Source organism: Salmo salar, chromosome ssa15, assembly GCF_905237065.1.
Source record: "Salmo salar chromosome ssa15, Ssal_v3.1, whole genome shotgun sequence".
In the NCBI taxonomy this organism is placed as follows: domain Eukaryota; kingdom Metazoa; phylum Chordata; class Actinopteri; order Salmoniformes; family Salmonidae; genus Salmo; species Salmo salar.
This window is the reverse complement of record NC_059456.1, coordinates 45,410,855-45,987,570: the sequence shown is the minus strand read 5'-3', so window position 1 is coordinate 45,987,570 and position 576,716 is coordinate 45,410,855. Positions and strand designations below refer to the sequence as shown.

General features: G+C 42.4%; 11 protein-coding genes, 4 long non-coding RNA genes and 1 other non-coding gene across 31 annotated transcripts; 5 read left to right on the top strand and 11 right to left on the bottom strand.

Moving 5' to 3' along the window:
* Window positions 1-2,799: 2,799 nt before the first annotated feature.
* LOC106571695 (ankyrin repeat and SOCS box protein 2) lies at window positions 2,800-25,050 on the bottom strand. 3 transcript variants are annotated; one of them, XM_014145068.2, is made up of 9 exons: window positions 24,929-25,050; window positions 23,064-23,206; window positions 22,541-22,707; window positions 21,940-22,095; window positions 21,452-21,697; window positions 21,004-21,175; window positions 10,487-11,042; window positions 5,609-5,762; window positions 2,800-5,257 (listed from the first exon to the last, which is right to left on the bottom strand). In XM_014145068.2, the coding sequence occupies exons 2-9, from the start codon at window positions 23,198-23,200 to the stop codon at window positions 5,127-5,129; spliced, it is 1,719 nt and encodes a 572-aa protein (XP_014000543.2). In that variant the 5' UTR covers window positions 23,201-23,206; window positions 24,929-25,050; the 3' UTR covers window positions 2,800-5,126. The 3 variants fall into 3 exon arrangements, with proteins under 3 accessions (XP_014000543.2, XP_045551742.1, XP_045551743.1); XM_045695786.1 differs by lacking the exon at window positions 2,800-5,257 and having other exon boundaries at window positions 5,282-5,762; XM_045695787.1 differs by lacking the exons at window positions 2,800-5,257; window positions 24,929-25,050 and adding an exon at window positions 23,773-23,852 and having other exon boundaries at window positions 5,282-5,762.
* Window positions 25,051-40,704: 15,654 nt separating this feature from the next.
* On the bottom strand, window positions 40,705-41,554 carry LOC106571698 (uncharacterized). Its single transcript, XR_001320980.2, has 2 exons — window positions 41,306-41,554; window positions 40,705-41,017 (listed from the first exon to the last, which is right to left on the bottom strand). It is a non-coding gene; the product is annotated as an uncharacterized lncRNA (long non-coding RNA).
* A 17,288-nt stretch (window positions 41,555-58,842) lies between these two features.
* Window positions 58,843-99,839, bottom strand: LOC106571696 (ankyrin repeat and SOCS box protein 2). 5 transcript variants are annotated; one of them, XM_014145069.2, is made up of 10 exons: window positions 99,075-99,610; window positions 93,666-93,968; window positions 75,567-75,736; window positions 74,603-74,758; window positions 73,856-74,101; window positions 73,525-73,696; window positions 67,262-67,309; window positions 61,612-62,185; window positions 61,105-61,258; window positions 58,843-59,822 (listed from the first exon to the last, which is right to left on the bottom strand). In XM_014145069.2, exons 1-10 carry the CDS (start codon window positions 99,119-99,121, stop codon window positions 59,665-59,667), a joined length of 2,028 nt encoding a protein of 675 aa, XP_014000544.1. In that variant the 5' UTR covers window positions 99,122-99,610; the 3' UTR covers window positions 58,843-59,664. The 5 variants fall into 5 exon arrangements, with proteins under 5 accessions (XP_014000544.1, XP_014000546.1, XP_014000547.2 ...); XM_014145071.2 differs by lacking the exon at window positions 99,075-99,610 and adding an exon at window positions 99,696-99,839 and having other exon boundaries at window positions 58,844-59,822; XM_014145072.2 differs by having other exon boundaries at window positions 58,844-59,822; window positions 93,172-93,968; window positions 99,075-99,604.
* Window positions 99,840-118,211: 18,372 nt separating this feature from the next.
* On the bottom strand, window positions 118,212-127,295 carry LOC106571697 (ankyrin repeat and SOCS box protein 2). The gene is made up of 9 exons (XM_014145074.2): window positions 127,061-127,295; window positions 123,562-123,912; window positions 122,158-122,327; window positions 121,864-122,019; window positions 121,369-121,614; window positions 120,709-120,880; window positions 120,015-120,603; window positions 119,760-119,913; window positions 118,212-119,419 (listed from the first exon to the last, which is right to left on the bottom strand). Exons 2-9 carry the CDS (start codon window positions 123,903-123,905, stop codon window positions 119,280-119,282), a joined length of 1,971 nt encoding a protein of 656 aa, XP_014000549.1. The 5' UTR covers window positions 123,906-123,912; window positions 127,061-127,295; the 3' UTR covers window positions 118,212-119,279.
* Window positions 127,296-170,155: 42,860 nt separating this feature from the next.
* Window positions 170,156-188,236, bottom strand: LOC106571699 (uncharacterized). Its single transcript, XR_001320981.2, has 3 exons — window positions 188,227-188,236; window positions 175,432-175,433; window positions 170,156-170,509 (listed from the first exon to the last, which is right to left on the bottom strand). It is a non-coding gene; the product is annotated as an uncharacterized lncRNA (long non-coding RNA).
* A 1,946-nt stretch (window positions 188,237-190,182) lies between these two features.
* Window positions 190,183-334,146, top strand: ppp4r4 (protein phosphatase 4, regulatory subunit 4). Of its 5 annotated transcripts, none has more exons than XM_014145076.2 (26): window positions 190,183-190,433; window positions 191,383-191,558; window positions 193,512-193,585; window positions 252,800-252,902; window positions 253,136-253,283; window positions 258,249-258,322; window positions 262,086-262,192; window positions 262,862-262,969; window positions 280,960-281,081; window positions 282,504-282,626; window positions 288,663-288,826; window positions 292,331-292,450; window positions 298,966-299,043; window positions 308,233-308,316; window positions 309,233-309,415; window positions 311,357-311,462; window positions 311,802-311,949; window positions 312,710-312,854; window positions 314,198-314,236; window positions 316,505-316,576; window positions 318,020-318,083; window positions 319,806-319,886; window positions 320,296-320,386; window positions 320,672-320,730; window positions 323,810-324,017; window positions 333,357-334,146. In XM_014145076.2, the coding sequence occupies exons 2-26, from the start codon at window positions 191,469-191,471 to the stop codon at window positions 333,400-333,402; spliced, it is 2,637 nt and encodes an 878-aa protein (XP_014000551.2). In that variant the 5' UTR covers window positions 190,183-190,433; window positions 191,383-191,468; the 3' UTR covers window positions 333,403-334,146. The 5 variants fall into 5 exon arrangements, with proteins under 5 accessions (XP_014000551.2, XP_014000552.2, XP_014000554.2 ...); XM_014145077.2 differs by having other exon boundaries at window positions 190,183-190,452; XM_014145078.2 differs by having other exon boundaries at window positions 190,184-191,558; window positions 309,236-309,415.
* Window positions 333,752-347,610, bottom strand: serpina10a (serpin peptidase inhibitor, clade A (alpha-1 antiproteinase, antitrypsin), member 10a). The gene is made up of 6 exons (XM_014145081.2): window positions 347,462-347,610; window positions 344,541-344,852; window positions 343,988-344,269; window positions 343,228-343,501; window positions 339,874-340,021; window positions 333,752-334,866 (listed from the first exon to the last, which is right to left on the bottom strand). Exons 2-6 carry the CDS (start codon window positions 344,827-344,829, stop codon window positions 334,681-334,683), a joined length of 1,179 nt encoding a protein of 392 aa, XP_014000556.1. The 5' UTR covers window positions 344,830-344,852; window positions 347,462-347,610; the 3' UTR covers window positions 333,752-334,680.
* Window positions 347,611-351,101: 3,491 nt separating this feature from the next.
* On the top strand, window positions 351,102-363,666 carry LOC106571705 (zinc finger protein 436). The gene is made up of 3 exons (XM_014145082.2): window positions 351,102-351,436; window positions 360,525-361,423; window positions 361,958-363,666. Exons 2-3 carry the CDS (start codon window positions 361,156-361,158, stop codon window positions 362,839-362,841), a joined length of 1,152 nt encoding a protein of 383 aa, XP_014000557.1. The 5' UTR covers window positions 351,102-351,436; window positions 360,525-361,155; the 3' UTR covers window positions 362,842-363,666.
* Window positions 363,667-373,398: 9,732 nt separating this feature from the next.
* On the bottom strand, window positions 373,399-397,573 carry LOC106571706 (kinesin light chain 1). Of its 3 annotated transcripts, none has more exons than XM_014145086.2 (15): window positions 397,534-397,573; window positions 389,921-389,981; window positions 388,883-389,162; window positions 387,616-387,855; window positions 386,532-386,607; window positions 385,929-386,157; window positions 384,965-385,052; window positions 384,526-384,627; window positions 383,904-384,077; window positions 382,017-382,116; window positions 381,725-381,771; window positions 381,487-381,554; window positions 380,546-380,654; window positions 377,822-377,986; window positions 373,399-375,952 (listed from the first exon to the last, which is right to left on the bottom strand). In XM_014145086.2, exons 1-15 carry the CDS (start codon window positions 397,556-397,558, stop codon window positions 375,839-375,841), a joined length of 1,878 nt encoding a protein of 625 aa, XP_014000561.2. In that variant the 5' UTR covers window positions 397,559-397,573; the 3' UTR covers window positions 373,399-375,838. The 3 variants fall into 3 exon arrangements, with proteins under 3 accessions (XP_014000561.2, XP_014000558.2, XP_014000559.1); XM_014145083.2 differs by lacking the exon at window positions 397,534-397,573 and adding an exon at window positions 397,014-397,400; XM_014145084.2 differs by lacking the exon at window positions 397,534-397,573 and adding an exon at window positions 391,694-391,853.
* A 2,229-nt stretch (window positions 397,574-399,802) lies between these two features.
* On the top strand, window positions 399,803-405,749 carry LOC106571707 (uncharacterized). Its single transcript, XR_001320985.2, has 3 exons — window positions 399,803-400,149; window positions 400,333-400,395; window positions 401,523-405,749. It is a non-coding gene; the product is annotated as an uncharacterized lncRNA (long non-coding RNA).
* A 246-nt stretch (window positions 405,750-405,995) lies between these two features.
* On the bottom strand, window positions 405,996-425,364 carry xrcc3 (X-ray repair complementing defective repair in Chinese hamster cells 3). The gene is made up of 7 exons (XM_014145088.2): window positions 425,183-425,364; window positions 414,527-414,664; window positions 408,354-408,566; window positions 407,926-408,080; window positions 407,367-407,579; window positions 406,928-406,974; window positions 405,996-406,627 (listed from the first exon to the last, which is right to left on the bottom strand). The coding sequence occupies exons 1-7, from the start codon at window positions 425,253-425,255 to the stop codon at window positions 406,333-406,335; spliced, it is 1,134 nt and encodes a 377-aa protein (XP_014000563.2). The 5' UTR covers window positions 425,256-425,364; the 3' UTR covers window positions 405,996-406,332.
* On the top strand, window positions 417,205-418,787 carry LOC123727280 (uncharacterized). The gene is made up of 3 exons (XR_006759190.1): window positions 417,205-417,345; window positions 417,741-417,859; window positions 418,012-418,787. It is a non-coding gene; the product is annotated as an uncharacterized lncRNA (long non-coding RNA).
* A 247-nt stretch (window positions 425,365-425,611) lies between the features above and the next one.
* brf1b (BRF1 general transcription factor IIIB subunit b) lies at window positions 425,612-561,513 on the top strand. Of its 2 annotated transcripts, none has more exons than XM_014145095.2 (19): window positions 425,612-425,881; window positions 426,323-426,531; window positions 444,250-444,330; window positions 453,394-453,567; window positions 458,331-458,362; window positions 460,039-460,111; window positions 480,983-481,132; window positions 484,456-484,549; window positions 484,985-485,111; window positions 485,543-485,582; window positions 485,869-485,964; window positions 486,418-486,720; window positions 515,573-515,634; window positions 516,307-516,388; window positions 516,997-517,049; window positions 519,273-519,556; window positions 535,189-535,240; window positions 558,577-558,772; window positions 559,143-561,513. In XM_014145095.2, exons 2-19 carry the CDS (start codon window positions 426,348-426,350, stop codon window positions 559,178-559,180), a joined length of 2,121 nt encoding a protein of 706 aa, XP_014000570.1. In that variant the 5' UTR covers window positions 425,612-425,881; window positions 426,323-426,347; the 3' UTR covers window positions 559,181-561,513. The 2 variants fall into 2 exon arrangements, with proteins under 2 accessions (XP_014000570.1, XP_014000569.1); XM_014145094.2 differs by having other exon boundaries at window positions 425,613-425,928.
* LOC106571709 (uncharacterized) lies at window positions 429,128-434,821 on the bottom strand. Its single transcript, XM_045695784.1, has 5 exons — window positions 434,317-434,821; window positions 434,068-434,237; window positions 433,713-433,810; window positions 433,366-433,481; window positions 429,128-433,278 (listed from the first exon to the last, which is right to left on the bottom strand). Exons 1-5 carry the CDS (start codon window positions 434,531-434,533, stop codon window positions 429,734-429,736), a joined length of 4,146 nt encoding a protein of 1,381 aa, XP_045551740.1. The 5' UTR covers window positions 434,534-434,821; the 3' UTR covers window positions 429,128-429,733.
* On the bottom strand, window positions 455,692-455,767 carry trnaa-ugc (transfer RNA alanine (anticodon UGC)). The gene has a single exon. It is a non-coding gene; the product is annotated as a tRNA-Ala (tRNA).
* Window positions 463,905-468,422, bottom strand: btbd6b (BTB (POZ) domain containing 6b). 3 transcript variants are annotated; one of them, XM_014145098.2, is made up of 5 exons: window positions 468,265-468,422; window positions 466,541-466,835; window positions 466,291-466,381; window positions 465,862-465,980; window positions 463,905-465,402 (listed from the first exon to the last, which is right to left on the bottom strand). In XM_014145098.2, exons 2-5 carry the CDS (start codon window positions 466,744-466,746, stop codon window positions 464,370-464,372), a joined length of 1,449 nt encoding a protein of 482 aa, XP_014000573.2. In that variant the 5' UTR covers window positions 466,747-466,835; window positions 468,265-468,422; the 3' UTR covers window positions 463,905-464,369. The 3 variants fall into 3 exon arrangements, with proteins under 3 accessions (XP_014000573.2, XP_014000572.2, XP_014000571.2); XM_014145097.2 differs by lacking the exon at window positions 468,265-468,422 and adding an exon at window positions 467,089-468,241; XM_014145096.2 differs by lacking the exon at window positions 468,265-468,422 and having other exon boundaries at window positions 466,541-467,031.
* Window positions 561,514-576,716: the final 15,203 nt, after the last annotated feature.

Below are 576,716 nucleotides of genomic sequence, written 5' to 3'. Positions count from 1 at the left end.
CAGGATTGTGTCGAGGCACAGATCTGGGGAAGGGTAAAACATTTCTGAAGCACGGAATGTCCCCAAGAACACAGTGGCCTCCATAATTCTTAAATGGAAGAAGGTTGGAACCACCAAGAACTGGCTGCCCAGCCAAACTGAGCAATCAGGGGGAGAAGGGCCTTGGTCAGGGAGGTGACCAAGAAACCAATAGTCACGCTGACAGTGCTCCAGAGTTCCTCTGTGGAGATGGGAGAACCTTCTAGAAGGACAACCATCTCTGCAGCACTCTACCAATCAGGCCTTTATGGTAGAATGGCCAGACGGAAGCCACTCCTCAGTAAAAGGCACATGACACCCCTCTTGGAGTTTGCCAAAAGGCAAGATTCTCTGGTCTGATGAAACCAAGATTGAACTCTTTGGCCTGAATGCCAAGTGTCACGTCTGGAGGAAACCTGGCACCATCCCTACGGTGAAGCATGGTGGTGGCAGCATCATGCTGTGGGGATGTTTTTCAGCGGCAGGAACTGGGAGACTAGTCAGGACCGAGGGAAAGATGACGGGAGCAAAGTACAGAGAGATCCTTGATGGAAACCTGCTCCAGAGTGCTCAGGACCTCAGATTGGGGCAGAGGTTCGCCTTCCAACAGGACAACGACCCTAAGCACACAGCCAAGACAACGCAGGACGCAAGTATCTGAATGTTCTTGAGTGGCCCAGCCAGAGCCCGGACTTGAACCCGATCGAACATAGCTGTGCAGCGACGCTCCCAATCCTACCTCACTGGGAGGTTCTGCAGAGAACAATGGGAAAATTTCCCCAAATACCGGTGTGCCAAGCTTGTAGCGTCATATTCAAGAAGACTCGAGGCTGTAATCGCTGCCAAAGTTGCTTCAACAAAGTTCTGAGTGAAGGGTCTGAATACCTATGTAAATGTGATATTTCCTGTTTTTTTAATATACATTTGGAAACATTTCTAAAAACGTGTTTTTGCTTTGTCGTTATGGGGTATTGTGTAGATTGATTAGAATAAGGCTGTAACGTAACCAAATGTGTCTGAATACTTTCTAAATGCACAGTGTTTTTTTATATGGTTGTCTGACCAGATAACAACTGGAATGTTTTATTTAACTTTTGAATTTTATCAGGTTTTATCTTCCTGGGGTCTGGCAAAATGAAGGCAGTTATACAATTTTAAAAACATGACAATACATTCATAACAGATTTCAGGTCCCTACTCCACTACCACATACCTACAACACAAAATCCATGTGTACGCGTGTGTGTATAGCACATTTGTTATCATGTGTGTGTATGCATGTGTCTGTGCCTATGTTTGTGTTGCTTCATTACTTTATTGTAAACCAAAGCTCCTATAATTTTATGTTATTTTGTTCCAAGTGGAAGGGGCAGAGAACTGGAACTTTAATGTCATCATGAAAATACATCTTTAGCTGGTTGCAAAAGAAACCCCCAAAATAGTTTACAACCAGAAAATGACATCATTATGATGTCACGTGACACATTTCCACACAGGGTTTGTATTCAAATTTTAACTCTATAGTATTGAATTTCAATGTTCACATCAGCATGTATGCTTGTGTGTATATATACCCAGTACATACAGTACGTGTTTGTGAGAGAGCCTTGGTAGCTCAAAATACAGTCTTATTTCACCTTCCTGTGATTGACAGCATGGAAGCAGTGGGCCATGGGCTCGGGTCAGTGAATAAGTCAAATGGGTGTCGGGCCACTTTTCAAAGTCTGACAGTCCACACTACCTCACTCTACCACAGAGTAGTCACAACTGACAGCGGGTCCCTTTACGGCCCCCAATACACCACACACCCCAACCAACAGAAGTCGGCATCCATATTTAAACAAAAGACAGCAAAAACAACCAAAAAAACATGCAGAAAGGAGGGGTTTTCCTGATTATAAGAAGAGAGAGCTCGCATTTTGTCAATTCACATGTCATCCGTCGTTCTTTTAAAAGGACGGGTGTGAGAAAGTGAGAAAGATACAGAGGTGCATAATATTCCCGAGCAAGGGTGTTTTGTCCGTCATGTGTTGCTGACGGGCGAAAGAAAGGAGGGGTTTTCCTGAGTGTAAGAAGAGAAAGACCCCATGTTGTCAATTCACGTGTCATCCGTCGTTCTGTTACAAGGACGGGTGTGAAAAAGCAAGAAAGAGACAGGGTGCTGAATGTTCCCTAGCAAGGGTGTTTTTTCCGTCATGTGTGGCTGACGGGGGAATTGTGTGACAGAGGTGGCGAACAGTTGGGGCCGTGAGTTCAATGAGGCCCCCTACAGATAAGATCAGAGGCTCCTCTACCTACATAATTCATGTTCTTTCTTGACCTCTCTGACACAGATCCAACTTCACAAGTGCCACAAATGGCAACTGGGAGTTGGGACTATAGAGCACTATAGAGAGAATAGGGTGTCATTTGGGAGACACCAAGGGACTGCAGCCTACAATTGGAATTGTGAGATGATTGGCCAGTTGAACCGAGTGCCTAAAGGAGTTTCCTCATCTGGCTAATTGAACCAAAACAAGCTGTCTTCTTTCTATGTTTATTATATATTTTTTCTGTCTTTCGCACAATAAAACAGTTTGTCTTGTTTAAAAAAAATATGTGTTACTTTGTTAATTTGAATGTAAAGTGTGTTGATATGTTTAAATGCTCCTTAGGGCTCTATTCAATCTGTATCGCTGAAGCATTACAGATAGGGCGCTAGACATTTAAAGGTCATTTCCTATTGAGCTGACATTTGCAGAATTTTCTGTGAATGTAGTCTCCACTAACATGGGAACCTTTACATCACAATAATGCTGTAACACTGAATTTCTGCAATGCGGATTGAATAGAGACCTAAATAAAGTTGCATTTGATTTGGTTTTATTTGTTCCAGTGCCCTTATGTCATAAAAATAGTTCAAATGAAATTGGCAAAGGCTTAATTAATAGTTAATTTGACGAGGTGCACAGGTTTATATGCCATCCAAGAATGCAATATTTTCAGAATGGTCTAGGCCTATGTACTCTGTCATTCCAAGTGTTAATTTCTAAAACATAGATCAAGATAGCATCAGGAAAAAGGAACAATTTAAATTTCATCACAACTTCCAGATATAAGGCTGAATATTGTTCTGTTTGTTAGCAATTTGAATGCTCCTGCTGTTCTCTGTGCAATGCAGTGGAGCTATATTACCACCTAGTGGTAACTTTAAATCACTGTAAGGTCTACATGTGGTTGTTTTCCCTTGATGTAGCACAGAGCTGTCCAACCCTCTTCTTGGAGAGCTAGCGTCCTGTAGGTTTTCAGTCCAACCCTAACCTAACATACCTGATTCAGCTAGCTAAAGTCTTGGTGAGCAGCTAATATGTAGAATCAGCTGTACTGAAAACCTGTAGGATGGTAGATCACCAGGAAGAGGTTTGGGCAGCCCTATTGTAGGGAATCAGTGGTGTTATATGGTACAGAAACTTTAATCCACAGTGATTTAAAGTTAACACATACTGTATTCCATATTGGGTAACACTTTAATGAAGGGTACCAACATAAGGACTTCATAACACATTCATAATCCATACATAACAATTTAAAAAGCAGTACAAGTCTAACCACAATTATTTTCAGACCCATAACCCTCACCCTAGTTTTATAAGCACTATGCTCCAACCATTCAAGCCGTGACATTTGTGATGAGGTCCCTCCTGGGGTTATACAATGAAGTGGTCCATGTCTACAAATCTGTTTTGCTTTTTAGCCCTAAGAAAAGGTTTTAGTATGAGGGAAGCTGACCACATTCTGCCTGATTTTCCCCATCAGACCTGGGATTTGAACTGGCAATCCCCTTCCATAAACCTGCATACTCATTGGGAACCCAGGACTGTCGTTGACAAACTCTGTTCTTACAAACTTTTTTACTTGTTCTGTTCTAGAGAGAGCTCAGAACTATCCCTCCTGTGCTCCCCAGCAGTACCAAAAACTCACTCGCTCGAGGTAGAAGTCTCCTTTAACCACAGATCTAGGATCAGATTACCAAACCGCAAATCCTCACTTTAACCATCAGGAGGATTAAAGTTCATATCTGACCCTGAACCAGCACCCCGGCCTCTTCTAGCAGGTGGTGGTTATAGTGGCCCATGTATTTTTAGCCGTCCTCATGGGGGAACACAATGATATGCAAAGCCAGCATGTCCGCCGCTGCTTCCATCCACTGTGAGCCTCATAGTCCCTTTGACCTTCTGAGAGACACTGGCTAGGGGAGGCAGGTGCAGGGGACTTGAAAGTGCTGGGGGTCAAAGGGCGCAGGGAGTGTTGTGTTCAAAACACTGGGCTCTGTTGTGAAAATGGAATGGAGAAGGGGCTGTAGAGCTTAAGGGGGATGTATGCGTGTGTTAGTCTGACTTCATGTGGATGTAGTTTACTGGAAGTACAGTTAATTTATTTTCTATGAATATGTAACATCCCAAGGTTGATTACACCAAAAGTCTTAAAGCTGCAAGCCATTCAATAGTAACTTATGAATAACACAACAAAAATCAAATTTATAACGTGACACGGTGTAGGTACATGTAACATGGATAGACAAATAAAGGTGGGAGCTTATTAGGTATGTGAATTCACACAATAAGTATTGAATATAAGTTTCACTCCATACATAAAAACAAAATACTGATATGTACATTTTTCCATTCTACTTTAAGAAATAAAAGCAACAAGGTTAAAAAACTATTTTTCATAAAAGGTGAAATCAAGTAAGTGCACCATTGTAACAAAATGCAAGATTTCCTGTTCAAACAAGTCCGGATGACACGCTCTGCATTGAAATAGAATGCCAAATCTGTCATGCTCCTTCGATTTTCTTTGAATGAAGGGGTTTGTTTGGAACGTTCAGTGGCTTACCACATTGTTTCCTGAATGTTTGTGTGTAAACCAAAATGTAAAAGAATAAGGATTAAATCTGCACTGATTCAGGATGTGGTAAACTCATATGAGCTTTGTCAATCCTTGTATTACAATTAGCTGCATGTAATCTTATAGAATGTACCTTTACCAGACACAATCACATGCATAAACAGAATGTTAACAACTCTACAGTATTGAATTCCATGCCAGTGTCCTTATTGTGCTATGAATCACTCCTCATGGTTCAGAAAGTTGACAAGTCTTCCCGGTAGGGGTAAGGTGCTGATCTGCCTCAGTCTGTGGACTCCCACCCGTTGTCGGATCTTCAGCCTGCACAACTGCAAAAGGCTCCGTGGGGGCACTGTTGAATAAAGGATTGGCATGCACGAGTATAGGTTTTCCATAAGATAATCTTTAGTTACAGTGTTATAAAAGCATATGGAAGAAGGAAAATCCTGTTCTCACTAGGAAATGTCTTAGGGCAACATTGTCCTGTCACAAAGCCACTAAGTCACTTAGTAAACTAAGTGAAATTATAATCTGCAAAGCAATTTATGTTGTGACTTTGCTTGAACAATTTCTGTGAGGGAGAACTTTAGGAAAATGTCACCCTTAAATGTCCTTTTTGACACATTTGAAGGTTGTTGCAAACTTGTGTAAATATACCTAACCTGTTTAGACAGAGTTGGACCCTGATGAAGAAGGTACTCACTCGATTTCTCCTTGATACAGGCCCAGGCCTCGTAGCTGTCCAGATGTTCAGTGAGTCTGGAGCACAGCTGCACATTACCGACGTAATCTAGAAGTGCATCTATGATGGGTCCTGCCCAATGACGTATTGAGGGACTGGAGATAATGTCACAGAACTGACAATAGAGTAGAAAAAGGAATCTGTCACACCCTGATCTATTTCACCTTTCTTTGTGCTTGTCTCCACCTCCCTCCAGGTGTCGCCCATCTTCCTCATTATCCCCAGTGTATTTATACCTGTGTTCTCTGTTTGTCTGTTGCCAGTTTGCTTTATTTCGTCAAGTTTACCAGCGTTTTTTCCCATGCCCCTTTCTGTCTATTGTTCCTGTTTTCTAGCTTTCCTGGTTTTTGACCATTCTGCCTGCCCTGACCCCGCCTTTCGTTCTGTACCTTGTCACACCACCCTGGATTACTGACCTCTGCCTGCCCTGCCCTGACCATGAGCCTGCCTGCCGTTCTGTACCTTTTGGACTCTGCTCTGGACTACTGACCTGTCCTTGACCTGTCGTTTGCCTGTCCCCCTGTTTTTGTAATAAACTATTGATGCTTTGAAACTGTCTGCATCTGGGTCTTCTCCTGAGCCTTGACAGTACAAACTGCCCATGATGGATCCAGCAGACTCGGACCAGCTCCGCAACGCTGTCTTCACCCAAGGAGCCACCATTGGAAGGCATGAGGAGTTGCTTTGTGGTCTTATGGAAGGGTTCTAGACCTTGGCTGAACGCCATGACCGCGCAATGAACACTTTGCTGGAGCAATTCCGCGCGTTGTCTGTCAGGCAGCCTACCACGACGGTAACCTCCCAGACCCTCAGTAACCTGGCTGTTAGCAGTGCGGCCTCCCCGGCTAACCCCGGTTTCCCGAGAGCCCCGCTTACCTCCCTTGGAAAGCTTCGCTGGAGAGTCAAGAACCTGTTGGGCGTTTCTTGTGCAGTGTTCTCTCATCATCGAGCTGCAGCCCTCCTCCTTCCACTCGGACCACTCGAAGATAGTGTACCTCATCACGCTGATGTCCGGGAGGGCTCTCACCTGGGCTACGGCCGTGTGGGAACAACAGTCGGCCATATGCTTCAGTCTGGAGGAATTTGTGGCAGAGGTGAAGAAGGTTTTGATTCTCCATTGTCCGGGAGAGAGGCTTGCCAGAAGTTACTCCAGCTTCGGCAAGACTCCTGCTGTGTGGCAGACTATGTGGTGGATTGGCAGCTGAGAGTGCCTGGAACCCAGAATCGCTGTTCGACACATTCATGCACGGAGTATCGAAGGAGGTTAAAGATGAACTAGCAGCCCGGGAACTACCGACGGATCTCGACTCGCTCATTGCCTTGACCATCCGGATCGATGGGCGGCTACGGGAACGCAGGAAGGAGAGGGGTCCTATTCCACTCGCCCACCTAAGGATTCCACCTCGCCTCCGAGGCATCCCGGAAGTCCCCAACGTCTCCGTTGCCAAGAGGTCTCGAGGCTACCCGAGTACCCCCGAGAGTCTCCGAAGTCTGCCGAATCACCTCTTCCTCAGCCGATGCAACTAGGCAGAGCTAGGCTGTCCCGAGCCGAACGTCTACACCGGCTTCACGACTGGTCATTTCGTGTCCTCCTGTCCACTAAAAAACCAGGCTCACCAGTAGGGGCAATTACTCTGGTGGGCCATACGAATAACTTTTCCTCTCCCCTTACTCACACCTGTTTCCATGTCATCCTGCTGTGGGGGAACCAGTCAAAATCTCTCCGGGTATCATCGACTCTGGGGCCAATGAGAGTTTTTTGGACGCCACCCTGCCTTCCTAGCTGTGCATCCACACTCAGCCCCTCTCCATTTCCATGGACGTTAGAACACTGGATGGATGCTCTATAGGCCGGGTCACCCACAATTGCCAGCAGCATACCACCCTGCATCCCACTGCTGGCTTGCTTCTGAAGCTAAGCAGGGTTGGCCCTGGTCAGTCCCTGGATGGGAGGCACCCTTTCCTCTGGTCAAAAAAGATATCCCAATGCCCCAGGGCAGTGATTGGGGACATTGCCCTGTGTAGGGTGCTGTCTTTCGGATGGGACGTTGAACGGGTGTCCTGACTCTCTGTGGTCACTAAAGATCCCATGGCACTTATTGTAAGAGTAGGGGTGTTAACTCTGGTGTCCTGGCTAAATTCTCAATCTGGTCTTCATACTGTACCATCATGGCCACTTAATCATCCCCAGCTTACAATTGGCTGATTCCTCCCCTCTCCTCTGTAACTATTCCCCAGGTCGTTGCTGTAAATGAGAATGTGTTCTCAGTCAACTTACCTGGTAAAATAAAGGTAAAATAAAAAAAAACACTACCATCAACCTATGAGTGTCAGGGAACCACAGTGAGGCTTTCCAATTCATGCTAATTAACCTGTCTGGGCTAGGGGGCAGTATTTTCACAGCCGGATGAAAAACGTAACCAATTTAAACAGGTTACTACTCTGGCCCAGAAACTAGAATATGCATATTATTAGATTTGGATAGAAAACACTCTGAAGTTTCTAAAACTGTTTGAATGGTGTCTGTGAGTATAACAGAACTCATATGGCAGGCAAAAACCTGAGGAAAAGTCAACCATGAAGTGGAGGATCTGAGAATTGTAGTTCTTCTTTCTAGTCCCTTTCGAAACTACAGTTGCACTTCCTAAGGCTCCCATTGGCTGTCTAAAGCCTTCAGAAAGTGGTTTGAGCATTCTCCTGTCACTGGGCAGATAATAGGAGCTCAGTTTCTGAGTGGACTGCCTGACAACAAAGGGATTGGATATGCGCGGTCACGTGAGCACGCTGTTCCTTCTTTTTCTCCTTGAATGAATACACTATTGTCCGGTTTGAATATTATCGCAAATTTTACGTAAAAAATACCATAAAGATTGATTTTAAACAGTGTTTGACATGCTTCTATGTACGGTAATGGAACATTTTGACTTTTCGTCTGGTACCGCGCTCACACGTTATGCCTTTGGATAGTGCTCTGAACGCACAAACAAAATGGAGGTATTTGGACATAAATGTGGATTATTTGGAACAAAAACAACATTTCTTGTGGAAGTAGCAGTCCTGGGAGTGCATTCTGACGAAGATCAGCAAAGGTAAAATAATATTTCTAATACTAATTCTGAGTTTAGGTTGCCCCGAACTTGGCGGGTGTCTGAATAGCTCTCTGTGATGGCTGAGCTATGTACTCAGAATATTGAAAAATGTGCTTTCTCTGTAAAGCTATTTTAAAATCTGACAAAGCGGTTGCATCCGGGAGTAGCCTATCTATAATTCTTTAAATAATTGTTATATATTTTGTCAATGTTTATGATGAGTATTTTTGTAAATCGATGTGCACATTCACTGGAAATTTTGGTGGGAATACATTTTCTGAACATCACGCGCCAATGTAAAATGCTGTTTTTGGATATAAATATGAACTTTATCGAACAAAACATACATGTATTGTGTAACATAATGTCCTAAGTGTCATCTGATGAAGATCGTCAAAGGTTAGTGCTTCATTTAGCTTTGTTTTGGGTTTTATTGACACATGTCCTTGCTTGGAAAATGGCTGTGTGGTTATTTTTGTCGATGTACTCTCCTAACATAATCTAATGTTTTGCTTTCGCTGTAAAGCCTTTTTGAAATCGGACAATGTGGTTACATCAAGGAGAAGTGTTTCTTTAAAATGGTGTAAAATAGTTGTATGTTTGAGAATGTTGAATTATGACATTTTGTTGTTTTTGAATTTGCCGCCCTGATATTTCACTGGCTGTGTCCCGCAGGTGGGATGCGTCCCACGTAGCCCATAGAAGTTAAGTCTCCTCAGGTTCCTGTGGTATTGGGATTCTCTTGGATCCAGTGACACAATCCCCTTATTGACTGGACTGCTGGTGCCATCATGGGCTGGAGCCCGTTGATCTATGCCCATTGCCTGAACTGACAGTAGAGTTGAAAAAGGACTCTGTCACACCCTGATCTGTTTCACCTGTCTTTGTGCTTGTCTCCACCGCCCTCCAGGTGTCGCCCATCTTCCTCATTATCCCCAGTGTATTTATACCTGTGTTTGTCTGCTGCCAGTTTGTTTTGTTTCGTCAAGCCAACTAACGTTTTTTCCCAATGCTCCTTTGTGTCTCTAGTTCCTGTTTCTTAGCTTTCCTGTTTTTTGACCATTCTGCCTGCCCTGACCCTGAGCCTGAATGTCGTTCTGTACCTTGTCACACCACCCTGGATTACTGACCTCTGCCTGTCCTTGACCTGTCGTTTGCCTGCCCCCCTGTTTATGTAATAAACTTTTGTTACTTCGAAATTGTCTGCATCTGGGTCTTCTCCTGAGCCTTGACAGAACCAAGTAATGCTATACATAATGCATTTAGAAGCATAATGCCACAAGATACCGCAAATGTAACTGCAACTAAGTTATTTGAATTCTGTGGTAAAACTGCTCCCTAGTCTCTGGTTTTGGGGGGCTAGCGCAGTGGTTACCTTTACCATCAAATTTAAATAAACGGGTGGCCAACTTGATCTCACAACAAACACAGAATTCTACGAGCCTGAGAATCGCTCATTCTCTGAATCCCAAAATGACAGAAATGTACATGCAAGGTCAACAGGTTATGTTGAGGCACGCTGGTGAGTGGTTAGGGTAAGGTTCTACTTTGGCATGCAAATAAGTGGTTAAGGTAAGGGTTAGAAAACAAAACAGTAAAAAACGAAATGTGCCTGGATTCAAACTATTGACATTCCCATGTCGACCACCCCCAACCAACCACCTAGCACGTAATTTCCTGTTCTAACTCTTGCCCAAACATATTTTCTCTCAAACCACAAAATAACCATCTTTCTGCTAATCCCACCTACCTGCACACCTGGCTCCTCGTGGCAGAGTCCCAGGTCATCCTTGTATACATTCCTCATCGGTGGGTGTGGTTTGGTGCCATGCTCACACTTGAAACAGGATAGGGCGTCACAGCCATTGTCCATGAGGTACTTGAGCAGAGATAGATACTTCATACAGAACATGACACTTGCCGGGAACGAGGTGGGATGAGTTGGGATTTTAACATTGATGTCTGCCCTGTGCTCCACCAGTAAGCACACCATTTGGACACAACCTTGCTTCACAGCCACCAGTAGCGGGTTGAAGATGTCCAGGTTGGGGTTTGCGCCGGCCTCAAGAAGCATGGCGGCAGCATCAACGTTGCTGTTGGTGACTGCGAAATAGAGTGCAGTGGTTCGTCGATCCTGGTATATGGAAGAGCGGTCGGTGGACAGCTTGGCATTGACGTCGAAGTCTGCCTCGATCAGAACCTCCAGGGTGTTGTCTTTGTTGTGTTCGGCGGCAAGATGGAGGGGACTGATGCCACTGCGTCGCACTCTGGACTTGCTGGTGACTTGGATCAGTCTGGACACGATCCTGAATAGGAAAAGCATAGGGAATAGTCATCGGGATAGGAGATTAGGGAAGAGGTTCAAAGAATCCTAGTGTAGTTAGTGTCACGTCCTGACCATGGTAAGCTGCTATTTTCTATGGTAGAGTAGGTCAGGGCGTGACAGGGGGGTTTTCCAGTAATTTTTTTTGTATGTTGTTATGTTCTAGTTTTGTATTTCTATGTTGGGTCGTTTTAGTTTTTGTATTTCTATGTTGGGCTTTGTTTGAGATGATCTCCAATTAGAGGCAGCTGGTCATCATTGTCTCTAATTGGAGGTCATATTTAAGTTGGTGTTTGTCCCACCTGGGTTTGTGGGAGATTCATTTTGAGTAGTGTATGTTTCACCTCTGCGTCACGGTTTGTTGTTTTGTCATTCAGTTTATTTATGTATTGCATAGTTTCACAGTATAAATAAAATGTGGAACGACACACACGCTGCACTTTGGTCCGCTCATTCCTACGACAGTCGTGACAGTTAGGTGAAGATCTACAGCACATTTTGCTTTGTCTAACAATAACTTTTGGTTCACTACTTTAGGTACAGACCACATCTTCAACATAAATATGTTTGAGATATTTTAATGCAGGAAAAGGTTATAAGGTATGAATGTGGAATGACATCATGCAGGCTTCGAATGAGGTTAGATGATTTTTAGGTGGTTGTAGAATGAAAGCTTCTTGGTAGGCGTCATGAGAGGTGCTGTCGCATGATTGGAGGACGACTCTGGATGACTGAACGAGCATGACAGTTTTGGATGGTTGAAGAAGCTTGATGGTTCAGCATGGTTGAAGGATCTTGATAGACCGGATGGTGGAAGGATCTTGAAGGTTCAGGATTGTTGAAGGAGCTTGATGGTTCAGGATGGTTGATGGAGCTTGATGGTTCAGGATGGTTGATGGAGCTTGATAGATCGGGATGGTGGAAGGAACTTGAAGGTTTAGGATGGTTGAAGGAGCTTGATGGTTCAGGTTGTTGGTTACTTGGCCATTTAAGGATCGGGAGGGAGAGATGAAGACAGTGTTGGGGTGGGAGTCCTGGTGGTCTCTGCTTCTCGGCCCAGAGTTAATCCCCAAAGAGGAAGGGTCAGGACTCCCGAGACGTCCGAGAACGGAGCGGCGTGAACATGTCAGAGGGCTTGATGGTTTGAATGGATGGATGATAGTTCTGATGCCCTGAGTGTCCAGAGGTCAGGGGTAGATGAAATGGATGGTAAACATCTGAGCTGAGATGGGAATCGAGGTGACCCAAAAAGAGGAAGTACAGTCCTCTTACAGCATTTGGTGGTAAAGATTATGGCGTGATCTTGAGCTCGGATCTTGTAGTTAGAAGAATTACTGAGGAAGAATCGGGCTGCGGCCGATTTGGTGGTGGTGGAATGAATATCAGGCAGTGGAGGCAGCAAGGAATGTCATCGCTCGTGAGGGTGGTGTCGTCAGGCAGTGGGGAACATGGTGGAGGTGGATGTACCAACAGCACCACCACTCTTGGCAAGAAGGTGCAAAAGCAACTTCCTAAGGCAGCTGAAGAAATTTGACATGCCACCACGGGTCCTCTCCAAATGCAACCACTGCACCATTGAGATCTTCCAGACAGATTGCATCACGGCCTGGTATGGGAATTGCTCAGTCCCCGACCGCAAGGCCCTCCAGTGGGTGGTGAAGTCTGCCCAGTACATCACTGGGACCGTACTCCCACCCATCTAGGATATCTACTAGAAACGGTTCCTGAGGAAGGCCAACAGCATTGTCAAGGACCCAACACACCCCAGTCACGAGCTGTTTACTCCCTCACCGTTGGGCAGATGGTATCGGAGCATGACGTCTGATCCCAATAGACTCAGAGACAGTTTCTATCTGCAAGCAATCAGACTGCTGAACACTTGAACTGGACTGACCACCTGCTCGGATTCTCCGCACCTTAGCACACATGCACTAACACACACATTCATGCTACACACACACACATCACAACTGCTGCTACAAGACTCTTATTATGATTGCTTAATACTGTGCAATTTAAACTCTTGCCCCCCAATCCCACCTTCTCCAAAACACATGTAAATATTGGACTACAAATTGTGCCTTCCTGTATTACAGTATGTTTATTCTACTGAGCCATTTACTTTATGTTCCTATTCACTTTTTCTTATTTTTTCTTATTTCTTATTATTGTTGCATTGTCGAGAAGGAACCTGAAGGTAAGCATTTTGTTGGATGGTGAATACCATGTGTATCCCTACATACTGTTCGACTAATAACACTTCAAACTTGAAATATGGTTGTCGTCCCAGTAAAGAGGGGCAGCCATAGTCGACTAACCAGAGAGAGGGAGAAGTAGTTTAGTGAAAGATAAATGGGAAAATGGAGAGAGCAAGATAGCAAGAGAGAGAAAAAACAATCATGGTAGGATGGACGCCATGCCATTACATAAAGATGGCATTTCTAGAGTGAGAAGGCCAGTCTGAGTCTATAGTAGTATTGTGGCCAATATTTAGTTGAAATGAGCTTATTGCAACAATTTGATGCAAGCTGATGATATATGTGGCCTGCCCTCACGTGGACTGTGGTAAATGTGACCCTGGACTAATACCTTTAAATTAAATGAATTGCATAATAAAAGTGCCAACAGCAGCACGTTTATCCACAATCGGTGGTGGAAAATGTACCCAATTGTCAAAAAAAGTATTTCGTTTTAAATATACTTAAGTATCAAAAGTCAATGTAATTGCTAAAATATACATATCTATCAAAAGTAAAAATCCTTTTAAATTCCTTATATTAAGCAAGCCTGACGGCACAATTATTATTGTATGTTTTTACATTTACGGATAGCCAGGGGCACACTCCAACACTCAGACATAATTTACAAACAAAGCATTTGTGTTTAGTGAGTCTGCCAGATTAGAGGCAGTAGGGATGCCCTGGGATAATCTCTTGATAAGTACATGAATTGGAACATTTTACTGTCCTGCTAAGCTTTCAAAATTGAACTAGTACTTTTGGGTGTCAGAGAAAATGTAGGTATAAAAAGTATATTATTTTATTTAGGAAAGTTGTGTAGTAAAAGTTAAAGTTGTCAAAAGAATTAATAACAAAGTAAAGTACAGATACCTCCAAAAACTACTTAATTTTAATTATTGTTACTTTTTACTACTTTACACCACTGTCCACAATGACACAACATGAATTAAGGTAAAACGGGATTGAAGGGATAATGCTTAGAATGATGAGATTCTTGCCGTAAACGGCACAATGTGACATCCAGAACATACAATGGTTCTTCTGCTGTCCCTGTAGAATCCTTTTTCTACATGGAACCCAAAAGGGTTCTACATGGAACCCAAATGTTATTTTAAAAGGGTTCTCCCACAGTGACAGTCGAATAACCTTTTTGGAACCCTTTTTCCTGAGAGTGTAGCCTAGCAGCTGTATGGTGATTGAGCTGTATGGTTTTTGATGCCAGCCCATAATATATAAAATAACTATGGAGTTAACACAGAGGAGAATGTGGAACAAGGACTGCTTTGAGATTAGTTACTGTGCGCTTTCCCGAGATGAAAAAAACCTCTCTCATCGTCACTCAATGCCGAGGTCTACCTCAACTGTACTCACATTCTACCATACCCTTGTCTGTACATTATGCCTTGAATCTATTCTTCCGCGACCAGAAATCTGCTCCTTTTACTCTCTGTTCCGAACGCACTAGACAACCAGATTTTATAGCCTTCAGCGATACCCTTATCCTACTCCTCCTCTGTTCCTCTGGTGATGTCATAATTTTTTTACTTCTGTAACCGTAAAAGCCTTGGTTTCATGCATTGGAAGCCTCCTCGCTAAGTTTGTTTTATTTACTGGTTTAGCCGTGTCTGAGTCCTGGCTTAGGAAGGCCACCAAAAATCCAGAAATTTCCATTCCTAACTATAACAAGATAGAACTGCCAAAGGGGGCGGAGTTGCAATCTACTGCAGAGATAGTCTGCAGAGTTCTGTCATACTATCCAGGTCTGTGCCCAAACATTTCGAGCTTCTACTTTTAAAAATCCACCTTTCCAGAAACAAGTCTCTCACCATTGCCGCTTGTTATAGACCCCCTTCAGCCCCCAGCTGTGCCCTGGACACCATATGTGAATTCATCGCCCCCCATTTAACTTCAGAGTTTGTACTGTTAGGTGACCTAAACTGGGACATGCTTAACACCCCGGCCGTCCTACAATCTAAGCTAGATGCCCTCAATCTCACACAAATTATCAAGGAACCTACCAGGTACAACCCTAAATCCGTAACCATGGGCACCCTCTTAGATATCATCCTGACCAACTTGCCCTCTAAATACACCTCTGCTGTCTTCAATCAGGATCTCAGCGATCGCTGCCTCATTGCCTGCATGCGTAATGGGTCCGCGGTCAAACAACCACCCCTCATCACTGTCAAACGCTCCCTAAAACACTTCAGCGAGCATGCCTTTTTAATCGACCTGGCCCGGGTATCCTGGAAGGATATTGACCTCATCCCGTCAGTAGAGGATGCCTGGTTGCTCTTCAAAAGCGCTTTCTTCACCATCTTAAATAAGCATGCTCCACTGAATTAAAAAAATTGAATAAGAACAGATATAGCCCTTGGTTCACAAAAACATCCTGTGTCGTTCTGCATTAGCATCGAATAGCCCCCGCGATATGCAACTTTTCAGGGAAGTCAAAAACCAATATACTCAGTCAGTTAGGAAAGCTAAGGCTAGCTTTTTCAAACAGAAATGTTCATCCTGTAGCACTAATTCCAAAACGTTTTGGGACACCGTAAAGTCCATGAAGAATAAGAGCACCTCCTCCCAGGCTAGGAAACACTGTCACCACCGATAAATCTACGATAATTGATCATTTCAATAAGCATTTTTCTACGGCTGGCTATGCTTTCCACCTGGCTACCCCTACCCCGGCCAACAGCTCTGCACCCCCTGCAGCAACTTGCCGAAGCCCCCCCCCGCCGCTTCTCCTTCACCCAAATCCAGACAGCTGATGTTCTGAAAGAGCTGCAAAATCTGGATCCCTACAAATCAGCTGGGCTAGACAATCTGGACCCTCTCTTTCTAATATTATCCGCCAAAATTGTTGCAACCCCTATTAGCCTATTCAACCTCTCTTTCATATTGTCTGAGATCCCCAAAGATTGGAAAGCTGCCGCGGTCATCCCCCTCTTCAAAGGGGGAGACACTCTAGACCCAAACTGTTATAGACCTATATCCATCCTGCCTTTCTAAAATCTTCGAAAGCCAAGTTAACCTCTCTGGGCTAGGTGGCACCAAATCGTCCCACCTACGTAACAGCCAGTTGAATTCTGTGGCGCGATTTTCAAATACCTTAGAAATGCTATTACTTCAATTTCTCAAACATATGACTATTTTACAGCTATTTAAAGACAAGACTCTCGTTAATCTAACCACACTGTCCGATTTCAAAAAGGCTTTACAACGAAAGCAAAACATTAGATTATGTCAGCAGAGTACCCAGCCAGAAATAATCAGACACCCATTTTTCAAGCTAGCATATAATGTCACCTAAACCCAAACCACAGCTAAATGCAGCACTAACCTTTGATGATCTTCATCAGATGACAACCCTAGGACATTATGTTATACAATACATGCATGTTTTGTTCAATCAAGTTCATATTTATATCAAAAAAAAGCTTTTTACATTAGCATGTGACGTTCAGAACTAGCATACCCCCCGCAAACTTCCGGGGAATTTACTAACAATTTACTAAATTACTCACGATAAACATTCACAAAAAGCATAACAATTATTTTAAGAATTATAGATACAGAACTCCTCTATACACTCGATATGTCCGATTTTAAAATAGCTTTTTGGTGAAAACACATTTTGCAATATTCTAAGTACATAGCCCAGCCATCACGGGCTAGCTATTTAGACACCCAGCAAGTTTAGCCTTCACCAAAATCAGATTTACTATAACAAAAATGTTATTACCTTTGGTGTTCTTCGTCAGAATGCACTCCCAGGACTTCTACTTCAATAACAAATGTTGGTTTGGTCCCAAATAATCCATCGTTATATCCAAACAGCGGCGTTTTGTTCGTCCGTTCTAGACACTATCCGAAATGGTAAATCAGGGTTACGAGCATGGCGCATTTCGTGACCAAAAAATTCTAAATATTCCATTACCGTACTTCGAAGCATGTCAACCGCTGTTTAAAATCAATTTTTATGCAATTTATCTCGTAAAAAAGCGATAATATTCCGACCGGGAATCTGCGTTTCGGTAAATAGAGGAAAAAAAAGATAGACGGGGGCGACCAGTGCACGCGCCTAAGCCCACTGTCCCCTGATCGGCCACTTGAGAAAGGCGATAATGTGTTTCAGCCTGGGGCTGGAATAACGACATTCAGCTTTTTCCCGGGCTCTGAGAGCCTATGGGAGCCGTGGGAAGTGTCACGTTACCGCAGAGATCCTTTGTTTTGGAAAGAGATGTCAAAGAAAGCCAATAAATGGTCAGACAGGCCACTTCCTGTAAAGGAATCTCTCAGGTTTTTGCCTGCCATATGAGTTCTGTTATACTCACAGACACCATTCAAACAGTTTTAGAAACTTTAGGGTGTTTTCTATCCATATCTAATAAGTATATGCATATTCTAGTTACTGGGTAGGAGTAGTAACCAGATTAAATCGGGTACGTTTTTTGGTCCGACCATTTTGAATCCCACCGTACCTTCTCCGCTATGCAATCTGGTATCTGAGCTGGTCATGGGTGCACCTCAACCACGCTCAAGGTCCTAAATTATATCATAACCGCCATCGATGAAAGACAGTACTGTGCAGCCGTCTTCATCGACCTGGCCAAGACTTTCGACTTGTCAATCACCGCATTCTTATCGGCAAACTCAATAGCCTTGGCTTCTCAAATGACTGCCTCGCCTTGTTCACCAACTACTTCTCAGACTGAGTTCAGTGTGTCAAATCGGAGGGCCTGTTGTCCGGACCTCTTGCAGTCTCTATGGGGTGCCACAGGGTTCAATTCTCGGGATGACTCTTTTCTCTGTACATATCAATGTTGTCGCTCTTGCTGCTTGTGATTCTCTGATCCAGCTCTACTCAGAAGACACATTCTGTATACATCTGGCTCTTCTTTGGACACTGTGCTAATAAACCTCCAAACAAGCTTCAATGCCATACAGCACGCCTTCTGTGGCCCCCAACTGCTTTTAAATGCTAGTAAAACTAAGTGCATACTCTTCAACCGATTTTTGCCCGCACCTTCCTGCCCACCTAGCATCACTACTCTTGACGGTTCTGACTTAGAATATGTGGACAACTACAAATACCTAGGTGTCTGGTTAGACTGCAAACTCTCCTTCCAGACTCACATTAAGCATCTCAAATCCAAAATGAAATCTCTAATCTGCATCCTATTTCGCAACAAAGCATCCTTTCCTCATGCTGCCAAACACCCTCGTAAAACTGACTATCCTACTGATCCTTGACTTCGGCGATGTCATTTACAAAATAGCCTCCAATACTCTACTTAGCAAACTGGATGCAGTCTATCACAGTGCCATCCGTTTTGTCATCAAAGCCCCATATACTACCCACCACTTCGACCTGTATTCTCTCGTTGGCTGGCCCTCACTACATATTTGTCGCCAAACCCACTGGCTCCAGGTCATCTATAAGTCTTTGCTAGGTAAAGCCCCGCCTTATCTCAGCTCACTGGTCACCATAGCAACACCCACTCGTAGCACGCGCTCCAGCAGGTATATTTCACTAGTCATCCCCAAAGCCAACACTTCCTTTGGCCACCTTTCCTTCCAGTTCTCTGCTGCCTATGACTGGAACGAATTGCAAAAATCACTGAAGCTGGAGTCATATCTCCCTCTCTAACTTTAAGCATCAGCTGTCAGAGCAGCTTACCGATCACTGTACCTGTACACAGCCAATCTGTAAATAGCACACCTAACTACCTCATCCCCATATTATTACTTACCCTCTTGCTCTTTTGCACCCCAGTATCTCTACTTGCACATCATCATCTGCACATCTATCATTCCAGTGTTAATGCTAAATTCTAATTATTTCGCCTCTGTGGCCTATTTATTATCTTACCTCCCTACATTTGCACACACTGTACATATATTTTTCTATTGTGTTATTGACTGTACGTTTGTTTATGTGTAACTGTGTGTTGTTGTTTTTGTGCCACTGCTTTGCTTTATATTGGCCAGGTCGTAGTTGTAAATAAGAACTTGTTCTCAACTGGCCTACCTGGTTAAATAAAGGTGAAATAAAAATATATATATAAAAATGAATTATAGATGAATTGCCGGGACTTGGATGCTGTTTCAGAAATGTTTCACGGGTCCACCGATGAGTGAGGCTTGCATGATGCCGGGAGATGCTCTTTTGCGTTCGTTGAAGCAGGGCCGTGGAGGTGTCGGTCGGGAGATGTGCTCAGGAAAGCGCGGTCTTGAGAATGGGCCGCAGACACCCCGGGTTGAGGCATGTTGGGGCTGGCCGAAGAGTAAACGTTAGGAAGGCTGGTAGCTTGCTGGTCCGTGAAATGTGAGAATCAAGGGAGATAAAGAGCCTGAAGGTAGCAAACGAACCAAAATAAAACTCTAAAGCACGAATCCAAGAGCCAGCTGATTTTAATCACGAGGTTGTGAGACAAACACACTGAACGAGACTTGACAGGAGCAAGTTCGAAATGCAACGAAAGATTACGATAACAGGAACAGAATAGGGTGAGTATATACAAAGAGGAAGAGGTGAAGCGAGAGGGATAACTCAAAATCTGTCTTCTCCAGTATGATGCGTTTTTTTTCCATTTAAACAAGTTTTTGTATTGATGTCCATGAGAGTGTCGAATTTGGTGAACATAAAATGTAATGGCTTATTTGCTATGTTTGGCTTACCCCCAAGCCATAAGACTGCTGAACAATTAATCAAATGGTCACCGTACTATTACATTTCTTTTGTACACTGCTGCTACTCGCTGTTTATTATTTATGCATAGTCACTTCACCCCTACCTACATGTACAAATTACCTCATGGTACCCCCTGTATATTGCCTCGTTATTGTTATGTTATTGTGTTACTTTTTATTATTTTTTACTTTGTTTATTTAGTAAATATTTTCTTAACTCTTGAACTGCACTGTTGGTTAAGGGCTTGTAAGTAAGCATGTCAGGGTAAGGTCTACACTTGTTGTATTCGGCGCATGTGACAAATAAAGTTTGATTTGATCGAATAGAAGTTTTGTAATGATCAGGTTGTTACTATGTTAAGAAGTGCATTAGCTTACAAGTGTGAGTATACTGATATAAGTAGGAAACGTGACATTGTGGCAACTTTGACAAAAAACACTTTATATCAGAATTGTGCCTGGTCGTCACTAGTCATAAACCTGACCTGATTCTACAATTTATGTGATTTCTAAACCTAACCCTAACTACACTGCAAACCTTATGCCTAACCCTAACCTTAAATTAAAACCAAAAAGCACATTTTTGTTTTAATACATTTTTAGGATACAGTCCATTTTGACTTTGTGGCTGTGGTAACTAGTGGAAACCATTGTGCCTGTTGTTCCCACTTGATCTTGCCTCCTCCAGAACTGCCTTCCATTTTTGAAGAGATTTATTTTCATTGTTAGAGCGGCCACTAGACTATCTGGTCATATAATGGGTAAACTGTGGTATATATATATACAGCCATTGATTGTCGAGAGGGGAGGAGATGTAAATGTTTCAGGTGTGGTCTTTCCTCACAAACTTTAGTGACGTTACACATAACAACAAAGTGAAAATGGAGATGAGAATAGATACCTTTACTCCCACAAAATCTTTGAATGAAGATTTCATTGTCATCAAATCCATTCATATTGTCGTAAAAATGTAGTTATTGTATGAGAATGTATGATATTTCTACCTACTCATCATATCCACGTTGGGCAGCGATATGAATGGGCAGAAGTCCAGCTTTGGTGGGTTTGTTGGCATCTGCTTTCTTAGACAGCAGGAGCTCCACGATCTCCTCATGTCCGTTCTTACAGGCTTCATAGAGCGGCGTGGCCCCATCGTTCGCCTGGCTGTTAACGTCTGCACCTGTATCATCAAAGGGCCCACACAGACATTTTACACGAGACAAATGTCACTAAGAACTTTCTTTAGCATTTAGGATGTACGACTTCAGTGGCATGCCGCTCGGTTTAATTAACACAATCACATTGTCTTGCGGGAAAAAAAACACTTGGAAAAATATTATAAATCCAACCTGGAATGTGATAGGAGTCACATATCTAATAAAACTGATGACAAAAGCTTTGATCTGCACTTAAGCAAATCAACACACTTCCACGCCTAAGCCAGCATACTGGTTACCGTTGGTGATGAGGAAGTTCAGGACTTCAACATTTCCCGTCTGGGCTGCAGCGAACAGGGGAGTGATACCATACATGTTGAGTGGACTGAGCTTGGCCCCAGCCCTCATCAGCAGCTCACATATCTCCATGTTGTTGCGGATCACAGCCTCGTGGAGGGCGGTCCAGCCCTGAATGCAATGCTTGTTCACCCCGGCCCCAAAGCCCAAAAGCATTGCCACCATCTCAACATTCTCTCCCTCGCAAGCTTTGAACGGGACATATGGATGGATTGTTAGTGAGAGGGAGAAAAACAGTGAACACATGTTTTGTTGAATATAGCCCAATCATCCAATGAATTTTAAAAAAACGAAATGAGCTAGATTGATGCTGTCCTAATATGGACACTGTACATTTAGGTTATGTGACTTAATAACTTCACATTACCCAAACTTGCAATCATTGTCTCAAAGAATGGCATGCGGGTGTCCTTTATGCATAGGTATGTACCTTTATATAGAGGGGTTTCCCTGTCCTTGTCGGCGATGATGGGGTTAGCTCCTTTCTCCAGCAGGCACTGGACGCAGGACACATTTTCAGCCACCACCGCTAGGAAGAGAGGAGTCTGGCCCTTCATCGTGCGCCTGTTAATCACCTCAGGATGGGCTGGATTCAATGACAGGACAGGGTTAGCAGTTGTGTAAGCAAGTGTGATCATAATGACAGTTTAAAATGTTGGGTGTTTAAGAATCACATGGCATTTATAGTGAAAAACTCATTTAGACATTTAGATGATGCAGAATTGAGAAGATACTGTGAAATCAGACCGTGTCAAGTCAAAAACCTGGCATGGCACTTGATAAGCACAGTAAACCTTCATACATTATCGCTAGCCTATCCCACATGGGTATACAGCAAGAAGTGGTTTTGAAATGAACGCAGTATTCTGAGTTAAAAGGTCTCTTTCGACACTAGTGCTAATTTATTTACATTCAATGCCTGGTTGAAGCGGGCTCAAAACAGATGCAACAGGAATTCCAAAGATTGTTTTGATATGTCATATGCTGTGATGGTGTGGGGATTGGCACAATCCCAAAATGTTGTGACTCACCTTCCAGTAAGATGTCAAGGCATTCCTTCTTTCCGTGGGTTGCGGCCTCGTGCAGAGGCAGCCACCCCAACTTATTCCTCTCCGTCAGGTTTCTCCCAGTCTTCACCATCTCAGTCAGAGCACCCACAGCACCACCCTTAATGGCTTTGACGACCGGGTCAACCAGCCTCAAAGAGAATAGAGAAAATTAAGCGCAGGTTCTCTACTTGAGTTGTATTCAATAACAGGTGATGCAATGAATAGAAAATAGACATTTACAAACAGACAAACACTTTCACACTCATAGAAGAGATAAATAAGTACCTAATCTGACTAATTTTGTTCAGTTCAGTTTTTTCAGTTCACAGACGATTGACCGTTAACATTGATTTTACAATTGTTACTCCCTTGCTGATGTGGGGCTGGGTATTCAAGAGGAGTTAACTGCTATGGGAGATATGAAACTTTCAGTAAACAGATCCATGGTTAGGTGATTACTCCTTTATGGTGTACTTAAAATACTGTGGAATGGGAACATACTCACTCTTCAGGCTCAGCGGTGAAAAGCATAGACCCATCGTAGCGTCTCCATGCCACACAGCGCTTCCCCTCATTGCTGGTGAAGGTGTAGCTTCTGGTTGCGTCTGATGAAGGCATGTTCTGTAGATAGTCGACTTTCATTCTTTCCTATCGTAATGAAACCAAATTAAAACATCAGTATTAAAACTTCTTTCGGGGGTGATAGGCATTCGCAAAGTGAATGACCAATGACGGAAACCCAACAAATATCAAAGTATTAGCGCCGGCACCCCGTGAGTGGGTTAGAATTGGTTCAGTCCATTAGTACGTCCAACAGTCAATGTCTGATTCAAACCTAGGACAACAGCAAATCTTGTATGCTAACCACCTCACAACATGGTTAGTAGATTGATACCTTTGAAATATTACACCTTGAAGGACATGTACTTGCCAGTCAATTGGGCTGCCACCCTTAGTTAGCATGATCCCAATGACTTACAACACAACCTCGAATAACCCCACAAAGACCCGGCTCGGACTCAAGTGCACTGCACAAAGTAAGCCTAGTTGAGTTAATTAGCAATTAGGCGAAACGCTGATTTTATAATTTTTGAATGGCTGCCAAGAGCCTAATCCTATGCACCTGGTAGATGATCTCTAACACACATATATGCGCGCGTGCACACACACACTTCCTCTCTCCCTCTCTTACACACACACACATGCATCACAACCTTCAGTGAAGACACAAGAGATGCTTGACTCTCCAACCTTCTGGTGATAGAATTAGGACCCAGGCAACAGGAAAACAAAAGAACAAGAACACCGCAACAAGACAGAAGGTCAACAACAACCTCCTCAAGTATCTTAAAGCAGCCTCATCATTAACTCGGTGGAATAATCAAGCCACAGGAGGCATGTATAGTAAAGATAGTAACACACAGGTATGTATATGTAAAGATAGTAACACACAGGTATGTATTGTAAAGATAGTAACACACAGGTATGTATTGTAAAGATAGTAACACACAGCTATGTACTGTAAAGATAGTAACACACAGGTATGTACTGTAAAGATAATAACACACAGCTATGTATTGTAAAGATAGTAACACACAGGCATGTATTGTAAAGACACAGTAAAACATAATCCATGTGACAATTCAGCAATGTATTTTGCCCATCTGGATGTGCGTAATAATTCCTAATTTCAGAATTGTACTAGACAACTATATGCTAACGCTTTACACGACTGATGCTGTGAGTGAAATAAAACCTTGGCTCAACGAAGGAGCATTGTTGTATTATCACCCCTTGAAATTCTACTGTGTGGTAAAAAAAAAATGAGTGTGATTTATCATAAAATCTCCTTCAGGTAATGGTTTCTAAGTAGTTTGAACTTTCATGGTTTCTCAAACTGTTTTTACCTGATCACTTTAAGGAGAATGGGGGAAAAAAGGTGCAGTGCAACAAATAACAAGAATCATACGAGGTATGAAGAAAATATATAACACTCTAATTGAGGCATCATCATACACGTATTATATGATAGTTCAACCACACGTGCAATTATATTATTTATATGTTCAGTGATATGAATGCAATTATAAGAATTATATGATAGTTCGACAACATTTGCAATGAAATTGTTATCTCTACATTCACATTTAGTGCAGCATAATAAAGATTGCACCAAACAATCCAGAATGTGAAATGACATAGATATGTCTTGCACCCAACTCAAGTAAAACCAAACAACAGCAATGTCACATAAATCCACATCTACTGTGTGTTATCATCTGTAAGATTCACTGGAGAGAATCACAGAGGAGCATCTTAAAAACAATATATCAAAATGCATGTATATAAAATGTCTGCTTCCTAACTTACCGTTATGATTTGCTCTTACTTAGTTGAAATGAGCTGTGAGCTAGTAAAGACAGAGTCAGAGGATCCTAATAAATACTAAATTATGTGGCGTTCCTCAATTCGGGCAGAGTAGACCACTGTGCTGGAAGTGGAACAAGACTCCCATATCTTACAGTATATGTACTGGACGGATCACATGTGATGGATTATGCAGAAAAGGTGGGGCTGTGTTTGTCTGTTCATCTGTCAATCAACAGTTGATTATTAGTTTCCTTTACCTTGACAGGTTTATAATGCTGAACAATGTAGTTCTCAGTCATGGATACAGAATGGCTTGCTTCTCAGATGTGTTTCAAGACTAGAACGTCTGCCTCTACCATATTCATTTTTATCTAATCTAATGATTGATCATAATCTAATTTGACAAACATTCCAAGATAAAAGGTAACCCACAATGTAGATGATTATTTATGAAAAAATGTGGGCCATCATAACATGGACGGTACATTGCATGAGTAACGCACTTGATTGAGTTTTGTGGTATAGCCATGCTACAGTCTAACAATATAACTACAGTAAAAAAAGGTGCTGTGAAATGTGTTGTTTTACAGGGTAAGCCATAGTAGTTTGGCGCTCTGTGAAGTTATTTGGCGCCCTCATGAGGAGTTTGTCTGAAGTGAAGTGAAAACACACAATTCTAATCAACAATTATTATTTATCCAGGAATGCTGGACACATAAAAGTGGAAACACATAAACATGGAAACTATGTAATTAGTGCACATTCCAATGAATACAAGCGATTAGTACTTTTTAGACCATTAAATTACTGGACAAATGGACTATTGCATGATTGACGATCACTCATAACCATATTTAAGGAAAACCCATAGAAAAAGTTTATCTCCCCACCTCCCAAAAAATGTTTCATTGTTTCCGTGATCAGAAATACATGGAAGTCACCTTCAAGCGAAATATACCCAATTATTAGAAGAAATACCACACAGGTCATACAAAATACTGCAAATATTGTAATTGGAATCTATTTGGTAAATCAACAACAATTATCAAATGACATCTACTGTTTTGCTCTCACCGTCTGACATGAAAATGTACTAATTTGCATAGGCTGACCCAGCGGAGCCCCATCAGCTTGCAATGAGACAGCATCCCTGTCCTTCAGGAGCAGGTACAGGTAACTGCCCAAATAAAGGAAACGCCAGCATAAAGTGTCTTAATAAGGCGTTGGGCCACCACAATCCAGAACAGCTTCAACGCACCTTGGCATAGATTCTACAAGTGTCTGGAACTCTATTCGAGGGATGCGACACCTTTCTTCCACAATAAATTCCATCGTTTGGTGTTTTGTTGATGGTGATAGAAAATGCCGTCTCAGGCGCTGCTCAAGAATCTCCCATAAATGTTCAATTGCGTTGATCTCTGTTGACTCAGATGGCCATGGCATATAGTTAACATCATTTTCATGCTCATCAAACCATTCAGTGACCACTCGTGCCTTGTGGATAGGGGCATTGCCTTCCTATGGGGCGTAGCAAAAATAATGGCTTGCCCAGCATTTCTATACATAAGCATGATGGGATGTTAATTGCTTAATTAACTCAGGAACCATACCTGTGTGGAAGAACCTGCTTTCAATATACTTTGTATATCTCAGTTACTCAATTGTTCCCATTATTTTGCCCGTTACCTGTACGCCTGCACTTCCTTTCCTCATACTGCTTCCACCAGGACCTGCTGTAAGGGAGCTGCCACTTGCCACACTTCCTGCTCTTGCATCCCCTGTAGGGCCACCTGTACCATCCACTGTAGAGCCCCCTGTAAGGTTCCCTTTAGCACCCTGTGTAGGGCCACCTGTAGCAATCTCACCTGTAGCACTGGCTATAGTGCCCCCTTGAGATCCCTTTGTAGGGCCTTCCATAGTGCCTCCTGTAGGGCCCCCTGTAACCTTTGCCTCTCCTGAGCCAGCCTGCACACATCCCGTAGCTAAGCCACATAGGCCTGGGAGGTTGAGTTCCACAGGAGGGGTCTGTATCAGAAGGGTCAGGGACTGAGTTGAGTCACACCCCAGAGTCTGAAGAGGATCAGGAGGTCCAAGTTCTGGTGCTACTCTGGTTTGCGCTGTTACGCTTTAGACATGAAAGATCAACTAATGTGATGAACTACCCACTGGGCACAGACTTCAGTTCAACGTTTAGTTTTAATATACATTTGGTTGAGTTGTCAACTATCGTGAATTCAACGTGAAATCAACAAAACATTTCACCATGTCATTGGATGTAGGTTAAAAGTTGGGTGAAAAAAAAGACGAAATTCCCTTACGTCATCACATTTAATTTTTGTGTTGAAATGATGTGGAAACAATATTGATTCAAACAGTTTTTGCTCAGTGGGTAATGTGCATAGACTGAGAATGAATGGAACTGATAATCATTTGGTGTGTGTTTTCTGCATATCCCAACTCCCCCTTATACACCCTTGGAGAGTGGGGTCACATCCAATGTCAACCATTATCAACAGTGACCCTGGAGCAATTAGACTTAAGTGCCTTGCTCATGGGCAGATTGACAGATTGTTATACCGTGTCGGCTCGGGGATTTGAACTAGAGACCTTTCAGTTACTGGCCCAATGCTCTAACCACACCCAGGCCTGATTGATCTGACATGAACCGATTAGCAAACGATCACCTACTATGAACTGAGCATAGACTCTTATGAATGATTGAGGTATAGTGCTTGTCACTTGGTGTGCTATTTTTTGGAGAACTTTTCCCCTCTGCAGGTTTCGACACAGAAGTATTCCACCTGGCGTTTCTACATTGGCTGGTTACCTGCATAAAAAAGCAGCGATTCAAAATAGAGACAAGCAACTCCGGGGAGGAGAAACCTGACCGCTTCTCCCAGCCCAGAGATAGAAAACGTCTTTCCACCGCCCAGACACGGGAAGCTCCGCTCGCCACACACGTAGAACATCTTCACCTTGAATCTTCGAACGCCAATACTACCAGTGACTACAGACTTCCAGACAACGTTCTATAGCCGTACTATTTTAAGGGATGATCTTCAGATTACCTAAAATGTTGGCGTGAGTGAGTTACTATTAGTCATCCAGACAATTGCACTCATCCTGTGGTCTTTGCCGCTTCTCCTAGTGTCTAGTTGCAGCAGTGTGGTCTCTCCCTCATGCGCATCCGAGAACAATGGACTGCTAAAGGCCGTGGAATATTGGCAACCTCGGCCCAGCCGGCGGGAGGACGTGTTGGCTTCTAGGCCGGGATCATGGATCAAAGCTATTTTGTAAATGCTTTAGCTTTACTTTGTTTTTGTTTTCGTCTTTGGTGTTGCCTGTAGACTAGCGAGTGGGGCTGCTCGTAGAAAACTGGCCCAGGGCAGACAGTACAGTCTGGTTTCTTGCTGTTATTGTTTCTTTGCCCACTCCATAGAGCACATGTGTATAACTTGATTATTTATTGCATGATTATTAAAGCTTTTATTGACTACATGACAGTTGAGGAGCTTCTATTTATTGCATGATAATTGAATGTGAAGCATTTCTGAGTTTTACTGTAAACTCTATACCAAAGGCTGATATATACTGTTTTCTATGCAGTTTGAACCTATTTGAATTTGAGAATGTTTGTAGTGATTTTTAGATTTTTTTTGTGGACTGGAAAATACGACATGGGTGCCAGTTTGTGTCTAGTTGCCATATTTCCCATATCAGCCTGTATGGTCTATTTAAATCGGTTGCTAAATACATTTTTGGACTTCTACATTAATGATATGTACCCATTGATTCTTAAAGAATATAACTTATAAATGACTCATGAGCTTAGTTAAAATGTCGTACCTGTCACGACTTCTGCCGAAGTCGGTCCCTCTTCTTGTTCGGGCGGCGTTCGCCGGTCGACGTCACCGGCCTTCTAGCCATCGCGATCCACTTTTCATTTTCCATTTGTTTTGTCTTTGTTTTATACACCTGGTTTCAATGCCCCAATTACATGTTCATTATTTAACACTCTGTTTTCCCCATGGTTTCTGTGCGTGTTTGTTTTATGTATTTAGGTCCTTTTGTGTGGGCTTCGTATTACGTCATGTATTTTGGTAATTTGGAGTAAAGTTACTTTTATTACTCATCTCTGCTGTCCTGCGCCTGACTCCTCTGCATCAGCTACACCCAGACCATTACAGAAACACGCACCTTCTAAATAGAGTCAGCAGGAGCAGACAACCCCCCTTATGCGGTCGAGGAAGGCGTCCAGCAGCATGCAACCATGTTGCAACATCTCGGCACCACCATGGATCGCGTGCTGCAGACGATGGACCGATGGGAGAGAGGAGGAGTTCTGCCAGCGCCTCCACCGGCACCACAACAACAGCCACCACCGTTCACCCCTCCTTCAACCGGTCCCAGTGGGATTCGGCTCATGCTCCCGAGGGCGTATGATGCGACAGCTGCCGGATGCCAGGGGTTCCTACTCCAGCTGGAATTCTACCTGGCGACCGTCCACCCGGCTCCTTCGGGACGTGAGAGCGTGTCCACCCTCATCTCCTGTCTCTCAGGGAAAGCCCTGGAGTGGGCCAACGCCGTATGGGGGGAAGGAGAAGTGGTGTTGGACCATTACGCGGAGTTCACCCGTCGCTTTCGGGCAGTTTTCGACCACCCGCCTGAGGGTAGAGTGGCGGGTGAACGTCTGTTCCACTTGAGGCAGGGGACGAGGAGCACACAGGAGTTCGCCTTGGACTTCCGGACCCTGGCCGCCAGCGCGGGATGGAACAACAGGGCCCTGATCGATCACTACCGGTGCAGTCTGCGTGAGGACGTCCGTCGGGAGTTGGCCTGCAGGGATACCACTATGACGTTTGACCAGCTGGTGTACCTGTCCATCCGGCTGGATAACCTGCTGGCTATCCGCGGACTTCTGGATCGGGGCCTGTCAGTTCCATCCCCCAGCACCATCTCTCCGAAGCCCATGGAGCTGGGAGTTGCTGCGTGTAGGGCAACCGGAGGAGGGGCCGTTCCCTGTACCATCTGTGGCCGCAGAGGGCTGCTGGTTGGTGCTGGGGAGGTTCCTCTGGAGTCGAGACAGCAGGCAGGGCACTCTCGTGTCACCCCAGGTGAGTCGGCACCAGGCTCACTCAGAGCCCCCTGTTTCTCACATGTTTTTGTTTATACATTTTCCTGAGTTTCCCCCGCATTCCCAGCATAAGGCGCTCATAGATTCAGGCGCAGCTGGGAATTTCATTGACAGAGCATTTCCCCATAGTTTAGGGATCCCCATTGTTCCTGTGGATATGCCCTTCCCTGTGCACGCCCTAGATAGTCGACCATTAGGGTCAGGGCTAATTAGGGAGGCCACCGCTCCACTGGGCATGGTGACGCAGGAGGGTCACAAGGAGAAAATTTGTTTTTTCCTTATTGATTCTCCTGCGTTTCCAGCGGTGCTGGGCATACCCTGGTTGGCCTGTCATGACCCCACTACTTCGTGGCAAAAGAGGGCTCTCAAGGGGTGGTCACGAAAGTGCTCGGGGAGGTGTTTAGGGGTTTCCGTCGGTGCTACTACGGTGGAAAGTCCAGACCAGGTCTCCACCGTGTGCATCCCCTCTGAATATGTCGGTTTGGCTCTCGCCTTCTGTAAGAAGAAGGCGACTCAATTACCACCCCATCGACGGGGGGATTGTGCGATAAATCTCCTGGTAGACGCAGCACTTCCCAGGAGTCACGTGTATCCCCTATCACAGGAGGAGACGGCGGCTATGGAAACATATGTCTCCGAATCCCTGGGGCAGGGGTACATTCGGCCCTCCACTTCACCTGCCTCCTCAAGATTCTTTTTTGTGAAGAAGGATGGAGGTCTGCGCCCGTGCATTGACTATTGAGGTATCAAACAAATCATTGTGAGGTACAGCTACCCTGCTGCCTCTCATAGCCAGTGCAATAGAGTCAATGCACGGGGCGCGCTTCTTCACAAAATTGGATCTCAGGAGCGCTTACAACCTGGTGCGTATCCGGGAGGGGGACGAATGGAAGATTTAGTACCACCTCAGAGCAATATGAGTACCTCGTCATGCCGTACAGGTTAATGAATGCTCGATCAGTCTTCCAGGCATTTGTAGACAAGATTTTCCGGGACCTGCACAGGCAGGGTGTAGTGGTGTATATCGACAACATTCTGATATACTTCGCTACACGCGCCGAGCATGTGTCTCTGGTGCGCAGGGTGCTTGGTCGATTGTTGGAGCATGACCTGTATGTCATGGCTGAGAAATGTCTGTTCTTCCAACAGTCCGTCTCCTTCCTAGAGTACCGCATTTCCACTTCAGGGGTGGAGATGGAGAGTGACCGCATTTCAGCCGTGCGTAATTGGCCGACTCCCACTACGGTAAAGGAAGTGCAGCGGTTTCTAGGGTTTGCCAACAACTACTGGAAGGTTTATCCGGGGTTTTGGTCAGGTAGCGGCTCCCATTACCTCACTGCTGAAGGGGGGACCGGGGCGACTGCAGTGGTCGGCTAAGGCCGACAGGGCTTTTGGTCACCTGAAGGCTCTGTTTACCTCGGCTCCCGTGCTGGCTCATCCGGAACCCTCTTTGGCATTCATAGTGGAGGTAGACGCGTCCGAGGCTGGGATAGGAGCCGTGCTCTCTCAGCCCTCGGGTATTCCACCAAAGCTCCGCCGCTGTGCTTTCTTTTCAAAGAAGCTCAGCCCGGCGGAGCGAAACTATGACGTGGGGGACTGGGAGCTGTGGCTGTTGTCAAGGTTCTGAAGGCGTGGAGACATTGGCTTGAGGGGGCTAAACACCCTTTTCTCATCTGGACTGACCACCGCAATCTGGAGTACATCCAGGCGGTGAGGAGACTGAACCCTCACTAGGCAAGGTGGGCCATGTTCTTTACCCGTTTTGTTTTCACCCTGTCCTACAGACCAGGTTCCCAGAACGCTAAGGCAGACGCACTGTCCCGGATGTATGACACAGAGGAGCGGTCCATGGATCACACTCCCATACTTCCGGCCTCTTGCCTGGTGGCACCGGTGGTGTGGGAGCTGGACGCGGACATCAAGCGGGTGTTACGTACAGAGCCCCTCTCAATCAGAAAGATTTCTGGCTTCTTGGTGTCTTTTATACAGGTAATGAGCTGAGATTAGGACCACACTCTTAAAGGGAGTACTCTGAGTACTCTGAAATCGGAGCAGATAGCCAGAGCGAATTTACCAGCTACTGTACGTCTATCGACAGTTGTCGCAGTGACATCATGAACATTGTATTGAAATGGTTACTTGCATAAGGGAGTCTTTTGTATAGACATGTAGCTAGCTAGCTAAACAATGAATCATAATCCCAACTCATAATGTTTCTACCCTATATGAATCTGCAGGTAGCTAACCAACCATAACTAGCAATGCAAATGGTTCTGATATACAAATAATATAACTACACAGATCATGCACGTAACGTTAGCTAGCGAGCCAGCCAGCTAACGTTAGCTAGCTAGCTAACAGTACAGTAACTTGAAATGAAAATGACTTTCTGACAAAATTAGAAACGTGTAATATCTAAAAATGTAGCTAGCTCGATTATCTTAACTGTATACGTGGATGGACGCTTCTCCCTCTCTGTCACGGATGCCATGGTTTCCCTTAGCTTGAAGATATAATCCGGAGACAGGTGTTTTATACAACCGTCTTCTGTCTGTTCATTTTCTCCATCTCCTTAGCCGCCATAATTCCACTGATTTCAAAACTCGATCCTCCAGAAAGTGGAGAGCAACACTTATGCAGTTCTACTACGTGATATCTTTTTTTTTTTAAGCCGCGTTAGAAAGGATTACCTACACATAATGACCAGCTCATGTTATTGACAGAAGCGTCCTACATGGCCGACCAATCCGAACTCATCTCTTGGCATGTCTAGCCCACTCATTATCTCAGCCAATCATGGCTAGCGGGAAGGTTGCTGACTTTTTCTGTGGCTAAATCAACTAGGCTCGTAACTTAACAATTTTATTTGTATTTATAGATGTCATACAAGTTTGTTATTAAGGCACATGAAAGTTCACATGTTCCAGAAGGCATTTCTGCCAAAAAACACATTTTGATTTAAAAAAGTTTATGTTCAAATGGCTCTCCTGTGAAGTAGTGATGCGCGACATACGCCTAGTTTCCTGAAACAAGTCACATATTTCATATCATTCTTGAATGGAAGAAGTTTGGAATCACCAAGACTCTCCCTAGAGCTGGCCGCCCGGCCAAACTGGGCCTTGGTCAGGGAGGTGAACAAGAACCTGGTGGTCACTCTGACAGATCTCCAGAGTTCCTCTGTGGAGATGGGAGTACCTTTCAGACGGACAACCATTTTTGCAGCACCCCACCAATCAGGCCTTTTTGGTAGAGTGGCCAGACGGGAGCCACTCCTCAGTAAAAAGCACATGACAGCCCGCTTGGAGTTTGCCAAAAGGCACCTAAAGACTCTCAGACCATGACAAACAAGATTCTTTGGTCTGATGAAACCAAGATTGAAATCTTTAGCCTGAATGCCAAGTGTCATGTCTGGAGGAAACCTGGCACCATCCCTACTGTGAAGCATGGCTGTGGCAGCATCATGCTGTGGGGATGTTTTTCTGAGGCAGGGACTGGGAGACTAGTCAGGATCAAGGGAAAGATGAACGGAGCAAAGTACAGAGAGATCCTTGATGAAAACCTGCTCTAGAGCGCAGACTTCAGACTGGGGCGAAGGTTCACCTTCCAAAAGGACAATGACCCTAAGCACACAGCCAAGACAACGCAGGTGTGACTTCGGGACGAGTCTCTGAATGTCCTTGAGTGGCCCAGCCACACCCCACCCAATCTGACAGAGCTTGAGCGGATCTGCAGAGAAGAATGGGAGAAACTTCACAAATACAGGTGTGCCAAGCTTGTAGCGTCATACCCAAGAAGACTCGAGGATGTAATCACTGCCAAAGGTGCTTCAAGAAAGTTAAAGGGTCTGAATACTTTTCAAATGCACTGTATGTAAGTACATACGTTACCACTAGCCCGATGTTGACAAAACTTGGCTGAATGATGCGTCTTGCCATAGAGATCCGGCATTTGCAATATTACAATGATTGGCCCAAGGAGGGCGCTATAGTAATAATCTGAAATTCCAAACTTTGAACAAGTGTATCTCCTTTCCCTTTTTTAAGCTGCAGTTAATTAAGACATTTTGTAGACACATCTACTAATGAGAAACAAGTTTCCCATAAGGACCTATAAGCTCTGCCCATTATACTTTCTGAAAATGGGACTTTGTCCCCCACCAAACTTTGAAGAAGCTTATCTCCTGCCCCGTTTGAGCTACAGCCATGCTATTTTGTACATACAGTGCCTTCAGAAAGTATTTACACCCCTTGACTTTTTTCTAATTTTTTGTGTTTCAAAGTGGGATTAAAATGGATTTGTCATTGTTTTGTCAACGATCTACACAAAATACTCTAATATCGAAGTTAAAGACAAATTATAACATTTGTTAAAAACGTATGAAAAATAAACACCTATATATCTTCATTAGATTAGTATTCACCCCCCTGAGTCAATACATGTTAGAAACACATTTGGCAGTGATTACAGCCTCTAAGAGCTATGCACACCTGCATTGTACAATATTTGCGCATTATTCTTTAAAAAAAATTCAAGACGATTTAAGTCAAAACTGTAGGCCACTCAGGAACATTCAATGTAATCTCGGTAAGTTTAGCTCTATTCTATTTCTTTTTATCCTAAAAATGCCCCTGTCCTTGCCGATGACAAGCATACCCATAACATGATGCAGCCACCACCATGCTTGAAAATATGAAGAGTGGTACTCAGTATTGGATTTGCCCCAAACGTATAACTTTGTTCATGACAAAAATATAATTTATCTCCCCCAAAAAATTCAGTATTACTTTATTGCAAACAGGATGCAAGTTTTGGAATATTTTTATTCTGTACAGAATTCCTTCTTTTCAGTTAGGTTCACTTACATTAGTATTGTTGTTGATCCATCCTCGTTTTTCTCCCATCACAGCCATTAAATTCTGTCACCTTTAGCCTCATGGTGATATCCCTGATTGTTTTCCTTCCAACTGAGTAAGGAAGGGCGCCTAAATATTTGTAGTGGCTGGGTGTATTGATACACCATCCAAACCCTAATAGCGTCACCATTCTCAAATGGATATTCAGTGTCTTCTATTTTTTTTTACACATCTACCAATCAGTGTCCCTCTTTGCAAAGCATTGGAAAACCTCTCTGATCCTTGTGGTTGAATCTGGGCTTGCCATTCACTAGTTGACTTAGGGACCTTACCGATAATTGTATGCGTGCGGTTCAGAGATAGGATAATCATTAAAAAATCATGTTAACCACTATTATTGCACACAGAATGAGTCCATACCACTTATTTACAGTAGGCTTGCCATGACAAAGGGGTTGAATACTTACAGACTCAAAACATTTCAGCCATTTTTTATACATTTTATTACAGTGAAGAGGCGACTCCGGGATGCCGGCCTTCTAGGCAGAGTTTCTCTGTCCAGTGTCTATGTTCTTTTGCCCATCTGAATCTTTTCTTTTTATTGGCCAGTCTGAGATATGGCTTTTTATTTGCAACTCTGCCTAGAAGGCCACTGGTGTTTTGCAGGTACTATTTAATGAAGCTGCCAGTTGAGGACTTATAAGACGTCTGTTTCTCAAACTAGATACTCTAATGTACTTGTCCTCTTGCTCTGTTGTGCACCGGGGCCTCCCACTCATCTTTCTATTCTGGTTAGAGCCAGTTTGCACTGTTCTGTGAAGGGAGTAGTACACAGCGTTGTACGAGATCTTCTGTTTCTTGGAAATTTCTAGCATGGAATCTCCATTTCACAGAAAAAGAATAGACTGACGAGTTTCAGAAGAAAGTTATTTGTTTCTGGCCATTTTGAGCCTGTAATCGAACCCACAAATGCTGATGCTTCAGATACTCAACTAGTCTAAAGAAGGCCAGTTTTATTGCTTCTTTAATCAGGACAACAGTTGTGCTAACATAATTGTAAAAGGGTTTTCTAATGATCAATTAGCCTTTTAAAATGATAAACTTGGATTAGCTAACACAACGTGCCATTGGAACACAGGAGTGATGGTTGCTGATACGCCTATGTAGATATCCATAAAAAATCATCCGTTTCCAGCTGCAATAGTCATTTACAACATTAACAATGTCTACAATGTATTTCTGATCAATTTGATCTTTCTAATACAAGGACATTTCTAAGTGACCCCAAACTTTTGAATGGTAGTGTATATTACAAAAATATTATTTTAAAAAGCTGCCTGAACTCTTGTCATGAAACTTTGAACAATGATAGGTCACTTCAAGGCCACTCCGATTGACCACATGGTGGCTTAAATATGTCTATAGCGTGCTTGGCCCCTGGAATTGTTGCTTGCAGCAAAAAAATTTGAAAACAGATGTTAAGATTTGGACCCAAAAAGTATAAACACTCTTTCGCTCTGATTACATATCTGCCTCTGAAATAAATACATTTCCCCACACGCCATGAAGTTTGTTGTCTTTGCTTTTCTCCTGTAATGCATCTCCCTATCAAGCAGTGGAGTTGGTTCTCTGACATCGCGTCTATTATGAGCTATCCAGTTTTTTTCTCTCATTAATCCACACAGCATACGTTTGAATAATTGTCACTGAATGGTCCAAGGTGAGGCTCTGCATCATTTGTGGGGGAAGACATGTTTACTATTGCCTTGTTTTAATTTGGTGCCATTGAGTTATGGATATTTGATTAAACGAAATACACACATCCGTTAGGGTTTATGGTTTACGGCCAGATGTGTTGTTAAAACTCCCTTTGTGAAAGGAGATCCTCTGTCTCCGGCATGTACTGAAAGGAGCCATCACTCCTGTGATATGCCAGCATATGCTTTCCATTGCCTGTGACAAAATGAGTCACCACAGCCTTGTCACATTTCTTCATCACATTTCCTTCTCCTGCTACAGGAGCAGTGAGATATATTCAGTTGACTATTGGATTTCCTAATCAATTTTCATTACTGACATGGGTGCTATGGAAAGCTCTGTATCAGTCACCAAAGGAAAATATCTGTCCGCTATCACAATCCTACTTCATATCTCCTCTCTAGTGTTCCTCTGGAAGCTTTTCTAAGGGGTAGGCTTGAGACACACATAGTAAGTTCCCAGCAAACAGGGGCCATCCTAAGGATTTTAGGCAACGTTCCCATTAGGTCCCTTTTAGGGTTTCGGTGAGACATTATCACACTGATGTTCTGAGAATGTTCTAGGAACATTAAAACATGAGGTTAACCTGGGGACCATAAGAGGATATTCAGTACAGGTTCCAGTTTGGTTGCAGTATAATGTTGTAATAAGGTATTTTGATGTCCATTAGGGAACATTAGGAATAGGTTCCTAATTGTTTCTGATAGGAAGTTATCCATGGGACATTCAATGACCACAAGGGGACGTTTCATGACAGTCCCAAGGGAACGTCCCCTGGGGGACCTTCGTGTAGTTCCTTGCAAGTTACCAGGACGTCACTGAGGACCATGTCAATACTTTTTTTAGGATGTTCAGGACTTTTATTTTACTAGTCATTAGGACGTTGCATGATGGTCCCAAGGGAATATACTCTGGAGGACCTTTTTGTAGTTCCCTGTAAGTTACCAGGACGTCACTGAGGACGGGGAAACTTTGTCTAGTTCCCTGTAAGTTACTAGGAAATCGTTGAGGACCATATGAGGACCATATGAGGACATCTTCAAGACGTTCTCAGGACATTTGTTTTATAAGTAAAGTCATCAAATGGGATGGGTGTTTTCAAGATAAGTAGGATGCTGCTCAGCTAAAATAGTGCAAAACTTTAATCAATGACAATATGACAGACTTCGATATGAAGTCTGTCAAGAATTTGAATTCACAACCTCTGGATTTGGATTATACTGATCTTTCTACATACAAAGTGTATAGCATTCTTCATAAGTCCCCTACACATGAATAACCTATAACACATCTCTGTACTTAGCAAAAGAGTCCACTGCTATTTAAGTTATCAGTTAAAATATCTTAAGGATCTGCCCCTTTTTTTCAATTTTCGCCTAAAATCACATATACAAATCTAACTGCCTGTAGCTCAGGCCCTGAAGCAAGAATATGCACACTCTTGGTACCATTTGAAAGGAAACACTTTGACGTTTGTGGAAATGTGAAAAGAATATAGGAGAGTATAACACAACAGCTCTGGTGAAAGACAATACAAAGACAAAACCAACCGCTCTTTTGTATTTTTTTGTATCATCATCTTTGTTTTACAAGAGAAAGGACATAATGTATTATTCTAGCCATTATTCCAGCCCAGGTGAAATTTAGATTTTGGCCACTAGATGGCAGCAATGTATGGGCAAAGTTTTAGACTGATCCAGTGAACCATTGCATTTCTGTTTAAATGTTGTATCAAGACTGCCCAAATGTGCCTAATTTGTTTATTAATAACTTTTCATGTTCAAAATTGTGCACTCTCCTCAAACAATAGCATAGTATTCTTTCACTGTAATAGCTACTGTAAATTGGACAGTGCAGTTAGATGAACAAGAATTTAAGCTTTCTGCCAATATCAGATATGTCTATGTCCAAGGAAATGTTCTTGTTACTTACAAACTCATGCTAATTGCATTAGCCTACGTTAGCTCAACCGTCCTGTGGAAGGGACACCGATCCCGAATAAGTTGTAATCTGACTATTCTCTCATCAGTGATTTGATTGACTTATTTCAGCAATTTGAGGCTTTGCAATGTATTGTATAGTTAGCTATCTAATGTTTTTTAATGTTACTCCTGAATCACTATAAAAATAAACTTGTTTTTCTTGCTTGTATTTTTAACAGATCTGAGATTTACTTCGAAGTGCAAAGTGTAACAGTACAGGTGAAAGCAGGCGTTGACACAGACACGGTGGCGTAACAGGAAGATTGGAAATCTGTGAACCACGAGGTTGTGAGTTTAAATCCCAGGTGAGAACACGTTGAATAATAATTATTGTAAATTAACATGCACAATGCGTGTATTTAAATAATAATTACTGTAAATTAACATGTACAATCATGTATTTAAAATATGTAAGATGAAAACACTGTATATTAAAAGCAGTGTGTGTGGTAGTCACAAATCTTGTCAACAGCCAAAGCTGTGAATGGATCAGTGGTTCACCAATCAGGTCCTTGATGGCTCTGAAACAGTGATGTGTAATGAAACGAGGGTGAGCATGCCCGGGTAGGTGGGTCACATTTTTGGGGGGTTGGAGGAGATCGTTTCTCTTTAACCATAAGACGACGTTCTGACGACTTATACACTGAATGTCCTGCCGATGTCCTAATAATCTCCTGACCCTGTCCTCAATGCCGGGAATTAGACAAAAACCCAGAGGGGACCAGCACAGAACGTTGAAAGAACGTCCTATAAATTCCCTTGGAGACGTCCCCCTAACAAACCGGGAACTAGACAAAAAACCTCCAGGGGACCATGACACAACGTCCTAACGATCATTTCATGACGTTACATGGATGTCCTAACGGCTATTTTTTTTGCAGGGTTCATATCCGACATGTACAGTTGCAGGGCACTAAAGAGAGAGTTTTTAAAAGGCTTGTTACCACGGTACAGGTTTTTGTGATAAACTATCGCTAGGAGATGCTAGAGCGCCACGTTGTACACTTGTAGCAATTGTTCTGCCAATACTGCAACCTGACCTAGCTAACTTTTTTGAGCCTCCAACCATACACCCAACTCAGCACTGAGACTTGTTTTCGTCAGTGCTGTTATTTTCCTCCTTGGTGACATGTGAACTTCAGACCATGTTACTTGGATCTATTCCCAAAATGCCCGTTGGGTAAGAGGCCAGTGCTGTGATATGCTATGGGACAGGTGTTTCTCACGTGGCCAGCCTGTTAACCAAGTGTTGTATATCAAAACCAATACACTGGGCATCTCGGTTTGCCAGCTAGCAGTATTAGTGAGTAAATGTATTATTCACGTTAGCTAAGCAGGTGTAAACTCTGTACAAGTAAAGTCATTAGTTTGCACATGAGACATGAGTCATTCACGTTTCAAAGTAGTATTGTTACGTGCACTGGATACATCAGGTTTAAAACAGTACAATGAAATGCTTAACTTGTGAGCTCTTTCCCAACAATGCAGAATAAAGGTAATAGGTAATCATTCAAACCACAGGTTTTCAATGGGGTTCAAGTCCAGAGACTGAGATGGACAGTGGAAAATTTAGATTTTGTGGTCAATTAACAATTTCTTTGGATTTGTTATACATGTTTGGGGTTATTGTCTTTCTGGAATATCCACTTGCGCCCAAGTTTCAGCCTCCTGACAGAGGTAACCAGGTTTTGGGCTAAAATGTCCTGGTACAGGATAAAGTTCATGATGCCCTCGACCCGGGATCAATGGACTTTAACCCCACTGAAAACCTGTGGTTTGAATTGAAGAGGGCAGACGAAGGATATCAAGGACCTGAAAAGATTCTGTATGGAGGAATGGTTTAAGATCCCTCCCAATGTGTTCTCCAATCTCATAAAACATTTTAGAAAAAGACACTGCCGTTATCGTTGCAATGTAATGTACTGAAAACAGGGGTGCCAATAATTTTCTGAAAAAAGTATTACTTGTTAAACAAAACCACTGTTTCTCTAAGCAATTGTATGATTATAAAATATAATTTCCTCCAAAAAATGTAGCATACAATATAGCTCAGTATTCTTATTATTTATTTTATACAGTCTTTTTTGCTCATCTTTTTCGAGGGTGCCAATCATTTTGGACGTAACTGTATATTTACATTGATGGAGATGTCTGTATAGTGACACATGTTCTTCCTAGAGCCCTATAATAATATTCTCTTGAACATACCGTGACTGGAAATTGTTGCCCATATGTCATATTGGCTATAGCTACTTTGTAATGACTAAATGGAGAGAGACAGATTTACATTTACTATGTAACATCTGAGTCTAGGTTGGTTGTGGAGCCAGGCATGGACATGCTGGCAACTGCCATGTTGGATCTGGAGAGAAAAAGAGAGCATACAGTGTATCAGTTACGCAGTATGTTTTATGCATTATGTCCACCATGTTGGACCATTCCTAAGCACCTACAGTACACCAGGGGTGGCCAAGCCTGGTCCTGGCGGGTGCCACACTATCTTTTGTCTAGAGACCATGATTAAAGCGGTATTTCACCCTAATTATAAAAAGTCATTTTTTTGATTATGCAGCTTACTTTAAAAGGACACATTCCCTCATTCTTCCTCATGCTGTTTCCAAATAACAACGTAAATGAAAATATGTCTTACCTTTCCATCTAGTTCTTAGTTTTCAAAGGCAAAAAAAACGTTTTAAAGTTTTCCTCTCTTGTCAGTCTCGCTCTCCTCCACTAAGTCTTCTCCCCTCCTCTGTCAGTGGAGGTTTCTGAGCATGGGCTTCTGCTCCAGCCATCTAGGATATTTCTGGATGCTTCACATGCTATTCACAGGGTGGTGGGCCAACTTTTTCTCTTCCCCCCTCGTAGCTCAGATTGCTCCTGAGGGGGAGCTGGCCTAGTTTTTTTAACAGGGACAGACAGCACTGAACAACAAAATAAATAGCTGGAGCTCTTGGGAGTAATAACGAGGTATCCCAAAACGTGTGAGTACAGCAGTGGAGGCTCCTCAGAGGAGGAAGGAGAAGATCATCCTCAGTGAAATTTCTTTTTTTGTTTATAGTGAAAAATTAAAGTTATCCTTTTTAAAACTATACTAAATATATGTCACCAAATAATTGGTTAAAATACACTGTTTTACAATGAAGGTCTACTGTAACTTCAACAGCACTGTCTGGGCTAGCACCAAGGTGTAGCCGGAGGACAGCTAGCTTCCGTCCTCCTCTGGCTACATTGACTTCAATACAAAACCTAGGAGGCTAGTAGGCCTCACCCCCTCCATAGACATTCATGGTAATTATGACCACTTCCGGAGGACGTCCTCCAATCAATCAAAGCTTTTGCAGTATGAACTGACATGTTGTCCATCCAATGTAGGATCATCCTAGTGTGTTGTATTGGGATTGTGCCACAGAGCATTATGGGGGTTCTATGTTGAGAAGGTTGGTGACATTGTTGGATAGAGATTAAAAGTGAAGAGTGATAGTTGAGCATTTTTGGGACATTATTCAATTCAAATTAGTTTTTTCAAATTACATGAAGTATATGTATATTAGATGTGTATTATAAATAGTTTTTATGGGTTTAGAACTTTATTTTTGTGTTCAGTTAGTGCAATTTCTAATAATTTGCCTTGTTAACTTCAATAGCTAGCTAGCTACCAGCGCCAGTGTGCAGTTTTCTCCGCCAGAATGGTAGAATGGCCAACGCTGCCGAAAATGTGGTGGAGTTTTTGTTGAAGAACCCCTTTCATTCTCTGGGGTACACGGTGCAAATTAAAAGCAAGGGTCGACCTCTGCCTGAGATCAGTTTCATGAAGAAGGATGAAAAGGTGAGAGCGTTCAATGCCAACTGGTATCAAATCTATAGCTGGTTAACAGGGAGCCTATCATCAAGCCGCCTGTAATTGCATGTTACGATGCTTTACATCCTGAACTTCTTTTCTGCAGTGTTGCCAACTCCTCAGTAAGGAAAGTAGCTATTGGCTGTCCTAAAAGCCGCTAGAAGTCGCTAAATGACGTCATCACCCAATTTGCATAATTGGCCATGTGCATGTAATTGTGATGGACGCTGTAGGAGAGAGGAATAACGTCGTTGGAGAGATAAAAACTGAGTACAAAACACCCTTAATATGTTTAGAACTACAAATGAACTTTCTTCTGATGATTCATGTTTTTTTTATGTCACAATTCCAACCCTCCTCCTTTATCCGGGCTTGGGACCGGCAAAAGTGACCCAAAAGAGACACTCTGGCGGAGTTACTTAGTTTTCTACTTTATTTTTAATTTTTTTAGTTTAGTTTTCTTAATTTGGTTTGGTTTTTAACCTTATGGTCCACACAACAAGTCACAGTAAAACATGAACATTTTTAACCATAACATTTTTTATATTTTTTTGTATACAATCTACATTAACAATCTAAATGGACCAAAAAGAGACAATAGAAAAAACTGTCAATGGCAATGTGAGAAAATTATGGTAACTAGACTAGTCTGGCCCTAATTCAGGTTAATTGTTTTTATTTAATGTAAGCCAGGGCGGAATCCGCCAGCGGCGGCTTCCCGTATGTGCGATTCATTTGCAGTCTGGACACTGAAGGGTAAACATCTCCTTCTCTGACTGCAGCTTGGAGGGACTTCTGCGCGAGGACTGGGCTGCCTGTGAGTGCTTTGGGATGGGGGTGGGGCCCACGGCAGCACCCGCTGCTCGTTGAGAAGAGTAAGAACGATACGTGCTTTCACGTCAGAGTCTCCAAAAGTCTCCAATAACACCAGAAAAAGTCACTAGATTTGTCGCTAGTTGCTTTTTTTGAAAATGTGTCGCTAGAGGGGTCTGAATACTATAGCGACATAGTCGCTAAGTTGGCAACACTGCTTTTCTGGGATGTTGAAATCAATTCTGAATGATTTGATATCTTCCATCACATCATCCATTAAAAGTTAGATTAAAGAGAGAGGTTGACGCAGCACATTTTTCGCGTGCGCTCAAGTAGACTTTGCACTTTCCTCCGGTATTTACATTTACATTTACATTTAAGTCATTTAGCAGACGCTCTTATCCAGAGCGACTTACAAATTGGTGCATTCACCTTATAATATCCAGTGGAACAACCACTTACAATAGTGCATCTAAATCTTTTAAGGGGGGTTAGAAGGATTACTTTATCATATCCCAGGTATTCCTTAAAGAGGTGGGGTTTCAAGTGTCTCCGGAAGGTGCTGATTGACTCCGCTGTCCTGGCGTCGTGAGGGAGCTTGTTCCACCATTGGGGTGCCAGAGCGGCGAACAGTTTTGACTGGGCTGAGCGGGAACTGTGCTTCCTCAGAGGTAGGGAGGCGAGCAGGCCAGAGGTGGATGAACGCAGTGCCCTTGTTTGGGTGTAGGGCCTGATCAGAGCCTGAAGGTACGGAGGTGCCGTTCCCCTCACAGCTCCGTAGGCAAGCACCATGGTCTTGTAGCGGATGCGAGCTTCGACTGGAAGCCAGTGGAGAGAGCGGAGGAGCGGGGTGACGTGAGAGAACTTGGGAAGGTTGAACACCAGGCGGGCTGCGGCGTTCTGGATGAGTTGTAGGGGTTTAATGGCACAGGCAGGGAGCCCAGCCAACAACGAGTTGCAGTAATCCAGACGGGAGATGACAAGTGCCTGGATTAGGACCTGCGCCGCTTCCTGTGTGAGGCAGGGTCGTACTCTGCGAATGTTGTAGAGCATGAACCTACAGGATCGGGTCACCGCCATGATGTTAGTGGAGAACGACAGGGTGTTGTCCAGGGTCACGCCGAGGCTCTTAGCACTCTGGGAGGAGGACACAAGGGAGTTGTCAACCGTGATGGCGAGATCATGGAACGGGCAGTCCTTCCCCGGGAGGAAGAGCAGCTCCGTCTTGCCGAGGTTCAGCTTGAGGTGGTGATCCGTCATCCACACTGATATGTCTGCCAGACATGCAGAGATGCGATTCGCCACCTGGTTGTCAGAAGGGGGAAAGGAGAAGATTAATTGTGTGTCATCTGCATAGCAATGATATGAGAGACCATGTGAGGATATGACAGAGCCAAGTGACTTGGTGTATAGCGAGAATAGGAGAAGGCCTAGAACAGAGCCCTGGGGGACACCAGTGGTGAGAGCACATGGTGCGGAGACAGATTCTCGCCACGCCACCTGGTAGGAGCGACCTGTCAGGTAGTACGCAATCCAGGCGTGGGCCGCGCCGGAGATGCCCAGCTCGGAGAGGGTGGAGAGGAGGATCTGATGGTTCACAGTATCAAAGGCAGCAGATAGGTCTAGAAGGATGAGAGCAGAGGAGAGAGAGTTAGCTTTAGCAGTGCGGAGAGCCTCCGTGACACAGAGAAGAGCAGTCTCAGTTGAATGCCCAGTCTTGAAACCTGACTGATTAGGATCAAGAAGGTCATTCTGAGAGAGATAGCAAGAGAGCTGGCCAAGGACAGCACGTTCAAGAGTTTTGGAGAGAAAGGAAAGAAGGGATACTGGTCTGTAGTTGTTGACATCGGAGGGATCGAGTGTAGGTTTTTTCAGAAGGGGTGCAACTCTCGCTCTCTTGAAGACAGAAGGGACGTAGCCAGCGGTCAAGGATGAGTTGATGAGCGAGGTGAGGTAGGGGAGAAGGTCTCCGGAAATGGTCTGGAGAAGAGAGGAGGGGATAGGGTCAAGTGGGCAGGTTGTTGGGCGGCCGGCCGTCACAAGACGCGAGATTTCATCTGGAGAGAGAGGGGAGAAAGAGGTCAAAGCACAGGGTAGGGCAGTGTGAGCAGGACCAGCGGTGTCGTTTGACTTAGCAAACGAGGATCGGATGTCGTCAACCTTCTTTTCAAAATGGTTGACAAAGTCATCCGCAGAGAGGGAGGAGGGGGGGAGGAGGAGGAGGATTCAGGAGCGAGGAGAAGGTAGCAAAGAGCTTCCTAGGGTTAGAGGCAGATGCTTGGAGTTTAGAGTGGTAGAAAGTGGCTTTAGCAGCAGAGACAGAGGAGGAAAATGTAGAGAGGAGGGAGTGAAAGGATGCCAGGTCCGCAGGGAGGCGAGTTTTCCTCCATTTCCGCTCGGCTGCCCGGAGCCCTGTTCTGTGAGCTCGCAGTGAGTCGTCGAGCCACGGAGCAGAAGGGGAGGACCGAGCCGGCCTGGAGGATAGGGGACAGAGGAAATCAAAGGATGCAGAGAGGGAAGAGAGGAGGGTTGAGGAGGCAGAATCAGGAGATAGGTTGGAGAAGGTTTGAGCAGAGGGAGGAGATGATAGGATGGAAGAGGAGAGAGTAGCGGGAGAGAGAGAGCGAAGGTTGGGACGGCGCAATACCATCCGAGTAGGGGCAGAGTGAGAAGTGTTGGATGAGAGCGAGAGGGAGAAGGATACAAGGTAGTGGTCGGAGACTTGGAGGGGAGTTGCAATGAGATTAGTGGAAGAACAGCATCTAGTAAAGATGAGGTCAAGCGTATTGCCTGCCTTGTGAGTAGGGGGGGAGGGTGAGAGGGTGAGGTCAAAAGAGGAGAGGAGTGGAAAGAAGGAGGCAGAGAGGAATGAGTCAAAGGTAGACGTGGGGAGGTTAAAGTCACCCAGAACTGTGAGAGGTGAGCCATCCTCAGGAAAGGAACTTATCAAGGCGTCAAGCTCATTGATGAACTCTCCAAGGGAACCTGGAGGGCGATAAATGATAAGGATGTTAAACTTGAAAGGGCTGGTAACTGTGACAGCATGGAATTCAAATGAGGAGATAGACAGATGGGTCAGGGGAGAAAGAGAGAATGTCCACTTGGGAGAGATGAGGATTCCAGTGCCACCACCCCGCTGGCTCGATGCTCTAGGGGTATGCGAGAACACGTAGGCAGACGAGGAGAGAGCAGTAGGAGTAGCAGTGTTATCTGTGGTAATCCATGTTTCCGTCAGCGCCAAGAAGTCTAGGGACTGGAGGGTAGCATAGGCTGAGATGAACTCAGCCTTGTTGGCCGCAGACCGGCAGTTCCAGAGGCTGCCGGAGACCTGGAACTCCACGTGGGTCGTGCGCGCTGGTACCACCAGGTTAGAGTGGCAGCGGCCACGCGGTGTGGAGCGTTTGTATGGCCTGTGCAGAGGGGAGAGAACAGGGATAGACAGACACATAGTAGACAAGCTACAGAAGAGGCTCCGCTAATGCAAAGGAGATTGCAATGACAAATGGACTACACGTCTCGAATGTTCAGAAAGTTAAGCTTACGTTGCAAAAATCTTATTGACTAAAATGACGAAAATGATACAGTACTGCTGGCTGGTGGAGTAGGCTAGCTAGCAGTGGCTGCGTTGTAGACTTTGAACGTGTAGCTGGCTAGGTAACCTCGATAGTTTCAGTACTACACCTTGTCATGATACAAAGCAACTTTGTAGCTAGCTAGCTAACATAACACTAATCAAGACGTTCCTAGTAATGTATTTAGTTTCTACAATGCTACTCGTCGGTAAAAATGGCGTCGCGGGGGACGGAAATAGCTGGCTAGCTAACCTCGATGGCTGGCTAGCTAACCTCGGTAATTACTAAACTACACAATTATCAAGCTATGACAAAGACAACTAAGTAGCTAGCTAGCTGACACTGCACTAGTCAAATCGTTCCATTGTAAAGTATTAGTATTAGTATCTACAGCGCTGCTAGTCGGTAACGGTTGGCTAGCTAGCAGTGGGTTAATGATGACTAGGTGTGTTGACTATTTATTTATCAAAGTTGATAACACATAATCACTCCGGACAAACACAAGCAAAAACTCATGACGTACATGTAATGCAGCAGCCAAGGCTACACCTAAACATTAGAAATCTAACATGCTGTATGTGATTAAAGCGAGACTATTTTTCCATCTGATCAACTGTAGACTACTAATAAGAGCAGCTGCATACAGCCTATGCGCCCTGTTCATCTGGTCAGGGTAAACTAGTTGGTAACGTTATGAATTTATAGTCCATTTCTGTGTCAGGAGAAAATGTGAATGTGATCAAATTGAGATTATATTCAAAATTGGGCTGGCTAGGCTGCCTATACATTTTAATCCAAAATGATTACCCACAGAGCTGGGCTTTACGGAAGAGTGGCCAGAAAAAAGCCATTGCTTAAAGAAAGAAATAAGCAAACACGTTTGGTGTTCACCAAAAGGCATGTGGGAGTCTCCCCAAGTATATGGAAGAAGGTACTCTGGTCAGATGAAACACAAATGTAGCTTTTTGGCCATCGAGGAAAATGGTATGTCTGGCACAAACCCAACACCTCCCATCCCCCCGAGAACACCATCCCCACAGTGAAGCATGGTGGTGGCAGCATCATGCTGTGGGGATGTTTTTCATCGGCAGGGACTGGGAAACTGGTCAGAATTGAAGGAATGATGGATGGCGCTAAATACAGGGAAATTCTTGAGGGAAACCTGTTTCAGTCTTCCAAAGATTTGAGACTGGGACGGAGGTTCACCTTCCAGCAGGACAATGACTCTAAGCATACTGCTAAAATAACACTCGATTGGTTTAAGGGGAAACATTTAAATGTCTTGGAATGGCCTAATCAAAGCCCAGACCTCAATCCAATTGAGAATCTGTGGTATGACTTAAAGATTGCTGTACACCAGCGGAACCCATCCAACTTGAAGACGCTGGAGCAGTTTTGCCTTGAAGAATGGGCAAAAATCCCAGTGGCTAGATGTGCCAAGCTTATAGAGACATACCCCAAGAGACTTGCAGCTGTAATTGCTGCAAAAGGTGGCTCTACAAAGTATTGACTTTAGGGGGGTGAAGAGTTATGCCCGCTCAAGTTTTCTGTTTTTTTGTCTTATTTCTTGCTTGTTTCACACCAAAAAATATTTAGCATCTTCAAAGTGGTAGGCATGTTGTGTTAATCAATGATACAACCCTCCCAAAAATCAATTTTAATTCCAGGTTGTAAGGCAACAAAATAGGAAAAATGCCTAAGGGGGTGAATACTTTCACAAGCCACTGTATAGAATAGTAGCCCTATATAGAATCTGTTTTTCAGTCTCTCCGTCCCAGTTTTGATGCACCTGTACTGACTTCTTCTGGATCATAGCTGGATGAACAGGCAGTGGCTCAGGTAGTTGTTGTCCTTGATGATCTTTTTGGCCTTCCTGTGACATCGGGTGCTGTAGGTGTCCTGGAGGGCAGGTAGTTTGCCCCTGGTGATGCGTAGAGCAGACTGGACCACCCTGTGGAGATCCCTGCGGTTGTGGGCGGTGCAGTTGTCATACCAGGTGGTGACACAGCCCAGATGCACTCAATTGTGCATCTGGAAAAGTTTGAGGGTTTTAGGCGCCAAGACAAATTTGTTCAGCCTCCTGAGGTTGAAGAGGCGCTGTTGCACCTTCTTCACCACACTGTCTGTGTGGGTGGACCATTTCAGTTTGTCAGTGATGTGTACGCCGAATGAACTTGAAGCTTTCCACCTTCTCCTCTGCGGTCCTGTCGATGTGGATGGGGGGTGATCCCTCTGCTGTTTCCTGAAGTCCACGATCAACTCATTTTTTAAGTTGATGTTGAATGAGAGGTTATTTTCCTGGCACCACACTCCCAGGGTCCTCACCTCCTCCCTGTAGGCTGTCTCGTTATTGTTGGTAATCAGGCCTACTACTATTGTAGTAGGGCGGCCCGTCAGGAAGTCTAGGATCCAGTTGCACAGGGCGGGGTTCATACCCAGGGCCTCGAGCTTAACCTCTTGGCGTTCCCCTAGGATAGGGGGTGCTAAAGCGATTTTTGAAACAAATTTGTGCCCATTTTAAACGGCCTCCTACTCAAACTCAGAAGCTAGGATATGCATATAATTAATACTTGTGGATAGAAAACACCCTAACGTTTCTAAAACTGTTTGAATGGTGTCTGTGAGTATAACAGAACTCATATGGCAGTCAAAACCCCGAGACAGATGGAAACAGGAAGTGGAATTCTGAATTGCGAACTCAACTTCATCACGTTGCCTATTAATCACACCGTGAGCTATGGTTCATTGAGCACTTCCTATTGCTTCCACTAGATGTCCCCAGTCTTCACAAATTGGTTTGAGCCTTCTACTGTTAAAACTGAATGAATGAGACGCTGTAGAACGTAGTCACACGGAGAGGGCCATCACCATTATGACGCCGGCGAACCTGGTTACCCTCCCCTTTCGAAACGTTTTGAAACACAATGCAATCGTCCCCCTCGAATCTTATTGGCTCTCTTGTTGAAAAACGCCCTGAAGATTTATGTTATACAACGTTTGACATGTTTGAACGAACCTAAATGGGAAAAAAATGCATTTTCTCTAAATGGCTGTCCCGTGGCCGACGAAGCATTTGGATCAGCCTTCAGACGCACTAACAAGAACAAGCTCTTGGAACATAAAGGAGTCATTTTTTCGAACGAAAATACATTTGTTGTGGACCTGGGATTCCTGGAAGTGCTTTCTGATGAAGACAACCAAAGGTAAGGGATTATTGACAATAGTATACAAGACTAGATGTGATATGCGATTGTTCCAAGATGGCTAGCCTATTGCTATTGCTAGCCTATTGTTCTGAGTATCGCATCCCCTTTTATCGCAAAGTGTGATTACCCAGTAAAGTTATTTTTAAATCTGGCATTACAGGTGCTTTCAAGAGATATTCATCTATAAATCTTAGAATGACAATATTACATTTTAAAAATGTTTTCGAATAGTAATTTAGTAAATTGTAGCTCTGTTTCATCGGATGCATTTGAGGGAAAATAGTTAGTCAACGTTACGCACCGATGTAAAATGCTGTTTTTATATATAAATATGAACTTTATCGAACAAAAGAATGCATGTATTGTGTAACATGATGTCCTAGGTGTGTCATCTGATGAAGATTGTCAAAGGTTAGTGCTGCATTTAGCTGTTTTTTGGTTATTTGTGATGCATGTGGTTGGTCGGAAAATGGCTATGTGGCTACTTTTATGATATACTCCTCTAACATAATCTAATGTTTTGCTTTTGCTGTAAAGCCTTTTTGAAATCTGACAACGTGACTCGATTCAGGAGAGGTGTATCTATAAAACGATATAATTTGAAAAAAAAATTGAACAAAAATAATTATTAAATGTTGTTATGCTAATACGGGACGGAGGCCGCACAGGGGTTAATGATGAGCTTGGAGGGTACTATGGTGTTGAATGCTGAGCTATAGACAATGAACAGCATTCTTACATAGGTATTCCTCTTGTCCAGATGGGATAGGGCAGTGTGCAGTGCGATGGCGATTGCATCGTCTGTGGATCTATTCTGGTGGTAAGCAAACTGAAGTGGGTCTAGGGTGTCATGTAAGGTAGAAGTGATATGATCCTTGACTAGTCTATCAAAGCTCTTCATGATGACAGAAGTGAGTGCTACGGGGCGATAGTCATTTAGTTCAGTTAACTTTGATTTCTTGAGTACAGGAACAATGGTGGACATCTTGAAGCATGTCAGAACAGCAGACTGGGATAGGGAGAGATTGAATATGTCCATAAACACTCCAGCCAGCTGGTCTGCGCATGCTCTGAGTACACGGCTTGGGATGCCGTCTGGGCCGGCAGCCTTGTGAGGGTTAACACAATTAAATGTCTTACGTCGGCCACGGAGAATGAGAGCCCACAGTCCTTGGTAGCTGGCTGTGTCGGTGGCACTGTGTTATAGCCCCTGTGACATGCCTGGGGTACACCATTTTTTTGTTGTTGTTTGCCCCACCAAGATTTACATGCTAAAATCACCACTTGTCAGTATAGATCATCTTTGCTATCATGGATTTTTGGAAAGATATAGTTATAGACAACTGCAAAAGTGTTTCTACAGCTCTCAACAACATTGCTGCCCAACTTACCTTGTTCTATCACCAAAGCACAGTGGAAGAAAGTTGTGAGAGACTACTTTCTGGAGGACAATTCCATGCTGACTCGTGTTAACATGTGAATTCTTAAAGAGATGGGGGGGAAGGGGTTGGCGGCGGGGTCAGGCCAGCATCCTGGAGTCGCCTCTTCACTGTTGACATTGAGACTGGTGTTTTGCGGGTACTATTTCATGAAGCTGCCAGTTGAGGACTTGTGAGGCGTCTGTTTCTCAAACTAGACACTCTAATGTACTTGTCCTCTTGCTCAGTTGTGCACTGGGGCCTCCCACTCCTCTTTCTATTCTGGTTAGAGTCAGTTTGCTCTGTTCTGTGAAGGGAGCAGTACACAGCGTTGTACGAGATGTTCAATTTCTTGGCAATTTCTCGCATGGAATATCCTTAATTTCTCAGAACAAGAATAGACTGCCGAGTTTCAGAAGAAAGGTCTTTGTTTCTGGCCATTTTGAGTCCGTAATCGAACCCACAAATGCTGATGCTCCAGATACTCAACTACAAAAAATAAAAATAAAAATAATAATAATAAAAGAAAATAATGCATGAAATGAAATGTATGCATTCACTACTGTAAGTCGCTCTGGATAAGAGCGTCTGCTAAATGACTAAAATGTAAAATGTAGTCTAAAGATGGCCAGTTATATTTCTTCTTTAATCAGGACAACAGTTTTCAGCTGTGCTAACATAATTGCAAAAGGGTTTTCTAATGATCAATTAGCCTTTTAAATTATAAACTTGGATTAGCTAACACAACGTGCCATTGGAACACAGGAGTGATGGTTGCTGATAATGGGCGTCTGTACGCCTATGGAGATATTCCATTAAAAAAAAAAATCTGCCGTTTCCAGCTACAATAGTCATTTACAACATTAACAATGCCAACACTGCATTTCTGATCAATTTGATGTCATTTTAATGGACACATTTTTTTGCTTTTCTTTCAAAAACAAGGGAATTTCTAAGTGACCCCAAACTTTTGAACGGTAGTGTATATTTTTAATCCAGGCCCCCGTCCCCGCAGGCAGCCTTTTGCGGGACGTCATTGTAAATAAGAATTTGTTCCTAACTGACTTGCCTAGTTAAATAAAGGTTAAATAAAACATTTTTTAAAAATGAATGTGGTATAACCATGCTACAGTCTAACAATATAACTACAGCAGTGAAGGCTGCTGAGGGGAGGACAGCTCATAATCCTCTTGAGGATACAATCCCGTTAACGGGATTGGTTGGACAACAACCAGTGAGATAGCACGGCGCGATATTCAAAACAAAATAATCTCAAAATTAAAATTCAAGTATTATATGGCGTTTTAAAGATACTCTACTCGTTAATCCAATCACATTGTCCGATTTCAAAAGGCTTTACGGTGAAAGCAAAACATTAGATTATTTTAGCATAGCACCTCAGCAAAAAAAAAAGCCATTTTCCATGCACGGTAGCCATCACAAAACCAGATATACAGCTAAAATTAAGCACTAACCTTTGACAATCTTCATCAGATGACAATCCTAGGACATCATGTTAGACAATACATGCTTTTCTTGTTCGATTTAGTTTATATTTATATTCAAAAACTCAATTTTTACATTGGCGCGTGACGTTCAGAAAATGTTTTCTCCCCATAACTACCGGTGAATAGGCACATTTAATTTACGGAAGAACTCATAAACGTTGATAAAATGTATAACAATTATTTAAAGAATTAGACATAATCTACTCCTTTATGCCACCACTTTGTCAGATTTCAAAATAACGTTACGGAAAAAGCATATTGTTCAATATTCTGAGTAGAGAACTTAGCCTTCAATGCTAAGCTATACAGTTAGCCTACAACCACGGCGTCGACAAATCTCTAACAATATGTTCGAAATATTTACTTACCTTTGCTGATCTTCGGCGGAATGCACTTGGATGGGCACCCACTTCCACAAGAAATGTTCATTTGTTCTGCAAAGTCCATCATTTATGTCCAAATACGTCCGGTTTTGTTGACCCATCCAGAACACTTTACAATGCCATGTGGCGTGGACGCAAATCCATAGACGAAATGTTCAAAGTTCCATTACCGTTTGTAGAAACACGTCAAACGATGTTTACAATCAATCCTTTAGGGTATTTTTTTACGTAAAATTGCGATAATTTTACAACCCGGGCAATACGTATTCATCCCAGAAGAAAAAATAAAAAACGATGAAGTCACGTGCGCACGCATCATAAGACACCTCTCCTCAGACTGGCCAATGATTGACTGAGCCAAAATGATCTGCCCGGTAACAGCTGACGGTTGAAACCAGTTCCTAAAGTGTCACAGAAGTTGTCGTTTTGTTGAAGGGAGGACCAAGGCGCAGCGGGAATGTGGATACTCATATTTTAATTTAAAAAAAAGAGTAAAGCATCCACCGGACAAAAAACAATACACACGACAGGAACAGTCTTGCAGGCACACTAAACGCAATGCAAGAACAACTACCCACAACCCCAAAGAAAAACACACACTACTATATAGGACTCCCAATCAAAGGCAACTCAACACACCTGCCTTCAATTGGGAGTCCAATCACCAACACAACACTTAACACACACAAAAACCCTGCCACATCCTGACCAAAACTAACACAGTTACGCCCTCTGCTGGTCAGGACGTGACAGTACCCCCCCCTCAAGGTGCAGACCCCGGAATGCACCTAAAAGAAAAAACAAACCCCCAAACAACAAAAAATATCCCCCTAAACAATAAGGGAGGGAAGGGAGGGTGGCTGCCGTCAACGACGGCACTGTGCTACACCCTCCCTCCCCAACCCACCTCTCCTGGAGGTGGCTCAGGTGCAGGACGTGGACCTCGCTCCACCTTCGGCGTCGCCCACTTCGGTGGCGCCGATAGCTGCGCCGGGCAGATGGGCCACTCGGGCTGACCCTGGCAGACGGACCACTCTGGCTGGGCCGGAGGACAGGCGGGCTACTCGGGCTGGGCCGGAGGACAGGCGGGCCACTCGGGCTGGGCCGGAGGACAGACGGCCACTCGGGCTGGGCCGGAGGACAGGCGGGCCACTCGGGCTGGGCCGGAGGGCAGTCGGGCCACCCTGGCAGATCCGGGCAGTCGGGCCACCCTGGCAGACCCGGGCAGTCGGGCCACTCTGGCAGACCCGGGCAGTCGGGCCCCTCTGGCAGACCCGGGCAGTCGGGCCACTCTGGCAGACCCGGGCAGTCGGGCCACTCTGGCTGATCCGGGCAGTCGGGCCACTCTGGCATCTCCGGGCAGACGGGCCACTCTGGCATCTCCGGGCAGACGGGCCGCTCTGGCAGCTCCTGACTGGCGGGCGGCTCTGGCGACTCCTGACTGGCGGGCGGCTCTGGCGACTCCTGACTGGCGGGCGGCTCTGGCGACTCCTGACTGGCGGGCGGCTCTGGCGACTCCTGACTGGCGGGCGGCTCTGGCGACTCCTGACTGGCGGGCGGCTCTGGCGACTCCTGACTGGCGGGCGGCTCTGGCGACTTCTGACTGGCGGGCGGCTCTGGCGACTCTTGACTGGCGGGCAGCTCTAGCGACTCCTGACTGGCGGGCAGCTCTGGCAGCTCCTGACTGGCGAGGCTGGGCTGACACATTAGACGCCTGATGCGTGGGGCTGGTACTGGACGTGCCAGCCTGGAGACACGCACCGCAGGGCTTGTGCGGGGAGCTGGCCTGGGGCTCCATTCCTGCCCCACAACACTGCCCTTGTGCCCCCCCCAAAAAATTATTGGGGCTGCCTCTCGAGTTTACTTAACTCTTCCATAGCCCTGGAAACGCTCATCCTTAACTCCGCCCACGTCCATCCTTCCTCCTCGTTCCTCCGCTGCTTGGTCCTTTGGTGGTGGGTAGTTCTGTCACAGAAGTTGTCGTTTTGTTGAAGGGAGGACCAAGGCGCAGCGGGAATGTGGATACTCATATTTTAATTCAAAAACAGAGTAAAGCATCCACCGGACAAAAAACAATACACACGACAGGAACAGTCTTGCAGGCACACTAAACGCAATGCAAGAACAACTAGCCACAACCCCAAAGAAAAACACACACTACTATATAGGACTCCCAATCAAAGGCAACTCAACATACCTGCCTTCAATTGGGAGTCCAATCACCAACACAACACTTAACACACACAAAAACCCTGCCACATCCTGACCAAAACTAACACAATTACACCCTCTGCTGGTCAGGACGTGACATAAAGATTGTTGACAGCCAATGGAAGAGTTAGGAGGTGCAACGTAAATCCTATGTCACTGTAGTTTTTCAAGGGATTCAAAACAAAAACTACATTTCTAATTTCTCCCACTTCCTGATTCAATTTTTCTCAGGTTTTTTGCCTGCCATATGAGTTTTGTTATACTCACAGACACCATTCAAACAGTTTTAGAAACTTCAGAGTGTTTTCTATTCAAATCTACTAATACTATGCATATTCTATTTTCTGGGCCAGAGTAGTGACCTGTTTAAATTGGGTACGTTTTTCATCCGGCCATGAAAATACTGCCCCCTAGCCCCTAGAGGATAACAATGGCTAGAACGGAGCAAATGGAAGGGCATCAAACCATAGTTTTATAGAACAAAAAACATGTGGACACCCCTTCAAATTAGTTGATTCAGCTATTTCAGCCACACCCATTGATGACAGGTGTATCAAATCGAGCACACAGCCATGCAATCTCCATAGACAAACATTGTCAGTAGAATGGCCTTACTGAAGAGCTGTAACTGTCAACGTGGCACCGTCATAGGATGCCACCTTTCCAACAAGTCATTTCATCAAATTTCTGCCCTACTAGAGCTGCCCCGGTCAACTGTAAGTGATGTTATTGTGAAGTGGAAACGTCTAGGGGCAATAACGGCTCAGCCGCAAGAGGTAGGCCACACAAGCTCACAGAAAATGACCGCCGAGTACTGAAGCGCGTAAAAATCGTCTGTCCTCGGTTGCAACACTCACTACCGAGTTCCAAACTGCCTCTGGGAGCAAGGTCAGCACAATAACTGTTATTTGGGAGCGTAATGAAATGGGTTTCCATGACCGAGCAGCCACACACAAGCCTAAGATCACCATGCGCAATGCCAAGCGTCAGCTGGAGTGGTATAAAGCTGGTCGCCATTGGACTCTGGAGCAGTGGAATCACGATTCTCCATCTGGCAGTCTGACGGACGAATCTGGGTTTGGCGGATGTCAGGAGAATGCTACCTGCCCCAATGCATAGTGCCAACTGTAAAGTTTGGTGGAGGAGGAATAATAGTCTGAGGCTGTTTTTCATGATTAAGGCTAGGCCCCTTAGTTTCATTGAAGGGAAATCTTAACGCTACAGCATACAATAACATTCTATACCATTCTGTGCTTGCAACTTTGTGGGAACAGTTTGGGGAAGGCCCTTTGCTGTTTCAGCGTGACAATGACCCCATGCACAAAGCGAGGTCCATACAGAAATGGCTTGTCGAGATCGCTGTGGAAGAACTTGACTGGCCTGCACAGAGCCTTGACCTCAACCCTATTGAACACCTTTGGGATGAATTGGAACGCTGACTGCAAGTCAAGCCTATCACCCATCATCAGTGCCTGACCTCACTAATGCTTGTAGCTGAATGGAAGCAAGTCCCTGCAGCAATGTTCTAACATCTAGTGGAAAGCCTTCACAGAAGAGTGGAGGTTGTTATAGCAGCAAAGGGGGGACCAACTCCTTATTAATGCCCATGATTTTGGAATGAGATATTCAACGACCAGGTGTCGATATACTTTTGTTCTTGTAGTGTCTTTGATACCATTCAACCAATTCCGCTCCAGCCATTACCACGAGCCCGTCCTCCCTAATTAAGGTGCCACCAACCTGTGATCTACAGTAGTAGTTCTGTCCAACGCTAGAGGGAAAGAGGGATGAAGGTATAAACACAACTTTATCCATAGAGCAATCCTCTGAAGTCATTTGGCTCCATCATGAGGAGTTTGTCTGAAATGAAGTGCGAGCATGCACACACACACAATCAATTCTAATCAACAATCATTATTTATTCAGGAATGCTGGACCCTAAAACTGGAAACACAAACTATGTAATTATTGCATATCCCAATGAATACAATCAGTGAGTATTTGTTTAAAAACTGTTAATGACTGGACTAATGGATTATTTGATGACTAATGATCAATCCATAGAAAATTGATATTCAAATTATGTTTATTTTTTTACACAGACACAAGATTGAATTGTTTCCATGATCAGAAATACAAGTACATGGAAGTCACCTTCTAGAGCAATATATCCAAATATTAGAAAAAGGTGACCCTTACCTCAGAGGGCATACAGAATACTGCAAATGCACAAATTGAAATCTATTTACACATATCAAATTAAATATAGTGTTTTGCTCTCATATTCTCAATCTCTCCTGTGAAATTTACTCTCAGGAAATGCTGTAAACCTTCATGTTCAACTCCTATCTTTGGCATAAGTTAAACTGTAAAAATGTAATATTTACAAAAACACAACATATATATACAGTTGAACTCAGAATTTTACATACACTTAGGTTAGAGTCATTAAAACTTGTTTTTCAACCACTCCACAAATTTCTTGTTAACAAACTATAGTTTTGGCAAGTCGGTTAGGACATCTACTTTGTGCATGACACAAGTAACTTTCCCAACAATTGTTTACAGACAGATTATTTAACTTATAATTCACTGTATCACAATTACAGTGGGTCAGAAGTTTACATACACTAAATTGACTGTGCCTTTAAACAGCTTGGAAAATTCCTGTTTGGCCATAATGACAATCGTATTGTTTAGAGAAAAAGGGGGAGGCTTGCAAGCTGAAGAACACCACCCCAACCGTGAAGCACGAGGGTGGCAGCATCATGTTGTGGGGGTGCTTTGCTGCAGGAGGGACTGGTTCACTTCACAAAATAGATGGCTTCATGAGGAAGGAAAATTATGTGGATATATTGAAGCAACATCTCAAGACATCAGTCAGGAAGTTAAAGCTTGGTCGCAAATGGGTCTTCCAAATGGGCAAGGACCCCAAACGTACTTCCAAAGTTGTGGCAAAATGGCTTAAGGACAACAAAGTCAAGGTATTGGAGTGGCCATCACAAAGCCCTGACCTCAATCCCATAGAACATTTGTGGGCAGAACTGTTAAAGCGTGTGCGAGCAAGGAGGCCTAGAAACCTGATTCAGTTACACCAGCGCTATCAGGAGGAATGGGCCAAAATTCACCCAACTTATTGTGGAAAGCTTGTGGAAGGCTACCCTGAAACGTTTGACCCAAGTTAAACAATTTAAAGGCAATGCTACCATATACTAATTGAGTGTATGTAAACTTCTGACCCACTGGGAATGTGATGAAAGAAATAAAAGTGGTGATCCTAACAGACCTAAGACAGGGAATTTTTACTAGGATTAAATGTCAGGAATTGTGAAAAACTGAGTTCAAATGTATTTGGCTAAGGTGTATATAAACGTACGACTTCAACTGTACATATAAGGTAGCCTAAAAGGGTAAAATGATTCCCCAAAAATGCTGTGCAATCAAATATGCAGCTTTCCAAACCTAGACAAAAATCCATTTGTGCATTTATTTTATATTTATCTTCCATTGAGAATTTGAATAAACTTTTCTCAATAACAAGATTATGAAGTCTCAACTAAGGTTGAACTCATTCAAAAAATATCAAAAATTCATAAAAGCTGGCCTTACAGGGTCCTATAACGCCCCAAAATTACTGTACACTCAAACAGGTCGATTTTCTAAACTTGACAAAAACCCATTTCAATATTTGTTTAAAAATGTTGCTTAAGTTGGTCTCACTGAAACAAACAAGTAATTAATATGTTATTACTGTAATTACCATTTTACCATGTACTTGCGAATTCCTAGTAATTTAAATAAAAGTAATTACTAGAAAGTACCTAGTAATGTCTACAACAGTCAAATAAAATGCTACCAACTTTGTTAAGTGAACCTTTAGTCGGGTGAGCTTATTAAATTACTACATAAGTCTGATCTTAAAGTTTAATTGTGAAATGTAACTGTACTCTACATTACTGCTGAATTATCAGTAAAAATATTCACACCATAAACACTTATGTCAATCGATTTTGTGCGGCATTCCCTCTGTCATCTCTTGTTTTGACTATGATGTCACTATCTAGTATGCACAAAACTCTTCTTGGTTACGCTCTTCGTGGTTAAGGTACTTGATTACTCGTGGTGGGAGGGGCAGTTTGTTGATGCACCTCAGTCTGTGGATTCCAACCTGCTGCCGGATCTTCAGCCTACACAGCTGCATCAGTGGACGCGGTGGCGCTGGAAGACAATGGCAACAGATACGATAATATGTGACGCTTGTACATTATTTAAACAGTATACATATAACATCTGCACAAGTCCCTCAAAATAAGTTCCTGTTTGGGCATTGGTGTGTGTGGCTGTGTGTGCACGCGTGCATGACATCCCCCTCATCACAGAAGTAACCCCAGCAGCTGCTAGACATTAGCTCTGGGATCCAGGTCATGGCACCACTGTAACAGGCTGGTATTGAACCCTGGTTATCACCCATGCATACAGTACCGCTACACCAAAATGCTACTTTCTGTTGTGTAATAAACTCTTAGAACAAAGGGTTATTCGGCTGTAGGGGAACCCTTAAGGGTTCTTTGGCTGTAGCAGAACCCTTAGAATAACCCTTTTTGATTCCATGTAGAACCCTTTTTGATACATTTGAAGTCGGAAGTCTACAGACACCTTAGCCAAACACATTTAAAATCAGTTTTTCACAATTCCTGACATTTAATCCTAGTAAAAATTCCCTGTCTTAGGTCAGTTAGGATCACCACTTATTTTAAGAATGTGAAATATCAGAATAATAGTAGAGTGATTTTATTTCAGCTTTTATTTCTTTCATCACATTCCCAGTGGGTCAGAAGTTTACTTTCACTCAATTAGTATTTTTAGCATTGCCTTTAAATTGTACACCTCCAATTGAATCAAATGATGTCAATTAGCCTATCGGAAGCTTCTAAAGACATGACATCATTTTCTGGAATTTTCCAAGCTGTTTAAAGGCACAGTCAACTTAGCGTATGTAAACCTCTGACCCACTGGAATTGTGATACAGTGAATTATAAGTGAAATAATCTGTCTGTAAACAATTGTTGGAAAAATTACTTGTATCATGCACAAAGTAGATGTCCTAACCAACTTGCCAAAACTATAGTTTGTTAACAAGAAATTTGTGGAGGGATTGAAAAACGAGTTTTAATGACTCCAACCTAAGTGTATGTAAACTTCCGACTTCAACTGTATAACCATTTTAAGTTCCATGTAAAACCCGCTGTAGAAAGGGTTCTACATGGAACCCAAAAGGATTCTACCTGGAACCAAAAATGGTTGTTCTAAGGGTTCTCCTACAGCCGAAGAATCCTTAAAGGTTCTAGATAGCACTTTTCTAAGAGTGAGTGTTTGTGTGTGTGTGTGTGTGTGTGTGTGTGTGTGTGTGTGTGTGTGTGTGTGTGTGTGTGTGTGTGTGTGTGTGTGTACAGTATGGGTATGTGTGTCTGTGCTTGTTTGCAAGTCTGGGGACACTCACTTGCTTTCTCCTTGATGGCTTCCCAGTCCTCAAAGCTATCTAGGTGTTCAGTAAGTCTGGAGCAGAGTTTCACATGGCCAACATAATCCAGGAGTACGTCTATGATGGGTCCTACCCAGCGGTTTATTGCCTGTGTTGAGATTATCTCACAGAACTATTGATGGAAACACAAAAAGCAATGGTAGGCTATGGTATATTGTATTTTTAAGTCCCCGCAAGAAAGTGTTCCAAATACCTGTGCTAACATGACAGCATGACAGTTACATAGGAGATTACAGTTTAGGTAAACATTATTACATAGTACTTACAGCTGGCTGTAGTATAATTAGAACTACTATGTAGTATAATAACTATACCAGCCTATTTAACTCCCATGTACATTTATAATTTATAACACTTTTTGTAGTGGGATCTCAATACTGTATATAGGATTCACCATTATATTTACAGTGCATCTGAATACATTACACATGCACACACTAAATATTTCACTCTTGTTTTGTTTACCTGAACAGCTTTCCCAGTATTCCTGCGTGTATCGTTATTGTAGCGCAAGTCATCCCTCTCAGAGGTCTCTTGAATGGGTGGATGTGGACCACTGCCGTAAGTGCAACTAAAACAGGAGTGGGCATCACAGCCATTGTCCATCAAATACTTCAGCATTAACAGGTACTTCATACTGAACATGACAGTGGCCGGGAATGAGGTGGGGTGAGTGGGGACGTAGGCGTTAACGTTGGCCCCGTGCTCCACCAGCAAAGTGACCAATTCGATACTACCCTGCCGAACGGCCACAAGTAGTGTGTTGAATGTGTCTAGGTTGGGGTTGGCACCGGCTTCTAGAAGCATGGTGGTCGCTTCCACGTTGCCGTTGGCGACGGCAAAGTATAGAGTTGTGCTGCGATGATCCTCATACATCTTGGAGCGGTCCTCTGACAGCATGGCATTGACATCGTAGCCGGCCTCGATTAGGACCTCCAGGATTTCATCCCTGTTGCACTCGGCGGCAAGATGGAGGGGACTGATGCCACTGCGATTCACTCTGGACTTGCTGGTGGCTTTGATCAGCAACGACACGATACTGAAATAGAAAACCACACAGGGGAAATTAGAGGGTGCCCAGAGTTGAGGATCAAGGGGTAGGGTTGCAAAATTCCCCCAAAACGTCCACTTTTTTCAGAAATCCCAGTTGGAGTATTCCCAGATGGAGAATTCCATCCCTGGTTTTTACCATCCTGATTGCGGAATCCTCCAACCGGAATTGTGTGCTCTACGAACTGAATGATTACTGTAGCATTATCATTGGTTGAGAATCCCTTTCTAACTTCTGTTTCTTCCAGTTGATGTGCGGACTCCTGGAGGAATGTGCAAGTGAGAGGGAAGTCGGTAGAGTCGGAAACATAAACTAGGGGGTAGGGTAGTGTAAAGGATAGAGGCAAGGGGGAGAGCACAATCATTATTTAAAAAAATATATATAACATGTGGCTGCAAGCAGCAATGAACAGGGTTCACTGGATCACAGAAAGGTCAAAAGATCAGTTGAATAAGAAAGCAAGCACTCTATCATGTAGAAATGATCTTCCTTTATGTGGAATCAATGAAAGCATTACCATGTTTATCTCGCAATACCACAAGGATGACGCAAGTTAAGTTTAGTCTAGTGCTGTAGGTTGGTTATATTTCTGAAATTCATTAGAGGCTACTTCACTGAATCTATAGGTACAATACTCTCATATTAGAATGTAGCAACAATTTTTTCTCAAACCATTAAAGACTGATGTAATGAGTCTAAATACAAAATCTGGAGTGAATCTGAAGTATGGTTCATGAGAAAAAGATGATTGCAGATGATTTTCAGCATTAGTGTTACATATGCAAATTAGTTTTTTTTTTTTTTTTGAGATATCAAAAAGTCTGGTTAATCTTAGGTCTGTCCGTGATAGCGATGACACGTTTCAAGTTTCAAGCTGCTTTAAAGGGATAGTTCAAGTTTACAAAATTACATATTGGTTTCCTTATCTTGTAAGCAGTCTATGGACAAGGTATGAAAGGTATTCGCATTTGTGGCAAAAATCCAAATTGAAATCATGGGACCGATATTAAAATTTTTTTGTGCATCATGTACAAATCATCTGAAAGTATCGAAAAATGTATTACAATGCTTAACAAAGTCACTTATAGATGATTTGGGTGAGCTGTCACTTTAAGTACCTTAAAATGGTAAAAAAAAGAAACAAAAATATTTTCTTAGCAAATAGCAATTTCTCAAGCAAGAATTTTGCTAGTACTGTCTGTGTGGGGATGGGGAAACTGAAAAGTAGCTGTTATTGGCATAGAGATTTGGAACTATTTTATTAACTAATTTACCACCTGGAGATGTCACCAGGCATGCCAAAACTCCATTCTACCAAAACAGGCTGAAAACAGGCTGAAATTGTTAATAAGTATTCCTTTTAAAATAATGACGTAATGGTGGAAGACTGTATATAAGCAATTTGCTCATCTTGTTCAAGCCCATGATTACATACAGGGCCTTCGGAAAGTATTCAGACCATTTGACTTTTTACACGTTGTTACGTTACAGTCTTATTCTAAAATTGATTAAATAAATCCTCAGCAATCTACACACAATACTGCATAAATGACAAAGCAAAAACTGTTTTTTAGAAACTTTTTCACATTGATTAAAAATAAAGAACAGAAATACCTTATTTACATAAGTATTCAGCCCATTTCATATGAGACTCGAAATTTAGCTCAGGTGCTTCCTGTTTCCATTGATCATCCTTGAGATGTTTCTACAACTTGATTGGAGTCCACCTGTGGTAAACTCGATTGATTGGACGTGATTTGCAAAGGCACACACCTGTCTATACAAAGTCCCACAGTTGACAGTGAATGTCAGAGCAAAAACCAAGACATGAGGTCGAAGGAATTGTCTGTAGAGCTCCGAGACTGGATTGCGTCGAGGCACAGATCTGGGCAAGGGTACCAAAAAGTGTCCCCAAAAACACAGTGGCCTCCATCATTCTTAAATGGAAGACGTTTGAAACCACCAAGACTCTTAATAGAGTTGGCCGCCTGGCCAAACTGAGCAATCGGGGGAGAAGGGCCTTGGTTAGGGAGGTGACCAGGAACCCGATGGTCAGTCTGACAGAGATCTAGAGTTCTTCTGTGGAGATGGGAGAACCTTCCAGAAGGACAACCATCTCTGCAGCACTCCACCATTCAGGCCTTTATGGTAGAGTGGCCAGACGGAAGCCTTTCCTCACTAAAAAGCACGACAGCCAGCTTGGAGTTTGCCAAAAGGCACCTAAAGACTCTCAGACCATGACAAACAAGATTCTCTGGTCTGATAAAACCAAGAATGAACTCTTTGGCCTCAAGGCCAAGCGTCACTTCTGGAGGAAACATTGCACCATGCCTATGGTGAAGCATGGTGGTGGGAGCATCAAGCTGTGGGGATGTTTTTCAGTGGCAGGGACTGGGCGACTAGTCAGGATCGATGCAAAGATGAACGGAGCAAAGTACAGAGAGATCCTTGATGAAAACCTGCTCCAGAGCGCTCAGGACCTCAGACTGGGGCAAAGGTTCACCTTCCAACAGGACAACGACCCTAAGCACACAGCAAAGACAACACAGGAGTGGCTTCGGGACAAGTCTCTGAATGTCCTTGAGTTGCCCAGCTAGAGACCGGACTTGAACATGACCGAACGTCTCTGGAGAGACCTGAAAATAGCTGTGCAACAATGCTCCCCATCCAACCTGACAGAGCTTGAGAGGATCTGCAGAGAAGAATGGGAGAAACTTCCCAAATACAGGAGTGCCAACCTTGGAACGTTATACCCAAGAAGACTTGAGGCTGTAATCGCTGTCGAAGGTGCTTCAACAAAGTATTGAGTAAAGGGTCTGAATACTTTTCGTAAACGTGATAGCAGTTTTTTATAGTTAATAACAAAAAAAAAAAATTAAATAATAAAAAATTATCCTGTTTTTCCTTTGTCATTATGGGGTATTGTGTGTAGATTGATGAGGGGAAAAAAACAATTTAATCAATTTTAGAATAAGGCTGTAACCTAACAAAATGTGGAAAATGTCAAGGGGTCTGAATACTTTCCGAAGGCACTGTAGATGACCATGACATGAGCTCCCACGAATGGAGTCAATAAATCATCAGTATCACCACAAGGGCAACTGCAACATTACCAGCTATTAAGACTATTTATATTATATATCTTAAATTATTTGATCATTAGCTCTTGCTGAAGCAAGCACACTGTTTTTAGTGTTTTAGTATTATATAAAACTAGAAAAGTACATTTCCTGAAGAAAATATGGTGTGCTTGCTAGCTTGTTTTACAGTATTTATGGCTTTGAAAATTTTTGAAAATGTTAATGTTATTTTAATGTTTATAGCTTAAACGGTTAAAGAGCAGTCACATTTAAAATGTCTACCAGTGTGCTCTTATTTTTTACATTGAATCAATACATTTTTTGCTAATAATGCTAATTACCACTGTTTATAGTTTATAAAGGTGTTGTCGAATTTGAAGTTAGGATAGCCTGAACATGTGAAAGTTGGTTTGGTGTCACTAGCTTGAACGGTTCAAGAGTTAACGTCGGTGAGTTATTTTATGCTAATCTATGCAAATATATACAGTACCAGTCATTAATTTACTTCTGCCCAATGCATTCGACAAACATTTAGCATTTTCATTAATTTTTGCACTTGAAGTCTATTCAAAAGAAAGAATGGACACCAGCAGTGGAATCACACCGATGGACCGAGGTTACCTGAACGTATCCTCCTGAACTTGAATTGCGTCATCAGTAACCAATCAGAATGGTTATCTGTGGCAAGTTCACATAATGTAGAATGATTCATTATATTTCTATAGACAAGATGGCATCTTGCATAGCAACAAACTCAAGTTGTTTGCACTTTTAAAACATTATATTTTGCTAAATATATGGAATGTAACGTCTTTCCATATTGCTGGTTTGGAAGTTATAATCCACGTGTCAGCGGAAAAATTTGTCCACTTTAGTGAGGCAAAGGTTTGATGGTAAATTGTTCCCTACAAGCCCCTGATCAAATTTATATCTGATACCCTCTCCAAGAAATGTGCTTTCTATGTTTTCCACACCTTTATATATCTTGTTGTAGGGAGTCTATGCAATAGAATGTTCACAGGCTGATAAAGGAATGTTAAAGGAATTATTAATAAAGGGTAAAGGATTAATTATCATTGTGCACATTCTACCTAAAGTATTATTGAAAGAGTTGTGTCAATGTTAGACCAATCCAATTAAAACCATATTGGAAAATGTGTACAATAGCAAGGCATCAATGTTTAGGCTTTTCCTAGCTTCATGTAAAGTTTGGTGCACTCATTATGATCTGATTACACCAATTATGTAATCAGTTATGGCCATGCAAAATCAATGCAGTTCCTCCCCATTGAAATTAATGGTGGCCATCTTGAAAATAGGCTGCTGGGACTGATCTTGTTCTGTGTGAAATTGTGTGTAGTTATCATCAGGTTACCCTGTGATGATAGAGCACATCCCAATGCTGTCCATTTTGGCTCGATATACCCCAAAATGCATACATGTATGACCTTTGACCCCCATGAAAGATTGCATGTTGAGGTAGCCATTCATGGCCCAAAACATTTTTGGGACCAGATGGTGAATCGATTTATCAGCTTTGGAGCTGTTTTCCAACATCCAACTCACTTTGTGTGAGCAGGTCTCCTCTGATACTGTAAACTGGCAGCTTGCTATAATGCTAAAAGCTTAGATAATTCTGTTGTCATACCACACACATTGAACACATGGGGATGAACATCATGGATATCATGCCACTCAATGGATTGAGTGTGAATGATTACATTTACTGACATTAATGACAAAAAAAACACATTAAAAAGCTAACACAAAGTAAACCTCCATAAACAAAGCAATGGTTACAGAAAACATGAAAATATTAATATACAACAATACTACAGAGGACCAAAAAACATTCCAGAGATAACGTTTTAATAACTCATAAATAAATATTCTATTGAGCAAAGCTTGAGTTAAAGTCCCATGTTAAAGGAGCGCTTATCTACCACAACTTCATTGGCAACTCCAGTCAGACATAGGCACTTACTTCACTGACTTGTCATAATTGTAGAAGTCATAGGTCAGCAGGGTTTTTCTGGAAACAATACAACAATGTATGATAATAATATATATTATAATAATAATAATAAAATGTAGGCCAGGGGTAAGCAACATAATTATAATAATCTGGCTATCCCTGGTGTAGGCTATTTGTAAAATGGAAATTGAGAATAAACATATAGTGCCTTCAGAAAGTATTCATACCCCTTGACTTATTCCTTTGTCGTTACACCCTGAATTCAAAATGGATTAAATCATTTTTTTTTCTCTCATCCAGCTACACACAATACCCCATAATGACAAAGTGAAAACATGTTTGTGGAAATGTTGCAAATGTATTGAAAATAAAGTGCAGAAATATCTAATTTACTTAAGTATTCACACACGTTGCTATGACACTCCAAATTGAGCTCAGGGTCATCCAATTTCCTTTGATCATGCTTGAGATTTCACCACAACTTGATAGGAGTCCACCTGTGGTCAATTCAATTGTTTGGATATGATTTAGAAAGAAAAGAAACAGTCCAAGAAACTGTCCGTAGATCTCCGAGATATAATTGTGATGAAGCATATGAAGGGTAAAGGGTATATGAAGGGTGAAGGGTATAAAACAATTTCTAGTGTTGAAAGTTTCCATGAGCACAGTGGTCTAGGCCAGACTCTGCCTAGACCTGGCCGTCCGACCAAACTGAGCAGCTGGGCTAGAAGGACCTTGGTCAAGGAGAACTACAGAGTTCCTTGGCTGAGATAGGAGAACCTGTAGAAGGACAACAGTCTCTACAGCACATCCCCAATCTTTGCTTTATGGGAGAGTGGCCAGATGGAAGCCACTCCTGAGAAAAAGGCACATGACAGCAAGCCTGGAGTTTGCAAAAAGGCACGTGAAAGACAGAGAGCATAAGGCAAAAATGTAACTCTTTGGCCTGAAATGCTAAGCGCTATGTCTTGTGAAAACCAGGCACAGCTAATCACCTGTCTAACACCATCCCTACTGTGAAGCATGGTGGTGTCAGCATCATGCTATGGGGAAGTTTTCAGTGGCAGGGACTGGGAGACTGAGGATAGAGGGAACAATGAATGGAGCCAAAATACAGGAAAATCCTTGATGAGAACCTGTTTCAGTGAAAATTACCTTCGACTGGGTCAAAGATTTACATTCCAACAGGACAATGACCCCAAGCATACTGCCAAAGAAATGCTGGAATGGCTTCAGAACAAGAATGTGAAAGTCCTTGAGTGTCCCAACCAAATCCCAGACTTGAATCCCATTGAAAATCTATGAAAAGACTTGAAGATTGCTGTTTGTAATGTCCCGCTGTTTAGATTGCTTATGTTTATAAGAACTGAGGTCGGGGGCATTCATATACTTTAGTTTAACTTTACTCAGAAGTATGCTGGCATTACATGGTTCACATGGCATATCCCTCCCGCCGTCTGGCTACTGTAAAACATGGAACTGGAATCCCACGGTACGAATACACAGACTGGATTATGGCATAATGTTCACTACGTTACATCCCTCCCTTATTTTAAAATAAAAATAAACTTAGGTTATCACTACTGGTCAGTATATATTTCACTTGGGATACAACATTAAGGTTAACTATTTCACAGTCTTTGAACTCAATGAATTACATCTCTTCAATTAGATATCTTGGAGGTCTTCTATTGGTTCTCTTAGAGTTTTGAGGGTTTGGATCAGGATCCGGGTCTCGATCTGGTTGTTCAGTGACATGTGGACAAGTGTTCAGGTCATCCTATTCTTCCGACAGCTCGGGGTCAAAGTCAACAGGCATTGACGGTGGGAGCTCTTTGAAGAAGGATGAGTTTCTGGTTTCCAGACATCCAGAGCGTGTCACCGTTATCATCGATCCTTTGATTATCATGACTTTGTAAGGTTTAGGATTGTAGGGAGTCGTGAGTTTTCCTTTGACATGCTGACAGCAGAGTACCGTGTCTCCTGGTTTGAGTGTCGAGTGTCCAAACATCAGCTCTGCTGGGGTTTGTTGAGTAGTTCCGTGAGGGGTTGCGCAGTAGTTTCTCAGAAAACTGTCGTGATTTTGTTTCCAAGGTTTTCCTACAGAGTTTGTGACTGTGACAGATTTCTTGAGTGTTCTCATTAGGCGTTCTGCTTCGGCATTAGCTCTCAGCCAGTAAGGTGTTATCTTTCTATGTTAAATCCAAGGTAGTGGCTGAAATCTGTGAAGGACTGTCCATTGAAGGGAGGTCCATTGTCCGTTTTTACAATCTCAGGTACTCCAAAGGAGGAGAAAACTTTGTCAATGTTTCGACATAGACAGTGGTTCCATATAATTTCCTGCAGTGGCAGCTTGACATTGAATGCAGTGCTGAATTGCTTTTTCCACCATGTCATCCATGCCTGAAAACCAAACCTTCTCTCTCAGTAGCTGTTTTGTTTTCACAATACCTAGATGTCCTGTGTGAGCTAGGTTGATTGCTTTGTTATGGAGAAAGCCTGGAAGAATGAGCCGTGTTCCTCCCAGAATGATGTTTTCTTGTGCATTGACTGTTAGTTCATGTCTCATGCTAAAGAGTGCTTTTAATGTTTGGAAATCAACATCTTGTGTGTCATGTAGTGAATCTTGCCAGGTGCCTGTGGACAATAGGCACATCACCTTTTGTAGAGCTGAGTCTTTGTTTCTTATTGCACCTCTTTTAGAATCAGCTTTGGGAACTGTGTTGTCAATGATAAAGTTCACATATTAGTCTGCCATGCAAGAGGTTCTTTGTGGTGTTCCCCCTGAGATGGGATGTATTGACATGTATTCAGCAGGGTTATCTTTACCGGCTTTGTACTTCACAGTGTAGCTGTAGGGTTGTAGTCTCAGTCTCCATCACTCAAGTCATGCTGGGGGTGTGGCTTTTGGGTTGTTGAAGATAAGCTCTACTCTGTGATGACCGTGAAGTGAGCTCCGTAGAGATACAAGTGAAAGTGTTCACATGCCCAGATGATCTCCAGAGCTTCTCTCTCGGTTTGTGAGTAGCGCTGTTCAATCTCTGAAAGAGCTCCGCTGGCATATGTGATGATCTGGACGTCTTTGTCACTTGTAGGGTTGTGCTGACTTAGTATGGCACCTAAATCAACTTGGCTGGCATCAACTAACAGTGTCGACCTCTTGGCTGGGTCAAAGTAGGATGTCGTCGTGTGCTGCATCAGACGTGTTCTTCATTTTTCCATCGCTTTGGTCTCCAAGACCAGGTGTGACCTTTTCTTGTGAGCTCACAAAGAGGCTGTGCGGTTGTTGCGACGTCTGGGATGAACCGTGAGCAGTATTGTATCATACCCAGTAGACTGCAAACTTCCGGGACATTTTGAGGTTCTGGCAGATTCTGTATGGCTTTGATTTTCTTTGGATCCGCTGAAATGCCCTTCTCAGAGAAAACATAGCCGTAAAACTGAAGTGTTGTTTTGCTGTATTCACATTTTTCTTTGTTCAGCGTGAGATTTTTCTCTCTCAATCTCTGAAACAAAGCTTTGAGACTTGTGTTGTGTTCATCTTGAGGTCTACCTTAGACTAGGGTGTCATCGCTCATGTTTCTCACGTTGGGAATGCCTTGCAGCACTTGCTGTATTGCATTTTGAAACACCTTGGCAGCTGAATTTATGCCAAAGTTTAGTCTGGTGTATCTCCAGAGGCCAGTATGTGTAGTGACGGTTGTGATATATCTTGAGTCTAGATGTAACTCAAGCTGGTGGTATCCAGCATTAAGATCTAGCTTGGAGAACACCACTGCTCCATTCAGATCATGGATGAGATCATCAACCGTTGGTGTGATTTGTCATTCACGTTGTATTGCTGTGTTCAGAAGGCGCATGACGACACAGACTCAAACTTTACCAGGGGTCTTGGGTTTTGGTCTGGGATACCCATGGCTTTGGCTCGCTGTTTTTTTTCAATGATGTCTTGGCTTTGTAGTGTGTCAAGCTCCTGTTGAACTTTTTCTCTCATGTGGAAAGGAATCCTCCTGTGTGGTTGTACTGCTGTTTGAACTATGTCATCAATGTGCAGCTTCACTTGAAGGTCTTTGAGTTATCCAATGCCTTGGAAGAGGTCCTGGTATTCGTTTGTAAACTGGCTTATGAACCATCCGCTGGTTCACTTGGCGTGCACAGAGAGTTTATTATTTTCAGAAGTCCAAGGTCTGTTGCTGTCTGACAGCGAAGTAGTGAACCAGAGTCACCTTTGACTACATAGAAAGTGGTATCCACCATCTTAGTCTTGGAGCGGACTGGTGCTGTGAATTTTCCTCTCAGTGGAAGTGGTTCGGAGCCATAAGCAAATATGTTTGCTTTAGCCTGTTTTAATTCACAGCTGGGCTTTAACTTGTCATATGTGACATCAAATGTTAACGCTTGCTCCCGAATCAACAATAACATCCACAGTTGTGTTCATAATGGTAACTTGGATGTGTGGTGTACACACAACATAAACATAATCATCATCAGAGCTTGGTGAGGTGTCTTGTTTTTGTGTCTTTTTGTCATCTTGTGACTGCACTTTATGCACTTTGTGTTTCGGAAGCTGTTGGGTTAGTTTTTCAGCAACTGGAGGAGTGGACTCGGTGGTCTGTGATCTACAGCATTTATTTAAGTGATTTAACTTTCCACATCCATTCCACACTTTCCACACTTTCCTTTTTTCCCCACTTGCTGGGCAATTTGTTTGTCCTCCATTGTTGTGGGAATTTTTCTCCACAGTTATTGCGTTTTCTGTTTTGACTTTTGTCGCTTTCATTTTTGTAGCCCTGGCTTTTGTTATATTTTTTATTTTGTACAGCGCACACTGAAAGTTATTTTTGTGATTTTGAATGAGCATTCTCCATGCCTGCAGCTTGTTTATCCGACATCTCTTGTGCGTTGCCTGTATCAAGTGGTTGTTGGAGAACCATTGAACCATCTTTTAGCCCCATCCGGTGGATGCTAATTGCTTCAATCTTGTGTGGTAAGCATCCAAGGTTTCATTTTAATTTGTCTTGCTTGTCTGAAAACGTAGGTTTCATAAATATGCATTGAGCTTGGCTACAGCTGTAACATAGTCATCAGCTGCTCCAGTATCTTGCAGTTTGTCAAGTATATCGTACACATCCGACCCTGCATAGTGTAACAGTAATGCCATTTTCTGTGTGTTATCCGCAATGTCTAATGCAACTAGAAAATTCTTGAATCTGTTGATCCATTTTTTTCCACCTCGAGCCGATTGAGTTGGGCTCTAGCTATCGTGGTATTGTACCGTAATGTACGATGTTAGCTGATTATGATGTTAGCTAGGCTGTTGATGCTATCTGTGTTTACTCACATAGGTACGTAGTTTGTCTTGTATATTGCATTCTTCTCTTGTGCGTTTCACGCTGTTTAGATTACTTATGTTTATAAGAACTGAGGTCGGGGCATTAGTATACTTTAGTTTAACTTTGCTCACTAGTATGCTGACATCACATGGCTCACATGGCATATCACTCCCACTGTCTGGCTACTGTAAAACATGGAACTGGAATCCCACAGTACGAATACACATGCTGGATTATGGCATAATGTTCACTACATTACACTGTTCATCTCCTCTCCCCATGTAATTTAACAGCTTGAGAAAATCTGCAAGGGGGAAAATCCCCAAATCCAGATGTACAAAACTGATACCCACATACCCAAGATGACTCAAAGCTGTAATCTCTGCCAAAGGTTTTTCTACATAGTATTGACTCAGAGGTGTGAATAGTTAAGTAAATGAGATATTTCTGTATTTCATTTTCAATAAATATGACAAATTCTAAAAACATGGTTTCGCTTTGTTGTTATGGGGTTTTTGTGTAGATGGGTGAGAGAAAAAAAATGATTTAATCAATTTTGAATTCAGGCTTTAACACACAATGTGGAATAAGACAAAGGGTATGAATACTTTCTGAAGGCACTGTGCCTCTCATATAATGAGACATACATCATCAAAAATCATCTATAAGTAACTTTATTGAGCTGATTTGGACTTGAAGTGCGAAAAATGCTAATCGGTAGCATTGCCTTGGATTTGTGCCACAGCATTTGGAAACAGTGGCCAGGTAAACAAAGCATGGATTGCTGTCATACCTTGTCCACAGACTGCTCTCAGGGTAAAGAAAGCAATATGTAATTTTGTAATTTGGGCGAACTATCCCTTTAAGTGTACTGTGCGGGGATGTCTGTGCGGGGATGTCTTCCCATATTTCAAGGTTATTTAAGCCAATTGCGCCTACCCATCAGTTCCTCGTTGGGCAGCGATATGTAGTGGCAGAAGTCCTTTCTTGCCCGCTTTGTTGGCATCAGCATTCTGAGAAAGAAGAAGCTTCACAATGTCTTCATGGCCATTCTTAGCCGCCTCATACAGAGCTGTGGCCCCATCACTGGCCTCGCTGTTGATATCAGCACCTACAACATATATTCAGTGTAACATACAGCAAGAAACGTCAACCAAAGATCCATGGTTAGAGCTCCATAACAGCTCTATGTGGTCTGTGGACTGTCTCAATTCGGTGTAATGTCATTTGGCCTACAGAATTCACCCGCTTTTCGAGGGGAAAATCGTACCGTGTTTAATGAGAAATCGAAGTGTTTCCACGCATCCACTCTGGGCTGCAGTAAACAGGGGCGTGATACCGTACATGTTGGTTGGGCTGAGCTTAGCCCCGGCCTGGACCAACATCTCACATATCTCCACACTGTTGCGGCTCACAGCCTCCTGGAGAGCCGTCCAGCCCTGGATGCAGTGTTTGTTCACCACAGCACCGTGATTCAGAAGCATGGCCACAATCTCAGCATTCTCCCTTTCACAAGCTGTGGAATACGGTCAAAGATTGACAGACAGGGGAGAAATGGAAGATTTCCCAGCCTTTGTTAGTCATGGTAGGCAGTGTTTCCTAAACAAGGGTTTGAGGTTATTCCCAGGGTACAGTTTGCAGGTACTGGGAGAGCGAATCTGTAATGGCAGATTTTAGGTGTAGTTGTATTGGTCTTCCAATCACCTCTCCTTTCTCCGGAAGTGTGCACTTGTTCACTAGTACTCCCCACAAATGTAAAAGCATTTGATCGGTGTAGGCATGGTCTGGAGAGATTTTCCACCACCATGTTTCTTATACCAGTGATTTTCTTTCAAATCTGCAGCCCAGCCAACCCAAAGGCAAGTTTTATAGCCAGTTTTCTCACAGTGTTGCTGCCCAACAAGTTATTTTACTATCAGTCAAGTAGTCTATGACTTACTACACTTAGAATAAAAGGATAATGACAAAGAGGTTGGAAGATATAGGTCTTAGTAGGTCTCTAAGGCAAATGTGTTACCTTTGTAGAGGGGGGTCTCTCTCTCCTTGGTGGCGAGTTCTGGGTCTGCCCCTTTCTCCAGAAGCGCCTTTACACAGGCCACCCTTTCCCTGCCCACCGCCAAGATAAGAGCAGTCTGGCCTTTCAGGTCGCATTTGTTAATCATTCCAGGTTGAGCTTGAAAAGTGGAAAGAAGAACACAGGAGACAAACATGAGATTAGGTTTTTACTTTATTTTATACCGTTTTTTAAAGTCAGCTATTTAGCTGGCATTTACATGGAAAACTGTAAAATACTTGGTAATTAAATGTTAACCCTAAAAGCGCCCACAGGGGTAAATTTAGAATAACATAATTTCGAAACCCTTTTTTTAATGCTTCTGAATGTTTTTTTTACTTTGTCAACCAACTACTTACAGACAAAAACATATAATTTATCATGATTTCTGTGTTAATATGGAGGAATTAAAAATTATATTTATTTTGTATACCAGTGAGGGGTCGCACGTTGCGTAGTGGTTAAAGCATTGGGCCAGTAACCGAAAGGTTGCTAGTTCAGTATTATTAATAGTGCATGGCTAAGCTGAAAATGTGGGCTCAATAGTAAACTTTGTGGTAAAAGCACAACATTTGGCACAGTTGTAGATGTATGTACCCTGAAAATGTATATCTATTTACTTGTATTACAAAAGGTTAATACATGAAAAGTGTTAATGCTTGACAGACAGTGTTTCTTTGCAATGACTACCAATTTGGGGTCAAAAATTACCCACGTTGGTGCTTTTAAGCAAAACAATATGTTAGCGCTTTTCGGGTTAAAATGGGTGTACTATTTGGTATGGACTACTATGGCGTTCAATTGAAGAAGAAAAAATTGACGTGAGCCCAGAAAATGTCCATTGTTAAACCAAAAAGGACAACAACAATAATCCAATTAATGACTTTGCATCACTATGTACATCTATGGCGTTTTGAATTGCACTTACCCCCAAGAAGAACCCTGACACACTGGTCTTGGCCATAATATGCAGCCTCGTGCAACGGGATCCATCCATACTTGTCAGGCCGCAGTATGTTATTCCCGGTGTCTTTAGCCATAGCTCGTAACGTAGTCACATCACCATTCAGGATGGCTTTCACAATAGTGTCCTCTTCCCTAATAGGCAAACATACCCACCATCACCCACTTACCCTTTTACACCTAGTCCACATACAATGCCTTCAGAAAGTATTCATACCCCTTGACTTATTCCACATTTGGTTGTGTTACAGTCTGAATTCAAAATGGATTCACTTTTTTTACCCATCTACACAATACCCCATAATGACAAAGTGAAAACATGTTTTTAGACATTTTCGTTAATTTATAAAAAATGAAATACAGAAATCTAATTTAAATAAGTATTCACACCCCTGAGTCAAAACATGCTAGAATCACCTTTGGCAGCGTTTAAAGCTGTGCATTTTTCTAGATAAGTCTCTAAGAGCTTTGCACACCTGGATTGTAAAATATTATTATTATTATTTTAAAAAACTCAAGCTCTGTCAAGTTGGTTGTTGATCATTGCTAGACAGCACTGGAGGCTGCTGAGGGGAGAACAGCTAATAATAATGGTTGGAATGGAGTAAATGGAATGGCATCAAACACTTGGAAACCATGTGTTTGATATATTTGATATCATTCCACTGATTCCGCTCCAGTCATTACCACGAGCCCGTTCCCAATTAAGGTGCCACCAACCTCCTGTACTCCAGTGTATATTTGGCCTTGTGTTTTAGGTTATTGTCCTGCTGAAAGGTGAATTTGTCTCCCAGTGTCTGTTGGAAAGCAGACAACCAGGTTTTCCTCTAGGATTTTGCCTGAGCTTAGCTCTATTACGTTTCTTTTTATCCTAAAAAACTCCCTAGTCCTTGCCGATGACAAGCATACCCATGGTACATGATGCGGCCACCACCATGCTTGAAAATTTGAAGAGTGGTACTCAGTGATGTGTTGTTTTGGATTTGCCCCCAAAAAAAGCGGTTTGTATTCAACACATCAAATTCACATTTTTTGCAGTTTTACTTTAGGGCCTTTTGCAAACAGGATGCATGTTTTGGAATATTTTTGATTCTGTAGAAGCTTCCTTCTTTTCACTCTATCATTTAGGTTAGTATTGTGTATTAACTGAGTATGGATCAACAACATTGTAGTTTTCTCCTATCACAGCCATTAAACTGTAAATGTTTTAAAGTCACCAATCCCTGGTTTACATCCTCTCTGGCAACTGAGTTAGGAAGGACCCTTGTATCTTTGTAGTAACTGAGTGTATTGATACACCATGAAAATTGTAATTAATAACTTCACCATGCTAAAAGAGATACTCAATGTCTTTGTTTTATACCCGTCTACCAATAGGTGCCCTTTGTGAGGCATTGGAAAAGCTCCCTGGTCTTAGTGGTTGAATCTGTGTTTGAAATTCACTGCTCGACTGAGGGACCTTACAGATACTGTAATTGTATATGTTGGGTACAGAGATGAGGTAGTCCTAAAAAAACAATGTTAAACACTATTATTGCACACAGAGTGAGTCCTTGCAATGTATTACTTGTTAAGCACCGAGTCCATGCAACTTAGTATGCGACTTGTTAAAACCCTTTTGGGGCTAATGGGCAGTATTGAGAATTTTGTAAAAAATATGTGCCCATTTTTAACTGCCACCTACACCAACTCAGAAGCTAGGATATGCATATTATTACCAGATTTGGATAGAAAACACTCTGTTTGAACTGTTTGAATGGTGTCTGTAAGTATAACAAAACTCATATGGCAGGCAAAAACCTGAGAAAACCTGAGAGAAAAAAAGAATTTTGTGGCTGTACTATTTTTTTTAATCATTGTTTAATAGATACCACAGTGAGAAAGGATTCATTTCGCAACTCCTACGGCTTCCACTAGATGTCAGCGATCTTTATAAAGTTGTTTGAAGCGTCTATGATCAACAGAGACCGGATGACAAGGAAGGGAAGTTGACCTCCCTGGGATGTCGTCACTTCATTATTGGCTGCACCTGCGCAATCATGTGATGCGATACATTTTTCAAATACGTTTTTCAAGACACAGGAGAGGTCGGGTTGAAACATTACTGATGTTTCACGTTAAAAATGGCTCTAAAGATTGATGCTAAACAACGTTTGACATGTTTGAACGAACGTAAATAGATTTTTTTTTTTTACTTTTCGCCGTGACTTCCCCCCCCCCGCGCTACTTTTTAGTAGCCTACCGAAGCGCTAACAACTTGGAGTTATTTGGACATCAATTATGAACTTTGTTGAAAGAAACCACATTTGTTGTGGACATGGGATTCCTGGAAGTGCCAATGGATGAAGATAATCAAAGGTAAGGGATTATTGACAATAGTAATTTTGATATTACATGGTTACAAGATGGTGCTAACCTGTATAGCCTAGCCTATTGTTCTTAGCACAGCACCCGGTTTATTGCAAATTGTGATTTCCCAGTAAAGTTATTTTGAAATCTGGCAATGCAGTAGCATTTACGAAATGTTAAACTATGAATATTTGAATGACAATATTATAATTTACCAATGTTTTCGAATAGTAATTTTGTAATTTGTAACGTTGTTCACCGGAAGCATTTCAGAGAAGAAAAAAATCTGAATTTCACCGCTACTGTAAAATGCTGTTTTTGGATATAAATATGAACTTGATGGAACAAAAAATGCATGTATTGTATAACATAATGTCCTAGGAGTGTCATCTGATGGAGATTGTCAAAGGTTAGTGCATAATTTTAGCTGGTTTCTGCTTTTGGTGACGCCTGACCTTGAATTGAAAATGGATGTTTGTACTTTTGTGGCTATGTACTGTCCTAACATAATCTAACTTTATGCTTTTGCCGTAAAGCCTCTTTGAAAATAGTTGATTGTTTGAGAAATTGAAATTATTAGATTTTTGATGTTTTGAATTTCCAGCCTTGCTAGCAATCCCGTCTCAGGGTTCATTGCTAACCTGTAGCCCCAACAGGTTATTAATCACATTTTTTATAACTTATTTTTATTTGCCATAACAAAATGGTTGAATACTTATTGACTCAAAACATTTCAGCTTTTCATTTTTTATTAATTAGTAAACATTTCTAAAATCATAATCCCACATTGACATAATGGGGTGTAGGCCAGTTACACAAAATCTCAATGTAATACATTTTAAATGTATTGGTTAATTTAAAGGAAAATTCCACTACTTTTCAACCTCATATTGATTATCTCCAGCACCATAGTGTCTATATAAAGTATGTGAAAATAGTGTTGTAGTTTAAATAATAAGATAGAAAATAGTGCCTTTTAAAAAAATATATTATTATCATCATCGTTATTATTTTGAACCCACCTCCCCCATATGTGGGAGGTGGGTTCAAAATAATAACGATGATGATAATAATACTTTTTTTTAACCCCCCAAAGCATAATGTTTCCACCTCCATGTTTGACGGTGGGGATGGTGTTCTTGGGGTCATAGGCAGCATTCCTCCTCCTTCAAACACGGCGAGTTAAGTTGATGCCAAAGAGCTCCATTTGGTCTCATCTGACCACAACACTTTCACCCAGTTGTCCTCTGAATCATTCAGATGTTCATTGGCAAACTTCAGACGGGCATGTATATGTGCTTTCTTGAGCAGAGGGAACTTGTGGACGCTGCAGGATTTCAGTCCTTCACGGCGTAGTGTGTTACCAATTGTTTTCTTGGTGACTATGGTCCAAGCTGCCTTGAGATCATTGACAAGATCCTCCCGTGTAGTTCTGGGCTGATTCCTCACCGTTCGCATGATCATTGCAACTCCACGAGTTGAGATCTTGCATGGAGCCCCAGGCCGAGGGAGATTGACAGTTCTTTTGTGTTTCTTCCATTTGCGAATAATCACACCAACTGTTGTCACCTTCTCACCAAGCTGCTTGGCGATGGTCTTGTAGCCCATTCCAGCCTTGTGTAGGTCTACAATCTTGTCCCTGACATCCTTGGAGAGCTCTTTGGTCTTTGCCATGGTGGAAAGTTTGGAATCTGATTTGATTGATTGCTTCTGTGTCTTTTATACAGGTAACAAACTGAGATTAGGAGCACTCCCTTTAAGAGTGTGCTCCTAATCTCAGCTCGTTACCTGTATAAAAGACACCTGGGAGCCAGAAATCTTTCTGATTGAGAGGGGGTCAAATACTTATTTCCCTCATTAAAAAGCAAATCAATTTATAACATTTTTGACATGCGTTTTTCTGGATTTTTTTGTTGTTATTCTGTCTCTCACTGTTCAAATTAATCTACCATTAAAATTATAGGGATGAAATACTTTTTTCCCTCACTATATATATATATATATTTATTTTTTGGTCTTTATTATTCCAAATATTTAAAGTATACATTTGTTTTGCAAGGAGACATTTTTTTTTACTACATTTTTTGGGGTATTTCTTTCCTTGTCTTCCTTCCAATAACTAACATGTCAGAGCCTGCAGGATGCTCTTTTAATGAAGTTAGATCAAAGCTAAATCAATGTCATGATCACATAATGATTCATTAGTGTCCTGCATAACATAACCGAATATAATAGCATAGTATAACATTACTGTTAAAAGCACCGCCTAATTTCTTATGACATTTATGATGATAGTTTGAATGTTCTCATTTCTCTCTCAGTGCGCACCACCAGGCCTGCTCTAAAAATCACTCACGATGCAACACTACATAATTCAAGAAAATATTAATTAATATTCCCATGAAACTGATTGAGATCAAAAGGTTTAGCAGGCATGTGATGACTGTGAAGAATTATCATTCACGATTGAGAGTTACTAAAGGGAGAGCAGCAGCTAAGGAAATAATGCGTTCGTAAAGTAGGCCTCCAGGGGAGGAACTGGTGGTTTGTTCACACAGCCTTAGCCTTTTAACTACAGAATGTAGAAATGCGTCCAGAGTGTGAATTATACCATGAAATCTGAGGGAGCCTCTATATTGGGCCTTATCGTAAAGCCGTAATTTAAGGGTAAAATGTATTACATTTGGGGCATGAACACAACCAGTCATGATGTTTTCATCTGATTGTTAAACTAATCACTTAAAAAAGTAGGATACCTGCGGCATCAAAATAATTCCAGCATCCAAACTGTGCATGCTCTATTTGATGAATGTAACAGATGTCTCTTTCCAAACACCATAAGTGTAATGACATTCAGCGATTGTCATATGGCCTACTACAGAGGTGTGTATTCATGGATGCCAAGGCAAGCCATGCTCCCCCAAAATGTGAACAATAAAAATAAACTATCATATCATGTTTCATCATTTTCCTTCAATTCGCAAGTAAGTGGCTGAAAGCATCCGAGCGAGCGAAACAGCGCCCCTCTCTCAGTATGTGCAGCCCATGTATCTGATGCCATTTGGCCAAAAAGAGTATGACGTGAGATTGATGCATCTTGCTGTCGGCACGGGTCTCTGTCAAATTCTGTATATTTAGAGACCCCCTAAAGTTGGACATTTGTTGCCTTTAGAGGAGCCATTTTCTCAATCTCTCCCGTAATTCGCACTTGGAATGCGTCATTTTAACATATGTAGACACTGATATGGTGCCTGAGATGAGGTTAAAAGTAGTGGAATTTCCCTTCAACAGATCTTTCCCAGCAGGTTTGTATCCTATAAAGTGGGAAAATAATGTAAAACGTACAACAAATGTCATCACATATTATACAAACATCATTACCTATCCTAAAGTGTTCATGTCTTGGTGTGAAAGCAATATTTGTTGTATTTTGTGAAAGGACACACTTACTCCTTTGCCTCTGGCACGTACTAAATGGAGCCATTGCCTGTGATATGCCAGCATGCGCTTTCCACCAAGTGAGTCACTGCAACGTCGTCATATTTCCTCCTCCTGCTAGATGTGAGATACAGTGCCTATTATAAGTACTCACCCGACTTGAATTTATTAATATTTTAATGAAACAATATATACTAATATATCTTGATTTGATAAGTATGCAATACATGATAGAAACACCCTTCACAGTGATTACAACTGTGAGTCTTTTTTGGTAAGTCTCTAAGAGCTTTGCATACCTGGATTGTGCAATATTTCAAAAGGGTCTGGCTCCAGCAGTTACCTTCTCACGCCACAGATGCTGTGAGACATGCGAGGTCAGGCAGGATGTTGAATGGTGCCAGAGAGTATGGTGTGTTACCACAACCAACAGCACGCGTAGTGAAATTACATTCATGATTTGAAGCTAGGTACTAGCTAGTGTGTACTAGCTAGCTAGCCCAGTTAGTGTGTAATAGCTAGCTAGCATATACTAGCTAGTTAGCTAGCTAGTGTGTACTAGCTAGCTCCACAAGAAACAGTAAGCAACAGTATTGTAACGACCCTGGGTTTATAAGCGTGGATGTTGACTCTGCCGCATGAGCATGCTTTTGCGGCACAGTCGATAGCGCGCTGGACTTCGGGCTAGAAGGTCGAGGGATTGAGACCTGCTCCCTGCTGTTTCATTACATTATTAAAACCTACGCTAACCAGAAACCATGGATAGATGGCGGAATTCAATCAAAACTGAATGCGCAAACCACCGCATTTAACAATGGAACGGTGACTGGGAATATGGCAGAATACAAACATTGTAGTTAATCCCTCCGCAAACAAGCAAAATGTCCGTATAGAGAAAAAGTGGAGTCGCAATTCAACGGCTCAGACACGAGACGTATGTGGCAGGGTCTACAGACAATCATAGACCACTAAAGGAAAACCCGCCACGTCACGGACTCCGACGTCTTTCTTCCAGACAAACTAAACACCTTCTTTGCCCGTTTTGAGGATAATACAGTGCCACTGACACGGCCCGCTACCAAGGACTGTGGTCTCTCCTTCTCTGTGGCCGACGTGAGTAAGACATTTAAACATGTTAACCCTCGCAAGACTGCCGGCCCAGACGGCATCCCTAGCCGCGTACTCAGAGCATGCGCAGACCAGCTGGCTGCTGTGTTTACGGACATATTCAATCTCTCACTATCCCAGTCTGCTGTCCCCACAGCCTTCAAGATGGCCACCATTGTTCCTGTACCCAAGAAAGGAAAGGTAACTGAACTAAATTACTATCGCCCCGTAGCACTCACTTCTGTCATCGTGAAGTGCTTTGAGAGACTAGTCAAGGATCATATCGCCTCCACCTTACCTGTCACCCTAGACCCACTTCAATTTGCTTACCGCCCCAATGGGTCCACAGACGATGCAATCACCATCACACTGCACTGCCCTATCCCATCTCGACAAGAGGAATACCTACAGTTGAAGTCGGAAGTTTACATACACCTTTGCCAAAAACATTTAAACTCAGTTTTCACAATTCCTGACATTTAATCCTTGCAAAAATTCCTTGTCTTACGCCAGTTAGGATCAACACTTTATTTTAAGAATGTGAAATGTCAGAATAATAGTAGGGAGAATGATTTATTCCAGCTTTTATTTCTTTCATCACATTCCCAGTGGGTCAGAAGTTTACATGCACTCAATTAGTATTTGGTAGCATTGCCTTTAAATTGTTTAACTTGGGTCAAACATTTCGGGTAGCCTTCCACAAGCTTCCCACAATAAGTTGGGTGAATTTTGGCCCATTCCTCCTGACAGAGCTGGTGTAACTGAGTCCGGTTTGTTGGCCTCCTTGCTCGCACACACTTTTTACAGTTCTGCCCACAAATTTTCTATAATATTGAGGTCAGGGCTTTGTGATGGCCAATCCAATACCTTGACTTTGTTGTCCTTAAGCCATTTTGCCACAACTTTTGAAGTATGCTTGGGGTCATTGTCCATTTGGAATACCCATTTGCGACCAAGCTTTAACTTCCTGACTGATGTCTTGAGATGTTGCTTCAATATATCCACATAATTTTCCTCCCTCATGAGGCCATCTATTTTGTGAAGTGCACCACTCCTGCAGCAAAGCACCCCCACAACTTGATGCTGCCACCCCCGTGCTTCACGGTTGGGATGGTGTTTTTTGGCTTGCAAGCCTCGCCCTTTTTCCTCCAAACATAACGATGGTCATTATGGCCAAACAGTTCTATTTTTGTTTCATCAGACCAGAGGAAATTTCTCCAAAAAGTACGATCTTTGTCCCCATGAGCAGTTGCAAACCGTAGTCTGGCTTTTTTATGGCGGTTTTGGAGCAGTGGCTTCTTCCTTGCTGAGCGGCCTTTCAGGTTATGCCGATATAGGACTTGTTTTACTGTGGATATAGATACTTTTGTACCGGTTTCCTCCAGCATCTTCACAAGGTCCTTAGCTGTTGTTCTGGGATTGATTTGTACTTTTCGCACCAAAGTACCTTCATCTCTAGGAGACAGAACGCGTCTCCTTCCTGAATGGAATGACGGCTGCGTGGTCCCATGGTCTTTATACTTGCATACTATTGTTTGTACAGATGACCGTGGTACCTTCAGGCGTTTGGAAATTGCTCCCAAGGATGAACCAGACTTGTATAGGGTCTACCATTTTTTTTTCTGAGGTCTTGGCTGATTTCTTTAGATTTTCCCATGATGTCAAGCAAAGAGGCACTGAGTTTGAAGGTAGGCCTAGAAATAAATCCACAGGTACACCTCCAATTGACTCAAATGATGTCAATTAGCCTATCAGACGCTTCTAAAGCCATGACATCATTTTATGGAATTTTCCAAGTTGTCAACTTAGTGGCACAGTCAATTTAGTGTATGTAAACTTCTGATCCACTGGAGTTGTGATGCATTGAATTACAAGTGAAATAATCTGTCTGTAAACAATTTTTGGAAAAAATACTTGTGTCATGCACAAAGTAGATGTCCTAATCGACTTTACAAAACTATAGTTTGTTAACAAGAAATTTGTGGAGTGGTTGAAAAAATAGTTTTAATGACTCCAACCTAAGTGTATGTAAACTTCCGACTTCAACTGTATGTATGAATGCTGTTCATTGACAATAGCTCAGCATTCAACACCGTAGTACCCTCCATGCTTATCATTAAGCTTGAGGCCCTGGTTCTCAACCCCGCCCTGTGCAACTGGGTCCTGGACTTCCTGATGGGCCACCTCTAGGTGGTGAGGGTAGGAAACAACATCTCCACTTCGCTGATCGTCAACACTGGGGCCCCACAAGGGTGCGTGCTCAGCCCCCTCCTGTTCTCCCAGTTCACCCATGACTGTGTGGCCGTGCACGCCTCCAACTCAATCATCAAGTTTGCTGATGACACAATAGTAGTAGGCTTGATTACAAACAATGACGAGACAGCCTACAGGGAGGAGGTGAGGGCTCTCGGAGTATGGTGTCAGGAAAATAACCTCTCACTCAACGTCAACAAAACAAAGGAGATGATCGTGGACTTCAGGAAACAGCAGAGGGAGCACCCCCCTATCCACATCGACGTGACAGCAGTGGAGAAGGTGGAAAGTTTTAAGTTCCTCGGCATACACATCACTGACAAACTGAAATGGTTCACCCACACAGACAGTGTGGTGGAAGAAGGCACAATACCGCCTCTTCAACCTCAGGAGGCTGAAGAAATTTGTCTTGTCACCTAAAACCCACAAACTTTTACAGATGCACAGTTGAGAGCATCCTGACGAGCTGTATCACCGCCTGGTACGGAAACTGCACCGCCCACAACCGCAGGGGTCTCCAGAGGGTGGTGCGGTCTGCACAACGCATCACTGGGGGAAACTACATTCTCTCCTGGACACCTACAGCACCCGATGTCACAGGAAGGCCAAAAAGATCATCAAGGACAACAACCACCCGATCCACTACCTGTTCACCCCGCTACAATCCAGAAGGCGAGGTTGGTGCATCAAAGCTGGGATCGAGAGACTGAAAAACAGCTTCTATCTCAAGGCCATCAGACTGCTAAACAGCCATCACTAGAACAGACTGCCTACGGACTTGAAATCATTGCCCACTTGAATAAATGCAACACTAGTCGCTTTAATAATGCCACTTTAATAGTGTTTACATATCTAGCATTACTCATCTTATATGTATATACTGTTTTCTATATTATCTATTGCATCTTAGCCTATGCTGCTCTGTCATTGCTCATCCATATATTTATATATTCTTCTTCCATTCCTTTAGTTAGATTTGTGTCTTATATGTATTTGTTGTGGAATTGCTAGATATTTCTTCTTAGATATTGCTGCACTGTCGGAACTAGAAGCACAAGCATTTCCCTACACTCGCAATAACATCTGCTAACCATGTGTATGTGAACAATAACATTTTATTTTATTTGGTTAACATAATGCCCTGAACCAGAGCCAGTGCACCGACTGGTATGTGCGTAGCACACGGACACCCTGGAACAAAGCTACTGAACCACACGATACACCAGACCATCAAACGTCTACAGGTTGTGCGCACACATACCATTTTTGAGATGCAAAAATACCATCGGAGGTTCGCAGACCACGCGGCTTCAGCGAGCATAATCTGCAGCTGGATGCTTCTCCAATATTTGCCCATTTATTCTTAAATAAATTATTTAAGCTCTGTAAAGGTGTTGGGGATCATGGCTAGACAGGAATTTACAAGTATTACCATAGATTTTCAAGCAGATTTAAGTCAAAACTGTAACCAGGCCACTCAGGAACGTTCACTGTCTTGGTATGCTTTGAAATATTTGTATTCTGTATATTTTTATGTTAACTACTAAATAGTAGCCTACAGCAAAGTGTGTTTTAAATTATTTCTAACTTGTTAACAATTTCTGCTAGTTAGTTTTGCTACCATGTGGGTTTTAGCTTGCTTGAGCCTGCTAACGGAGTGGTGTTAATTCACATGTTTCCATACATGTTTCATTTTAAAACATTTATCTTACAAAGGAGTTGTTTAATCTAACTGCTTAACTATTTATCTGTACATGGAATTGTGTGTGTGTGTGTGTGTGTGTGTGTGTGTGTGTGTGTGTGTGTGTGTGTGTGTGTGTGTGTGTGTGTGTGTATAAATATATTAATATATTTTTTAAATTAATAATCTTCACAGGACAATGCCACGGGCACTATCTGATGTGTGGAGACATTTCACTGCAGCTAATGTAGAAGGAAAAGCTGTGTACATTTGAAAATACTGTGCCAAATCATATGTGAAGAATACAACAAAGATGCACAATCTTCTGGCCAAGTGCATAAAGTTCACAACAAGCAACCTCTGACAAAAGTCCTTCTACTTCTATTCGAGGTGAAAATGATGAATCAGACACCTTATCGATAGCAACAGCTCATAGTCCTCCTGGAATCATATGTATTTTTGACTCAATGGAGGAATGTTGAGAAATGCTGATAAATGTCTTGCTCAAGCTGTGTATGCAACTGGTTCACCTCTGATGCTCACAGGCAGTGTATATTGGAAAATATTTCTGAGTGTTCTTCGCTCAGCATACACCCCTCCAACCAGACATGCTTTATCTACTCATTTGCTGGATGCAGAGTTCAACAGAGTTCAAGTGAGGGTCATGTAAATCATAGAGAAAGCTGACTGTATTGCAATCATCTCTGATGGGTGGTCGAATGTTCGTGGGCAAGGAATAATAAACTACATCATCTCCACCCCTCAACCAGTATTCTACAAGAGCCCAGACACAAGGGACAACAGACACACCGGTCTCTGTATTGCAGATGAGCTGAAGGCAATCATCAATGCAAGAGCTTTGGGATGGAGATGCAATATGGCAGTCGTACTAGCATATCTCATCAGCCACCTGGTGGAAGGGGTTTGTGGATCTGAGGCTCTTTCCCCTGTTGCCTCCATCATCCTCCAAGTCCCACCAACATCAGTCGCTTCAGAGCGCAACTGGTCCTTGTTTGGGAACACGCACGCAACAGGCTGACCAATACAAGGGTTGAAAAATTGGTGGCAATCCAGGCAAATCTGAGGCTTTTTGAGCCTGATATAATATTCCCTATCTATTCTTGTTCAGTGAAATCATCCCATGTGAAGAGTCAACTCATTAAATTAAAGTTCAATTCGTAACTAAATCGTTTTTTAAATTTCTATTGGAAGGATTTAATCATTTGCAATTATGTCTACTTATGACAAGGTAAAGGTTTATGTTTCTGTCTCCATTTGATATGGTAAATATATCCAATGCAAAAAACATCTACATTTAATTGGTACTAATATTAATTCCCATATATTCCCGTCAATTCCCATATATTCCCATTTTGAATCCCACCGTACCTTCTCCACGACGCAATCTGGTTTCCGAGCTGGTCATGCATATCTACCTCAGCCACGCTCAAGTTCCTAAACGATATCATAACCGCCATCGATAAGAGACAGTACTGTGCAGCAGTCTTCATCGACCTGGCCAAGGCTTTCGACTCTGTCAATCACCGCATTCTCATGACTCAATAGCCTTGGCTTCTCAAATGACTGCCTCGCCTGGTTCACCAACTACTTTTCAGATAGAGTTGAGTGTGTCAAATCAGAGGGCCTGTTGTCCGGACCTCTGGCAATCTCTATGGGGGTACAATACAACACTTCTTCCGTGGCCTCCAACTGCTCTTAAATGCAAGTAAAACTAAGTGCATGCTCTTCAACCGATTGCTGCCTGCACCCTCCTGCCCGACTAGCATCACTACTCTGGACGGTTCTGACTTAGAATATGTGGACAACTACAAATACCTAGGTGTCTGTTTAGACTGCAAACTCTCCTTCCAGACTCGCATTAAGCATCTCCAATCCAAAATTAAATCTAGAATTGGCTTCCTATTTCGCAAACAAGGCCTCCTTCACTCATGCTGCCAAACATACCCTTGTAAAACTGACTATCCTACCGATCCCTGACTTCGGCGATGTCATTTACAAAATAGCCTCCAACACTCTACTCAGCAAACTGGATGCCATCCGTTTTGTCACCAAAGCCCCATATACTACCCACCACTGCGACCTGTATGCTTTCGTTGGCTGGCCCTCACTACATATTCGTCGCCAAACCCATTGGCTCCAGGTCATCTATAAGTCTATGCTAGGTAAAGCCCTGCCTTATCTCAGCTCAGTGGTCACCAAAGCAACACCCACCCGTAGCACGCGCTCCAGCAGGTATATTTCACTGGTCATCCCCATCATTCTCCGCCTTTCCTTCCAGTTCTCTGCTGCCAATGACTGGAATGAATTGCAAAAATCACTGAAGCTGGAGTCATATCTCCCTCTCTAACTTTAAGCATCAGCTGTCATAGCAGCTTACCGATCACTGCACCTGTAGACAGTCAATCTGTAAATAGCACACCCAACTACCTCATCCCCATATTGTTACTTATCCTCTTACTCTTTTGTACCTCAGTATCTCTACTAGCACATCATCATCTGCATATCTATCACTCCAGTGTTAATGCTAAATTATAATTATTTCACCTCTATGGCCTATTTATTGCCTTACCTCCATACTCTTCTACATTTGCACACACTGTACATATATTTTTCTATTGTGTTATTGACTGTACATTTGTTTATGTGTAACTCTGTGTTGTTTTTGTCGCACTGCTTTGCTTTGTCTTGGCTAGGTCGCAGTTGTAAATGAGAACTTGTTCTCAACTGGCCTACCTGGTTAAATAAAGGTGAAATCATATATTTTTTTTTAAATACATTCCCACGGAAAGTTTCCACGTCTGAATATTCCCCAATTATGTGCAACCCTACTTCAGAATGAGGATTTTATTCTCAAACACCCCCCTTGGCCTTCTCGTTACTTAAAGGGCAAAAAGCTTGAATTGGTAAAAACTTTGAGAACCATTACTTTACCAACCATGGGCTTTAGTGATCTAGTCAATTGTTTGCTGACACATAATGGCTGTCTCCGATTACTTGCAGATTGAACTACCGGTTTTTGGGGTCCATTTCGGTAATGAGAACCTTAATTTCAGTAATGATAGTTAGCTAATTCTCATGAAAATTCTTATTTACAATGACAGCCTAGGAACAGTTGTGCTGTGCTGGTAACTTTAATTATTATTATTTTTATTGAAGCTTTATTTAACTAAGCAAGTCAGTTAAGAACAAATTCTTATTTACAATGACAGCCTAGGAACAGTGGGTAACTGCCTTGTTCAGGGGTAGAACAACAGACTTTTACCTTGTCAGCTTGGGGATTCGATCTAGCAATCTTTTGGTTACCGGCCCAACGCTCTAACCACTAGGCTACATGCCACCCCCAAAAAATAACTGGGACCACTGCTTTCACCTATTGTACAGTTATTTTTTATTTTTTAAATTTAAATGTCAGTTTTTAAAAATTTAAATAGGGATTATCATGACAAAATATGGGTGTTTAGCCCCATTTTAATATACTTAAAGCCACAATCTGGAGTTTGTGTTTCAGCAAATAGCAACCCCAGCTCTTAAAGGACGATATCCCCATTTTGACACATGTACCTGTTTTATCACTTACTTATACTGTTGTCTGAACCCAAGACAGCTTTTTGGTCAATATCCCACATATTTAGATACTTTATAGGAAAATCATGTTATGCCATTTTCCCATAAGATCCAATTCAATTTCAAGTTACTTTATGCTTAAGTAATTACAGTACTCATACTTATGCAAAAATAAAATAAGTCAATTGCATTAAGATCAGAGCGCCTGCTAAATAACTAAAATGTAAAAGATTTTAGTATTATACAAGTTATTTGGCATTTACCAAATGACAAAGTTTGATGATGTATTGAGCTACTAAATCTCTAATAGAGCTTGGTACAGTTTTTCCGTGGCAAACTATGCAACACTCATTACTGAAACATTCATTCTCATCTCCGAAACCTGTTTATCATTACCGTAATGCACCAATATTAATTAAATATTAGATGTTAATCTGATATTGTGCCTTTTTGTTCCTTATCCAAATGTCTACATAACAATAACATGCATAAACAAATAATTATGACAAAAAAAACATGATTCAGAAAATGTTATATGTTGCTGGAATGAGATAAATGATGAAATAAATGTTAATTTACTTTTAAATATATTTGTTTTCAGTGTTCTGTTTAACTTGGGCTTTTTCATTAGGTGAACAATATTACAAATATATTAGAAATGGATTTGTTTAACTTTTTGGACTTTTTGCATTGGTAGTTGTGGAAATTGTGGTAAAATGCATAATATCTGATCAATAAACATAACAATAATTATGAAATAGATAAATACAGATCTTAGTCTTAGTGATCTAAAAGGAATTATGGTGGATTATTTTATTGTCAAAATGTTTTTTTGTCAAGTGCAAGTTTCATGAGAATCACCCAAGTACATATAGGTAACTGCCAAAATAATGGAAACACTTGAGTAAATCAGGGATAAACTGGGTATATTGAAAGCAGGTGCTTCCACACAGGTGTGGTTTCTGATTTAATTAAGCAATTAACATCCCATCATGCTTAGGGTCATGTATAAAAATGCTGGTCAGGCCATTATTTTGGCTACCATGGCTATGCCACCGTAGGATGACAATACGCCCATCCAAAGGGCACAAGTGAATGGTTTGATGATCATGAAAAAGATGTAACCCATATGCCATGGCCATCTCATTCAACAGATCTCAATACAATTCAAATCAATATTGACAAAGCGAAAACAGGTTTTTAGAAATATTTACATAAGTATTCAGACCCTTTGCTATGAGACTCAAAATTGACCTCAGGTGCATCCTGTTTCCATTGACCATCCTTGAGATGTTTCTACAACTTGATTAGAGTCCACCTGTGATTGGACATGATTTAGAAAGGCACACACCTGTCTATATAAGGTCCCACAGTTGACAGTGCATCTCAGAGCAAAAACCAAACCATTAGGTCAAAGGAATTGTCCGTAGAACTCCGAGACAGGATTGTGTTGAGGCACAGATCTTGGGAAGGGTACCAAAGCATTTGTGCAGCATTGAAGGTCCCCAAGAACACAGTGGCCTCCATCATTCTTAAATGGAAGAAGTTTGGAACTACCAAGACTCTTCCTAGAGCTGGCCATCTGGCCAAACTGAGCAATTGATGGTCAGTCTGACCGATCTCTTGAGTTCCTCTGTGGAGATGGGAACATGCTAACATAATTGCAAAATGGTTTTCTAATGATCAATTAGCTTTTTAAAATGATAAACTTGGATTTGCTAACACAACGTGCCATTGCAACACAGGAGTGATGGTTGCTGACAATCAGCCTCAGTACGCCTATGTGGATATTCCATAAAACAATCACCAGTTTCCAGCTACAATAGTAATATACAACATTAACAATGTCTACACTGTATTTCTGATCAATTTATGTTATTTTAATGGACAAAAAAATTTGCTTTCTTTCAAAAACAAGGACATTTCTAAGTGACCCTAAACTTTTGAATGGTAGTGTATGTATGGGGAGCAGTCTGGACAGAGGAAGGGGTAGTCATTCAAAAATCATGTTAACCCCTATTATTTCACACAGAGTGAAACCTTCTAACTTATCATGTGATTTGTTAAGCCAAATTTGACTCCTAAACTAATTTAGGCTTGCCAAAAACAAAGCGGGTGAATACTTATACAACTATACTGAACAAAAAATATAAATGCATCATGCAACGATTTCAAAGATTTTCCTGAGTTACAGTTCATATAAGGAAATCAGTCAATTGAAAATAATGTTATTAGGTCCTAATCACAACTGATCAGGGGTTCAGCCATGGGGGAGGGCATAGGCCCACCCACTTGGCAGCCAGGCCCACCCAGCCAGGCCCTGGTGGACATTCCTGCAATCAGCATGCCAATTGCACGCTCCCTCAGCTTGAGACATCTGTGGCATTGTGTTGTGTGACAAAACTGCACATTTTAGAGTTGCCTTTTATTGTCACCAGCACAAGCTGCACCTGTGTAATGATCATGCTGTTTAATCAACTTCTTGATATGCCACACCTGTCGTGTGGATGTATTATTTTGGCAAAGGAGAAATGCTCACTAGCAGGGATATAACAGGGATATAAACAAATTTGGGTACAAAATTTGAGAGAATTAAGCTTTTGGTGCGTATTAAACATTTCTGGGATTTTTTATTTCATGTTATTACATGTTGTGTTCATGTTTTTGTTCAGTGTATATAAAAATGATTTGACATTAGAGTATTGGGTAGATCCAAAAAGAAATCACAATTAAATCCATTTCAACCTACTTTGTAACAAAATGTGCAAAAATCCAAGAGGGGTGAATACTTAGTAATACTGCTGCAAACGTGTACTTTAAATTAACTAAACTAATATGGAGGGATCCTAAACTCAATAGATAATGTGTGTTTCTTCAAAAGTTAATTGTTTGATTCCTTAATCAATTCTCATTGCTCTTATTACATCTAAAATGCCTGTCCACTATCACAATTTTAGTTCATATCTCCCTTCAAGTGTTCCTCTGAATGCTTTTCTAAGGTTTAGACTTTAGACATGTGCATAGTATGTTAACACATGTACAGTTGGAGGGCACAATTATTATACTTTTTTTTACAATTTCCCTAGATGCTAGAACGCCAAATTGCACACACAATACAGAAATTGTCCTGCCAATACTGTAACGTGACATAGCTTACTTTTTAGAGCCTGCAACAGTACGTCCAACTCTACACCAAGACTTGTTTTCGTTAGTGTTGCTATTTCCCTCCATGGTGGCATATGAACTTCAGACTGCTACTTGGATCTATTCCTAAAATGCCCGTTGGGTAAGAATCCAGTGCCATGAGATGCGATAGGACATGTGTTTCTCACGTGGCCCAACGGGAAGCAATGAGGACAGCATGTTAACGAGGTGTCGTATGTCAACAACCGATACTCGGGGCCTCTTGGTTTGCCGGCTAGCAGAATTAGCAGGTAAATATTTTAGTCACGTTAACTAAGTCATTCATTTAAGAAAACAGTCACTCGTGCATACATCTGCAAATAACATGTAATTATGTCAAGAAATTTGAATTGCATGTAACTGTCTGTAGCCTACAACTTAATGTAAAGGGTGTCCCAATGACCAAGTGGATAAGTGGATAATGTGGATAATGAAAAACAATGAAGGATCTTTTCAGCTGGTACATACACGTCAGTTGGTTTGGCAGTAGGCGGCCTATGGCTTGGTTCCTGCCTTGGTGGATTTGGTGGGTTCAGCCTGGTTGGGGGTGGATTTGCCCTATACTGGACTGTTCTTCTTCCTAGAGCTGTGGGGGTGTTGCTGGCTTCACCCGGTGCTGTGGCATCGTGGGTCTCACTGAGGCTGCGTTCGATAGCCAGCTGCATCAGCTCATCATCTGACAGGTTGCTGTAGAGACTGTAGTCATCAAAACCCATCGTGGGGCCCGCTGTGGAGCCAGGCATGGCCATGCTGGCAACTGCCATGTTGGATCTCGAGAGAAAAAGAGGGCATGCAATTACATATTATGCATTATGTCCACCAAGTTGGATCTTGCGAGACCCATTCCTAAGCACAGCAAGCCAAAATATTATTTTACCCAAATTACAAAATTACATATTGGTTTTACTTGTGTAGTTTAATTATGTTAATTTAAGATGACTTGGACATGAAGTGTGAAAATGCTAATATCAGGGATATTGCAAAAAAACTTGGCCAGGTAAATAAAACTAAAGCATGGATTGCTGTCTAACCTATCCATACTCCTTACAGGGTATGGTTATCAATATATAATTTTGTCCTTGGTTCAGTCGCAATTTTAGCATGAAAATCTTGGTGGGGCAAAAAAAACAACACAAAACAATACATTAATTGCACTATAACGGTGACAAACTGCCCACAAACTGTTAAGGCCTACATAAAGCAGTCCCAACACCTTACCACTGCTACACCTGGCTTTCAGCGGAGGCTTGTCTGGCAGCGAAACAGTTCATTCAGCCTCATTTACTGCCTTTTAAAAAAACATAGCTGGTATGGCTGATTTGCTTGAACAAATGTGGTTTCTACTGACAATTGAGATGTACAAACTATGGCATATGGGGATGACAAGCAGATAAGAGGCAATCCGTAATTTCGATTAAGACATTAATGAGCGAGCGACAACAGACGTAGTCAATAACTATTTGTTCAGCACTTTTGAAATGTACAACGACAGAATTCAGAACATGGGCCGTTCTTACAGTGTACTACTATCACTAGCACTGTCAAAGTTATAACAAAAAGTTTGCAAACAAGCACACACCGGCAACGAACGATGTGTTTACAATACTGCATTGGTGAAAATAGACCAAATTATTAGGGTGAGGCACATGGGCTACTAACAGCTTATTACACAACATACACTTAGTAGAGTATTACTTTCTTAGCTACAGTATAGATATCTCTCTGGCATCCTACATAATTTATTAAGCAACATAAGACATTTTTGGACTCAAGTTGCGAACAGGAAAGTGGCGCGGCTGTCCTTCGTGGGTAAATTTTGTCCTCAAAGAGAAAGATGCCGGATTTACAATTCCGAGTTGAATGACCGTTCAAAACGTATTATTCCCGACTTCCCAGTTGCAATACTTGCAGTTAGCCACTGTCACCGATTCCTTACAAACCACTCATTGTTGAATTTGCGATCTCCAAATTGTTGTGTAATGTTTATGTCCAATGGCCGATGAGCACTGATACGTTTTATCTATATTTTCTCTTCATTATTTCTCTTCATATGACAAGGACTAAAAAGGATTTGCTAGTAGACTTGATTCATGATGATGACTGCTAGCTAAGATTGTGAAAGTAAGATGTTGACATGATCAGTCAAAGCTACTGTACATATAACGTGATTTGACGTCATTTCTGTGGCCAAATGACCTTGAGCCTTCTTGGAAGGGCACTTCTAATGTAACTCTATGGCAGCACCTAAAGGGCTCACATTCTTGATGTCTACCCTTACTAAAGGCAGGTGACAGTGTCCCCATGAGTGACAGAACACTGAGCCAATTACGGTGCAATGCTGAGCCAATCGCGGTGCAATGCTCCTGTTTTCTGCTGGCCTGCCCCATCACCACAGAAAGCACCTAGCTAGGCTGAAACACCTGCATTTTGGAGCTGTCTGTTTGTATGCGGCTTTATTAACTCAATAATATATATACATTTTTTGACATTGTTTTCAAACTGATATGTGACACGTATTAATGCCAAAATAACATGCAAAAGAGGCAAGCCCCCCCCCCAAAAAAGTAAAATATATACACTTTTTTTTCTTCTTTGAGCCCCACCTGCCCTGAATGACGGGTTTTGAATTTCCTTTCAAATCAGTGCTGGGGAAGTGAACAAGTGCACACTTGAGGAATGACAAATAATTGGGACGTAGCCAGAGATTATGGGATTGATTCAATTGATACAGCAATGCAGTATTTATGCAGCTCCATGGTCATCAAATTATAGAATGGTTTTGAATACTGTAAAAACCTACTACTACCAGGTAGACTCCCCTCACAGGGAGAAGCCGTTTTAAGAATAAGTCGTATATGTGTGCCAGAAGTAAAGTCACTGCATGAACATTGCAATGGCAGGTATTAATCTACTCCAGACTAAGGAGAGTTCTAGACTAGCATCAGTAAGCATACACCTTGATTGCGCTGCTGTAATTAGAGTACATCAAAACAGATGTTTACCCCTTTAGAAAACATTCACTGCTGTATAAAGAGAAAACACAACCGTTTAACCTTAAGACATAAAACTTAGACTTAAAGTTCAGAACATTTTGGGGACGAAATGAAACTCAATGTTTATTGGCCTTGTTGCTTAAGGTGTTTAGTAGGAAAAGCTGCACAGCAATGTCATTGGCAGAATGAGGCGGTTTAATTAATAACTGATTGAGCACCTGCAGCATAGACTGCACTTTGCTTGTGACACAAGGCTTTTGACCCCAACACAATTCTATGAGTTTCTGTACAATACTGTACAGTGCCTTCGGAAAGTATTTAGACCCCTTGACCTTTTCCACATTTTGTTACGTTATAGACTTATTCTAAAATTGATAAAATAGTTTTTTTCCCCTCAACACACAATACCATATAATGACAATGTAAAAACTGTTTAGACATTTTTGCAAATGTATATAAAAAAAGAACTGATATCACATGTACATAAGTATTCAGACCCTTTCCTCAGTACTTTGTTGAAGCACCTTTGGCAGGGATTACAGCCTCAATTCTTTGTGGGTATGGCGCTACAAGCTTGGCACACCTGTATTTGGGGAGTTTCTCCCATTCTTCTCTGCAGATCCTATCAAGCTCTGTCCGGTTGGTTGGGGAGTGTCGCTGCACAGCTATTTTCAGGTCTCTCCAGAGATGTTCGATTGGGTTCAAGTCCTGGCTCTGGCTGGGTCACTCTAGGACGTTCAGAGACTTTTCCCGAAGCCACTCCTGCGCTGTCTTGGCATTCAGGCCAAAGAGTTCAATCTTGGTTTCGTCAGACCAGATAACCTTGTTTCTTATGGTCTGAGAGTCCTTTTAGGTGCCTTTTGGCAAACACCAAGCGGGCGGTCATGTGCCTTTTACTGTGGAGTTGCTTCCGTCTGGCCACTCTACCATAAAGGCCTGATTGGTGGAGTGCTACAGAGATGGTTGTCCTTCTGGAAGGTTCTCCCATCTCCACAGAGTAACTCTAGAGCTCTGTCAGAGTGACCATCGGTATCTTGTTCACCTCCCTAACCAAGGCCCTTCTCCCCCGATTGCTGAGACTGGCCGAGTGGCCAGCTTTAGGAAGAGTCTTGGTAGTACCAAACTTCTCCCATTTAAGAATGATGGAGGCCACCGTGTTCTTGGGGACCTTCAATGCTGCAAAACACTTTTGTACCCTTTCCCAGATCTGTGCCTCGACACAATCGTGTCTCGGAGCTCTACGGACAATTCCTTCGACCTCATGGCTTGGTTTTTGCTCTGACATGCACTTTCAACTGTGGGACCTTATAAAGAAAAGGTGAATGCCTTTCCAAATCATGTCCAATCAATTTACTTTATCACAGGTTGACTCCAATCAAGTTGTAGAAACATCTCAAGGATGATCAATGGAAACAAGATGCACCTGGGCTCAATTAGCAAAGGGTCTGAATACTTACGTAAATATGGTATCTGGGTTTTTTGTGGGTTTTTTTCATAAATTTTACAAACATTTCTAAAAACCTGTTTTTGCTTTGTCTTTATGGGGTATTGTGTGTAGATTGGTGAGGAAACATTTGTATTTGATCCATTTTAGATTAAGGTTGTAATGTAACAAAGTGTGGAAAATGGAAAGGGTCTGAATACTTTCTGAATATACTGTAGAATCATCATTTTCAAACCTTTACAGTCCTTTGCAAATATTGTATGCTCCCCCAAAAATGGGAAATATGTTTTTACACTTTTACTATTGCTCAGAAAAAGAGATTGATATTACTTGTTAAATATTTTTTCTCAAAATGTAGGGATAAAAATTGACACCTCTAAAGATTCAAAAGCTTAGTATTTGGTCCCATATTCCTAGCACGCAATGACTACTATACATTAAGCTTGTGACTCTACGAACTTGTTGGATGCATTTGCAGTTCGTTTTAGTTGTTTCAGATTATTTTGTGCCCAATACTAATGAATGATAAATAACATATTGTATCACTCTGGAGTCACTTTTATTATAAATAAGAATATGTATATAAACACTTCTCCATTAATGTAATCCTGAATGAATTGTGAATAATAATGAGTAAGAAAGTTACAAAGGGTCAAAGACATGCTAACTTCTCACCATTGCCAATAACAGGGGAGGTTAGCATGTCTTGGGGGAATGATCTTTGACCCTCTAACTTTCTCACTCATCAATATTCACGATTCAGTCTGGATTATCCGTAATCATGGTAGCATTCAGATTAATGTAAAAGTGTTTAGAAACATATTATATTCTTATTTATAATAAAAGTGACTCCAGGATACTATAATACATTATTTACCATTCATTTCTATTGGGCACAAAATAATCTGAAACAACTAAAACGAACTGCAAATGCATCCAACAAGTTTGTAGAGTCACAAGCTTGATATAGTCATTGCGTGCTAGGAATATGGGACCAAATACTAAACTTTCACTACCTCATTCACAAGACTCTTTAGGGGTGTGAATCATTTTTAACCCTACATTTTAGGGAAAAAATATATGATTTGTTTAACAATCTCTTTCTCTGAGCAAGTGAATAAAATAATATAAGTTCCAAATTTTTTTGAGCATACAATATACTGTAGCTCAGCATTTGAAGTATTTATACAGTCATTATTGCTCATCTTTATCAAGGATGTCGGTCATTTCAGACACCACTATTTCTCAAGTAAGGAATTAGGACAAGCACACGACTCAGCATTTGAAGTGAAAAATACTTTGAAAAAAAGAAAAGAAATACTCTGTTCTATAAATTGTTCTGTAACGTACTGTTCATTCATTAATTCATCCATTCATTCAAATAATCAGGCATAGTCTTCAACACACCTTATTGCCAAAAAAGTTGCCCTACATACTTACAAGTGCCCAGTTGAAGGGCAGCGTATCATTTGCTCCATATAAGACATGTTTTGCAAGTCATAAGACAGCTACAGTATCCCATTAGCCCATTCGCAAATATCGCCCTGCATGCAGTGTAGATACAGCTTTATAAATAGACCTGGAAACCAAAATCCCATGGGTCTATTGCACAGGACTGTTTTAGGCTCTCAAGTGCATATGTATTAATGTACTCACTGCTGAACAGTGGCTGGCAGGCAGAAACTGCAAGAGCAAAGTAAAGGAACATATGTACAAGTGGGCTTGTCAATTAAGGCGAACTCCCTTTGAACACAAGCATGTCATTCAAATCGATAGATTTGAAGAAGAACAAAATTGAAGGTTGTATTTAGGTTGGCTAATGCTGGGATTATGTTAGGATTGGACAATGAAATGAGGATATGCTCCCCTTGAAAAAGTGTTAAAATCTTAAATTCTAATAATTTAAGGATTTCTGAAATAACTAATGGAGTGTACTACTTCTAATAATAATTCTAAAATGCTCATTACCATCAGATCCATGTAGAAAAAATGTAAATAACTAACAAAAAAATAAGTGCACCAACGTTGTCAAATAACAATTTAATAGAAAATATGTCTTACCTTTCTCCCAAACTTTTACTGTTTTCCTAAAAAAAAGTGTCAAAGTTTTCCTCTTTGGTTAGTCTCCCCTACTAAGACTTCTCCACTTCTCTGTCAGTGGAGGTTTCTGAAACTGGGCTTCTGATCGAGCAGTCTGGGGTATTTCTTGAGGCATATGATAGGGTGGGGGGGTCAACTTTTCATCTACCTCCTTCATAGCTCAGAATGCCCCTGAGGAGGAGCTGGCCCAGATTTTTTGAAGAGGGACGGATAGTACTGAACAACAAAACAAATAGCTGGAAGTCTTGGCGTAATAAATTAAACACGTTTATTTGTCACGTGCACAGGACACAGTGAGTGTAAATGGTACAGTGAAATCCTTACACACAAAAAATAGCAAGGTTGAGGAGGAGGTAGCAAAACGGCCACCATCCCATCTTATCTAATAATAATGTGGTGAGTATCTTCATCAGGTAATGTGACTCATCCAATTCGTACATATTACAATTGAGTGATATTGTCTGTGTTCAATGTAAACCAACTGGTGTGAGTAGTCCCAAGTACAGTGTTTGGGATTGTAGTCCTCCTGTTCTAGGTCAATCACCTGCTGTGTCTGGGTCAGGTTTTGTTGTGGCGAGTTAGTGTGACTTGTTCCTTATGTTGAGTAGTCTGGTATTGTCTTGTGTTACAATCACTGCAATGCAAAGAGGTGTTAAAATTCATTGCGGATGCCTGTTCCTTATTTTTAGACAACAAAAAAAAGGGTCACGTTTATTGACAAGGTAACCTTCCCGTTGTGTTGGCAGGCCAATCTGCATCATGTGTTAGTTTAAATTCTGAACCTTGTGCACTTTACATGTATTCTCGTATGAGGGAAAGGTCACAGATACCCAACAGGCTCGATTCCAGAATACCAGCCACTAGAGTTACAGTTGTATCATCAGTAAGTCTTTTAATACCCTGTTGAGTGTGGAGCTTGGGGGTTAGTTTAGCACTAACCTCAGTACTAGGGGTTAGTAAAGTACTTGCTTAATTGTTTGTTGTGGTGCAGAACAACAAGTTAAAGGCTGTTGCAGAAAGCCTGGAGTTGACAGAAAACACAATTTATATACATTTTTTCATTTAGCAGACACTCTTATCTAGAGCGACTTATAGGAGCAATTAGAGTTAAGTGCCCTTCGCAAGGGCACATTGACAGATTTTTCATCTAGTCAACTCTGGGATTCGAACCAGTGTCCTTTCGGTTACTAGCCCAACACTCTTAACCAGTAGGCTGGCTACCTGTTTCCCAGTTTTGCATATAGTATCAAAGTGGAAATATAAGTGTGAAAATTACAAAATTACATTGGTTTCCTTACCCTGTAAGCAGTCTATGGACAAGGTATGACAGCAATCCATGCTTTGGCTGAGGTTCCTTCACCTAATGTTATAGTATTTGTGGCACAAATCCCATTCAAGTCATGGTACCATTATTTGCATTTTTCGCACCTCATGTTCAAATCCTCTGTGACTTTTTTGACCTTCAAAATCTGTTTTTAGATACTTTTCTGATGCTATGGGCATAATGCGCTGAAAATGCTAATATCGGTACGTAGTGGCACTCGAGGCGTTGGAGGCAGCATTTCGGTGGTTGTCTTTTCCCTCCAGGAGCAGGCCAAGACTAAAGTTGAAAACAAAATGTTGAATTGTTTAAAAGGTAGCTTGTTAGTCAATCAGGCCCAGGTGTAGCAGACCTAGGCCAACTCCTGTCTCCTTGACTAAACCACTACTAATATCCAACTTCGGCTTGAAAAATGTCTGTTCTTTACTATAAATATTTAGCAAGGTAGCTGTCCATTGCTAGCTGGTTGGATGGGAATCTAGGCAGGTTGGAACTGCATAGCTTGCTAGCTAGTATTAAAGATCACCAAACAAGGCAAACAGTATTATGCAGGCTAGATTAAGCTAGCTTGCAACCTTCGCTAGATGGGTTATGAAACAAATGCCTAATTGGAAAATAGTTAGCTAGCTTGCTGTCTTTGGGTTGCTAGAAAGTTGTCACAATCAAAGTGCTCAACAGCTACCTAGCTAGCTCAGCCGCTTAAAGGGGCAATCAGCAGTTGCTACATGAATTGTTGTTAAGGATATGTACCCATTGATTCTTGAAGAATATCACTTATAAATGCCTTATGAGCATAGTTCATCAGTCGTACCCCATCAGAACCCAAAAATATAAGCTTGTTTTACTCCAATGTTTGTAAACAAAGAAAATGTTAACAGTCAAGTAAATGCTACAGTCAAAAGTATTGCGAAAGTATTCACCCCCTTGGCATTTTTCCTATTTTGTTGCCTTACAACCTGTAATTAAAAATAATTTTGGGGGGTTTGTATCATTTGATTTATTGTGAAACAAGCAAGAAATAAGACAAAAAAACAGAACTTGAGTGTGCATAACTATTCATCCCCCTAAAGTCAATACTTTGTAGAGCCACCTTTTGCGGCAATTACAGCTGCAAGTGTCACGGTCATTGTAAGGAGTGGACCAAAATGCAGCGGGTAAAGTGCTCATCTTCTTATTTATTAAAGGAAAGACACTTAAACAAAACAAACGACGAAAACAGTCCAATAAGGTGCACAGACTATACTGGAAACAACCACCCACAAAACACAAGTGAAACAAACCCCAACTAAATATGGCCTCCAATTAGAGGCAACGACAACCAGCTGTCTCTAATTGGAGGTCCTACCAAAACCCCAAAATAGAAATAGAAAAACTACATGAACACATAGAAATAGAAAATGTAGAACATAAACCTAAAAACCCAAACCACACAAAACAAACACCCCCTGCTACGCCCTGACCAAACTACAATAACAAATAAACCCTTTTACTGGTCAGGACATGACAGCAAGTCTCTTGGGGTATGTCTCTATAAGCTTGGCATATCTAGCCACTGGAATTTTGCCCATTCTTCAAGGCAAAACTGCTCCAGCTCCTTCAAGTTGGATGGGATCCGCTGGTGTACAGCAATCTTTAAGTCATACCACAGACTCTGAATTGGATTGAGGTCTGGGCTTTGACTAGGCCATTCCAAGACATTTTAAATGTTTCCCCTTAAACCACTTGAGTGTTGCTTTAGGTCCTGCTGGAAGGTGAACCTCCATCCCAGTCTCAAATCTTTGGAAGACTGAAACAGGTTTCCCTCAAGAATTTCTCTGTATTTAGCACCATCCATCATTCCTTCAATTCTGAGTCCCTGCCGATGAAAAACATCCCCACATCATGATGCTGCCACCACCATGCTTCAGTGTGGGGATGGTGTTCTCGGGGTGATAAGAGGTGTTGGGTTTGTGCCAGACATAGCGTTTTCCTTGATGGCCAAAAATCTACATTTAAGTTTCATCTGACCAGAGTACCTTCTTCCATATTTTTGGGGAGTATCCCACATGCCTTTTGGCAAACACCAAACGTGTTTCTTATTTTTTTCTTTAAGCAATGGCTTTTTTCTGGCCACTCTTCTGTAAAGCCCAGCCCTGTGGAGTGTATGGCTTAAAGTGGTCCTATGGACAGATATTCCAATCTCCACTGTGGAGCTTTGCTGCTCCTTCAGGGTTATCTTTGGTCTCCTTGTTTCCTCTCTGATTAATGCCCTCCTTGCCTGGTCCGTGAGTTTTGGTGGGCGGCCCTCACTTGGCAGGTTTGTTGTGGTGCCATGTTCTTTCCATTTTTTAATAATGGATTTAATGGTGCTCCATGGGATGTTCAAAGTTTTGGATATTTTTTTATAACCCAACCCTGATCTGTACTTCTCATGTGACAGATCATGTGACACTTAGATTGCACACAGGTAGACTTCATTTAACTAATTATGCCTTCTGAAGGTAAATGGTTGCACCAGATCTTATTTAGGGGCTTCATAGCAAAAGGGGTGAATACATATGCACGCACCACTTCTCCGTTTTTAATGTTTTAGAATTTATTGAAATTCTTATTGAAACACCAGTCCCAACGTCAACTGCGAAGAGGCGACTCCGGGATGCTGGCCTTCTAGGCAGAGTTGCAAAGAATAAGCATTATTTCAGACTGGCCAATAAAAAGAAAAGATTAAGATGGGCAAAAGAACACAGACACTGGACAGAGGAACTCTGCCTAGAAGGCCAGCATACCGGAGTTGCCTCTTCACTGTTGACATTGAGACTGGTGTTTTGCGGGTACTATTTAATGAAGCTGCCAGTTGAGGACTTTTGAGGGGTCTGTTTCTCAAACTAGAAACTCTAATGTACTTGTCCTCTTGCTCAGTTGTGCACCGGGGCCTCCCACTCCTCTTTCTAATCTGGTTAGAGCCAGTTTCCACTGTTCTGTGAAGGGAGTAGTACACAGCGTTGAACGAGATCTTCAGTTTCTTGGCAATTTCTCACATGGAATAGCCTTCATTTCTCAGAACAAGAATAGACTGACGAGTTTCACAGATTCTTTATGAAATATCTACACAGGCGTACAGAGGCCCATTATCAGCAACCATCACTCCTGTGTTCCAATGGCACGTTGTGTTAGCTAATCCAAGTTTATCATTTTAAAAGGCTAATTGATCATTAGAAAACCCTTTTGCAATAATGTTAGAACAGCTGAAAACTGTTGTCCTGATTAAAGAAGCAATACAACTTTCCTTCTTTAGACTAGTTGAGTATCGGAGCATCAGCATTTGTGGGTTCGATTACAGGCTCAAAATGGCCAGAAACAAATAACTTTGTTCTGAAACTCGTCAGTCTATTCTTGTTCTGAGAAATGAAGGCTATTCCATGTGAGAAATTTAAGATCTCGTACCAGAAATAGACTAACCTTTTAAAGTTACCAAATCACCTACCAAACAATGCTGAAAAAATGTGCAGATCGGTTTCAAAATATAGGCCTAAGTTTTTGCCCCACATGTGGGCACTCGCAACACTTAAGTACAGTAACGTAATTCAACTCAAATATGCTATTCTGTTCTTTTAAAAATAATTTTCTTATATTCATAATGTTCCTTAAGACCTTACTAAATGAAGAAACATGGATTTCTTTGTGATGATGGATATTAAATGTAGCCTATTTATTAACACTTGAATTGTGGTGTTTTAGAGGTTTTTCATTTTTACTTTGAATGTTACCTAAGACTTTCGTAAACACAGCCAAATTATAAATTTTGCAATATCATATATGAAATGTATTTATTAGGCTGTTGGAATGTTGAGGTGCGCATCGGCTGAATTGGGATGCCTTGAATTGTATTGGGATGCCGAAACACAAGAGATCAATATCGTTCCCAGTTCTGTTTCCGTTCCTCTGAAAATGTCATCATTTTTCTGTGTTTCGGTTCTGTTCCCTGAACCGGTTCCAACCCCTAGCTCTCATCCAGTTTGTATCCAACCTGTTCAACAAGTCCCTACACACTGTGCAGGTGCCATCACTGTTCAATGTCACTGCCGTCACCCCCTTGCTCAAGAAACCATCCCTTGACCAAGACCTCCTCTCTAACTACAGGCATATTTCCAACCTCCCATTTCTATTTAAAGTCCAGCTTCACTCACACCTCACTGCTAACCAACTTTACCAGTCTGGCTTCAGGCCAGCTAGCTAACATCAGGCCAGTTAGCTAGCTAGCTAACATTAAACCTAGTTGGTTATGAGTTGGAATTATGGTTCATTGTTTAGCTAGCTAGCTTGCAAGTAACCATTTCACTATACAGTTTACACCTTCTGTATCCTGTGCATGTGATGAATAAACTTAGATTGTATTTGATATAGTGTGTGTTTACCAGAGTCGGTAATGTGAAGAAGAACATGACCTGCACCAAAGTCAAATTAGGATATAATGTTAGGCCGACGAGACAATGTCCAAGTTCTAAAATTCTCAGGTAGAATGCCCTGTTTTTATTTCGTCACACTCCCAACCGTAAGTTATTTTCTGTAATTAGCTTTCCATTAACTTGTAAATAAGGATCTTGTGAGTTTAGTTTTCTGTAACAATGAATACAAATGAGTTACAGTTAAGACGTTGTCAGCTATATGATATGGTCATTATTTGAACTGGCTAGCTTAACGTTTTAACAAGCTAGAAACTAACCAAAACATTCTTTAGAACGTTGCCCGGTTTGCTAGATTGACATATAATAAATTCATTTTTAAACGGATTGGTTTATTGGTGGTAAAATACACCACTTATGCTATTTTGGACCACCAAGCTGCTGATGTCATGCAGACAGTCATTTTTGTTTTTATACTTTTTCATAAAGACAATGACAAGTTTGATGCCGAATGGCAATAGAATGTTCAAGATGTCACTGCGACAACTGTCTACAGACATGTCGATAGACGTAGGATAAACCAGCCTTTACGCTTGACATCTTTAGTTGTTTAGTACACTACCATACTCACTCTGTTTACCACATGGCCTCATATGTGAATCCTTAAAGAGATGGGTGGGGATAAGGCTTAAGACGGCGTAAACAATGCTGAATGGGTGTAGACAAAAAAAAAGGTCTCCAGTAAGTGTACCAAAACATTCAAGGGCCATTTTCTCAAAAGTGGGGTTACAAGTTTATCAACTTTCAAAGCTGAATTACTTTCCCATTGTTCCTCAACTGTAATGTATGATCGAGCCGGTCGGTTACAAATGGTTAAGGTTAGGTACAGGGTTCAACCTTCTGATCCAGAGCCACAGGAATCATTCCAAATGGTTAAAGCAAGGGTTAAGGTTTGGGATAGGGTTAAAACCTACATTTAAAAACATGTGTTCACGACTGGGATCGAACACACAACCTTGTGATCCAGAGTCACGGGAATACAACAACTTGCTTGGTGGTTTTGGTGGTGGGGGGGGGGGCAGTGTCCACGACTGGGATCAACTGGGATCAAACACACAACCTTCTGATCCAGAGTCATTGTTGCCTCTAGTGGCTGGATTTAAAGACACTTCCTGACGTCCTCAGGACATTTTATAGACGTCCAATTTTGCCATCATTCTTCAACAACCTTGCTGGTATCTTATGTGTGGTGGGAAGAGTTAGCCAAATAATTTCACCAATTGGAGCTATTGACCTAAAATATTGTCTCATGTAATTTACTGATGGTCTCAAACTTGTCCCATAGGGATATCGCATGTGGAACTAAATTGACCATGGGAATTACGATTGTGTCGCGTGCAGCTGCATTGATGATTACTTGAGTGCTGCCAATTGTGGGCATGAGGGCAGGATTAAAATAAATCCAACCCATGGAAAATTGTTACGGTACCCTTCATCCCACGACAAATACTTCACCTGAAGGCTGCATCTGCACTGTGTTTGCCTGGGTTACGGTTTACAGCAGCCTGAAAGGGTTGCTATGCTTACCCACTGTGGCCCGCTTTGACCGCCTTGTCAGATTGAAAATCTTCTAACACAGCTTTTTTGAAAGATATCACAAAGGACTGCAAAAGTGTTGCTAATGCGCTCCACTTTTTGCAGCATCAAGGCATTCCGTGACAAATATTTGACCTGAAGGCTGTGTCTGCACTGGACTGGCCTGGGTTACTGTTTACAGCAGTCTAAAAGGGTTGCTATGCTTACCCGCTAGGCGGTCAAAGCGGGCCAGAGCGGTTCTTCCTCAGGAGCTTGTTCTACATCTTCAGTCCATCCCCCCAAATCTTCACTTTTGCTCTTCTCTTTCTCCCTATTCCTCACAGACTGGCACTGTACAGGTATATGTAAGCAAACCCCTTCAATGTCCTTCTCTCCTGAAAAGCCTCCTCCCTCCTGAATGCTTTCGGCTACTCACTTCTTCTTCTTGTCTTTTAGGATCGAGCACCTGACAACCACACTGACGCAGTTCAATCAAGTACAGGCTTAACTGAATGAACAACGAAGACAGAATGCAATATGGAATTTTATTAAATAGTTTGGGGCATGGCCTCGTCCCCGAGGAGCCAGATGCTGATGACAGCTAGCCTTTTGCTGGGCAGCTGGAATTGAAGCCCTCCAAAATAGATAACTTACTCACCAGGAAGAAGGGACATAGCAGAGAAACGGTTAATTCTAAAGGTAAGAGAAAACAATGATCATTAGAGGTAAAGGAGATGCATGTGAAGAATAGAACAAAAGTGCAATTATGCTGTTATGGAAAGTATTGTATGAAATGTTTATCAATGCAAGTACGCTGAGAGCAGGATTTAAGCATCGTTATGTATTGGGATAAAATAAGACATCTGCATGTATGTCTACCCAACCACGCCTGCTGTAATGTGATATGTATGATTAACATGAAATGCCAGCTGAGCAAGATACAGACTGTTAGAACTGATAAGGCTCCATGGATTGATGAGGAATTGAAAAACTGTATGGTTGAAAGAGATGGGGCAAAAGGAGTGGCTAATAAGTCTGGCTGCACATCTGACTGGCTGATTTGAGAAATTGAGAAATTGAGAAATTATGTTACTAAACTCAACAAAAAGAAGAAACTGTATTATGAAGCTAAGACAGGGTAGACAACAACACATCTGCCATGCTGATCCTCAACACTGGGGCCCCTCAAGGGTGAATGCTTAGTCCCCTCCTGTACTCCCTGTTCACCCACGACAGCGTGACCAAACACAACTCCAACACCATCATTAAGTTTGCTGATGACACAACAGTGGTAGGCCTGATCACCGACAATGATGAGTCAGCCTATAGGGAGGAGGTCATAGACCTGGCAGTGTGGTGCCAGTACAATAATCTCTCCCTCAATGTGAGCAAGACAAAGGAGCTGATCGAGGACTACAGGAAAAGGCAGGTCAAACAGGCCCCCATTAACTTTGACGGGGCTGTAGTGGAGCGGGTCGAGAGTTTCAAGTTCCTTGGTGTCCACATCACCAACAAACTATCATGGTCCAAACACACCAAGACAGTTGTGAATATGGCATGACAGCACCTTTTCCCCCTCAGGAGACTGAAAAGATTTGGCATGGGTCCCCGGATCCTCAAAAAGTTCTACAGCTGCACCTTCGAGAGCATCCTGACCGGTTGCGTCACTGCCTGGTATGGCAACTGCTTGGCATCTGACCGTAAGGCACTACAGAGGATAGTGTGTACGGCCCAGTACATCACTGGGGCCAAGCTTCCTACCATCTAGGACGTATATTTTTTTTTTTTTTTTATTTCACCTTTATTTAACCAGGTAGGCAAGTTGAGAACAAGTTCTCATTTACAATTGCGACCTGGCCAAGATAAAGAAAAGCAGTTCGACAACATACAAAAACACAGAGTTACACATGGAGTAAAACAACATACAATCAATGATGCAGTAGAAGAAAAAAAATAATAAAATAAGACTATATACAATGTGAGCAAATGATGTGAGATAAGGGAGGTAAAGGCAAAAAAATGCCATGGTGGCAAAGTAAATAAAGTATAGCAAGAAAAACACTGGAATGGTAGATTTGTAGTTTGAAGAAAGTTCAGAGATAAAATATAAATAATATGGTGCAAAGGAGCAAAATAAATAAAATAAATAAATACAGTAGGGGAAGAGGTAGTAGTTTGGGCTAAATTATAGATGGGCTATGTACAGGTGAAGTGATCTGTGAGCTGCTCTGACAGCTGGTGCTTAAAGCTAGTGAGGGAGATAAGTGTTTCCAGTTTCAGAGATTTTTGTAGTTTGTTCCAGTCATTGGCAGCAGAGAACTGGAAGGAGAGACGACCAAAGGAGGAGTTGGCTTTAGGGGTGACCAGAGAGATATACCTGCTGGAGCGCGTGCTACAGGTGGGTGCTGCTATGGTGACCAGTGAGCGGAGATAAGGGGGACTTTACCTAGCAGGGTCTTGTAGATGACCTGGAGCCAATGTGTTTGGCGACGATTATGAAGCCGAAGGCCAGCCAACGAGAGCGTACAGGTCGCAGTGGTGGGTAGTATATGGGGCTTTGGTGACAAAACGGATGGCACTGTGATAGACTGCATCCAGCTTGTTGAGTAGGGTATTGGAAGCTATTTTGTAAATGACATCGCCGAAGTCGAGGATTGGTAGGATGGTCAGTTTTACGAGGGTATGTTTGGCAGCATGAGTGAAGGATGCTTTGTTGCGAAATAGGAAGCCAATTCGAGATTTCACTTTGGATTGGAGATGATTGATGTGAGTCTGGAAGGAGAGTTTACAGTCTAACCAGACACCTAGGTATTTGTAGTTGTCCACAAATTCTAAGTTAGAACCGTCCAGAGAAGTGATGCTGGACAGGCGGGCAGGTGCAGGCAGCGATCGGTTGAAGAGCATGCATTTTGTTTTACTTGTGTTTAGGAGCAGTTGGAGACCACGGAAGGAGAGTTGAATGGCATTGAAGCTCGTCTGGAGGGTTGTTAACACAGTGTCCAAAGAAGGGCCAGAAGTGTACAGAGTGGTGTCGTCTGCGTAGAGGTGGATCAGAGATTCACCAGCAGCAAGAGCGACATCATTTATGTATACAGAGAAAAGAGTTGGCCCAAGAATTGAACCCTGTGGTACCCCCATAGAGACTGCCAGAGGTCCAGACAGTAGGCCCTCCGATTTGACACACTGAACTCTGTCAGAGAAGTAGTTGGTGAACCAGGCGACGCAATCGTTTGAGAAACCAAGGCTACTGAGTCTGCCGCTGAGGATGTGGTGATTAACAGAGTCAAAAGCTTTGGCCAGGTCAATGAATACGGCAGCACAGTATTGTTTCTTATCGATGGCGGTTACGATGTCGTTTAGGACCTTGAGCGTGGCTGAGGTGCACCCATGACCAGCTCTGAAACCAGATTGCATAGCGGAGAGGGTGCGGTGGGATTCGAAATGGTCGGTAATCTGTTTGTTGACTTGGCTTTCGAAGACCTTAGAAAGGCAGGGTAGGATGGATATAGGTCTGTAGCAATTTGGGTCAAGAGTGTCACCTCCTTTGAAGAGGGGGGATGACAGCAGCTGCTTTCCAATCTATGGGAATCTCAGACGACACGAAAGAGAGGTTGAACAGGCTAGTAATAGGGGTTGCAATAATTTCGGCAGATAATTTTAGAAAGAAAGGGTCCAGATTGTCAAGCCCAGCTGATTTGTAGGGGTCCAGATTTTGCAGCTCTTTCAGAACATCAGCTGAATGGATTTGGGAGAAGGAGAAATGGGGGAGGCTTGGGCGAGTAGCTGTGGGGGGTGCAGTGCTGTTGAATGCAGTAGGGGTAGTTAGGTGGAAAGCATGGCCAGCCGTAGAAAAATGCTTATTGAAATTCTCAATTATAGTGGGCTTATCGGTGGTGACAGTGTTTCCTATCCTCAGTGCAGTGGGCAGTTGGGAGGAGGTGTTCTTATTCTCCATGGACTTTACAATGTCCCAGAACTTTTTAGAGTTGGAGTTGCACGAAGCGAATTTCTGTTTGAAAAAGCTAGCCTTGGCGTTTCTAACTGCCTGTGTGTATTGGTTTCTAACTTCCCTAAAAAGTTGCATATCGCGGGGGCAGTTCGATGCTAATGCAGAACGCCACAGGATATTTTTGTGTTGGTTAAGGGCAGTCAGGTCTGGGGAGAACCAAGGGCTATATCTGTTCCTGGTTCTAAATTTCTTGAAAGGGGCATGCTTATTTAAGATGGAGAGGAAGGCATTTAAAAAAAATAACCAGGCATCCTCTACTGACGGGATGAGGTCAATATCCTTCCAGGATACCAGGGCCAGGTCGAATAGAAAATATATATATAAATAATATATACTAGGCGGTATCAGAGGAAGGCACAAAAAATTGTCAAAGACTCCAGTCACCCAAGTCATAGACTGTTCTCTCTGCTATCGCACGGCAAGTGGTACTGGAGCTACAAGTCTAGGACCAAAAGGCTCCTTAACAGCTTCTACCCCAAGTCATAAGCCTGCTGAACAATTAATCAAATGGCCACCCAGACTATTTACATTGACATGCCCCCCCCCCCCTTTGTTTTTACACTGCTGCTACTTGCTGTTTATTACCCCTACCTACATGTACAAAATAATTAGACTAACCTGTACCCCCGCACATTGACTCGGTACCGGTACCCCCCGTAGCCTCATTCTTTTTATTGAGTTGGAGCATGTGACAAATAAAATGTGATTTGATTTGAAGATCAACAATTTAAAGAATTATGGAAAAGAATGTTGGGTCGGCCCCCTTGTTCCAATTTTCGCCTAAAATTACATATCCAAATCTAACTACCTGTAGCTCAGGCCCTGAAGCGAGAATATGCATTATCTTGGTACCATTTGAAAGGAAACACTTTGTGGAACTGTGAAAGGAATGTAGGAGAATATAACACATTAGACCAGGTAAAAGATAATACAAAGAAAAAAACAACCGTTTTTTTGTATTTTTTTTGTGCCATCATCTATGAAATGCAAGAGAAAGGACATAATGTATTATTCCAGCCCATGTGCAATTTAGATTTTGGCCACTAAATGGCAGCAGTGAATGTGCAACGTTTTAGACTGATCCAATGAACCATTGCATTTCTGTTCCAAATTTTGTATCAAGACTGCCCAAATGTGCCTAATTTGTTTAGTAATAACTTTTCATGTTCAAAACTGTGCACTCTCCTCAAACAATAGCATGGTATTCTTTCACTGTAATAGCTACTGTAAATTTGACAGTGCAGTTAGATTAACAATAATTTAAGATTTCTGCCAATATCAGATATGTCTATGTCCTGGGAAATGTTCTTGTTACTTACAACCTCATGCTAATCGCATTAGCCTACATTAGCTCAAACATTGATACAGATGGCTTATTCATCACAAAACCATTTGATGTTGCCAGTTATTTTAATGATTACTTCATTGGCAAAGTGGGCAAACTTAGGCAGGAAATACCAACAACGAACAGTGAGCCATTGTATTCATGCATAAAAAACAAATAATTAAAGAAAAGCATTGCGAGTTTAGATTTTGTAAAGTTAGTGTGGGAGAGGTGGATCAATTATTGTTATCGATCAATAATGACAAACCTCCTGGCATTGACAACTTAGATGGAAAGCTACAGGTCGATGGCACAGTCCCAGGGGCGATGAAGAGGAAGACAGGTGGCGTGGGTCTTGGTGAATACCTCCCGCAGGTCCTGGTATACCTCCGGGATGTTGGGCTGAAGGGCAACCACAGGATGGGGAAGCAGGTCCTCCGTCATTCGGGTGACCAGTCTGATTTTCATCCACGGCCTTGAGATGGTGGGGTTATGGTGTTGAGGCCAAGAATCTTGTGAACTGGTGCAATGGTGATGAAGAAGGGGATGTTCTCCTGATGAATGGACTCCACGGTGAGGGTGAGTGGTTGGGTGATGTGTATGATGGTTCCGGATCTTAGTGGCCCGATTATTGAGGGCTTGAACCAGGAAAGGAGAGGAGAGTGGGTATGAGATGATGTTAAGAGAGGAGGCAAGGGTCTGGTCAATGGCACCGGAATCCATTAACGCTGTAGACACTGTACATGAGGGACAATAGTGTGATGGACACCAAAAGACTTTAGCAGAATGTGATGAAGATGGAATACTCACTCCTGCCCCAGGAGGTGGAAGATCACGTGACCGTCTCTCTGCTCTTGTGGATCCCGGATCAGGAAGTGTCGGACACCACTGAAGCTGGTGCCCTCCTTGACCACAATACAGACAGAGCCCCAGCTGTCTCCATCTGCGTTGCTCCGCCGTGGGGAGGCATGTGACCCCTACCTCCATGGGTTCAGGCTCTGATCCAGAGTGTTCATTGAGGGAGGGAGGGAAGCAATGAGGGTACCGACGCTCCCGAAGTAGTTTATCTAGACGGATGGCCATCGCAATGAGTGAGTCCAAGGAGAAGTTGTCGTCTCGACAGGCCAGTTCCGTCTGGACCTCCTCGCGCAGACCTCTTCTGAATAGTGTACGAAGTGCCGGCTCGTTCCATCCGCTGGATGCTGCTACTGTCTGGAAGGTGAGCACTACTCGGCAGCTGTCTGGTCCCACTGCCTTAATTGGAGTAGGCGCTCACCCCCTTCTCAGACCTCCGGAGGATGATCAAAGTTGCATTTGAACAGAGCCATGAACCCCTCATGAATCTAGCTCCTCTCCTCTCTCCCAGTAATAGTACCAAAAGATTCAAAGGTCATTTTCTCAAAAGTAAGTTTACAAGTTTATCAACTTTCAAAGCAAAATTACTTTCCCATTGTTCCTTAACTGTAGTGTATGATATGCCATTTTGTAACTCTGAATCTCTATTTTTATCCAACGTAAGAAAAGAACACAATTTCAAATGTTTCTACATATGACCAATTTGAGCCAGTCGACTTACACACAGCTCTGACACACACGCTTACCCCACCAGACATGCCAGCAGGGGTCTTTTCACAGGCCCCAAATCCAGAACAAATTCAAGAAAGCGTACAGTATTAAATAGAGTCATTATTGCATGGAACTCAGTTCCATCTCATATTGCTCAAATAAACAGCAAACCTGGTTTAAAAAAACAGATGAAACAACACCTCACGGCACTACGCCTCACCCCTATTTGACCTAGATAGTTTGTGTGTATGTATTGATATGTAAGCTAAGTGTGCTTTTAAAAAAATTAAGAAGTTCTGTCCTTGAGCTTTTCATGTCTATTAAAGTTCTGTATTATGTCATGTTTCATGTTTTGTGTGGACCCCAGGAAGAGTAGCTGGTGCTTTTCAACAGCTAATGGGGATCCTAATAAAATACCAAAACCCAGTAGTGCATGCCGGAAGATATGGGCACCTGCTAAAAGTCCCGGCCCAATGCTGATATGCTGAGTGCCTCACATTGTTACAATATGAGAAGGTGTATTGATGAACCACCGCCACTTCTATAAGCATGAGTGTAAGTTGATAATGTGACATTCCTCAATCAAGCATGGCGCGCTGAGTGCCAGATACAAACATTTGCTGATGTGTTTAGATGAAATAATATGTATGCTTGTATGTAGAACTCAAGCACGCATGCTGTAAAACTACTTAAGTAAAAATACTTTAAAGTACTACTTAAGTACTTTACACCACTGGCTACCTACCTACCAATTAGCCATGATGTAAACCAATGAACAGCAGACTATGAGCCTGAAAATCCCCCAAAAGTACATGGATTGGAAGCATCCATAGTAAAACCTGTCCTCGAGGTTCAACTGGGGTCAACAACCACAGATAATGAGATTTTGAGATCAGGCACTGTTTCAACAACCATAGTAAAAATGTTACGCCTCAATCACACCGACAGTGTCATTGCGCAAAATGGTACGCATTATCATCTGGATATGTGTGCAACCGAAGTTCAACATTCACCTTCTGCTACCATTTCTGTCAAGCATTCTATGCATACAGTTTGATGCATACGTTCGATAAATCCAATGTATGCACCACACAGAACGCACTTCAACTGCCTTTGCAATGCAATGGTGCAAGGCAAACGCAGCGTTCCATTGGAAATGAATGTACTTCTGGGGTACCAAAATGTAAAGACGCTGTCAGTGTGATCAAGGCGTTTTGAAACTGTGTGCTAACCAAGAACACACAGGTGCCAGATTAACCTTGCATACAAGCAGTAAAGGAACCAATGTGGTGAAACCCATTGCTGGGTGGCCTTAATATGCAAAGAGGTAGTGACTGTGGGACCAACTATTGTTTATTGGGTAGGATGTTTGAAGCTTGCATAGAGAAGCATTTCCCAGAATCAATTCAGGCAAGGTGTAACCCGGTTCTTAAAACTGAAACTCCACCTGTAACAATGAACACATTTATTAGAATGATGATATGAAAAACAGGAAATGATGCTACATGCAACATATGTCACAACGTCCACAGAAGGTGGCGCCTCTCCTCGGTCGGGCGGTGCTCGGCGGTTGTCGTCGCCGGCCTACTAGCTGCCACCGATCTGTGTTTCAGTGTCTGTTAGCCTGTTAGGGCTAGGGGGCAGCATTTGCACGTCTGGATAAAAAAAATGTACCCGATTTAATCTGGTTACTAATCCTACCCAGTAACTAGAATATGCATATACTTATTATATATGGATAGAAAACACTCTAAAGTTTCTAAAACTGTTTGAATGGTGTCTGTGAGTATAACAGAACTCATTTGTCAGGCAAAACCCTGAGACATTTTCTGACAGGAAGTGGATACCTGATGTGTTGTATTGACTTTAAACCTATCCCATTGAAAAACACAGGGGCTGAGGAATATTTTGGCACTTCCTATTGCTTCCACTAGATGTCACCAGCCTTTACAAAGTGTTTTGAGTCTTCTGGAGGGAGATCTGACCGAACAAGAGCCATGGAACGATGATGTCCCATTAGACACCTGGCGCGCGAGTTCATGTTGGGTACCCTCGTTCCAATACGTTATAAAAGAGTATGCATTCGTCCACCTTGAATATTATTCATGTTCTGGTTAAAAAGGCCCTAATGATTTATGCTATACAACGTTTGACATGTTTGAACGAACGGAAATATTTTTTTCCCCTCGTTCATGACGAGAAGTCCGGCTGGCTTAGATCATGTGCTAACAAGACGGAGATTTTTGGACATAAATGATGAGCTTTTTTGAACAAAACTACATTCGTTATGGACCTGTGATACCTGGAAGTGACATCTGATGAAGAGAATCAAAGGTAATGGATTATTTACATAGTATTTTCGATTTTAGATCTCCCCAACATGACGTCTAGTCTGTATCGCAACGCCGTATTTTTCTGGGCGCAGTGCTCAGATTATTGCAAAGTGTGATTTCCCAGTAAGGTTATTTTTAAATCTGGCAAGTTGATTGCGTTCAAGAGATGTAAATCTATAATTCTTTAAATGACAATATAATATTTTACCAATGTTTTCTAATTTTAATTATTTAATTTGTGACGCTGACTTGACTGCCGGTTATTGGAGGGAAACGATTTCCTCAACATCAATGCCATAGTAAAACGCTGTTTTTGGATATAAATATGAACTTGATAGAACTAAAAATGCATGCATTGTCTAACATAATGTCCTAGGAGTGTCATCTGATGGAGATTGTAAAAGGTTAGTGCATCATTTTAGCTGGTTTTATGGTTTTGGTGACCCTGTCTTTGACTTGACAAAACATTACACACAACTCTTGTAAATGTACTGTCCTAACATACTCTAAATTTATGCTTTCGCCGTAAAACCTTTTTGAAATCGTAAAACGTGGTTAGATTAAGGAGATGTTTATCTTTCAAATGGTGTAAAATAGTTGTATTTTTGAAAAATTTGAATTTTGACATTTATTTGGATTCAAATTTGCCGCTCTTGAAATGCACCTGCTGTTGATGGAGTGCACCACGGGTGGCACGCTAGCGTCCCACCTAGCCCATAGAGGTTAGTTATGTCTGTTTTTTGATTGCACCTGTTTCGTGTTTGTCATTAGTGGGGGGGTATTTAGTCTGTCTGTGTTTAGTTAGGATTCGTGCGGGATTGTTCTTTGTTACGTGTGGTAGAGGTGGTGTTGGTTTTATGTCGTTGGTTTACTACTTATTGTCTAGGCATTAGGGTTGCCGGGCTGCGCCCCGTCTGCCTTTTTGAGCGGAGCTTCCTTTAGTCGTTTGACTGTTGTGCTCCCAGCCTTATATGGATTTTGCCCTTGGATTTATTAAATCACGTTTGTTCCAACGGACCTCAGTCTCCTGCGCTTGACTCACCCTTAAACTGTTCTATCCGCCCGTGCCAACATAACTGAAGCTAAAAGCCACAGTTCTTATTTTATATATTATTGGCCACCCTGCCACTTGGTTTGCTGCTTGGAGGCTGGAGAATAAATCCATTATTCAAGATGGAACTGACTGCAAGGACTGACTCGACATATCAAGTTATTGCAGAACAGGTTCATAGCAAGTCCTATATTGCACTAATAGTTCCTTAAAACAAACTCACCTTTATACATGCATACATATCAATAATATATTTATAATGCATTACATAACAGGTAACTTAGGAAGTGTTAGCAAACTTGTTTGTGTCTCCCAAGTTGACACGAGACATTCCTGAAATACTTCAAGATGGTATTTCTGTTACGCCTGCTCCCGCTCCCCCTCTCTGGCGCTCGAGGGTGCCAGGCTGCCCTACATTACGCACACCTGTCACCATCATTACGCGCAGCTGAGTAATATTGGACTCACCTGGACTCCATTACTTTGTTGATTGCCCCTCTATAGCTGTCTGTTCTTCAGTTGGTTACCCGTGTCAGCATTATTGTCGTTATGTTGTTTTGTTCCCCTTGTCCAGACGCTGTTCTTGGTTTGGTTTGATGTCCGTTTTCCAGTAAATGTTCACTCCCTGAACTTGCTTCTTGTCTCCAGCGTTGATCCTTACAATTTCGAATAGTGTTTAGTAGAGCTGTGCATTTCTAAGACTTCATCTGAAATATAATAAGGGATAATGGTTGACATCCATGTTTGAAAGTTTACTTCAAAGAAAATATCAATATGATGTACAAGATGAGGTTATGTAAGTTGTTTTGGTGAGTTGGTCAAAGGTCAGCTTGGCCTGAAGGCTTCCCCTCATTCTTGTCCCCACACCTCTTTCACATTATGTCATAAGCACACACAGACACACAAAAGAAACTCATTTTCAGATACTCAACCTTGTTTATTTTTTCCAAATACAAACAGACTGTACATTTTCTACAAGTTCACAATCAACATCAAAACTATAACTTAATTTCATATTACATGGTTTGAACACCAGATATATACAGCCTGATGCACGTCGACTCTGACCTCAACTACTGTAGTAGATCAAATAAAATAATTTACTTTTTAAACAATGTTAAGACTTTGTTTATACAGTGTTTGTTTTAGTTTTTAGACATTGTATGGCTGTGCTTTAAGCAAGCACTGGTGATAGCATTTAGCATTGCATGAGTCATAATAAATCTGTCAAATCTGCAGTATCCATCAATAATTTTACTTCGGTCTATTTGTTAAGTTTAAATAAGACACTGAAATAGCTCCACTCGCCTGTGGCAACCAACCAACCTACAGAATACAAATAACTATATCACAATTATAAAACAGATGGTTCCGTATTGATAATTCCATCTGATTGCCCAAGAAGCGTTCCAAGCTGTGCTTCATTCTCCGATGCGGTCACATCTACGAAGCAATTTCACTTTCTTTTAGTGTAAAAAAGATCTCACTGCACAGGGTAAACATTAATTCAGTAGGCCATAAGAGTCAGTGTGGCTGTTGCTAACCAAACCCAAGGATTCTTTCTACACTCTTAGAAAAAAGGGTTCCAAAATGGTTCTTCGGATGTCCCCATAGGATAATCTCTTTTGGTTCCAGGTAGAACACTTTTGGGTTACAGGTAAAACCCTCTGTAGAAAAGGTTCTACATGGAACCAAAAGGGTTCTTCCTGCAACCAAAAAGGGTTCTTTAAAGGGTTCTGCTATGGGGACAGCCGGGGAACCCTTTAAGGTTTGAGATAGAAAAAAGGTGCTAAGAGTGTACCTCTAAAATATTAAATGTATACATACAATTTACAATAGGTTCATTAAAATGTTACTCTTGCCACTTTGCAACTGGGCAAAGATACATTCCCTCTTCATCTCAGCTGGTTTATACAATATACATTTTATTTTTTTATTGGAGACGATTCATGGAATCAACAAATGAAAAATACATTTTAGACATTCAGTCAATCTCCCTTTTATAGTTAAGGAACTTGATTAGTATTGGTGGGAGGGGCAGGGTGTCGATGTGCCTCAGTCTGGGGATTCCAACCTGCTGACGGATCTTCAGCCTACACAGCTGCATCAGTGAATATGGTGGCACTGAAAGAAAGTGCAAAGAAGTTGCTTATTAAAGGGACTGTGCGATTGGAGAGCAACATATTTATCTGGTTAACACACATGAGAACAGTCAAGGTCACAAGTATGCAACAGTACAAAAATAGGGGCATAACCTTGGAAAATAGATACTCATGTGCAACCTTACATAATGCAGACATATCCCATTGACACCCATGCATAATTTACATGAAACTTTGCGATACATGCTTATTTCTCAAGGTAATTGACCCTAAGTGAACACAGACCCTAATGATTATATAATGGTAAATGAAATACTCCAAGCTCTGTTAATAGTAGAGATCGCTGGCATAAGCTCACTTACTTGCTTTCACCTTGATCCCTGCCCAGTCATGGTTGCTATCCAGGTGCTCGATCAGCCGGGAGCAGAGTTTCACATGGCCAACATAATCCAGGAGCGTGTCTATGATGGGTCCAGCCCAGCAGCTTATTGTCGGATCGTTGATCGTCTCACAGAACTGAAAACAAATTGGATACGGGTATAAGGGTATTGAGCTGAGATGGAATTGGAAACGAATAGACCAGCAAACTGTCTGTATTGCATATTAACCCAACCTACCTGGATGCACATGTTGATTGGAGCTTCGTCCTCATCGTTAGCGTAGCGCAAAGTTTCGGCGAAGTCTCTGCCCCTACTTAAAGTTTGCAGGGGTGGGTGTGGCTTGCTGCCATATGTGCAGTCGAAACAGGAAAGGGCATCGCAGCCATTGTCCATCAGATACTTTAGGATTTGCGAATACTTCATACCGAGCATGACCACTGCCGGGAAGGAGCAGGGGTGTGTGAGGATGGACGCGTTCATGTTAGCTCCATGCTCCACCAGCACTGTGATAATTTCCATGCAACCCCGCCTCACAGCGATAAGAAGAGGGTTGAACATGTCAAGGTTGGGGTTAGCGCCGGCCTCCAGAAGCATTTCGGAGGCCTCTAGGTTGTTGTTGGCGACAGCGAAGTAGAGCGCTGTGCTGCGACGGTCCTCATACATTTTGGATCGGTCTTCTGCCAGCTGGAGATTGACGTCATATCCTCCCTTGATAAGCACTTCTAGAATCCAGTCCCTGTTGTGCTCAGCAGCCAGGTGGAGGGGACTGATGCCACTGCATTGAACTTTGGCCTTACTTGTGGCAGGGATCAGCATGGATACAATGCTACAAAAGGGAAGCAAAGAGATCACTTCTCACACTTAATGATTTTTTTTTTCAAAGAGAAACCAATGCTTTGAATTAACAAATCAATCAATTCACTGCACTCACTCAAAATGTCCTTTCTGGACAGCAACATGAAGAGGCAGGAGGCCAGACTTGGTTGTTCGGTTTGCATCTGCTTTCTGAGATAGAAGCAGTTCCACAACTTCCTTGTGACCATTCTTACTTGCCTCGTACAAGGGTGTTGCCCCATCACATGCCTGGCAGTTCATATCAACCCCTACAATACACAGGAGAATAGTCAAAATGAATACAATGTTGAAATACTGGAAAAGTGGCAACACTGTAACACCACCAGCAAAAGATCGTCTGGATGCTTAATTGTTATTTTTGAATCTATTCATGGCGTTGTAAGGAATGGAATACTTTCTTCAAGATATAGGCATCCGATACTAGGAAACCCAATAGGATTTGGACATAGAAGTCATTTTCAGGTTCAGTTTGGGTTGTAGGATTTCATTGTCATGCCATTGGGACTATTTAATGGATCAACAATTGTATGTGTTCACCACAGACACTGTGCTGTTCAAAGTCATAAAGGGTCATGCATTCCCAAAAGTGTATTCAATAAGGGCTTGTCATGCATGACCTGTTGCATGACTTTGGACATTATTGACATGATTTGAGGATGGATAAAGTGATATTGCTTATTTAATATAATCAATTCAAATAATCTTGAAGTTGGTTGTCAAAATTCAAAAACCTTACCTTTGCTAATCAGGAAAGACAACACCTCCACTCTCCCGTTCTGTGCTGCCGTAAAGAAAGGGTCTATCCCGTAGATATTGGCTGCATTAAGCTTGGCACCGGCATTCAACAACATCTGGCAAATTTCCACGTTATCATGCCCGGCTGCTTCATGGAGAGGTGTCATACCCTGAACGCAAGCCTTGTGCACTGAGGCTCCATACTTTAGGAGGTGGTCTACAATCTCTGCATTGGGCTTCCCACAAGCTGAAAATGGAATGTGAGAAACAACACACATAACTTTGGTTGGATTTTGCTGTTTGTAAAATATAAGCTGATTGTATAACAGTGGTGGACTTCGTCAGTATGACCATTAACCTAGCTTGAGACCTCGAGACTTGTGTTCGCCCCAGAGCTAACACAGAGTTGAGTCATACAGACAACCTGGCTGCGTTTCATATCACACTGTTCACTATTGAACTTCTTGACAGAACAGCTTTGAAATCAGTTATTTACCTTTCAAGAGTGGTGTTTCTCCGTCATTATTGGCAATGTTGGGATTTGCACCTCTGTCTAGAAGGCACTCCACACAATTCACATGGTGAAAGATGGCAGCCAAAAGAAGTGGGGTCTGATTAAATGTACCACATGTGTTCACTATCCCAGGATGGGCTGTGGGAAAGATAACAGTCCCAAGCAAGTTAAAAACAATCAGCATGTACTGATAAAGGGTCTTCCTTAGATTCAGGAGAACTGTGTGTATAAAATAGAAACCATTCTCAATTACACTTTTCTTTGTTTCACCCTCACCTCTTAATATAATCTTGAGGCATTCTTCTTGACCATAATATGCAGCTTCGTGTAGAGAAATCCATCCATCCTCATTTGGTACAAAGAGACTCTTTGGATTGCATTTCACTATTTCTTTTAAGGCCTTTAAATCACCATTCTCAATCACAGGCACCAGGGGTCTCACATCTCTAAGGCATAGACAAAGATTAAGGGGAAAATGGTCATACAATTTGGGCAAGATAAAAAATGAAAGTGCCTTTGAATGGGGTATGGTAGTAGGTGCTAGGAGCACCGGTTTGTGTCAACAACTGCAACGCTGCTGGGTTTTTCATACTCAACAGTTTCCTGTGTGTATCTTAAATGGTCCACCACCCATAGGATATCCAGCCAACTTTTGTGCAAAGCATTGGAGTCAACATGGGCTAGCGTCCCTGTGGAAAGCTTTCGACACTGTGTAGAGTCCATGACGAATTGAGGCTGTTCTGCGGGCAAAAGAGGGGATGCAACTCAATGTTAGAAAGGTGTTCCTAATGTTTGGTATAGTCAGTGTACACTGAGTGTACAAAATATTAGGAACACCTTCCTAATATTGAGTTGCACCCTCTTTTATCAGAACAGCCTCAATTCGTCGGAACATGGACTCTACACTCAAACCGGTGCGCTTGGCACCTACTACCATACCCTGTTCAAAGGCACTTAAATCTTTTGTCTTTCCCATTCACCCTCTGAATGGCACAACATACACAATCCATGTCTCAATTGTCTGAATTTTAGAGCAAAACGGAGAACACCATCGTGTTCGTGAGAGTCTCCCCTTTCCATAGTTTGTAGGTCAAACCGTTCAGACGCTACAGATATTTTTGTGAGAAGACGAATTTTCGTGAATGTCTCATGGTGTGACAAACACCGCTCTAACTCTCCCACCTTTCGCCGCAGATGCGGAAGTGCAACACTGGCGGATGCGGTGGATTGAGACGCATTCCAATGCAAAAACACTGATATCTCTACCTTAAACTGCTGGGATGTTTTTGTTATGTAACTTAGATTGACGCGCCGGTGTGTCAATCGACTCTAGGGGGTTAAAAGGTACACACACAGGAAACTGTTGAGTATGAAAAACATCAAAAAGGGATCATAGCTTTCCCCTGGATTCCCCTGGTCAGGCTATGTCATGGAAAAAGCAGATGTTTCTAAAGTTTTGTACACTCAGTGTATATCATGTCATGTAAACATTAGCCGCATCAGGAGACACACTTGTGGAACCCCTGTGTTACTGCTGTCCCTGTTAGAGAGAGCTGTCACCCACCATCTGATTTCTACTGTATGTTTGGCATTTTGGAATTATAATAAACCTGCTGTATTTATACTCATCCTATCTGGCATACATATTGTCAAAATAAGACAAAGGGTTGACAGACTCACATAATATGGTCTGCTAAAGGTGGGTTTGCACGTGAGGGGTTTGGAGGTGGGTTGGCTGGGTTCGGGTTGGCTCTGGGAAAGTCATACATGTGCCTTGTTGCAGAGGGGAGCCTGACCCCGGTCATAACTTGGTTGGTGGTAAATTGGTTTGGCTGGTAATTGGGTTGCCAATACACAGGTGGGGACGATTGAATGGCGTTAATAGAGTTGTGGTCCTCAGTGAGGCTGCGTTCAACGGCCAGCTGCATCAGCTCCTCATCTGACAAGGCGCTGTAAGGACTGTAGTCATCAAGACCTCTAGGGGTGCCCATCCTTCCAGGCATGGACACGCTGGCCACAGCCATGGTTGATCTATTTGCAAGGAAACAAAAGTCATGACAATGAAATTCACTAAAACTGAACTTCACTTTTAAAACACAATTCAGTATGCAACCAAAACCACTAACAGCACGTGCATGTCAAAGTAAAACTGCTAAAACAAATTTTTTATATTTATATATGAAAGTCAAGACTGTGAGACGTGTACTGCATGTGCTATTGCCAAAGAGGTAATTCAAAACATTTTTGAGTTTAAAGATTGCGGATAAAACCTTTTGCAAAGTTAGTGTTGTGGACATAGTGTGGATACCAACATGTTTCAAGCAGACCACCATAGTCCCTGTGCCCAAGAAAGCGAAGGTAACCTGCCTAAATGACTACCGCCCGTAGCACTCACAACTGTAGCCATGAAGTGCTTTGAAAGGCTGGTCATGGCTCACATCAACACCATTATCCCAGAAACCCTAGACCCACTCCTATTCTGCATACCACCGTAACAGATCCACAGATGATGCAATCTCAATCCCACTCCACACTGCCCTTTCCCACCTGGACAAAAGGAACACCTATGTGATAATTCTGTTCATTGATTACAGCTCAGCGTTCAACACTATAGTGCCCTCAAAGCTCATCAATAAGCTAAGGACCCTGGGAATAAACACCTCCCTCTGCAACTGGATCCTGGACATCCTGACGGGCCGCCCCCAGGTGGTAAGGGTAGGTAACAACACATCCGCGACGCTGATCCTCATCACAGGGGCCCCTCAGGGGTGCGTGCTCAGTCCCCTCCTGTACTCCCTGTTCACTCATGACTGCACGGTCAGGCACGACTCCAACACCATTATTAAGTTTGCAGATAACACAACAGTGGTAGGCCTGATCACCAACAATGACGAGACAGCCTTTTGGGAGGAGGTCAGAGACCTGGCCATGTGGTTCCAGGACAACAACCTCTCCCTCAATGTGATCAAGACAAAGGAGATGATTGTGGACTACAGGGAAAAGAGGACCGAGCACACCTCCATTCTTATTGATGGGGCTGTAGTGTAGCAGGCTGAGAGTTTCAAATTCCTTAGTGTCCACATCACTAACAAACTAACATGGTCCAAGCACACCAAGACAGTCATGAAGAGGGCACGACCAAACCTATTCCCCCTCAGGAGACTGAAAAGATTTGGCATGGTCCTCAGATCCTCAGAGGTTTCTACAGCTGCACCATTGAGGGCATCCTGACTGGTTGCATCACTGCCTGGTATGGCAACTGGTATGGCAACTACCCTACAGAGGGTAGTGCGTACGGCCCAAGCTTCCTGCCATCCAGAACCTCTATACCAGGCGGTGTCAGAGGAAGGCCCTAAAAATTGTCAGACTCCAGCCACCCTAGTCATAAACTGTTCTCTCTACTACCGCATGGCAAGCGGTACCGGAGCGCCAAGTCTAAGTCCAAGAGGCTTCTAAACAGTTTCTACCCCCAAGCCATAAGACTCTACAGGTTGGAAGAATTGCCCCCCCTCTCTTTTACACCGCTGCTACTCTCTGTTGTTATCATCTATGCATAGTCACTTTAATAACTCTACCTACATGTGCATATTACCTCAACTAACCGGTGCCCCCACAAATTGACTCTGTACTGGTAGCCCCCTGTATATAGTCTCGCTATGTTATTTTACTGCTGCTCTTTAATTACTTGTTACTTTTCTTTGTAAAAGTAACTTTTCTTTTTTAAATGTAAGAATTTTACGGTCTACACCAAATGTATTCGGCGCATGTGACAAATAAGATTTTATTTAACTAGCTGTTAAAAAGCAGCCAATGACTGGAACAAACTGCTGTCACGTCCTGACCAGTAAAGGGGTTATTTGTTATTATAGTTTGGTCAGGACGTGGCAGGGGGTATTTGTTTTATATGGTTTTGAGTGTGTGTTTATGTAGAGGGGTGTTTGATTGATGTATTCCGGGGTTTTGGTCATTGTTCTATGTTTGTATATTTCTATGTCTATTCTAGGGTGTTTAGATCTTTGTTTAAGTAATTGTGATTGGGGCCTTCAATTGGAGGCAGCTGTGTATCGTTGCCTCTGATTGAAGGTCCTATAATTAGGAGTATGTTTGTTTTGGGGATTGTGGGAGGTTGTTCTATGCACTGCTGTATTTAGCCTGCAAGACTGTTAGTTTGTTCGGTTCTTGTTTTGCTTTTTAAGTGTTCACAAATAAAGTTAAGATGAGCACTTGACCCGCTGCGCCTTGGTCCATTCACTACGACAAACGTGACACTAGCACTAACACAATTTTACAGAAGAGTATTAGGGCCAGGTGAAGAGAAAAAATTAACTTTATTCACAAAATTAAATATTGGCTTAATTTAAAAAAATATATTTCAACTTTGTTCTCAATTTCAACTATTTCAAGCATTTTGAGTTTTTGAAAGTACTATCTGTGCAATAAATAAAATCACATCACTGCTTATTTATCTCTTCACTTGGCCCTAATATTCTTCCGTACATTTAACTTACCACCAAGCTCTTGATAAGTGTTAGTGCTGGGATTTACCAAAAATCATCACATCATACAATAGTAATCCTATATCAAACCGACGGGAGGGTAATTTAGCCAAAAGAGTAATTGAGAAGAAAGATTTGATTTTAAGCTGTACATCATTTCTCTACTTAGTCTCCTATGACAACAAAAACATAACTAATGGAGAAGAATGTCCTTAGTTTTTGGTTATGATAGAGTAAGACAGCTGTACCAATCGCATTACATCATATTCCTCCAAATTAGTTAATAATTTCATAAATTAAAATGAGAGAATCTTAGACTGCATACCACATGCTTAGGTTGATTCATGGCATGTCTTGATGTGATTTCTCTACAGTAACTATGCTAGTATACAATTATAAACAGTAATTTAACCATTAATTTCCACAAAGTCATTGTTTTGTGTACCATTGTTTTTTGGATCTGCAATTACAGCTTAATAATGACATTTTAGCTGGTGACCAAAGTAAACACAATCATGTGGCTAAAGGCAACTTAGTGTAAAGTGCAATTAATGAAAGCATGCATGCTGTCCCTATAAAGCTGAGTAATAACATGGCTGTTAGCATAAGCATAAAGTAAGGTGGCTGAAGGCAACTTGAGTAAGGTTAAAGGAATACAAACCCTACTGGCAAGCTATACCTACTTTGTAGCGTCTGCAGTGTGCAGTCAAAACACTTTAACAGTAGACTAGCAGTTATCAGATTGCAGTCCTCGTGAAGGGATGAGGATTTGAAAATGTCTTGCACTCTGTGTTGTCCTCCAGGCGAATGAAGAAAAAGCAGCAGCTCAATGTTAATGACATATTCCAAAGGGGGTCTTGATTTCATTCTTTGAAAAGCTGACCCTTGATGGCAAACTTTGCTTCCATGTATAGCTCAGAATAGGAATGCCCTACTTCAGATATGGCACGGTTGATGCTGACACTTAAAGTGCCTAGAGAACGGGGGAAACCAAACATAAACTTGTCCCAGGTTACTCCCAAGGCTGTAAATTTTAATTTTTTTATATATTTTTATTTCACATTTACAACAACACAGAGTTACACATGGAATAAACAAACATACAGTCAATAATACAATAGAAAAATAATACAATAAATAGGCCAAAGTGGCGAGATAATTACAATATAGCAATTAAACACTGGAGTGATAGATGTGCAAGTAGAGATACTGGGGTGCAAAGGAGCAAAATAAATAACAGTATGGGGATGAGGTAGTTGGATGGGCTATTTACAGATGAGTTATGTACAGGTGCAGTGATCTGTGAGCTGCTCTGACAGCTGGTGCTTAAAGCTAGTGAGGGAGATATGAGTCTCCAGCTTCAGTGAGTTTTGCAGTTGTCACGGTTGTCGTAAGGATCAGACCAAAACGCAGCGGGAATATGTATACTCATCTTCTTTTTATTTTGAAGAAGGAGGATGTCACGTCCTGACCAGTATAGGGGTTATTTGTATTTGTAGGTTAGTCAGGTTGTGGCAGAGGGTATTTGTTTCATGTGGTTCGGGGGTTATGTGTATTGTGTAGGGGTGTTTGATTTATTATTTCCGGGTTTTGGTTTATGTTCTATGTTTTGTATTTCTAGGTTCATTCTAGTTCTTTGTATTTCTATGTCTAGGTAATTGGGTGTTGGACTCTCAATTGGAGGCAGGTGTTTTCTGTTGCCTCTGATTGAGAGTCCTATATATAGGTATGTGTTTTGTTTGTAGTTTGTGGGTAGTTGTATTTCGCACTGCTGTGAGTATTAGCCTGTGAAACTGTCGGTCTGGCGTTCTTTGTTTTCCTGTTATTTAATAAATTATAATGATGAACATGCAACCCGCTGCGCCTTGGTCCTCTCTACCCAACGACAGCCATTACAGAGGAACAAAAAAATACATATACAAAAAAACAGTCCTGTCAGGTGCACAAACACTAAACAACTACCCACAAAATCCCATAGAAAACCACCCCTCTTAAATAGGACCTTCAATTAGAAGCAACGAGGAGCAGCTGCTTCCAATTGAAGGTCAACCCCATTAACTAAACATAGAAAGACTACAACAAACAGAACATTAACCCCGAAACACATAAAACAAACACCCCTCTTACATAAGAACATAGCCCAACAAACCCCAAAACACTCTAAACAAACACGTCCTGACCAAACTACAATAACAAATAACCCCTTTACTGGGCAGGACGTGACAGCAGTTCGTTCCAGTCATTGGCAGCAGAGAATTGGAAGGAAAGGCGGCCGAAGGAGGAATTGGCTTTGGGGTGACCAGTGAAATATACCTGCTGGAGCGCGTGCTACGGGTGGATGCTGCTATGGTGACCAGTGAGCTAAGGCAGGACTTTACTTAGCAAAGACTTATAGATGACCTGGAGCCAGTGGGTTTGGCGATGAATAGGAAGCGAGGGCCAGCCAACGAGAGCAGACACATCGCAGTGGTGGGTAGTATACAGTGAGGGTAAAAAGTATTTGATCCCCTGCTGATTTTGTACGTTTGCCCACTGACAAAAAAATGATCAGTCTATAATTTTAATGGTAGGTTTATTTGAACAGTGAGAGACATAATAACAACAACAAAACATCCAGAAAAACGCATGTCAAAAATGTTATAAATTGATTTGCATTTTAATGAGGGAAATAAGTATTTGACCCCCTCTCAATCAGATTTCTGGCTCCCAGGTGTTTTTTATACAGGTAACGAGCTGAGATTAGGAGCACACTCTTAAAGGGAGTGCTCCTAATCTCAGTTTGTTACCTGTATAAAAGATACCTGTCCACAGAAGCAATCAATCAATCAGATTCCAAACTCTCCACCGTGGCCAAGACCAAGAGCTCTCCAAGGATGTCAGGGACAAGATTGTAGACCTACACAAGGCTGGAATGGGCTACAAGACCGTTGCCAAGCAGCTTGATGAGAAGGTGACAACAGTTGGTGTGATTATTCGCAAATGGAAGAAACACAAAAGAACTGTCACTCTCCCTCGGCCTGGGGCTCCATGCAAGATCTCACCTCGTGGAGTTGCAATGATCATGAGAACGGTGAGGAATCAGCCCAGAACTACACGGGAGGATCTTGTCAATGATCTCAAGGCAGCTGGGACCATAGTCACCAAGAAAACAATTGGTAACACACTACGCCATGAAGGACTGAAATCCTGCAGCGCCCGCAAGGTCCCCCTGCTCAAGAAAGCACATATACATGCCCGTCTGAAGTTTGCCAATGAACATCTGAATGATTCAGAGGACAACTGGGTGAAAGTGTTGTGGTCAGATGAGACCAAAATGGAGCGCTTTGGCATCAACTCAACTCGCCGTGTTTGGAGGAGGAGGAATGCTGCCTATGACCCCAAGAACATCATCCCCACCGTCAAACATGGAGGTGGAAACATTATGCTTTGGGGGTGTTTTTCTGCTAAGGGGACAGGATAACTTCACCGCATCAAAGGGACGATGGATGGGTCCATGTACCGTCAAATCTTGGGTGAGAACCTCCTTCCCTCAGCCAGGGCATTGAAAATGTGTCGTGGATGGGTATTCCAGCATGACAATGACCCAAAACACACGGCCAAGGCAACAAAGGAGTGGCTCAAGAAGAAGCACATTAAGGTCCTGGAGTGGCCTAGCCAGTCTCCAGAGCTTAATCCCATAGAAAATCTGTGGAGGGAGCTGAAGGTTTGAGTTGCCAAACGTCAGCCTCGAAACCTTAATGACTTGGAGAAGATCTGCAAAGAGGAGTGGGACAAAATCCCTCCTGAGATGTGTGCAAACCTGGTGGCCAACTACAAGAAACGTCTGACCTCTGTGATTGCCAACAAGGGTTTTGCCACCAAGTACTAAGTCATGTTTTGCAGAGGGGTCAAATACTTATTTCCCTCATTAAAATGCAAATCAATTTATAACATTTTTGACATGCGTTTTTCTGGATTTTTTCGTTGTTATTCTGTCTCTCACTGTTCAAATAAACCTATCATTAAAATTATAGACTGATCATTTCTTTGTCAGTGGGCAAATGTACAAAATCAGCTGGGGATCAAATACTTTTTTCCCCCACTGTATGGGGCTTTGGTGACAAAACGGATGGCAGTGTCATCGCCGAAGTCAAGGATCGGTAGGATAGTGAGTTTTACGGGGGTATGTTTGGCAGCATGAGTGAAGGAGGCCGATTCTAGATTTAATTTTGGATTGGAGATGCTTAATGTGAGTCTGAAAGGAGAGTTTACAGGCTAACCAGACACCTAGGTATTTGTAGTTGTCCACATATTCTAAGTCAGAACCGTCCAGAGTAGTGATGCTGGACGGGCGGACAGGTGCAGGCAGCGATCGGTTGAAGAGCATGCATTTAGTTTTACTTGCATTTAAGAGCAGTTTGAGGCCACGGAAGGAGAGTTGTATGGCATTGAAGCTCGTCTGGAGGTTAGATAACACAGTGTCCAAAGAAGGGCCAGAAGTATACAGAATGGTGTCGTCTGCGTAGAGGTGGATCAGAGAATCACCAGCAGCAAGAGCAACATCAATAATGTATGCAGAGAAAAGAGTCGGCCCGAAGATTGAACCCTGTGGCACCCCCATAGAGACTGCCTGAGTCCCTCCGATTTGACACACTGAACTCTGTCTGAGAAGTAGTTGGTGATCCAGGCGAGGCAGTCATTTGAAAAACCAAGGCTGTTGAGTCTGCCGATAAGAATGTGGTGATTGACAGAGTCGAAAGCCTTGGCCAGGTCGATGAATACAGCTGCACAGTATAGTCTCTTATCGATGGCGGTTATGATATTGTTTAGGACCTTGAGCGTGGCTGAGGTGCACCCATGACCAGCTCGGAAACCAGATTGCATAGCGGAGAAGGTACGGTGGGATTCGAAACAGTCGGTGATCTGTTTGTTAACTTAGCTTTCGAAGACCTTAGAAAGGCAGGGTAGGATACATATAGGTCTGTTGCAGTTTGGGTCTAGAATGTTTCCCCCTTTGAAGAGGGGGATGACCGCGGCAGATTTCCAATCTTTGGGGATCTCAGACGATATGAAAGAGAGGTCAAATAGGCTAGTAATAGGGGTTGCAACAATTTTGGTGGATCATTTTAGAAAGAGAGGGTCCAGATTGTCTAGCCCGGCTGATTTGTAGGGGTCCAGATTTTGCAGCTCTTTCAGAACATCAGCTATCTGGATTTGGGTGAAGGAGAAATGGGGGAGGCTTGGGCAAGTTGCTGTGGGGGGCGCAGGGCTGTTGACCGGGGTAGGGGTAGCCAGGTGAAAAGGATGGCCAGCCGTAGAAAAATGCTTATTGAAATTCTCAATTATCGCGGATTTATCGGTGGTGACAGTGTTTCCTAGCCTCAGTGCAGTGGGCAGCCGGGAGGAGGTGCTCTTATTCTCCATGGACTTTACAGTGTCCCAGATCTTTTTGGAGTTTGTGCTACAGGATGCAAATTTCTGTTTGAAAAAGCTAGCCTTTGCTTTCCTAACTGCCTGTGTATATTGGTTCCTAACTCCCCTGAAAAGTTGCATATTGCGGGGTACTATTCGATGCTAATGCAGTACGCCACAGGATGTTCTTGTGCTGGTCAAGGGCAGTCAGGTCTGGAGTGAACCAAGGGCTATATCTGTTCCTGGTTCTACATTTTTTGAATATGGTGTGCTTATTTAAGATGGTGAGGAAAGCACTTTTAAAGAATAACCAGGCATCCTCTACAGATCGCTGAGATCCTGGTTGAAGACAGCAGAGGTGTATTTGGAGGGCAGGTTGGTTAGGATGATATCTATGACGGATTTGGGGTTGTACCTGGTAGGTTCATTGATCATTTGTGTGAGATTGAGGGCCTCAAGCTTAGATTGTAGGATGGCCGGGGTGTTAAGCATGTCCCAGTTTAGGTCACCTAACAGCACAAGCTCTGAAAATAGATGCTGCTGTATTGTACTGTACATCTTGAGTACCAGCAGATTTCCCAACCTTACAATGTCTCAGTTTAACGGCACTATGAAATGTCGACCTGTTGGTCTTCCACACACAAACACTAATCAATAGCTGTTGAAATGTTGTCTATTTGGATTAAAAAATCATCAGTTCAATCGAACAGGTGTGCTGAAACTTTTCTTCCCATACTGTGTTCTGTTTCCACACTTCCAAGTCTTGTTCATCACTCAACTAAATGGAAATTAAGTTTCACTTTGACTAGACACTTACCTCAGTTGTACAATACCACTATATGCTATAATATTTTGTCCTGCTTGAAAATCAGAGACATGGTTTGAATATTGCCGTCCATCAACGATTCCCAACCAAATCATTTGGTTTAATTTAGTGAGCTTGAGCAATTTTGACAAAAATAATAGATACATGTTGCCCTTAGATTCGTGCAAGGTTGGTAGAATCTTATCCAAAATGATTCACAGCAGTAACAGCTAACAAAGGTGCTTCCACCAAGTATTAACTCTGGGGTGTGAAGACATATGCTATGCCATCAATATATCTTAATGTTTTATTTTTTGTTAATTAAATGTTAAAATACAGTATCAAAATAACAAGGTGATAGTTTATTGTATTTAATGCAACATTACTATCAACTGCTCTGAAATACAGTACCAATAAAAAGTTTGGACACACCTACTTATTTCATTTTTTTTTTTTTTACTATTTTCTACATTGTAGAATAATAGTGAAGACATCAAAACTATGAAATAACACATATGGAATCATGTAGTAGCCAAAAAATGTTAACAAATAAAAAATATATTTTATATTTATCATGACTCAGAGTGAGACCCAGATTTAGACACGTGAGGCAGATGGTTCACGTCTCAGAGATTTATTGAGTACACAGGGGTAGACGAACTGGCAACAGACACACAGAAAACACAGGTAAATGCACAGTGGATAATGGAGGAAATGGGAGTTACCTGGTGGGGGCTGCAGACCAGTTGCAGAGGATAAATTCATTTTAGTTACCAGCCTCAGAAATTGCAGCCCAAATAAATTATTCACAGAGTTCAAGTAACAGACACATCTCAACATCAACTGTTCTGAGGAGACTGCGTGAATCAGGCCTTCATGGTCGAATTGCTGCAAAGAAACCGCTACTAAAGGACACCAAAAAGAAAGAGACTTTCTTGGGCCAATAAACATGAGAAATGGACATTAGACTGGTGGAAATCTGTCCTTTGGTCTGATGAGTCCAACTTTGAGATTTTCGGCTCCAACCGCTGAGGCTTTGTGAGACAAAGAGTAGGTGAATGGATGATCTCTGCATGTGTGGTTCCCACCATGAAGCATGGAGGAGGAGGTGTGATAGTGTGGGGGTGCTTTGCTGGTGACACTGTCGGTGATTTATTTAGAATTCAAGGCACACTTAACCAGCATGGCTACCACACAATTCTGATGCGATACGCCATCCTATCTTGTTTTCGCTTACTGGGACTATCATTTATTTTTTCAACAGGACAATGACCCAACACACCTCCAGGCTGTGTAATGGCTATTTGACCAAGAAGGAGAGTGATGGAGTGCTGCATCAGATGACCTGACCTCCACAATCACCCGACCTCAACCCAATTGAGATGGTTTAGGATGAGTTGGACCGCAGAGTGAAAAAAAGCAGCAAACAAGTGCTTAGCATATGTGGGAACTCCTTCAAGACTGTTGGAAAAACATTCCAGGTGAAGCTGGTTGAGAGAATGCCAAGCGTGTGCAAAGCTGTCATCAAGGCAAAGGGTGGCTACTTTGAAGAATCTCAAATATAAAATAAATGTTGATTTGTTTAACACTTTTTTGGTTACTACATCATTCCATATGTGTTATGTCATAGTTTTTATGTTTTCATTATTATTCTATAATGTTGAAAATAGTCCAAATAAAGAAAAACCCTTGAATGAGTTGGTGTATCCAAACGTTTGACTGGTACTGTATATTAGAATCAATATAATATTATAAGCACTGCAAAGTTGAGGTGGATTGGTGGACTGCAAGAAATATGTATACAGTAGTCATAATAATTAAGGAAGACCACTGCACAAGTGTAACGGCTGTTGAATGGAGTAGACCAAGGCGCAGTGTGGTTAGTGCTCATCTTTGTAATTTAATGGAAACAGAGAACACTTTACAAATAAACAAAAAACAACAGCCAAACAGTTCTGTCAGGTAACAAATGACTAAACAGAAAATAACCACCCACAAAACCCAAAGGAAAATAGGCTGCCTAAGTATGGCTCCCAATCAGCAACAACGATAAACAGCTGTCCCTGATTGAGAGCCATACCCGGCCGAAACAATGAAATACCAAACATAGAAAAAAGGACATAGAATGCACACCCCAACTCACGCCCTGACCAACCAAAATAGAGACATAAAAGGATCTCTAAGGTCAGGGCGTGACAACAAGTGATGAAAAGTTTTTCACATTTATTAGTTTGATGTGTTATTGTTGTTTTGTTGTTGTTGTTGTTGGCTAGAAGATGAACACAAAATTGGAAACATGATGCTGCTTCTTTAGAGTATGACACCCTCAGCTGGACTATTGAAGGGTGGAGGCCAACATGTACAGTCAGGTCCATAATTATTGGCACCCTTGATAAAGATTAGCAAAAATGACTGTATAAAATGAATCAAACAAATACTGAACTACATTGTATGCTCAAAAAAATTGGGAAATTATATTATTTTATACTAATGCAATTGCTAAGAGAAAGAGATTTTGTTTAGCAAGTAATTGAAAAGAAAGCGGTCAAAATGATTGGCACCAGTTTTCAATATTTATTTATTTTACCTTTATTTTACTGAGACCATCTCTTTTACAGATGAGCCCTGAATTACATAAATTACAGAAAATACACACATCAATATCAATACAAATGCAAACAGAAAGAAAAACACGGTCATAAAAAACAAACACATTAATTGGTAAAAAGGTCCTCTTTCAGCATTCTGAATTGCCCTACAGGCACCAAAACTTCAAATTTCTGAACATTTTGAAGATTGTTCCACAAATAAGGTGCAAAAAAAGTAAAAACTGATTTTCCTAACTCGGTAGAGACCAATTGAATTTCCAGAGTTAGCCATCCCTGAAACCGGATGTGGTAACTGTTACGTCTAAAGTTGAGTAATTATGTTAGGTACAGTGGGAGTTTTGGTAAAAGGGCTTTACAATTGAAAACATAGCAAAGTATCAACCTACGTGACATCAAAGAGGGCCAACCAACTTTCTGGTAGAGAATGCAGTGATGAGTGCTAAAATTGTCACCTGTAATAAAGTGCAGTGCGCTATGATAAACTGCATCTAACGGCTTTAATGAAGTAGCAGCTGCGTTCATATAGATGTCTCCATAGTCTAGGACCGATAGGAACGTTGACTGAATAATCTGCTTTCTACCATTTATCGAGAGGCAGGACCTATTTCTATAAAAGAAGCCAAGTTTTATTCTCAGCTTCTTAACTAACTTGTTAATATGCTTTTTAAAGGACAGCTTTTCATCTATCCAGATACCCAAATACTTGTATGCAGGGATACGATCAATATGGACACCATCCAAAGTACATATGCTTAAATCATCAGAGTTATTTTTATGCGCTCTAGAGAATAACATATACTTCGTTTTTCCTGCACTAAATACTAATTTCAGGTCAATAAAGTTTTTCTTTAATACAATGAAGGCAGACTGTAGTTCAGGTAGAGCCTGGTCAACCGTGGGGGCAATAACATACACAACAGTATCATCGGCATACAAGTGCAGGTTACAATTTTTTACAGACAAGTCGATACCGTTCATGTAAACAGTAAAAAGTACAGGACCCAAAACCGACCCCTGCATGACAACTTTCGTAATATCGAGGAAACCTAATTTAACACCATCAGTAGATGCGCATTGAGTTCTAGTATATTTACATTTTAGTCATTTAGCAGACGCTCTTATCCAGAGCGACTTACAGTAGTGAATGCATACATTTCATGCATTTAAAAAAAAAAAATTTGGAGTGGCCCCCCGTGGGAATCGAACCCACAACCCTGGCGTTGCATACACCCTGCTGGCATTGCAAACACCATGCTCTAACCAACTAAGCCACAGGGAAGACGTAGTAGATGCACATTGAGCAAGTTCAGACAGAACTTGCTTAAGCCGGGAAGAAGAGGAATTTGTACGCTTTAGTGCATCTACTGTTCCCAAACTTAGAAGGATTACCAGTCAGATATAGAGCTTAAAAGTAGCTTGATTTAGCTTTCTTAATCGAGATTGTACATGTTTTTCAATTGTCCGAAAAATTGCCAGTCACCTACAGAGTCAGATGTCCTTGTCTGATTTCTCCTCTGAATGAGCTCAGATAGATCAAACCCTTGGTTTCTTCTGAGCTATCTTTCACTCTGAATTGTTTGAAAGAGGCGTGTTTATCTGCCAGAGTGATTTTCTAGAGCCAAGGTCAGGAATACAGGAGACAGTGGCTAAATCAGAGTAGAACATGTCATGTAAATTAAACGAGGATTAGTATTTTGCTGTTTCATATCTCTAATACATAATATGGGACAATGATCACTGAGATCATATCCAAATGCTCCATTTGACAAATATTTATGGGGGTTATTAGTAAGAATAAAATCAATCAATGAGGAGGTAGAGTTTTTCACATTTAGCTGTATGGGTTTTGAGATCAATTGAGTCAGATTAAAATCAATGCATATACTCTTACACTGATCTGAGACCGGGGATAGCCAATCCAGATTCAAATCGCCTAAAATGACCAACCCCGAGGACAGAAAAGGTGTTTAACACACAGATATAGCACCAATAGCATCCGCCATGGCAGCAGGGGGGCGGTAAATCCCAGCAACAAATAAATGTGTATTCTGGTTAGTGTACAAATCTTCAACCAGGAGCTTACATTTCTTGGGAACAGAAATATTTAAAGATTGTGATGCCATGAAATTTGATTTGACTTAAATGGCCGTTCCTCCCATTTCTGCAATATGTCACATCTAAATACATTATAATAATTTACTTCAATGACTTTATCAGAGACATAACCATTTAACCATGTTTCCAAGAGAACCAGAATGTCAGGACATGAGTCCTGTACCCAAATGTAAATTGTGTCCATTTTGTTTTATCATACTTCACACATTTAGGAGCATTAGCCCAAACCCCCTACGAGATTTAAAGTCAGAGGGAGTATTCAGATCATTCCCATCAGAACTAACAGGAATAGGGTCATTGCAGCTATTTGTTGAGTGGGCTGAGACTTTGCCAAGGTCTCTCTCCAACCACGTGACAGCAGAGCAGACTAAGCTAATTTTGACAGAACTCCCTCAAGTCACTGGATGTGAGAGCAGAGTTGGCAGAGCTCAGTCCACCCAGATGAAGCTCCCACCAAAGGAGTGGAGCTGCTGCAGGGGACCGGAGTGGCTGCCAATGCTCCGTTCTGGGTGTACACAGGAGGCCTTGGTGTGGTTCCTGTTGCAGGGTTGGGGCTGCCATTGTGGGCAGGAGTGTCCCAGGCCTGTCCTGGAGATGGAAGTAGGGTGGGTAACCAAAACTAGCCTGGGAGGGAGGTTGTGGGGGGAATTGAGGAGGGTGGTTTGGAGGGCAGTGTGGTTAGTGAAACTCCAAACTCTCCGCATATGAAGGCTGATGATGTGAATGATACATGGTGTGGACTGCATCATGTGGTGCACTACCCTCAACAGAGTTTTGCCAGACCCCAGGGTAGTGGTCAGTGCTGTGTAGAGCTGGGCTGAGTTGAGGTGGGCCTGGTCTAGTAGAGCTGTGCTATGATGTACCAGGTCTGACAGAGCTCTGTTGAGGTATGGTTTGGGCTAGGGTACCCACCAGTTGGCCACCATTTGTCCTACCCCATGAGTACAGTCCAGTGCTGTGAAGGGTTGTGTTGGGCTGAGCTGATCTGTGTCCAGCACCGCTGGGTTGAGCTGGGCTGCTTCTGGTACCGCTGGGCTCAGCTGGGTTGGTTCCGGCACTGCCGGGCTGAGCTGGTCTGAATCTAGCGTTGTTGGGCTCAGACATTTTGGTAGGGGTTGGAGATGTCTGTGTCTGGCTCAGCTGAGATGAGATTGGCCTCCTCTCTCTCCTTGGATATCAGGGAGGTGGTGGGGGGGGGGCTCTGTTGCTGGCCTGGTATGATTGTGGAACTTTACCTAACGTGGCATCCTTCAGGTCCTTGGCAAAGATTCTGACTTCCTCATAGTCCAGGTGTACATGGTCATACAACTGCTCACATGTCAGGGTGTGGTGATGAGAGATGCTGACATTTGGTAGTGAGGAGCAGTCCATGGTGAATTTTTGGTTGACATTTTGGATAATTTGCCAGGGGAGATCTTTCCTGGATGGATATAATAATGTTTGTCCTTGGGTCAAGGTGTGTGCTTTCTCTGCCACCTCAGCCACTCTTTCTCCTTTTGTGCGCAGGTCATTTGTCCCTTATGTATGACAAGGTTGTCAGGATTTTCCAGCTTGACTTGATAGAGCAGTTTTAGTGAACTGTCAGTAATTGGACAACAGACTTTAGCCGTCTGGTGTCTGGGGAATACTCCTATCTTCCAGATACTTCCCATTAGAGTCTATCAGAACTGAAGTTTTGGGAGGTATCCTGGGTTGAACTAGATCCTGTCCCCTGTCCTCTGGAGGTGTGTTCAGCTGAACATTGTCAGACTGCTGGGATGTTGGCGAGGCAGGGTAGACTGTGGCAGGCTGCAAGGTTGGCAGGTCAGGGTGGACCCTAAGAGGCTGAGGGGCTTGTGAGGCAGACGGGGTGAAGGCTGCACTGGGCTCAGAGGTATCTGGGCTTCTACCAGGCTGATGGGGCTGCTCTGTTGGTGGCATGGTAGGTCAGAAGCTGCTGACGGAGTGCATCGATGCCCCTCTCTTTCTGCTGCAGCTCCACCTTTACCACCCACAGCTCCTCTTGGAACATCATTGTACTGTGTCATTTGTTCAGTGTTATGTCTTAAGACAGAAGTTAACTGTTCCATTGAAGCACAGCGCTCATCCCGGAAATGCCTCAACTCTTACATCAGCATCACTTTAATTGTAAATTACCTCAATAAGAAACAATATTGTTGCTTTGATCACATCAGAAGATATCCTCCTCGCAATCTCCAAAGTATAACAGCCACACGACAACTTTGTTTGGACATTGTAAAGGACCATTTGCCGAAACTGAAGAGATATAGCTAGCTAACAACCTCCTTTTGCAAGTGAAAAAAAGAACGGTGCATAGAGATTTGCAAGATACGTTAGCAGGCTAGCTGGGATTTTCTACAAGGAATCTGCCTCCTGAAAAAAGCTTCTCCCAAGCGCGTGTGACAGCTACTCACGTTGCCTGCCGCACTGCTGCTTGGATACCACCTGGCAATCTGTTTCACAGTCTGCCCTGGTCTGTCTCCCCCTGTCTGGTACAGGTACACCCGCCACACTCCCCCCTCTTTCCCAAGCTTTTGCTCATCTGCAGCACACACGCACTTACACACACGCCGCAGGCTTTGGACTGATTATAATTTTAGGTAGGCTAATTAACTAACTAACTTATTATGTGAGCTTACTCAGAAAGGCTTAAATGAACTAGTATAGGCCTACTATTTATTTATTTTATCTCATTCTTTTATAGCCTACTGTACTTATAGAGAGCTACTCTCTCAAGTTATCTTGTTGGAGCGAGTGACTCTTTGAACTTACAATGGCTAGCCTCAAGTCATTATATTTTTTCCTTGTGCTTTATGCTATTTGCCTCTTCACTCCTGCGTGCTTTGTTGACTATGAATTTCCTTGTTAACCCAACCATGGGACAAACTACGTTCCCACACTCGGGACTCTGACTCTCCATTGGTGACACGGACTCTTGGCCTCCCATCCTATTCTATTGTATTAAATGCTAGGTGTATGTCGCCGGTCACGACTTCACAGGAGAGCTGTTTGAACGTAAAAAATATTTTTAGCAAAATGCATTTTTTGGCAGAAATGTTTACGGACATATTCAATCAATCCCTATCCCAGTCAAATCAAATCAAATCAAATGTATTTATATAGCCCTTCGTACATCAGCTGATATCTCAAAGTGCTGTACAGAAACCCAGCCTAAAACCCCAAACAGCAAGCAATGCATGTGAAAGAAGCACGGTGGCTAGGAAAAACTCCCTAGGAAAAACTCCCTAGAAAGGCCAAAAACCTAGGAAGAAACCTAGAGAGGAACCAGGCTATGAGGGGTGGCCAGTCCTCTTCTGGCTGTGCAGGGTGGATATTATAACAGAACATGGTCAAGATGTTAAAATGTTCATAAATGACCAGCATGGTCAAATAATAATAATCATAGTAGTTGTCGAGGGTGCAACAAGCACGTCCGGTGAACAGGTCAGGGTTCCATAGCCGCAGGCAGAACAGTTGAAACTGGAGCAGCAGCACGGCCAGGTGGACTGGGGACAGCAAGGAGTCATCATACCAGGTAGTCCTGAGGCATGGTCCTAGGGCTCAGGTCCTCCGAGAGAAAGACAGAAAGAGAGAAAGAGAGAATTAGAGAGCATATTTAAATTCACACAGGACACCGGATAAGTCAAGAGAAATACTCCAGATGTAACAGACTGACCCTAGCCCCCCGACACATAAACTACTGCAGCATAAATACTGGAGGCTGAGACAGGAGGGATCAGAAGACACTGTGGCCCCATCCGATGATACCCCCGGACAGGGCCAAACAGGCAGGATATAACCCCACCCACTTTGCCAAAGCACAGCCCCCACACCACTAGAGGGATGTCTCCAACCACCAACTTACCGTCCTAAGACAAGGCCGAGTATAGCCCACAACGATCTCCGCCATGGCACAACCCAAGGGGGGGCGCCAACCCAGACAGGAAGACCACGTCAGTGACTCAACCCACTCAAGTGACGCACCCCTCCCGTGGACGGCATGGAAGAACACCAGTAAGCCAGTGACTCAGCCCCTGTAAAAGGGTTAGAGGCAGAGAATCCCAGTGGAAAGAGGGGAACCGGCAAGGCAGAGACAGCAAGGGTGGTTCGTTGCTCCAGCCTTTCCGTTCACCTTCACACTCCTGGGCCAGACTATACTTAATCATAGGACCTACTGAAGAGATAAGTCTTCAGTAAAGACTTAAAGGTTGAGACTGAGTCTGCGTCTCTCACATTGGTAGGCAGACCATTCCATAAAAATGGAGCTCTATAGGAGAAAGCCCTACCTCCAGCCGTTTGCTTAGAAATTCTAGGGACAATTAGGAGGCCTGCGTCTTGTGACCGTAGCGTACGTGTAGGTATGTACGGCAGGACCAAATCGGAAAGATAGGTAGGAGCAAGCCCATGTAATGCTTTGTGGGTTAGCAGTAAAACCTTGAAATCAGCCCTTGCTTTAACAGGAAGCCAGTGTAGGGAGGCTAGCACTGGAGTAATATGATCACATTTTTTGGTTCTAGTCAGGATTCTAGCAGCCGTATTTAGCACTAACTGAAGTTTGTTTAGTGCTTTATCCGGGTAGCCGGAAAGTAGAGCATTGCAGTAGTCCAGCCTAGAAGTAACAAAAGCATGGATTAATTTTTCTGCGTCATTTTTGGACAGAAAGTTTCTGATTTTTTCAATGTTACGTAGATGGAAAAAAGCTGTCCTTGAAACAGTCTTGATATGTTCTTCAAAAGAGAGATCAGGGTCCAGAGTAACGCCGAGGTCCTTCACAGTTTTATTTGAGACGACTGTACAACCATCCAGATTAATTGTCAGATTCAACAGAAGATCTCTTTGTTTCTTGGGACCTAGAACAAGCATCTCTGTTTTGTCCGAGTTTAAAAGTAGAAAGTTTGCAGCCATCCACTTCTTTATGTCTGAAACACAGGCTTCTAGCGAGGGCAATTTTGGGGCTTCACCATGTTTCATTGAAATGTACAGCTGTGTGTCGTCCGCATAGCAGTGAAATTTAACATTATGTTTTCGAATGACATCCCCAAGTTGTAAAATATATAGTGAAAACAATAGTGGTCCTAAAATGGAACCTTGAGGAACACCGAAATTTACAATTGATTTGTCAGAGGACAAACCATTCGCAGAGACAAACTGATATCTTTCCGACAGATAAGATCTAAACCAGGCCAGAACTTGTCCATGTAGACCAATTTGGGTTTCCAATCTCTCCAAAAGAATGTGGTGATCGATGGTATCAAAAGCGGCACTAAGATCTAGGAGCACGAGGACAGATGCAGAGCCTCGGTCTGACGTCATTAAAAGGTAATTTACCACCTTCACAAGTGCAGTCTCAGTGCTATGATGGGGTCTAAAACCAGACTGAAGCGTTTCGTATACATTGTTTGTCTTCAGGAAGGCAGTGAGTTGCTGTGCAACAGCTTTTTCAAAATTTTTTGAGAGGAATGGAAGATTCGATATAGGCCGATAGTTTTTTATAATTTCTGGGTCAAGATTCGGCTTTTTCAAGAGAGGCTTTATTACTGCCACTTTTAGTGAGCTTGGTACACATCCGGTGGATAGAGAGCCGTTTATTATGTTCAACATAGGAGGGCCAAGCACAGGAAGCAGCTCTTTCAGTAGTTTAGTTGGAATAGGGTCCAGTATGCAGCTTGAGGGTTTGGAGGCCATGATTATTTTCATCATTGTGTCAAGAGATATAGTACTAAAACACTTCAGTATCTCCCTTGATCCTAGGTCCTGGCAGAGTTGTGTAGACTCAGGACAATGGAGCTTTGGAGGAATACCCAGATTTAAAGAGGAGTCCGTAATTTGCTTTCTAATGATCATGATCTTTTCCTCAAAGAAGTTCATAAATGTATTACTGCTGAAGTGAAAGCCATCCTCCATTTGCGAAGGCTGCTTTTTAGTTAGCTTTGCGACAGTATCAAAAAGAAATTTCGGATTGTTCTTATTTTCCTCAATTAAGTTGGAAAAATAGGATGATCGAGCAGCAGTGAGGGCTCTTCGATACTGCACGATACACCAGTCTGCTGTCCCCACATGCTTCAAGATGGCCACCATTGTTCCTGTTCCCAAGAAAGCTATGGTAACTGAACTAAATGACTATCACCCCGTAGCACTCACTTGTCATCATGAAGTGCTTTGAGAGACTAGTCAAGGATCATATCACCTCCATGCTACCTGATATCCTAGACCCACTCCAATTTGCTTACCACCCCAATAGGTCCACAGACGACGCTATCGCCATCACACTGCATACTGCCCTATCCCATCTGGACAAGAGGAATACCTATGTAAGAATGCTATTCATTGACTACAGCTCAGCATTTAACACCATAGTACCATCCAAACTCGTCATTAAGTTCAAGACCCTGGGTCTCGACCCCGCCCTGTCCAACTGGGTCCTGGACTTTCTGATGGGCCGCCCCCAGGTGGTGAAGGTAGGAAACAGAATCTCCACCCTGCTGATCCTCAACACTGGGGCCCCACAAGGGTGCGTTTTCAGCCCTCTCCTGTACTCCCTGTTCACCTATGACTGTGTGGCCATGCCAACTCCAACTCAATCATCAGGTTTGCAGATGACACTGCAGTGGTAGGCTTGATTACCAACAACGATGAGCCTACAGGGAGAAGGTGAGGGCCCTCGGAGTGTGGTGTCAGGAAAATAACCTCACACTCAACGTCAACAAAACAAAGGAGATGATCGTGGACTTCAGGAAACAGCAGAGGGAGCACCCCCCCTCCCCATCCACATCGACGAGACAGTAGTGGAGAAGGTGAAAAGTTCCTCGGCGTACACATCACGGACAAACTGAAATGGTCCACCCACACAGATAGCATGGTGAAAAAGACGCAACAGCGCCTCTTCAACCTCAGGAGGCTGAGAAATTTGGCTCGTCACCTAAAACACTCAAACTTTTCCAGATGCACAATCGAGAGCATCCTGTCGGGCTGTATCACCGCCTGGTATGGCAACTGCACCGCTCTCAACCGTAAGACTCTCCAGAGGGTAGTGCGGTCTGCACAACGCATCACCGGGGGAAAACTACCTGCCTTCCAGGACACCTACACCACCCGATGTCACAGGAAGGCCAAAAAGATCATCAAGGACAGAAATCACCCGAGCCACTGCCTGTTCACCCCGCTAACACCCAGAAGGTGAGGTCAGTACAGGTGCATCAAAGCTGGGACCGAGAGACTGAAAAACTGCTTCTATCTCAAGGCCATCAGACTGTTAAACAGCCATCACTAACATAGAGAGGCTGCTGCATACAGACTCAATCTCTGGCCACTTTAAAATAAATGTATTTAATAAAGGTATCACTAGTCACTTTAAATAACGCCACTTTAATAATGTTTATGTAACCCTCTCACCAGGCTCGAATTTGACTTTCACGATATTAACTAACGTAGAATATCTCAACAGCATGGGATGTTAGGTGAGAAGGACATCTCCAATAAGAATCCCTATTGTAAACTATCTAGGGTGATGACAAATAGGGTATTAACTTCAGATGAAATGATTATAGATTTTTGTTAATGTATAAGGATATACTTTCCCATGCATTAAATTAAATTGAAACAGTAAATGACTCCACCAAGGCAACATACATAAGGTTCAATATGTGTATTATTACATTTCCAAAGCACCACATCAAAAGAAATAAAAATAATAAACCACAACCCATGCCCAAATTATTTCAATCTTGCTTAATAATAACCCGTTGGCGCACGTTGGAGCTCCAAAAAAATTATGACACACATAAAGCCCCGAATCACCCCACCGGTGTGGTTACTCACTACTCGGAAATATTTCCTCAGCGAAGTATGGCAGTTCTGTGCAGGTTTCCTCACAAGATCCACAGCAAGCACAGCTATCAATGCAGACAGTACTCTTTAGCATTAACCGATATCCCATGGGAACATGAACTCGTTAATCTTTCCCAAGCAATTCTCTCTCGATGTCACACGATGCTATGCTAACCTCAAGGCTGTCCAATACCTCCACGATGAGACGGTAGCTTCAGTCTTTACTAAGTCTTTCTTTACAATTTTATAACAACTCTCTTATAAAATAAAATCTGTATTTCCCTTCAAAACTTGGTAGGTATGGGCTTTGTTCTAATTTATCGTCTTCTTTTATAATTTTTCTTCAGCAACGGTCATAATGTAACGTCCATCCTTTTCTCAACGTCTCTCACCCTCTTTTTCCCCCAGGCCTCCCGTTAACCAGGTCAACTCTCCCATTGGCCACAGCTTAACAAGCGACCTTATTGGTCAAAACTTAAACTTAAAAGTCAACCAACCTATTCACTTACACATTAAAGAAATATTTCTTCAAAAGAAATGCATTAACAACATTACAATTAGGGAGCAATTCAATCACCTTTTAAACATAATACCAATTAATTATAACAAATAAACTAAATACTTGGTTCTACCAAGGGTATTACATTTACATATCCTACATTACTCATCTCATGTGTATATACTGTATTCTATACCATCTACTGCATCTTGCCTATGCTGCACGGCCATCACTAATCCATATATTTATATGTACATATTCTTATTCATCCCTTTACATTTGTGTGTATAAGGTAGTCATTGTGAATTTGTTTGATTACTTGTTAGATATTACTGCACTGTTGGAACTAGAAGCATAAGCATTTCGCTACACTCACATTAACTAAACATGTGTATGTGGCCAATAAAATTTGATTTGAAGTGTACTGTTAGCTAGCTAACGTTAGCTGGCTGGCTCGCTCGCTAACGTTATGTGTCTGCTCTCCACTTTCTGGAGGACCGAGTTTTGAAATCAGTGGAATTCAAGTATGATAGCTAAGGAGATGGAGCAAACACCAGTCTGGATTACATCATCAAACTAAGGGAACCATGCATGGCATCAGACAGGAGACGTGTAGTAGGGTAGTAACGTCATGAGTTGTGATTATGATCCATTGTTTAGCTTGCTAGATTCATGTCTTAACAAAAGACTCCACTCTAATTTTGACAAAGTATTTTCATTTCAAGTTAAAGTGTACTGTTAGCTAGCTAGCTAACGTTAGCTGGCTGGCTCGCTAACTAATGTTACGTAATGCGTTGGGATTCATTGTTTACCTAGCTAGCTATCTAGCTACATTTCTTAAAAAAAGACTCTCGTCTTAGTGTGCCAGAGTGCAGAATAACTGATGCATTTTTGAACGCTCAACACCCGTTGAATATGTCCGGTGTCAGTAAACGTCAGCAACAAAGAGTAATTCAATTGTTACCAGCAGCACAGTTACAGTCACCAACGATTTGGATAACATGATAACAACTCTCTGCTAGGGCGAGTAAAATGGTCAGAGTGGGGTGTTCTCTCATTATGTGTCTGGAAATAGCTAGCCAATGTTAACCAGTTAGCTTGGGTGCTTGACTGTAGTTGTAAGGTCAGAGCTTTCGAAGCATGACCGGGCCTGTGTAAATTGGTATAGAATCAGCTTGATCCCCTCTGTCGAAGAAGCTTGGACCTTCTTTTTTGATATTTTCAGTGGTATTGTTAACAAACACGTCCCCATAAAAATAATGAGAATTAAAAACAGGTTCAGCACCTGGTTCGACCGTGATCTGGCAGAGATATTCTTTCTTAGTATTCCACCTCAAGAATTCCATTTAGCGAAAGGCTCGGCACATGCATACTCAGGCTGACTGAGTCTGGTTCAAGCAAATTAGAAATAAGTGCACTCAGGCTATCCAGAAGGCCACAATGAGTTACTTTAAGGAGCAGTTCTCTCTCTGTGGGTCTAACCCCAAGAAGTTCTGGAAAACGGTTAAAGACCTGGAGAATAAACCCTTCTCCTCACAGCTGCCAGTGTCCCTTAATGTTGATGATGTGGTTGTTACTGACAAGGAGCTCATAGCTGAGCTCTTTAACCACCACTTCATTAAGTCAGGATTCCTATTTGACTCAGCCATGCCTTATTGCCGTCCAACATTTCCTCATCTCCCACCCCTTCTAATACGACTAGCCCGATGCTCCTCCCTCTTTTTCCCCTGCCCGCAACAAAGTTTGTTCCTGCAGGCAGTCAGTGAAACGGAGGTGCTAAAGGAGCTCCTTAAACTTGACCCCAAAAAACAATCTGGGTCAGATGGTTTAGATTATTTATTCTTTAAGGTTGCAGCCCCTATCATTGCCAAGCCTATCTCTGACCTTTTTAACACGTCTCTCCTCTCTGGGGAGGTTCCCATTGCTTGGAAGGCAGCCACGGTGCGTCTTTTATTTAAAGGAGAGGTCAAGCTGATCCTAACTGTTATAGGCCAATTTCTGTTTTGGCCTGCTTATTATCAAAAGTGTTGGAAAAACGTGTCAATAATCAACAGACTGGCTTTCTTGATGTCTATAGTATTCTCTTTGGTATGCAATCTGGTTTCTGCTCAGGTTATGGATGTGTCACTGCAACCTTTAAGGTCCTAAATGATGACACCATTGCCCTTGATTCTAAGCAATGCTGTGCTGCTATTTTTATTGACTTGGCCAAAGCTTTTGATACGGTAGAACATTCCATTCTTGTGGGCCGGCTAAGGAGTATGGGTGTCTCTGAGGGGTCTTTGCCCTGGTTTGCTAACTACCTCTCTCAAAGAGTGCAGTGTATAAAGTCAGAACATTTGCTGTCTCAGCCACTGCCTGTCACCAACGGAGCACCCCAAGGCTCGATCCTAGGCCCCTCGCTCTTCTTAATTTACATCAACAACATAGCTCAGGCAGTAGGAAGCTGTCTCATCCATTAATATGCAGATGATACAGTTTTATACTCAGCTGGCCCCTCCCTGGATTTTGTGTTAAACACTCTACAACAAAGCTTTCTTAGTGTCCAAAACGCTTTCTCTGCCCTTAACCTTGTTCTGAACACCTCCAAAACAAAGGTCATATGGTTTGGTAAGAAGAATGCCCCTCTCCCCACCAGTGTGATCACTGCCTCTGAGAGCTTGATGTAGTCACCTTATAGAAGTACTTAGGAGTATGGCTAGATGGTACACTGTCGTTCTCTCAGCACATATCAAGCTGCAAGCTAAGGTTGAATCTAGACTTGGTTTCCTCTATCATAATCGCTCCTCTTTCACCCCAGCTGCCAAACTAACGCTGATTCAGATGACCATCCTACCCATGCTAGATTACGGAGACATAATTTATAGATCGGCAGGTAAGGGTGCGCTCGAGCGGCTAGATGTTCTTTACCATTTGGCCATCAGATTTGCCACCAATGTGCCTTATAGGACACATCACTGCACTCTATACTCCTCTGTAAACTGGTAATCTTTGTATACCAGTCGCAAGACCCACTGGTTGATACTTATTTATAAAATCCTCTTAGGCCTCACTCCCCCCTATCTGAGATACCTACTGTAGCCATCATCCTCCACATACAACACCCGTTATGCCAGTTGCATTCTGTTAAAGGTCCCCGAAGCACACACAACCCTGGGTCTCTCCTCTTTTCAGTTTCCTGCAGCTTGCGACTTGAAAGAGCTGCAAAAAACGCTCCACCTGGACAGTTTTGTCTCCATCTCTTCATTCAAAGGCTCAATCATGGACACTCTTACTGACAGTTGTGGCTGCTTCGCGTCATGTATTGTTGTCTCTACCATCTTGCCTTTGTGCTGTTGTCTGTGCCCAATCATGTGCTGTTGTCATGTTGTGCTGCTACCATACTGTGTTGTCATGTGTTGCTGCCATTCTATGTTGTTGTCTTAGGTCTCTCTTTATGTAGTGTTGTGGTGTCTCTCTTGTCGTGATGTGTGTTTTGTCCTATATTTTTCTTTTTAATCCCAGCCCCCGTCCCCGCAGGAGGCCTTTTGCCTTTTGGTAGGCCGTCATTGTAAATAAGAATTTGTTCTTAACTGACTTGCCTAGTTAAAAAAAAGGTTAAATAAAAATAAAATTATGGACAGTGTCACATTCTTCTTGTTTGCTTTCCCTGAATTCTGTAATCTCCACTTCAAGTAGGGAAAGGCAGTTTTGGATTTGTTTCACCGATGTTGTTTTTGATGTGTACACTGCTACTACAGATGAGGGAGGGAGTGATGTACTGTGGGCCTCCTGTTTTGATGCCCAGGTTTTGAGAGTTGCAGAAATTGTTAGTGGAGACATGCCCATTTTTAGTTCATCATCCACTAGAGGTATTATCATGTCGAACTCTTCTTCAAACAGCTCTAGACTGGCCTCAGCCTTGGCTCATTACTGTTCTATTATTCTATATACAGTTGAAGTCGGAAGTTTACATACACTTAGGTTGGAGTCATTAAAACTTGTTTTTCAATCACGTCGCAAACCACTTGTTGACAAACTATAGTTTTGCCAAGTCGGTTAGGACATCTACTTTGTGCACGACACAAGTCATTTTTCCAACAATTGTTTGCAGAGAGATTATTTCACTTATAATTCGCTGTATCACAATTCCAGTGGGTCAGAAGTTTACATACACTAAGTTGACTGTGCCTTTAAACAGCTTGGAAAATCCCAGAAAATGATTTCATGGCTTTAGAAGCGTCTGATAGGCTAATTGACATAATTTGAGTCAATTTTGGAGGTGTACCTGTGGATGTATTTCAAGGCCTACCTTCAAACTCAGTGCCTCTTTGCTTGACATCATGGGAAAATCTAAAGAAATCAGCCTAGACCTCAGAAAAAAAACTGTAGACCTCCACAAGTCTGGTTCATCCTTGGGAGCAATTTACAAACGCATGAAGGTACCACGTTCATCTGCACAAAACAATAGTACGCAAGTATAAACACCATGGGACCACGCAGCCGTCATACCGCTCAGGAAGGAGACGCGTTCTGTGTCCTAGAGATGAATGTACTTTGGTGCGATAAGTGCAAACCAATCCCGGAACAGCAGCAAAGGACCTTGTGAAGATGCTGGAGGAAACAGGTAAAACGAGTCCTATATCGACATAACCTGAAAGGCCGCTCAGCAAGGAAGAAGCCACTGCTCCAAAACCACCATAAAAAAAGCCAGACTACGGTTTGAAACTGCACAGGGGGACAAAGATTGTACTTTTTGGAGAAATGTCCTCTGGTCTGATGAAACAAAAATAGAACTGTTTGGCCATACATCATTATGTTTGGAGGAAAAAGGGGGAGACTTGCAAGCCGAAGAACACCATTCCAACCGTGAAGCACGGTGGTGGCAGCATCATGTTGTGGGGTTGCATTGCTGCAGGAGGGACTGGTGCACTTCACAATATAGATGGCATCATGAGGCAGGAAAATTATGTGGATATACTGAAGATATACTGAACATCTCAAGACATCAGTCAGGATGTGTTGCAAATTGGTCTTCCAAATGGACAATGACCCCAAGCATACTTCCAAAGTTGTGGAAAAATGACTTATGGACAACAAAGTCAAAGTATTGGAGTGGCCATCACAAAGACCTGACCTCAATCCTATAGAAAATTTGTGGGCAGAACTGAAAAAGCGTGTGCGAGCAAGGAGGCCTACAAACCTGACTCAGTTACACCAGCTCTGTCAGGATGAATGGGCCAAAGTTCACCCAACTTATTGTGAGAAGATTGTGGAAGGCTATCTGAAACGTTTGACCCAAGTTAAACAATTTAAAGGCAATGCTACCAAATACTAATTGAGTGTATGTAAACTTCTGACCCACTGGGAATGTGAAAGAATTAAAGCTGAAAAAAAATCATTCTCTCTCCTATTATTCTGACATTTCACATTCTTAAAATAAAGTGTTGATCCTAACTGACCTAAGACAGGGAATTTTTACTAGAATTAAATGTCAGGAATTGTGAAAAACTGAGTTTAAATGTATTTGGCTAAGGTGTATGTAAACTTCCCACTTCAACTGTAGCTCAGTATTTTTATTATTTATTTCATACAGTCTTTTTTGATCATCTTTATCAAGGGTGCTAATAATTATGGACCTGACTCTATATTTAAAACAGGTGGGGGGGGTTCTACCTACTAAGCTAACATATGGAATTGTTTTAAGATGGTCATGCCATGGATCATTTAGTGATTTGATTGAACATTTTGGCCTGCCGGGATTTCCTTGGTGCCTGCAAGCAGACTTCAGTCGTCAGTTGGACGGTTTTTCCTCTAACACATTGGTGCAGCTGGCTTCCGGGTCAAGCGAGTTGTGTATCAAGAAGCAGTGCGGCTTGACAGGGTTGTGTTTCGGAGGACACATGGCTCTCGACCTTCGCCTCTCCCGAGTCCGTAGGGGAGTTGCAGCGATGAGACAGGACTGTAACTACCAAATGGGTGCCACAAAATTGTGGAAAATAACAAAAATTCAAAAGAATTTGGCCTTTACTGCTGTAGCCCATAGATAATTTAAAATGTTAAATGCCATAACTTATGTATGTATCATAAGGAGTAAGGTTTCGAAGTGCCTGTCCTATATCTAGGTGATATAAGAAATCTCAAGAAATATAATATTTGTATGCATATTTATGCCCTTTTTTTTGGGGGGGGGGGTCAAAACTACTACTACTTCCATACTTCCATTCATTTTTTTCAACAGGGTTACCTTCAGACGAGTCCCGTGGCACTTGTGGGGGTCGTGGAACAAAACAGAGAACACCGTCGTGTTCATGATTCTTCCCTTTCCATATTGGGGTCATATTAGTTTGTAGCCCAAATGGTTCGGACACTACAGACAGAAGTTGGCACATTGGCGGTATTGACTTCAGACGAGTCCCGTGGGGGTTGTTGAGAACACCGTCATTAGTTTGTAGGCCAAACCATTCTGACGCTACAGACGATTTGTGAGAAGACCTATTTTCGGGACGTCTCTTGGTCTGACATACAGCACTGTAGCTCTGCCACTTCCCACCACAGATGCAGAAGTATGACAAACTGTAAGTGGATGTGGTGGATTGAGACGCTGCCCATGCAAAAAAAACATATCTACTTTAAACAAACAGATTGTGATGGAAAATGTTAATTAGATTGACACACGGGTGCATCAATCAACTCTAAAGGGGCTGGAGATCATCTCACATAAAAATTGTTAAAGGAAAGGAAGATGAGAAAACTATTAAAAAGTTATTTTATGTTTTCCTTGCAACTGCTTGACCCTGTAAATGCAATCAAATGTCCTAACTTCAATATAGTTTTGTGCACTGTACTCAATTTTAGTAATCTGTTGACAGGACTTGATTTGGCTATGTCCACTGCACTTTAACGGCAAACATATTATCAACTCAATGTAATTAGTTCATAACAGTGTTACCATTTCAACACATGATCTTTCAGATGTTGACCATTTTATCCAGCAGTAGTTGCCGTCAGAAGCAAAAGGTGGGTGTGAAAAACGAATGGCCTTTATGGCATGTTATTTACAGTGCCTTCAGAAAGTATTCAAACCCCTTGACCTTTTCTGCATTTTGTTCTGGTACAGCCTGAATTCAAAATGTATTACATTGAATGTTTTTGGCCTACACATAATACCCCATAATGTCAAAGTGAAATTATGTTTTTAGAAATGTTTACAAATTAATAAAAAATGAAAAGCTGAAATGTCTTGAGTAAATAAATATTCAACCCCTTTGCTATGACAAGCCTAAATAACTTCAGGAGTAAAAATGTGCTTAATAAGTCACATAGAAAGTTGCATGGACTCACTCTGTGCAATACTAGTGTTTAACATGATTTTTGAATGACTACTTCATCTCTGTACCACACATATGCAATTATCTGTAAGGTCCCTCAGTCGAGCACTGAATTTCAAACACAGGTTTTCCAATGCCTCGCAAAGAAGGCCACCTATTGTTAGATGGTTAAAAATAAAATATCCCTTTAAGCATGGTGAAGTTATTAGTTACACTTTGGACGATGTATCAATACACCCAGTCACATCAAAGATACAGTCGCCCTACCTAACTCAGTTGTCGGAGAGGAAGGAAACCGCTCAGGGATTTCACCATGAAGCCAATGGTGACTTTAAAACAGTTACAGAGTTTAATGGCTGTGATAGGAGAAAACTGAGGATGGATCAACAACATTGTAGTTACTCCACAATACTAACCTAATTAACAGAGTGAAAAGAAGGAAGCCTGTAAAGAATACAAATATTCCAAAACATTCATTCTATTTGCAATAAGGCACTAAAGTAATACTGCAAAAACTGTGGCAAAGCAATTAACTTTTTGTCCTGAAAACAAAGTGTTATGTTAGGGTTAAATCCAATGCAACACATTACTGAGTACCACTCTCCATATTTCCAAGCATAGTGGTGACTGCATCATGTTATGGGTATGCTTGTAATTATTAAGGACTGGGGACTTTTTCAAGATAAAAAAAAACAACAAAATGGAGCTAAGCACAGGCAAAATCCCAGAGGAAAACCTGGTTCAGTCTGCTTTCCACCAAACACTGGGAGATTAATTCACCTTTCAGCAGGACAATAACTATAAACACAAGGCCAAATCTACGCTGGAGTTGCTTACCAAGAAGACAGTGAATGTTCCTGTGTGGCCGAGTTACAGTGTTGACTTAAATATACTTGAAAATGTATGGCAAGACCTGAAAATTATCGTCTAGCAATGATCAACAACCAATTTGACAGATCTTGAAAATAATAATGGGAAAATGTTGCGCAATTCAGGTGTGGAAAGCTCTAAAAGACCAACCCCAAAAAGACTTACAGCTGTAATCCCTGCCAAAGGTGCTTCTACAAAGTATTGACTCTGTGGTGTGAATACTTACAGTATGTAAATTAGATATGTCTGTATTTCATTTTCAATAAATGTGCAACATTTTTAAAAACTAGTTTTCACTTTGTCGTCATGGGGTATTGTGTGTATGCACAGTAGATGGGTGAGATGTAAAAGTTTTTTTTTAATCCATTTTCAATTCAGCCTGTAACACAACAAAATGTATAATAAGTCAAGGGGCATGAATACTTTCTAAAGCACTGTATAAAGGCATTATATTGAGCCAGTTAAAATAAACTATTATTTATGTTAAACCAGTTGAAGTAGTGTTATCTTTTTTGGCCTGTTTGAATAAAACATTGGGAAACATCACCCACAACCCTTATTCTTTATGGTCTATGCCCACAATATTGAAGCTACCTGCAAACAGGAGCCCATGTACACTTGAGGCCTCTATCGCAGATCAACAAAAGTAAAAGTCCTCGACCAGTGGGTGTGGTCTGCAGCCATACTTGCACTGAAAACAGGAAGCGGCATCACAGCCATTGTCCATGAGGTTTTTCAGCAGAGACAGACATCTTATACAGATCATAACAGTGGCAGGGAACATAGTAGGGTAGTATGGGATGCAGGCGTTAACGTTGTCCCGGTGCTAAACCAATAGGGTGACCATGTCGATACTACCCCGCCTCCTGGGTGCTAATAATTTGGAGTACTTTTTCAATACTTGCACTTTATTGGCCCCTCTCCTCCTCAAACATTAATAATATATCATAAACTATTTAATCTGTAGAACTTTGCCACCACTGTTGCTTCAAATGTTTTTGCTGAGCACGAATCTCTGAATTGTGTCTGAGCTACAGTAGGAATCTGACCTAGTCTAATGAAATATTTTGTTTTCCCCTTACTGGCATGTGATATTCAGAGCCAAGGCCACCCACTTGGACTGATGCCCAAATATGGCGACTCAGTCCTTAAACCTTGACTGTGTAATAACAGTTGTCACAGGGGGTACGGCCTTGTGTACAGCATGCCAAGGGAAAATCCCATGCGGTGTACATAGTGGTCCATGTTCCCATGCCAGCAAGTAAATAAATAAATGCTGCAAGCATGCACTGGCAATCTAGGGCAAGCTTTCCATTTGTAAGCAATAAATATGGTCAACTGATATTCGTTTTCGTATGCCAAATTCATGTCACTTCATGACTAAGAATACATTTGATCTCATAGGCCCTCTGAGAGATGTTTTTTAGTAATACCTCTTTAATGAATTATATTATATTTATATTATTACGTATTTTTCTGTCAATTTTTAACCTTTGCTCAACTAGGAAAGTTTCCATTAAACAGACTTGAATATTGAATATTACTGTATTTGTTATTGTTACTACTTATCAGAAGTAACTGCACAATTACCTTAACCACAGAAACGTTTGAAATGTTATGTTTCTAAAAGGTTATAGAAAAGTAATCAATTTACCTGCAGTTGAAATTTCATGCAGGCTCACCTGTGTGAATTAGGAGGGCCGGAGTTGGCAAGAGGGGGCACATTGTTAGGGAATGCCCAGATGGTTTGGGGGAGAGATGAGTCCTGCCAGATACAGCTGATGTGGAGGATCTCATCAGGCCCCCAGTTCTCTGGGCATCAGCCAAGATCCTCTCCACAGCCAGCTGTAGCAGCTCCTCATCCAACAAGCTACTGTAAAAGCTGTAATCGTCAATGCCCAGAGTCCTGTACCCTGCTGACTCTGGCATGTACAAACTGCCAGTGGCCATGATGTAACTGTGGGAAGAATTAATGAGTCACTAATATCAACTATACGTATTATAACTATACCTATTTGTGTTCATATATAATACAATATAATAATAATAATAATAATAATAATAATAATAATAATAATAATATACTGAATATTATATACAGGGTAACACTTTATTTGGAGTGTAGCTACATAAGGACTTCATAAAACATTCATAACCCATACATAACACAGTCACTATAATCACAGAAAGGGTTTCAAGGTTTGGTCTATTTCAAGCTGAATGCACATTTGTTGACAGCTCAATCAATTATTAACCAAAATTGGATGTTGGTCAGATGTCTTTGCTCGGTAGGACATTTGATTTATAGTACAAGCAAATACAGTAGGCTATGTTAGTGCCAGACAAACGAAAAATACAATCTTCTGACAACTGACCCTTCCATTTTGGCACTATTGTGTCATGCCATAGTAAAACAAGAATAAGTAATTTGTCCAGATCTAGAGGTTATGCATACTGGAAACACATGCAATGCAGTATGAATAAATAGATGTAACATATTTGCGATTTGATAATACTACATTTGAAATCACTGTAAACAATATTATCCACACACAAAAAGTTATTCAAACGTATTCAACAGCATGTTTGTGTCTGAAACAATTCATACAAACTGATGAAGGACATTTAGAGGCCCAGTACAGTCAACAATGTCATTTTCCTATCTTTTATATATATTTCCACACTATGAGGGTGGAATAATACTTTGAAATCGTGAAAATGTGGATTATGTACTTTAATGTAAGAGCTGTTTGAAAATGCTGCATGAAATTTCAGCCTGTTTTGGTGGGATGGAGTTTTGGCCTGCCTGGTGACATCATAATAGACCAATAAGAGAGTTCCAAACCCCTCTGCCTATAACAGCTAGTTTTCTGTTTTCCCCTCTTCACTCAGACCACCCCCAGACAGTCCTAGCAAAAGTATTGCTTGAGAAATTGCTCTTCGATAAGAAGGAATTTTGGTTTCTTTTTGACAATTTTAATTGAAAACAATCCCTGTAAGGTACATAATTGTTATACAGAAATTATTTGATATTGAAACAAAATCGTCTGCATTTGGAACTTTAAGACCCATCCAAGATTAAACAATCAAGGTCACTTACCTCTTTCCCAAAAAAACATTATTCAAATATTTGCTATTTACTATGCTCTCTGATAACAATAACATAAAGTAGTATCCCCTTTTCTAATACCCTACTTGTCTGATATCTGGTTATTAACTGGTAAAACTAGTGTTTGTGTGACAAATATTGTGTGACCTCAGTGTCACAAAAATGATGACCCCACTTGTTTCCACTTCACTTGGGTTGCAAGGCAATTGAGGTGGGGTGGGGTGAGTGGCCAACGCAGCCTACTATTTATGTGGCCCAATAGGCAAATACTGTTTGAAGCACTATAAACCATGGGTATTTGTATCTATTATGGATCCCCATTAGCTGGTGCCAAAGCAGCAGCTACTCTTCCTGATGTCCAGCAAAATTAAGGCAGTTTATGGAATTTTAAAAACATTACAATACATTCACAGATTTCACAACACACTGTGTGTCCTTAGGCCCCTACTCCACCACTACCACATATCTACAGTATTAAATCCATGTGTATGTATAGTGCATATGTTATCGTGTGTGTGTGTGTGTGTGTGTGTGTGTGTGTGTGTGTGTCAATGTTTGTGTTGCTTCACAGTCCCCGCTGTTCCATAAGGTGGTTTTTAATCTGTTTTTTTTTTATCTAATTTTACTGCTTGCGTCAGTTACTTGATGTGGAATACAGTTCCATGTAGTCATGGCTCTATGTAGTACTGTGTGCCTCCCATAGTCTGTTCTGGACTTGGGGACTGTGAAGAGACCTCTTGTGGCATGTCTTGTGGGGTATGCATGGGTGTCCGAGCTGTGTGCCAGTAGTTTAGATAGACAGCTCGGTGCATTCAACATGTCAATACCTCTCATAAATAAAAGTAGTGATGAAGTCAATCTCTCCTCCACTTTCAGCCAGGGGAGATTGACATGCATATTATTAATATTAGCTCTCTGTGTACGTCCAAGAGCCAGCCGTGCTGCCCTGTTCTGAGCCAATTGCAATTTTCCTAATTCCTTTTTTGTGGCACCTGACCACACGACTGAACAGTAGTCAAGGTGCAACAAAACTAGGGCCTGTAGGACCTGCCTTGTTACATTTACATTTACATTTACATTTAAGTCATTTAGCAGACGCTCTTATCCAGAGCGACTTACAAATTGGTGCATTCACCTTATGATATCCAGTGGAACAACCACTTTACAATAGTGCATCTAAATCTTTTAAGGGGGGGGGTGTAGAAGGATTACTTTATCCTATCCTAGGTATTCCTTAAAGAGGTGGGGTTTCAGGTGTCTCCGGAAGGTGGTGATTGACTCCGCTGTCCTGGCGTCGTGAGGGAGCTTGTTCCACCATTGGGGTGCCAGAGCAGCGAACAGTTTTGACTGGGCTGAGCGGGAACTGTGCTTCCTCAGAGGTAGGGGGGCCAGCAGGCCAGAGGTGGATGAACGCAGTGCCCTTGTTTGGGTGTAGGGCCTGATCAGAGCCTGAAGGTATGGAGGTGCCGTTCCCTTCACAGCTCCGTAGGCAATCACCATGGTCTTGTAGCGGATGCGAGCTTCAACTGGAAGCCAGTGGAGAGAGCGGAGGAGCGGGGTGACGTGAGAGAACTTGGGAAGGTTGAACACCAGACGGGCTGCGGCGTTCTGGATGAGTTGTAGGGGTTTAATGGCACAGGCAGGGAGCCCAGCCAACAGCGAGTTGCAGTAATCCAGACGGGAGATGACAAGTGCCTGGATTAGGACCTGCGCCGCTTCCTGTGTGAGGCAGGGTCGTACTCTGCGAATGTTGTAGAGCATGAACCTACAGGATCGGGTCACCGCCTTGATGTTAGTGGAGAACGACAGGGTGTTGTCCAGGATCACGCCAAGGTTCTTAGCACTCTGGGAGGAGGACACAAGGGAGTTGTCAACCGTGATGGCGAGATCATGGAACGGGCAGTCCTTCCCCGGGAGGAAGAGCAGCTCCGTCTTGCCGAGGTTCAGCTTGAGGTGGTGATCCGTCATCCACACTGATATGTCTGACAGACATGCAGAGATGCGATTCGCCGCCTGGTTATCAGAAGGGGAAAGGAGAAGATTAATTGTGTGTCATCTGCATAGCAATGATAGGAGAGACCATGTGAGGATATGACAGAGCCAAGTGACTTGGTGTATAGCGAGAATAGGAGAGGGCCTAGAACAGAGCCCTGGGGGACACCAGTGGTGAGAGCGCATGGTGCGGAGACAGATTCTCGCCACGCCACCTGGTAGGAGCGACCTGTCAGGTAGGACACAATCCAAGCGTGGGCCGCGCCGGAGATGCCCAACTCGGAGAGGGTGGAGAGGAGGATCTGATGGTTCACAGTATCAAAGGCAGCAGATAGGTCTAGAAGGATGAGAGCAGAGGAGAGAGAGTTAGCTTTAGCAGTGCGGAGAGCCTCCGTGACACAGAGAAGAGCAGTCTCAGTTGAATGCCCAGTCTTGAAACCTGACTGATTAGGATCAAGAAGGTCATTCTGAGAGAGATAGCAGGAGAGCTGGCCAAGGACGGCACGTTCAAGAGTTTTGGAGAGAAAAGAAAGAAGGGATACTGGTCTGTAGTTGTTGACATCGGAGGGATCGAGTGTAGGTTGTTGATAGTGTTGTTAAGAAGGCAGTGCATCACTTTATTATAGACATACTTTTCCCCATCTTAGCTACTACTAGGGTTACTCCAAGCAGTTTAGTCATCTCAACTTGCTCAATTTCCATTATTTATTACAAGATTTAGTTGAGGTTAATGGTTTAGTGAGTATTTTGTTCCAAATACAATGCTTTTAGTTAAAAAAATATTTAGTGCTAACTTATTCCTTGCCACCCACTCTGAAACTAACTGCAACTTTTTGTTGAGTGTTGCAGTCATTTCATTTGATGTAGAAGCTGAAGTGTATAGTTGTTGAGTCATCCGCATACATAGACACTCTGGCTTTACTCAAAGTCATGTCATTAGTAAAAATGTAAAAAAGCAAGGGGCCTAAACAGCTACCCTGGGGAATTCCTGAATCTAACTGGATTATATTTGAAAGGTTTCCATTAAAGGACACCCTCTGTGTTCTGTTAGACAAGAAACTCTTTATCTACATTATAGCAGGGGGTGTAAAGCCATAACACATATGTTTTTCCAGCAGCAGACAATGATTGATAATGTCAAAAGCTGCACTGAAGTCTAACAAGACAGCCCCCACAATAATTGTATAATCAATTTCTCTCAGCCAATCATCAGTCATTTGTGTAAGTGCTGTGCTTGTTGAGTGTCCTTCCCACATACAGTGCCTTTGGAAAGTATTCAGAAACCCTTGACTTTTTCCATATTCTTTTATGTTACAGCCTTATTCTAAAATGTATAAAATATTTTTTTTCCATCAATCTACACACAATACCCTATAATGACAAAACAAAAATAGGTTTTTAGAAATGTTGCTAATTTATAAAAATACCAAAATATTTATCATATTTATAATCAGACCCTTTACTCAGTACTTTGTTGAAGCACCTTTAGCAGCGATTACAGACTCGAGTCTTCTTGGGAATGCCGCTACAAGTTTGGCACATCTGTATAAAAAAATGTATAATAATAATATGGGGAGTTTCTCCCATTCTTCTCTGCAGATCCTCTCAAGCTCTGTCAGGTTGGATGGGGAGCGTTGCTCCACAGCTATTTTCAGGTCTCTCCAGAGATGCTCGATCGGGTTCAAATCCAGGCTCTGGCTGGACCACTCAAGGACATTCAGAGACTTGTCATTAAGCCACTCGTCAGATGTGGCAGGGCCTGAAAACTATTATGGATTACAAAGGGAAACCCAGACGCAAGCTGCCCAGAGATGCGAGCCTACCAGGTGAGCTAAATGCCTTTTATGCTCGCTTCGAGGCAAGCAACACTGAAGCATGCACAAGATCACCAGCTGTTCTGGATGACTGTGTGATAATGCTCTCGGTAGCCGATGTGAACACAGCCTTTAACCTGTTGGGGGTAGGGGGCAGTATTGACACGGCCGGATAAAAAACGTACCCGATTTAATCTGGTTACTACTCCTGCCCAGTAACTAGAATATGCATATATATATATGCATAACAGAACTCATATGGCATGCAAAAACCTGAGAGGATTCTATATGGGAAGTGGCCTGTCTGACAAGTTGTTCTTCATATTGGCTCTTTTTATTGAAGACTGAGGATCTTTGCTCTAACGTGACACTTCCTACGGCTCCCATAGGCTCTCAGAGCCCGGGAAAAAGCTGAACGATATCGAGGCAGCCTCTGGCTGAAACACATTATCGCTTTTGGCAAGTGGTCGATCAGAGTACTATGGGCTTAGGTGCGTGCCCGAGTCGACCCCATGCTTTATTTTCTTTCGTCTGTTTACCTAAATGCAGATTCCCGGTCGGAATATTATCGCTTTTTTACGAGAAAAATGGCATAAAAATGGATTTTAAACAGCGGTTGACATGCTTCGAAGTACGGTAATGGAATATTTAGAATTTTTTTGTCACGAAATGCGCCATGCTTGTAACCCTTATTTACCCTTTCGGATAGTGTCTTGAACACACAAACAAAACGCCGCTATTTGGATATAACTATGGATTATTTGGGACCAAACCAACATTTGTTATTGAAGTAGAAGTCCTGGGAGTGCATTCTGACGAAGAACACCAAAGGTAATAAAATTTTTCTTATAGTAAATCTGACTTTGGTGAGTGCTAAACTTGCTGGGTGTCTAAATAGCTAGCCCTGTGATGCCGGGCTATCTACTTAGAATATTGCCAAATGTGCTTTCACCGAAAAGCTATTTTAAAATCGGACATATCGAGTGCATAGAGGAGTTCTGTATCTATAATTCTTAAAATAATTGTTATGCTTTTTGTGAACGTTTATCGTGAGTAATTTAGTAAATTCACCGGAAGTTTGCGGGGGGTATGCTAGTTCTGAACGTCACATGCTAATGTAAAAAGCTGGTTTTTGATATAAATATGAACTTGATTGAACAAAACATGCATGTATTGTATAACATAATGTCCTAGGTGTGTCATCTGATGAAGATCATAAAAGGTTAGTGCTGCATTTAGCTGTCTTCTGGGTTTTTGTGACATTATATGCTAGCTTGAAAAATGGGTGTCTGATTATTTCTGGCTGGGTACTCTGCTGACATAATCTAATGTTTTGCTTTCGTTGTAAAGCCTTTTTGAAATCGGACAGTGTGGTTAGATTAACGAGAGTCTTGTCTTTAAAATGGTGTAAAATAGTAATATGTTTGAGAAATTGAAGTAATAGCATTTCTAAGGTATTTGAATAACGCGCCACAGGATTCCACTGGCTGTTACATAGGTGGGACGATTTCATCCCTCCGGCCCTAGAGAAGTTAAACAGGTCAACATTCACAAAGTCGCTGGACCAGACGGATTACCAGAATGTGTACTCAAAGCATGTGTCTTCACTTACATTTTCAACCTCTCCCTGACCGACTCTGTAATACCTACATGTTTCAAGCAGACCACCATAGTCCCTGTGCCCAAGGAAGCGAAGGTAACCTACCTAAATGATTACTGCCCCATGGCACTCATGTCGGTAGCCATGAAGTGCTTTGAAAGGCTGGTCATGGCTGACATCAACAGCATCCTCCCGGACACCCTAGACCCACTCCAATTCACATACCGCCCCAACAGATCCCTTTCTCACCTGGACATAAGGAACACCTATGTGAGAATGCTTTTCATTGACTACAGCTCAGCGTTCAACACCATAGTGCCCACGAAGCTCATCACTAAACAAAGGACTCTGGGACTAAACACCTCCCTCTGCAACTGGATCCTGGACTTCCTGACGGGCCGCCCCCAGGTGGTGAGAGTAGGCAACAACACGTCTGCCACGCTGTTCCTTAACACTGGGGCCCCTCAGGGGTGTGTACTTAGTCCTCTCCTGTATTCTCTGTTCACCCACGACTGCGTGGCCAAACATGACTCCAACACCATCATTAAGTTTGCTGATGACACAACAGTGGTAGGCCTGATCACCAACAACGGTGAGACAGCCTATAGGGAGGAGGTCAGAGAACTGGCAGTGTGGTGCCAGGACAACAACATCACCATCAATGTGAGCAAGACAAAGGAGCTGATCATGGACTATAGGAAAAGGCGGGCTGAACAAGCCCCCATTAACATCGACTGGACTGTAGTGGAACGGGTCGAGAGTTTCAAGTTCCTTGGTGTCCACATCACCAACGAACTATCATGGTCCAAACATAGCAAGACAGTCGTGAAGAGGGCACGACAAAACATTTTCCTCCTCAGGAGACCGAAAAGATTTGGCATGGGTCCCCAGATCCTCAAAAGGTTCTACAGCTGCACAAATCGAGAGCATCCTGACCGGTTGCATCACCGCCTGGTATGGCAACTGCTCGGCATCTGACCATAAGGCACTACAGAGGGTAGTGCGAAGGCCCAATATATCACTGGGGCCACGCTTCCTGCCATCCAGGACCAATACAATAGACGATGTCAGAGGAAAGCCCATAAAATTGTCAGAGACTCCAGTCAGCCAAGTTATAGACTGTTTTCTCTGCTACCGCACAGCAAGCGGTACCGGAGCGCCAAGTCTAGGACCAAAAGGCTCCTCAACAGACCAGCTGGATTCAGTCCTGTGTACCAAATTGGAAATGGTGTTTTTTACATTGGATAAAAGTAGAAACTCAGAGCTAGAAAATTGTATATCATACACTGCAGTTGAGGAACAATGGTCAAATAATTCTGATTTGAAAGTTGATAAACTTGTAACCCCACTTTTGAGAAAATGGGAGGTGAATTTCTTGGTACCCATACTGGACTGCGCTTCTTTGTCTGCACCCATTCAGCATTGTTCACACCCTCTTAAGCCTTAGCCCCGCCCATCTCTTTAAGGATTCATGTGTGGCCATGTGCTAAACAGAGTGAATACGGTGGTGTAGTAAACAACCAAAGATTTCAAGTCTAAAAGTGGTGAAAGTAGTAGCAAAAAAGTAGTAGTCAAAACAGACTTTGTGTAGTCCTTGGCCTATATCCTAATCTGATTGTGGTGCAGGTCATGTTCTTCACATTACCATCTCTGGTAAACACACACTATATCAAATAACCTCAGCAAAAAAATAAATGTCCTCTCACTGTCAACTGCGTTTATTTTCAGCAAACTTAACATGTGTAAATATTTGTATGAACATAACAAGATTCAACAACTGAGACATAAACTGAACAAGTCACAGACATGTGACTAACAGAAATGGAATAATGTGTCCCTTAACAAAGAGGGGTCAAAATCAAAAGTAACAGTCAGTGTCTGGTATGACCACCAGCTGCATTAAGTACTGCAGTGCATCTCCTCCTCGTGGACTGCACCAGATTTGCCAGTTCTTGCTGTGAGATGCTACCCTACTCTTCCACCAAGGCATCTGCAAGTTCCCGGACATTTCTGGGGGGAATGGCCCTTGCCCTCGCCCTCCGTTTCAACAGGTCCCAGACGTGCTCAATGGGATTGAGATCCGGGCCCTTCGCTGGCCATGGCAGAACACTGACATTCTTATCTTGCAGGAAATTATGCACAGAACAAGCAGTATGGCTGGTGGCATTGTCATGCTGAAGGGTCATGTCAGGATGAACCTGCAGGAAGGGTACCACATGAGGGAGGAGGATGTCTTCCCTGTAACGCACAGCATTGAGATTGCCTGCAATGACAACAAGCTCAGACCGATGATGCTGTGACACTCCACCCCAGACCATGACAGACCCTCCACCTCCAAATCGATCCCGCTCCAGAGTACAGGCCTCGGTGTAACACTCATTCCTTCGACGATAAACGCAAATCTGACCATCACCCCTGGTGAGACAAAACCGCGACTCGGAGTACTTTTTGTCAGTCCTGTCTGGTCCAGCGACAGTGGGTTTGTGCCCATAGGCAACATTTTTGCCGGTGATGTCTGGTGAGGACCTGCCATACAACAGGCCTACAAGCCCTCAGTTCAGCCTCTCTCAGCCTATTGCGGACAGTCGGAGCATTGATGGAGGCATTGTGCGTTCCTGGTGTAACTTGTTGTTGTTATCCTGTACCTGTCCAGCAAGTGTGATGTTCAGGTGTACCAATCCTGTGCAGGTGTTGTTACACATGGTCTGCCACTGCGAGGACAATCAGCTGTCCATCCTGTCTCCCTGTAGCTCTGTCTTAGGCGTCTCACAGTACGGACATTGAAATGTATTGCCCTATCCACATCTGCTGTCCCCATGTCTCCTTGCAGCATGCCTTAGGCACGTTCACGCAGATGAGCAGGGACCCTGGGCATCTTTCTTTTGGTGTTTTTCAGAGTCAGTAGAAAGGCCTCTTTAGTGTCCTACGTTTTCATAACTGTGACCTTAATTGTCTGTAAGCTGTTAGCGTCTTAATAACCGTTCCACAGGTGAATGTTCATTCATTGTTTATGGTTCATTGAACAAGCATGGGAAACAGTGTTTAAACCCTTTACAATGAAGATCTGTGAAGTTATTTAGATTTTTACAAATTATCTTTGAAAGACAGGGTCCTGAAAAAGGGACGCTTATTTTTTTGCTGAGTTTAGAATCTAAGTTTATTTGACACATGCAAAGGATACAGCTAACATTAGGCTATAACTAGCAATGCAAATGGCTTTCTGAGATACAAATAATATTACTATACAGATCATACACGTAACGTTATCTAGCGAGCCAGCCAGCTAACATTAGCTGGCTAGCAGAACGCTTTAACTTGCAATGAAAACAACTTTCTAACAAAGTTAAAAATGTATTGTAATGGACATTTTAATGTCGGTGCTTTTCTTAAAACTAATGTCTGTGTTCTATTTATGTGCTGTTCTGCAAACCAATTTCTGTGTTCATGCAAGTGGCTGACTGAACGAATCCTCACTATCAGAAGCTGCAATTTGGCAGTACGCCCAAACCTTGTTTTGAGAACGAGAACGAAAGATATCTCAGTTTCCAGTTCTCAGCTTAGAGAGAAGAAGCCTGGTCTGTCACCTGTCACATGTTATGAACCAGTATTGGTCGGTTACATGAATTAAACAAAACGGTAATGATTAATTAATTTAGCTAAATCATGCAAATATAACTTGTTTGTGTATAGCCGTATATAAGACAACTGCTGGGACTGCCCAGGCGGAGCTCCTGATTGACATGTGTACTATGGTGCATTGAGTTGGTTGGAACCTCTCCAGCGCCCTGACAAATAAAGAATGATTCATTTAAGATTGACTTTGAGTGTCCCTGTGTAAGAATTTCCATGACAGTATAATACCTGAAATTGTAGCTAGAATCTTACTCATATACATGGATGAACACTTCTCTCTCTGTCATGGATGCCATGGTTGCCCTTAGTTTGAAAATGTAATCCGGAGACAGGTGTTTTATACAACAGCCTCTTGTGTTCTCTTTTCAACTCTCTCCGCATTTGGCAATCATCTCCCTGCTTCCACCAAGCATTCCATTGATTTCAAAACTCGGTCAGCTTCTTCCGTAACAATAACACTGTTGATCGCCGTTTCATATGATGACAGTGATGGGGGAAGACTCTACAATGTCTGGTTCAATGAAAATGTTTTTACTAAATCAGGGATTTCCTCAAAGTCTGATTCATTTTCAGAGTCAGTGAGAGTCAACAAGGCACGATCGTCCTCCAGAAAGTAGTCCATCACAACTTTTTCCCACTGATATTTGTCGATAGCACTATTAACTTCAAGGCAGCAATGCAACACTAGTTCTTCATGATATCTTTATAAAAAGCCTCGGTAGACAGGATTAACTACACATACTGAGCAGCTCATGTTATAGACAGAAGCATGCTACATGCCAGATCAATCCGAACTAATCTCTCGGCATGTCCAGCCCATCCATTATCTCAGCCAATCATGGCTGGTGGGAATGTTCCTGTATTTTTCCATAGCTAAACCAACTAGGCTTGTAATTTAATAATTGTATTCATATTTACAGATGGCATACACGTTTGTTATTAAGGCAAATGAAAGTTCACATGTTCCAGAAGGCATTTCTGCACATTTGTAACATATAATACGAAATGTAATTCGTAACATATCTGTCACGATTGTCGTCTGGAATGGAGGACCAAAACGCAGCAGGAATGTGGATGCTCATCTTGATATTTATTTGAACCAAGAAAACACCAAAATAACAAACGAAGAACGAACGATCAACAAAACAGTCTTGTAAGGCTCAGACACGCAAAACAAGAAACAATCTCCCACCATACAAAACAAACATCCCTCTGCCACATCCTGACCAAAATACTAAACAACTACTCCCTCTGCTGGTCAGGACGTGACAGTACCCCCCTCTAAAGGTGCAGACCCCGGATGCACCTCATAACTAAACAGAACCCCCCCCAAAAAAAAAAAATCCACCTAAACTAAAGGGAGGGAAGGGAGGGTGGCTGCCGTCACCGACGGCACTTGTGCTACACCCCCCCTCCCCAACCCACCTATACAGGTGGTGGTTCAGGCTCCGGCCTACTGTCCTCCAGAATGCAGACAGACTTGATCAGTTTCGGGCCGTAGGCAGACTCCCCTCGTTCCGGATCGTAGGCAGACCTCTTCCGTTCCACACTGTAGGCAGACTCATTTGAAACACAGTTACTTATATTTAGTTCTGGATCGTCGATAGACTTACTCAGTTCCGGGTTGCTGATAGACTCCCTTGGTTCCGGGTCATACGCCGACTCACCCGGTTCTGGGTCACAGGCAGACCCCTCCGGGTCATAGGCAGACTCACCCGGTTCTGGGTCACAGGCAGACCCCTTCGGTTCCGGGTCGCAGGCAGACTCCCTTGGTTCCGGGTCGCAGGCAGACTCCCTCGGTTCCGGGTCGCAGGCAGACTCCCTCAGTTCCGGGTCGCAGGCAGACTCCCTTGGTTCCGGACTAGACACTGCTGCCGGATACTCTGGACTGCACACTGGTGCCGGATACTCTGGACTGCACACTGGTGCCGGATACTCTGGACTGCACACTGGTGCCGGATACTCTGGACTGCACACTGTTTGCCGGATACTCTGGACTGCACACTGTTGCCGGATACTCTGGACTGCACACTGTTGCCGGATACTCTGGACTGCACGCTGTTGCCGGATACTCTGGACTGCACACTGTTGCCGGATACTCTGGACTGCACACTGTTGCCGGATACTCTGGACCTCACACTGTTGCCGGATACTCTGGACCGCACACTGTTGCCGGATACTCTGGACTGCATACTGTTGCCGGATACTCTGGACTGCACACTGTTGCCGGATACTCTGGACCGCACACTGTTGCCAGATACTCTGGACTGCACACTGTTGCCGGATACTCTGGACCGCACACTGTTGCCGGATACTCTGGACTGCATACTGTTGCCGGATACTCTGGACTGCACACTATTGCCGAACTCTCGAGGCTGGGCTGACACACTGGAAGCCTGATGCGTGGTGCTGGTACTGGAGGTATCAGCCTGGGGACACGCACCTCAGGGCTAGTGCGGGGAGCGGGAACAGGCCGAGTCGGACTGGGCTGACGCACTGGAAGCTTGATGCGTGGTGCTGGTACTGGAGGTATCAGCCTGGGGACACGCACCTCAGGGCTAGTGCGGGGAGCGGGAACAGGCCGAGTCGGACTGGGCTGACGCACTGGAAGCCTGATGCGTGGTGCTGGTACTGGAGGTATCAGACTGGGAACACGCACCTCAGGGCTAGTGCGGGGAGCGGGCACAGGACGAGTCGGACTGGGCTGACGCACTGGAAGCCTGATGCGTGGTGCTGGTACTGGAGGTATCAGCCTGTGAACACGCACCTCAGGGCTAGTGCGGGGAGCGGGAACAGGACGAGTCGGACTGGGCTGACGCACTGGAAGCCTGATGCGTGGTGCTGGTACTGGAGGTATCAGACTAGGGTTTCGCACTTCAGGGCTAGTGCGGGGAGCGGGAACAGGACGAGTTGGACTGGGCTGACGAACTGGAGGCCTGGTGCGTGGTGCTGGTACTATCTTCACCAGACAGCTAGCACGCACCTCAGGACTAGTAATAAACGCTACACCAACACAGTAGCTCTCTCATCCTTTTCTCCTCCAATTTTCCCATCAACTCCTTTAATAGTCTCTGTTTCTCTCACCTCCAATTTTACCCCGACTAGCTCTGGTTCCATCCTCGGCTCCGCCGATCTGTCCGTGTGCCCCCCCAAAAAAATATTGGGGCTGCCTCTCCGGTTTCCTCTCCAGTCGTGTACCCCGGTAGCGTTCCCGGTCCTCACCGAATTCCCCTTGCTCCTTACTCCGCTGCTTGGTCCATTTGTGGTGGGAGATTCTGTCACGATTGTCGTCTGGAATGGAGGACCAAAACGCAGCAGGAATGTGGATGCTCATCTTGATATTTATTTGAACCAAGAAAACACCAAAATAACAAACGAAGAACGAACGATCAACAAAACAGTCTTGTAAGGCTCAGACACGCAAAACAAGAAACAATCTCCCACCATACAAAACAAACATCCCTCTGCCACATCCTGACCAAAATACTAAACAACTGCTGGTCAGGACATGACTGCTGGTCAGGACATGACAATATCATACGAAATGGGTGAGGGACATCCACAAATTAATACATACCATATGAAACATAACATATCATACTAAATGGAGTGTCTCGGATTTACATACAGAATAATACGAAATACTCTGAGACCAAGTTGCAGCACATGTACAGTACCTATGGGGGAAGGATGGCCAACCACACAGGAGGGTGATTTTCACTAAGGAGGAGAAGGAGGCTGTGCTGACCAAGATGCATGCTGGCCATTTCGGAGTGAAGTGCATGATTGCCAAAATCAACCTACGCTTCTTCTGGCATGGGATTGTCAAGGTTGTGGACAGCTGGCCAAGTGAAATAACCTTTTGTTTATCAATCAAATTCTATTATATCTGAAATGAGTAGACTTTCAATGAATGTCATATCAGAGAGAACACAATGTTTCAACCTGTCTAGCCTGCCAGAAATTTGAGAGGGTGAAGACCGTGGCGTCGGAGTTGAAGCCATCAAAGTTTTTTCACCATGTCATATGAAGTAAGTGTGTCACAATGAAAGTTTTGCACTGATAAGTTGTTTTTGTAATGGTTGCTTTATTTGACCACAGCAGAGTTCAATATTATATCATGTGTGCGTGTGTGTTGGTGCTGACATCTTCAGGACAGGAATACCGGTTTACTTAACGGAGGAATAAACACACATGTTCATCATTGGTGTTTTAACCAGAACGGGGGAAAATGCACTTTATTTATTTTCGCACATGCGCAGTCATACATCTCTCATAGGGCATGACTGTACCAGTGTAAGAACACAACTCAACAACATATTAGTCCACATGCCAACACCCCCACTTGCTCTTATACTGTACAAGTCGTATTCAACCTAACTTTATCAACACATTTAGCTTACAGTTATTCATCTCACAAATGTCGGTTTATATTCCAAACATGTAACCCAAGAATCTTTCATTTTTGAACTTCGTTACAGGTTTAGTCAAAACATCTGCAGCCATGTCTGCCGTTGGACAATATTCAATACTTATTTTACCATCACTGAGTGCAGATCTGATGTCGACATGTTTACATCTCTGACATACCAAACCTTTCCAGTATCTTGGTTATGTACCTTTATCTTCCCTTCACTTTGTGTAAAATCAATGCCTAGGAAATGTCCAAGCCTCCCAAGATCTTTCATCTTAAATTTTTCACTTAACATTTCTTTTACACTTGTGAGTGAGTCACTATCACTAGCAGCGATAATTAGATCATCGACCCAAATTATCAAAATTATCCTTTCTGTTGCAGTTTGTTTGTTATAAACACAGTGATCAGCTGGGTTCTGTGTAAAACCATTTTCACTAAGGTGATCATGCAACATTTTGTTCCAGTTCCTTCCTGACTGTTTCAGGCCGTACAGTGACTTGTTCAGTTTGCAGACTAGTTGCTCATCTGTATCTGACCTGACTTCTGTGGGAGAAAGGTAGACTTGCTGAGGGAAAGAAAAATAGAAATACATTAGCTAGCGAAAGAGGAGACTGGCAGCAGGCCCTGAGTGGAAATAACAGATGGCTATACATCCCCAAGCAGGAACCACGCAAAGGCCAGGCAAGCTGTATGTATGGCCATGACTAAATATATGCCAAGCGTAAGCATGCAATGCAGGCATTATTTTCATATCCATATGAGGAGAGTCTAGCCATCAATATGCTAGAGCTAAAAGCAGATATGGGCGTTATCCATTGGGTTGAAAGAAAAAGGTGGCAGAACGCATAGGGGGTTTTACTTCATTTACATAAAGGATGGACCTATGTATTGTATATGCATAAAAGCAGAGCCGGGGCCCAAGGAAGGGAGTTGTTGTCCGCGGACCAGCTCGGCTTTATTACTCTGTATTAAAGTCTATATTGAATTTACAAGTTCTTGTAAGAAGTGTTATTCTTAAGACAATTTTCCACGACACTTCAAAACCCTCTGGTTGCTCCATGTACACTTCACAGTCAATAGGAGCATGTAGATATGCTGTTTTGACATCCATCTGATGTAACTCTAAGTCATACTGAGCTGCTAGCTGCATCAAACAGCGTACTGATGTCATATTTGCAGTTGGAGAAAAAGTCTCCTTATAGTCTATTCCTGCCACTTGACTATACCCCTTTGCAACATATCTTGCCCTGTATGTCTCAGTCTCATCTGAATTGTTTTTGACCGCATAGACCCACCTGCCCCCCACTGCATTTTTACCCTCTGGCAGTGTGGTTAATGTGAATGTATCATTTTCCCTAAGGGAATCCATCTCCTCCTTCATAGCAGTAGCCAAATCTCTGATTTTGGTGAAATCATTGCTTCTTTGAAGGTTTGTGGTGCATTGCACATTACTCTGTAGCAGTAATCAACACTAGGTGGTATCTGGTCATCACATTTCACTTTACACTCATAGTCTTTTAAGTACTGGGGTTTCTTCCTCGCTCTGTCTGGATAGCGTGGACTCTGACCATCTGAAGTCTCAATTTGCACATCTTGTGACTCTTCTGAGTTTTGATCTGCCATCTTGGCTTTCGGCATGGGGTTTTCAAATCTCTCCCCATGAAGATCATCACTGATTTCCAAATCTGTCTGAGTTTGGTGTTCGACTACACCTTTTGTAACACACTTGACTAATCTGTTTTTAAGAACTTTCCCAGTGTCTGGGTAGTAGACTAGGTATGCTGGACTATTTTTATCATACCCGACAAAAATACCCTTTTCACATCTTGAGTCTAACTTTTTCTTGTTCTGTCTATATGCATAGCAAACAGATCCAAATTCTTTCATCTTTGAAAGATCAGGCTTTCTCCCAGTAAACATGTAGTGTGGAGTCTGTCCTACATGCTTATTGTAACACCTATTGCGAATTACTGCAGCAGTCATTACAGCATATGTCCACAAGTTCTTTGGTAGGTTGCTTTCAAGTAGCATGCATCTTGCCATTTCGAACAGTGTTCTCCAATTTCTCTCAGCGGTCCCATTTTGATGGGGTGAGTAAGGGGCTGAAGTTTCATGTCTTATGGCGTTCTTACTGAGCAGTGACTGGAACTCTTTGGCTGTGAACTCTGTGCCATTATCTGACCTGACACACTTTATTTTCCCATAAGGGGCCACATCAGCAATAAACTTCTCAGTAGCTTTTACAGTATCACTCTTTGCTTTTAGGAAATACACAAAAACTGCCCCTGAATAATCATCCGTAAATGCTAGAGTATATCTGAACCCATCTTTCGCCTCTGGCTCAATAGGGCCAGCCAAATCAGTGTGCACAAGCTCAAGAGCCGCTTTTGCCTTTTCATCAGGCTCTCTGTTTCTGCTCTGAACAAATTTTCCCTGAGTGCAGATTTCACAGTTGAGGGTAGATTTGTCAATCTTACCTGTGATTTTCATTCCCTCTGTCACATTTTCTAACTTTGACACATCCTCAAAATTACAGTGGCCAAGAATTTTGTGCCATGTGTGAATATCATAGCACCCATGACATCCATCATCATTTTCATCACTTACAGTGTTAAGATAGTAAAGTCTATCGTACTCCTCGATGTCAAAAGTGGTACCGTTCTTGTGGATGAGCTTGTTACACCCCTGTCGAAAGTTGACTGAAGCTCCGTTGGCTGTCGCTGCTTTAACAGAGAAAATGTCCTGTGGAAACGACGGCACGTACAGCGCCTTCGTCAGCGTTGTTTTTACCCAACGACCCGTGTTGTCTCTCAGGTAAACCTCCGCTGCACCTCTCCTCTCCGCGACACCATTCGTTCTTGTTCCGTCAGCCAGCTCCACGGAATGTTTTTACGGTTTGAAAGTCTCGTCAAACTCCTTAAACTTCCCGATGTCCGTGACTATATGTGACGTTGCTCCCGTATCAACCATCAGCCCTTTCTGTTTCAGTCCACTAACCTGACAGTCACTTATTCTGAATGCAAATGTGTGGCATTCAGCATCTGTTGCTTGTTTCACATTGTCTCTTCTTTTTCGTCTGCAATTTGCGTCAGTATGAGTGGAGCTCTTGCAAAAACTACACCACTGTCTCCGTTCTTTGCGCTCTCCACTAACGGTACATTCCCGGGCCTTGTGCCCTTTCTGGCCACAGTTGAAGCAGGTTATCTCGGTCCCTTTATCTCTCCCTCTTGGCCAGCTAACTTTAATGTTACTTGCCTTCATCACGTTGTCGTCAGTGGAAATGGCGCTAAACTTCTCAGTGCTTTCATAGCTCCTCAACTTGGTTTTGAACTTGCCAAAAGTTGTCGGCTCGTCACTCTGCGTTATGTGGATGGCAAACGGCTTAAATGATTCGGGAAAACCTTTCAGAATCATTGCAAACAACAGCCCGTCACTTAAAGTCTCTTCAGCATTTCTCAGTGCTGTAATAGCCGTCTCAGCACGAATGATATAGTCCGTAATACTTTCGTCAGCGGCTTTCTGAAGAGAAGTTAGTTCAGTGTAGAGGCTAATCACACGTGGCTTCCCTTTACCTGCATAATGTTCCCTCAATATCTTCAACGCTTTTCTCCCATCATCTGCTGCTTCTCTCATTATCAGGGAAAGACTTTTATCATCCAAAACCTGTATCAATTCGGCGTAGGCTTCTTCATTTTTCTCTCTGTCTTCTTCATCTTCATCCACGCTCAATATGGCGGCCTTTAGCCCAAGCAAACGCAAGTGCCTCAAAAACTTTGTCTCCCATAACTCGTAGTTTTTTTCATCTCCGTCGAAATATAATCTATTCCATCGGCTTCCATGTTCCCTCCTGGGCCCATAACCTTTTGGTGCTGACATCTTCAGGACAGGAATACCGGTTAACTTAACGGAGGAATAAACACACATGTTCATCATTGGTGTTTTAACCAGAACGGGGGAAAATGCACTTTATTTATTTTCGCACATGCGCAGTCATACATCTCTCATAGGGCATGACTGTACCAGTGTAAGAACACAACTCAACAACATATTAGTCCACATGCCAACAGTGTGTCAGTATCCTTACATACATGAAAATATGCATACTGTATGACACAGATACGGGTAAGAACAAAGTCATCTTCTCTCTAACACTTTAAATGTTAGGGGTTGACCTTATCGGACCCTTCACGAAATTCAGGAATGGCAACCGCAGGTGTCTGACGGCGACTGATTACTTCACCAATACCCGTTAACGTCAGTAAAGAAAGAGAACATGCTTAACTCTAAATTCCTTTCTGTAACGCATTAAATAGGGTGCTTGGAAGCAAAATTTATTTGCATGCTGTATAATACCTATCAAGGACAAGACTGGCGAGGCCACCTCCAAGGCAATGATTGACATCTTCAACACCCACGGTGCTCCTGAGGTCATCTTGAGTGATCGAGGTCATGAACTCTGGAGCAAGGTAAGGATATTATAGGCTATACTCTGTCACCAACTATACTGAACAAAAATATAAAAGCAATATAAATGTAAAGTGTTGGTCCCATGTTTCATGAGCTGAAATGAGCTTATTTCTCTCAAATGTTTTGCACAAATTTGTTTACATCCCAGTTAGTGAGCATTTTTCCTTTGCCAAGATAATCTTGACAGGTGTGGCATATCAAGAAGCTGATTAAACAGCATGATCATTACACAGATGTACCTTGTGCTGAGGAGAATAAAAGGCCACTCTAAAATGTGCAATCCATAGATTATTGACTGATTTCCTTATTTGAACTGTAACCCAGTAAATTCATTGAAATTGTTGCATGTTGCATTTATATTTTTGTTCAGTATATATAAATAGCCAAGTCTAGACCAACAATGCCTTGTTCGAGGACTGGGGGGTGAAGGAACAGGTCTCCGCTGCATATCATCCACAGAACAATGGTTTGTTTATGTTTTTTGACATTTTTTTTTTCTTCTTCCTATAATCAGACATATTTCAATATCCTACATTGTCAATCGATATCCCTTTCCTACCCCCTCCTCCAGGTTTGGATGAACGGACCAACCAGACCGCTAAGACTGCCATGGGCAAGTCGCTTGACGGGTACCAGGAACGGTGGGAGGACAACCTGAAGGTAATTCCCTTTGCACACAACAACAGTGTCCAGGCCTCCACCAAGTACCCACCCTATTGCCTGCTGTACGGACGGGAGCCGCTGTTGACTGAAGTAAACAAAACAATTGTAAATACAATTAAAGCAAATTATTGCATATACTGTAGTCATTCAAATTTGTGATTGACTTAATGTGTTGTTGTTTGTCTATACCTATTTTTGTATAACTTACTTTCAGATCACTGAAACTCCACCTGATGTGGTGGAAGTTGTCAAACCAGATCAGAACGCCTTCGAGGACCACCTTCAGGTACGGGCAAAGAAGGACGTGGAGGTTTTTGACCAGTAAAAAATGATTGTCTGTTGTTAATTTATTTTCTGGCCCTCTAAGAGATATGTAAGAGATGGCTTTGTAATAATATAAAATATATTTTTTATTTCTGTTATCAAACATAGTGAGACTGAACATCGACAAGGCACAGGAGAAGCAGAAGGAGAGCTACCGGAGGAGGATCAAGAATGGGACCAAGTGCTTCAACATCCGGGAGAATGACTTGGTTTGGAAGAAGGACGAAAGGTAGGCAAGACCTGGGAAATCTTGCTGCTCTTTCGCTCCTAGCTTAGGGTCACCATCCGTTAAGGTGAATATTAAAATCTCATGTAATAACTATTTGCATTTGCACACAAAATAACCTGAAGCTAGTTTTAGATTTTCCTAACACTGATATTTTTCTCTTTATGTCTTCCTAGGGTTACCTCGTGGAAACAAACAACCTCCAGTTGGAGCAGTTGGACGGTCGACCACTGAAAGCTGGACACAACTGTTTGGCTCAAAAGCATTAAGAAGTAAAGAAATTCCACAAATTAACTTTTAACAAGGCACACCTGTTAATTGAAATGCATTCCAGGTGACTACCTCATGAAGCTGGTTGAGAGAATGCCAAGAGTGTGCAAAGCTGTCATCAAGGAAAAGGGTGGCTTCTTTGAAGAATCTCAAATATATTTTTGTTTAACACTTTTTTGGTTACTACATGATTCCATATGTGTTATTTCAAAGTTTTGTTGTCTTCATTATTATTCTATAATGTCGAAAATAGTAAAAATAAAGAAAAACCCTTGAATGAGTAGGTGTGTCCAAACTTCTGACTGTTGCTGTATATATAAAGAAAACGTATCTTGGCCTATACCTTGACGTGGAGAGAGAGCTTTCAACTAAACCAGGCCCGTTATTGAAAATTACATAACCTTTGAGTTTGCTTTTTCATCCCGCCAGCCCTGGCTCCTCCTCTTCCCTTTACTCTGCTTTTGATCTCCAAGGGTTCTACCATATTCCGAGACTGAGGCGACTGGACAAGACAACAACCAGCTTGAGAAAACTTCAAACCCCCTTCTGAGACTGGCTACCTGTCGAGGACAAGTGACAGGAAGAATTAGCCCCTGCACTTCCTGTCTCTTGATTCTGCCTCTTCCCCCTCTCCTCATCCTTTAACTCTTTCTCTCCTCTCCCTCCAGACGAAATTCTGCATCTAGTGACATCTGATTGACCAAAGATCTGCCCACTCATCCCATTCCCTCCTCTCTTCTTCATCTCTGGAGAGCTCCTCCCATTCCTTACTGCCCTCATCAACTCCTCTGATGTAAAAAATAACAGACATATATCCTTTCTTTTATTTTCTATGTCTACCATTAACATTATTGCATGTCTAATCGAACATTTAATTTAAATTCAAGAAATAACTAAATTTTGACATACCTGATCTACCTGAAACCTGTGTGTTTGCTTGTTTACGTCTCTGTCTCATCCCCTGTTCCCTTTAACTGCTCCTGTTCTCCAGGACCTAGGGGTTCTGCCTAACACCCAGACGTGGCTCCACCTGATGTCCTCCATTACCAACCACCCTCCAACTTTTCATCATCTACAATTACTCTTATTGTCATGTTGTCATTATCTGCTAAAAAAAGTTTGCTTGCTGTATCATACTGGGCACATAATATGTGAGATACACAGATGGACTAAAAACACTAGCAATGCAAACACACAAAGAGAGCAGCAGTGCCTGGACTTCGCGTCTCCTTCTTCAAGTCCCCCATTTGAGACTGGCTGCCTGTTGACAACAAGTGACAGGCAGAACTACCCACCCACACAGCATCCATCTCCTCTCTATTTCACACATCAGAATGGAGTATTTCAGTCTATGATTGCCATGTGAGTGTATACAAAATCTGTGAAAATAAATGAGTGACACACCTGTACCACTAAAAGATCAAAATGTATATATTTAAATCTTAAATATTGCCAGGTTGGTTTTCATATCTGTTTCACAAGGTGTTCATTGTTGTAAATTGTAACGTATCCCTTGATGCTATTTGTTAGTTCAACATTATTCATTTCCTAGGACCTACACTATGTACATATACAGTATATTCAACCACAAGGGTGTACTAATGAGCTATGCAAGATGGGAAAAACTGTATCATAATGGAGGACTACTGAAATAATATTATTTCAGTGTAGACAAGACAAGGGAAGGGAAGCTAAAAAAAAAAAACATGTCAACAAGACAAGCCAGTGTATGAATCAAATTGATTTGCATATGAATGGAGTGGAAATTCGATGACTTTGTGATCTGTAAGTCACATTAATGTGTCAAACAGATTACACGTTTTCTTTGCTATTTCCGAAACGTAGCAACGTTCATATTGTTGAAATGTTAACAAGGTACCCAAAAGTAGTTTGAAGTAATGTTTTCATCTTATTAGCTGAACAAAACTAGTTTAAATCAGCTTTTTTTACATAGCGGGATGAAAAGAAAGTCATTTTGGCTGTAATGATCTCCAATATTCAACGCATTAGGTCATCACACAGTGGTGATTTTAGCATGTCAATCTTGGTGGGGCAAAAAAGAAATCTGGGATGCATGCCAGCAAAGCCACAACACAACACACCACTAAACAATATTAATTGCACTATACCACTGCTACACCTGGCTATCAGCGGAGCCTTGTCTGGCTGCGAAACAGTTCATTCAGCCTCATTTACTGCCTTTAAAAGAAAAATGCTGATATGGCTGACTTGCTTAAAACAAATGTGGTTTCTACTGACAATTGAAATGTACAAACTATGGCATAAGGGGACGACAAGCGGACAAGAGGCTATCCGTAATTTCGATTAAGACATTAATGAGCGAGCTAGGATGGACGTAGTCAAAATAACTATTTGTTAAGCACTTTTTAAATGTACAGTGACAGAATTCAGAACATGGGCCGTTCTTACAGTGTTCTCCCTGTACACCAAGTCAGAACCAATAAATAATGGGGGCATATAAGCAGACAAGCAGACAATGAAAGCGAAATTAGAGGTGAAAAGGGACCAAATTATTAGGGCGAGGCACATGGGCTACTAACAACTTACTACACAACATACACCTAGTGTTACTTCCTTAGTTACAGTATACATATCTCCCTGGCATATTACATCATTTATGCAGCAGCGTACAAGACATTTTTAGACTCACTTTGTTGTGCTCTGCTCACTTGAACAGGAAGGTGGCACAGCGGTCCTGCGCGGGCAAATGTTGTCATCAACTGTCATCAAAGTCTGGCATTTATGGTGCTTTATGGTCCCAGACAATTGGGAACTCCAGAAAAAAAAGTTGAATCATGATGACGTCAGTGATCTACAGGTCGTAGCTCTAGAAAGAGGCCTGAGTTCCTGATTTACAATTTCGAGTCGGATGAAAGTTCAAAACGTATTTTCCCAGTCGTAGCTCGTTTTTCCCGAGTTCACAGTTGTCTTGAACTCACTAAAGATTTTGCAGTTCCAAGTTAACAGTTGTTTTGAGCACGGCACACATCATGCTTCATTGACAGCATGGCCAATGTTGAATGTTTATAATTTTAAACAAGGAAAAAAATATAATAATCTTAGACTTGGGACCACACAGCCACAGCCATTCCACTGAATAGCAGGCTAATGATTGCTTTGCAATGCTTGCAGTTAGCCACTGATTCCTTCCAAACCACTCATTGTTGAATTTGCGATTTCCAACTTGTTGTGTAATGTCCAATGGCCGATGAGCACCGATACATTTTATCTCTAATTTCTCTTAATTATTTATCTTCATATGACAAGGATTAAAAAGGATTTGCCAGTAGATTGTCGACTTGATTCATGATGATGACTGCTAGCTAAGATTTTGAAAGTAGAATGTTGACAGGATCAGTCCAAACAACGCTACTGTAGATATAGCGTGATTTGACGTAATTGTATCTTGAGCCGTCTTGGATGGGCACATCTAATGTAACTCTATGGCAGCACCCAAGAGGCTAGAATTTTCGAGGTCTACCCTTAGACTTTGCGGTAACATAGTGTCCCCATGAGTGACAGAACACTGAGCCAATCACGATGCAACGCTCCGTATTTTCTGCTGGCTTGCCCCACCATCACAGAAAGCACTGTGTTAGACTGAAACACCTACATTTTGGAGCTGCCTTACTCAAGAAAACAAAAAAGAGACCATGTTTGTATGCGGCTTTATTAACTCAATGATATATTTTTTTTACCGTTCTGTAATCTGGTCCTGCACACATCCCATGCATTTCTGTTTGGATAGCATGTTTATCTCATGATCACATATCTCTTAAATCATGTTACGAGGCCTGTTTGATGACTTATGTATTTGAGGAAGCACTGATTATTTTTCACTCCTTAAAGTTTAATCTAAAAAGGGAATCAATTGAATGTTTTTCCTTCCAATCTACACATTCTGCTCTTATACGTACTGTGGTGGCAGCATCATGTTATGGGTATGCTTGTCACCGGCAGGGACTGGGGAGTTTGTCAGGACCAAAAGAAATTTGAAAGGCGTAAAGCCCAGATAAAAGTTAGAGGAAAACCTGCCTCAGTCTTCTGATTACCTAACCCTGGTAATTGTAATGCCAAAGACACACCAGAACGGCTTTCCAAAAGGTGTTTAGTGTTCCTGACTTAAATCTGCTTGAAAATTGCTGTCCATCAATGTGGACAACATGGATATATGTCTCAGTCCTGACTTAAATCTGCTTGAAAATTGCTGTCAATCAATGTGAACAACATGGATATATGTTGCCCTAAGCATTGTGCAAAGTTAGTAGAATCTTATTCAAAATGATTCACAGCTGTAATGGCTGGCAAAGTTGCTTCCACTAAGTATTAACTCTGTGGTGTGAAGACATGGGCAATCAAGACATCCTAGTTTTCTATTTTGAATAATTTTGAACATTTTCTATCATTTTTCTTCACACAGACAGTAGGCTGTGAACATCATTAGGGAAAAAATGTAGTTGAATTTTAAGGCAGCAAAATGTGAAGACTGTGCAAGGGGTGTGTAGACTTTCACTATGCACTGTAATTCCTAGTTGTTTTAATGCTATTATTTAATCTGATGCTTTCAGGCAGTTATGAACAAATCCCAGAAATGGACAATAGGCTATATAGCAATCCCCCATCTTACTGAATGATAACACAACCAAAACAACCAACGCATGGCACCCAGTAGGTTGGTTGGATTATCTTAGTTTAGAATGCTACTGAAGCCAAGAGGACGATGGGTTTCGAGTAGTAAGATTTTTATTTAAAAAATTGTCCTGAGTAATAAGAATGAATTATAAAGCACAAGCTGCAATTCACTATCATAAAAGCAAGCCAACTACCAAATTCTTATTGGAAATGTAGACCTATGGAGCTTGTCCTTACCTTTTTATCCACGTACTGAGTACAGTAATCTATCCATACACCAGGTGGCGGTATAGTCAAATAAAAACCTTCAAGAGAATGTACAGTGCATTCAGAAAGTATTCACACCCCTTGACCTTTTACACATTTTGTTGTGTTACAGCCTGAATTTAAAATGTATTACATTGAGATGTTGTGCCACTGGCCTACACACAATACCCCATAATGTCAAAGTGAAATTATGTTTTTATAAATTTTTACTAATTAATAAAAAGTTCAGAAGTAAAAATGTGCTTAATAACAAGTCACATAATAAGTTGCATGGACTCACTCTGAGCGCAATAATAGTGTTTAACATGATTTTTGAATGACTATCTCATCTCTGTACCCCACACATACAATTATCTGTAAGGTCCCTCAGTCGAGCAGTGAATTCCAAACACAGAATCAACCAAAAAGACCAGTGAGTTTTTCCAATGTCTCGCAAAGAAGGGCACATATTGGTAGATGGGTAAAAGAAAAAAGGGCAGACATTGAATATCCCTTTGAGCATGGTGAAGTTATTAATTACACTTTGGCTGCTGTATCAATACACCAAGTCACTTCAAAGATACAGGCGTCCTTCCTAACCAATTTGCAGGAGAGGAAGGAAATAGCTTAGGGATTTCACCACGAGGCAAAGGGTGACTTTAAAACAGTTACAGAGTTGAATGGCTGTGATAGGAAAAAACTGAAGATGGATCAACAACATTGTAGTTACTCCACAATACTGAAAAGAAGGAAGCCTGTACAGAGTAGCATTCATCGTGTTTACAAGGCACTAAAGTAACACAGCAAAAAAATTGGCAAAGCACTTCGCTTTTTGTCCTGAATGCAAAGTGTTATTTTTGGGCCAAATCCAATACAACACATTACTTAGTACCACTCTCCATATTTTCAAGACTGGTGGGGGCTGCATTATGTGATGAGCAATGTTCCCTGTAATTGTTTTCGACAAATTTCAGGTCTGCTGAGCAACTTGAACATTGTGAACACTGAGGCTGTACCTGCTTTAAGTTACAGTTTTAACAGTGGCCAGGTAGGGTACTGTGGCTATTTGATCATAATGGAGCCCTACCAGAATGGCCTACCATCAAACACAATGGAGAAAATGCATCCCTTAACATTTTAACATGGAAATAGCTGTTCTATCATTCAGCCTACAGTAGCAGCCAATGTGTGGTGTTGCATATAGGCCTACTGCAGCTCTGATTGTTTAACACTGGTCTGTGTAGAGTACAGGCTGTGGTGCGTGTCAACGCAATAGAATCCTACATTTAAATAGTTTGCTTTTTATTTGTGTTTTACTGGGCTGATGGTGCCTGAATCTGATGGTCAGTCTCAGCGGAGGGAGAGAGCAGCAGACTGAGGGTCTGTCTCTCAACATCCATCCACTCTCTCTTTCCTCCACTGACACTCCACTGACACTGTCTTCCAGCTGATGGGTAAATTTGAGTCGCACTGCATTATTTCTGCCTCATGCACAAATTCATGTTGCTTCTATGAACAGAAAAAGTGAAATATTCCTTGATATTAAAAAAGACCAAAGCTGCTAATAATAACAACGCAAGACTATATATACATTTTCCTACTCATTCACTACTTGCTTGTTGTAGTGCTGAGAGGAAATAGGAAGAAAGTGCATTTTATGGCTTATAAAAGTATTGAATACAAAGTGCTGACAGTGCTGAGTAATAACTTAAACATGAACTCGCTCATTAAAACAACAGCTTTTTGCTGTATTACTTGACAGTCTCTCTCTAGTCGTGGTTTCAAACATATCAACTTTGCTGTAGCTTTCTTTTACTCCTGCTACATTATTGCAGACACAATCATCTGAGCCATCCGATTGGCCAGCGGTAGGCTTCTAGTGCATTTGATTTGCTCTCTGGGCCACCAGGAAGGCAGAGTTTGTACCTTTAGACACATGAAATGGTTAAAAATGGCAGTTTCACCTGTTTTTTATGATTATAAATTTGCAAACATTTCTAAAAACCTGTTTTGCTTTGTCATTATGGGGTATTGTGTGTAGATTTATGAGGGGAAAAAAACTATTTTAGCAATTTTAGAATAATTCTTTAACGTAACAAAACGTGGAAAAAGTCAAGGGGTCTGAATACTTTCCAAATGCACTGCATTAATTTAAATGTCCAAAAATGGATGTACCAACTGCAGATGACCCCTTTAAGACATCACGTTTCAGCCCCTGCGTAGTGATAACTAAATGTTCAGTGATACTTGTAGATAACATGTTCCAAAACTGTTTTTCATATTAAGCAATATGTTAAGAATGGTTTATCACAGATGTATCCCTCTTGATTTAAATTAAGACAACACTTACAATATTGCTTAATATGAAAGCCCTATTTTGGGATGCATTACATATCATTCTCATCCACAGATATAATTCAACATTTTGAGATCACTATAGCCATGTTCCTATTGGCAGTTTGAAGTCCCATTTATTTGCATATCCGATTCAAATCTATATTTTTCCTGCAGTCTGAACAGTCTCTGGTCCCGTGTGGCTCAGATGGTTGAGCATGGCACTTGCAACACCAGGGTTGTGGGTTCAATTCCCACGGGGTACCAGTATGAACAATTTAAAAAAATATTATCTGGATAAGAGAGTCTGCTAAATGACTCAAATGTAAATAGCACATGGAATTTGATATTTCAAGCCACCTTTTGCATCTGAATGGTAAAATCTGATTTATTTGCTCTCTAGTGGTTTTTAGACTGTTATTCGGCATATCTTGTCACTTGCTAGCTGCTCTGTTGACAGTTTGACAAGAACATGTGGTAGATAACTAGCTTGTTAATTGTTTACAAACAAACTAGTGAATGCGCTGGAAAACCAAACAGCTACCTAACTACTGTAGCTAGTTAGCTGACTAATGTGGCTAGCCAAAAACAATTTGTTTTGAAAGTTGGATCATCTTATCCTTTGAGGCTTTATAAGTGTTCTTACCCTATGATTTTGAACATTCAATGCAACTGGGAAATGTCTATGGCAGGCATTGTTGTCACATTAGCTGGCGGCATAACTTCTGAGTGATAGGAAAAACCAGCACCACCACCAATCAGCCCACACCACTGCACACATGCCTGTCGTTACTATGACAACTAGCTTAGCCTTGTCAGCAAATTACTGCTGTCTGAACACGCACACATCCGATTTGGTCACTTGCAACCTTCTGTTTGGACAGTCAGTAGTCACATAACTGATTTGAGCGTTAAGGCCTGCAGTGTGAACAAGGCTTTAGAGGGGGCTGAAATGTGAGGGGTCAAAATAAAAAAAATCTGCTGCTGAGGGGAGGACGGCTCATAATAATGTCTGGAACAGTGCAAATGGAATAATTTGCCTAAGTATTCACAACCCTGGGTCAATACTTTGTAGAAGCACCTTTGGTGGCGATTACAGCTTTGAGTCTTGGGTATGTCTGTATCAGCTTTGCACATCTGTATTTGGGGATTTTCTCCCATTCTTCCTTGCAGATTTTCTCAAGCTGTTAAATTAGATGCGTAGCGGAGGTGAACAGCAATCTTCAAGTCTTTCCACAGATTTTCAATGGTATTCAAGTCTGGGCTTTGGCTGGGCCACTCAAGCATCGCTTTGGCTGTATGTTTGTGGTCATTGTCCTGTTAGAACTTAAATCTTCGACCCAGTCTAAGCTTGTTTGCACTCTGAAGCAGGTTCTCATCGAGGATTTGCCTGTACTTGGCTCCATTCATTGTTCCCTCTATCCTTACCAGTCTCTCAGTCCATGCCGCTGAAAAGTAACCCCATAGCAGATGCTGCCACCACCATGCTTTTTTTCTCTCCAGACATAGCACTTTGCATTCAGGCCAAATAGTTACATTTTTGTCTCATCAGACCACATAATCTTTTGCCTTATTCTCTCAGATTTTTCATGTGCCTTTTTGCAAACTCCATGTGTGCTGTCATGTGCTTTTTTTCTCAGGAGTGGCTTCCCTTTGGCCACTCTCCCATAAAGCTCAGGTTGGTGAAGTGCTGTAGAGACTGTTATCCCTCTGGCAGGTTCTCCCATCTCAGCCAAGGAACTCTGTAGTTCTGTCAGAGTGGTCATTGCGTTCTTGGTCACATCCCTGACCAAGGTCCTTCTTGCCTGGTTGCTCAGTTTGGTCAGATGGCCAGCTCTAGGCAGAGTCTGGGTTGTTCCATATTTTTTCAATTTCCCAATGATGGAGACTACTGTGCTCTTGGAAACCTTCAACACTCTAGAAATAGTTTTATACCCTTCCCCAGATATGCCTCCTCACAATTCTATCTCTGCGATCTACTGACAGTTACTTGGACTTCATGGTATAGTTTCTGCTCTAACATGCACTTCTTCTTCTTTAGAATCGGGTTGGCAGATCTCATCCAACTTTTAGGTGCATACACTGCTACCTACTGTACTGGAGTGTGAGGCCTAAATACATTACATTCCGGTAAATCAATATTGGGGAAAAGGAAAATCACCCTGCCAACTATTAGTCCTCACTAAAAAAATACACCTTCCCATTCCACCCTTCAACCCTATCAAATCCTACTCCAGGCCAACGGTCTGCAGTAAACTGCAGTAAACTTTGCAATCCCAAGTACCTCTCTGCAGCTGCCACCACAACCTCTATTTTCTGTGACTTACTTTCCATTTGGCTATGAATGCTAAGAAACCCACCTTACTGAAGCACATATTATGCCCATCTGTCTCTATTGGTCTCTGCCTACTCCTCTCAGGATCCCTCACCCTGTACCCATTATACTCTACCACTCTCTAAACTGCTTCACCATACAACACTTTCTGTACTACTCTGACCCTGGCAACCTCAACCTGCCTTTCTCTCACCGGACATCTCCGATTTCCAGCCCAATGGGACCCCCACAGCTAACACGCAACTTTCTCCACCGATACTACACATTCCTTCGTCTCATGCCCTCCTGCACACTTTTCGCACCTAGGAATCTCCCTCTTACACACTGCTGCAACATGACCATAAGCTTGGCACTTAAAAAAAACATAGTATTTTCGGAACAAAAGCTCTCACGGGATAACTGATACATCCTAACTTGACCTTGTCGGGCAAAGACTCTGCATCAAAACTCAGTAGGACAGACAATGTCTTCTTCGTTTCACCACTCTTTCCACCGGGTCTGTGTCGCACCAAATGTCGGGCGTCACAGACACCGGGAATCTTCCATTTCAGCTGATCCTCCTCAACACTTAATTTCACTCCCGTTATCATGCCTTTCAATGCTCCAGAGAGCAAAGCAAGTCACAGTTCTTGTCACTAGTCAGGTGGTCCGGGGCGCCCGCTCCCTCAAGACAGAAGAAACACAATAAACCATACACTTCGTGTTACTTACACCGACTCAAAAGTCCCCAACCTTTTCTCCACCCAACCTGACACCACATATAGATGTCAGAATACAAGGATCCATTCTTTCCACAAATCTCAATCCCACTGGGCCAGAATCATCCTTGTCATCATCAGGATGAGGCTCGAACTCGGCGGTCCTCACTAGGTATCTCATCCTCTCTCGTCATGTTCCATCTCTGAACTACTGGAGCACGTCTCCCTCTTTTGCACTTGATGCCAACATTCCTCACCACACCACTTCCCTCTACACTCATCGCCTTCTAAGCGGTCATCACTGAACCTACACCGCATTTAATTAATCCTCACTCTCATCACATTAAATTTCCTTCTCTAGCTCTTCCGAAAATGTTGTGCGATCCTCCATTCCTTATTCACTCAAAACATATTCCACTTTTTTTCTTGTCTGCCATCTTCTCCTTTATCAGGCTTGTGCAAACCCATACTCCATATTTACTCATAATATGTTCCACTTTCATCCTTTTTTTCCCTTGTCCGCCATCTTCCCGCCTCGCCCTGACATGCACTGTCAACAGTGGGACCTTATATAGAGAAGTGTGTTTCTTTCTAAATTATGTCCAAACAATTGAAATGGCCACAGGTGGACTCCAATCAAGTTGTACTGACATCTCAAGGATGATCAAAGGAAATTGGATGCACCTGAGCTCAATTTGGAGTGTCATAGCAAATGGGTGTGAATACTTATGTAAATTATGTATTTTTGTATTTCATTTTCAATACATTTTCTAGCATTTCTAAAAACATTGAAATTATGGGGTATTGTGTGGAGATGGGTGAGAAAAAAATATATTTAATCTATTTTGAAGTCAAGCTGTAACATAAAAAATGTGGAATAAGTCAAGGGGTATGAATACTTTCTGAATGCACTGTATGTATATATGGCATATTTAAGCCATTTCATTGTGTTCTCCACATCTCAACATTTTAGGCCATCATTGGGCGTTATTTATGTAAATACAGCTTTGTGAAACCTGTCCTATTTGGCCCCATGGAGCTGGTTGGCGGCCATATTGGAAAAAGCTGCCTTACAGTGTAATAGGTTAAATGTGCAATGACACTATAAGTAAACATCTTTAGTTAGACACATCCTGGCTTTCTGTAAAAGTGTTGTTGTTTCATCATAAAAGCATTTTGTTCAAATAGGTTACTAACCTTCCTGCTGGACATAATGCATTCCTATGATTTTGCCTAGAGTGACGTGTACAGGATGTGTTTCCTGTCACATTTCCTAAAAGTGACACAGTATATAATATCATAGTATGTGTCATTGTAACCAGTTGACTTCAGGGAGGATATGGTAACTTTGTATTTAATACACCACTTTGAAAGTGTGAATATCACAATTGTACTGCAATTTCGGATGGTTTTTCATCATTGTTGCATTCATCATGGTAGGAACAAAGTCCTATACAAACATTTTAAACTATTTTGGGGCCATCTAGACCAGGGGTTCTTAAACTTTTTCAGCCTGGGACACAAATTAGAAATTGTGTTTTCCTGGGACCCGCTTATGAAAATATGCAACTATGCGTAAATATTGGTACATTTCATTACCCTTATGCCTTAAACAAATGCAACATAGACAAAAACAAATAACAATGAAATGAAATACTCATATAAATAGCTATTCATGTTTATTTTTCCCCATTAAAAACACCCTTACATATCTGTCTAGACTGGAACTGCTGTTAAAATACAATAAAAAAATGTAATTCTGAACTGGAATAAACTGATTGATTACATCACACAGATGTACTGTATAACAGAACACACACACAGTATAACACACACACACACACACACACACACACACAGGCTCAGTTTTAACAGTACAGATGAAAAATTATCAGGCCTACTGTACATCTTACTGTAGAAAGTATTGTTGAAAAAAAAGTCTAGGTTGGAACTGGTGCTGTTAAAATATCATAACTATTTGTTTATTCTGAACTGGAATAAACTGATTGATCAAATCACACAGGTTGAAGTTTTCAACAAGCATGTCTATTCTGGGTTTTGACAGTGTTGGAGGTCATGCTCAGCACTGAGTCTGTTTCTGTACTTGTTTTTTAAGTATGCCAGAGTTGAGAACCCTGGCTCGCATAGGTATGAGGTGCCAAACTGGATCAGAACATCTACTGCTTTTGCAGTCAGGCAGGAGACCACTTCCTGCTGTAGATAAGCAACACAGAACTGTGTGAGTGTGTTTGCCTCAAAAAGCATCTTGCTTCAATCAGTTTTATTCCAGTTCATAATAAAAACGATTACTTGTATTTTAACAGCAACAGTTCCAATCTAGATTTGTTTCCAACAATAATGTCCACAGTAAGATGTACAGTAGGCCTGATCATTTTTCATCTTCATCTGTATTTACTGTTACTTACGGTTACAGTAGCTTCCTAGCTTGTTTTGGCTAACGTTAGCTATTAGCTGTGTAAAAGGCCAGGGGATTGTTGAAAGAGAAACTCACATCTACTAGTATGAAAGACAGTACTCCCTTATTTCTGGTTATTGTCACCTGTTATAAAATGACAACAATACCTTGCTAACTGACTTTCTTTTCCACTGTCGAAGCACTGTTTCCTGAAGCATTCGGCCCTGTTCTGAAATAACTCCCTGGGTTTACCGTCATGCTGTGGATGTTTGGACAGGACGTGTCGTTTTATTTGTTTGTTTGTTTTGAGAGACTCATTACCAGTGGCGATTTTAGCATGTAAATCTTGATGGGGCAAACAAACCAAAAAAAAATTGATCCATGCCAGCAGACACTACACAACACAACATTAAACAATACATTAATTGCACTATAACGGCGAAAAGCGGTGCCCACAAACTGTTAGGGCCTACATAAAGTTGTACCAACAGCAGAGCTTTCCGGCACAATGGAGTGAATCCTTACCACTGCTACGCCTGGCTATCAGTGGAGCCTTGTCTGTCAGGGAAACAATTAATTCAGCCTTGTTTAGTGTCTTTTAAAAAAACATAGCTGATATGGCTGACTTGCTTAAACAAATGTGAGAGAAATTCATCGCTGTATTTGCGTTTCATGACGATTGAGCTCAGTCAGAACTTGTGGCTATCTTGAGTCCATTTGATGACAGTGGTGAGTGATGGCGAGTGGGAATGATAAATCAGTGGCTGACAGCGCATTATCTGCTGCTGAACGACAGCGCTGCAGCGTGTGGGTCGCGGAGGGATCTTCAAGAAAACGGCAAAAAAAAAAAAAAGATCTGGTATAACGCGAGGCACACGGGCATCTCCCACTTACGTAGCTGCCAAACTTAGCAGAGACCGCTGCTAAACATAGAACGCACTGAACAGTGAGTGAGTGCAGTTGCACTTGGCCAAATCAATTCCAGTAATCAATAAAATAATTATACATGTACTCTGACACGTTGCGACCCACCATTGACAGGTCCGCGACCCATTACTTTAAGAAAGGCTGATCTAGACCCAAAACGTAAAAGCAGGTAACTGCATTTTCACATTGACGTATAGATGACGCTAAAGGCCGACCAGAGGATTTGCTGAAATTGCATTATATCTGGGGTTTTTCAGCGCGAAAAAGTATACAAGTGTGGCCATTTTCACCCTTCTATACCAAATCGAACTATTTTCAATCTTATCTAGCTAGTACTGGACTAGAATTTGATGCGAGGTGCATTACATTCTTTCAGCCTGACACTGTAGCATGTCGTCGCCATGGAAACCTCTTTAGTCGCTGCAGTGCGTTTCCGTGGTGTAAACAGTATGTGCGTGTGCGTGGATTATGTTGAAAATTACAGGGCCGAGAGAGATATTTTCAAGGTGTCTGGCAAATGAACACGTAAACTATAACATTGTTTTTTGTTAGCTTGGAGTAGAGATATATTTTTCTGTTGTTGATAGTAATGTTTTTAGCACAGCAAAAAGGGCATAATCTGCTACTCACTTCACTTCAGTTAAACTCCAACCTGGCTAGCTAGCTACAGTATTAACGTTTTAGCTAGCTAACGTTACATTTGTAGGCTAACTTGAATCTTGATAGGTAGCAACTGTGGGTAGATGGATTTCAAAGCTTTGCTTTGGTAGTTATGTTGTTGTAAGATTGCTAGCTAACGTTAGCTATTTTGGCAAACTATTTTTCGGTTTACATGTAGAATTTTGCTTTGGCTAAGTCTGTCTCATCTGTTTATTAGTCAGCAGCAATGAATCACTTTCATCCATCGAAAAGGACTTCATCATTCTGTCACTTGGAACAGGTCGAAACTACTCTAATATAGGAAGTGAACTTGGGAACATTTACTTCTACTATGAAGTACTGTAGCTAGCTAGTTATTTCAAGATAATAAACGACGTATCTAAGTGCACCAGGGAACGTTAGCAAGCACGTAGGTCGTGTTATTCTAAAAAGCTAGCTAGGTAGCCAAACCAAACCAGTTGACGATGAGAGCTTTTCGTGGGAATTGAGTGCATCACTGTTTGCGATAGCAGGTGACAAGATGGGTGGGATATTAGGTGACATCTCACCTTGTGAGATTTAAGCATAGCTACAGTATTTTTTTCATTATTTAAACATAGATAGAAAGCTGTCAAATCAGAGGGAGATGATCATGCTTTTCGGATGTGCTTGGAACTAACGTTACTCAGCATCATCATCTATCACCACTGCTACCCATCAAGTTCCAAGGCAGTAACGTTAGCTAACATCAAATAAGCTTTCTCGTGGGTGGATCAGCTTTCCCCAAATCAAAGAATTCATCTTACACATTCACAGTTTGGAGCCATGACCATGACAAGGCTTTAACACTTGCGACAGCTGTTCCAAAAAGGAGACTAAAAACACAGATCTTCGTCAGCAAAATGACTTTGAACCAGTCCAGCCTGTTTGGTCAGGTAGACGATCTGCAAGACTTAACATTCATCGAAAGACCTATACGCAGGAGTCTAAAGGTATTTGACAAGAAAGTGCATAACTAACATTATGTTTGAAATATTGCTCTTCTACTATTTGTTCACTATATTCCGCGTGATGTTTTGTATGCCTTTTTCTCAGAAAATTGTCTTTGTAGAAATGCATTTGAAATGATTTCATACATCACTAAAAACAGGATTATAGGCTATGATTAGATATTCTGATATCAAAGCCTAGGTTTGTTAATGTTACGAATAGCCTATATGTATATGAAAATGTATATGTAGCTATGTCACCTTCATCTGTCATTTTTATTTTCCTTTTCTTTTTAGTTATGGTTCTGCTTTATTACAGCAAAACATAGGCACCTGCCTACACTTAGCCATTGTCATGACTTAGCCTATATCAAAACTTTTAGTTCCTCGCACAAATAGTCAGTGGAACATGCTATCGCACTGTAGCCTGGCGACACGGCAGCGACAGTTATCATTTCAGCATCAGTGTAGGCTACCCCTGTTAAATCGCTACTTGCACGAACCAAAGCCGCGTTCAAAACAACTGGGAACTCGGAAATCGCCGACTTCCGACGTCAATGCGTTCAAGACAATTGGGAACTGTTGGGGGGGGGGAAGCTCCGACTGGGAAAATCGTTTTGAACGGTCATCCGACTTGGAATTTCAAGTCAGGAACTCTGGCCTCTTTCTAGAGGTCCGACTTTCCGACCTGAAGATCACTGACTTTATGATTTGACCTAGTTTTTTCACAAGGTCCCAGTTGTCTTGAATGGTGCTTTCCGAATTCCCAGTTGCTTTGAATGCAGCAGAAATCACAACAAGAACTGACTATGTAATGGGGTTGCCCACACGCTTTCTCCTGTGACGCAGCTTCTGTCAGCTGTTTGCATCACTGGCTCACTTTCTCCCCCTCACTTGCCCGCTCCTCCACTGCGGACAGTATCTGCAGAACAGTCGAGGATTTCCTCTCCATCAAAAATAGTCACCCTCCTCTATGCTGTAGTTCAGGGGTTGGCAAGAGGCAGCCCACAAGCATTTTTTTAATTCTCCCTGCTGTAGTTTGTGGATCCTCTTGGTGCAAATGTGATATTAAACCATGGACAACCTTAGGGAATACATAAAGGGTTAGAGTCCCATCTTTCTCCTCTTCCTCTCTTTAAATACTTGTTAGGCTGACAGTGGGGTAGTGAGGAAAGGGTTAGGCTACTTTAACTATCTTATTCTGTATGCATGGCTGCTGCTTCCGAGGTGGGCGTGTATTTTCTGTGCTCCGCTTTCTTTTTTTCTGTGTCGAGGAGGATCCAGAGTGAGGCGGCTCAGATAATGAGAGAAGCTTCAACGTAAGAGACTACGCACACACACACCCACACTCCCCCTGGTCCCCCACGCACACTCTCCCACGCAAGCAAACAGGGACGGAGAGAAATAACTGCAGTCAGTCTGTCGTGCCTCACTGCAACCCCCTTACTTATGACTCGCTGAGTCAATTTAGAACGTGATCAGAATCCTGTCCAGCCCTCACCACATCAACCCAGAATTTGCCCTCCTCCTCCCCCTCCACCCCCACTCAAGTCTGGGTAAACAGGTCATTACTAGTGCAATAGGATGCCCAGTCACAGTGGTAGAGCCAGTGAAGCGACAGACGGGGCCAGAATGGAGTTAACCTTCCCTCCCACACACACACACACACACACACACATTCACATAATGGAGTCCCACTGCACACAATGGTTGAATCAACATTGTTTCCACGTCATTTCAATGAAATTACATTGAACCAATGTGGAATAAAGGTTGAATTGACGTTCGTGACTAATGGGTGAGCATCCTCATAAGTTACTTAGTTATCGATTTGATCCGCAGCACAGTGGATTTGTAGATGGCGATGTGTCCATGATAAAGTTGTCCAATGTCTGTTTTTATTTGGCTTGAACTGATTAATCTCTCATTATCTTCTGTCTACTGTTCTACTTTCAGACTGCTGAAGAGATAGAGAAGCTGACCGTGGACGAGGATTTGAATGACATTGAGCGGGCGGTCTACCTCCTGAGGTAAAGGGGAATGGAGGGCTATTGTAAGACACCACAGTCATTTTTAATCACAAACAATCTCTAGACCCATATGAAAACGTCTTGAAATGATTCAATAGGTGTAGCCTAAGTAATGCGGTCAGAGGGCAAGGTGGAGCTATTATCTGATGTCTCCAATAAACATTATCTCAGGGTTTCGTTCAATTTAGCTTCCGACTAACTGACCCTCATTAACCGGTCAACAAATGGTTAAATGTTTTCCAAGCAGTAAAATGACAATACCAACAGAAAATACTCTGTAGGTGTACAAAGAACGGACATTTTTCATTAAGAGATTCATCAAAACAAGCGTCTATAGCAAGCCTATTGCCTTAGTCAAAAGGCTATAGCCTATAATTGAACATGCAACTGCTGTAATGAAGCAGCTAATAAAAAGTAATTTTCAAACATTTGCCAAAATGCAATTTGCGTGAAAACACAGTTCTAAACAGTATGGTTGGTGGGTATCCAGATTTTCATATCGTCATACCGTCCTTGTCTCATCCCAGGATTTACAGTATTACTGGCTTGGTACACAAGGGGGAGCCCATTGGACTTCTATTACCAGAATGCTAACAAAATTAGCACAAGTAATAGTGAATTTCCATGGACAAGGCAAGAACAGAGGATAAAAAAAAATGTAAGGAAATCAAAAGATAGCTGTGGCAGCTGTACAGATAACTCATCCAAAGTGCTTTGACTTTTCAAACGCGGCAGAAAGCTAACACATTAGGATGCCCCTTCACTAGTATTAATTCAGCCACTTACTTAGATAACACGACCCCTAAGTTAAACTTGCTAGTTAACGCAGAATTCTTTGTTTTTGACGCAGGGAAAAATATAAAATGCCTAAGAAATATCTTGCTGCTTTTTGTTAACACAGATCTAAAATGCTTCTTATTGTAATTTCTGCTCGGCATCAGACTTATTTTGTGCTTCAGTTGCACTTCTCCACTCAGATGAGAATTTACGAATGGGCATTCTATCAACACCACTCTGACTTTTCTCCTGTACTTTTCTCGGTGTAGCCAGTCTACTTTTCTCCGGTAAGATGCAAAATTAACTTTAATCGAAACATTAGGAAATGTAGCTGGCTACATTCTTTCTATGATAAACATTAGAAATATGATAGCCATGCATCGTTTTTGCGAAAAATACCTTTCTTTTTCTTTGTAAGATAATTTACTTGTGTGGCTGCCAGCCAAATAGCGTTGCACTTCTGTTGTTATCTGATGAAAATTAAACTATTTTTTGCCAAATGTGTTGCACTAATGTATAGTTGCATGTCCCTGGTCACTCTATTGAAGCAAAAAAACACTGTTCACTTTCAATATAAAATGTGACCCCTGTCAATACACAGCTGGACTCACCTTCTCCCTCTCTCCCGTTGTGCTATTTACAAACAAACACTTGACTGGCTTAACTGTTCTGGGGAACTATGGTTAGCTTCATAATGTAAAATAATGTGACAGGTGAAATGAAGAACACGCTCAGCTTTATCTCCCAACATATCGCACAAGTCGACTGCAGGTATGTACTGTAAAAGTAGCCACAAATAGGAAAATTTATTGAAGAAATTCAAATAAATAGTTTCAATGGTATTGAAATACGATCCTGTGGCTATTTCCAAATACCACAGTATATGGTATATAGGGTACACCGCCCAAGCCTACTAAACAGCACACCTTAAGCATGCATTTCCTTAAGTGAATGAGATGAAAATCTCTGTTAGACTCTTAGAAAGAGGCGGATTCTAAAAGCAACAACTATGATGGGTTGCTAATATGACTAGGATTGTGCCTTTGGCTTCTGGACAATGAAAGAAAGTTAATATGAAAACCAATAGAACAGGAGAGAAATGCTGGTTAATGGCAAGAGGATGTCTCTATAAAAGAATTGCCTCCACGTTTCTATGGTTGGATTTTGGCTAGGCTACTTTGAAGCAAGGTTAGACATTCATCATTATGTGAAGTAAAGTAAAACGTGCAGGTTTCAAACAATTATACTGCCTCAAGCTCACATTGCAAAGTGGTGGGTGACTCGCTGATAGCATGCCTACCGTTGACTATATAGCCTATGCGCTCAAATGGCGAATGGGAGTAGCACTTTAATTACGAGTTGAGATTGAGAAATACAAATACTAGCTCTTTTTAATCGTGGCCATCAAAACAGTTTTTAACACGCCATTGCATTTGTAATTGTTATGTTTTGCTCAATGACTGGGCATATAAAAGCATGTTTCACTCTAGTACCAGCTTTTTGAGGAGCTGCTCTCACGCTGTCTGACAAGTGATCGGCCATTCCACTCCTCAAACTAGGCTCTGTATGCTGTGCATATGTGATAAGATACATGACGACTAACAAAAATACACACATGCCAACTTACTTCCTCTAAATTATGCAAATTATTCTACAGATCAATAGCAGGACAGGTCAAATGTATTTTTGGCAACTACAGTGAGGGGAAAAAAGTATTTGATCCCCTGCTGATTTGATCCCCAGTACGTTTGCCCACTGACAAAGAAATGATCAGTCTATACTTTTAATGGTAGGTGTATTTGAACAGTGAGAGACAGAATAACAACAAAAAAATTCAGAAACGCATGTCAAAAATGTTATAAATTGATTTGTATTTTAATGAGGGAAATAAGTATTTGACCCCCTCTCAATCAGAAAGATTTCTGGCTCCCAGGTGTCTTTTATACAGGTAACAAGCTGAGATTAGGAGCACACTCTTAAAGGGAGTGCTCCTAATCTCAGTTTGTTACCTGTATAAAAGACACCTGTCCACAGAAGCAATCAATCAATCAGATTCCAAACTCTCCACCATGGCCAAGACCAAAGAGCTCTCCAAGGATGTCAGGGACAAGATTGTAGACCTACACAAGGCTGGATATGGGCTACAAGACCATCGCCAAGCAGCTTGGTGAGAAGGTGACAACAGTTGGTGCGATTATTCGCAAATGGAAGAAACACAAAATAACTGTCAATCTCCCTCGGCCTGGGTCTCCATGCAAGATCTCACCTCGTGGAGTTGCAATGATCATGAGAACGGTGAGGAATCAGCCCAGAACTACACGGGAGGATCTTGTCAATGATCTCAAGGCAGCTGGGACCATAGTCACCAAGAAAACAATTGGTAACACACTACGCCGAGAAGGACTGAAATCCTGCAGCGCCCGCAAGGTCCCCCTGCTCAAGAAAGCACATATACATGCCCGTCTGAAGTTTGCTAATGAACATCTGAATGATTCAGAGGACAACTGGGTGAAAGTGTTGTGGTCAGATGAGACCAAAATGGAGCTCTTTGGCATCAACTGAACTCGCCCTGTTTGGAGGAGGAGGAATGCTGCCTATAACCCCAAGAACATCATCCCCACCGTCAAACATGGAGGTGGAAACATTATGCTTTGGGGGTTTTTTTCTGCTAAGGGGACAGGACAACTTCACCGCATCAAAGGGATGATGGACGGGTGAGAACCTCCTTCCCTCAGCCAGGGCATTGAAAATAGGTCGTGGATGGGTATTCCAGCATGACAATGACCCAAAACACACGGCCAAGGCAGCAAAGGAGTGGCTCAAGAAGAAGCACATTAAGGTCCTGGAGTGGCCTAGCCAGTTTCCAGAGCTTAATCCCATAGAAAATCTGTGGAGGGAGCTGAAGGTTCGAGTTGCCAAACGTCAGCCTCGAAACCTTAATGACTTGGAGAAGATCTGCAAAGAGGAGTGGGACAAAATCCCTCCTGAGATGTGTGCAAATCTGGTGGCCAACTACAAGAAACGTCTGACCTCTGTGATTGCCAACAAGGGTTTTGCCACCAAGTACTAAGTCATGTTTTGAAGAGGGGTCAAATACTTATTTCCCTCATTAAAATGCAAATCATTTTATAACATTTTTGACGTGCATTTTTCTGGTTTATTTTGTTGTTATTCTGTCTCTCGCTGTTCAAATAAACCTACCATTTAAAATTATAGACTGATAATTTCTTTGTCAGTGGGCAAACGTACAAAATCAGCAGGGGATCAAATACTTTTTTCCCTCACTGTAACCAGTTAATGGTTAACCGTTAACATCCCTACCATGACCCCATTTTTATATACTTTTTCAGAGTTCCTCCCGCGACCCCATTTTCTAATCAGGTCTCAACACCTACAGTTGAAGTCAGAAGTTTACGTACACCTTAGCCAAATACATTTAAACTCAGTTTTTCACAATTCCTGACATTTTAATCCTAGTAAAAATTCCCTGACTTAGGTCAGTTAGGATCACCACTTTATTTTAAGAACGTGAAACGTCAGAATAATTGTAGAGAGAATGATTTATTTCAGCTTTTATTTCTTTCATCACATTCCCAGTGGGTCAGAAGTTTACATACACTCAATTAGTATTTGGTAGCATTGCCTTTAAATTGTTTAACTTGGGTCAAATGTTTTGGGTAGCCTTCCTCAAGCTTCCCACAATAACTTGGGTGAATCTTGGCCCATTCCTCCTGACAGAGCTGGTGTAACTGAGTCAGGTTTGTAGGCCTCCATGCTCGCACATGCTTTTTCAGTTCTGCCCACAAATTTTCTATGGGATTGAGGTCAGGGCTTTGTGATGGCCATTCCAATACCTTGACTTTGTTGTCCTTAAGCCATTTTGCAGCAACTTTGGAAGTATGGTTGAGGTCATTGTCCATTTGGAAGACCCATTTGCGACCAAGCTTTAACTTCCTGATTGATGTCTTGAGATGTTGCTTCAATATATCGACATAATTTTCCTCCCTCATGATGCCATCTATTTTGTGAAGTGCACCAGTCCCTCTTGCAGCAAAGCACCCCCACAACATGATGTTGCCTCCCCCGTGCTTCACGGTTGGGATGGTGTTCTTCGGCTTGCAAGCCTCCCCTTTTTCCTCCAAACATATGGCCAAACAGTTCTATTTTTGTTTCATCAGACCAGAGGACATTTCTCCAAAAAGGTGGATCTTTGTCCCCATGTGCAGATGCAAACCGTAGTCTGGCTTTTTTATGGCGGTTTTGGAGCAGTGGCTTTTTCCTTGATGAGCGGCCTTTCAGGTTATGTTGATATAGGACTCGCTTTACTGTGGATATAGATACTTTTGTACCTGTTTCCTCCAGCATCTTCACAAGGTCCTTTGCTGTTGTTCTGGGATTGATTTGCACTTTTCGCACCAAAGTACGTTCATCTCTAGGAGACAGAACACGTCTACTTCCTGAGCGGTATGACGGCTGTGTGGTCCCATGGTGTTTATACTTGCATACTATTGTTTGTACAGATGAACGTGATACCTTCAGACGTTTGGAAATTGCTCTCAAAGATGAACCAGACTTGTGGAGGTCTCCAATTCTTTTTCTGAGGTTGATTTCCCCATGATGTCAAGCAAAGAGGCAATGAGTTTGAAGGTTGGCCTTGAAATACATCCATAGGTACACCTCCAATTGACTCAAATTATGTCAATTAGCCTATCAGAAGCTTCTAAAGCCATTACATTATTTTCTGGAATTTTCCAAGCTGTTAAAGGCACAGTCAACTTAGTATATGTAATCATCTGACCCACTAGAATTGTGACACAGTGAATTATAAGTGAAATAATCTGTCTGTAAACAATTGTTGGGAAAATGACTTGTGTCATGCACGAAGTAGATGTCCTAACCAACTTGCCAAAACTATTGTTTGTTAACAACACATTTTTGGAGTGGTTAAAAAACAAGTTTTAATGGCTCCAACCTAAGTGTATGTAAACGTCCAACTTCAACTGTAATTTGGAAAACGCTGCTGTAGCTAATGAACATCGGAAAATCCCTGTCTGGACATCAAGGCTTCAAGTTGCCAAATGAAAATGCCTGACTGGACATCTTGGCTATAACTTAGTCGCCAAATTAGTCACATGGAGAAGTCTTGCTGTGTTTCGAAAATGTGGGAATTTACAAACCATTGAACATTGACTGTTATTACATATTGATTGTGTGTAGAGGGTCCATCTCTGCCACTGCAGACCCAACATTTGAATCTGCATTCTCCTAACAACACACTTGAGTCAACCGTGGAAACTTCTGGAGCAAGAAGCTAGCTTGTCACTTCTTGAGTTCCCAGGGAATGTGTGGAGATCACTGTGCGATGCTAACTTAGCTGTCTGCTAGGCCTGCATGTGTCCCATTCCAGTGACCTTGATTTATTTGGAGTTCTGAGTAAGATATTGGATTGATAGGGGATCAAGCAGCAAAGCTGCAAGAAATCCTATTGTATTTGTTGCCATTGGTTATTATTATTGTTCTTCCGTAAGGGGAAATTCAATGGTAAGGTCAATCTGAGCATGAAAGAACGAAATAGCTAATTTCCTAATTAAACTACTTTCATATTTAATTGAATGTGTGTGTTTTGATGTACAGACTATAGTTGGCCTTTATGTTTTCCAAATGTTGTGTTATTGTTAATACAAGGTTGGATACAAACTCTCAAAATAAGGCTTTTCAGTCAACCAGATTTCATAGCTTTTAGCAATGGCACACAGAACTTGTTTTGGTACTCACATCTGTCCTCCTGTGTTTCTGACGAAGTCAGAAGGTTCATGAAACAATATCAAACACATTTTAGTCCATTGAGTGCTAGTATAGAATTTTACAATCTAGTAAAGATATAACACTGATTTGGACAGGCTGTGTCACATCCCTAACATTTAAAAAAAAAGTTATTGTCGACGCATTTCGAGTGAGAATGTATTCAAATTTTCTATGCAAAGCTAACTTTCATCAAGGGCTTAGGGGATGTGTAATTGGTTGCCTTTCTATCTTTGTCAGTACACGGTTCTAAGCGTAACGGATGTGACTGTTACATACGCTTCATAAAATGATTATGGACTCACTAGTCAGCATCACTGCATAACGCGATCATGATAAAATGTTCATGCACTCCCTACTGCTTCCGAAGTGTGTTTATGTTAGTAAGCTAGCTGGCTATCTGTGAGTGATCCATTACGGATGTACGCACGTTCTCTTATGAACTGCAATGATGCGTTCTGATATCATCACATGGCATAATAAAGGTCTTAAATTCATAAACATAATTAAGGTCTTAAACTTTCACCTGTTATGCTGAGTTTGTTTACTTCCTGAGTAAGCACGGGTATGCCCCAGTGACAATATTGTTCAGTGTCTGTGTGGCACTTGAGAACTGCAGCTGTCAAGCCTGAGGTGATTTACGATCTGACAAGAAATTGACGAAAGTGCGAACCCTGTGCCATTGGTAGGTTATAAAACTTTTTTTTTACCCTTTCACATAATGACAATGAAAAATAGTTTAACCCTTCATAGGAAAGACATCAACATAATGAAATATGTCAAGATATAGTAGAGATGAATGAGGAATATGTGCAGCTAGCTCAAATAAACATGGAAATGAAAGTATCAATCGCGGAGTCTAGGGTTAGGAGTATATCACAGAAACATGTGTTTGATGTATTTAATACCGTTCCACTTATTCCGCTCCTGTGGAGTATATACTGTACAGTGTTTTCGGAAAGTATTCAGACCTCTTCCCCTTTTCCACATTTTGTTACGTTACAACCTTATTCTAAAATAGATTAAAACAAGAATACATCCTCATCAATCTACACACAATACTCCATAATGACAAAGCAAAAACAGGTTTTTAGAAATGTTTGCAAATGTATGATTTTTTTTTTAAACAGATGCCTTATTTACATAAGTATTCAAAACCTTTTGTTATGAGACTCGATATTAAGCTCAGGTGCATCCTGTTTCCATTGATCATCCTTGATATGTTGATTGGAGTCCACCAGTGGTAAATTCAATTGATTGGACATGATTTGGAAAGGCACATGCTTGTATATATTTGTGACTCGTTTCAGGAAACTAGGTGTATGTCGCATGTTTTTTGGCAGAAATGCCTTCTGGAACATTCCACTAACGGTTCCCAAACGTAGCTGCTGCTCATTACATCTGCTCGAAAATGGATAAATGGTTAAAAGTAAGGCCCACGTAACAGCTCTACTGGTAGTACTGCTACTACCAGCAGTACTATACCTGCACCTGTCAATGACACAGGTTGTTCTGCTTCCACGAGCACATCCACTGCTAGCGTCAGTAATTCTACATTTGTTGTTAGCCTAGCCTACATGGACACTGACAGTTGTGAATCTGATGCAGCCGAAGAGCTACTGCCCCCTTACCCGGGAAAGCACCGAACAACAGACAGGGACGTTGGACCATTGAAGAGGCGCAAATATGATGAGAACTACATTGATTTGGGGTTCACTTATATTTGGAGTAGTGACTTTCCTCAGCCACAGTGTGTTATATGTGCAAAAGTACTATCTCACAACTTCACTCTTTCGCAGACATTTAAAAAACGAAACATGACAATTTAGAAAAATAAGCCACTGGAGTTTTTGAGTGAGAATAAAGACGACTTTCGAGTAGTAAGACATGTATAAAAGCAACAGATACCATTAATAAGAAGGGGCTAGAAGCGTCTTATATGGTGAGCTACCGAGTGGCGAGGACAGGAAAGCCCCATACCATTGTAGAGGACTTAATTCTTCCTGCTGCCGTGGATATGGCAGGGACAATGCTGGGGTAAAAGGCAAAAAAAAAACTATACAGACAATGACTTCATCAAACAACACTGTTTCACAACTCATCATTGACATGGCAGGAGATGTTTTGAAGCAATTAATGCTTCTCATACAAGCCAGGGAATCATATGCGTTACAGCTGGATGAGTCAACAGACGTGTCGGGCCTGGCACAGCTCCTGGTATATATCCGTTATGTTTATGGGGGGCCAATTAAGGAAGACATCCTCTTCTGCAAAACACTGGAAACCAGGACAACATGAGATAATATTTTAAAATACTGTGATGTTCTTCCACCATCCCCACACTCAGTTTGTGTGTTTGACATTTCTATTTAAACAAAAGCTTTGATTTGGGAATTCTAAATTCCAACAGAACAAAGTGTATAAATCAATATCAAATATTTCAATGCCCTTGGACACGGGAAAAATGGGTCACCTTTTTTTAACACAAATGCTACCTGATTCAAAGTATGGAATGGACTTTGGTGGTCAAGATGTGTTGGTATCTGTACTGATGGCGCAAAGCCATGACAGGGAGACATAGTGGAATGGTAACGCGCGTGCAAGCAGTTGCTCCCGATGGCACTTGGGTACATTGCAGCATCCACCGAGAGGCTCTTGCTGCCAAGGGAATGCCTGACAGCTTGAAATATGTTTTGGACACAACAGTAAAAATGGTTAACTTTGTTAAAGCAAGGCCCATGAACTCTTGTGTATTTTGTGTATTTTGTGCATTATCTAATGATATGGGCAGCGACCATGTAACGCTTTTACAACATACAGAAGTGTGCTGGTTATCAAGGGACAAAGTATTGAATTGAGTATTTTTTTAATTGAGAGACAAGCTTAAAGTTTTCTTTACTGACCATCATTTTCACTTGTCTGACCGCTTGCATGATGACGAGTTTCTCACACGACTGGCCTATCTGGGTGATGTTTTTTCTCGCCTGAATGATCTGAATCTAGGATTACAGGGACTCTGCAACTATATTCAATGTGCGGGAAAAAATTGAGCCTATAATTAAGAAGTTGGAGCTATTTTCTGTCTGCATTAGCAAGGACAAGACACGGGTCTTTCCATCATTATATGAGTTTTTTTGTATGCAAATGAACTCAAGCTTACGGACAATGTCAAATGTGATATAGCGAAGCACCTGAGTGAGCTGGGTGCGCAATTACGCAGGTGCTTTCCTGAAACGGACGACACAAACAACTGGATTCGTGATCCCTTTCATGCCCTGCCTCCAGTCCACTTACCGATATCTGAACAAGAGAGCCTCATCGAAATTGCAACAAGCGGTTCTGTGAAAATTGAATTTAATCAGATTTCTGGATAGGGCTGCTCTCAGAGTTTCTTGCCTTGGCAAATCGTGCTGTTAAGACACTGATGCCTTTTGCAACCACGTACACACCATTCAAAAGTTTGGGGGCACTTAGAAATGTCCTTGTTTTTTGTCCATTTTTGTCCATATTTTATCCATTAAAATAACATCAAATTGATCAGAAATACAGTGTAGACATTGTTAATGTCGTAAATGACTATTCTAGCTGGAAACGGCTGAATTTTTATGGAATATCTACATAGGCGTACAGGGGCTATTGCCCCCACGGTTGATCAGGCTCTTTCTGAACTGCAGTCTCCCTTCATGCTTTACAGAAAACCTTTATTGAACTGAAATTAGTATTGAATGCAGGTTAAACCAAGTTGTTTTCCAGAATACATAAAAATGTCTCTGATAATTTAATTATATTTGACCGACCGGCTCGATTCAGTCTTATGTAGCAAAATGTATAATTGTGTTTTTTTACATTGGATAAAAGTGGAGCTCAGAGCTAGAAAATGGTATATCATACACTACAGTTGAGGAACAATGGGAAATTCATTCTGCTTTAAAAGTTGATGAACTTGTAACCCCACTTTTGAGAAAATGGCCATTGAATGTTTTGGTACACCTACTGGAAAGCTCTTCTTTGTCTACACTCATTCAGTATTGGTCACACCCTCTTAAGCATTAGCCTCACCCATCTCTTTAAGGATTCACATGAGAGGCCATGTGCTAAACAGAGTGAGTATGGTAGTGTACTACACAACCAAAGATTTCAAGCCTAAAGGCTGGTTTATCCTACGTCTATCGACATGTCTGTAGAGGGTTGTCGCAGTGACATCATGAACATTCTATTGTCATCTGACATCAAACGTGTCATTATGAAAAAGTATAAACACAAAAAAGCAGCCTGGTGGTCCAAAATAGCATAACTGGTGTATTTTAACACCAATAAACCCATCCGTTTAAACATGAATTTAGTATATGTCAATCTAGCAAACCAGACAACTAAAAGCAACTTTCTAAACAATGTTTTGGTTCGTTTCTAGCTTGTTAGTTAGCTAGCTAATGTTAAGTTATCTGGCTAGCCAGTTCAAATAATGACCATATCATAGCTGACAACGTCTTAACTTAATTTGTATGAATTATTATTTATTTACATTTTTATTTAATCTTTATTTAACTAGGCAAGTCAGTTAAGAACAAATTCTTATTTACAATGAAGGCCTACCCTGGCCAAACCCTAACCCGGACGATGCTTGGCCAATTGTGTGCCACCCTATTGGACTCCCAATCACAGCCGGTTGTGATACAGCCTGGAATCGAACCAGGGTCTGTAGTGATGCCTCAAGCACTGAGATTTACATTTTTTACATTTAACCTCTATGGGCTAGGTGGGACGCTTACTCAACAGCCAGTGTAATCCCGTGGCGCGATATTCAAAAACCTCAAATGCAAAAACTTCAATTTTTCAAACATATGACTATTTTACACCGTTTTAAAGACAAGACTCTCGTTAATCTAACCACACTGTCCGATTTTAAAAAGGCTTTACAACGAAAGCAAAACATTAGATTATGTCAGCAGAGTACCCAGCCAGAAATAATCAGACACCCATTTTTCAAGCTAGCATATAATGTCACATAAACCCAAACCACAGCTAAATGCAGCACTAACCTTTGATGATCTTCATCAGATGACAACCCTAGGACATTATGTTATACAATACATGCATGTTTTGTTCAATCAAGTTCATATTTATATCAAAAACCAGCTTTTTACATTAGCATGTGACTAGCATGTGACTAGCATTCCCACCGAACACTGCCAGTGAATTTACTAAATTACTCACGATAAACGTTCACAAAAAACATAACAATTATTTTAAGAATTATAGATACAGAACTCCTCTATGCACTCGCTATGTCCGATTTTAAAATAGCTTTTCGGTGAAAGCACATTTTGCAATATTCTCAGTAGATAGCCCGGCATCACAGGGCTAGCTATTTAGACACCCAGCAAGTTTAGCACTCAAAGTCAGATTTACTATAAGAAAAATGTTATTACCTTTGGTGTTCTTCGTCAGAATGCACTCCCAGGACTTCTACTTCAATAACAAATGTTGGTTTGGTCCCAAATAATCCATTGTTATATCCAAATAGCGGCGTTTTGTTCGTGCGTTCAAGACACTATCCGAAAGGGTAAAGAAGGGTTACGAGCACGGCGCTTTTCGTGACAAAACAATTGTAAATATTCCATTACCGTACTTCGAAGCATGTCAACCGCTGTTTAAAATCAATTTTTATGCAATTTTTCTCGTAAAAAAGCGATAATATTCCAACCGGGAAATCGTTTTTTATTACAAAGAGAGTGAAAGTAAAAGCATGCTATCCCCTCATGCACGAGCCTCAGTCTAATGGCCCTCTGATAGAGCACTTGCCAAACGCGCTAATGTGTTTCAGCCTGGGGATGGAATTACATCGTTCAGCTTTTTCCCACCTTCTGAGAGCCCATGGGAGCCGTAGGAAGTGTCACGTCATGCCAGAGATCCCTGTATTTGTTAGAGATGATCAAGGAGGGCAAGAAATTGTCAGACAGGCCACTTCCTGTAAGGAATCTTCTCAGGTTTTGGCCTGCCAAATGAGTTCTGTTATACTCACAGACACCATTCAAACAGTTTTAGAAACTTTAGGGAGTTTTCTATCCAAAGCCAATAATTATACGCATATTCTAGTTACTGGGCAGGAGTAGTAACCAGATTAAATTGGGTACGTTTTTTATCCGGCCGTGCAAATACTGCCCCCTAGCCCCAACAGGTTAAGTCATTTAGCAGACGCTCTTATCCAGAGCGACTTACAAATTGGTGCATTCACCTTATGATATCCAGTGGAACAACCACTTTACAATAGTGATGCAGTGCCTTAGACCGCTGCGCCACTCAGGAGGAAAATAAACTCCCAACAAGATCATTATTTACAAGTTAATGGCAAGCTAATTACAGAAAATAGCTTACGGTTGTGAGTGTGAGGAGATAAAAGCTGGGCATTCTACCAGAGTATTTTAAAACTTGGACACTGTCTGTCTCGTTGGCCTAAGGTTATATCCTAATTTGACTTTGGTGCAGGTCATGTTGTTCCTCACATTACCGTCTCTGCTAAACACACACTATATCAAATAAAATCTATGTTTATTTGTCACATGCACAGGATACAGAAGGTGTAAACGGTACAATGAAATGGTTACTTGCATAGTGGAGTCTATTGTTTAGCATGTAGCTAACTAAACAATGAACCTTAATCCCAACACATAATGTTACTAACCCGCATGAATCTGAATGTAGCTAAAGCTAACCAACTAGGTTCAGTGTTAACTAGCTAGCTAACCTTGAGCTGTAACTAGCGATGCAAATGGCTCTGAGATATGAATAATATTACTACACAAATCATACACTTAATATTAGCTAGCGAGCCAGCCAGCTAATGTTAGCTAGCTAGCTAACAGTACGCTTTAACTTGCAATGAAAATGACCAATCCAAACTCATCTCTTGGCATGTCCAGCCCATCCATTATCTCAGCCAATCATGGCTAGCGGGAAGGTTCCTGACTTTTTCCTTGGCTTAACCAACTATGCTCGTAATTTAACAATTATATTCGTATTTACAGATGTCATACAAGTTTTTTTATTAAGTCACATGAAAGTTCACATGTTCCATTTTGATAAAAAAAATTGTTTATGGGCAATTGCCTCTCCTGTGACGTACTGACGTGTGACATGTGCCTAGTTTCCTGAAACGAGTCACATATGTACTTTGGATGGTGCCCACATTGATCATCTCCCTGTTTTACAAATATCTTGGCATCTAGATAGACAACCTGTCTTTTAAAAGTATATTGAAGAGTTAGTTAAGAAGCTGAGAAAAGAAATGCTACTTCTATATAAATAGGTCATACCTCTCACTAAATAGTGGAAAGCAGATCATTTAGTCGACGTTCCTACCGTTCTTCAACTATGGCGACATCATCAATATGAATACAGCTGACACTTCATTAAAGCTGCTGGATGCAGTTTATCATAGCGCACTGTGCTTTATTACAGATGACAGGTTTACTACACATCACTGCATTCTCTAACAGTACGTTTTTTAGCCCTCTTTGATGTCACGTAGGTCGATATATTAATCTCTTTTAATTTAAAAAGCTATTTTACAAAAACTCGCTGTACCTAACATCCTCTTAGACGTGCAAGCTACCATACCTGGTCTCAGGGATGGCTAATGCTAGGAATTCCTTCGGGCTCTGCAGAGTTAGGTAAAACAGCCTTTAGTTTTTTTGCACCTTATTTGTGGAATAATCTCAAATTCTGTATAAATGTCCCTTCGCTAAGCTCCGCCCCCCATGATTCGTGTTGCAACCTCGGACAGCATTTTCCCAGGAAGCCCAATTCCCCATTCAACTACTGGCTAAATCCCCTCACAATGATCTCAAACTGTTTCTAATAGACAATTAAATTTAACACAGACTAGCCCTTGCTAATCAGGAAACTCTTGGGTATGTTGTGGTGGACTGCCATTACAATTGCTTCACGGGAACCTGGTAAAATTGTTTTTATTGTAACTAATCACTGAATGACTCTGAATTCACTGTCAATATGCAGTCAAAGCTATAACCACTAACCAGCTGAGCTAGCAAACAATGTAACAAAAGTATAATTTCAGTTTAGAAAAAAATATTCTATCAATACGCTCTGCATTTCAGGAATCACATTAGTACTCCTGGTTCAGTGTTAAATTATTTAGCTCTCATGCTAGAAATGGTTGGAGATCCCTGTATTAGTGCCTCTAGGACAATTCATACTGCTCATTCAATACCTTTTTACCAAAGAATGTGGTTTTTTTCTTAACATTTTTTTTGTAATTCTGTTGCGTTTTGTATAGTTTGTATTTATTGTGTGTATCTTTGTTACATGGCTACTTTGTAAAATAAACCTTAGTCTCAACATGACTCCCTGTCAAAATAAAGGTAAAATAAATAAATAAAATACCCATTAGATTGTAAGGCGTAGCAGTATGCAACCTTGCATGATGGTAAAGGGCCATGGGCCACACCTTCTTATACATGCCAATTGGCCACATGGTGGCGCTATAACATATGATTGAACATGGAAACTTGGAAAGCTCACGCCCCTTTCCCCTTGAAACGTACAGTCAAGAAATTCAGTACACACTGTAGGTCCCTCTCCTCACAAGGAACAACATTGCCTCAAAGACCCATAAGGGCTTCCATAATGGACACACATAACACATAAAAATGCTACTCCTCTGGCTCCAAATGACTAATCTACACAAAACTTGATATATAACATCTATGGACCAAGGTCTCAACTCAAAATTGTACAGGCTAGTATGTCAAACAACATGGCCCCTATGGACCAACGAACATTCACATGGGCCTGGTTTGACAAGTAAAATCAGACACGGTTATTCGTATTGTAGCCTTGGCTTCCAGGCCTCGCTCACGTTGTTAACGAGAGCCTGGATCATATTGGAAAAGTAAGTATGAGTGGAGTGCTGATTGCCAGCAGCTGCTGGCTGATTGGCTGTGAGTAGACATAGATTTTTTTTAAAACAACCACCCCTCCCCTTCCTCTTCAGAAACGCATAATATCCAAAATAAGCTCATTTACAGTGCTAGCATTGCTAGTATAATATATACAGTGCATTTCGGAAAGTATTCAGACCCCTTCCCTTTTTCCACATTTTGTTACTTTACAGCCTTATTCTAAAATAGATTAAATAGATGTTTTTCCTCATCAATCTACACACAATACCCCACAAAGCGAAAAATGAAACAGAAATGACTTATTTACGTAAGTATTCAGACCTTTTGCTATGAGACTCGAAATTTAACTCCGGTGCATCCTGTTTTCATTGATCATCCTTGAGATGTTTCTACAACTTGATTGGAGTCCACCTGGGGTAAATTTAATTGATTGGACATGATTTGGAAAGGCACACACCTGTCTATATAAGGTCTCAAAGTTGACAGTGCGTGTCAGAGCAAAAACCAAGCCATGAGGTCAAAGGAATTGTCCGTAGAGCTCCGAGACAGAATTTTGTCGAAGGCACAGATCTGGGGAAGGATACTAAAAAAATCTCTGCAGCATTGAAGATCCCCAAGAACACAGTGGCCTCCATCATTCTTAAATGGAAGAAGTTGGGAACCTTCAAGACTTTTCTGAGAGCTGGCTGCCCGGCCAAACTGAGCAATCGGGGAGAAGGGCCTTGGTCAGGGAGGTGACCAAGAACGCGATGGTCACTCTGACTGAGCTCCAGAGTTCCTCTGTGGAGATGGGAGAACCTTCTAGAAGGACAACCATCTCAGCAGTACTCCACCAATCAGGCCTTTATGGTAGAGTAAAAGCCACATGACAGCCTGGTTGGAGTTTGCCAAAAGGCACCTAACGCACTGTCAGACCATAAGAAACAATATTCTCTGATGAAACCAAGATTGAACTCTTTGTCCTGAATGCCAAGCGTCACATCTGGAGGAAACCTGGCACCATCTCTACAGTGAAGCATGGTGGTGACAGCATCATGCTGTGTGGGGATGTTTTTCAGAGGCAGGGACTGGAAGACTAGTCAGGATCGAGGTAAAGATGAATGGAGCAAAGTATTGAGAGCTCCTTGATCAAAACCTGCTCCAGAGCGCTTAGGACCTCCGACTGGGGCAAAGGTCCTGTTGGAAGGTGAACAACGACCCTAAGCACACAGCCAAGACAACGCAGGAGTGGCTTCGGGACAAGTCTCTGAATGTCCTTGAGTGGCCCAGTCAGAGCCCGGACTTGAACCCGATCAAACATCTCTGGAGAGACCTGAAAAGAGCTGTGCAGCAACGCTTCCCATCCAACCTGTCAGAGTTTGAGAGTATCTGCGGAGAAGAATGGGAGAAACTCCCCAAATACAGCTGTGCCAAGCTTGTAGCGTCATATCCAAGAAGATTCGAGGCTTGCAATCGCAGCCAAAGGTGCCTCAACAAAATACAGAGTAAAAGTTCTGAATACTTATTTAAATGTGACATTTCAGTGTTTTATTTTGAATACATTTGCAAAAATTTCAAAAAATCAGTTTTTGCTTTGTTGTTATAAGGCATTAAAAAAAACAAATGTAATCTGTTTTAGAATAAAGCTGTAACATAACAAAATGTGGAAAAAGTCAAGGGTTCTAAATACTTTCCGAATGCACTGTATCAGCACCAGATGCAGGTAGGTTATAACTGGCCCTGTGATGCGTACTGACCCATCCTTAACTTCTCCATCTTTATCTGCTGATAAGATTAATCTCAACGTATCGCCGTCTCTTTCCATCTTCTCTTCGCCACCTCGGCAATGTCCCACGGGGCCATGCATATTGCATTCTGGGAGTGATGGCGTTTGATTGAACCCATATGTCCCCGACAGAGTCAGCCGGCCGTGTCCCGCATTGGGGACGTCAGAGTGTGAGGAGTCACCTGTTCCTCGCCTTGACTTGTCTTCTTCCTGTCTAGACCCATCACTCAAAAGAACAAGATCCTGGTCAAACTGTGGCCACACTGTTGCTAGTATGTAATGGATGTTTTTAGGTCCATCAAAGTTTTATGGGCTGGGCTCTAATTACAGGAGCGATAGAGTAAGGTTTGATCATATTCCCCAACGAGTCATCCCAACATCCTATCGTCCAGTCCATTTGTCTAACAATTAACTCCCCATACCATTCACAGTTAAAGGGAGGGAGATACTGTGCTTACTTTCATCAGTTTGTGAGCAGGGTAATTAAAGGCTATTAGGTGGCTAGTTTACTGTACATATAAGCAAAGTCCCTGTCCCCAAACCCACGTGCTGCTCCTAGGCACAAGTGTAGATCTAAAAGGATTGAATGAGTATAAGCAATATGGGGAAAATTCGACCTAGTCTAAGTTGCAGCTACAACCAAAATATACTTTATACTTGTCCAGTTCTTTCAGATATCCATGAAGTGCTAGGTGTTAGGTGTGATTTATGTAGCCTGCATTTGACATTTATTAATAATTTAGTTGGTATTTCCTGTTCAAGAGAGATTAGATGCGGTGAGAAAGAAACAGATTGAGTTGTATCTCTCATCTATGTTTCATGAGGACAAGAGTGGGTTGACATGTTAACTATGAGTTATGAAACTGGAAGCCTGACCTTAAGCTTACTACGGTATTTATGAGTGTCTATTGACTCTACCTGGATTGGACATTGTCTTAACAAAGTTAAACTGTGGCTAGAAAGCACCTAGGGTAAGTATTTCATCTTGTTTTTATACCCTATGAAAGTGACGTGTCAATTTTACTTCCATAGTCAAATCAAATTTATTTATATAGCCCTTCTTACATCAGCTGATATCTCAAAGTGCTGTACAGTTTTGTTTGCTTACAATGGGCTGCAAATTTGCATCGTCAAATTCATTAAAGTGCAGTCATTTTAAGATATACAGTGCCTTCAAAAAGTATGATGTTGTGTTACAAAGTGAGATTAAAATGGATTTAATTGTAATTTCTTGTCAACGATATTCACAAAATACTCTACTGTCAAAGTGGAAGAAAAATTCTAGCAGTTGTAAAAAATATATGGGGGAAAAAACACCAATATATCGTATTTGATAAGTATTCAACCCCCTGAGTCAATACATGTTAGCACATATACATCACATTTGGCAGCAATTACAGCTGTGAGCCTTTCTTGGTAAGTCCCTTAAGAGCTTTCCACACCTGGATTGTTTCAACATTTGGCCATTATTCTTTAAAAAAAATATTCATTGCTAGGTCTTGCCATAGATTTTTCAAGCCGATTTAAGTCAAAACTGTAACTCGGCCACTCAGGAAAATTCACTGTCTTCTTGGTAAAGAACTCCTGTGTAGATTTTGCCTTGTGTTTTTGGTTATTGTCCTGCTGAAAGGTGAATTCATCTCCCAGTGTCTGGTGAAAAGCAAACTGAACCAGGTTTTCCTCTAGGATTTTGCCTGTGCTTAGCTACATTCCGTTTCTTTTTTATCCTGAAAAAAGATAATTAAAAAAGATAATTGCTTTGCCAAATCTTTGGCAGTATTACTTTAGTACCTTATTGCAAACATGATGCATGTTTTAGAATACTTTTATTCTTTACAGGCTTCCTTCTTTTCACTCTGTCAGTTAGGTTGGTATTGTGAAGTAACTACAATGTTGTTGATCCATCCATAGCCACGGGAAGGTGTAAAGGCCCCAAACTGCTAGCAAAGACTCGGTGCACTACTTTTGTGAAAATATTTAAACTAAATGTATTTGAGTGTTTACCAGCATTTGTAACTTGAGTCTCATAATGTTCTGTACAAAACAGTTAATCTAATAATATTTGCGGAATATAAAAATACTTGCATGATATGTTTTATTTATTTGCACCAAAGAAAACAACTGATAGACAACAATACAGATAAAATTATATAAAAACGTTGTGCAGGTGTGGTTGGAAGCCCAAGGGCTTATATGAAACGTGGCACCGTCACAGGATGCCAGCTTTCCAGCAAGTCAGTTCGTCAAATTTCTGTCCTGCTAGAAATGCCCCGGTCAACTGTAAGTGCTGTTATTGTGAAGTGGAAACCATTTGTAACACTCACTACCGAGTTCCATACTGCCTCTGAAAGCAACGTCAGCACAAAAACTGTTCGTTGGGAGCTTCATGACATGGGTTTCCATGGCCGAGCAGCCACACACAAGCCTAAGATCATCATGCACAATGCCAAGCGTCGGCTGGAGTGGTGTAAAGCTCACCGCCATTGGACTCTGGAGCAGTGGAAACGCGTTCTCTGGAGTGATGAATCACGCTTCACCATCTGGCAGTCCGACGGACAAATCTGGGTTTGACGGATGCCAGGAGAACGCAACCTGCCTGAATGCATAGTGCCAAAAGGGAAATCTTAATGCTACAGCATACAATGACATTCTTGACGATTCTGTGCTTCGAACTTTGTGGCAACAGTTTGGGGAAGGCCCTTTTCTAGATGACCAGCCTATGTACCATACAGTGATGTACAGGATGGTAAATTAAAAGTGTTTGTTTTCCATGTTTTTTGATCAAGAAAAACATTTGATGTGGATGTTTTGTGTTTTTGCTGGATTCCATTAGAATGACAATCGCAGAGAAAGGGAAAGGTCAACATCTCTTACAATTCCAACTATTGAATCCTGTAAGATACTGTTCTTAATTTTCAACTACCTTTTTTGCCAAAGCGGAGATGCTGATTTTTTTAATTTGTATTAATATTATTATTTTCTTTTTGCTTGTGCTACAGAAGTCTATATCTTTCTGATATTAATTTTGGCATTCTTGGGTAAGATGTCTATTTCACAGGTGGTCAGGGCTCTACAGTGCAAGCATTTCACTCGCATTTGCAAATACAAATAGAAGTCGAGTATGACTGCATTTAGACCTGTTGTCCCATACCTGCTGGAACCCTGACCTATTCACCGGACGTGCTACCTGTCCCAGACCTGCTGTTTTCAACTCTCTAGAGACAGCAGGAGCGGTAGAGATACTCTCAAAGATCGGCTATGAAAAAGCCAACTGACACTTACTCTTGTGTTACTGACTTGTTGCACCCTCGACAACTACTATGATTATTATTATTTGACAATGCTGGTAATTTATGAACATTTGAACATCTAGGCCATGTGCTGTTATAATCTCCACCCGGCACAGCCAGAAGAGGACTGGCCACCCCTCATAGCCTGGTTCCTCTCTAGGTTTCTTCCTAGGTTTTGGCCTTTCTAGGGAGTTTTTCCTAGCCACCGTGCTTCTACACCTGCATTGCTTGCTGTTTGGGGTTTTAGGCTGGGTTTCTGTACAGCACTTTGAGATATCAGCTGATGTAAGAAGGGCTATATAAATACATTTGATTTGATAGCAAAATGAAAGGTGCAGTAGCTGTTTTCAAAGTGTTTGTCATTTTGTTTCATAACTGGTAGCTAACCACACAAAGAACTACGAATCCAGTAATACCCGACCTTGCGCACAACAACACTGTCTGGTTGGAGAGCTGTGAGCACTGTGATTGAAGTAAGATACATTTTTAGAAGCGCTGCGCACAGGCATAAAAGTTGGTCTAATTTACTTGAAAGTCTACTAAAGTGAGACTCTGTTCTTCTGTTTCTTGTCAATTCATATACATTGTTTTGTTCACTACAAGGTTATTTTTCAATGTTTAAGTTTGCTTCAACTATTAGCGAAGACACATTGTTTACTAGTCAGATTATCTATCTCACAGGGACACTATCACTGTTGACTCAGCAGCTCGAGTGCCCTTGTTGCCATGGTAACCTCCCACCCTTAAAAGGGCAGCTGAACATTTTTGATGAAATAACATTGAGCAATATACCACATCACTTCTAGTAGTACATTAAAAAAAAATTGAAACATTATTAAGCATGCTCATCTGTTTTTTTTTGGTGTGTAATTGTCTGGTAAAAAATCTGAGTGGCTGGTAGATTTTAAAATCTACCTGCCACAGTGGCTGGTGGACCAAAAAGTTAGTTTCAGTCCCTGCCAACAATACATTGTGGCTTTGATGTCAAGAAGGGAGTGGCCTGATGGTAGGCTAGGTGGAAAAAGTATATTTAAAAAAATAATAATAATAATACACCCTGGTGCTTGCGGCAGTGCACTTTTTACCGGTATGCATGTTTGGCCGAAATGCGTCAAGATTGGAAGAAAGTGGGATTGCTTTGGGAGGATGCGGCAGGCAGACTGGGTCAGGGGAACCCCTGGCGCAACTACGATGGCTATCAACAGTGGAAGAGTGGATTCACCATGAAGCCGAGGCTAAAAACCGGCCCTGTGTCCATAGTCAATGTAGGCTCCAAGTCCACTGACACCACCGGTGTTACTACAGCATGACAGCGGGTGGCTTCGGTGATGGAGGTGAATCGGGTAAGTAGAAACTAAAGCGCCCAGAGAGTTTTAACATGTTATGTTGCTAGTAGATGATAAAAAACTAAGATTGTCAGCAATCTAAGTGCACCGGGTATTGCAAGCGAATTGGCCCACTCACACGGATCAAGCGTAGTGTTTGTGAATGGAATAACCTAGCTAGCTAGCAAGCAAGTTACAACAACTCCATCAACAAAATACTGCACATTTTTCAGAAATAAATGGTTAAATACCAATCGGGTTAATGTCATTGTTTATTTCAAGGTACGCGAACATCTAATTCCAAAATCATAGGCATTAATATGGAGTTGGTACCCCCTCTGCTGATTATAAAAGCCTCCACTCTTCGGGGAAAGCTTTCCACTACATGTTGGAACATTGCTGCGGGGACTTGCTTCCATTCAGCCACAAGAGCATTAGTGAGGTCGGCACTGATGTTGGGCAATTAGGCCTGGCTCGTAGTTGGCGTTCCAATTCATCCCAAAGGTGTTTGATGAGGTTGAGGTCAGGGCTCTGTACAGGCCAGTCAAGTTCTTCCACACTGATCTCGACAAACCATTTCTGTATGGACCTCGCTTTGTGCATAGGGGCATTGTCATGCTGAGACAGGAAAGGCTCTTCCCAAACTGCTGCCACAAAGTTGGAAGCACAGAATCGTCTAGAATGTCATTTTATGCTATATAGTTAAAATGTCCCTTCACTAGATCTAAGGGGTCTAGCCTGAACCATGAGAAACAGCCAAAGGACCATTATTCCTCCTCCACCAAACTTTACAGTTGGCACTATGCATTGGGGCAGGTAACGTTCCACTGTGGCTCCTAATGATGAGTTATTTTTTTGTTGTGGCCCCCACACCCATCAAAGTTGCACATCCCTGATCTACACTTATTGAAGTGGATTTAACAGGGAGTTACAGGGATCATAACTTTCACCTGGTCAGTCTATGATTTGGAAAGAGCAGGTGTTCTTAATGTTTTATGTACTCAGTGTATTACGCTAACATCCCTATAGTGGACAAAATGTGTTACTACATTACACAAGAACATTTTCACCACATAACATTTTGTGGAATTACACATCCTTTTTTACCTCCGATTGGATATATTATTAGAAAAGTGTATTGTCATCACGCTGAGACTAAATCGATTGCTTAAATCAGATTTATATATTTCATTTGGTACTCATTTTCAAACTCGAATGGCACAGACAATTTGCAGCTTTCTCTGTATAGAAGTCGCTGGCCACAAGCTAATACACACATTTTACTGTCAAGCTATTACTCAAACGAAAGGCAACCCCTGTCAATATTTAGAGAGATGATTCATTTAAATTATCCTATTAAAAAAGTGTTGTGTTTCCTATTTCGTATTGGCCATCTACTGTAAACATCTGCCCATATCGAGACAAGTTGATAAAAGCCTACCACAGGTTCTCATCTAACAACAGTTAAATGTAGTATACCCAAGTTTGTTGGGGTTTGTCTTTTAGAAGAGCGCAAATGGTACTTGTCGCCGCAGTTATTGTCCCAGTTCCATTGATTACAATATCGATGTGAGTGATTTAATTTGCACCCGCTATTGATTACAGTCTGGAGTTGACTGCTTGGTAAATTTTGGTGCATGAGCAGTTAAGGTACTAATTTAGCAAAATACAAGTAATCTGAACACAAGTGTGACACGTGTGTGTGTGTGTGTGGAGAGTATTTTTTATGTCTCGGTCTTCAACATATCATGACTTTTTTCAGCATATTGACTATGAAATTTAGACATTTTAAAACCTGTGTTTTGACATTCGGCTATAATTCAAAAAGACATGACAACAGTAAGCAGCAGCAATATTTTGTATTTTTGGGGGGGTATTTTATTAGGATCCCCATTAGCTGTTGCGAAAGCAGCTATTAATAGACAAGAACAGTTGAAGGACAGAACTACATCCATTTATAAACAGCACACATATCCTGCATATCAATATAATCACACAAAGAATCTAGGTAAAATAGGGGAGAGGCGTTGTGCCGGTGTAGCTTTATCTGTTCTTTTAAACTAGGTTTGCTGTTCATTTTAACTGTATGAGATGGAAGGGATTCCATACAATAATGGCTCTATTTAATACTGTACATCTTCTTGAATTTGTTCTGGATTTTGTGGACTGTGAAAAGACCACTGGTGGCGTGTCGGGTGTGTGTCAGAGCTGTGTGTAAGATGACTATGCAAACAATTTGTAATTTTCAACGCATTAATGTCTCTTATAAATAATAAGAAGTGATGCAGTCAGTGTCTCTTCAACTTTTAGCCAAGAGAAACTGGTATTCATTATATTTATATTAGTCCTCTGATTACAATGAAGAGCAAGATGTGCCACTCTGTTCTAAGTCAGCTGCAGCTTAACTAGGTCTTTCTGTGCATCAGTTGACCACTTGACTGGACAATAATCAAGATAAGACAAAACTAGAGCCTGCAGGACTTGCTTTTTGGAGTGTGGTGTCAAAAAAGCAGAGCATCTCTTAATTGTGGACAGACCTCTCCCCATCTTTACAACCATTGAATCTATATGTTTCCTCAACTTTTTCAACAGCCACACCATTCATTACCAGATTCAGCTGAGTAGATAGCTCTGAATCCACTATATGGCAGAGGCTGAAAAGCCATAAACGTGTTTTCTCAACAATAGGTTATGGTCAATAATATCAAAGGTTGCACTGAAATCTAACAGTACAGCTCCCACAATCTTCTTAGTATACATTTATTTCAATCAATCATCAGTCATTTGTGTCAGTGTAGTACATGTTGAGTGCCGTTTTCTGTAAGCATGCTGAAAGTCTGTTGTCAATTTGTTTACAGAGTCATAGCATTGTATTTTTTTGTATCATTGTATCATCATTATATAATTTTCAACTTATGTTTTAGTAATATACATTTTTCAACAGGATTCTACTTCATCAGGTAGGAACTACTAAATGAGCCCAAACACATGCTATGATTTGGTAATAGTGAAATGGTGGAAATGAGTTTGTCTTGCCTATTGAAGGACAATAGGACACACACGCAAGTATAAATTAGTTAACAGTTGAGTCATCTACTTTATGAAATAACAACCTGATGTGCCCGCATCGGTGTATTCACTTTAAGCAGTGGACTGGCTAGCCTACTCGGCTGCAAGACATTTTGACTGCACCATGATACAGCAATGCTGCAGTCAACCGCACCAGTGATCATGCAGAATTCTACCATTTTTAAACATGTTTTAAGTTTAAATGTTACAACAACCTACTTATGTTTTTGTTATTTAGAGTTTTTTAAATTATTATCTTGGATTAAGTTAGCAGCATATTATGCACATCTGCTAACAGCAGCAACGGATTGACAAATATTATTTATCTCTGGAGTCTTTTGTTTTATATATGTTAAAATGCTATATACAGCATCCTATGTGCATTTATACATAGGATTATAAAGAGGCATAAAAACACTGGCCAGTTTTTTTCTAGTACTGGGTTGTACCCTCAGCCTGAATTCTTTCCAGGCATTGTTCAGTTGGTATCAAGGGACCTAACGTGTGCCAGGAAAACATTCCCCACACCATTAGACCACCAGCCTGTACCGTTGACACCAGGCAGGATGGGGCCATAGACTCATGCTGCTTACGCCAAATCCTGACTGCCATCAGCATGATGCAACAGGAACTGGGATTTGTCGGACCAGGCAATATTTTTCCACTCCTCAATTGTCCAGTGTTGGTCATCATGTACCCACTGGAGCCGCTTCTTCTTGTTTTTAGCTGATAGGAGTGGAACCCGGTGTGGTCATCTGCTGCAATAGCTCATCCATGACAAGGACTGACGAATTGTACGTTCCGTGATGCTGTTCTGCACACCACTGTTGTACTGTGCCGTTATATGCCTGTTTGTGGCCCAATTCTTGCCATTCTTCTTCAACCTCTCATCAACAAGCTGTTTTTGGTTTGTTGATGTTTTTTGGTTTGTCGCACCATTCTCGGTAAACTCTAGACACTGTCGTGTGTGAAAAGCCCAGAAAAACCCTTTTCTGAGATACTGGAACCGGCGTGCCTGGCAATCATACCACGCTCAACATTACTTAGAATGGGCTAAACGAGTGACCTAACATTCAATTAAACAGTGCCTGTCTGCCTGCTTTATATAGCAAACCACGGCCACGTGTCTCACTGTCTGTATGAGCGAACCATTTTAGTGAACGGCGTGGTGTACCTAATAAAGTGTACATAATAATGGTCCGTTTGTGTTGCATTTGTATGCGCACTGTATAGAATTGCAGTGACAGTCAGTGTTTGTTTAAAAAAAATTATAATCTGACTGGGTACAAGGCTAATGGCAACAGCCACGCTTTGGTCATTGGGGGAACCCATCCCGCCATACAATCAACGGTATAGGGGAAACACTGGTCTATCTATTGCACTGCCTATGCCTAGGATGTGGTGGAGAGCTGACCCTCTCATTATCTCCTCCCCTCCCTCTCTTTAATCTACAAAACGAAGGGTTCCTCCATCGCTGAGCTAATTAAGGGAGCAGATTGGTGCGGCACCCTCCACTCCCACGGGAAGCAAACTAGTTCTTTCAGAACAGTTTAATTGCTCCTGTTGGCTCGTTACACTTCAGAAGTTGAAGTTGAAGCAGACCAGGATACCAGACTAGAGATTTGTATGTCGACAGACAGGGTTGTGTGTGTGTCCTTGTTCTGGTGTGGGCAGAGGGCTTAAAGGGGAAGGTCAGGATTTAAACAACTACAACAAATTTTCATTGATTGTTCACTAGTAGTGGCTAAATTTAGCCGTTGTAGTTCTTTAACGCTTAAAATGTCGGGCCCCGATACCCCCATACCTAAGCCAATGACGTGTCTTAATGACATTGTTACAAATAAATGTCATATGTTATCGCAAAAATCATTGTTTGGTTATTTTTTATGAATGAACACAATGGCATTTTAATTTGTTTATGTACAGTTGAAGTCGGAAGTTTACATACACTTAGGTTGGAGTCATTAAAACTTGTTTTTCAACCACTCCGCAAATTTATTTTTAAACTGTAGTTTTAGCAAGTCAGTTAGGACATCTACTTTGTGCATGACACAAATCATTTTTCCAACAATTGTTTACAGATTATTTCACTTATAATTCACTGTATCACAATTCTAGTTGGTCAGAAGTTTACATACACTAAGTTGACTGTGCCTTTAAACAGCTTGGAAAATTCCAGAAAATGGCTTTAGAAAGCTTCTGATAGTCTAATTGACATCATTTGAGTCACTTGGAGGTGTACCTGTGGATGTATATCAAGGCCTACGTTCAAACTCAGTGCCTCTTTGCTTGACATCATGGGAAAAGCAAAAGAAGTTAGCCAAGACCTCAGAAAAACAATTGTAGACCTCCACAAGTCTGGTTCATCCTTGGGAGAAATTTACAAACGCCTGAAGGTACGACGGTCATCTGTACAAACAATAGTACGCAAGTATAAACACCATGGGACCACGTAGCCGCCATACTGCTCAGGAAGGAAACGCGTTCTGTGTCCTAGAGATGAACATACTTTGGTGCGAAAAGTGCAAATCAATCCCAGAACAACAGCAAAAGGACCTTGTGGAGATGCTGGAGGAAACAGGTACAAAAGTATCTATATCCACAGTAAAGTCCTATATTGACATAACCTGAAAGGCCGCTCAGCAAGGAAGAAGCCACTGCTCCAAAACTGCCACAAAAAAAGCTATACTACAGTTTGCAGCTGCACATGGGGACAAAGATCGTACTTTCCTCTGGTCTGATGAAACAAAAATAGAACTGTTTGGCCATAATGACCATCGTTATGTTTGGAGGAAAAAGGGGGAGGCTTGCGAACCGAAGAACACCATCCCAACTGTGAAGCACGGGGGTGGCAGCATCATGTTGTGGGGTTGCTTTGCTGCAGGAGGGACTGGTGCACTTCACAAAATAGATGGCATCATGAGGATGAAAAATTATTTACATTACATTTACATTTTAGTAATTTAGCAGACGCTCTTATCCAGAGCGACTTACAGTAGTGAATGCATACATTTCATGCATTTTCTTTATTTTATTTTTTTGTACTGGCCCCCTGTGGGAAACGAACCCACAACCCTGGTGTTGCACACACCATGCTCTACCAACTGAGCCACAGGGAAGACTGACAATGAAATGAGTATAAAAAGATAAGTTAAATAAATGAAATACATTGACATAAACAATTATTCAGTCATGAGCGTATTTACAGTATACTGTGAGCAGATTAAGCGATACTGCCATTCTTCTTCATGGTCACCAAGGCTGTGTGTAATGTAGTCCCCAGGAGTAGGGCTTGGTTCTTCTTCCATTGTGGAGAACTCACCAGCGCAGTGTCTTCAGACTCTATGTTAACCCGGGTGGGCAGGCGTTGTGTGTGTGGTCAGCATACTGCAGTGTACACAGTGTAGCCTCGGCCTTCTCTCCTGGTATAGTGAACATCAGCACCAGTATAGTGCAGAGAGCATTACTTTCCGCCACCTGAACAGAGCTATGGATCTCCTTGTGTTATTATGTTAATTATGTGGATATATTGAAGCAACATCTCAAGACATCAGTCAGAAAGTTAAAGCTTGGTCGCAAATGGGTCTTCCAAATGGACAATGACCCCAAGCATACTTCCAAAGTTGTGGCAAAATGGCTTAAGGACAACAAAGTCAAGGTATTGGAGTGGCCATCACAAAGCCCTGACCTCAATCCTATAGAACAATAGTGGACAGAACGCGTCTCCTTTCTTTTCGGTATGACGGCTGCGTGGTGACTTGTGGAGGTCTACAATTGCTTTTCTGACGTCTTAGCTGATTTCTTTTGATTTTCCCATGATGTCAAGCAAAGAGGCACTGAGTTTGAAGGTAGGCCTTGAAATACATCCAAAGATACACCTCCAATTGACTGAAATTATGTCAATTAGCCTATCAGAAGCTTCTAAAGCCATAATATAATTTTCTGGAATTTTCCAAGCTGTTTAAAGGCACAGTCAACTTAGTGTATGTAAACTGGATTTGTGATACAGTGAAATAATCTGTCTGTAAACAATTGTTGGAAAAATTACTTGTGTCATGCACAAAGTAGATGTCCTAACCGACTTGCCAAAACTATAGTTTGTTAACAAGAAATTTGTGGAGTGGTTGAAAAACGAGTTTTAATGACTCCAACCTAAGTGTATGTAAACTTCCAACTTCAACTGTACAAAGAGTACCAGTACCAGATCAATGTGCAGAGGTACAAGGTATTTGAGGTAGATATGTACATGAAGGCAGTGACAGTACTGTCACTGCCTTCATGGGCTATATGTACTGTCCCACAAAATTGCTAAACATAGCAATTCATTCGCTGAGGGCGAATTCATTTAATTATTTTTTATTGACTCTGCAGCAATACTTTGCCCCGACAAGAAAGAGCTGTTTGAAAATGTTTCCTTGTCAATTCGAACCGTGACATGGCGTGTTGAGGACATCGCAGAGAATATGGAATAACAGTTGAAACACAAGGTAAAGGATTTCACCTATTTCTCCTTGGTCCTGGTTGATAGCATTGATGCACGTGACACCGGCGGAGTTGTTGATTTTCTTACGAGGCAGAGGAGCTTGCTTCAGTGCAGCCAATGAAGAGCACAACCACAGAGAAATATTTATTGGAGGAGGTTAATACATTTGTGGCAAAGCTGGGACTGAGTTTTGAAAAGTTTTCTAGTGTGACCACTGACGGGTGCCCAAATTTGACAGGAAAAAACGTTGGCCTTTTGAAAAGGATACAAGATCAAGTAGCTGAGCTGAACCCAGATCAGAAAACGTATTTCCTGCATTGCATTATTCATCAGGAGGTGCTCTGTAAATGTGTTCTGAAAATTAGCCATGTTGTGGATACAGTCACTAAACTATGGTAAACTACAGGCAGTTTGTCTTACTGTTGGAAGTGACAGAGTCGGGTCATGCAGTTCTCCCCTACCACACAAACGTGAGATGGCTGAGTTTGGGGAAGGTGCTTAAAAGGGTGTGGGACCTGAAGTCGGAGATTGCTGAGTTTTTGCAAATGAAAGGAAAAATATGTGGATTTCCCTCAACTGCAAGATAAAGAATGGTTAGCTGATTTTGCGTTCACCGTGGACATCATGGCCCTCATGAATGAACTGAATTCCAAACTACAAGGGAAGGGCCTTTTTGCACATCAGATGTACAGCCTTGTCAAAGCCTTCAAGGGAAAATGAATCCTCCTGACCCGCCAAGTAGAAGCCAAGAATCTCACCCACCTTCCGACACTACTAGTCTGTTCCCTATCAGATGACCAATGGGAGAAGTATATATCGCTGCTGTGTGCTTTGAACGGTGAGTTCGCTCATCGTTTTGAGAATTTCAAAGTGTTGGAAAATGACATGGTGTTGGTTTCCTCTCCTTTCACCTTCAATGTGGATAACGCTCCCACTGACCTGCAACTTGAACTTATCTTCAGTCTGATGCAGTCATTGGAGAACTATTCAAAACAATGTCACTGACAAGGTTCTATGCATCTCTCGATGAACAGGAGTCATGTTTAGAAGATGTTTGTACTGTTTGGGTCAACCTATGTATGTGAACAGACATTTTCAGTGATGAATATAACAAGTCAAGGCACAGATCATCTCTTACTGACTCTCACCTCTCAGCAATCCTGCGCATAGCGACATCAGAAACTATACCTGACTTCACTGCTCTAGTCAATGCCCATCAGAGACTTTACTCCTCACACTGATTGAGTAGTTTAAATGTAATGTTGAGCTCTCTCTCTTTCTTGTGTTTTTGTGCATACCCATTAACAAGAGATCTGTCCATGGTGCTGAATGCACAGGGTACTTTTCCCTCTGTAGTTCATTGCATGTTTAATAATTAAAATACCTACCAAAAGGAGAACATGGATGTGGTTTATTTCTGTGCATGTTAAAAAAGTAAATAAGTAGCATATCTGGATGTGATTTACAGTAGATATCTGTCAACACAGTCGTACACATTATGTATAATCCTGTAATATGATTCTGACCCGCGATGGCAAAAATATATTCTAATGTGGCCCTCCATGGAAAATAATTGCCCAGGCCTGGTCTATAGCATAGTTTTGTCATTTTGAATAGATCACATCTAGCCTACTTTTTAATTCCAGTAGGCATATTCGGTAAAATGCTTAAATATATACATGACAAATTGAACCTACTATACTGAACAAAAATATAAACGCAACATGCAACAACGATTTTACTGAATTACAGTTCATATAAGGAAATCAGTCAATTGAAATAAAGTCATTAGGCCCTAATCTGTGGATTTCACATGACTGGGCAGGGGTGCAGCCATGGGTGGGCCTGGGAGAGCATAGGCCCACCCACTTGGCAGCCAGGCCCACCCACTGGGGAGTCAGGCCCTGACAATCAGAATTAGTTTTTCCACACAAAAGGGCTTTATTACAGACAGAAATACTCCTCAGTTTCATCAACTGTCCAGGTCGCTGGTCTCAGACAATCCCGCAGGTGAAAAAGCCGGATGTGGATCAAATCAAATGTATTTATATAGCCCTTCGTACATCAGCTGATATCTCAAAGTGCTGTACAGAAACCCAGCCTAAAACCCCAAACAGCAAGCAATGCATGTGAAAGAAGCACGGTGGCTAGGAAAAACTCCCTAGAAAGGCCAAAAACCTAGGAAGAAACCTAGAGAGGAACCAGGCTATGAGGGGTGGCCAGTCCTCTTCTGGCTGTGCAGGGTTGATATTATAACAGAACATGGTCAAGATGTTAAAATGTTCATAAATGACCAGCATGGTCAAATAATAATAATAATAATCATAGTAGTTGTCGAGGGTGCAACAAGCACGTCCGGTGAACAGGTCAGGGTTCCATAGCCGCAGGCAGAACAGTTGTCCTGGGCTGGCATGGTTAGAGGTCGTTTGCGGTTGTGAGGCCGGTTGGATGTACTGCCAAATTCTCTTAAATGACCTTGGAGGCAGCTTATGGTAGAGAAATTCACATTACATTCTCTGGCAACAGCTCTGGTGGACATTCCTGCAATCAGCATGCCAATTGCACGCTCCCTAAAAACTTGAGACATCTGTGGCATTGTGTGACAAAACTGCACATTTTAGAGTGGCCTTTTATTTTCCCCAGCACAAGGTGCACCTGTGTAACGATCATGCTGTTTAATCAGCTTCTTGATATGCCACACCTGTCAGGTGGATGGATTATCTTGGCAAAGCAGAAATGTTCACTAGCAGGGATGTAAACAAGTATGTGCACAAAATTTGTGAGAAATATGATTTTTGTGCGAATGGAACAATTCTGGGATCTTTTATTTCAGCTCATGAAAAATGGGACCAGCGTGATTCTCGTATGGATTTGTGAATAAATAAGCACACTTACCGGTGCACTGGAGAAAAGATAAGTGATTTTGAAAAAGTTTGCTTTCGCGTGCCTATCATGCGACTCTATCTGCACGCATTGATGTGTGCATAGAGTGGGTTCGGTTTTTATACCTTAGCACAGGGTTCCCTACCTGGTGGCCCGCAGTTGATTTTATTTGTCCCCCTGTGCAGGGAGGGGGACAAAAGACTGCAGCAAATAAGCAAGGTTTGAAATTGTTTTAGTCAAATGTTATATCTGTTTGGGTTTCTTGCGGTCAATTTTCAATCTACAAATGATTTGTAGTTATGTTCTGGCCCCCTGACCATCCGCTCAAGTAAAAATCAGCCCGCTGCTGAATCTAGTTGGTGCCACCATGAAGGAAGTGTCACACACCAGTGTGTCTACTATTGCTCCAGGGAGTATGCACAGAGACTAAGATACACTATTGCATTAATTGGTCTTTTGACCAATCACATCAGATCTTTTTCAGATCTGATTGGACAAAATACAAATTAGTGAAAAAAAGATCCAAATTGGGCTGCCCGTCTAAATGGAGCCTATTAGCGGCAAGATGTGTGAAGCGTTTACGCTGTTATTTACGGTAAGGAAAACTGGAAGCATCTACTTAATTGAAGTCTGTTTACCCCAAAACCATTATACATTTTGATATGACCACCGGGAAAAATATATATATTTTGAGTGTATGCTACTACTCAATAATACTTCACAGGTTTGATTGAATGGAGCCCTTAGACTTATTAGCCTAATTAGAGAAATTCCACAAAGTCTCTGGTGTAAGAGAGAAGTGGGAGATTCTCCCCGCTATAGCTACGGCTGCCTGAGACACCACCTGTCCATGGGCGTCCTATGGGAAAGGCTATAGAAAGCTGGTCTGGCTCCCAAATGGCACCCTATTCCCTACATAGTGCACAACTTTTTACCAGGGTTCACACGGCTCTTGTCAAAAATAGTGCACTATATAAGGAATAGTGTGCCATTTGGAGCACATCTCTGGAGCCTGCCAGATACAAAGCTGTGGCCAGTAATGCATAACAGACTGCTGCCTGGAGAGAGTGAAGCTTCAGCCGGGTCACAAGTCAGATTCGCTGCAGTGCTTGGCATCTCTCCCCAACTTGCCCTCTCCCTCTGTACTGTCAGGAATTGACCTAACTAAAGCAGTAGAGAATTAGATTTACTTTATCACTGATAGTAAAGGCTGTGCAGTGCATGAAAAATGCAGTTATATTGGAGAACAGTGGAAGTTAACTGCTTCTTTATTATAAAACAACAGTCAGCAATACTTTTATTTAGCCCTCCACCCTCCCCAGCTCACCCCATTCATAAGTCTGCCTTTACCATAGGCCTAAATTATATCACAGTATCATAACAGTAGTTTAGAACAGAATAATGGGCAGGGCTCGACATTAACCCTTGTCCGCATCCCTAGCCAAGTAAAAAAGTCTGACAAGCAGAATATCAAATTATTACTCCGAATTGGATCAGTGTCCTCTGGAAGCTGTATTGCTGTTCTCCTAATTTCTGTAGAGCGCATCATAGTATAATTGTATGGCATTGATAGGCAGGAGCGGTCTTTCAAATCATTCGCAGTTGCGAGATATGCTTTGGAGATCAAAGCATAGAGCTGCATTTATGTTGATATTCTTTGCAAATTAGTGAGTTATTTGCAAAGTTATAGCTGATTTCTTCTCAGCAAACAGGGTTTGTACGGTCATGAAAATCCGTCAAATGTCATGATGTATGCAAAAATATATAAATCCATATTGCGATAAATTGCCTGAATTGATGCGATAACGATAAATAGAATGATAGAAACTTATCATTAATGTGAAGCGGTTTTTGTTGTTTATCCTTTAAACTACTACTACTACTAGTTTAATGGTTGTAGCCGTCAATTGTCCCATATTTTTTTTATTCTCTAGTATAGGCTGCTTACCATAATGAATATCATTAAATTGCCTGCAATAAGTGTCCTTTATGGTCGGTGTCAATCATTTTTGTTTCATCGTCCCAGCTCTCGTGTGTATTATCTATCCTGATGCCTAGTCACTTTACTCTGCCTTCATGTACATATCTACCTCAAATACCTTGTACCTCTGCACATTGATCTGGTACTGGTACTCTTTGTACAGTTGAAGTCGGAAGTTTACATACACTTAGGTTGGAGTCATTAAAACTCGTTTTTCAACCTTTTCACAAATTTCTTGTTAACAAACTATAGTTCTGGCAAGTCGGTTAGGACATCTACTTTGTGCATGACACAAGTCATTTTTCCAACAATTGTTTACAGACAGATTATTTCACTTATAATTCACAAAATCACAATTCCAGTGGGTCATAAGTTTACATACACTCAGTTGACTGTGCCTTTAAACAGCTTGGAAAATTCCAGAAAATTATATCATGGCTTTAGAAGCTTCTGATAGGCTAATTAACATAATTTGAGTCAATTGGAGGTGTACCTGTGGATGCATTTCAAGGCCTACCTTCAAACGCAGTGCCTCTTTGCTTGACATCATGGGAAAATCAAAAGAAATCAGCCAAGACCTCAAAAAAATTGTAGACTTCCGCAAGTCTGGTTCATCCTTGGGAGCAATTTCCAAACGCCTGAAGGTACCACGTGCATCTGTACAAACAATAGTATGCAAGTATAAACACCATGGGACCACGCAGCCGTCATCCCGCTCAGGAAGGAGACGCGTTCTCTCTCCTAGAGATGAACGTACTTTGGTGCGAAAAGTGCAAATCAATCCCAGAACAGCAGCAAAGGACCTTGTGAAGATGCTGGAGGAAACCGGTACAAAAGTATCTATATCCACAGTAAAACGAGTCCTATATCGACATAACCTGAAAGGCCGCTCAGCAAGGAAGAAGCCACTGCTCCAAAACCACCATAAAAAAGCCAGACTACGGTTTGCAGCTGCACATGGGGACAAAGATCGTACTTTTTGGAGAAATGTCCTCTGGTCTAATGAAACAAAAATAGAACTGTTTGGCCATAATGACCATCGTTATGTTTGGAGGAAAAAGGGGGAGGCTTGCAAGCCGAAGAACACTATCCCAACCGTGAAGCACGGGGGTGGGAGCATCATGTTGTGGGGTTGCTTTGCTGCAGGAGGGACTTGTGCACTTCACAAATAGATGGCATCATGAGTAAGGACAATTATGTGGATATATTGAAGCAACATCTCAAGACATCAGTCAGGAAGTTAAAGCTTGGTCGCAAATGGATCTTCCAAATAGACAATGACCCCAAGCATACTTCCAAAGTTGTGGCAAAACGGCTTAAGGACATCAAAGTCAAGGTATTGTAGTGGCCATCACAAAGCCCTGACCTCAATCCTATAGAACATTTGTGGGCAGAACTGAAAAAGCGTGTGCGCTCAAGAAGGCCTAGAAACCTGACTCAGTTACACCAGCTCTGTCATGTGGAATGGGCCAAAATTCACCCAACTTATTGTGGGAAGCGTGTGGAAGGCTACCCAAAACAAGTTAAACATTTTAAAAGCAATGCTACCAAATAATAATTGAGTGTATGTAAACTTCTGACCCACTAGGAATGTGATGAAAGAAATAAAAGCTGAAATAAATCACTGTACTATTATTCTGACATTTCACATTCTTAAAATAGTGGTGATCCTAACTGACCTAAGACAGGGAATTTTTACTAGGATTAAATGTCAGGAATTGTAAAAAAAAAAAAAAAACGGAGTTTAAATGTATTTGGCTAAGGTGTATGTAACCTTTCGACTTCTTCAACTGTATATAGCTCCATTCTTGTGTATTTTATTCCTCGTGTTACTGTTCCATGTTTTAAATCTGTATTGTTGTATTCAATGCATGTGACAAATATTTCTTTCCCCACAGAGTGTGTCCAGTGCGAATCAGCCCAAGGGGAGAGAGAGAAACATAAACCTAACTAGATAGCCAATTTAACACATTGTGTAGCCTGGCTAGTTATCGCAGTATTTAACTATGCATGTATTATCAAGCTGTAACTCAAGCTGAACCTCGGCAAGACGGAGCTGCTCTTCCTCCCGGGGAGGACTGCCCGTTCCATGATCTCGCCATCACGGTTGACAACTCCCTTGTGTCCTCCTCCCAGAGTGCTAAGAGCCTCGGCGTGACCCTGGACAACACCCTGTCGTTCTCCACTAACATCAAGGCGGTGACCCGATCCTGTAGGTTCATGCTCTACAACATTCGCAGAGTACGACCCTGCCTCACACAGGAAGCGGCGCAGGTCCTAATCCAGGCACTTGTCATCTCCCGTCTGGATTACTGCAACTCGTTGTTGGCTGGGCTCCCTGCCTGTGCCATTAAACCCCTACAACTCATCCAGAACGCCGCAGCCCGTCTGGTGTTCAACCTTCCCAAGTTCTCTCACGTCACCCCGCTCCTCCGCTCTCTCCACTGGCTTCCAGTCGAAGCTCGCATCCGCTACAAGACCATGGTGCTTGCCTACGGAGCTGTGAGGGGAACGGCACCTCCGTACCTTCAGGCTCTGATCAGGCCCTACACCCAAACAAGGGCACTGCGTTCATCCACCTCTGGCCTGCTCGCCTCCCTACCTCTGAGGAAGCACAGTTCCCGCTCAGCCCAGTCAAAACTGCTCGCTGCTCTGGCACCCCAATGGTGGAACAAGCTCCCTCACGACGCCAGGACAGCGGAGTCAATCACCACCTTCCAGAGACACCTGAAACCCCACCTCTTTAAGGAATACCTGGGATAGGATAAAGTAATCCTTCTAACCCCCCCTTAAAAGATTTAGATGCACTATTGTAAAGTGGTTGTTCCACTGGATATTATAAGGTGACTGCACCAATTTGTAAGTCGCTCTGGATAAGAGCGTCTGCTAAATGACTTAAATGTAAATGTTAAATGTTGTCATGTCCGATGTCCTAAAAACTTTCCACCGGCACTCTTGAATAACCCCAAGTTGCCGACATGCAGTTGATGAACAGGTCCTTTCACTGTAAGACTGTAGATTGCACAGTAAAATACCTTTAATGTGTTTTACAGAATAAATGCTGCGGATTGTATTGCATTATGGGTAAAATGCAGAAAAACTGTTATTAACTGTAATTGGAAGCCTCCTGTAAAATTACTCTCCTACTGGATTTATTTACAGTAATAGCTTATGCCTACTGTAGATTCAAATTCAGTTTCAGGGGCCAACCTCATTTACATTTGTCATTTAGCAGACGCTCTTATCCAGAGTGACTTACAAATTGGTGCATTCACCTTATGATATCCAGTGGAACAACCACTTTACAATAGTACATCTATTTATTTTTTTTTGGGGGGGGGGGGTGGGTTAGAAGGATTACTTTATCCTATCCCCTGTATTCCTCATGCTGTCGGGTGAGACGTATGAAGCTCGGACAATCCCTCTGGGTGATTTTAAGCGTACCTGGTAAATTATACCATAAATTCCAATGAAACGTTGGTTAAACAATATACATATTTCTGTAAACCAGTTTTATTTTTATTTCACCTTTATTTAACCAGGTAGGCTAGTTGAGAACAAGTTCTCATTTGCAACTGCGACCTGGCCAAGATAAGGCATAGCAATTCGACACATACAACACAGAGTTACACATGGAATAAACAAAACAGTCAATAATACAGTAGAACAAAGAAAACAAAAAGTCTGTATACAGTGAGTGCAAATGAGGTAAGGCAATAAATAGGCCATGGTGGCGAAGTAATTACAATATAGCAATTAAACACTGGAATGGTAGATGTGCAGAAGATGAATGTGGAAGTAGAGATACTGGGGTGCAAAGGAGCAAGAAATAAATAAATACAGTATGTGGATGAGGAAGGTAGATAGATGGGCTATTTACAGATGGGCTATGTACAGGTGCAGTGATCTGTGAGCTGCTCTGACAGCTGGTGCTTAAAGCTAGTGAGGGAGATATGAGTCTCCAGCTTCAGAGATTTTTGCAGTTCGTTCCAGTCATTGGCAGAAGAGAACTGGAAGGAAAGACGACCAAAGGAGGAATTGGCTTTGGGGGTGACCAGTGAGATAGACCTGCTGGAGCTCGTGCTGCTATGGTGACCAGTGAGCTGAGATATTGAACCCTGTGGCACACACACAGACACACAGAGGTCCGGACAACAGGCCCTCCGATTTGACACACTGAACTCTATCAGAGAAGTAGTTGGTGAACCAGGCGAGGCAATCATTTGAGAAACCAAGGCTGTCGAGTCTGCCAATAAGAATGTGGTGATTGACAGAGTCGAAAGCCTTGGCCAGGTCGATGAATACAGCTGCACAGTAATGTGTCTTATTGATGGCGGTTATGATGTCGTTTAGGACCTTGAGCGTGGCTGAGGTGCACCCATGACCAGCTCTGAATCCAGATTGCATAGCAGAGAAGGTACGGTGGGATTCGAAATGGTTGGTAATCTGTTAACTTGGCTTTCAAATACCTTAGAAAGACAGGATAGGATAGATATAGGTCTGTAGCAGTTTGGGTCAAGAGTGTCACCCCCTTTGAAGAGTGGGATGACTGCGGCAGCTTTCCAATCTTTGGGAATCTCAGACGTTACGGAAGAGAGGTTGAACAGGCTAGTAATAGGGGTTGCAACAATTTCGGCAGATAATTTTATAAAGAGAGGGTCCAGATTGTCTAGCCCGGCTGATTTGTATGGGTCCAGATTTTGCAGCTCTTTCAGAACATCAGCTATCTGGATTTGGGTGAAGGAGAAATGGTGGGGGCTTTGGCGGGTTGCTGTGGAGGGTGCCGGGCATTTGACCGGGATGGGGTAGCCAGGTGGAAAGCATGGCCAGCCGTAGAGAAATGCTTATTGAAATTCTCATTTATAGTGGATTTATCAGTGGTAACAGTGTTTCCTAGCCTCAGAGCAGTGGGCAGCTGGGAGGAGGTGCTCTTATTCTCCATGGACTTTACAGTGTCCCAGAACTTTTTTGAATTAGTACTACAGGATGCAAATTTGTTTGAAAAAGCTAGCCTTAGCTTTACTAACTGCCTGTCTATATTTGTTCCTAACTTCCCTGAAAAGTTGCATATCACAGGGGCTATTCGATGCTAATGCAGAACGCCACAGGATGTTTTTGTGCTGGTCAAGGGCAGACAGTCATTGGTTCACTCCAGACCTATATCTATTCCTAGTTCAACATTTTTTGAATGGGTCATGCTTATTTAAGATGGTGAGGAAGGCACTTTTAAAGAATAGCCAGGCATCATCTACTGACTGGATGAGGTCAGTGTCATTCCAGGATACCCCGGCCAGGTCGATTAGAAAGGCCTGCTCGCAGAAATGTTTTAGGGAGCGTTTGACAGTGATGAGGGGTGGTCGTTTGGTCGCAGACCCATTACGGATGCAGGCAATGAGGCAGTGATAGCTGAGATCTCGATTGAAAACTGCAGAGGTGTATTTGGAGGGCGAGTTAGTTAGGATGACATCTGAGGGTGCCCGTGTTTACGGATTTGGGGTTGTACCTGGTAGGTTCATTGATAATTTGTGTGAGATTGAGGGCATCAAGCTTAGATTGTAGGATGGCCGGGGTGTTAAGCATGTCCCAGTTTAGGTAACCTAGTAGCACGAGCTCAGGAGATAGATGGGGGGCAATCAATTCACATATGGTATCGAGGGCACAGCTGGGGGCAGAGGGAGGTCTATTGCAAGCGGCAACAGTGAGAGACTTGTTTTTGGAAAGGTGAATTTTTAGAAGTAGAAGCTCGAATTGTTTGGGTACAGACTTGGATAGTAATACAGAACTCTGCAGGCTATCTTTGCAGTAGATTGCAACACCGCCCCCTTTGGCAGTTCTATCTTGGCGGAAAATGTTATAGTTAGCGATGGCAATTTCAGGGTTTTTGGTGGTTTTCCTAAGCCAGGATTCAGACACGGCTAAGACATCTGGGTTGGCAGAGTGTGCTAAAGCAGTGAGTAGGCTGCTAATGTTAACATGCATGAAAGCAAGGCTTTTACGGTTACAGAAGTCAACAAATGAGAGCACCTGGTGAGTGGGAGTGGAGCTAGGCACTGCAGGACCTGGATTAACCTCCACATCAACAGAGGAGAAATAGGATAAGGGTACGGCTAAAGGCTATACGAACTGGCCGTCTACCACGTTCAGAACAGAGAGTAAAAGGAGCAGGTTTCTGGGCATGATAGCATAGATTCAAGGCATAGTGTACAGACAAAGGTAAGGTAGGATGTGAGTACATTGGAGGTAAACCTAGGCATTGAGTAATGATGAGAGAGATATAGTCTCTAGAGACGTTTAAACCAGGTGATGTCATCGCATATGTAGGAGGTGGAACAACATGGTTGGTTAAGGCATATTGAGCAGGGCTAGAGGCTCTACAGTGAAATAACACAGTAATCACTAACCAGGACAGTAATGGATGAGGCATATTGATTTTAGAGAGAGGGATGCGTAGCCAAGTGAACATATGGGTCCAGTGAGTGGTTGGGCTGACTGGGGACATGGCGATTCAGACAGTTAGCAGGCCGATGCTAACAGTTAGTAGGCCGGGGCTAAACAAGCTAGCAGTTAGCGGACCGGGGCTGGCAAGCTATCAGATAGCAGATCGGGTTAGCAAGCAAGCAGTTGGCAGACCGGGGCTAGCAGTTAGTAGACAGGGGCAGGCAAGCTAGCAGTTAGCAGACCGTGGCAGGCAAGCTAGCCTTTGGGGGACTTTGATGGGAGTAAGTCTGTTTTTGCCTCTTCGTGCATTGACATCGATAGACCAGTCGTGGAATTAGTAGGGTTCCAAGTAGCTCTAGGTAGCTAGCAGGCCGCGGTTAGCAGAATGGGCCTTCAGCGGACGTAGCGCCTGAGAGGCCTGTTGAAATCCTCGGGCAGATTATGTCGGTATTCCAGTTGTAGAGGATCGGCGGGGTTCCGTGCCCCGTACCGGCAGTAGAAGGGGTCCGGATATTGTAGCCCAGGAGTGGGCTTCGGTGGTAGCACAGGAGTCCTGGCCGGGCTAGCTTCAGGCTAATTGGTGCTTGCTCCGGGATGGAAACGCTAGCCAGGAGTAGTCACCCGGGATTGCGGTTAGCTAGTTGCGAAGATCCAGATGAAAATGTTCAGAGTTTGCGGTAGGAATCCAGGGATATGGGGGAAAAAAAATAATAATAATAATAATAATAATAATAATAATAATAGGTCCGTTATGCTCTGGTTTGAGTCACGTTGTTCGAACTGGCCAGAGCTTTCCGAGCTCAAGGTTAGCTGATGACCGCTTGCAATGGTTTGCTGACCGAAAGCTGGTAGGTAGTTAGCTGGCTAGCTTCAGTTGAGGGATTCCAGATCCGAAGTAAATAGAAATACTTTAGAAAAAAAAAGCAGATCCACGCCACATTGGGTGAGGCGGGTTGCAGGAGAGTATTTAGAAGTTGAGGTTTAGGAAACTATTTTAAAAAGATATGCGAAGAAAAAGATACACAAGGGAATCGACAGGACAAAGACGTCTGACTGCTACGCCATCTTGGATTCTAGTAGTACTGTAGTTCAAATGGTACTGTAATTCCACCCCACAGAATACAGTACCCAACAATATTTTGAGTGCCAAAACCTTGTGACAACTAGTGGGTGCATGGTATTGTTGTTTCTGTCTCATTAACATATTGAGGCGTGCCTTGAGGCTACATTTGTTGCACCTGTGAGTGAGTGTGCTCTTCCAATTGAACTGATATGTGGTAGTAATGTCCAAACAATTACATTTGTATAAAGGACATATTGGAGTGGAAGCAAGCCTCAAACTTTTAATGGCTAAGTATTTGCAATGTCCTTGGTCTGTTTTGCCCTGTAGTCTCTGGAAGCCTTTTTAAGGCCTCTAAAAGTGCAAATTGTATTAAAATCCTTAAATCTGTCACGTTTAATCTAGAGATAAGTTTGTTGTTTTGAAAGTGTATTGGAAGGTTTTTAGTAGCTAGATAACTTGAGTTCGGATCCCGCGACGCAGTTGGCATCAATTGCTGCTACTGCTACTCTCTGTCCAGTGATCCTGCCGACCAAGGCCGAGGAGCTATTTGGCATTGCAGCTAGCCTAGCTGCTAGCTAGCTGCCTATCAAGCTTGCAGGGTTTTCTTGAGGGCTTGAACGCAGCCCGCGACGCAGTTAACCATTTGTGGCTGGGACCGCGGAATGTCTCGGGTTTGTGGCTGTCTAGATCCCTGTTGTTTTCAATCTTCCATGTGACCTCCCTTTTCTGGAACTGCGAGGAGTAACAGCGTAACCTACATTGCTAGCTACCATGACAAAGACCAAATCCGGCGGGAGTACCATTGAGGACAGTGGTGTCTCTCTATCACAGGAGAACGATCTATTAAACGAACAGAAAGAGTTCTACAAGCAGTTGTTACAACAACAAGAAAATAGCTTCAAGTGTTTTGTCCAAATACTGGTGGATTCAACTAATAAAGAATGGACCAGGACCTGAAGAACAGTTTGCAGTTCTCCCAGAGTCAGCTCGATGAGTTGAAACAGGAGAACGGCAAGATGACAGCAATATGTAGGTCATTGAGAGAGGACATCAGTTCTGTTTGTGAATCCTTGCTAAAAATTGAGATATCTCAAGGGACAATCAAGGCACATGGTTGTGGATGGAATTGAAGAATCTCCACATGAGACCTGGACGGAGTCTGAGGACAAAGTGAGGGAAATGATCTTGGAGAAATTGAAGATGGACCACAGGAAGATTGAGGTGGAGCACGCCCACAGGACTGGAAAACCAACCACCGGCCCAGGTGACAGGCCCAGGCCGGTTACTGGTCAAGTTCCTGAGTTTCAATGACAAGGTAGCTGTTCTGGAAAGAGCCAAGGACTTGAGAGGAACTTATCTTCTTCAACGAGAACTATCCTAAAGCTGTGCGCCAGAAGAGGAAAGAACTTATCCCAGAGCTCGTGGGGACAGGCCTATTGTCCACCCTCCCTCCCAGAAGCCTGGAAGGGATGAGAGAACCAAGCCTATGTGTTCGTAGCTTCAACCCCATAGCACACACACACACACCAATTGATTAATAGACTGAATGTATATTTTTTTTCTCTTGCTTTGTTTGCTCTTTTCCATATGTCTTTGATAATCTACCCAGGAAAGGGCTGAAAATAGCCCATATTAATATATGTAGCCTTAGAAATAAGGTTAATGAAATCAACAACTTGCTAACATCAGAACATTTGTATTTTAGCAATTTTGAGACTCAGATAATTATTTTGATTATACAGCAGTAGCAATACAAGGGTATAACATCTATAGAAGAGACATACATGCTTATGGGGAGGTGTTGCAGTATATATATATATATATATTCAGAGCCATATCCCTGTAATGCTTAGAGAAGATCTTATGTCAAGTGTTGTGGTTGCAGGTTCACTTGGCACATCTAAAGCCTTTTCTTTTGGGGTGTTGCTATAAGCCAAGTGCTAACAGTCAGTATCTAAATAATGTGTGTGAAATGCTTGATAGTGTATGTGATGTAAATAGAGTGGTCTACTTTCTTGGGGACCTGAATATTGACTGGTTTTCATCAAGCTGTCCACTCAAGAGGAAACTTCTCACTGTAACCAGTGCCTGTAATCTGGTTCAGGTTATTAATCAAACACTACAGGAACAAGATCAGCCACATGTATCAATCACATTTTTACTAATACTGTATCCGTACTCATTGGATGCAGTGATCAAAATATAGTGTCTATATCCAGGGCCTAAAATAGTGTATAAGAGATCATACAAAATTCTTTACTGTGCCTCTTATGTGGAGGATGTAAAAAATGTGTTGGTCAGATATGATTAATAAGAAGCATCCAGACGCTGCCCTTGATGAATTTGCTTCTTCCAATTATTGATAAACATGCACCTGTTAAGAAACTGACTGTTAAGGCGCCATGAATTGAAAAACTATGGTTGAAAGAGATGGGGCTAATAAGTTTTGGCTACACATCTGACTGGCTGACTTGCTGCAAATTTGAGAAATGATGTGACTAAACTGAACATAAAAAAACTATTATGAAGCCAAGATCAATGATATAAAGAATTGATGAAAAAAAAAAACACTTGAGTACTTTAAATTATGGGCAGAAAGACGAATTCAACTCCATCTTTCATCGAATCAGATGGCTTATTCATCACAAAACCATTTTATGTTGCCAATTATTTTAATGATTGCTTCATTGACATGCTGGCAAACTTATGCAGGAAATACCAACAGTGAGCCGTCGTATTCATGCATAAAAAATAAAAAAAAATGAAAGAAAAGCATCGCAAGTTAGAATTGTGTAAAGTCAGTGTGGGTGAGGTGGAAAAATTATCGTTCAATTATGACAAACCTCCTGGCATTGACAACTTGGATGGAAAGCTGCTGATGTTAGCTGACTCTATAGCCACTCCTGTCATATCTTTAATCTGAGCCTAGAGGAAAGTCTTTGTCCTGAAGTCTGGAGGGAAGCCAAAATAATTCCACTACCCAAGAGTGGTAAAGCAGCCTTTACTGTATCTAACAGCAGATCTATCAGCTTGCTGCCAGCTCTTAGCAAACAGCATTAAACTGGCAGCAGAGTTGCCAGCCAATTACTGTAATTGTATAATTTCTTATTGTAAAACATTATACAACATCCCTGCTGTAAAGCAACATTACAGTATTTACCTGGCAACTCTGCTGCCAGTATAATGCTGTACATTTACAGGGAAGTTTGTTAATAAACCAATTGCATATACTCCTGTTGTAAAACCACCTCTCAAGCACTCAATATTGGGAGTTGAGAAATAAGTCTGTCAAAGCGACAACTTTGAACGTCAATGTAAAAACATTCTTAGAGTAGCCTAATTGACAAATAACTCCCATGCTGTCAACAGATCTTCCCTGAAACCTGCATATTTTAGCCTTACAAGTTTATAGATAAGCATGTCTTGGTTTCCTTGAATGAGGAATTTTATGTATTTGGTTTTAATTGTAATGTTGAAATATTTTATAGGTTAAGAAGGGTGGCCAACCATTCTCCAGGCGAGCCATAATGGAACAGTGCATCATTCTTGTTCAAGTGGCTAAAAAGTTAAATGTCAAGCCCTGAATGGTATATCCTCACTATATGCAAAAAACAACCTTATGGTCAACCTTAGTCCCAGCTACACTAGTAAACAAAACTAGTAGATAATCTGTCTACAATAGCATGTAACCGTTTACAATGATTGATTGTATATGGCCCTTGTACTTCTGCTTCATTGCTAGTTTACCTTGGTTTGTTAACTGTTACGTACAACTCTTGGAGGGAACGCAACCCCCTGCTACACTTAGAGTCCCCTCTCTAACCTACCCACTACTTACCTCTTAACGCCACCCGGCACGCTAACCAAAATACAGGGGGTGGTCCACCCAGGTCTTACCTAGTGTGCATAGACAGAGTATATATATTACAGGTATATGTATGCCCACAGGCCTCTTGCCTAAATGCTCCCAAGGTGCCTTCCCTCCTGGGAACAAATGAAACAGAATAAGTCAAACGCAGTGAACAATTTGAATAAACCAAAAACACCAGGTACTATAGCAAATGCATACCTCTGCAGGACCAGCTACAAAATACTTTACAACAAATTTACCAAGCCAATACAAAGAAGCTCTCCCTCTTTTTGATAAAGGAACACTGGCTTTTATCCAGCTGGAGAAGGAATTGGTCATTGAAAACAGCTGTTTCCCCTGACGAGAGGGAGGGTTTAGAGCTCCAATCATCGATGGGGCCGACCAATCAGCTGCTTAGAATCCAGGAAGCCATTTCCTGAAATACACACATACAAACACATACATACCCAAAACATAGAAACTGGGGAACGTAACACTAACAATAGATGGAATGCAATTTACTCCACTGGGGTAATAACTTTTTGACCCTCGCAACCTCTGCAGATGAGCTTTGTGCCTCTTATCTGACTCATGCTCTCTCTCTCTCTCTCTCACTCACACACACACACACTCTCTTTCTCCCTCTCTGCTCTTTTTCCCCTGCTGGAGGATTAGGCGATGCCTAGGCATGAAAGGAATAGTCATGCTTTCTATCCCTGCCCAAGAGTTTAGAGAAGAATGGATTTGCCTGGTCACTAGAACTGTGTCAACAAACGTGTGTGGTTGATGTCAAGGATGGCACAGTGAGCGCATTGTTGCCTTTTAGTGCACAGCTTCCTCTTCATCACATTCAGACAGCGCTTTGAAAAGTGACAGCTCCCAAGAGTTAGCGCGAGCCTGTGAGGCAGCAATAGACTGACACGAAGAGAGCGCGCCATCTCACGCTAACCTCAGCCAGACCTGAGGTGTCAATCTCACACACACACACACACACACACACACACACACACACCAGCATGCCATAAAAGGGCCTAGCCGTTCAACCTCCCCTCTCTGTGTCATGTGCATTCCAATCAGCTTTTAGCACTTATGCTCAATATGCACAGCCTACTAATGGCCAAGAAACAACAGGGGTTGTGTCCACCACTCCTCTGAAACTATTTAACTGTTCAAACTCCATTGAACTCCAACTATCCATTCCACAGTCTCAGTTCCTTAATATGAAGCTTTGTGAAGTGGGGGTTAACGATAGGTCAGTAAAGTACATAAAAGTGCCATAGTTCTAACAGATCCTGCAAGAAATCAACCGTTTATCGACTCCCAAAAAGTGGACTCTAGTAGCCTAAACTTTGGTGTGTTGACTGTAACAGGACTGCTACACTGCAAGTGTAACTTGTACAGAGTGTGAGACGCTCCAATTCATTTAAATTAAACTTGGGCGTAAGCAGCTTGGCTCTGCGAGAGGCTCGCGCTGCTCAGGGTAAAATATTGCTCAGGTTTCATTTTCAAGAATTCAATGCACACGGCTCACGCCAAGTACACTTGATCAAGTGGCGCTTACGCTCTGCTCACTCTGGAAAAAGTGACAAGCCCGCTGGAAGTCAGTTGTCAGTTTGATAACATGGTTTTGTCATATGAAGACATGTCAGTATTGTTGATGTTTTTAAGAATTAGGTGTGTATGATAATGTCATATGGGTGCCTATGCTGTTGCCAATAGGCTACGTGCCGTTAACCATAGGCTCGATGCTGTAGCCAAATTACTTGAGACACGAGCCTATTTAGGCAGTCTTCCATAGCCATCTTTCACATCCACCTAAAGCGACACTGATCTGGTTTATCCAAAGTTTGGCTCTTATCTGAAGTTGTTTCATCTTCCTTCTCTGGGGTTGGGTTTCTTTTGGATATCTGGACCCACTCCTGTTCATACGTGATGGGCAAGTTGTTGACCTGGTTTTTGTTTCAATTCCACTGTGTCAAATTAGGAGCCTGCCCTTGGTCTGTAGCACTTTGTTGCTTTATTGAATAGGTCAATCACAGGTAATATGTTTTGTTTTGTTGTGCATGTCTGTATATTCCTCTGTGTTTGTATGGGTCCATCATGTCAGTAAATGACTGGTTTGTGCAATACTTTATGTAGGGTAGATTTGTTCCCTTCAAAGCTATCAAACTACTAATTTACCAAAGGTCATGCATTGATTTACTCTATTAAAATACTACAACAACTAGGTGCAAGTTGGTTCGATTCCAGACTGTATCACAACCGGCTGTGATTGGGAGTCCCATAGGGCGGCGTACAATTGGCCCAGCGCCGTCCGGGTTTGGCCGGTGTAGGCCGTCATTGTAAATAAGAATTTGTTCTTAACTAACTTGCCTAGTTAAATAAAAATAAATAAATACATTTACCTACTAACCCCTTGTTGACATTGGACTACATTTGAATTTACATGCATAAATCATGTTGTCTGTATCTGTGGATCATTAGATGATACAGTAGATCAAGTTATTCAAACAAAGTGTTTGGCTTGTTAGCATGTTTATTGTAGTGCTTATGTTGACTCTTCATGTAGATGGATGTTGGCAATACTTTCCCTTTGTTTTTCCAGTTTTAATATTTTCATGGCCTGTGGACTGCGTCATAGTAACCTGTGGGGAGACAATGACTAAGAAGCTCTGTGAATTCTCTCTCTTGCTCTCTCTCGCTTTCAATTCAAGGGATTTATTGGCATGGGAAACATGTTTATATTGCCAAAGCAAGTGGAAATGATACTAAACAAAAGTGAAATAAATCAGAAATTAACAGTAAACATTACACTCACAAAAGTTTTAAAATAATATTTCAAATGTTGTATTATGGTTATGTATAGTATTGTAACAATGTGTAAATAGTTGAAGTACGAAAGGGAAAATAAATCTCTCTCTCCTCCGCCTCCCTTTTTTTTCTCCATGCAGGGCCAGTATTAGTATTGTATTATTAGTATTGTAGGATCTCAGGGTGGACACTCTAACCACAAAGCCACTAGAAAAACCAAGCCACACTCTATTGATCCCTTTAGCTGGACTGAGGAATTTCATGGGGGGCTGGCAAAAAAGGTGTGACAGATATTAGCGACGCACAATATATCGACCTTCATATTGCTATATTTCTATGCTGATATTGTGGGACAATATTTTTTAGGCCTATATTGTTGCCTAAACCAAATGTGATGTCCACTCATGTCCCAAAATAAAAACGTCCCACAAATGTTCTGCCCCCATTGTGTAACTTTTACAAAGTGTCAAAAAATTACAGTAATAATTGTAGCTTCGATCATGATCATCATGGCCAAGAAAAGCTGCCCAGAATTTTCATATTGGTGCATCCTTATGCCTACTAGTCCGAAAAGAGGTGTCTTTGTTTTAGCGATGATGCACCACTTACTGTAGGCTTACATGGTTAACACAACCCAAAACGGGTCTTCCATTTTACAGTCTTTCCCCCTTCTGTTAAAATAGCTGCAAGAATGGAAAGTTCACCCAGGGCAGGGCCCGAAGCCTACCTCCATTTGTCAAATGTAACCCAAGTCCACCTTGCATAACTCATTCATCAGTCAAGCCTAATTACAAATGTGGGTGTGTCTTTTTACTTTCTGAAGGGCTTCCAGGTGTATCGTTATAGGGCCCCAGAGCACACTGAAGAGATCAAAGCGCTGCCCTACGGGCGTCAGCTCCTGTTACCCCATGCGCTCAGCTCCTGCCCTTTAATTGATTAAGTCATTCTCAAGCCGATACCCCACCCCAGATCGCATATGGTACCGCAAAGTGCTCTCTTGCCTCCACCTTTTGAAACACTACATAAACAGCACTAAATCTCCAGACTCTGGACAATACAGTCCCCACAATCAACAACCTCAACAGCCGTTACCACATTTCTCTGTCCCAAATGGCACCCTATTCCCTATATAGTGCACTACTTTTTACCAGGGCGCATAAGCGTGCCAATCCTGGACACAGCCACTATTTCATATTGCTAGTGTAGCTTCGGGACAGCAGGCAAGACTGTTCCCTGTTCCCGCCTCGTTATTAACTACCCCTCTGCCAACAAGGCCACTGGACGAAAGTCTATTCTTGAAGGTAATGAATACTTGTCTAGAGTATATTATTTAGAGCGACACAGCAAAGAAGAGAGGCTGACGCACAGAGAGAGGAAATCTCCTGCGGTTGGCTGGTGAAAAGATATTTCGGCTCCCCAGGGGTGAAATGGACAGATGGGGTTTGGGCAAAAGTAGTGTTGGGAAAAGTAACCAATATCCCCTGTAAGGCTTCAATGACTTGCAAGTTCCATTCCTTGCAAGGTAGAGAGACGGTTAGGGCCATGGTCAACTAACCACGTAGCCTTGCAGACTTATTGGCTCAGTCGTCTCTTTAGGAACCTGCTGGCATAAACGAACATGAATTGGGGTGTGTCTGTGTGTGTGTGTACGCGTGTATACGTGCATGCAGTGTTTTCCCTAAGCGTCGGTGAAATAGCCAGGTACAGACTCATTTTCTGCAAGATTTTTTCAAAATTCACACTATCTTGTAAAATATTGGTGTGCCTGACTAGTGCAGCCTGGGTGTCGTAGATTAATAACCGAGCACAAAAATGCTAATCTCTGTTATTGTTATGGTGAGAGGTTAGCATGTTTTGGGGGTATGATATTTGTGCATCTGTAATTTTGTCACTCATCATTATTCATGATTCATTCAGGACTATTCATAATCATGGTAGCATCCACATTAATGTAGATGTGTTTAGAAACATATTATATTCTTATTTACAATAAAAGTGACTCCAAAATGACACAATACATTATTTACCATTCATTTCTATTGGGCACAAAATCATCTGAAACACAACCAAAACAAACAGCAAATGCATCCAACAAGTTTGTAGAGTCACAAGCTTGGTGTAATGATTGCATGCTCGGAATATGGGACAAAATACTAAACTTTTGATTACTTTAATACAAATATAAGTTAATTTATTCCAATAATTTTGGTCACCTAAAATGGGGGGACTATGTACAGAAAGTGCTGTAATTTCTAAACGGTTCACCCGATATGGATGAAAATACCTTCAAATTAAAGGTGACAGTCTGCACTTTAACATCATAGTCATTGTATCATTTCAAATCCAAAGTGCTAGAGTACAGAGACAAAAAAAGTAATAGAAAATGGTCACAATCCCAATACTTTTTGAGTTCATCCTAGACTAGAGGAAAACCTGCTTCAGTCTGCTTTACACTGGGAGAGGAATTTACCTTTCAGCATAACCTGTAACACAAGGCCTAATCTAAACTAGTTGGTAAAAAAAAAAAGACAGTTAATGTTCTTGAGTGGCCAAGTCACAGTTTTGACACAAATCTTCTTGAAAATCTATGGCAAGACTGTCTAGCCATGATCCCCAACACCTTGACTGAGCTTGAATAATTTTGAAAAGAATAATGGGCAAATATCGCACAATCCAGGTGTGCAGAGACTTGCCTAATAATACTTTAAGCTGTAATCGTTGCCAAAGGTGTTTCTAACATATATTGACTCGGGGGTGAGTACTAATATAATCGAGGTATATTTGTGTTTTATTTTTCGTATATTTAAAAAATATATATAATTTTTCTTCCACTTTGTCATTACAGAGTAATTTGTGTAGATCAATGACAAAAATATCTTTTAAATTCATTCAATACCACTTCGTAAAATGTGAAATACAAGGTGGGTGAATAATTATGGTACCCATTGTTGGTTATTTAGTTTGCTTGTCAGCAAGAACAGTAGTATTTTTTCGGTTAGTCGTTTAGGACATCTACTTTGTGCATGACACAAGTGATTTTTCCAACAATTGTTTACAGACAGATTATTTCACTGTATCACAAATCCAGTGGGTCAGTAGTTTACATACACGAAGTTGACTGTGCCTTTAAACAGCTTGAAAAATTCCATAAAATGATGTCATGGCTTTAGAAGCTTCTGATAGGCTAATTTACATAATTTGAGTTAATTGGAGGTGTACCTGTGGATTTATTTCAAAGCCTACCTTCAAACTCAGTGCCTCTTTGCTTGACATCATGGGAAAATCAAAAGAAATCAGCCAAGACATGGGGACAAAGATCGTACTTTTTCTAGAAATGTCCTCTGGTCTGATGAGACAAAAATAGAACTGTTTGGCCATAATGACCATCGTTATGTTTGGAGGAAAAAGGGGGAGGCTTGCAAGCCGAAGGACAACATCCCAACCATGAAGCATGGGGGTGGCAGCATAATGTTGTGGGGGTGCTTTGCTGCAGGAGGGACTGGTGCACTTCACAAAATAGATGGCATCATGAGGATTATTATGTGGATATATTAGGAAATTATAATAGGAAATGATGTGGATATATTGGAGCAGCATGTCAAGACATCAGTCAGGAAGTTAAAGCTCGGTCGTAAATGGGTCTTCCAAATGAACAATGACCCCAAGCATACTTCCAAAGTTGTGGCAAAATGGCTTAAGTACAACAAAGTCAAGGTATTGGAGTGGCCATCACAAAGCCCTGACCTCAATCCTATGGAAAATGTGTGGGCAGAACTGAAAAAACGTGTGCGAGCAAGGAGGCCTACAAATCTGACCCAGTTACACTGTTACACCAGCTTTGTCAGGATGAATGGGCCCAAATTCACCCAACCTATTGTGGGAAGCTTGTGGAAGGCTACCCGAAATGTTTGGCCCAAGTTAAACAATTTAAAGGCAATGCTACCAAATACTAATTGAGTGCATGTAAACTTCTGACCCACTGGGAAATGGTATAAAAGAAAAGCTGAAATAAATCATTCTCTCTACTATTATTCTGACATTTCACATTCTTAAAATAAAGTGGTGATCCTAACTGACCTAAGACAGGGAATGTTTACGAAAATTAAATGTCAGGAATTGTGAAAACTGAGTTTAAATGTATTTGGATAAGGTGTATGTAAACTTCCGAATTCAACTGTACATTGAAACTTTTGTTTTTATCCCCTGGATTTCTAACCCCTTGATGTTCTTGTTGGATCTTATTTTAATAGCTATTATTGAAATAATAGCCATAATAAATACATATGGAGACAACGGACAGCCTTGTTGTACTCCTCTTAAAAGCGCAATACTTTCTGAGAAGTAACCATTATTTACTATTTTACATCTGGGGTTGCTGTACATAACTTTAACCTAGTGTATAAGAGATTCACCAAAATTAAAGTAATCCAGGTATTTATATATACATTTTTGGCGTACTTCATCAAACGCCTTTTCAAAATCTGCTATGAAGACCAGGCCTGGTATCTTCAAAGTTTCATAATATTCAATTGTGTCAATTGTCGTATATTATCTCTATTTAAAAAAACCTGTCTGATCAGGATGAATAATATCTGGTAAAACCTTTATTCTAAGTGCTATGCATTTCGCCAGGATTTTCACATCGCAACATTGAAGTGTTAGAGGCCTCCAGTTTTTTTAAATGGACTGGATCTTTATATACTTTCCACCTGTGTCCTCTTTTAGTAGTAATGAAATCAGACCTTCTTGTTGAGTACCTGAAAGTCTACCATTTGTATAAGAGTATGTCACGAATCCCACCGAAGGTGGCTCCCCTGCCTGTTCGAGCAGCGCTCGGCGGTCGTCGTCACCGGCCTACTAGCCACCGCTGATCCCTTTTTCCTTTTCAGTTTGTATGGTCTTATTGGTTGCACCTGTTCCCTATTGTGTTTCTTGATTTGTGTTTATTTAAGCCTGTTTAGCCCGCCCAGGTTTGTGCAGGATTAATTTTGCTGTCGTGTATTTTGGATGTGCTGGCTGACGCCTTATTTCTCTCTCCGGACTGTTTGCCCGTTGTTTTGGGTTGGTCATTTGTTTTACGCGCCCGTCTGTTTTGGCGTGACCGGTTTGGGCCGGAAGAAATAAAGACGTTGTACTATTACCTCTGCTCTCTGCGCCTGACTCCAACCACCACTCCTAGTATCCCGTGACAGAGTAATTAAAACATGATAATAATGGATCTTTGAGTACATCAAAAAAGGTCTGATATACCTCTACTGGTATGCCGTCAAGCCCTGGTGTTTTTCCAGAATGAAAAGATTTAATTGCCTCATAATTTCCTTTCTGTAAGTTGGCCTTCACACAGGTCTTTCTGTAAATGTGTTATTTTTACATTATTACTAGGAAAAAAATCCTTACAGTTAACATCATTCAGTGGAAATGGAGGAGACTGAAAACAAAACATATGCTTAAAATATTTTGCTTCCTGGGTAACTCCATCATTTGTAACGAGTTTCTGTAAATTCTTTTTGGTAGAATTTCTATGTTGAAGATTCAAGAAAAATGTGCATTTTTCACAATTTTCCATCCAATTCCCTTTATTTTTGTAATACATTACACTTGATCATTTTTGAATAAGTACCTTCAATTTGTTTTTCCTCTAACCTATTTTGTGCTTCTATAGTACAGTTTCTATTACCATCTGCCTGCGCTGTAGCTTCCTCCATTTCCTTTATTATTCTAATCTCTTTTGACCTAAACTGCTTTTGTTTTAATGATGAGTATTGTATTGAATGGCCTCTAAAAGTATATTTGAAAGTGTCCCATACAATAAGGGGATCTGCTGTACCTATGTTGTACAAAAAAAGTAATTTATGAATTATTTTGTCTTAGTTAAGAACAAATTGTCATCCAATAGGCTTTGATTAAATGTCCAATATCCCCGTCCACATGGAAATTCTGTAAGAGTTATATGGAGGCCAATTAGATGGTGGTCCGATCACATTCGGTCTCCTATTAATACTTGTTTTACTTTTGATGCCAGCAAGAACGAGACTAGGAAGTAATCAAGACGGCTAGCTTGATCAAGCCTCCTCCATGTATATCTCACTAGGTCAGGGTTTTTCAAACTCCATATATCCACTAGTTTTAATGTATCCATGATCTTTGTGATCTCCTTAAGTGCTTGAGGGTGATAGTTTGTAGAGTGATTTCCTTTACGGTCCATTGAGTTACTTAAAATCGTATTATAATCTCCCACCATAATAATAGATTCTTCCATTGCTTGTGAGCTCAATAGATTATTATATATAGTTTCGAACAAGTGTGGATCATCATTATTTGGTCCATATAGATTAATTAGCCAAATCTGTTTTTGGTCCAATAGCATATTTAAAATAATCCACCTTCCTTGCGGATCTGTTTGCACAGTTTGCACAATTGGATCAAAATTTGTATTAATTAGTATAATCACCCCTTTTGAGTTTCTTTGCCCATGACAAAAATATATTTTTCCCTCCCAGTCCTTTTTCCACCCAACCTCATCTATATTTGTAGAATGAGTTTCCTGTAAACAATAGATATCATATTCTTTCTCTTTTAGCCATGTAAAAATGTATCGTCTTTTTTTTATCTGTAAAGCCATTACAATTATAACTTGCTTTACTTATTTTTCCACTTACCATAATGATACCCAAGTTTCAATTAAACTAAAATAAGTCCAACCTTGTTTTAAGTCCACATAGTCCACGGTTCCATACGGCATGAATATAAAAATGTAATAATCTTTTCAAACATTTTTTTATTGTTCATGCAAAAAAAATACAAATAAAATGTTTTTGTAAAAAATGAATGAATCCATATTTGTACGGTGTAATGCGGTACAAATATGTATCCTCAACAGGAGGTAGCTATCACTCACAGCCACGTTGTAATCTTCGAGTCCTTGAACATTTGGTTGTTTACATATAATTTATCCACCACTAGACAAACAGTCTGCTTCTCTGCTCAGAGCCTTTTGAAAGTGGGGTACAGGGCACGTCGTCTCCTCACTATTTCATGAGGAAATTGTTCATTAATAGAGAATGGGGTGTTCTTCAAATCCCTACCCTGTTGTAACAAGGCAATTTTCATTTTGTAGTGGGTTAGCATAGCTACGATCGGGCGGGTCTTCCCACTGCTCTGCCACCGAAACGGTGAGCTCTTTGAAAATCAATTGTTTCCACCTGTTTGTCCGTCATCTTGATTACGTTTCATGAACACTTTTACTTTTTCCTCCGTTGACTGATAGTTTCGTCCTCCTTTATTCCCATTATAACAATATTATTTTTCATACTTCTGCACTTTAGATCAAGTAATTAGGATTTCATTGTTTTATTATAATACCGTAGCCTCTCTGTAGTGTCTTTAAGGGAGTTCATGGTAGTTTTCAATATCTTATTTTCCGCTCGTATTTCTTCCATCATTTTATTACTGTAATCCATTCTTGTTTTTAAGGCCTCAACCTCCCCCAGTAGCCCAGGCAATATATCCAGTTTTTTTTAACTGCTCGCTCATGCTTGTAAGCAATGCTCTGTCTTCTGGAGACATAGTTATAAAAACGTCCCCCTCCAATGTTAAATTAGGAATTTTAAATGCGGCTTTCCTCCTGTTTCCCTCACAGAACTCAAGGAAAAGTCTTCTCTTGTTCGCTTCGATGTATCTGTTTCTTTTCCGAGCATATCAAAATGCTGATCAATAAATAGTTCCAGATTCTTTATATTATCGAGAACGTTTGTTTCGTAGTTATCAGTTAATCCTCAATTTTTGTGGTTAATTCATGGGACAAGCTGTGCCTACCATGCTGCCACCTGCCACATCATGACGTTAGTAACTGTCGATCTGATGTCAAAAAGTGTTTGGTGGTCATAGGAGATAATAGCGTAAACTTTCTGTATAAAACAAGTACGAATAAACACGAAAAATATGAATAAATAGCAAAGTTGATTTGGAGCTCGTAAGACGGCAACCTTCTGCGTCTGCGCCATCTTGAATGACCCCTCTCTCCTGTAACTTCTCCCTGGCTAATACCCAAGACTAGCTAGCATGATACTTGAAACCTATGCTGTCATTTAGTCACAAGATGGGTTTAGAAAATGACATGTTTGTAACCATGAATAACTCAACACAACTGAAAAACACTTCCGTATCCGTTTTTCTACTTATGTCGCTCAAAAAACACTTTTTGTTGATAACTCGGCGAAACACTGTCAGACTGTGCTGTGCTTTTTTGCAGGGAGGTTGTCCTCCGTATTAGGAATGTGCTGGCTTCACTACAACATTTTAGCTTCTGAGCTTGTTACTTTCGCCCCGTGTTACTTTCATCCCGGTTCTCCCCGAGCTAACAGGATCAATGAGCTTGAAATCGATCAGCTCACTGGTGGTGTGTGAGATGAATCCAATCTCTTGTAGCCTCATGGTCTCATTAGCCTGATCCAAGATCTATATTTGTAGTGGATAGACGATATGGTTAATCAGAAAATAGCCTAATTAGTGGGAAGAAAGCATTGTTGTTTAGATGTTATCACATCAAAGCAACTCTACAACTGTTCACCTATTGACTTTGAAGAACATTTGAACATTTACAGCAAATATACGGTGCCTAGTGAGTCTACACACCCCTTGCACTGTTCTTCACATTTTTGCTGCCTTAAAAGTAAATCTAAAACAAGATTCAATTACATTTTCTTTCTACAGATCTACACAACCTACCCCACATCTTCAGAGTGAAATAAAATTATAGAACATTTTTCTAAATGCATCACAAGTGTATCTTGTTATGGGTATGTTTGTCATTGGCAAAGACTACGGAGTGTTTTAGAATAAAAATAAACGAAACCGAGCTAAGCACCGCAAATACTAGAGGAAAACCTGGTTCAGTCGGCTTTCCAACAGACACTGGGAGACAGATTCACCTTTCAGTAGGACAATAACCTAAAACACAAGGCCAAATCTACACTGGAGTTGATTACCAAGACCACATTGAATATTCCTGAGTGGCCTAGTTACAGTTTTGACTTAAATCAGCTTGCAAATCTATGGCAAGACTTGAAAATGGCTTTCTAGCAATGATCAACAACCAACTTGACAGAGCTTGAAGAATTAAAAAAATAATAATGATGTGCAAATATTGTACAGTTCAGGTGTGCAAAGCTCTTAGAGACTCACAGCTGTAATCGCTGCCAAAGGTGATTGTATGTCATTTTCAATAAATTTGCACAAATTTCTAAAATCAAGTTTTCACTTTGTTATTATGAGGTATTGTATGTAGATGGATGTATATATATATATATATTTTTTTTTTATCCATTTTGAATTCAGGCTGTAACAACAGTGTGAAATAAATCAAGGGGTATGAATACTTTCTGAAGGCATTGTTTTTGTCAAAATTGCTCAAGCTCAGTAAATGTGTTTGGGAATCATTGATGGACAGCAATATTCAAAGCTTGTGCCTAATCTTCAAGCAAATTTAAGTTGGGACAGGGACTGGACCACACAGGAACACTCAACACCTTGGTGTGTCTTTGGCATTAACATTTGTGTAATTGTGCCACTGAAAAATAAAACTCTACGTATGATATAAATGGTCAGCAGTGTGTCGCTATCTTCCACACCTAACAAGAGTCCCAAGTTTAGCTCTGATTGAGAAAAATAAACTCAGCTAATAATATATATTAAAATAATACTAACAAACTAATAACTTATCAATAGAATTGTTTTCTAGGTGGACAGCATCAAAGCTAGAGTTGCAAATCCCGAAAGTTCCCAGGTTTCCCAAAAAGTGACCGGAATTTGGGGAAAGTGGACGGAATGTTGCAACTAATTTAAGCTTTTTTATTGATTACTATTTGAATTTCAGTTCACTTCCTGTATTGACTGGACATGAAATGAATTGACTGCAAATGAAATCAAATTGTATTAATCACGTGCCCAATACAACAGGTGTAGACCTTACAATGAAATGCTTACTTACAAGCTCTTTCCCAACGATGCAGCGTTAGATAAGAAAAAAAACACATGAGAAATAAAAACACAAGAATGAAGCTATATACAAGGATTACCAATACCATATCAATGTGCAGGGTTATGTGGTAGATATGAACTTGTTTATTTAATTCTTATTTTACCTGGAAATTTGACTGAGAACAAATTCTCATTTACAGCAACAACCTGGGGAATAGTTACAGGGGAGATTAATGAGCCATTTGGATGCTGGGGCTGATTAGGTGGCCATGAGGGCCAGATCAGGAATTTAACCTGGACTGCAGGGTTAACACCCCTACTCTTAAGATCAGTACCATGGGATCTTTAGTGACCATAGAGAGTCAGGACATCCTACTGCCCTGGGATATTTTTGTTCTTTCACCAGAGGAAAGAGTGCCTTCTACTGGCTCTCCAACACCACTTCCAGCAGCATCTGGTCTCCCATCCAGGGATCAACCAGCAGTGGGCTGCAGGGTGGTATGCTGCTGGCTGCAGGGTTGTATGCTGCTGGCATACCTACATGTAGGCAGGGGTTAAGTGTCTAGGCATCAGGATAGATAATAATAAGAGTACAAAGTAGCAGCATTGTATATGGTGGGTGTATGTATGTGTCAGTGTGTGTGTGTATATGTGTGTTAGCAAAGTATTAATTGATAAACACTGTTTGTGTATTGTATGGTTGCATTCACCCCCAATTCTTACAAGAAATGTAACATGCTTGCTATAGCTGTGCTCTGTTCTTTGGTTCTTTCCCCAGCTCAGGTCAGGATGTCCAGAGAGCTAGTGTAATCATTAACCTGCCAAACCTGGTGCGTCAGAATCCAGCAGAGACCTTCCGACGGGTAGTGCCAAAAGTTCGGGTGGGCCAATTAATCTGTTCTACTCTAAAGCCTAATATTCATATTAACCACTGTACTGTGGTAAAACCAAAATTTTGACTGAATAGAAACATTAACTAATGACAAATGTCCATTAAATTAAAATTATTCCTTTTTGGTGTGTCTTGTGACATGTCCATAGTAACAAATGTTCAATAAACATCTTCACTCCTAACCCTTCCCCACTTTTAACCCCCCCTCGCCCTCTGACACAGGAAGTACTACACGTAGCCGGGGCAGACATGCAGCTAGCGGCGGCAGGCTCCTTCCTGACCTTGCTCCAGGATGACATTGTCCTCATCCAGACGCACACCCACTCCATCCTACAGATCGTTCTACTTAACCTGGACCACCGGGACACAGGTCAGCATGGTTCTTATAAGCATAACATAAGAGATGTCATAAGCAGTCGTGATGATAATAACTTATTACAGGCTACCACAACTGATTCGACAAGACCATGGCAGGAAGTTAAAGTTGTCTTCACCGTGTCATTAGCATGGTATTAGTAAGCCAATAACTTATGCCAAACCAGACTAATTTGACAAAAACCAAGGCGGTAAGGTTTGGCGATGTCAACCTTTGTCCTATCGTGATTATATACCCATGAAACATTGTGATATACAATGGTATAACCCCTATTTGCAAACCCCCCCAAAAAATACAAACCGCAACAACAACAAAAAATCCGCTATAGCGTGAAGTCGAATGATACAACCAATGGTCCCTCTAAGCTGCGCACGTGCGTGGGCGCGCAGCTCACATCTGACTGCCACACAGAAGAAATAGCAGCCCGCGCAGAGATCCACGAGATTGTACTTCCCTCAACTTTCTAGAGTTTTCCCCTTTAGTTAACACTATCAACGTTTTGTTCTACTGTGGGAATTGTGATCTAATCAACGCAATATTATCCACTTTCAATGTAACATTCTGAAACAAAATTAACTATGCAAGACTTGGTATGCAAAACTGACTGTGCAAGAGATTTTCTTGTAGGCAGAGGGCATTGGAGTGGGACTCTATTGCATTGACAGGCACGCTCAGACCTGACTGGTGCACCATAACCAATCAGAGCTGCAGTAGGCCTATATGCAAATAGCCATTGCCATATTTGGATCTGTGCCATTCACTTTGAACTGGACTGGGTTTACTGTAGGCTATTGATATTGTTTGTTCTCATTATTAGTCCCCTGGCTACCTTACGTTTTTAAGCTATTCAAACAACTTTTTGAGATTGAAATCATTGTTTGATTGGGAGAAAGCCATGCATAAGATGAGAAAAGGATAGCATATATGCCAATTTCTCAACCTATCGGATGGAGAGAAAAGGGAATATAGGCTCAGTTTTTTTACACAGCTAGACACAGGATAGTTAAGGAGTGTCTGTTATTTAAAAAATGAATAGGATTGGCTATAGCTAAAAGGGAAATTTAAAAAATGTTCAACTTCATATTCGTCATCTCCAGCACCACCCAACATCAACATAAGTGAAAATGGCACGTTTCTATGTTTTATAGTAGAGGAAGATAAGTGTTTCCAATAACATAATCATCCAATTAGTAGGCAATACCTACAGTTGAAGTTGTAAGTTTACATACCCTTAGGTTGGAGTCATTAAAACTCATTTTTCAACCACTCCACAAATTTCTTGTTAACAACTCCACAAATTTCTTCTTAACAAACTATAGTTTTGACAGGTCGGTTAGGACATCTACTTTGTGCATGACACAAGTAATTTTTCCAACAATTGTTTACAGACAGATTATTTCACTTATAATTCACTGCATCACAATTCCAGTGTGTCAGAAGTTTACATACACTAAGTTGACTGTGCCTTTAAACAGCTTGCAAAATTCCATAAAATGATGTCATGGCTTTAGAAGCTTCTGATAGGCTAATTTACATAATTTGAGTTAATTGGAGGTGTACCTGTGGATGTATTTCAAGGCCTACCTTCAAACTCAGTGCCTCTTTGCTTGACATCATGGGAAAATCAAAAGAAATCAGCCAAGACCTCAGAAAAAAAATTGTAGACTTCCACAAGTCTGGTTCATTCTTGGCTGCAATATCCAAACGCCTGAAGGTACCATGTTCATCTGTACAAACAATAGTATGCAAGTATAAACACAATGGGACCACGCAGTCGTCATACCGCTCAGAAGAGAGATACGTTCTCTCTCCTAGAGATGAACATACTTTGGTGCAAAAAGTGCAAACCAGTCCCAGAACAAAAGCAAAGGACTTTGTGAAGATACTGGAGGAAACAGGTTCAAAAGTATCTATATCCACAGTAAAACGAGTAATATATCGACATAACCTGAAAGGCCGCTCAGCAAGGAAAAAGCCACTGCTACAAAACCGCCATAAAAAAAGCCAGACTACGGATTGCAACTGCACATGGGGACAAAGATTGTACTTTTTTGAGAAATGTCCTCTGTTCTGATGAAACAAAAATAGAACTGTTTGGCCTTAATGATCATCGTTATGTTTGGAGGAAAAAGGGGGAGGCTTGCAAGCCGAAGAACACCATCTCAACCGTGAAGCACGGGGGTGGGAGCATCATGTTTTGGGGTTGCTTTGCTGCAGGAGGGACTTGTGCACTTCACAGACTAGATGGCATCATGAGGATGGAAAATTATGTGGATATATTGAAGCAACATCTCAAGACATCAGTCAGGATGTTCAAAGCTTGGTCACAAATGGGTCTTCCATATGGACAATAACCCCATAATGGCTTAAGGACAACAAAGTCAAGGTGTTGGAGTGGCCATTACAACGCCCTAATCTTATAGAACATTTGTGGGCAGAACTGAAAAAGTGTGTGTGAGCAAGGAGGCCTACAAACCTGACTCAGTTACACCAGCTCTGTCAGGAGGAATGGGCCAAAATTTACCCAACTTATTGTGGGAAGCTTGTGGAAGGCTACCCGAAACGTTTGACCCAAGTTAAACAATTTAAAGACAATGCTACAAATATAATTGAGTGTATGTAAACTTCTGACCCACTGGGAATGTGATGAAAGACATTAAAGCTGAAATAAATAATTATCTCTACTATTATTCTGACATTTCACATTCTTAAAATAAAGTGGTGATCCTAATTGACCTAAGACAGGGAATTTTTACTAGGATTAAATGTCAGGAAATGTGAAAAACTGAGTTTAAATGTATTTGGATAAGGTGTATGTAAACTTCCGACTTCAACTGTATGCATAATTGGTTAAAATAACACGATGCACAGGCCTCCCGAGTGGCGCAGCAGTCTAAGGCACTGCATCACAGTGCTAGCTGTGTCACTACAGATCCTGGTTCGATTCCAGGCTGTGTCGCAGCTGGCCGCGACCGGGAGACCCATGAGGCGGTGCGCAATTGGTCCAGCGTCGTCCGGGTTAGGGGAGGGTTTGGCTGCCGAGGATGTACTTGTCTCATCGCGCTCTAGCGACTCCTGTGGTGGGCCAGGCGCATGCACGCTGACATGGTCACCAGGTGTACGCAGTTTCTTCTGACACATTGGTGCAGCTGGCTTCCGGGTCAAGAAGCAGTGCCGCTTGGTGGGGTCATGTTTCGGAGGACGCACGGCTCTCGACCTTTGCCTCTCCTGAGTCCGTATGGGAGTTGCAGTGATGGAACATGACTGTAACTACCAATTGGGATACCTCGAAATTGGGGTACAAAAATAAATAATAATAATTTCAAATAGAAACATTAAAAAAAATACAATAACAAAAAATATCAGATGATGCATGGATTTCCACCTAAATAGACATACCCAAACGTAAACATTTTTCATGAGGTGGCCATAAACAATAACTGCTACATTTGCATAGTTTTAGAAAGGTCTGGAACTCACATTTCTTGTAAAAATATATGTATATAAATATTAGGAAAATGTGAAGAATCATACATTTTTTTCCTATTGAAGAAAAGTCTTGAAATTACTGAAATCCTTTCTAAATGTAGTAACAATGAAATTATAAATGACTTATAAGAAATGTGATATCTTATACTACGTGTAAAATAAATGTGGTCATACTTAGTACAATATTGGCACTATTTAATATAACTGCAGACGGAGAATTTTCTCCGTCTGCAGTTTTGTCCATCTGTGACCAAGAGAAAGTGGTCTTGTTCAGTTCTATTACTTTATTTACTTATGTTGAGAGCTCTAATTCCTGCTGAGAATATCACAGCGAGATTAAACTAGTATTGTTGCATCCGCTAGATTCTCCCGTTTATTATGCACTATTGCAAGCGAAGCTGTAAGTTTCACAGACACAGGAAATCGTTCCTTTATCTGGATAGGCCCGGAAATGTGACACGTCCCTATGCAAATGTGGGGTCTGATACCTGACACTTCAAGTCAGCCCCGCTGGGAGAGTGGGAGCAGAGAGACGGGGCTTTCTTGTACTATAAGACACATGACCCTACAATGTTCACATAGCGCTTTGTACACCAAAACCGGTCCAGAACCACTCAAAGCCCCCTAAATAGGGGACTTAACATCTAAGCGGTATCATAATAACCAAATGTAGCATTTTAATTGCTGAATATAGAAAGAAGCATGCCAATCTATAGGTCCTGCATAACACCAATTCATTTAAAACTACACCATGTCCAGGCCCGTTGAAATTCTGTTCGGGACAGTCGTTTTTGGCCAACTGGCTCAATTGGCCCAGTAAGAAAAAAGTTAATGTTGCACCCTGAATGTAAACAATGTCATGTTTTGGCAGGACATAAAGCTGGGTATTTTTTATTTGTGTAATGTCTTCCAGTGGCAAATTAAGCCTGTCCAAAATGACATTGCAGAGACTTGTGGGTTGTATAGCTTTGCAGTTTTCCTCTCTTAGCTCAAGATTTAACTTTAGGTTGAACGTTAAGTAACATCCCTTCAAAAGTCTCAAATAGCATGCTTTAAGCTTGTGTACAATTCATGTGGCACCTTACTCGGCAGGAATCAATCTTTACCATTTATTGGCACGAGAGCAACAAGCCTGTTGCTCACTCAGGTTTTCAATTCAGCATCCTACTGTTCCAGGATTACAGTCGATGAAAGCTTCTTCTCACAGATCTGTTCAATGTAGCTGGTGTCTGCCTGGCATTTCGCCCACAGTGTGAGCGAGGGAGTGAATGCAGCAGTTTGAATTCGTGACAGAGCTTAACCGTTGTGACTTACCGTCACTGGTGGGCTGTAGGTTGGCAGGGCATCATACTCTCTGGCACAGGGATGTTCCATTTTGAAACTTCAAAGGCCCTGGCATCATTATTAAACATTGGTAGCAGTTTCTCAGTGTTTTTAAAATGTCAGTTTTTCTCTGTTTCTCTTCGACAGTGGTAAGCAACGCATGGCTGGAAACTTTGCTGTCTGCAATCGATGCTTTACCAAAGGAAACCATCAGACAGGAGGTAACAACAACCTGAAATGTACACTAGCTAACACATTAACGTAACACATACAAGCTCCTGTCTCCTTCCGTGGCCTCCAACTGCTTTTAAATGCTAGTAAAACGAAATGCATGATCTTCAACCGATTGTTGCCCGCACCCGCCCGCCTGACTAGCATCACTACTCTGAACGCTTCTGACTTAGAATATGTGGACAACTACAAATACCTAGGTGTCTGGTTAGACTGTAAACTCTCTTTCCAGATTCACATTAAGCATCTCCAATTCAAAATTAAATCTAGAATCAGCTTCCTATTTCGCAACAAAGCCTCCTTCACTCATGCTGCCAAACATACCCTTGTAAAACTGACTATCCTACTGATCCTTGACATCGGCAATGTCATTTACAAAATATCCTCCAATACTCTACTCAGCAAACTGGATGTAGTCTATCACAGTGGCATCCATTTTGTCACCAAAGCCCCATATACTACCCACCACTGCGACCTGTATGCTCTCGTTGTCTGGCCCTCACTATATATTCGTCGCCAAACCCACTGGCTCCTGGTCATCTATAAGTCTTTTCTAGGTAAAGCCCCGCCTTATCTCAGCTCACTGGTCACCATAGCGCGCTCCAGCAGGTATATTTCACTGGTCATCCCCAAAGCCAACACTTCCTTTGGCCGCCTTTCCTTCCAGTTCTCTGCTGCCAATGACTGGAACGCATTGCAAAAATCACTGAAGCTGGAGTGTTATATCTCCCTCTCTAACTTTAAGCATCAGCTGTCAGATCAGTTTACCGATCACTGTACCTGTACACAGCCAATCTGTAAATAGCACACCCAACTACCTCATCCCCATATTGTTATTTATCCTCTTGCTCTTTTGCACCCCAGTATCTCTACTTGCACATCATCTATCACTCCAGTGTTAATGCTAAATTGTAATTATTTCACCTCTATGGCCTATTTATTGCCTTACCTCCCTACTCTTCTACATTTGCACACACTGTACATAGATTTTTCTATTGTGTTATTGACTGTACGTTTGTTTATGTGTAACTCTGTGTTGTTTTTGTCGCACTGCTTTGCTTTATCTTGGCCAGGTCGCAGTTGTAAATGAGAACTTGTTCTCAACTGGCCTACCTGGTTAAATAAAGGTGAAATAAAATAAAAAATAAATAAAATAATACAGGTAATTATAAAATGAACCAAAGCATATAACAAGCCTTGGCAACCACCTAGGGATGTTAACAGTTAACAATAAATCAGTTCGCCATCTGAAATAAATTTGACCAGTCATGCTTACCGGTCTATACGTTAATTAGCATAATTTGGGGAATTAAATTGGCACATGTGTATTTTCGTTAGTTCGTCATGTATCTATTTATCAGTCGTGCACAGTGCCTAGTTTGAGCGGAATATCACCTGTCGGACAGCGAGAGCGGCATCTTCTCAAACAGCTGGTTGCTACTGGAGTGAAACGTGTTCTTATAAGCCCAGTCATTGCGCAAAAGTTCTAAATGCAATCGCGTGTTAAAAACAGTGTTTTGATGGCAACAATTAAAAAGAGATACAGTTTTTATTTTGAACCGTGTGCTCCATTCACCATTTGTGTGCATAGGCAACACGGTAGGCAGGCTACCTTGCAATCTGAGCTGGAGACCGTATGCATTTTGAAAAAATATACTTAATTGTTTGAAACCTGTATGTTTTACTTCATATTATGAGGTATGTCTTACCTTGCTTCAAAGTAACGTAGCCAAAATCTGACTATGCGCATTTGTGTAGGATAGATTATTGCGCAAGCCCAAACATTATTGTCACGGCTGTCGTCGTCGTCAGACGATATAGCGAAATCATCGTCGGAAAAGGAGGACCAATATGCAGCAGGATCGAGATTGTTCACCTTGAACATTTAATAAACTCAAAATGAACATACAAAAATAACAAAACGAACTCACGATTTACAGACAGTCTTCTCAGGCTCATACACGCTAGACAAGAAACAATCTCCCACAAAAACCTACACCAAACAATTACCCATATATAGGACTCTCAATCAGAGGCAACGAGGAAGCACCTGCCTCCAATCGAGAGTCCCAAACCCCAATCAACCTAACATAGAAATACATTAACCAGACTACACATAGAAATACATAAACATAGACCATAAACCAAAAACCCGGAAATAATAAATCAAACGCCCTTTTACCAAAACACCACCCCGAACCACATAAAACAAATACCCTCTGCCACGTCCTGACCAAACTACAATAACAATTAACCCTTATACTGGCCAGGATTTGACAATTATATTCAGATTAGACTCAGGTTTGTAATGGTGGTTAATTGTCACACTTACTTTTGAATGCTAAAAGTATCTTATATAAAATATATTAATAACCCCAAGCACACATCAAAATCCATAAAGAAATGGTTAATTGACCACAAAATCACAATTCTGAAATGGCCATCTTAGTCTCTGGACTTGAACCCCATTGAAAACCTTATGGTTTGAATTAAAGAGAGCAGTCCATAAGCGCAGACAAAGGATATCAATGATCTGGAAAGATTCTGTATGGAGGAATGAGCCAAGATCCCTCCCAATGTGTTCTTCAGTCTCATAAAACATTTTAGAAAAAGTGCCGTTATCCTCCCAAGTTGAGGTATTGAAAACAGGGATGCCAATAATTTCTGTTTTTGAGAAGATTACTTTTTAACCCTCCCCCCTAAATAATTGTATTTGTATTATTTATTTAATGCAGTATTTTTTGCTCATCTTTATCAAGGGTACCAATCATTTTGTACCTGACTGAATAGTCCTAGGTATATGTTGTTGTTAGGGGGACTTATGGGTCAATTTGTCATATATTTGCTTTTATTACTGTGCAATTTTCCCATTTTGATCCTAATGTCACACATTGGATCAAAATGGATCACACTTTATAGAAATTTTATAGAAAGAACCGTATATGGCATATATAGGGCCGATTTGCATTCAGTTGGTCAACTGACTACTTCCATTTTTGCATCAACTCCCTGGCATTTAGATTTTTTTGTATTTTGTTGCATCTCATTTTATTAATTTAAATGTGTTTCTTGTATGTGTTACTGTAATTCTCCATTCAGCTTGCTTTTTAGTCCGAAACTAGGCTTACTCTGTGTCTGGGAAACCGTCCCATAGTATCTTACCTGAGAATTATGCCAGGCTTCTAAGGAATTTCTGGGCATATTTCTGGGCATTAAAACAGTGCTTTTTCAAAATGCCTTGCTGTGCAAGGTCCATTTGTAAATATGACAAACTCTCTCACAGGGAGATGCCAAGCACCATGTTCATTAGCAATCATTTAACAATAACCCATGTTATGAAATACATTTCTGAAATAAGCCCCTAACGATGCAGATACATCCAGTTTGAGGCAATTGTTTTATACTACCCTGCAGTACAGGTTAGCTTTTTAATGCCCGTGACTGTATAACCATTAGTATATCTTATATGGGGAATTAAGATTGCTTCTAATGGAACAGCGCCATTGGAAGAAACTAAGTTGGCTATCATTTCTCAGTATGACAATACTGTGCCCGACAACTCAAGTCAGCCACAATTACTTGTAAAGAACTAAACTTGGCAACATAATTTAGCATGGTCCCAATGGAGCCCTGGTAAAAAAGTGCACTATAAATGGAATAGGATGTCATTTGGGATGCAACCCATGGCGTCCTTAAACAGGCTGTTCCTTCCCTAACACCCTAATAGCCTGTACCCATTGGTTGATCATGCAGATCCTCAGCCCGCTTGTGTCCAAAGCTCAGCTGTCTCAGTCCCTGCAGGCCCGTTTAGCCAGCTGTCGTATCCTGGGGAAGGTGGCCTGCAAGTTTGAGTCTCCCATGTGAGTTTGTATCCCAGGAGTTTGTATCTTGCTCAATCACCAAACAGAAGGTCTGATGCTTGTTTTTCTACAAGGGAATGTCTTGATTAAATGCTTATTTTTCTGTAAGAAAATGTCTTCATTAAATTAGTAAATAGATGTAGGGGCCATAGATGCTACAGTAGGATTAATTAGTTAATGATAGAAAGTCTAGACCAGGGGTGGGCAAACTTTTTGGCTCTAGGGCCACATCGGGATTTAAAAATTCAGCGAAGAGCCACACATTTGTTCGTCAAAATCAATTTGCTGGCCAAAAAAAGGCCAATTATTTGAAAATATATGTCTACATACTTTCTATCTAGTTTTAGACTTTCAAGTGTGGCCTGTAGTGTTTTTTCAACCCAAAATAATAATTTCTCCTAACAACAATAAAAATATCCCCCACAGGCCACATTTAATTGGCTGGCGAGCCCACCCCTGGCCTGGACGATAGATGTAGGACCCATAGATTCTAGGCTAAATTAGTTACAGTCATTTCACAGCTCATCTGAATTAGTTTCAATTCAATTTGTCTTTTTTAATATCTCGTAGAAAAATCTCTATTGTGCCCTTTGGGACACCTTTCCAATAATCAATCATAATTTGATTTCTCTTGATATGCCCCAAAATTGTGTGAACCCCTTTTGGCAGAGTGAAGAAGGACCTCTTGCCCCTGGTGAGGTCCCTGTGCCAGGACGTGGAGTACGAGGTGCGCTCCTGCATGTGTCGCCAGCTGGAGAACATCGCCAGAGGAATCGGGTAAAAGAAAAGAACAGAGAAGAAAAAAGGAGGAGAATAATCCTTTCAAATAATCTAGAAAACAGCTCTGTGTGGTGTCACATTAAAATCGGAGGAGAGCTCATTGTAATGGTTCGAATGAAATAAATGGAATGGTTTCCATGTGTTTTGTGTTTGATACCTTTCCATTTATTCCATTCCAGCCATTACATTGATCCCCTCCTCTGATTTTTCCACCCACAGACTCCACTGGTAGAAACAGTAAAATTATTCAAACCGAAAGGCATAACGGTTAAATTGAACGGTGTCTTTGAAAAGGCTAAACACACCTTGTTGACCTGAGGAAATAGACCAGTGTCGTGTCTTTGGCATCATTAAAACTGAAGACATGTTTATCAAATAACTCTCTGTAATTATTATTACGCGATTAAACTGATTAATCGTGTAACGGTAATTAACTAGGAAGTTGGGGCATCAAGGAAAATATTCAGATTACAAAGTTATAATTTTCCTAATATAACTTTCAGATATCATAATATCTGATCTATGAGTCTTTTGATTTAATGATGTATTCGTTTACCTCGTCAGTCTCATTCCAAACGTCGTAAATTGTTGGTTATCTGCACGAACCCAGTCTTCACTAAGTCATCCATACTTCAATTGTCTTAAAATCATTTATTTACTAAACTAAGTAATTCACAGAAAGGCATACAAAACAGTAGGATATCGTTACAAAGAAATGGTAGAGGCATGTGCCCTAGTGGGCTAAACCGGCATGGCGGCTTGTTAAACAAAAGGGGAGTGTTGGTCAGCTGAGAAGACACTACAGAGTTGATAAATATTAATAATTGAAATGCTATCCTTTGCACATGAACGCTCACTCATTCGGAAACAATTGCAATCAATATATATATTTACGCTCAGTGTGTCGTCGGGATCTTTGTTGGAAAGGTCGTTCTGTTGGAGAGTTCTCTCTCTCTCTCTCTCTCTCTCTCTTGGTTAGAATGGATCTTTCAAAGCGACATTCGTTCATGTCGTTATAGAATGGATGTTTCCTCAGTCTTCGCGTTCAATGATACCGAATTCCTAGCTGCAGACTACATTTTTTACATTTTAGTCATTTAGCAGACGCTCTTATCCAGAGCGACTTACAGTAGTGAATGCATACATTTCTTATTTTTTTGTGCTGGCCCCCCGTGGGAATCGAACCCACAGCCCTGGCGTTGCACACACCATGCTCTACCAACTGAGTTACAGGGAAGGCTGTAATTAATATCAAAGACTTGTTCTTATTCTGTATCGATAGTCTAATAGTTTAACCACGTGGTATGGTCAAAGTTCAGTAGAGGGATGCATGGTCAAACCTATTAGCCAACTCGTAATGGAGTGGAGGCCTGGTCTAAGGAAAGAAACCCTGGGTGGGTTTATATACTGAACGTAGAAAAGGCTGTCACATGACGCCTTGTCCTGTCTGTGTCCCTGGGGGCGTGCCAAGGACTTGGTGAAACTTCAAACAGAAAATACAATTCTCTCACATTAACATCTTACAAGCATCCCAACATATTCCAAATAGCTTTATCCTTATTAATGCATTTCTCACAACTGAGGCTACTATATAAACAGGTAATGTGACCGTATTGTCTCTCATGAGTTTCACAAAATTGTACCAAACGGACCAGTTCGTAGCTGGATTCTTCACCGATCTTTTATACCTTTTATACCTACGACCGCTCTCACTGAGCCTGGTGCCAGAAGTATAGAGGTTGGGGGATGGTGCATAGAAAAGGCCTGGTACAGAGGGAGGGGGGTCAACTGTGCTCGCTGTACCCAAAGAGAGCAACGTCATGACACCAGTATGCGAGACTAAATACTCCTGAACTTTAGTTTGAATACAAAAACAATTCTTAGAAGCTTTGCTTTCAGTTGAAGCTTATGTGTTGGGTGTGGGGGTCTTTTTTCCTATCATGAACCTCCAACAGATGACTGTAAACGCAGGCTTATCGCAGCCCCCCCTTCCCCGTTGCCCACCCTAAGCTGAGCAGAATGTCAATGATAGAAGGCACACTGCAGAGGGTCTGCAATCCATTCCTCTCTGTGGTAGAGGATCAGTCAGGGTCGTGTTAATTAGGGCAATCAACAGAAAACATTGGACAAAACCAGATCGTCCCTCCATGTTTCATTCAGTTTTCTTCTGTTTGGCGCCTAATAAACATGGCCCAGTTGCCCAGAGCTCCCGCAGATTCAGTTTGCCTCTCTCCATGGAACGCAGCAGAAACACTGTGTCCCAAATGGCACCCTATTCCCTATATAGCGCACTACTTTTGAGCAGAGCACTATGGGCCCCCACTATGGGCACTTTATAGGGAATAGGGTGTCATTTGACAATCACACACTATCAACCCTGATAGACTGCAGCAGCCCCCTGGGAACAACCGGCCCATTCAAGAAAAAAGATTTATTAACCTCTATGGGCTAGGTGGGACGCTTGCGTCCCACCTACTCAACAGCCAGTGTAATCCCGTGGCGCGTTATTCAAATTCCTCAAAAATGCAAAAACTTCAATTTTTCAAACATATGACTATTTTACACCATTTTAAAGATAAGACTCTCGTTAATCTAACCACACTGTCCAATTTCAAAAAGGCTTTACAACGCAAGCAAAACATTAGATTATGTCAGCAGAGTACCCAGCCAGAAATAATCAGACACCCATTTTTCAAGCTAGCATATAATGTCACATAAACCCAAACCACAGCTAAATGTAGCACTAACCTTTGATGATCTTCATCAGATGACAACCCTAGGACATTATGTTATACAATACATGCATGTTTTGTTCAATCAAGTTCATATTTATATCAAAAACCAGCTTTTTACATTAGCATGTGACTAGCATGTGACTAGCATTCCCACCGAACACTGCCGGTGAATTTACTAAATTACTCACGATAAACGTTCACAAAAAGCATAACAATTATTTTAAGAATTATAGATACAGAACTCCTCTATGCACTCGATATGTCCGATTTTAAAATAGCTTTTCGGTGAAAGCACATTTTGCAATATTCTCAGTAGATAGCCCGGCATCACAGGGCTAGCTATTTAGACACCCAGCAAGTTTAGCACTCATCAAAGTCAGATTTACTATAAGAAAAATGTTATTACCTTTGCTGTCTTCGTCAGAATGCACTCCCAGGACTTCTACTTCAATAACAAATGTTGGTTTGGTTCAAAATAATCCATAGTTATATCCAAACAGCGGCGTTTTGTTCGTGCGTTCAAGACACTATCCGAAAGGGTAAATAAGGGTGACGAGCATGGCGCAATTCGTGACAAAAAAATTCTAAATATTCCATTACCGTACTTCGAAGCATGTCAACCGCTGTTTAAAATAAATTTTTATGCAATTTTTCTCATAAAAAAGCGATAATATTCCGACCGGGAATCTGCGTTTAGGTAAACAGATGAAAGAAAACAAAGCATTCGGTCGACTCGGGCACGCGCCTAAGCCCATAGTACTCTGATCGGCCACTTGCCAAAAGCGATAATGTGTTTCAGCCAGAGGCTGCCTCGATATCGTTCAGCTTTTTCCACTCTGAGAGCCTATGGGAGCCGTAGGAAGTGTCACGTTATTGCAAAGATCCTCAGTCTTCAATAAAAAGAGCCAAGATGAAACACAACTTGTCAGACAGGCCACTTCCTGCATGGAATCTTCTCAGGTTTTGGCCTGCCATATGAGTTCTGTTATGCTCACAGACACCATTCAAACAGTTTTAGAAACTTTAGGGTGTTTTCTATCCAAAGCCAATAATTATATGCATATTGTAGTTACTGGGCAGGAGTAGTAACCAGATTAAATCGGGTACGTTTTTTATCCGGCCGTGTCAATACTGCCCCCTAGCCCTAACAGGTTAAATGTTGCCCAGTTACCCGTGTAGTAAATGCTTTATTTTGCAATCAGGAAAGTGGCAGGGGGAAGGTAGTGCTTACTTTGGTATTAATGCTTAGTGGCACTACAACTAATGGATACATATTGAACAAATCGAGAAATTCACAGGACGGCACACTACTGGGAATCCTAAGTGTGCAGTATACTCTTTGGGCCGGTTTCTCAGACACAGATTAAGCCTAGTCCTGGACAAAAAGCACTTTCAATGGAGAATCTTCATTGAACATACTTTTAAGTAGAGGTCGACCGATTAATCGGAATGGCCGATTAATTAGGGCCGATTTCAAGTTTTCATAACAATCGGTAATTGGTATTTTTGGCCACCGATTTGCCTTTTTTTTATATATATATATATAAATAATTACAACTTTATTTAATTAGGCAAGTCAGATTAAGAACACATTCTTATTTTCAATGACGTCCTAGGAACGGGGGTTAATTGCCTTGTTCAGGGGGGATTCGGGCATTAGTTTTTGCAACCTTCTGGTTACTAGTCAAACGCTCTAACCACCTGCCTTACATTGCACTCCACGAGGAGCCTGCATGGCAGGCTGACTACCTGTTACGCGAGGGCAGCAAGAAGCCAAGGTAAGTTGCTAGCTAGCATTAAACTTATCTTATAAAAAACTATCAATCTTAACATAATCACTAGTTAACTACACATGGTTGATGATATTACTAGTTTATCTAACGTGTCCTGCGTTGCATATAATCGATGCGGTGCCTGTTAATTTCTCATCGAATCACAGCCTACTTTGACAAACGGGTGATGATTTAGCAAGCGCATTTGCGAAAAAAGCACTGTCGTTGCACCAATGTACCTAACCATAAACATCAATGCCTTTCTTTAAAATCAATACACAAGTATATATTTTTAAACCTGCATATTTAGTTACTATTGCCTGCTAACATGAAATTGTTTCACTGCTCTTGCGTTCATTGCCTGGCGCGTTGCAAACTAATTTGCCAGAATTTTACGTAATTATGACATAACATTGAAGGTTGTGCAATGTAACAGGAATATTTAGACTTAGGGATGCCACCCGTTTGGTAAAATACAGATCGGTTCCGTATTTCACTGAAAGAAAAAAAAAACGTTTTGTTTTCGAGATGATAGTTTCCGGATTCGACCATATTAATGACCTAAGGCTTGTATTTCTGTGTGTTTATTATATTATAATTACGTCTATGATTTGATAGAGCAGTCTGACTGAGCGGTGGTAGGCACCAGCAGGCTCGTAAGCATTCATTCAAACAGCACTTTCGTGCGTTTTGCCAGCAGCTTTTGCAATGCATTGCGCTATTTATGACTTCAAGCCTGTCAACTCCCAAGATTAGGCTGGTGTAACCGATGTGAAATGGCTAGCTAGTTAGCCGGGTGCGCGCTAATAGCGTTTCAAACGTCACTCGCTCTGAGACTTGGAGTAGTTGTTCCCCTTGCTCTGCATGGGTAACGCTGCTTCAAGGGTGGCTGTTGTCGATGTGTTCCTGGTTCGAGCCCAGGTAGGAGCGAGGAGAGGGACGGAAGCTAAACTTTTACACTGGCAATACTAAAGTGCCTATATGAACATCCAATAGTCAAAGGTATATGAAATACAAATCGTATAGAGAGAAATAGTCCTATAATTCCTGTAATAGCTACAACCTAAAACTTCTTACTTGGAAATATTGAAGACTCATGTTAAAAGGAACCACCAGCTTTCATATGTTCCCATGTTCTGAGCAAGGCACTTAAACGTTAACTTTCTTACATGGCACATATTGCACTTTTACTTTCTTCTCCAACACTTTGTTTTTGCATTATTTAAACCAAATTGAACATGTTTCATTATTTATTTGAGGCTAAATTGATTTTATTGATGTATTATATTAAGTTAAAATAAGTGTTCATTCAGTATTGTTGTAATTGTCATTATTACAAATAAATAAAACAAATCGGCCGATTAATTGGTATCAGATTTTTTTGGTCCTCCAATAATCGGCATCGGCGTTGAAAAATCATAATCGGTCGACCTCTACTTTTAAGTCCAGGACTATGCTTAATCCGATGTCTAGGAAACCGGCCCCTAGAGTGCATCTCAGTATCATTTGTCTTATCGTCTCCCCTTTCCTGTTATTTTATTATGTCCTATTTCTTATCCCCATCATCATAGAGATGTTCTCCTTCGATAACATATATAGATATTGGTCCATTAGTTGAATAGAAAATCTTTGAGCTACTGACAGGTGCAATGGATTGAAACACCAACACTAATTGGTGCACAGAAACAAATTACCTGATGCTTTGAATGGATCTTTTCGTGTTTTGTTCATTAGTCCATCAAACTTTAACAAAATACTAAAATATTATTTTTGTGTGAACTATCCCTTTAACAGTGCTACATTAATACAGTATGTGCTAGGGTTATTTACTGTCAAACCCACTGTTGAATATTGGTATTGGGAGTATTGCAGGCAACCAACTGTGCAACAGTGAGTTATCAGAATATGTATTTTGTCAGAGGGTGAGTGACTTATTAAGGAGAAGGTGTATTATGTGTCAGTCACCAACACAACCCTGTAACCTTTTTTAATATATTTTTTTATTTATTTCACCTTTATTTAACCAGGTAGGCAAGTTGAGAACAAGTTCTCATTTACAATTGCGACCTGGCCAAGATAAAGCAAAGCAGTTCGACAACACAGAGTTACACATGGAGTAAAACAAACATACAGTCAATAATACAGTAGAAAAAAATATGTCTATATACAATGTGAGCAAATGAGGTGAGATAAGGGAGGTAAAGGCAAAAAAAGGCCATGGTGGCAAAGTAAATACAATATAGCAAGTAAAACACTGGAATGGTAGATTTGTAGTAGAAGAAAGTGCAAAGTAGAAATAGAAATAATGGGTTGCAAAGGAGCAAAATAAATAAAATAAATTAATACAGTAGGGGAAGAGGTAGTTGTTTGGGCTAAATTATAGATGGGCTATGTACAGGTGCAGTGATCTGTGAGCTGCTCTGACAGCTGGTGCTTAAAGCTAGTGAGGGAGATAAGCGTTTCCAGTTTCAGAGATTTTTGTAGTTCGTTCCAATCATTGGCAGCAGAGAACTGGAAGGAGAGACGGCCAAAGGAGGAATTGGCTTTGGGGGTGACCAGTGAGATATACCTGCTGGAGCGCGTGCTACAGGTGGGTGCTGCTATGGTGACCAGTGAGCGGAGATAAGGGGGGACTTTACCTAGCAGGGTCTTGTAGATGACCTGGAGCCAGTGGGTTTGGTGACGATTATGAAGCGAAGGCCAGCCAGCGAGAGCATACAGGTCGCAGTGGTGGGTAGTATATGGGGCTTTGGTGACAAAACGGATGGCACTGTGATAGACTGCATCCAGTTTGTTGAGTAGGGTATTGGAGGCTATTTTGTAAATGACATCGCCGAAGTCGAGGATCGGTAGGATGGTCAGTTTTATGAGGGTATGTTTGGCAGCATGAGTGAAGGATGCTTTGTTGCGAAATAGGAAGCCAATTCTAGATTTAACTTTGGATTGGAGATGTTTGATGTGAGTCTGGAAGGAGAGTTTATGATACTTGATACATGATACTTTGTGTAACTTGACTCTCTTGTCATCCTTCATTGATCTTTTGGATGCAGTTATTGAAATGTTCTGTTTTACATTGCCAATGTTGGGGGAGGGAGATTTTATTCTTCTTAGCTCCTACACTTCGGGATAGCCTAGTTCACAATGAAATAGTATCATGTTTCCATACATCAGCAGTGGTCTTAAACTAAAGTCAAGTCCATTTCCTTTTTTTGACTTGTTGGATAACAGGCATATATAAACACAGCAAATAGGCAGTGACTCATGTTCGTAGCATTCATAGTGATAGTATTGTTTTTACAAAAGAGATGCAGCAAAAAATGACAGCTCTGCACGCTAAAATAAATTAAATTGGCATACAGACTCGGTATCTCAATGTGAATGGCATCAGCATGCTTGTATTTGGAATTGTATTTTTGTCAACCTTATTTTTTATATACATTTATTATCTATTGACAGTTAAGTATATGAATATGAAAAAAGGGGAGAAAACAACTAAAGAAAGATAAATAATAATTAAAGAATTAGGTTGCGTTAAATTGAGAGCACAGGGAAGATCATCTTCCAGAATGATTTTACCCCCGGGCTTTCCCACATCATATGGATTAAGGTACCTTGGGTGTCATTAGAGCATAGAGTACAATTGGGTGATGGTTTGGCTTTAATGTAATAGAATTTCCGGGGAGTAAAGTACATTCTGTGAACAAAATTAAAGTGAATAATTTGGTGATTTGGATTTCTGGAAGATAGAGATATATTGTGCCATATTGTTTGCCAATTAAGAACATTGTTGGATGTTTGTAGATCTTTTTTCCACAATTTGTCAATTGAAAGCGGCTTGGATGAGGACTTTACTAGACGGGAATTCATTTCAGAGACGAGACCTCTTTTTCCAAGCAGTACCTTATGAAAGGGATGAAGGTGAGGCTTTGTTTTCCAAGATACCCCATGAGCGTGCATAGCAAAACGTAATTGTAAGTAGAAAAGTAATGAGGTGCCAGGCAGGTTGTACTTTTGTTGAATATCTTGGAATGCACAGAGACTGTCATGCCACATGGGAAATAAGATGGGGCACCCTCCAAATTTGGAGACCAAGATTATGGAAAATTGGTGATTGGAGGTACCAGTTCAGTGTGATTCCACATATTTTTTCAGTTAGACGCCAGAAATGAAGTGAGAAATAATAGAGCCGAATCTTAATTTAGATTGTTTCAGAGCTATGTTGGAATAGATAAGGTTTTGTAATCTGTGTTGGTGAACACATTTTTATTGTATTGGATGCCATGACAAGCAAGTTTCTGGATTTAGCCAAGTAGTGAGAATGCAGAGAAAATGACCAAGAGTACCATTGGAAGTTTGGGAGGCTTTTGTCTCTGTAATATGGAGAGTTTAATTCTTGTTTCATTGTTCGTCCAGATACATTTTGAGATTAGGGGGTGCATTTTCTTCCAGTGGCCATCAGGTGGTGCTACAAGGAGCATTGGACTTTTTTATGACAAAATGGTAGAACCTGCCCCAGGCCTGTTGGATTGCTCAGAGGGGTATACTACAAAGCAGGTGTGAGGAGTTGGTGAGGTAACTTTGATCAACTCTGAGTTCAACTCGGGATAACCGGTCATACGAAAGTGGCTCACCTTTTAGCCAGGTAAATTTCTATGGTAATTCATTATTCAGAACTAACCTGCTCTGGGGGAGGCTAACTCACAGGTAACTCCACTGAAATGACTGAGCCAATATGTTGAGGACTAATGAAATAATATTCCCTCCCTCTTGCAAAGATTGCGTCATCATCCCCTTCATTTGAGGAGACAATTGATTAAAAAATGTTTAAGAAATGTATAATGTTAAAATATATGACATATACAGTTGAAGTCGGATGTTTACATACACCTTAGCCAAATACATTTAAGCTCAGTTTTTCACAATTCCTGACATTTAATCCTAGTAAAAATACCCTGTCTTAGGTCAGTTAGGATCACCACTTTATTTTAAGAACGAAATGTCAGAATAATAGTAGAGAGAATGATTTATTTCAGCTTTTATTTCTTTCATCACATTCCCAGTGGGTCAGAAGTTTACATACCCTCAATTAGTATTTGGTTGCATTGCCTTTAAATTGTTTAACTTGGGTCAAACGTTTCAGGGTAGCCTTCCACAAGCTTCCCACAATAAGTTGGGTAAATTCCTCCTGACAGAGCTGGTGTAACTGAGTCAGGTTTGTAGGCTTCCTTGCTCGCACACGCTTTTTCAGTTCTGCCCACAAACTTTCTGTGGGATTGAGGTCAGGGCTTTGTGATGGCCACTCCAATACCTTGACTTTGTTGTCCTTAAGCCATTTTGCCACAACTTTGGAAGTATGCTTGGGGTCATTGTCCATATGGAAGACCCATTTGCGATCAAGCTTTAACTTCCTGACTGATGTCTTGAGATGTTGCTTGAATATATCCACACAATTGTCATTCCTCATGAAGCCATCTATTTTGTGAAGTGCACCAGTCCCTCCTGCAGCAAAGCACCCCCACAACATGATGCTGCCACCCCCGAGCTTCACGGTTGGGGTGGTGTTCTTCGGCTTGCAAGCCTCCCTCTTTTTCCTCCAAATATAACGATGGTCATTATGGCCAAACAGTTCTATTTTTGTTTCTTCAGTCCAGAGGACATTTCTCCAAAAAGTATGATCTTTGTCCCCATGTGCAGTTGCAAACCGTAGTCTGGTTTTTTTATGGCGGTTTTGGAGCAGTGGCTTCTTCCTTGCTGAGTGGCCTTTCAGGTTATGTCGATATATAACTCGTTCTACTGTGGATATAGATACTTTTGTACCCGTTTCCTCCAGCATCTTCACAAGGTTCTTTGCTGTAGTTCTGGGATTGGTTTGCACTTTTCGCACCAAAGTACGTTCATCTCTAGGAGACAGAATGCGTCTCCTTCCTGAGCGGTGTGACGGCTGCGTGGTCCCATGGTGTTTATCCTTGCGTACTATTGTTTGTACAGATGAACGTGGTACCTTCAGGCATTTGGAAATTGCTCCCAAGGATGAACCAGACTTGTGGGGGTCTACAATTTGTTTTCTGAGGTCTTGGCTGATTGCATTTGATTTTCCCATATTGTCAAGCAAAGAGGCACTGAGTTTGAAGGTAGGCCTTGAAATACATCCACAGGTACACCTCCAATTGACTCAAATTATGTCAATTAGCCTATCAGAAGCTTCTAAAGCCATGACATCATTTTCTGTAATTTTGCAAGCTGTTTAAAGTTACAGTAAACTTCTGACACACTGGAATTGTGATACAGGGTATTATAAGTGAAATGATCTCTCTGTAAACAATTGTTGGAAAAATTACTTGTGTCATGCACAAAGTAGATGTCCTAACCGACTTGGCAAAACTCTAGTTTGTTGACAAGAAATTTGTGGAGTGCTTGAAAAACGAGTTTTAATGACTCCAACCTAAGTGTGTGTAAACTTCCGACTTCAACTGTAGTAATGACAGAATGCATTTTAAACTTCACACATGACTGTGTGGCCACGCATGCCTCCAATTCATCAAGTTTGCAGATGACACAACAGTAGTAGGCCTGATTACCAACAATGACGAGACAGACTACAGGGAGGAGGTGAGGGACCTGGGAGTGTGGTGCCTGGAAAGTAACCTCTCACCCAAAGTCAACAAAACAAAGGAGCTGATTGTGGACTTCAGGAAACAGCAGACAGCAGAGGGAGCGCCCCCCTATCCACATCGACGGGCCTGCAGTGGAGAAGGTGGAAAAGCTTCAAGTTCCCCAGCGTACACATCCCTGACAAACTGAAATGGTCCGCCCACACAGACATTGTGGTGAAGGAGGCTGAAGGAGGCTGAAGAAATTTGGCTTGTGACCTAAAACACTCAAACTTTTACAGATGCACAATTGAAGCATCCTGTCAGGTTGTATCACCGCCTGGTACGGCAACTGCACCGCCCGCAACTGCAGGGCTCTCCAGAGGGTGGTGCGGTGTGCCCAACGCATCATCAGGGGCAAACTACCTGCCCTCCAGGACACTTACAGCACCCGATGTCACAGGAAGACCAAAAAGATTATCAAAGACAACAACCGCCCGAGCCACTGTCTGTTCACCCCGTTATCATCCAGAAGGCGTGGTCAGTACAGGTGCATCAAAACTGGGACCGATAGACTGAAAAACAGCTACTATCTCAAGGCCATCAGACTGTTAAATAGCCATCACTTGTCACGTTCCTCGTATTCTCCCTCATCGGAAGATATGTCGAAATCACTCGATGACCAATACGCAGCAGGTTGACTGTTCCACATCATATTTATTTTAGATGGAAACGACAAAACAAAATAAACACTCAGAGGAGAAAGGTGACAGTTTCACAGGTGAAACGAAACACAGTGCAAAATTACAATTACCCACAAAAATCAAACACAAACACACCCCACTATATGGGACTCTCAATCAAAGGCAGATAGACAACACCTGCCTTCAACTGAGAGTCCCAACCCCAATTAACCCAACAGACATACACTCACCAAACTCCACATAGAAATACCTAACCTAGAACCTACCCCAACACTCACAACCCCACTATACCATAACCAAACATAACTGCCACGTCCTGACCAAATATAATACAAAAAACCCTAAGTATATGGTCAGGACGTGACATTACCCCCCCCTAAAGGTGCATACACTGAATGCACAAAACCAACAGAAAAAAACAAAACAAAAAAAACAACACACAATTAACCTCCTAACTAAAGGGAGGGAAGGGAGGGTGGCTGCCGTCAACGACGGCACAGTGCTACACCCCCTCCCCAACCCCCTATATTGGAGGTGGCTCCGGTTCTGGCCTACTGTCCAACAGACCGTAGACAGACCTGTTGGGCTTAGGACAGTAGGCAGACTTCTTTGGTTCTGGTTCGTGGGCCGACTCCGTCGGTCCCAGGCTGTAAGCAGACTCCTTCGGTTCTGGGTTGTAGGCAGAATCATCACAGTCATAGTTAATCAACTTTATTTTAGAATTGTGACCAGACTCACCCGGTTCTGGGTCACAGGCAGCTCCCCTCAGTCCCGGGTCGCAAGAGGTTGTCGGATACTCTGGTCCGCACCCGGTGTCGGATCCTCTGGGCCGCACCCCGGTGTCGGATCCTCCGACGGCCCTGACCCAGGATTCACCAGGCTGGGGAGACATGATGGATGCCTGGCCCTGGGCACAGGCACAGGACTCACCAGGCTGGGGAGACCCACTGAAGGCCTGGTCCTGGGAGGTGGCACAGGATGAACCAGGATGGGGAGACCCACTGGAGGCCTGGTCCGAGGAGGTGGCACAGGACGGACCAGGATGGGGAGACCCACTGGAGGCCTGGTCCTGGGAGGTGGCACAGGATGAACCAGGATGGGGAGACCCACTGAAGGCCTGGTCCTGGGAGGTGGCACAGGACTCACCAGGCTGGGGAGACCCACTGAAGGCCTGGTCCTGGGAGGTGGCACAGGATGAACCAGGATGGGGAGACCCACTGGAGGCCTGGTCCGAGGAGGTGGCACAGGATGAACCAGGATGGGGAGACCCACTGAAGGCCTGGTCCTGGGAGGTGGCACAGGATGAACCAGGATGGGGAGACCCACTGGAGGCCTGGTCCGAGGAGGAGGCACAGGACTCACCAGGCTGGGGAGACCCACTGAAGGCCTGGTCCTGGGAGGTGGCACAGGACGGACCAGGATGGGGAGACCCACTGGAGGCCTGGTCCTGGGAGGTGGCACAGGATGAACCAGGATGGGGAGACCCACTGAAGGCCTGGTCCTGGGAGGTGGCACAGGATGAACCAGGATGGGGAGACCCACTGGAGGCCTGGTCCGAGGAGGAGGCACAGGATAAACCGGGCTGTGGGGGAGCACTGGAGTTCTGGTACGGACACTCTTTACCCACACTCCAGGCTGAATGCCCACTTTGGCCCGGCACGGGCGGAGAGCAGGCATTGGGCGAACTGGACCCTCCCAGCGCTCTGGAGACACAGTGCGCAACGCCGGCGCAGGATAACCTGGACCGAGGAGGCGCACTGGAGACCAGACGCGCTGAGCTGGCACCATCCGCCCTGGCTCGATGCCTGCACTCGCATGGCACTTGCGGGGGGCTGGTATGTAGCGCACCGGGCTTTGAACGCGCACTGGGGACACCGTGCGCTCCACAGCATAACACGGTGTCTTACCAGTACCACGCTGCTTCCGGTAAGCACGGGGAGTTGGCTTAGGTCTACCACCTGACTCCGCCAATCTCCCCGTGTGCCCCCCCCAAAAAAATTGTGGGGCTGCCTCCCGTGTCCGTTGCGCTCCCTCTCCTCATACCAGCGCCTCTCAGCTCTCGCCGCCTCGATCTCCCACTGTGGGCGGCGATAATCGCCAGCTTGAGTCCATGGTCCTTTCCCGTCCAGGATTTCCTCCCAAGTCCATGACTCCAGATAGCTTTTCTCCTGGTGCCTCTCCTTGTGCTGCTCCTTCCTCTGCTGCTTGGTCCGTTGTTGGTGGGTAATTCTGTCACGTTCCTCGTATTCTCCCTCATCGGAAGATATGTCGAAATCACTCGATGACCAATACGCAGCAGGTTGACTGTTCCACATCATATTTATTTTAGATGGAAACGACAAAACAAAATAAACACTCAGAGGAGAAAGGTGACAGTTTCACAGGTGAAACGAAACACAGTGCAAAATTACAATTACCCACAAAAATCAAACACAAACACACCCCACTATATGGGACTCTCAATCAAAGGCAGATAGACAACACCTGCCTTCAACTGAGAGTCCCAACCCCAATTAACCCAACAGACATACACTCACCAAACTCCACATAGAAATACCTAACCTAGAACCTACCCCAACACTCACAACCCCACTATACCATAACCAAACATAACTGCCACGTCCTGACCAAATATAATACAAAAAAACCTAAGTATATGGTCAGGACGTGACATCACTAGCACATTAGAGGCTGCTGCCCTATATACTACCGTTCAAAAGTTTGGGGTCACTTAGAAATGTCCTTGTTTTTGAAAGAAAAGAAAATTCTGTCCATTAAAATAACATCAAATTGATCAGAAATACAGTGTAGACATTGTTAATGTTGTAAATTACTATTGTTGCTGTAAACAGCTGTTTTTTAATGGGATGTCTACATAGGCATACAGAGGCCCATTATCAGCAACCATCACGCCTGTGTTCCAATGGCACGTTGTGTTAGCTAATCCAAGTTTATAATTTTGAAAGGCAAATTTATCATTAGAAAACCCTTTTGCAATTATGTTAGCACAGCTGAAAAGTGTTTTGCTGATTAAAGAAGCAATAAAACTGGCCTTCTTTAGACTAGTTGAGTATCTGGAGCATCAGCATTTGTGGGTTCGACTACAGGCTCAAAATGGCCAGAAACAAAGAACTTTCTTCTGAAACTTGTCAATCTATTTTTGTTCTGAGAAATGAAGGCTCTTCCATGCGAGAAATTGCCAAGAAACTGAAGATCTCGTACAACAGTGTGTACTACTCCCTTCACAGAACAGCGCAAACTGGCTCTAACCAGAATAGAAAGAGCGGTGGGAGGCCCCGGTGCACAACTGAGCAAGAGGACAAGTACATTAGAGTGTCTAGTTTGAGAAACAGATGCCTCACAAGTCCTCAATTGGCAGCTTCATTAAATATTACCCGCAAAAAAACAGTCTCAACGTCAACAGTGAAGAGGCGACTCCGGGATGCTGGCCTTCTAGGCAGAGTTGCAAAGAAAAAGCCATATCTCAGACTGGCCAATAAAAGAAAAGATTAAGATGGGCAAAAGAACACAGACACTGGACAGAGGAACTCTGCCTGTTCATTGACTATTGCATAAAACATTTTTTATGATGGTAGTGGTTGTATTAATTTGGGATCTACCGCATCCCACAACTATTTGGAATATTTATTTCCCTCACAGAATAGGTCGACTTTTGTACTATGGGGGATAGTAGATTGACATAGGCTAGTGCTTTAACTGTTTGTTAGACCTACTCATCTTGTTGGCTGATGAAAAGTAAATGTGGACAGTTCTTCCAATATCTTCAATATTCACCTTGGATGTGTCTGTCTTAACTTGTATTCTGTGAGAAAGACCCGATCACGTGATGGAGAGCTGTGTGAGTGTGTACAGAGTGTGTATAGCCTGCGCAAAAAAATGTAGCAGAGCTCATGCCTTTCAAGAAACTTTTTTCAAATCTTCCTCATAACGCACGCCAAGGATAGGGGGCGCGACAGCGAATTTTGAAAAAAATACGTGCCCATTTTAAACGGCCTCCTACTCAAACTCAGAAGCTAGGATATGCATATAATTAGTAGATGTGGATAGAAAACACCCTAAAGTTTCTAAAACTGTTTGAATGGTGTCTGTGAGTATAACAGAACTCATATGGCAGTCAAAACCCCGAGACAGATCCTAACAGTGAGTGGAAATCTGATTTGCGGACTCACCTTCAGCACTTTGCCTATAAAACAAACCGTGAGTTAGGATTCATTGAGCACTTCCTATTGCTTCCACTAGATGTCCCCAGTCTTTACAAAGTGGTTTGAGTCTTCTACAGTACAAACTGACCGAAAGAGAGGCTGTTGATCTTGGTCACAGGGGGAGGGCCATTACCATTATGACGCGGGTGCCCCTGGCTACCCTCCCCTTTCGAAACGTTTAGAAAGACAATGCAACCGTCCCCCTTGAATATTATTGAAGCTCTGGTTGAAAAAGGCCCTAAAGATTTATGTTATACAACATTTGACATGTTTGAACGAACTTAAATATATATTTTTTTGCACATTCGTGACGACAAGTCCAGCGCGCCTCGTACATTATGAGTAGCCTTCGGAACGCGCTAACAAGAAGAAGCTATTGGGACATAAATTATTAACTTTTTCGAACAAAACTACATTTGTTGTGGACCTGGGATTCCTGGAAGTGCCTTCTGATGAAGATAATCAAAGGTAAGGGAATATTTACAATAGTATACAAGAGTAGATTTGATATTAGATTGTTCCAAGATGGCGCCAACCTGTCGCCTAGCCTATTTTTCTGAGCATTAGCATCCCCTTTTATTGCAAAGTGTGATTTCCCAGTAAAGTTATTTTAAAATCTGGCAATGCGGGTGCATTCACGAGATGCTAATCTATAATTCTTTGAATGACAATATTACATTTTAAAAATGTTTTCGAATAGTAATTTAGTAAATTGTAGCGCTGATTCACAGGATGCATTTGAGGGAAAATAGTTTCTCAACGTCACGCGCCGATGTAAAATGCTGTTTTTATATATAAATATGAACTTTATCGAACAAAAGAATGCATGTATTGTGTAACATGATGACCTAGGAGTGTCATCTGATGAAGATTGTCAAAGGTTAGTGCTGCATTTAGCTGTTTTTTGGTTATTTGTGACGCATGTGGTTGGTCGGAAAATGGCTATGTGGCTACTTTGACGATACACTCCTCTAACATAATCTAATGTTTTGCTTTTGCTGTAAAGCCTTTTTGAAATCGGACAACGTGTTTCGATTCAGGAGAGGTGTATCTATAAAACGGTATAAAATAGTCCTATGTTTGAAAAAAAAAATGTTGTTATGGTTCGGTTATGAATATGGCGATATGATTTTTCGCTGGATGTTGATCCCGCCTGCGGGACGAACGCTTCAAGAGTTAATAACTCTAAATTAAGCATATAGGAATACCTATTTCTTTGTTAACCGCTTAACACAGAATATGCGCACTGCCTCAAATCATTTGTAGAAAATATTTATATTTTATTCAGCTTTGTTCAATTGTATTCTTCATACTATAAAATAATAGCATGGAATTATAAGCAAATCTTGTCTGCTAAATGAACTAGTGTAGCCCACAGCCATTTGGCATAGCCACATCAGGGCCTAACATAAGGACAACTCAGAGTATGCTATTCTTTTCTTCTGAAATAGACTGCATTTTCTTCATATCATGCTTCTTTAGACCTGTCTAAAATAAATTATGGATTTATTGGGAAGATGTAGGCTATATTACATGGATTTATTAGACTTAGGCTATGTGTGGACGCCAGGAGATGCAAAATGTGTTTATGTTAATTAGCAGTCAATTACTGTGAGACCGACAGTTATTTGCTTGACAATCACCGGCTGTGACTTCCTGGTTGTTTCTGAGCAGTCGGTTGTCTATTTTTTATGTGTTATTTTAGAAGCCACGTTCAAGTTTGTAGTTTGTAGAAGCGGAAGTTTGCCTAAAGTTTGGTCAAACAAAGGGAGGTTGGTGAACAGAACTCTGTTGCCATCTTACTCATGCCACAATTTGTTTCTTGCCACACAAGTCCATTTTCCATGCATTCTGAGGAATGAAATGATTGAACTTTGATTTTGGGGAAACTCAAACGATCCCTTTAATGGGAATGTGTGTTTGTTATATAACTGTGTCTCCTCTTTCTCCTCTGGTGTCTCAGACTGGACCACACCAAGGCGGCAGTGCTGCCTGAGCTCGTAGAGTTGGCTCGGGACGAGGGGAGCACGGTGCGCCTGGCCGCCTTCGACACCATCATTAACCTGCTGGAGATGTTCGACAGTGGTGAGAAACCTCATACAATGACACCACATCACCTATGTCATGCACCCTCATCACCTCATATAAAACTCATACAACCTTATCACTTCAAACAGTCTCACCTCTCACACAAAAAACCTTCTACAATCTCACCACCTCATACAAACGTCATACAAACTTTATGTGATTACCCTGCACCCTCACACAGCCGGCCCACATGGCTTTGCCACTGCTGGCACGGTAACGTCATTCAGCCCACATACTTCTGTCTGCGTGGCAGGCCATGCTACACCCTCGTACAGCCTACATAGCCGTCTCTGTGGCCATGTTGCTCTCACATTCAACTTGCACTTCTGTCTTCTTACTACAGCGTGCCTCGCAAGCAGCCCACACTACTCCCGATCTGGCGGCTCTTGTTCGCTGGCAATTTTCTACTCATTGATGTTCCAAGAGAGGACAGACGCCCACACGTTCATATTGTTCCGGAAAAGTCTTTAAGCCAAAGCAGTATTTTGACTGGAAAAGCTTTATAAAAGCACTTACAGAAAATACGGTTATAATGTTCCTATTCAATGGTTTTGATGTTCCTATTGATCCGTTTTTTTTTACTTAACGTATATCTTAGGGTTGCATATTTTTTGTTCTAGCTCTGCAGAAGCACAACTGATTTCACTACTCAACTAATACTCAAACCCTTGATTAGCTGTATATGGTGTGCTTGTGCTCTGCAAAAAAATAGGCAACCCTTGGGATTCCCAAGAACCAGAGTCTACTACAGACATAAACCTGGCTCATTAAAACCAATGCACTTCACAACCTTGTCTCTACATTGTCTGTGCGAAACACTTACTTGTCTGGCTTAGTGACACTCTTCCAAGACACCCCTGCACCCGCAGAGTTTCTTTGATATGCAAATACTATACTCGTTACAGTAGTTGGCAAACTGGCTCCAACTAAGCTGTCAGTCTTCTATCTCTTCACAAGGCTTTTGCACGCGTGTCGGGCCATCAAGGACATGGGCCGTATTCCATTCTGAAAACTGGCTACCTTCCACTTTATACTAGACGACTCACCATTGCAGATCCAAAATGGAGTGATTAGTGTATAATCAATCAGATTCGGTTCCACCTAACCATTCAATTCGCTACGTGGTGTCCCGGACCTATTGTGTTCATCTTTCAGATGTCCTTTCAGATCTGTCCAGGCAAGTTGACAGGGCAGAGAAAAGGTACCAAGATAGCTCTTATACACTCCATGGCCGCATGATGAGTGATAACGTCATATTGAGTTGAAAATAATTGCTTTGTTTTGGAATGGAATGCGGCCACTGTGTGTATGAGGGCTGACAATTCCGATTGTCCTCTCTCTGCCAGATGCCCGTTGCATTGGGAGGCAGCCCCGTCATGTCAAACTGTCTTTCTCTCTTCTCTCCCCCTCACTTTTTAGACGACAGGACGCGTGTTATCTTTCCGCTGGTGAAGACGTTCTGTGAAAAGTGCTTTAAAGCTGACGAGGCGGTGCTGGCTTCGCTGTCATTTCAGTATGGCAAGCTCTGTCACGGACTCTCAGGTGGGTTTCAGACCTCTTAAACTGGCTGCTCTGTCAGAGACTTTCAGGTGGGTTTCAGACCTCTTAAGGCCAGGCACCACACCCTAATAGGGTATTTTTTCCCCTTATTCATATCACAATTAACTTTTACCACTTGAATGGGTCAATGTCCTCATTGTGGTTTTACAGACGGGCTCATTACGTTTATGTACAGTGGGGGAAAAAAGTATTTGATCCCCTGCTGATTTTGTACGTTTGCCCACTTACAAAGAAATGATCAGTCTATAATTTTAATAGTAGGATTATTTGAACAGTGAGAGACAGAATAACAACAAAAAAATCCAGAAAAACACATGTCAAAAATGTTATAAAATGATTTGCATTGTAATGAAGGAAATAAGTATTTGGGAATACTTTCCCAAAGCGGATCCTCTGTTTGAACCATCACCCAGGACAATGGATCGGATCCCAGTAGGCGACCCAAAACAACGGCGCCGCAGAAGCGGCAGACGGAGCGGTCTTCTGGTCAGGCTCCGTAGGCAGGCTCACCGCTCCCGAGTATACTACTCGCCAATGTCCTGTCTCTTGACAACAAGGTAGACGAAATTCGAGCAAAGGTTGCCTTCCAGAGAGACATCAGAGATTGTAACATTCTCTGTTTCACGGAAACATGACTCACTCGGGGTATGTTATCAGAGTCGGTATAGCCACCCGGTTTCTTCATGCATCACGCCAACAGAAACAAACATCTCTCTGGTAAGAAGAAGGGCGGGGGTGTATGCCTTATGATTAACGAGTCGTGGTGTGATCATAACAACATACAGAAACTGAAGTCCTTTTGTTCACCTGAACTAGAATTCCTTACAATCAAATGCCGACCGCATTATCTACCAAGAGAATTCTCTTAGATTATAATCACAGCCGTGTATATCCCCCCCACCCAAGCAGACACCTCGACGGCCCTGAAAGAACTTCATTGGACTCTATGTAAACTGAAAACCATATATCCAGAGTCTGCATGTAATGTAGCTGGGGATTTTAACAAAGCTAATCTGAAAACAAGGCTCCCTAAATTTTATCAGCATATCAAATGCGCGACCCGGGCTGACAGCATTCAGGATCATTGCTACTCTAACTTCCGCACGCATACAAAGCCCTCTCTCGCCCTTCTTTCGCCAAATCTGACCACGACTCCATTTTGTTGCTCCCAGCCTATAGACAGAAACTAAAACAGGAAACGCCCGTGCTCAGGTCTGTTCAACGCTGGTCCGACCAATCGGATTCCACGCTTCACAATCTTCGATCACGTGGACTGGGATATGTTCCGGATAGCCTCAGACAACAACATTGATGTATATGCTTATCCGCTGAGCAAGTTTATTAGCAAGTGCATCGGTGATGTTGTACCCACAGTGACTATTAAAACCTTCCTCAACCAGAAACCGTGGATTGATGGCAGCATTCGCACAAAATTGAAAGCGCGAACCACTGCTTTTAATCATGGCAAGGTGACCGGAAACATGACCGAATACAAACAGTGTAGATATTCCCTCTGCAAGGCGATCAAATAAGCTAAGCGTCAGTATAGAGTCAAAGTAGAATCGCAATTCAACGGCTCAGACATGAGATGTATGTGGCAGGGTCTACAGTCAATCACGGATTACAAAAAGAAAACCAGCCCTGTCGCGGACACTGACGTCTTGCTCCAAGACAAATTAAACAACTTCTTTGCTAGCTTTGAGGACAATACAGTGCCACTGACACGGCCCGCTACCAAAACCTGCAGTCTCTCCTTCACCGCGGCCAACGTGAGTAAAACATTTAAACATGTTAACCCTCGCAAGGCTGCCGGCCCAGGCGGCATCCTTAGCCGCATCTTTAGAGCATGCGCAGACCAGCTGGCTGGTGTGTTTACGGACATATTCAATCAATCCCTATCCCAGTCTGCTGTTCCCACATGCTTCAAGAGAGCCACCATTGTCCCTGTTCCCAAGAAAGCTAAGGTAACTGAGCTAAACAACTATCGCCCCGTAGCACTCACTACTGTCATCATGAAGTGCTTTGAGAGACTAGCCCTACCTGACACCCTATTTCTTACCGCCCCAATAGGTCCACAGACGACGCAATCGCAATCACACTGCATACTGCCCTAACCCATCTGGACAAGAGGAATACCTATGTAAGAATGCTGTTAATCGATTACAGCTCAGCATTTAACACCATAGTACTCTCCAAACTCGTCATTAAGCTTGTGACCCTGGATCTCGACCCCGCCCTGTGCAACTGGGTCCTGGACATTCTGACGAGCCGCCCCCAGGTGGTGAGGGTAGGAAAACAACATCTCCACCCTGCTGATCCTCAACACTGGGGCCCCACAAGGGTGCATTCTCAGCCCTCTCCTGTACTCCCTGTTCACCCTTGACTGCGTGGCCATGCACACCTACAACTCAATCGTCAAGTTTGTAGACTACAATACGGTCGTAGGCTTGATTACCAACAACGACGAGACAGCCTACAGAGAGGAGGTGAGGGCCCTTGGAGTGTGGTGTCAGGAAAATAACCTCACACTCAACGTCAACAAAACGAAGGAGATGATCGTGGACTTCAGGAAACAGCAGAGGGAGCACCCCCCTATCCACATTGACGGGACAGTAGTGGAGAAGGTGGAACATTTTAAGTTCCTCGGCATACACATCACGGACAAACTGAAATGGTTCACACACACAGACAGCGTGGTGAAGAAGGCGCAACAATGCCTCTTCAACCTCAGGAGGCTGAAGAAATTTGGCTTGTCACCGAAAACACTGACAATCTTTTACAGGTGCACAATCGAGAGCATCCTGTCAGACTGTATCAACGCGTGGTACGGCAACTGCTCCGCCCACAACCGTAAGTCTCTTCAGAGGGTAATGAGGTCAGCACAACGCATCACCGGGGGCAAACTACCTGCCTTCCAGGACACCTACACCACCCGATGTCACAGGAAGGCCAAAAAGATCATCAAGGACAACAACCAACCGAGCCACTGCCTGTTCACCCCGCTATCATCCAGAAGGCGTGGTCAGTACAGGTGCATCAAAGCTGGGAACGAGAGACTGGAAGTCGGAAGTTTACATACACCTTAACCAAATACATTTAAACTCAGTTTTTCACAATTCCTGACATTTAATCCTAGTAAAAATTCCTTGTCTTAGGTCAGTTAGGATCACCACTTTATTTTAAGAATGCGAAATATCAGAATAATAGTAGAGAGAATGATTTATTTCAGCTTTAATTTTTTTCATCACTTTCCCAGTGGGTCAGAAGTTTACATACACTCAATTAGTATTTGGTAGCATTGCTTTTAAATTGTTTAACTTGGGTCAAACGTTTGGGTAGACTTCCACAAGCTTTCCACAATAAGTTGGGTGAATTTTGGCCCATTCCTCCTGACAGAGCTGGTGTAACTGGGTCAGGTTTGTAGGCCTCCTTGCTCACACACGCTTTTTCAGTTCTGCCATCTAATTTTCTATGTTATTGAGGTCAGGGCTTTGTGATGGCCACTCCAATACCTTGACTTTGTTGCCCTTAAGCCATTTTGCCACAACTTTGGAAGTATGATTGGGGTCATTGCCCATTTGGAAGACCCATTTGCGACCAAGCTTTAACTTCCTGACTGAAATCTTGAGATGTTGCTTCAATATATACACATAATTTTCAACCTTATGATGACATCTATTTTGTGAAGTGCACCAGTCCCTCCTGCAGCAAAAAGCACCCCCACAACATGATGGTGGATGATGTTCTTCGGCTTGCAAGCATCCCCCTTTTTCCTTCAAACATAACGATGGTCATTAAGGCCAACAGTTCTATTTATGTTTCATCAGACCAGAGGACATTTCTCCATAAAGTACGATCTTTGTCCCCATGTGCAGTTGCAAACCGTAGTCTGGCTTTTTTATGGCGGTTTTGGAGCAGTGGCTTCATCCTTGCTGAGTGGCCTTTCAGTTCATGTCGATATAGGACTCGTTTTACTGTGGATATAGATACTTTTGTACCTGTTTCCTCCAGCATCTTCCCAAGGTCTTCCTTTGCTGTTATTCTGGGATTGATTTGCACTTTTCGCACCAAAGTACGTTCATCTCTAGGAGACAGAACGTGTCTCCTTCCTGAGCAGTATGATGGCTGCGTGGTCCCATGGTGTTTTTACTTGCGTGCTATTGTTCGTACAGATGAATGCGGTACCTTCAGGCGTTTGGAAATTGCTCCCAAGAAAGAACCAGACTTGTGGAGGTCTTAGCTGATTTCTTTTGATTTTCCCATGATGTCAAGCAAAGAGGCACTGAGGTTGAAGGTAGGCCTTGAAATACATCCACAGGTACACCTCCAATTGACTCAAATTATGTCAATTAGCCTATCAGAAGCTTCTAAATCCATGACATCATTTTCTGGAATTTTCCAAGCTGTTTAAAGGCTCGGTCAACTTAGTGTATGTAAACTTCTGACCCATTGGAATTGTGATACAGTGATTTAATAGATGAAATAATCTGTTTGTAAACAATTGTTGGGAAAATTACTTGTGTCATGCACAAAGCAGATGTCCTAACCGACCTGCCAAACTATAGTTTGTTAACAAGAAATTTGTGGAGTGGTTGAAAAATGAGTTTTAATGACTCCAACCTAAGTGTATGTAAACTTCCGACTTCCGACATCTGTATATACTGTACTCTATACAATCTACTGCATCCTGCCAATGCCGCACGGCCATCGCTCATCCATATATGTATATGTACATATTCTTATTCATTCCTTTACACTTGTGTGTATAAGGTAGTGGTTGTGAAATTGTTAGATTACTTGTTAGATATTACTGCAAGCTCGAAGCACAAGAATTTCGCTACACTCACATTAACATCTGCTAACCATGTGTATGTGACCAATAAAGTTTGATTTGATTTGGAACGGATGTGGGTTGAGCTATGTCTACATAAGGATGCAATTTCTTTCTTTTTTTATCACAAAGCTCTGACCAAGGCCTCAAGAGCAATGTGCGGGCTTCTTCTTTTTTCTCATGTTATTGAACTGTTACCATGCACCTGCAAAAAAGATAGCTCAGATGTGCGAGTGCCTTTTGAATTTTGAACCACTTGAATGTAGACATAAATACAATACTTTTTTTAATTAAATACAGTCCTTTTTGTATTAAAATTCGCAAATGAGGTAATACACATGGCCAAACGTATGTGGACACCCCTTCAAATTAGTGGATTCGGCTATTTCAGCCACACCCGTTGCTGACAGGTGTATAAAATCAAGCACACAGCCATGCAATCTCTTTACTGAAGAGCTCAGTGACTTTCAACCTGGCACCGTCATAGGACGCCACCTTTCCATCTAGTCAGTTTTACTTGAGTTAAAGTATAGATACCTTAATAGAAAATTACTCAAGTAAAAGTGAAAGTCACCCAGTAAAATACTACTTGAGTAAAAGTATAAAGTATTTGGTTTTAAACATTAAGTATTAAAAGTCAAAGTACAAGTATAAATAATTTCAAATTCCTTATATTAATCAAACCAGACAGCACAATTGTCTTTTTCTTTTTTTGTTTACGGATAGCTCGGGGTACAGTCCAACACTCAGACATCATTTACAAATGAAGAATTTGTGTTTAGTGAGTCCGCCAGATAAGAGGCAGTAGGAATGACCAGGAATGTTCTCTTAAGTGTGTGAATTGAATCATTTTCTTGTCTTGCTAAGCATTCAAAATGTAACAAGTACTGTTGGGTGTCATGGAAAATGTATGGAGTAAAAAGTACATCATTTTCTTTCAGAATGTAGTGAAGTAAAAGTTGTCAAAAATATAAATATTAGTGACGTAGCGGTCTAAGGCACTTCATCGCACTGCTAGAGGCGTCACTACAGACCCGGGTTCGATCCCAGGCTGTGTCACAGGAGACCCATGACCGGGAGGTGACCGGGAGGCCAGGCTACATAAACACACACAGGTCCCTTTGTGTGATTCTGATTCCTGGCTGCTAGATTTGGTCCTATCTGGTTCTAATTCTTCTCTCCTGCAGCATCTTTCACAGAGGAGCAGCACCTGTGGTTCCTGGAGTTCTATAAGAAGCTGTGTGTACTGGGCCTGCAGCATGAAAACGGCCACTCGGACAACCAGGTCTACCCGCTGGAGCTGGAGAGCAAGTACGCCCTGGTGCGACGCAATTGCGCCTACAACTTCCCCGTGAGTGACTGCTGACCAACACACGCACACATATACGCATGTAAACACACACACAAGTTTCCTACCAACCCTCCCTCCCACTCTTGAACAGTCTCTGAAGTCTAGCAGCGTGTTTGAAGGAATCAAGTCTGTAACTGTACCATCTGTCTTTCTGCCTCTGTTTGAAAATGCTCCTGGTCAACTCTTGGTGATTGTTGCCATATGGGTGGCTTAGTTTTTTATAAAAATGTCTTAAGTTTTGCGGCTACATGTTGCAAACACCTTACAAGTTTGAAAAGCTTTATAAAGCTTGCACTTTTTGAGTCTATAGAGGGGAATAGTGTGCCTTATAGTCAGTTATTTAAATCACCTACAATAGTGTATGAACTGAAATAGTCTTGCCAATAGTGGCGTGCATGTGTTGTGGACGTTGTTATAGTAGGGTCGGAACGAAACCAGTATCGCAATACTCCTTTGTATCGTGTGGCAAGGAAACAAACCATGAAGCAGAATTAACTTCTTTAGGAGAACAGCCCTAATGTTGGAAACAAACATCATTATGTTGTCATCCAGAGTCACATGTATTTATTTATAGCACACAAGTTATAGCACACAACCTTTTACAAACAGCAGGTTTTTAAAGGACAAAAGAGTTTGGTCTGCTTCGTGTTTTCATTTTTGGCATGAAAAAAATATAGCGAAACTGGAATCGTCTCAGCCGTAGTGTACAGTAATGTTTACAGTGCATTCGGAAAGTATTCAGAACCCTCAACTTTTTCCACTTTGTTACGTTACAGCCTTATTCTAAAATGGATTAAATATTTTTCCCCCATCAATCTACACACAATACCCCATAATGACGAAACAAAAACAGATTAACATTTTTGCAAATGTATGAAAAATTTTTAAAAAATGATATCACATTTACATAAGTATTCAGACCTTTTACTCAGTACTTTGTTGAAGCACCTTTGGCAGCGATTACAGCCTTGAGTCTTCTTGGGTATGATGCTACAAGCTTGGCACACCTGTATTTGGAGAGTTTCTCCCATTCTTCTCTGCATATTCTCTCAAGCTCTGTCAGGTTGGATGCGGAGGGTCGCTGCGGAGCTTTTTTGAGGTCTCTACAGAGATGTTCAATCATGTTCAAGTACGGGCTTTGGATGGGCCACTGAAGGACATTCAGAAACTTGTCCCAAAGCCACTCCTGCATTGTCTTGGCTGTGTGCTTAGGATCGTTGGCCTGTTGGAAGGTGAACCTTCACCCCAGTCTGAGGTGCTGAGCGCTCTGGAGCAGGTTGTCATCAAGGATCTCTCTGTACTTTGCTCCGGTCATCTTTCCCTTGATCCTGACTAGTCTCCCAGTCCCTGCCTCTGAAAAACATCCCCACAGCATTATGCTGCCACCACCATGCTTCACTGTAGGGATGGTGCCAGGTTTCCTCCAGACGTGATGCTTGGCAATCTTGTTTGTCATGGTCTGAGAGTCTTTAGGTGCCTTTTGGCAAACTACAAGCTGCAGGGACTGGGAGACATTTGCCTTTTACTAAGGAGAGGCTTCCGTTTGGCCACTCTACCATAAAGGCCTGATTGGTGGAGTGCTGCAGAGATTGTTGTTTCTCCCACCTTCACAGGGGAACTCTGTAGCTCTGTCAGAGTGACCATCGGGTTCTTGGTCACCTCCCTGACCAAGGCCCTTCTCCCGATTGCTCAGTTTGGCTGGGCGGGCAGCTCTAGGAAGAGTCTTGGTGGTTCCAAACTTCTTCCATTGTAAGAATGATGGAGGCCACTTTGTTCTTGGGGACCTTCAATGGTGCAGAAATGTTTTGGTACCCTTCCCCAGAGCTGTGTCTCAACACAATCCTGTCTCGGAGCTCTACAGACCATTCCTTCGACCTAATGGTTTGGTTTTTGCTCTGACATGCACTGCCAACTATGCGACCTTTTAAAGAAAAAGTGTAAGCCTTTCCAAATCATGTCCAATCAATTGAATTTACCACAGGTGGACTCCAATCAAGTTGTAGAAACATCTGAAAGATGTTCAATGGAAACAGGATGCAGCTGAGCTCAATTGAGTCTCATAGCAAACATTTCTAAAAACCTGTTTTCGCTTTGTCATTATGGGGTGTGTAGATCAATGAGGATTTACATTTTTATTTAACCCATTTTAGAATAAGGCTGCAACGTAACAAAATGTGGAAAAAGGGGGGTCTGAATACTTTCCGAATGCACTATACCTGCACGTGTTTTCATGAGTCAGGCACGTGTGTATTTTTAGCACATGGATCCACCCCCTGACCTGCTGAATGATAGTGTCTCTGCCATACTCTGTCAGCACGAAGTTAAAATTGTTGTCCCATGGTCATGGGACTTTAGAGAGTTACACACACACACACACACACACACACACATCATGTAATGGGGTCAGGAGGGTAGAGGAGCCGCCTGTAACAATAGGCCTGATGAGAGGCCTTGTCCACAGCTCTTTTGTTCCCACAGGCAGGGAGGTTCTCCTCCCCAGGTCCAGCTAGGTGTCTCTGCTTCACAAATAGCACCCTATTCCCTACATAGTGCACTACTTTTGACCAGGGCCTATAGCTCTGGTCAAAAGTAGTGCACGACGTTGGGAATAGGGTGCCAATTGGTATGTAGCCTAGGTGTGCCCGCTTCGCTCAAGCCCTCATTAATGTATCATTTGGGACTAACTGTGGTGGCAGTTCAAGGTCGTGGTTATTCGGGCACACCGTAGCAAAACGTTTTGCAACAGAATATGAAAACGAAGGCCTCCCATGCTGTGTCATTACTGGTCGTGACCGGGGGAGGGGGGGGGGCTTGGCTTGGCTCACCGCGCTCAAGCGACTCATTGTGGTGGGCCGGGCGCTTGCAGGCTGAGTTCGGTCGTCAGTGGAACGGTGTTTCATCCGACACATTAGTGCAGCTTGCTTCCGGGTTAAGCGAGCGGATGTTAAGAAGCGCGGTTTGGCGGGTCATGTTTTGGAGGATGCATGACTCGACCTTCGCCTCTCCCGAGTCACGAAACTGGGGAGAAAAAGGGGGTACAAATTTGTAAGTACCTTCCTGTTTCATTCCGTTTGGTGGCCGATGAAGTCGACCCAGCTGTCTGCAGAGATAAACCTCGTCAACTGTCTCAAGAGAAGGCAAGCATCAGGGAAACTGTCAAAGTTAATTGCATTTTAGTGTCTGGTCACCATTTTAGTATGGAATTGTTTTAATTCAAAAGAGTGTTGTTCACACACTATACAAGACTTACTGCTCCTAGTACTTGTAGATAAGAACTTTTTATTCAAAATAGAAACTCCAGCACAATGGCATTATTGTGTATGTTCTACAAAGTTTCTGAATCTTAGTAAATAAAAGGATGCTTGCATTATGTGGTTATACTAGCCTTGCGGGGTAGAAGATTCCATTTTGATTATGGCAAAAAATGTATCTCAGGTTTCCACAAGTGCATAGGGATTAATTTTGAACAAGTTATCACTCCCTGTGATATCACTTTTTCTTCAGGCCATGGTGTTATTCGCTGACCCTAACCACTTCCTGACGGAGCTTTACCCCACCTTCTCCAGTCTGTGTCATGACCCCGAGATCACGGTGCGACGCACAATGGCCGAGGGCTTCCACGAGGTAAGGTGGCTGCTGTTTGGACACTGGCTTATTCTGTTCTGTCAAAAAAAAATACATAAAGGATGTCCATAACTCAGATTGGCAGTCTGTGATTTGTGTCATTACTTAATTTTGTCAAAAAAATTATTTAAGTGACAGGGTTGACTCTTAAATCAGCCATAACTCCCCTTGTGACAGGGGGAATGGAAGTGTGTTGTGTGCAACAGAGAGGGGCTATTGAATGTACAGTGGGTATCATATGTACCCCCCCTTGGATTTTTTCAGAATTTGTTGCGTTAAAGTGGGATTGAAATAGATTTAATTGTGATTATTTTTTTGTCATTGATCTACACAAAATACTTCATAATGTCAAAGTAAAATACAATAATCTAATTAATAACAATTTAGTAACTAAAATATATATGTCACTTAAGTATCCAACCTTTTTCTTTAGGCTTAACAAATCACAGTAAGTTACATGGACTCACACTTTGTGAAATAATAGGAATTTCCTTTTTTGAATGACTAATCCTTCCTCTGTCCCCCCATAGTTACATCAGTAAGGTCCCTCAGTCAAGTATTGAATTTGAAGCACCGTTTCAACTACAAAGACCAGGTAGCTTATCGAAACCCTAATTAAAGGCAGTGATTAGTAGATGGGTAACAATAATGAATCAGACATTGAATATCTCTTTAACCTCTGGGCGGGCTCGGACATCCAGCGAAAAATCCTATCGCCATTAGCATAACAAAATGTATTTTTTTTATTTTTTTTTCAAATATAGGACTATGTTATATCGTTTTATAGATACACATCTCCTGAATCGAACCACGTTGTCCGATTTCAAAAAGGCTTTACAGAAAAGGCAAAACATTAGATTATGTTAGAGGAGTATATCGTAAAAGTAGCCACATAGACATTTTCCGACCAACCACATGCATCACAAATAACCAAAAAACAGCTAAATGCAGCACTAACCTTTGACAATCTTCATCAGATGACACTCCTAGGACATCTTACACAATACATGCATTCTTTTGTTCGATAAAGTTCATATTTATATATAAAAACAGCATTTTACATCGGCGCGTGACGTTGACTAACTATTTTCCCTCAAATGCGTCCGGTGAAACAGCGCTACAATTTACTAAATTACTATTCGAAAACATTTTTAAAATGTAATATTGTCAATCTAAGATTGATAGATTAGCATCTCTTGAAAGCACCTGCAATGCCAGATTTCAAAATAACTTTACTGGGTAATCACACTTTGCGATAAAAGGGGATGCGATACTCAGAAAAATAGGCTAGCAATACAGGTCAGCGCCATCTTGGAACAATCGCATATCAAATCTAGTCTTGTATACTATTGTCAATAATCCCTTACCTTTGATTATCTTCATCAGAAAGCACTTCCAGGAGTCCCAGGTCCACAACAAATGTATTTTAGTTCGAAAAAGTTAATCCTTTATGTCCCAATAGCTTGTTTTTGTTAGCGCGTTCTGAAGGCTGCTCCAAAAGTACCGACGGCCGCGGGACTTCTCGCTCAACAAAATGCATTTTTTTATTTAGGTTCGTTCAAACATGTCAAACGTTGTATAACATAAATCTTTAGGGCCTTTTTCAACCAGAGCTCCAATAACATTCAAGGGGGACGATTGCATTGTCTTTCAAAACGTTTCGAAAGGGGTTGGGTAGCCAGGGGCGCCGGCGTCATAATGGTGATGGCCCTCATGTGACCACGTTCCACAGACTCATTGTGTCAGTTTTCACAGTAGAAGGCTCAAACCACTTTGTAAAGACTGGGGACATCTAGTGGAAGCAATAGGAAGTGCTCAATGAACCATTGCTCACGGTGTGATTTATAGGCAAAGTGATGAAGTTTGTCCGCAATTCAGAATTCCACTTACGATCTGTCTCGGGGTTTTGACTGCCATATGAGTTCTGTTATACTCACAGACACCATTCAAACAGTTTTAGAAACTTTAGGGTGTTTTCTATCCACAAGTATTAATTATGTGCATATCCTAGCTTCTGAGTTTGAGTAGGAGGCCGTTTAAAATGGGCACCATTTTTTTTCAAAAATCGCTGTAGCGCCCCCTATCCTAGGCGACCGTCAAGAGGTTAAGCATGGTTAAGTTAAGACACAAAGATACAGTTGACCTTCTGAGCTGCAGGACAGGAAGGAAACTGCTCAGGGTCCCACGGTTGACAGTGCATGTCAGAGCAAAAACCAAGCCATGAGGTCAAAGGAATTGTCCGTTGAGCTCCAAGACAGGATTGTGTCGAGGCACAGAACTGGGGGAGGGTACCAAAAAATGTCTGCACCATTGAAGGTCCAAGAAAACAGCTGGCCGCCCGGCCAAACTGAGCAATTGTGGGGAGAAGGGCCTTGGTCAGGGAGGTGACCAAGAACCCGACAGAGCTCTAGAGCTCTTCTGTGGAGATGAGAGAACCTTCAAGAAAGACAACCGTCTCTGCAACACTCCACAGTGTGGAGTGTTTGCCCCTGAACAGGCAATTAACCCACTGTTCCTAGGCTGTCATTGAAGATAAGAATTTGTTCTTAACTGACTTGCCTAGTTAAATAAATGCTGTGGGAATGTTTTTAGAGGCAGAGACTGGGAGACTAGTCAGGATCAAGGGAAAGATGAACGGATCAAAGTACAGAGAGAGCCTTGATGAAAACATGCTCCAGAGTGCTCAGGACCTCAGACTGTGACGAAGGTTCCCCTTTCCAACAGGACAACGACCCTAAGCACACAGCCAAGACAAGCAGGAGTGGCTTCGGGACAGGTTTCTGAATGTCCTTGAGTGGCCCAGCCAGAGCCCGGACTTGAGCCCAATCGAACATCTCTGAAGAGACCTGAAAATAGCTTTGAAGTGACGCTCCCATCCAACTTGACAGAGCTTGAGAGTATCTGCAGAGAAGAATGGGAGACACTCCTAATACAGGTGTGCCAAGCTTGTAGCGTTATACCCAAGAAGAATCACGGCTGTAATCGCAACAAATTACTGAGTAAAGGGTCTGAATACTTAGGTAAATGTAGTATTTCAGTTTAATAATTTTTTTTGCTTTGTCATTATTGGGTATTGCGTAGATTTAAATCAATTTCAGAAATAAGGCTGTAATGTAACAAAATGTGTAAAATCTCAATGGTCTGAATACTTTCCCCGAATACACCGGAATTACCTAAATGACAGTGAAAAGAATACAAATATACGGGATAAAATATTCCAAAACATGCAACGAAGCACTATACTGCAGAAAGAAACACAGCACTGCTCAGACCCAGATGCAGACACAGGAGGCGAATAGTACGAGTCTCACAATTTATTTCAGTAAAACGGGCAGGCAATCGGAAGTTAAGGCAGGCAAAGAGTCATAATCCAAATCAAAGTCAGGCAGGTTTGGGATGGCAGGCAGGGTCAGGACAGGCAGAAAGGCCAGAACCGGGAAGACTAGAAAAAGCTAAATCTAGAGCACAGGAAACACGGGAGCACGCTGGTAGGACTTGACGGGACAAGACAAACTGGCAACAGACAAACAGGAGACAAAGGGCTGTGAGACAGGGGTTTAATTCTAGATACATGGAAAGTGGGATGTATACGGAGGGTGCGGGGCAACAGAATGCGAACAGTAGAGGGGCTAAGGACCTTAGAGATGGGGAAAGGGCCGATAGAATGGGGGGGGAAGTTTGTGGGAATCCACCCGGAGGGGCAGATCCCGAGTGGAAAGCCATACCTTCTGCCCAAGACCGTAGCGGGGAGCAGGGTCTGGTGGCGGTCCGCCTGTCATCGATACCTGGAGGCGGTCTTGAGAAGGTGGCCTGGGCTCTCTCAGGTACGGTGACAGCGACGGACGAACATCTAGGCAGAAGGTATGCTGACCTCTTCCTCCGGGACAACCAGGAGCTGATATCCCTGGGAACACTCTAAAGGTGAGAGACCAGTAGCAGAACAGGAAAGGGTGTTGCGGGCATATTCCATCTACATAAGTTGCTGGCACCAATGGTGGGATTGGTGGAGATGAGGCAACGAAGAGTCATCTTCAGGTCCTGATTGGCTCGCTCTGACAACGTTTTTGGTTGCCCACCATGGTTCCTGACGTCTCCACGTTCATTACCGCCTGCACTGTGTGTGCGCAGAACAAGACTCCGCAGCAAGCTCCGGCTGGCCTCCTTCAACCACTCCCTGTTCCTCACAGGAACCTGGTCCCATATATCCTTGGACTTCGTCACGGGTCTCCCTCCGTCAGAGGGCAACACCACCATCCTTACGGTGGTGGATAGGTTTTCCAAATCCACCAATTTTATCCCCCTTCCTAAGTTGCCCTCAGCTAAGGAGACGGTCCAGCTCATGTTGCAGCACGTCTTCCGGATCCATTGACTTCCGGTCGTCATGGTTTCCGATCGCTGTCCTCAGTTCTCATCCCGGTTCTGGAAGGCGTTATGCATCCTCATTGGGTCGTCGGCCAGCCTGTCCTGTGGTTTTCATCCCCAGTCTAACGGCCAGTTCGTATTATCACAGCTCAGGCTAAGACCCAGATGCAGACAATGGAGGCGGATAGTACGAGTCTCTGAGTGTATTTCCGTACAAGGGGCAGGCAATCGGTAGGTTAAGACAGGTAAAGAGTCGTTATCCAAATCAGAGTCAGGCAGGTCCAGGAAGGCAGGCAGGATCAGGACAGGCAGAAAGGTCAGAACTGGGAAGACTAGAAAAAGCAAAAACTAGCGCACAGGAAACACGGTACCACGCTGGTAGGACTGGCAACAAGACGAACTGGCAACAGACAAACAGAAAAGGCAGGTATAAATACACATGAGGTAATGGGAGACACCTGGTGGGGGTTGGAGACAATCACAAGACAGGTGAAACAGATCAGGGTGTGACAACATCAAAGCAATACACATTTTGGCTTGAAGTTAAAGCCTTACAGTACCAGTCAAAAGTTTGGACACACCTACTCATTCCAGGGTTTTTCTTTATTTTTACTATTTTCTACATTGTAGAATAATAGTGAAGACATCAAAACTATGACATAACGCATATGGAATCATGTAGTAACCAAAAAAGTGTTAAACAAATCAAAATACATTTTATATGTAAGATTCTTCTTCCACCCTTTCCCTTGATGACAGCTTTGTGTACTCTTGGCATTCTCTCAACCAGCTTCATCAGGTAATCACGTAGAAGGCATTTCAATTAACAGGTGTTCCTTGTTAAAAGTTTTCTACAATTTAGGTATGTCCAAACTTTTGACTGGTACTCTATGTTAGGGGCAAATCCAACATAACACATCACTGAGTTAACTGCCTCCTTATTCTCAAGCATGGTGGTGGCTGCATCATGGTATGGATATGCTTGACATTGGATAAAAAGAAACAGGCTGGAACTAAGCACAGGCAGGGTCAAAGACGAAAACCAGCTTCAGTCTGCTTTAGACCAGACACTGTGAGAGGAATTCACCTTTCAGCAGGACAATAACCTACAAAACAAGACCAAATCTACACTGTTGCTTACCAAGAAGACAGAGACAGAGTGGCTAAGTTACAGTTTTTACTTAAATCTGATTGAAAATCTATGGCATGACTTGAAAATTGCTGTCTATCGATGATCCCCAACAACCTGACAAAGCTTGAAGAATTCTCAAAAGACTAATAGGTAAATGTTGCACAATCCATGTGTGCAAAGCTATTACCTAATAAGACTCACAGCTGTAATCGCTGCAAAAGGTGTTTCTGACATGTATTGACTCAGCGTGGTGAATACTTATCTAATCAAGGTACTGCATATCAGTGTTTTCTTTAATATTTGTCTGTAAAAAAGTATATTTTCTTCCACTTTGACATTACAAAATATTTTCTGTAGATTGCTGAATGCTTTTTTTTTTTAATCAATTTTAATACCACTTTGTAACACCATAAAATGTGAAACATTCCAAGGGGATGAATACTTATAATACCCACTGTAAGCTTAAAAAAAAAAAAAAAATAGTTATCTACCTTATATATCTATGGGTAACAGGGTTGACGTGTTATGCTCAACATTCTCAGTTTTCCAACACAAAATACCTGAAAATGGCTAAAAAGAGTAGGACCAGCTCACCTGCTTGTACACCATGATTTGACTATAAGATGGTCAATGCAGTGAAAATTGTTTTAAAAAGCCTTTGTGTCTTAGCCAATCCATGGCAAGGACAAAAAGACCCACCAATACCTTGCGCCTGAACAAACATACCCAATTTGATAACATGTTTCTTGAGTTATATTATCTACAAATGTTGTGTATGTCCCAGATCCTCATACAAAAGCAATTTCTGTGTGCTACATTTCAGAACAATTCAAAACGTGATAGATCACACTGACACAACCCGATGGAGTTTGACAGCCTGAATTCCAATTCGATGTAGTCTGAATCGATTAGTCTAATTCCCTGAAATAGAAATGGATTTGACCTCAAAATCTGGTTGCGTATGCCAACACATAACGTCACAATTTCTCTTCTCCCCCTCTTCTTCCCTATGATCGCTCAGATTGTCAAGCTGTTGGGCCCCAATGTCCACTTCATTCACAAGGAGCTGGTTGTGTTACTGCAGGACGACTCACTTGAGGTGAGACACGCAGAAGACTCACTTTGTTAAAAGTATGTTTGAAATATGTAGTAAACTAGAAAAGTGCTGACTAGCTTGTCTTAACTTATTTCACAACCATAAATACTTTATGGTATTGGTAGTGACTTCAGTAGTAATGGTAGTGACTGGTTATAGTGGAAAAAGTAGGTACATGGACAGATTGATTGATAGAAGGATGGATAGGATAGCAAGAACATGTGAAATTTGATGTTGTGTCTAGATTGAACGGTTCAAGAGATACTGTTATTGTTGGTGAGTTATTATATGCTAATTTATGATCAAGTTACGTAATGTACACTAGAGTGTTTTTTTTATATGCATTTTTTTTATTTGTTATTTTATTATTATTTTGTATAAAAAATGTTTACCCCTTTCTCTCCCCGATTTCGTGGTATCCAATTGGTAGTTTACAGTCTTGTCCCATTGCTGCAACTCCCGTACGGACTCGGGAGAGGCGAAGGTTGTGAGCCATGCGTCCCCCGAAACACAACCCAGCCAAGCCGCGCTGCTTCTTGACACAATGCTGCTTAACCCGGAAGCCATGTCGGAGGAAACACAGTACACCTGGCGACCGTGTCAGCGTGCATTGCGCCAGGCCCGCCACAGGAGTCGCTAGTAAGCTATGGAACAAGAACATCCCTGCCGGCCAAACCCTCATTACCCAGACGACGCTGGGCCAATTGTGCACCGCCCCATATGTCTCCTGGTCGTGGCTGGCTGCGACAGAGCCTGGACTCGAACCAGGATCTCTAGTGGCACAGCTAGCACTGCGATGCCGTGCCTTAGACCACTGCTCCGTACTGCACTAGCATCGCATAGTCCCCGCGATATGCAACTTTTCAGGGTCAGGAACAAATATACACAGGCAGTTAGGAAAGCAAAGGCTAGCTTTTTCAAACAGAAATTTGCATCCTGTTGCTCTAACTCCAAAACGTTTTGAGACACTGTAAAGTCCATGGAGAATGAGAGCACCTCCTCCCAGCTGCCCACTGCACTGAGGCTAGGAAACACTGTCACCACCGATAAATCCACGATAATCGAGAATTTCAATAAGCATTTCTCTAAGGCTGGCCATGCTTTCCACCTGGCTACCCTAACCCCGGCCAACAACTCTGCACCCCCAGCAGCAACTGGCCCAAGCCCCCCCACTTCTCCTTCACCCAAATCCAGACAGCTGATGTTCTGATAGAGCTGCAAAATCTGAATCCCTACAAATCAGCTGGGCTAGACAATCTGGACCCTCTCTTCCTAAAATTATCCTCCGCCATTGTTGCAACCCCTATTACTAGTCTGTTCCATCTCTCTTTCGTATCGTTTGAGATTACTAAACATTGGAAAGCGGACGCGGTCATCCCCCTCTTCAAAGGGGGAGACACTCCAGACCCAAACTGTTAGAGCTATATCCATCCTGCCCTGCCTTTCTAAAGTCTTCGAAAGCCAAGTGAACAAACAGATCACCGACCATTTCGAATACCACTGTACCTTCTCGCTATGCAATCCGGTTTCCGAGCTGGTCACGGGTGCATCTCAGCCACGCTCAAGGTCCTAAACGATATCATAACCGCCATCGATAAAGACAGTACTGTGTAGCCATCTTCATTGACCTGGCTTTCGACTCTGTCAATCATCGTATTCTTAACGGCAGACTCGACAGCCTTGGTTTCTCAAATGACTGCCTCGTCTGGTTCACTAACTACTTCTCAGATAGAGTTCAATGTGTCAAATCGAAGGGCCTGTTGTCCGGACTACTGGCAGTCTCTATGGGGGTGCCACAGGGTTCAATTCTCGGGCCAAATCTTTTCTCTGAATATATCAATGATGTCGCTCTTGCTGTGGGTGATTGTTTGATCCACCTCTACGCAGACGACACCATTCTGTATACATCTGGCCCTTCTTTGGAAACTGTGTTAACAAACCTCCAAACGAGCTTCAATGCCATACAACACTCCTTCCGTGGCCTCCAACTGCTTTTAAATGCTAGTAAAACGAAATGCATGCTCTTCAACCGATCGCTGCCCGCCCGACTAGCATCACTACTCTGGACGGTTCTGACTTAGAATATGTGGACAACTATAAATACCTAGGTGTCTGGCTAGACTGTAAACTCTCCTTCCAGACTCGCATTAAGCTTCTCCAATCCAAAATTAAATCTAGAAATGGCTTCCTATTTCACAACAAAGCCTCCTTCACTCATGCTGCCAAACATACCCTCGTAAAACTGACTATCCTACCGATCCTTGACTTCGGCGATGTAATTTACAAAATATCCTCCAACACTCTACTCAGCAAATTGGATGCAATCTATCACAGTACCACTCATTTTGTCACCAAAGCCCCATATACTACCCACCACTGCGACCTGTATGCTCTCTTTGGCTGGTCCTCGCTTCATATTCATCGCCAAACCCACTGGCTCCAGGTCATCTATAAGTCTTTGCTAGGTAAAGCTCCACCTTATCTCAGCTCAATGGTCACCATAGCAACACCCACCCGTAGCACGCGCTCCAGCACGTATATTTTACTGGTCATCCCCAAAGCCAACACCTCCTTTGGCCACCTTTCCTTCTAGTTCTCAGCTGCCAATGACTGGAACGAATTGCAAAAATCACTGAAGATGGAGACATATCTCCCCCACTAACTTTAAACATCAGCTGTCAGAGCAGCTTACCGATAGCTGCAGCTTTACACAGCCCATCTGTAAATAGCCCATCCAACCATCTACCTACCTCATTCCATATTTGTTTTTGATTTTCTTTTATTTTGCACACCAGTATCTCTACTTGCACATCGTCTATCACTCCAGTGTTCATTTCTAAATTGTAATTACTTTACCACTATGGCCTATTTATTGCTTACTTCATTTCCATACACTGTATACAGATTTTTCTATTGTGTTATTGACTGTACGTTTGTTTATCCCATGTGTAACTCTGTGTTGTTGTTTATGTGGCAGTGCTTTTGCTTTATCTTGGCCAGGTCGCAGTTGTAAATGAGAACTTGTTCTCAACTGGCCTATCTGGTTAAATAAAGGTAAAATAAAAAAACTCTGGAGGCTACACTAGAGTGGATTTGAAGTTGGTTCCATGTTTGTAGCTCAAAGTGTCGAGAAACCCATTGAAAGTAATTGGAACCCAAGTTAATTTATCCAAATGTATGCAAACCTAAATATCACTTTAAGTTAATAGTTATGAAACTTTAAAGTGTTTATATCATCCTGAAGTTAGTTTGGTGTTTCTATCTTAAATGGTTAGAAAGCAGTATTTTGAACATCTACCTCTCATGGTCGCCATTGATTCCGATGTTAATTATGCACATTTAAAACCAATATCAAATCAAATTTCATTGGTCACACACACATATTTAACAGATCTTATTGCGGGTGTAGAAAAATACTTGTGTTCCTAGCTCCAACAGTGCAGTAGTATCTAACAATTCACAACAATACACACAAATCTGAAAGTAAAATAATGGAATTAAGAAATATATAAATATTAAGACGAGCAATGTCGGAGTGGCATTGACTAAAATACAGTAGAATAGAATATAGCATATAAATATGAAATTAGTAAAGCAGTATGTAAACATTATTAAAGTGACTAGTGTTTCATAATTAAGACCAGTGATCCCATGTCTATGTACAGTTGAAGTCGGAAGTTTACATACACCTTAGCCAAATGCATTTAAACTCAGTTTTCCACAATTCCTGACATTTAATCCTAGTAAAAATTCCCTGTGTTAGGTTAAGATCACCACTTTATTTTAAGAATGTGAAATGTCAGAATAATAGTAGAGAATTATTTATTTCAGCTATTATTTCTTTCATCACATTCCCAGTGGGTCAGAAGTTCACATACACTCAATTAGTATTTGGTAGCATTGCCTTTAAATTGTTTAACTTTGGTTAAACGTTTCGGGTAGCCTTCCACAAGTTTACCACAATAAGTTGGGTGAATTTTGGCCCATTCCTCCTGACAGAGCTGGTGTAGGTGTAATTGAATCAGGTTTGTAGGCCTCCATGCTCACACATGCTTTTTCAGTTCTGCCCACAAATTTTCTATAGGATTGAGGTCAGGGCTTTGTGATGGCCTCTCCAATACCTTGACTTTGTTGTCCTTAAGCCATTTTGCCACGACTTTGAAAGTATGCTTGGGGTCATTGTCCATTTGGAAGACCCATTTGCGACCAAGCTTTAACTTCCTGACTGATGTCTTGAGATGTTGCTTCAATATATCCACATAATTGTCATTCCTCATGATGCCGACTATTTTGTGAAGTGTACCAGCCTCTCCTGCAGCAAAGCACCCCCACAACATGATGCTGCCACCCCTATGCTTCACAGTTGGGATGGTGTTCTTCAGCTTGCAAGCTTACCCCTTTTTCCTCCAAATATAACGATGGGCATTATGGCCAAACAGTTCTATTTTTGTTTCATCAGACCAGAGGACATTTTTCCAAAAAGTACGATCTTTGTCCCCATGTGCAGTTGCAAACCGTAGTCTGGCTTTTTTATGTCCATTTTGGAGCAGTGGCTTCTTCCTTGCTGAACAGCCTTTCAGGTTACGTCGATATAGGACTCGTTTTACTGTGGATATAGATACTTTTGTACCTGTTTCCTCCATCTTCACAAGGTCCTTTGCCGTTGTTCTGGGATTGATTCGCACTTTTCGCATACCAAAGGTCGTTCATCTCTAGGAGACAGAACGCGTCCCCTTCCTGAGCGGTATGATGGCTGCGTGGTGTTTAGACTTGCATACTATTGTTTGTACAGATGAACGTGGTACTTTCAGGCGTTTGGAAACTTCTCCCAAGGATTAACCAGACTTGTGGAGGTCTAAAAAAATTCTGAGGTCTTGGCTGACTTCTTTTGATTTTCCCATGATGTTAAGCAAAGAGGCACTGAGTTTGAAGGTAGGCCTTGAAATACATCCACAGGTATACCTCCAATTGACTCTAATGATGTCAATTAGCCTATCAGAAGCTTCTAAAGCCATGACATAATTTTCTGGAATTTTCCAAGCTGTTTAAAGGCACAGTCAACTTAGTGTATGTAAACTTCTGACACACTGGAATTGTGATACAGTGAATTATAAGTAACATTTTCTGTATGTAAACAATTGTTGGAAAAATTACTTGTGTCATGCACAAAGTAGATGTCCTAACCGACCTGCCAAAACTATAGTTTGTTAACAAGAAATTTGTGGAGCGGTTGAAAAATTAGTTTTAATGACTCCAACCTAAGTGTATGTAAACTTCTGACTTCAACTGTATATAGGGCAGCAGCCTCTAACCTCTTACATCTAGACGTTCCGCTAGCGGAACACCTGCTCCAATATCCAATGATAGGCGTGGCGCGAATTACAAATTCCTCAAAAATACAAAAACTTCCATTTTTCAAACATATGACTATTTCACAGCATTTTAAAGACAAGACTCTCCTTTATCTAACCACACTGTCCGATTTCAAAAAGGCTTTACAGCGAAAGCAAAACATTAGATTATGTCAGCAGAGTACCAAGCCAGAAATAATCAGACACCCATTTTTCAAGCTAGCATATAATGTCACAAAAACCCAGAAGACAGCTAAATGCAGCACTAACCTTTGATGATCTTCATCAGATGACACACCTAGGACATTATGTTATACAATACATGCATGTTTTGTTCAATCAAGTTCATATTTATATCAAAAAACAGCTTTTTACATTAGCATGTGACGTTCAGAACTAGCATACCCCCCGCAAACTTCCGGAGGAATTTGCTAAGAATTTACTAAATTACTCACGATAAACGTTCACAAAAAGCATAACAATTATTTTAAGAATTATAGATACAGAACTCCTCTATGCACTCGATATGTCCGATTTTAAAATAGCTTTTTGGTGAAAGCACATTTTGCAATATTCTAAGTACATAGCCCAGCCATCACGGGCTAGCTATTTAGACACCCGGCAAGTTTAGCACTCACCAATATCAGATTTACTATTATAAAAGTTTGATTACCTTTTGTTGTCTTCGTCAGAATGCACTCCCAGGACTGCCACTTCAATAACAAATGTTGGTTTGATCCAAAATAATCCATCGTTATATCCGAATAGCGGCGTTTTGTTTCGTGCGTCCCAGACACTATCCGAAATGGTAAATAAGGGTGGCGCGCATGGCGCAATTCGTGACAAAAAAAATCTAAATATTCCATTACCGTACTTCGAAGCATGTCAACCGCTGTTTAAAATCAATTTTTATGCCATTTTTCTCGTAGAAAAGCGATAATATTCCGACCGGGAATCTCCTTTTCAGCAAACAGAGGAAAAAATCACAAAGACGGGGGCGGCCAGGTCACTTGATCAGCCACTTGAGAAAGGCGATAATGTGTTTCAGCCTGGGGCTGGGATGACGACATTCAGGTTTTTCCCGGGCTCTGAGCGCCCATGGACGACGTAGGAAGTGTCACGTTAGAGCAGAGATCCTTAGTAAAAGATAGAGATGGCAAAGAAGTTCCAGAAATGGTCAGACATGCCACTTCCTGTAAAGGAATCTCTCAGGTTTTGACCTGCCATTTGAGTTCTGTTATACTCACAGACACCATTCAAACAGTTTTAGAAACTTTAGGGTGTTTTCTATACATATATAATAAGTATATGCATATTCTAGTTACTGGGTAGGATTAGTAACCAGATTAAATCGGGTACGTTTTTTATCCAGCCGTGAAAATACTGCCCCCTAGCCATAAGAGGTTAAGGTGCAGGGTTGAATAACCAGGTGGTAGCCGGCTAGTGATGGCCGTTTAACAGTCTGATGGCCTTGAGATCGAGAGACTGAAAAACAGCTTCTATCTCAGCTTTGATGGACCTGTACTGATCACGCCTTCAGGATGGCAGCGGGGTGAGCAGGCCGTGGCTCGGGTGATTGACAGCCTTGATGATCTTTTTGGCCTTTCTGTGACATCGGGGGCTGTAGGTTTTCCTGGAGGGCAGGCAGAGTGCCCACTGTGATGCATTGGGCAGACCGCACCACCCTCTGGAGAGCCCTGCTGTTGCGGGCTGTGCAGTTGCTGTACCAGGCTTTGATACAGCCCGACAGGACGCTGTCAATTGCGCATTTGTAAAAGTTTGTGAGGATCTTCGGGGCCAAGCCAAATCTCTTCAGCCTCCTGAGGTTGAAGAGGCACTGTTGCGTCTTCTTCACCACACTGTATGTGTGGGTGGACCATTTCAGATTGTCAGTGATGTGTATGCTGAGGAGCTTTTCATCTTCTCCACTGTGGTCCTGTCCATGTGGATAGGGGTGTGCTCCCTCTGCTGTTTCCTGAAGTTCATGATCAGTTCCTTCGTTTTGTTGACGTTGGGTGAGAGGTTATTTTCCTGGCACCACTCCGCCAGGGCCCTCACCTCCTCCCTGTAGGCTGTCTCGTTATTGTTGGTAATTAGGCCTACTACTTTTGTTATGTCTGCAGACTTGATGATTGAGTTGAAGGCGTGCTTGGCCACACAGTCATGGGTGAACAGGGAGTACAGGAGAGGGCTGAGCACGCACCCTTGTGGGGCCCCTGTGTTGAGGATCAGCGACGTGGAGGTGCTATTTCCTTCCTTCACCACCTGGGGGCCGGCCCATCAGGAAGTCCCGGACCCAGTTGCACAGGGCAGGGTTCAGACCCAAGGCCCCAAGCTTAATGATGAGCTTGGAGAGTACTATGGTGTTGAATGCTGAGCTATAGTCAAATGAACAGCATTCTTACATAGGTATTCCTCTTGTCCAGATGGGATAGGGCAGTGTGCAGTGCGATGGCGGTTGCATCGTCTGTGGATCTATTGCGGCAGTATGCAAATTGAAGTGGGTCTAGGGTGTCAAGTAAGGTAGAGGTGATATGATCCTTAACTAGCCTCTCAAAGCACTTCATGATGACAGAAGTGAGTGCTACGGGGCGATAGCCATTTAGTTCAGTTACCTTTGCTTTCTTGGGTACATGAACAATGGTGGACATCTTGAAGCAAGTGGGGACAGCAGACTGGGATAGGGAGAGATTGAATATGTCCGTAAACACTCGTCAGCCAACTGGTCTGCACATGCTCTGAGGACGCGGCTAGGGATGCCGTCAGGGCTGGCAGCCTTGCGAGGGTTAATAAGCTTAAATGTTTTAGTCAAGTCGGCCACGGAGAACGAGACCCTACAGTCCTTGGGAGCGGGCCACATCGGTGGCACTGTGTTATCCTCAAAGCGGGCGTAGAAGGAGTTTAGCTTTTCCGGGAGCAAGACTTTAGTGTCCGTGACGTGGCTGGTTTTCCCTTTGTAATCCGTGATTGTCTGTAGCCTCTGCCACATACGTCTTGTGTCTGAGCCGTTGAATTGCGACTCCACTGTCTCTGTACTGCCGTTTTGCCTGTTTGATTGTCTTACGGAGGGTATAACTACACTGTTTGTATTAACCATATTCCCAATCACCTTGCCATGGTTAAATGCGGTGAGTCGCTCTTTCAGTTTTGCACAAATGCTGCAATCTATCCACGGTTTCTGGTTTGGGTAGGTTTTAATAGTCACAGTGGTAACAACACCCCCTATACATTTCCTGATGAACTCAGTCACCCTGCCCGTGTATACATCAATGTTATTCTCAGAGGCTACCCGGAACATATCCCAGTCCGCGTGATGAAAACATTCTTGAAGCATGGATTCCGATTGGTCAGACAAGTGTTGAATAGACCTTAGCACGGGTACTTCCTGTTTGAGTTTCTCCCTATAGGAAGGGAGGAGCAAAATGTAGTCTTGAGCTGATTTGCCCATGGGAGGGTAGGGGAGGGCCTTGTAGGCATCCCGGAAGGGGGAGTAACAGTGGTTGAGCGTTTTTGCAGCACGAGTACTACAGTCAATGTGTTGATAGAACTTCGGTAGCATTTGCTTCTTTTAAACCTCCAGCTACAATTAATGCCGCCTCAGGGTATATGGTTTCCAGTTTGCACAAAGTTCAGTGTAGTTCAGTCATGGAATTGGCTTGAGGGGGAATATACATGGCTGTAACTATAACCGAAGAGAATTCTCTTGGAAGGTAATACGGTCGGCATTTGATTATGACAATTATGAAGGCCATGATGTTAACGATGATGATGCTGATGACGTTGTTTATGAAGATGACAACGACAATCATGATAGTGATGATGATGTTTTTATTCTGTGCAGGTATTAGATGCATTGCTAAGCCACCTTCAGGAGACTCTGGAGTTGGCCACATCGAGAGGAGAAGGGCCAGGACCCGAGAGCAAGGTACGTACCCCCGTCTATGGTCTACTGCTCTGGGCCTGTATCCACAAAATATCTCAGAGTAGGAATGCTGATCTTGGATCTGTCCATATAATCTTATCATGATTTAAACTGATCCTAGATCAGCACTCCCACTCTGAGCAGCTTTGTGGATACTTACCCAGGTCTAGTTGTCTTTGTGAATGAGCTAACCCCCTCTACTGGTTGATTCTGTGTGGTGCAGCTATCATATATAAAGATATATACATGCACACTATTGAATGCTCCCAGTCTTATTCAACGTGTGTGTGGGTACCTATGTTTCAGACTTTTTGTACCCTGAACCTACTAGTTGTGCATACACTACTGTTTATCTTGTAAAATCAGTTTTTGCACGACTTTTTTTATTTTTATAACCTATGTCCCACTCCTCTCATACTCTCTTCATCACTCTCTTCATCACTCTCTTCATCACTCTCTCTAATGTTTCACTCTGTGTTGTTTCGTTCATTTTATCTTTCCTCTCTTTGTCATCTTCTCACTCTGGCGATGTTTCTGTATCTCAATCTTTTTTTGTTATTCTTATCTCTGTGCTCCCTCTCTCTCCCCTTGCCCCCTCTATCTTCCCTTGCCCCCTCTCTCCCCCTGCCCCCTCTCCCCCCCCTCTCCCCCCTCCCTACTCATTATTGTATTTCTCCACCCTCTGTCTCTGTCTGTACCTCTCTCACCATATTATTTTTTAACTCTTATCTACACACTTCCATTTCTTTCTCTCCCTCCTTCTCCCTTTGTCTACCCCACCTCCTCACTGCCTTTTTTCTCTCCTTCCCCTCTCAACCTCACCCCTCTTTCTTATACTCTTTGTGCCTCCCCCTTCCTCCATGCCCTTCTACATTTCTCTCTCGCACCTGTCTCCCCTCCCTCCCAATGGTGGGTCCAGCAGCTGATTGTCCCCGAGCTGGTCCCGGCGCTGGCGGCGGCCGAGCAGAAGGCTGCCTTGTCGCTCCGCTGGCGGGTGCATGAGAGACTGCTGCAACGCTATGCCTGCCTGCCCCGTGTTGTTTCTGCCGACCAGATCTACTTCCGCTTCCTGCAGAGGATGTTCGCCATCGTCACCACCAACGTGAGACTAGTATACATAGGGAGAATCTAATGGGACAAACTCACTTTGAATGACGTAATTGATTATAGTTAGGGATTGGTTTAAGCTCAGGGTTAGGGTTAGAGTTATGGCTGGCATGCCAGTCACATATTTTATACATATTGTAGCTACACACATACGTTGATGAACTAGCTTGAGATCTAAGTAACCTTGCCTAAGACTTGTGTTAGCTCCCTGAGCCAATGCCTAATCTTCAGCTCAATGACCTTACACATTCTTGCATTGTACAGTGTACGACCCGGGTACTTTCGCTTCTGACATCAATTCCCAATGAAAAACACAATGTTACATTGTAACCTGTCTGGGCTAGGGGGCAGTATTTTCACGGCCGGATGAAAAACGTACCCAGTTTAAACAGGTTACTACTCTGGCCCAGAAACTAGAATATGCATATTCATAGATTCATAGAATATGCATATTAGTAGATTTGGGTAGAAAACACTCTGAAGTTTCTAAAACTGTTTGAATGGTGTCTGTGAGTATAACAGAACACATATGGCAGGCAAAAACCTGAGAAAATTCCAAGCAGGAAGTGGAAAGTCTGAGAATTGTAGTTTTTCTTTTGATTCTCTATCGAAGCTACAGTGTCTGTGGGGGACGTTGCACTTCCTAAGGCTTCCATTGGCTGTCTAAAGCCTTCAGAAAGTGGTTTGAGCATTTTCCTGTCACTGGGCAGATAATAGGAGCTCATTCACTGAGTGGTCTGCCTGGCAACAAAGGGATTGGATATGCGCAGTCACGCGAGCACGCCGTTCCTTCTTTTTCTTCTTGAATGAATATGCTATTGTCCGGTTGGAATATTATCACAATTCTACGTTAAAAATACCATAAAGATTGATTTTAAACAGCGTTTGACATGCTTCTAAGTACGGAAATGGAACATTTTGACTTTTCGTCTCTCGTTCCGCGCTCGCGCGTTATGCCTTTGGATAAGTGATCTGTACGCACGAACAAAACTGAGATATTTGTACATAAATATGGATTATTTGGAACAAAAACAACATTTATTGTGGAAGTAGCAGTCCTGGGAGTGCATTCTGACGAAGATCAGCAAAGGTAAGAGAATATTTCTAATACTAATTCTGAGTTTAGGTTTCCCCGAACTTGGCGGGTGTCTGAATAGCTCACCGTGATGGCTAAGCTATGTACTCAGAATATTGAAAAATGTGCTTTCTCCGTAAAACTATTTTAAAATCTGACACAGCGGTTGCATCCAGGGGTAGTCTATCTATAATTCTTAAAATAATTGTTATATATTTTGTCAACGTTTATGATGAGTATTTTTGTAAATTGATGTGCACATTCAACGGACGTTTTGGTGGGAATACATTTTCTGAACATCACGCGCCAATGTAAAATGCTGTTTTTGGATATAAATATGAACTTTATCGAACAAAATCGACTTTATCGAGCAAAACATACATGTATTGTGTAACAATGTCCTAGGACTGTCATCTGATGAAGATCGTCAAAGGTTAGTGCTTCAATTAGCTGTGTTTTGGGTTTTATTGACACATGTCCTTGCTTGGAAAAGGGCTGTGTGATTATTTTTGTCTATGTACTCTCCTAACATAATCTAATGTTTTGCTTTCGCTGTAAAGCCTTTTTGAAATCGGACAATGTGGTTAGCGTCCCACCTAGCCCATGGAAGTTAAACGATGTGTTCTGGTATTAGATGAGTTGATGTAGGATAGAGCTTTATTCAACTATCCCACAAGTGATAGAAAAGATAGAAACTATAAAATGGAAATCCTACATTGTGTTAACAGCAGGCTGAGGATATATCTCAAGTGGCACCCTATTCCCTTCATAGTGCACTGCACTATCAAAGGAATTGGCTGCCATTTGGGACAAACACTCTGTCTCTGCTCACTAAGTGTGTCTACTACGTGTTGTTGCCAGAACGTTCTCCCAGTCCAGAGAGAGGCGGCCAGGACGCTGTGTATGTTCCTACGCTACAACCGCAAGCAGGAGCAGCGGCAAGAGATCATCGGCAAAGTGCTGCAAGGTCTGTCTGTCTGTCTGTCTGTCTGTCTGTCTGTCTGTCTGTCTGTCTGTCTGTCTGTCTGTCTGTCTGTCTGTACATCTATCTATTTTGTTTGTCGACAAGGTTGACAAAAATAAACAATACAATGCAGACATCTATATGGAAAAAGTGTTGTCACAGGTGCCACTACAACCTGTGCCATGAAAGATTTGCTAAGCAAATGGCTCCTAATTCCCCAACGGTTTTACCTAGAATAAAAGAGAAGACTCTTAATGTTTCGCGCAAACGTGGCAGTTTGTGTGACTTTTGTAATGTAATGTATATCCTGCCTTCTCCCCCTTCCGTCCCCCTCGTTTCCAGAGCTTGCTCAGGGCAGAAGTTACTGGAACAGGCTTCGCTACCTGGACCTGTGTGAGATTGCCATGGAGCTCTTCTCAAAGGCCTACTTCTGCAAATACTTCCTCATCCAGGCTCTGGAGCTGGTCAATGACCCTGTAGCCAATGTCAGGTACTGGATTCAGTAATTAATAAGTTACTTAAAGGGACAAACAGGGATTCAAACGACAAACGTCTGTCCCGACACTTTTTTTGGTGAACATCTGAGGGATGGGCATGGAGAAATGTAACACTCTCAAATTCATATACAGAGTTATGGATTCATGGACGCCATCCATTTAACCATGTTTTGAGGCTATACTGGATATGTTTAGAATTAAATTGTTCACAAATAATGGAGTGAAACAAGCTTATATTTTGGCTTCCGTTGGTGTACGACAGTTGAACTAAGCCCATGAGTCATTTATAAGTTACTGTATATTCTTCAAGAGTAAATGGCTATATATAATTAATTTAAAAGTCAAAACCAATCCCCGATTGCTACTTTAATTACTTAATTAGATTTTTCAAGTGCTTTTCTAGATGCTTTGCTTCATATGGGGACACCTCACCTCATCCATCATCAATGGCATCCATTTCTTGGCAGCCATTTCCACACATCCGCTTGTACGTTTGCTCCCGTGGTGGGACATCTAACGTAGCGTGCTGTTGTAGGCAATGGATGAAAGATGATCTTAGTACTATGAAGCTTTAGAGAAATTTATCCTCTGAGTATGCCATGTATATTGACCATGGTCATGTTCAGTAAGCACTCCCTTGCAAAATGTTTTGCAACAGAAAATGAAAATCTGCATTCTTATTGGACACACTCAGGTTGTGCCCTCCCTGTTAGAATAGTTTTTCCTGTTTTGTGCCGAATAAACATGACCCAGGTATAAGCTGTGCCACATGCTGCCCCGGCTGAGGTCCACCATCAGGCTGCCTGCAGACAAACACCTCCTGCAACAACTGGAGTTCTGCGTCCGCAAGCTACTCTGTCGGGAGAAGGACAAGGATGTGGTGGCCACCGTCCGCAAGGTGAGGGAGGGAGGGGTGGATGACATTACTGAGTACTATTTCAATCGGGGTCACTTAGAAATGTCCTTGTTTTGTAAAGAAAAGCACTTTTTTTTTGTCCATTAAAATAACATAAAATTGATCAGAAATACAGTGTAGACATTGTTTATGTTGTAAATTACTATTGTAGCTGGAAACGGCTGATTTTCTATGGAATATCTACATAGGCGTACAGAGGCACATTATCAGCAACCATCACTCCTGTGTTCCAATAGGCACGTTGTGTTAGCTAATCCAAGTTTATCATTTAAGTACATTAGAGTGTCTAGTTTGAGAAATAGACGCCTCACAAGTCTTCAACTGGCAGCTTCATTAGATAGTACCGTCAAAACACCAGTCTCAACGTTAACAGTGAAGAGGCGACTCCGGGATGCTGGCCTTCTAGGCAGAGATCCTCTGTCCAGTGTCTATGTTCTTTTGCCCATCTTAATCTTTTATTTTTATTGGCCAGTCTGAGATATGGCTTTTTCTTTGCAACTCTGCCTAGAAGGCCAGCATCCCGGAATCGCCTCTTCACTGTTGACGTTGAGACTGGTGTTTTGCGGGTACTATTTAATGAAGCTGCCAGTTGAGGACTTGTGAGGCGTCTGTTTCTCAAACTAGACACTCTAATGTACTCTAATGTACTTGTCCTCTTGCTCAGTTATGCACCAGGGCCTCCCACTCCACTTCAGTTTCTTGGCAATTTCTCGAATGGAATAGCCATCATTTCTGAGAACAAGAATAGACTGACGAGTTATTTGTTCCTGGCCATTTTGAGCCTGTAATCAAATCCACAAATGCTGATGCTCCAGATACTCAACTAGTCTAAAGAAGGCCAGTTTAATTGCTTCTTTAATCAGGACAACAGTTTTCAGCTGTGCTAACATAATTGCAAAAGGGTTTTCTAATGATCAATTCGCCTTTTAAAATGATAAACTTGGAGTAGCTAACACAACGTGCCTATTGGAACACAGGAGTGATGGTTGCTGATAATGTGCCTCTGTACGCCTATGTAGATATTCCATTAAAAATCAGCCGTTTCAGCTACAATAGTCATTTACAACATTGACAATGTCGGCACTGTATTTCTGATTAATTTGATGTTATTTTAATGGACAAAAATATTGCTTTTCTTCCATAAACAAGGACATTTCTAAGTGACCCCAAACTTTTGAACTGTAGTATATATGTGTGTGTGTGTGTGTGTGTGTGTGTGTGTGTGTGTGTGTGTGTGTGTGTGTGTGTGTGTGTGTGTGTGTGTGTGTGTGTGTGTGTGTGTGTATATATATATATATGTATATAATTTTTTGTATTTTTTTTAGACAGTGCTGGAATTGGACAAAATGGACATCACAGAACCTGTAAGTAATCCCTTACTTTCTTCACTCTTTTTAGAATACTTGGAAGAATGGTTATGTAGCAGATAGCAATGTCCTATAAGCATGAGTGAATTGTTTCGCCCCACAGCTAAGATGTTTAGCTAGCCAGCTAAAGTTGCTTACAGTTAGTTAGCAACCGTTTCTACACTCTTGCAAGCTACCATAATGCTGTCGTTTCAAAAACCTCTCCAAAAAATGACGAGGTGTCACCAGTTGTATTTACATTTTAATTTATTATATTTATTTTACATGTATTGATATGGTGGGCAGCAGGTAGCCTAGCGGTTAGCAGATTGGGCAGTAACCGAAAGTTCGCTGGTTCGAATACCCAAGCCCACAAGGTGAAAAATCTGTCAACATGCCTTTGAGCAAGGCATTTAACCCTAATTTGCTCCAGGCTCATTCGGAAAGTATTCAGACACCTTCCCTTTTTCCACATTTTGTTTTGTTACAGACTTACTCTAAAATTAATTAAATAAAATATTTTCCTCATCAATCTACACACAATACCCGATAATGACAAAACGAAAACAAGTTTTTAGAAATGTTTGCAAATGTACTAAAAATAAACAGATACCTTATTTACATCAGTATTCAAAACCTTTGCTATGAGAAATTTACCTCGGGTGCATCCTGTTTCCATTGATCATCCTTCAGATGTTTCTTCAACTTGAATGGAGTCCCAGGTTGGTAAATTCAATTGATTTGACATGATTGGCGCCGGAGGGGATGGCTGCTGTTTTATGGGCTCCTAACCAACTGTGCTATTTTGTTAGTTTTTTTCACGTTGTTTGTAACTTATTTTTGTACTTATTTTGTACATAATGTTGCTGCTACCGTCTCATATGACAGAAATGTGTTTCTGGACGTCAGAACAGCGATTACTCACCTTGAACTGCACAAAGATTTTTTTCTTTAATGAGTATCCCATTTGCGTGAAGAAAAGACGGAGAAAAAGGGGGCGGGAGTTGGGCTGCCTTCTGATAATTCGTAGGCGAGTGAGTAATCCTCCACTACAACCGTTCTATTGGCCAACGTGCAATCACTGGAAAACAAAATGGATGCTATACAATCAAGACTATCCTACCAACGGGACATTAAAAACTGTAATATCTTATGTTTAACCGAGTTTTGGCTGAACGACGACACGGATAATATAGAGCTGGCGGGATTTTACATGCATCGACAGGACAGAGAAGAGAAGCTACGTCTGGTATTGCTTGCCTGAGGTAGAGTAGCTTATGATAAGCTGTAGACCACACTATCTACCAAGAGAGTTCATCTATATTATTCGTAGCCATCTATTTACCACCACAAACCGATGCTAGGACTAAGACCGCACTCAACCAGCTGGATAAGGCCATAAGAAAACAAGAAAATGCTCATCCAGAAGCGCCGCTCCTAGTGATCAGCAGCGGCGCTCCTAGTTAATGCAGGCAAACTTAAATCCTATTTTACCTCATTTCTACCAGTATGTCACTTGTGCAACCAGAGGAAAAAAACTCTGGACCGCCTTTACTCCACACACAGAGACGCATACAAAGCGCTCCCTCGCCCTCCATTTGGCAAATGTGACCATAAATCTATCCTCCAGAAGGACAACCCGTCAGCACTCCACCAATCAGGCCTTTATTGTAGGGTGGCCAGACTGAAGCCACTCCTCAGTAAAATTCACATGACAGCCCGCTTGGAGTTTGCCAAAAGGCACCTAAAGACTCTCAGACCATGACAAACAAGATTCTCTGGTCTGATGAAACCAAGATTGAACTCTTTGGCCTGAATGCCAAGCATTTCATCTTGAGGAAACCTGCTACCATCCCTACAGTGAAGCAAGGTGGTGGCAGCATCTTGCTGTGGGGAGTAAAAAGCACATGACAGCCCGGTTGGTGTTTGCCAGAAGGCACAAAAAGACTCTTTCAGACCATGAGAAATAAGATTCTCTGGTCTGATGAAACCAAGATTGAACTCTTTGGCCTGAATGATGGAGGCCACTGTGTTCTTGGGGACTTTCAATGCTGCAGAAAACCTGTTTTGACTTTGTCATTATGGGGTATTGTGTGTAGATTGCTGAGGATATTTTTTTATTTACCTTATTTTAGAATAAGGCTGTAACATTATAAAATGTGAAAAAAGTCAAGTGGTCTGTGTACAGCTCTGTTATCCCTAAATGTTGCCTTCTATTGTTACAACATGGAAGTGCTACCACAGGTCTGATTTGAATACAGTCTAATATGTACTTTTCCATTTTAGTACCATAAGAGACACGAGAGAGATCTACTAGACCAGAAGAAGGAGAAGGAAGAGACACTACTGCTGGAGATGGTGAGGGACTTGTATAAAAATAACTCCTGCACACAGGATTTTGCCAATCGTGTGCCAGGAGTTATTTTTATACAATGTAGATTTTGGGGCAGTAACTCGTAGCACCACACACACAAGTTAAGCTTGTTAGTGTACGTACTATTAACCCTCTTCTAAAGATGGTGAGGGATTTTACACCATCCTGTCAATACCGAGCACTGTCATCAAACATCGCCTTGTTTTTGTTATTTGTAGAACCAATATTTTATAAGCCCCCTTTATGCGTACAGCACTGTCAGTTTATTATTAGTGGAAAATAAAACAAGCAAACATGCGTCTTTGTTCAGAACATTATTGGTATTTTTAACATTCCATACTTGTGCATATATTTGCATGAATTAACCTTTTCAAATAATCTATTTTCATTTCTTTCTTCAGAAAGCTTTTTTGACTCTCTTTATTTATAAAGAGATGGATTGATGTTCTGTTATTCAGTTCCTCTAGCACCCTGCTTTAGTCCAGTGGTATTCAAACTTTTTCAGCGCGGGCCCTATTCTTTTCAGCTAGAATTTCTGGGGACCCCATTTCTTTGGCAAGAATTTCTCACGAAGCCACCCCAAATCTTATGACACAACCTTAAAATCAGTAAATAAACAAATAACCTTCAATTATTACATTTTCAAAATAGAAGCAAACCAATAAATAAATGTATTCAATACAATTTCATATTGTCCCATACAGTAATCTGTACTCTTATATTTTGGTTCACCAAAAATACAATACTTTTGAATATCACTGCTTTAGTGTATAGCCTATTCCTTTGTCTTCTGAGGCACTGTAGCAGTTGTCATTTTCTTTGGCATCTAGTCAATGAAAGAATACACTAACTTTATTATGACTTCAAAACTAGGTCAAAAGTCTATAGTGTGTGTGTATCCTTGGTATCTATTCCTGGTTGTTGTGATAGTTTATTTTGTCACAATTCCTAGTTGTAAATATAGCTGCAAGCAGCAAGGAATGGGTATTTTGAAGGGGATATATGGGCTTGGTTGTACAAGGCACAATATGTTTGGAAAGAAGAAACGTCACAAACGTCAACATGTAAAACTATTTTAATCTATAACCTAAGGTTATTAGTAACCTATAATTGTATTAGCATTGTGTTAGCTAGTAAAGAGTCGTGCAGTATCTAGCTAGTGAACTATAAATAAATATGATATTACAGTATAATAAATAGTTGGCCCCACCGTTAGCCAAGTTAGTTTGATAGCTAGCTAAAGCTATTTACAGTTAGTTAGCAACTGCATCAACACTATTTTGCTAGCTACCATAATGTTATTGTGTCAAAACATGCCCTCTAAGATGACAAATATGTCACAGTTGTTTTTACATTTTACAGATTGTAATAACTGCCTTTGTTTCTTTTTTTTTAACCCTTTGAGTCGCTTCTCTCGTCCACCACAGGAACAGCTAGAGCGACAGCAGAGCGAAGCCAAGCTTACCAGTGAAAAACACACGGAAAAGAAACGTACGTTCCCACACACATCACACATCTGCTTTGAGATTTTTACTATATACAGTTGAAGTCGGAAGTTTACATACACTTAGGTTGGATTCATTAAAACTCATTTTTTTCAAACACTCCACAAATTTCTTGTTAACAAACTATAGTTTTGGCAAGTCGGTTAGGACATCTACTTTGTGCATGACACAAGTCATTTTCCCAAAAAATTATTTACAGACAGATTATTTCACTTATAATTCGCTGTATCACAATTCCAGTGTGTCAAGAACTTTACATACACTAGTTGACTGTGCCTTTAAACAGCTTGGAAAATTCCATAAAATGATGTCATGGCTTTAGAAGCTTCTGATAGGCTAATTGACATCCTTTGAGTCAATTGGAGGTGTACCTGTGGATGTATTTCAAGGCCTACCTTCAAACTCAGTGCCTCTTTGCTTGACATCATGGGAAAATAAAAATAAATCAGCCAAGACCTCAGAAAAGAAACTGTAGACCTCCACAAGTCTGGTTCATGCTTGGGAGCAATTTCCAAACGCCTGAAGGTACCACGTTCATCTGTACAAACAATAGTACGCTAGTATAAACACCATGGGACCACTCAGCCGTCATACCGCTCAGGAAGGAGACGCGTTCTGTCTCCTAGAGATACGTACTTTGGTGCAAAAGGTGCAAATCAATCCCAGAACAACAGCAAAGGACCTTGTGAAGATGCTGGAGGAAACGGGTACAAAAGCATCTATATCCACAGTAAAACGAGTCCTATATCGACATAACCTGAAAGGCCGCTCAGCAAGGAAGAAGCCACTGCTCCAAAACCGGCATAAAAAAGCCAGACTATGGTTTGCAACTGCAAATGGAGACAAAGATCGTACTTTTTGGAGAAATGTCCTCTGGTCTGATGAAACAAAAATAGAACTGTTTGGCCATAATGACCATCGTTATGTTTGGAGGAAAAAGAAGGAGGCTTGCAAGCCGAAGATCACCATCCCAACTGTGAAGCACGGGGGTGGCAGCATCATGTTGTGGGGGTGCTTTTCTGCAGGAGGGACTGGTGCACTTCACAAAATTGATGGCACATGAGCTTGAAAAATGAAGCAGCATCTCAAGACATCAGTTAGCTTGGTCCCAAATGGGTCTTCCAAATGGACAATGACCCCAAGCATACTTCCAAAGTTGTGGCAAAATGGCTTAAGGACATCAAAGTCAATGTATTGGAGTGGCCATCACAAAGCCCTGACCTCAATCCCATAGAAAATGTGTGGACAGAACTGAAAATGCGTGTGCGAGCAAGGAGACCTACAAACCTGACTCAGTTACACCAGCTCTGTCAGGAGGAATGGGCCAAAATTCACCCAACTTATTGTGGAAGTCTACCCAAACGTTTGACCCAAGTTAAACAATTTAAAGACAATGCTACCAAATACTAATTGAGTGTATGTGAACTTCTGACCCACTGGGAATGTGATGAAAGAAATAAAAGCTGAAATAAATCATTCTCTTTACTATTATTCTAACATTTCACATTCTTAAAATAAAGTGGTGATCCTAACTGACCTAAGACATGATTAAATGTCAGAAATGTTGAAACTGAGTTGAAATGTATTTGGCTAAGGTGTATGTAAACTTCCGACTTCAACTGTATTATAGTTAATACACTAATCTCAAATTCATTGAGACATGGTGCCCTGTGACATGTTGTGACTGTGTGGGTGGCTGTGTTGGCAGGGAGGGACAGTAAGACAGGGTTGTCAGGGACCAAGGGCCTGTCTGGATCCACGTCCGGGGCCACTTTGTCCACCTCCTCCGGTAAGACTGGGAATCAATCAATATCTTTATTTTTCCAATTGGGAAATTTGTCAACGTGGGAGAGAGAAACACTGGCAATACCTTATACTAATAAGCATTCATTAACTCTTTATGAACAATTAATACATTTGTATTTTATTATTTGTAAACACACATTTATGAAGATTTAATTTATTGTAAAGTGTTACCAAACCACTTCCTTGACCATGGATAGAAATGTATATGCCATTCTAGCATAAGCGTAAGGGGTTTTGATAACTCTGTTCCTACAGCAACAGTAGCAGATTGTTGCACACGACAAAGCGCTTTCAACTCACAGTGAATCAAGACAAAAAACATATGACCCAAAAAGCTATCCTGTTCAACTTGGTGGAGATAGTGTTTGATCATGGTGATGGTGAATCTACAGGTAAAGAGTTGAGGAAGGCCAAACTGGCACGGAGTCGGTCGCTTAGCAGCCACCCTACTACACCCAAGATGGCTAATCCAGACAAAACTCTGTAAGTAGTACCCTGTCCAACCATATCCCTAACCCAAAACATCACTATATAATTTTGCTGAAATATATTTTGATATAATGTATTTCATCAAACATAAATGTATGGATATATTTTAAAGAAATACTCTTTATAGGAACAGCTTTGCTTTTCGATTGTTATTTTAAGAAAATAAATCTCGCACGCACACACACATTCCAGGAACATTTATATTTATGGGACCACATATACGTTTTAGCCACTTGTTATTGTCTTGACACGTTATTCCATCTTGCTTTTCCTCCCCAGAAAGGTCAAGGATTCAGGAAGCTGTCCTGGAAAAGGGAAGAACTTGCTTCCTATGAATGGTAATCAAGTATTCCTATTTTAGTGCAGCGCTCATCCTATTTTAGTGCAAATCATCCTATTTTAGTGTAGCTTCCCAGCTAGTTCCTTGGAAGTTGTGGGAACCAACCTGTGTTGTTGGTTTCAAATTAGTTCTGGGAACGAAGCACTAAATTTCTTAACCGGTAAAACAAAAACCAAAAAAGTACATTCTGAGAACAAAAGCGACCAAAAAACAACAGTTTGTTTTTAGTTTGCAGGGAGGTTCTGAGAATGTTTTACTCTAGTTACTTTAACGTTTTTCCTGGGAGGTTTTATTGACGCTCTGAGAACGGAAATGATAGGTTATTTGAAATAACATTCTGAGAACATTCTCTACATGTTATAAAGGTTTTATGGTTATTATTCAACATTTTCTTAACACTAAGAACTAAATTTAAAGTTTTTTTTTTTTTATAACTTCCTTTAATTAAACTTTCACTGAATAAGACTTATTTTGGGTTAATGTTTTTAAACTCTAAACACACAAATTAATTTTCTTTGGCATTAATCATACAAACACATACATTTTTCATCAGTGGTGGAAAAAGTACCCAATAATCATACTTGAGTCAAAGTAAAGATACCTTTAATAGGAAATGACTCAAGTAAAAGTGAAAGTCACCCAGTAAAATACTACTTTAGTAAAAGTATTTAGTTTTAGTTCTAAAAGTATTTGGTTTTAAATATACTACAGTAACAAAAGTAAATGTAATTGCAAAAATTTACTTTAGTATCAAAAGTAAAAGTATAAATAATTTCAAATTCCATATATTAAGCAAACCAGATGGGACAATTGTTCGTGTTTTTCTAATTTATAGATAGCCAGGGGCACACTCCAACCCTCAGACATCATTCAGAAACAAAGCATTTGTGTTTAGTGAGTCCGCCAGATCAGAGGTAGTAGAGATGACCAGGGATGTTCTCTTCAAAATGTAACGAGTATTTTTGGGTGTCAGGGAAAATGTAAGGAGTAAAAAGTACATCATTTTCTTTAGGAATGTAGTGAAGTAAAAGTTGTCAAAAATATAAATAGTAAAGTACAGATACCTTAAAGAGTAGTTTAAAGTATTTTTACTTAACATTTTACATTTATCTTCTCTATCCATGGAATTAGTCCACTGCGCCACCAGGTTGGCACCAGCATGCCATGTTTTGTTACGCATACAAAGCTGTTCATTTTTGTTTATTCACTCATTAATATCAGGTGTGGCCAATTAGTGGGCGGGGCCAACGCACCTGAACACACTTAACAAAATATACTGAAGGATAGAGTTTTGTTGAAGCTGAGAAAGGGAATGGTTTTGTTTTTAAATAACATTCTTATAACATTCTGTGAAAGTTACAAAAGTATTCTTGTGGTTTTTATGGAAAGTTTTCCTGTTCTGAGAACAAAATCTAAAAGGCCCAGTGCAGTCAAAAATGTGATTTCCTGTGCTTTATATATATTTCCACAATATGAGGTTAGAATAGTATTGTGAAAATTGATAATGCCCTTTTAGTGTAAGACCTGTTTGAATAGACTGCCTGATATTTCAGGCTGTTTTGGTGGGATGGAGTTTTGGCCTGCCTGGTGACATCACCAGGAAGAAAGAATTCCAAACCTCTTCCAATAACAGCTAGTTTTCAGTTTTCCCCTCGCATCGAAGACCACTCCCAGACAGTCCTAGCAAAAGTTTATTTTTGACCATTTCAATTGAAAACAATCACAGTAAGGTTACCCAAAAATGATTTTATATTGAGTGCAAGGGGTGCATAACTGGTGGCAGGGAAGTCAGATGCAGGAGAGCAGAACTAGGTAATAGCCGGAGCAGTTTAATTCCTAAACCAACGGCATCAAGAAAATAACAACTTGGGTACAAAACCCGACGCGCACCGGTCAACATGTGCACAAGCACTTACAAACAAACAATACCACACAAAGACATGGGGGGAACCGAGGGTTAAATACACAACACGTAATGAGGGAATGAAAAACCAGGTGTGTGGGAAAACAAGACAAAACAAATGGAAAATGAAAAATGGATCGGCGATGGCTAGAAGACCGGTGACGGCTAGAAGAACGGTGACGTCGACCGCCGAACACCGCCCGAACAAGGAGAGGAACCGACTTCGGTAGAAGTCGTGACATTGAGATAAAAACAGCTGCATTGGACCTTTAAAGTTTGATGTTAATGTGTAGAATTTCATTTTTTAGAACATTCCCAGAATATTGGTAAGAACTGACATGAAATATACATTCTCTGAACGTTCTGAGAACATCGCTTAAGTCACACAATTTTTTGGAATGTTCCCAGAATGTAGTAAAAATATTACATTAAACATGGGAACTTTTAGTGGAATGTTCTGTGGTAGTAATGAAATTCCCACAGAAGAATGTTGTTTCTTAAAGTTCTCTGAACAATTTGAGAACATGACTTCAAAAAGAACCATGTTGGAAACGTTATCTTGAAAGTACTGACATTTCCACAGAAACAGTCCCTCAGAAGAACATTGTTTCTTAAAGTTCTCTGAACTTTTTGAGAACATTCCCAATGTCAAACCATTCGTAGAACCTTCCTAGAATATTACAATAAATTAAATGTAACCATGTGTGAACCTTCTGTTAAAGTAATGCAACACCCCAAAAAGCTGGGTCATTCTTGTAAGTGCAACTCCTATTTTAGTGCAACTCTCATCTTATTTTAGTGCAACTCATCTGATTTTAGTGCCAATATTAAATAAATAAATACAGAAATTTGAACACAATTCCTTGATAACCATTTGAAAACCTCAATCGGTATGGTGTCCACATTCCAGCCCATCAGATTATAAGCATGAGGAGAAATGTACAGATCTAAATGCCAAATGACAGAAAAGATCAGCCCTATCTAATTTTTGGAGTGAACTATCCCTACATACATACAGACTCAGGTGACCTTCCAAACCCCTGATTTTGAGAGCCCTGGAGCATGTGCTCTCTCCCTGTCAACTAAATTAGCATAAATAAACAATTATTTTAAATCCAAATTTTCCACTCTGTCACATCATCAGTCACCTCATCACTTCCTGTGTGTGTTGCAGCGGACGAGGCTCTGCGGTCGCACCACTTCAGCGTGGCAGCAGCGTCGTCAGTGCTGTCTCCAACTCCCTCGGCTTCCTCCATGCCCGTCCTTATCCGCAGCAACACCCCCAACACCCTGGTGGACCACCCGCACCAGCACCGCAGCAGCACCCTGGACCACCGCACCACCAACGGGAGCAAGGACACCCAGTCCAGAAAACTCTCCATGTAGGTCCTCTCTCAGCACTCATCGTCCTCCGTCCAATTCCAATAACCCTATTTTACTATGGCATCACCGTTTGAAAAACTGTGTGCCAGCCAGGGATGTGTTCACTAGGAACCAAACAGACTGAAACAGGGAGGGTGCTACCTGAACTTGTCCAATATGAAACTCTGGTTTTCGTTGAAAAACATTTTTCTACGGTGTGAACTAATGCATACACCCCAGGTTCAATAGGAGATGTTAGTTTATCAAGTTTAGATATCTGCACTCACACCTATAGCTTGTTGGCTCCTTCATGATTTACACTATGAGTGAATCCACAACCATACCAAATCCAAACCAAATTAAATGGATTTTGGAAATTGCAATAGACACCATCCCACACCGATGCATTATTTTACCTCTGAGTACACAAATTATGTCAGTGATTTTTGCATTGACACAATCAAAACCAACTTGAACGGCATATCTTTCAGCGTGACTTCTTTGATATTAGTCTTAAGTGACTTTTTGGAACTGCAGTGAAGGAAATACACCCCAGGTTCCAAATAGTAGAGAGTTGTTACTATTTAGCAAGTGAGACATTCCTGTGAACAACTTAATTCCGAGGAAAGAGATAAAACATTAAATGAATGCATTTTAGAGCGACAGAGTTGGGACAAACCAATTAACTTTTAGTATTTTATGCTGCTAAAAATGTAACTTGCAACTGTTTACCCTGCTTATACAGTCGTTGTTTACATAGTGATGTAGCAGTGAAATAGGGTTACTCAAAGTCCACCCCTTACAGCCTCTGGTCAAGTCAACCCTCTAGGCCAGTGGTCACTAAGCCTGGTCCAAGGAGAGACCCATATGGATTACAGGCTTTTGTTCTCGCCCAACACTAACAAACCTGATTTGCCTAATAAAGTGGTTGGCTTTGGAGATAAGTTAAAGCAGGTGTGTAGGTGCTGGAGAAAAAGCCTACGAAGTACACTGTGGGTCCCCAGGACCAGCATAGGAGAGCACTGCCCTAGAGAGCTACAAGGTGGACAGGCTTTTGTTCCAGCACTGAGACGCCTGATTTACCTTGGATAAGCAGTTGGTTAGTAGAATCAGGTGTGCCAGTGCTGGACCCTTTAGCGCTCCAGGACCACGTTGGTGACCACTGCCCCTTGGCGCTTGTGTAGATCTGAAAGGATGGGATAGGTGTAAGAAATATGGCGATAATTTCAACTTTAGTCAGTCACAGGGCAAGATTAATCTGTTTTCATATTGTTAATGCTAACACCCAATTTATCAATTTAGATATACATGAAAGGGTAGGGGGGGCTAAGCATTGACGATCATCTTCCACCAAGTCCACTATACAGATTCATCATAAAACAAGGCAACACAAACCTTTACATTACATGGGCATTATTTCAGGTTTAGTTGTATAAGTTTATTAAGAATAACTTTAACTTATGTGATTAGAAGTACAGGCAGGTAACAGCACTTACCACCCCCAATTCTGTTTTCCAAGGCAAAAAGTGAGGGCAAACGGGGTAAGTACTAGAGGTCGACCGATTATGATTTTTCAACGCCGATGCCGATTATTGGCGGACCCAAAAAAAAAGCCGCTGCCGATTAATCGGCCAATTTTTTTATTTTATTTCTTTATTTGTAATAATGACAATTACAACAATACTGAATGAACACTTATTTTAACTTAATATAATACATAAATACTATCAATTTAGCCTCAAATAAATAATGAAACATGTTCAATTTGGTTTAAATAATGCAAAAACAAAGTGTTGGAGAAGAAAGTAAAAGTGCAATATGTGCCATGTAAAAAAGCTAACGTTTAAGTTCCTTGCTCAGAACATGAGAACATATGAAAGCTGGTGGTTCCTTTTAACATGAGTCTTCAATATTCCCAGGTAAGAAGTTTTAGGTTGTAGTTATTATAGGAATTATAGGACTATTTCTCTCTATACGATTTGTATTTCATATACCTTTGACTATTGGATGTTCTTATAGGCACTTTAGTATTGCCAGTGTATCAGTATAGCTTCCGTCCCTCTCCTCGCTCCTACCTGGGCTCGAACCAGGAACACATTGACAACATCCACCCTCGAAGCAGCGTTACCCATGTAGAGCAAGGGGAACAACTACTCCAAGTCTCAAAGCGAGTGACGTTTGAAACGCTATTAGCGCGCACCCACTTACTAGCTAGCCATTAAACATTGGTTACACCAGCCTAAAGAATTGCGAAGAGCTGCTGGCAAAATGCACGAAGGTGCTGTTTGAATGAATGCTTACGAGCCTGCTGCTGCCTACCATCGCTCAGTCAGACTGCTCTATCAAATATCAAATCATAGACTTAATTATAACATAATAACACACAAATACGAGCCTTTGGTCATTAATATGGTCGAATCTAGAAACTATCATTTCGAAAACGAAACGTTTATTTCAGTGAAATACGGAACCGGTCCATATTTTATCTAATGGGTGGCATCCCTAAGTCTAAATATTCCTGTTACATTGCACAACCTTCAATGTTATGTCATAATTATGTACAATTCTGGCCAATTAATTACGGCCTTTGTTAGGAAAAAATGGACTTCACACAGTCCGCAATGAGCCAGGCGGCCCAAACTGCTGTATATACCCTGACTGCTTGCACGGAACGCTAGAGAAGTGACACAAATTCATGGTAGCAGGCAATATTAACTAAATTTGCAGGTTTATATATATATATACTTCTGTATTGATTAAAAAGAAAGGCATTGATGTTTATGGTTAGGTACATTGGTGCAACGACAGTGCTTTTTTCGCAAATGCGATTGTTAAATCATCACCCGTTTGTCGAAGTAGGCTGTGATTCGATGAGAAATTAACAGGCACCACATTGATTTATATGCAACGCAGGACACGTTAGATAAACTAGTAATATCATCAACCATGTGTAGTTAACTAGTGATTATGTTAAGATTGATAGTTTTTTATAAGATAAGTTTAATGCTAGCTAGCAACTTACCTTGGCTTCTTGCTGCCCTCACATAACAGGTAGTCAGCCTGCCATGCAGGCTCCTCGTGGAGTGCAACGTAAGGCAGGTGGTTAGAGCGTTGGACTAGTAACCGGAAGGTTGCAAAAACGAATCCCCGAATCCCTGAACAAGGCAGTTAACCCCCGTTCCTAGGCCGTCATTGAAAATAAGAATGTGTTTTTAATCTGACTTGCCTAGTTAAATAAAAGGTGTGCCTAATGAACACAACCCTGGTAATAACTGACTAACTGCAGTAAGGCAGGACATTATTTTTGGCCACACTTTACATTACATAGGCTTTAGACCAGAGGAACTACAGTACAGGTGGAATAACCGATATATTTATGCTGCCTTCTAAGAACATGCTGATGTGCAGTACTTACTAGAGGTATTGGGGGAAAATCAGACTGAAACAGGGATGGTTTATGTGGACTTTTTGTTTATGTTGAAAAACATTTTTGAAAGATTTCCCATGCGTGCCCTAATGAACATGACTCTGTTGAACTGTTGTCTTTTTGGATGATTGCACAATCCCCACAATTCTGTCAATGCATGTTCAGATATCTGCACTCGCACCTACAGTTTGTTGGCTTCTTTATGTTATACACTTTATAATACACTTTGTGAGTCAATCCACACAAATACCAAATCCAAACCAAAATGGTAAATGCATTTTGGAAATTGCAATAGACACCATCCAACACATGCATTATTTAACTTATGATGAGTACACAAATTGTCAGTGACTTTTTGGAACTGCATTTAAACAATCAAAACAAACTTCAACGGCATATCTTTCAACGTGACCTTTGATATCAGTCTAAGTGACTTTTAGGAACTGCAGTGAAGCAAACTTTCCAATCCCAAATCGACCCATGCCCAGTACCCTCAGTACTTGTGTAGATACTTTTGTATATAAACTCAGCAAAAAAAGAAACGTCCTCTCACTATCAACTGTGTTTATTTTCAGCAAACTTAACGTGTAAATATTTGTATGAACATAACCAGATTCAACAACTGAACAAGTTCCACAGACATGTGACTAACAGAAATTGAATAATGTGTCCCTGAACAAAGGGGGGGTCAAAATCAAAACTAACAGTCAGTATCTGGTGTGAACACCAGCTGCATTAAGTACTGCAGTGCATCTCCTCCTCGTGGACTGCATCAGATTTGCCAGTTCTTGCCGTGACATGTTACCCGACTCTCTGCGAGTTCCCGGACATTTCTGGTGGGAATGGCCCTAGCCCTCACCCTCTGATCCAACAGGTCCCAGACGTGCTCAATGGGATTGAGATCTGGGCTCTTCGCTGGCCATGGCAGAACACTGACATTCCTGTCACTGACATTTCTGCAGGAAATCACGCACAGAACGAGCAGTATGGCTGGTGGCATTGTCATGCTGGAGGGTCATGTCAGGATGAGCCTGCAGGAAGGGTACCACATGAGGGAGGAGGATGTCTTCCCTGTAATGCACAGCATTGAGATTGCCTGCAATGACAACAAGCTCAGTCCGATGATGCTGTGACACACCGCCCCAGACCATGACGGACCCTCCACCTCCAAATCGATCCTGCTCCAGAGTACAGGCCTCGGTGTAATGCTCATTCCTTCGTCGGTAAATGTGAATCCAATCATCACCCCTGGTGAGACAAAACCGCGACTCGTCAGTGAAGAGCACTTTTTGCCAGTCCTGTCTGGTCCGGCGACAGTGGGTTTGTGTCCATAGGCGACATTGTTGCCTGTGATGTCTGGTGAGGACCTGCCTTAAAACAGGCCTACAAACCCTCAGTCCATCCTCTCTCAGTCTATTGTGGACAGTCTGAGCACTGATGGAGGGATTGTGCGTTCCTGGTGTAACTCGGACTGTTGTTGTTGCCATCCTGTACCTGTCCTGCAGGTGTGATGTTCAGATGTACCGATCCTGTGCAGGTGTTGTTACACGTGGTCTGCCACTGCGAGGACGATCAGCTGTCCGTCCTGTCTCCCGGTAGTGCTGTCTTAGGCGTCTCACAGTATGGACATTGCAATTTATTGCCCTGGCCACATCTGCCTCCTTGCAGCATGCCTAAGGCACGTTCACGCAGATGAGCAGGGACCCTGGGCATCTTTCTTTTGGTGTTTTTCAGAGTCAGTAGAAAGGCCTCTTTAGTGTCCTAAGTTTTTATAACTGTGACCTTAATTGCCTACCGTTTGTAACCTGTTAGTGTCGTAACGACAGTTCCACAGGTGCATGTTCATTAATTGTTTATGGTTCATTGAACAAGCATGGGAAACAGTGTTTAAACTATTTACAATGAAGATCTGTGAAGTTATTTGGATTTTTACGAATTTTCTTTGAAAGACAGGATCCTGAAAAAGGGGCGTTTCTTTTTTTGCTGAGTTAATAATGTATGTGGACACCCCTTCAAATTAGTGAATTCGGCTATTTCAGCCACATCCATTGATGACAGGTGTATACAATCGAGCACACAGCCATGCAATCTCCATAGACAAACATTTGCAGTAGAATGGCCTTAATGAAGAGCTCAGTGACTTTCAACGTGGCAGCGTCATAGGATGCCACTTTTCCAACAAGTCAGTTCATCAAATTTCTGCCCTACTAGAGCTACCCTGGTCAACTGTAAGTGCTGTTATTGTGAAGTGGAAATATCTAGGAGCAACAACAGCTCAGGCACGAGGTGGTAGGCCCGCAAGCTCACAGAACAGAACCGGCAAGTGCTGAAGCACATAAAAATCATCTGTCCTCAGTTGCAACACTCACTAGCGAGTTCCAAAGTGCCTCTGGAAGCAATGTCAGCACAATAACTGTTCGTCGGCAGCTTCATGAAATGGGTTTCCATGGCCAAGCAGCCACACACAAGCCTAAGATCACCATGCGCAATGCCAAGCGTCAACTGGAGGGGTGTAAAGCTCACCGCCATTGAACTCTGGTGCAGTGAAAACACATTCTCTGGAGTGATGAATCACGCTTCACCATCTGGCAGACCGACGGACAAATCTGGGTTTGGCAGATACCAGGAGAACGCTACCTGCCCCAATGCATAGCGCCAAATCTAAAGTTTGGTGGAGGATGAATAATGGTCTGTTTTTCATGGTTTGGGGTTGGCCCCTTAGTTCCATTGAAGGGAAATCTTAATGCTACAGCATACAATTAATGACATTCTATACGATTCTGTGCTTCCAATTTTGTGGCAAAAGTTTCAGGAAGGCCCTTTCCTGTTTCAGCATGACAATGTCCCCGTGCACAAAGCGAGGTTCATACAGAAATGGTTTGACTAAATATTTTTTTTAAATTAGGGGGTAGATCAGCTTTAATATTGCAGATAGATTGTGTCTTCCATCAATGTAATTGTCTGCACCCTTTCCAATCCCCCCTATTATTTATATATTTATATATATTATTTTCCCCTAACCCAACTACCCCTCCCCTAATTGGAGTAAACTAATGGACAACAGCAAAAAATTGTTTAAAAAAATTCTACCATTTTTTTTGTAAAAACCTATTTTTGGTTTGTCATTATAGGGTATTGTGTGTTGAGGGGAAAAATGTATTTAATCACTTTTGGAATAACGCTGTAATGTAACAAAATATGGAAAAAGTCAATGGTTCTGAATACTTTACAAATGCAGTGTATTTTACAATAGTTATGTTGTTTGTTTTTAATCCCATTCTTCAGCTACCCTCAATCCCTTCCTTCTATCTCTGAAGACCATTGAGTTTTGATTTATATTTGCCATATATTTTTAACTGCTGTTTCACAAAGCTCTGAATCTATATACATTTTACGGACACAGTATATTTTACATTAGTTATCTTGTTTTTAGTCCCACCCTTCAGCTCCACTCAACCCCGCCGATCTATCTCTGAACACCATCCAGTTTAGATTTCTAGTTGCCATATATTTTACAATGTTGCTGATATTTCACAACAGTTCTGAACCTTTCTATTCTCATAGTTTCTACAGATTGTAAATTAAATATACATTTTTTTTGCTAAAAGTGTTATATTATTGATAAATTGACTGACTTTTCAAATCACAGAGCAGTGCTATTTGCAGAGTTAGCTCCAGGTAAATGTTGCAATTCTTCAGCCATTCCTGAACCTGTGACCAAAAACAAGCTACCAAAACAATTGGTTGCAAGGATTTTGTATAATTTAAATTGAGAAATTCTAAGTTTTGAATCCGGCAGTATTTTGTGTATCAGTTCATAAACCATGTGCCATGGACTTATTACATTAAAAATCTCTTCCCAACTATTTTGCAATCTACAGTCGTGGCCAAAAGTTTTGAGAATGACACAAATAAACCATTTCACAAAGTCTGCTGCCTCAGTTTGTATGATGGCAATTTGCATATACTCCAGAATGTTATGAAGAGTGATCAGATGAATTGCAATTAATTGCAAAGTCCCTCTTTGCCATGCAAATGAACTGAATCCCCCCCAAAAAACATTTCCACTGCATTTCAGCCATGCCACAAAAGGACCAGCTGACATCATGTCAGTGATTCTCTCGTTAACACAGGTGTGAGTGTTGACGAGGACAAGGCTGGAGATCAATCTGTCATGCTTGAGTTCGAATAACAGACTGGAAGCTTCAAAAGGAGGGTTGGAGTCATTGTTCTTCCTCTCTCAACCATGGTTACATGCAATGGACACACGTGCCGTCATCATTGCTTTGCACAAAAAGGGCTTCACAGGCAAGGATTGCACCTAAATCAACCATTTATCGGATCATCAAGAACTTCAAGGAGAGCGGTTCAGTTGTTGTGAAGAAGGCTTCAGGGCGCCCAAGAAAGTCCAGCAAGTGCCAGGACCGTCTCCTAAAGTTGATTCAGCTGCAGGATCGGGGCACTACCAGTACAGAGCTTGCTCAGGAATGGCAGCAGGCAGGTGTGAGTGCATCTGCACGCACAGTGAGGCGAAGACTTTTGGAGGATGGCCTGGTGTCAAGAAGGGCAGCAAAGAAGCCACTTCTCTCCAGGAAAAACATCAGGGTCAGACTGATATTCTGCAAAAGGTACAGGGATTGGACTGCTGAGGACTGGGGTAAAGTCATTTTCTCTGATGAATCCCCTTTCTGATTGTTTGGGGCATCCGGAAAAAAGCTTGTCCGGAGAAGATAAGGTGAGCGCTACCATCAGTCCTGTGTCATGCCAACAGTAAAGCATCCTGAGACCATTCATGTGTGGGGTTGCTTCTCAGCCAAGGGAGTGGGCTCACTCACAATTTTGCCTAAGAACACAGCCATGAATAAAGAATGGTACCAACACATCCTCCGAGAGCAACTTCTCCCAACCATCCAGGAACAGTTTGGTGACGAACAATGCCTTTTCCAGCATGATGGAGCACCTTGCCATAAGGCAAAAAGTGATAACTAAGTGGCTCGGGGAACAAAACATCGATATTTTGGGTCCATGGCCAGGAAACTCCCCAGACCTTAATCCCATTGAGAACTTGTGATCAATCCTCAAGAGGCGGGTGGACAAACAAAAACCCACAAATTCTGACAAACTCCAAGCATTGATTATGCAAGAATGGGCTGCCATCAGTCAGGATGTGGCCCAGAAGTTAATTGACAGCATACCAGGGCTGATTGCAAAGGTCTTGAAAAAGAAGGGTCAACACTGCAAATATTGACTCTTTGCATCAAATTCATGTAATTGTCAATAAAAGCCTTTGAGACTTATGAAATGCTTGTAATTATACTTCAGTATTCCATAGTAACATCTGACAAAAATATCTAAAGACACTGAAGCAGATAATGTTGTGGAAATAAATGTTTGTGTCATTCTCAAAACTTTTGGCCACGACTGTATATGGTGTGGAAGAACTTGAGTGGCCTGCACAGAGCCTCGATCTCACCCGCATCAAACACTATTGGAATGAATTGGAGCGCCGACTGTGAGCCAGGCCTAATCACCCAACATCACTGCCCAACCTTACTAATGCTTGTGGCTGAATGGAAGCAAGTCCCCGCAGCAATGTTCCAAATTCTAGTGGAAAGCCTTCCCAGAAGTGTGGAGCTTGTTATAGCAGCAGAGGGTGGACCAACTCCATATTAATGCCCATGATTTTGGAATGAGATTGGCCAGGTGGAATTTCTACCATATCGCATACACCTCATCCTCAGATTTAACACCCCCGATTCAAATAATCAGAACCTGCACTCATACCAGCCTTTGCCAGGAGAAATTGCCCAACTCGTATGTAAGGGTGGGAGCTAGGGGTCGATTTGGCATAGGTCACTCCTTGTTTACTACTTATTAACTTGTTTACCCAATGCTTACCTGCACCTCCTGTATTCTGTTCTCTGTTTTCCAGACAAAGGAAGTCCAACTCTTTCGGTATGCAGTCGGGGAGGGAGTAAAGCTGGCTATATGGGGCGATGACAGACCCCTTAGTCCCCGGCGATGACCTTGAGGTCAAGGCATTGTGAAGAACTGGGTGGCCACGACCACTACACCCCTGCTCCGATGGTCATCCTTCTTCATCTATCTCAAGTTGTCAAAAGTGTGCATCTGTCCTCCACCTGCTTCAGGTTCCAAATGACAAACAAACCCTAATAAACACTTCAACATTGGCTCGCGGGGGAAAGACGTCCGGAGTCTTAATTACGCCAATGGGAAACAGAACAGACATCGAACCCATCTCTGCCTTATTCCACAAATACTCGTAACTCGTTCCATTTAACAAAAAATAAGTCATTACAAACAAAATATGTAACAGTATGCATTTTATTTGTACTTTTATTTATTGGCAATTTTTTTCTGTATTATAGCATGCTTTGAAAAGTCTCTTCTCTTATGTTTTATATTTTCCCAAATGGCTATTGAAGAAAAAAAAAAGCAGTTTTTATGACTATATGATCCAACACTTGTGATTGGTACCGGAATTTCTCCATCCCACCAATGAGATTGTGCCTGGTGCCTCTGAAGCGCCTGAGTGATCCACCCATGCCAACCCTCACCACCCAATCAATAAACCTGTGTTGAATATGTGACATGATAATGAGCTCAACTTACTTACTTTCTTATTCTAATATAAAGCATAAGTCAGTGAATGACTTTTTGGGGCTGGTTCTCTCGGACACAGATTAAACCTAGTCCTGGACTAAAAAGCATGTTCAATGGAGAATCTCCTAAAGTCGTTTTTAGTCCAGGACTAGGCTTAATCTGTGTCCGGGAAAACACCACAGAGTTTGTTAGTACTTTGTTCTGTTTTAAACACAATTGGTCCCTATAGGTTACATAGTGCAAATGTTATTATTTTAGAGTACAGCAGGCAAAACATGTTCAGCGCCTTTAAAATGACAAATTAAGCCTCAAAGGGAGGGAGCAAAAAAGAGAGGGAGAGTAGTACTTAAGATGAAGGCAATTGCATAACTGCTCAACATATTGGTATGCAAATAGTGAAAACTATACATTTTGTCCAATTGCATTCTGACCTCAAGTGTCACTATATCTGAATATGACCTATAGTTCACCAAGTAAATCACCATAAGGATGCATTAATACTATCTACAGACACCTATGGTGCCCTGCAACTTGAGTGTTTATAAGAGGACAATACAGGCAGACAAGACCATTAGTTACAGTGTTATTACTCAACCACAAACACCTATATGACACAATGGTTACGGTTGCAGTTACTTCTTGGTGGGGTCGATCACCCTGCCCATGAAGAGAATGCTGCTAGTGGCCTGGTGGTAAATTAGGAAGAGGAAAGGCCGGTTCACGGTGAGCCGAGGAGGTAGACTAGCGAAGATGTTCGGGGCATGAGCATTCCCGGTGCTGCTTGTCTCGTCCACGATGATGGCCGCCTTGTGCACAACCTGAAACCACAGAATAAAGCTAAGAAAGGATTGTATGGTTAAGACGTCAGGAAAGTGAATAATGCTGCCAACTGGCCCCAGATCTGTTTGTGCTCTTGCCTACTCCATTGCTGTCCAGTATCCTGGTCAAGCCAATTGCCATTGTCATGACATTGACAAAGAGTGGCGAGTTGGCATGATAGTGCTAATAGACAACTGGCAGCACGAAGCTGATGGAAGCCTAATGATGCCTTTCGAAAATGCAGCTTCCTTAGATCCCCCATTAGCTTTTGGGTCCACAAAAAAACACAACATGACAAGTAACAAAACACTGATAGACAAGGAAAGTCACACAAATGTAAAATACAACAATATACAGTGCATTTGGAGAGTATTCAGACCCCTTGACTTTTTCCACATTTTTGTTACGTTACAGCCTTATTTTAAAATTGACATTTTTTGTAATTTTTTTGGTCAATCTACACACAATACCCCATAATGACAAAGCGAAAACAGGTTTTTAGAAATTTTGGCAAATGTATTAGAAATACCTTATTTACATAAGTATTCAGACCCTTTGCTATGAGACTCAAAATTGAGCTCAGGTGCATCCTGTTTCCATTGACCATCCTTGATGTTTATACAACTTCATTAGAGTCCACCTGTGGTAAATTCAATTGATTGGACATGATTTCGAAAGCACACACCTGTCTATATAAGGTCCCACAGTTGACAGTGCGTGTCAGAGCAAAAACCAAGTCATGAGGTCGGAAGGCACTCCTCAGTAAAAGGCACATGACAGCCCGCTTGGAGTTTGCCAAAAGGCATCTAAAGACTCTCAGACCATGAACAAGATTATCTGGTCTGATGAAACCCAGATTGAACTCTTTGGCCTGAATGCCAAGCGTCACATCTGGAGGAAACCTAGTACCATCCCTACGTTGAAGCATGGTAATGGCAGCGTCATGCTGTGGGGATGTTTTTCAGCAGCAGGGACTGGGAGACCCGTCAGGATCAAGGGAAAGATGAACAGAGCAAAGTACAGAGAGAGATCCTTGATGAAAACCTGCTCCAGAGCGCTCAGGACCTCAGACTGGGGCGAAGGTTCACCATCCAACAGGACAACAACCCTAAACACACAGCCAAGACAATGCAGGAGTGGCTTCGGGACAAGTCTGAATGTCCTTGAGAGGCCCAGCCAGAGCCCGGACTTGAACCCGATCGAACATCTCTGAAGAGAACTGTTAATAGTTGTGCAGCGACGTTCCCCATCCAACCTGACTGAGCTTGAGAGCATCTGCAGAAAAGAATGAGAGAAACTCCCCAAATACAGGTGTGCCAAGTTTGTAGCGTCAGACCCAAGAAGACTCGAGGCTGTAATCGCTGCCAAAGGTGCTTCAACAAAGTACTGAGTAAAGGGTCAGAATACTTATGTAAATGTTTTTTATTTATTTATTCATTCATTATGAGGTATTGCTTGTAGATTGATCAGGAATAAAACAATGTAAATCAATTTTTGAATAAGGTTGTAACGTAACAAAATAAGGGAAGTCCAGGGGTCTTAATACATTCCGAATGTACAAACAATGCAAAAAATAAATACAATTTTTGTGTGTCCCCGCCGTTCCATGAGTTGTTTTTTATTCCGTTTTTTTACAGGTAATTTTACTGTTTGCTTGAGTAATTGGAGATTTTCAATGCAATTATGGCTCTGTATAAAACTGCATTGCCGTGAATTAGTTTTGGACTTGGGAAGAGACCCCTGGTGGCATGTCTTGTGGGGTTTGTATGGATGTTTGAGCTGAATTTTATTTGATTATGCAGACAATCTGGAATTTGTCAGTACTATTTTTTAGGCAGTGGAATTACTTTAGCTTCCTTCCACACCTGTGGACACATACACAGTCTTGTATAACTAACCTTGTGGGGACACACAATTCAGTTCCATTCAAAATCCTATTTTCCCTTACCCTAACCTTAACCCCAAAACCTAATCCTAAACCTAACTGTATCTCCTAACCCTAAAACTAACCCTATCTAAACCTAATTCTAAACCTAACAGTAAAATCGAACCTTAACCTCCTAGAAATAGCATTTGACCTTGTGGGGACTAACAAAATGTCCCCAGTTGGTCAATTTGTTTTTGGTTTACTATACTTGTGGGGTCTTCTGGTCCCCACAAGTAAAGTTAAACACACACACACACTCCTTTATGCGTTGGTTAAAGATATAGAAAATAGCGGTGGCAATACAGTCTGCTACCGTTCTCAATAGTTTCCCATCAAGGTTGTCTATACTTGGTGGCTTATTATTGATAACTATAGTTTTTCCACCTCTCCCACACTAACTTGACCAAATTCAAAACAGCAATCTTTCTCTTTCATTATTAGATATTTTGTACAAAAATACTGTATGATGGTTTAATGTTGTCATTTCACTACTGAGTTTTACTAGTGAAATAGTCATTGAAATAACTGGCAATATCGAAAGGTTTTGTTATAAATTAACCATCAACTTCAATGAACGATGAAGATGAATTGGGTTTTCCACCCATGATATTATTTAAGGTACATCAAAGTTTTTTTCCATTGTGTTTTATGTCATTTATCTGTGTTTGATAATATAATGTATTCTTCTTTTTGTTAAGTTTAGTCACATTTCTCAATTTACAGTATGTCAACCAATCAGCTGAGCAGCCCGACGTGTTTGCCACCTCTTTTGCATAATTTCTTTGAACCATACAATTTTGCAATTCATCATCAATCCAGGGGGCTATAATAGTTCTCACAGTTAGTTACTTAACAGGTGCATGCTTATAAACAATTACTTTTTACAAATACTTTTACAAATACTTGCAGTGCTGCATCTGGATTCACTTCCTCACACACATCAAACCAACATACATTGTCTTCAACAAACAAATCCTGAGGAAACATTTTGTATTATCTCTTATAAATTAATTTAGGCCCAACATTTGGCACTTTTGATTTCCTTGTTATTGCCACAATGTTATGGTCACTACAGCCGGGAATGGAAACTGATATTGCTTTGGAGCAAAGCTCTGCAGCATTAGTGAATATATGATCAATACAAGTGGATGTTCAACAGTCACTACAAAGATACAGAGCTCCTTCCAAACTGAGTTGCCGGGAGAAAAAGACAACCACTCAGGGATTTCACCATGAGGCCAATGGTGATTTTTAAATAGTTAATGGCTATGATAGGAGAAAACTGAGGATGGAACAACAATATTATAGTTACTACAAAACACTAACCTTAATGACAAGAGTGAAAAGGAACAATTAAAAAAAAATATCACAAAAGACACATCCTCTTGACAACAGGACACTAAAGTAATACTGTAAAAAATGTGGCAAAGGAATTAACTTTTTGTCCTAAATACAAAGTGTTATATTTGGGGCAAATCCAGCACAACACATCACTGTGTACCACTCTCCATAATTTAAAGCATGGTGGTGGCTGCATCATGTTATGGGTATGCTTGCCATCGGCAAGAACTGGGGAGTTTTTCAGGATGACAAGAAACGGAATGTAGCTAAGCACAGGCAAAATCCTAGAGGAAAACCTGGTTTAGTCAGATTTCCAACAGACACAGTGACAAATTCACCTTTCAGTAGGACAATAACCCTAAAACACACAGCCAAATCTACACTAGAGTTGCTTACCAAGACGACATTGAATGTTCCTGAGTTGCCTAATTACAGTTTTTACTTAAATCTATTTGAAAATCTATGGCAAGACTTTAATGACTGTCTAGCAATGATCAACAACCAACTTGATAGAGCTTGAAGGATTGTAAAAATAATGGGCAAATATTGCACAATCCAGGTGTGAAAATCACTTAAGAGACTCACCCAAAAAGAAAATAATTGCTCTGCCAAATATGTTGCTATAGTTTGTAAAATCAATGACATTTTTCCTTTCACTTTGACTTTAGACTATTTGTGTAGATTGTTGACAAAAAAGACAATTAAATCCATTTTAACCCCACTTTGTAACACAACAAAATGTGGAAAAAGTATAGGGGAGTAAATACTTTAACTACGGCTAAACGCATCACACGATTCAAATTCAAAAAGGTAGTTAGTAACCACATTTTTTTTTTTACTTTCAAAACGTTCAATACAACAAACCGAGCTCTCCCTCGTGTCATACCGGATGTTCACACGCTTACCGGATGTGAACGTACAAACCTTTTTAAATGTACTAACCTTTTTAAATGTACTAACCTTTTTAAATGTACTAAAAGGTTAGTACATTTAAAAAGGTTAGTACGTTTTAAAAAAAACATTTAAAAAGGTTTTTAAATGTACTAAAAAAAACGTTTTAAATGTACTAACCTTGACTTGTCTTACTCTGGAAGACTTTGTCTTTACTGTGAATGAATGCATGACATTCTGAGAATAACGTTACCAAAGAAATCGGTTTGCCAATTTAACTTTGGGAAAGCACTGATATATATTATCACATAATATATTATTATTTTAAATCACTTTATTATGATTTTGTAGCAACTCACTTGTATTCACTTGGGGCTCTGATGAGACACATTGCTTTGGGAATATTATGAAGCTTTTCATTTTCTGTTAGTAAAAAGTCGTTTTCAGTGGCCACAAGTTACCAAGAGCCCTTGGCCTTCAGCAAGATGCCTATTCCTGTCTTCCCTTTCACAGAGACAATTAACCCAAACAGTATAAAGTAACCACAGGTGGGCATTCAAGACACCGCTGGAAGTGGGATGCATCTAAAATTATTTTTAGTCCCCCACCCACCCCACAGTGGGTATCTATCACTCCTCCATTATCTTAGTCTAACACTTGAGCAAGAGGCCGTCAAGTGACATACAAACACACAGTGGTAGACACACTTATGGAGACACTGTGACAGACACGTACATGAGGGAGAAATACATTCACACTGATGAACAACACACAGATATGCACACTCAATGACGGATACACACACACACTAATGGAGAAACACCAGCTCACACACACACACACTGACCTCAGAGAGCCTCAGGCCCGTTTCCCCACCGATGCCAGAGAAGTCAGCGCTGTCCTGGAAGACCTCGCTGATCCCCAGGCCTGGCAGGACCTTCTGCAGGGAGTATGACTGCTCCAGTATAAATCTAGGCAGCTGCACCTCTAGCCTTCTGCAAATCACAGGAAGTGACATCATAATCATTAGGAATGGGTCACATGGCCAATGGTTGAGTGTTTGAAGTTCTAAAAAAGCAAATTAGTAAATTATTAGAATATATACTCCAGCATTTACTCTATCAGCATTGTCTTTATTCTCCAGCATTTTGGATTTGAGATCAAATGTTTTATATGAGGCGACTGACATCTTTTATTTGAGGGTATTTTCATGTCCCCAAAACATGCTAACCTCGCACCATTACCAATAACGGGAGGTTAGCATTTTTGTTGGGGTATGATATTTATGCCTAACTTTTTCATCAACTCCAATTCGGCTGGCGGCACAGAATATTCTCATCCTAGTCCATTGTTGATTCATACTACAGTTTACTAAATAGCATAAATTACAGTAACAAAACCCATTTGGCTTCAACGAGTATAGGCCTTTACGCATTGCACTTCTCAAATAAAAAATACTATAAGCTCCCGTAAATTGTATTGTATGTGTGAGGCACGTTCTCAATAAGCAAAATATAGCCTAGGCCTACCGTTCTTATGGCGTTATAGGATTGAAATAATCTGAATAGCCTATGCTTGAAGGAGCACTCCTCTGGTAACCGGACAAGAGGCACTCATGAAATGGTGACGGATACACGCCAAATGGAGTATGCATGAGTAGACCATTTAGAAACCTTTCATGGATAGGCTACTTAGCTAATGCATGGCCAGGATAAGAAAGACACCAGATGCTTTGGTGTTGAACCAACTTTCGTTATAGTAAGGTAAGGGTGGCCAACTACGGCTTGTTTTTTTCCACATTTTGTTACGTTACAGCCTTATTCTAAAATTGATTAAATAAAAATATCTAATCTACACACAATATCCCATAATGACAAAGCGAAAATAGGTTTTTCTAAATGTTTGCAAATGTATAAAAAAAAAACAATAAAACAGAAATACCTTATTTACATAATAATTCAGACCCTTTGCTATATGAGACTCGAAATTGAGCTCAGGTGTATTCTGTTTCCATTGATCATCCTTGAGATGTTTCTACAACTTGATTGGAGTCCACCTGTGGTAAATTCAATTGATTGGACATTGATTTGTAAAAGCACACACCTGTCTATATAAGGTCCCACAGTTGACAGTGCATGTCAGTGCAAAAGACCAAGCCACGAGATCGAAGGAATTGTCAGTAGAGCTCTGAGACAGGATTGTGTTGAGACACAGATCTGGGGAAGGGTACCAAAAAATGTCTGCAGCATTGAAAGTCCCCAAGAACACAGTGGCCTCCATCATTCTTAAATAAAAGAAATTTGAGCTGGCAGACCCGGCCAAACTGCATAATCGGTGGGGAGAAGGCCCTTGGTCATGGAGGTGACTAAGAACCTGATGGTCACTCTGACAGACGTCCAGAGTTCCTCTGTGGAAATGATAGAACCTTCCAGAAGGACAACCATCTCTGCTGCACTCCACCAATCAGGCCTTTATGGTAGAGTGGCCAGACTGAAGCCACTCCTCAGTAAAAGACACATGACAGCCCACTTGGAGTTTGTCAAAAGGCACCTAAAGGACTTTAAGACCATGAGATACAAGATTCTCTGTTCTGATGAAACCAATATTGAACTCTATGGCCTGAATGCCAAGCATTACTTCTGGAGGAAACCTGGCACCATGCCTATGGCGAAGCACTGCGGTGGCAGCATCATGCTGTGGGGATGTTTTTCAGCGGCAGGGACTGGGAGACTAGTCAGAATCAAAGGAAAGATGAACAGTGCAATGTCCAGAGAGATCCTTGATGAAAACCTGCTCTAGAGTGCTCAGGACCTCCGACTGGGGCAAAGGTTCACCTTCCAATAGGACAACGACCCTAAGCACACAGCCAAGACAACGTAGAAGTGGCTTCAGGACAAGTCTCTGAATGTCCTTGACTGGCCCAGCTAGTGCCCGGACTTGAACCGGAATGAACATCTCTGGAGATACCTGAAAATAGCTGTGCAGCGACGCTCCCCATCCAACCTGACAGAGTTTGAGGATCTGCAGTGAAGAATTGGATAAACTCCCCAAATACCGGTGTGCCAAGCTTCATACCGAAGAAGACTGGAGGCTGTAATCTCTGCCAAAGGTGCTTCAACAAAGTACTGAGTAAAGGGTCTGAATACTTATGTAAATGTGATATTTCAGTTTTTTTTTTTATCTGTTTTTGCTTCATCATTATGGGGTATTGTGTGTAGATTGAGGACCAAAAAACAATTTCATCCATTTCAGAATAAGGCTGTATCGTAACAAAATGTGGAAAAAGTCTAAATACTTTCCGAATGAACTGTATAGCCTACATGGAGGGGTTTTTACACACATCCAAAATAATAACAGGAGCTAGCTAAATAGCCTGCATAGATAAAAAGGAGGATGTCCAATCACTGTTTTGCTGCTGACAATCTACATATTTTATTAAAGCTTAGGTGATTAAGATTAATTTTAAAGCGGTCTCACATATTGATAGACTTGACTACTTGGTGAATGCATTGGGCATAATTTTCTGTTTCTAAATACGAGGTTTACGGGCACAAAGAGCACATCTTTCTTGTTCCATGTGCATATGGGCACTGTGTATCACAGCTGGATAGGCTGAGCTTCTGTAGTCAAAATCCATGGCATAACTAACCACGTTGCCGCTAAGACCAGCTTTCGTTTGGTCTTAAACATCCCCACCAGCGCATACTGAAATTGGTACCTTGGCGCACGTTTTTAAGGACACACTTCAGATATTGCCACCCCTCCCACATCAGCCACCCCTCATATAAGACAGGTAAATGACCAATCCTGGCACTAGGGTTAGGAAATTGAAGAGCGCTGGCTTTATCAGGTCGAAATCACAAACTAGCGTGCCTTTGAAAATTGCGCTGACTTAACACCAGACGAAAATAGAGCTCTACCAAAGTTAGGAAGAATTTTGGTCCAAATCGGAAGTTAGGTACTATATTTATTGAAAATTATATGAATCCTAGAAACTAAAATGGCAAAATTAGGTGCAATCAATTAGCTTAATTTCTCCGATCAAATTATATTTCAACAAAATAATGTTTCAGGAATGCTAATCTTATTCGTTTTTAACTACAGAAACGATTTCAGCACAATCTGATGCATTTTTAGGTTGAACGACCCATGAACTACATATAAGCAACCCATTCCATTGTTGTAGTCCAATCCAACCTACGTCCTCTTGAGTTGTTTGAGCCAGCCTTGGAAGCGTTCTCCCGTGATCTCCTCATCGATGGAGGTGTAGTCCACGTCATCGTCGGGCAGAAGCACCAGCATGGCGGCGCCACCCGTCATGGGCAGCTTCAGGACACCCAGTTTGAGAGAGCGGTCGTACGCCAGGTAGTACTTGTCGGAGCGGAACATCATGGGAACCATGGCAATTTTGTACTTGTTCACGTAGAAGCGCTCGTCCTGGGTGAAGCTGGTATTGAAGGTGAGGGCAAACTGGCCTGGTGAGAGAAACAGAAAAGGGAATCAAATAGAAAAGATACATGTTGCTGTCACAATTGATATACATGTTGACGTCACAATACCCAACCTCACTTCCACACGAACAAGGCTGGGAGCAGCATCATCCACAAAGCAGTGCTAATAGAGCATTTGCAGATGTTAGGTGCCTTGTTCAATGCATCAACGGCAGTGAATGGCACCTGGAAAGATATGTTTATAAACAGACTGTGCTTACAATAATCTCATTCCCAGACACTTCTGCCCTTTGTGCTTCAGCCTGGGGGCATGGTTATGTTTACAAAAGGTCATAAAATACAGGTGTAAAATACTGTATAATATAATAATAATAACAACAACATTTGCCATTTAGCAGACGCTTTTATCCAAAGCAACTTTTTTTGCGTATGGGTGTTCCAGGTAATCAAACCCATTATCCTGGAGTTGCAAGCACCATGTTCTACTGAACCCCTGTGCCTACTCCTCACCTTGAAAGAAGACGGCAGTGATTAGCATCATCTGGGTCTGGGGGTCGATGGCGCTGACCACCTCCTTCACCTGCTCCCTGGTGTAGGTGGAGAAAAACTGGTTGATGGTGTCCTTGGCTGCCCCGTCGCTATAGTCCAGCCCCTGGACATTTCCTCCATACTTGGTCTGCACAATGTCTCGGTAGGTCGAGTCCACTTTGAACTGCTGGCGGGGAAGGATGCCGATACCCTGGTTCACAAACCCGCTCTGGGCCATGCTATCCCGGACACTCTGGAACAGTTCTGGCATAGAAAACAATTGAAAATGTACATTTGAAAAAAAAAATCTGACAAACACAAACAAACAGAAAAATTATGGAAACAATACAGGGTCAGCCGCAGAGCAATGTAACTTTTTTGAGGTGAAGTGCCTTGCTCAAGGGCACAACGGCAAAATAATCTGATACCAGGAACTCTTCGGTTACTGATTCGTTTCCTCCTCTAGCCTGGGATTTCAATCCACCACCACCCTCCCACTTACTGGTCGGCATCTCTATTCTCTAGGGATAAATACCTGGGATCCTTAGGTAATCGAGAGCATTCAGACTCAGGCCCTGAAGGAGTTGCTCGCGTGTAGAGCCGTCAGCGCCACTCATCAATGCAGCTAAACCCAGAGATACGGTGAATGGGGAGAGAAGGACGTTGTCATCAGTGGTGCTAGCAATGGCACGGTACAGCCGGGCGGCGAAGTCAGCATTTCTGGTGCTCAGGTCCTGGATTTCCGCAGCGCTGGGCTCCTGTGCCAGGAGGGGCATGGCGAGAAGTGGGATGCACGCCAGGAGGGGGAGGAGTCTGGATGTCATGGTTCTTCCTCCGCTTTTCTCAGCTCGCAATGGAAACAAAATATACATGTTTTAAGCAAAGTCTCCTAAGCAAGTTAAGTTCAACACTAACACATAAACATTGAATTAGTCTAGCGTTAAAGGTATAGTACACTCCAAAATCAAAGGTTGTCTGACATTTTCATACAAAACAAATGGTCTAAAATCAATAATATTGGAAAAAAATTGATTTTGGGGTCCACTATCTTTTTAATATTTATATAATTATGTACAATATGTAATAGGCTATTAAAATTATAATATTCTATTAGGACAGTAAAGAACCTACATATTACAAATGATACATTTGATGGGCAATGCAGACAGTGCTACAGTAGCTTCGGGACCACAACTAGGATCCTGTATATAGTATGGGATCCTAGTTGCGCATCATTCAGGTGCCTGTCGTCCGAAATTCATTACAGCCCTAAAGTGTTCTGTTAAAAAAAACTGATTCCACAAAATAGGATCACTAATCTAAAAAACTGTCAGTGTCCAGAGTAGCTGAGTAAACTCCACTTCATAAATCTCAATGGAGTTGACTTGCGAAGAGTGTCAGCGGAGTGTACCTCCGACTACATCGAGTCGGTATCAGTTGATACTTTTTTAATGCGTACCTTCTACCTAAGTCTGTCCTGTGTATTGCATTATTTTCTTTGGGTGCTGCAATCCGTCATTTTTGTTCAAAGGTCTGTGGCACCGTGAAAGTCATGGGCAGAGGCGTGGCTGAAGGACTCCCAGTGCAGCACTATGGACAGCGGCACTGGCTGCAGCACAGTGGACAGTGGCACTCAGTTTAGCAATGTGGAAGGCTGCACTACCTTCAGCACCAGGCCAGCCGAAGACCGCGCCACAGCTCTGTTCACCCAACACACCTGTGCAGGATTACTAAATCAGCACACCTGCAAAGCATTCCCTAATCAACTGACTGGTACAAGACTGCAGGCTGGACCTCGCTCAAGTGGAGCAGTTAGGAAGACAGCCAGAGCGTGCCTACGCTCCCACTTCTGTAGTCGGTCACACCTCACTCTTCCCGACAAGGTCCAATTCCGGCTTTTTTTTTTTTTAAAGAATATCCAGTCACTTCTGGGTAACAATTAAGTGATTCTTTTCAATTAAAATGGTAAAAAAATATATTTTTAAAACTGCTTCTTCGCAAAGAGGATTTTCTCAATTATGAATTTTGCTAGGAATGTCTGAGAGTGGTCTGAGTGGGAAAGGGAAAACTGAAAACTAGCTGTTATTGGCAGAGAGATTTGGAACTCTTTCTTATTCGTCTATTAACTAAATTTACCACCTGCTGATGTTACCAGGCAGGCCAAAATAAATGTATCTTACACTTAAAGGGCATTATCATTTTCACAATTTGACAGTATTATTCCAACCTCCATACAAAATATTAGGAACAACTTCCTAATATTGAGTTGCACTCTTTTTAACAGCCTCAATTCGTTGGCGCATGAACTCTACAAGGTGTCAAAAGCATTCCACATGGATGCTGGCCCATGTTGACTCTAATGCTTCCCACAGTTGTGTCAAGACTATTTTCTCTATGCAGATTTTAGAATATTTGTATGAAAATGTATCTCCAATCAGATGGAAACCAATTATGTATATAAACCCTGGATTGCTGATGCTATGTATTGGACATTAATATAATAATAATAATAATATATGCCATTTAGCAGACGCTTTTATCAAAAGCAACTTGCAGTCATGCGTGCATACATTTTATGTATGGGTGGTGCTGGGAATTAAACCCCTTACCCTGGCTTTACATGTGCCATGCTCTACCAACTGAGCTACAAAGGACTACCATCGAGAGGCTTTGAAGTCACCAGTTAGTCAGCCATATTGGCACTCCCCAGTAGGAAAAGTCCTCCATAGGAATGAATGGAATTCTACATTATTTCAATGAAATGTTTTAAGGACAAAATGACATATACCATTAGTCATCTCAAATATATAGACTTTAAGGAAATTATCTTTATATTGTTTTGTATGTTTAGCAACACATAACATAATTTAAAAGTATGCATTAAGGTGTCTGTAATATAATACATGTGGCAACAACGAATGAAGACATTAGTAAATGCATTTATAGAGCTTCCAAAAAGTGCCAAGATGGAGGCGTGGTGACTTCAACACAGCGCCCCCTATCAGTCATCTAGTGTATATACAAATCATTGATGGAAACCCAGCTACTGAGACATAAATAGGATGGGCTGGTAGGTTGTATCAGGCTCGTTGACCTTTATTAAAGTACCTTTTTGAATTGATTTTGGGGGGAGGTTTAACAGATTATGGCCCTGATCTTGGGAGATGGGGTGCTATTTATGTGCACATTCCAAAACCATTTAAACCATTCATGAATAGACAAATAGCAAGAGTGCATCAAAACACCGTGATATCGTTGTATAAAATAAAATGGAACCCTAATCTAGCTTTAAAATGTACATCAATTTGAGTTATGGCAAGAGACATGGCAATAATATTATTATGCGTAGGCAATTTCAATAGCATGGGTGTAACGAACGGGGTTTCTTCACCGAAGATGCTGCGACACTGAATAGCAACTCATATTTTAAAATAGAAAGGACGATAGAATACTTACTTTTGCACTAAAAAGCCTGGCTGGAAATTGATCAGGATAACGTCACAGATAACAAAAAATACGTCTGTGAAGACCTCCGTTCCGCAGGCAGGAATAAACAAGACCGAGCAAGAATAAGGCCATGAACTCGGCGATTTTCCTTCAAAGTAAAAGTCATGCAAAGAAGAATACAAAGAGTAGAAATTCGAACAAATTTATGAGGAAATGTTAGCAGTTTAACAATATGAAAACAGGAATAAAGTGAATCGCCTTTATAACACAAATAATATTATACTATTGACATTATTTTAACAGCATTATAAGTGATGATTACTAGATAGTTATCAAGGTAACAACAGTAATACAAATAAAACATTATTTATAATGCTACTATTAATAATAACAGTAATAACAATATTAGAAATAACATTATAATTATAATAATCAACTTTAGAAAACACTTTAAATCTCATTGTTAATTAGCCCATTCATTTTGGACGTAGTAAAATGGACACTCCTTTTATAGAGACACAACATACACATAATTGTGTATGGTGCAATATATATTTTCAGTATGAAAAAATTATTGGATTTAAGCTGATTGGCCACTCTTTATGGGGCGCCAAATGAGCAGCGACACTCATCTTGGTGTAAACTCTGTGGATTTGGAAACTAGAAGTGCTCCTGAGTAGAATGGACACCCATTTTACTGTGACACAAGCTACAGATAATTTTGTACGGCGCAATAAATGATAGGAGTACACACACACACAACAAATAATGTTGACCATTTAGGCAAAAAATATATATAAAAAAAATATCTTATAGAAATACTTGTAATTATTCTTTGTATGATAACTAGTATGAAATACATAAATAATTGTGCAAATTTTTCAGCATTTTTCGCACTAATTATTAATTTACAAAGTAAACAGGACGAGACATTTATTCTGGAGGATTCCAAATATCCATAACCCGGAAGTACATAGTTATTCTTGCCTGCTTCACAGTGGTATCAAAGATTTTTATAACAACGCCAGGATAGACCAGACCCTGTCGTTTAATGGGGAGCAAATTAATCCTAGTGCGCAGGACTAGCATTTTTGTTTTCAACTTTGGAAAAGTGTAAAGTCTATAAAATGCAGTCCACTCTGTTTGGTACAGATTTTAGTTTGGAAACAGAAAACTGTATGGAGATGAAATGTTTTATCGATGAGAAAATGTGCAGAATGTCTGCCAAAGTCCATCTCGCTCCATCTTCTCCCACTTCCGGGCACTGGGCTTCCTCTCATAAACATATTTGCTAATGAATGGAAACGCCAACCGGATGCTTCACATTTATACATCCGGTGAAATATCTGGCTCATTGGTTGCAGTCCAAAGTCAAAGTAGACAGCCCTTAGCCATAGAATGACGTTTTACGTCCGAGTGTACCTTAAAAGTCCCTTGCCCAAGCGAGGGGAGTGATGATCGGTGAGGCAACGTCCTTGGTGGAAATCTTGAAGTTGAGCTTAAAAACAACCAACCTAAAGCTATGAATGTACCTAGCTAGCTACAGTTACCCATAGCTGGCTAGATAGTTTTATAATTTTAGTAATTTAGCAGACGCTCTTATCCAGAGCAACTTACGGTAGTGAATGCATACACTTCATACATTCTTTTCTCCGTACTGGTCCCCCGCGAGAATCGAATCCACAACCCTGGCGTTGAAAACACCATGCTCTACCAACTGAGCCACACGGCACAGTTTGGTAATTTATTCAAATACATTTCAGAATTTATAAAAATATGTTTGAAGCGAGCTAAGTGTTATAGGCTCATCACTATGAGACTATGCCAATTTTCCATCATATATATAGTGCGCATATATATATATTAGCAAGCTAACGTCATAATTTTGTCTGACGCCCAAAATGCAGTTAGACACGTGACGACAGTTTGCGTTGAATTGTGAGTCATATCAACCTCACAAGTGGAGGGCCGAGGCTGCAACGTTTGTGAATTGGACTTCCACATAAGATGGCAATCAAACTGCATCGGGTTTGACTGGGATTCCCGGGAGGGAAAGTGGCTAGGAAGAGGGCTGAGGGGTAAACATAACGTGTTAGGACTGCAGCAATCAGGGCGGGGTTTTAGAAATCAACCACTTTAGATGTTCATTTTCTCGAAATCTAAAGGCACAACCTAGATTCGAGCCAATGTCTTAAGCTGTTGAACATATTATCACTCCAACCTCATGAAAGTGACAAACTGACAAGTTTACATTTTTGTCAAAAACGAGTTTATATTGAAGGAGTGCCTTTGATTCGACGGCCTGCACATGCGTAGTTCGGCCCGAGACGAACGTTAGACGCGAAGACTTGTTCATGTGCATGAGCTTAGCTAGACAACACCGCTTACAAGTGTGATTGGGGATTTAGATTGGAGAATCAGTTTTAGCCTATCTTCATACTGTACTGTCTTTGGTGGTACCTTCACCTATTGAGTTTTCAAACCTGTCTTTTATACTGGATAGCTAGTAGCCAATAGCTAGCTTTTGGGAAAGAAAATTCCACAGGCTTTTGGAACGAAAGAACAGTTTAATAGTATTGTTTTTATTTATCACCACCGAACATGGAAATAGAGTGCTGAGGAGTGGAAGTAATTTAGCTATTCATTGTATCTGTAGAGTTGCTATTTTCTAGAGTATTCTTGTGTCAATTAACTCGTGACATTACTGGATTACTCATTATATTAGTAAAGTCTAATTTAATCAACAAATACTATAGTCAGTTTTAAAAGGTTTAAGAGTACAAGACTAAGATATGTAAATCACCATGAATCCAATGTTTACCACTGCATTTTAAACAAATAGGAGAATGATTAAATTAGCATTATTTTGGGTTCTGGAGGAGCTGCAGCACCCCTGATAAATTGAATACATTTGCCAAAGTTATATAATTACTGCTGACTGTTCAGAAAGAAATGTAATAATTCAGAATAGCCTACTACACCATGAGAAGGCCTATAATTTAGCCACAGAGGATCATTAGCTTAAAAAATTGCCTAGTTGTGGATTGCATAGCCTACAGTTGGGAATGAGCGGCAAATCTTTAAGTGAACAGTATGCAGACATTCAAGACGAGGTCGTTTTTATTGATCTCAGTTTGTCAGTGTCAGAGTAGCCTGTTATTTCAATCATTTGTGCGGTATTAAAGATTCTGCCAAAGTCTCCAATCATGTAAAATGAAGCAACATTGTATAAAAGGCCACATTTTTCCCTGACCGTAGGCTACTGAAAATGTTTCCCCGTGTGTACAACTTCTGTTAAGTCCTAATGCACTATGCACTTACAATGAGCTCTTCTTCTTATAATTTTGGGGGTTTATTGGCAGACTACACTCGGTCTATTGCCGCCACCTACTGTACGGGGTTAGTAAAATATCCCCAAAAACTAAATATATTTTGGATGAACAAAATCATACTAAACTACCAAAACAAAAAATACATACCAAAATTCACGGTACTTCTGTTAAAATCACAAAGTCTACACAGGCTCAAATGCGATGCTATGCATACAATGCTTTGTTATTGAGCTGATTTTATTTCTCTCGTGCGTTATGTTACCTCAGAGCTTCCTCGCGCGTGCACACTTTTTGTTCTGGCACAACTCCCCGCTTGGCATATGTAGGGGATGTTGCAACACAGCCATATATGTGCACAGTCATGTATCCTTAACCTTTTTTTCAACTGACTATCTTATTTGTTTATTAAATCGACCTTTATTCATATAATGCGTATTCCAGGAATGTCACGACTTAATTGACACGAGAAAACAGCAACTCCACAAATCGCAATGACTACAATGAATGGCTAAATTACTTCCGGACACTAAGGTTCCGCGGAGCTCCTCCTCACAATTCTTTATATTAGCGACACCCATTCAGTAGATATTTGAGCATTTTTAGTTATCATCTGTTCATGTACCAGATTGGAATGCAAAGTTTGTTTGCTCAAGTAAGTAACGTTTCCTTTATTTGTGTAGTTTTACTTGTGTAACATTAACAAGTTAGCAAGCTAACGTTACTTGGCTAGCTTGCTAACGTCAGTTAGCTAGAAACATGAACTGTTGCTAGCTAACTCAACGGTAAATGCGGTTAAGTTGGATAGTTAACTATCTGATTGTGTCCTTGCTAGATGAGTTATTTAGCTAACTAACTGGCTAACGGTAGGTTTGTTAGCTTGATATCGGTGTTTTATTCGTTTTGGAAATCAATATAGGCCCGGTGTAGTGGTAAATAACCAATAGGCGGTAAACTCTGATTTGTCGGTCGCGATAAAACAGCAACACTTGCTGTACTTTTAATGCATTTTTCCGCAAAGGTGTGTAAACTGTAGCGCAAAATAAAAAGGTGAGTAAAGTGCTTTTACCCTCCACTACCACTCCATAGGCCAAGTATTATATTTGCTGTTTTTCTTCTTCGCGATTGGGTTGGTGGATCGTATCCATCTTCATGGTGCATACACCGCCACCTACTGTACTGAAGTGTGAGGCCAGTTACGGCCTACCTACATAACATTTTCTTCATTATTCCTGTTCCTAAAAGGAGAAGAGAAAAAAAATGCACCACCAACTAATCTTACACCTACACTATATATACAAAAGTATGTGGTCACCCTTTCAAATTAGTGGATTCGGCTATTTCAGCCACACTCGTTGCTGACAGGTGTATAAAATCGAGCACACCGCCATGCAATCTCCATAGACAAACATTGGCAGTAGAATGGCCTTACTGAAGAGCTCAGTGACTTTCAACGTGGCATCGTCATAGGATGCCACCTTTCCAACAAGTCAGTTCATCAAATTTCTGCCCTGCTAGAGCTGCCTCGTTCAGCTGTAACTGCTGTTATTGTGGAGTGGAAACGTCTAGGTGCAACAACGGCTCAGCCGCGACGTGGTAGGCCACACAAGCGCACTGAACGGGACTGCCAAGTGTTGAAGCGCATAGTGCATAAAAATCAGTCCTCTGTTGTAGCACTCACTACTGAGTTCCAAACTGCCTCTGGAATCAACGTCGGCACAATAACTGTTCATCGGGAGCTTCATGAAATGGGTTTCCATGGCTGAGCAGCCGCACACAAGCGTAAAACCGCCATTAGCCATGCCAAGCATCAGCTGGAATGGTGTAATGCTCGCCGCCATTTGACTCTGGAGCAGTGGAAATGCTTTCTCTGGAGTAAATTAATCACGCTTCACCATCTGGCAGTCCGACAGACGAATCTGGGTTTGGCAGATGCCAGGAGAACACTACCTGCCTGAATGCGTAGTGGCAACTGTAAAGTTGGGTGGAGGAGGAATAATGGTCTGGGGCTGTTTTTCATGGTGTGGGCTAGGACCTTTAGTTCTAGTGAAGGGAAATCTTAATGGTACAGCATACAAGGAAATTCTAGACGATTCTGTGCTTCCAACTTTGTGGCAACAGTTTGGGGAAGGTCCTTTCCTGTTTCGGCATGACAATGCCCCGTACACAAAGCGAGGTCCGTACAGAAATGGTTTATCGAGATCGGTGTGGAAGAACTTGACTGGCCTTCACAGAGCCCTGACCTCATTTACATTTTAGTCATTTAGCAGACACTCTTATCCAGAGCGACTTACAGTAGTGAATGCACACATTTCATACATTTTTTTTTTTTTTTTTTTTTCTTCGTACTGGTCCCCCGTGGGAATCAAACCCACAATCCTGGCGTTGCAAACACCATGCTCTACCAATTGAGCCACACGGGACCTCAGCCAGGCCTATTTGCCCAACATTAGTCCCCGACCTCACTAATGGTCTTGTGGCTGACTGGAAGCAAGTCCCCGCAGTAATGTTCCAACATCTAGTGGAACGCCTTCCCAGAAGAGTAGAGGCTGTTATAGCAGCAAAGGGGGGACCAACTCCATATTAATGCCCATGATTTTGGAGTGAGATGTTTGACGAGCAGGTGTACACCTATTTTTGGTCATGTAGTGTGTTAACCACTATTTCGTTAAAATATAAATCACCACCCCATTAACTCTTTTGCAGTAAAATCTCATACACCCAGGTACTTCTCTGAGGTTGCCACCTACACTCATTAAAAACCCAATACCCCATCTGCTCCTGCCCATGCCAACAGCCTGGGAGGATGGGACACCACCCCTCAACACACCCCGTAACACTTCTGAAGTCAAATCTCATATACCCAAGTACTTCTCTGCAGCTGCCACCACATCTATTTTCTGTGATTTATGCTCCATTTCTGCAGTACAGTTAATAACCATTGCTATGACATCTAAGAAGCCAACCTTACTGAATGAAGCATAACTCACTCCTTACCCTATCCCTCTGTACTGGCACAGATCTACTACTCACAGGGATCCTCTCAGAAGCCCTCACCCTTGATCCAGCCTCAGCATGCGACACCCTCTGCACTACTTTGACTCTGTCCACTTAAATCTGCCTGTCTTGCACTGGACACTTCCGATCCCCAGCAACATGAGCACCCCTACAATTGACACAACTTTATCCACCTAAACTACACAATCCTCTATCCTATGCCCTCCAGCACACTTCCCACATCTCCCTCCTACACACTGCTGCAAGATGGCCATAAACGTTGCACCTGAAACACCTCAGTGGATTTGGCACAAAAGCTCTAACAGTATAACTGATATATCCTAACATGACTTTGTCTGGTAGACTCAACTCAAAAGGACTGACAATGACTGTTTTACCACGGTCCCCCCCCCCGGGTCTGCGTCGTACCAAACAGCGGGCATCACAAACAACAAGAATTTTTCACTTCAATTGTACCACCTCCACACTTTACGCTACCCCATAAATCACTCCTTTCAATGGTGCCCTGTTCATAAGAGCAAAGCAAGAAACAGATCTTGACCCAAGTTGTGTGACACGGAGTGCCTTTGCCCTCTAGTCAGAAGAAACACCAACAAATATCACAAGTCCACTACAGGTTACCTTCACGGATTCAACTTTTCTCAAATCCTTTCTCACCCACCATGAAACCACAAATGGATCCGCCAAAAGGCAAGGGATCCACTTCCTCCCAAAATTCCACTCCTACTGGTCCAGATTCTTCTTTATCATGTCTGACACCATTCTTCCTCAACACACATCTTCCCACTACACTCGGCTCTTCTTCCTCACTGTCCATAACCATGTCTATCCGTTCACCTCGCCCTTGCCACGCCTTCATCCTCTACATTGCTTGCAAAGCACGCACTGATGGCGTTTCTCCTAAACACAACTTCTGTTCCTTAGCCCACTTTACAATTCTGGCTATCTCTGACTTCTCCATGTCTCTTTCACGTCTACTCTCTCCTTCAACAATTTTCACTGCCTCCGCATAGGAGACCTGCTCAACAGCCCTGAACCTCACTACTTTGACCTCCTTCATCCTTCTCTGGAACATGATTCTCATCGCAATTGCAGCATTGTGCATCCTCAGACTCAAACTGATATTCTGTCTGCAAATACTTGACACATGGCCAAACTTTAAAAATGATATTGTATTGGTTTTTGTACGTATACAACTTCATATACAGTACAGAAAGCCTTTCCTCATTTCCATTCACAGTACGTGTTAATCAACGTGCCCCAACTATTCCCGGCATGTTATCCCTAAACCATGAAGCCTCGCTCCAGTGAGACACCAGATATGACACCTTTCTTTGGTGCCTTACTCTGAAAATCATAACTCTCCACCTCGTACATTGAAAGTTTTTATAGAGCCACAGAGCTTTCTCCTTTTGCTTATTCAATACACATGAAACACCAACATACTGCTCCTGGTCAATCTGACCGACTCCACCTTTCACAATTCTTCCTTCACTGTCTTCGTAACTGTAAACGGGTCTCCCAAATAAAAATCCTTATTAATGAAAAGTACTCCAACCAGAAACTGCGATTCAATTCCAACTTCAGTTTTTTTTTTTAGCTCCATTCTTATTTATTACCATTGTTCAGTTATTCTTACCAACTTAACTCGCGCCAACAGAATCAAACATTGCATCCCCTTCCACCATTACACGACCTGCCAAATTCAAGCTCATCAGAGATTTGGATATAATGATGATACCTACAGTACCAGTCAAAAGTTTGGACACACCTAGTCATTCAAGGGTTTTTCTTTATTTTTACTATTTTCTACATCGTAGAGGAATAGTGAAGACCTCAACACTATGAAAAAACACACTGGAATCATGTAGTAACCCAAAAAGTGTTAATCAAATCAAAATATATTTCTATTTGAGATTCTTCAATGTAGCCACCTTATTGCCTTGACGGCTTTGCACACTCTTGGCATTCTCTCAACCAGCTTCATTAGGTATTCACCTGGAATGCATTTCGATTAACAGGTGTGACTTGTTAATTTGTGGAATTTCTTCCCTTCTAAATGCGGTTGAGCCAATCAGTTGTTGTGACAAGGTTTTGGGTTGTATACAGAAGATAACCTTATTTGATAAAAGACCAAGTCCATATTGTGACAAGAACAGCTCCAAATAAGCAAAGAAACAACAGTCTATCATTACTTTAAGACATGAAGGTCAGTCAATCCGGAAAATGTCAAGAACTTTGAAAGTTTCTTCAAGTGCAGTCGCAAAAAACATCAAGCGCTATAATGAAACTGGTTCTCATGAGGACCGCCACAGGAAAGGAAGACCCAGAGTTACCTCTCCTGCAGAGGATAAGTTCATTAGAGTTACCAGCCTCAGAAATTGTAGCCCAAATAAATGCTTCAGAGTTCAAGTAACAGACACGTCTCAGAGGAGACTGTGTGAATCAGGCCTTCCTGGTCGTATTGCTGCAAAGAAACCACTACTAAAAGGGCACCAATAATAAGAGACTTGCTTGGGCCAAGAAACATGAGCAATGGACTTTAGACTAGTGGAAATCTGTCCTTGGGTCTGATGAGTCCAAATTTGAGATTTTTGGTTTCAACCACCGTGTCTTTGTGAGATGCAGAGTAGGTGAACAGATGATCTGTGTATGTGTGGTTCCCACCATGAAGCATGGAGGAGGAGGTGTGGGGGTGCTTTTGCTGGTGACATTGTCAGTGATTTATTAAGAATTCAAGGCACACTTAACCAGCATGGCTTCCACAGCATTCTGCAGCGATACGCCATCCCATCTGGTTTGTGCTTAGTGGGACTATCATTTGTTTTTCAACAGAACAATGACCCAACACACCTCCAGGCTGTGTAAGGGCTATTTGACCAAGAAGGAGAGTGATGGAGTGCTGCATCAGATGACCTGGCCTCCATAATCACCCGACCTCAACCCAATTGAGATGGTTTAGGATGAGTTGGACCACAGAGTGAAGGAAAAGCAGCCAACAAGTGCTCAGCATATGTGGGAACTCCTTCAAGACTGTTGGAAAAGTATTCCTGGTGAATCTGGTTGAGAGAATGCCAAGAGTGTGCAAAGCTGTCATCAAGGCAAAGGGTGGCTACTTTGAAGAATGTAAAATATATTTGGATTTGTTTAACACTTTTTTTGGTTACTACATGATTACATATGTGTTATTTCATCATTTTGATGTCTTCACTATTCTACGACGTAGAAAATAGTAAAAATAAAGAATGAGTAGATGTGTCCAAACCTTTGACTGGTACTGTATGTCTTCACTCTAACAATGGGATTCGTTGTCCACAGAGCGGAATGGTGGGCTGTCAAGCTCCTGCCTCTTCCTCTTTGGATTGGTGGATACATTTCGTTATTTTAATATTTTTTAGAATATTCGATGAGGGGTGTTTACATCAACCACCTGTATTCAATGGAAAGATGCTATGCTATTAGCCTCGTCATGAATATGCATAGCCATCTCAAGGCAAATCCGATATAGTACTTTTTTCTCAAAGTTGTCGGGATGTCACGTGTCCTACTTATATCAGTACAATCGTCAGCTGGTCCTCCTCAACACTTAACGCCACTCCAGTTATCATTTATTTCAACGGCGCCCTGTTCCGGAGAGCAAAGCATGTCTCGTCTTGTCCCGAGGCACGTGGTGTGGAGTGCCCGGCTCCCTCTGGATGGAAGACACACAAAAAATAATCACAAGTCGGCCTCCCGAATGGCGCAGTGGTCTAAGGCACTGCATCGCAGTGCTAGCTGTGACACTAGAGATTCTGGGTGTGAGTCCAAGCTCAGTCGCAGCCGGGAGACCCATGGGGCGGTGCACAATTGGCCCAGCGTCATCTGGATTCGGTTGGGGGTTTGGCCAGCAGGGATGCCCTTGTCCCATCGCGCACTAGTGACTCCTGTGGCTGGCCGGGCGCAGTGCACTCTGACACGGTCGCCAGGTGTACTGTGTCTCCTCCACACATTGGTGCGGCTGGCTTCCGGGTTTAAGTATGCATTGTTTCAACAAGCAGTGCGGCTTGGTTGGGTTGTGTTTCAGAGGACGCATGGCTCTCGACATTCACCTATCCCGAGTCCGTACGGGAGTTGCAGCGATGAGACAAGACTGTAACTACCAATTGGTACCACGAAATTGGAGAGAAAAAGGGGTAGAAAAAAATATAATAACAAAAATAATAATAATCACAAGTCCACTTCGAGTTACTTTCACCGACTCAACATTCCCCAACCTCTTCTCCACCCACCCTGACACCACATGGATCAGCCAGAAGGCAAGGATCCAAAATCTCACTCCCACTGAGCCAGAATCAGAATCATCCTAGTCATTATCCTGATGAGGCCTGAACTCGGCGGTCTTCCCCGCATATGCCACCGCAGGTAATTCCTCCTCACTCTCACCAGGTTTGTTTTCTGAGCTACCGAAAGCATGTTTTAAAAAATATATATTATTATTTTTGTACTTTGACGCCAATCTTTCTCACCACACCGTTTCCCTCTACACTCAGCTCCTTTCCTTCTCCACGCTCTTTCCGCTCTTTCATCTGCTGTAATAGCAAATGGTTCTTGTATTTTGAATATGACCATATTCTTCCACTCCGGAAACCTTTTATGCTTTTCATCCTCTCGTTGTAGCTAGCTAGCTAGCTAGCTGCTCCTTCTTTATGGTATATTAGTGTTCACACTTTAGTGTGCATGCCTGCACCTACTGTCCGGGATGGAAACAGGATTCACCAAAAAACTGAACCAATGTGGGTTCATATATGCATACAAACTACCAAAATAGATTTTTATTTCACTACACAAGTCAGTTAAGAACAAATTCTTATTTTCAATGACGGCCTAGGAACAGTGAGTTAACTGCCTTGTTCAGGGGCAGAATGACAGATTTGTACCTTGTCAGCTCAGGGATTTGAACTTGCAATCTTTTGGTTACTAGTCCAACGCTCTAACCACTAGGCTACCCTGCCGCCCCAAATAAACAAAACTAAATCAAACTACTTTTCTGTTAAAAATAAAACGGATAATTAGGTCTCCATTCCATTCGACATTGTTTCAACTTCTGTGTTCTAGTCCTTATAATCACTCTGTCTTCTTCTATAGTATAGAGTACCACAGTATGAGTCATAATACTGAGTTTTCAACTCTCTAGAGACAGCAGGAGCGGTAGAGATACTCTCAATGATTGGTTATGAAAAGCCAACTGACATTTACCCCTGAGGTGCTGACCTGTTGCACCCTCGACAACTACTGTGATTATTATTATTTGACCATGCTGGTCATTTATGAACATTTGAACATCTTGGCCATGTTCTGTTATAATCTCCACCTGGCACAGCCAGAAGAGGACTGGCCACCCCTCATAGCCTGGTTCCTCTCTAGGTTTCTTCCTAGGTTTTGGCCTTTCTAGGGAGTTTTTCCTAGCCACCGTGCTTCTACACCTGCATTGCTTGCTGTTTGGGGTTTTAGGCTGGGTTTCTGTACAGCACTTTGAGATATCAGCTGATGTAAGAAGGGCTATATAAATAAATTTGATTTGAAATTTGATTAATACCCATAAAACCTAGCGGTAAAACATGGAAATGGTTCCAATAGTTTTTCCGCCGTTCATTTTTCCCCAGAATGTTTTTTAGAAACACTTAAAATAAGGGCTGTGTTCCGTGTAGACTTACCCTCGCGTGACGTTTAGATAACTGTGTAAATTTCTCTAGGACAAGGTGACTTTCATTAACGTATTTAACACCCAAAAAGGAAATGATATTTAGCTGCTAATGTAGCTATCATAAACAACTTCAAGTGGCATGATGATCTAGATGAGACTGCCGAATCAGGGCAAAGGTAAGAATCTCTGGATTATCTATCTAATGTTAGCTAAATGTAGTAATGAATAGATTAGCTACATTTCTTTGAATTGACAATTCTGTGAACTGTCTTACGCAAGTTTTAAATTGACACAATACCTGTTAACAAAGTTGTCAGAGATGACTTACAGGAGCTTGCAGGGATTTGTAGTCTTGCATGATGTCTACTTTGATGCTAATTAGCATTTTTGAATTTGGAGTAAATAGAGCGGAATAAAATGTACCTTGTCTGAGAGAGATTTACATGGTTATCAAAACATCATGCCAGGGTAAGCCTACACTAAACAGTCCTTATTTTAAGTGTTTCTAAAATCCCCTATGGAAAAAATGAATGGTGGAAAAATGATTGGAACCATTTCCCTGTTTTGACCGCTAGGTTTTGTGGGTATTATGACAACTTCACTGTGAGGCTCTATTATGGCGGTCCCCAAACGCAGGTTTTGGGTACATGCCAGCAGCTACTGTATGGGGTGAAAACTGGGGAACTTTAACTCAGAAAAACACAGGGAAAGTGTGAACATTTTATTTCTTCATATTATTGCAACAGTGCTTGATAATGTAGCCTAGCTTGTGAGCTTTGCCATGCCTGGAAGTTAAACTAGGGGGAACAAAGGGTTGTCACTAGTTACCACAGCCACTATATTAACCCAACCCCTCTGAATCAGAGACCATAAGCTTGGCACCTAAGATTAGGGTTAGGTTTCAAATCAGATTTTAAGAAGATCAATTGTAGAAATAGGTGGGGTTTAGCCATTTGTGGCTGTGGTAAAGAGTGAAATGTATATCTTGAAATGTCTTTGCTTACACTGATTAACAATGCCAACTGTTATGTCTTCTGCCTAGGTGGTGTCCACTGTCCAGTGCATCAGGGAGAGTTTTAATTGCTGGTACAACCTATATAGTGGTCTGATGCATTGCCGAAATGTCCAGACTGGAACCAAACAATGCACAGAGTAGGCTGCCCTGCACGGGTGTCACACCAGTCCTTGAGGGTAGCTGCAGTGTCTGTGGGTTTTCCTTTCTCCATTGCACTTAACTGATCAGCCAATGTTATTGATTTGAGGCCAATGTACACCAGTGATGTACTATATTAGTTAATGTGCAACATCCTGAACTTTACAGATAGAAATGGAATGAATAGACGATTCCCATTTCTAGATGACAGACAAAATGTATTCTGCATAAAACATTTCTATCTGAGCATACGGTAATGTTGCAGCTGAACGGGGCCCTGTTCTAAATTAGACACTGACTAAAAGGGAAAAAGGAATTACCTGAATCGTGTTCATTAGCGCATACTGTAGAAAAACATTTTAAAATAGGAAACACAAACAAGCTTATTGAACAACATTTCACTCCATTTCGGGTCACTGTCTTCCATTGCGTGCCTACTGAACATGACCCAGCAGACACTGCGGCAGCCCTCCAGGTATTGAGCCCAGCTGTACAGGCATAAGCCCTGCAGGGTTTTAGTATGGCTTCAGAGAAGATGGATGATTGCAGTGGGACACTGGGGCTGAATGTTTACGTCAAAGAGGAGGAGGAAGAGGTGCAGGTGGAGGATTTCGCAATGAAGGACAAGGAGGAGGAAGCATTCACAGTGAAGGAGGAAGAGGAGGAGGAAGCTTTCACAGTGAAGGAAGAGGTGTTGACTTTCACATTTAAAAAAGAAGAGGAAGAGGTTTCAACAGTGAAAGAAGAAGAGGAGGAGGTTATCACAGTGAAAATTGAGGAGGGTGGAGGTAAGAATTGCACAAGTAGTCCTAAGCGATGGCTTGAAAGCGACATTAACTCTTCAGTGGGACTGGAAGTGTTGTTTAAAAAGGCATTATGACGTTCATTTAAGTTCTTAAGGGGATGTTCCACTCAATTTAGAATGATTCTAAACACATAACTTGGTTGTTGATTCCCCAAGACAGACTTCATTTTGTTTTTAGTTCTCTTATATTGACATGATTTTGTTGAGTCAGTATTGCCAGAGAGCACCATTCAATTTAATTCAGAACATTTGTCAACGCCAAACACTCCTATCCAACTCCTATTATGGCCAGTATCCCTTTCTGAAGAACCTGTCTGCATTAGATTTGAAAAAAGTAACTTTATTGCTAGAAAAATAATGTACTTGCTTCAGCTGCTAAAAATGCTAACTGGAAAAGGGAGAAGTGGTAGGGAGCTGACAACGGTTGTTATAACGCCTTCTAGCAAATATGTTATTTATTATTTTATGCTGATGCTACATTTTTTACTTATTTCCCAAATGATTCTCATCCTCACAGGAGAGAGGCCTAGCCCCAGCACCGAGACTAAATGGGGCTCGAAGAGTGGAAAAAGTTCGATACAGGAACTGGACTGGCGAGCTCCTGTGGAGAAACCTCACTGCTGTTCCCAGTGTGGCAAAACATTCTCAGAGTCCGGAAACCTGAAGCAGCACATGCGGACACACAGCGGAGAGAGACCTTACCACTGCTCCAAATGTGGGAAACGCTTCATACAATTGGGACACTTCAACAGCCACCAGCGCACGCACACGCAGGAGAAACCTTTCAGTTGCGGTGAGTGCGGGAAGAGTTTCTCTCAGAGAATCAATTTGAAGAAGCACCAGCTCACACACTCCGGTGAGAGGCCTTTCCTGTGCTCTGACTGCGGGAAGAGTTTCTCTTCATCTACCAACCTGAAAAGACACCAGAGCACGCACAGCAATGAAAAGCCTTTCCAGTGCACCAACTGTGAGAAAAGTTTCACTCATATACACCACTTGACACGTCATCAGACCGTACACACGGGGGAGAAACCTTACACTTGCTCTGACTGTGGGAGGAGTTTCTCCCTCCAGGGGACTTTAAAGAAACACCAGCGCACACACACCGGAGAGAAACCGTACCAGTGCTTGCTCTGCGGGAAGAATTTCTCTCTTTCGGTGGCACTGAAGAGACACCAGCTCATGCACACTGGAGAGAAACCGTACCAATGCTCTCAGTGCGGGAAGAGTTTCACCCAAAAGGGACAATTAACTCAACACCAGGGCACACATGAACTAGAAAAGCCTTACCCCTGCTCCCAGTGTGGGAAAAGTTACTCCTCAGCCCCCTCATTAAAAGCACATCAGAGGACTCACAAAGAGTCAACGTCACTCGTAATGACGGCACATTTCAGAAAGTAAATTATTGAACTGGTTGTCTCTGATTGGGATTGATAGCCTACATTTGAAACTATAGATTGTGCCTTAAATGCTTTGTCATGTTCAAACAAAACTCTTAGTCCCAATTTCGTTTTCTCCCTGAAATGTTCATTTGCACACCCCTTACAGATTTAAAAGGAATGGACTGGTTTGCATTCAGTACCACAGAACGGTGAGCAACCTTGAATTCAATGGAAACGGCACTTAAAAACTTTGGGCCAATTGCAACCATCGATGGCCACCAGATTATCGACAGCTGATCATTAGTTAAACCAGTTATAGGTGCTAAAATCACCTACACAGCTGATCTCAATTGCAACCATTATTGGACACCAATTACCTCTCCCTAAAGTGGATGTTGGGCTTTACTCTAAGTTCTGATTTTAAGACTATTTTGCCCTCTGTTAGGTATTATCATCAGAACAATTTAATCCAGTTTTTTTTTAGCAGATTCAAGGCGATTTTCATCAATTTGACAATCATTCCATACAACTCAAATAAAGTATTTAATTTCCTTGTTTTCCACTGCAAATCTTCTATGGCAGTGTAGCCTACCCTACACAATTTATGAATGGAAAAATCATGGTGTAGGATACATTTATTTCCAATTTATGTAATCCATTAATGATTTAACTTGTCTAAATAAAATATGGCATTTTTTTTCCCATCGAGAGGTGAAGAACATTTTCCTGAACTGTAGGATACACGTTTTGAAACAGTACTGTAGGCAATTGTTTCTAAAATTATTGTATTGTATTTGGAAGTCGTTATCTTAATTTAATTAAAGTGCTTCGTTTTATATTGATATTTAAATTGTCTATCATGTGTTGCCACAATCCATATCACTTTAATTTACAATATGGTAATGAAGTAAGTTGGTCTTCAATAACTTTATTTTCTTAGAAGAGTAGCCTCAATGGAGGCATAATTTGGCTTAAATGTGTTTTGACCGGCTAAATTCCCATAGGTGGGAATTTCCCACTTTTGCAGTCGTAAATAGTAAATACCAGTTGGATGCATTCGCATGCTTTGAACTCGTTGAGCCAACAAGCTGGGTAAACCATAAACTAACAGTACAGCTATCATGCTTGTTAACAAATTAGTGTTCAAAAACCATATTAGTAGATGTGTTTTTATAAATAATGTGTTGTTGCATTTAAAGGTCCAATGCAGATGTTTTTATCTAAATATTACATTTCTGGTTAGAAATTAAGTACCTTACTGTCTATAAACAAAAATAACTTCTTAGCAAAGAGCAATTTCTCAAGCAATGAATGTTGCTAGGACTATCTAGGAGGGGAAAACTAGCTGTTATTGGTAGAGGTTTGGAACTCTCTTTCTTATTGGTCTATTAACTAATTTACCGCCTGTTGATGTCACCAGGCAGGCCAAAACTCCATCCCACCAAAACAGGCTGATATTTTAGGCTGTCTTTTCAAACAGCTCTTACACTAAAATGGCATAATCACAATTTCACAGTATTATTCCAACCTCATAGTGTAGAAATGTGTGTGTGTGTGTGTATATATATATATGTATATGTATATATATATGTATATAACACAGGAAAATAACGTTTTGCGCTGCCCATGCTGTCAGTTAAGAACAAATTGTTGTTTAGGGCCTACACTGGCAAAACCCAGACGACGCTGGGCCAATTGTGCGCTGCCCTATGGGACTCCCAATCACGGCCAGTTGTGATACAGCCTGGATTCGAACCAGGGTGTCTGTAGTGACGCCTCTAGCACTGAGATGTAGTGCCTTAGACCGCTGCCCCACCCAGTTGCTACAATAGCACAGATACAAAGATGAGTCCTCTATATATCTATGATTTTCCCCAGTGGTATGTGGTAAATTCCCACCTGCCACTTGGTTACAAACGCAGCATAAGGAATGTGTTGGGAACTCCCTCAAGCCAGTGCATACACCAATCCAATGGAACTAAATCTTTGAGGGGGGGAGTGAACAAGTGCACAACTTGGGGAAGAAACTAAATTGGGGGTGCACCCCTTCACTAATCCCACTTCTCTGATATTGGACTGCACTAAGTAAGCAGACTGAAATTCAATGCTCGCTGCATGTAATTGCTTATTGATGATGATATACTGTATTTTATTCATATGATCTTACTAATATGGTTGTATATATTTTTTATTCCAGCCTTGGAAAACCAAGCAAATTCTTGTCAACATTGTTATTGTAAAATGTAATCACCTCAACAGATAGATCAGAACTTCAAGCAACATTGTCCAACATACAAGTTAGGCATTATCGCACAAATGAATAAATATATCACTGTAATCAGCACAGATGTTACTGATCTGGTTCTCTTATTGATTCTATTCATTAAAAACATGCTTGAAAAGTTATTTATTGAAAATGATAAAAGGGGGGAAGAAAGGAGATTGGAAGTTGTAGGGAAGTATTAGGGCTCTATTTTCAGCTGGCCTTAAACCAGCGCAATTGTGAAACACATGCTCATTTGCAATTTCAACCTGTTAAAGCCGGTGCTCTTCTACACTGAACAAAAATATAAACACAGAATGCAACGGTTTCAAAGATTTTACTGAGTTAAAGTTCCTATAAGGAAATCCGTCAATTGAAATAAATAAATTTGACCCTAATCAATGTATTTCACATGACTGGGAATACAAGGTAGGGGCGTAGATCAGAAAACCAGTCAGTATGTGGTATATTTTATTAGGATCCCCATTAGCTGTTGCAAAAGCAGCAGCTACTCTTCCTGGGGTCCACATGAAACATGACATAAGACGGAACATTAATAGACAAGAACAGCTCAAGGACAGAACTACATCAATTTTATTTTTAAAGGCACATGTAGCCTACATATCAATACATACACACAAACTATCTAGGTCAAATAGGGGAGAGGCGTGCTGTGAGGTGTAGCTTTATTTTATTTTGTAATCTTTTTTTTAAAACCAGTTTTGTTTATCTGAGCAATACAAGATGGAATGGCGTTCCATGCAATAATGTCTCTATATAATACTGTACGCTTTCTTGAATTTGTTCTGTATTTGAGGACTGTGAAAAGACCCCTGGTGGCATGTCTGGTGGGGTAAATGTGTGTGTCAGAGCTGTGTGTAAGTTGACTATGCAAACAATTTGGGATTTTCAACACAATGTTTCTTTATAAAAATAAGAAGTGATGCAGTCAGTCTCTCCTCAACTCTTAGCCAAGAGAGATTGGCATGCATAGTATTTATATCAGCCCTCTGATTACAATGAAGAGCAAAACGTGCTGCTCTGTTCTGGGCCAGCTGCAGTTTAACTAGGTCTTTCCTTGCAGCACTCGACCACACAACTGGACAATAATCAAGATAAGACAAAACTAGAGCCTGCAGAACTTTCTTTTTGGAGTGTGGTGTCAAAAAAGCAGAGCATATCTTTATTACGGACAGACCTTTCTCCATCTTTACAACCATTGAATCTATGTTTTGACCATGACAGTTTACAATCTAAGGTAATGCCAATTAATTTAGTTTCCTCAACTTGTTGAAAGCCACACCATTCATTACCTTATTCAGCTAAGGTCGAAAACTTAGGGAATGATTTGTACCAAATACAATGCTTTTAGTTTTAGAGATGTTCAGGACCAGTTTATTACTGGCCACCCATTCCAAAACAGACTGTGACTTCATCAGCTGTGGTTGCTGATGCGTATATGGTTGAATCATCAGCGTACATGAACACACATACTTTGTTTAATGCCAGTGACAGGTCATTGGTAAAAATAGAAAAGAGGAGAGGGCCTACAGAGCTGCCTTGCGGTACATCACACTTTACATGTTTGACATTAGAGAAGCTTCCATTAAAGAAAACCCTTTGATTTCAGTTATGGCAGAGGTTGAAAAACCATAACACAAGTTTTTTCCACAACAGGTTATGGCCAATAATATCAAAGGCTGCACTGAAATCTAACAGTTCAGCTCCCACAGTCTTATTATAAATGTATTTCAACCAATCATTAGTCATTTGTGTCAGTGCAGTACATATTGAGTGCCCTTCTCATGAAAGTCTGTTAATTTGTTTACAGAGAAATAGCATTGTATTTGGTCAAACACAATTTTTTCCAACAGTTTGCTAAGAGCTGGCAGCAAGCTTATAGGTCTGCTGTTAGAACCAGTAAAGGCAGCTTTACCACTCTTGGGTAGCGGAATGACTTTGGCTTCCCTCCAGGCCTGAGGACAAAGACTTTCATCTAGGCTCAGATTAAAGATATGACAGATAGGAATGTCTGTAGAGTCAGCTACCATCCTCAGTTGATTTCCATCTAAGTTGTCAATGCCAGGAGGTTTGTCATTATTGATCGATAATGATCTTTTTTTTTTTAAATTCCAAACTTGCAATGCTTTTCTTTCATTATTTGTTTTTTTTTATGCATGAATACAATGGCTCACTGTTGTTGGCATTTCCTGCCTAAGTTTGCCCACTTTACCAAAGAAGTAATCATTAAAATAATTGGCAACATCAAATGGTTTTGTGATGAATAAGCCATCTAATTCTATGAAAGATGGAGTTGACTTTGTCTTTCTGCCCATCATTTAATTTAAAGTACTCGTGTTTTTTCCATCAATTCTTTATATCATTGATCTTGGTTTCATATAACAGTTTCTTCTTCTTTTTGTTGAGTTTAGTCACATAATTTCTCAATTTGCACTAAGTCAGCCAGTCAGATGTGCAGCCAAAACTTATTAGCCACTCCTTTTGCCCCATCTCTTTCAACCATACAGTTTTTCAATTCCTCATTAATCCATGGAGCCTTAACAGTTCTAACAGTCAGTTTCTTAACAGGTGCATGTTTATCAATATTTGGAAGAAACAATTTAATAAGTTCATCAAGTGCAGCATCTGGATGCTCCTTATTAAACACATCAGACCAACATATATTTTTAACATCATCCACATGAGTCACAGCAAAATCTTTTGTATGATCTCTTATACACTATTTTTAGGCCCAGTTTTTGGAACTTTGGCTTTCCTGGATAAAGCCACTATATTTTGATCACGGCACCCAAGGGGTACGGATACAGCTTTAGAACAAAGTTCTACAGTATTAGTAAAAATGTAATCGATACATGTGGATGATCTTGTTCCTGTAGTGTTTGTAAACACCTTAGGCACTGGTTACAGTGAGAAGCTTCCTCTTGAGTGGACAGCTTGATGAAAACCAGTCAATATTCAGGTCCCCAAGGAAGTAGACCTCTGTTTACATCACATACGCTATCAAGCATTTCACACACATTATTTAGATGCTGACTGTTAGCACTTGGTGGTCTATAGCAACATCCCAAAAGAAAATGCTTTAAATGTGCCAAGTGAACCTGCAACCACAACACTTCAATAACACTTGACATAAAATCTTCTCCAAGCATTACAGGGATATGGCTCTGAATATATACAGCAACACCTCCCCCATAAGCATTTCTCTCTCTTCTATAGATGTTATATCCTTGTATTGCTACTGCTGTATCATCAAATGAATTATCTAAGTCAGTCTTAGAAATGGCTAATATATGAATGTTATCTGATGTTAGCAAGTTATTGATTTCATTAACCTTATTTCTAAGGCTACATATATTAAAATGGGCTATTTTCAGCACTTTCCTGGGTAGCTTATCAGAAATCGACATAATACTGAAAAGAGCAAACAAAGCAAGATAAAAAACCAATATACATTCAGCAGTCCATTAATAAATTGGTGTGTGTGTGTGTGTGCTTTGGGGTTGAAGCTACGAACCCAGGCTTATGGGAGGGAGGGTGGACAATGAGAATGTCATAGCGGATGTAAGCAATGTCCCCACGTTCTCTGGTAGCTTACATGATTGGGATAAGTTACTTCCTCTTCTGGCGCACAGCTTCAGGACTGTCCTCGTTGAGGAAGATATACGTTCCTCTCAGGTTCTTGGCTCTTTCCATAACAGCTACCTTGTCCTTGAACCTCAGGAACTTGACCATTATCAGTCTGGGCCTGTCACCTGGGTGGTGGGTTTTCCAGTCCTGTGGGCGTGCTCCACCTCAATCTTCCTGTGGTCTATCTTCAGTTTCTCAGAGATCATTTCCCTCACTTTGTCCTCAGACTCCGTCCAGGTCTCTTGTGGAGATTCTGCAACTACGTCCACAACCATGTTGTTCTGCCTTTGATTGTCCCTCGAGATAATCTGATTTCTCCATCATTGTTATCATGGATTCACAAAAAGAACTGATGTCCTCTCTCAATGACTTCCAGATTGCTGTCATCTTGCTTTCCTCCTGTTTCAACTCCTCGAACTGCAAACTGTTCTTCAGGTCCTGGACCTATCTGGTCAGGTCTTCCATTCTTGTATTAGTTGAATCCACCAGTATTTGGACAAAACACTTGAAGCTATATTCTTGTTGTTGTAACAACTGCTTGTAGAAATATTTTTGTTTGTTTAAAAGATCCTTCACACGTGAGCGAAATCACTGTCCTCAACGGTACTCCCACCAGCTTTTGTCATGGTTGCTAGCAACATATGTTACGCTGTTACTCCTCACAGTTCCGGACAGGGCAAGTTAAAGGGAAGATTGAAAACAACAAACAGCAGGATCTACACAGACACAAGCCCGGGACAATCCGCAGTCCCAGCCACAATGGCTAACCGCAACACGTGCTGCGTTCAAGCCTTCAAGAAAACCCAGCTAGCTTGATAGGCTAGCTGCTACGCCAAATAGCTATTCAGACCTGGCCTTGGTCAGCAGGATCACTGGACAGAGACTAGCAGTCCCATCAACTGATGCCGAATGCATCACAGGATCCAAACTAAAAAGTTAGCTAGCCACTAAGAAATGTTCCAATATACATTCAAAACAGCTCTCCCTCATTCCCACCATTTGCCTCATGCAGCGCGGCACATCTTTGCATAGATCAAACTGTTGATTGTGGCCTGTGGAATGTTGTCCCACTCTTCTTCAATGGCTGTGCAAAGTTGCATTATATTGGCGGGAACTGGAGCACGTTGTTGTACACGTCGATCCAGAGCATCCCAAACATGCTCAATGGGTGACATGGCTGGTGAGTATGCAGGCCATGGAAGAACTGGGACATTTTTAGCTTCCAGGAATTATGTACAGATCCTTGCGACATGGGGCCATGCATTATCATGCTGGAACATGAGGTGGTGGTGGTGGTGGCGGATGAATGGCACTACAATGGGCCTCAGGATCTTGTCACGATATCTCTGTGCATTCAAATTGGCATTGATAAAATGCAATTGTGTTCGTTGTCCGTAGGTTATGCCTGCCCATACCATAACCCCAACTCAACCATGTGGCACTCTGTTCACAACAATGACATTAGCAAACCGCTCACCCACACCATGCCATACTGTTGAAGTCGGAAGTTTACATACAATTAGATTGGAGTCATTAAAACTCATTTTTCAACCACTCCACAAATTTCTTGTTAATAAACTCTAGTTTTGGAAAGTCGGTTAGGACATCTTCTTTGTGCAAGACACAAGTGATTTTTCCAACAATTATTTACAGACAGATTATTTAACTTATAATTCACTGTATCACAATTCCAGTGGATCAGAAGTTTACATACATTAAGTTGACTGTGCCTTTAAACAGCTTGGGAAATTCCAGAAAATGATGTCATGGCTTTAGAAGATTCTGATAGGCTAATTGACATCATTTGAGTCAATTGGGGGTGTACCTGTGGATGTATTTCAAGGCCTACCTTCAAACTCAGTGCCTCTTTGCTTGACATCATGGAAAAATCTAAAGAAATTAGCCAAGACATCAGAAAAAAAGTGTAGACCTCCACAAGTCTGGTTCATCCTTGGGAGCAATTTCCAAACACCTGAAGGTACCACGTTCATCTGTACAAACAATAGTACGCAAGTATAAACACCATGGGACCACGCAGCCACCATACCACTCAGGAGGGAGACGTGTTCTGTCTCCTAGAGATGAACGTACTTTGGTACGAAAAGTGCAAATCAATCCCAGAACAAAAGCAAAGGACCTTGTGAAGATGCTGGAGGAAACAGTAAAAATATCTATATTCATAGTAAGACGAGTCTTATATCGACATAACCTGAAAGGCCACTCAGCAAGGAAGAAGCCACTGCTCCAAAACCGCCATAAAAAGCCAGACTACGGTTTGCAACTGCAAATGGGGACAAAGATCATACTTTTTGGAGAAATGTCCTCTGTTCTGATGAAACAAAAATAGAACTGTTTGGCCATAATGACCATCGTTATGTTTGAAGGAACAAGGGGGAGGCTTGCAAGCCGAAGAACACCATCCCAACCATGAAGCACGGGGGTGGCAGCATCATGTTGTGGGGGTGTTTTGCTGCAGGAGGAACTGGTGCACTTCACAAAATAGATAGCATCATGAGAATTAAAAATTATGTCGATATATTGAAGCAACATCTCAAGACATCAGTCAGAAAGTTAAAGCTTGGTCGTAAATGGGTCTTCCAAATGGACAAGGACCCCAAGCACACTTCCAAAGTTGTAGCAAAATGGCTTAAGGACAACAAAGTCAAGTTATTAGTGGCCATCACAAATCCCTGACCTCAATCCTATAGAAAATGTGTGGGCAGAACTGAAAATGCATGTGCGATCAAGGAGGCCTACAACCTTGACTAAGTTACACCAACTCTGTCAGGAGGAATGGGCCAAAATTCACCCAACTTATTGTGGGAAGCTTGTGGAAGGCTACCCGAAACGTTTGACCAAGTTAAACAATTTAAAGACAATGCTACCAAATACTAATTGAGTGTATGTAAACTTCTGACCCACTGGGAATGTGATGAAATAAATAAAAGCTGAAAAAATATTATCTCAACTATGACGTTTCACATTCTTATAATAAAGTGATGATCCTAATTGACCGAAGACAGGGATTTTTTACTAGAATTAAATGTCAGGAATTGTGAAAAACTGAGTTTAAATGTATTTGGCTAAGGTGTATGTAAACTTCTGACTTCAACTGTGCATGCTGTCTGTTATCTGCCTGGTAAAGTTTAAACCGGGATCAATCCGTGAAGTGTCTGCAGTTGTGAGGCCAGTTGGACGTACTGCCAAATGTTCTAAAACTACGTTGATGCGGCATGATGGTAGAGAAATTAACATTCAATTCTCGCAACACTTCTGGTGGACATTTCAGCAGTCAGCATGCCAATTACACGCTCTCTCAAAACTTGAGAAATATGTGGCATTGTGTTGTGTGACAAAACGGCACATTTTAGTGGCCTTTTATTGTCCCCAGCACATGGTGCACCTGTGCAATGATCATGCTGTTTAATCTGCTTCTTAATGGGAGAAAGGAGAAATGCTCACTAACATGGATGTAAACAAATGTGTGCACAAAATTTGAGAGATATACGATTTTTGTGCATATGGAACATTTCTGTGATCATTTATTTCAGCTCGTGAAACATGGGACCAACACTTTACATGTTGCGTTTATATTTTTGTTTAGTATTTTCAAACCCTAGAGCCAAGATTGGTAATTTGACTGTATTATATGAGCTCGTTTGCGCTGAGGTGGGAGAGGTGGTAATATCTGAAGTGTGTCCTTAAAAGTGCGCCAAAGTGCCAATTTCCAGTATGCGCCTGGTGGGGATATTTAAGAGCAACTGAAAGCTGGTCCTAGTGGTAACACGCTTGGTTATGGGATGGATTTTGACAGCGGACGCGCAGCCAGCCGTGACGCACGTTAACCCATATGCACATGGAACAAGAGCTCCAGTATGTGCTTTTTGTGCCTTAAACCTCGAATTTTGAATCATACAAAACAAGTGTTTTTTTCCCCCAATTTTGTTTCATTTGATTAAAAACCAAGCGTAGCCTCCCCTCTCAATGAAGGCTGTTTTGTTTTGTCATACCCAATGCATTCGCCAAGTAGTCAAGACTATCGATGAAGGGTTTGGCTTGTGTGACCGCTTTCAAATAAATCTTAATCACCAGAACTTTGTTAAAATATCACATTTGTCAGCAGCAAAACAGTGAATACATCCTGTGCAACGTCACACCTACAGTATGTAGGGTATTACAGCGCCTTTTATTATTTTGGATGTGCGTTAAAACTCCATACATGTAGGCTATATAGGACTACCCATCATGGAACGAGAGCTGAGATAATCCGGTGAAACTCATATTTAGAAACATTTGAAGTTATTTTCCTGTAACAATGGCTTCGTTTCCGTTTCATTTAATAAAAAACAAGGCCTTATATTAGGCTACCCTTACCCTACTATAACGAAAGCTGTTTCAACAGCAATGTGTCGACTGAATTTTTCTTATCCCGGCCATGTATTAGCCAAAGAGCCTATCCATAAAAAAAATCTAAAATGTCTACTTGTGACTTTTGTCAATATTCACAATTCACATAGGCCTACCTGCAGTGCATAGCATACTCCATACGGCTTGTATCCATTCCCATTTCCAAAGACCAGCTCTTGTCCAGTTACCAAAGACGCGCTCCTCCAAACACAGGCTATTCAACATTTTCAGTACTATAACACTGTATCAACAGTAGGCCAAGGCTATATCTTGTTTATTGAGAACATGCCTCACACATACAATACAATTTAGCCTAGTATTTTTTATTTGAGGATAAGTGCGATGCATAAAGGCCTATACTCATTGAAGCAAATTACAACAATGTTGACTGTCAACACTCCAAAGATATTGAGCAAACAGTGGATTTTTTTGTACTGTTGCTATCACTAGTTACTGTTGCCTATTCTATTTAATAAACTGTAGTATCAATCCACAATGGAATAGGAGAGAATATTCTGTGCTCCTAGCCGAATTGGAGTTGATGACAACGCAATAATATACAGAATTTGAGAAAAATGCATGAGGTATTAAGCCATGGAAGGCCTTGATTGGCCAGTGAGCGGCCAAGCCCTCATCACACCTAAAACTTGTTTATTCATCAAAACCCAGCCTTTTCGCACTTCTGCCAACTATTGTGTTCATAATAACTGCTGTGAAAATAGCAAAAATATTTCTGACACAGCCCTGGACCTATAGAACTATGCCAGCACTTAGATTTACCATTTGCATTAGGTTTGTTAACATAAAACCCTTAGTGTTGTCTCAAACATGAACTAGTCTTGTGATTGGGCACACCTCTTTGACCTGTGTGCCCTGAGTTAGTCCAAAAAACTTGACTGCTGACATGCAAAACATTTTGGGACTGGATTGTGGATTTTTTTCAGTGGATTTTTCCTTTAAGGCCAGGTTTCAATCTTAAGCATTACAGCCTGCTTGACGTTTAAATGACTATTCCAATTGAGCTCACATCTGCAGCGTTTACCTTGAATGAGATATCTGTGAATGTGATTAATTTGATCTTTCCATGACAGACTGACCAGGTAAATCCAGGTGAAAGCTATGATCCCTTATTGATGTCACTTGTTAAATCCACTTCAATCAGTGTAGACGAAGGGGAGGAGACCAGTTAAAGAAGGATTTTAAGCCTTGAGACAATAGAGACATGGATTGTGTATGTGTGCCATTCAGAGGGTGAATGGGCAAGACAAAAGATTTAAATGTATTTGAACAGGGTATGGTAGTAGGTGCCAGGTGTACCGGTTTGTGTCAAGAACTGCAACGCTGCTGGGTTTTTCATGCTCAACAGTTTCCCGTATGTATCAAGAATGGTCCATCACCCAAAGGACATCCAGCCAACTTGACACAACTGTGTGAAGCATTGGAGTCAACATTGGCTAGCATCCCTGTGGAACGCTTTCGACATCTTATAGAGTCCATGCCCAGACAAACTGAGTCTGTTCTGAGGGCAAAAGGGGGGGGCGCAACTCAATATTAGGAAGGTGTTCCTAATGTTTGGTATACTCTGTGTATATTTAAATGCAACTACGTGTGAAATTCTCCACTTTTTTCATCCAGCAGGTGTTTAAAAATCACACATGAAAATGTGCACAAACTGGCTCTTAAACATTTCTATCATTTCAACAGTTTTTACAGAGAAATGTTCACATATAAACAAGACATTAAATGAAATGTAAATGAAGGGGTTGAGAATGTCAATAGCTTGAGCCAAGTCATGTCTACTACATATATAAAGGATGTCACGCTGCTTGCTTAGCGAGTACCGCTTGCCCTTGATCGACTCATATCGAGACTTCCAACTCAGGACCTCTGACCCGCAAACACACGTGACCTCCCTCCTGAAGTGTTCTAACCCGTCGCACTATTGAAAAGGTCTTTTCCAATGGCGCAAGGAGTGACACTTCAGGTTAAGCAGTGAGTTTTACAGTTCTCCCATTTGCTACACATAGACAGATAATCAAAGGGTGCATCTCAATAGTTTGAAGCCATCCCTACTATAGCTTGGGTACTTTATGATAGGGAAGGACTAGAAAAGCAAACAAGCTTGAGCTACCATTACATTACCAATACACAGGTGGTGCAAATATGGCTGGCATAGAATAAGGCGATGGTACTGTATCAGAGTCTCACAATGCTTGAGGGTTGGGACGGTACTGGCCAAGCGTTCCATCTACAGCTTTGTTCAGTCCAGTCATGTTGAAAGGGAATCAAAAGAGTACCAACAAATGGTAGCTAAGGGCTAGGATTCAGTCATTGTCTTTCAACAGGTGGCGCCACTCCTACTTCTTCGACTGTTAGTCCCTCTACCGATCAGTGCAAACAAAAGTTACGCTATCTGATGTAAGACAATGGGGTTCCGTTTGAAACAACCACAGCCTAGGCGCATAATCACTGTATTTCAGAAAGTATTGAATTTAGCAATATGTCCCTGCTTTTTCCACCACTAGGTTGTATATTGTTTATACCTATCCAATGCTTTCAGATCTACAAGTGCCTGGGGGTTAGGGGTTAGGCATTGTTAAATTGAAGCCTGGGCCTTGGTGCACCATACATGCCCACTGCCCCGCCCTCTGTTGTGGCAAGGGTGTGAACTATGAAGCCTAGTCAGACTTGCGACTGGTTAGCCAGGGTTTTTGTCCCCCTTCAGTCGGCGGACGAGCTTCTCGCTGCTCCGTCGGATGGAGGCGCGCAGCTTACTGAAGGAGCTGCTTCTCTTCAGGGAGCCACGGTCATCCTACGGGGAGAGAGAGCAAGGGAGGGTTACACACACATCCTCACCCACATGTACGCATGCAACTGCTCATACACATGTATGTATGCACATGCTCACACACAACACACGCACATGCTCGTACAGACACAAACACACACACACACCAGTGGGGGCTGCTGAGGGGAGGACGGCTCATAGTAATGGCTGAAACGGAGTGAATGGAATGGCATCAAACCACGAGCCCGTCCTCCCCAATTAAGGTGCCACCAACCTCCTGTGGCACATACTTACACACACAAACACACATATACACACACACAGGCCCAATTGTCTGTATACATGTACATATACACTCATGCATACTCTGGGTAGGGCTATACAGTCACACTGTAGGCAATCAACTGCAGCACATACTTTTATAGACTAAGTGTTTACACAGGCTGCCCAATTCTTATATTTTTTCCAATAATTGGTCTTTTGACCAATCACATCAGATCTTTTTCACAGCTGATCAAAAGACCAATTAGTGAAAAACAGATCAGAATTTCCCTGCCTTTGTAAACACAGCTTAAGCAGGACGATCTGGATTTAAACCAAATAGCAAAATTAGAGCAGTTGAAGGGAGAGCAGCTCATAGTAGAGCTGGAATGGAATGAACGAAATGAATGTCTTTGATACCGTTATTAATTCTGTTCCAGCCATTACAATGAGCCCAACAAGCCACCGCTGTCTTCACTGACATTTTCGACTTCTCCCTGACTGAGTCTGTAATACCTACACTACCGTTCAAAAGTTTGGGGTCACTTAGAAATGTCCTTGTTTTTGAAAGAAAAGCACATTTTTTGTCCATTAAAATAACATCAAATTGATCAGAAATACAGTGTAGACATTGTTAATGTTGTAAATGAGTATTGTAGCTGGAAACGGCTGATTTTCAATGAAATATCTACATAGGCGTACAGAGGCCCATTATCAGCAACCATCACTCCTGTGTTTCAATGGCACGTTGTGTTAGCTAATCCAAGTTTATTAATTTAAAAGGCTAATTGAGCATTAGAAAGGCCTTTGCAATTATGTTAGCACAGCTGAAAACTGTTGTGCTGATTAAAGAAGCAATAAAACTGGCCTTCTTTAAACTAGTTGAGTATCTGGCGCATCAGCATTTATGGGTTCGATTACAGGTTCAAAATGGCCAGAAACAAAGAACTTTATTCTGAAACTAGTCAGTCAATTCTTGTTCTGAGAAATGAAGGCTATTCCATGCAAGAAATTGCCAAGAAACTGAAGATCTCGTACAACACTGTGTACTACTCCCTTCACAGAACAGCGCAAACTGGCTCTAACCAGAATAGAAAGAGGAGTGGGAGGCCCCGGTGTACAACTGAGCAAGAGGACAAGTACATTAGAGTGTCTAGTTTGAGAAACAGACGCTTCACAAGTCCTCAACTGGCAGCTTCATTAAATAGTACCCGCAAAACACCAGTCTCAACGTCAACAGTGAAGAGGCGACTCCGGGATGCTGGACTTCTAGGCAGAGTTGCATAAAAAAGCCATATCTCAGACTGGCATATAAAAATAAAAGATTAAGATGGGCAAAAGCACACAGACACTGGACAGAGGAACTCTGCCTAGAAGGCCAGCACAGCTCATAGTAATAAATGGCTGGAATAGATTGAATGGAATGGTATCAAACATGTGTTTGATGTGTTTGACACCAATCCATTTATTCCATTCCAGCCATTACTATAAGCTGCCTTTCCTCACCACGAAGTTGAACTTTTGACGGACAAAAACGGACAATTGATGATGAATGCATATATCCGATTCCATCCTTGCTCATGAGTCTCTGTAGCCGTAGCCTGAGCGGAAGAGAGCTGTGCTCTTCCTCACCCCATTCCATTCCAGACTGAGGCGGACCTCCTCTCCCCCGTGTAGGCCACTGTCGTACTTCACTGTGATCACCTCAGAGGTCAGGCTCTCACTACTGCTGCATTGGATCTCCATGGCCGTACTGTTGCTGGAAGCCTCGGCAGCTAGAACACTCCACTTCTGGCCCTATACACACACACACACACAGATGAACCCATGATTGCATGAGCAGGCCTAAACGCAAAAGCATGCATACACACGAATGCACAAACACACACACATCACATGAACACATACAACATGGAAACACACAGCAATACTACTAAGTGTGGGAGGATAAACACATCCTGGCCATTCTCTGGCCAGGTATTTGCTAAACCTTCACATTTCATTGGTATTAATAAGTCACTTGCGGGTGAACTCGTTTCCTACTTGTAAGTGGTTACGGTTGTATGTATATGATCATTCCTCACAATCAAATGCCGACCGCATTATCTCCCAAAAGAACTCTCCTCCGTTATTGTCACAGCCGTGTATATCGCCTCGTAAGCGGATACCAAGATGGCCATCAAGGAACTTCACTGGACTTTAAGCAAACTGGAAACCATATATCCTGAGGCAGCATTTATTGTAGCTGGGGATTTTAACAAAGGTTATTTGAGAACAAGGCTACCTAAATTCGATCAGCATATCTATTGCAGTCCATGAGCGAGTAACGCTCGACCCTTGCTACTCTAACTTCCGTGATGCATACAAGACCCTGCCCCACCCTCTTTTGGCAAATCTAACCATGATTCCATCTTGTTTCTCCCCTCCTATAGGCAGAAACTAAAACAGGAAGCGCCCGTGCTTAGGTCAATCCAATGCTGGTCTGACCAATCGGATTCCATGCTTCAAGATTGCTTTGGTCACGTGGACTGGGATATGTTCCGGGTAGCCTCAGAAAACAACACTGACGTATACGCTAACTCGTGAGCGAGTTTATAAGGAAGGGTATAGGAGATGTTGTACCCACTGTGACTATTAAAACCTTCCGTAACCAGAAACCGTGGATTGATGGCAGCATTCGCGCAAAACTGAAAGCACGTACCACCGCATTTAACCATGGCAAGGCAACACAGAATATGGCCGAATACAAACAGTGTAGTTATTCCCTCCGGATTACAAAAAGAAAACCAGCCCCGTCGCGGACATCGATGTCTTGCTTCCAGACAAATTAAACAACTTCTTTGCGTGCTTTGAGGACAATACAGTGCCACCGACGCGAACCGCTACCAAAGACTGTGGGCTCTCCTTCTTCGTGGCCGACGTGATTAAAACATTTAAACGTGTTAACCCTCGCAAGGCTGCCGCGTCCTCAGAGCATGCGCAGACCAGCTGGCTGGTGTGTTTACGGACATATTCAATCATTCCCTATCCCAGTCTGCTGTCCCCACATGCTTCAAGATGGCTTTCTTGGGAACAGGAACAATGGAGGCCAAGGTAACTGAACTAAATGACCATCGCCCCGTCGCACTCACTTCTGTCATCATGAAGTGCTTTGAAAGACTAGTCAAGGATCATATCACCTCATCTGTCACCCTAGACGCACTTAAATTTGCTCACCACCCCAATAGGTACACAGACGATGCAATCACCATCACACTACACACTGCCATAACCCATCTGGACAAGAGGAATACCTATGTAAGATTGCTGTCCATTGACTACAGCTCAGCATTCAACAAACCCTCCAAACTCATCATCAAGCTTGAGTCCCTGGGTCTTGACCCCTGCCTGTGCAACTGGATCCTGGACTTCCTGACGGGCCGCCCCCAGGTGGTGAAGGTAGGAAAACAACATCTCCACTCCGCTGATCCTCAACACTGGGGCCCCACAAGGGTGCGTTCTCAGCCCCCTCCTGTACTCCATGTTCACCCATGACTGCATGGCCATGCACGCCTCCAACTCAATCATAAAGTTTGCAGACAACACAACAGTGGTAGGCATGATTACCAACAACGATGAGACAGGAAGGCAAAAAGATCCTCAAGGACAATAACCAAGCGAGCCACTGCCTGTTCATCCCACTTCCATCCAAAAGGCGAGGTCAGTACAGGTGCATCAAAGCTGGGACAGAGAGATTTAAAAACAGCTCCTATCTCAAGGCCATCAGATTGTTAAACAGCCATCACTAACACAGAGAGGCGGCTGCCTACCTACAGACTTGATATCATTGGCCACTTTAATAAATGGAACACTAGTCACTTTAATAATGCCACTTTAAGAATGTTTACATATCTCGCATTACTTATCTCATAGTGTAGTATACAGTATACAGTATATACATATCTTTCTATACTATCTATTGCATCTTAGCCGCTCTGTCACTGCTCATTCATGTATTTTATACTTATATATTCTTATCCCATTCCTTTACTAGATTGTGTGTATTAGGTTTTGTTGTGGAATTTGTTAGATATTAGGTTTTGTTGTGGAATTGTTAGATATTACCTGTTAGATACTGCTGCACTGTTGGATCTAGACGCATAAGCATTTTGCTACACTCGCAATAACATCTGCTAACCATGTGTATGTGACCAATAAAATTTGATTTGATCTATATAGGAATTTTATACAATACATACTGTACTGAACACTTGCCTTTTTTAAATCAAAACTGTAAAAATTAATAATACAAGTTAAATAAAACAATTATATTAAGTTAATAAAATATATATATTTTAAAATGCAGACTGGACCCACTTGGTTAGGGGTGTGAATGGCCGCCGCCTCCACTGTCTCTGCTGCCTTCAGTTTGCCCTGCCGCCTGTAGAGGGCTCCCAAGTTCCTCAGGGTGCTGGTAATGGTGGCACTGCACAGGGTCAAAGGTCAGGGGTTGTGTAAGCCAGGTAATATTCATTAGTGTACACCGTAGCAAAACTTTTTGCAACAGAAAACTAAAACAAGTCCTTCTTGTTGGACAATTTCAGGTATTCCTTCCCCGTTTCAGCCTGTTTTCTTTCATTTCATGCCTAATATGACCCTAATGGAGTAGGACGAATTTGCCCGGATTTAGGCACAGATCTAGGATCAGCATTTCCGCCCCAAATCCTTACCTTAACCATAAGGAGGGAGAATGAGAAACTGACCTTACATCAGTGACTCAAGGGGCAAATTCAGCATACTCAGTCAGAAATCTACTGGATCTTTTTTTTCTTCTTTTTTTTACTAGGCAAGTCAGTTAAGAACAAATTCTTATTTACAATGACGACCTACCAAAAGGCAAAAGGCCTCCTGCGGGGACGGGGGCTGGGATTAAAAATAAAAATAAATAAAATAAAAATATAGGACAAAACACACATCACGACAAGAGAGACAACACAACACTACATAAAGAGAGACCTAAGACAACAACATAGCATGGCAGCAACACATGACAACAACATGGTACCAACACAACATGGCAAAAGCACAACATGGTAGCAGCACAAAACAAGGTACAAACATTCTTGGGCACAGACAACAACACAAAGACAAAAATACGATCTAGGATCGGCGTTCTTGGTAAAGTTGCCTCTAGATGCTGACCTTGAGTCAGTTTAGTATTTTCCCCACTAATGGTTAAGGTTGATATTAGGGGAGGGGAAGCTGATCCTAGAGCTGTACCTAGTGGAAACGTAACCCGGAGCATGGAGATGACTGACCTGTCCACTTTGCGAGTTCTGTCCCAGCTGCCTTGATCTCCTATAGACAGGCCTTCTCTCTGTCTGCCCTGAAGAGCACACATTTAAAGATTGTCAACAGGAGAATGGTGAACAATGGCTCAGTTGGTTGGAGCATTGGTTGCTGTGCAGGTTATAGTCCAGTATGGGCAGATTTTTTACTATGGTTGTAGTAGGTGAAATGAGATTTGATCAAATTTGTGGGGCTGAGGTTGCTCACCTGTTCCTCCCTCTCCTCTGCCTGCATCCAGATGGACTTGACCTCCCCTGTATCGACAGATAAATACACAGACAGACAGACAAGTTAACTGGTGTAATGGAACCAATAGAATAGCCCCAAAAGTGCAAACCCACCCATCCAGCATGCAGGTTAAGCGAAACACAGCACACCTCAAGGATTTGAAAGAGTTAAAGTACTATTTCAACCCAGGTATGGCTGGGAACTAGAGGAAATTTCCAGACTGTTTTCACAATAAAAACTTGAACGGAAGATGTAAATGATGGGTCCTTACCATTTGTATAGCCACTTGCCTTCTTGTGGGCATGGGTTAGGATCTCTTTGTACAGCACCTCTGCTTGTTTAAACTTCCCCTGCTTTAGGTAACAGGAGGCCTAAGAGAGGAAGGGAGATACTTTTGTATATATAGTGTATGTGGACATCCCTTTAAATTAGTGGATTCGGCTATTTCAGCCACACCTGTTGCTGACAGGTGTATAAAATCGAGCACACAGCCATGAAATCTCCATAGACAAACATTGGCAGTAGAATGGCCCCACTGACGAGCTCAGTGACTTTCAACGTGGCATCGTCATAGGATGCCACCTTTCCAACAAGTCAGTTCGTCAAATTTCTTCTCTGCTAGAGCTGCCCTGGTCAACTGTAAGTGCTGTTATTGTGAATTGGAAATGTGAGGAGCAACAACGGCTCAGCCTTGAAGTGGTAGGCCACACAAACTCACAGAATGGGACCGCCAAGTTCTGAAGAGCGCAGCGCATAGAAATCGTCTGTCCTCAGTTGCAACACTCATTAATGAGTTCCAAATTTGCTTCTGGAAGCAATGTCACCACAATAACTGTTTCTTCAGGAGCTTCATGAAGTGGGTTTCCATGGCCGGGCAGCTGCATAGAAGCTTAAGATCACCATGCGCAATGCCAAGCGTCAGCTGGAGTGGTGTAGAGCTCGTCGCCATTGGACTCTGGAGCAGTGGAAAAGCGTTTTCTGGTTTGGGCTAGGCCCCTTAGTTCCAGTGAAGGGAAATCTTAACGCTACAGCATACAATGACATTCTAGATGATTCTGTGCTTCCAACTTTGTGGCAACAGTTTGGGGAAGGCCCTTTTCTGTTTCAGCATGACAATGCCCCCATGCACAAATTGAGGTCCATGCAGAAATGGTTTGTCAAGATCAGTGAGGAAGAACTTCACTGTCCTGCACAGAGCCCTGACCTTAACCCCATCGAATACCTTTGGGATGAATTGGAATGCCGACTGCGAGCCAGGCCTAATCGCCCAACATCAGTGCCCGACCTCACTAATGGTATTGTGGCTAAATGGAAGCAAGTCCCCGTAGTAATGTTCCAACATCTAGTGGAAAACCTTCCCAGAAGAGTGCAGGCTGTTATAGCAGCAAAAGGGGGACCAACTCCATCTAAATGCCCATGATTTTGGAATGAGATGTTCGATGAGCAGGTGTCCACATACTTTTGGTCATGTAGTGTATCATTAAGACATCATGAGTGGAAATAACGACATTCCAAACATATGACAAGGAAACCAATTCTATACAAATACTTCATTTTTTATGTCAATCCAATCAATCAATCAAATGTATTTTATACGGCCCTTTTTACATCGGCAATTGTCACAAAGTGCTTTACAGATACCCAATTGTTATGTTCCTGTGCATTTATCAACAGACTATTGACTTGACAGTGATGTACCAGTCAATGAGAGGCTCTATGAAATACAGGTCAGTTGAATTACTAGAACCTTCATTTAGGCACAATCCATAAAACACCCATTAGCCCCTACCCTCTAGGCACATCTATAGATCTGAAAGGGATGGATACTGTAGATGTAAGCAATACGGCTGATCTCTGATTGGCTACGTGGACATCCACCATATGGCTTATTATACTAATCCAATCTTTTCACATCTGTACAATGTCCAAGAGGGTAGAGGCTAGGGGTTGTTTGGAAACGGCCATGGTCTTTCAAAATGGAGTACTAGCCCAGGCACCAGGCAGATTCAGTGAGCTGCTCTGTTTGGGACTAGATGCTAGTGTCCCGGTATTTTCCTTTCATCATTCCAGCACACTTCTATCAACTGTGGCGGATGCTTAACCAAGCCAGACCATTAAAACTCAGCTCAATAGTCTGAAAAGGATACCAGTCTCTCACCAGCTTGTTCTTGGTTTTAGCCATGTTGGGGTCATCGGGGCTAAGCCTGGTCTGGTAGATGTCCAGGGCCCGTTGGTAGTGCTGCTCCACCTCTCCATACTTCCCCTGGTTCTGGCACAGCAAGGCCAGGTTGTTCAGCTGCTTGGCCACGTCAGGATGCTCCTTACCCAGTATCTAAATCAACAGGGGTTAGGAGTTTAGTTTAGGGTAGGATGAGCTATTTAGATAAACGCAGACACACAGGCACACACACCGTTTACATTGAAATTTTTGTCATTTAGGAGACACTCTTATCCAGAGCGACTTACAGTTACTGCATTCATCTTAAGATTGCTAGGTGGTAAAACCAAATATTTAAGTCATAGTAAGTACATAAAGTACATTACATTTCCTCAATAAATTTGAGAGCAGGTCAGTGCTAGCAGAAAAAATTATACATTGAGTGTACAAAACATTAGGAACTGCTCTTTTCATGACATAGACTGACCAGGTGAATCCAGGTGAACGCTATGATCCCTTATTGATGTCACCTGTTAAATCCATGTTTTATTATAATTTTACGCCGCACGCACGCACGCACGCACACACACACACAAACACACACACACACACAGTGACCCACCTTCTCCCTAATCTCCAGCGCTCGTTTACACAGTTGCTCGGCGTCTTTGTACCTCCCACTCTTCCCATAAAGCACAGCCAGGTTGTTGAGTGTAGCGGCCACCTGAGAGGAGGGTAGGGGACATTAGCCACAGGGTCAGTGACACTCACACAGCCGCTAGGTCAATGACAGCTACACTGACTAGTAGCTGTCAGCCTTAGGATTGGAAGGGGAAGCAGGTATGGAAGCAACACAACAGTGGGGTCAGGGACAAACAAGCACAAACACAAAGTGATGGTCATACACTCACATAGACACAAAATGATGGTCATACACACATATAGACACAAAGTGATGGTCGTACACTCACATAGACACAAAGTGATGGTCGTACACTCACATAGACACAAAGTGATGGTCGTACACTCACATAGACACAAAGTGATGGTCATACACTCACCGCCGGGTGGTCCCTGCCAAGGGTCCTCTCCCGTACCGCCAGCGAGTCGTTGAGAAGGTTTGCTGCCTCTTTGCACTTATTCTGGTCCCTGGAAGGAGAGGGGTGGAGGGCCTGGTTACTAGGGTATCGCCACGGCAACCTCAGGGTAAAACCAGGGTTAGGGTTGCCAGAGCTTGGCTGTTTTCAACAACAACAATGGTCCCCATCATGTGAGAAGAGTAACTGACTATTTATCATGTTAAACCCGAATGCTTTCACTGTCAAACATTAGGCTGGGATTGGGCTGCAGAGTTGGTGGATCGTGCTTTGAATTAAATGGTGTGGCTGGCAGGTAGGATTTCCACACTAAATCATACAGACAGAAGAAAAAAACTAACATTTGGGCCTGGCAGCTATTCCAAAAAGGCGGAGCCCATGTCCTTATAAACTTCCTGCATCATAATGTGCTTCAACACTGACATTTGACACCTGATCTTTTTACTCTATTGGCAGCCACTGCTTCTTTGAAGTTTAGAACCTGCTAGCCCATTGCCAACTGTGGGAAAGCCAGGTGCCCCCTACATGAGGAATGCATAAAACTGGATCAATTACTTAGCTCATGTCAACTGTTGTCTATTCTAAAGTAACATAATCCTAAATTGATGGTACCATAACGTTGACCAATTGGTTTTGGAAAAAATAAGAAAATATTCATATTTATATTTAGTCATATATGATTGGAAGACCATAAGAGCACTCATTGAAAGGATACATAACTTCAATGTAGTAAAGACAATAGGCCTATGCTGTCATCACTATGATATGTTTTATGTTCTCTGATCAGATTATTTTCATTACAAACACTATCCCGTCTTACTCTTATCAAACTGGTGGAACAATATCTGATCGGAGAACATAACTGAATATAACGCAGGATCGTTCCTGTGGTCCGTCATCATCTTCTCCGACATCCCGCGGGGCTCACCTGTAGACCAGGGCCAGAATGTTAAGCATGGTGGCCACGTCTGGGTGCTCGTGTCCGGAGGTCTTCTCCAGGTCCTCCAGGGCCTGTTTGCAGAGAGGCACGGCCACCTCGTAGCGGCCCTGCGAGGCGTACTGGATCACCAGGTTGTGGAGCGTACGCAGACGGTCTGGAATCTCGTAGCCACCCTGGTTGGCGGCAGCCATCGCCACATTGCTACTGTGCTGCTGAACTGAAGGGAATATGGAGTCTACCTTATTTAATGACATAGAAACTGTAACCATTATCGCCACGGCTAGTTTACTAGCTAGTAATACTAGCTTGCTAGCTGCTAGCTTCTAATACATGCAACAAATAATTTGCGCCACTGACAAAATAATACCACCAACACCATTACAACAATTAGTAATTGTACTGTTGTCGTTAGGGGAATAAAAGTTTATTTTGTTTTTATTTTGTGACTATCATTGCCGTTACTGTTAGTGTTTCACTGTGCCAGAGAATGTTTGAAAGCTACATAGTAGGCCATTCTGATACTGCAGATGATTCTAGATTAGATTACGGTAATAATCCCGGTCTCTAATCCCCTGCCCACCCAGTGCTTACTGCCATGGCCCTGGTTCTCCTCTTCGTCATTGTGGAAGAGGTCATCCAGTGTCTCCTTGCTGGAATCCATCTCTTCCTGGTGAGTAAAGCTAGGGTTGTATTATCCCTATCATTAGCACACACACAGCTAACAATAATTGTTCCTAGAACATGAGGTAAAGTTCCCACTCCTGTCTGACTTGAGAAGAAAGCCCAACAAAACTTTATGAGAACATATCAGGTGATTCATGTTCTGGATACATTGACAATGTGGAAGAAAAACGTCCCTATTCATGTCATCACCCTGCAATTTTTGGACTGTCCTGGAATGGTTTTGGGAGAAAATAAATTGTTAGAGATGCTAAAATGCTATCTGTAACATTGATTAATTGTTCTGGGAACCAAAAGTTGTTGGCTTGGCAGGCATTCACACATTCTGTGGCACTGTTGAACCCATGCTTGTCTCCAAAAGTCTCCTCTTTAGTACCTTGACAGAAACTCTGGCTTCTTCTGTACCTTCTGTTATAGCGTGGATCCCATTGCTGCCACCAAAAACCATTAATCATATTGTCTGACCTACATTTGAGTATAAAGTTCTCAAACATGATCTAGGAAATGTTGCCCTGCTTGCAGGGACTTAAATCCCAATGGCTCCCGAGTGGTGCAGCGGTCTAAGGCACAGCATCTCAGTGCAAGAGGTGTCAGTGCAATCCCTGGTTCAAATCCAGGCTGTATCACATCTGGCTGTGATTGGGAGTCCCAGAGGTGTGTTATCTGGGTTTGGCCTGGGTGGGTTTGGCCTGGGTAGGCTGTCATTGTAAATAAGAATTTGTTCTTAACTGACTTGCCAAGTTAAATAAAGTTTTTTTGTATTTTTTTAAATTAATGCTGAGAGAGCAAGTTTATACTAGTCTAGCAATATATACGTATTTCTTTTTTACAATTCCTGATGGCTAAATGGGGTGTATTAATGCCTGTAAGTTTGTTTTTGATCTGATAAAATGTATTTATGTTTTACTTGAAACCACTTGAAAATCTCTAAATAAACTATGATGAAAAAAAAGAGAATCCTAATGTGGTGCTGTGGCGGTGACTATTGACTCACGGGGGATGAAAGGTCATCGCCGTCGTCGTCATATCGCCGGAGGCAGCTCATGAACTCCAGGTGCTTCCTCTCCTCCTCCAGCTGCGCCACACTCTGCTCGCTCTCCTGCAGCCTCCACTGTGCCCCTGCCAGCTCGTCCCGCAGCCACTGGTTCTCCTGGCACAGCTGCCTCACCTGAGCACGCAGCTTCTGCTTCTCCGCCTCCACCATGCTAAGGTGGGCCGACAGGGCCAGCAAGACCTGGGGAAGGGGAGGTAGGAAAATAATTATTGGAAAAGACAATATGGCCGCCAGTCCACCCATCACACTTGCATGGGAATGTCCGTTCTCGTAATTCTATTTCTATGGGGGAAAACTCAGATAGGCCTTTAACCTGAAACTGCATAGGTTTTTCTTAGGGTGCCATGTCTTGCCTTATGGTTTATTCAAGACAACTGGGAACTCAGAAAAAAAGAGGTCAAATCATGACATCGGGGATCTTTAGGTCGGAAAGTCGGTGCTCTAGAAAGAGCCCCGAGTTCCTGAGTTGAAATTCAGAGTTGGAAGACCGTTCAAAACTATTTTTCCCACTTGGAGCTAGTTTTTTTAGAGTTCCTAGTTGTCTTGAACGCACTGAAGTCGGAAGTCAGAGATTTTTGAGTTCCGAGTTCCCAGTAGTTTGTGAATGCTGCATTACTGTGGCTGATAGCAAGCAAGTGTCATTTGACCTCCCATGACATGACCTCAACCCCAACTTGATACATACTGACAAGACTATGCTAATTGCTCTAAGCTAAAGAAAGCTTACTCCAGCTGCCACAAGCAGTACCCTTAACCTCTGACCTTGGTCAGGTCCATCAGGCAAAACAGAAGTGAAACAGGAAACATAGTGGCTAGCTACAAATTGAAAAACTCTTTCTCCTCCTCACAAATGTTAAGCTAGACAAAGAATGAGAAACAGATATTCTTGATCCAAAATCTGAGCGCAGTCTCACACGTGATTTTGACTAAGAGACTGAAACATGAACTTAAGAGTTTTGGCATATAATGTACCATAGACATCTGACCTGCACATCACCCACATAGGCTGCTACAGCCACAATGTGTTTGTGCATTTTTTATTCCTGCCACATGTATAACCATAACAATCGAATAAAGAGTTTTACTTTTCTACACAAGAGATTGCCTTCGAATGTCAAGAAAGTTTCTGTCCTGCAGATATTTATTACATCAGCAGCATCTGTTCTTCATCTGCAAATTGCAATGATTACAATTCAATGTATCTGACCTGCGCTTCGCCCAGCCCAAGCTCTAGGGTGTCCAGCGAGTGGCGGATGGCCCTGGCCTTCTCCTGGGCAGGACTGGGCTCCTCGTGGTTCTGGCTCCCCTCCACCTCCAGGCAGTGCAGGCTCCCCAGTAGGCCCTCCAGGAGAGAGTGGTGCTCTAGTCTCAGGGCCTCCATCCCCTGGATCACCTGCCTGGTCTGGCCCAGCATCTCCTCCTGGGTTGTCTTACGATCGCCCAAGACCCTCTGCGGTGCCACCAAGGCGGGTGCGTTTTCATACATCCTGGGGAGGGATGGAGGGTGGGGAAGAGAGGACATGGAGAAAAAAAGAGGGATTAGGTCCTAATTCAATTAAATTAGAAATAGATTGTGTAGTAGAAGAACCCCATTTTCTCTGGGCTTCGAGGGCTGCAGCACTGCTGGTTTTCATCCTTCCCCTCTTATCTGGGACTAATCCTGACCTGGGACACCAGGTAAGTGGAATCTGTGGGAAATCCATGTCATTTATCAATTAATTACCTACAGATGCAGTATTTTATGCACACTGCACAGCATGTTGCACTCACCTGGGTAAAAATCTGTGAGAGAAAGGCAGACACAAAATCATTTCATTTCCTGGTGATGAGGAGGATGTGTGGCATTTGTTATTTCAATGTAATGCAGTCAAATATTTTTCCCAATGTGATTTGGACCCAGGAGAGTGCAGCATGCTATACTGTGACGCGCCCCCCCAAAAAGACCGCATCGCTGAGAGAAAAGAAAGTAGTAGTGCTCTGGACCTTGAGGTTTGGATTTGAATACCCCTGATGTAAAACAGTTGGCTGTTAGTGCTGTACATGATCAATCCAGGAAGCAACGTTATCACACACCAAGTGTAATGTGCAGTGGTTATTCTACTGTCTTCTTTATGTTCCCCTTGCGTTGTCAATCAATAAAATTATATTCTCTTGGCTGCGAGAACACACAAATTAATCCTAAACGTGTTAACAAGAGCAGGGTATTTAGTTGAACTTGAAAACAGCAATATTTTGTTAAACCTACCTTAAGCTGAGAATTGGGAGACAGAGAGACGCTGATCCTAATCCTGTGTTGATGTGAGGCACTGTAAGCACAATGAAGTAGTGTGATGAAAGATTTGTCCACAGCTTAGCCACACCCTATGAGTAAGACAGCAAACTAAAATGGCACTAACACACACCCAATTAAATACAGTATTTGGATCGGCAATGAAACATTGTGCATATACTAATACAACACACAGACACACACATTCAGGCACAAGCAGACAAACACACACACACACTCTCTCTCTCTCTCTCTCTCTCTCTCTGTCTCTCTCTCAATCTTAGAGCCATGGACTCTCACTCACAAACTCCCACAGAGTCCCAAACTCGTCATCTCAAGCTCACCCCGGTCTCGTTCTCAGCTAAAATTAGATATTCCCATAGTACCCTGACCCCCTGCAGAGGGGTCGCTGGCTAAACCCAAGGAATGCTTTTGTGAATGGGCACCGTGGACGGGCCACAACAATGGCCTGACCCAGCCATTATACAACCCCTCCCAGTATGATTTAGGGGCAGAGGTTTGAGTCCATCATAATAGGGGGGTGCTGCTACAGACCTTTCATAAGAGGAGGGATGTGCAGTCTGCAAATGAAATGTTGTCCTATTTGATTACCGTGGATGGAATATATTGTTATTCATTGTCCTATAAGATCAGTGGAATATAGTGAAAGACATACCTGAGACATTATTGATTAATATACACCCTGTATGACTTATGGGACCAATGGAAGTAAATATGAGATAACACATATTGAAGCCAATCCATACACATCATTAAAAAAAATTATGCATGTGAATATCCTAATGTGGATATCTGTGATATAAATACACATAGAGCTATCATAATTTATAGATGTTGTGACATCCCACAGCCACAGTATCCTGGTGCTGCTCTGTGCCAGAATGTTAGCGGAAGTCCATTGTAAGAGTCATGGTGGCTAATAGATAACATTGTCTTCTCTGTTTCTAGGCTATAGCCTATTAGTCACCAAAACAAAGAGTGCCATGCCAACTGTTACTAGGACAGCTGGACACCGCCTTTTGAATGAGTGGGAGTGCTCCTGGGCTTGAGGCACAGTGGAGGGCCCGAGCTACCTACCGTGTGACGTTCAAGGCAACTGCCTTCGAGAGAAAAGCTCTGTGCATACTCAGACTATACAGCTGATGTACAACGCATTTGACACAATGGTTGCGATATAACGGATACAGTATGTTAGTTACACAACATAACGTTTGTCAGTCTTGAACTAAGGCATGAGAATAGCATGCTATTCACCCGCTATTCGTTTTGGGTGGGGATGGAATCAATGCGGAGCTGTGTCTACAGAATAAGGTCTAGCGAACATACCGGTTCAAAGTGGAAAAATAATCTACTTCCGATAGAAATTACACCATTCTCCATGCACTGTCATTTACAAGTTGATACGAGCTAGGTAATAAATGAGTAATCCGTTTGGATAAGGGAATGTGAAACCAGTCATATGGCAGCAAACTGAAGCAGTAAAGTTTATGAAATCCTGTGCCATTATGCAGAATTTAAATTGTATGGCCTTTTAACTTGCAGGGATGGGCATTCTCGAATGTCTTTATTATAGGCTACCCTGACTTTCTCTCTCTCCTATTTATATCATGTTAAATGTCAGTATTGACAATCAGTAGGCTAATAACCAAACACATTAAACTGCCAATTTACTGTTAGTTCCCTTCAGTTGGTATAGCCTACATCATTATTCCATATTGTTTCATTTACCTTCATTTGCTTCCTCTGTAAACGCCGTCATGGCCATGTGCTTGTTGCTGAGGATCATTAGTAACAGTTGATAATATATAAAAAATAAATGTAGGCTAATTAAATCGTAATGGAGTGGAGCGCAGACCAAGCCGTAACAGTTTGAAACCGACCCATGGCGCAATACTAGGCCGAGTCATCAGACAGTTTCATAGATAGTGCAGGCAATAGACCAGGGAATAGGCTACTATTGTACACTATTCCCCCTATTATAATTATGTGTACAATAATCTTCCAACCTTAACATAGGTTGAAGAACTGAATGTGTCAATTTCTTTCATGAGTAAAAGCTCTCCAAACAGGTTTTTATGATTCATAAATACCTTCCTAAACCTAAATAATCTACATCATTTCTTCTCTACCAATTGGTGCTATAACAGAGACGAACATGCATATATTTAGACGGTTTTCTTTAATTGATCCCTAATATTCTGAACCTGTACTCTCAATATATTCTAGTGTGTCGACAAAATTCAAACTAAAAGGTGCACCGCATTAAAAGGGATGGTTTAAGCTAAATATACTGAAAACCCCATTGAATTAATCATCTGTTGGCCAGGAAGTGGGAGGGTTTTCAGAGGTTGAATGAAATGTATTCAGAACGCTCTGCAGAAACACCTGCAGAGCCAAATAAGGTAAGTCTGAATACCAAATACTGAGAAGTGCGTAGGAAAGGCATACATTCTTAAATCGGGATTGGGCCCTTATACATTTCATACGAGCTACAAAATACTTTAAACTGGAGGAGAGATTGTCGCTGCCTGAGTCTAAAGCTCTGATAGAAGAACATGTCATTGACCATTGTAATTGTTTTTAATGTATTGTATTGTGCTCTTGTGTTATGTGTACACGCTTACTACTTGCTGCTAACATCTCGCCAGGTGATCCTCACAAAACCTCAAGGGTATTTTCCTGGTTAAATAAAGATTAAATAAAATAAGAAAATATACATATGCCCATCAGGGGCACACTTAGTGTCTTGTCTCACATCTTTGTACTGGTTTCATTCTGTACGCCTCGAATGAACAATGAAGGTCAATTGTTTATATTAATTCGCTCATTTGGTGAAACAGCACAAATATAATTTAGGTTAGTACAATCATAGTGTGGCACTTAGATCACTACTATGTGTTGGCCTGAAGACAGTTATTCGACTCATACAAAAGGGTACACCAATTGTATTTGAGGTGGTTGAATGAATGGAGTGACAGGGATTGAATCAGACCTGCTACATTACTAAACACACAAATATTCACCAACCTCGTTTCGAGGAGATAGCTTTCCCACAAATCATTCCTTATTCACTGTGCACTTTTTAGTAACCTTGTTCAATATTGAACAAAGATTCTGATTTCTGGTTCTCAACCCACTCTTTCTCCCCAATGGTACAGAATAAATGGAACTCACAAGTAGATGCATGCATTACACAGGAAGTCACAGCAAGTTATTATGAAAAGTCATGTGAATATATTTTTTTATGTTGGGGAGGGGGTTCATTTTTTTATGACACTTCAAGTCTTTACTACTGTCAAACAAATTATATTATATATATTATATGTCCAGGTTCCAATGTGAATAATATAAACTGTACACAGGTGCCTTGACACCTTACCTAACCAATAATGTTCCTAACTCAATGAACATGCAAAGAAAACAGTGGTGAAAGAGATCTTTACCACTGTTGTTCACTGTAAGCATCTCCTAAAAAGGTACTTCTGCCAGGAAGCTACTAGAATGTAGAGAAGAGCTCTCCAATCCTGTTCCTGCAGAGATACCATCCAGTAGGTTTTCACTCCAACCCCAATCTAGCTCACCTGATTCTAATAATTAGCTAGTTGATAAGCTGAACCAGGTTTGTTACAACTGGGGTCGGAGTGAAAACATACAGGAGGGTAGCTCTCAGGAACAGGGTTGGAAACCCCTGATGTAGGCTATGTGCTGTATACTATATAGTCTATTTGCAATGTCAATGAAATACTTGTAATATAATGGTGGCAAATAGAAAGGCACATTTTGGCCTTCATCTCTGCATATAAAACAGGGATGAAGACTTTTTTAACTGAATTGAAAAATACTTGGTTATTTGAATTGTAATGTGGTCTGTGTGTAGCTTGTGTAGGAGTCAGGTGCAGGACAGCAGATATGAGTAAATAAACGTAATTTACTCAAAAATAGACAAATATAATACAATAAAGCGAGCCCACATAACGGACCGTCTTACATACAATTACTCACAAACAAACATGGGGGAACAGAGGGTAAATAATGAACAAGTAATTGGGGGATTGAAACCAGGTGTGTAAGACAAAGACAAAACAAATGGAAAATGAAAAGTGGATCGGCGATGGCTAGAAGGCCGGTGACGTTGACCGCCGAACGCTGCCCGAACAAGGAGAGGGACCGACTTCGGCGGAAGTCGTGACATGAATAGATCTATATGTATCTTTCTATTTGTATATTATTGTCAGAATAATATTTCCTGTATCAGATATTGATACTTTTAAAATATGGTAATACTTTATCCAGGTATAATGGTTTATAACTTGTTACACAGTTGAAGTCGGAGGTTTACATACACCTTAGCCAAATACATTTAAACTCAGTTTTTCATAATTCCTGACATTTAATCCGAGTAAGAATTCCCTGTCTTAGGTCAGTTAGGATCACTACTTTATTTTAAGAATGTGAAATGTCAGAATAATAGTAGAGAATGATTTATTTAAGCTTTAATGTCTTTCATCACATTCCCAGTGGGTCAGAAGTTTACATACACTCAATTAGTATTTGGTAGCATTGCCTTAAAATTGTTTAACTTGGGTCAAACTTTTCAGGTAGCCTTCCACAAGCTTCCCACAATTAGTTGGGTCAATTTTGGCCCATTCCTCCTGACAGAGCTGGTGTAACTGGGTCAGGTTTGTAGGCCTCCTTGCTTGCACACACTTTTTCAGTTCTGCCCACATATTTTCTATAGGATTGAGGTCAGGGCATTGTGATGGCCACTCCAATACCTTGACTTTGTTGTCCTTAAACCATTTTGTCACAACTTCGGAAGTATGCTTGGGGTTCACTGTCCATGTGGAAGACCCATTTGCAACCAAGCTTTAACTTCCTGACTGATGTCTTGAGATGTTTCTTCAGTATATCCACATCATTTTTCATCCTCATGATGCCATCTATTTTGTGAAGTGCACCAGTCCCTCCTGCTGTCACGTCCTGACCATAGTAAGAGGTTATTTTCTATGGTAGAGTAGGTCAGGGCGTGACAGGGGGTGTTTTGTGTATTTCTATGTTTTGTATTTCTAAGTTCTAGTTTTTCTATTTCTATGTTGTTGTTTTTTGGGTTGATCTCCAATTGGAGGCAGCTGGTCCTCGTTGTCTCTAATTGGAGATCATATTTAAGTAGGGGTTTTTCTTCCTGGGTTTTGTGCGTTATTATATTTTGATTAGTGTTTGTTTCTCTCTGCGTCACGGTTTGTTGTTTTGTCAATTCAGTTATATTTATGTATTGCAAAGTTTCACGGATTAAATAAAAATGTGGAACTACAACCACGCTGCACTTTGGTCTGCTCCTTTCGACAGCCGTGACACCTGCAGCAAAGCACCCCCACAACATGATGATGCCACCCCCATCCTTCACGGTTGGGATGGTGTTTTTCGGCTTGCAAGCCTCCCCCTGTTTCCTCCAAACATAACGATGGTCATTATGGCCAAAAGGTTCTATTTTTGTTTCATCAGAACAGAGGACATTTCTCCAAAAAGTATGATCTTTGTCCCCATGTGCAGTTGCAAACTGTTGTCTGGCTTTTTTAAGGCAGTTTTGGAGCAGTGGCTTCTTCCTTGCTGAGCGGCCTTTCAGGTTATGTCGATATAGAACTCGTTTTACTGTGGATATGGATACTTTTGTACCTGTTTCCTCCAGCATCTTCACAAGGTCCTTTGCTGTTGTTCTGGGATTGATTTGCACTTTTCGCACCAAATTCATCTCTAGGAGACAGAACGCATCTCCTTCCTGAGCGGTATTGTAGCGGGGTGCGTAATTGGCGGCAGAGAAGTCAGGCGCAAGAGAGCAGAACTGGGTAATAACCGGAGATTTATTAAGCAAAACCAACGGCATCCAGAACAACAAGATAAATGGGCACAAAATAACCCGTTGTGCTCTAACGAGGAACGTGCACAAGCACTACAATAAACAATCCCACACAAAGACATGGGGGGGAACAGAGGGTTAAATACACAACAAGTAAATGAGGGAATTGAAACCAGGTGTGGAAACACAAGACAAAACAAATGAAAAGTGGATCGACGATGGCTAGAATACCGGCGACGCCGAGCGCCACCCAAACAAGGAGAGGACCCGACTTCGGCGGAAGTAGTGACAGGTATGACGGCTGCGTGCTCCCATGGTGTTTATACTTGCGTACTATTGTTTGTACAGATGAACATGGTGCCTTCAGGCGTTTGAAAATTGCTCCCAAAGATGAACCAGACTTGTGGAGGTCTACAATTTTTTTCTGAGGTCTTGGCTGATTTCTTTTTATTTTCCCATGATGTCAAGCAAAGAGGCACTGAGTTTGAAGGTAGGCCTTGAAATACATGCACTGGTACACCTCCAATTGACTCAAATGATGTCAATTCGCCTATCAGAAGCTTCTAAAGACATTACATAATTTTCTGGAATTTTCCAAGCTGTTTAAAGGCACAGTCAACTTAGTGTATGTAAACTTCTTACCCACTGGAATTGTGATTCAGTGAATTATAAGTGAAATAATCTGTCTGTAAACAATTGTTGGAAAAATGACTTGTGTCATGCACAAAGTAGATGTCCTAACCAGCTTGCCAAAACTATAGTTTGTTAACAAGAAATTTGTGGTGGTTGAAAAATATTGAGTTTTATGACTCCAACCTAAGTGTATGTAAACGTCCGACTTCAAATGTAATGTCTTATAACAAGGCTTGCGTTGTGTCTCTCTATGAATACATTTCTCATCCAAACTGGCTGTTACTTAGCAGATCATTATGAGATTGATTATAAGTCATTATAAAGTGGTCATATATGTTGCTCCTGAGAAGTAGGCATTATAATGCATTATTATGCATTATACCTGAATGCTTACTGAAAATATTTGTGTCATTTTATTTCTAGGGAATTTCATGCACATCATAAAATAATGAGCGGACGAACGTCTAGCTTCATCGAGACCACTACAAACTGTATAGGCGCAAACACATTCACATAACGACGTGAGTTACCGGTACGCCAAAGTAGCCTACATTCACTTACTTCTAAATGTGGAGTGGATTCCTTTCGACTGAAGACACGGAGTATCGTCGGTTTTGTCTCTTTGACATCGATTTAGTTCTGTGGAAAACATCCAATCGATAGCGTATATCGCCCGGCAAACTCCGGCTACGTGCTCAAATTTGCCCTGGATTCAAAGTGCACACAAACTCAGCCCTGTATTTTCCCCCCCCCCTCTGCCCTCTTGGCCAGATCTCACTCATAAAAGAGGTATTCTCTTTTATGATGGGACTTCCTGGATAAATAGGGGTAAAAACAAAATAGATATATATTTTTTAAACGCACTCCTTGTTATTCCATACCACATTCAAGTAGGTTAAAAAAGAGCAATGTTCCATCTGCCTATTTGCTGTTCATTGTTGCATTAAACATGAATTGTCCCTGTGGCATAATCTTGTGGGTGATAGAAGTATCTGTGTTCCTTATGGAGATTCCTTCTTCACTCAAAGCTCCACTCCTCAAACACCTATATTAAAAAAAACTCAGGAAATACAGCACTCACCTGATCTGTACAGGGTAAAGTACATCACAGCACAGGAAAACACAGCTGACTCACATACTGGTTCATTTACTCGGTTCTCTCAGAACTCCATTGCTATTGTATGTCTAACACTGCTAAGATCCTCCAATCATACACAGGTAATACAGAGTCAGATAGTCCTATTACAGGAAGTAAAACTCATTTAGCTCTGTGCTACCGGTGTCTATTTGCCCGATGTGTTCAACAAAGGACTTATGTACTGTATATACACTGAGTTTAAAAAAACATTAGGAACACCTTCCTAATTGAGTTGCCCCCCTTTTGCCCTCAGAACAGCTTCAATTCGTCAGGACATGGACTCTACAAGGTGTCGAAAGGGTTCCACAAGGATGCTGGCCCATGTTGACTCCAATGCTTCCCACAGTTGTGTCAGGTTGGCCATTCTTGATACACACATTGAGTGAAAAACCCAGCAGTGTTGCAATTTTTGACACACTCAAACCTCTGCACCTGGCACCTAATACCATACTTTTAATTGTTTTTATTTCACCTTTATTTAACCAGGTAGGCTAGTTGAGAACAAGTTCTCATTTGCAACTGCGACCTGGCCAAGATAAAGCAAAGCAGTTCGACACATACAACAACACAAAGTTACACATGGAATAAACAAACATACAATCAATAATACAGTAGAAAAATCTATATACAGCATGTGCAAATGAGGTAGGATAAGAGATGTAAGGCAATGAATAGACCATGTTGGCAAAGTAATTACAATATAGCAATTAAACACTGGAATGGTAGGATGTGAAGAAGATGAATGTGCAAGTTGAGATACTGGGGTGCAAAGGAGCAAGATAAATAAATAAATATACAGTATGGGGATGAGGTAGCTTGGATGGGCTATTTACAGATGAGCTATGTACAGGTGCAGTGATCTGTTCGTTCCAGTCATTGGCAGCAGAGAACTGGAAGGAGAGGCGGCCAAATTAAGAATTGGTTTTGGGGGTGACCAGTGAGATATACCTGCTGGAACACGTGCTACGGGTGGGTGTTGCTATGGTGACCAGCGAGCTGACATAAGGCGGGGCTTTACCTAGCAGAGACTTGTAGATGACCTGGAGCCAGTGGGTTTGGCGACGAGTATGAAGCGAGGGCCAGCCAACGAGATCATACAGGTCGGAGTGGTGGGTAGTATATGGGGCTTTGGTGACAAAACGGATGGCACTGTGATAGACTGCATCCAATTTGTTGAGTAGAGTGTTGGAGGCTATTTTGTAAATGACATCGCCGAAGTCGAGGATCGGTAGAATGTTCAGTTTTACGAGGGTATGTTTGGCAGCATGAGTGAAGGATGCTTTGTTGCGAAATAGGAAGCCAATTCTAGATTTAATTTTGGATTGGAGATGTTTAATGTGAGTCTGGAGAGTTTACAGTCTAACCAGACACCTAGGTATTTGATACCCCGTTCAAAGGCACTTAAATATTTTGTCTTGCCCATTCACCCTCTGAATGGCACATACACAATCCGTCTCAATTATCTCAAGGCTTAAAAATCCTTATTTAACCTGTCTCCTGCCCTTCATCTACACTGATTAAACTGGATTTAACAGGTGACATCAATAAGGGATCATAGACTGTCACCTGGTCAGCTCTGTCATGGATAGAGCAGGTGTTCCTAATGTTTTATACACTCACTGTATATATGATAGGTGCAGTGAAATGTGTTGTTTTACAGGGTCAGCCATAGTAGTACGGCACCCTGGTGCAAATTAGGGTTAAGTGCCTTGATCAAGGGCACATCGACATTTTCCTCACCTTGTCAGCTCGGGTATTCAAACCAGCAACCTTTCGGTTATTGGCCCAGCGCACTAACCGCTAGGCTACCTGACACCAGATCTATGACTCATTAATGTCAACCTTTCAGAGTAGTTACAGGAGGAGAAATCACAAACTGTCAATATAGCTCTGCTACTAAACAAAGGTGAGTCTTTAAAACAGTGGCGGTTCTAGACCATTTTAACTGGGGGGGGGGCCAAGATGGGGCCAATTGTACTGTTAGAGGGGCCAGTTACATTAGACATTATTGTTGTCATATCGTTTTCTTCACTGCATTGCAGGCATTAGCAGGCAAAAGACCATGTTCATAATCATCATCGTTGTCACTGTCTAATAACGGATGTAAAAAAAGAATAATTTTTGCTATCAGTTATGTAAAAATGATTTCATACTCCACATTTAGGGGGTCCAAAATTGTTGTCACAGGGGCACTGCCCCCCCACCCCCCCAGAACCGCTAGTGCTTTAAAAGTGAAAGTAACCTCTTTTCTTAGGGCATTACTGACGCAAGAGGCAAGTGTGACAGTGATAAAATGGCTTCCAGACCTCCCAGAGGATCTCTCCTGTCCTGTGTGCTGTGACATCTTCAAGGATTCTGTCCTGTCGTGTAGCCACAGCTTCTGTAAAATCTGTCTGCAGGAATACTGGAAAGGGAATGAGTGTAAAGAGTGTCCAGTTTGCAGGAGTGGATCGTCAAGACACGAACATCCATGTAACCTGGTTTTAAAAAACCTGTGTGAGGCCTGCTTACAGGAGGGAAGTCAGAGAGCTTCAGAAGAGTTGCTCGACATTCTGCACAGTAAGAAACTCAACACACTGGTCACACAATGGTTGAATCAACATTGTTTCCACATAATTTCAATGAAATTACATCATGGAATAGACATTGCCCTCTTGGCCAGATCTCACTCATAAAAGACATCTGTGCCCAGTGGGAAGATCTTCTGTCTGGAGGATAAACAGCCTGTCTGTTTTGTGTCAGACTTCCAGAAAACACACAAACCACAAGTTCTGTTCCATAGACGAAGCTGCACAGGATAAGAAGGTAATAAGCAAACTATAAATATGGGACTCGGGTCCTCAAGGGTTATGTATTCTGGCCTTTGCCTTTTTATCAGCGCAGGTTAATCATGTTTGTGGACTTGTTCTCTATAGCCTTTTAACAACATTAATAAATCAATTGGAGAAATCAGAAATTAGAATCCTTAAGAGTCTGACGGACGGGTGCGTCAATATAAGTAACATAATAAAAAAAAATCCCCATCAAAATCTGTCAGTTTAAGCTAGAGCTATTTTGCAGTAGACAGATGCAGACCATGCATCTGCCTATCCTTCCGCATCTGCGGTGGAAGGTGGCCGAGCTACAGCTGAGCCGAGCTATAATGCCCTTTTAGTGTAAGAGCTGTTTGAAAAGAACACCTGAAATTTCAGCCTGTTTCGGTGGGATGGAGTTTCGGCTTTCATGGTGACCTCACCATGCAGTAAATTAGTTAATAGAATAAATAGACGAATAAAAATAAAGAGCTCCAAAACTCTGCCAATAATAGCACATTGTGTTCCCCTCCCCACTCAGACCACTCCCTGAGAGTCGTAGCAAAAGTCTTGCTTGAAAAATTGCCCTTTGCTAAGAAGCTATTTGTTTCTTTTAGGCCATTATAATATCATTTCACTGCAGAGCAGCTAAATCAGGGTCACACAGTGTTTCTTGGTAGTCTTAAACAAATCTACTTTGAAACAAAAAGCATACACCTCACACACATGGTTATGGGCTTAAAAAAAAAGGAAGACACGTGTACCATGTCAGATATAGTTGAAATGTACTACATTTTGAGGTTATATCCCAGTATTACACTTTATATACATCACAGAAAACTGAAATATAGCAAAACCATTGACATACAAACACCAGATTTTCTGCAGATTTAAAAAAATAAACAATTATTAAATTCAGAAAAATATTAACATTACACCCATGAGGCCAGTAGGTAATTTAACTGAAGGACAGGCTACTTGAAAAACAATCACAGTAAGGTATTTCATTGTTACACAGAAATTATTTGATAGAGAAAACAGCTGAATTTACCCTTTAATATATTACATAGTTAAACTGTTTGCCTCTACTTTGCTCAACCGAGATCCAAACAACCTGTTACATTTTCCACCTTTTGACAGGTCCAGCACACTGAGAAGCTGATGAAGGACGAGTTTTAGAAAACGCCACCAGTTTCTACGAGATGAAAAAAGCAAGCAGGATAGCTGCTCTGAGGGAGGAAGAGGAACAGAAGAGTCAGATGACGGAGATGGGAGAGGTATGACTTTGACACAATCAATCAGAACCATAGATGGGGAGATGAGAGCTGAAGACATTTCATTCCTGAGGTAAGAACCAACATCTTTGTCCTTAGTAGACATTCTTTAGATTTGTTTGATAACTATGTTGATAATATTGATTAACTGCTATGTTGTTCCTCTACAGAACTACAAAGGCCACCTTGGAAAGGTAAGCTGCCCCGTGTCTCTCTGCTTTCTGCAGTTCTGAACCCAACCCCACAGGAACACTGACTCCTGAATGTTTTTCCAGAGCACACTGCCAGATCCAGAGGGTTTCAGGAACACTGACAGACATGATCAAACACCTAGAGGCTGAAGTTCAGAGAAGATACAGGCGATAGTTCAGTACAGTAAGTGTTGTTTTGTGATTACATAATGGAAATTACATTTTGAAATAAAAAGGAGATGCACTCGCGAGCACACACACACACACCTCTGCTGGAAATTACAGTATACCATTTCGTACAAATTGGGACACCATATATATATTTTAAAAAAACATGTATGACCTTGTAAAACAAGACAAACTACAGTGCTCTGTTTAGCTCCCGTGAATTTGGGTCCCAACACTGCTCACCCACATCTCATCCTCTCTAAAGATCTCACCACTGTGAGATCCAGTAGAGAAACGGTTAGAGCAATCCGAGAGAGATTTGATTAAATTATCCTGAGCTCAGAGGGCTGTGACTCAGAGACACACAGTTGTGACATTGCGGTTGGAGACAGTACAGACTTGATTGTCAGTGTGATGCCAGAGTCTGTCCTCAGGAAGGGAATCAGCCCTGGGATGAAATCTTGGGAATAAAGCGCTGGTATGATGCATACACAACCCTAAGGGACAGACTCCTCACAGTGAGACAGAAACCCCAGAAGATCAGAGTGCTGTTGGATTGGGACAGAGGTAAGCTGTTATTCTCTGATCCTGACAATACTGAGGACAAAAGGGGGTGCAACTCGGGGTGGCAGGTAGCCTAGTGGTTAGAGCATTGGGCCAGTAACTGAAAGGTAGCTGGATCAAATCCCTGAGCTGACAAGGTAAAAATGTAATTCTGCCCCTGAACAAGGCAGTTAACCCACTGTTCCCCGGGAGGCCGTCATTGTAAATAAGAATTTGTTCTTAACTGACTTGCCTAATCAAATGAAGGTTAAAGAAAATCATAAAATCAATATTAGGAGCATGTTCATAATGTTTTGTCCACTCAAGGTATGTATAAGAACAGAACAGCAGCTAGAGCTGATAGCAACTGCCAAAATAATGGAAACACTTGAATAAATGAGGGATACAAAGTATATTTAAAGTAGGTGCTTCCACACAGGTGTGGTTCCTCAGTTAATTAAGCAATTAACATCGCATCATGCTTTGGGTCATGTATAAAAATGCTGGGCAGGCCATTATTTTGGCTACCATGGTTATGCCCCCATAGGATGACAGTGCCTCCATCCACAGGGCACACGAGTGGTCACTGAATGGTTTGATGAGCATGAAAACTAATGTAAACCATATGCCATGGCCATCTCCGTCACCAGATCTCAACCCAATTGAACACTTAAGGGAGATTCTGGAGCGGCGCCTGAGACAGCGGCGAATAACCACACTAGCGTCCTAAATAGTAGGCCTTTTGAGTATGCAAACAATAGCATGTGACATTTCGAAAATGTAGTATGCTTTAAAAGCCAGGATGTCATACTCATTTCGGCTTCTCATGTAGTATGAATGAATTGTAAACTTTTCGGGAGTGTCTCACACACACACACACACACACACAATGCATTCAAACCAGATAGGAGGGCTTCAAAATGTGATAGTTCTCTGAAGGTAAACAAAAAAAGAAATTGAAGATAGCTAAGAAAACGAGCAAAGAGTCTCCTGTTCAGATGCAAGTAATTTTTTTTGTCCTTAAAAGGATCATGACCATTTAATCGTATCTTTGAAAACAGATTGTTATTTGCAGCATGCCGTGCCTTTTACTTTAGCTAAATACGTTAACTATGTGCTTTAGTAGGACTTGAAGTTGAATGAATACCCGATAAGCTTGCTGTTATTGAGCAACAACTTCATATTTAACCTAGCTAGCCAGTTATATATGCGAAGCTGTAGCAAAGTAGTAACACTACCCCCGTGGCATACTGTATACTTTTTACTAAACATTATACATCACAAATAGTATGCGAAGATGAGTACATACTATGCAGTTTAAGTACATTGTACGCTAGTATGGGTATTTGGACACGGCCAGCGTTTTTCACCACCATCAACAAAACACCAAATGATGGAATTTCTTGTTGAAGAAGGGTATCCCTCCAATAGAGTTCCGGACAGATTGTAGAATCTATGCCAAGGTGCATTGAAGCAGTTCTGGCCCGTGGTGGCCCATTGCCCTATTAAAGATGCATTATGTTTGCGTTTCCTTTATTTTGGCAGTTACCTGTATGTGTAAGTGGAACAGTACAGTTAAGCCTAATTTATCAGAGAATCAGACCCAAAATGTACATATCTATATACTAGATTGATAGTCTTAAATCTGTATTAAGCTTAAAAATGAATTACCCAGGCAAGGAAGTACTGAATAAAATATGATTTATTTGTCAAAGTAGAGAGATCACAGGAGAGATCCCCTAGGATTTTTTCCCCCAGTGGTGGTAAGGGTAAGGGGGGGGGGCGGGCGGCGGCTCTATTGCTGCTAGTGCTCGCACAATGATATGCTAGCTGTTCCCATAGACTTCCAGTTATTGAGCCAATGACTATCCATTTAAAAGTGCGTCTGCAGAAATAAATAAAAATGATTTTTTTTTTTGCAGGACACACACAGTGACATACAAAGGCACACAGCCGTACACACACACATTGTGGATAAAGAGTTACCTGACTAACCGAACACAGACGGTGTTCTTTAATGGAAGCCTCTCCAACATAATCCAGGTAGAATCAGGATTTCCCCAGGGCAGCTGTCTAGGCCCATTACTTTTTTCAATCTTTACTAATGAATTGCCACTGGCTTTGAGGAAAGCCAGAGTGTTTATGTATGCGGAGGACTCAACACTATACATGTCATCTACTACAGCGACTGAAATGACTGCAACACCTGAAGAGTTGCAGTTAGTTTCAGAGTGGGTGGCAAGGACTATGCTAGTCCTAAATATTTCTAAAACTAAAAGCATTGTATTTGGGACAAATCATTCACCAAACCCTAAAACCTCAACTAAATCTTGTAATAAATAATATGGAAATTGAGCAAGTTGAGGTGACTTAACTACTTGGAGTTACCCTGGATTGTAAAAACTGTCATGGTCAAACATATTTGATACAACAGTAGCTAAGATGGGGAGAAGCATGTCCATGATAAGGCGCTGCTCTACCTTCTTGACAGCACTGTCAGTAGGGCAGGTCCTACAGGCCCTGGTTTTGTCGCACCTGGACTACTGTTCAGTAGTGTGGTCAGGTGCCACAAAAAAGTACTTAGGAAAATTGCAATTGGTTCAGAACAGGGCAGCAGGGCTGGCCCTTGGATGTACACAGAGCTGATATTACGAATATGCGTGTCAATCTCTCCTGTCTCAAAGTGGAGGAGAGATTGACTTCATCACTGCTTGTATTTAAGAGATGTATTGACATGTTGAACGCCCCGAGCTGTCTGTAAAGTAAATGCACGTTACTCTTTTTGTGCGAGTGTTTACCCAGCTATCAGGGAAAAATGCACTGAAAGTATAAAAAGTGTTACTTCATTCACCACCAATGGCAATTAGCTTTTACCCACCAATTTTATTTACCACTACATCACTGGATAGAACGTCCTGTAACGTGAAACAACTGAAACTCTTTGGCCAGAATTCAATATTTGCAGATAGTTTTCTGCACTGTTTTCAGAAGTGCATTTGACTTGCAGAGCAGCATGTCCTGGTTGGAGTGAAATTACACTATTTAGAAACCGTCAGTGCTGTTGCTAGGATGTGCTGCTGTCTGTACTGATTGGGATAAACCACAGGACTGCCGATTTCTAAATCAAGTGTCGGCTCCCTCCAACAGGCACACACTGCTGTGCAAATGAAACTTCAGAAGTGTAGTGAAAATAATAATATTTTTAAAACAACAAAATAAAATATAAAAAACAAATAGGAAAAAAATTAAATAAAAAACAATAAATTGAAAAATGAATATAAAAAATACAAAAAAATATAAAATATAAAAAGAAAAAATAATAATAATAAAATTGAAAGATTTTTTTTTTTAAAGAAATAAAGATATAGATATATATATATATGCAATAGCCTATATTACATTCGGTTGTGAAAAGAAAATCAGAAAATGTCTGCTGCTAAAAATGTATTTAGATTTATTTTTAAAGGTATAGACATGGTTTGTCAGGATTTTCTTATCATTTGGCTCATAATACTTTTTCTACCATCCCTCTCCTTTTAAATGCATATAGGCTTCACTATGGAATGTCGAAGCACAAAGTAAGGCAACAGTCCTGCCATCCTGCAGTGTCCACACTCCAGTGTGCATTCCTTGCTGGAATCACCCTTGAATCACCTGATACAAAATCCCTTTGTGGTTACAATATTGCCAGGAAAACTAGAGCATCTAAAGTGTGCGGGTCCCTATCATTTTCCCATTTGGCACTTTTCTGTATCCTGTAAATGTTTGTCGGATTTAGGTACCATCGTTCAGGCCCAATTCGCCTGTGGTTTCAAGTCTCTTGGTAACGCTGTTGGTGACGGACCGGGGTCTGTTTGGCAGCCCTCTCACTCCTTCCTCCCACACCCCACACAGGCAGCTGGCTCTGGGGAGGTGGGGGGCGAACACCACCTCCAGCCTGCGAGGGGCGCTGGTACCTCCCTGCTCCCCGGTGCCCACACAGCCCGGGAGGCGGCGCAGCATCAGCCTCACCATCACCTGGTTGGCCCAGGCCATGCCCAGGGCGGGCAGCACCTTATTGTCCACCAACCTGGGAAAGAAGCGTGCGTGAGGACGGACACACACACACACACACACACACACACACACACACAACACACGTCTGATCCCTGGCCGTGACCCCACTCTCCGAGGGTGTCTCAGGGGGAGTGGGGTATGCAAACACCACTTTTTCCAATTCACACTCTACATGTGTGAAATAGGACAAATGTAAGCACCCACCTAATTATTACTACTACTACTACTACTAACGAAGACACAAAGCCATACACACACCTATACTCGTATCGCTCTATGCTAGTAAATATATCAGGAGACTCAAACAACTTACCCAAAGTTACAGTGTGCTGGATCAGGCCCATCCATTACATCTGTCACCTGAAGAGGTACGGTGCAATAACTCATTACATTATTCTGAACATACCGCTAGCTTTTGTTTATCTATAGGGTCAGGCTACTATAACATAATTACATTATACAATATCAATAGAACACATCCAACATTATTCATTTTATTGATCCTTTATTTAAACAGCAAAGTCACATTGAGATTAGCACGTCCTTTTCAAGTGAGCCAAGAATAATAATACATCATCTGACATGCATGTGTAGCAGCAGACCTGGGTGAAATACTCATAAGTTTACGTATATACTCGAGTTTGCACTTTTGGAACTATTCCAGTGTTTCCCTACTAGTACCAGGAAATCCTAAATAGTCTGATATAGTGCATTTGACCCAGGTCTGCTGAGCAGTTAAGGCTCTTCCCTACCTGGTTGATGCACAGCACCGGGGTACTGTAGTTGTGACTCAGGTGGTGGAGAGTGGCAGCAAAGGCCAGCATGTGGCGGGCTCTCTCGATGCCCTCGTCCGCCTGGAACTCGCTGCGGAACAGGGCCGCCACTGAGTCCACCACCACCAGCCGAACAAGGCCCCGGGAGAGCAGAATGGGCACCCGCTGGGACACGCAGGCCTGCAGCGCACCCTGTTGGGACAGCACAGAAACACTGGTCACATGTATATTAGGAAGCACAGGTGACCAGAAAGTATTAGCACAGGTGACCAGAAAGTATTAGCACAGGCGAGAGGAGAGAGCATATGGTTCTTACAGTCTCACTAGAACAGCTTATGGAATGCTCCTCATCATGTTTGAACCAAAATATTTTGTATATCTTTTATTTCTGCAATAAATGGGAACATAACCCAACTACATATCTACGGCTGGAAAGCCAATTCCATGTGGACACGTCATGAACTGCTCTCAACCTGTGCCAGTGGCGTTTTATAGGAATTCTCCACTAAAGTGGGTGTCTATTGCACCGCTGTCTTACCAGATCGGCAGCATGCTCTATATAGATGTTGTCGCTGAAACGGATGCTCCGTATCAGGGCCTGGGGAAGCTCTGGCCGCAGCCGAGCCTGCTGGGTAATGAGCTGCCGCAGACGCTTGATGGGAAATGAGTCTTCTGTGCAAATATACACAGCTCCTGCAGGTGTAAAGACACATGCACATACAAAATATCATGTCGTAAGCCTCACTGTCTGCCAATAATTAAAAAGTTACAATATTTAGAAAATACGGTTTACAGGCAGAACATCAGGACAAAACACTGGCAACAAAGAGCTGGGGCGCATTTCTTAAGGCATGCAATGGAAAACGCTTTAAAATGTTTGCAACAAATTAAAATTAGTGTTCCTTATTGGACAGGCTAATCCAGTTCGTCCCTCCCCGATTCAGTCCATTTTATCCATTAGATCACCTGAATTGAGCCCTCCATACGCCAGTGGGTACTGCACAGAAAGACACAGCTGCAAGCCAAACTGTGTCTTTCCTGCACTGCTCTCCCCTGCCAGTTCTGTGATGCCGCTCAACGGTACACCACCTCGCAGTAGAGCATCCAGAACGGGGCAAGCCAAACTTAGCTTGTGTCCAGGTTCCAAAGAGGGACACTCTCCACGGTGCACTTGTAAGGCTGTGTGAAAACAAACAATCCGTTAGTTGAATAATAGACTATAACACGTTTGAGCCTAGGATTGTAAAGCTTAGGCTACAATCACTTCTGGGTGACTGGATACAGTGGTAGAGTGCATCTCCAACTCTGGTTCTGGTGAGTTACTGGGTGTGCAGGCTTTTGTTAATTAATGCAATGCTGCAAAGGACTGAAAACAGCTCGGTTACTTTTTAAACCTCAAGTGTAACTTTTTCCATTTAAATTAAACTAGGCTACTTTTCCATTCGCTAGTCAGAAGAAAAAAAAGTCTGCCCTGCCGTCTCTCACTAGAATGAACGATATGCATCTTCTAGCAATCTATTGATTGAACAGGCACCTGTCAGTCGCAAGGTGAGCGATGACAGAGAAACACTGCTGGTTTGACAGTCTGCTATTTGTCCCACCTCTCGGTACCTGTGGGCAGTGTGATTTGTGCGCAGTGGTTGGCTGCAGTCAAATCTCTTTACATGGAGGAGAGCATGATGCTCCTTCATCGTCTCTTTGTGTGAATTTCAGGGCTACACAGTGCGACCATTTAACTCGCCTAAACCTAAAAATAGATGTGTGTGTGAACTGAAAAAGTATGACCACGTGCGAGTTGTGATTTATAGCAAACAAAAATCCTGCCGTAGCCATTCTCAAAGTATTTCTGCCGTTTTATTTCATAACTGGTAGCCAATCACACAAAAGAACCATAGAAATAAGAATCATTTATTTGCAAAGAACTACGTAGTCCCATATATCCTACCTTGTGCGCACCATTTTACTTAGAGAAGAGAAAGAGCAGGCGAGACAGCTTGGGAGGGAGGGGCAGGCAGACAGCCAGAACCGTGCGCATAGGCTATATCTTCGTAATCTTTATCGCAATGTCTTGTAAATGACAAGTAAATTCACCAAAATATATTAAAGTACAGATTAGACTATTACTGAGTATGGGCTAATATATTTGACATAATGCCAGTGAATTGAAGCTGAAAATTGCCAAATGCGACACTTTAATTAGGCCTACATTTTCACCCATGACTCCAAGAAGCATAGTACAGTTCTTAATGTCCAATTGATAGGATAGTCTCGAACCTACTTCGTCCAGTTTATTCTCCAGGGATTCCACATTTGTCGATAGAACAAAGGGTAGAGGCGGTTTATTCACTCGCCGCCGTAGTTTCACCAGGGTTACTGCACGTCGGCCCCCATAGCGCCATCTTTTTAGCTTCCGAGTGACGGGGATTAGGGCCTGGTCCGGAATTAGCAATATGTCCTGTGCCGAAGACTCATTGAAGGATCCTTTCAGACCACTGCAATTTGGCTGGTACATCATTGAAATTGAAATATATTTAAAAAAAAATGCAATTTACAAGTTTAGATAATTGACAATAAAAAGGTACAACAAATAAAATAGTTGACAAATAATTTAAAAGCTTACATTGTCAAACTATGTCAAACAACCATTCATCTTAAAAAAAGATCCTCAATCTACACACAATACCCCCCATAAAGACAAAGCAAAAACAGGTTTAGAAATGTTTGCGAATTTATTTTAAAAAACAACCTGAAATATCACATTGGCATAAGTATTCAGACCTTTTACTCAGTACTTTGTTGAAGTATCTTTGGCAGCGATTACAGCCTTGAGTCTTCTTGGGTATGACGCTACAAGCTTGGCACACCTGTATTTGGGGAGTTTCTCCCATTCTTCTCCAAAGATCCTCTCAAGCTCTGTCAGGTTGGATGGGGAGCGTCGCTGCACAGCTATTTTCAGGTCTCTCCAGAGATGTTTGATCAGGTTCAAGTCTGGGCTCTGGCTAGGCCACTCAAGGACATTGAGACTTGTCCTTAAGCCACACCTGTTTTGTCTTGGCTGTGTGCTTGGGTCGTTGTCCCGTTGGAAGATGAACCTTCACTCCAGTCGGAGGTCCTGTATGCTCTGGAGCAGGTTCTCATCAAGGATCTCAGTACTTTCCTCATCTTTCCCTCGATCCCGACTAGTCTCCCAGTCCCTGCTGCTGAAAAACATCCCCAATACATTATGTTGCCACCACCATTGCTTCACCGTAGGGATGGTGACAAGTTTCCTGCAGACGTGACGCTTGGCATTCAGGCCAAAGAGTTCAATCTTGGTTTCATCAGACCAGAGAATCTTGTTTCTCATGGTCTGAGAGTCCTTTAAAAGTGCCTTTTGGCACACTCCAAGTGGGCTGTCATGTGCCTTTTACTTAGGAGTGGCTTCCATCTGGCCACTCTACAATAAAGGCCTGATTGGTGGAGTGCTGCAAAGATGGTTGTCCTTCTGGAAGGTTCTCCAGTCTCCACATATGAACTCTGCCAGAGTTACCATCTGGTTCTTGGTCACCTCCCTGACCAAGGCCCTTCTGCCCCGATTGCTCCGTTTGGCTGGGCTACCAGCTCTAGGAAGAGTGTTGGTGGTTCTAAACTTCTTCCATTTAAGAACGATGGAGGCCCCTGTGTTCATGGGGACCTTCCATGCTGAAGAAATGTTTTGGTACCCTTCCACAGATCTGTGCCAACACAATCCTGTCTCGGAGTTCTACGGACAATTCCGTCGACCTCATGGCTTGGTTTTTGCTCCGACATGCACTGTTAATTGTGGGACCTTATATTAGACAGGTGTGCGCCTTTCCAAATCATGTCCAATCAATTGAAATTACCACAGGTGGACTCCAATCAAGTTGTAGAAACAGCTCAAGGATGATCAATGGAAACAGGACGCACCTGAGCTCAATTTTGAATCTCATAACAAAAAGGGTATGAATACATATGCAAATAAGGTTGTTGTTTTGTATTTCTAAAAACCTGTTTTCGCATTGTTATTATGGGGTTATTGTGTATAGATTGATGAGTAAATTTTTTTTATTGTCAATTATAGAATAAGGCTGTAACGTAAGAAAATGTTGAAAAAGTAAAGGGGTCTGAATACTTTCCGAATGCATGTTGACATAATTTTGCTGTACAAAAAAAATCTATGCAAATGTATGGTTTGCATCACTTAATGCCGGTCACCTTTAAAGTGACTATGCATAGGAATTTCAAAACCTAGCTTTTTGACGTCATACGAGACCATTCAGACGAGCAGAGTTTTAAGCACAAAGTCAGCATTAACAATAGGCCTGCGTAATAAAATAAAGACAGTACTTCGAAAAAATCTCACACCATAGTTCTGAATTTGCAAGGTATCTTTATATTTTATTTCCGCACAACTTAAAATGTGGCACTGACTCGCCCATGGATTGATGTTCCACCTTTGTCTCAATGAAGAGTTTGGCGTTCGACTAGCCATGTGAGACACGTACGCACAGTTACAAGCCTGATAGTTATGCCCCATTTATATTGTGATGCATTTCATTACACTTGCTCCGCTACTGAATAAGACAAGTGTAGTGTTTGTAACGCAAAATGGAAGAGAGCCTGTCTCTCAGAGATCGCATTTATTTTGGGAGATTGCAAAAATGACCTTTTCATTCAAGACAAATATTTCGTTACAGGTGATAAAACATGTTTTGTTTAGTTACTTTTTCCTCAACTTGTTTCTCTAACTTTAGCTTGCACTGCAGAGCAGATATCTAGCTAGCTAAAAGCTAGGTTGACGATCACTGTAGCTAGAGACCGCGACCTAATAATTATCATTAAAAACAAACGTCATTGCCATTACATAAACTCAGCAAAAAAAGAAACGTCCCTTTTTCAGGACCCTGTCTTTCAAAGAGAATTTGTAAAAATCCAAAGAACTTCACAGATCTTCATTGTAAAGGGTTTAAACACTGTTTCCCATGCTTGTTCAATGAACCATAAACAATTAACGAACATGCACCTGTGGAACGGTCGTTAAGACCCTAACAGCTTACAGACCGTAGGCAATTAAGGTCACAGTTATGAAAACGTAGGACACTAAAGAGGCATTTCTACTGACTCTGAAAAACACCAAAAGAAAGATGCCCAGGGTCCCTGCTCATCTGCGTGAACGTACCTTAGGCATGCTGCAAGGAGGCATGAGGACTGCAGATGTGGCCAGGGCAATAAATTGCAATGTCCATACCGTGAGACGCCTAACACAGCGCTACAGGGAGACAGGACGGACAGCTGATCATCCTCGCAGTGGCAGACCACGTGTAACAACACCTGCACAGGATCGGTACATCCGAACATCACAACTGAGGGACAGGTACAGGATGGCAACAACAACTGCCCGAGTTACACCAGGAATGCACTATCCCTCCATCAGTGCCCAGACTGTCCTCAATATGCTGAGAGAGGCTGGAGTGAGGGCTTATAGGCATGTTGTAAGGCAGGTCCTCACCAGACATCACCGGCAACAATGTCGCCTATGGGCACAAGCCCACCGTCGCTGGACCAGACAGGACTGGCAAAAAGTGCTCGTCGCTGATGAGTCGTGGTTTTGTCTCACCAGAGGTGATGGTCGGATTCGCGTTTATCGTCGAAGGAATGAGCGTTACACCGAGGCTTGTACTCTGGAGTGGGATCGATTTGGAGGTGGAGGGTCCGTCATGGTCTGGGGCGGTGTGACACAGCATCATCGGACTGAGCCTGTTGTCATTGCAGGCAATCTTAATGCTGTGCGTTACAGGGAAGACATCCTCTTCCCTCATGTGGTACCCTTCCTGCATGCTCATCCTGACATGACCCTCCAGCATGACAATGCCACCAGCCATACTGCTCGTCCTGTGCGTGATTTCCTACACGACAGGAATGTCAGTGTTCTGCCATGGCCAGCGAAGAGCCCGGATCTAAATCCCATTGAATACGTCTGGGACCTGTTGGATCGGAGGGCGAGAGCTAGGGCCATTCCCCCTATAAATGTCCGGGAACTTGCATGTGCCTTGGTGGAAGAGTGGGCTAATATCTCACAGCAAGAATTGGCAAATCTGGTGCAGTCCATGAGGAGGAGATGCACTGCAGTACTTAATGCAGCTGGTGGCCACACCAGATACTGACTGTTACTTTTGACCCCCACTTTGTTCAGGGACACATTCATCCATTTATGTTAGTCACATGTCTGTGGAAATTGTTCAGTGTATGTCTCAGTTGTTGAATCTTATGTTCATACAAATATTTACACATGCTAAGTTTGCTGAAAATAAACGCAGTTGACAGTGAGATGTTTCTTTTTTTGCTGAGTTTATTTAAAACGGGAGGCAACAGTCATAATATAACTGGCTTAACAGCCAATGTGTATTATTTAACATTACCATTAAAAATAGTACTCACTTATAGGAATGGGTAATTGTTCACAAGTTGCTAGCTATCCTATAAAGCCATCACTGTGGTTTGGTAACTTCCTGTTCTTCGAGTTTGAAAGAATGCAGTGTCTATCTCACAATGAAGTCTTCAACAGCAAGTTAGTGTTGCGATTCCATTCCGTTGTGAACGTCCCCATTGAAATGCATGACATCCGGCGCAACGTAACTGAGTGCTTATGTGTAATGTGAATGAGGCTTTAGCGGGCGAGCAATATCCACCGTTGTAGTACAGATTAAGCCTGAGATGGAATGTGAAGCTGAACCTGGTTAGCTTTAGAAAACCCAGAGTAGATCTAGCTTGCTTTGTAGGATACCCCTCAGGTGTCGTGACATACCTTACATTTACATTTGAGTTATTTAGCAGACGCTCTTATCCAGAGCGACATACAGTAGAGTGCATACCTTCCCATATTTTGTTTGTACTGGTCCCCCATGGGGATCGAACCCACAACCCTGGCATTGCAAGTGCCATGCTCCACCAACTGAGCCACACGGGAGTCTGTGTATATGAGACATCGGGCTTTAAAGGGTTAGTCTAGCCAGCACTAAAACACCCGTCTAAACGTAGCTAGCTAGTTGGTGTGTTAGTGCTGGAATCAAAATCTGCACACCCAGTAGTTCTCCATGTTTGGAGTTGGAGAACCCTGCAATAGAATAGAGCACGCCTACCTGTTACAGGTGAATGTCTGCGGTAAGAGACAGCAACAGCTGCGTGCAGGTGTTGCACGTCTGACTTTGACAGGTGGGTGAGTCGTTGTAGATCCGGACCCGAGAGACTGAGAATCTCTCTCGCTGATTTCACATTAGCTAAGATCAACATAAATGAATAATGAGCAGATGCACCTACAGCATACATTTTAACACCACAACATTGACTAGCAAAGCAAAATGTTGTAGATACAGTGCCTTCAGATGGTATACACACCTATTGACTTTTTCCAGATGTTTTGTATTACAGCCTGAATTTAAAATGGATTACATTTAAGATTTTTTTTGTCATTGGCCTACACACTATAACCCGTATATTAATAAAAAATGAAAAGCTAAAATGTTTTGAGTCCAGTATTCAACCCCTTTGTTCTGGCAAGCCTAAATAAGTTCAGGAGTAAACATGTGCTTAACAAGTCACATAATAAGTTGCATGGACTCACTGTTTGCAATAATAGTGTTTAACAGTGTTTAACATTCTTTTTTTAATGACTAGCTCATCTCTGTACCCCACACATACAATTATCTGTAAGGTCCCTCAGTGGAGCAGTGAATTTCAACACACAATTTCAACACACAAGACAAGGGAGGTTTTCCATTGCCTCGCAAAGAAGGACACCTATTGGTAAATGGGAGACATTGAATGACATTGAATGAACATTGAATATCCATTTGAGCACGGTGAAGTTATTAATTACACTTTGGATGGTGTATCAATATACCCACTCACTACAAAGATACAGGTGTCCTTCCTAACTCAGTTGCTGCAGAAGGAAACAGCTCAGGGATTTCACAATGAGGCCAATTGTGACTTTAAAACTGTGAGTTGAATGTGATAGTATTGTAACTACAGTTTTCTCCTAACCTAATTGAGAGTGAAAAGGAAGCCTGTACAGAACAAAAATATTCCTAAACCTACATTCTGTTTGTAACAAGGCACTAAAGTAATACTGCCAAAAATGTGGCAAAGCAATTCACTTTTTGGCCTGAATACAAAGTGTTTTACTGGATATGCTCCAAACATATTACTGAGTACCACTCTCCATATTTTCAAGCATAGTGATGGCTGCATTATGTTATGGGATGCTTGTAATCATTAAGAACTGGTGAGTTTGAGATTTAAAAAAACAAACAGAATGGAGCTAAGCACAGGCAAAATCCTAGAAGAAAACCTGGTTCAGTCTGATTGCCACCAGACACTGGGAGATTAATTCACCTTTAAGCAGGACAATAACCTAAAACACAAGGACAAATCTACACTACAGTTGCTTACCAAGAAGACAGTGAATGTTCCTGAGTGGCCGAGTTACAGTTGTGACTTAAATCTATTTGAAAATCTGTCAAGACCTGAAAATGGTTGTCTAGCAATGATCAACAACCAATTTGAATTTTGAAAAGAATAAAATCGCAAATGTTGCACAATCCAGGAGTGGAAAGCTCTTTGAGACCTATCCAGAAATACTCACAGCTATAATTTCTGCCAAAGGTGCCTCTACAAAATATTGACTCAGAGTTGTGAATACTTATGTAAATAAGCTATTTCTACATTTAATTTTCAATAAATTTGAGAAAAAAAATCCCAAAACATGGTTTTCACTTTGTCATTATGGGGTATTGTTTGTAGATGCGTGATAGATAGATAGATAGATAGATATAAAAACTATTTCATAAATTTTGAATTCAGTCTAATACAACAAAATGTGGAATAAGTCAAGGGGTATAACATTAGCTAAGTTTCCATGTCATATGGCAATACAACACAGGAGGTTGGTGGGACCTTAATTGGAGAGGATGGGCTCATGGTAATAGCCTATCACAGTATGAGTCATAACACCCATAAGACTTAACGGTCAAACACGGAAATGGTTCCAATCGTTTTCCCACCACTCGTTTTATCCATTGTGAATTTTAGAAACACTTCAAATAATGGCTGTGTATCGTGTAGGCTTACCCTGGCGTGATGTTTTCATAACCGTGTACATCTCTCTCAGACAAGGTGACTTATCAATATATTCGCCTGTATTTACCCCCCTGAAATGAAATACTAATTTGCTGCTATCATACAGCACTACAAATGCCTGTCTCAAGCTTCACGTCACCTCACCAGGGTCATGATGACCTGGACAAGACAGTCGAATCGTCGCAAAGGTAAGAATCTCTGGATTAACTATCTAAATGTTAACTAAATGTATTAATAAATTAGCTAAAGTTTTTAAAAATGGACAATTCAATTAAATATGCCTGTAATCTAGCTAGCTAGCTCACGGTCAGATAATTAGCACTAGGGTACATTAGCCATCTACTTGTCTAGTCATTTAAATGCATGAGAACCTTCTTTGGCTTTTATAAACCAACAATCTAGCTTGCTAGTTAACTTAAATGGTGAAGCTAGGGCTAGGCGTTCTTGATAATGTTGGTTTGTGTCTGGGACGTACTACTTGACTTGTAACTACCCTAGCTAGCTATATTATTTTAGTCTGGCTTTGATAGGTTTCAGCATCCTCACAAGTCAACAGTGTGCTTACTTTCCTGCAGGAAAACATTGATATGTTTGCTGTAACGCTCTGGTCAGCAGATCATTACTATAGCTAGTAGGCAAAGTTATGCAACCTTGTTTAGTCCTACCTGCTATAGTGGGTTTTTAATTAATTGGTACACAAAACGTTTGCTTTTTAGGTAGAATTACTGTCATGTTATTGATGCCAAATTGGAAACCTTATTTGCACCTTCTCTATTCCAGAACCAGTGGGTGTGCCTGAGTCTTGCCACCTCTCAACTAGGTAAGCGGTTTCAACCTGGAACACTATTCTCCTGCTCTAGTCTGTTTCAGTCATTGCAGGAAGTCCTGAAGACCAGATGTGTGTGAGGAATTTTGTCCCAGCTCGAACACCGGACTTAAATAATCAACATACTGAATCATGGCAATAGGCTATTTGTAATCAGGTATGGGCTGGGCTGGAACAAAAGCTTATACACACTCCTGCCATTCAGATCTGGATTGGGGAAGGGGGGTATTGATATATAATGCATGCTCCACTCTCAAGTTGAACTTGTTGACTGATGCCATGAAAGCCAACCACCCCTCAAGCTACCTCTTATTCCACACTGTGCCTTTTATGGCCCATGGTCCCTCAACTTTGGGCACTTTGGAGTACTCCATCTGATCTCTTTATAGATGCAGACCCAAAGACATTCAAACAGCATTTTGAGAGCAAGCGTTCCAAGTCGCCAATGGTCCCAATACTGGTTGATGTGCAGGCCTAAATGACCACAAACAATTGACCTACAGCTGGGGTAAGATTCTTCCATCATTCACACACAGTAGACATAAATGTAAACCACCATGTCTACAAAATGCTGTCATCAATAATTAAGTTGTATTGTCTTAAGGCTCAATTTGTGGAAATGCTGCGATCACTCATCGTATTTAATGTTGCGATTCACAGACACACGATGACCACAATTTGAATGCTGCAACTGAAACAATGCCGTTGAGGGACACACGCTGAGAGCCCGAATATGACTGGACATGGACCAGATATTTGTGACAACGACCTAAGAGGTGCAGGAGCACAGCAGCACCCTAATTTATGTTTATTCCATGGCCAAACATCTCTCCAGCTACCCCATATTACACACCATGCCTTTTATGCCCTCCTCAACTTCGGACATTTTAGAACTCTCAATCTTATCTCTATAAACCCACCCTACCTTCACCCATTTTCCCTATGCTGCTTCCTTCACTTGTTCTTCTCCTGATTTGATAACATCTAGACTCAGTAACATGTTTAAAGTGTTGTGGTGTACTTTTTTTCCCCACCTGTGTAATGCTGTCCTGCTAATTCTGGGGTTCAGACTAGGGTTGCAAAGGGTGGGAAACCTTCCAGGAAACTTCCAGAATTTTTCCATGGGAATCCTTCTTAAATTCTTCAAAAAAAATTAGCTTGTAACAGTTAACTTCTTTTGTGGGATACACAAGGCAATTCTAGGTCTTGTGGCATATTTTGGTTAAACTATCCCCAATTCAATGGAATTGCAACCCTCTGCATGCACATTGCATTCTTCCATAGCATGTACAGCTGATCCTCAAGATCTTGCACACTAATGAGATGCTATTGAGCCCACACTACTACACTGTCTGAGCAAAGGACTACATGCTTTCTGGTAAGTTTTCATTACAATACTGGGTGGGGTGAATATATATTTTACATGACATACATTATTTTTTGTTACTAGTAAATAGTAGCCTACAGTAAAGTGTGTTTAAATTATTTCTAACTTGTTAACCTGTTAGGGCTAGGGGGCAGTATTGACACGGCTGGATAAAAAACGTACCCGATTTAATCTGGTTACTACTCCTGCCCAGTAACTAGAATATTCATATAATTATTGGCTTTGGATAGAAAACACCCTAAAGTTTCTAAAACTGTTTGAATGGTGTCTGTGAGTATAACAGAACTCATATGGCTGGCCAAAACCTGAGAAGATTCCATGCAGGAAGTGGCCTGTCTGACAATTTCTTGCCCTTCTTGATTATCTCTATCCATTACAGAGGATCTCTGCTGTTACGTGACACTTCCTACGGCTCCCATGGGCTCTCAGAAGGCGGCAAAAAGCTGAATCGTGGCTTTGCAGGCTCTGGCTGAAAAAAAGTAGCGCGTTTGGGTAGTGGCTGGTTACAGTACTGTGAGACTCAGGCGCGTGCCCGCGTCGACCGAATGCTTTGTTTTCTTTTGTCTGTTTACCTAAACGCAGATTCCCGGTCGGAATATTATCGCTGTTTAAAGGCCATTTTTCCCGTTAAAGGGAAAAATGGCCTTTAAACAGCGGTTGACATGCTTCGAAGTACGGTAATGGAATATTTAGAATGTCACGAATTGCGCCATGCTCGTGACCCTTATTTACACTTCGGATAGTGTCTTGAACGCACGAACAAAACGGCGCTATTTGGATACAACGATGGATTATTTTGGACCAAACCAACATTTGTTATTGAAGTAGCAGTCCTGGGAGTGCATTCTGACGAAGAACATCAAAGGTAATCAAACTTTTGTAATAGTAAATCGGAGTTTGGTCAGGGCTAAACTTGGTGGGTGTCTAAATAGCTAGCCGTGATGGCTGGGCTATGTACTCAGAATATTGCAAAATGTGCTTTCACCGAAAAGCTGACACCTCGATTGCACAAAGGAGTTCTGTATCTATAATTCTTAAAATAATTGTTTTTTGTGAACGTTTATTGTGAGTAATTTTGTAAATTCACCGGAGGTTTGCGGGGGGTATGCTAGTTCTGAACGTCACATGCTAATGTAAAAAGCTGTTTTTTGATATAAATATGAACTTGATTGAACAAAACATGCATGTATTGTGTAACATAATGTCCTAGGTGTGTCATCTGATGAAGATCATCAAAGGTTAGTGCTGCATTTAGCTGTGGTTTTGGTTTTTGTGACATTATATGCTAGCTTGAAAAATGGGTGTCTGATTATTTCTGGCTGGGTACTCTGCTGACATAATCTGTTTTGCTTTCGTTGTAAAGCCTTTTTGAAATTGGACAGTGTGGTTAGATTAACAAGAGTCTTGTCTTTAAAATGGTGTAAAATAGTCATGTTTGAGAAATTGAAGTAATAGCATTTCTAAGGTATTTGAAAATTGCGCCACGGGATTCCACTGGCTGTTGAGTAGTCCCACCTAGCCCATAGAGGTTAAAAAAAAGAGATATCTGTGACCGACAGATGGAATACAGATATGCCAGTGATGTAAAATCCATAGATTAGGGCCTAATGAATTTATTTCAATTGACTGATTTCCTTTATATAACTGTAACTCAGTAAAATCTTTGAAATTGTTCCATGTTGCATTATAAATTGTGTTATTTGTCTTATGCATTTGGTCTTGTACAGCATACTATGCCAGTAGGTCAGATACATTTCTTTATATCATGTATGTGGACCCCCCTTCAAATTTGTGGATTCAGCTATTTCAGCCACACCCGTTGCTGACAGGTATATACAATCGAGCACGCAGCCATGCAATCTTCATAGTCAAACATTGGCAGTAGAATGGCCTTACATAAGAGCTCAATGACTTTCAACGTGGCATCCAATGACTTTCCAACAAGTCAGTTGGGCAAATTTCTGCCCTCTTTAGTGCTTCCCCGGTCAACTGTAAGTGCGGTTATTGTGAAGTGGAAACGTCTAGGAGCAACAACGTCTCAGCTGCGAAGTGGTAGGCCACACGAGCTTACAGAACGGGACTGCTGTGTGCTGAAGCACGTAAAAATCATCTCTCCTCAGTTGCAACACTCACTACCGAGTTCCAAACTGCCTCTGGAAGCAACGTCAGCACAATAACTGTTCGTCGGGAGCTTCGTGAAATGGGTTTCCATGCTCAAGCACCCGCACACAAGCCTAAGATCAGAATGTGCAATGCCATGTGTCGGCTGGAGTGGTGTAAAGCTCCCTGTCATTGGACTCTGGAGCAGTGGAAATGTGTTCTCTGGAGTGATGAATCACGCTTCACCATCTGGCAGTCCAATGGACAAATCTGAGTTTGGCAGATGCAAGGCGAACGCTACCTTCCTGAATGCATAGTTCAACTAAAGTTTGTTGGAGGAGGAATAATGGTCTGGTTCGGGCTAGGCCCCTTACTTCCAGTGAAGGGGAATCTTAACGCTACAGAATAGTGACATTATAGATTCTGTGCTTCCAACTTTGGCAACAGTTTGGGGAAAGCCCTTTCCTGTTTCAGCATGACAATGCCCCGTGCACAAAGCGCGGCCCATACAGAAATGGTTTGTCGAGATCTGTGTGGAGGAACTTGACTGGCCTGCACAGAGCCCTGACCTCAACCCCATTAAACACCTTTGGGATGAATTGGAACGCCAACTGTGAGCCAGGCCTAATCGCTCAACATCAGTGCTCGACCTCACTAATGCTCGTGACTGAATGGAAGCAACTCTTGTGACTGAATGGAAGCAAGTCCTCACAGCAATGTTCCAACATCTAGTGGAAAGCCTTCCCAGAAGAGTGGAGGCTTTTATAGCGGCAAAGGAGGGACAAACTCCATGTTAATACCCATGATTTTGGAATGAGATGTTCTACGAGCAGGTGTCCATATACCTTTGGTCATGTAGTGTATAATATTCAATGAATACGAGGCCAGATTTAGCAAAGAAGCTATATAGCTAGCAACATACCGTTATTTTACCAGATCCTCTTCTCCTTCACCCGGTGCAGGTCTTTATTTAATCGCTTATCATTTCTGCCAACTATATGAACAAGGTGATCTATTTCAATTCATGGTGTCAGAATGCACTGCTGTATTAAAGCTGCAATATGTAACCCTTTGGGCGACCTGAACAATTCACAGTGAAATGTGAGTTTTATAAATTTGTCATTATCATTGAAAGCAAGTTTAAGAAGCTGTAGAGCTGTTCTATGTGCGTTCTGGCGCCTTCTGAGAGCCTATGGGAGCGTTAGAAAATGTCACATTATGCCAGAGATCCCCTGTTTTGGTTAGAGATGATCAAGAAGGCCATGAAATGGTCAGAGAGAGCGCTTCCTGTTTGGAATCTTCTCAGGTTTTGGCCTGCCAAATGAGTTCTGTTATACTCACAGACACCAATCAAACAGTTTTAGAAACTTTAGGATGTTTTCTATCCAAATCAAACAATTATATGCATATTCTAGTTACTGGGCAGGAGTAGTAAGCAGATTAAATCGGGTACGTTTTTTATCCGGCCGTGCAAATACTGCCCCCTATCCCCAACAGGTTAACCTACATTTAGCTGTGGTTTGGGTTTATGTGACATTATATGCTAGCTTGAAAAATGGGTGTCTGATTATTTCTGGCTCGGTACTCTGCTGACATAATCGAATGTTTTGCTTTCGTTGTAAAGCCTTTTTGAAATCGGACAGTGTGGTTAGATTAACGAGAGTCTTATCTTCAAAATGGTGTAAAATAGTCATATTTTTAAAAAATTGAAGTAATAGCATACCTAAGGATTTGAATAATGCGCCACAGGATTCAACTGGCTGTTGAGTAGGTGGGACGCAAGCGTCCCACCTAGCCCAGAGAGGTTAAGTAAGGGCGTGGATCAGAAAACCAGTCAGTATCTGATGTGACCACAATTTGCCTCATGCAGCACAACATATCGCCTTCGCATAGAGTTGATCAGGCTGTCGATTGTTGTCTGTGGAATGTTGTCCAACTCTTCAATGGCTGGATATTGGTGGGAACTGGAACATGCTGTCGTACACGTCCCATCCAGAGCATCCCAAATATGCTCAATGGTTAATATTGCCTGCTAACCTGGATTTCTTTTAGCTAAATATGCAGGTTTAAAAATATATAGTTCTGTGTACTGATTTTAAGAAAGGCATTGATGTTTATGGTTAGGTAGTCGTGCAACGATTGTGCTTTTTTCGCAAATGCGCTTTTGTTAAATCATCCCCCGTTTGGCGAAGTTGGCTGTCTTTGTTAGGAAGAAATAGTCTTCACAGTTCGCAACGAGCCAGGCGGCCCAAACTGCTGCATATACCCTGACTCTGTTGCAGAGGTGACACATTTTCCCTAGTTAAAAGAAAATCATGTTAGCAGGCAATATTAACTAAATATGCAGGTTTAAAAATATATACTTGTGTATTGATTTTAAGAAAGACATTGATGTTTATGGTTAGGTACAAGTTGGAGCAACGACCGTCCTTTTTCGCGAATGCGCACCGCATCGATTATATGCAACGCAGGACAGGCTAGATAAACTAGTAATATCATCAACCATGTGTAGTTAACTAGTGATTATGATTGATTGATTGTTTTTTTATAAGACAAGTTTAATGCTAGCTAGCAATTTACATTGGCTTCTTACCGCATTCGCGTAACAGGCAGGCTCCTCGTGGAGTGCAATGTAAAGCAGGTGGTTAGAGCGTTGGACTAGTTAACCGTAAGGTTGCAAGATTGAATCCCCAAGCTGACAAGGTAAAAATCTGTCGTTCTGCCCCTGAACAAGGCAGTTAACCCACCGTTCCTAGGCCGTCATTGAAAATAAGAATGTGTTCTTAACTGACTTACCTAGTTAAAAAAATATATATATATATATATAAATAAAAATTGGTGACCAAAAATACTGATTACCGATTGTTATGAAAACTTGAAATCGGCCCTAATTAATCGGCCATTCCGATTAATCGGTCAACCTCTAATGTGGAGGTCCTGGGCTGGCGTGGATACACGTGTCTGCGGTTGTGAGGCCGGTTGGACGTACCGACAAATTCTCTGAAACGACGTTGGAGGCAGCTTATGATTGAGAAATTAGCATTTAGTTATCTGGCAACAGCTCTGGTGGACATTCCTGCAGTCAGCATGCCAATTGCACACTCCCTCAAAACTTGAGACATCTGTGGCATTATGTTGTGACAAAACATTTTACAGTGGCCTTTTATTGTCCCAATCACAAGGTGCACCTGTGTAATGATCATGCTGTTTAATCAGCAAACCGTGCCAATATATCCTTCAAACACCAGCTTCAAGGGCATTATTCCTTTCATACAATGGGTTACCAACACAATGAAAATATGTCAATCATTATTTGACAGTCATGTCAAACAGTGCCGCCAGAATAACAGCAAAGTAGCTGCATTTGCGTTTGTTTAAGCTGTTTTCTAGTGACATTAATTTGGATACACGCACAACAATGAGCTAATGATGCACGATTTTGTCTGGCATAGAAAATGTGCTTTCTCGTCAGGACCCTTGTTCAGAGGAGCTAGCCAACAACACAGCTAACGCAATCACTTCAAACTGAAGCTGGAAAGACAAACTAGGCTGCATTTCATTTCACCTGTTTTCTATTAACATTTCTATGTATACATCCATAAAAATGCTGCCAGCTGATTCATGACTTCGACTGGCTGACTAGATGCCTGACCGTCTAGTCATGTTCATTACTATGGGACAGCTGGATATCAAATTTCAATATTGAAACAATGTTGCAAATATCAGAGACAGACAGCAAGGTTTATACAAATCTCTGCAAATCTCTGAAAATCAAATGTTAGCCTAAACTAAACGGGAGATAACATCTAGATGCTTTTTATAGTGGAAATAAAATGTATAAATTGGCTGGCTGGCCTGATTACAGTGGATTGCACAGTGAGATGGAACAGAGTAAATAGGCATTTCAACATCATAGCTTTAGCCCGTGGTAACTTGTGGAATATACAACTGGGTGGTTCGAGCCCTGAAGGCTGATAGCTGTGGTATATCAGACTGTATACCACGGGTATGAAAAAACATTTCATTTTACAGCTCTAATTACGTTGATAACCAGTTTATAATAGCAATAAGGCCCCTCTGGAGTTTGTGGTATATGGCCAATATACCACAGCTAAGGGCTGTATCCAGGCACTCCGCGCATAGCGTCGCAATTACAAACAGCCCTTAGCCGTGGTATATTAGCAATATAACACACCGCTCGGGCCTTACTGCTTAATTAGACACGGGCAGGAATGCGGTTTTAACCAATCAGCATCCAAGATTAGTCCCACCTGTTATATAAAGTTAGCTAATGAACGTCTAGTCGAACTATGGCTAGCTAGCGAACGTCCGTTTATTTTTTACCTTTCTTTACGGCTGCTATAATCCTTGGGTTGAGCTCCAATTGTTCCCAATCCATATTTCCCATACATATCATTTAGTCTGGGATACATTTCGCCATTCTGTGAGGCATCAGCAGGCAAATGTGAACAGCTTACTGGCTAACTATTGTGGTAACAGAAAGACTGGAGGACTGGCGCGCGAAATATCCGCCCACAAATCGTCATCACAGAGCGCGTCGCACCCGGATTCGTGATGGAAGGAACTAAATACAAATTTAGGGGTGTACATTTAAAAACTGTTTTTGAAAGCAATAGCTACTAACTGTAAAGTTATTTCATTCTATTTCGGTGTACATAGTAATTGGGATACATAAATAACAATACTGTGTACATAGTTTCAATAAATGCAATGAAATACTCATCCTGAAGTTGTCATCCTTACCCTGAAAATAAAATATTTGGTCTAGCTTAGATTTTGCGAAAGTCAAAACACCAAAACATAAGCTACCTCGTCGAATGGGATATGACATTTGCTAACAATTACCTTTTTAAATGGCATATCGTTGTATCACGTGAACATGTTTTGAGAACAAGCTTTAAGCATACGCACAGTCTTTTTACTATGAGAAAAGAGTTAACCAAGTATCCATAGCGTCTGAAGTGTTTCCTCCTGTACTGGATTTCTTTGTCGCCATTACAAGAACTAGCTAACACCGCGCTGGTATTAAACTTTGAATAACGTCAGGTAGCTAGCTAAATATAAAGATAGTAAGTACTTTGAAACTTAAATGAAAACATATTTTGCCATGCATGTCTCCCCTTCTGCACTAACATTACAGTAGTGGGTGTGTGATATCTAGTTGCTAATGTAGCTAGCTACACATTAAATGGGTTAGCTAGCTGGTTATCTTGACTTTGGTACTGTTGTGACAATGAGCGCAAACCATGTCCCACGTTACTGTGATCTCATGTCTTTCATGTGTTGTCCGAACTATTTCAGTAATTGCTTGCAAAATCTTCTCTAAAGCAAAGTTTAGCAATGCACAAATGTATTGATGGCTTGTCAATGGTGGCCTACTGGTGTAATCAACACATTGTATGGGGAATGTGTAAATACGATTATGTAGCCAACGTTACACAGAATTATCCTCTTTTGATACAGGTTTATTTGGGCGGACACCACAGACATGACTTCCCGCATATGCAAGAACTGTGGTTGTTCCGAGATCGACCTCGATCAGGCTCGGGGCAATGCAGTATGCACGAGCTGTGGGTCTGTGCTGGAGGACAACATCATCGTGTCCGAGGTGCAATTCGTGGAGGGCAGTGGTGGGATTTCGTCAGCTGTGGGGCAATTCGTCTCAGCAGATGGTGAGACCTGCACATTGCATAAGACTTCATCATCACAAAAAAAGAGAGATCTAAATGACTAAAATGTCAAATGTTAGCAGATGTTATTGCAAGTGTAGTGAAATGCTTGTGCTTCTAGTTCTGACAGTGCAGCAAAATCTAACAATTCCACAACAACTACACACAAATCTAAGGAATGGAATAAGAATATAAATAGATGGATGAGCAATGACAGAGGAAAGATGCAATAGATGGTATAAAATACAGTATATGCACATTAGATGAGTAACGCAAGATATGTAAACATTATTGAGGTGGCATTAAAGTGACTAGTGATCCATTTTTTAAAGTGGAAAATAAGGGAAAGCCGCACACTCTAAGAGCTCAGATGCAAAAATGTAATAACCTAATAACCAACGTTTCGACAGCAAAGCTGTCTTCATCAGGGTATCAAAGTGGCCAAAGATTTCACATTTGTATGTAGGCAGCAGCCTCTCTGTGTTAGTGATGGCTGTTTAACAATCTGATGGCCTTAAGATTGAAAAACAGATTCTGTCTCTTGGTCCCAGCTTTGATGGACCTGTACTGACCTTGCCTTCTGGATGGTATTGGGGTGAACAGGCAGTGGCTCGGGTGGTTGTTGTCCTTGATCATTTTGGCCTTCCTGTGACATTGGGTGCTCTATGTGTCCTGGAGGGAAGGTAGTTTGCCCCCGGTGATGCGTTGTGCAGACCGCACCACCCTCTAGAGAACCCTGCGATTGTGGGCGGTGCAGTTACTGTACCAGGCCGTGATACAGCCTGACAGGATGCTCTCAATTGTGCATCTAAAAGTTTGTGAGGATTTTAGGTGACAAGCCAAATTTCTTAAGCCTCCTGAGGATGAAGAGGCGCTGTTGCACCTTACCATACTGTCTGTGTGGGTGGACCATTTCACTTTGTCTGTGATGTGCTCAAGCCTACTACTGTTGTGTCGTCTGCAAACTTGACGATTGAGTTGGAGGCATGCATGGACATGCAGTCATGGGTGAACAGGGAGTACAGGAGGGGGCTGAACACACCCTTGTGGGGCCCCAGTGTTGAGGCTCAGCGAAGATGTTTTTTTCCTACCTTCACCACCTGGGGGGGCAGCCCATCAGGAAGTCAATTGCACAGGGAGGGGTTGAGACGGAGGGCCTCAAGCTTAATGATGAGCTTGGAGGGTACTATGGTGTTGATTGCGGAGCTATAGTCAATGAACAGCATTCTCACATAGGTATTCCTCTTGTCCAGATGGGATAGGGCAGTGTGATGGTGATTGCATTGTCTGTGGACCTAATGGGGCGGTAAGCATATTGAAGTAGGTCTAGGGTGACAGGTAAGGTTGATCCTTGACTAGTCTCTCAAAGCACTTCATGATGACAGAAGTGAGTGCTACGGGCGATAGTCTTAGTTAATTTACCTTTGCATTCTTGGGTACAGGAACAATGGTGGCCCTCTTGAAGCATGTGGGGACAGGAGAGCCCACAGTCCTTGGTAGAGGGCCGCGTCGGTGGCACTGTATTATCCTCAAAGCGAGCAAAAAAATGTGTTTGTCTGGAAGCAAGACGGTGTCTGACGTGGCTGGTTTTCCTTTTGTAGTCAGTGATTGTCTGTAGACCCTACCACATACGTTTCATGTGAGCCGTTGAATTGCAACTCCACTTACTCTATACTGACATTTATCTTGTTTGATTGCCTTGGAGGGAATAACTTTGTATTTGGCCATATTCCCAGTCACCTTTCCATGGTTAAATGCAGAGGTTCTCACTTTGTTTTGCGTGAATTCCACAATCTATCCACGGATTCTGGTTAGTGTAGGTTAATAGTCACAGTGGGTACAACATCGCCTATACACTTTCTTATAAACTCACTGAGTCAGCGTATACGTCGATATTGAGGCTACCCGGAACATATACCAGTCCGCGTGATCAAAACAATCTTGAAGCGTGGATTCCGATTGGTCAGACCAGCGTAGCACAGGTACTTCCTTTGAGTTTCTGCCTATAGGAAGGGAGGAGCAAAATGGAGTAGTGGTCAGATTTTCCGAAAGGAGGGCCTTGTATGCATCGCAGAAGTTAGAGTAGCAGTGATCCAGTCTTTGTGGCTCTAATTTGCCTTGTTAAAATCCCAGCTACAATAAATGCAGTTGTTTTGGGTCAGCAAAAAAAAAAATGGTTTTATAGTTATGTTCACTGCGCAGTGATGCAAATGGCGATTCTCCAATCAGAACCATCTACCTCTTATGGATGTCACTTCGGATTCAGAACACATGCTGCTAGTAGGTAGTCATACCACAGTCGCTATGGAATGCCTTTAGAACTTGTCTAATTAATCAGATCTAATATTGGGCTACCCTGCCACTTCGTTTGCTATACAGATGGCTAGGGCTGGAAAAATGTAACTACTCAAATGCAGAGATGACGCTATAGCTGCAAGGACTAACAGTCCATGAAGTCAACATGATTGTTAAACAATGTATAGCTTCAAAATATGGTTAAAGATCATTTACAAATGGTGTAAAACCTTATTTTGGGTTATAAACCATTTTAATTTAAGTGCATGAGGCATTTAAAAATGTGACATTGAATCAACGGGCATACATTTTTATTTGAGATGGCTGTAATGTTACACACACGTACATTCACAGAGTGAGCCTTTAAACAAGTCTGATCCAGAAGTTCATTAAAATGTTTTTTTCATCTTAAATTACCAACTTATTTATATTCTTTGTATGATGCTTATTTTTGACTGAATAGTAAGAATTAGCTCATTACTTTACCGATAATATAGTAAAAATTTGTCCTAGAACCATGCAGCTTATGAACCCAGTCAGTGGGCTACAGTTAACGTTCCAATCGAAAACAGCACTTGAATAGACAAGGTTAAATTTAAAGGTTAGACTAAAATCACTCCAACACCGTAATATCTGAAATAGAAATATATTGCAATAGGTCTTGATAGGCATGGAAGATTCCCCAGTTAGCAACATTATCCTAGAGGAACAATTGACAAGTTACATGAGTGATGTTCCAAGGTGCTCAGCTCACATTGGCTTTTTAATTTCTTTGGCCACGCTTACCTGAGGAAATAAAAATTACATGTTAAAGCATCTACATTTTCTATTATCCAGAAATTATGGCTACACAGGCACATTGTCAAAGCAAACTACTTGAGAAAATAAGATAAGCAATCACCGCTCTAGTCTAGGGTTTCATTATGATAATTATAGGACAGGATTGCCTACCTCTCAAGATGCCTTCATGCACACTACCACCATAGCGGCCTGGGTCACTGCTCCTGGGGTTTAGAGGGTTATTTGAACTTGGCCCAGAGTTGTCAGGACTGTTTTCATGTGATCCTTCAGCATCAATATAGTTACCACTGATGACTTTGAGCAGGTATGTAGCTTTTCCTTTTTCTGCAGAGATGTAGTTCAAGTTGTTGGGATTATTCTCAGCTCCACCTTGGGTGCCTTTGAGGCTAGATAAGTACCCATGGTGATCTGAAAGAGTTTGTCCACAACCAAGACAGTTTGCTCCATACTGACTAGGAGCGTTGGGGTTTCTGTCTCGTTGGATATTGCCTGTTTGTACAACCCCGTATGTTGGGGATTGAACACTGGTCATTGATAAAGGTTTCTTAGCACTAACTTGAACAGCTCTATAGAAGCTTAAAGGTGACCCATGTTGTCTACGATTAGGTTGGCCATTGCTGCCCTGGGTGATCTCATAGGCACCATTGGCTGGTTGGACAGCTCCATAAGCATTCTTGCTGAAACCATCTTGGTATTTACGATAATGGCTGGAAGCTGGTTTTACTTGGCTGGGTGACAGCTGGGCACTGGTAAGCTGTGCAGACCCATGGTGGCCTAGTGTAGTTTCACCTCTGTTTAATGCTTGAAGATGACCACCATGCTGCACAGGCTGATGGAATTTAGAAGTGGTACCATGAATGGGGTCAGGTTGGCCATTTATTTTCCCACCCTGAGATGTTGGTTGGAAATGGCTGGGTGGATCCTGGACAATGTGGCTCTGGGCAAAGTTCTGTTGCTTTTCCACTGATTGGGCAATACCATTTTGGGCTGACCCTTGGTTGAACAAACGATAAATAGGACTGACACAGCTGGGATTGTCTTGGGCACCAGTGTCTTGAGAAACCATAGGCTGGCCTCCACTGCTAACTTTTATGAAGTTTGAATTTCTTCCCGAGTTGCCCAGGGAACATTCCTCACAAGGATCCGATCCGTCAGTATCAACATTGCTACCACTTATGACTGCAAACGGATTTCGCTCTTGTCCTTTTGCTGCATACTGAACAGTAGAAGCACCATACTTGCTAGGAGCTGGAGTTCTTCTGTGGCTTTGTGAACCTCCATACACGCTTGGAGCTTGTTGGTCAATGTTTAGACGAGAAGCAGACTGACCGGGAGAGGTTTCCCTTATGCCACTGGTGGCAGGTTGGATCCTGATCTGTTGTGGTGGTGCTGGCTCAACTCTGTAGCTTTGTGAACCTCCATACTGGCTAGTAGCTTGTTGGTTGACATTACTTTGAGTAGGAGCAGGTTTAACTCTGACACTTTGTGGACCCCTGTCCTGGTTAGAAGTATGATGTATGATGTTCTGGTGAAAAAGAATAGTCCCAATAGGGGCTTGGGCAACTCTGCTGCTTTGAGAACCATCATACTGGCTAGGCACCGAATGAGATGTGCTTGTGGCAGGTTTAGCACTACTGCTTTGAGAAACATCCTGGCCAGGAACTTGGATGCTGTGGTGTTGAAGGGTTACATACTTGCTAGTAGCATGTTTAACTCTATCACTTTGTGAAACTTGATGTTGGCTAAGGGCAGGTTTGATTGCAATGTGTTGAGTAGCACCATACCGGCTAGTAGTGGGTTGGACATTATGTGGTTGAGAGGCAGCATGCAGGCTAGTAGCTAGTTTCTGCAGAGTTCCACTGTACGGACCAGGTGTAACAATGCTGGTTTGCGTTCCCACATACTGGTTAGAAGCTGGTTGGACATGATTGCTTTTGGAAGCGTCATACTTGCTAGCCACAGGGACATCATTTTTGTCCTGGCTGGTTCCATAGAAGCTAGAGGCTGCACTATTATGAAGTTTGTGGCTTTGGCATATACCAGAGTGAACAGGTTTTGTATTGCTGGGGTTAGGTTGAGTGATAGCCTTCACAAATGGGAACTGATAGCAATGAGGGGTAGACTGGACATTGTCTGAAGCTTGGTAGACTGTGCCCTGTGCTGTGTTGTAATAGTCCGTGTTAGGTTTTGCACCACTGTAGACAATTTCAGTCCTGCCAACTGAGGATCCATAATGGCCAGAAGCTGGCTTGGTGTATTGTCCCTTGCTAGGTCCATAGTTGTTTACAGAAAGTTGCCTAGGTACAAGCATCTTAATTGGTGCCAATTGAGCTTTGGTGGGCTTCACTTCTCCAAAGGAGGTTTCATCATGGCCGAGACCATCATGACCAGGAACTTGAGATAAACCACTTTGGCTATCCCCATACGTGCTGTATTCAGGGACTTTGCTGGTGGTAGGTTGACGATCTACACATTGGACAACAAAGTTGTCTCCGGAAGCAGGTTTCACATAACTTGAGGTACCTTGGGCACGGTCACCTAGTGGGACCTTGTGACTGAGGACTTGCTGGAAGCTGTTACTTACTTGAGAAGAACCATACACATTAGCAGGAAGGACTTGTTTCACACCAAAACGCTGGGCATCTGTGTTGTAGTTGGAACCAGGTTGTACTTTAGTATTCTGGTAAATATAGGAATCAAGGAAAGGGTTTACCTTGCTTGGAGTGTCATAGTGTCTTGGGGTCTTAACAGTGTCAGGAGTATATTGTTCACTGGCTGGCTTGACATATTGCTGGGGGATAGATATGCCATCAGAACTTTGCAAAACACCATATTGGCTATAGCGTCTTAAGCCAGAGAGGACATTACCTCCAGAATGCTGCGGTGTGCTGCCACTTTGTGCAGTGGGGTCACTTAAAGTGGGCTTATTATTCACCGTTTGCACAGTTGCATGATGGCTTGTGGCTGGTTTGCGCAACTTTGCTGATTGTACAGCATTGTACGTCTCATGTTGGGCAGAGTTGCTTGGTCTCTTACTCTCATAGATAGGTTGAGGTCTCAAATGTTGCTGTGCATTTTGAGTGCTGCCACCAGGAGTACTGTTTAAGTGGCTGGGAACAGGATTGAGAACACTAGATTGGACCTTGATCGTCTTTGCAGATGTAGGCTTATAGTGGCCTGGGATATCTTTGATCCCGTCACCCTGGACAGGGCTGTGGATGGGAAATTGCCCATATCCACCGAGCCTGCTGCCTCTATCAGTTTCAGGCCTGATTCCCATACCCTTTCGATGTGGAGTATTAACATTCTGGGTGGATTCATAGACGTTTATGGCTGGGGTGTCATTATCACTTAATTTGTGTTGGCCAGTACCATAAGCACCTCCACCTTGTACAAGTCCATAGTGATTCAGAACACTTTGTACATTGCCTGATGATTGTGGGGCACCACTTCTTTGGAGACCGCTGTATTGGCTGAGAGAAGGATCCAGGGTGTTGTCAGCTGTTAAAGATCCATAGTTGGTACTATAATGCCCTCCTGTCTGTGACACCTCATGATTGCTTGGACAAGGTTGTGTGCCCATAACCTGGACACTTTCAGTGTTGGTGGGAACTTGCTGTAGACAGTCAGGCACTGGTTTATTTGCTGCGCCATCTAAAACATTTTGTTTTTTTTGTTATACGTTCCTCAAAACAACTGTGCTCAAAGTAGACTACATGTAGTTATGTAAAAGAATCTTACCTTTGGTGCTCCCTGTCAATTTGATTGAGCCAACTCCAGGCATTTCAGATCTAAAAGTTCTGTCCACAAACAGCCTACTGACTGAGCTAAGTGGGTAGATGCATCGCACTGTGAGTCTAAAAAAGAAAGGTCATTAGAGATGTGCCATATGCAGCCACAGTTAGTCCCAAATCTGATTTAAAAAATGTGGATTATGATTATTCACACCAAGGTCACCAACTGTATTCTTAAGTAGCTTATTGCACAAATAAGTTATCATGTTCAGACCAGGGCATTGTATAATGAAAATGACAGCATTGAAATGCTAAGATCGATCGTGTTCCCAAATAACCATGACTGATCTTTACCTGAATTTAGAATCCCTGGAGATGAGAGAAGCGCTGTCAAGTATGAGCTCCCTATAAGACAGGATCTCGTTTTCATACACTACAGAAGAGTCTTCAACCTATAAGACAAGTGGAAACTTGTTACTTTGTAATGTGTAGCTCAAGTCAGTCAAAAGCTCATGACAATTTTCCCACCATCTAGCCTATAGCATTATTGTATACGTTTCTTCTGTGGGATTGTCATATTTAGACCTAGATAATGTTAAAATCAAAACTTCCCCCTCCTAATAAATGTAAATCAATTAGGCTGACCTTTCAAATTCTGCAAAAACTAAACTCCACAGGCTCCAAGCTTATATTTTAAATGAGATCATACCATAACCGTGGTATTGCATGTGTTCAAGCCAAACTCAAATAGAACTCTTGAGTCGTCAGTTAATTTTGGTTTACAGGTTCTGTCCAAGAGGGTAGTACTGCGTGGATTCACTGGAGGCCAGGTCATTTTTGTACTGGTCACCACAGTCATGATCCCATCAGGTGAACAGACTGGAAAGACAAAAGGTCAAAGCTGCAGATGACAGCCCAATACAAAAACAAAGCATGCGTGTTATGGATGGATACTCACTTATAAGCTGATCACGTCTGAAAAGACAGCGCGTTGCTGTTGCTGTCTGGATCTCCAAAGTCCTTGAATCTCTTGAGTGTATTTCAAATATGCCATAAAAATGCCTCAAGTTGATATCCTGAAAACGAAAAAAGTGTTTGGCCCATAGCAGTGAAGTAGGCCTATAAGCAACTATTAAAGTGAGGGCAATGTCCTGCCAAATTTGGTTGATAGTCATGCCTTAGATCAGTGGTTCCCAAACTGCGGTATCAGCACAGACAGGTAGGGGGAGATTAACAAGTGGCATAATTTTCTTTTAGCTAGTCATTTTACCTTGAGCCTCTAGGGGGTGGCATAGTTTCAACGCCAATGTAGTAGTGGGCGTAATCAATATTTTTTAACTGGTCGACCACCTCCCCAAATATTCTAACTACACTGAACAAAAATATAAACGCAACATTTAAAGTGTTGGTCCCATGTTTGCTGAGCTAAAATAAACAATCCCAGAAATGTTCCATACAGACAAAACTTCTCAAACTGTGCACAAATGAATTTACTTTCCTGTTAGTGAGCGTTTCTCCTTTGCTAAAAATAATCCATCCACCTGACGGGTGTGGCATATAAAGAAGCTGATTAAACAGCATGATCATGACACAAGTGCCCCTTGAGCTGGGGATGATAAGGCCACTAAAATGTGCAGTTGTGTCACAACAATGCCACGTCTCAAGTTGAGGGCGTGCAATTGGCATGGCGACTGCAGGATTGTATGCCAGAGCTGTTGCCAGAGAATTTAGTCATTTTGCTACCATAAGCCACCCACGTCATTTTAGAGGATTTGGCAGTACGTCCAACCAGCCTCACAACCGTAGACCACATGTATGGTCTCATGTTGGCAAGCAGTTTGCTGATGTCAAGAGAGTGTCCCACGGTGGCGGTGGGGTTATGGTATGGGCAGGCATAAGCCACTCACAAACAATTGCATTTTATTGGTGGCAATTTGAATGCACAGAAGTACTGTGATTCAATCCTTTTTTTTTTTTTTTTAAGGCATCTGACCCGATTCATATCTGTATACCCAGTCATGTGAACTCCATAGAATAGTGCCTAATTAATTTATTTCAATTGACTGATTTCCTCATATGAACCAGTGGCTGATTTACATAAATAAAGACAATGCAACCATTAGTGAGGGTGAATCTACAACAGATGAACCGCCATCTGATAGGCCGAACGAGGCGCCCGGTGGGTGAGACCCTAGTACCAGTGGGAAAGGAGTGCAAGGGTGAGCTGGCATTCAATCAGCAAAGAGAAAGGCGATTACATTCAGTATGGTTTCACATGTCTCATGGTTGATTGGGGATCCACATCCAATGTGTTGCATGTGCTAAAAAAAAAGAAGTTTGAAGCCAGTGAAACTGAAGAGACATTTACACAAACACGCAACGCTGATAAACCGGTGGATTTTGGCCGTGGCTAAGAGCAAGATTTGCGTGGCCAAAAGCATGCATTGACCACAGACTACAACCACTGCCCAAGCTTTTATTAAGTGTCATATCTCAAATACGAGAAATCTAAAAAGCCACATACTATTGGTGAGACTCAATCTCCTTTCAGCAATAGGCATGTGAGAAAATAGCGAATCAGCTCAAGCAGATAACACTGTTGCCCAGCAAATATATGAAGTGGCAAAAGAAAGCGTCAGCAATTGAGCGAACAAAAGAAGTGGTAAATTTGCTCTACAACTAGATGAGTCAACTGATGTCACATGCAGCTCACCTTCTCGTATTCGTCAAATACTGCTATCAGGGGAAACTACATGAAGAGGTGTTATTTTGCAGTGTGCTTGAGGGGACATTCAACAAATTTGATGAAGATGAGGGATGAGGGGCTGTGTTGGGAGAACTGTATGGGCATGTGTACAGATGGGTAAACAAGGGTCTGATTCAGTTGAGGAGAATGAACTGCATCTGGATGTTACAAAAAGCAACAATCACTCATCACCTCCAAAACTTAATGGACATTTCAGGAGGTACTTTCAAGAGGCCACGAAAACCACGACTGGAGCCAGCAACCGTTCATTGCCACCACCGCTGTCATCGGAGCTACAGTATTCCTGGAACTGTCCAGTGACAGGACTTTGAGTGCAGCCTTTGCCACAACCCCGCTGGTTGAATTCTGTCAATCGCAGAATAACCGGGATTATCTGAAATCGCATTGATAAACTGATTGCTTTTTCATCTGTGAAACTACTTTTCCCGCACTTAAATACATTAAATGGTTACGACTCACGAGAGTGGAACATTAACTACTTTTATCTGTGTCAAGCATAAAGCTCTGAATACAAATGCTGTGTTCCCAGCATCAGGCTCATCCATCTCATTAGAGTATAGATTAAAAATAGGTTTATGGTAATTACCCATGTAAATGACCAAATAAAAGTATGAAGTGAAATGCAAACAAATGTATATGTGTGTACATCATTGTACAGCAATAGGGCTTTCAAAAATATAAATGCATGAGTGTTGGGTATGGGGAACACAAGCTGTGACCCAAATGTATAAGGGGGGTGAGCCAAAAAGTTTGGGAACCACTGCCTAAGAATAGATTGAGACACTGATGTTTTTTTGTTCTAGACCAGCATCAACACAACTGATTCAGCTATTTTCCAAGCCTGTGATTAGCTGTATCAGTTGTGTTTTAGTGCTGGGCTAGACCAAAAATGTGCACCCTTTGGGTTTCCCCTAGGAATGGATTGAGAAACACTGCTTTAGAATTGACAACATACTGTACCTCATAAGTGTAGCCAACAGTGAACAGTGGCACCTCCAAGGTCAAAATATGACTTTCGTTTCGCAGGTTGTACCCTCTTTCAGCCACCAGCTCAGGTGTTAGCGGGTCATGACCGACCCCGATCTCCCACAGGTATCCCAGTCTTGGCTGGGTCATGTCAAAGACAATGCCCCCTCTTGTGCAAACCCCTTTGAGCTCAGGAGGGACTGGGGGTGAGAATGCAGATTTTTGTAAGCAAGTTACTTTAGCAAGGTCTTCAAAGTAAAATATAAAGAGGTCTTCAAATCAAGTATTTACATGCATTGCTGAGCTGTTCCATAACAGAGGCTAGATGGTAGTAAGCCTCTTCCTGGGGCATGATGCTTAACGTGTAGTTCATGTCCATCGAGTACTGGAAGAGCCCCTCACCTAAGTACTATTAAGAAAAAAAAAAAAAAAAAAATCTAGTATTATTTCAAAAGTTGCAATTCATGACTATAAGCTCCATTTATGGAAATGTGTTTGATCCAAAATGTACTCACCATCCTATGCACAGCCTTGTCGTCAAAAGGAACCCTGATAGTATAGGCATGGGTGCCATTGGCATGGATGATCTTACTGATGGCGTAGCCATGTTCTGCAGCGTCTGACACAGAGAACTGCTTTTCATTCAACTTCACTCCCATCAGAGCCACATCGTGAGGAATGTTCCCCAAGTACACGTTGAATGTATGCTCTTCAAAGCTGGTCTCTGGAGGAGTAATGGAGGAAATAGTTAAGTAGCCAAATAACCAGGATTAACAAGAAATCAGCAATGCCACAAAGCACATTGGAAATAACACCTTGGTTATTGTAACCACATGTTCGTTATGTGCAAAAAGGATGAACATACTGTGGTATGGAGGAAGGGCGTCGACGTCAACAGTGAAGGGGTGCCGGCACAGCAATGGAGTGTCCACTACCCTGAGCAGCCGGTGTCTCGTTTCAACAGTGCTACCATCAGTGTAGACATGAGAGAACACATGCTCATAGAACAGGAAAGCCACGTACATCTCTCGGTAGATATTGTTTGTCACCAAACTCTAAAAATACAGTTTACTGTGTTAATTTGCACTTCAAGCTGTCGAGAATAAGCAACACTAGTTTTAGAATGAATTTAAGTTTAAAAGCACACTAGGTAAACATCTATGAATATATTATACTGAACAAAAATATACCAAAAATAAAAAGATCCCGATATTGTCCATATGCACAAAGCATATTTCTCATTGTGTACACAAATTTGATTACATCCCTGTTAATGAGCATTTCTCTTCTGCCAACATAATCCATCCACCTGACAGGTGTGGCATATCAAGAAGCTGATTAAACGTTATGATAATTACACAGGTGCACCTTGTGCTGGGCACAATAAAATGCCAGATGTCTACATTTTGAGGGAGCTTGCAATTGTCATGCTGACTGCAGGAACGTCCACCAGAGCTGTTGCCAGAGAGTTTCTCTACTAGTTTCTTATTTTTCTCTACCATAAGCTGCTGCCAAAGTCATTTTAGAGAATTTAGCAGTACTTAGAACCACCCTCAACCGCAGACCACGTGTAACCACAGTCTAGGACTTTAACATACAGGATTAGCTGAGACCAGACACCTTGTAAGCTGATGAAACTGAGGAGTATGTCTAATAAAGCCCTTGTGGAAAAAAAATAATAATAATCTTATTGGCTGGGCCTGGCTCCCCAGTGGGGGGCCTATGCCCTCCCAGGCCCACCCATGGCAGCACCCCAGTCCAGTCATGTGAAATCCATAAATTAGGGCCTAATGAATGCATTTCATATAACGAAATCAGTCAATTGAACTGTAATTTGGTTAAAAAAAAAAAAAATCATTGAAATTGTTGCGTTTATTTTTGTTCACTATAGATCAGGTCTTCCAACTCCAGTCCCAGAGAGCTACTTGGTGCAGGCTTTTGTTTCAGCCTAGCACAAAAATACTTGCTCAATTGTGGTCCAGATGAAAGATTAGGCCTGAAGTCACTAAATGACTTAATAAACCAATTAAAAAAAAGTTTCAAACTGCAAATGACAGCTAATTTTCTGATTTTCCCCTCCCCACTCAGACCACTCCCACAGTCCTAGCAAGATATTTTCTTGAAAAATTGCCCTTGGTTAAGAAGTCATTTGTTTCTTTAATCACAAAAATTTACTTAATTGTTACCCAGAAATTATTTGACATTGTGATATAAAACAGCTGTATTGGACCTTTAAACAAGCATCATCTTAGTGCTGGGCTGGGGGGAAAAAAATAGCCTTTACACCCAGCAGCTCTCCTGGGCCGCAGTTTGAAAACCTGGCACCAGTTGAACCTAGGCTAGATCGGTATTCGCTTTTGCCTACTCCATTGTCAAACTATGTTTGGCATGACAATTCCATAAGGAATTTGTAGTTGAGCAGAAACAGACTGCCACCCAGGCTGTCTGAACCCAGATTGTAGCTAAAGTTCAGTGGCCTTTACCTTCCTATATCCTCCTTCGGCACCAAAGGGGACACCCATCTGTACCATGAGCCCTTTGACTTCTAGAGTGTAGCCCCTGGCCCTCGCCGTGCCCTCATCTAGCAGTTGGCTCTCCACGCCCACGTTGATCTGCTTGCTCTCAAAGCCAAAGCCGCTGTGAACCAACGGTGTCATGATCCTGGGGGTCTCCCAGAGTAGCCTGACCCCGTCAAAGTATCCTGGGTCTGAGATCGAGAAAGCAATGCAAGTCTTTAGAATGGTAGACACGTCGCCAGTCAGCGACATATTTAGACCGTCATTATCAGGTAGAACATTAAACCATCAGTAGGGCTACTCCGAACATCCAGGCTCAGATTTGAATAACTCTGGATAACAGTGTAGGGATGAGCACAAGTACTCGATTGAAGGATTGTACATGATCACTAAATGAGTACTCCATTTTCAAATTCCACTATGTGCACACAGTATGTACATCTTAAACAAGTACTCAATTTGAAATAAATTCTGTTGTAATCGCTGAACTATTTCAAATGCCAATACCTTTCAAGAGGTGGATGAGTGATTGTATTTACATTTCCATCAAATTGGCGACATATTTTCATGCGAATATTCTTTAGTCTGGATAAAACCGGCATTTCAGAGATGTTTCCATCAAATTGTTACAGATGACAGTGGACTTAATTCCCATGTTCTGAATAAAAAAAACGAATTAAATGGGTTTCAATTGCATTTTCAACTAATAGTTCAAAAATGTTAAGAGCGTACCCACTGTTAGTGGCATGTTCGCGCTAGCCAAAAACACGCAGATGGCGCTGCTGCCTAGAGCCCACTTATAGCCTACATGAGAAAATTTATCAAAAGAGCGAGTATTTATTTGTCAAACAGAAGCCAAGCACCGATCATCATGTCACCAGAATAAGACCGATATTTATTGGAAAGTAGCATCAAGCGCACCGCCTTGTACTTTCACCACCCAGTGAAGTTCATTCATTTCATCAGTAGCCTAGTAAACTGCATGCTTGCCGGACCAGTCGTAGTGGGAGAACCACACATGCCATCGCGTCACAAGTTCTCGATATGGTTATTATATCAATATTTGCGCGATAGAGTTTCCGACAGTTCTCAATTTACTGACAAAATGATCCCATCTTATGCATTTTGTTTTGTCAACATTTGGAAAGTTTAACAGAATGTTCAGTTTTCATCAGGCCTGTCATTTATCCTACATGTACTTCACTGGAAACCTGGTCATAGAAGCACAATTTCATGGTTTATCTGAAGAACTATTAATCCACAGTTGTCCTGGATTATTATGTGCATTATATTTGAATATAAAATAACTCATTTGCATGGAGTTATCAAAAAAATCTGCTGCAGCTAATGGTAGTGGCATTGTTAAAGATCATTCTTTAGCGATATAGGGGAATACAAATAAATATACTTATGGTGCAGGCCACAGATATGTCAATCATGACCACCATCATTTTCTGACTGAAGAACACTGTCCCGTGAATGACCTCCACCGCAACACCGTCAACCTGAGAGTAGAAAGAATGTGGTTGGGAAAAGGTTCTGCCAGTTTTAGGCCTTATAATTTATTATATTTTAGAAGTTCAACGTTTCTTGCCTTTCCTCATCTGCACTGATTGGGAATACACCGCTATAAGAGCAAGCGTCTTGAGGGCGCCCACCATGTTTCAGATCAACACAGAGTACTGAAACGCATAGCATTTCTTGAAATACTCACCATTACGATTTCCGAGTGATTTTGTCTGTAGGGAGAGCGGAAGACAACCCTTTTCGGAGTGGCACTCAGTTCGTAACCCAGTCGATGGGCTTCGGTGATGGGCATGGTGGCCATTTCATCCTCATTCTTTAGGAAAATTACCTGCCATGCAGAATTGGCTATATTTTGGGCCTAAGAGAGGATTCAGTATTGAGTCAACATCAAACATATTTCAATGCAAAGATTATACTTAAGAAATGTTGAATGCTTCTAAAGGATGTGGCTCACAACAGAATGGGCAGCCCTCCATGCTTCCTTTGAGGTTCCTTCAGATGTAGTACAAGGCACATCTCTCCCCACAGTTACCTAAGGGACATATTTAAGAGGGGTCATCTAACTTTGTGTCGAAGAAAAACAATTTGATGGATTTTCCAATTCTGGTTCTGGAGGCCCACTATATGCCAGCAGAAGTTCTAATCAAGCAATTAGTTTGAATCTTAAATAATGGTCAAAAACATACTAATTTGAGTGGGTATTTATCAGAGTTCATTTGACAAAGCAAATTGTTTCTACTCAGTGTGAAACCCAGTATGCCACTGGGCTAGGCCCCCAGGACCGGAATAGGCAGCCTTACTGTACCTCCATGTAGTCCTCTTCACATATAACCTCCCGTTGGGACCAGGGCAGTAGCAGGGAGCAGGTCTGAGACAAAGGGTAGCGCGACTGTCGGTCTTTGGCATCCATGACAATGATATTGAGCTGGAAGGTGAATATCTCATCGTTCTGAAACAGCAAATATTTGTTAGTCATCAGGTTTGATCAGCTCAGCAAGATGACAGTTCAGTATGGGAAGACAGGAGTTCTGAGTCCGGGTCCTCAGCCTGCACCTTTTTGTTCCATCCCTTATACCAACACACCCTATTTACCACCTCATTCAAATCATCAAACCACCCTTGATTCATTGAGTCAGGTTGGGCTAAGACTTTAGAACTCTACTGTCCTAGAGTGAGACATAGGGTATATCCCAATTATCCCCCCCCCCCCCTAAAGTGTTCACTTGTTATCATGAAAACTCCCACTAGCCCATGCCTCCACCAATCCAATGCTTTTACATTGCGGGAAGTAGTGAACACTTCAGGAGGAATGGGATATTGGGATGCACCAATAGGCTACCTGGTTGTCAGTGTGACAGGAGAAGTAGGAAGCCCTGAGAGTGGTGTAGCCATCCATCTTGAAGGTGCTGATGGTGTAACCACACCGGGATGCATTCTTTTCATCTATGGGATGCACACCAGCCGCATCTGCAAAGAGGACGCTACATTTCACTCTGCGCATCAATTACATTAAACAAATATACTCCACCCTACTATAGGATACTTATTGCCTACTATGTTCATTAATGCCAATATTGGAGGACCCACTATCTAAGACTGAGGGCACCAAATCTTTCACTCAACCGTTTAAATGAAATTGAGCCATACTTTAAGCAAGGTCTAAAGTAATACAACTAAATACTAAAACCTTGTCATCACCCACCTACAGCCTCAAACTGAGGGGCGTTGCCAGACGAACCAACATGCACCCACAGGTATCGATCCCGACATGCTGACTGTATAGCCACTCCTACGAGAGAATACAGGTTAGGGTACATTAGAAGACTCATGCAGACCTCGATCAATGAAAAGAACTCTGCATACCTTCTGGAATACTGTAACCTTTGGGACTTCCAAGAAACCCCAAATAAAGCAATGATAGTCTGGGAGAAAGTTAAATTAGTATCTGCCATTTCTCACAGGTAAAATCATGGAGAACTACAACACATCAAAATTCTTTAGCATTTTTCCAAGTGACTTCAAACTCAGAATTTAAGAAAAATCAAACTTACCCAATACTTATACCAAGGCTTGCAGCCATCATTTCGCTATACAAATCCCCAGCAAACAATACTAGTACTGGTCAGATAGTAGCAGAAAATAAAGACAGCAAGAAAATCAAAACTAGTTGCTTTGAAACTCCCTTGCTACGAACCAAAGGGACAAAAAAATAATTCAGTCACAGGTAGACCAATCACCACCAGAAGAAGGAGGCCGAATGGAAACCAGGTGCAACTGATTGAACTTGATTGCTTTGTTAAAATTTTGATGACTTCCATTGGCACTGTTTCTTACGAAAGGAGTGAAGCTTATTTGGGTATACATAGCCAACTGCACAAAATGATATATTTGGTGGTTGAATATGAAATTGATTTAGCCTAGCACTACACAGCTGATTAAAATAATTAAAGCTTGATGATGAGTTCATTATTTGAATCAGCTGTGTAGTGCTAGGGCAACAATCAAAACGTGCACCCCTTTGGGTCCCAGGACCGAGTTTGGGAAACGTTGGTCTTGTAGAAGCAAAATCTTATGTTTATCACAGTAAAAAGCCAGCAGAGGGAGGTAAATTGTCTTAAGCCTGCGTTTTATCTAGTCTCTTGCTGAGCTGTGCTGTCTAGCTATCACAAACCACCAGATGGCAATATTCATTGGTTTTATACTCTGAGATTTAGAACGCAAACAAACTTCTTCTGTAAATTAACATTGTTTTGCATATGCTGATTAAAAATAAACTCATTCAAAATAGACTAAATGTTTGGTAAAATATATGGTCTCTCTTCAAATATGCTGAGTGGTTAGCAATTATGTAGTTATAATTTGCAATAATGACTTTTTAATTTGACAGAACATTTTTGTCAGCTCTTTTGTGTTTGACATCAGAAAGGCGAATGGCTTCAGTGGCATTAGCCAGGTAGGTGCTTCTACACATTGGTAGTGGATGATTATATTCTCCCCAAGACAATGAAAAGTGCTTTGAGTACCTGAAAAAAATCTATTGTTGTGATTGTTATTATTATTTTATTTTCTAATATTAATATTATTATCCATTATTAATATATTGATCTCCTTCCAGGTCCAGTGAAAGCCCCAGTCCTGGGTACTGGGTTCCACACCAGCCTTGGAAAAGAGTCCCGTGCTCAGACACTGCAGAACGGTGAGTCCTGAACTAAACCCACCATGCCCTCTCTCCTTCTCAAAACAGCTAAGGCTTGTTCAGCATATTGGAGATAGAAGTGCAACACATAGAGTGGACATGATTCACTATTCCAACTAATATACATTCTTGGGCGAATCCTGCCAATTAAGACCTATTTTCACTTAATGCATTGATGTCAATGGGAGATTTAAGTGAAAATGTGACTTAAATGGAATTTGGGATTCACCCCTGTATGCATAACTCTTTATCTGGGGACCAAACAAAACCTGTTCAAGCAGGAAACTGAATGATTGGTTGTGAGATAGTGAGTGAAATTAACCAGGATGTTTTTGGTCTCATTTGGTCTGTTATCATATAAAATCTGAGATTACATTTTGGGGAAGTTGGTTTACTTGACAGTTTCATATCCAATCATTGTATAGAAGACAGTTTTATGGAGAGGCTAGTTTGGTGCATGTCTCAAATTGGTGTGTGTGTGAGAGAGAGAGAGAGAGAGAGAGTAGCCAATAAAGCCCTTGAGAGAGAGGTTTGATGAGAAATTTTCCCGGCCTTGAGGATTTATAGTTTGTGGCGATCACTGTGAACAAGTACATACCTGTGAGAGAACACACACACACACACACACACACACACACACACACACACACACACACACACACACACACACACACACACACACACACACACACACACACTGTCCCTCTCTCTCTCTCTCTCTCTCTCACATGCACACACACAAACCTCACATTCACTTATTCACATGCACGCACCACACACACGCACACACGATCCACATCTAATCCGACACTCTCTGCCATCCAAACACACAGGATGAAACTCTCCTGAGACTGAGGGGAGCTAGTGGGGCGGGGGAGGAGGGGTTACACACACAGAAACACATACACATGCACGAGTAGTTGCGTAAACACGCATGGGTAGTTGCATACGCATATGTACGCATATACACATACACACATAGAGGTTCCAGAATAGAACGATTAATGCTCTTAAAAGCTTTTGGGGTTATTTCTGGTGATGGGTTGAATGGTTCGCTGACACTGGTGACCGGCCTTCACTCCACTCTGCATTCCAGACTAACCTGCCTGACACACAAATACACACATCCTGTGCGCATGCACATCCAACTCACATACCAGTATGCGTGAACACATTTAAATCACATTTTATTTGTCGCATACACATATTTAGCAGATGTTATTGCGGGTGCAGCTAAATTCTTGTGTTCCTAGCTCCAACAGTGCAGTAGTATCTAACAATTCACACAAATCTAAAAGTAAAAGAATGGAATTAAGAAATAGTAGGACAAGCAATGTTGGAATCCGGAGTATATATATATGTGTATATGTACAGTACCAGTCAAAAGTTTGGACACACCTACTCATTCAAGGGTTTTTCTTTATTTTTATTATTTTCTACATTGTAGAATACTAGTGAAGACATCAAAACTATGAAATAACACATATGGAATCATGTAGTAACCAAAAAAAGTGTTTAACAAATCAAAATATATTTTAGATTTTAGATTCTTCAAAGTAGCCACTCTTTGCCTTGATGACAGCTTTGTACACTCTTGGCATTCTCTCAACCAGCTTCATGAGGTAGTCACCTGGAATGCATTTCAATTAACCTCTCTAGGGTATGTGGGACGAAATCGTCCCACCTACTCAACAGCCAGTGGAATCCCGTGGCGCGATATTCAAATACCTTAGAAATGCTATTACTTCAATTTCTCAAACATATGACTATTTTACACCATTTTAAAGACAAGACTCTCGTTAATCTAACCACACTGTCCGATTTCAAAAAGGCTTTCCAACGAAAGCAAAACATTAGATTATGTCAGCAGAGTACCCAGCCAGAAATAATCAGACACCCATTTTTCAAGCTAGCATATAATGTCACATAAACCCAAACCACAGCTAAATGCAGCACTAACCTTTGATCTTCATCAGATGACACTCCTAGGACATTATGTTATACAATACATGCATGTTTTGTTCAATCAAGTTCATATTTATATCAAAAACCAGCTTTTTACATTAGCTTGTGACGTTCAGAACTAGCATACCCACCGCAAATTTCCGGTGAATTTACTAAATTACTCACGATAAACGTTCACAAAAAACATAACAATTATTTTAAGAATTATAGATACAGAACTCCTTTATGAAATCGCTGTGTCCGATTTTAAAATAGCTTTTCGGCAAAAGCACATTTTGCAATATTCTGAGTAGATAGCTCGCCATCACAGGCTAGCTATTTTGACACCCACCAAGTTTGGCCCTCACCAAACTCATATTTACTATAAGAAAAATTGGATTACCTTTGCTGTTCTTCGTCAGAATGCACTCCCAGGACTTCTACTTCAATAACAAATGTTGGTTTGGTTCAAAATAATCCATAGTTATGTTCAAATATCCTCTGTTTTGTTCGTGCGTTCAAGACACTATCCGAAGGGTGACGCGCCCGACGCGTTTCGTGACAAAATAAATTCTAAATATTCCATTACCGTACTTCGAAGCATGTCAACCGCTGTTTAAAATCAATTTTTATGCGATTTTTCTCGTAAAAAAGCGATAATATTCCGACCGGGAAACCCTGTTTTCGTTCAAAGACAAAAAATAAAAACATGGTGTCGGCTCGTGCAGGCGCCCCCAGTCTCATTGTTCTCTGATCGACCACTATCCAAATGCGCTACTGTTTTTCAGCCATGGCCTGCAAAGTCATCATTCAACGTTTTGCCGCCTTCTGAGAGCCTATGGGAGCCGTAGGAAGTGTCACGTTACAGCAGAGATCCTCAGTTTTCAATAAAGAGAGTGTAGAAGGCCAAGAAATGGTCAGAGAGGCCACTTCCTGTAAGGAATCTTCTCAGGTTTTGCCTGCCATATGAGTTCTGTTATACTCACAGACACCATTCAAACAGTTTTAGAAACGTTAGGGTGTTTTCTATCCAAATCAAACAATTATATGCATATTCTAGTTTCTGGGCAGTAGTAATAACCAGATTAAATCGGGTACGTTTTTTATCCGGCCGTGCAAATACTGCCCCCTACCCTAGAGAGGTTATCAGAGCAAAAGCAGCTTTATCACATTTACATAAGTATTCAGACCCTTTACTCAGTTGAAGCACATTTGGCAGCGATTACAGCCTCGAGTCTTCTTGGGTATGACGCTACAAGCTTGGCACATCTGTATTTGGGGAGTTTTTCCCATTCTTCTCTGCAGGTCCTCTCAAGCTCTGTCAGGTTGGATTGTGAGTGTTGCTGCACAGCTATTTTCATGTCTCTCCAGAGATGTTCAAGTCCAGACTCTGGCTGGGACATTCAGAGACTTCTCCCGAAGCCACTCCTGCGTTGTCTTGGCTGTGTGCTTAGGATTGCTGTCTTGTTGGAAGGTGAACCTTCGTCCCAGTCTGACGTTCTAAGCGTTCTAGAGCAGGTTTTCATCAAGGATCTCTCTCTGTACTTTGCTCCGTTCATCTTTGCCTCACTCCAGACTAGTCTCCCAGTCCCTGCCGCTGAGAAACATCCCCACAGCATGCTGCCACCACCATGCTTCACCGTAGGGATGGTGCCAGGTTTCCTCCAGACGTGACACTTGGTATTCAGTCCAAAGAGTTCAATCTTGGTTTCATCAGACCAGAGAATATTGTTTCTCATGGTCTGAGAGTCTTTAGGTGCCTTTTGGCAAACTCCAAGCGGGCTGTCATGTGCCTTTTACTGAGGAGTGGCTTCCTTCTGGTCACTTTACCATAAAGGTCTGATTGGTGGAGTGCTGCAGAGATGGTTGTCCTTCTGGAAGGTTCTCCCATCTCCACAGAGGAACTCCGTCAGAGTGACCATTGGGTTCTTGGTCACCTTCCTGACCAAGACCCTTCTCCCCCAATTGCTCAGTTTGGCCTGGCAGCCAGCTCTCGGAAGGGTCTTGGTGGTTCCAAACTTCTTCCATTTAAGAATGATGGAGGCCACTGTGTTCAATGCTGCAGAATGTTTTGGCACCCTTCCCCAGATCTGTGCCTCGACACAATCCTGTCTCGGCGCTCTACGGACAATTCCTTCAACCACATGGCTTGGTTTTTGCTCTGACGTTCACTGTCAACTGTGGGACCTTATATAGACAGGTGTGTGCCTTTTCAAATCATATCCAATCAATTGAATTTACCACAGGTGGACTACAGTCAAGTTGTAAAAACATCTCAAGGATGATCAATGGAAACAGGATGCACCTGAGCTCAATTTCGAGTCTCATAGCAAAAGGTCTGAATACTTACTGTAAGGTATTTCTGTTTTTATTTTTAATACATTTGCAAAAATTTCTAAAAACCTGTTTTCGCATTGTCATCATGGGGTATTGTGTGTAGATTGATGAGGAAACATTTTTATTTAATCAATTTTAGAATAAGGCTGTAACGTAACAAAATGTGGAAAGGGGTCTGAATACTTTCTGAAGGCACTGTATGTACAGCAATAGTTGAATAGGATGGCCATGACTAAAATGTACAGTATATACATATGAAGTGGGTCAAATAGTATGTAAACATTATTAAAGTGACCAGTATTCCATTATTAACGTGACCAGTGTTCCATGTCTACGTACATAGGGCAGCAGCCTCTAAGGTGCAGGTTTGAGTAACCGGGTGTTTGCCAGCTAGTGACAGTGACTAAGTGCAGGGCAGGGTACTGGGTGGAGGCCAGCTAGTGATGTCTATTTAACAGTCTGATGGCCTTGAGATAAAAGCTGTTTTTCAGTCTTTCGGTCACAGCTTTGATGCACCTGTACTGACCTTGCCTTCTGGATGATAGTGGGGTGAACAGACCGTGGCTCGGGTGGCTGAGGTCCTTGATGATCTTCTTGGCCTTCCTGTAACACCGGGTGTCCTGAAGGGCAGACAGTGTGCTCCCGGTGATGCGTTGGGCTGACTGCACCACCCTCTGGAGAGCCCTGTAGTTGCCTTACCAGGCGTTGATACAGCCCGACAGGATGCTCACAATGGTGTATCTATAAAAGTTTGCGAGGGTCTTAGGGGCCAAGCCAAATTTCTACAGTCTGAGGTTGAGTGTGTGTGTTTGTGTGTGTGTATGTTTGTGTACAGTCATACTCACACACTTGCTCATAAACAGTCATTAGTAACCATAACTGAGTTTGTTACCGTCAATAGTTGAGTGTATCTTTGATTGCCACACTAAACATTACTTATACAGCTCTCATACTTTTTTTTTTGTCTTGTCGCTCCAATTTGTTTTAAGTTGTATTTGTCACATTCAAAAATACAGGGAAATGCTGAACTTGCAAGCCCTACCCAACAGTGCAGTTTTCAATATCAAATAGAATAAGTAATAAAAAAAACCCACAAGAAATAAGAATGGAAGGTATAGGGTCCATGATTGTACCAATTGTATAATGTGCAGGGATACTGGAGTATTTGAGGTAAATATTTACATGTAGGCAGAGATTACGAGAAAGTTACTGGTAGCAGGATAAATAATAATAACACTAGTAAACAGTATGGCAGCAGCATAAGAGGTGGGTGGGTGGGTGGGTGGGTGGGTGGGTGTGTGTGTGTGTGTGTGTGTGTGTGTGTGTGTGTGTGTGTGTATGCAAGTGTTAGTGTGAGTGTCAGAGTGTCAGTGTAGGCATGAAAGGCGGATATACATGTAAACACGGCTGAGAAGTGACTGGTAGCAGGAATATATAAATACTTATGGTAATATAATAATGGTAATACATGTAAACAGGAGTAATAGTGACCAGTAGCAGGATATATAGATAGATAAATGGTAATGGCAGTCAATAATCAATGAACAGCAGTGAAGCGGTAATAATGAATCTAATCAATAATAATTTTAGCAGCAGCGTTGGTGTGAAGGAGAGCAGTAGTTGTTATCCATTTAGCAGTCTTATGGCCAAAGGATAGAAGCTGTTTAGGAGTCTGTTGTTCTGATCCTTGATGCACCGGTACCGCCTGCCAGATAGAAGCATGGAGATTAAGAACAGTCCATGTCTCTGGTGGCTGGAGTCTTTGGCAATTTTTCAGGCCTTTCTCAGACACTGCCTGGCATGTATGTCCTAGATGGGCCGTCCGCACCACCTTCTGTAGGGCCTTCCGGTCGAGGGTGGAGCAGTTGCCATACCAAATGGTGATACAACCAGTCAGGATGCTCTCGATGGTGCAGCTGTAAAAGTTGTTAAGGATCTGAGGGGTGAGAAGACCATGTTAAGTCCACAGGGATATGGACACAGAGGAATTTGAAGCACTTGATCCTCCCCGCTCTGCCCCGTCAATGTGGATCAAATCAAATCAAATGTTATTAGTCACATGCGCTGAATACAACAGGTGTAGACCTTACAGTGAAATGCTTACTTACAAGCCCTTATAACCGACAGTGCAGTTAAAAAAAATACAGATAAGAATAAGAGATAAAAGTAACAAGTAATTAAAGAGCAGCAGTAAAAAATAACAATATATACAGGGGGGTGCCGGTACAGAGTCAATGTGCGGGGGCACCGGTTAGTTGAGGTAGTATGTACATATAGGTAGAGTTAATTAAAGTGACTATGCATAGATACATTTACATTTACATTTAAGTCATTTAGCAGACGCTCTTATCCAGAGCGACTTACAAATTGGTGCATTCACCTTATGATATCCAGTGGAACAACCACTTTACAATAGTGCATCTAAATATTTTAAGGGGGGTCCAGTAGGTGTTTCCACCATTGGGGCCAGAGCAGCGAACAGTTTTGACTGGGCTGAGCGGGAACTGTGCTTCCTCAGAGGTAGGGGGGCCAGCAGGCCAGAGGTGGATGAACGCAGTGCCCTTGTTTGGGTGTAGGGCCTGATCAGAGCCTGAAGGTATGGAGGTGCCGTTCCCTTCACAGCTCCGTAGGCAATCACCATGGTCTTAAAGTGACTATGCATAGATGACAACAGAGAGTGGCAGTTGTGTGTGTGGGGGGGGGCAGGGCAATGTGAATAGTCTGGGTAGCCATTTGACTAGATGTTCAGGAGTCTAATGGATTGGGGGTAGAAGCTGTTTAGAAGCCTCTTGGACCTAGACTTGGCACTCCGGTACCGCTTGCCGTGTGGTAGCAGAGAGAGCAGTCTATGACTAGGGTGGCTGGAGTCTTTGACAATTTTTAGGGCCTTCCTCTGACACCGCCTGGTATAGAGGTCCTGGATGGCAGGAAGCTTGGCCCCAGTGATGTACTGGGCCATTCGCACTACCCTCTGTAGTGCCTTGCGGTCGGAGGCCGAGCAGTTGCCATACCAGGCAGTGATGCCACCAGTCAGGATGCTCTCGATGGTGCAGCTGTACAAACCTTTTGAGGATCTGAGGACCCATGCCAAATCTTTTCTGTCTCCTGAGGGGGAATAGGTTTTGTTGTGCCCGCTTCACAACTGTCATTGTGTGCTTGGATCATGTTAGTTTGTTGGTGATGTGGACACCAAGGAACTTGAAGCTCTCAACCTGCTCCACTGCAGCGCTGTCGATGAGAATGTGGGCGTGCTCGGTCCTCTTTTTCCTGTATTCCACAATCAGCTCCTTTGTCTTGATCACGTTGAGGGAGAGGTTGTTGTCCTGGAACCACATGGCCAGGTCTCTGACCTCCTCTCTATAGGCTGTCTCGTTGTTGTCGGTGATCAGGCCTACCACTGTTGTGCCATCTGCAAACTTAATAATGGTGTTGGAGTGATGCCTGGCATGCAGTCATGAGTGAACAGGGAGTACAGGAGGGGGCTGAGCACGCACCCCTGAGGGGCCCCTGTGTTGAGGGTCAGTGTGGCGGATGTGTTGTTACCTACCGTTACCACCTGGGGGCGGCCTGTCAGGAAGTCCAGGATCCAGTTGCAGAGGGAGGTGTTTAGTTCCAGGGTCCTTAGCTTATTGATGAGCTTTGAGGGCACTATGGTGTTGAATGCTGAGATGTAGTCAATGAAAAGCATTCTCACATAGTTGTTCCTTTTGTCTAGGTGGGAAAGGGTAGTGTGGAGTGCAGTAGAGACCTCATCATCTGTGGATCTGTTGGGTCGGTATGCAAATTGGAGGGGTCTAGGATGATGGTGTTGATGTGAGCCATGACCAGCCTTTCAAACCACTTCATGGCTACAGACGTGAGTGCTATGGGCCGGTAGTCATTTAGGCAGGTTACCTTCGTGTTCTTGGGCACTATGGTGGTCTGCTTAAAACATATTGGTATTACAGACTTGAACAGGGAGAGGTTCTAAATGTCTGTGAAGACACATGCTAGTTGGTCAGCGCATGCTCAGAGTACACGTCCAGGTAATCTGTCTGGCCCTGCGGCCTTGTGAATGTTGGGGGTGTTCACCCGTCCCTGTTTCCTGTAGTCCACAATCAGCACCTTGGTCTTGCTGACGTCGAGGGAGATGTTAATGTCAATTGAGACGGGTTTATTGACAGCCTAACACAAATATATCCTACTACAGGGAATGGAACTGAACATGCATATGTTTTATAGTAAAGGCCTATGTTTGTGTTTGGACTAGAGTTGCTGTATACAGTATGTGTGTTCTGTATTACCATCTGTGTGTTCATGGATTTTGCTTATTTGCGCGCGCGTGTGTGTGTGTGTGTCTGTGTGTGTCTGTGAGTGTGTATGTGTTTGCAAGCATATGTGTGTGTGTGTGTGTGTGTGTGTGTGTGTGTGTGTGTGTGTGTGTGTGTGTGTGTGTGTGTGTGTGTGTGTGTGTGTGTGTGTGTGTGTGTGTGTGTGTGTGTGTGAGGCTGTGCTGCAGATGGCTTCTCTCTGGTAAGTACACAGCTGTCTCTCTCTCTGCCTGGGAGAAGCACAGGGGTGGTTTGTCAGGCCCTATTAACAGGGCCTGTCTGCCCCGCTCTCACGCTCATGACATCACCGCTGCTGGCAACCCAAAACACTAGTAGTCTAGTGTGTGTGGGTGTACTATTTATCCGTGTCTGTGTTTGTGTGTGTGTGTAAGTTACACCTACCCATGTGTGTGTAAATATTTACCCTAACGTGTGTGTGTGCGTGCGTGCGTGCGTGCGTTTCGGTCCACAGGCAAGCGGCAGATCCACAACCTGGGCAGCCAGCTGCAGCTCAACCAGCACTGCCTGGACACGGCCTTCAACTTCTTTAAGATGGTGGTGAGCAAGCACCTGACGCGCGGACGCAAGATGGCGCACGTCATCGCCGCCTGCCTCTACTTGGTCTGCCGGACTGAGGGCACGCCCCGTATCCTTTGGACTGGGACCACACCCCCTGCTGCCCTAAAAGGGGCCAAAGGGGGGAGATTGTCTTTTACCATAGGGGGTTGGGGTGACGGTGTTTCCAAGGCATATCAATGGTTACAGATTAACGTGTGTGTGTGTGTTTTTGAGCACTGTATGTGTGAAAGAAAGGGTAATCTCTGTTAACCCAGAAATGTGTTCATATGTGTTAGAAATTCTGACAAAAACAAAGTTTCCACCCTCGCTAAAGAAATCTGTGTGGGTACATGCGCGAAGCACTCAAGGTGAAGCACCGCCTTCGCCCCAATCCAGATACATCAGAATAACCAGTGACAAAAAACAGAACTAAGGCTGTTCATTATCTCTCGCATCTCATTCAGTCCCGGCAGATTCTTCGGTCTACACGCAGAATCTGCCCACGGGAGATTAGAGAAAGAGAGAATGATTGTATTTGTGACGTATTGTCTGTGTGTGTTATTGTGGATGTGTGTATTTGTGAATGTGTTTGTACATGCATGTGTGTAATAGAGAGGTTGTGTTTGTGAGTTATTGTGGATGGATGCTCAGCACGTGCTTCTACACAACCATCTCTCAGAGACCCATTATTTTCTGATCAGGTCCAACGACACACCTCCCAATTCCAAGGCCGCAGAAGACCTGGATTGTTTACCGCAGCGTCCTGATCGAACCGCTCAGTGATCAGAATGCATTATAAGCTTCCCCTCTCCCAATTATAACCTTAACCATTAGTGGAGGAAATGCTAAACTGACCCAAGATCAGTGTCTACTAGGGGCAACATCACCCTAATCCAGATTAGAAATCACATAGGCTGCGTTTACACAGGCAGCCCCCATTCAGATATTTTTTCACTAATTGGTCTTTTGAGGAAGCTCATCTGCTTTCTGTTGGTGTCGCGTTGAGGAAGCGTCACTCCTGCCCTCCCATCTCATCCCGTAAGAGCCATTTCAGGTATAGTTCCACAACCTTGAGGATGTCATCAGCGTTTTAGTTATTGCTGTTAAACGGTGGAGAGTGGAACAACAAATGTTTTTCTCAGGTGCGACAGTGTGGGCGAGTGTAAAGCAAACAAAGGTGTAAGTTTGGTGAAACGGTTGTCGTAGAGGGAGGCCATCTTGTCTGTGTGAGGAATAATATATGCCATTTGGCAGACATTTTTATCCAAAGCGACTTAGTCATGTGTGGATGCATTTTGAGTTGTGGCCCCAGCGGAATTGGACCCATTATCCTTGGCGATGCAAGCGCCACACGACCACCATAAGTAATTCTACATCAGAGGAGGCTGGTGAGGGGAGGACGGCTCATATTAATGAATGGAGTGAATGGAATGGAATCAAACACATGGCAACCAGGTGTTTGATGTGTTTGAGACCATTCCATTAACTCCGTTCCAGCCATTACTATGAGCCTGTCCTTCCCATTTAAAGTGTCACCAGCCTCGACTGATCTACATCAAGGATATTCAAATATAAGCCTGAAGGTCTGGAGTACCGCTGTTTGTCTTCCTCCCGTGGAAGTGAATTGATTAAGGTCACACTGATTGGGCAGAGATTCTACTCACCCTGGTCGTGCTCAGTAGTACCTTTTGCAAAGTAACATGAAAGTCTTCTTATTGACCAGCATTTTCTTCATATGTGTTTTTATTTAACTAGGCAAGTCAGTTAAGAACAAATTCTTATTTTCAATGACAGCCTAGGAACAGTGGGTTAACTGCCTGTTCAGGGGCAAAACGACAGATTTGTACCTTGTCAGCTCAGGGATTTGAACTTGCAACCTTTTGGTTACTAGTCCAACACTCTAACCACTAGGCTACCCTGTTTGCATTGACTCTTTTAGAATAACAATAATGATATACGTTGTAGATTCTATTCTATTTACAGTCGAGGTAACCACATATGGTTAAATGATGGGGAGAAAGGAATTACTGTACCTTACAGTGACTTGATGATGCCTGTATCTGGCCTACCTCTAGCCATCCCTCTCAGGTCGCTGTGTCCTGCTTCAGGGTATAGCACCACCATTTACATTTTAGTCATTTAGCAGACGCTCTTATCCAGAGCGACTTACAGTAGTAAATGCATACATTTCATACATTTTTTTTCTCCGTACTGGTCCCCCGTGGGAATCGAACCCACAACCTTGGCGTTGCAAACACCATGCTCTACCAACTGAGCCACACGGGACCACCACCACGTCACTATTGGTGTTAGGTTCACAGTGTAGTGATACTAAGTCTTCATTTGTCACTTCAGCAGTCCAACCCGGGTTCTGTACCACTGTAACGTTCAAGGCCTGTACTAAAGAGCAACGTGTTTGTGTAACACCAGAGAATCTCATTAGTTGTCTGTGTATTGTGGTGTTGCTGGGTGAAGGTTGCACCTCTCTTTCCTTGGGGGTTAGGCCGGGTTTGGGTTGGGCTCCTCCGGTTAGTCACAGGGGACTCAGATAGAAAGATACAGGTCCTCAGGGGCTTCATTCAATCCTATTAATTTGCACACAACCACACCCTTTTACTAGACTGCAGTACACACAGGCAACCGTTGAAGGGAACTGTCTAGCCTTATCTACATGGATTCATCCAGTAACATTGACACCACTCGCCCAAAGGCGAATGCGTTATACAGGATTGTCTAACCTATCACTCTCCTTGATATTGTTATTCAAATCCTCAGTGGATTCGAACTACCCAAAGAGTCCATTGGAGAAGAACTATCAATACAACAATACAAGGTACAATTCCTAGGTGTTTTTCTCGTGCACCACTTCGGAAATAAGCATTTTCGTTAGTGCTTTCTGGGAACAAATACACATCTCGTCGCTGTCCTATTATTTGTAACGCCAAAACTATTTTATCACTAACCCAAAGTGTAAAAATATTGCCCCATGCCTGTCCGACCCTCTTTGAAAGCGAGCTATGGGCAACTGACAGTACTATGATACCGGCAGGGCAACCCCCTACTTGTGAGTGATTGGCTGCATCTCAAATGGCACCCTATTCCCTATATACATGTTGGTAATTTAGCAGACACTATTATCCATCGTAACTTACATTAGTGCAGGTGTGTCAAACAGTTTCTTCTGTCCAGCTCGCTAATAATCACTATGCACAGTCAATGGACCTACATTCATAAAGTTTATTGAAATCACTCGACAGTCAGGGAGCATAAAAAAATACCATAAATGACGGAAAGAGGAAAAGATTTCTGCAAATTTTGACAGCAAAGAAATATAGCACATTTTCAGTGCAACCCTCTGGAACTCATTGAAGACCGAATTTAGTTAAATTAGTTAAACACCCCTACAATAGTGCATTCATTTTAAGATAGCTAGGTGTGACAAAATATCACAATCGTAGCAAGTACATTTTCCGTCAACAAAGTAGTTATCAGTGCTACTAGTGCCTGCACTACTTTTGACCAAGGCCCATAGGGCTATCTAGGGAATAGGGTGCCCTGGTCAGAAGTAGTGCACTATGTAGGGATAGGGTGCCATTTGGAACACATCCCTAGTGTGTGAGGTTTAGCGACGGTCCTGCATTATCTGTCGGATGGCAGCGGAACTATCAGATTATCCTTTCCCTTTCTGTGGCGCTAATCTAATCTCACCCCGCTGAGATTAATGGACCCTGTAATCTCTCCGCCGGCCACCCGTGCTACGTGTGTGTGTTGCTCAGGTACGAGCGTGTGTGTAGGTCAGAGGGTGGAAGGGAAGTGTGTATTTTCAACTGGCAGTTGATTGTTTTCATGTAGCCTATCCAGTGTGTGTTGGTTAGTGTGTGTGTGCGCACGTTTTTCGGCTGTTTGTAATGGTAAATAAGAGGTTGGTCAGGTGTGTGTATGGCTGTGAAGTTTGCAATGTGTATAGTAGTCGTGTACACTAGGTATGTAGTAATTTATAATATGTGTTTGTGTTCCAGGTGTGTGTTTGTGTTCCAATTAGGAATGTATGTTCCAGTCTGTGTGTGTGTGTCTGTGTGTGCTTGCACACTTCCGTCCATTCACGACGTTGTGAGGTGAGCGTCAGCCGACAGTCTTCCCGAGTCAATCCACTTCGCTCCCTCTGTCCCGTCTCTAGGTGAACTCGTCTGCAGGTTGCTAGGGCGGAGCTGAGGCACTGCGGGACCAGTTCTATATTTAGCCGCGCATCGGCAGCCGAAGGGGCCAAGCATCAAGGGAGTTTGAGTCACCTGATGCTTGACTGCAGAAAGACCCCGGCATCAACGTATGCACCGTCTCACTCACCGTAGTAATTGGCAAAAAACAAACCTAGTGCACAATTCTAAGGCCCTAGACTTACTTACTTGTCTTGAACACCAGATTTCACGTTTATTATTATTATTTTCAGTTTGAAAGGATGGCGTTCCCTTTTTAGAATTTGTTTTCTCAGTTTTGTTGATGGAAAATTACATTGCACCTCTTACTTATTAGCATTATTAAGCATACATTTTTTAGGTCATTCTTAGAATGTTATTGACAGGTCGATTTGGGCCATTTCGGCAAAAAACATAAATAATTAAAATAGCCTTTGGCTTGTAATAATGTTGTATACTTTGCTCTGAACAGTATTTGTAAGTGCTGAACCCATTGAGAAATGGGTCATGCTACTTAGTTCATATAGTACCCCGCAGTTTCAGACCATTTATTTTCTTTTTAGTGCCTACTGTACACAACCATGGTGTATCTCTGTTCTTTGCGGTAAAGCCCTTGTTGCTGTCACCTTTCCTTCCTTAACGCTCCTTCCCTCTTCAGACATGCTTCTGGACCTGAGTGATCTCCTACAGGTACGTTTAGTCTCTGTCTTCGTCCATTACGATTCTCTACCCTTTTCCAGATGTGTGCACTTCACTCCTCATTCATTTAAAAGCATCGGATTGGTGAAAGCATGGCTGGTCCTAGATCAGCACTCCTAGCCTGAGATGCTTAAAACATACGGCTCCAGGTGATATGTGATATCCACATACTAATGCCATTGGGTATAGCCTCATCACAATGAATGATGTGGTCTGCAAGGAGTGTGACACAAGCAAGTCAGCTGACCACCAAATTAAACAACTGAACTGCCTACCAAAAATGAAAAACCAAATGATAGGCAGATTAAGGACATTTTAAATCTCAGATCCGTCATAACCAAACCATTTTCATTTGCACATATAATAAAACCTCCCAAAACATCATTAAATGTATGAAGAACAAAGTCCTAATCTCCCTTGGGGTATCCAGCCACTAGAGGACAGAAGGAGTATGTCAATTCAATGCAGAGAATTTAATGTTCAGTTGTTGGGTCCCTGGGGGAAGCGTTTCTGTCCGACACAGCTGGCGCAGTGCAATATTTTTACCCCCAGTCCAGGCCAGCTGTCCTGGGAGCACGGCCCCCACCCTAGACTCACCCCTGTCTGGTATTGGAAGGCCGTGTTCAGGCAAGGGTTGAGCCTCTCCAGAAATATGCCACCAATGCACTGACTCCTTAGCCTGGTCCCTTATCTGTTTGTGCTTTATAGCCCACTCCCATAGTGGCTGTCATGCCATTGATGCCAAACAACGACCATATGACTTTACAAGAAAGCACAAACAGATTTAAGACCAGGCTACGGAATCCTCAGTGCTATGTGGCCCTGGTCCACCGAGTGGGTCCTAAGTCGCCCATAGACACTGATCTGGGAACAGCTGATACACCCCATAGCCTAACCTTAACCATTAGCCGGGGAATACAAAATTGACCTTAGATCAGTGTGTTCAGAGTGGGGGCAACTTCTCATGACACAGGGTGGAAGGGTTTTGAGTAATGTGCTCTTCACCCCCCTACACACTTTACGTCTATGAACATAATATAAACATACTTTCTCTACCTACTCCAGTTCCATATACAATTCCTCAATTGTGCTGCTTTGAAATTGAATTCACTTTCATATGACTACAACTATTAAGCTTTAAATGATAATTAGCCGACATCAAAGCAATCTTCCTTCCTTGTAGAAATCACTGATCTGCCAAGGGTTGATTGGACAAAGTAATTGGAAAAATTACCTTCACATATCCACCCATGTAGGTAGAGATAATTTATTACCTCAAGGAAGGAAGGATGTGTTTCAAAATTATTGGAACAGGGGCCAAGGCCCCGTTTGAATACTTTAAAAACAACCTTCCTTCCTCCGTTTCTTGACATAATCACTGATCTAACACAAATCAATAGGTCTAAGCAACGGTTCTAACACATAACTTTCACCAATCCAGCCACGTCAAATCAGGGAAGGGAGGGAGGCGGGAAGGGAGGGAGGCGGGAAGGATGTGCATTCTTTCATTGATGTAATCACAGATCTAACACAAATTGATATGTGTGGGCAACAGTTAAATAACATGGCTTTCACCAATCTGATCAGGAATTTCTTCAAGGTAGGCAGGCAGGAAGGATGTGTTCTTAAAGTTTTGGAACAGAGCCCAACTCTCCTCCACTTTACAGGTGAACGTGTACATCCTAGGGAAGACCTTCCTCCTGCTGGCTCGAGAGCTCTGCATCAACTCCCCAGCAATAGGTAAGATCTAGGATCAGCTTCCACTTCCACTATCCTAGCCTTAACCATTAGTGGGGAAAATGTAAAACTGACCCAAGATCATTGTCTAGGGGCAACGTCACCTTACTCCTTATTTTAGCTCAAGGGCTGAATTCCAAAATCGATCCATAGCCCTCCAACCTGGCCAGTGAGTACTTGGTCAGATCTGAAAGGGATTGGATAGGTATAAGCAATATGGTACTTGCTTCACTGCTGATAGGCTGGGTGGAACTTTGCCTTGTTTGTTACAGCTATCCAATCCTTTCCGATTGTAAACGTATCTCACTCATTGTTTTCTTTCTTTAACAAACCAACTGAAAGCTAAAAGGCTATTTTATGTCCCTACACTTTAAATGACCAAAAATACCTTCCATATCTAGTTCATTTCAATTATGGCCACTGAAGGAAGACTGGATAACCGATAGATATTCTGGATAGATGAGTCATCTTCTAGAAAGGGAAAGAAACTATTGAAGGATGGGACACATCACAGTGAATCACCACAGAGTTTCTAAACCCCGAGGCCCAACATCAAGAGACTTCCGGGAACGCAAGAAGACCAGGCTGGGGTTTGTGGTATGAGAAGTCAAGGAGAGAAGTGAAAAATTCTTCCATAGCTGTTTCTCAAAATCTAAAGGCACAACCTAGATTCAAGTAGGTTGAACATGTTATTACCGTAATTTCCGGACTATTAAGCGCAGCTGAATATAAGCCGCACCCACTGAATTAATTTTTTTTTTTATTTTGAACATAAATAAGCTGCACATGTCTTTAAGCCGCAGGTGCCTACCGGTACGTTGAAACAAATGAACTTTACACAGGCTTTAACGAAACACGGCTTGTAACAAAAATAAATAGGCTTTAACGAAACACGGCTTGTAACAAAAAATAAAAATTAGCAGTAAGCTTTAGTTGTCTTTTTGCACTGAGTCAATTCCTCACCCTGCTGTTTCCAACGTCTTATCATCGACTCATTAAGACCAAGCTCCCGTGCAGCAGCTCTATTTCCTTTTCCAACAGCCAGATCAATCGCCTTCAACTTGAAAGCTGCATCATATGCATTTTTCCGTGTCTTCGCCATGATGAGGGTGACAAAATGACTACCGTAATCAGAATAATGGGAAGTTTGAGAGCGCTCGATTTAATCTAAACAGTAAACAAAAAAGTTGTTTGACCTTAACCCGTTCGGCAATTTCATTGGTCTAATGAAAGCTTCATGCCACCAAAAAAACTGAGCACGTCACAGAATGTTTTTTTTTAAATTTAAAAAAATTGAAAGCGGGAAAAATCCATATATTAGCTGCGTCATTGTTTATGCCGCGAGGTTCAAAGCTGGGAAAAAAGTTGTGGCTTATAGTCCGGAATTTACGGTACTCTAACCTCATTGTGACAAACTTTTTATTCAAAAACAACTTTATATAGAATGAGTGTGTTCGATTTGCCGGTCTGCACATGCGCAGTTCGGCGTGAGACGACCGTTTTACCTGATGAAGTGTTTCTGCGCATGAGCTTAGCTCGCCAATGTCAAGTGTGATCGGGGATTTCTATTGGAGAAGCAGCTTCTGCATATCTTCATACTGTACCGTCTTTGGAATCACCCTGCCAAGAAATATGCAGACCATGAGTGTTTGCACTTTTACATATGCCAGCAGCCGTTGGACCCTTGGGACGTCCCTACTCTGAACCCTAACCATTTTAAATGTCAACTTCAATGGGGTGAAGTCAAGAGTTGGACGTCCCAAGGATCTCCCTTAAGACTTTTCTATTTGAATAGCATACACATTGTGAAGACAAGTGCAATACCTCATTTTACAATTTTACCAGTGGGGGCACTGTGTCCCTATGCCTTTCAAGTGGACAACTTGCTATGCAGTCATTTTATGCCTGCCTCCCATCCCCTCCCGTAAAAGATCAACATCTCTGCTTCGTTCTCATCTGACTAATGTAATGAGAGGGGTACAGAGAGTAAACAAGGTAATCATCCAAGTACACAACCTGGGGTTAATAGACTTAAAATCCCTCCAAGAAGGGCCCCCCGAGTGGCGCAGCAGTCTAAAGCGCTGCATCGCAGTGCTAGCGGTGTCACTACAGATCCGGGTTCGATACCGAGCTGTGTCGCAGCCGGCCGCGACCGGGAGACCCATGAGGCGGCGCATAAATGGCCCAGTGTCGTCCAGGTTAGGCGAGGGTTTGGCTGGCCGGGATGTCCTTGTCCCATCGCTCTTTAGTGACTCCTGTAGAAGGCCGGGCGCATGAAAGCTGACATGGTCGCTAGTGGTACGGTGTTTCCTCCGACACATTGGTGTGGCCGGGTTAAGCGAGCAGTGTGTCAAGAAGCACTGCGGCTTGGCAGGGTCGTGTTTGGCTCTCGACCTTCGCCTCTTCCGAGTCCGTACGGCGGTTGCAGCGATGGGACAAGTCTGTAACTACAAATTGGATATCACGAAATTGGTTAGAAAAAAGGGTTTAAAAAAGGAACAAAAAACTAAAATAAATCCCTCCAAGAATTATAACCCCCCCCATATAATCTTATTCATTATGGTCTAAAAGGAAAAACTGATCCTATATCAGCAGAACTCCGACTCTGATATGCTCTTTGAAATCAGACCCAGAGGAGTGCTGATCTATAATAATAATAATACATTTGGTGGATGCTTATATTTGTCCTATTTCACACATGTATTATATGCATGAATTGGAAATGTGTTTTTTGCATATCCCAACTCCTGAGACAACCTCGGAGAGAGGGTTCACGGCCAGGGTCAGCCATTATCAATGGCGAACCTGGAAAAATGTGTACCTTGCTCAAGGGCACACCTAAAGACTTTTCACCGTGTCGGCTCGGAGATTCGAATAAACGGCCTTTCGGTTACTGGCCCAACGCTCTAACCGCTAGGCTACCCTAATATGTTCCCCCTGTCCATAAATTCATGTTGGCGAAAATGAAAAACTGATCCTAGGTCAGCAGCACTCTGAGACTGTGAATATGGGCCATGATGAGCAGGCCACCTTTCTTCCCTGCTAGGTAATTCCTATCCAGCTGCCTGTCAGAAGAAAGTCTGCCATTCTACCATCTCCAACTTGCTCTAGTGTTTACCCCTCATTAGAATGATGCAAGCACATTTCAATGGGTTGAATTCAAATCCATCTCCTAATTTCACTTAACAACTTTGAGAGGTGGCACCCAACCAGAAAGATGAGCCAGACAGTACCCTGAATATGTTGGAGATGTGAGTAAAAAGCGTTGGTTGAAACAGGAAAAAAGGGCACTGCGAGTCGCTTCGTCGCCTCCGCAATTTATGCAAATTATTCTGTTTTGATTACAGAGCGATTATGTTGTCCTGTGGAACACTTGAAATCACAGCGTGAGAGAAACGTATGAATCCGTTGCGATTTGTCAGGGTTGTGTGAAGGTCGTTTGCCTTTCAAGTTTAAATTGGTGATCAAACCCTCCTAAAAAGGCACAAGTGGCAAGCCGAAACATGATTTTACTGTTAAAGCAATAACATGTCACTATAGGAGGTTGTCGGCCTATTTGAAATTGAGTATGCTGCCGCATAATAAAGAGTCAATTCCATTACGCCTCATTTTGTGTCAAAAAAATACATGACTGAGTATTTCAAACTCCACACTACATGGTATGCGTCATTTTGCTACTGGAAGAGGTGGAGATGATGTTATGTCAGAAAATGGTTCCCTGGTGACCAGGGAACAGCATACTCTGTCATGTAATCTCAGGGCGTGTTACCAAAGAACAAGTATCAACACCTTTGAGTTTGAGTCACAAAAACGTTTTCTTTATGTTCTGCAGTTCCATTAAGCTGCGCACTAAATACAAGACATGTCATTTGTCAGCCAACCTCAAGCTGTAAACAAATTAGCCTCAAGTTATTTACAAAAAACAACACGCTAACAGGGAGTAGCCCAATAGGAGTGCAAGAATACAACTTCTGTCATATTTACACCAGGCTGCATGCCACAGCGCTCAATAGTTAAAATCATAGGTTGTATCTTTATCTCAATAAATAAAAATGGAAAGAGCATTCCATCACTCAAACATTTTGTCAAAGGACTAACAGGCATGTTTGCATTTACATCATTTCTCACTGCTGCTACATTGTTGAAGAAGGCAAAGAAACTATTTTGCTTTTGGACCCTCTCCCAGCATGTTCAACGAATCCAGTGGTAGAATGCACTTCCACGCAGGGGGAGGGGATGTGTTACAAACAAACCCCAGGGTTCATGCATAGAAGACCAGTTCGGGGATCTGCCCCCCCTGCACACCCGTCCCATTGGTACTGTCTGAGGAGCACTGGTACTGGAATGTCACTTTTCCACACTGCACCTCAGTCATGCCCTCCTGCCCAAAGTAGCTCAGCTCGTTGCCGTCCAGCACGACGCTGACCGTGTAGAAGGTATCCTGTTCCACTTGGACCGGGTGCTCGAACCACACTGAGAATGTGCTGCTGGAGCCGTCCGACACGAACATGGTGAGGTTCTGCGCCAGCGTGGCACCCTGCCGCTTCAGTTCAATCTTGACACTGTACTCAGCCTTGCCGCCGCTTGAGCCATACAGGCCCAGGCCGGCAATGAAGATGCGCTTGTCTACGGCAAACTGGATGCTGTCGCAGCGGCCCCGGTATCGCCACTGGTTGCTCCGGTAGGCCGATGACTGGAAGCGATGGCACCGCTGCGGTGTCAGGCCCGTCCGCTGAGCCAGCGGGAACTCCAGCTTGGGCTTGTTGGCCGCCGTGTACCACAGGAAGATGTCGTGCGTCTCCTCCAGGGTGAGCACGTCCGACTGTGCCGCGCCGTCAGCAAACTCCTCCAGAGTCATGGTGGGGTGGCGCACCAGGTACAGTACCTTGCCCAGCACCGCCCGCTTGTTCCGTGCCGTGGCGCCCAGGCCCTGGCGCCGGCACTCAGCCACCGCCCACTCCAGCACTGCCTCGAAGACCACTGCCTCGCGCGTGTTCAGCGTCTCACGGCGCAGGATGATCTCCAGGGTCTGCAGGTCGATCTCACAGAAGCCCTCGGAGCGGAGGGCTAGCTCAGCCTGGGCGTCGATCACCTCCCAGCAGCGCTGTGTCAGCTCTGGCTCCTCGAAGAGGCGGCTCTGAGAGAGCAGCACACAGGCGTTCTTGGCCTCCAGGCTGGTCTCCAGGAAAGTGACGCAGGCCTTGGCCAAGGCAGGCACAATGTACTTCTTGGCGGCGTACAGAGTGGCCAGCACCGTGTCCGCCTCCAGTTCAATCTCGTCGCTGTACATATACCTGGAAGGGGGGAGTGAGGATTTTAGCCATTATAACCACATCCACCATCACAATGTATGATAGAACAATTGCTGATCATCCAATCGATCAGGGTTGGGGACCAAATCCATTTTAACGAGCCAATTCAATTAATATCCTGAATTTAAATTACATTGACCCCAACCACAGCAATACATGAAAAAATACTTTATTGTCCAACCCAACCCCCTGAAAAACAAACAATCACACCAAGGGGTTTAAAGGAAATTAAAGGGTTACGTTCCTTGCTGATGGGCACTAAATAGGAAACTTTGGATTCAAACCAGCGACCCTCAGATTGCAGGCCTGCCTCTCAAACCTCTAGGCTACTCGCCAACCCTATATATTGGCTATATGACAAAAGCATGGCAACATTGCTGACAAAAAGGACTGAAATGCATAAGCAAGCCTTACACAGAGATGATGTAATGTGTTACTCACTTTAACAGAATTAAAAAAGCAGCAGGCTCCACGTCTGGGATGTGAATCTCAGACTCCCCTTCTGCCAGGTCTCCATAAAACATGGCACCAAAAACGGAGCTGCCCACCGCCAATACATACTGTAAACACAAGAGGGAAAGTGGGTTATTTCAATATGGCTATGCATATTGTTTGTCAAAATGGGATACATTCTTAATAAAGCATGTGCATATTACACAGTTGTTGTGCTTATATTTACTTAAATGTAAATTATATGACAGTGTAATGTAATTCATAAAACAAATAGAAAATCCAGTGTCCAATGGGCCACAATGGCAGGAAAAGCATGGTAGGCTAATACTATACATATGCCTGCATGACTGCTTCAGACTTCTAATCTACACAGAGCCAACACGCTGAGACTTTGGCACAGAAGAAAAGCGCACTTACTTTATGCGCTGGAACTTTCTGTGATTCACCAGGGGGACCCACAATGAAATGAACATCGGCCATATGTTCTTTATTGAACATCAAGGCATTCCTGAAAGATGCGAAATAAGATAAATTATATCATTCGGCGTCGTACACGCCACGTTAAATCGATGGCATTTTTAATCACCGAGGGGCAATCACTACGCACGTTTTTGCATAATATAATATTTGCATTATACAATAGAACGAGAACTGAAGCTTGACATACCTTTCTCGCAATGTCGGGTGAGTGGACTGCCAACTGGTAGTCTCGACGTTGTTGTTGTTGATATTTTGCTGAGTGGCAGTCGTAGTCGGCACGGTCACAGCTTGGGTGACCTGAACGATGTTTTTCTTGCTGGCTGCAGTCACTACCGCGCCGTTGCTGTTAGGGAGGTTGGTGTTTAAGCTGGCAGGGTACAGTTCTGCAGCCATCTTCTTCTTCACGGACAAAGTCACAATTTCATAGCATACTGGCAGCTTGCCGGACTGCTTCCCACTCTTTTTAGTCCTTTTTAAGGTTTCTGGAAGCAAAAGCAAAAATGTAAAAAACTTCATGATTCGGCCATACAGGCAATCTGGGGGTTCTGGCATCAGAAAACAAATCCACCTATCAACCTTTGGAAAAGGCGACGTGCATTTAAAGTGCAAATAAGTATGTATAACAGTTCAGAATTTAACAAAAAATTAATTCCACATAATGTAACACGTTTATAAACCGATACCCTCTGTCATCGGGCGTAGGTCTATGTACAATCAAACAAAACCCCTACGCACCCTGAAAATATTTGCACAGCAACATCAAGGTGTCCGTCCAGCGGAATTACATCCGAAGCGGTTACAATTTCATCTATCTCATAGCGTCCTCCTTTTAAGCGACAATGTATCCCCTCTAAAATAATCACATCCACGTTGCACCCAGGGCGAACTGTTACAAAGTGTTACAATGTTGCATAACTCCACTGCGGCGACGAGTTGTCACAATTATTAGATATCCAGGCGGACGCGAGTTCATATCATTATCCAAATGGTACGTGATCCATCCCTGTGCCAACAATCATTCTACTCTTATGACTGTAGGTACTGTAGTTTTGTGTATCGAGGGCGGGCGCGCAGTTCGAGTTTGACAAATCAGATTCACTGATGCCTTTCCATGTCAGTATTCCTGTAGGCGCCTCCCACAGCTGATCTGTACAATATTACATGGCGAAGATCCGAGCAAGAGAGTTAACCCTTACCGTAACGTTCACGTCACTACTTAAATTGCCCCCATAAATGGGAGCAATATGGTTCATTTCAGGCATATTTATATCAGAAGAGGCCCCAGTTGTGATTTTGGTTTATAGATAACGTATGATATATTCTACATTGTATCCTATCTATGAAATCCATCTGGTTTGTACGCCACAGGAATAGTTTACTGCACAAAGTTACTTCAAAACTACGAATTATGAACCAAAACACGCTCCACGAAAGCTGGATTGAACAGCCATATATATCCTGTGTCTTTTATAGAGCACATTGCTGAGCATATCGAGATATAGCATATTCAAGATGCAAAAGCCTACTTGAGAAACAATTAATTTGCTGACAGTGCGGGACATCGCTCGCCAAACGGACGCCGTTTTTAATTGCGTTCCATGTAACAAATGAAGCGAAGTGCTTGCACAATTATGTAAATTATATTGAAATATTTGGATACAATTGTGAGATGCAATCGCCAGTCTTTCAGTTAGACACAATGTACACAATTTCAAGTTATATGAGCCCAAAATGTTGCTCTCGAATCGGTGCATTTTTAAGACGAAGTAGGCTACCCAGAAAATATCTGCTGAAATGTCTTCCCCTAATCGCGCAGGCTGTACAGTCGAAGTGATGCCAACCATAGCGTTCGATTCAGCAACATTTCCATTCGTGGGAAACCCCACGACCGAACAGTTAATAAATCTTTACCTGATTTAAATGCGGGACGGTCGATTGACAGAGAAAAACGTTCAGGTTCGGTTACTGGACGCTTGTTCGCAGCCAGGAGCCATGTTAAAATCCGGAGGACTGGTAAACGGTAGGGAGAGAGGGGGGTTGGGCTTCAACTGTTTGTCCTGTTCCCAGGCCAGTTTCCCCGGTTTTCCAACAGAGGGCCACGGAGCTACAAAATGGAATCGTTTGGAAGGGGTTTAAAAACGGACAAGGCCAGAAGTAAGCGGCTTATACTTAATACAATTTCAGACAATGGTATTTTGCCTGGCAGATCTAGTGGTCTTGTTATTGTCTATTCTAAATTCTAAACAGTGGCATGCAGTGGAAGCTAAATCAAGAATAGGCTACATCAATGCCACTGATAGTAGGCTATCCATAATCGTTTAATGGTTGGCAATTGATACCCAGTGAGCACAGTTCGACGCCGACGTCCATGGACGTTGGAAAATATACTGCTCAAAAAAATAAAGGGAACACTAAAATAACACATCCTAGATCTGAATGAATGAAATAATCTTATTAAATACCTTTTTCTTTACATAGTTGAATGTGCTGACAACAAAATCACACAAAAATAATCAATGGAAATCCAATTTATCAACCCATGGAGGTCTGGATTTGGAGTCACACTCAAAATTAAAGTGGAAAACCACACTACAGGCTGGTCCAACTTTGATGTAATGTCCTTAAAACAAGTCAAAATGAGGCTCAGTAGTGTGTGTGGCCTCCACGTGCCTGTATGACCTCCCTACAACGCCTGGGCATGCTCCTGATGAGGTGGCGGATGGTCTCCTGAGGGATCTCCTCCCAGACCTGGACTAAAGCATCCGCCAACTCCTGGACAGTCTGTGGTGCAACGTGGCGTTGGTGGATGGAGCGAGACATGATGTGCCAGATGTGCTCAATTGGATTCAGGTCTGGGGAACGGGCGGGCCAGTCCATAGCATCAATGCCTTCCTCTTGCAGGAACTGCTGACACACTCCAGCCACATGAGGTCTAGCATTGTCTTGCATTAGGAGGAACCCAGGGCTAACCGCACCAGCATATGGTCTCACAAGGGGTCTGAGGATCTCATCTCGATACCTAATGGCAGTCAGGCTACCTCTGGCTAGCACATGGAGGGCTGTGCGGCCCCCCAAAGAAATGCCACCCCACACCATGACTGACCCACCGCCAAACCGGTCATGCTGGAGGATGTTGCAGGCAGCAGAACGTTCTCCACGGCGTCTCCAGACTCTGTCACGTCTGTCACATGTGCTCAGTGTGAACCTGCTTCATCTGTGAAGAGCACAGGGCGCCAGTGGCGAATTTGCCAATCTTGGTGTTCTCTGGCAAATGCCAAACGTCCTGCACGGTGTTGGGCTGTAAGCACAACCCCCACCTGTGGACGTCGGGCCCTCATACCACCCTCATGGAGTCTGTTTCTGACCGTTTGAGCAGACACATGCACATTTGTGGCCTGCTGGAGGTCATTTTGCATAGCTCTGGCAGTGCTCCTCCTGCTCCTCCTTGCACAAAGGCGGAGGTAGCGGTCCTGCTGCTGGGTTGTTGCCCTCCTACGGCCTCCTCCACGTCTCCTGATGTACTGGCCTGTCTCCTGGTAGCACCTCCACGCTCTGGACACTACGCTGACAGACACAGCAAACCTTGCCACAGCTCGCATTGATGTGCCATCCTGGATGAGCTGCACTACCTGAGCCGCGTGTGTGGGTTGTAGACTCCGTCTCATGCTACCACTAGAGTGAAAGCACCGCCAGCATTCAAAAGTGACCAAAACATCAGCCAGGAAGCATAATAACTGAGAAGTGGTCTGTGGGCACCACCTGCCGAACCACTCCTTTATTGGGGGTGTCTTGCTAATTGCCTATAATTTCCACCTGTTGTCTATTCCATTTGCACAACAGCATGTGAAATTTATTGTCAATCAGTGTTGCTTCCTAAGTGGACAGTTTGATTTCACAGAAGTGTGATTGACTTGGAGTTACATTGTGTTGTTTAAGTGTTCCCTTTATTTTTTTGAGCAGTGTACATTAACATTTGGTCCGTCTGCCCTGGCCTTGATTTCAACTTCTACAGACTTTGTTTTTTGGTCCGGACTTGATATGGTCAAAACATATACGACAAGTCCATGATTGGACAGTACAATACAGTAGAGCACAGCATAGTAGAGTAAAGTAGAGTATAGTTCAGTACAGTAGAGTCCTGTATCTGGTTAGATATCTGCGTTTCCTCCCGATTGACCTACAGAAAAAATTTTTTTTATAATAATAATTTTAAAGATACACTTCTCGTTAATCCAACCACATTGTCCGATTTCGAAAAGGCTTTACGGCAAAAGCATAACATTAGATTATGTTAGGACAGCGCCGAGACAAGAAAAACCACACAGCCATTTTCCAAGCAAGGAGAGGCATCACAAAAACCAGAAACACAGCTAAAATGAATCACAAACCTTTGATGATCTTCATCAGATGGCACTCATAGGACTTCATGTTACACAATACATGTATGTTTTGCTCGATAAAGTTCATATTTATATCCAAAAACCCTATTTTACATTGGCGTGTAATGTTCAGAAATGTTTTGCCTCCCAAAACTTCCGGGGGAATGAGCACATCAATTTACAGAAATACTCATCATAAACGTTGATAAAATATTCAACAGTTATTCAAAGAATTATAGATCCACTTCTCCATAATGCAACCGCTGTGTCAGATTTCAAAAAAGCTTTACGGCGAAAGCAAATTTTGCAATAATCTGAGTACAGCGCTCAGATATCAAAACAAGCCATACAGATACCCGCCATTTTGGAGTCAACAGAAATGACAAAAATTCGATTATAAATATTCACTTACCTTTGATGATCTTCATCAGAATGCACTCCAAAGAATCCCAGTTCCACAATAAATGTTTGTTTTGTTCGATAAAGTCCATCATTTATGTCCAAATACCTCCTTTTTGTTCGTGCGTTTAGTCCACTACTCCAAATGCAGGAAGCGTGCACAAAATGTCACGACGAAAAGTCATAAAAAGTTCTATTTACGTTGGTAGAAACATGTCAAATGATGTATAGAATCAATCTTTAGGATGTTTTTATTATAAATCTTCCATAATATTCCAACCGGACGATTCCTTTGTCTTCAAAAAAGAAAAGGAACACAGCTAACTCTCACGGGAGAGCGCGCCACTGAGCTCATGTCATTTTCTCACTCATCTACTTCCAGGAGCTCTTATTCTCTCCCTATTCACAGTAGAAGCATGAAACAATGTTCTAAAGACTGTTGACAACTACTGGAAGCCTTAGGAAGTGCAAAATGAACCCTAACTCACTGTATACTGTATAGGCAATAACTTGAAAAACTACAAACTTCAGATTTCCACACATCCTGGTTGTATTTTTCTCAGGTTTTTGTCTGCCATATGAGTTCTTATACTCTCAGACATCATTCAAACTGTTTTAGAAACTTCAGAGTGTTTTCTATCCAAATCTACTAATAATATGCATATCCTACCTTCTGAGCCTGAGTAGCAGGCAGTTTACTACGGGCCGCCTTTCATCCGGACGTCAAAATACTGCCCCCTACCCTAGAGAAGTTAACACGAGGGGTGTCAGTTACATTTTTATTTTCGATGCTCCTTTACTGTCTATCTAGCTTTAATTTCAGTGATTATTAGCGATCTGGACACAGTCAAGAAACTGTATGAATGAAGGTCCATTATCATTTCTATACAGTTTCGATTTGGTTTTAGTGATTTTAAAGTACACTGCTCAAAAAAATAAAGGGAACACTTAAACAACACAATGTAACTCCAAGTCAATCACACTTCTTGAAATCAAACTGTCCACTTAGGAAGCAACACTGATTGACAATAAATTTCACATGCTGTTGTGCAAATGGAATAGACAACAGGTGGAAATTATAGGCAATTAGCAAGACACCCCCAATAAAGGAGTGGTTTTGCAGGTGGGGACCACAGACCACTTCTCAGTTCCTATGCTTCCTGGCTGATGTTTTGGTCACTTTTGAATGCTGGCGGTGCTTTCACTCTAGTGGTAGCATGAGACGGAGTCTACAACCCACACAAGTGGCTCAGGTAGTGCAGCTCATCCAGGATGGCACATCAATGCGAGCTGTGGCAAGAAGGTTTGCTGTGTCTGTCAACGTAGTGTCCAGAGCATGGAGGCGCTACCAGGAGACAGGCCAGTACATCAGGAGACGTGGAGGAGGCCGTAGGAGGGCAACAACCCAGCAGCAGGACCGCTACCTCCGCCTTTGTGCAAGGAGGAGCAGGAGAAGCACTGCCAGAGCCCTGCAAAATGACCTCCAGCAGGCCACAAATGTGCATGTGTCTGCTTAAACGGTCAGAAACAGACTCCATGAGGGTGGTATGAGGGCCCGACGTCCACAGGTGGGGGTTGTGCTTACAGCCCAACACCGTGCAGGACGTTTGGCATTTGCCAGAGAACACCAAGATTGGCAAATTCGCCACTGGCGCCCTGTGCTCTTCACAGATGAAAGCAGGTTCACACTGAGCACGTGACAGACGTGACAGAGTCTGGAGACGCCGTGGAGAACGTTCTGCTGCCTGCAACATCCTCCAGCATGACCGGTTTGGCGGTGGGTCAGTCATGGTGTGGGGTGGCATTTCTTTGGGGGGCCGCACAGCCCTCCGTGTGCTCGCCAGAGGTAGCCTGACTGCCATTAGGTACCGAGATGAGATCATCAGACCCCTTGTGAGACCATATGCTGGTGCGGTTGGCCCTGGGTTCCTCCTAATGCAAGACAATGCTAGACCTCATGTGGCTGGAGTGATTCAGCAGTTCCTGCAAGAGGAAGGCATTGATGCTATGGACTGGCCCGCCCGTTCCCCAGACCTGAATCCAATTGAGCACATCTGGCACATCATGTCTCGCTCCATCCACCAACGCCATGTTGCACCACAGACTGTCCAGGAGTTGGCGGATGCTTTAGTCCAGGTCTGGGAGGAGATCCCTCAGGAGACCATCCGCCACCTCATCAGGAGCATGCCCAGGCGTTGTAGGGAGGTCATACAGGCACGTGGAGGCCACACACACTACTGAGCCTCATTTTGACTTGTTTTAAGGACATTACATCAAAGTTGGACCAGCCTGTAGTGTGGTTTTCCACTTTAATTTTGAGTGTGACTCCAAATCCAGACCTCCATGGGTTGATAAATTGGATTTCCATTGATTATTTTTGTGTGATTTTGTTGTCAGCACATTCAACTATGTAAAGAAAAAAGTATTTAATAAGATTATTTATTTCATTCAGATCGAGGATGTGTTGTTTAAGTGTTCCCTTTATTTTTTTGAGCAGTATATATTGAGTTTGTCCCCCCCCCAAAAAAAAACATTACAAAAGAAAACATTTAAAAAAGATTTTTTTTTTAAAAGATGTTTTTACTCAAACCATTAATTAGACAATAGGCTATGCAGGCCGTATCATGTTTAAACCGGTGCAGCTTTTAAAAGCCTACTAAATAAATGTATTTTTGTAGCCTATATTCGATTCTGGAAATTGTTTATTTAAGTTTCAATTAAACTATTTGATTATCTAAACAATTTTGAATGTAAAGGTCTTGTTTTGTTATGTCGGCGTTTAGCTGTCAATAGGTAAGAAGGCTAATTAGAAAGGCCTTTTTTATTTTTTGAGCGATTTGAGTTGTCAATCCATAGGGGTCAAAATCAGTGCACTATATCGGAAATAGGATGTCATTTGGGAGACAACTCAGGCCATCCAGTCCAGAGTTGGCACTCAGCCGCCCAGTAGACTTACACTACTCTGCTATTGTTTGAAGATCCTTCTCAACCCATTACCATTCATCACACTCTCTAATCAAAGTTTGACACACACACACATTATATTATCCATGCAGTTACAATGAAATAGTGACTTCCAGATCAATTTCAATTCCAGTGTAATATGGAGCATATCCTGGGGTTCATTCTTCATTGAAACTGCATTATTCTTTGTTGTGAATGGCTTCCTTGAAATGTCTGCTTTGGTGCTAATGTTGCTTGGAGCAAAATGTATATGATATGTATGATATGATATGTACACTGGGTGTACCAAACATTAGGAACACCTTCATAATATTGAGTTGCACCCCCCCACCCCCCCAACCTTTTGCCCTCAGAACAGCCTCAATTCATTGGGGTATGAAATCTACAAGGTGTCGAAAGCGTTCCACTGGGACGCTGGCCCATGTTGACTTGAATGCTTTCCACAGTTGTGTCAAGTTGGTTGGATGTCCTTTGGGTGGTGGACCATTCTTGATGCATATGAGAAACTGTTGAGCCTGAAAAACCCAGCAGTGTTGCAGTTCTTGACACAAACCGGTGCACCTGGCACCTATTGTACTACCATACCCCGTTCAAATGCACTTAAATATTTTCTTGCCCATTCACCCTCTGAATGGCACACATACACAATCCATGTCTCAAGGCTTAAAAATCATTTTTTTAGCCTGTTTCCTCCCCTTCATCTACACTGATTTGAAGTGGATTTAAAAAGTGGAATCAATAAGGGATCATAGCTTTCACCTGGATTCACCTGGTCATTCTTTGTCATGGAAAGAGCAGGTGCTCTTAATGTTTTGTATACTTAGTGTATATCACATCAATAATTACAATCATGTCTATTGTGATAAAACATAGCACAGTAGAAAACCGCAGTAGGTTAATCCGATGATATCAATAAACCACTGTGGAAATTGTTATCATAGGCTAGTATTTATCTAGCCTGAGTGCTGTCTGTTTGTGCTATCATGCCAAGTCCTTGTTACTCACGTTTGGCTTGACAATGACAGATTAGGGACCAGGCTAGTATTTATCTCTGTTGGGCTGTTATTAGAGAAGCTTTCAAATTGAGCTACTGTTCTTATTTCTGTATCATCAAGTGGTAACACTTTACATTAAGTTGCTCTTAAACCTGTGTAGCAACACTGTAATTACATTAGTAACAACATTGTATAACATGTTTTTACATAGTATTTAAAGCTATAGTTTAAGATTTTAGTAATAAAGCCCTTTATCGACTTCCCCAGAGTCAGATGTTTTTTGTCTCTGTATGTAGTTTGAAGGAAGTTGCTATCTATCATTAGTGCAATTGCTAACTAGCGTTACCGCAATGACTGGAAGTCTACAGGAACCACTAGCCAGCGATTTAGACTTCCAGTCATTGTGCTAACGCTAGTTAGCATCGCAAAACTACCTCTAACTTCCTTCCTACTGGATGCAGAGACATAAAAATGTATCCGCAAGTTCATCTGACTCTGGGGAAGTAGACAAAGGGCTTGATTGCCAAAACCTCAAACTATCCCCTGGAAACTAGATAAAAAAATACCATAATTTGTTTAATCCATAGAACTGTTCTTTGGAGGAAGGATTGTTGAGATATACAGTATTTGACATTGTATCTTATTTCAAAATAATTTGGCTAATTTGAGTTATTTGTGACAATTTGCCCTTACCCAGGCCTCCTTTAAAATGCCATAATGTTTTATCTGTATGTACTACAAAGTGAAAATTGTTGTTATATAAAGCTTTACCACTTGCTTTGTAATATAAGTAGTATTTTGATCTCAATAACAATTTTCTAACATTAAAGACATGCTCCGGTACTTTGGCGACTAGTAAGTATTTTGTAAACCTCCCACTTTAGGCTGGATGTGTCAATATGTAGTTCATACATGCATAATTCATCAGCAGAATTACTATATTACCTCAATTAGCCACAAAATCCCTACATTTACCCCCATGTGGGCCAGTCCTTTAGCAATTCGAGTTTTAGCCAATGAGCTTCAGCCCCTCGCCATGGATGGATGGAAACTGTGGATGGATGGCGGTATTCGCGCAAAACTGAAAGCGCCATCCACCGCATTTAACCATGGAAAGAGGTCTGGAAATATGGCTCAATATAAACAGTGTAGTTATTCCCCCCGCAAGGGCAATCGAACAAGCGAAATGCCGGTACAGGAACAAGGTGGAGTCGCAATTCAACGGCTCAGACATGAGACGTATGGACTACAAAAATGGCAACGTCACGGACACAACGTCACGCTTCTAGACAAACTAAACACCATCTTTGCCCGCTTTGAGGATAATACAGTGCCACCGTTGCGGCTCGCTAACAAAGACTGCACCCCCCCCCTTATCCGTGGCTGACTGCGTAAAACATTTAAACTTGTTAACCCTCGTAAGGCTGCTGGCCCATATGGCATCCCTAGCCGCGTCTTCAGAGCATGCGCAGACCAGCTGGCTGGTGTGTTTACGGACATATTTAATCGCTCTCTATCCCAGTCTGTTGTCTCCCCACATGCTTCAAGATGGCTACCATTGTTCATGTGCCCAAGAAGGCAAAGATAACTGAAATAAATGACTACCGCCCCGTAGCACTCACTTCTGTCATCATGAAGTGCTTTGAGAGGCTAGTCAAGGATCATATCACCGCCAACTTATCGGCCACCCTAGACCCACTTCAGTTTGCATACCGCCCCAACAGGTCCACAGATGACGCAATCACCATCACACTGCACACTGCCTTATCCCATCTGGACAAAAATAATACCTATGTAAGAAATCTGTTCATTGACTACAGCTCAGCATTCAACACCATAGTGCCCTCCAAGCTCATCATCAAGCTGGAGGCCCTGGGTCTCAACCCCACCCTGTGCAACTGGGTCCTGGACTTTCTGACGGTCCGCCCCCAGGTGGTGAAGGTAGGAAACAACATCTCCACTTCGCTGACCCTGAACACTGGGGGGGGGGGGGGTTGCTCAGCCCTCTCCTGTACTCCCTGATCACCAACGACTGCTTGGGCATGCACGCCTCCAACTCAATCATCAAGTTTGCAGAGGACACAACAGTAGTAGGCTTGATCACCAACAACAACGAGACAGCCTACAAGGAGGAGGTGAGGGCACTCGGAGTCTGGTGTCAGGAAAACAACATCTCACTCAACGTCAACAAAACAAAGGAGATGATAGTGGACTTCAGGAAACAGCAGAGGGAGCACCCTCCTATCCACATCGAAGGGACAGCAGTGGAGAAGGTGGAAAGTTAAGTTCCTGGGTGTACACATCACAGGCAAACTGAAATGGTCCACCCACACAGACAGTGTGGTGAGAAGGCGCAACAGCACCTCTTCAACCTGAGGAGGCAGAAGAAATTTGGCTTGTCACCCAAAACACTGACAAACTTTTACAGATGCACAATCAAGAGCATATTGTCGGGCTGTATCACAGCTTGGTACGGCAACTGCACCACCCACAACCGCAAGGCTCTCTAGAGGGTGGTGCGGTCTGCACAATGCATCACCGGGGGCAAACTACCTGCCCTCCATGATATCTACAGCACCCGATGTCACAGGAAGGCCAAAAAGATCATCAAGGACAACAACCACCCGAGCCACTGCTTGTTCACACCGCTATCATCCAGAAGGCGAGGTCAGTACAGGTACATCAAAGCTGGGACCGAGACATTGAAAAACAGCTTCTATCTCAAGGCCATCAGACTGCTAAACAGCAATCACTAACTCAGAGAGGCTTCTGCCTACATTGAGACCCAATCACTGGACACTTTAACAAATGGATCACTAGTCACTTTAAACAATGCCACTTTTTAAATAATTCCACTTTAATAATGTTTACATACCTTACATTACTCATATCAGATGTATATACTGTATTTTATACCATCTACTGCACTTTGCCTATACCGCTCGGCTATCGCTCGTCCATATACTTATATGTACATATTCTCATTCACCCCTTTAGATTTGTGTGTATTAGGTAGTTGTTGGGGAATTGTTAGATTACTTGTTAGATATTACTGCACTGTTGGAACTAGAAGCACAAGCATTTCGCTGCATCCGCATTAACATCTGCTAACCATGTGTATGTGACCAATACAATTTGATTTGATTTGATTTTAGTGGCAGCTCGCAAGACGCACACACATTGGAGCGAGGACAGATAGAGCAATGATGTGGTGCACATATATGCACATTTGTGACGTAGTACGCAATTTTCGGGGGCCACTTATGGCTCGTGGGTGCTACTTTCAGAACTACAGGCAAAAAAACATATATAAAAGTTCCTGAGAAGATCATAAATCTATGATTATTGAAAAATGTAAACATGATATTGAATTATATTATATTGATATTTTTTATCTTGCAATTTTTTATCTATATATTGTTGAACATAAACTCTATAGGCTTATCAAAGTTCCAGAGTAGCCACTTTTATAATTATGATCCAATTTCTAAACATTACCAACAGAGTGAACATGAAAATAGATTCAAAATGGTCGCCCTCAGGATGTGCAACGATTCAAATAAAAGGAGGTCTCTGATTGGTTATATTGCCTAGTATGCCAGTTGCTCTGTATAAAGTGGGCCATAGCTTGGAATAGGCACTGGAATAGGGACTGCAGGGAAATATTAAGCCTTGGTGGGACAGCTACACAGTTTGCCAAGGACTTAGCTAGATCTAGGTGACACTATCTCTCACTCACTTTATATAAGATACTGGGCATATATCCTTGGTGTGACACCACACCCACAGAGAACAACAGTCCCCACAGAGCAGCACTGCTCTACAAAACAGACCCAGATTTGCCCTGAAGCCGATGATGAGGACTCAAAACTGTGCTTTTCAACACCTTTTATTAATTCCCTGACATTTGTCGAAACGCATTGGTTTTAACAAAAAAATACATATTTTTCAGCCAATCTGCCATTGTACTACCAAGAGTTGCTGAATGTCTTTTCATCTTCTTCAAGCTCCTTTTATACAGTAGAAAGGACATCAGTGAAAGGTACTGATGAAAATTCAAATTGAAGTCTGTTCTTTTATGGTATATAGGGGGTAGGAGTTCACCACCAGATCCAGTTTCCTATTTAAACTCGGCTTCTTTAGCCACACTGTACTTTAAAAAAAGGCCCTTATGGAATCATATTTCTTGACATAACACTACCTCAAGCCCTTAAGCAAAATCCTGTCTCACCTTATTGCTTTATAACCGTCACTCACCCCTTCAGTAACCTTGGCTTCAGTGGCGAGTTTAGAGTAAGCTGCCAAGCATTTGTTATGTTGCAAATGGAATTGTATGTAAATGAGAGTTGAGGTTCATTTCATATAAATTCTGAAAGTTAATTGAAATGTTGATTTAAGAATTTAAAATGTCACTTTCTGATTCATCTCTTGAATTAACTGAATTCAAATGGAATTGACTCCAACCCCACGCCATAGTTGAGGTAAAATGTATTTACTCTAATTTCCTGCCTACGTGGGAAGTAGAATAAAATGTTCATTATGTGTAAGACCAGTGTCCAGACATTGAATGTCCCTTCGAGCATTGTGAAGTTAGTAATTACACTTTGTATGGTGTATCAATACACCAAGTCACTACAAAGATACAGGCGCCCTTCCTCACCCAGTTGCCGGAGAAGAAGGAAAACGCTCAGGGATTTCACCATGAGAGTAATGGTGATTTTAAAACAGTTACAGTTTAATGGAAGTGATAGGATATAACTGACAATGGATCAACAACATTGTAGTTACTCCACAATACTAACCTAAATGACAGAGTAAAAAGAAGGAAAAGCATGCATCCTTGCAATAAGGCACTAAAGTAATACTGCAAAAAATGTACTTTTGTCCTGAATACAAAGCGTTATGTTTGGGGAAAATCCAAGATAACACATCACTGAGGACCGCTCTTCATATTTTCAAGCATGGTGCTGGCTGCATCATGTTATGGGTATGCTTGTCATCGGCAAGAACTAGGGAGTTTTTTTGAATTAAAAGAAACAGAATAGAGCTAAGCACAAGCAAAATCCTAGAGGAAAACTTGGTTCAGTCTGCTTTCAAAAAGGCACTGGGAGACAAATTCAACTTTCAGCAGGACAATTACCTAACACACGAGGCCAAATATACACTGAGTTGCTTACCAAGATGACATTGAATGTTCCTGAGTGGTCGAGTTACAGTTTGTACTTAAATTGGCTTGAAAATCTATGGCACGATTTGAAAATTGCTGTCTAGCAATAATCAACAACCAACTTGACAGAGCTTCAAGAATTTTGAAAATAATAATGTGCAAATATTGTACAATCCAGGTGTGCAAAGCTTTTAAAGACTTACTCAGAAATACAAAGACGGGGGGTTGAATACTTATTTAATAGAGATACTGTATATTAGTGTTTTATTGTCCAATGTTAGAATTTTTCTTCCACTTTGACATTACAGAGTATTTTGTGTAGATCGTTGACAAAAAATGACAATAGAGCCCCACAGTGGAGGTGTCATAATACACATAAAACCTAGCGATCAAACAGGGAGATGGTTCCAATAGTTTTTTCCACTATTCATTTGAAAAACTACTGGAACCATTTCCTTGTTTGACTGCTAGGTTTTATGGGTATTATGACTCATACTGTGGTACTCTATTAAATCTTTTTAGTCAAGGGGTGTGAATACTTGCTGAAGGCACTGTACTTAGGTATTATTATATTTACAATCACGAGTATCATCCGATCAACTGTCAATTTACAGATATGAGTATGGCCAGGTCGGCACACCCCTAATGAAGAGTGCATTCGTCCTCCTTGTATTTTTATGACGTTACATATTTGTATTGTTAACTTCCTCTCTTCCTTCCCCAAGACCCTTGCCTGTACATCCCTCGTTTCGCCCACATGCTGGAATTTGGGGAGAAGACCCATGAGGTGTCCATGACGGCACTGCGCCTACTACAGAGGATGAAGAGGGACTGGATGCACACGGGACGCAGGCCCTCTGGGCTATGTGGGGCAGGTACGTTGGTTGCCACGGGGATGAACTTTAGGACGCGGCCTGACCTTTGGAGTGACCAGTCTCTCCAGCTGAAGGTCTTGATTGGCGCAATTGTCCTTATGCAAGACTTCCTGTCCAAAAGTTCCACCATAACACTTTTAAAAAAAGACAGGATGCTAGAACCATAGATTCAACTGTCTTTGTGACTGAAACATTGGTCTTAACTTTGGGCTCCCAATTGGCGCAGCGGTCTAAGGCACTGCATCTCTGTGCAAGAGGTGTCACTAGAGTCCCTGGTTCGAATCCAGGCTGTATCACATCCGGCCGTCCCATAGGGCGGTGCACAATTGGCCTAGTGTCGTCCGGGTTTGGCTGGGGTAGGCCGTCATTGTAAATAAGAATTTGTTCTTAACTGACTTGCCTAGTTAAATAAAGGTAAAAAAATGTATTTAAAAAATAATGTGCTGTGGGTTATGAATGTGCTGTGGGTTGCAGAGAAGCAACAGTCATGAAAAGCTGTAAAGCCTACTCAGTACCTAGCCTGGAGTCTAAGAACACAGTGTTCAAAACTTAACAGCTTGAGACCCTTCTGCCCTCAAACCCCTAAAGCAGTGCATTTAAGCTTCTATTCTATTCTGCGCTGTGGAGTCAGCAAGATCCCATGGTTTAGGAATAAATAGCACAACAAGCTTCCTCCTCAACTGTAAGGTTCAGCTCTTCAAACCCCCCAACCGCTACTGCCACCCGCCTTCCCTCCCAAATATTTGCTACCTGCTGCGATATCTAAATAATTCATAATTGATTCATTAATCATTCAAAGTATTTGGAGCAAAGGAGGGGAAGTTTAGACTAGAACACGTGGCTTTAAATGGCTTCTGTCCTATGTCGGTGGAAGATGAGGTGTAAACAAAAAAGCCTTCTCTATCCGTGAGGTCTGTTCAGATATAGAACGACACAAGTGCGCGCAAGTACAACGTGGTGATGGCACAACAGCCTCTTTTTTCTCTTCATATCCTAATGCTCTTCACGCAAGTGTTTGGGTCTAGCCTACTTATTGCAGTCCCAACCAGTGTGCACAGAGCATTAGGATATAGATACCGATTCACTGGTCAAAAGTACTAAGCATGTACAGTTGAAGTCGGAAGTTTACATACACCTTAGCCGAATACATTTAAAGTCATGTTTTCACAATTCCTGACATTTAATCCTAGTAAAAATGTTCTGTCTTAGGTCAGTCAGGATCACCACTTTATTTTAAGAATGTGAAATGTCAGAATAATAGCAGAGAGAATGATTTATGTCAGCTTTTATTTCTTTCATCACATTCCCAGTGGGTAGCATTGCCTTTAAATTGTTTAACTTGGGTCAAATGTTTTGGGTAGCCTTCCACGAGCTTCCCACAATAAGTTGGGTGAATTTTGACCCATTCCTCCTGACAAAGCTGGTGTAACTGAGTCAGGTTTGTAGGCCTCCTGGCTCGCACACACTTGTTTCAGTTCTGCCCACAAATGTTCTATGGGATTGAGGTCAGGGCTTTGTGATGGCCACTCCAATACCTTGACTTTGTTATCCTTAAGCCATTTTGCCACAACTTTGGAAGTATGCTTGTGGTCATTGTCCATTTGGAATACCCATTTGTGACCAAGCTTTAACTTCCTGACTGATGTCTTGAGATGTTGCTTCAATATATCCACATAATTTTCCTGCCTCATGATGCCATCTATTTTGTAAAGTGCACCAGTCCCTCCTGCAGCAAAGCACCCCCACAACATGATGCTGCCACCCCCGTGCTTCACGGTTGGAATGGTGTTCTTCGGCTTGCAAGTCTCCCCCTTTTTCCTCCAAACATAACGATGGTCATTATGGCCAAACAGTTATATTTTTGTATAATCAGACCAGAGGACATTTCTCCAAAAAGTACGATCTTTGTCCCCATGTGCAGTTGCAAACCGTAGTCTGTTTTTTTTATGTCGGTTTTGGAGCAGTGGCTTCTTCCTTGCTGAGCGGCCTTTCAGGTTATGTCGATTTAGGACTCATTTTACTGTGGATATAGATACTTTTGTACCTGTTTCCTCTTGCATCTTTACAAGGTCCTTTGCTGTTGTTCTGGGATTGATTTGCACTTTTTGCACCAAAGTACGTTCATCTCTAGGAGACAGAACGCTGTCTCCTTCCTGAGCGGTATGACGGCTACCTGGTCCCATGGTGTTTGTACTTGCGTACTATTGTTTATACAGATGAATGTGGTACCTTCAGGCATTTGGAAATTTCTCCCAAGGATGAACCAGACTTGTGGAGGTCTTGGCTGACTTTTGATTTTCCCATGATGTCAAGCAAAGAGGCACTGAGTTTGAAGGTAGGCCATGAAATGCATCCACAGGTGCACCTCCAATTGACTCAAATGATGTCAATTGGAGGTTGAAAAACGAGTTTTAATGACTCCAACCTAAGTGTATGTAAACTTCCGACTTCAACTGTATACCAAGTGAAAACACTCTGCATGAAAAACAAAAGCTAAAACATGACACTGTCCCTATTGACAATTATGTTAATACTCATCCCTCAAGCCTTCCTTTGCCCTTTTTAGCTTTCAATTGTATTCCCTCAGGATTTTTTTTTGTTGGGAGCAAACATTTCACTTAGTCAAAGTTTACACTTAAAGTCCTAAATCAATCTAACGAAGTGAGTCTAGCGCACAGCAGAAAAAGGAGGGTCACACTTCATGTGAAGAGTACTGTGCCTACACAAGGACTTCATAACACATTCATAACCCATGCATACAGCATTTATAAGCAGTACATAAAGATTTTGTCATGTGTTATGGACAACCTCTGCTGCGACACGCTAAAGACTGGGCCGTTGTGTAACTCCTACACCTCTCAAAGGAGCATATTGATCAAGACAAGCATTCATTTTATTAATGCTGGCTAAACATAGCGCAGGCGGCGGACAGGGAAGACAAAACATGTACTTGAAGAACAGGTAAAAGCGATGAGGGGTATGCCAGTGTAGAACTTCACTGGTGCAGAAACTATTGAGTCATGTTGAGACCCATTTCCAATACCAATAGTACCTTTGGAAGTTACACAACTCAGAAATATGGTTTATACAGTGTGTGTGTTTATTTGATTGTGTTTTAGGTAGTATACACTGTTTTCTAAATAGCTAATAAAAGTGTGTGTGCGTGTGTGTGGACGTATGCACGTGTGTCCTTCTGTGGGTGAAAAAAAGAGGTGTGTGTGTGTGTGTGTGTGTGTGTGTGTGTGTGTGTGTGTCCTTCTGTGGGTGAAGAAGAGGTGTGTGTGTGTTGGTTGATCACCGTGTAATCCCCTCTTCTTCCCCAGCCCTGCTGGTGGCTGCCCGGATGCACGAGTTCCGCCGCACCGTCAAGGATGTGATCGGAGTGGTGAAAGTGTGCGAGGCCACACTGAGGAAAAGGTATGAGCTAAGGAGGGGAGCAGATGAGGGCATGTCTCTGTCATGGCTGGAACCCTATTCTGGACAGGGCTCATATCCTCTCGCTATCCACCAAACCTTCACTGCTTAGTAGATCCCATCATGTTGGCAAATGCAGTTTGGTCCATTGAAGACTGTTGGTATACACTGTTGGTAAAGGCCTATGGTTTCCCTAACCCCACACCCTAACACATACACTGCTAGATGACCACGCAAGCTCTGGGGTTATGGTTAAATTAAGGATTTGAAGTTGGTGGTAAGGTTGGTGGTAAGTTGGTGGTAAGGTTATTTGAATGCGACAAGAGCAAAATACAAATATTTCAGCTGTTAGGCCATCATCAGTGTTTATAGAGAAAATGTCTACATCCGTCCTTTGTAACTTGACCAGATAGTGACGCCTCTCCTTCTGTTGTCAAGATTGACAGAGTTCGAGGACACTCCCACCAGTCAGCTGACCATCGATGAGTTCATGCGGGTGGACCTGGAGCAGGAGTGTGACCCACCCTCTTTCACTGCTGGACAGAGGAAGGTCAAGATGCAGGCGGTACGTTATCTGACTCTTTCCAGGCATTGGCTTGCTTGCCCTATCAATCACCTGTCAGTGTGTTTGATTGGCACATCAGCATGTCTCAGATGGAATTGATGGCCAGGCATTGGCTGGCTTGCCCTGTCAATCATATCTCAGTGCATTTGATTTGCACAGAAGCGTGGCCCGGATGGAAGGAGTTGACACTTGATTTAGAAACTTTTAGTTGCATGGCGTGACTGGTTCAGTTCTTACCACAAACGTGGATGAGAAGTAATCTGGTATGTGTGACCAGACTGCCAGTTTCCATATCAAGTGTCAACTCATCCATCCAGAACATGCTACTGTGCAATTCCAATACACTTCTGAAAGCCCTATCTGTAAATCTGCAATTGACAGAATCCCGTCAATAGTTTTTTTCACTTTGACTCTCCCTTACCCCATTTTAGCTTGAACAGGAGTTAGCCAAAAAGCTGGATGAAGTTCAAGGTATGTTTGGTTTATATTGTGGTAATAGGTAGCCTCAGCGCAGGCGTTCTACAACCACAAAGTTTTGGAACTTTGTCTGTGAGTGTTTTTGATTAGATCTTTGAGCATCTTGTAAGTAAATAAAACTCAAACATCTCATCAAAATAATTGTGATATAAAATGTAATGTAAAATGTCATAAAATGCATGTGATCAACTAGGTCACTGTAGGATTGAGAGAATTGTAAATGTGAAAACAATGTAATGTGAAGGGTCATCTCAGTTTCACCGTCTCTCTACCCCTGCAGGTGAAATCAGTTTGTATCGAGACGAGATCGAGACGGAGCTGGAAAACAGCAGGCCAAAGCTCAGAGGGATCTACGCTGCCTATGCCAAAGAAATAGGTGTGTGTGTGTGAATGTGTGTTTGCGTGCGTACGTGTGTGTGTGCCCACTGCCTTTAGTGTGTTTTTTTTACTAACTCAACAAGAAGCACGTCTCTGTGGTTTCTGTCGTTTTTTTAATCAAGGCGACGCTGTAGGTCAGTTCTGACAAGGTGCTTCATCAGTGTCATGAGGTCACACTTTTGCCCTTTGAAAATGACAGGCGGAGAACTGCGGATGATTGTCATTTTTAGTTCTCTGAAAAGAGCAGCGTGTGTGTGTGTGTGTGTGTGTGTGTGTGTGTGTGTGTGTGTGTGTGTGTGTGTGTGTGTGTGTGTGTGTGTGTGTGTGTGTGTGTGTGTGTGTGTGTGTCTAAAGTACAGCTACGCACATAACACCTATGTGACTCAATCCCTGAATATGTGTATGTACTGTATATATCCCCAAGACCCATCCTCTGCTCTCTGACCCTCAGACCCGCTGGACGAGGTGCTTTCTCAGGCCTCGTGCTCCAGCCCCAGGGAGGTGGACCCCGAGGAAGACGAGGAGCTGGAGGCAGTCGCCCAACACCTGAACCAGGACTTCCTCTGCCAGGTCATTCAGGGGGAGCAGCAAGGGGACGAAAGAGGGGGAGAAGGAGTGACAGAGGCACCCCCTCCACATCCACCACCCAGAGGAGGCCCCTCCCTGGCTTCCATCCTGGGTCCCTTGCCTAGCGCGGCTAGCCTGGGGCTCAGTGAGTCCATCCATGAGTGCATCGCAGAGGACAAGGACAGTGGTGAGTCCAGATTACATTGTCAAATCAACTTCATAGTGTTTTGGTAAATGCACAATCACTTCCATTGATTGTTTGCTAGAAGTGGCTTATGTTAGCTGGAGTTTGTGGTGGCTGTTTAAAGAGATACTTCAGGATTTGGCAATTTTCTTTATCTACTTCACCAGAGTCGGATGAACTAGTGGATACCATTTTTATATCTATGTGCAGTATGAAGGAAGTTAGAGGTAGTTTTACCCATAGGAGATACCCATAGACTTCCAGTCATTACTTTAATGCTACTTACCTAGTGCGCTGGCGCTAGTTAGCAACTTCCTTCAAATTGCACGAAGAGACATAAAAATGGTATCCACGAGTTCATCTGACTCTGGGGAAGTAGATAAAGGACCTCATTGCCAAAATCCCAAAGTATCCCTTTACGAAAACTGAACCATGGATTTTAGTTTCTCCAGGCCCGTAGACTACTTTCAGGGTAAGGAACCATCTAACATCAAATTGAATTCCTAAACTTCCCTTTTAACCGTGTAATAACCCAAGATTACAGTGCGTGTCGTTACCCCTAACCATAATCGTCCGGGAAAAACCTTGAGCTGTGCTTGAGTGATATTGTGAGTCCACCCCCAAACTGGTACGTAAGCTAGTAATGCCAGTGGGCAAAACTGGTCGCAATAACGCCAGGGTGACGTCTTTTGTGTTGTCACAGTCAGGTTGTATACTGGTTGTGAAAGGACTTAATTTAGATGTATTTTTTGTGTGTCTATCAGCATGACGTTTTGGTCAGAATCTCCTATTGAGCTCTTGTCAGTCAAGCAATCCCCAAATCTCTCTCTTTTTCTCTCTCCCTCTCTCTCACTCCTCTTTGAAGAGGTCTCTCACCCCTTTTAATAACTGCCATTTTGGCCTGAGAGTTCTCCCCACACCCCACTCACATCAGTCGCGGGTTGAGGGGTCATTCAAACACAACTTAAAACACTCTCTACCCACCATACCCACTGACTCCCCTATAGCCCTGACCGCATTTGACCACATGCCTTAATTTGGCTTAAGTGGATTCTATATTTTATTTAACATACCGGATCAATGATGTGAGCAAGTGTGTGCCGAGCGAAAGGCTCTCTGGCTCTCTGCTCCCGGCTGGATGGATAAAAGTATTAACTCCAGCGCATGCCCTAGCCTCACTTAACCAATCAATACGCCCACCACCTCTCTCTATAGCTGCTTCCGAAATGGCACCCTATACCCTATGAAGAGAATTGATGGGGTTAAGTGTGGATTTCTTGAGGTACAAAAAGGTGTACCACAGGGGTCGATTTTGGGACCTCTTCTCTTCACTATGTATACTTCACAATTTATATATACTGAACAAAAATATAAATGTAACATGTAAAGTGTTGGTCCCATGTTTCATGAGCTGAAATGAAAGATCCCAGAAATGTTCCATACACACTAAAAGCTTATTTCTCAAAATGTTGTGCACAAATTTGTTTACATCCCTGTTAGTGCCCATTTCTCCTTTGCTAAGATAACCCATCCACCAGACAGGTGTGGCATATCAAGCAGCTGATTAACATCATGATCATTACACAGGTTCACCTTGTGCTGGGGGACAATAAAAGGCCACTCTAAAATGTGCAGTTTTTTCACACAACACAATGCCACAGATGTCTCTAGTTTTGAGGGAGCATGCAATTGGCATGCTGAATGCAAGTAATGTCCACTAGACATTATCTGTTGCCAGATAATTGAATTTTAATTTCTCTACCATAAGCCGCCTTCAACGTCGTTTTAGAGAATTTGGCAGTATGTCCAACCGGCCTCACAACTACAGACCACTTGTAGCCATGCCAGCCAATGTTCTCCATATCTGGCTTCTTCACCTGCGGCATCATCTGAGACCAGCCAACCGGACAGCTGATGAAACTGAGGAGTATTTCTGTCCCTAATAAAGCCCTTTTGTGGGGAAAAACTCATTCCGATTGGCTGGGCCTGGCTCCCCAGTGGGTGGGCCTATACCCTCACAGGCCCACCCATGGCTGCTCTCCTGCCCAGTCATATGAAATCCATAGATTAAGACCTAATACATTTATTTAAATTGACTGATTTCCTTATATGAACTGTAACTCAGTAAAATCGTTGAAATTGTTGTATGTTGCGTTTATATTTTTATTCAGTATATTTATATAAATAACATTGGTCAATCTGTTAAAATGTACTTTATTGTGTGTGTGTACATACAGTACCAGTCAAAAGTTTGGATACACCCACTCATTCCAGGGTTTATCTTTATTTTTACTATTTTCTACATTGTATAATAATAGTGAAGACATCAACACTATGAAATAACACAAGTGGAATCATGTTGTAACCAAAAAAGTGTTAAACAAATCAAAATCTATTTTATATTTAAGATTCTTCAAGTAGCCACCCTTTGCCTTAATGACAGCTTTGCATACTCTTGACATTCTCTCAACCAGCTTCATGAGGTAGTCATCTCGATTGCATTCTAATTTGCAGGTGTGCCTTGTTAAAAGTTAATTTGTGGAATTTATTTCTTCTTGTGTTTGAGCAAATTAGTTGTGTTTTGAGGTAGGGGTGGTATACAGAAGATAGCCCTATTTGGTAAAAGACCAAGTCCATATTATGGCAAGAACAGCTCAAATAAGCAAAGAGAAACGACAGTCCATCATTAATTTAAGACATGAAGGTCAGTCAATCCGGAACAGTTCAAGAACTTTGAAAGTTTCTTCAAGTGCAGTCGCAAAAACCATCAAGCGATATGATGAAACTGGCTCTCATGAATGGAATGGAAGACCCAGAGTTACCTCTGCTGCAGAGGATAAGTTCATTAGAGTTACCAGCCTGAGAAATTGCAGCCCAAATAAATGCTTCACAGAGTTCAAGTAACAGACACATCTCAACATCAACTGTTCAGAGGAGACTGTGTGAATCAGGGCTTCATGGTCGAATTGCTGCAAAGAAACCACTACTAAAGGACACCAATAATAAGAAGAGACTTTGCTTGGGCCAAGAAACACAAGCAATGGACATTAGACCGGTGTAAATCTGTCCTTTGGTCTGATGAACCCAAATTTGAGATTTTCAGTTCCAACCGCCGTGTCTTTGTGAGACGCAGAGAAGGTGAACGAATGATCTCTGCATGTATGGCTCCCACCGTGAAGCATGGAGGAGGAGGTGTGATGGTGTGGGGGTGCTTTGCTGGTGACACTGTCAGTGATTTATTTAGAATTCAAGACACACTTAACCAGCATGGCTACGACAGCATTCTACAGCGATACGCCATCCCATGTGGTTTGCCCTTAGTGGGACTATCATTTGTTTTTTAACAGGACAATGACCCAACACACCTCCAGGCTGTGTAAGGGCTATTAGACCAAGTATGAAAGTGAAGGAGTGCTGCATCAGATGATCTGGCCTCCACAATCACCCGACCTCAACCCAATTGAGATGGTTTGGGATGAGTTGGACCACAGAGTCATGGAAAAACAGCCAACAACTGCTCAGCATATGTGGGAAGACTTTTGGAAAAGCATTCCACGTGAAGCTCATTGAGAGAATGCCAAGAGTGTGCAAAGCTGTCATTAAGGCAAAGGGTGGTTACTTTGAGGAATCTAAAATATAAATATTTTTAGATTTGTTTAACACTTTTTTTGGTTACTACATTATTCCATATGTGTTATTTTATATTATATATACACTACTGTTCAAAAGTTTGGGGTCACTTAGAAATGTCCATGTTTTTGAAAGAAAAGCAATTTTTTTTGTCCATTAAAATAACATCAAATTTATCAGAAATGCAGTGTAGACATTGTTAATGTTGTAAATGACTATTGCAGCTGGAAACGTCAGAATTTTTTATGGAATATCTACATAGGCGTACAGAGGCCCATTATCAGAAACCATCACTCCTGTGTTACAATGGCACATTGTGTTAGCTAATCCAAGTTTGTCATTTTGAAAGGCTAGTTGATCATTAGAAAAGCGTTTTGCAATTATGTTAGCATAGCTGAAAACTGTTTCGCTGATTAAAGAAGCAATAAAACTGGCCTTCTTTAGACTAGTTGAGTATCTGGAGCATCAGTATTTCTGGGTTCGATTACAGGCTCAAAATGGCCAGAAACAAAGAACTTTCTTCTGAACCTCATCAGTCTATTCTTGTTCTCAGAAATTAAGGCTATTCCATGTGAGAAATTGCCAAGAAATTCAAGATCTCGTACAATGCTGTGTACTACTCCCTTCACAGAACAGCGCAACCTGTCTCTAACCAGAATAGAAAGAGGAGTGGGAGGCCCTGGTGCACACTTGAGCAAGAGGACAAGTACATTAGTGTCTTGTTTGAGAAACAGACGCCTCACAAGTCCTCAACTGGCAGCTTCATTAAATAGTACACACAAAACACCAGTCTCAACGTCAACAGTGAAGAGGCAACTCCGGGATGCTGGTCTTTTAGGCAGAGGTCCTCTGTCCAGTGTCTGTGTTCTTTTGCCAATCTTTTATTGGCCAGTCTGAGATATGGCTTTTTCTTTGCATCCCTTAGCCAGCATCCCAGAGTCACCTCTTCACTGTCTTCACACATAATTTTCCATCCTCATGATGCCATCTATTTTGTGAAGTGCACCAGTCCCTCCTGCAGCAAAGCACCCCCACAACATGATGCTGCCACCCCCGTGCTTCACGGTTGGGATGGTGTTCTTCGGCTTGCATGCCGCCCCCTTTTTCCTCCAAACATAACGATGGTCATTATGGCCAAACAGTTCTATTTTTGTTTCATCAGACCAGAGGACATTTCTCCAAAAAGTACTATCTTTGTCATCATGTGCAGTTGCAAACCGTAGTCTGGCTTTTTTATGGTGGTTTTGGAGCAGTGGCTTCTACCTTGCTGAGCAGCCTTTCAAGTTATGTCGATATAGGACTCATTTTACTGTGGATATAGGACTTGTTTTACTGTGGATATAGATACTTTTGTACCTGTTTCCTCCAGCATCTTCACAAGGTCCTTTACTGTTGTTCTGGGATTGATTTGCACTTTTCGCACCAAAGTACGTTCATCTCTAGGAGACAGAACGCGTCTCCTTCCTGAGCGGTATGACGGCTGCGTGGTCCCATGGTGTTTATACTTGCATACTATTGTTTGTACAGATGATCGTGCGCCCAAGGATGAACCAGGCTTGTGGTGCTCTACACATTTTTTCTGAGGTCTTGGCTGATTTCTTTTGATTTTCCCATGATGTCAAGCAAAGAGGCACTGAGTTTGAAGGTAGGCCTTGAAATACATCCACAGGTACACCTCCAATTGACTCAAATGATGTCAATTAGCCTATCAGAAACTTCTAAAGCCATGACATCATTTTCTGGAATTTTCCAAGCTGTTTAAAGGCAGAGTCAACTTAGTGTTTGTAAACTTCTGATTCCCAGGAATTGTTATACAGTGAATTATAAGTGAAATAATCTGTATGTAAACAATTGTTGGAAAAATGACTTGTGTCATGCACAAAGTAGATGTCCTAACCGACTTACCAAAACTATAGTTTGTTAACAAGAAATGTGTGGTTGAAAAACGAGTTTTAATTACTCCAACGTAAGTGTATGTTAACTTCCGACTTCAACTGTATATTGTTTTATTCAGGGCGAATTTGGAAAAGGTTTCAATGTCTTCCCTGTTAAAATTAAAATAAATAAAACATTTAAAAGTGAACTACTTTTAACAAGAGCCCTATGGCTCCTATTACTCCCTTGTCAAAAGTGTTGCACTACAAGTGCAGTACATAGGAAATAGAGTGCCATTTGGTACAAAGCCACTCTCTGCCTCAGTTTCAGCAGCTCAGTGAGGCTGGGCTGATATTATCCTGACCAGTGGTCACACTGTTGTCATAAGTCTTCATTAATCTGCAGGGAACTATCCCAAACAGAGTCACTGGAAGTTCAGGTTGAATTTAAAAGGCCTGTCTCATAGGGTTTAAATAACAGTAGAGTTTACCCTATGTTTCTATTATGGAACAAAATCAAGTGTAGAGTATTATTTAAACATTTCGAAATGATATGAAGGATTCCCATTATACAAAATTATTTAGATACCAAAGCATTGATCGTGTACAATATCCAAGTTCGACAGATATTACAAGTAAGCATTTCAGTGTAAGGCACAATGTGACTAATAACATTTGATTTGATTCATGGATGGTTGTTTGCCAACCCTTGTTCTGACAACCTTATTTTGAAGCCCTAGTATTTCTCCCTGATCTGTGCTCCATAAAATGCTTTTATTGGAGCCTTATAGTCAGTGTTCTTTGAGATTTGGTAGGGGGATTATGTTGGGAAACATTGACAGAACGTTTAATCGGTGCCCTTGCCTTAATCCCTTGAAGAGGGGAATGAAGTGCCACAGATATTTATATTTAGGAGTTCAGCGAGCCAATCCTAACTAGTGTTAGCGCAATGACTGGAAGTCTACCAGAAACACTAGCATTCATTCCCAAAATATGTTGGATACTGAGAGCCAGCGTTTTGACACTTCATAGGAGAAAATTCCATTGGTTATTAGTGAGGATGATTCATAGTAGACTATAAATAATGAAATACACAGACACCTTAGATATTTAAGGCATATGGGCCGAATTCCAAATGTGACGCTGCCTCACCCATTGGCCAATGTTGACCACATAAATGGACCGCATTAATCATAGGTTGCATTGTCATGTCATAGGTTGCATTCCAAATGGCACCCGATTCCCTATATACAGTTGCGGCCAAAAGTTTTGAGAATGACACAAATATTAATTTTCACAAAGTCTGCTGCCTCAGTTTGTATGATGGCAATTTGCATATACTCCAGAATGTTATGAAGAGTGATCAGATGAATTGCAATTAATTGCAAAGTCCCTCATTGCCATGCAAATGAACTGAATCCCCCAAAAACATTTCCACTGCATTTCAGCCCTGCCACAAAAGGACCAGCTGACATCATGTCAGTGATTCTCTTGTTAACACAGGTGTGAGTGTTGACGACTACAAGGCTGGAGATCAATCTGTCATGCTGATTGAGTTCGAATAACAGACTGGAAGCTTCAAAAGGAGGGTGGTGCTTGGAATCATTGTTCTTCCTCTGTCAGCCATGGTTACCTGCAAGGAAACATGTGCCGTCATCATTGCTTTGCACAAAAAGGGCTTCACAGGCAAGGATATTGCTGCCAGTAAGATTGTACCTAAATCAACCATTTATTGGATCATCAAGAACTTCAAGGAGAGCGGTTCAATTGTTGTGAAGAAGGCTTCAGGGTGCCCAAGAAAGTCCAGCAATCGCCAGGACCGCTTCCTGAAGTTGATTCAGCTGCGGGATCGGGGCACCACCAGTACAGAGCTTGCTCAGGAATGGCAGCAGGAAGGTGTGAGTGCATCTGCACGCACAGTGAGGTGAAGACTTTTGGAGGATGGCCTGGTGTCAAGAAGGGCAGCAAAGAAGCCACTTCTCTCCAGGAAAAACATCAGGGTCAGACTGATATTCTGCAAAAGGTACAGGGATTGGACTGCTGAGGACTGGGGTAAAGTCATTTTCTCTGATGAATCCCCTTTCCGATTGTTTGGGGCATCCGGAAAAAAGCTTGTCCGGTGAAGACAAGGTGAGCGCTACCATCAGTCCTGTGTCATGCCAACAGTAAAGCATCCTGAGACCATTCATGTGTGGGGTTGCTTCTCAGCCAAGGGAGTGGGCTCACTCACAATTTTGCCTAAGAACACAGCCATGAATAAAGAATGGTACCAACACATCCTCCGAGAGCAACTTCTCCCAACCATCCAGGAACAGTTTGGTGACGAACAATGCCTTTTCCAGCATGATGGAGCACCTTGCCATAAGGCAAAAGTGATAACTAAGTGCCTCTGGGAACAAAACATCGATATTTTGGGTCCATGGCCAGGAAATGGCCCAGACCAGACCTTGGCCCAGACCTTAATCCCATTGAGAACTTGAGGCGGGTGGACAAACAAAAACCCACAGATTCTGACAAACTCCAAGCATTGATTATGCAAGAATGGGCTGCCATCAGTCAGGATGTGGCCACGAAGTTAATTGACAGCATGCCAGGGCGGATTGCAGAGGTCTTGAAAAAGAAGGGTCAACACTGCAAATATTGACTCTTTGCATCAACTTCATGTAATTGTCAATAAAAGCCTTTGACACTTATGAAATGCTTGTAATTATACTTCAGTATTCCATAGTAACATCTGATGAAAATATCTAAAGACACTGAAACAGCAAACTTTGTGGAAATTAATATTTGTGTCATTCTCAAAACTTTTGGCCACGACTATTGTGCAACAACTTTTGACCAGAGCTTTGACTAATAGGTCATAGGGTGCAATTTGAGACGCATGCCTAGTTCTGTGAGGGACCCTTGGATGGTATTGTAGAACATTGATTGGCGTTTGAAGGGTTGTGTGCGAATCCTTTAGTCTAATCAATTCCTTCAGATTTATTGGGGACTGATGTTGACCTTCTTTACACTCTACTAGTCCATATAAACTACCTAATCATTTTCCTACAGTTCTGCTGCTTCCTTTTGACTACATTGTAGTAGTTTGTCCTATATTTAAATTGTATTTAATGTGAATGAAAACAGTATTCAGGCTAAGAGCATCATTATCAGGGACAAGAGAAAAAACACTTCAAGTTTTTTTTCTTTGTGATAGTATGATGTTATTGATTTGTAGAAATTCCACATTCATTGAAATGGTTATGTGCATGAGAAGTGAAATAGAATGTTATATTAGTAGATCATTGGTCAGGCCTTGCAGATCCTCACAGCTGCTCGCCTCTTGACCCGACCCTCTTTACCCCTATTTGACCTCCCATTTCCTTCTCAACTTGGCCGTTGGGCTCCGGCTATAACCGGAGTCGCCTGTCCAAGCAAACTGGCTCATATTTCCTTGAGGCACCCCAACACACTTCTGAATTATAGTAAGCCGAGTAAAAAGATAGCGCTAGCATTACTATCACGCTTCCTGAATACAGGAACCCTAATAAAATATTTTGCGCACTAGCACTACTAGCTAACATGCTCCCTGAATACAAGAACCCTAATAAAAGTCTGTGATGTGAAATGTAGTTGGGCTAGCATTCTTTATAGGTCGCTAGCTAGCTGGTAACGGGAGCTATGTGGAGTGGATGGATATTATTCATCATTGTCCTTGTGCCTGGGAAGCTGAGGGGTGTGTCCCGAATGGCACCCTATTCCCTATATCGTGCACTACTTTTGACCAGGACCCATAATGCTCTGGTCAGAATTAGTGCACTATATAGGGAATAATTTTGGACAGAACAGAGCGGCTGGAGGGAAAGCTTCTTTGGGAGAGGCTCAGGCCCCAGGACTCGTAAACATTGGGCTTTAGTGGCTTTAGCAGAGATAAATCTCCCCAATCCCACACACATGCAGAAATATAGGCGTGGGCTCACTGGCTCAGCGTCCTGCTCACTTAAAACCCTGCCGTGTAGGTGTCGGTGTGTTTTTATGAGTGGGTGATAATGTGTTGGTGTTATTTATTTAATTATTTATTTCAAACAATACAGAACATACACATACAAAAGACAACATACAGATGCACACAAACATCGACGACATCACAGCTGCCCAGACACACCTGTTCCCACCTCTATCTCCACTGTCTGCACTACTCTCCGCCACATCCTCAAATTGCACCATTTTGTTCCTCTCCAACCCCCACGCTCTTTCAATATTTACATAATGAAGCATATGATTTTTCCATTGACTTAACGATGGAGGATTGGTTGATTCCCAGTTTTTAAGTGTATGTTTTTTCAAGATAATTGATGAGAAGAGTATTGTCCAACCCATTGCATATCTCACTGCATGTCTTGAAATATGCAGACAGATGGATTAAAGTAAATTTACATTGTAATATTTCTGACAGCCAACTTTCTAACTCTGGCCATAACTTTTGGACTTCATAGCATTCTCATAAAGTCCAAAAGTGAGAGTGTGTCTGCGCAGGTATTTGCCTAAAAGTATGTGTGTGTGTTGTTTGTGTGGCGGTATATAAATCTGTGCCTCCCTGCCTGTCTGTCTCTGCATTATCTGTGTGTGTGTGTGTGTGTGTGTGTGTGTGTGTGTGTGTGTGTGTGTGTGTGTGTGTGTGTGTGTGTGTGTGTGTGTGTGTGTGTGTGTGTGTGTGTGTGTGTGTGTGTGTGTGTGTGTGTGTGTGTGTGTGAGGTCTACTGGGCACCCCCACCCCCCTCACTCTTTAAAGCTGACAGTCCGGGCCCATCTCTCTGCAGGCTGTCTGTACAGTAGCTCCTGTGGACTCCATTTTATTTCCAGTCACCCCAGCATTCTGGCACCACTAAGTGCATCTGCCCTCAATAGACGCTCCATGATGAGCCAAAATGACCGATGATGTGACGACCTCCTTCGAACCCAGTGCCTATTTAAAGCAGTCCCACTTTCCCAAGGAGAGGACGACGCTTTTAACTCCCCAGAGGCATCTCCCTCTGAATAAAGTTGTAACTAGTTCATGCTGATGTCATCAAAATGTCTCTTCACACTAGATCTAAACAGAAGTAACTAGCCTAAATACAAGATAAGGAGAGACCTATTCCCCGAAGTAGAGCAGCGGCTGTTCGCCAGATATAGAATTATCCAGTAAATCCAATCCAAGACCAGTGAAACATGGTTATATTCTGCAGGGTTTGAGCAAACTTGTCTCTTGTTGTAGACTGTTTTTTAAAAACGAGGTTTGGCATTAACTTTATGTTTTTTGAATAAAACTGTGGCAGACTCTTAGACTACAGGGCTGAGTTTAGCAGAAACCGTCTCTGTGAATTACAAACCTCGCTTGGTGGTGTACTGCAACGTGGGTTTGAGGCTACGGTTGCCAATCCTCCCGATTCGGCCTGAATTGTTTTTCTTTCTTTCTTTCTTTCTTTCTTTCTTTCTTTCTTTCTTTCTTTCTTTCTTTGCAAACAATTCATTTTTATTGGAATCACATAAACAACACAATCAATCAAAATAACGGTACAATTGCCCAACCCCTCCCACACCCCACCTCTGAGCGTTTTTTCCATTACCTCAATGAAATTAACAAATTAAATGTAAACAGTGTTGGCTGACTTTATGATAAAAATATATATATAATGTGAATTACTTTTACAATCCAACAAATGCAATACCAACAATGTTTCTGGATTTTTATAATCTCTCAAAATGAGTTTGGCTCGAGTACATCTCCCTGAGTGACATTTTACGTTGAGCATTTTACGTTGACATCAGGGTGTAACATGCAAATGGTGTGGCTTGTAGTCTGAAGGGAAAGCATGGACAGTGGTTCACTTGATGGTATTCCTACTAGTGGCTATACCGGCTGCTTGTTGAATCAGGTTTTCTGCCTTTTGAGCCAATATGCTCAGCTCGTAGTATATGCTCAGCTAGTTGCATTATTTCTGAATATAGACTAGACTTACATGAACTCTGGAACTGGTACCTCTTAAATGTGTTTTTGAAGAAACACAAAATGATTTACTATAAGATTTTCACAAATATGTATTTGGTACTTCAAATGCATGTTTAGCCAGGCCTGGCTTCTAGCCATGTGTTGTCAAAAGCTCTCACTAAAGACTTTGCTTTCTTTCACTGTAAATATTGGGTGCAGACCTTCCTCATGTTCCTTTTCAATGCAGAAAGCAGTACTATGGTCAACGTCATTGAGTGACTTTCTAGGTCTCTATTATGCTGTCCATGCAGACGGTCCCTTCCTCTCTCCCTCTGTCCTCTATTGGAGCTGCAAGGTGTCAGCGAAGGAGGGTGATTGGCCGTGTGCTGACCTCCTGCCGTGATGTAATTAGACAGCTGCTCCGGCCAACCTGCCTACCCCCCTGCCAGTGACAGTACAGCTGCAGCTCCTCTCTGCCGTACCACCTGGCCTCCATCTTAAAGGGACAGTAAACACTGTTCCGGTTTGTCTTTTTTGCAGTGTTATCTCAGGAGATTTGTTATTTCTTATATCTTATTAATGTGGTTCCTGAGACAGAGTATGCAGTGTTTGTGTGTGTACACACTGTATGTGTGTGGAACTGTGTGTGGAACTGACAGCTTACCACAGAGGAGTTCGCCTTGAACGGGTGACAACTGACAGGAAGGGAGACAAGCAATCGGCACCCTCCTCTCTTTCACCCCTCCTGGTGTACACAGTCACACACATCAGCTACACTCAGGGCCTGTCACGCAGAAAACATACTAGGGCTACGAAGCAGAGAAGCCTGGATATTGTCCTGAGAAACATTTTATGCTTGTAAGTGAGAGAATGTTGAAGGGGAGGGGAGGGAGCAAGGGGAAAGGGGGGAAAGGTGTGTGGTGAGCTTTACATGCCCAAGTAATATAATGTAATGTGTCATGTTACAAATATGTGACCCACCACCTGGATTCGGTCCGATGTAGCAACATTTTAAATTTTGTTTTTTAAATTGCATAAAAGTAGAGACTCAGAGCTAGAAAATTGTATATCATACACTGCAGTTGAGGAATAATGGTACAGTAATTCTGCTTTGAAAGTTGATGAACTTGTAACCCCACTTTTGAGAAAATGGCCCTGGAATGTTTTGGTAAACCTACTGGAGAGTTCTCATTTTCATTTTCTACACCCATTAAGCATTGTTCACACTCTCTTAAGCCTTATCACCCATCTCTTTAAGGATTCACATGAGGCCATGTGATAAACAGAGTGAGTAGTGTAGTAAACAACCAAAGATTTTAAGACTAAAAGTGGCAAAAGTAGTAACCTACAATAAGGAAAAACTCCAGATAAAAATACACTTTATCTAGTCCTTAGTCTACAGTGCCTTTGGAGAGTATTCAGACCCCTTGACTTTTTCCAAATTTTGTTAGGTTACAACCTTATTGTAAAATGTATTAAATTGTTTTTTCCCCTCATCAATCTACACTCAATACCCCATAATGACAAAGCCAAAAGAGTTTTTAGAATTTTTTGCTAATTTATAAAAAATAAACAGAAATATCACATTTACTTAAGTATTCAGACCCTTTACTCAGTACTTTGTTGAAGCACCTTTGGCAGCGATTACTTCTCAAGTCTTCTTGGGTATGATGCTACATGCTTGGCACACCTGTATTCGGGGAGTTTCTCCCATTCTTCTCTGCAGATCCTCTCAAGCTCTGTCAGGTTGGATGGGGAGTGTTGCTGATCATCTATTTTCAGGTCTCTCCAGAGATGTTTGATCGGGTTCAAGTCCGGGCTCTGGATGGGCCACTCAAAGACATTCAGAGACTTGTTCCGAAGCTACTCCTGCGTTGCTTGGCTGTGTGCTTAGGGTCGTTGGAAAGTGAACCATCGCCCCAGTCTGAGGTCCTGAGGGCTCTGAAGCAGGTTCTTATCAAGGATCTCTCTGTACTTTGCTCCTTTCATCTTTCCCTCGATCCTGACTAGCCTCCCAGTCCCTGATGCTGCCACCACTATGCTTCACCGTAGGGATGGTGCCAGGTTTCCTCCAGACATGACGCTTGGCATTCAGGCCAAAGACTTCAATATTGGTTTCATCAGACCAGAGAATCTCATAGTCTGAGATTTTCTCATGGTCTGAGAGTCTTTAGGTGCCCTTTGGCAAACTCCAAGTGGGCTGTCATGTGCCTTTTACAGAGGAGTGGCTTCCTTCTGGCCACGTACTATAAAGGCCTGATTGGTAGAGTGTTGCAGAAATGGTTTTCCTTCTGTAAGGTTCTCTCATCACCACAGAGGAACTAGAGCGCTGTCAGAGTGACCATTGGGTTCTTGGTCACCTCCCTGACCAAGGCCCTTCTCCCCCGATTGCTCAGTTTGGCTGGGCGGCCAGCTCTAGGAAGAGTCTTGGTGGTTCCAAACTTCTTCCATTTAAAACATTATTTAGTCCACTGTGTTCTTGGGGACCTTCAAAGCTGCAGAAATGTTTTGGTACCCTTCCCTAGATCTGTGCCTCTACACAATCCTGTCCTGGAGCTCTATGGACAAATCCTTCGACCTCATGGCTTGGTTTTTTTCTGACATGCACTGTCAACTGTGGGACCTTATATAGACAGGTGTTGGACTTTCCAAATCATGTCCAATCAATTGAATTTACACAGGTGGGCTCCAATCAAATTGTAGAAACATCTGAAGGATGTTCAATGGAAACAGGATGCACCTGAGCTCAATTTCGAGTCTCATAGCAAAGGGTCTGAATACTTATGTAAATAAGGTATTTCTATTTTTATATTTTTAATACATTTACAAAACTTTCTAAAAACATGTTTCAGCTTTGTCATTATGGGTTAGATTGCTGAGGATTTGTATTTATTTTATCAAATTTTAGAATAAGGCTGTAACGTAATAAAATGTGGAAATAGTAAATAGGTCTGAATACTTTCCGAAGGCACTGTATATCATAATCTGACTTTGGTGCAGGTCATGTTGTTCTTCACATTACTGTCTCTGCTAAACACACACTATATATAATAAAATCTATGTTTATTTGTCACATGAACAGGATACAGAGGTTGTAAACGGTACAGTGAAATGGTTACTTGCATGGTAGGAATATCAAAAACAGAAAGTGTCCAGATAAAAATATTTTATAAATATTTTATAATTATTAGATGATGTTTACCTGACACACTTATCTAAATTGATGGGTCATGCGAAATAAATGCTATAACCACCCCTCATCGAAGTGGATGGGTCACTATTGTCTATAGACATGTACACATTTTCATGAAATGCAATAGATGGCCGTAATCACCCCCAGACACACCTGGTTAACTTGATAGTCATGTAATCATCTGGCGAAGTGCAGTCTTTTGTTTAGACATGTAGCTAGCTAGCTAGCTAAACAATGAACCGGCATAATCCCAAATCATACTACTAAAAAACAAACATTGTCATAGCTGTAGTATGAATCTGCATGTAGCTACAGCTAACCAACTAGGTTCAATGTTAGCTAGCTAACATTAGGCTATAACTAGAAATACAATTGGATTTCTGATTCAAATAATATTACTACACAGATCATACACGTAACGTTAGCTAGTGAGCCAGCAAGCAAGCTAACGTTCGCTAGCTTGCTCACAGTAGGCTTTAACTTGCAATGAAAACGACTTTCTGACAAAATTAGAAACGTATAATATCTGAAAATGTAGCTAGACTCTTCCCAGTATACATGGATGAACACTTCACGGCAGACAGGAACCATTTAACTTTTTAACCATTTAAGTTTTGTTTATAGCTATACTGAACAAAAATATAAACGCAACATGTAAAGTGTTGGTCTCATGTTTCATGAGCTGAAATAAAAGATCCCAGAACTTTTGACAAGATAATCCATCCACCTGACAGGTGTGGCCTATCAAGAAGCTGATCAAACATCATGATCATTACACAGGTGTACCTTGGGCTGGGGACAATAAAAGGCCACTCTAAACTGTGCAGTTTTGTCACACAACACAATGCCACAGATGTCTCAAGTTTTGAGAGAGCGTGCAATTGGCATACTGACTGCAGCAATATCCACCAGAGCTTTTGCCAGAGAATCTAATGTTAATTTCTCTACCATCTGCCTCCAACATCATTTTAGAGAATTTGGCAGTAGGTCCAACCGGCCTCACACCTGTAGACCACGTGTAACCATGCCAGCCCAGGACCTCCACATCTGACTTCTTCACCTGCGGGATCGTCTGAGACCACCCGGATAGCTGATGAAACTGAGGAGTATTTCTGTCTGTAATAAAGCCCTTTTGTTGGGAAAAACTAATTCTGAATGGCTGGGCCCCTCCAGTGGGTGGGCCTATGCCCTCCCAGGCCCACCCATGGCTGTGCCACTGCATAGTCATGTGAAATCTATAGATTAGGACGAAATTAATTGTTTTCAATCTGCAGATTTCCTTATATGAACTGTAACTCAGGAGAATCGTTGGAATTTTTGAAAGTTGCGTTTATATTTTTGTTCAGTATACATCTTGTTTGGCCAGCATTGTGTCAAGTCACTCCGGTTCACACTGACCGTTGCTAAAAAAAGGCACATGAAAGTTCACATGTTCACGAAGGCATTTCATCACAAAAGAGAAATTGATTAATTTAAAAAAATACGTTGAAATGTCTCTCTTGTGAAGTAGTGACGTGCGACATACGCCTAGCTTCCTGAAATGCGTCATATATAGCTGTAACGGCCGTCGTCAAAATGAGACCAAGGTGCAGCGGAGGATGTGTTCATCGTGAATGATTTTAATAGACCGAATGAACACTATACAAAAATAAACCAAAAAACGACCAGCAACAGTTCTGTCAGGTTAACAAAACTAAACAGGAAAATAGCTACCCACAAAACCCAAAGGAAAAACAGGCTGCCTAAGTATGACTCCCAATCAGCAACAATGATGTACAGCTGTTCCTGATTGGGAGCCATACCCGGCCGAAACAAAGCAATCCCAAACATAGAACCACAGACATAGAATGCCCACCCAAATCACACCCTGACCAAACCTAAATAGAGACATAAAACGGCTCTCTCGGGTCAGGGCGTGACAGTACCCCCCCCCCCCCAAAGGTGCGGACTCCGGCCGCAAAACCTGAACCTATAGGGGAGGCTCTGGGTGGGCATTTCTCCGCGGTGGAGGCTCTGGAGCGGGACGCAGACACCACTGGCTCACCCCACTTCACTGGCTCCCCTAGACCGTGATCTCCTGCCGCCGACCACGGACTGGGGACCCTCGCAGCGGGCCCCGGACTGGAGGGCGACTCTGGCTGCGCCCGGCTGGCGGGCGACTCTGGCTGCGCCCGGCTGGCGGGCGACTCTGGCGGCTCCGGACTGGCGGGCGGCTCTGGCGGCTCCGGACTGGCGGGCGGCTCTGGCGGTTCCGGGCTGGCGGGCGGCTCTGGCTGCTCCGGACTGGGGAGACCCACTGGAGGCCTGGTCCGAGGAGGAGGCACAGGATAGACCAGGATGGGGAGACCCACTGGAGGCCTGGTCCGAGGAGGAGGCACAGGATAGACCAGGATGGGGAGACCCACTGGAGGCCTGGTCCGAGGAGGAGGCACAGGATAGACCAGGATGGGGAGACCCACTGGAGGCCTGGTCCGAGGAGGAGGCACAGGATAGACCGGGCTGTGGGGGAGCACTCGAGTTCTGGTGCGTAGGCTTGACACCCCTACTCCAGGCTGAATGGCCACTCTAGCCCGGCACGGGCGGAGCGCAGGCATAGGACGAACTGAGCCCCCCCAGCGCCCTGGAGACACAGTGCGCAGAGCCGGCGCAGGATAGCCTGGACCGAAACGGCGCACTGGAGACCAGATGCGCTGAGCTGGCACAATCCGTCCTGGCTCGATGCCCACTCTTGCATGGCACTTGCGGGGGGCTGGCATGTAGCGCTCCGGGCTATCAACGCGTACTGGGGACACCGTGCGCTTTACCGCATAACACGGTGCCTAACCAGTACTACGCTGCCTCCTGTAAGCACGGGAAGTTGGCCCAGAATTCCATCCTGGCTCTGCCACATTTCCCGTGTGCCCCCCCCCGGCTGCCTCTCGTGCCTGTTGCGGTCCCTTTCCTCATACCACCAACTCTCAGCTTTCGCTGCCTCCAGCTCCTCTTTCGGGCGGCGATATTCCCCAGCTTGACTCCATGGTCCCTTTCCGTCCAGTAATTCCTCCCACGTCCAGGAATCCTGAACCCTCTGTTCCTTCCTCTCACGCTGCTTGGTCCGTTTATGGTGGGTGAATCTGTAACGGCCGACGTCAAAATGAGACCAAGGTGCAGCGGAGGATGTGTTCATCGTGAATGATTTTAATAGACCGAATGAACACTATACAAAAATAAACCAAAAAACGACCAGCAACAGTTCTGTCAGGTTAACAAAACTAAACAGGAAAATAGCTACCCACAAAACCCAAAGGAAAAACAGGCTGCCTAAGTATGACTCCCAATCAGCAACAACGATGTACAGCTGTTCCTGATTGGGAGCCATACCCGGCCGAAACAAAGCAATCCCAAACATAGAACCACAGACATAGAATGCCCACCCAAATCACACCCTGACCAAACCTAAATAGAGACATAAAACGGCTCTCTCGGGTCAGGGCGTGACAATAGCCATCTGCCGATCTGATGCAACACTTATTTTTATGTAGTTGTATAATGCAATGCGATATGATATCATAATATTTGCCCAATGTGAATAGAATAGGATTCCTCTGGAAGTCATTAGTCCAATGTTTCTATAATGTTTGTGTGTTCCCATGTCACCCCACTCCTCCGCGCACTCCACTGGCTTCCAGTCGAAGATTACATCCACAACAAGACCATGGTACTTGCCTACAGAGCAGCAAAAGGAACTTCCCCTCCCTATACCTTCAGGCTCTACTCAAACCCTACACCCAACGCGAGTACTCCATTCTGCCACCTCTGGTCTCTTGACCTTCCCAACCCTACAGCAGGGCAGCTCCCGCTCAGCCCAGTCCAAGCTCTGTCCTGGCACCCCAATTGTGGAACCAGCTAGGACAGCAGAGTCCCTGCCCATCTTCCGAAAACATCAGAACGAGTATCTTAAATAATCCAACAGCACCCACCCTCGCACTCCCTCCTCAACCCTCCCCAAAAAAATGTAATAAAGCCTTTCGTGAACTAACACTTGCGCTTGAGTCTTTTCCCTCTTACTAGCTCTTATTTTGCTGATAGCTACTTTGTTGAGGAAAAATGTACTTACTATGACTGTGAGATGTGGTTGTCCCACCTAGCTGTTTTAAGATGAATACACTAACTGTAAATCACCCTGGATAAAAGTGTCTGCTAAATGACTAAAATGTTTCTACACATTTCTGTTCGGCAGATCTATCCTTGTATAGCCCAAAAGCAGTGTTCCTCTTATATTCCAATGCTATTATGTAGGATTGCACTCAATGTTTTACGTTGCTAAATGAGATTGAGAATGGCTTAATTTTACCTTTGTGTAGAGCAGGAGTGTACTGTTATCTTACACTGTGTATGCGTTCGTGCATGCGTATGCACTCACTAACATCCCTTCCCATACACACACATATGGTAGATACACACATATCTTACGCTCTGTTCCCAACACACGTTTTAAACAGCTTGTAGCCTGAAATGATCTTATGGCCTACAGACTACCACACACACACACACACACACACACACACACACACACACACACACACACACACACACACACACACACACACACCACCCCCCCCCCCCCACCCACCACACACCCCCCCCCCCCCCCCACACACCCCACTTCTCCCACACACATAAACTTGCACTCATATACCTTATCCCTTGATGCCCTATTCCTGCAACACAAACTCCAAAAAGTTCTGGGACACTGTAAAGTCCATGGAGAATAAGAGCACCTCCTCCCAGCTGCCCACTGCACTGAGGATAGGAACCTGTCACCACCGATAAATCCACTATAATTGAGAATTTCAATAAGCATTTTTCTATGGCTGGCCATGCTTTCCACCTGGCTACCCCTACCCTGGTCAACAGCACTGCACCCCCCACAAAAACTCGCCCAAGCCTTCCCCATTTCTCCTTCTCCCAAATCCAGTCAGCTGATGTTCTGAAAGAGCTGCAAAATCTGGACCCCTACAAATCAGCCGGGCTAGATAATCTGGACCCTTTCTTTCTAAAATTATCTGCCGAAATTGTTGCAACCCCTATTACTAGCCTGTTCAACCTCTCTTTCGTGTCGTCTGAGATTCCCAAAGATTGGAAAGCAGCTGCGGTCATCCCCCTCTTCAAAGGGGGGGACACTCCAGACCCAAACTGCTACAGACCTATATCTATCCTTCCCTGCCTTTCTAAGGTCTTCGAAAGCCAAGTTAACAAACAGATTACCGACCATTTCGAATCCCACCGTACCTTCTCCACTATGCAATCTGGTTTCAGAGCTGGTCATGGGTGCACCTCAGCCACGCTCAAGGTCCTAAACGATATCTTAACCGCCATCGATAAGAAACATTACTGTGCAGCCGTATTCATTAACCTGGCCAAGGCTTTCGACTCTGTCAATCACCACATCCTCATCAGCAGACTCAACAGCCTCGGTTTCTCAAATGATTGCCTCGCCTGGTTCACCAACTACTTTTCCGATAGAGTTCAGTGTGTCAAATCGGAGGGCCTGTTGTCTGGGCCTCTTGCAGTCTCTATGGGGGTGCCACAGGGTTCAAATCGTGGGCCAACTCTTTTCTCTGTATACATCAATGATGTCGCTCTTGCTGCTGGTGAGTCTCTGATCCACCTCTACGCAGACAACACCATTCTGTATACTTCTGGCCCTTCTTTGGACACTGTGTTAACTACCCTCCAGACGAGCTTCAATGCCATACAGCTCTCCTTCCGTGGCCTCCAACTGCTCTTAAATACAAGTAAAACTAAATGCATGCTCTTCAACCGATTGCTGCCTACACCTGCCCGCCCGCCCAGCATCACTCACATCAAACATCTCCAATCCAAAGTTAAATCTAGAATTGGCTTCCTATTTCGCAACAAAGCATCCTTCACTCATGCTGCCAATCATACCTTCATAAAACTGACCATCCTACCGATCCATCCGTTTTGTCACCAAAGCCCCATATACTACCCACCACTGCGACCTGTATGCTCTCGTTGGCTGGCCCTCGCTTCATACTCGTCGCCAATTCCACTGGTTCCAGGTCATCTACAAGACCCTGCTAGGTAAAGTCCCGCCTTATCTCAGCTCGCTCTTCACCATAGCAGCACCCACCCGTAGCACGCGCTCCAGCAGGTGTATTTCACTGGTCACCCCCAGGGCCAATTCCTCCTTTGGCCGCCTCTCCTTCCAGTTCTCTGCTGCCAATGACTGGAACGAACTACAAAAAACTCTGAAACTGGAAACACTTATCTCCCTCACCAGCTTTAAGCACCAGCTGTCAGAGCAGCTCACAGATCACTGCAGCTGTACATTGCCCATCTATAAATAGCCCAAACAATTACCTCATCCCCTACTGTATTTATTTATTTATTTTGCTCCCTTGCACCCCAGTATTTCTACTTTCTACTTTGCACATTCACCTACTGCAAATCTACAATTCCAGTGTTTTTAATTGCTATATTGTATTTACTTCGCCACCGCAGCCTTTTTATTGCCTTTACCTCCCTTATCTCACCTCATTTGCTCACATTGTATATAGACTTGTTTTTGTACTGTATTATTGACTTTATGTTTGTTTTACTCCATGTGTAACTCTGTGTTGTTGTATGTGTCAAACTGCTTTTCTTTATCTTGGCCAGGTCACAGTTGTAAACGAGAACTTGTTCTCAACTTGCTTACCTGGTTAAACAAAGGTAAAAATAAAAAATACACCATGATCCGCTCTCCGCTAATATTTCACTCTGTGTTCTTTGAGGTGAAACGAGCTCTTATAGCTCTTATAACCATTACTAGGCAATTTGCTGCAAACGTAATATCATAACACGTTTTGGTAAATTTGGGGGATATTTGTATTATTTTAATCATATTTAGGCTAATTATATTCACGTGTGTGTCTGTGTGTTTGTTTGTCTGTGTGTGTGCGTTTGTTAGTTACGACAGGAGTGCCAAGGCTGATTCATGTATAATTCATAATTATTTACATAATTTGTTATGTAATTTGGGACAATGCTCAGTCAAGTGTACAGCTGTAGCTGGAGCACACTCTTCCTTGAAATATGCTGACTGTCGAAGAGGTAGCCTTACTGTAGGCCTGTTCTAATGCGGCCTGTTCCTAGCCTGGGTGCTATCATGCCACTCCTTGCCACTCCTTCTTTGGCTTGAATGGCAGCATGGATAAGGCATGAACATAAACAGTTCGGGGATCAGGCTAGGCTGTTCCCTTGTCTTGGTTAGTGGTAGTACCTAGCTCAGTGATTCCCAAACTGTCGTAGGGGGCACGAAGGGGTTGGCGGGGGGGCGCAGCGCCTACAACACCTACTCATTCAAGGGTTTTTCTTTATTTTCACTATTTTATACATTGTAGAATAATAGTGAAGACATCAAAACTATGAAATAACACATATGGAATCATGTAGTAACCAAAAAAGTGTTAAACAAATCATAATATAAGTAGCCACCCTTTGCCTTGATGACAGCTTTGCACACACTTGGCATTCTCTCAACCAGCTTCATGAGGAATGCTTTTCCAACGGTCTTGAAGGAGCTCCCACATATGCTGAGCGTAGTGGTGGCAGCTTCATGCTGTGGAGATGTTTTTCAGTGGCAGGGACTGGGAGACTAGTCAGGATCGTGGGAAAGATGAATGGAGCAAAGTACAGAGAGATCCTTGGTGAAAACCTGCTCCAGAGCGCTCAGGACCTCAGACTGGAGCGAAGGTTCACTTTCCAACAGGACAATGACCCTAAGCACACAGCCAAGACAACACAAGAGTGGCTTTGGGACAAGTCTCTGAATGTCTTTGGGTGGCCCAGCCAGAGCCTGGACTTGAACCCGATCTAACATCTCTTGAGAGACCTGAAAATAGCTGTGCAGCGACGCTCTCCATCCAACCTGGCAGAACTTGAGAGGATCTGCAGAGAAGAATGGGAGAAACTCCACAAATACAGGTGTGCCAAGCTTGTAGCGTCATACCCAAGAAGACTGGAGGCTGTAATCGCTGCTAAAGGTGCTTCAACAAAGTACTGAGTAAAGGGTCTGAATACTTATGTAAATGTGATATTTCAACAGATTTCTTAAAAAAAATGTGCAAACATTTCTAAAAACCTGGTTTTTGCTTTGTCATTATGGGGTATTGCGTGTAGATTGCTAAGGGAAAATCACTGTAATGCATTTTAGAATAAGGCTGTAATGTAACAAAATGTGGGAAAAGTCAAGGGGTGTGAATACTTTCCGAATGCACTGTATTAGTCCTAATTTTACTGTAGCATAGGCTATTCTGCAGCAAATGTACCTGTCACAAGAAGAAAAGCTTCCAGCTGATGAGATGATACATGCATTGTGAACTGCATTCTATACTGAGATGAGCTGTCTGTCCCCACGCAGAGCGTTGATGACTGATCATGCAGATAGTAGAGCAGAGGTTGTAGAGAAGCCAGATTTAGACATCGCATATCATTGAACAGTTCCATTTCACATCATGCTGTTCATAGAAATAATGTATTATAATTTATGCTCTGATCAAATTGTGTGACATGCTGTCTAACTATGCTAAATCCAAATTATTAATAATGGTCGATCTTAATCTGTTAAATGTTCATGTTAAATGTTAATCTGGATTGGTTGATTCCAGTATCTGATGGGTTTAAAGATATTTGTACTGATCTAAATCTAACTCGGCTGATAACTAAACCAACTCTCCCCAACTTTAAACACCCTGAAAAATCTTCTCTCTTCGATATTATTCTTAGAACTACCCCTCATGAGTTTACAGCCAATGGGATATATCAGTTCAGTTACCATTGTCCCATTGCCTGCATAAGAGATGTTGCAGATGAACATGCACCGCACAAAATGCTAAGGGTGAAAACAGTTCTAATCCTTGGTTCACGCATAAATTGTCTGAAATTACAGGAAAAACATTTAGTTTGGGCTAACGCTAGACTGACTGATTCTACATCAGATTGGCAGTCCTTCAGACAATTGAAAAATAAATCTCTATATCTGGTTAGAAAAGCAAAATCAACATATTTATTTAATTGTGTATCGGAGAGTGGTGGTAATCCAGCTAACTTCAGGAAAGTGGTCAAATCTTTCAAACAAAACTACACCCCCTTCTTGCCCCAGCAGATTTTGACAGCCTCTGGTCCCATACTAAACAAAATGTACATTTGTAGTGCATTTTGCTTCAGCTGGCAACGTATTTGAAAGGATAATCTCAAAAAATTCATATCATTCTACTAGAGAGTCCTCTAGTCACCTCAGAACAGATTGTGGAGAATGATGCACTAACAGACTCACATACTTTATTTTCATTTCATCTACTTGATATCTATGATGTGTAGTAAGTGCTTTGCTAAAGATTGATGTTTTTAAAAAATCCATATGCGCTGACTCACTTAATCCCTTTTTACTGCAGCACTCATTGTAGAACCATTGACCCATATTTTTTACTTGACTATTGTTTCTACATTTACATTTTAGTCATTTAGCAGACGCTCTTATCCAGAGCAACTTACAGTAGTGAATGCATACATTGTTTTTTTGTTTTGTTTTCCCCGTACTGGCCCCCCGTGGGAATCAAACCCACAACCCTGGCGTTGCAAACACCATGCTCTACCAACTGAGCTACAGGGAAGGCTAGTGTTATCCCTAAAATCTGGAAAGCAGCACATGTCCTCCCCCTACATAAAGGAGGAGATCCTTCTGACTTAGATAACTACTGTCCAATCTCCAAATTATCTTGTCTTTCCAAAGTTTTAGAATCCCTGGCCAACTGTCAGCTAAGAATTTTTTTAACTTCTCACTCTATTCTTAATGTGCACCAATTCAGTTTTAGACCTGGACACCATTTCAGCTGCTACGCTTGTTTTACATGATGTTTTGAATTGTTTAGATCATAAAAATCATTGTGCTGCCTTATTTATAGACCTTTCCGAGGCCTTTGACACTGTTGACCAAAACACTCTCATTCAAAGGTTGAGTGAAATAGCCTGGATCAGGCTTCTTGCATGTGGTTTGAGAATCGTCTGTCAGATAGGACTCAATACGTGATTTCTGATGGTGTCAAGTCTAGTTTCCTGGATATTACGACATTTTTTACCGCAGGGGTCGGGACTGAGGCCTGTTCTCTTTACAATTTAATAAATAATATTGGTCTATCTGTTATGCAGACGACACTGATATGTATGCCATTACCCCAACTGTTGACCAGGCTATGTTAGTGCTGCAATGTGACTTTGTTGCCTTACAGAAAGCCCTGGTTTGTTTAGAACTTGTACTTAATGCAGGTAAGACTAAATATATGTTGTTCTCCAATTCTTACAAAAAAGTTTCAGATGGACTACATATTTATTCATTGGATGGTTCTCCCATCGATCTGGTTCCCTCCTATAAATATCTGAGCATTTGGATTGACAAAGAATTAATGTTTAAAAAATATATATGGATGAGCTAGAAGTAGATCTTGCCTCTCCGTAAATAGCAGGAAGCAGATTGTACAGTCAACTTTCCTGCTAGTTCTTGACTATGGTGACACCATTTACCAGTTTGCAGCAGCCACTACTCTTAAACCTTTGGATGCCGTCTACCATAGCGCCCTTCGCTTTATCACAGGTGACCGTTTTAATACTCACCACTGCATCCTGTATCAAAAGGTTGGCTGGTCCTCTTTAAAGTCCCGTAGATCACTTCTACTCAAGATTCCAGTTTACTTAACTTTGTTTCTAACGTATAAAAGAATGAGCTACCAAACCTGCTTGAAGGATTGGTTAACTATTTAGGTCCCTCTGGTCTCAACCATTTAGCTAAATCCTCCTTTAGTTTTAGTTCCCCCCAATGTTGAAATAACCTCAAAAAATCCTTGCATCTTAATTCCCTGGTGCAGTTTAGGACTCTGGTGTTGAATGAATTAATTGCAGTTGTTTCGATTGATTGTAGTGGTTTATTTGTAGAAATTGTGGTGTTGAGGTTGTGCCTTGTTGTTATTTTTATTCTTCTTGTTTTATTTGTAATGTACATTTATCATCTTCCTGTTTGTGAGAAAATGTTTGTACTTAGGTCACCATTGGGAAAGAGACACTGGTCTCAATTGGGCTACCCGGAATAAATAAAAGGTCATAAAAATGAACATTTATTAATCCCAGGAAACAGGAGTGGGTTTGGGCGGTAAATCTCGGTAACCAGGTTCTCGCTATTAAAGTCTTTACCCTTTGGAACTTTCTCACCATCAATGTTCGAATATTGGAAATATCAGTTCCACTCCTCACTCCGAGCAAGCAGTCCACACACAGTCACACACACACACACACACACACCTGTATTCCTATCTGCACGCTACATAGCCCTGTGTCTGTGCAGCTCTGTACTGCCTTGTTGTTGACCCCAAGACGGCCCCTGAACGTGCAGGGAGTCATTTCTGTGCCTGTGTGCATTTGTGGCTAACGCTTACTGGCAGCCCCAACTCCAATCTTACCCAACAGACAATCTGGCCACTGGGGCCCCCCTGCCAATATGCTGGAAATATATGCTGGAAACAATCTTGCTCTGCTCTGCTTTTTATTGCCCCCTTGCACTTCTCTTTTCATGTCTGTCTTTGGGTTTCTCTCTCTCTGTCTCTGTCTCTCTCTCTCTCTGTCTCTCTCTGTCTCCGCTCTCTCTCTCTCTCTCTCTCTCTCTCTCTCTCTCTCTCTCTCGCCCTCCATTGAATTGGAAGTTAATTGAAAATAATGTAATTGAATGGAATACACAATGGAATTGATTGAACATACAGAACGTTAGAGAGTCTGAGGTATGGCAGCTTTGTTGCCGTTATACATGGAAGCACAGTCCAAAGATGGTAGCTGCCTGTGACTAGATCTGTCACCAAGGAGACTCTATATTGCTGTGTCATTTGGATTGAAATTCACAGTGACACATGGATAGATAATCCCCAGATCTGTAAATTAATCTCTCTCTCTCGTTCTCTCTCTCGTTCTCTCTCTCTCTCTCTCTCTCTCTCTCTCTCTCTCACACTCTCACACACAGTCTCTCTCTCTTTGTTTCTCTCTTTCTCTGTCCCCCACAACTGCTATTTTCATCACAGTACGACGTCCTGTATCAGTCGTTGCAGTGTCCCATCCAAACCCCCCAAATGACAGCATAATGAAGGCACTAAGATGGCTGACAGATTGTGACCCATATCTAGGCTGCTATTTCTCATGATGGGTTTCCACCAACCCCGTTCTCAGGCTTTCCCTTGATCTTCTTGGCAGCTTGGCACACACGGCTCATTCTTTTGAATGCTCGTTTCTGGTTGCCTGTTTCTGTTGCAAAGCTATCAATTGAGATCTATGCTACGTGGCTACTTATGTAGCGAAGAAGGTGTCTTATACCTTATAGGCCCACATCTAAATAACATATGGCTCTTCCCAAAAAGAGCTTCTAAACCAGGAAGTTTCCCCAGTGTTTATGATGATGTCATCTCCCTAAGTCTACCATTACGACATTCAACATTTACCGAACCTGCTTAAGAACAACGGCATAGGTCCCTATTAGTAGATATTGCGCTAAGCTGTTAAACTATCCCAGTCTCGTTATTTTCATAGCTCTTAATGATCCAGCAAACCTTGTCTTTATCACACAAAATAAGTCTTTGAAGTCAGGAGAGTCTCAGAAACGGAGGAAAGCGATCCTGGCATAAGAATGTCAGGGATGATGCCTCTTTTAGAAATGGAAGCCGTTGCAAGAGTTTGAAAAAGAAAGATGGGTCAAATGAGATTGTGCGCTGCTGGTTTTGAAAGGTGCTCTGTTGTCACAAACCGTTGCTTAGTGACAGTTTATTGAGCTGAAATGAACTATGGGGACAGGAGATTCTTATTTAGATTCTTATTTAGGTAGGCCTATTTGTGTTGTTTGGTTATAGTGGTGTCCTGGTCACACATACAGTCCTTCAATGTAAAGAGTATGTGGACTGTATGGAGAGTATTTGTACTGTATCACTTTTGAGATTGTTATCCTTTTTCGCTAAGTAGAGGTCAGATCTCTTATGCCACAAGTCAACTTTCTATAGTTTTTTTCCTCAGTTCTACCTTTGGACTTTAACTATTCATAGAGGGATATAGGCACTTTGGAATTCAATATTTCTTAGCTTGTTGAAATAAGAATTTCCCATTTTAATCTGCTCCAAATGCAATTTCTCATTTGAACAAGGGGGATATTTGTTTCCTTACCTTAAAATAAGTCTTTGGATAAGGAATGTCTGCAATCCACACTTTTTTTTTTTATATTAGCATTTCCTAACCAAAACCCCATGTAAATCAATATCCCCAATTTGCCCAAATCATTTCAGACTCAGATATCCATATTTAACCCATGTTAAGCTACTGATAAACGTGAGCATATTGATGAACTGCATCACACAATATGAATATGTAATGGTGTCAGTCATTATACCAGGCTCTCTGTGTATTTCCCTTGTATCTGCCTGAATATGCAACATTATAATGGGTGCTGCAGATTAATACAAAACACACATTGCAGTGGAAGACAATTCCAAAATCTCTCCAAATAAAACAAAATCCTCTCAGCTCTCACCGCTAAGCCTGTTACGACAATTACAGTATACCACAAAGGCGGCCCGGGGTCCGCCTACATTATTGATGCAACTTGGGTAAATACTAAACAGCGTAGCATCGCATTGTCTCAGAGACTCTGAACACTCCAGACTCCAGCGAGGCGGAGAAGATTATCTCTCTGTTTCAAAATGGCCTCCCTCTCCAATGAATTACCTGACTGCGCAGTAATCACAGAGTCACGCCTGAAGGCATGCAAGGTTCCGAGGGCACCAAAAGAAAATGGGGAAATCATTATCAGATAATCAAGCCTTTTGCCCCTTCCCCCCGTCCCCCTGGATACATTGAAATCAAGTCCCTGTCAAATAAAATAAAAAAAACTGTGCCCTCTTTATTAAAAACAGGAAAACAGGAGGCTTTGGCTGCATTCCAAGTACCACCCTATTCCCTATATAGTCCATTACTTTTGACCTGAGCCTTATGGTCAAAACTAGTGCACTATATTGGGGATAGGGTGTCATTTGGAATGCTACCATTGATACGACATTAAACGGAGCCCTGTCTTCCAGAAAATGTGAAGACAAGTGTTGTTATTAGACTGGTAAATGTGTTGTTCTCTGTCTCTCTTCTCAGATGGCAAGTCGGAGAGCGGGGAATTGGACCTCGACGGCATCGACGATAATGAAATTGAGAGGGTATGCTCTTCCTCTTAAGTGCTTTTGAGATAAGAATACTTTTAACACAAATCATAATGATTTTGCTTTAAACACAAGCTTCCTCTACTTATGTCCCTTACATGAGAGCTTTTTTGTTGTTCAATATCCCAATTCCCCCCGAGTGCCAGCCGTTATGGGGCGGCAGGTAACCTAGTGGCTAGAGCGTTAGACTAGTAACCGTAAGGTTGATAGATCGAATCCCCTAGCTGACAAGGTCAAAATCTGGCGTTCTGCCCCTGAACAAGGCAGTTAACCCACTCACTAGCGGTCCTGGGGGGGGGGGCTCCTGTGACAACAATTTTGGACCCCCTTGTGGCCCCCCAAAATGTGGAGTATGAAATAATTTTAACGGAACAAATTTTTGCTATCGTTCTTTTTTTACATCCGTTATTAGAAAGTGGCAACGATGATGATTATGAACATGGTCTTTTGCCTGCTAATGCCTGCAATGCAGTGAAGAAAACGATATGACAACAATAACGTCTAATGTAACTGGCCCCTCTAACAGTACAACTGGCCCCAGGGATTCGAACTAGCAACATTTTAATTGCTGGCCCTACGCTCTAACTGCTAGTCTATGTGCTACCTACCCTAGCACTTTACCCTTGTAGCACCTTACTAAAACCCTTACTTCCCGCTTCCTTCTTGCAGTATATCCTCAACGACAAAGAAGTGAGAGTTAAGACGGATCTGTGGATGAAGCAGAATGAGGAATATCTGAGGGAGCAGAAAGGTGAGCGAACAGACAAAGGCAAAACCTCTCATGCCCTATTCAAAATTCACATATTCATATTGATCCACAGTTCCCGAACAGGTTTTCATATTAGCCAGCTCTGTAACGAACCAATTGTTCCCAATCATCAATGGTCAAAAATGTTTGTTTAAGATTTTCTGCTGTCATCATGGTCATAAACCTCTTTGTTGAGCATTTAAGTACTTGTACGTCCCTTCAATATATTTATTTATGTTAATTTATATTAATTCACCCTCGCCCAGTTGAACCAATGGAATTTCTTAGGCTGTTATCTTGTTGTAAGTGGCTTAATAGCTAGGGCCACAAAAAAAGTATGTGTCCTAAATGACACCCTATTCCCTTTATTGTGTACTACCTCCTATAAGGCACTTGTCAAAAGTAGTGCACTATATAGGGAATAGGGTGCCATTTTGGGACACATCTTCTATTCCCTCTGAAATACAGCTGTGGCTAAGTCTTCTATTCTATCAGTACCAGAATACAGTAATTACTTATACTATACTATTGTCTATACATAATGACCTATTCAGTCCTTACTGTCTATTGTACAGGGGATATATCCAGTTGTTTTGATCTTGTTTTTTTAGAAAAGGAGGAGAGGATAACTAAAGAGAAAGAGCAAGGGACCTACAAGGAAAAGGTAAGGAATCGAAGGGTGGATATGGTGTGTGTGTCTCGGTCTGTCTGGGTTTTATATGCATTCGTTTCATGTGCATGCTTTTGCAGCTGTGTGCTCAAGAATTGGTGTGTGTGTGCACGTGTGTGTGTAGAGGTGGCCCTTCCTCGGTCCCGCGGCTGGCTACAGACACAGAACAGCTGTTTGTCTAGAGCTGGCGCATATTTTCAGTTTGAGCCAAATCAGCCTGTGCTCTGCTCTGGTCTTCAGTTTCAATGCAGAGGCTCCAGAGACTATATGAATATGACTACTATGGCAGGGGTGCGCTAACCCTGCACTAACCTGTCACGCCATCTCCACATCTGCCCGCTTTCAACCCGGTCGGATTAGCCGTACTCTAGCAGAGTAGCAGACCGCCTAATGAGGTGCAGAGAGGACATGATACCTATTCCAGATGCTCAGGGGTGAAGTTAACCTTAGGTACAGATATAGGATCAGCTTCCTCTCCCCCAATATTAACATTAACCATTACTAGAGAAGATGTAAAACTGGCCCAAGATCAGCGTCTAGCGGCACAACTACGGAGGAGGGGCTCAAAGTCCACAGTAGTTGGGGTCTCATTGTGGTCAAGGCAATGGGTGTTTTCCTTGTGCTGATACAGCGTTCAGTATGACAGAACGGATGGTGCACTATTTCCTATATAGTGCACTCATTTTGACCGGAGCCCTATAGGCCCTGTCAAAATTAGTAGTGCACTACATTAGGGTGCCATTTGGGACATAACCAAGGTCTTTCGGAAGATCACTTGAAAGTCACGGCCGACCGAGAGGCATGGAAAGGTTTCAGGGCCTACTGAGCTTCTGTCATCTCGCTAATCACAGACTTTTTTTAGGGTGACATCATGCTTCCTGACCCCAAATAAAAAAGGCGTATCGTCCATGACTTAATACAATACTTAACTGCCGTAATTTCCGGACTATTAAGCGCACCTGAATATAAGCCGCACCCACTGAATTAAAAAAATATATAATATTTTGAACATAAATAAGCTGCACATGTCTATAAGCCGCAGGTGCCTACCGGTACATTGAAACAAATGAACTTTACACAGGCTTTAATGAAACACGGCTTGTAACAAAAATAAATAGGCTATAACGAAACACGGCTTGTAACAAAAATAAATAGACTTTAACGAAACACGGCTTGTAACAAAAATAAAAAATTAGCATTAAGCTTTAGTTGTCTTTTTGCACTGAGTCAATTCCTCACGCTGCTGTTTCCAACGTCTTATCGACTCATTAAGACCAAGCTCCCGTGCAGCAGCTCTATTTCCTTTTCCAACAGCCAGATCAATCGCCTTCAACTTGAAAGCTGCATCATATGCATTTCTCCGTGTCTTTGCCATGATGATGGTGACAAAATGACTACCGTAATCAGAATGATGGGAAGTTTGAGTGCGCTCGATTTAATCTAAACAGTAAGCAAAAAAGTTGTTTGACCTTAACCCGTTCGGCAATTTCATTGGTCTAATGAAAGCTTCATGCCGCCAAAAAACTGAGCACGTCACAGAATGTGTTTTTTTGGATAAAAAAAAATTGAAAGCGGGAAAAATCCATTGTTTAAGCCGCGGGGTTCAAAGCGTGGGAAAAAAGTTGCGGCTTATAGTCCGGAATTTACGGTAGCTACTGTTGTTATTACTATCAACAGCAATTCTAGTTAATAAGTTTACCATTTGATACATTATCACTAATATCAATATATCAATCTGTGCATGTAACTCTCAACTTGGTGTCCCACGGCTTGCAATGTCCTACAGCTGAGTTCTCCATCTCTGGTTTTGGAGAGCTGCTGGGCTGGAACAAAAAAGTCTACAGGACCAGATTAGAGAATGCCAATCTATACATCTATCATATCTGATATAGTACTATGTACAGTATATCTGCATCGCATTATTATGTCCCCCAAATTCCTCCTTAAATACAATAATAATAAAGGTCATCTTAATGCTTCCAGCAATCTAATGGATCTCATTCAACCGATGTTAAATTCCTCCCGACATATCAGGGGGGTATTCACAAGGAACCAAACGTAAGCAAATGGCTGAAATGGTGAGGGACTAACCTGAACTTGTCCAATAACAAACGGTTGTTTCCGTTGCAAAACATTTTGCTCCGGTTTACTATGGTGTGCACTATTGAACACACCCCAGATCTTCTCAACTCTCCCCCGTCTCTCTTCCCCTTGCAGCCCAAGAAAACGTCCAAGAAGCGGGAGCCCATCCGTGCCAGTACGGCGGGCGAGGCCATCGAGAAGATGCTGGAGCAGAAGAAGATCTCCAGCAAGATCAACTACGACGTGCTGCGTGACCTTAACAGCAAGGGTGGCAGCGGCAACAGCAGCCCCGCCCGGCCAACCTCCACGGAAGAGCCACCCAGTGGCACCCCTGGGCGGAAGAGGCTGACCCGCCGCAAGAAGCAGCCCAACAAGACCAATATGGGCCTGGCCACCACCGCCAGCATCATGGGCAAGAGGTAAGGGGATTTCAACTAGAATTGTTAGAAGTAACCTAGCCTTCACATATGGATGACTGTCACTAACGTTTACATTTTAGCAGACGCTCTTATCCAGAGCAACTTACAGTAGTGAGTGCATACATTTACCTACTGGTCACCCGTGGGAATCAAACCCATAAACCTGGCATTGTAAGCAGCATGCTCTACCAACTGATCCACATGGGAGAATTAGCTTGGGTTGAGCTAATTCTGTTCTCATTAGTAGGTCTGCAGGTTTTATTTCTTAAAGGGATACTTTTGGATTTTGGCAATGAAAGCCCTGTATCTACTTTCCCAGAGTCAGATGAACTTGTGGATACCATTTTTATGTCTATGTGCAGTTTAAGGAAGTGGCTTACTAGTGTTAAAGCAATTGCTAACAAGCTGTTACCATAGACTTCCAGTCATTGCGCTAACGTTTTTACACTGCTGCTACTCGTTGTTTATTATCTATGCATAGTCACTTTACCCCTACCTACATGTTCAAATTACCTCGATTAACCTGTACCCCCGCACATTGACTCGGTACCGGTACCCCCTGTATATAGCCTCGTTATTGTTATTTTATTGTGTTACTTTTTTATTTATAGATTTTTAAAAAACGTTTTCGTTTATTTATTAAATATTTTCTTAACTCTATTTTCTTAAAACTGCATTGTTGGTTAAGGGCTTGTAAGTAAGCATTTGAAGGTAAGGTTGTATTCGTTGCATGTGGCAAAAATTTGATTGGAGTTTGATTTGAATGCTATTCATGTGTGAATATAGGAGAAGGTACAGTAGTGAAATGCTAAGGTCAGGACTAGGCTTCGACAGAGAAGGAATTGGTGTGACATAGAAATGTTTAGATTGCGAAAAGTCCTTATGGTTGGAAAATATCCCAATAGCTGGGCTCTGAGAAGCACTTCTGGGATACAAAATGATACAAGGCTAATGCTGCTTATGATGCCTCTATCTTATCGAGGCATTAAACAGACAGGCTATTCAACAAGCCATTTTTATAATTTCCTGACAACATGGAAACACTTTCACATAACCACAGGAACCTGGCCCTTTTTACCACCAATAATAGGCACCATTTGTGGCGTAAAGGTCCCCTATTGCCTCTGGAGGTGTTTAAATTGTACACCCTCCTCAGTCCCCCACTACCACTCACCCCCTTTCTGATCCCTAGGCTGGTTTGCCGAAGACAAGCCAATCTTGCCCTCTGGACGTCATATCTGAGCTGTCCGTCTTCCCCCCTCTCTCCAATTAATCCTCCAGTTGGACTCCAAATGTCCTTGTGAGAGATGTAATGAATGCGGAGCAGACGGAGCATGAGATCACGACTTCTGTTACTGACACGCCGCGGCAGACCATTTCTCATTTTGCCAATAATTTCTAGATCATGCCACGGCCACATTAATGATAATTAACATTTTGGTAATGAATTCTGAATTGGTAATGAAAATGAGATGTGAGGCACTGTTGGAGAGCTGATGAGTAGACTGCCGGTAGAATTACAAAGCCCCCATCACCTACCCTACCCCCCCTTCAGCAGGCTCAGGTGCCGGGGTCGGTACTATCTAGTCTCTGGTCAACTCCAACAGATTGGAGCTATCCCTTCAGGCCACATTTCTTCATCAAAAGGCAGATGCTGGGTTTATATTCAATTTTCTCCCACTAACAATGGATTGACTGCCATCAGTTATGAATATTATGTGTCCATGGAAGTAGAGCTCATTTGATGGAATCGTGTCACTTCTGGCTAATGAATTAGATACAAGCGTTAGGGTAGGATTTTTATGAACGTTGAAGACCTAGACATCATGTTTCAACTAAGTAGGGTCCAGCCTTTTATTCGTCATATTTAAGGTTGCACATCTTCTATTGTTTGAGCACAAAGCCTTACAGTCTCATTGACTCATTGGTGCACTTGTGTCCCATCACTGCAACCTTGAAGTTGCTGAGGCTCTGGGCTTCAACCAAACAGACCCCCGGTTCTCAGAATGTGGTCAGCTTACGTGGGGGGAGGTGGGGAGTAGACGACGCGGAACAAATCAAATGTATTTATATAGCCCTTTATATAGCCCTATATAGCCCTTACATCAGCTGATATCTCAAAGAAAAAACTCCCTAGAAAGGCCAAAAATCTGACAATGAACTCGAGTTTTAGTTCCAGTGCTACAGCAGCGGATCTGAGCCTCCTGCTAGAGTATGGGAAAGCATCCGGAACTCTGTCTATTGGGATGATGAGAGGGGGGTAGGATTAGTTTCCCTGTGTGCACTTTAGCTGGCCAGGGTTTGTCTAGCTTGGGCCAGCACCCTGAACTATAAGGTATGCCTGCCTCACTTCTGTGCATAAAGCACCTTCTATTCCCGTCAGTGAGAAACGGCTACGTTTTGTTTCTGTTTCGTACGTGTTTCCTCATTGGATTAAAACAAGAATGTGTGCATTTTTAATGCTCCCTCAACTTTATATCAGCATCTAGTATTGAATCACAGCCAGATATCTGAGACTGGGGGAACAGAGTGACTTTCTAAGTGTTTCTCTTGAATGTTTGAAAGCTAGCACTTGGTATGCGACTTGGTATCCCCGCACAACACATTTCAGTTTGTTGTCACATAAAATGCTCAGTGCTTGTCATTGTGATGCATCTTACATTAGTCGGAGGCAAGATTGCTCTTTTTTAAAGTTGTTGCTGCCTCCCATTTGTATGAGGAACCGCGGTGCAAGTCGAGCTTGTGGGATTCAGGTGGCTTAGCCTGCTCTTGGATCCAGCTGTTATACCTGGTACCTCAGAGCGTGCGTTGTGTTTTAAAAGCCCTTAGAGGAAAGGAGTAGAAATGGAGAGGGGAGCCTGACAGTAAATCCATTGTCGGCTGTGATCCTGTTGGTTAGTGCACCACCGCGCTTACACAACCCCCCCCCCCAGACTCCTTCTCCTCGGATGACGCACAGCTAGTGTTGTTGATCATATCATCCTAGCCTCCCCCATCCCCCCCCGCTCAGAGCTGAAAACTTTGTCACTGAATTGAAATACTTTCTTAGACACAAAGTTGGAACAGTCTCTGATGCATGTTTTTTCCCCATCTCATTTGTATTGAACCAGGTAAATTCATTGAGAAGTAGTTGTCATCTGCATTAATGGCCCGGCAAGATGAAACTCTTTTCTCACTGACAGAACTGGAGCTAACCGTCCGAGTCTGAACGTTCTCAGCTATCCATGGTGCTCTCTCACTCGCAGAGCAGAGACTCTTAGAATTCATTTTCTGTCTCGAATTCAGACACACTCTGAACACTGAAACTTTCCCACAGCCACAGATCACGAGAAGTCTCACCCCTCCCTTTCACTACAAGTCCTCCACCAGCTGCCAGACGAAGCCCCCTCCGCACCCACCAAACTAACAAAGATGGAAAAGCGCTCTTCCTGAGAGGGCAAAACTAATTACCCTGTAGTTCTTTGTCCCTCATCAACTCCTCCCTCCCACTCCATCCCTTGCTATTTATGAAAGCTGCAATCCCTGACAAGTCAAGGTTGGTTGTTTTAAGTGTAAATTGTAACGAACGGTGGCAGAAAAGTCTGTGTGCTGATCTCTTTTCAGGGAGTCCCACAGGATCCTCTCAACTGTACCCTTTATTTGACCTTGATATGATTTTCGTTTTACTGGTAGCATTCGGGACCAGTGACACAGCAGGAAACTTCAGCAGACACACAGAGCTGTTCTGCATTTGAAAGGGCTCGTAATTCCAGCCTCCCGATTACCTTTTTGCTCCTGACTAGCTTTCGATACAATACAATACAATAATGTCAACCTGGGGTCAGGTGTGTTTGTTTGTGTCTTTATCAACCTCGCAAAGGTCAAAGTTTGGAGCAAGAAGCACAGGCTGTCTCGTCTCACGCTGGCCAGAAATAGCAGCCCAGGATCTGGGGCACCCTGATGTGTTTTGCAGGGTTCGTCTCTGAGAGATTGCCTCTCGCCTTCTCCCCCTCATACTATCTCCAATTTCCTCTTGAAATGTCATCATTTCCATCCGGCTGCTACTTTTCCCTCTGCTGTGACTCTCCCTCCCCCTTTGCCTGCTAACCCACTCCCAGCACCCGTGCGAAATGCTACCTCTGCAAACCAACAGATGACACAGATGCTCTGGGATGCTCATCCGGTTGCTGTTGAGGGGACCTGTTATGGAGGCACCCGGGTGTGGAATGTGCTGTGGCTGTGTGTGAATGATGCACCATACAGCCAGACCCCCTGGTAGGCTCCCCTAGACCACCACCCCCTTCCATGCCCTCTAGCACAGCCCCCAACTGACAGATTGATTCGTCAACTCTCCACAGCATCACTGTCATGTCGTGCCACATCCCCAGTATCCCTGCATTGGTAAACACTGGAGTTGTTGACAGATGATTTCCCCAGAGGGCAGGATCTGGCCTATCAGTGTCTCCCTGAGCCATGCCTGTGGAGGGAAGGCACGCGAGCAGACCCTGTCTCCACCCGTAGGCAGGAAAGGACTTGCAGAGTGACATGTGTGCAGAACAGGACCTGGATGTCTGGCTGTGTGGGCTTTTCTTTCCTATGGACTATACAGATCACATAGCAGACTCTGTAATGTTTAGTCTGCATAATGCACCAGAGAGCTCTTTTCCTGAGATGTATTTTCCGGAACGCCTGGCATTCTTTCTGTTGTCAAACAGTCTGAGGGATGGCTCAAGCTCGCAGATGCATTTCTTATGTCAGTAAATCCCTGCCCACGCACCACTCTCGCAGTGCCTCTCCTGTCAGGGGCAGCCACTTATTTGTGTGTGGAAGAATCCCAGCCTCTTCTTAGCCAGACAGTCACAGTCTCCCCCACTGGCACCCTTTATCCGTCTGTGCCATTGTGCGAAACAGCAGCTAGTCAGAGTCTTCTCTTAAAGATTAGCAGTGGAGACCGATGGTCGGGTGGAAGTCCTTCTTCAAAGGAACTTCCCTCAGCTGCACTGGCATCTGACCTCTCTGTAAAGTGAATGGTAACGGAGGTCATAGATGGCACACCCACTATTGTTCCACGTTGTTGAGGGCAGTGATTTATCTGTAGCTTGTGGTCAGGCAGTCTGGAGGGCACCTTGATGTTTGAGCTCGAAAACCACTTCCTGCTCTTAGGAACAATGGCTGTGTCCCAACTCAAATCAAAGTGCACAGGATACAGAACAGTGAGACACTGTAAAACAGAACAGTGAGACACTTACTTGCAAGCTCTTTCCCAAAAATGCATTATTCAATATCAAGGTAAGATTAAATAATATAAAGTTAAAAAAAAATAGAATAATACAAATATGAGAATGTAAGCTATATACAGGGTCAGTGCCACCACCATAATTTCAATATGCAGGGATACTGGAGTAGAGGTACATGTAACCAGGGGTAAAAACATGACTGGTAGCAGGATAGACAATACAAATAAATGAATAACAATTATAGCAGCAAAGTTTGTGTGCAAGCGTGTCAGTGTCGGTGTATGTGAATGTATGGGTAGAGGCCTGTTGGTGTGCATAGAGTCAGTGCAGATAGTCCGTGGGTGAGGGTGGGCAGCCATTGTTTAGCTGTTCAAGAGTCTTATTTCTTGGGGGTAGAAGCTGTCTTGGAGCCTGATGGTTCGAGACCTGGTGCTCTGGTACCGCCTGCTGGACGGTAGGAGAGAACAGTCCATGACTGGGGTGGATAGAGTCTTTGGCAATTATTTGAGGCCTTCCTCAGACACCGCCTAGTATGAATAAGTAATAGTACCCCTATGGTACTGATAGGGCTCTGGTCCAAAGTAGTGCACTATGTAGGGAATAGGGTGTTATTTGGGAAGCGCCCAATGTGGCAAAGGTGGCTTGGACCATACAATCTCATTGGCTAGGAGCTCTTTGAGGGGATGCTACTTCAGTGGATGTAATTTTGTCAATTTTGCCTTCCATGCTAAACGTTAACACTTATTTAGGACGTATGAAGGAAATCGCTTTTTCACCATATGTATGGTGTGCATTAGTTCATGTTTATTGATTCATTCATGTTTATTATGTTTTAATTCATTTATTAGTGTGTACTCTTTATATCATAGACAATCAGCCATTCAATTGGCTACATTTGTTAATGTGATAGGCAATATAATCATTATTACATTTGGTACGTTTGCTCTTATTTACCAATGGTAAATTACATTAATTCCCTTTCACAAAAACAATCATTCACAACAACAAGCAGGTTGTTAACCATTTGAGGGAAGTCATGAATCCTCATAGACTCAGAGGTTGAACTGCTCAGGGCAACTGGCGAAGATAAATCACGGAGCCTTGGTGCTGCAAATCTATCTATGTGGTGAGCCACACACATTTCTGTGCCGGCCCTCTTTCTCCATCTGCTTCTCTGCGTCAAGGGAAGGTGATGCAGACATTTCTTGTGTCTCAAGCTGTCTCCGTGGGAACTCCCTCCCACTCACCGGGTTGCCATGGGCACAGCTCTCAGCTGTAGTCCTACTAGATAGGCCTGGGCTGAACAGGCATTCTGACCACAGTTAGAGTAAATATTCAGTGCAGGATAATAATAAAGAAACTCCACCTCTTACCCTATTGTTTTGTTAGGGGTGGAGATTCATGTATAGAATGAGAACATGAGACTAAATGCAATTCAAGAACAGCCATTTGATATTACTGACTGGCAGTGTAGTCGCAGTGGCCATAAAATCTCCCATGATCATGACCCTGTAAAACAACACATTTCACTGCACTTATCTGGTTTATGTGACAAATGTTTTGCAGGGAAGGGCATGGTGAACAGTTCCCTAGTTCGCAATACTATTTGTGAATGTTATTGAGAGTTAGAGAAATGTAGAGGGGAAGCGTGTCTGTGTATTGGGAGGGGGGGTTGGAAGAAAGCCCCCCACAGGCAGTCCCATTTACAGCTGGAGAATACCAACTGTGAAATTGGGTGTGCAGAGATGGGGGAGAGTGTCGTCACAACAGTGAGATACAGTGGGGGGTGGAGTGGGGGGTGTAACTAAATCTCTCCCCGCTGCTGACCTGCTCAGTGGGAGCATCAGATAATCATCACTTGTTTCTTCCTCCATTCCAAAGATTCCCCATCTCATTCCTATCCCCGAGACCCTCCGTGCCCTCCAGAGTGTGTCTGCAGGAAACGTGATAAGGCCCGCTGGTCAGCCAGAGAAGGTGAAGTCACGTGTGCGGGGGAAAAACTGCTGATGCAAACTCGCGGCCCCTGGTCGGATTGCATCTGTATTCTTCCGGGGTAGCCCGTATCGGCTCTTGGATTGGAGACGTTGTACTACATCTTTAATGGCTTTATCCTTGGGGAAAGGGATGGCTGCATGTTCCCACCCCCCGAAAAAGGTTAGAATCCGTAACCTCGCTCTTCAGTGCTGATAGTGGAGTGTGAAAGCGGCAGTGCTCTGGAACATGCCAGAAGGCCTCACTTCTGGCATGTTCCAGCCGATAGCACTATCCTCCAGGCTGTCCCTGGCCGTCTGCCTCCCTTCTGCCTCGCACTAGGTGGCTTTAGCCAGCGCTCTACATATTGGCTCTGACTGGCCGTGCCGCAGGAGCGTTTTTCCAGACGCTCGGACACAGTGGTGGAGCTCCGAGGCTCCTGCTAGCCCGTTGGGCCCACGCCCCACAGGTCGTCCGCCTCCATCCACCAGATAGTGAGGGACCTGGCAATACTCGTGTTCCATCTGTGCTCCCCCCTCTGCAGGAAGGCAATGGGGGGAAATAATCAGGGTGTGGCCCCTTCATACTGGTACCCACACCAGCTGGACAGCAAGGACCAGTCCTAAGCTAGTCACATTGTGGGTGATCACTGCTACTACCACCACCCACTGTGGTATGGTCGAGTGCACACTCCCTTCAAATATATTTATATCCACACATCTGCTGTGCGATATTGGCTCCAGTGAAATATGACTTCCCTTCCCCCGCTGTCAGATTGAATTGACAAGCATTATTGACGTGGTGACATATGGGCCTGCCTGGAAAAAGCTCTCGCTCTGAACCAATGGAGGGGAGGGATGTTCTAATAGCACCACCACAAATTTTACAGTCAAGTCCAATGGCTGTCATTTAAATGCTTGCTGCAAAGCCCTCTAATATGTATCTCTTAACTGTAGAAGCGTTACATTTCTCTCACTGATATTTTTTTTATTTAACTAGGCAAGTCAGTTAAGAACAAGTTCTTATTTACAATGACAGCCTACCGGGGAACAGTGGGTTAACTGACTTGTTCAGGGACAGAACAACAGATTTTTATGTTGTCAGCTCGGGGATTCAATCTAGCAACCTTTTGGTTACTGGCCCAACGCTCTAACCACTAGGCTACCTGCTGCCCCCAGTTGATAACTTTGACGAAGTTTCCATGTTGCCATTATTGATCTGAGCTCAGATTTGCTTTAAAAAAAGACATTACTTGTGTTACTTATGTTACTTTGACTTACAAAGCCTTCAGTCTAAGGCCTGAATCTTGGTAATACCCTAACCGACCCACATCTCAGACAGACATAACTCTAACAAAATATCAGTACAAATAAAATACACATTTTAAGCAGATGGGAACACCCATCCAACCCTGCCTAGCCCCCCATCTCAGAGGGGGGTACAAGGGGGAGTTTGGAGAAGCCTAGGAATTAATGATATAATTAACTGGCAGATCTGTCTTTGGTGTACTCGCTCCATTAGAGCTTGTATTGACCATCTGACTAAAGGCTGAGAGGGCACCTGCGGTGCACAGGGCGGGCACATTTGGGTGTGGTTCCTATGCCAGCCGATTCCACTGGAAGATTCCTTTCCCCTTTTGGGTGACTCCCGTTTCACACGAGTGGTCCCATCTCCCCCTTTTAACTCAAAAGATGTTCCTCCATCCTGGTTTCAAATATGATGAAATGAAAGTCGAGGCTCAATTCAATTTAACCTGCAGTACAGTCTTTATGTAGTATCTTTTTCCCCATGGTCAAATGAAATAAATTCATATTTTTGTTACATTAGCCTATGAATGTCCTGCTTAACATAATGTTTGTGTCATCGCAAATGTTATTAATATTTTTTATTTAACTAGGCAAGTAATTTAAGAACAAATGACTTGCAAGCTTCTGCTATAAACTAAACTCGGATGAAAGCAAAATATATATCTGTCATAGGCATTGAAAGGGACAGACCAAGGCGCAGCGGGTATAGTGCTCATCTTCTTACTTTATTTTGATTAAAGTGAACACTTAAACAAAAATACTAACAAACGACAAAACGACAGTTCCGTAAGGTACAAGACTATAACGGAAAACAACCACCCACAAACCCAAAGGAAAAAACAGGCTGCCTAAGTATGGCCTCCAATCAGAGACAACAAAAAACACCTGCCTCTGATTGGAAACCATACTCGAACCCACAAATTCTGATGCTCCAGATACTCAACTAGTCTAAAGAAGGCCAGTTTTATTTCTTCTTTAATCAGAACAACAGTTTTCAGCTGTGCTAACATAATTGCAAAAGGGTTTTCTAATGATTTAATTAGCCTTTTAAAATGATAAACTTAGATTAGCTAACACAACGTGCCATTGGATCACAGGAGTGATGGTTGCTGATAATGGGCCTCTGTATGCCTATGTAGATATTCCATTAAAGAAATTGCCCGTTTCCAGCTACAATAGTAATTTACAACATTAACAATGTCTGCACTGTATTTCTGATCAATTTGATGTTATTTTAATGGACAAAAAAATATATTTTCTTTAAAAAACAAGGACATTTCTAAGTGACCCCAAACGTTTGAACGGTAGTGTATATTATACATTTTCCTATACATTCAGAGCAACAAATATGGGACGCAATAGCTCACTTTTGGCATTTTCCGACAGTCGTTGCTTTTCAGGCTAGCAACCATTCACCTCTCTCAGACAGCATGTTGTTTATGCTGTCACAGTGGAATGGGGCTATTCCTGAAAGGACTGGAATGTACGTAGATTGGAATTGACCCCAACACTAAAGTGAGAGTTTTGACCCCTGCCCCCCAGACTCTTAGACTTGTGCTTGGGGAGGGAGGGTGGGAGGGGTGTGTCTGACAGCTGTGTGTCTCGTGCCAAACTGTGAAGTTTCATCCCCTGTGGGGGCTTCAGTGAGCGGTTCCGACACTGTCAACTAATGCCACATAGTCTACCTCATCGTCAAAATCCACACCCAGGTCCAAAATCTACCCATAGGCTCAGAATGTCATTCACACACACTTAAACCCACACGCACGTATCTTAACTGTCTCGCGACCACACCTTCTGATCACTCACACACGCTCACACACTTACACTCCTCACGGCCACAACTTGATCACATATACAATGCTAAGACATTCACACACATTCTAAAACCCTCGACAGCCGCCTTGCACACTCACCCTCCATCATACAAGTGCTCACAGACCCTCCCCCCAATCACACACTTGCTCACACACAATTTACCCCCTCACATACGCAATAGTCACATCCACCTTGCTCCCACACACCCTCCACACACACACACATTCTTGCGCACACACACAGACATGAAAGCATGCACATGAAATGGGAAAGGCACACAAAAATACAGACAGACAGACAGACAGACAGACAGACAGACAGGCAGGCAGGCAGGCAGGCAGGCAGGCAGGCAGATCCAAGACATACACGCACACACACCAGCCCAAACCAGAGGGCCCCCAGACTGCAAGGCCGTCAGAGCAGCCGTAGCACCTCAGCGTGTGGCCCCCGGTCACATTTCACCACCCCCGACAGAATGGGTGTCACTCTGCATTAGCCTCACACAGTGTCAAATCAGTGCCCAAGGGCCTTCTGGGAGCTCATACCATACGAGGACATGTATCCGTCCCCAAGCCATCCCCTCCCAGGCTAGTGAGAAAAGGCCAGTTAAGTAAAAACATTTTTTTAAAGGGAGACGAGTAGCAAAAGTTCTACAATGTGCTTATAGTTGCCCGCAGAAACCGTTTTACATTTACATTTTAGTCATTTAGCAGATGCTCTTATCCAGAGCTACTTACAGTAGTGAATGCATACATTTCATAATTTTTTATTTTTTTTTCTCCGTACTGGTCCCCCGTGGATTTTTATATAACTGTTACAGTACTGAACAGTATAACTGCTCGGCAGAGAACGTCTGTGGTGTCCAACAGCGCAGTCAGTCTTTTTTAATCGGAGCCCCATCCATGTAATTAACTACCATATTGGTGAAGACTCTAGGGTGGAAATGGTCCTGATTTTAGGATGCCACACTAGCATTAACCACTTTTCCATCCACAGTTTTTATGCAAGTCATGCAATGTAAAAAATAAAAATCATGACAGGTGTGATGGAAACATGAAGTGTCGGTTTAATTTCATAAATGTCGACCGACAATTTGTTAGTTCGACATGGTGGGATCTTTTTGTACCCCCTTTGCCCTCAGAACAGCCTCATTTCGTGTCGACAGCATTCCACAGGGAATGGATGTCCTTTGGGTGGTGGACCATTCTTGGTCCATTCCCACACATGGGAAACTGTTGAGCATGAAAAGCCCAGCAGCGTTACAGTTCTTGATACAAACCGGTGCGCCTGGCACTTACAACCATACCCCATTCAAAGGCACTTAACTATTTTGTCATGATATTCACCCTCTGAATGGCACATATACACAATCCATGTCTCAATTGTCTTAAGGCTTAGAAATCCTTCTTTAACCTGTCTCCTCCCCTTCATCTACACTGATTCAAGTGAATTTACAAGTGACATCAATAAGGGATCATAGCTTTCACCTGGATTCACCTGGTCAGTCTATGTCATGGAAAGAGCAGGTATCCTTAATGTTTTGTACACTCAGTATAAGTTATGATAAACTTTATGGTGGTTAAGTGATGGACGGGGATGAGCTTCATGCACATTTCCTATAAGTATTGATGATAGGTTATTATTTGAATGCTGGTGACATGATGATCAATGCTTGGCTGCCAATTGTGAAATAGAAATGATATTGACCTTATCCATATATCATCATATGACCTACCCTGTCCACCTACCCTGTCCACTGTTGTCTAGAAAGCAAGCCCCAAAACCAGATTGGGCAAGTTTGCTGTTTATCGCAACCGGTTTTTTTTGTGACAAAATCATCGGTAGAGTTGAAAATGCGATGGAAACATATTTAACTCATGTACAAGTGTGTATTAATACGCATGTTTGAATTGGAAATGTGTTTTTTGCATATCCCAACTCCCCCTGGAACACCCTCAGAGAGTGGGGTCACAGCCAGGGTCTGCTATTATCAACAGTGACCCTGGAGCAATTTGGGTTAAGTGTCTTGCTCAAGGACACATCAGCTTGAGGATTCTAGCCATCTTCCGGTTAATGGCCCAACGCTCCTACCGCTAGGCTACCTGCCGCCGTAACTTGGCTACCTACCACTCTGTGTCGTGTGCTAGTGTGTGTGTGTAATACGCACATGCGTTTCCTTCAAATGGATGCTCGTTATTACATCGGCAAGCGGCAACTCGTTCTAGGAAAATACCCTGATGCATTTTGAGAATTGAATTTGAAAACCATATAAATACCTGATTGAATTGGCAGATGCTTTTGCTCGGGTCTGTCTGCGGTTGCATAGTTGCCCTCACAGACAGCATTAAGGCCCAGTGTGCAGTGTGCTCTGTAGAATTGCTATTGATTCCCTTCCATTACTTTTGGACCAAAATGGAAGGTCAGAATACTAACTGGCATGATAACAAAAAACAAAAGCGCTTCTACACACAACAAGCTGACCTTTTGACCTTTGTGTTCAATCAACCCAACCGAATAGCTGTTTTACTGTATATGCACTGTGTGTGACTAAGATTCTTCAAACCTCAATTCAACTTCACCTTCGCATCCAGACATTTCTGTATGTGTGGTTGTTGATTTCGTTTTTTGTCACTTTGTAGCAAGTAAGGTCCACTTGGTGCATTGATTTAAAACGTTAGTAAGGCACCCATTGCTGGAACAAAAACAATTGGTGTACAATAACTTTTCCATCTGTCCATTTATCTGAAAATAATGCACACTCTAGAATGCCTTACAAGCACATCAGAATAGAGTATTCAACAATGCTGTGGTATATGACAACAAAAAAACAAACCTGACCTGACCTTTTGACCTTAAGTTCAATCAACCTTACGCACTTTGATCCGCCTATCAGCTGTGTGACTGTATTCACACTGTGTGCATATGACTAAGAGTCCTCACACCTCAATTCCGTTTCAGGCTTGCATCCAGAATATTTCTGTATGTCTGATGGTTAGCTGGCTACACAGCACACCATGATCCGCCTATGACAGGATTATATAGCTATATATGCATCGACTGTATTTAACTTTAGGAAGCGTGCAAGCGCGAAACTCAGGCCCCGGGGGCTACATGGCTATTATCTGGCCCATGCTGTAAGTGTATTAGTCACAGCTGGGCGAAGGAGAGCTCTCTGTCCAAGGCTATTGACTCACTCTACTCGGTTGTGTTACGGTTTACTGCGCTCGCCATCCCACCCCAGAGGTGGTTGTGTTTCTCCAGTAAGGGCGCACAGCGGTCCTAATGATAGTGTGGCACTGGTGAACTCGCTGGCACGCCGAGGAAGGTTATTGTGAGCGTTGTGGGGAGGACGTAGACATGGGATGGCTAGAAATGACATGCTTCTTCTTTATATTCCACCCATTTTTAATAGGTCTTTCTATGTGGCAGTGAGATTGAATTTGGGACATTTGAGTTATAAAACACTAACAAACACACCGAATACTGAAAACTGTTGTGGCTAAAGCAGCAGTTTGATTCAACGTCTGCTAGCCTAGAATCAAACTGCTAGCGCACCGCTAGCCACTGCTTTCAATGGAAGACGGAGGTTCAACCCACTGTATTTCTAGAAGCATGTGCCGTCGAACTACGCAGTTGGCTAATGCTTACAGCCTCTCTTAATGAGGCTCGACAAAGGGAGAGCGAGAGAGAGCCCTGCTTGGCAAACGAGAAACGCTATCCCTCCCACGCCCCTTTTTTTCCCTCCTCCCTTTCCCTAATCAGATTAATTAGTGGCACTTTCCCTTATCGAAGAGGAAAGCACTCCCACTGAGTCCTCAGGGAGACCCCCTATTCCTCTACAAGGGGGGTGGAAGAGGAGATGGGGGAAATTCTCTCTTCCATGCAGAGAGGTAGGGAGGGTGTGTGTGTGTGTGTGAGTGTGTGTTGTGTATGTGTGTCGCGCTGGAGGGAGGGGGGTAGGGAGAGAGGGAGTTTGTTTGTATTTGCATTTGTTTGTGTGTAAACTATATTTAATGAATTAATTTGTCAGGGTATATGAGTTATGTTTGAGCGACTTAGTTGTGTATATGTCTGGGTTTGGTGTGGCTAGGGCACTTGTGTGTTTTGTTTAAAAAAAATCTGGCTGCTTTTCCTTTTTTAACATGCTACACCTGCCTTCTATAAAGGCAATATTACAATGGCACTGATGGATAGAGTAGTCAGTGGTGTCTTATTTAGGCTGTGGCCACATTTACATTTTGTGTCTGAACAATCCGTATTGAGCTAATCCTTTTTCAATCGGAGTCATCTGTTGATGTAAGATGGACAGCAGAGATGATTGTCAGATAAAAAATGCACAAATTGGTCCGTCTTTTATTTATGCAACTCATATGAAAATAGTTGACTTGGGCTGTCATTTGACGGACAAAAGCAGACAATTGATGAATGCATATATGATTTCATCCATGTTCATGCATCCCAATGTGGCCGCTGCCTGAGTTAGAGGAAACTCCCCAACTAGGTGCCATAAACAGCCTTACAGACGTAGCCTACCTTAGAAGTACAGTACCACTGCATTCTCCACACCGAAACACGTCAAGGTCACTTTCCATCCAACCTTCCAGAATCCCTCATTTCCCCCACTTCCCCCTTAAGACTAATTAACTTTGTAAGAGAGCGCTTTTTGATATAAGCCTTAAATAGCATTAGCTTTAAATAGTAGCGTTTGATGTTAAAAGCTGATTTCTAGCCAATTTAGCCCCAGCGTTTCATCAATGCCAGAGGGTTTCTTGAACCCCAGCGGGGAAGGTCTTGGACTGAAATGTTTCAAATGCGCATGTTTGAAAGTCAAAATGGCAAGTAGGTTGAAGGGTGGGCGGGGTTGTTAATTTGCTGTAATAAATAGTTTATTTCCAGAAAACTCTTTTTTTTTATTGGAGGAGAGGTTGGTGAGTCTTTTGCGTTCAATTATAATGTAGAAAATTATTATAATTTTTGTATCTTTATTTAACTAGGCAAGTCAGTTAAGAACAAATTCTTATTTACAATGACGGCCTACCCCGGCCAACGCTGGGCCAATTGTGCGCCACCCTATGGGACTCCCAATCACAGCCAGATGTGATACAGCCTGGAGTTGAACCAGGGACTGTAGTGACGCCTCTTACACTGAGATACAGTGCCGTAGACCTCTGCGCCACTCAGGAGTCCTAGAATGTAGGAGGTGTGCTAGTTTGGTAAATTCTTGTGTAGCATTCTGTTGTTTCATCGAGTGTTAGCTAAGGTTACTCATGCTTGTGCTCTCTTTTTCAATTCTGATGGTTTAGACATTCTTCTCTTTCAGACTCCGTCCACTTATATCCTCTGCAACCAAGAAGAAGAGAACCGCTTCACAGGTGAGCCCCACCACACACAACAAAATCTAAATTCCGTAACCCTTTATTTTACAGCCCGGTATTTAACAGATAGTTACTTTGAAATTACAGTTACATAATAATTGCATATAAATGACAATTTAGTTTCTTTGACATTCATTTACATAAGCGTAGTTTGTACCATTTGGTACCAGGTAGTTATAAATTATGTGAGGTAAGTACCAGAAAGTATCCATTGTTACCACGTAGTTTCCTAGTAAATAGAACGTAAATACCACCTTAAACTGAGTTGTAAAGTAAGCTGAATTTAATGCGACTAGGAAAAATTAGGATGACCATTTTCAGACCTGCCAACCTGCAAGCATTTTGCATACCATGCCCGCAATTTAAGGTCAAAGTACTCTGGTTAAAAAAAACTACTCTAAAATATACAAAAAGAGGCTTCTAGTTGGCACATTGTGGTTTTAGACTCAACCCGTTTGAAGTTGGAGCTGAGCCAATCATCCATTTTCAAAACTAAAGAGATGATCGTGGAAACAGCAAAGGGAGCACCCCCCTATTCACCTCGACGGGACAGCAGTGGAGAAGGTGGAAAGTTTTAAGTTCCTTGGTGTACATATCACCGACAAACTGAAATGGTCCATGCACACAGACGGTGTAATGAAGAAGGCACAACAGCGCCTCTTCAACTTCAGGAGGCTGAAAAAATGTGGCTTGTCACCGAAAACCCTCAGTAACTTTTACAGTTGCACAATTGAGAGCTTCCTGTCAGGCTGTATCACCACCTGGTACGGCAACTGCACCGGCCATAACCGCAGGGCTCTCAAGAGGGTGGTGCAGTCTGCACAACGCATCACTGGGGGCAAACTACCTGCCCTCCAGGACACCTACAACACCCGATGTCACAGGAAGGCCAAAAAGATCATCAAGGACAACAACCACCAAGCCACTACATGTTCACCCCGCTACCATCCAGAAGGCGAGGTCAGTACAGGTGCATCAAAGCTGGGACCGAGAGATTGAAAAACAGGTTCTCTCTCAAGGCCATCAGATTGTTAAACAGCCACCACTAGCACAGAGAGGCGGCTGCCTACCTACAGACTTGATATCATTGGCCACTTTAATAAATGGAACACTAGTCACTTTAATAATGCCACTTTAACCCCTGTGCGGCCTCGGGACGGACATCCAGCGAAAAATCATATCGCCATTAGCATAACAAAATCTAAAAAAAAAGTAAAACACATTTTTTTCAAATTATATCGTTTTATAGATACACCTCTCCTGAATCAAACCACGTTGTCCGATTTCAAAAAGGCTTTACAGCAAAAGCAAAACATTAGATTATGTTAGAGGAGTATATCGTAAAAGTAGCCACATAGCCATTTTCCGACCAACCACATGCATCACAAATAACCAAAAACAGCTAAATGCAGCACTAACCTTTGACAATCTTCATCAGATGACACACCTAGGACATCATGTTACACAATACATGCATTCTTTTGTTCGATAAAGTTCATATTTATATATAAAAACAGCATTTTATTGGAATTTCTTTCCTTCTTAATGCGTTTGAGGTAGGGGTGGTATACAGAAGATAGCTCTATTTGGTAAAAGACCAAGTCCATATTATGGCAAGAACAGCTCAAACAAGCAAAGAGAAACGATAGTCCATCATTACTTTAAGACATGAAGGTCTGTCAATCCGGAACATTTCAAGGACTTCAAGTGCAAAGTTTCTTCAAGTGCAGTCACAAAAACCATCAAGCGCTATGATGAAACTGGCTCTGATGAGGACCGCCACAGGAAAGAAAGACCCAGAGTTACCTCTGCTGCAGAGGATAAGTTCATTAGAGTTTCCAGCCTCAGAAATTGCAGCCCAAATAAATGCTTCACGTAGTTCAAGTAACAGACACATCTCAACATCAACTGTTCAGAGGAGACTGTGTGAATCAGGCCTCCATGGTCAAATGTATTCAAGGAAACAACTACTAAAGGACACAAATAATAAGAAGAGACTTGCTTGGGCCAAGGAACACAAGCAATGAACATTAGACCGGTGGAAATTGGTCCTTTGGTCTGATGAATCAAAATTTGAGATTTTTGGTTACAACTGCCGTGTCTTTGTGAGACGGAGAGTAGATTAACGGATGATCTCTGCGTGTGTAGTTCCCACCGTGAAGCATGGAGGAGGTGTGATGGTGTGGGGGTGCTTTGCTGGTGACACTGTCTGTGATTTGTTTAGAATTCAAGGCACACTTAACCAGCATGGCTACCACAGCATTCTGCAGCGATACGCCATCCCATGTGGTTGCGCTTAGTGGGACGATCATTTGTTTTTCAACAGGACAATGACCCAACACACTTCCAGGCTCTGTAAGGGCTATTTGACCAAGAAGGAGAGTGATAGAGTGCTGCATCAGATAACCTGGCCTCCACAATCACCCGACCTCAACCAAGTTGAGATGGTTTGGGATGAGACAGGAGAGTGAAGGAAAAGCAGCCAACAAGTGCTCAGTGTATGTGGGAACTCCTTCAAAACTGTTGGAAAAGCATTCCAGGTGAAGCTGGTAGAATGCCAAGAGTGTGCAAAGCTGTCATCAAGGCAAAGGGTGGCTACTTTGAAGAATCTAAAATATATTTTGATTTGTTTAACACTTTGTTGGTTACTACATGATTCCATGTGTTATTTCATAGTTTTGATGTCTTCACTGTTATTCTACAATGTAGACAATAGTAAAAATAAAGAAAAACCCTTGAATGAGTAGGTGTGTCCAAACTTTTGACTGGTACTGTATATATACTGTACTTCAAAATAACTAAAACCAAATCGAAACTGTAGAAATTATGATGGACCTACATTCTAACAGTTTGTTGACTGTGTCCAGCTCGCTCATAATCACCTAAATGAAAGCTAGACAGTCAGGGGAATAGTAAAAAAAATAAAATAATTTAAGATAGAGTATTTATTACAAATTTTGACAGCTAGGAAATATTTTCAAAATTCAGTGCGGCCCTCTGGACCTCGTTGATGACCGAATGTGGCCCCCAAGGCAAAATTTGTTTGACACCCCTGCGTTAGAATACTCATTACCCCAACATTTTCCTAAAATCATGTAAAGGTGTCATTGAGACCACCTCAATTTAATTCTGGATCAAACACTAGACTACAGTTTTGGCTATATTGTTTGGTTTAATTTAAGACACTAGGTTTCAGGAAATGGCAGTTACAGGTTTTCAAAAATGCTAAATGCTCCAACCTCCTGAGATGGTCACTGACCTTAAGCCTACATCAGCACGACCTTGTCAGAAAATCCTAGGGAGAGCCCTGATTAGAAACTACCTAAAAATACATTTTCAAAGACCAGCCAATTACCAAGTATCCATAACAGTCTATAACCTACCATTCCTACTGTTAGGTTCTAAATAAACAGAAAAAAACTCACGGACGACTAGTAAATCTTGAACCAAGTTTATTCACTAAACTGGGTCACACAGCTTCATAAGACAAAGACATATTTACACAAGCACTGGTATTTAAACCTTCCTCCTATGCTGAGTCTCCTCCTTACACATCTGGACAGCCAATAGATCTCTGTTGCTAGACAGGACTTTAGTGATTCTTGTTCTTTCTCACTTCATCTGAGCTGACCTCAGCCAAATTCCTCACTCCTCCCCAACTCACGGCTGTCCTGTTGACTTGTACCAGACTGTGGCTCTTTTCCTTTCCATAGGATACCTGATGTCTAACAATAACATGTTCTGACAGAATGTAAACTTTCTGCATTCCCCTCTCTCCCTCAGTGACATGAATAAGGATATTTCATATTTTCAAGTTTAGAAGTCAGAACACATCAGTCCCCCCTTTTGAACAATAATTTCATACTGTTCAACATTATATAAACTTGGAAATTACTTATAAATGAACCAAAAAAATATAACATGTACAAGAAACAAAACATGATTATCATTCACAGTTGATTATTAGGTTTACATCTCCGAGACTTATGGCCTCTGATCTGTAATCACACTATGCACACTTATTTCCATCTCTCGTCGGACAACTGATAATACAAAATAATACTCACAGGTGGGATGGACAAAGTGACATGTAGTTTCAAAACAAAATAGATCAACACAGAGATGTAGAGCTAGGGACAGAGAGAGAGAGAGAGAGAGATTGAACACAGAGAGATTGGGAGAATGAACACAAAGCTTGATCACAGAGTGAGAATGAGCTAGCGAGAAATTGATCTTTTGTTTTGAAACTACATGTCACTTTGTCCATCCCACCTGTGAGTATTATTTTGTTAAAGTGTTGACTGTTTGTTTGGTGGGAAAAGGGGGTACTAAGACAAGTCGCCCATGGGCATACATTACCCGTAGGAATACTTTGTCTAAGTACCCTAGTTAGAACTGGGCGGACCACCCACTGTATTTTTGGTTAGTTAGCTAGCTGTTGTGGAAATAGGCTAGTCTAGCTTAGGGGTATTTTTGATTATTGTTTCTTTGCTTGGGTCCAGCTCAGCCCCTTTTCTCACACCCCTTTACCATGTGTTTAAAATAAACCTTTTGAGTTTGACGGTAGATTTCAGTTGTCTGTGGTTTTTGGTTCTCACTGTTACTTGTCACGATTATAATTTGCATGATTTATGTTACGGGTCTCGTATCCATCCCCCCCTAGACTGCTGGGCCAAAGAGTATTCATAACATAAGTGGGGGCTCATCCGGGATCTGTCATTACTGACGCCCATACCGCTCATGCAGATTGTGATAGTGGTTAGTTCAGTGTTGAGCGTCAAAGCATTAGTGTTTGTGTTTGGTATAGTAGTTTAAAATGGCTACTTTTGATGTGCAATCCTTTTTGGATAACCCGTCGTGGGAGGTGTTTAATAAGTGTCGTAAAATTGATTTAATGACCTTGGCTGACCATTATTCATTGTCTATTTTGCACAATTTAGTTAAGGCGGAGGTTAAGAAACTAGTGTTAAATGTATTGTTAGAAGAGCAGGTGCTTGTGTTACCGCTGCCTGAACCTACTACCCCTGTAGGGGATGTTGCTGCTCCTGTAAGCCCGTCGGTGTCTGAGACCGAGGGCGAGGCTAAAGCTCCAGCCACATTGCCCCGTTTTGATCCGCTCTCCCCAATGTCAACTGGTGATGCCAGGAGGGATGTCCGATCTATACAACTCCAACTGGAGGCGGAAGAGAGAGCCCAAATTAGGCGAGAGAAACTCCAGTTGGAGATCTGTAAAATAGAGGCAGAAAAAGAACAGCGGCAGATGGATTTCAAAATGCGCCAGATGGAACTGGAGGCAGAGACAGCAAGGCTAGCCTTCGTTCCTGCTGTGCCTGTTAGTGAGGCGTCCTCACCAGCTTCCAACAATTTTGACGTTAGTAGGCAGATTGCCTTGGTACCTTTGTTTAGAGAGTCAGAGGTTGACTCATATTTTTGTGTGTCTGAACGTATCATAGCATTGTAGCATTGAAATGGCCTGAAGAGGTATGGTGCCTATTACTTCAGTGTAAATTAATTGGTAAAGCCCAAGAGGTTTTATCAGCGCTACCTTTGGAAGACAGTTTGAACTATGAAGTGGTCAAAGCTACTGTTCTTCGCGCTTATGAGCTTGTGCCTGAGCCATACCGACAGAGATTTAGGTCTCATGGAAAGTCTCCTAGTAAGACTTGTGGAATTTGCTAGAGACAAGGGAAATCTGTTTGATAAATGGCATGCTGCTAGTAAGGTAACTGATTTCAACTCTCTCCGGGAGTTAATTTTGTTGGAAGAGTTTAAAAATTGTTTACCCGAACGCATTGAACTAAGAACCTTGGCTAAGAACCTTGGCGTGATCCTGGACAACACCCTGTCGTTCTCCACTAACATCAAGGCGGTGACCCGATCCTGTAGGTTCATGCTCTACAACATTCGCAGAGTACGACCCTGCCTCACACAGGAAGCGGCGCAGATCCTAAACCAGGCACTTGTCATCTCCCGTCTGGATTACTGCAACTCGCTGTTGGCTGGGCTCCCTGCCTGTGCCATTAAACCCCTACAACTCATCCAGAACGCCGCAGCCCGTCTGGTGTTCAACCTTCCCAAGTTCTCTCACGCCACCCCGCTCCTTCGCACACTCCACTGGCTTCCAGTTGAAGCTCGCATCTGCTACAAGACCATGGTGCTTGCCTACGGAGCTGTGAGGGGAACGGCACCTCCGTACCTTCAGGCTCTGATCAGTCCCTACACCCAAAGAAGGGCACTGCGTTCATCCACCTCTGGCCTGCTCGCCTTCCCACCTCTGCGGAAGCACAGTTCCCGCTCAGCCCAGTCAAAACTGTTCGCTGCTCTGGCACCCCAATGGTGGAACAAGCTCCCTCACGACGCCAGGACAGCGGAGTCAATCACCACCTTCCGGAGACACCTGAAACCCCACCTCTTTAAGGAATACCTGGGATAGGATAAAGTAACCCTTCTAACCCCCGCCCTCCCCCCCACCCCAAAAAAAGATATAGATGTACTATTGTAAAGTGGTTGTTCCACTGGATATCATAAGGTGAATGCACCAATTTGTAAGTCGCTCTGGATAAGAGCGTCTGCTAAATGACGTAAATGTAAAATGTAAGTCGGAAGTTTATCATGGAACGGGCAGTCCTTCCCCGGGAGGAAGAGCAGCTCCGTCTTGCCGAGGTTCAGCTTGAGGTGGTGATCCGTCATCCACACTGATATGTCTGCCAGACATGCAGAGATGCGATTCGCCACCTGGTTATCAGAAGGGGGAAAGGAGAAGATTAATTGCGTGTCGTCTGTGTAGCAATGATAGGAGAGACCATGTGAGGATATGACAGAGCCAAGTGACTTGGTGTATAGCGAGAATAGGAGAGGGCCTAGAACTGAGCCCTGGGGGACACCAGTGGTGAGAGCACGTGGTGCGGAGACGGATTCTCGCCACGCCACCTGGTAGGAGCGACCTGTCAGGTAGGACGCAATCCAAGAGTGAGCCGCGCCGGAGATGCCCAACTCGGAGAGGGTGGAGAGGAGGATCTGATGGTTCACAGTATCAAAGGCAGCAGATAGGTCTAGAAGGATGAGAGCAGAGGAGAGAGAGTTAGCTTTAGCAGTGCGGAGAGCCTGCGTGACACAGAGAAGAGCAGTCTCAATTGAATGACCAGTCTTGAAACCTGACTGATTTGGATCAAGAAGGTCATTCTGAGAGAAATAGCAAGAGAGCTGGCCAAGGACGGCACGCTCAAGAGTTTGAGAGAAAAGAAAGAAGGGATACTGGTCTGTAGTTGTTGAGAAGGGGTGCAACTCTCGCTCTCTTGAAGACGGAAGGGATGTAGCCAGCAGTCAACAATGAGTTGAGGAGGGGGGTGTTCAGAGGAGGATTCAGGAGGGAGGAGAAGGTGGCAAAGAGCTTCCTAGGGTTAGAGGCAGATGCTTGGAATTTGGAGTGGTAGAAAGTGGCTTTAGCAGCAGAAACAGAGGAAGAAAATGTAGAGAGGAGGGAGTGAAAAGATGCCAGGTGAGCAGGGAGGCTAGTTTTCCTCCATTTCCGCTTGGCTGCCCGGAGCGCTGTTCTGTGAGCTCGCAATGAGTCGTCAAGCCACGGAGCAGGAGGGGAGGACCGAGCCGGCCGGGAGGATAGGGGACATAGAGAGTCAAAGCAGAATTGGGAGATTGGTTGGAGACGGATTGAGCAGAGGGAAGAGATGATAGGATGGAAGAGGAGAGAGTAGCAGCAGAGAGAGAGCGAAGGTTGCGACGGTGCAATACCATCTGAGTAGGGGCAGAGTGAGTAGTGTTGGAGGAGAGCGAGAGGGAAAAGGATGCAAGGTAGTGGTCGGAGACTTGGAGGGGGGTTGCAGTGAGATTAGTAGAAGAACAGCATCTAGTAAAGATGAGGTCAAGCGTATTGCCTGCCTTGTGAGTAGGGGGGGACGGTGAGAGGGTGAGGTCAAAAGAGGAGAGGAGTGGAAAGAAGGAGGCAGAGAGAAATGAGTCAAAAGTAGACGTAGGGAGGTTAAAGTCACCCAGAACTGTGAGGGGTGAGCCATCCTCAGGAAAGGAACTTATCAAGGCGTCAAGCTCATTGATGAACTCTCCAAGGGAACCTGGAGGGCGATAAATGATAAGGATGTTAAGCTTGAATGGGCTAGTGACTGTGACAGCATGGAATTCAAATGAGGAGATAGACAGATGGGTCAGGGGAGAAAGAGAGAATGTCCACTTGGGAGAGATGAGGATTCCAGTGCCACCACCCCGCTGACCAGATGCTCTCGGGGTATGCGAGAACACGTGGTCAGACGAGGAGAGAGCAGTAGGAGCAGCAGTGTTTTCTGTGGTAATCCATGTTTCCATCAGCGCCAAGAAGTCGAGGGACTGGAGGGTAGCATAGGCTTCAACTGTAAATGCAAAGAAAAAAACAGTTTGATAACATAACGATTCCCACTCTCTTTTCACCTGACTCTATGCCTTTGGGATACTTTTTCTGCTGGGTTCCACAAAAATGAAAATTCTAAAAAACCTCCTCATGCTTTCACCCAGTCTTCCCCCGTCCGGCCACAGGTTCCAAAGAGGTGTTCCCAAGCCATGTCAATTTCACTTCTCTCCCCATCTCCTTCCTCCTCCATGGCCACCCGATATACACGTGTGGTGGCCTTAATCAACTTTACCTCATCTTGAGGTAACTCAGCACTGTATATACGTTTCACAACAATTCCCTCAGAAGATGATATCCCAACAATGCTACGAAGGTAACCCCTGCTACTACTAACACTGCCCATGACGCATACTTCAAAATCCCTCATTTGAGCTGTAGTCCAATTCCATGCTGTTACTATAACATCCTTCGCCATACTGTCGCTCATTCAGTTACTGTATCTACAGCGACTGCCATGAGTATAGCTTTTGCATGGAATCTGTCTCCTGCTCTCCTATTGTCTTTGTGGTTCACTGATAGATCTAGGGCTAACCCTTTCAGATACTCCCTACCTCTCTCCCAACTCATACCCGGTTCCCTAGCACCCAACATCTTCAATGACCTGTGTTCTGCTACGGTCGATACCTTCTTTGACAATCCCATCATTGAAAGTTAACAATAGTGTCTGAAATGACAACAGTATCTCTGCTACTCCCACAATAATCTGGGTATGTGTGATGTAACGATTTAACTTCATAGTAGTCTCTATATTGTGTACAGTTAGCTGTCCTTTCTGTTCTACGAGCTATTCCGTGGTATCACTCTACACAGCGGAGTGGTATTGTTCCCCAGACTCTACTAACCCCTTCCTTAATTTATGAGCCACACAGATCTCCACCCCAGACACATTCCATCCCGCTCTCCCCATTCCCTGTAACGTTAATACCTTGATTTTTGGGACTCCAAAGAATACACTGATGTCAGTCCTGCCAGACTGTAATTAACACCCCTTATGCAAATGTTCTGTCCAACACAGGCCTGGTATGGCAACTGCTCGGCATCTGACCGTAAGGCGCTACAGAGGGTAGTGCAAACTGCCCAGTACATCACTGGGGCCAAGCTTCCTGCCATCCAGGACCTATACAATATGCGGTGTCAGAGGAAAGCCCATAAAATTGTCAGACTGTTATAGACTGTTTTCTCTGCCACCGCACATCAAGCGGTTCCGGAGCACCAAGTCTAGGACCAAAAGGTTCCTCAACAGCTTCTACCCCCAAGCCATTAGACTGCTGAACAATTCATAAAAATCACCACAGGACAATTTACATTGACCCCCCCCCCCCTTGTACACTGCTGCTACTCGCTGTTTGTTTGTTACCTATGCATAGTCACTTCGCCCCCACCTACATGTACAGATTACCTCAACTAGCCTGTACCCCTGCAAACTGACTCGGTACCGGTGCCCCCTGTATATAGCCTCGTTATTGTTATTCTGTTACTTTTTATTATTGCTTTTTATTTTAGCCTACTTGGTAAATATTTTCTTCTTTAACTGCGCTGTTGGTTAAGGGCATGTAAGTAAGCATTTCACGGTAAATTCTACACTTGTTGTATTCAGCGCATGTGGCAAATAAGATTTGATTTGTATGTACCTTGCCTCCTGCTACAAATACATTTGCACATAAATCATTCCATCTAACCCATAACACATTAGTCACTACTACTAATCCATTTCTATAGTTAAACATACTGAAACATTCTCAAGTCAATTAGTCAATTTCCAAACAATCCCTCCTCTGGAACAATGATCACTCTTATGTTCCGCGACACCTAGAAACATATTGACTTGAACAGGGAAGAGACAAAAATACATGTTAATCATTTCACACCACCCTTGATGCGAATGAGATTGGGGAAAGAGCCGTCCATCCATTCTGTTCTATGCACATGGGATGCTAGTCTCCATGCAAGTCTCCTTCATCCTCATCCTCAGGTGTCAAAGCAAGACACAGACTATGAGCGTAATTAATTGTACTGTATCATCCAGCAATCCATATGTATTGATGCGCTTTAACATTAGGATTCTGATGATATTGTAAAACAAAACCCCTACTATCCAGTACCCCCTCATGGTTGGCCCAACCTATCATCTAGTGGGTTCTCTAATAACCTCCCTTTCGGAGGATACTAAAAAATAAGGTTTAAAGGAATTAAAACCCTCAATAAATTTAAGCAGTGCACCCTTTGTGCTCTCTTCACAGCTGAGGAGCAGCGCTCTCCCTCTCTTTATCTTCTAATCATAATTAAAACATTTGATAAATTATCCAACCCAAATGTAGAATTACAGTCCTTAGAGCTTTATGTTGAGTCCATCACTTGAATTCAAGCCCCTCATCTTAGCACACATTGTCACGTTAGAATGTACATTTACAAACCGGACCATATATTACCCATATTCACTTTTCTCATTACAGCCCCCATTTGTCCCTGTTTTACTGTTACGAGTGGCATGTTAATGGCAGATCGGTATCTCAATGCACTCTTAGTCTAAATTACTATACATTTTGCAGTGTGCAGACCTCCACAATCAACCTGATACCCCAAATAAACAATTATTGGCATGGGGGGGTTGAGGTTCACACTGTTCTTGGTCAATTTATCCCTTCCATGCATCAAGACACCATCTGGGGTCACCTTCGCCATAACTCGAAAGAGGGCAGGGCAAAACAACAGTTTAAGACATTTCTGATTCTGGAAATCCAGACCAACTATTCACCCTATGACAAATTATTACATTCCCAATTTTTTTAATACCAAAATCTCTAAGACAAATGTCAAAGAGCAATACAACACACTGTTGAAACCATTTTCCAAATTGGCTTATACTCCCTTATCATACTGGCGACTTCACCGCAGAGTTACCGGGTCAGGGAGTTAGAGCGCTAACCCTTAGGGAAAAATCCAGACAATACAGTAGACCCAATCTGGTGAGATTTTTATTGAAACAAAGTTTAAAACAAGAACCAAAACAACAGCAATACACGTATGACTCAAGGTGGGGAAAACCTCAATCTATTTGGAGTAACAGTCAATCATTATCAACGTATCTTTTCCTTTTATATGCAGACTGAACAAAAACTATTTGCATATTTACCAAAGGGCCAAAGCCACAGGGAACTGGTAATTTCCCCTTTGTGCACTTGACTCACATCGTGATTTATGCTTGGGAAAAAAACACCACTGCCTGTTAACCTCGCCCAGACAGGTTAACAGCCAGTGGAATCGCGTGGCGCGAAATACAAATACCTCAAAAATGCTATAACTTCAATTTCTCAAACATATTTACATTTACATTTAAGTCATTTAGCAGACGCTCTTATCCAGAGCGACTTACAAAATGGTGCATTCACCTTATGATATCCAGTGGAACAACCACTTTACAATAGTGCATCTAAATATTTTAAGGGGGGGGGTGGGCGGGGGTTAGAAGGATTACTTTATCCTATCCTAGGTATTCCTTAAAGAGGTGGGGTTTCAGGTGTCTCCGGAAGGTGGTGATTGACTCCGCTGTCCTGGCGTCGTGAGGGAGCTTGTTCCACCATTGGGGTGCCAGAGCAGCGAACAGTTTTGACTGGGCTGAGCGGGAACTGTGCTTCCTCAGAGGTAGGGGGGCCAGCAGGCCAGTGGTGGATGAACGCAGTGCCCTTGTTTGGGTGTAGGGCCTGATCAGAGCCTGAAGGTATGGAGGTGCCGTTCCCTTCACAGCTCCGTAGGCAATCACCATGGTCTTGTAGCGGATGCGAGCTTCAACTGGAAGCCAGTGGAGAGAGCGGAGGAGCGGGGTGACGTGAGAGAACTTGGGAAGGTTGAACACCAGACGGGCTGCGGCGTTCTGGATGAGTTGTAGGGGTTTAATGGCACAGGCAGGGAGCCCAGCCAACAGCGAGTTGCAGTAATCCAGACGGGAGATGACAAGTGCCTGGATTAGGACCTGCGCCGCTTCCTGTGTGAGGCAGGGTCGTACTCTGCGAATGTTGTAGAGCATGAACCTACAGGATCGGGTCACCGCCTTGATGTTAGTGGAGAACGACAGGGTGTTGTCCAGGATCACGCCAAGGTTCTTAGCACTCTGGGAGGAGGACACAAGGGAGTTGTCAACCGTGATGGCGAGATCATGGAACGGGCAGTCCTTCCCCGGGAGGAAGAGCAGCTCCGTCTTGCCGAGGTTCAGCTTGAGCTGGTGATCCGTCATCCACACTGATATGTCTGACAGACATGCAGAGATGCGATTTGCCGCCTGGTTATCAGAAGGGGGAAAGGAGAAGATTAATTGTGTGTCGTCTGCATAGCAATGATAGGAGAGACCATGTGAGGATATGACAGAGCCAAGTGACTTGGTGTATAGCGAGAATAGGAGAGGGCCTAGAACAGAGCCCTGGGGGACACCAGTGGTGAGAGCGCATGGTGCGGAGACAGATTCTCGCCACGCCACCTGGTAGGAGCGACCTGTCAGGTAGGACGCAATCCAAGCGTGGGCCGCGCCGGAGATGCCCAACTCGGAGAGGGTGGAGAGGAGGATCTGATGGTTCACAGTATCAAAGGCAGCAGATAGGTCTAGAAGTATGAGAGCAGAGGAGAGAGAGTTAGCTTTAGCAGTGCGGAGAGCCTCCGTGACACAGAGAAGAGCAGTCTCAGTTGAATGCCCAGTCTTGAAACCTGACTGATTAGGATCAAGAAGGTCATTCTGAGAGAGATAGCAGGAGAGCTGGCCAAGGACGGCACGTTCAAGAGTTTTGGAGAGAAAAGAAAGAAGGGATACTGGTCTGTAGTTGTTGACATCGGAGGGATCGAGTGTAGGTTTTTTCAGAAGGGGTGCAACTCTCGCTCTCTTGAAGACGGAAGGGACGTAGCCAGCGATCAAGGATGAGTTGATGAGCGAGGTGAGGAAGGGGAGAAGGTCTCCGGAAATGGTCTGGAGAAGAGAGGAGGGGATAGGGTCAAGTGGGCAGGTTGTTGGGCGGCCGGCCGTCACAAGACGCGAGATTTCATCTGGAGAGAGAGGGGAGAAAGAGGTCAAAGCACAGGGTAGGGCAGTGTGAGCAGGACCAGCGGTGTCGTTTGACTTAGCAAACGAGGATCGGATATCGTCAACCTTCTTTTCAAAATGGTTGACGAAGTCATCCGCAGAGAGGGAGGAGGGGGGGGAGGGGGAGGAGGATTCAGGAGGGAGGAGAAGGTAGCAAAGAGCTTCCTAGGGTTAGAGGCAGATGCTTGGAATTTAGAGTGGTAGAAAGTGGCTTTAGCAGCAGAGACAGAAGAGGAGAATGTAGAGAGGAGTGAGTGAAAGGATGCCAGGTCCGCAGGGAGGTGAGTTTTCCTCCATTTCCGCTCGGCTACCCGGAGCCCTGTTCTGTGAGCTCGTAGTGAGTCGTCGAGCCACGGAGCAGGAGGGGAGGACCGAGCCGGCCTGGAGGATAGGGGACAGAGAAAATCAAAGGATGCAGAAAGGGAGGAGAGGAGGGTTGAGGAGGCAGAATCAGGAGATAGGTTGGAGAAGGTTTGAGCAGAGGGAAGAGATGATAGGATGGAAGAGGAGAGAGTAGCGGGAGAGAGAGAGCGAAGGTTGGGACGGCGCAATACCATCCGAGTAGGGGCAGAGTGAGAAGTGTTGGATGAGCGCAAGAGGGAAAAGGATACAAGGTAGTGGTCGGAGATTTGGAGGGGAGTTGCAATGAGATTAGTGGAAGAACAGCATCTAGTAAAGATGAGGTCAAGCGTATTGCCTGCCTTGTGAGTAGGGGGGGAAGGTGAGAGGGTGAGGTCAAAAGAGGAGAGGAGTGGAAAGTAGGAGGCAGAGAGGAATGAGTCAAAGGTAGACGTGGGGAGGTTAAAGTCACCCAGAACTGTGAGAGGTGAGCCATCCTCAGGAAAGGAACTTATCAAGGCGTCAAGCTCATTGATGAACTCTCCAAGGGAACCTGGAGGGCGATAAATGATAAGGATGTTAAGCTTGAAAGGGCTGGTAACTGTGACAGCATGGAATTCAAATGAGGAGATAGACAGATGGGTCAGGGGAGAAAGAGAGAATGTCCACTTGGGAGAGATGAGGATTCCAGTGCCACCACCCCGCTGGCTCGATGCTCTAGGGGTATGCGAGAACACGTGGGCAGACGAAGAGAGAGCAGTAGGAGTAGCAGTGTTATCTGTGGTAATCCATGTTTCCTTCAGCGCCAGGAAGTCTAGGGACTGGAGGGTAGCATAGGCTGAGATGAACTCAGCCTTGTTGGCTGCAGACCGGCAGTTCCAGAGGCTGCCGGAGACCTGGAACTCCACGTGGGTCGTGCGCGCTGGGACCACCAGGTTGGAGTGGCAGCGGCCACGCGGTGTGAAGCGTTTGTATGGCCTGTGCAGAGAGGAGAGAACAGGGATAGACAGACACATAGTTGACAAGCTACAGAAGTGTTGTTTCTTGTATTATTGTCTCCTGTGTCTTTAGAGAACTGTTTCACTTTGATATCCTTTTTCTTCTGTCCTGATTTTCTCTTTCTTTTCTTCTGTTAACTAGATATTCTTTGTTGTTCTTCGTTAGCTAGCTAGCTTCTTCCAAAAGAGTCCCTAGCAACAGCAACATATGACTATTTTACACTATTTTAAAGACAAGACTCTCGTTAATCTAACCACATTGTCCGATTTCAAAAAGGCTTTACAGCGAAAGCAAAACATTAGATTAGGAGAGTACCCTGCCAAAAATAATCACACAGCCATTTTCAAAGCAAGCATATATGTCACAAAAACCAAAACCACAGCTAAACGCTGCACTAACCTTTGATGATCTTCATCAGATGACACTCCTAGGACATTATGTTATACAATACATGCATGTTTTGTTCAATCAAGTTCATATTCATATCAAAAACCAGCTTTTTACATTAGCATGTGATGTTCAGAACTAGAAAAAACAAACACATGACCAGGTCTTACTTATCTGGGAGCTCCCTTTATGGCCGAATCCGGATACCTTTATACTTAATAAAACTGCAGAATTTCACTAACTGCTGCTTCCAACTCACACCCTGAAACACCTAGATCCCCTGAACGCAGCTCACTCTCCAGATCCCAATCACCTGAATTCTAATCACCTGTTCACACACCTGTATGTCATCATCACACACTATTTAGTTCAGTTCTTCGCACCCCATCCCTGTGAGGTATTGTTTGTTTTTTGACACATCTTTCTGAGCTCTGTTTTTCCTGTGATTTACCCCTCCCGTGTATGATATTTTTTGCCTGCCTCACTAACGCCTTTTGCCTATTCCCAGCCTGTACTTTAGTCTATCGGATTTCCTGTTATCTACCTATTGCCTGATCTCCCGGACAACGTTACTAGTCTTTTCCATGCCTGTACTGTTGCCCTTTTGGACTCCCTGTGTATGACCTTCTGCCTGCCTCAGGACACAGCTACCTGCCTCCTCCTGTGGTCCTTTGCAATAAACACCTGCTGCTCCCTGCGCTTGAAACAAGCTCTCTGTCTCCCCTTGTGTTCATTACAACTGCTCTCCCAAGACAACAGTCTCAGGAAACATTCCAAAGGGAGATATGACACCTCCTCCTCTTCTGGAAGAGAAAGTGTACATCTTAATCAGCAACCTAAAAGTTTTAATTACAAACAAAACATGTTAATGATAAGTCCACTGTCCTCCCTCCAATTTTAATCCACCCCAATGTTTATGTACTCTTATTTAGCATGTACTACCCTTAGACACGGCGACATTTATCTCTCCACCAAGTTCAACGATTCACTGGTCTCTCTTTTCCCCATGAGTTTCCTTAACCACCACACCACAATGCCCTACATGTTCATGAACAACCATTTTAAAAAGTAATTTTAGGTTTGGCAACCCCAATGCTGTCGCTTGACAGAATTTCTTCTTTAAAACTCTACTACACTTACTCACAATATTAACTCCAATCTTATTTCTCGTGACCCCTCTTCCCTTTCGTCAATTCTATACATTTATTTCAGAATAAGACGACAAAATGTAAATCTATTTCAGAATAAGAGGAAATAAAATGTCTCACGTGATTAAACCCCCCCCAAGGTTTTCTAAGTTTGCAAGGAGTGTTTGGCCTGGTAATTTGAATTTGTTACCTTTTAGAATCCATTCCCCTGGCATTTCGCATAGATTCTTCCAACCCCAAAATTGGTTCCACACCCGTCGCCATGTAACATTATCCGAGTATTGTTATTGGTCCAATGGCAGAGACATATGTAGTAGCCGTATTGCTTTCGATTCTGCCCCTTTTACCTTGCTAACTGTAACACTTTCCCTGTCATAAATTTAGCCAATTTCTCATCTTAAGGAATCAGTGATGTTTGATTGCCAGAGGAGCTGCACAAGGAGGTAATGTAGTGCGATTCCCTTCTGGACAAATCCTCTGCACCTCCCTCAGGGTTTCTCTGCCACTGGCCCTGCCATTAACGGAATAGGAACAGGTAGCACTACAAAAATCCCTCGGAAGATACTGTTAAACAACAGAACTCCCGTTTCCCCATGACCCCTTGCCACTGTAATGTCTTCTCTAGAGAGCTTCCTCCCTATCAAACTACTTTTCCCCACTTTTGGCAGCTCAGAAGATGATGTTGATCCACTGTTTCTCCTATCTAAGTGTAATGATTTCCTTTCTATCCGGCCCCTTACTGACTTAGAGGTTCTTGCCACCCTCCGCAGTGTTCTCCATGGGACAGCAAGAGACTGGTAGGAGATAGCCCGTGAACATGTGTCAAGCTGGGAGGAGTTTCAAAAAATATTCCTCTCAGTCTTCCTCTCAGAGGACTATGAGGATGAACTGGCGGAACGGGTTTGTAACAGAGTCCAGGGTGAAGCAGAGTCAATACAGGACTTTGCCTTCTCCCATCGAGTTCTATGTTGGAGATGGAAGGCTGATATTACTGCGCAGGAGATGGTCAAATTCATTCTTAAGAACATAGTTCCCCACCTTGCCAGTCAACTTCGGGAACGTGTGCAGAATGTGGATGATCTGGTGCGTCTTGGAACTCAGTTTGAGAAGGACTGGAAGCACTACCTCCAATCCTTGTTCCTTCATCCCGGTATCCCAATAACTCCCCTGGGGCTAAACCGTCTCAGCTGTTTGTGCCCAAGATCCAAGACAAAAGTCCAGTGATGTGCTGGAGGTGTAAAGTCCAACAGCCTCCAGGTTCTTGCCCCCTCTATGGTGCAGACCAGGGAAAGCTCGGGTGGGTCGTAGGGAACCAGGAACTTAGGCTGGGGCAAGGGGAGTAGGGGCAGGGTAAGCAGGTCCGGAGTGGAATCCAAGGAAGCAGTAGAGTGGGGGTGCAGGGCAGGGAAGCAGGACTAACGAGACAAGGGGACTGGAGACAGGGACCAGAGTCAGAGCGGACAGAAACAATAGCGGAGAGAAAAGCAGGGTCAGGCACAACAGGATAAGATCTATGCAGGAACAAACGGCTTGAAACACAGACTGACAGAGCAGAGGCTACGATCTGGCAGCGTGGATGTGGCAGGGCTGAATATTTGTAGAGGTCTTGATTATGGAACAGGTTGCAGCTCGTGGGGATCCGCTCTGACTCCAGCACACCTGTCTCCACTCACACAATCACATACACCCACAGACAGACAGACAGAGACAGACAGACAGACAGACATTACTGGGGGAGTGGCGGCAGGTTAGGGAGACACAGGATGAGAAGTAGAGGGCGTGGCAGGAGCAGATGTAACACCTACCCTACACCATATATTTACGACCAGTCGTTACACAATGGGCCTACTGAATAAACTCAGGCTTTCTAGGTCCGTATCTTATAATTGTTCAGCCTACGATTCTCAACTCCCCAAGATGTTAAAATGAGTGGTAACAGGTGTAGGAACTGTGCCTACCTTGTTTCTGGTGGCAGCTCCTATTTCACAGATTCTGACTCTGTAGTTTAACTGTAAACCGTGGTGAACCCTGCTCGCAGCGCCAACTGTTTGTTTATTTAGAACCTGAGTAAAAACTCAGACGTCTAGTAAAGCTCAAACCAAGTTTATTCACCCACTGGGTCACACAGCTGCAAAAGACATATTTACACAAGCACTGGTATTTAAACCTTCCTCCTATGCTGAGTCTCCTCCTTACACATCTGGACATCCAATAGATCTCTGTTGCTAGACAGGACTTTGGTGATTCCTTCTCACTTCATCTGAGCTGACTTCAGCCAAATTCCTCACTCCTCCCCAACTCACGGCTGTCCTGTTGACTTGTACCAGACTGTGGCTCTTCTCCTTTCCGTAAGATACATGATGTCTAACAATAACATGTTCTGACAGAATGTAAACGTTCTGCATTCCCCTCTCTCCCTGAATAAGGATATTTCATATTTTCAAGTTTAGAAGTCAGAACCCATCACTACTGAGGCAGTTTTCTGCCAACATCATTATTAAGCTAAATGTGCGCGTCATGGGGTCCGGGGCCGGCAGTACCACCACCGTGCTGAAGAGGTACTCATAAAAATGTCTAAAGGTGGCAGGTCTGCATTTTTTAATACTTATTTGAATAGGGCCTTGATCTTCATTGTTCCCTTGACCCCTAAACCAAATAGCACCTTCAATCTTACTCATCAGATCGCTCCATACCATGTATTGTAAGTGACTACTTACTATTGTTTTGTTTTGATACAGTCCACTGTACTCATTAGGTTAGCTCTTGTTCAACTTAGGGTCAGCAGTCGACATTGTATTAGCACGTAACTGAAGTTCGGTAAGCATTTGGTTAATAAGGTATTAGCATGGGGCTAAATGTTGATTATCACAGGAGCTGGCATGTTAGTGGTCTACTCTGGGCTCCCTCAGTGCTCTGACAACTGAATGAGACTTCACAGCTCACCAATCAGCAGTAGAAAGGACCTCACACAAGAACCTCGCGGGGGTCATCTGCCCGTTGCCAGGCAACCCAATGCACCTAATTGGCTGGAGCATAGTGTGCAGAAAGGAAGTAAAGCCTGCATTCAGGAAAGGAGAAACAGAGAGAGAGAGGAGTGAGACGTTTACCAGACACGTCAAAGGGGCATCTTTCGAAAAAGTAACCATAAAGGTTCACTTTGGAAGCCACGGGTCTTTTTGTTGTACATATATTTATTAGGAATTTGTACACGTTTTATTGACAGTGAGAGAAATTTAAATGGGGATATAGATGAGATGGATACAGTACAGAAAGTGAGTGGCGGAACCTGCCTCCAGGGGCATGTGGTCCAGGTGCACTAACCTGCCTCCAGGGGCACGTGGTCCAGGTGCACTAACCTGCATCCAGGGGCACGTGGCCCAGGTGCACTAACCTGCCTCCAGGGGCACGTGGCCCAGGTGCACTAACCTGCCTCCTGGGGCATGTGGTCCAGGTGCACTAACCTGCCTCCAGGGGCACGTGGTCCAGGTGCACTAACCTGCCTCCAGGGGCACGTGCTTCAGATGCGGTAGCGCTACAACTAGACCAAACCCCGGCACTGGGTGAAGATTGACGTCTGTGCTTATGTTTGCATTTGTGTATGACTTGAGCGTCTTGAAGCTCTCTTCTACACAACATGCAGCAATTTCACTCAGTAACAGTTCATATAAGGAAATCAGTCAATTAGGCCCTAATCAATGGATTTCACATGACTGGGAATACAGATATGCATCTGTTGGTCACAGATACCTTTAAAAAAAGGTCAGGGCATGGATCAGAAAACCAATCAGTATCTGGTGTGACCACCATTTGCCTCATGCATTGCCATCGATAAAATGCAATTGTGTTCGTTGTCTGTAACTTATGCCTGCCCATACCATAACCCCACCGCCACCATGGGGCAAACTGCTTGCCCACAAGATGCCATACATGCTGTCTGCCATCTGCCTGATAGTTGAAACCAGAATTCATATTTGAAGAGCACACTTCTCCAGCTTGCCAGTGGCCAGCGAAAGTGAGCATTTGCCCACTAAAGTCAGTTATGATGCCGAACTGCAGTCAGGTCAAGACCCTGGTGAGGACGACGAGCACACAGATGAGCTTCCCTGTTTCTGACAGTTTGTGCAGAAGTTCTTTGGTTGTTCAAACCCACAGTTTCTTCAGCTGTCCAGAAGGCTGGTCTCAGACGATCCCGCAGGTGAAGAAGCCGGATGTGGAAGTCCTAGGCTGTCGTGGTTACATATGGTCTGCGGTTGTGAGGCCGGTTGGAGGTACTGCCAAATTCTCTTAAACGTCTTATAGTAGAGAAATTAACATTCAATTCTCTGGCAACAGCTCTGGTGGATATTCCTGCAGTCAGCATGCTAGTTGCACGCTCCCTCAACTTGAGACATCTGTGGCGTTGTGTTGTGTGACAAAACTGTCCCCAGCACAAGGGGCACCTGTGTAATGATCACGCTGTTTAATCAGCTTCTCGATATGCTACACCTGTCAAGTGGATGGATTCTCTTGGCAAAGGAGAAATGCTCACTAACAGGGATGTAAATAAACTTGAGCATAACATTTGAGAGAAATAAGCTTTTTGTGCGTCTGAAACATGTGACCAACACTTTACATTTTGAGTTTACAGTTGAAGTCGGAAGTTTACATACACTTAGGTTGGAGTCATTAAAACTCGTTATTCAACCACTCCACAAATTCCTTGTTAACAAACTATAGTTTTGGCAAGTCGGTTAGGACATCTACTTTGTGCATGACACAAGTAGTTTTTCCAACAATTGTTTACAGACAGATTATTTCATTTATAATTCACTGTATCACAATTCCAGTGGGTCAGAAGTTTACATACACTAAGTTCACTGTGCCTTTAAACAGCTTGGAAAATTCCAGAAAATGATGTCATGGCGTTAGAAGCTTCTGTTAGGCTAATTGACATCATTTGAGTCAACTGGAGGTGTATCTGTGGATGTATTTCAAGGCCTACCTTCAAACTCAGTGCCTCTTTGCTTGACATCATGGGAAAATCAAAAGACCTCAGAAATAAATTGTAGACCTCCACAAGTCTGGTTCATCCTTGGGAGCAATTTCCAAATGCCTGAAGGTACCACGTTCATCTGTACAAACAACAGTACACAAGTTAAACACCATGGGACCACACAGCCGCCATACCGCTCAGGAAGGAGACACGTTCTGTCCCCTAGAGATGAACGTACTTTGGTGCAAAAAGTGCAAATCAATCCCAGAACAACAGCAAAGGACCTTGTGAAGATGCTGGAGGAAACAGGTACAAAAGTATCTATATCCACAGTAAAATGAGTCCTATATTGACATAACCTGAAAGGCCGCTCAGCAAGGAAGAAGCCACTGCTCTAAAACCGCCATAAAAAAGCCAGACAATGGTTTGCAACTGCACATCGGGACAAAGATCGTACTTTTTGGAGAAATGTCCTCTGTTCTGATGAAACAAAAATATAACTGTTTGGCCATAATGACCATTGTTATGTTTGGAGGGAAAAGGGGGACGCTTGCAAGCCGAAGAACACCATCCCAACCGTGAAGCACGGGGGTGGCAGCATCATGTTGTGGGGGTGCTTTGCTGCAGGAGGGACTGGTGCACTTCACAAAATAGATGGCATCATGAGGGAGGAAAATTATGTGGATATATTGAAGCAACATCATAAGACATCAGTCAGGAAGTTAAAGCTTGGTCGCAAATGGGTCTTCCAAATGGAGAATGACCCCAATTATACTTCCAAAATTGTGGCAAAATGGCTTAAGGACAACAAAGTCAAGGTATTGGAGTGGCCATCACAAAGTCCTGACCTCAATCCTATAGAAATTTGTTGGGCAGAACTGAAAAAGCGTGTGCGAGCAAGGAGGCCTACAAACCGGACTCAGTTACACCAGCTCTGTCAGGAGGAATGGGCCAAAATTCCCCCAACTTATTGTGGGAAGCTTGTGGAAGGCTACCCAAAACGTTTGACCCAAGTTAAACAATTTAAAGGCAATGCTACCAAACACTAATTGAGTGTATGTAAACTTCTGACCCACTGGGAATGTGATGGAAGAAATAAAAGCTTAAATAAATCATTCCCTCTACTATTATTCTGACATTTCACATTCTTAAAATAAAGTGGTGATCCTAACTGACCTAAAACACGGAATTTTTACTAGGATTAAATGTCAGGAATTATGAAAAACTGAGTTTAAATGTATTTGGCTAAGGTGTATTTAAACTTCCAACTTCAACTGTATATTTTTGTTCAGTATACATGTCTCTGCTGCAGTTTCAAATCGGGATCCTCCCTGCCCTGGCCCAGCCATAGTGCTCTCTCTCATCTTGTTGGTGAACCCACTAGTTAAGGCCAACATGGCTTCACACTATCGCAGTCTCCCCTCTCTGTCAATCTCCCCCACTGGCTCAGGCCGGCTTCAACAAGCCTGCCTGTGAACAGTGCTGAAGACCCTTGGTCAGAGCCTTGTAGGGGCTTGAGGCTAGTCAACTTGTCCTCCCTGACCGTCTGCCATCAGGTCCCCTACTGGTGGTCATGACTTGACCGTCACCGCCTGGAGATAGTCCTCATTATGCCCTAGCATGAGAGAGAGAGGGAAAGAGGCAGCGACTGAAAGAGAGAGAAAGAAGAGAGAGAGGGCCATGCTATAATTAGTTCAAATACCCTCCTCTTTTCCAGTACATGATGATTAATTAGGCCTCTCGCACCTCCCGGTGTTGCTTCCCTTCACTCCTGCAAAAATGCCTGCTGGGATATGCGGTCCCTGATTTATCCCTCACTCTGTTGCTCTTTTTTTCCCCTTTCTTCCCTCTTTGTCTCCATTCGCTCTCTCTAACTCCCTTCTATTTAATTAATATTTTCAATTTTTGCTAGAGACATGATTTAGCGACATTTCGGTGGCAGAAGTGGTATCCAATGGCCATAAGCAGATGACAGTATTGCTTAACGTAAACACGTTCCTTTTCCAGGTGACCCCTAACCTCACCCCGGCTGCAACCCCTGTTCTGCCCAACTTGTCCAGCCCGCCTACCCCCAACACGGCCCCTTCAGGACCCACTATGGTGGAGAGTGGCCCGGTGGCCTATGACGAAGCGGCAGAGGATGAGGAGGAGGAAGAAGTGGAGGAGCCCTGTGTCAGTGCGTTGCAGCTCCTGGGAGGAAACGGTGAGGGAACATGCAATGCAGATCACACACACATTACAGTACCAAAACATCCACACACCACCAACACACACAAACACAAAGACTCACACAAGCACAGAAGTGAGTCATAGCATGTCAATACAGACCTGACTATAGAACGTATCCGTGGCACAATAGGTAAGTAACAATTCATTGCAAGCACTTTTCAACGCGTGTGAATCGTAGGTGTTATGGCTTATTTTCATCAACGTTGTTAACAATTGCATCAGCCCCGAAGGCATACCCCAGGCAACGTAATCCTAGCGCTGTGAGCTTGCGATGCTGCTGATTGAAATGCTAACCCAATGGACCTGCACACTAGCATTTCACTCCCTTTCTCTTTTTCTCTCAGAGTACGGCTGTGAGGCTGAAGAGGAAGAGGTTTTCTAGGCTCCCATTTTTCCTCTTCTTTCATCAAATACTGCGGTTTCCCCAAAATAGTGGTCTCACCATTGACCTCTGAATGGGGACAGTCGCCAGAGGAAGGGAGGAGAGGAAAAGGACATCCACTGTTCAGATGCACTGCTAAGGTGAACATGGAGTGTGGCTGGGTGTGGGGAGAGCTACGGGGTATGCAAGCTTTTATTCCAGCCTTGCTCTAACACACCTGATTCAGCCAATCAATGTCCTGATCAGGAGTTGGTTAGTAGAATCAGGTGTGTTCCTACATACCCAGTCGCTCTCTATGAGGAGGGTTGGCCATCCCCGGTCTTCTAGAAAGACAGGGGGACCATTTTGGGGTTGGAAACTCTGGAGAGCATTAGCAAAAGATACATATATACGCGAAGCAGTGAAGTTAAAGCAGTGCAGGGTATATGCAGATTGCAAGTGACTGGCTTCAGTGAATGGCTTCACATTATCTTCAATGGCAACAATGTGGCTACACCCCTTTAGCCATCTTGAGGTGTAGGGTGAAATTTCCCCTAGATGCTGATCTTGAATCAGTTTTGCCAGTAATGAAGGTTAGAATTTGGGGTGGGACGCTGATCCTGTGCTTTTTTTCTTTCCTTTTTAAAAATATTTTTCACAAATATCCACAATCCTCGGTCACCTAATTTTCTACTGTTACAGAGTTCACACTGACCCCTCTGTCCACTCAATGAGCAGTCGGCGAGAACAGCTAGGTCGTGCCAGTTCACTGGTACTGCAATGGGCCTTTTGTCATTGCCGCATTGCATTATGCTCTGTAGAGAGGGCCTGCGTCCCAAATGGAATCCTATTATTCCCTACATAATGCACTATGGTCAAAAGTAGTGCACTATATAGGGAATACCATTTGGGAAACAGTCAGGGAAAGGGCATACCGGAGTGTATCCACTCAACCTTGCTCGCCTTTCGTTGCGGTGCTATAATTGTCAAAACGGGACGTTGGCTTCAGCTGGCAGGGCTATTCAATGCATCTATGGGCACTGAGTAGCACAATGGGCACAAAATGCCCCTCACCATTATCTCAATCAACACCAGAGTTGGTCAGTCCCTTTTCAATTCCAGTCATTGAAATTAACATTTGGACGTATTTATCTTGTTTATTACCGACTGTCATGGGGTTGAAAGGGAATTGATACTGTGCTTACATCCATCCTTGTTTACTCCTGTCCTCTCCTTTGATCTAAGTAGAATCTCCCTTTATGATCGTCATCAAATGCTGGTATTCACAAATGCAGTTTTTTAAATAATGAAATGAACTGGCATCCATTTTGTAAAATATGTACCTAATGCAAAACTCAGTGGGTGGTATTTTGAAAAGGCAAAGAAGTGCCGCTGTTGTCAAACCGTATCACTTAAAATAAATTGTGTGCATCATGTATAAGCGCTGACGGTTGCCGTTTTTTTTTCTGGTTGTTTTGATAATGAAAGATTCAGAAATAAAATGCTGCTACGATTATTAGGAGTAATACGGTCACTTTCGATACTAGCGGCACTTTTATGCTTTGACAAAGTGAGGCCCGATGTATCCATGAAACCTAGAATAGTACAAGCACAACAAGGCAGCTATCGCTTGGTAGAGCTCTGTATATCATTGTAAAAAGGAAGGAAAAAAGAAAAAGAAAGTTTACTGAAATGCTTTTGTTTGTTTGTAGAAATGTCATTGTATTTTAGCTATTTTATCTTGTGTATACTTTTCAAAAGCAAATTTGAACTACAACTATGTAAGAATGTAAATATCAATCCTTGTTGGGTAGTCTGTTTGTATGTTTATATATGTTGTTTCACCTCAAATGGCCATTTCAGATGAAATATTAGCCTGCTTTTTTGTTTTTGGAAATTTACCTACAGTATGTTTTATGACAAAATTCTGTCATTTTATATGAATTCACTGGTTAACTGAAAAGGATTGTAGATCCTGGTGTTCTGTATTTTGATATTCTACACGTCAACTCCACCAGCTTTTGAACAGAACATTTCCTAACAGGATTCCAAATTAATCTAGGCCTGGATTCAATCCAAGGTATGTTATAGTGCACATCACTATACATCCGTCAATGCGCCTTTTAAAGGCATTTTCCCTGACGTTCGCAGAGATGGCATTCACAGTGCTTATGGCAGCTCAATCATAAATGACTTTTTAAAGTCAATTATAGTGTACTGTGGTATAGTGTACTGTGGTACACAATAACATGCCTTGCATTGAATCCCGGCCCTAGTTAAGGAACAATAGTTCCTCACAACAACACAATCACACACATTCCCCTTTTTATCAGTGAATAAACTCATTTCAGTTAGTGTGTATTTTTTTAATTGGATGATATGATCGTATCAGCTGTGTGTCTCACTGTCGGGGGGTAGAACTCCACTGGGTGGGGAAGGGGCTTGAATCAATAGAGAAAGCGAGGACAGGTGGAAAGAAAAAGTGGAAGAGTGGAATTGGTGGGACGAAAGGGTGAAATAGAGAAAGATAGGAGTAGGTGTTAAGAAAGAGTAGATTGACACTGACATTTTAATGAGGGTGGGTTGCTAAAATTAAGTGTTTGTTAAAACTCATACTCTTGTGAATTTGCAGCAGTATCATATACTCTGAATATTTAAAAGCATGACCTTGACTTGGATTAGAATGAAATTGTTACAAGGTGTCCAAACTTTTATTTGTCTAGCAGAGTTACATTACATTATCTTGGCTACCATGGCTAGAAGATCTCAGTGACTTTGAAAGAGGGGTCACAAAGGAGTATAGGGGGTTTAAAGGTGTGTGTGTGTGTGTGTGTGTGTGTGTCAGTCACCAGATCTCAACCCAATTGAACACTTATGGGAGATTCTGGAGCAGTGCCTGAGACAGCGTTTTCCACCAAAATCAACAAAACACCTAATGATGGAATTTCTCGTGGAAGAATGGTGTCACATCCCTCCAATAGAGTTCCAGACACGTGTAGAATCTATACCAAGGTGCATTGAAGCTGTTCTGGCTCGTGGTGGCCCAATGTCTTATTAAGACTCTTTATGTTGGTGTTTTCTTTATTTTAGTGTTGGTGTTAACTGTAAGTCAAAGGCAGCGTTCCAATTGGCACTCTATTCCTTATTAGTGCACTAGGGCTCTGGTCAAAAGTAGTGCACTAGAGATTAGGGTGCCATCTGGAGCACAGTCTTCCCCAGGGCAGCGGCATTGCTAAGATGAATAAGATGTTTTTCATAAACACGGAGCATGGGTCTGAAATTACTTTGACAGCTAACTTCTCCCACAATGTGTGTATCGGCGCTGACCCCATGCAAGCTTGACGTCACAGATAGAACAATGAGCCAGATATTTCACCGGATGTATAAATGTAAAGCATCCGGTTGGCGTTTCCACTCACTACCAAATATGGTGATGAGGAAGCCCAGTGGCCAGACGTGGGAGAAGTTAGAGAGAGATGGCCATCGTTCTGCAAATTTTCTCATTGATGAAACATTTGATCTCTATACAGTTTTCTGTTTCCAAAACTAGAATCTGTAACAGAGTGAACTGCGTTTTGTAGACTTTACCCTTTGCCAAAGTTTTAAAAAAATGTAGAAGGGGTGCAAGGGCGAATTCAGTTACTGCACATGCGCACTTCACAGAATTTCCTAACGCAAGAACGCGCCAATAAGATCTCACTAGCTCCAGCTAGGCTCTGCCCACCTCCTTGCTTGTTCTGCCCACTGTGATTCGTTTGTTCCCATTGAAAAAACGACAGGCTCTGGTCTATCTTGGGTTAGTTAGACATTTTCTTGTTGACGTCATTACATAATGGCAAGAGATGGCTGCATGAGCTGATAGCAGGAGTTCAGCTACTGTACTTATGCCGAGTGGAGTGGGGGGCCGGGGGAGGCAGGAGCTGGCTGTACACGTGTTTATGCATGCACACTCGTAATCACGCACCCACAGAATATAGATGTTTACACTGACTACTGCCATGTGCACACAATCCCACTTTCATAGAATAAGCCGTACTAAACGCATGCAAGCAGACATACACCCACACAATGCACGCACATGTGGAGCAGATGCACATGGCCTGACCTTGAATTGGACCGTGCCTCATCTTCACCTGAGCTCCCTGAAATGAGGGTGATCGATGAGGGAGGACAACTCGAGCCCCACTGCACATACTGATACGTAGGGCAGAGGAGACGATCACTCTCTTTTCCTGTGTCTACTGTACCTCTACCTTGCTCTTTCTCCCTTCTCTTTCTATGGCTGTCACTGCCTTTTCTCTCTTTTCCTCGGTGTGTATCTGTCTTTCCCTTCCTTCTCGTTCCCTCTGTCTCCCTCCATCTTTCTTTCTCTCACATTCCCTGTAGGCCATAGAGCCAAGTATCAAGAGGCTACCAATTCCCCTGCAGCTACACAAACCTTCCTTCCTTTGGGATCCCTCGTAGTCGAGTGTGATTTCCCTCCAGCTATCACAGGTCCGGGTTATGGTGTGGCTGGCCACGGTTCCAATGATGGCTGAATAGACCAATCCGTGCGTGACCTGCACATTTCGTCACAGTGGGGGCAGGGATGGTTCATCTTGTGGCCAGGGCTTGTTGTTGGCACCGGTGACTGTCCTTTGCGGCGTGCTCTTTTCCCAGCTAGCGTTATCTTATTTCGGTCTTGAAGAATTCAGTTCCATTAGTGATTTTGGTCTTCCATGAGGATCTGTCAAGGGAAGGGATTACCCAGTTGTTTGGATCCATAGGGAGTAGGGAAAGTTGAGCCACCCCTTGTTTCTAGGAAACCATACAAAATATTTTGTAAGAAGCCATAATTTAACAGAGTCTGTGAAGGAAGAAACCACATGGAAAAAGTGGTAAGCATGTTAGGTCCAAAAAAAAGATTTTCAAAAAGTAAAATGAATTCGTATTTCATAATGCTTGTATCTAAACCACATTAGATGGTTTTAAGATTGTTTTATATGTCAGTTGGGGTCTCTATAAGCTACAATATGAGGTCCTAAATCGAGCATGAAAGTATATCCTTGTAGCTACAGTGCCTTCAGAAAGCTTTCATATCCCTTGACTTTTTCCACGTTTTGTTGTTTTACAGCCTGAATTTAAAATGGGTTACATTTAGATGTCGTGTCACTGATGTACACACAATACCCCATAATATCAAAAGTATAATAATGTTTAGATTTTTTTACAAATTCAGAAAAATGAAAAGCTGAAATGTTCAGGAGTTCAAGAGTAAAAATGTGCTTAACAAGTCAGATAATAAGTTGCATGGACTAACTCGGTGTGCAATAGTGTTTAACATGATTTTTTAATGACTATCCCATTTCTGTACCCCACACACAATTTTCTGTAAGGTCCCTTAGTTGAGCAGTGAATTTCAAGACAGACACATTCACCTTTCAGCAGGACAACAATCGAAAACAAAAGGCCAAATATACACTGGAATTATTATTTCTTTAATTTACCAAGACAACATTGAATGTTCCCGAGTGGCCTAGTTACAGTTTTGAATTAAATTGGCTTGACAATCGATGGCAAGACTTGAAAATGGCTGTATAGCAATGATCAACAACCAACTTGAGTGAGTTTGAATAATTTAAAAAAGAATAATGGGCAAATATTGTACAATCCAGGTTTGCAAAGCTCTTAGAAACTTATCCAGATACTCACAGCTGTAATCGCTGCCAAAAGGTGATTTAAACATGTATTGACTCAGGGGGTTGAATACTTATCTAATCAAAATATATTGCGTTTTATTTTCCATTAATTAAAAATAAATCTTCACATTTTTCTTCCACTTTGACATTACAGAATATTTTGTGTAGATCGTTTACAAAAAATGACAATCTAATCAATTTTAATCCCACTTTGTGGCACAACACAATGGGGAAAAGGTCAAGGAGTATGAATACTGTATTCAAACGGTGTGAAGACACTATGTATGTGGGCTAATATAGTAGTATTTTTGCAATGTGTCATGCATATAAACTCAAGATAGTGAATTTTTATTGTTACAGAGAAGACAATCATTCCCTGTGTATACAAATGTAAAACAAGTAAGTGTCTAGCCCCCATTGAGGTTCTTACGAGAGCAGCCAAGGAAGTGAGAGAATGGAAGAAGTCCATTTGAGCAGCAGCAAGAGATAAAAAAAAGAAATGACTGAATGACACTGAAGAGGTACACAAAGGATGACGAACATGTACCTGTGTGAAAGAAAGGCTATGAGAGAGTAACAGAGGCACACAAGGACTTGTCTGATGACATGGAGTCTGAGCTTGATAAACATATCAAGAGTCTCCTGGACCAGTTTCATGGGCTTAGTACCTTCGAATTGGCACATCAAAACAACGTCTGTCCCAGACAACTAATCAAGAAATGGAAGGGTAAGTGATATTGAACAGAGCAATCTACAGTGCCTTCGGGAGGTATTCAGACCTGTCACACCCTGATCTGTTTCACCTGTATTTGTGCTTGTCTCCACCCCCCTCCAGATGTCACCCATCTTCCTCATTATCCCCAGTGTATTTATACCTGTGTTCTCTGTATGTTGCCAGTTCGTTTTGTTTCGTTAAGCCTACCAGTATTTTTCCAGTGCTCCTGTCTGTCTCTAGTTCCTGTTGTCTAGCATTCCCAGGTTTTGACCATTCTGCCTGCCCTGAGCCTGCCTGCTGTTCTGTACCTTTCGGGCTCTGCTCTGGACTACTGACCTCTGCCTGCCCTTGACCTGTTGTTTGCCTGCCCCCCTGTTTTTGTATTAAACTTCTGTTACTTCGAAACATTCTGCATCTGGGTCTTCTCCTGAGCCTTGACACAGACCCCTTGACGTTTTCCACATTTTGTTACATTACAGCCTTATCCTAAAATTGATTAAATAAAACAATTTCCGCAGCAATCTACACAAAATACCCCTTAATGACAAAGCAAAAACATGTTTTTAGAATGTTAGCAAATATATTAAAAACATAAATACTTTATTTACGTAAGTATTCAGACCCTTTGCTATGCGACTCGAAATTGAGCGCAGGTGCATCCTGTTTCCATTGATCATCCTTGAGATGTTTCTACAACTTGATGAGTCCACCTGTTGTAAATTCAATTAATTGGACATGATTTGGAAAAGCACACACCTGTCTATATAAGGTCCCACAGTTGACAGAGCATGTCAGAGCAAGAATCAAGCCATGAGGTCGAAGGAATTGTCTGTAGAGCTCCGGGACAGGATTGTGTCAAGGCACACATCTGGGGAAGGGTACCAACACATGTCTGCAGCATTGAAGGTTCAAGGACAACCATCCCTGCAGTACTCCACCAATTAGGCCTTTGTGGTAGAGTGGCCAGACGGAAGCCACTCCTCAGTAAAAGGCACACGACAGCCCGCTTGGAGTTTGCAAAAAGGCACCTAAAGACTCTCATACCATGAGAAACAAGATATTCTGGTCTAATGAAACCAAAATTGAACTCTTTGGCCTGAATGCCAAGCGTAACATCTGGAGGAAACCTGGCACCATCCCTACAGTGAAGCATAGTGGTGGCAGCATCATGCTGGGGGGGATGTTTTTTAGTAGCAGGTACTGAGAGACTAATCAGCAATGTAGGAAAGATGAACGGGGCAAAGTACAGAGAGATCCTGGATGAAAATCTGCTCCAGAGCGCTCAGGACTTCAGACTGGGGCAAAGGTTCACCTTTCAACAGGACAACGACCCTAAGCACACAGCCAAGACAACGTAGGAGTGTCTTCGGGACAGGTCTCTGTCCTTGAGTGGCCCAGCCAGAGCACGGACTTGAACCCAATCGAACTTCTCTGAAGAGACCTGAAAATAGCTGTGCAGCAACGCTCCCCGTCCAACCTAACCGAGCTTGAGAGGATCTGCAGAGAAGAATGGGAGAAACTCCCAAAATACAGGTGTGCCAAACTTGTAAAGGGTCTGAATACTTACGTATATTTTATCAGTTTTTTATTTTTAATAAATGAGCAAACATTTCTAAAAACCAATTTTTGCTTTGTCATTATGGGGTATTGTGTGTAGATTGATTCAATTGTTTCCCCTTATCAATTTTAGAATAAGGCTGTAACGTAACAAAATGTCAAAGTCAAATCTGAATACTTTCCGAAGGCACTGTATATATCTGAATGTAGGCATACATTTTAAGATATACAATATACCACACCCCCATTTCATGAATTAAACTTTGACCTACCAGCATCATCACCCACTGTCACAGGACACCATCACCCACTTACCAAGGCGACTCAACTTACCCTGTCCCTATGCTCAATTTACCCCATACCCAAGTTGTGCAAAGAGACAATATCCTGAAATATATGTAGATATATTCACCTTGACATAGTGATGCTGAATGTAAAAAATGGCTCAACATAACCCACTCTTCCCTATTTCTTGAGGTGTGCTTTAAGGTCATGGAAATGCTTTTTCTGACCTCCAGGGGCGCTGGATCCATCTCTGAGCTGGGAGCAGAAGACCTGTTTAGGAAGCCTTGAGTTGTTCATACTCACAGGGTGACCTGCCCATCGGAGTTGATGTTTCATAATTGTGACTTCTGTACTGGAGTAGTTGCTTCACTCCAGATCTCAGATGTTGGTTTGAAGAGGGTTGGTGCAATGATGCAGCTTTGCTTTACTCCGGTCCTTACCTCAGGTTAGATTCAGTCAGATCCATGCTAGCTGACTCCTATATAGCTGTTTTGATGTGTCTGAGGTGGAACTGCGTTAGAGCTGTCAAATCCACAAGCAGCTCCCGGCGTTATACCTATCACGGACATTGCTATTGGCTGCACAGTCGCATTAGTATAAATCCCATGCTGGAATGCGTGATGTAATCTACACGATTAGGCTGATTGAAAACCTCGTTTTTAATTTCATGATTTTCAATTTGAACACTTTCTTGTTCTGAACTTTTAGAGTGAGTGGGATGTGTGGCTTCGTAACAATGACCACACAAGCAGCCACTCACCAATTTGACACCTCCAACACAGTTACACCTCCGACATATCGGCTAAATAAAAACATAGCGGGTTAACGCTGAACTGATTTAATCTAGGTCCTCGATTGGCTTTGTGGTTTAACCACCGGAGAGAATGACAGCCTTCATACTGCCATGCCGGAGACAGAGGATGTTAACACATCTTGAAAGGCAGCCAGATCTCATGACGATTCTCTGCAGTGCCTCACTGTTAGAGTTAAAGTTCCTTTTCCGAGTCAAAAGCCACTCTGGGATACAGGGATGAGTTTTTTTGTAAGGGGTAGGAGTCTGTTTAGTAGGATTCCCACAAGTATTTTGCCGTGTGTGTGTGCGCTGGTTTCCACTCTTATTCGTCTGTGAATTAGCTAATTAGTCTTTCATAATTTTGTACGATAACAAATGAATCGTTGGACATTTGAGAAAATTAAGGCCTTGACTAAAAAAAACGCTATAGGTATACTGTACCTATTTCCTGATTGCAAATTACAACGAGAACATGTATGAGTAATTATGAACGTGGACACAACAAAAACACAAAAAACATATAGGAATCACATTTGTCTACAGAAGTGTAAAAGTTTAACAGGAAAATATTGAAAAGAACAGGGGAAGCCTTGGGAGAAGGGTCACAGCCTTGTAGAGGAAGGCCAGCTAAAAATAAATACACTCATCCCCTACCCCCATAAGCACACACAATCACAGTATGTCTAGAAAGTGACTATCTCAATCTTTTTCAAGAGATACCGTACCACTAGCACCAGGTTACTTGGGGGTGAAGTTTCCGCTTGGTACAAATCTAGGATCGGCTTCCCCTCCCCAAATCCTAACCTGAACCCTTAGGGAGGAAAATCCTAAACTAACCCAAGATCAGCATCTAGGGGCAACTTCACCCAACACCCACCATGTGGTCTGGTCAATAATGCAGACACACTGCAAATCTTTCAACCGCCACACAAAAACCCTTAGCTAAAGAGGTTGGCCCACGCTTTGAAGGAGTCTAATGTGATACAGCACTACAAGGGGCACCTCAAACAAAGGGATCAGTTACGAGTATGATCAAACAGAGAGGGGAGAAAAATAGATAAAATCTGAGGGGGAAGAGGAGGACAGGTGGCGGTAATGCAGTTAGAGAAGCAGACATTTGCAGTGTCGTGTTACTGCGTAGGTCGGAGAGCAACCTTTAGGGAACGGGATTCTTTCATTGACCATATTAACTTTGTGAACGTGTCAAAAAACTATTTTGGCACTGGAGAGTGGCGGGGTGGTCAGCAGAGTAGTCCATGTGGAGTTGTCAAAAGTGTTGCCCATGCAGTAACATTTTATTTGGATAGTCCATCTGTACTGTCGATGCTCTAACATCTGTACTGTAGATGCTCTAACATCTGTACTGTAGATGCTCTAACATCTGTACTGTAGATGCTCTAACATCTGTACTGTAGATGCTCTAACATCTGTACTGTAGATCAGTAACATTTTATTTGGATAGTGCATCTGTAATGTAGATGCTCTAACATCTGTACTGTAGATGCTCTAACATCTGTACTGTAGATGCTCTAACATCTGTACTGTAGATCAGTAGCATTTTATTTGGATAGTCCATCTGTACTGTAGATGCTCTAACATCTGTACTGTAGATCAGTAACATTTTATATGGATAGTCCATCTGTACTAGAGGACGAGCGATTATGATTTTTCAACGCCGATACCGATTATTGGAGGACCAAAAAAAAGCCGATACCGATTAATCAGTCGATTTAAAAAAATAAAATAAAAAACATTTATTTGTAATAATGACAATTACAACAATACTGAATGAACACTTATTTTAACTTAATATAATACATCAATAAAATCAATTTAGCCTCAAATAAATAATGAAACATGTTCAATTTGGTTTAAATAATGCAAAAACAAAGTGTTGGAGAAGAAAGTAAAAGTGCAATATGTGTTATGTAAAAAAGCTAACATTTAAGTTCCTTGCTCAGAACATGAGAACATATGAAAGCTGGTGGTTCCTTTTAACATGAGTCTTCAATATTCCCAGGTAAGAAGTTTTAGGTTGTAGTTATTATAGGACTATTTCTCTCTATACAATTTGTATTTCATATACCTTTGACTATTGGATGTTCTTATAGGCACTTTAGTATTGCCAGTGTAAGAGTATAGCTTCCGTCCCTCTCCTCGCTCCTACCTGGGCTCGAACCAGGAACACATCGACAACAGCCACCCTCGAAGCAGCGTTACCCATGCAGAGCAAGGGGAACAACTACTCCAAGTCTCAGAACGAGTGACGTTTGAAACGCTATTAGCGCGCACCCCGCTAACTAGCTAGCCATTTCACATCGGTTACACCAGCCTAATCTCGGGAGTTGATAGGCTTGAAGTCATAAACAGCACAATGCTTGAAGCATTGCGAAGAGCTGCTGGCAAACGCACGAAAGTGCTGTTTGAATGAATGCTTACGAGCCTGCTGGTGCCTACCATCGCTCAGTCAGACTGCTCTATCAAATCATAGAAATACGAGCTTTGGTCATTAAAATGGTCAAATCCGGAAACTATCATTTCGAAAACAAAACGTTCATTCTTTCAGTGAAATACGGACCCGTTCCGTATTTTATCTAACGGATGGCATCCCTAAGTCTAAATATTGCTGTTACATTGTACAATCTTCTATGTTATGTAATAATTAATTACGACCTTTGTTAGGAATAAATGGACTTCACACAGTTCACAATGAGCCAGGCGGCCCAAATTGCTGCATATACCCTGACTGCTTGCACGGAACGCAAGAGAAGTGACACAATTTCCCTAGTTATAAGAAATTCATGTTAGCAGGCAATATTAACTAAATATGCAGGTTTAAAAATATATACTTGTGTATTGATTTAAAAAAAAGGCATTGATGTTTATGGTTAGGTACATTGGTGCAACGACAGTGCTTTTTTCGCAAATGCGCTTGTTAAATCGTCACCCGTTTGTCGAAGTAGGCTGTGATTCAATGAGAAATTAACAGGCACCGCATCGATTATATGCAAGGCAGGACACACTAGATAAACTAGTAATATCATCAACCATGTGTAGTTACTAGTGATTATGTTAAGATTGATTGTTTTTTTATAAGATAAGTTTAATGCTAGCTAGCAACTTACCTTGGATTCTTGCTGCCCTCGCGTAACAGGTAGTCAGCCTGCCACGCAGGCTCCTCGTGGAGTGCAATGTAAGGCAGGTGGTTAGAGCATTGGACTAGTAACCGGAAGGTTGCAAAAACGAATCCCCGAGCTGACAAGGTAAAAATCTGGCGTTCTGCCCCTGAACAAGGCAGTTAACCCACCGTTCCTAGGCCGTCATTGAAAATAAGAATGTGTTCTTAACTGACTTGCCTAGTTAAATAAAGGTGTAAAAAAATTTATTAAAAAAAAAATACAAAATTTAAATCAGCAACTCAGTGTCCAAAAATACCGATTGTTAGGAAAAATTTAAAATCGGCCCTAATTAAATCGTCCATTCCGATTAATTGGTTGACCTCTAATCTGTACTGTAGATGCTCTGACATCTGTACTGTAGATCAGTAACATTTATTTTGATAGTCCATCTGTACTGTAGATGCTCTGACATCTGTACTGTAGATTAGTAACATTTCAACTAACTATCTACTAACCATAACTTTAACTCTTACCCTAACACTTGTTCTAAACCTAACCTTAGCAAGCAGTTGCTTATCAACAGATAGTGATTCTCTACACATAGTATGACTATATGTGACCACCCATGCTACCAGAAATGCCTCCTTCCTCCCTATAAACATTAAAGTTGTACAGCACTATCCATTTGGCACAACAGTTGTGATACAATTTAGTTTTTTGGCACAAAAATAAGCACAATGGCTGTGTGAACTTTTCTGTGCAGACAAACTTTCCATTGTATCACAAAAAATATCACTTGTATCAGAACCATTGTGTCAAATACGTTGTAGACCTGTACAACCCGAATGTGTACAGGGCCTAAAAGAACAGCGAAAGAGATACACGAATAAGTCCACCGTTAAGAGGCTCATATGGTTTTCAAATTCAATTTAATATCTTCCCGTTTGATGATTTGTGTTTAGAGTTGCTCTTAGCCACAAGATAACTATGTCTGTCTGCCTGTCAGAGTACCTTATAATGAACTAAAAAAAAGGATGGGTCGGTGAAGACAATAACCAACATGAACCCCCCCCCAAAAAAATCCTTGTACACACCAGCTGAGCTGACAAAAGCTAATGAATTAAATGTTTGTATGCAACATTTGACATACATGACTTATCTGTTGAGTGTGATAATGTGACTCCATTGTTATTGCTGACAGTGTCCTTAGGTTGGAAATCTTTAAGAGGAACTTATCCCCACTTAGTGCTCTATCATTCAGAGGTCTGTATACTTTCATACTGTCCCATCTCTGTAGGAAATGACTACAGACCTGTTGCTGTGACCCCCCCCCACTGTAATTACGTGTTTTGAAAACATAATGGGAAAGGAAAGGGAAAGGGGGATACCTAGTCAGTTGTACAACTGAAATGTGTCCTCCACATTTAACCCAACCCCTCTGAATCAGAGAGGTGCGGGGGGCTGCCTTGATCGAAATCCACGCTGCCTTAATCGACATACACATCTTTGGCACCCGGGTGTGCGAGCTCCGTTCAGATGTGAACTCTTTGTTAGATCCTTATCAATTTGCCTAAAGGCAAAGTCGTGGGACTGATGATGCAATCAACAGCATAGTACATCTCATTGTTAAGCATCTGGAAAACCCCAAGGCCTATGCTAGACTGCTGTTTATTGATTTCAGTTCAGCATTTATCATGCTACAGCCACATGTCCTACTCAGCCAGTTAAAGCAGATGGGTGTTAACAACTACACCATTAGCGGTTGGGGCTCCAGAGCGGTGCAGCGGTCTAAGGCACTGCATCTCAGTGCTAGAGGCGTCACTACAGGCCCTGGTTCGATCCCAGGCTGTATCACAACCGGCCATGATCGGGAGTCTTAAAGGGCGACGTACAATTGGCCCGTCCTGGTTAGGGGAGGGTTTGACCGGGGTAGACGGTCATTGTAAATAAGAATGTTCTTAACTGACTTGCTTAGTTAAATAAATAAAATGTTGGTTGTACCACTCATTCCTGACTGGCCATACTCAACCGGTTAGAGTTAACAGTATACTCTGAGTCTAGACATTAGCACTGGGGCCCTGCAGGGTTGTGTGAGTTCTCCCATCTTATCACACTGTACACAAATGAATGCAATACCAGTAATTACGATAATTATAATGTCAAGTTCTCTGATGATTCTGCCATTATTGGTCTGATGTATAAAGATGCTGATACAACTTGGTACAGGTCAGAGATTCAAAGGTTTGTCAAGTTTTGTGATGAGCACCATCTCATCCTCAATGCAAATAAATGTTGTTTTTTACCCCAAATCTGTTGGTGACCACGTGCCTGTGGTTGTCCACAATGCCAATTTAGCACGTTAGTTCATACCAGTATCTGGGTGTACATATAGACAATGTGCTGAGCTGGACAGTCCAAGTAGAGAATGTCTGCTCCAGAGTCTAACAATGCCTCTATGTAGACTCCTGGTTTTTGGAATTGTACCAGAAACTTTTGCTCCTGTTCTACCATGCGGTCATAGACAGTACCCTGAGATATGGCATCACAGTTTGGTTTGGCAATTTATCACTCTCGAATTGCCCGCCTGATACAAACTGCCATGAAGGTCATGGGTGCGTGGCAGTATCCCTCCCTGCAGACTATTTTTGAACAGACCATTATCAAACACGCACAGGAAATTATTTCAGATTCCTCCCATGTACTTCTCTCTGAATATCAGCTCCTCCCCTCAGGCAGATGCTATAGGGTCCCCACATGTAAGCTGAACAGGTATAAGCACTCCTTCATTCCCATGTCCATCAAATACCTGAACAGCAATAACTAAAGCTGAGCTGTGTTAGTATGCCACTGGCAGAATGAGGGAATGTACAATGTATGTGGCTATATGAGAATTGTACAAATGTGTATGATAAAGTTAACGTGCAATTTATATATTATGTTGACTGTGTAATGTACTGTGTCTATTTAGTATACATCAGTACTGTGTTTCAGAAGCCCTGGTTCTAACCAATTATTTATATATATACTAGATGACTGATAGGGGAGCTTTGTTGAAGCTACCTAGCCTCCATCTTGGCACTACCCCACCATTCTAAAAAATATCTATATTTGTTTATTTTCCAAATTGATTCTATTACAGACATCTTAATGCATACTTTTAAATTATATTATGCAAGTTCAACATTAGTTTATATTTTTTTATGTTACTGTCCCCACTACAACAAAATAATAATAATACTTTTGCCCTTGAAACATTTGAAATACTGCAGAATTACATTAATTCCTATGGAGGATTGGGCCTGCTGGGTAGTGCCAATACGGCCAACGGTGGCGTAAAAACCTCTCAATGGCAAATATATAGCATCAGCAATCCAGAGTTAATATATATAATTGGTTCTAACATTTGTTTGTTTATTTATTTGGATCCCCATTAGATTTAGCAGAAGCAGCAGCTACTCTTCCCAGGGTCTACAAAAAACACAAAACAAGACAAGTAACAAAACACTGATACACTGACTAATGTTCCTGACCACTTCCGCAGGTAGTCAAAGATGCATGTTGAACCGATATCCTTCAAGTGTAAATGAATCCTGACAACGACAGCATATAATCCTGGCCAACGTCATGGTCGTCCCGCCGTCAAAAAATAAGTCACACGATTGTATCAAGGTACAAGGCGAGACCCAGATGCAGACACAGGAGGCACATGGTTGGAGTCTTACAATGTTTATTAATCCAAAAAGGGGTAGGCAAGAAAATGGTTGTGTACAGGCAAAAGGTCAAAACCAGTTCAGAGTCCAATAGGTACCGAAGGGCAGGCAGATTCAAGGTCAGGGCAGGCGGGAAAGTAGTCCAGAGTCAGGGAGTGGTCAAAACCGGAAAGACTAGCAAAAGAGAATAGAAAAGGAGTATGGGGAAAAACACGCTGGTTGGCTTGACTAAACATACAAGACGAACTGGCACAGAGAGATAAAGAAACAGGGATAAATACACTGGGGAAAATAAGCGACACCTGGAGGGGGTGGAGACAATCATAGGGAAAGGTGAAACAGATCAGGGCGTAACAGTACGGCGACGAAGGCAGAGACATCAGGAAGCATTGTGGGCCACCAGAAACGTTGTCGGAGGAAGGCTAGTGTACGACAGGACCCTGGATGACAGGTCAGCCTGGAGGAATGAGCCCATTCCGGGACCGGACTGGGTTAGGGACAAACAGCCGGCTAGCCGGGCCCCCTTCAGGTCCAGGCTGGGAGCGTTGCGCCTCGCGAACCAGGTTCTCAATAACCCAATCCACAGTGGCAGCAAGGCATGAGGTAGGGAGAATGGTTTCGGAGGTCGAGGGTGTGGCAGAGGAACTGTATAGGCAGGAGAGAGCATCAGGCTTCACATTTTTGGACCCTGGGCGGTAGGAAATGGTGAAGTTGAATCTGGTAAATAAGAGAGCCCACCGGGCCTGCCTGGAGTTGAGGCACTTGGCAGTATGGAGATATGCCAAGTTTTTATGGTCGGTCCAGACCAAGAATGGCTGTTCTGCTCCTTCCAGCCAGTTTCTCCACCTCCACTCTTCCATTGCCATCTTGACCGCCAGGAGTTCTCGGTTGCCTACGTTGTAGTTCCTCTGCAGGATTGAAACGATGGGACAGGAAGGCACAGGGATAAAGCTTTTGGTCCTGGGCAGATCGCTGGGACAGGATGGCCCCCACTCCAACATCCGAAGCATCAACTTCCACCACAAATTGATGCGAGGGGTCTGAATGGATGAGGATGGGTGCTGTTTTGAACCGATGCTTCAGGTCCACAAAGGCTTTGTCGACAGCTGGAGACCATTTGAATGATACCTTGGGAGAGATGAGTGCCGAGAGGGGGGTCACCAGGGTGCTGTAATCCCGAATGAAACAGCGGTAAAAGTTAGCAAAACCAAGAAACTGTTGCAACTGCACCCTGGACATTGGTTGAGGCCAATCGACCACTGCTTTCACCTTTCCAGGATCCATCTGAACATTGCCCTAGCAATGACATATCCCAGAAAGGTGATAGTAGAGCGGTGGAACTCACTTCTCAGCATTCACAAACAATTGGTTCCCCAGGAGGCGCTGAAGGACCTGTCTGGCATGAAGTACATGTTCTTTGGCAGATCGGGGAAAAAAACAGGATGTCGTCAAGGTAAACGAACACAAAACATTTTAGCATGTCCCGGAGCACATCGTTGACCAAAGCCTGGAAAACAGTGGGCCGTTGGTGAGTCCAAATGGCATGACCTGGTACTCATAATGTCCACTGGCTGTGTTGAAAGCTATCTTCCACTCTTCCCCCTCGCGTATCCGAACCAGGTGGTAGGCATTCCGAAGGTCCAACTTGGAAAACATGGTGGCCCCCTGGAGAGATTCAAATGCCGAGGAGAGGTAGGGGG

Bases quoted from the DNA above. Each gene is read 5' to 3' on its own strand.
- LOC106571695 (XM_045695786.1), bottom strand. From the start codon at position 23,200: ATGAAAGTCGACTATCTACAGAACATGCCTTCATCAGACGCAACCAGA. The intron at 22,708-23,063 runs GTGAGTATGTTC...ATTCTCTTTGAG, and splicing joins TTCACCGCTGAGCCTGAAGA to GCTGGTTGACCCGGTCGTCA. The intron at 21,698-21,939 runs GTACATACCTAT...TCCCGTTCAAAG, and splicing joins GGAAACCCCTCTATATAAAG to CTTGCGAGGGAGAGAATGTT.
- LOC106571696 (XM_014145069.2), bottom strand. From the start codon at position 99,121: ATGTCTTATATGGAGCAAATGATACGCTGCCCTTCAACTGGGCACTT. The intron at 75,737-93,665 runs GTATGTACCAGC...TTTGCCTATTAG, and splicing joins ACTGCCAAACCAACTGACGT to GGAAGAGGACACTATTGTGA. The intron at 73,697-73,855 runs GTACGATTTTCC...TATATGTTGTAG, and splicing joins TCGATTTCTCATTAAACACG to GTGCTGATATCAACAGCGAG.
- LOC106571697 (XM_014145074.2), bottom strand. From the start codon at position 123,905: ATGGCTGTGGCCAGCGTGTCCATGCCTGGAAGGATGGGCACCCCTAGA. The intron at 120,604-120,708 runs GTGAGTGCAGTG...TCCCTTTTGTAG, and splicing joins GTCCAGAAAGGACATTTTGA to CATTGTATCCATGCTGATCC. The intron at 119,420-119,759 runs GTAAGTGAGCTT...ACTTTCTTTCAG, and splicing joins AGGGATCAAGGTGAAAGCAA to TGCCACCATATTCACTGATG.
- ppp4r4 (XM_014145076.2), top strand. From the start codon at position 191,469: ATGACTTTGAACCAGTCCAGCCTGTTTGGTCAGGTAGACGATCTGCAA. The intron at 191,559-193,511 runs GTATTTGACAAG...TTCTACTTTCAG, and splicing joins CTATACGCAGGAGTCTAAAG to ACTGCTGAAGAGATAGAGAA. The intron at 281,082-282,503 runs GTGAGAAACCTC...CTCACTTTTTAG, and splicing joins GCTGGAGATGTTCGACAGTG to ACGACAGGACGCGTGTTATC.
- serpina10a (XM_014145081.2), bottom strand. From the start codon at position 344,829: ATGACATCCAGACTCCTCCCCCTCCTGGCGTGCATCCCACTTCTCGCC. The intron at 343,502-343,987 runs GTGAGGAGTAGG...TTCTCTCACCAG, and splicing joins CACTGCCGTCTTCTTTCAAG to GCCAGTTTGCCCTCACCTTC. The intron at 340,022-343,227 runs GTAGGTTGGATT...TGTGATTTGCAG, and splicing joins CTCAAACAACTCAAGAGGAC to AAGGCTAGAGGTGCAGCTGC.
- LOC106571705 (XM_014145082.2), top strand. From the start codon at position 361,156: ATGGCTTCAGAGAAGATGGATGATTGCAGTGGGACACTGGGGCTGAAT. The intron at 361,424-361,957 runs GTAAGAATTGCA...TCATCCTCACAG, and splicing joins GAAAATTGAGGAGGGTGGAG to GAGAGAGGCCTAGCCCCAGC.
- LOC106571706 (XM_014145083.2), bottom strand. From the start codon at position 397,104: ATGTTTTCCACAGAACTAAATCGATGTCAAAGAGACAAAACCGACGAT. The intron at 384,628-384,964 runs GTGAGTGTATGA...CCCTCCTCTCAG, and splicing joins TTGGCAGGGACCACCCGGCG to GTGGCCGCTACACTCAACAA. The intron at 377,987-380,545 runs GTGGGTCCAGTC...GTGTGTGTATAG, and splicing joins CCATTCACACCCCTAACCAA to GGCCAGAAGTGGAGTGTTCT.
- xrcc3 (XM_014145088.2), bottom strand. From the start codon at position 425,255: ATGATATGTATGGGAAATATGGATTGGGAACAATTGGAGCTCAACCCA. The intron at 414,665-425,182 runs GTAAAAAATAAA...TGTTGATCTTAG, and splicing joins TATAGCAGCCGTAAAGAAAG to CTAATGTGAAATCAGCGAGA. The intron at 408,081-408,353 runs GTGATCTAATGG...TTACACCTGCAG, and splicing joins GTATGGAGGGCTCAATTCAG to GAGCTGTGTATATTTGCACA.
- brf1b (XM_014145095.2), top strand. From the start codon at position 426,348: ATGACTTCCCGCATATGCAAGAACTGTGGTTGTTCCGAGATCGACCTC. The intron at 426,532-444,249 runs GTGAGACCTGCA...ATCTCCTTCCAG, and splicing joins GCAATTCGTCTCAGCAGATG to GTCCAGTGAAAGCCCCAGTC. The intron at 535,241-558,576 runs GTGAGCCCCACC...TTCCTTTTCCAG, and splicing joins AGAAGAGAACCGCTTCACAG to GTGACCCCTAACCTCACCCC.
- LOC106571709 (XM_045695784.1), bottom strand. From the start codon at position 434,533: ATGACTATCAACCAAATTTGGCAGGACATTGCCCTCACTTTAATAGTT. The intron at 433,482-433,712 runs GTAAAGATCAGT...TTTCTTTTTTAG, and splicing joins TCCAGGGATTCTAAATTCAG to ACTCACAGTGCGATGCATCT. The intron at 433,279-433,365 runs GTAAGATTCTTT...AAAATGTTTTAG, and splicing joins ATTGACAGGGAGCACCAAAG to ATGGCGCAGCAAATAAACCA.
- btbd6b (XM_014145096.2), bottom strand. From the start codon at position 466,905: ATGCCAGAACCCCCAGATTGCCTGTATGGCCGAATCATGAAGTTTTTT. The intron at 466,382-466,540 runs GTATGTCAAGCT...CGCATCTTTCAG, and splicing joins CACCCGACATTGCGAGAAAG to GAATGCCTTGATGTTCAATA. The intron at 465,981-466,290 runs GTAAGTGCGCTT...TTGTGTTTACAG, and splicing joins AGAAAGTTCCAGCGCATAAA to TATGTATTGGCGGTGGGCAG.